The 576,716-nt window shown below is 38.7% G+C and overlaps 1 protein-coding gene across 2 annotated transcripts; it reads left to right on the plus strand.

Moving 5' to 3' along the window:
• Positions 1–62,048: 62,048 nt before the first annotated feature.
• On the plus strand, positions 62,049–384,885 carry LOC139697905 (LIM domain transcription factor LMO4.1-like). Of its 2 annotated transcripts, XM_071596767.1 has the most exons (7): positions 62,049–62,187; positions 212,088–212,138; positions 320,861–321,058; positions 321,728–321,865; positions 322,824–322,949; positions 362,443–362,584; positions 381,818–384,885. In XM_071596767.1, the coding sequence occupies exons 2-7, from the start codon at positions 212,122–212,124 to the stop codon at positions 382,100–382,102; spliced, it is 906 nt and encodes a 301-aa protein (XP_071452868.1). In that variant the 5' UTR covers positions 62,049–62,187; positions 212,088–212,121; the 3' UTR covers positions 382,103–384,885. The 2 variants fall into 2 exon arrangements, with proteins under 2 accessions (XP_071452868.1, XP_071452869.1); XM_071596768.1 differs by lacking the exon at positions 212,088–212,138.
• Positions 384,886–576,716: the final 191,831 nt, after the last annotated feature.

Consider the following 576,716-nt stretch of genomic DNA (forward strand, 5'->3'; position numbering starts at 1 on the left):
CAATAAAATTTTGACCGAAGTATGAAAGGGTCAAATTTTTCCACCTTATTGAAACGCTGATAATTGTATGCATCGATATTCGCGGTACAGTAAAATTACATGGAAAATGGATCATTTTATCATCAACTCTCACCATCCTCTGATGGGTATAAGACTTTGGAAAAACCTATACCTTATTTGTGGATTACATCGCCGAGTTTTGACTTAACCTGTCCAATGCATTATCTGAGCAATATTTTAATTTCCGGAATGGAGTGAAACTTTTGTTTTCACAGTAATGTTTTTATATATTTTTTATCTATTCTGACCCGGAATGTTCTATGAATCTTAATGCGATAAAAAACTCTTTCATAAAAACGCGAATCATTCCATGGAATTATTTTTTTCCTATATGGCTCAAAATTTATTTTTTTTGGATGTATGTTATGACTATATTTTTGGGCTCTCTTTCAAGAGAAAAAGGCTGGCCTTTGAAATTAATATTTTAGTCCAGGGCTCTGGATCTAAAGTACGATCAGGAGGGAGAAACAATTGTATTCTTATAAGAGTAATTCGACGAGTTGGGTCACTGAAAGTTTCGTATTCTCGTACTTTACTTGGGGCGCGTTTTTCCAGTAGATAGAGCGCTAGTCTGAGAAACACAATTGTAACGCCGACCCAGATGGAGGTGGGTAATGCCCTTGCCTGCTAATCCAGAGGTCCTGGGTTCGACCCCCAGCCATTTGGGTTTTCTTCCATTTAGATTTTTGGTTTTTATAAATAATTCGCCCTAATTCTTGAGTCTAAAGTCCGATTATAGGGACCAAGACTTGCTCTTTCACACAGATAATAGAATAGTATCAATTCCACAAACAATTTTGGAATTTATTTGTTTCTGTTATCTGTAAAATGGAGAAATTCCAAAATGGCCAAAGCACTGTCATCTATTTTCTTCGCATTGGTGATATATACTCATGAATTAAGAATTAAAATATAAAAAAATAGTACCTAATATTTTTTGATGGAATTAAAACGAATTTATGTGTTTCGTCAATCATTATATTGTAGAGACACTTACTTGAAATGTTTTTATTATTATTTTGTAGTCGTGCTTAAAACTAAAATTTTGGAGTGAAATATTCTGAGCATCGCTCTAAATGGAGTATTTTGGGTAGCCTTCTACGTTGGTCCATCTTGTAAAAAGGTGTAATTACAGAATAGACAGTTATTACAATTTCTGTTTAATAGCTGCTACTACAGCCATATCATCAGTAACCTTGATACATTTTACTCTGTTACCTCATATTTTCACTAACCTATCTTGAAGCTTTATTTATTACCAGTTGCAAATACTTGTTAAATAGGTTTTTTTACAGGCGGTACCTGTGTCTAACACCCCTCCCTATTCCAATGTCGACTGCCAACCGGCCTCTTTTTCTTACTCCGACATTCGATTTGATTTCGCTCTGACGTTTGCTCTAACGCGCTAATAAATTACTTTTTATTCACATTTCTTTCCACTTACGACGGGTGCGTTAACATTCCCTGCCACACACATTTTCAGAGTAACATGAGGTATCGTGTAGCTTAAAACATGAAAATGGGTCATCGGCTACACTCGCTCTCGTTAAGCAATCAATTAACTACACGAACCATTAACCATAATGTTAGCCTTACTTATACACTGTATTGGTACTTTTTAAAAACTGCAATAACCTATTGAAAGTGGGCTATTTAGTGATTACACCGAGTCAACAAATTACCGTCCCTGATCCACCTATGGTAATTATTTTTTCATAGTCACTGATTGTTTGTTTATAGCTATGAATGTACTAAATCGTTATCATCTATGGGTAAAGTTCCCCACAGCATAGGGATACTATTCCGTTTCCTTAGAATTACACTCCTTACTTAGCTCCATTACACGCGAAGCCTGCGAGACTTCTTGCCAAGTAATTTGAATCCAAGAGTGGCAGTCACACTACTTAGCAGGTTAATTATCAGTACTTCATGGAACAGTCCTAGGAAGAAAGAGCTTAAGAAAACAGTCGGAGAATTAAAAAAAAATTCATTACGTGCATGTAAAAATTGGTCAGTTTTGGAAGATGCCATGATATAACACGTAGCAATAGTTAAGTTACGATAAAATACGTCTATGCTCACCCGTTTAGCCTCAAGTAATAGGCCAAACGGGTGGGAATCGGCCCATACTATCTCTAAATTTGAGCAAGAGCCCCTGTACTGAACTTACGATCAACCATCACAATAACCAATCCGAAGTTTGGTTAAATAGGCGGGAGTTAAACTTACTGCGCCTTGAGCCGCACGGTATGTGAATATCATGGAGGGGTGTCGTCTCAAGATAAGGTTAAACAAAATATAGGCATGCTGTCGTAACGTCTTATAACTGTTGAAACTTTTTCTTTCCTTTCTTTAATTCATCGCTAATGTATGTACATATTCTAAGGATAAGCTGGAAAATATATGTTACAATGAATTTTATTAGTCGACCTCTCCGGTCGTGCATGTCCTCACCATGCACTACCTTTGAAACACACCTCTCCACTACCCTGTCACTCCATTCTTTACCAAGCAATCCCCACATCCAGTCCTTTAACATCTGAAATGCATAACTTGGAGACAAATCTAATTACCTGCGTGAATTTCGATCATAAAACTTCGAAAGAAATTTTTTAAGAAGTGAGAGTTTGCGTGATGAAAATTTCACTCTCTTCCAGAAAGAATACGAAATTTTGACTTCGTGAATGACAATGTATTTCAGTCTTCAAAGTTTTATGACCACATCTGATAAAAATTAGGGAAAAATAGCAGTAAAATGATCGATATAAAACTTATGACGTGATATTTGGACGCATGGGTGTCAAACAAATGCTTTATAGATGAGATAATATCACTAATTGTGTGTATGTGAGCAATACGTATGCCGAGAAAAATTCATAATCACTGCAATAAGCAGCTTGAAAAATTTCCACTTGTGATATTACGTCCCCATAGTGGATAAATTACAATATATCTACTCTAGGCATAGTTATTCTTGTATGTTTGAGTGGAAAAGTGATCGGCAAAACTTGCTTTTACAACTCGAATGTTCCAATCTTATTTGTTGCGTACGGATAGTATTAGAATTTCTATCATTCAACTTTTCTAAGATTGTTCACGGTATATATGTGATTACATTTACAGTTCACAATTAAGTAGGTATCCCAAGAACAGGTCGACAGTTGAAGTTTTACAAAATCTATTATTCATCTATTCAATAATTGCAATTGCGTTTTAAAGCGATACCGCGCTAAATAATAAAGATAAAGCGATATATATTTTTTGTTTAGTTATTGTTTTACAAGAATGTTGAGCGGGACAAAGCGCACAGTATTTTTATTAACGGCTTAACGAATAAGTTATCAAAGATGAAATATGAGCTGGAATCAGCAAAAGGTTCTTTGAAAGTTAAGATTATATTGGATTTTTATGGAACCTATACTGAGTACTAATTTAGAGCAGGAAAATGTTAGAAGGGGTATCACTTGTATAAAGCAACTTTATACACGTCCCTTGGTAGGCAAAACCTTTTACCAGAACATTTTAAACGCTCGAGACTCACACCTTGACTTTTTAAAATCCAAATTATTTTTCCCGTTCTTTGCATTGAAATTATAAATAAAGGTGTGGCAAGGGCGTGCTATCTTTGTCTCCTATCCAATGCGTGAGTACTTATCTTAGAAGTAATTGCAGTGTGTTGGAATATTTTAAATTTTTTTTTTAATTATCCAACATGCACGAGGGGCGAGGGGCCGCATTCTCCTCGGAATTTCGCATTTAGCACGTATTTTGCAAGGAAAGGGTCGCCATAATGCCGCCCCAATTAATTCAGCTGTTTTATGCGTCCGACCATAAAGGTGTGTGCCCCCCACCCCATGGAACGGTGGAGGGAAAAAATAAATAAATTCGGCGAAAAAAACGACTAATTAGTATCCCTTAACACTGAAGAAAATAATCACTGTGCCGCCAAAAACGTGTGGCAAAATGCAAAAAAAAAACTTATAACAGAAATAATTATAATGCGCCATTCTTCTACCTTCCCTCCTCTCTTTCCATCCTTGTGTGGTACACTGCCGCTCAACCCACACCACAGTCCGAGGTCGTCCTTCCATCCATCCCCTCCCATCCAAAATCTTGGCTACGCCATCCCCCTCCCCCTCACACTTCCCTCGCCCCTTAGAACCCACCTCCTCCTAACCCCCTCCCACCCCACATCCAAACGCTCCCCTCCCCGTCTCCGTTTTACACCCCAAGCGGACTGCTTGCATTCTACATCGTTATCCAGCATAATGATTCTAGAGCCATGCCCGCCTCAAAAAAGAGGTTCTTCTCTCTTTTTTAATTAGTGAGGATAAATAACAGAGAGAACCGGCAGTTTAATGAGTTAAAGGGGGGAGGGAGGAGGATAGGGCGTGAGGGTTGGAGAGGTGGAAGGGGTTATGGAGGATGAGAAGGGTTTGAAAGCGTTTTTCATAATTTATTCATAGATGTCGTATTTTTTAATATTTTCTTAGACCAGCGAGAAGGGAAAAATGTGTGAGTAATGCGGCTAAATATTTCTACACGAAAGACCATGCTTGGTTTAGGGTTACCCTTTGCCCACATTCAGGAGGAGAGCGGAAATGCAGAAATATAGTATGCCACGGCCATACCACCCAAAGGAAGGCTGATGTGATATAAATATTAATAAATGAATCATATGTATGTGTATGTATACATTTAAGAATGTATATTTATGTTCATATATTTCACGTTAATTTCGTTTCCCTGAACCTATAGTAATAAATCCTTGATTGTGGTATGTTTGATTGGCACAAACAACAGCATTAGTAGAGGTATTTATTTCGCAAAATATCCAAGCCATGGAATTGTGGCCTTTTTCTTGTGTTATGGTTCTTCGTCACGCCCTTAACCATATTTATGTGTTTTTGTGAAAATCGTTGTTTATATGCATGTACAAGTATATATATATATATATATATATATATATATATATATATATATATATATATATATAATGTATAACACTTAGCACTAGTGGACACATACAAAAACACAGAAACACTCAAAAAAGAGGCTCACTATTTTTCGAATTTCCAGTGGTCGTAGCCACCTTCATCAAGGAAGAGAGGGATAAAACAAGGGAGAGAGTTCTATCCCTCTCTTCCTTGATGAAGGTGGCTACGACCACCGAAAACTCGAAAAATAGTGAGTCTCTTTTTTGTGTTTCTGTGTTTTTGTCTGTGTTCACTAGTGCTAAGTGTTATACATTATTATTCACGTCCGTGAGACTTTCAAAAAGTGCTTTATTATGTATTTATATAAAAAAATATATATAAATATATGTACGTATATATATGTTTATATATAATATATATGGATATATATGTGTATATACATAAAAATACATAATTGCATATGGATATATAAGGAAAAGAGATAACACATAGAAAAGACAAAAGTGAGAGTATACAGACTATGTACTATATACAGGTGTGCACATATATATTTGTGTGTGTGTGTGTGTGTATATATATAAGCATATTGCGTATCATGTTCGCCCTAGCGAGCAAAAACAAAAACACAGGAACACAAAAACACAAAGAAAGTCAGTTCCTTCCTTCTCTCCCCCTCTTCTTAACCACCAAAATTTTGAGAAAACGTGTTTCTTTTTTGTTTGTTTTTGTTTTTAATCGCTATAACTAACTTGATATACATAATTATTCACATCCATGAGTCTTTCACATAAGTTTTATAAGTATTTATAACTCCTAATTTAACTTAACCTTAAGCTCTTGGTGTGAAAGGAAAATATTTTTCTGGCACTACTGTGCGACTGAGATTGTCAAAAATCCCACTCCCTATTCCTTTTTAATTGTTGTTGAATAATTCAGTAACTCTGGTCATAAGTAAACACTGTTTTATGGGTAAACGTAGAATACTCTCATCTAGTATTGTTGATAAACAAATTTCACTTTCGACTTCTATCCCTTGAATAAATTTTGTTTTATGTTCATGTTCTAATGTATATTTTAAGATCAGTATAAAACCTAGGTAAATAACTAGATCGAATGACGAATTTGTTTAAGGAAAAACGAAAATTATATGCAGTCAACTGTCGGCTTATAAGAACCGAAATTTTATTATTCTCTGTTGCATGTTCAGGGAAATTTAAGCTTTCTCAATGCCTTTTAATGGCTTCAAATACTTCAGATATTACAATTAGAATATGGACAGTATTTTTAGTGTAGGTTATTACCATCAGCATTTGTCCAGTCTTGGTCATCGGGCATATACGATTAATCGTATAATTAGTTCTTACACCGTAAATAGTAATTCATGGAAAAGAAAATCGACTCATATCGTATGAATCGGGAATTATTTCAACCTATGAAATTTCTTTTTATTACGGAGCAAATACTAACGAAAAGGTCCCCAGTCATTCTGGGCGAATTTCTTCCTAGCAAAAACCATCATTCTATGCAGTCTACATAATTCCATACAGAGGGTATTTCAAATTTAAGGCTAGGAAAACTAAATTTTTCCTTCGGCGTTTTTATTGAACTTGGATAAAATTTATTTTCGGATCCAAGTATTAAAATAATACGTACACTTCTAATCTTATATATTGGTGGTTACATGTGCAATCCATTCAATGCATGCCTTTTACTCCATGTCTTAAAAAAATTAATCTAGGAGAGAATTTAGAAAGGGGAAAATTAGTCACCCAAGGGGCACAATCCCACTGATGATAATCGTAGAATTCACTGCCAAATTAAGTAGTCGTTTTTATGGCAGGCGACCGACAACTAAGGTCATTTGCTCCTTTAGGGATTTTTGGGAAAGGAAGGGTGGGGAGCAACCCGGCGTCGGCTTTGGCGAACTCTTGTCGAAAGGCGCCAAGGGCTCCGCAGTTTAACGTCCCATCCGACGGATGTCCTGCTCACTCAAATTGCTCTCCACGAAGCAGCTCGAGTAGGGATCAGGATGCCACTGAAAAATATATCTTGTCTCCAAGATTTGAACCCGTGCCCTCTCGGTGGGAAGCCTGTATATTAGCCACCACACCATTCCGACTCCCGTCAACTTTATATATATATATATATATATATGTATATGTATATGTATATATATATATATATATATATATATATATATATATATATATATATATATATATATATATATATACATATACATATACATATATATATATATATATATATATATATATATAAAGTTGACGGGAGTCGGAATGGTGTGGTGGCTAATATACAGGCTTCCCACCGAGAGGGATCATTTCGACGGAATTCAGCTCCGTCTTCATCGGAAGAGATAGAAGTAATAATACTTCTAGGTATTACGTCTATCTCTTCCGATGAAGACGGAGCTGAATTCCATCGAAATGATCAAGAAATAACGTGTGAGTGATCTTTTTATGTGTTCTTATGTTGTTTGTTGCTGTCCAAGTTTGTTATATATATATATAGTAGTAGTAGTTTTGAGGGGAGGCGACCGACAGCTAAGGTCATTTGCGCCATAGGGGATGGATAGGAAAGGATGAAGGGTGGAGAGAAACCCGGCGTCGGCATTAGCCTACTCTTTACGAAAGGCGCCAAGGGGTCCGCAGTTTAACGTCCCATCCGACGGACGGCGTACTCACTCAAAGTGCCCTCCACAAAGCACCTCAAGTAGGGATCGAGATACCTCTGAAAAATATTCAACACCGCCGGGATTTGAACCCGCGCCCTCATGGTGGGAGGCCAGTACGTTAGCCCCCGCACCATCTCGATCCCCATATATATATATATATATATATATATATATATATATATATATATATATATATATATATATATATATATATATATGCAATGCGCTCTCGTTGAAATACAAGCGTTATCATATGTGGTGATTTTATTACTGTCTTATCTTAATAACGACCAAAACTACCCCCACTGCTGCAGAATAATTTAAAAAAATAATGAAGCACTCATTTTAATACACTGAAAATACCATTTTACGATGCTGATATGTTTCCCTTAGTTTCCAGCTTTTATTTATATTTTTCAATTTCCGCCCCAATCAATTATTCTCCTCGTTTTTTGGTCCACCTCCACTTTTAATTATGAAACATTCCCAACACCACATAATTTGAATCCCACAGAACTTTAAGCAGCTGTGAATTTTAGGTCAAAGATCGATAGTTGAAAGCTGAGGTTTTCCTGGTCTAAAAAATGATTTTATCTCGCAAATTAATTGAAAGAGCAATCTGTCATCAAATAGATATATTTGTGATTTTGCAATATGTTTATTTATTCATTCGTCTAGTTTCATTAGGTATTCAACATAATAATAACAATACGCGAGTAATAATAAATCATGTTAACTTGTGGATATATTTCTCCTTTGAATCCACTCATCAACATTAAACCCGAAGGCATTCTCACAAAAATTACGCACCTAATTTATTACGTTTCAAAAAGAAAACATCAATATCAGATGAATACACTGTTTAATGAAAAATGATTATGTTATGATGATCAGTGTGTCAGGGTTTTGTCGTTAGAAAGTCCCTTCTTAAAAAATGTCGAACTTTATTAATTAATGGTTTTAGCAGAGTGGCACGAGCCAGTACGGTATGATATTTTTTAAAACAATTTGAGTAAACTTAGTCGGACTCTGATTGAGAACTACTTATAATTTGGCAAAGATTATTTCATTAAACTAGGAGAATATAATTTATTCAGGCGAATTTTAATTGAATTTATCGCATATCTGACTGCCTATCTCTAAAATAAAGGATGAGCTATGCTCTCACGCATAATCTATCCTTCAATATTGTCATAAGGAATCACCTGAAATCTTATGTATTAGAACCATTTTTCTTGCCCAAATAAAATTCGGCATAATATTTGTGGCAGCTATTAATGATATTCGATGGCAGTGTAAATTTAATGCTTCTTATTTGCCACTTCAACACACCGCTACGAATCTAGGTACCTAAATGGTATAACGTACACTGAATATCAAAAGTTAGAGTTAAAGTAGATATGAATTATTAATTTAATCTTTGTTAAATAATTCAGACCGTTCATGGGATTAATACAGTTACTCCAGGGTTCAAATTTAATGACTATCGGTATACTTTTTTAATTTCAGATAAATTTTCCTCAAATAGATTTCTGCCATTGAGTACAGAAGATATTTGAGTCTCATAACATAAAGAAATAGTTTATGGCATATACAATGAGTTCTTTGTATTTTATATTAAAAACATCTACTTAAAGTGAATGCAAGGAATACGATCTGAGCTTTAAGTTTGTGAGAAAAATGCAGTAGTATAAGGAGTGGAACTGTCTTAATTTTTTCGCATAGAGAAAGTAGTTCATGAACACACATGTATATGTAAAGAAATATTTTCAAGTTCACACAAAAGTTTCTTTTAAGTTGTTTGATGCTTTCAGAATCTGCATTTCGAGAAGAGAAGTGAAGTAATAAAAACATTTCGACAATTGAAGGTCGAGAGTTAGGTGAAAAGCTAAGTCTGCAAGTTATACATTTTCCTCCCCATCACAAGAGGCAATGTGGGGAGGTAAGCTGTTTACATTTACAGAAAGAAAATGCTAGGTCAATAGGGTATAAGATATATAACAGTACGATACGATATGTCAGTATCGGCTAAAGGGAAATTTGTTTGGCAATAAATACGTACGTTGCGTATACGTACGCAAACACATGCAAGTATAATGATAGAGATACGTAGTAATACGCTTTTGAATGAGAAATCAAAGATTTAAGCATTTAGAAAGTTACTAAAACGAAGTTTCCTTTGTTACTTAAGCAAATGATAGTTTTTAAACAAAAGAATACATTATTACCTTGAAGAATTGGTTTATAAAATTCAATGATCCTGTTTTTATTTTATGTTTTTTATGCGTTTTGGTTGTAAATGAAATTATATAATGGCATGGCAGATAGTAATAAATTCATGTATTAGATACAATAAAACGCCAGATTCTGGAATGACCCTTTTTTAATTGAATTCAGAGTTTTCGCTACTTAATGACTTTGTGCTATGAAGTCAAGTGTAAAGCCAAACCTGAATTTTTCATTTGATTCTTTGCCGTTTAGCAGAGGGGAATTGTGAAATTATGAAGTCGTCAGCTGAATCCTATTCCTAAGAGTTCCGCCGGGAGTGCAACCTACGCTGAAATTACACTTTTTCGGCTATTACTTAAACGTAAATTCCTGGGAAACTGTTCCCTGCATTGAAAAAAAACCCTCGTAACACGAATGCATGGACTTTCACGCCGTAGGCATGCGATAAGAGTTTTTATAAAACCTGTCTTTGATTTAATGACGGTGGTAAAACAGTAGTATGAATTGATTAAAATTTAAGTTTCCTTTGAGAAAATATTTTAAACTGGTTTTAATGAAATATCAGTTTTTTTATATTTTTGTTGCATAATGACCTTTTATTGGGATTATTGATTATGTTGCTGAAAACAATGCTCGTATTTCATCAATGCACTTGTTAACTGATTGAAACAGAATGCTTTTAAGTAACGTATTTCATGTTAAGAAAATACTAACGAACTGAAAGCTCATGCAATGCCATTAAAGTGTATAATCACACGAGTTTATACAACTTTTATGACTTAAAATTAAAATGGTGTATGCAGAGTAAACTTCAACTTCTTAATGAGAAGATTTGAATAATTAAGTCTATGCATTCTCTTCTCTCTTTGGGCCTGGTTCATTTTGATTCCCTCGTTTAATTACTGACTTCAATCACGCTTTGCCCAGCAGTTCATTTCCAACCCTCATAATCAACAATGACACTTAGTTTGCTTAACGAGTCCATTAAAAAAAATCGCATCTCTGTCAGGGAATATATTTTTTCAAATTTCCTGTTTCAACTTTGTTATCTTAGTCAAATATAATTTCATTTTTTTCCTCAACTCGTTTTTATTAATATAAAATTTTCTATTGTTCTTTGCAAAATTCAGTAATGAGTCTCCCTCAACTTTTCCTCCGTTTTAATGAGTATTTTTTGGCTTTTGTTCCTTTTTCTTTCTCATTCCCTCCACACTTTTGGCCTCCCTCGCTTGTTTAGTTTTAAATTCGACCTTTCTTTTCCAGGATCACTCAATCATTACCGTGGATGCTTATGGATGACTCAGTTCCTTGCCCCTTTCTCCGTTAAAGTATTGGGGAAATTTTTGCAGAAAGAAAGCTAAATTCTGTCTAAGTAGAAGAGTTCATTAGGCCATCGATAAAAAATTTCGAATAATGTCATGGGCCACATGTATTGAACACTATAAAGAATGCTTTATAATGCTCCTTCACTAAATGCACATAAACAGTGATTTTAATTTATAAAGCATGTGAAATATAAATTAAAATATAGTTCATTTGTAATAGATTTGAAAAAAACAACAGTTTCGCCCGGGAAAATTAATTTATTTGAGGAATAATGCATGCCATGCCTTCGATCTACAACATATTTTTGTGGTGTTTGGTTACAATTTCTGGCACATGAAAAATTAAACCTGCGTCACTTCTAAACTCAGGCAAATTCCAATTTGTAACCATTGTATTCCTCCATTTGTCCACAATTTTTAACTGTTGATATAAAATGAAAAGACTTTTTGGTACAGTTAATATTCTTTTTAGTGCTCAGCTTATTTCTACCATTGACAGTAAATCTCACATTTAGCTGTTAAATATGTTTAACAAACTCGAAAAACTGAAATTAAGATGAGATTTTTTTTCAAATATTTATGCTAAAATTTCATCGGAGGGACTAATTAATTAATTTCTTTTTCATCGAACCGATACTTGTTAATGGAAGTATTTTTGGAAAATCCAAATGAGTTATTGGATTTTGAGCAAAGGGGACTGTTAGTAATTATGCATCATTAAAAATTTAATTGCCTTCTATAATATACCTAATTTCATCAAGGAAAATATTAATTTTCAAAATCAAATATTTCTCATTGACATCATTCCGAATTGAAAAAAATACCGATGAAAACTCTCCCTCAATATGTTGATTTTCTGAATATTTTATCTGAAATATCAATTCCAGCTCAACTCATACTCTGTGGCTGCGTAGATAACAGAAATCTCTAGGTAACCACTGTCGGAAGAGTACGTAAAACTGGCCCCCATGTACTCAATGTGACATTTTTTACATTGTAGTACATCTTAGCCCGAACCCAAGTTCAACAATAACCATCCTTTTAGTGAGAAACAGATCGATTCGGATGTATATTAAATTTCAGCTCTGAACTAGCCTTCGACTTTGCCCCCAGGAGTCACATTATTTATGCTTTGTTACCTTCTTAACGGTCCACCCATTAATGCTTTATTTATGTATTTATTTTTTAGCATTAGTCCGAAAACAGCGCAATTTGGCATTTGCATCGGACTCTTAAGAATGGGAAAAAAATGCAAATATCCAAGCCCTAGATGGAGGAAAACCCATCCAGGCGGGAATCGAACCCGCAAATTTTGGGTTGGCAGACGAGAACGTTACCCCGCCGACAAATTATTTGACGCTTTTATCGAACAATACATTTACAGGAGCTGAATTTATACGCACGATAGGTAAGCTGTGTTGCCAGCCATACAAAAGGGTAGCGAATTATTGCATAATAACGAAAATTTGACGGTAAAATTTTAAGATCAATAGAAGGTACAATATGTCACACACTGTAACGTGGCGGTAACGCGGTACACAGTAACGCGGCGTGGTGGTCCCCTTCGACCAAAATCTGCCCGATCATCCTTCCATGGTCTTCTTGTCTCCCTCTGCTACCTTTGCCAGCTATGCATCATATTCCGATCGAAGTGAGGGTAGGATAGGAAATATTCCCAGCGAAGACAGTCGGTCGGAGTATCCTAAACAGAATTGGCTTGATTCAGTCATTCCCCACCATGGCCAATGCGAATAATAGGACTCTCCCTATATTAACCAGGCGTTGCTCAACATCCAGAAAACGCTCTGGAGAGGCCAGCTCAGAACCAGAGTGAAGGGCTACGCTGATAACAGTCTAAAACCGTATCACATCTCTCTCCCAGTTGCTCCGATGCAGCCCATTGTACAGCGGTGTTTTAGCCAACCCAGGACCGCCATGCTCACCACAGCCAACTAGAACAATCGAGTAGTTGCGACGAGACAAGACTCTCGGCGCCGTAGTACTTAGCTTTTTTCACCAGGTTCATTTAATAAGAATAGCCCTAAACTTACAAGAAGGAGTGTTGATGAACTTGAAAAGTTGATGCCCATCGTAGAGAACTGGCCGACGTCACCACGTATCAGTATTGATGTGCCAACTGTATAACGATGGAATAGGATCCAGAACTAACACTCTAAATTTCGGGTAATTCAGCTGCATAAAAACACTTAACGGTTGGTTTAAAAATGAAGTGGGAAAATCTAAATGTAGAGATAGACGTGATGAAGTATGATTCAGGGACTGTATTCATAAAAAATAAACTTGTGTTCATGTAAATTTTTAAATGCAACAGAGGATGTGAACACTTTTGTACAAATATTTTTTCTATCATTTTCAACTTAACATTTACGTGGACATTTTATTTTTTACTCATTTCCTTTTGAGAAATAATTACATATTGGTTGTCTTTTTTACTCGATACGTGTCGCTGTTCCTATCTGAGAATGATAAAGTTTTTCTGTCACTTACGTGCTGCATTACCCTGCTGGCTTTTCTATCTGCCTTCATTGAGGGTCCGCAATGTTGCCAGCTAGTTATATGACTCCATAACGTTCATTCACTTCCTCGTTTCATTAACGATCGCAAATAGCAGAAGTTCCCATATCCTGAAGGGCTAACTAAAGCATGTTGACCTCTTTCTTCTCGTATTCCCTGAGGCTTTTGATCGTTTTTTGTCCAGTACACAGTATTGAGCATCTAATTATTCGTCTATAATTTTAATTCGAACAACTCCACAAGCAATATTTTTGGCGGAACTTGAGCGTGGAAAATTTAGTTTTAACGGTGAGGGTACTACACAAATTACTAATCCTGCTGAGAGGTTTATGGAAATAAAATATTATGAGAAACCGAGACTTGTTCTCACGAATTTTGATAATAATTCCAAAACGTCCAGTATAAATACTCCATACAAATGTAGTTTTTGATTAAGGACTAAGTATGTATGGAGAGAAATCCTTACGAATGCCTTGCAGTATTCGCAGTTAGCTTTCTCATGACCGTCAGGACAGAAACGGAAAACATAAAAGAATTGATATATGTAAAAGTGAAGGATTCTTTCACTTTGTTTTGAAGTTGCTTGCGCACATGAGACGAAAAAATACTAAAGAACACGCTAAAAAGGATAAGGCACTATTCGCAAATGTTAATGTATATCAGTGTCTCAAAGTCGATACAAAGAACAGAAAGAGGAGAGAGTTAAGTTTCTGGAATAACGTGAAAACGTAAGATGGTGTCCACGCGTACCAGTAAGCATGAATTCGCGATGAGGCCAAGCGTCTTAAATTCCGAGGACAGATATCCTTATGACGAATCATCGGATTGCTCACTTATTCGGACGAAATCCGAATGAGTTATCAATCTTTCACGTCGAGAGAACCGAATGGCGTAAATACCTTTAAGTTTTGATTTCGACCTTAGAAGAGAGAAGATTTTTTCAAGAGCTCTTCCTGCCCCTTCTCCGAGTACGGACAGGTCGCACAGACGCAGCCCGTTCTCGAGTAGAAACGCCAACCCCATTGCACCCTTTCGCCTCGCCCACCCTCACTTCCTTGCCTCACATCATCTCCCACCCTTCTCAATCCTCCTACCCCTCCCCCCCTCCGCGTTCTCCTGCTCCACCGAGCGAACTCCTCGCCCGCGCCGCCCCACAGGCTTTTGTTTTAACTTCTAACGCCCTCGCGCCCCTCATTATCTCCCCGAGAGCCCCTCTCCAGGACCACACCGCAAACGCCCTCCCGTCCACCCATCCCACTCACCACCAGCCCTCTTCCACGCACCAACCCGTGATTCTTACCCCCTCACATCCTCCCCACCCGCTATGAAACCAACGCCTAATTAAATCTTATTTATACCTTTGACGTCGCAACCCCGCGGTGGATTCCTTGAGGAAACGCTTATTACGCAACTTCATTGAAACAGGAGCGGGAAATGAAAACTTCTCGCCGCGAGAGTGACTTGAGAGATGATGCTCTGATGGAGAAAACTCGAGATATCAGGGTTGTTTTGATATTTAAAAACGGTGATTTTTACATAATTCATTGAAGAAATGTGCTACTTGGGAGTGAATGCGAAGGCATTGCATGTCAAATATACACTATGCGGGCTAAAATGAAGGATCTCAGATTCTTGGAAGTATTTCATCAAGTTATTTTATCAGACTTGGAGACGTTCTCCGTAAAGTGTAGATACATTTAATGCCTATAGCAAACAAATGAAGAGAACGTCATTTATTTCACGTTTATATGTTAATTGAGTGCAAAAAATATGCTTCTTCATTATACTTTGTCCATGTAGCATGGCGGGCAAAGTTGATGCAGCTGACAATCAAAACTTAGTCATGCTCGGATTAAGAGCTCAATAAAATAATTTCAGTCAATTCATATTAGAGTTATCAATTATGTTAAACCTCAATGTAATTTAACAAATTTATTTTTACTCTCGCGAAAACACTTGTCAAAAAATTGGTCCAAATCTCAAAGGGACATTGATCATAAAGGAAGCCGAGGAACAATTATATTTCTCTAACAAATGTTAAAATGCAATTTAGAAGTTAAAGTCTTCTAGCTCTTTCTGTTTTTAGCTAATATTTGCACCAACCTGAATTTATTGTTAAGAAGGAGAATTTATTTCGGAGAATTAACTTTTCACTTTTATGGTAAGAATTTTCTAGAGCATTAACCGTTTGGCGATAAAAATGACAAAAATAACGAAAACATTGCGTTAAAATTTTCTAGAAAAATTAACTTTAACCCTTTAACCCACAACGTAATTCAAAAATAACACCCCAATATTGTCAAAAATACCCTACTGGAAGAAAAAATTCAATCAGCAGTGGGTGGACAATAATAAGCAGGATGTCATTCTCATACATCAGCTAACATTTACACCGCGTGGATTTTCACATGTTCTCTCACGTCGGCATCATTCAGAGCAAAAGGCTCGCTGTTTTTCAGATTCCGCGCCATGGAATTCGTGATAACGCTAATTTTGGGTCTACCGCACTTCATTTGAAGCTTGTTCGCAAGGTCCAACCATCGCCAACCATACCGTCGAGAAAATTATCCTAGCGATAACGGTGAATATCAAAAGAGCTCCATGAACCCGCGTCTGATTTTAGACAATTGCGGCAGGCTGAGTCAAGGGGGATGAAAGGTTCCCTAAAACAGGATGGGAGTGAGAACTACCGGTACAAACATGCTCATCATGTTGATTTGATAGCCTAAACGAAGAAAAAGACCTCTGGAGTTATTATTTCTCAAGTAATATCTTTCTGCTGATTTTATCTCTCCTTAATATACACTTAACCGAATTAGTCAGTGGGTAAATTTAAATGGATCAGGCATGAAACTACGAAAGTTATGAAAAATATTGAATAAAACGACATAATTATTGACACACTTTAATGAATAAAACAAAAGGACGTTTAACTTATTGGGCAATCGCCCATCGTGACGTAAATACTACCTTGATCAAAAATTTCCCGGAATTTATTCAGAAAATTAAAAATACAAGTTTATTCATCTAAATCTATATTGTCCCCTTCAAAGTAATCCCCATCGACTGCAACACACTTATGCCAGCGCTTGATCCAATCCTCGAAACATTTTTTATATTCGGTTTTCGGTATGTCCATCAGTGCTTCCTGCGATTTTTCCATTACTTCCTCTCGGCTGCTAAAACGCGTTCCCCGTAATGGTTTTTTAACTCGATTGAACAGAAAGAAGTCACAGGGAGCCAAATCAGGTGAATTCGGTGGCTGTTGGATGGTATTTGTTGCATTTTTCGTCAAAAAATTACGAATAATGATAGCACTGTGCGACGGTGCGTTATCACGGTGCAAAATCCACGAGTTTTCTGCCCACATTTCTGGTCTCTTTCGGCGAATTGCTTCACGCAAACGTCTCATAACGCCCAAATAATACTCTTTGTTTACTGTCTGGCCTTCTGGCAAAAATTCATGATGCACTACACCGTTGTAATCCATGAAAACCGCCTTCTTTTTTGACTGAAAACGACGTGGTTTTTTTGGTCTCGGCTCATTTGGTGAACGCCATTCACTTGCCTGATGTCTGGATTGCGTGTCGTACTCATAAACCCACGTCTCGTCTCCAGTAATGATCCTTTTGATGAATGTGGGATCGGATTCAGCCTCGCAAATCATGTCTTTTGCGACGTCAACACGGTCTCTTTTTTGCATGAAATTGAGGTCTTTTGGCACCAACTTTGCTGCTACACGACGGAAACCCAAATCATTAACCACAATGTCTTGGGCGGATCCATAGGCAATGTTCAAGTCCTCCGCTATTTCTCTGATGGTTAATTTGCGGTTATTGACCAACATTTCTTTTACTTTATCAATTTTTTCACCGACTTTCGATGTCGATGGTCTGCCACTGCGTTCATCATCTTCGATTGACTCACGACCACTTCTGAACCGCTCGTGCCACTGGTAAACGACCGTTTTTTTTAGAGAATCGTTGCCGAAACACTTTTCCAACATTTCCAACGTCCGTGCGCCACTAAATCCGTTTTTTACGCAAAATTTAATACAAGTTCGTTGTTGCAAATTTAAATCCATTTCTGCAATTGTAAAAAATCGCCAACACACACAGAGATAGATGTACTCTTGGCTACGTAACTTTTGCAAATGTCAAGTTATGACACTAAGATTTAAAGGGAATATCAACAACAGATGTACCAATTTAACAAAAAAAACAGAACTCAAATCGGAACGATGGGAGCGCCACACGGTGGTTATTCCGGGAACTTTTTGATCAAGGTAGTATACTGAAAAGCTTCTCCGCATATGTAGTAGTAGTTTTGAGGGGAGGCGACCGACAGCTGAGGTCATTTGCGCCATAGGGGATGGATAGGAAAGGATGAAGGGTGGAGAGAAACCCGGCGTCGGCATTAGCCTACTCTTTACGAAAGGCGCCAAGGGGTCCGCAGCTTAACGTCCCATCCGACAGACGGCGTACTCACTCAAAGTGCCCTCCACAAAGCACCTCAAGTGGGGATCGAGATACCTCTGAAAAATATTCAACACCGCCGGGATTTGGACCCGGGCCCTCTGGGTGGGAAGCCAATTCTCGTAGTAGTAGTTTTGAGGGGAGGCGACCGACAGCTGAGGTCATTTGCGCCATAGGGGATGGATAGGAAAGGATGAAGGGTGGAGAGAAACCCGGCGTCGGCATTAGCCTACTCTTTACGAAAGGCGCCAAGGGGTCCGCAGCTTAACGTCCCATCCGACAGACGGCGTACTCACTCAAAGTGCCCTCCACAAAGCACCTCAAGTGGGGATCGAGATACCTCTGAAAAATATTCAACACCGCCGGGATTTGGACCCGGGCCCTCTGGGTGGGAAGCCAATTCTCGTAGTAGTAGTTTTGAGGGGAGGCGACCGACAGCTAAGGTCATTTGCGCCATAGGGGATGGATAGGAAAGGATGAAGGGTGGAGAGAAACCCGGCGTCGGCATTAGCCTACTCTTTACGAAAGGCGCCAAGGGGTCCCCAGTTTAACGTCCCATCCGACGGACGGCGTACTCACTCAAAGTGCCCTCCACAAAGCACCTCAAGTAGGGATCGAGATACCTCTGAAAAATATTCAACACCGCCGGGATTTGAACCCGCGCCCTCATGGTGGGAAGCCAGTACGTTAGCCCCCGCACCATCCAATTCTCTGCATATATACTGGACTCTTAAGTGATGACTGTTACCTGACGATCATGTAGTTACATTGAAACCGGTCGCATTGATACATTTTATTTTGTGGAAAATATTGCCATTTTTTCATTCATAAAGTTTCTGCTTTTACAATGGTTATTCATTTTGCTAAAATCACACTGCGCATATTGCTGCGTGTTTGTTCTGATTTTTGAAACAATTCGATTCAAGAAGGGAATTCAACACCTACTAAGGAGTATTTGAAAGATAATTGAGATTCATGAGAAATCCATACCTCCGTTTTTATAGTCGATTTTTTAAAAGTGAATGCGCATCAACAGCATTTGGATGAAAATCATCATGGTTTTTAGATGTGTCTTTTTGGTGCTTAAGTCTAAAATGTCATTCGTTTGTCATATTCTGAGAAAATTGCAAAATTCTGAGAGAATTGTATTAAAATAAGAAGAGAGTTTTTGATATTGTATTAGGTATTTTCTATCCTGTGTTTAATGCGTGGAAATATGGACTGACGATAGTTTATGGCGAATATTACCCCACTGCACTTGAGAGGCACTCTGTCGGCAAAAATAAAGATTTAGCGATATGATATAACGTGTAAATCGGCAAAATGAAGTGAGGAAGCTAGCTTGTAACAACAGGTTTATTTTATCATGGTTGCATACTGGATTAGGGTAGCGTTTCTGATAGACTTACGGGCTACGCACTACGCTACTCTTAAGGTCCAGCCAGTTTGACGGAAAACATTCATAGATCCCATCCTCCATATTAAAATAACTTAACTAAAGCTCTGCAGACGTTTTGGCTCCCATAATGTCTTTAAAAATTTATATTATGTTCCTAACTCTGCCTTGCTTTGCCATCATCACTCTACTATTATCACCTTCATCATCCCATTCCCTCAAACTTTATTAAAGAAGTTATTTATAAGGCTGAACGAAATGTGGTGTTTCATTCCAATAGTATTGAAGTGTACATAAATGACGTCGTGTTTTAATGACATGCATATGCTTTCTGTAATGCTTTTTGATTATTCGAGAATGAGATAGATAATATAGAGAGAGGACTAGGTAAATGTGAGCAGTAGGGTAATCCCCGCAGCACTGATAATGTATTTTAGAAATATTATAATATCGTTTTGGGTACTAAAACTCAAAAAAAATAATTAAAAACTATCAAACGCAAAAATGGAAATATTTTCTGTGCTTTGTAATGTGATTTAATCAGGAATTTTCATGAAGATTCTCGATTTAGATAAAATGATTACAGAATTTGACTAAAATAGTAATAATAACCAAATACCACAGTTCGATTGATATCAGTTGATCGGTAATCGATCTAATTACTCATCTGAGGTTTTTCTCAATATCATACCTAACAGAATCCTCACTGTCAATTAATGAAGTTTAAAATTTTAACCATATAAATTGAGAGAATTTAATTTTATGAGTGGATATTTTAAGTAAAAAAATAGCAACCAACCATTAAATCTAGGAGCCTACCAAACTTCAACTGAATCAAATTCAACATCATGTTATTTTAATAGGGCAATCGATTGTAATTCTAAAATTGAAACTATAATTTTTTTTCATTTCTTACCGAACCCTGTGTTCATTAAAAATATTAATTGGGTCATTTGCATACTTATTAATAAGAATACTAATAATAATGAATGTAATAGTGATCCGCCAAATCCATGATATTCCTATTAAAATGTACTTATTAACCTTTAAAATACTAATCCATCGTAAATCGTTTCCAAATTAACAAAAAAATGCGAAGAGTTTCGATGTTTCTAATACCATGTCAATGGTTATTTTTGGTGAAAATACATTGGTGGTCAAATTTGGTAAATATTGAATTTTTTCGGGGCATCATTCGCAGTCATCACAACGACAAGTTAATTTACATTAACAGCGCTGAATATTAAAATTAAAAACTTGATAAAAGATTTTATTGCATTTATTTTAAGAATTAATTAATTAATTAATATTAATTTTATTGTATTAATTTAAGTCCTCCGATCAGTTTAAAAGTAGAAATTTAATGGAATCAATTAAATCTCATATTTAATTGCTAGGTTCTTTCCGCAATCTAGAAATATATCTATGTTCATAAATTCAATCCTTACCAAGCTTTCGGATGTAATAATTATTTATTTTCTCAAATATGGAACGGGAATTTAAAAACTCTAAGCCCTGCAAATGCTTGTTTTCAGGCAATTCAAGAGGGTAATGTATTCAATCTTGGAAGTACATCATTCCCTTTCGACTTCGTAGAAGTAAGCGCATAGAAATATTACACTATTAATTTCATTTTTCCAGAGCATTAGGCACAGGAGTTTTGTGTTGATCTGTGATGAACTTTAAAACACACGACTTGCCTTGCCGTTTTTAGGCGGCTTTGTTTATCAGAGGTCGCGAAGTTGGGCTTATGCTCTGTGTCTCAGTATATAATTCCTTTTTCTTTCTGGAGCACCACCAGCATCGTTGTTTTTGCCCTTTTTATATTTATTTAATTATTTTCCGTATTATTATTGGAGTGTGACATTATTAGGTCTCTTATATTTATCATAGGGGCCTATTTTATTTATTTTTGTGTATGTCATAGCCCTATTTGGGTTTTCTTTTAACTTATCATAGTATGTTTTACACCTTGTTAGTAAGAGATCTGAGAGTTTTTCTATGCCTGTTTTTTGGTATACATTCTCATTTTCTTCCCAGGGGGGGAGCCCAAAAGCCAGCCTCAGGGTCTTCCTTTCTGTGCTATTTAATTTGTCCATTAGGGATCTACTGAGTAGTCCCATCCACGCAGGGGCTGCGTAGGTCAATGTTGGTCTTATTATTGCCGAGTATATTAGAATTTTTATTTCCTTAGGGGTGGCGTTTTGTCGGATAATCGGATAACTTTAAAATTTGTAAAACTTTAAAATCGAATAACTTTAAAATTAAAACTTTAAAATTTTGTCGGATAACTTTGAAAATGATTGAACAGGTTTTCATCTGCTTAGAAATACGAAGTCTGCTTGGTGGAAAAGTTATGGTGCAAAATAATATATTTCATTCATAAATGCCAAGATTTGAGTTTAATGCACTCGAAAGAGCAGCGGAGGGTATTCAACAAAGAGTAATGCAGTAAACGTGTCCGGATCTAAACAGTGTCTTGAGAAATTTGCGGAAGAAAGTCATGTCTTCGCATGAACGACCATGGCGCCATCTGTCGTCCAAGCTTTAAACTCCCGCCGTCATTCCTTATGAATACCCCCGCCCCATTCCACTTCGCCTCCCCATCCACTCTCATCGCCCCCTCTACTCCCTCCATCCCCTACCGTCCACCCCAAACTTTCCTCCCCACCACTCCCTACCCCCGATACACAAAAACCCCGTCCCCTCTGTTTCCCTCCCTCCCCCATGTCTTCTCCCTCTCTCTCCTTTCCCCTCCCTCCTCGCCCCCTCGATTCTCCTCCATGCCGTAATCTCTTCTTCAAATTAAGCTCAAGTGCTGCACTTTGAGTACATACGACCGTGTGCAAAACAGGACTCGTCTAATTAATTAAAGTTTCTGAAATTCACCTCGAGGGGAAGGAGGAGGGGGTGTGGAGGGGGTTGGAGAGAGGTCTTGTCGTCCTGAGAGGTGGGGGAGCTTCGGGATTAAGGAGGGGTGGGTAGGCGGAGATGGGTGTGCTCGGGAGAGATGGGAAGGGATGGGAAAGAATTCCCAGAGAGGGAGGAGACTGGAAGGGGGTGTGGGCAATGGGTAAGGCGGTCGCTGTGGGAGTCGTGGGCTCTGGGTTTGGAGAGGACCCCAGAAGTTAACGAGGTTTGTGAGGAGGTATCTTGATTTTAGTAGACTGCGACCAAAGTATTTTTCGGTGTAAAATGATACAATGATACTATTATTTTCATATTAAAGAGCCTGTGATCGACTGCCTAGTGGGTGAAGCATCTACTACCGACCGAAGTGTACCGGGTTTGAATCCCGTGTAGAAGGGCCTCAAAGCCAGTGAGAGATTGGTTATTACGCGCGTTATAACTGTACTTTATCAATGGATAAGTGAAAGAAACAAATCGTATCATAGATATTTTATATAGGTAATTGTCTTTCACTTTGAGCAACTTTAGCCCATTTTCTATTGAGCAGAAGAATTATAAATGAATGTCAAGCATGAATTATTGGAGGCCAGAAATGGCAAATCTCAGTGCAAGTAACACTGAGGGAGATAAGAAATTGTGGGTTAACAGGATAATATGGAGAGCTACACTAAACTGTAATGCAGTTATATTTTAAGTTTAGCTAGTTAATATACCAGAGAGGGATGACTCTAAAATAATTCCTTCTTCTACGTCTTATTCCTTCCCATGGACTTCAAACTTGACGTGATGGAAGGGCTTGTGCGTTCAAATTACCCTTAGAGCTATGCTGGCGGCAGTAATGATAATTACTCCTGGTCGGGTCACCGATGCCAGATAGGTCGAAGGTTAGGAGCCAGACGAAAGCTAGTCCACGCAGCGTCTGTTCCTCAGTGAGGTAACTGCAAAGGCGTCTGATCCCAGTGTGACGGCCATTGAGTGATAATGTCACTTTAAAAACACCCTCGAGGAAGGCAACGCGAAGCCACCTCAGTTATCATTCCTAAGAATTTAATGATGGACAGCATAGAAAATAGCCCTGAAAACTACGGGACTCGGCCTAATCGGTCGTATCGTGCCCGGCAGCGGGAGAGGCAGGGCTTCCGTGGTCGTCATTTCACAAAACCCATACAAAGGAATACCGACAGCAGCATGACAGAAGACGCAAGAAAAGAAGACCAATTTAGCTAGAATAGGAACTTGGAATATTAGGACAATGTTGAGGAGAGGACAATTATAGAATATTAAATGAGAGATGAAAAGAGGAAACATAGATTCCTTCGGTTAATGCGGGGTCAGATGAAAGGATAGCGGGGATTACTGGAGTGATAGTTATAAAATAATATACAGCGCCGGGGACGAGAGCCAATGAGGGTTTGCCATTACATTGAATTAAGATGTAGGAAGAAGCGTAGTACACATAGAACAAGCAACTAATAGAGTATTACTAGAAGTGATAAAAGTAGAACTGACGAACTTGGTCATTGCTCAGGTATACATGCCACTGAGCTCACATACGGAGGAAGACGTCGATAGGATACACGATCAGTTAGAGGACATAATCGCGTGTGTTCCTGCAGGGAAACATTTGATAGTGATGGGGGATTGGAATGCGACGGTAGGCGAAGGAAGAGATGGTGATGAGGTCGGGGACTACGGTTTAGGCACGAGGAATGACCGCGGGGAGAAAGCAGTTGAGTTCTGCAGGAGACAGGGGTTAGTCATCACCAACACTTGGTTTTGAAACCACAAAAGGCGTAGGTATACATGGAAAATTCAAGGTGGCTCAGGAGGGTACCAGTTTGATTAAATTATGGTTAGGCACAGATTCAGGAACAGCATGATCAATTCGCACAGCTCTCAGGAGCGGATGCGGTCTCATACCACAATTTGGCTGTAATGAAGTGTAGCGTCCGTTTCAAAAAGATCAGGCTAGGGCGGGGGGTTAGGAAATGGAATGTGGAAGCATTATATGAACTGAAAAGGAAGAATTATCAACAGGCTGTAGAGAAAATCATGAATTACGGTAGAGCTGAGTACCATCGAATAAAAATGAGAATAAATCAAAAAAGGGATACCGAAAGCTGAAAAAGAAACTTTAGGAACCGTTAATGGGAAAAAGTCAAGGAAACCGTGGATCACGGATGAGATGATTAGAGAGATAGATCATAGAAGAAAATGAAAGAATATAAACGCATAGTTAAGTCAAAGGAAGTACAAAGAGTTAAACAATAAATTGAAGCGGGCTACAATTAAAGCAAAAGAAGCATGGTGGAAGATGCAGTGTAAGAATATGGAAATTTTGCAGAGGAGAGGTGCCCTATACAGCAAGGTTAAATCACTATCGGGAAGTGAGAAGGCGTGCGTGCTAAAAGTTATGAGCTGATGATATAATATATCAAAACCCGGTCGTAAAATAAAAATTTTATCAAGTGGAAAAGTACTGCGATCAGTTATTCATTATCCACTAACAGTTGGTAATAAGTCGGGTAAGATAATAGTTAGGGCAGAAAAGATCCAAGAGAGATGAAAGGATATATATGTGTATATATATATTGTAAATTGCAGAAAATAGGAATAGATTGGAGGGAAATGAGGCTAATCCGCAACCAGTACATGTCTCAGACTGCTCAGGTGCGGGTGGGAAACGGGGAGTTCGGATGGGCAGTGTAAGGAAGAGATGTAAGGCAGGGTTGTACATTATCACCGCTGTTGTTCAACCTGTATGCAGAGGATATGATTAGAGAGGCATGGGAATAGCTGGAGGTAGGAATGAAAGCAGGTGGGGAATTCGTAAAATCAGTTAGGTTCGCTGATGACCAAGCTTTAGTTCGTCAGTCAGCCAAGGGGTTGCAAGCATTACTGAGTGGATTGTAAATTCGGTGCGATAGATATGGGATGAGAATCAATGTAAGTAAAACAAAGCTTATGTGATTTTCCATAAAAAAACTAAGCTAAACATCAAAATAGACGGGAAAAAACTAGAGCAGGAAGAACAGCTTACGTATCTAGGAAGTGTTTTGGACCAACAAGGCCAAAGTAGTAGGGACGAAAGGAGAAGAATTGCGCTAGGCAAAGAGGAGAGAGTTGATGAGAGGGACGTTGAGTAAGAATATTAAGAAAATACTCGTATAAACTTTGATATGGAGCGTAGCTATGTACGGCGCGGAAACGTGGTCATTGAAGCAGGAGTATAGACGTAGACTGGAGGCTTTTGAAATGTGGGTACGGAGAAGGTGAAATGGACAGAGATGAAAACAAATGAGGAAGTACTGGGTATGGTGGGCGAAGAGAGGGGTTTGTTGGGAGCAATCCTATGGAGGCAGGAAAAGTGGCTGAAGGGGGTGTTGACCGGCAGTGGGATGTTGAAGACTGTGATAGAGGGTAGGATGTTGGGCAAAAGAGGAAAGGGAACGAACAGGATAGGGATGTTGGACGGGATGAAGGGAGGAGTGAAGTACGCACAAGAAGAGTGACTTGATGCAGAGTTGGTTCCTAGGTTGTGTTTTGTTTGGAGCGACATAATATTTATTTGGTAGTTGCGTCCATCCAAAACCTGCCTTAACCGGTAGATTACATAATAAATAAATACGTGATATTAGATGGCCCTTAGGGAGTAAATACATTTTTGACTAGAAATCATTATACATTTTTCTTAACAAATGGTGATGGAGCAAAATATTACGCCTTATTGGTTAGAAAGGTTTTATATGAATATTTTCTGGTTCAATCAAATAACAGATGTATTCAACAATGTGTATCTTCTCTGATTTTTGAGTTCCATGAAAGATAAGTACCGTAGAAAATACGTAGATGAATTACTGTGAATAACTTCTCATTTATGAAACGTGTCGTTAAAAGGATATTATAACTAGTTTCTAGATTAATATGGCTAAAAAGTAATCAATTCTAATTGTAAAAGTCGATAATTCTATTTTATCGGAAATTCTGAAGGGGTTATAAGTTATTGGAAAACACCTAGCGTACACAACTATACGTAAGTTTGTATTAACATATGTAAATATATTTATGAGTAAAATATAGGTCTTTCAATGCAAAATTTTCACAGTGTAAGAGTCCCTGGTCAAGGCAAATTATTTTTAAACTCTGAAATTGTTACATTTAAATGGATATTTAACAAATTGCTCGGTTAAAAGAGTTTAATGCGGCATTTCCCGCAGTTTCTTGAAAACATCGGTCAAAAATGCATGCAAATCCACCCCTAAGGGCTTATCTCAGTGACACAATGCAAGAAAAAACTGGGAAATTCCAGGGCCGGTCATTTGACCACCGACAATTTCATAGCATTAAGACAATTCTTAGGCAGCGTAGAGGGGTTGGTTAAGGGATTACAGCTGTGGATTTGCATGCAAATATGGTGCGAGGCTAAAATCCTTCCATTTATTTCACCATTAAGTGCGAATGAATTGTATTTCTCTAATAGTTTGTGGTGAATATAATTTTTGTGTTTAAACTATTGCTCATAATTAACGCTACTCAATGATAATTATACGCTTTTGGTCGTCTCACAATAAAAATGTAACAATACTTTACAAAACAGTTGGAATTTTACAGCATTCTGCATAATTCAGTTCATTAATAACGCCTCAGCTACTGTCACCTAAGCAGCTGCTCTTAAGCTTGAGGTTGGCGTGCGAGGAAACGAAACCTCTCCATCCCAAACCAGTGTCCTGGGCTATCGGGAAACAGCTCCGCGGCAACTGCAGGCCCTATTTATGCCCCTGACGGTGCCCGTTGTGCAATAGGAGTCGTCGGAGTGGGTGTAGGAGAGGTACTAATCGTGCTAGTTAGCAGTAACGTCGAGCATGCAATGGTCCCATCGCGGGGAGGTGCAGACCTTGAGGGTGTGACGATGGGTTTCCTCAGGTTTCAAAGACAAAAGGGAGATGGGACACATTGCAGGCTTCACATCGTTCACCACACAGTCCTCAACGGAGACCTAGGTAGGATATCAGAGAAGGAGATCCTGCATTCCCTCAGGGAACTGATGCGTCAATGGTGTCTAGGCGATGCTCGTGGCATTCAATCCTTGTCCGGCGTGTCGGTCCACTGAGGGAGGCATTTGAGTAGAAACTACGTGAATGTTTTTTAGGGATTCGGAAATTTCACTCCTTGATCTACCATGCGGAAATCCCAACTTGTGGGGGACCCTCTGAATCGCTCTGCATTGCATTACGTGTGCAGTGCAAGTGACCAAGTTTCCTGAAGGGTACATAGAATAGGATTTACGATGTATTTTCGGAACGGAGTACGGGTTAACTATCAGGTCTATTGTACTGTCTTATAATTCCTCATACTTAAAATAGTCCGTCTTAAAAAAACCGTAATTTTTGGAGGTCAATCAACAGTTTGCGCATAATTGGAGGGGAGAAAGAAGGAATAAGTCAACGTGTTCAATTGAATTTCAAAGAAGCACAGATAACGGTTAAAGAATTAATAACTAAATTCATTAGTTTAATGACTTGAATACGTTCTATCGTCAGTTCATTGGAAGAACCATTATGAATGATATTATTATATAAATTGGAAGTTATGGGTTACGGAAAATAACATTTTTTTCAAAATTCTTTTCATTTTCAGAAAAAATTGAGACAATAGAATCGGAGGAAGACTTTATGCGTAACACCATGTAAGATTTTAGTAATTATTTAACTAATGTAATATTTAAGCTAACTCTATAAAATAAGATAACTTTATAAATTACCTACTTATATATGTGCGTCAATAAGTGTTTGCTAGTACAACATGCTAACATAAGTTTACATCTAAGAAGTGTAAATGCTTATGTCATGTGCATTGCAAATTCGTTCTTTTCTTCGATTATAAGGTTTAAAACTACGTCATATTAGGAAGGTATTGTTGATTTTGGTTGAATGGAAAAAATAATTATGCATACTGAAACCCAAAAAAGATTTTAAGAGATTCAAACAAGCCAGCGATAGGGCAACATTTATCTTTGATGCCTTATTTCATTTAACGATTACCAGCTTAAATAGAAGCTGATGTGTGAATAGAAATAGCAATTAGTTTAACGTTGCAGGCAAAGAATAGCTATAGATTAAAAGCTCTGGTATACTTATCCCCGCTAAAGGAAATGTCCCATGAAGAGAACAGTCAAACACACGATGCATTAAACAACGATATGTTACGGGAATTACAATGAGCAAAATTTTAGGAAATTAATATTTCTGTATAGGTCGTATAATACACTCACTGAAGAAAGCATTGCTTTCCATATTACATTGGCACAGTAGACCATTCGGAGAGGATAAGGGAGAGAGACTAGCCTCATTAATAAATTCCAGAAATCTTTCTTTCCTCGCACGATTCGCGACCTCTGCAAAAATAAAATAAGCATCGAAAAAACTACGGTTACTGAACTTACTTATCTGTGAGCCACTAACCTCTAAGCGCTTATCCATTTAGTTACTGAAGGTTATTGACTAAATTCCCCTCCCTGCCTTATAGCCTCCTGGGTGGCTTGCAGGGTACGGTAAGATGTGATAGATACCAACCTTTTAAATCTTTTGCGAATTCATTCATTGGTTTCAAAATAAAATGAATTGATTCTAGAATTTTTATTAGATGGAAGATATGAAGTATCCATAGGTAATTATTATACGGAACCAATTAGTAGCGACGTTCACTCTTTAAGACTCAGTACTCATAAATTTTGCAATAAAAAAACGTTGTCGATTATCCTCGAAATTATTCCCGCGCCAAATTCCTTTTGATGAATGAAGAAATATGATATTTCTGTCGGTGCTCACGAATTACGATTCGTTTTTCGATAACGGGGGAATTGGTTGTCCAGTGGATGTACGCAAAACTCTGGTCTTCTGACTGGAGGGCCCAAGTTCGATTCCGAGTGACGCCTCTGGGCACCTTCAACTAAACCCATGCTGTGTGATTTTTTCGGGTACCAGATCATTCTGGGATGATACAGGTGGCACAAGGAAAGGATCAATCTCTCCTTTTTATCCCGATGTGTGAATTCCACACCTTTTTGGGCTCAGTACTAGGTGAACTCTCTCATCTATTAAACCGACCTTCGAGTTGATGACTACGGTTTCGGTTATTTCGATAACTCTCTCTCTGAAATGCTTTCATTCTAACAGTTGAAACTTTGCGTCGACTCGAACAACATCACCATGGCATATCGTTCAATTTTGCCGTATTTTTTCTACATTTCAGTCAACCAAAAGGCGAAGGAATTCGTAGACAGGAAAATAAAATAAGCTCGGTAATAAAGTTTCACATGCGTGCATAAGGACAAGAAAAAAATGAGAAACCACATGCGCACCACTCGTGTGTCAACTGTTATTCCGCTACGTAGATTTTTCAAGGGGAAGGCAAAAGGGGAGTGGGAGATTTTAAAAAACCGCTCTCCTGAGCGTCTGCGCAGAATTTCTTCCCCTAAACCTTTCAAAGGCTCGCGATCCCCGTTTCCGTAACCGTCCCACTGTTTTCAGTAATTTTTTTCAATGATTTTTGAGATCCACTTGACGTAATTAGTGCTTGCTGCGCGGAATCGACGACGTATGGTGGGTGTAGGAGGTTGTGGAGGGAGGGACGCAAACTAAATGTTTTCCGTCGCTTGCTTGCTTCGGGGAAGGGAGGAGAGAGGGGTCATGGGGAAGGGGTTTCTCCTTTGATCGACTTGTTGAGGCAGCAGTGGAAAAAAAAATATCTCCACTGGCATGAAAGTCATGGCTGCGCAAATCATCGTTTATCGTGCTCTCTTCGTACAACCTTAATGGTTCCTTGAATTCGCGTAAATATTTGTCGATTGCGCCAGGTCGGGGAGGGGCAAGAGAGGTGCGTTGCATGTGCATTCCGCCCGGATTTTTTTAAATTCACTCTTTCAAAATTTAATATTTTATGTTCTTTTGAACGTATTCGCTCGTTTGTCTGAAAAGGCCATTCGCTAATTCTACCCCAATCATCTGGAGTCCAAAATCTTATCCTTAGTGATTGGGCGGCGTCTCTTTATAAAAGATATTTCAGCTACTGCGATTGAGACTCAATTTCTTTCAGCACATGAAAGATTCATATATCTTGCGGGAATTTTTAGCCTATTGCAATGCGGGAAATTCCTGCAGCCATTGAAGGAGTGAAGACCTTTCCAGAGGTTTCCTAACTATCTAGTAGTTAATTTCACTCAATGGTTTCAGGTTAACTATCGAATAAAAGTCAATCTTTGTTTTAAGGGTATAAATGCGTTCCTAAATTTTCCTGATATTGCGGTTATCGCATGAGCTATCCTTATCCTTTAGAATTCTGAGTCTCTTTTCTGAATAAAACTGCATAATCTCTAAGACACGTTCAAGTCCTAGTGCCTTCTAATTTTTTTAACAACATTTGTTTGGAGAAGGTTGAAACTTTCATTGCTTCTCAAATAATCTTCTCATAGACGTACAAAGTTTTTACAATGTCTAATTGCTCTAAGATCGCTGAGGACTTGTTTTTTTAGAACTTCCGTTTGCCCATTGAAAATAACTGCTGGTCTGTGGCCGTAGCTTTTTGGGTTCGTGATCACACGGCGTACCAACCGACGAATATTTTTCAACTCTACAACATTTTCACCACACTTTTCACTCACTTGACAATGAATTTCGACGGGTATTGAACTACGCCAAAGGAGAAAGCATATGAAACACTTTCCTTGGGCACAAGCAACACCATTTTAAGTAATGGAAACACTTCTCTCAATCTATTGGCAGTCATGCACACTATTCGGTGCAGCCATCTATGTCTTTTATTTCTAAAGTGTGCCCGAGTATTTTAACTTATAAATTTTCCGACCATTAACTATGGCTTTTGATGTAGCTTTTTTAATTTTATCCGATTCGTCTAGAGTGGCATATTCTACAGTATGTATTTACGTCAAATTCTTATATTTATACCTGAAAACCTTTTGTCATTAGTATTCCTTTTGTTAATGAACTTCAATACTGTTCATCTTTGGCAGTACACCTTGCTGTAGCAATGTTCGTATCATATCCTATCATTGACGTCAAATCCTAACCGTTATGCGAAACTGTTACTATCAATATCATCAACGCCACATCCCTTACGCTTTGGTCATATACTCGTAAAACTTTACTTTCACAGGTTTGCCATCCCAAGACCGAACTATCGGCGTAAAATCGTTACGCCCGTGTCATTGCGGGACGACATTAAGGGACCTCTGCTGCTTTTAATGGCTTCGATCTTCCAAGGTTTTTCTATATGAAACCAGCAAAGAAGCGAGAAATTGTACATTACTGCAGAGCCCATGCCGTATGAATCATTGCTTGTTAATTGATATGACCCTTTACTGGATAGTTTTGCACTCTTCCCCTGGCATACCGCAAGCAATACCAATGATAGTTACCTTATGTCTGTTATTATTAATGAGTTAAATTTACTGTCCTTACTACCTTGATATCCAGCATATTGTTGCCCACGCCAAATCATTGGAGTGTACAAGTAGTATACACGTTGTAATTAAGCAGTAGGACAGAGCTTCTCATAATTTCAATCCATTCCTGCCACCAAAAATATCTATTTTTATCATCCCTCCCAAAAATATCTTGGCATTTGATTCAACTAGAGGGAAATAATTTTTGTCGATCTGTTATTTTCCAATGACTATATTTGCAATTTTTAGAATGAAAAATTATCTATTTAGTACGAGTAAAATAAAGTTCCCATGCTTATATTATGTGAGGTTTAGGTGAAGAGGATCATTACCCTTAGGAAAGCTAGCTGATGAAACACGAAATTTTTTTGCGTGCATTAAATGGTTAAAAATGTAGGTATCCACTGAAAAAGAGTCAGGAGGCCAAAATAAATAAATTTCCCGAAGAAGATGTTATCGTAACTGAGAATTTTATTTCACATAAAAATTGGATCACCAAAAATAGTTCCATTTTTAAATGAAGGTTTTTCTCTGCATCTTCGTCTCAATTATTTTCTCTCTTCTTTTTCCAGTCCATCTGGTCGTTGTTACTGTCCTAGCTCTCATGATTCTTATTCTATTTTGTTGCGGTTGGAGCTGGAACTAGACTTGTAAGGTTTACTGAGGGGCTGGGGGGGTGATTGGGGCGTCATAGCTGGGTTTCCTGGGCTTTTTGTGGTGGTGCTCTTCACTGCTGGAGCTAGAGCTAGACCTGTGAGGTTTTTTAGTGGTGGTTGTAGTGGTGTACTTGGGCTTATGATGGTGCTCTTCACTGCTGGAGCTGGAGCTAGAGCTAGATCTGTGAGGTTTTTTAGTGGTGGTTGTTGTAGTGGTGTGCTTGGGCTTATTATGGTGCTCTTCACTGCTGGAACTGGAACTGGAACTAGAACTGGAGCTGGAGCCCCCGTTGTTACCCTGACGACAATCGATGGGTTTCACGCATGGCCCTACTCTGCTTCCTCGTCGAACGTGACCAGGGCGGCAGAAGCATCCTGGGCGACAAGGTGCTCTGCACACGAATTGAGACTGGAAGTTACTACAGGTACGCGTGCAACCGGACCCGCAGGTAAGGAATATTTCGCCGTCGGGGCAAGTGGGCCTACCGGACACGGCGGCCTCGAAGGCACCCGGATTTCCTCCTGTACGGTCGAGCAATGTCTCCTGGCTCACCATCATGTTGGTTCCTGGAGCTTCCGGGCTCAAGAGGCCGCCATTTGCCGTGTTTCCTATTCCGGTTCCTATTCCGGTTCCTATCCCGTTTCCTGTTCCAATCACTGTTCCGGTACCTACTGCGGCTCCTGTTGCAGCACCTCCAACTGCTGTTCCGGTACCAAAACCAGTGCCAAAGAATTGGGCTGTGTAAAAAGAGAAAAGATGTAATTGACAAAATTCGTATGTGACGAAATAAAATGATCAGTCTCAATTATACTCATTTTACAGGTATTTGACCACTGTGAATTTGAACTATTAGGAAAGACTTCCCACATCTCTATTTTTGTAACTCGTCATGAATCTGTCATAAGTAAGCTCATCGGTAAGGAAAATTATATTAGGTTAAACATACGTCTTAATGACACTATTGTAGCATACATTCCCTGCAGAAAGTTATTAAATTCTACATTGACTGAGTTTAGATTATGAACGGTCAGCTTAGCTAAGCAAAGATAAAGTAAATGTGTCTTTAAATAGAGATAGACGAAGTAAAGGTTTGACAAACGCTTATTTTAAAGAATTGCATAATAGAGCGACAGCGTTATTTTTGGTTTGTTATCACCATCTCAATCCGTAATTCAAATTTCCGTTTCATTACGGTTGGGATTACAGACCCTGCGACGCTAACGCGTTGACTCGTGTTACTGTCAAGAATTGCTTAACATTGGCTACGCTATCACGAGAAATTTTGCGAATGTGGTAATCATCATCATTATTATCCATTGCATTAAAATTAATGGCAGTAGTACTCTTAAGCCTAAAAAATCTACAATCGGATCCTAGATTTGCTTATAGGTGTTTGTTCGCTTTAATTTCAGCCGCATTATCACCAGAGTGAACAAAGGGACTGCCCCCCGTACCTTCCAAAATATGAGCTGGTGACATCAAATAATGGTCACTCTCAATTCGACTTGCTGAAACTTAAATATCCGACTGCCACCTAATAAAAGCAAATCATAAATATTAACTAAATTTGTTTATATTTCCTCAGTAGACCTGGTTTTTACTGTCGGAAAACGCGAGTACGATCGCGCTTACGTCATCATCCGCCTGAGATGATTAGATGATAGATCGTAGAAATCAAACTCTGCGGGTATCAATAATTTTTTTAGTCAAATGCAAAGGCATTTTAATCTTACATTTTTAATTGCAACTGATTCATTAAAAGTATTTCGCCCAAAAATCTCGTTCATTTGAAGTCACTCGAAATTCATTGTGCGAGACTAGGCCTCAGATACTTAACTGTAAAAGCACTCGGCCGAGAGTCGAGAAATTTTAGTTTAAATCCTGGTTATGACGTATTGGTTTTTTAACTATAAACTGCCTGAATTTTCATGCACATCAATGAATCAGTCAGTTGAATTAGTACCGCGGCATATCCCACAGTAATTTGAAAACAAATGAAATGATCGCGAAAAATTCTTTCGGTGACTCTGCGGTATTTATACTCTGCGCTGGTCGTGTGCACCAGGTCTTCTGCAACTCTCTGCGGTGCTGCTTAAACGTTGAATAAACTCCGAGAAACCTAAATTGGGAGGCAAAGGATTGCTATATCCTCAAAGGACATATCTGAGATACCGTTCTCAACACCGTTGAATGTAGAGAGAAAAATAAATAAATGCTAATTAAATGCTTACTTTGAAAATGCCTAAATACAGCACTCTACTGAGTCATAAATGAAAAACAAAGCCTCAAAGTAAGATATTTATGGAGACACATTGGATAATATGCATGAAATATGAATGTAAAAAACACTTAAAAGGGCAACTTAAAAGAAAACAGTGACATTTGGTTCTGCTAACGCTAACAAATACCTATTTCTAGCTTCGATCTTCCTTCCTAATGGAAAATCTCTTATGCAAATATTAGGTGCGTACTAAAAATAAGAAATCGAAAGTGGCTTATATAAGTGATATAGAACGTATTATTTATGATGATATAAATACATGAACTCTTGAAAACACGTAATTGCAAATTCTGTTGAAAGATATACTACCTTGATCAAAAAGTTCCCGGAATAACCACCGTGTGGCGCTCCCATCGTTCCGATTTGAGTTCTGTTTTTTTTGTTAAATTGGTACATCTGTTGTTGATATTCCCTTTAAATCTTAGTGTCATAACTTGACATTTGCAAAAGTTACGTAGCCAAGAGTACATCTATCTCTGTGTGTGTTGGCGATTTTTTACAATTGCAGAAATGGATTTAAATTTGCAACAACGAACTTGTATTAAATTTTGCGTAAAAAACGGATTTAGTGGCGCACGGACGTTGGAAATGTTGGAAAAGTGTTTCGGCAACGATTCTCTAAAAAAAACGGTCGTTTACCAGTGGCACGAGCGGTTCAGAAGTGGTCGTGAGTCAATCGAAGATGATGAACGCAGTGGCAGACCATCGACATCGAAAGTCGGTGAAAAAATTGATAAAGTAAAAGAAATGTTGGTCAATAACCGCAAATTAACCATCAGAGAAATAGCGGAGGACTTGAACATTGCCTATGGATCCGCCCAAGACATTGTGGTTAATGATTTGGGTTTCCGTCGTGTAGCAGCAAAGTTGGTGCCAAAAGACCTCAATTTCATGCAAAAAAGAGACCGTGTTGACGTCGCAAAAGACATGATTTGCGAGGCTGAATCCGATCCCACATTCATCAAAAGGATCATTACTGGAGACGAGACGTGGGTTTATGAGTACGACACGCAATCCAGACATCAGGCAAGTGAATGGCGTTCACCAAATGAGCCGAGACCAAAAAAACCACGTCGTTTTCAGTCAAAAAAGAAGGCGGTTTTCATGGATTACAACGGTGTAGTGCATCATGAATTTTTGCCAGAAGGCCAGACAGTAAACAAAGAGTATTATTTGGGCGTTATGAGACGTTTGCGTGAAGCAATTCGCCGAAAGAGACCAGAAATGTGGGCAGAAAACTCGTGGATTTTGCACCGTGATAACGCACCGTCGCACAGTGCTATCATTATTCGTAATTTTTTGACGAAAAATGCAACAAATACCATCCAACAGCCACCGAATTCACCTGATTTGGCTCCCTGTGACTTCTTTCTGTTCAATCGAGTTAAAAAACCATTACGGGGAACGCGTTTTAGCAGCCGAGAGGAAGTAATGGAAAAATCGCAGGAAGCACTGATGGACATACCGAAAACCGAATATAAAAAATGTTTCGAGGATTGGATCAAGCGCTGGCATAAGTGTGTTGCAGTCGATGGGGATTACTTTGAAGGGGACAATATAGATTTAGATGAATAAACTTGTATTTTTAATTTTCTGAATAAATTCCGGGAAATTTTTGATCAAGGTAGTATTGTATTATTTGAACTTAATGCAACATTAAGTAATAAAATTTGAGTTAATACTGGCAAGACCGTAAAGAAATACTCGTAGTTATATTTATGAATTATTGGTCTGAACTTAGGAACTAGTAATGCTAGGCTCAAATGGACTAACTCACCTGCACAGGACGTGAAAAAGGCGGCCGTAGCCAAGAAGAGCGCTAGTTTGCTTGCCATGGTTCCAGCTAGTGTCTTCTTCTCGTCTAGAGTTCCTCTTGACTTCTGATGCTACAAACACCGGACTGGCCGCCTTATAAGTGCAGCCGTTATCCCTCCTTCCCAATCCCCGAAATTTACGCCAATTTTAAGGGGAAGTTGGGAGGATATTAGTTAATTTGACAGCTTGCGTCTTCCTGCTTTTGAAACGTCTCCCATTGGTGCCGTGACAACAGAAAACCTGTTTCGGAAAAAGTTTATCGTTATCTAATTCGGTAAATTTTGAGGTTCGTTGTTAATGCTTAAAATGTGTTCCGCGAGTGATAGCTTTAATTTACTGCGGCTGATAATTTATTAAGGTTACTCGCCGTTTCTTACTCTACGAGCCTACTCTCGTATGCCAACTCTGCCAAATTTTATAGAAATCTACATCCGTTTCCTAGGGGTTTCCCATTGAGTGCAGTTAAAAAATTATTATCACCCGTCAGACGAAGGAAAGAGGCCACTCAGTCAAAAGCAAAATAAATTGGACTGAGTGATTATTCTAATTGTCTATCGTAGGAGCGGTGAAATATATTTCCGAGAAACAGAAGTGGCAATAACCTCTCTCAAGGCTGCATCAATCAGGTAATATTGGAGAATATTGGATGACGGGGTTTGAGGGGAAAGTAATAAAATTAAGTCAAAAAATACCACAGGAGTATTGAGCATTAGATGAGTTAAATTTCTCTTCTTCAACCTTTTGCAATGATTTTGAACGAATTCTTTTTTATGGGTCATGAACTCTTTAAAATACGTAATTGCAAATTCCGTTGAAAGATATATTGTATTATTTAAACTTAATTGAAAATTACGTAATTTATGCCATAAATTTATTATCATAGTTGACAGAAAACTCGGGTTAATAAAAGAAAATTAAACCACTTCATTGGGTTTTCTAGTATTTTCCGTATTTTTAAACGAATAGACTCAAATGATGATTATGCTTTTGTTATAAAGAGAGTGATGCAAGTTTTTAGTGTTGTAACCAACCGTATTTATGTCTCTTTATGCCTAATCGAAAATATAATTTAACAGTTTGGTGAACCCGCGATGGTAATTGGAAAATCACGTTCATTATTTCACGTTCAAAAAATTTCACGTTCATGGTAGGGAACATTTAATTTTGATAATGTTGCAATTTTTATCAGAACAGTATTTTTATTACTTCAATCAAACTATCCGAATATGAGATCAGGAAAAAAATATTTCAGCGTAAGATAAATATACCTTTTCTTTATCTCTCCGCATGAACGCATGATGTTCTACATAAATTTAGCATAATATTTTCATCAGTCATACAGATTATTGAAGAGAATTACCAGTGCCGATATCTCTTTCAGCCAACTGCATTGTCTTTACTCTCTTTGGTGGTGGTGAATCAACATGCTTTCTATTCTTTGAATGCTGTTTTGTCTCTATATAGTTTTGGATCAGAGTTTCATCTGTGGTCACAAACTGGTGCACAAAATCTCGTTGGTTGTTATTAAAACGAGTCAAACATTAATCGGAAATTTCCATATACGTTTGTGATCCTACAGGTAGGTCGATAGTCGCGTCACCAATCTAGCATATTTTCGTATATCAGTATACTTTACCAGCATGGTGAAGTAATTATCCATTTACCCCGATCAATTACTGTGATACACTCGCTTTTGGCCAGAGGAGCACAGAAGCAGTCAGTTGCCAGTGGCAAATAAAGTAATAAAAATCTTTCTGTGAAGTCTAATCACTCAATACATATCTTCTTAACTCTCAACCTTTGCACGAGGGAGAGAGAATTTGAGATAGAATTTGAAATATGCTGTAGACAGGACGTACAGGACAGGAGTAATGAAAATATTCCTTAGTCCATGTGAATACACAGGGCAAAGAGGTATCGTATCTACTTAAAGTGCAAATGTAAAAGTGGTGATTGTAAAATTGGAATGAGTACACAAAAGAGCACAAGAAAGCACTGAAACTTGGCTGCATTGAAATCACAGAAAAATACTTGCATTTAATTATTCACAACATAATCATTAAAAAATATTTTGAAATTTTTTTCCGATTCTAAATACATCAAATACGAGTAATATTTACCTAATTATACAATTATTTTGAGCATGATTAATTAGATAAATACAGTTTAGAGAAATTAAGGAGCTATTGAAATATAGGTAGAAGAAAACAGACGGGTGTTTAGAATTCTGATAACATGGATAGTCAGTATGGTAGAGTTTTAAGAAGAGTTATGGACATCTTCGAGCACAATGAATGAAATACTGCAAGACTATTGCAAAAAATAAAGTCATGGTTGATGGAAGGCGTAAAATAGGGTTAAAATTGCCCAACAAGGATACAAATTTGAAGTGGAAGCTTTCTCATTATTCCCCCAATGCAGCATAGATCAGACGAAAGAAGTTTCACAATATAGTGGAAGCTGCAGTTTCAAACAAAGATGCTCTCACAAGGACGAAGGCAATACGTGAGAACGCTCACGAATTGCCTCGATGAAGCGCATGGATTAAATATATCACAAGGCATGGCAAAAAATTATGAATGTAAAATACAAACATATACGATACCCTGCAAGTTGCCGCTGGGGTGTGTGGCAGGGGTCGTTTACACACTTGTCTACTTTTGACGCAAAATACCTCTCCACTCAATCGGGGTTGGACAACGTTATTCTAATTCTTTATCGTCGGTGAGGAAAATGGCATATTAAATCTTTCTGCTCTATTTTAAACATCTCTAATTTTATTTACATTATCTCTTTTACCATCGTACGATGGAACAAATAATTCATTTTAACATCATTTCTAAAGATACTTCCTTCCAATTTTTTGCAAGAGGTTTCTTTGTAATATAAACTTCGCTCCTTTAGTGATTCCAAAACATTCATCAAATAATTTTGTTACGCTAATCGGTTTATCATAGCAACGTTTAGTAAATTTAGCTCCTCTACGCTACACGCGATCTAACTTGGCAATCAATCCAACTTCATGAGGATCCCGTATACCAGCATCATATTCAAAACTAGGCATAGCTTGCGAAAGATTATATTTTTCTTTACTTATTCATCACATTTACCCATAAGTCATGTGAAAAATCCTATAATTTTAGTTTTTCTACATATTCCCCGCATATGTTTCACCCAGAATGATTCCTGAGTAAGGAAAACGCCTAATATTTAATCTAGCCTACAATTTCTGTATCAATATGCCATTACGGCGTCCGGTAGGCGTTTTGGGAGGGAATTACTTTCATTCCAAAAATTCAACACTACGAATTTTTTTTAAGTTTGATTCTAATTACCAACCGTTCCACCACCATTGTATATCGTTTAGGTCATCTGCAAAAGATACTTTAGCCTCAGGTTTACGGATATTTCTGTAAACAACTGCATCTTCGGCAAATAAACGTATCATTTTTTTGACCACAGAGGTCATGTCGTTAACGGAAAGAAGGAATAAAAGAGGTCCGATTACACATCTCTTTGGAATACTAGAAGTGAATTAGAATTATAGTTAACACTATCCATGTACTCTTTGTACTCGACCATTTAAGAAGTATCTGATGCAGCCCAGGATATTTTATTTATGCCATATGCTTCTTCTACTGTGTGTAGTTTACTGTGAGATACGTTTTTGAAAGCTTTTTTAAAATCTAGAAAAATCGTGTCCACCGGAACATTGCTCTTGTCTGAACGAAATATATCATGAAAAAAAGTGCAATTTAAAGAACAATAGGATTTAGATCTAGATAGAAGGAATGCTTCAACACGTAATGAAAAATGATGATAAAATCAAATCAAATAAATTGAATAAAAGAAATTGCTTCCGGAGCAATAAAAACCTGAAATATTGAATAATTAACTTTAAACATGTACCTTAAAACCATAAAATATTGGATATGATAAAGACTAGCTTGAGATATTTTAGTATTAAAAGACCATTTTTGTTCACGTTATTTCCATGAACTCGTAAATAATTCGGAGTGATTCGTAAACTATTTTCTGAGAACCTGCTATCAAACAATTTCCATTGAAATCAGTAAGCCGGTTAGTGGAAATTTCCTTCTGAAGAGGTCAAGGGGAGAGGGTTTTACGATACGTGGTTCCCAAATCTGCCCATGGAAAAAATTATGAACCAACCAATCATAACTCCTCAACTTCCCCCCCTCCTATTCCCAAAAACATTATAAATTCGGAAGAGGCCCACAAATGAATCATTTGTCTACTGTCGACGCCTTCGGTGGAGGAGGAAAACCGTAGGCAATTGAAACACGTATCAAGGAGGAGCTCTATAGGGTTTCGGCAAGGAAGAGAGGTGCCTGCAGGTTTTAATGCAAGACGCGTATTGGTATTTAAGTGGTGACAAAATAAGAAAGAGTGGCACGTATATTGTACGAACTTCTAATTTTATCTCTAGTTCCTCAATGTGTGAGGGGGAATTATTATGATTCTTGCACGTGAGCTACGGTTAACGCAAAGTATGCAATCCATAAAACTTCATTTAATACACGGTCGTGTCGTCTTGCAGGATATATATTGGGTGTAATTTGGATAAATTACGAAATATGGATCGTGGGTGTATGTATTTGACGTCTTAAAGGTTCCTGATGACTATAAATGACTTTTTTACAATTTACGCATAGAACAAATTCAGATATTAATGGAGGAGACTACAGTTAAAAAAAATGTTGACTCTACGTGATTTAGGGGAGATATTTTGGGTGTAGGATAAGGGGAGAGCGTAGGTAAGGAGGCTGGTGAAAATTATGAAGAGGAGAGGCAAGTTTTAGTTAAAAAATAGTTAAGATTTAAGTAAGCCCATTAAGGTTTGTTATATTTTTGGTAACTCTGTATTAAATTATTTCATTGCAAATCTAGGTACCTATAGTGAAAATGTTACAGGCATCTCATTTGATCGAATTGATTTGAACATTTAGTCATTTAGCTGAACTTGCATTTCATCATATTGCTGTCTACATTTATTTATTTCTTCCAAATAAATATTTTAAATATCATTGGTAGGCTTGTGTCCATTCGTTCATTTTATAAAATTGTGCCGAAATCCCCCTTACGCCTTTATAATATGGGGTCAATTTTGAAGACTTAGGTGATATATGTAAATGTGGTAATTTCATCTATTTTGGAAGTTTTCATTATTACTAAAGCAGGTACTTCAGATATGTCGACGACTATGTTACAAGAAGTTTTCAGCGGTGAAAAATTGAAAACAAATTTTTATGTTCAAACAGTATACAATTGTGCTTTGAAAATCATTGAATTTTAGAGAATGGAATCCTTTTTCATGTGTCAGTGGTACGAAACTTGTAGCCCTAAGAGCGCAATTAAATTTAACCGCGGTAGGGTCATGTTTGGGTAAAATTATTCTGGTGTGTAATCGCCTTCTGGCGGTGGCTTTCAGGATATATATAAATTAAAAAAGTAAAAATTAGTTTCACATAAAAATATTAGTAGATAACTCAGGGAAATTTTGGCAAATGGAAAAATATTTTGAAAACATGGGGTTGGAACCTGCGTTTCCATGACTTCTTTGATAGCAGTGAAATCTTCGTGGGTTGTCCACCAGGTAAGGTTGGCTGCTGCCAAAATTGCTGTGACTAATTACGTCATAGTCCTCAGATCGTTAAACGTTAGCTAACTCCGTTAAATCCGCAACGCAATTATACCTTAAGAAAATATCAAATCTTATTTTGCTTGCATTTACCGTTAAATGCGAGTTTGGCTAGGGTAAGGGCAATGAAAAATCTTGTTTTTGGCAGCTTGGGAAACGGTTTGAGAAAGAAAGCGAGGCATTATCAACAATGCGAATAAACATCCTCTTAAAGAGGTCATTTTTTTCAGGTTAAGCAGACATTATTCGGAACATTGCTATCACCTTTACTTCATGATTATTTTCTTGGACAAAAAATGTTATCAACTGTTTTCAGCGGAAGGGAATAAATGGTGTCATGGTCTGCTCAAAAGTTATTAGCTAAATGGATAATATTTAGGAGGCGATGGTTTATTAACTAAAGAAAATGTAATCAAAGAATGAAGATATTGACGAGGAAATTTGGATTCTGAATCAGTAATTAAGGAACTTCAAGGGAATACAAGAGTAATTGCCTCATGTCCAGAGAAAATCTGACGTTTTTTTTTAATTCTGAAAGGGAAAAGGCTAAGTACGACAAGTATGCTGGAAAAATTAGGACGGACCTTGGAAAGTTCACGAAAACAGCAAGCAAAAATAAAGTTAATAGAGTTGTGCAGAATAACTGAGTTTCATAATGACCTCGTGAAAATTATTATTACCAGAAAAAGTAAGAAAGACGCACTCGGACGAGCGGATGAAATTACTCGTTCTACCATTCTATGAGAAGTATAAAAAAAACAGATGTTACCATTCATAAATTCCTCATTAAAACATTAATTTTCAAGATTTTACTCGAACACACAAGAATTATATAATATAGATAGTCATATATGCCTACAAGCGATAGTGTTTTAATGTATGAAAAATAAACACGTCTATTTAGTACTAAGTGAATATTCATGCTAAAATTTATGCTATCTTAACGCCCCCACCACCAAAACCCCCCCAAGCGGCACCTTGTCAGGTATTTTGTAGATATCGATGTACACCTCAAGGAACCAAGAAATGTACTTTCATGGAGAATAATGAATCGCTGAGAAAACAAGCCATCGAATGTGGAATGGTTGAAAGAGGTGAAATAACCACCTTTATTAAGCTTTGTTGGCGTAAAAGCGGCGGGCTCTCCGACGGTGCGCATTATTTTTTGTACGCGAAGTAGCGAGCGTTAAAGTTCTTTTCCTGCAAGGAGTGCCTCGCAAAACTGGACTGACGAAACCGACTTTGTGGCTGTTAATTGAGAATAAGATAATTTTTTAGACTAAGGCTTGCCGGTTGACTCCGACGGATTACGAGTCGTTTATCCGATCCGCTTCCCCCTCTCTTAAACTCAGGACTTGCTCGTTAAAACTGATGACTCACCGTCTCAAAAGTTAAGTTGGTGAATTCTGCCTCACCAGACAATTGGCTCATTTAAAACTGTTCCACAAATGTCTTACGCTTTTGTTCGCTTGAATTGAGACTCCTCCGCTGGGAAATTTTCCCCCTTGGTTATAGGATAGGGCGGCCACATATCATAAAAATTAAGAAAACTAGGAAGCTTGACTTATTTCGTCCTAAGAAAATCGAGATATCAATAAAATGAAACCATAGGGCTTATAATATTTTCAACCAATGTTATTGGTTCTGGTATATTCACGTGCTATTAAGGTGTAATTTAGTATATTTTCACGATTTCTAATAGGGCTGAAGATTTGAGTATATGTATTCAATTGCATATACTTCAATGTTCAGCCATTTTAGAAATCGTAAAAGTATACTAAATTACACCTTAATAACACGTAAATATACCATATCCTTCCCTCCCCCCTCTCTCCCTCATGAATGGTATATAACTCGACCGTGACTTGATTAATTCGTACCTGGGGATGACGCCTAATCGTTGAGACTAGTTGTACGTAAATAAAGAACCGTGGAAATATACATTGTGTTCCTCATTTATGGATTGGAGTATATACTGAAGTCAAAATCGATAGTCACAAGAATACGAAGGCACTCACTAAACAGCACACGAAAACTCGCATGCTTGACTGAAAGATGTTACTGCTCTTAATTGAAGTGAACTCAATTTTGATCACTCAAATTATCGGGTTTTCTAATATATTCACAAAAATCCGATAGTGTGATATGTGCAACTTTTTATTTAAACGGCCGGCACAATTATATAGGACATGATAACAAAAGAATTATTAAATAAGGATTGTAAAAAAATTGCACAAGATATTGCACCAACACCAGCTATACAGGGTTCGTCCGGAAAATAAGTGTACTGACTCCTGGGCTGGGCGCGCCGCTCCAGGCGCGCCCAGCACCGCTCTGACCTGCTGCGATTGAAGGGGAGTATGTTGGCAAGCGACGCTGAAAAAGGCAGTCGACTCTGACCTGTGGTGTAGTGAGGAGCTCTGTTAACGCGAACCTCCACGCTCGACCCACGTCACGGAACGCGATGCCGAAGCAGCGTTATTCCATCAAATTTGCGGTAAAGCTTGGGAAATCGTCTACCGAAACTGTGGGTATAATTAACCAGGCTTACGGGGAGTCAGCCATGTCCAGAAATATGATCTTTCGGTGGCACAAGATGTTCGTAGAGGGCAGAGAAGAGGTCGACGACGAGTCTTCGAGAGGTTCCCGATGATGCCTTCGCGGGAGAGTTCCAGGAATGGGAACGCCGCTGGAACAAGTGTATCGACTCACAATGGTCCTATTTTGAGATATTTAAGATATGTAATACATTTTTTTCCTGAGCTCAGTACACTTATTTTCCGGACGAACCCTGTAGTTATTTAACCGAAGTTTGGCTTGTTATTTGAATGATGCACCTAGCACTAAGCCCATTACGGTCTTTGAAATTCACCCTCACCAGAGAGGGTCTTATCAAATTATCTAGTGATAAACTAGGGAAATATTTAATAATTTCCATACTGTTTTACGTATAGATGAAGAGTGGCTTAAACGTATGTTTTTTCAGGTAATTAAACTTCCCTAAATACATTTAAGTTCCGTTAATTTATCTTGTTATATCTCCAGAAGTGGGTATCATTCCACCCTTTCGAATCCCATTATGTGTATCATCATCATCAGTATTTCAACCCTAAGATTGGTTTACTGAAGCCCTCCATTCTTCCCTATTTAGTGTTAAGTCCCTCACCCTATGATAGATTCCATGTTTTACGTCCTTCTTAATTTGCCCTATATAATTTTCTCTTGGCCTTCCTCGCGGGATCTTTCCTTCTATTATGTTTCTAACTAATCCATTGTTCCTCAAGGTATGTCCAATCCATCAGGTTCTTCTTTGCTGTAGAGCTCTCCATATGGTACGTTCCGCTTCTGTTCTTCTATATGCAGTGCATGCATCTGTGTACTTCATCGTTCCTCACTTTGTCTCTCAACTTATTCTTCAAGATTCTCCTCCAGCACCACGTTTCAAAGGCTTCTATTCTTCGCTGGTCCACTTTTCAAATGTACTAAGTCCTGGAACCAAAGAGTGCCATTTTCCACACGAAAGTCTTGACGAATTGCTTCCTTGTTTCCAGTCTTAGATTCTTTGAACAGAGTAATTGCCTCTTATTCATGAATGCGTTCTTAGCTTGGGCTATTCTTCGCTTGATGTCGGTCGAACTTCTTCCATACCATGTCATGCTGCTGCCCAAGTAGATGAAGGATTCCACTTGCTCTAGTTTCTCTCCTCGTATCGTGATATCTGCATTCAGCTTCTCTCTTCCACACCCAAGGATTTTCGTTTTCTTCTTGTTGGTGCTCAAGTTATATTCTAGAAGCACTATCATGTGTATAAAACATTTAAAACAATAGGATTCCATAGTATTCTCTTCACTTGCATTTCTCCTTTTCCATGCAATTCCCTTTCAATTTAGTTCAAGTATCCAAATGCATTCTCAATCTGTTCCTTTATTATCTAATATATCTTAAACCTCCGTAATTTCTCTTTCCAGTCTTCTTAAACAACACTTTAATCCAAGGATCCGTTTCCTCAAATGTTTATTAATATTCATCAAATTGTGTTTAACCAATTTCAAATTACCTTTATCCCATATTCCCCTACATTACACCCATTTCTACCTTTCACCCGCGACAGTGTGCCGATTCTATTCCAAATTTTGTACTAAATCTCTGTTTACGCTTCAGTTTCTTTTAAGCATTCACATTTCAACTCTTTTGTGCATCTAGAAGCTTACAACTATACCAAAGAACGGTGGGAATTAGGTTGAAATATCGTGAGGAAACTTTATCGGATTGAAAATTATTCACATCAATGTCACAAGTTCAGAATTTAATATCCATTAATCCCAAAGAAGGTATCCTTGACCAAGAATGAAGATACCTTGACCAAATTTAAAATAAATATGCATATTTTTTGCTTCTAAGAGTGGAACAAGCAAACAGGTTTTCAGATTTATGTTTCGATTATGATTGAACCTGTCAACTACCTACATTTATTGAATTATGGTTGTAATTAATCGTGTTTAGCATTCCCAGTCAATTGATTTTACTGTGTGTTTAAATTTTATTTTAATGAGTACCAACACCTGTTGTACAAGTATAATCGTTTATGAGCGGAAAAACTTTTAATTGACTCACTCGATTTTGAATAATGGGGTAACTAGTAATGAATTATAATAATGGGATTAATCACCCCGAGGTGATTTGAAAACAACTTTTTTATTCTCCAAAGTAACAAAAGGTTTGGTGACAAATTTCTTATTAAACCACGCTTAACCCTCCATATTTACAATACAATACTATTTTTCGTTCAATCACTTTTTATTCATACGGTTTCGGTAAAGAGATGGCGAAGTATGAAAATATTTTCGAGGAAATAAAGCTAAAAGGCTTTAACCTCTCCCATTAACTTTATTGTACCAAACTAACTTTGACATTACTTTTGTTCTGTTGATATTTTCATGCCACTTTTAGTGGATTCGCCCTATTTATGGTATTTAAACGTGTACATTTATAACAATTTGTAACATTTCACAGTGTTTATTTTTCCAGCTGGACAAGTATTTCTACGTCTAAAGAGGCTTTTCATTGTGATACTTGAGCATAAGAATATGGGTATTGTTCAAAAAATAAATTCCGTAAATCCTTTTTTATTTATGTTATGCTAAATATGGAATTTATCCATTACCAATTTACCCAAGACTTCTAGAGTCAAATTTAATGTATAGATTTCATTATTTATAGAAATGTCACTATTTATGTATTTATTATACATGAGACCTCTCATTTATTCTATATTTGTTAACTAAATGAATTACTAATAGGGATTTTAATCTAAAAGTAACTAATTTGCATAGGAGAAATAGTATTGGTGGGTCGCGGTAGTAAAATTCTTAGATTACGTACAATCGGAACAATGTTTAATGGAGGTAGGTCAAATTAAAAGACCAGTTATGTTAATACCGTCTTATCAGAGCGGTGGGCTGAAGCAGTCTTGTGCGAGGAAGAAAACGGTGGTCTTTGTATTGTTTGACTGAAGGGATTCAATGGTGTTTACGTCCGATTTGAGGCGGAATGTTTTTCTTGTCATTCGTGTATGGCGAATGGAGATTTGTGACTTGGTTGACATAATTAGCAGGCACCTCAAAAGAACAGTATTTTGGGTGAGTGATTGCTGGAATTATTTTTTCCAGTGTCGTGAATGGCAACAAATAAATATTTTCGTGACGCTTGTCGATACTTGGCCGTAAATTCGAGATGTGAATGCTGAATTTTACGCAACTACGAACTTCTTTTCTCAAAACGTGCAGACTCAAGCTTTAGTTTGTGGTAACTTAAATTAGATTGAGAAATAAAAAGAGTAGAGCACTGAATATTTTATTTCTCACGACCTAGATGTCAACAACTTGCGATCGTGGCAGAGTGTAGGGTTTTTTGACTGCATGGAGGTAGGCAAAAGTTACGAGGAATTGAAGAAAGAAACAAAAGTGGGTAAAGAAAGATGTTCTCGTTTTACGTTGAATAAATATTCATTAGTGGTCGTGAAAAGGCTACTTGTAATAGGTAGAATAACTTGAGTGAACGAAGACACATTTCCCACGAAAAGTAGATAGGTATGCGTGGTCTGTGCAATAAATGCGCGAGCTGGTGCAATCTGGCGGCCATGACGCGAACTACAGCCCCGCCCACTAGCGGCGCTAGTTACCTGAGACCCAATGAGCCGTCTGTGTTTGGCGGATCGTCGAGCTGTGCGTATGTTGCCAGTTATGTTAATTTTTGCTGTCCTTGTTTTTACTTTTTGTCGAAAATAGAAATTGACGAAATCACGGAGCAACAAATTAACATCAGTATTTTTGGTTTAGTGTGGTAAAAGTTATCTAGAAATTACTGAAATGTTGACAGCTGTTTACGGTGATAACGCTCCGAACAAAATATCCGTTTTCAAGTGGATTAGGCGTTCTACAGATGGCCGACAAGACGCCACGAATGATGCAAGGCCGGGACGACCTTCAACCACCTGTGTTGACGACCGCATTGGCCGTGTGCGGTCCCTTATCCATGCCGATCGTAGGAAAACTGTCCGAATAATAGCTGATGAACTTAATTTAGGAAAATCAACATTGCACACTATTTTAACCGAATATAATGGATGGATCCTTCACCATGGCAATACACCTTGCACATCAAGCATTGATTTTTAGCCAGTTTCTGGCAAAAAAATTAATCACCATCCTTGATCATCCTCCTTATTCGCCAGATCTCGCCCCCTGTGCCCTTTCCTATTTCCCATATGCAAAAATGTGATTAGGGTAAATCACTGGGAAGATGTGGACACAATGAAGCAAGGAACGACGAGAAAACTAACATCTTTATTACCTAGGACTTCCAAAGGTGCTTTAAACAGTGAAAAAGAAGATGGAAAAAGTGAACAGCAAAGGATGGATGGTATTTTGCAGGGGAGAGAATCGATACACACTAAATTTTGCAAAATAAAGTTTTTATGGCATTAGTTCGCGTATTTATTGGACAGAGTAGTGTATCATCTAGCATTTAATTTAATCATTTATTCTAACTTATCTCAAATAATTCCTGAAATGGAAACTATGTGACATTATGGTTAATATATTTAGTGCTGTTCGAACTATCCCAAACTCAATCTCTCGTGATCAAAAGTTAAATATTTTCCAGATGATTATTGTCTGTGTAATTTTTCCTCGGAATATAGACATTACCGCAATGTATATGAATTTCACCTGATATTTTATTAATACGTTAATTAATATAATCATTGAACATCTGATGAAAAGGGAATGAGTACAAAATATGACGTCACAGATGAAGGTGGTAAAAGAATATTGCCGTTAAGCATTGCTCAGACTTCCATATTTTTGAATCAATAATATCAGAGTAAGAGAATCAATAGAAAAGTATTTTATTTATTATAATATGATAACGAAATCTCATATACATACGCAGGCAATGAAAAAAAAACTTTGAAATCCTCTTATTTTAGTATTATTGAGACTTCCAAAATTACTTGAAAAAAGTTGGACCTCTTTCCAATCATTTGTCCACTCCACCAAGCGCTAAGACAATTCAAAATACTTTGTACTTATATGCATGATAAGCGGCTATATTTCGGTTACCAGAACTTTCTGGGAAACCACGGCCGATAATGGCCAAAGATCTGGGTCCCCTACCGTGATGTGTGAATTTCACACGCAATTGGGCTTACTCGTAGTACGAGGTACGCCTCGTATTAGGTGTACTCCACCATCACGATTTAAACCGATCTTCAGGCTGATAAGTTTGTGGTTTATAAATTACAATTGAAAAAACCTGAGTGATTTTATTTATTTATCCAGCCTTTGTTCCAAAACGTATATTCTCTCAGCACCACGCGACGCTTCCTATCAAGTAATGACTATTGTTATTGCGGTAGTGTACGGAGTAAGATTTTGGATGGCCTGACAGGACTTGTCACCGCTACATTTCCTAGTCTTACCTAACAAGACAACCTGATACTTACCGCTGCAATTGCTTCTTATCCAAATTCATCTCCCATCATTTCGTCCAATATCTCTATCCTTTCCCTAGCCCATTCCTCCTGCCTACTGTTGTCCATTCTATCAGTCTTCTCCAAAATTCCATCACAAAACAAAATACTTTGCACTCACCTTTCTTGCCTTCTTTGGATTTCTTCCGACGACTACCTATGCTGGCCTACATGCCCGGCACCTCTTCTTCTGTCTCCCTTTTCGTCCACTGAGGACAGGATCCATAAATACTACTAGGCAATAGAGCATCTGATAATACTTTTTGTATAACATAATATTGTCGGTAAGGTCAATAAATTCAGAATTTGAAGGAGATTTCCGTGAAATATTGCATTGGTATGTGAGGGGAGCACGAAGGGAAAAGTACTTAAGTACTTTTAGTAAAGTACTTTAGTAAAGTACTAAGATTAGTAAAAGTACAATTTTGGTAGTGCACATACCCTCGGTATTGTACATAATCTGATTATATCAAATGCGAAGTCTATGCCAGCTTTCAATCAATCTTCGCATTCACAACTCATTATTACCACAGCCGCAGAAAGTGTTAAAACACAATAGTGAGTGCAAAAAGTTGGTATCTATTCTCAAAAGAGACTACTACCTAGAGTACTGCTACACTCATTGTCTATGAAAATTCACCATTATAAGTTTTTCCTCCCTTTGGCGCGTGATATAACGTACGACTCGTGTGAGACGTGTGAGAATCTAGTATGAGCTTTCTTTTTTCGCGCAGCGGCATTCGGAGCGCTAACTCGGTCACTGCGGCTCGGGAGGAAAGCTCTTACACACCGGAATTGTTCGTTCGACCGGGGCCGATATCCGCGATCCTCCCTCCTTCCTTCCCCTTCCTTTCCCCCTCCCACACTACTCCCTCATCCCCTCCCGCGCCATCCCTCTCTCTCCCCTTCCACCCGCACATTCGAGGTGACGTCATTCCTCCTCCTCCTCCCCTTAACCCTCTCCCACCGCCGACTCACTCGCCATCTCCCCTCCTCCGTCTCACTCGAGGGTGGGGTGGGTGAGACACAACACCCGTGCGTGCTCCGTGGGCAATACGAGGGTGGGCGAGAGAAGGGGATGGACCGCGTTGAGGGAGGAGGAGGAGGAGGTCTCTTGTGTGTGTGGGGGTATGTGTGTGGTATAGGAGTGAGAGAGTGTGTTGGGGAGGTTCCCCATGAGGTCGGAGCAGAATCCTCCAATCCGGCTCCTTGCTCACATCTCTCTATCTCACTCCCTCTCTCCTCGGTCCCTTGCCTCCACCGCGGCAAATCTCTCCGACCTCCTCCTCCGAAACTGCCCCCCCCTCTCTCCCTCACACACGCATACACACACCCACGCACTTCCACTTTCCCTCCATTCATACTTTTTACCTTCCTCCAACCTTCCCTCATCCCCCTTCTCCATCACATTACAACCCTCCCCCCTGGTCCACCCCCTCCGCCTCTCACTTCTATCGCCCTCCTAGCTCTTGACTCCTCCCACAGCGTGAAATCTCTCCACCCATTTTTCCGAAAATCTCGTGTTTCCCCGCCTCACGTGACTCGCCCGCACTCCTCCTCCCCATCTTCCAGCTCCTCTTCCCTCCCTCCCCCTCCGGCTAGAAATTCCTCCGCTCCCCGCTCGCTCCCGGTCGAATGGCTCGGCGCTAGAGTGTCGGTGCCACCCCGCGCGCGCACAATCGAAGTGAGCGCCAGTGTTCGCGTGGTCGAGGTGGTGCCTCTCGGCGAGGAACTGACTCTCCGGCGTTTCTCTCGAAAGAGTAGGGAGCTCTCGGTCTCACCTCTCCCCTTCGCGGAGGTCAAATGGATATTCTGAAGGAGGTAGTCACAGGTCGTTCGCAATTGGGGATCAGTTACTCGTAGCTTAAATGCCTCGTTGTTTCCGACCAAATATGAGTTTCTTCCCACTCTTTCCCCATTTCCTGAAAATCCTTCCCCTAACCAATTATCCGCGAGTCCCTAAATGTGCAAAAGATAGCTGTCGGTCGTCTTCTCTAGTAACCACCACTACTAGATGCTGAGTCTAATTTTCAGTGACGTTGTGATATACTTGGCTCCATACTGTGCTCAAGTTATTCTCGAAGAGCTTTTAAAGTGATCGTTTCGCTTTGAGAAATATTTCCCTGAAATTTTATCAAACAAATCTTCGATCCACACGTTTTGACCGAGAGAGTGCGTTCTGTTTCGATGAATTTTGAATCTCTTGGCCAGCGGATTGAGGATCAGAGCCGAGTCTCTCGCTTTTGTTACTCCCGCCTATCGCTCTAGGTTGCCATAGTTTAAAGAGGAATTGAATTTATCATCATTTGGTAATTTAACGAAGGAATTTTAGAACGCCTCTATTAATACTCGCTTGACAAATGTGACATGTAAAACGAAAAGGTAAACGTGGCGTGCAATTATTGGTGATATTAATGTTTTCCCAATTTCGCTAATATCATTCAATATTAGGTAAAAGTATGCATTTCAGTGAATATCTATCCAATAAAATGTTTCTCTTGTGTAACACGCTCATAGCTAAAATATCAGTTTAAAATCTCTCTGAAAACAACTTTAAGCACAGTATGGAGCTTAGCTATATAGACCTGTATACTAAGATACCCGATGGTGAAATTTCTCTAAACGGTTATTCGTCTATGTATCTGCCCTGTATGCCTCCGGTGAGCAATTACATATTTTTTTAATTTTCACAAACTACTCCTACATTTATATCATCCATAAGTTTTTAATGCTAATGACCAGATGTGACCATGAGGAAATTAATTTAAAGTGCTGACCCATCGTTTGTTTTTCATATATTAATAAATATAAACTATTTTGTTCTTCCTTAAAGATTGTGGCAAGAAATATATATTTTAAGTCAATATCAATAGTCTAAGAATAATGCAAGTATGATGATAATACATATTACTAGTCTATGATGATACGTGCATGGATAATTATACCTTTTAGTCACTGAAATTCATGGAACACGAAAAAGAACTAGAGCATACGTATACAATGGCGTGAAGATCACTGAGTTTTAATTGATCTCCCTCATATTATAGTAATCACATTGTAATTTGGTGTTTTCCATGGAGAGAACTAAAGACTAATTTTAGTGGCTGCGGGGGACTTACTCGTTTTCATGAGTCAGTATTCCATATCAATTGGTATATGTTATTAAAAAACAACGCATGTTTTAATGATGAGATATTTATTTGCTAATAATCATGCATTGCGTTCATAATGTTTCCAATAATCTGATAATGTTGCTGTGTTCGAATTTTCTCTTTAAAACATTCAAGCTGATTTAATGGAATGCCTGAACTTTTAATTGCAAGTCATACCTAAAAAAATTAGTGAGCATAATTAATAAATTTTGTTAATGACCAGTCTTACAATATTTTTCTGATAGCTACCACAAAATACGCACCAAAAATGTCAATCTGTAATATTCTCAGTTAGTTTTTGGTACAGGAAATAAAAAAGCTCTACATTTTTATGAGTTACTTTATGGTAGATTTCGGATAAAATTGATTTTTCAATATTCTATGAATTATCGCCAATAACTTATTGTATATACTATAATGAAAGTCTTAACTCGAGTATTACTATTATTTCTATTATGAATCATTGCAAACTCCTTGAAAAATAGAATTTTATCATGAAATACATGATAGTATAAACTTACATTTCATGCAGTTCTTGATACTAGAGGTTCAAAACGTAAGGCTTGGTAACATGGGAACATGAAGAATTTTGATGGTTTTTCTGGTCACAACTTTGTTAAAAAGAAGGTAAAAAGTATAACTTGTGGTTGAAAACAAATTATTTAAGGTACATTTAACAATTGGTTGTTCTTTTTTCTATTAAAGGGTAATAATTGTATGATATGGAACTCGATATAGTATATGTTTGGATACTTGAGACAAATCAACTTTAAATTTCAGTAAAATTATTTCACCTGCAATGGCGTTGTTTAATTTTAGGGAAATATATCATTAACAAAATTCAAAAAACCCTTGCTAAACTAAAATAAAATATTAACTTTTTTCTTATTCCAAAATTTGAACTTCCCATAAATATGGGATAACTGGTATTCTGGTCAACTGGTATTGGATACTCTGATATCCTTGAATAAGAATAGAAGGTCAGAGTCGATAGCATATAGGATAAGCAATTAGACCTTCTTATAATTACTAAGGCGGTAATTGGCTCCTTGCACATACAATACTATTTATTGTGTAGCTTTCTTTATGAATTGAATGGTTTCTTAATATTTTTTTGTGTTTTTGTAGAGAACCTTATATTTACCTTCATTCCCATTTAAGACACTTCCTACGATTTTGATTTCTAACTTATTGTTAAGGTTTTTCATTTACGTAATAGCCTTAATTTTACTGCTTTTGACAGAAAAAATAAAGCTATGTTGCTAGTCTTTAGAAAATATGATAATAATAAAAACTAATTAAAATATGTAACCAATGATAAAGTAAGTGAGTATAAATTCATCTTCGATAGTAATTTCGGAATTTTCTTCTTAAGTTCCCTATGCATAAATGACGAAGTGACTGCAATGGTATTAGCTACTAGTAATTACACTCCTACAGTTAAGTTTTGAATTATCCGCAATTTAAAGAGTAGCTCGTTGAAATTAATATTTTATTCGTCGATGATCACTCCTGTGGAAGTGGCGATAACTCCATGCCTGGATTTAATAACAGGAAATTAGAACCGTCTCATTTACTCAAAGACAGATGTTTTAATCAAAGTTTTAAAATCCCAAAATAGATTTGATAAATTTTGATCGATGGAAATTATTCTAAGGGACGTTGAATCGGTCTCTGGTGGAAATTCGATTCATATTGGTTGTGATATTTGGAGGAACCCGCTACACACAAGTAGATTACGTGGACAAAGTTATCAGCTAAGAGGCGCTTAAGGATCTGATGACACATTAGCGCCCATTGCGACAATATTTTACTTATTTCCTCTTTATTAATTATTTGTTAATTGATATTTTATTACAACAAAACCTTTTTCCTGACGCTTTCGATTCCATTATAAGAATTCAGCACTTCTACAAATCCCATAAGTCTTGAAATAGGCGTACTCCTGAAAATGAGTCCACAATCGAAAACATTGTCAATTGAGTCAAAAATAACGTTAGTTTACTTGCAACATTGTACTCTAGATGCGAAACTATTTAATCTTAGAGCTAATTTTGGGGCGACGCTAATACCTAGGTGCAGGCTAATTATGAAAATGTGCTCTAATATCATAGAATCAGCTTTGACTCTGAAGAAAATATGGGAACATTCATCAAATTACACGGTGGAAATATGTTTTTATGGATATTTCAAGTTTTTCTTATGATTGTGCCCTCGAAATGTCTAACACACCATGGAATAATATCAAGTTTGAATTTTGAGACAATACCCAAACGTGAGCCAATGTGTTACTGTATCTTATACTCAAAGGAACCCAATGGCAGGATACATTTATTTAGTTCCAGATATGGAGCAAAGCTAAAAAGCCTTTGGGTGACAAGTTTTATGATACCACATCTGCGAACAGTGAAAAATATTGCTAATATGCAATTTCCGTACTGTTCATTAATAAATTAAAATTAATTTTTTCAGAATGCTATGTCAAAAAATTTTAGAATAAATCTCAATATAAGTCAAAATATATAACAAGTGAGTCATGGTTTTCATACTGCGCAATTATTATGCCTCACATTTAAGTTAATGCTGTAATTACCCACTGCAATTTAATTCCTGTTTTTCATCCGGCATAGGAAATATGTTTTTACCCATACAAGAGTATTATTTTCATTATTTAGAAAAACAAATAAAAATGTTGAGAATTAAATTTTAGAGGACATGCTAATATTATTGGCTTATATGTCTCGCCATGGGAGGGGGGAGGGGGATGACACGAGAGTGGGGACCATAAGGTTGACCCCATCCTCACCTGTTATAATGCGGATATAAAATCCCTAGTTTAGTGAGCCCCTTGATCTTTTCTTTGACCAAAATGGAAATCTCTGTCCATTATACCGCCAGAAGGGTTGCTGTTGCAATGCCATCCCGAGGTCTCTAATCTGTGAGGGAGGGGGAAGGAGGCGTGGAGGCTATGCTCAGGATCCTTGTAATAGGGGGCATACACACACGGGGCCGCCGACCAATGAAAAGTTGGGAACGAGGCCTCTTTTACCTCTCCCTCCGTCCTCATCTCATGCCCCCCTCCCGTTCCCTCCCTCCGCGCGGCCTTCCCTCCCCAATCCCTCGCCGTCCCTCCACCGCCCTGCTTCGTGAGAATTCGCGAGGATCGTGTGCACCCGCCGGCAGGCCACGCCCCCACCCAGGTCCCCCCCCTCTCAGACCCTTAGACCCCCTTCTCCGTCCCGACACCCCTTTCCTCCCACGCATTCCTGCTCCCCTCCCCACCCTTCCCTCCGAGTCTCACTCTCCCCCGTCCTTTCCTCCGCCCCTTCCTCAAGCGCCCTACTCCGCCCTCAAAAAGCGCTCCTCCCCCTTTCCGCCTCCTCGGATTCTCTCTCTCGACTCTGCGAGCGGCGCACAAAGAGACGCCCTCGGAGCTCCCTCGGAGGGAACAGTTGGAAGGCCCGCGTCCGAAGCTCTCGTCCACCTCGGGCATCTCCCGCGAGGTCGCCGGGCAGACGGGGGAGGTTGATCCCACGGAAACCCCAACAGGATAAGCGCGTCGGCTGCTTTTGTCGTTCAAGAGTCATTGAAAACAGTAGTACGATACACGAAAGGCTGGAGTCTGAAATCCATTTTAACAAAAAGTTGCGCCCCCAGGAGGGATAAAGTGTGGCTTAAGGATCCGATTCTTTCAGTTAAAAGTATTCTCCATAGAAATATTTGAAATATCAACTCCGCGTGTGTAGCGATTTGGACCGGAAAGCGTGCTATACATATCTTGCGTTCGATTACTTCTTCGGTTCGTAGTGTCCATCATCCATTCGTAAGTTTGTAAAAATCTCGCATCCTTCCTCGGACATGTGTGCAGCGTGAAAAACATGACATGTTCCAGAGAAAAACTGGATAAGCCGGTTTTTTCTCAATTATCTTAAGACTTCTCAGCGTTCCACATTTCTCGCAGAACGTTCTTTCCGAATAGATACCATCAAGCCTTCATAGTACCTTAAAGTATGAGTTAAAAGGAAAGACGCTCCTAAATTGTCAATGGTCAACTCCTGAGTAATGTGTCCAGATTGTATTTCGCCGAAATATTGGGAGCTTTAAAGAGAAAAATCACAATTATTTCCTTGTGTACAATAAAATATCAAGGAAAATTTTGAATTTGTTGTGTACAATATATACCATTATCTAGTCACTTACTTAGGAACCTCATATCTTCAACAAAAGCTTATTCTGACGTCGATCCTCTCTCCTCGAGAAAGACTACACCAATTACCATCGGGTTGTAGAAATGATTACACATTCAACCCATGCGAGTGGGTTTTTACCAATTGCTCAATCTAATAATAGGTATTATCAATTGCTATTCTCAATAGCATAGCGATAAAGAAAGTCACAGTAACTCGGCTGTAATTTCTTAAGCGGTTAGGCTCTATTGTTATTCCGTTACATGTTGCCTGCAAGCACTAACAGAAATAGCCAGTGGTAACGAAACAGTTACTCTGAGGTTGAGAAATAGAATTACTAGAACACATAAAACTATTATTTTAGGACCAATGTACAAAATAAACTGAAAATTTTGGGAATTCAGAGTAAGTTTGAGTTACATTTAATATTTCACCAGTTGCTTCAATCATTCGATATCATTTTCTTCATCAGAAATGTCAAATCCTCATCTTATGTTCGCCCTTCATCTTTTATTTCATACACTTTCTGACTGAATTGAACTATTTCCTAACAGAGTGCATATTTTTAAGAAAATATGTAAGGAATATATATATATATACATATATATATATATATATATATATATATATATATATATATATATATAATAATTTGATTGATGTGAGGTGTAACTGCTTAATAAATTTTTCTCTTTTTTTTCTTGCTGATTGATTGATGCTAATGAGATGGGGATTTTCTTGTTTCGTGAAAGAGATTTGTGTTTTGAAGTTCCCTTTAAGTGTACTTTTGTTTTATTGACTGATTTTACCTATGATCTTTTGTGATTACTTGGGACTTGTGTACCACCTGACACTGTCTCTCTGTACATGTGGGTTTTAATTAATAAATAAAAAAAATTACATTTAAATCTCAGCACTACTTCCCTTTCCCTAAATGGTCGTGGTTTTTCTCATATACTGGAGCCAGAAAGCGACCTAATTTATTTTTCCATACCCGTTGTGTTGCTGTAAGTAATTTGAAAAATGCATTCGAATTTATTCTCCCTGCTAAGTTTCATTACCACCGACGCAAATTGACGGATGTCTTCGATTTAAACATATCCCAGAGGATGTATTAAAATCCGCTTAGTTTCATTGAACCGTTCTGGATTTCCAGGGAAGGCTTTTGGTCACGGACCTTTCAGTATGACAATTTTGGAGATATTTCTCAAGTGTTTTCATCTGTTGGATTCATAATAGACTACCATTCGGTAAATCAAAAGCTCTCTGTTTTGAATTTAAAGTCTACAGCAGCACGATATCTGTCGTTGAAATTCTAAATACGTGATTTTTGCAGAAAAGAGACGGTTATTCATTAGTAAACAATCAATACATGCATATAAATATGCGAATATTCAATTATCTACTTTCTACAAAATAACTTTGCTAATATTATTTGTGGTACAAAAATTTAAGACTAAAATAAGAGAAACTCTCACAAATTACCATAGGTGATATAAAACTATGTAATTCGTTCTGATGGATAGTAGTGCTAATGTACATAATTCTACTTAAATCAGTACTTAAGTTCTTCAACTGATTATTTTTTTGAAGGCCGAAGGCAATTACTGCAGTAGGATTATAAATTATTCAATACAATTGGATGTTTACCAGCTCTAATGCAGATAAATGCTTCTTCTTCACGAATTATGCTCTGAATTTTGCGAAGTAGCTATCTTCCTATTCATATTCTTCCCAAAATTATCTGTAGGATAATTCTCTCCGGACCAATCCCACCTGATATCTCTCCGACGGTTGAATTTGTTGGAAATCCGTAGTTTAGGCAATTAGAGATTGAAATGCGAGCGATTTTCGGCTTACATATTTTGTGATCCTCTGAGAGGAGAAACTATAAAAATATACGAGGAACGCATGGCTTCATAAAAAATCGGCCACAGGATTTTGACGTTTCAGATTTATTCACGAAAATCACGCACTGCATAAATGAAATGAAGAAATTGAATATCATTGTTCTTTTCACTACATTATCTGTATGGACAAGTGAATTCAAATGATGTTACTGATTTGCAATTTTTGAAAGTTTAAATATGTTTGACTCGATAACCTTTTTACTCGTAACCTCAAAAACCTAAGTCCACACTCTAGTATCCAATTTACAAGTGGTAAAATCATATTCGAAATTACAGATATGAGGATTTTGCTTAAATGCAATAAATATTACCAAGATAATGTTGAAACTCAATGCCTTTTTTATGGATTTAAGTACTAATACAGGGTACTAACCTTGGAATAGGATATTTCAACGAGAACATTTGGGCTTATATTCATATTGGGTCCACTGTCTTAAGCTGTACCATGGTAAATATAATTTTTATGTTATTGTAATTAAGAATGTAACTATCGTCGCTTTAATTACCAATTAATAAAAAAATATTAGTTTTTCATGAAAGGATTAACATTCAATATTACTTAGTTCTAAACTGTTAGCGGCAAATTTCTGGTAACGACCGATTTATATTTTTTCAAGACCAAATGGCTATCGTCAGTTTAAAAAAAATTATGAGCATTAAGAATTTTTGAAGCGAGGAATATAGGTGAATGGATTATTGTCAATAAATTAGATTGATTTATATTAATACAACAAATTGAGGCAACAGTTAAATATGCAGGTTTTAGTCTGCTTTCATTGGTTTCTATATCCATTGCCTATGCAAAAACGTTTTCATGGAAAGAACAAATTCTTGTACCGAGGATGAAGTAATTTCAATCAGTTCTTCGATCATTATCTAGACAAAGTCTTATTACGTAACGTATATTATATAGATATCATCAATATATATATATATATATTGCTATATATATAAGATGATAGTAATATTATCATATTTAAAATTTCGCACACTATTTACTCGGGATATTCCCTTCGAAATTCTTTTTTCGAACCATTAAACTTCACTGGATTCAGTTCCTCTCGCAGAGGAAAAGGATCCACTGCGCCTTCTCCTTGAGGCATGCCTGCCCCAAATTCCGACTACCGTAAACTTCTTTCCGCGCCCCCACATTCCGATACAACCCCCCCCCCCCGGCGTCCCATAGCAAAGACTCCTTTGACATCCCTCAAAAATCTCCCTCGCCCTCACGGGAAACGCGATATCCTTGCGCGTCGCGACCTCGCACCATTCAGGTGGGAAGGGTGGGCGTGCTAAAAGCTAATCAGGACGGAACAATACTGCTACCGTCACAACACCCCGTTATACCTTTGGCTCCCAACCCTTTATTTATTTACTTTTTTCCCATTGCACCTCGCGAATCCCAACCACCCCATACGACCAGCAGGCCATCCCCATTGGTAAACGGATCACCCGAGGAACCTCCGCGGGAAAGACGTGAAGGAGTGATGATGCACTTGCGAGGGGATGAAGAAGAGGCAGTTAAACCCACGTAGTAGATAGTGAGAGAGAGCAGGGAGGAGTGCACGATGGGGAGGGTGGGGGAAAGGTGAGAGCGGCGAGAAGTGAGCGGTGGGGGATGTGGAGGGAAGGCACGAGGGTGTACGGTTAAACCGGAGAGGGTACGGGGGGGGAGATGAATAAAGGGGGACGGGCGCCCCCCCACTTCGCTCTCGCCACGCTCCTCTCTCAACCCCCTCCCTCGCAAACCCCCTCTCCCTCCCTCCCGGCGACTACGGTCCCCCGCGACCGCCCCTCCACCACGCTCAGTCACCGACTTCCCCTTCAGTCGAGTCCTGGAGGCAGGCTTGTTCGGTTCACTCCACTACCGCATCGAAAAGAGGGGCAGGGGGCCCGTTTAGTCGGCGTCGTAAGTTTCGTAAATTTCGTCGTCGTCTCACTAAAGTCCACGACTTCCCACCCTCGTCACATTTATTTCATCCATCCCTTGTACCGCCCCCTTCCTCAAATCCCATTCCCCGTCCTCTCCTTCTTGTCTCCCTCTCTCCTTCTCACTCGCTCTATCTCTCTCTCTCTCTCTGCAAGAGGCTCCTCTGTTCATTCGACAGGTCCTCCGACGAGGGAGTTCCCGCCTTTCCCCCACACGCACGTGAGCGTTAAATTGGACTCGCACGAGGGAGAGAGCAGCGGCTCGCCTGGGGTGTTGTTTTCGTCCGCTTTCTTTGGCGGGAGAGTAGAAGAAAGGAGAGGGACGGCCGTGGGGGATTTCCGGGGCGCTGGGGGGGGAGAAAGAGAGAGAGGGTTAAGCGGAGAGGAGGGCACCACTCTGTCGCCTCAGTTTTATCCTTCCTCACGGCCGTTCTCTCGCGGAGGCCGTCGACGCGGGCGTTACAGCCCCAAAGGTTCCGCCACGCATCCCCAGGTCACGTGGGTGTCCTCGTCAACGTCCTCAGCATCTCCGGGGCCGAGGTGAGTACTTACCAAAGTGACGCACTAGTGACGCCGGTCGTGACCGATTTAATTTGTTGCAAAGGGCGTGTGCCGGTAGTCAAAGAGGGGAAAGTGACGGGGTTTAAAATGGTAAAAGATTTTTTTCTTCCTCTTAGAGTTGAAAAATTTCAGTGTCTTCGTTGTTTTCGTGACCTCAACCCCAGTCCTCATTTATTTGCATACGGTTCGGCCGATTAGGAGGGTTGTCCACTCACTCGAATCATCACTGGTGGCTTAACGTGGAACTTAAATGCGATAAAACGCTCTCGCTCTTACCTTTTGCAGTGAGTCAGAACCTTGTCTACTTATTCTTTCCTGATACTCTTCCGTTGTTCTCGTTTGCTTGAGTTAATTTACCAATTAAGATGAAATGCTGTTACTATTTTGCGTATAACTTTTGACAAATTAATGTTAAAATACGCAACAAATTGCTGGGATTGTAATATACCACATGGTCCATTTCAAATCTGGAGAGAGAAAGATTGGTAGTCATCGGGACGAACGGCCGTTGAATGCCCCGCGCCCGCCGGGCGGCGAAGTTATGTGGGTAAGGAGCGGAGGGAGCCGGCAATGAAATGGGAGTTCAGAAGGCAGTACCAATTCTGAATGATGCTGTTACTTGGTAGCTTTGAATAGGTAGGTAGGCTTGTGGAACTGATAGGAAATGGTCGGTAAAAACTGGTTGACCTCTCTTCGTGCGAATGGTCGTGCAGCATCAGCAAAGTTTAAGAATTTTGGAGGGATGATTCTGGCCTTTTGTCTCACTTTTTTACTTTGACATAGGTTCGTACTTTACTGTACTTAAATTTTATCATAAATATATTAACTTATCCATCCGCCGCTTAGATTTTTGAAAGGGTCGATTGAGAAATTGTTTAATGAAGACGGACACAGTCAAAAGATCGGGTGCTGTTACGGCATATCTGTATTGAATAAATTCCTCGAGGGTCTTCCAAAGGGTTCGGCTCTTCTTATCCTCCAAAGTTATGATGATAGACTCCCTCATCATCTACAGGGTTTCTGAGTGATTGAGAAGCCCTGAAGACGATGAGCGAGTCGGTCATCGAACGTTGGTGGAGATAAGGAACCTAACTCGGCGGAGACCCAGGAGGAATTTATGATCACACGGAGTGACCCTAATGGTTATGACATTTCATAGCGCAAGGCTTCAGGTTTGTTATGACGTTTTCTAATGAAGAAAACTTATATTGTTTGTCTTGTTAGTCACGACTGTATGTTACCATACACTGCAATAGGATATCCGTAATTTTAGGGTTAGGAATCTATGGAATAATATGTAACAGAACTCTACAGTAGATAAGCTTCTAGGTTGATTCATCGATGTGATTGACAACAGTTTTTGGGCCATATGTAAGCTATAATAAAAACTATGTGAGACAATTCGGGAAAATCGAAAAGATTATTTATCTATCTCTTCGTGAGCTGCGGTATAATATATTGAGAACGATCACCTAAATGCCCTCATTTTCGTTTTTTTTTACCATAAATAATTTTTACTCTTTGCTAACTCATGATTAATTAAGGTTAGGATCATGTTAACGCTCTTTCAAAGTTCTCCGCCTGGTAAATAGATGTTTTGGAAACTTATTTTTTTAGCGATAATTTATTTTTACTCATTTAACAGTCCTTATAATCAATCAGAATTAAACAATTTTGATTTTATTAAATTGACAGTGCTCCACTTGCAAAGAAATAACTGGTTTACTGACATTTATTAATGACACCAAATATTCTTTGGCATAAGTTTAACATAAATTACAAAGTCAAATATTTATCATATCATAGCTCCTCAATGGTCTTATATAGTTAAGTATTTGCAACGGAATTAAGTATGTTTAATGGCATCGGGCGAAATGATGGAACTCTTTCATAACTTTTTTCCAAAAACAAAAATGGAAATGCATTTATATGTAAGGTTACACGGATATTTTTATTTTACTCACTCGTCTCAGATGTAAACTTCACACTTGGATGATGCCTGAAAATTTCTGTCATATCCTTGTGTTCTTGTATCGAAATCCCATTCAAGCAGAATAAGAATATCCTTGGAACATTCCAGTTGCATTCCCTGTTTTGGAAAAAGAAATTGAGTAAATTCAGTTGTCATCGTTGTGATCTCTGGGATCACAAAAATTAAGTTTTCTTGACATTTGAGGAAGTTTATGGACGCTTAAAAAGAATTCTTGATTGTAATTTTACGAACAAATTCATCAAAATAGGATGATATCTTCCTGCCTTCGGAACTTTTCTTGTCGTGTTCAAAATAGTTTTCGGAACGTACTCAAATAGATTTTAACGCGTGAATCTTCCGCAGCGGACAAATTGGTCCGAGGAGGAATTACCTCGAAGGACATGAGGGTTTGATATTTTACTATGCGATGCAAAATATTTGTATTTTGGGGATTTGAAGGAAGGACATGGAGCCTATGGAGCGCATTATATTAGAATGAGACATCCTATTCGAGAAGCAAACTTCACGATCAGGTAAAACGATTTTCCTATTGAGTCATAAATTATTATTACATTTAGTGTGCCAAATTCTTAAAGACCTAATCTCTTCCTAATTTAAACATTACGACTGATGTCCTGAATTAGGTTTCCCAATTCCAAAGTTCGCATCCGTTAGATTTATGCGCAGTGGCTTTGAACGGGGACTAAGACAAATGCTTATTGTTCAATAATATTGGAAAAGTGTTTTGAAAAATTTCAGCATGGAACTGTGGAACAGGAATTCGAATAATCTTCATGGGGATGCCAGCTGGTTGCAATTGAATTTATTTCGTGTGATTCTCCGTCGATGGAAGCACGCTTGTACCCGGGCCGCAAGTGACATTCCGTCCGCGGCGGCGGCCGAGGCCTTATCACGTCGCATGCCGTCACGCCAGGTTCTATTTTAGCGGCCCTTAGCGTGCAAACCATTTATTGCACCGTATCGCGATTTAACGAATTAACAATACGCCCTGAAATGTTACACGGCAATCGGTAATAACCGAGGACTGTGGTTTTCTTTCTGGAACTGATGGTTTGGGGGAGATTGCGTTGGAATCGAATCGGTTACCAAAATTTTGAGTTGAATACAGATACATCTCTTCACCATATTCTCTTGAGAGATTCAGCCCAATTACTGGCTTCTCCCTATTAATCAAGAATTTTCGCTACATGAAAAATTGGATTTCGAGTGCAAACTAGTTACATTATCAATGCGTGTAGTTAAAGGAAATTTGAACCTCCGTACCCATGAAAGGGAGATACTATCAACATTTAAAAAAACTTAATTATTTTACAATTACTTCCTTGAATTATGTAAAGATTTATTATTTTTATCGTTCTTTACTTCTCCGAATGCATTATTCTGGGGTCACAGAGAAGTGTAAAATTTAATTCGTGTCGAAGGGATTTTGAGTCAAATGTTCTGTAAATGTCACCCTCAGGAGGGATTTTAGTTCCTTCCTCTTTTAATCGTTTTTTACTTATCATAAATTGTGATCGTAATTTACCACGCAATAACGCAACTGTACAACCAGATATGTCGTCTTAAGCTGTCCTCAAGTACGTGGCAGCATTTACGGTAGGGATTCAACGATGTCTAAATTCAAGAAACAGAGTAGAAAACGATTTATTCGCTTTTATAATAAGTGGGAATTAAAGTTAGAATTGATTGATTATGAATAGTAAGGGATTTTATTCAGAGTTGGATGATAGTATTCATGTTCATTCTTATTCCAAGTTAAAAAAAGGCCTTACGGAAGAGTTGGAGTGTGTTATTAAAACTCTTGGAGTTTCCGAACGATCAGAGGCAAATGACGTTAGACCACGAGTTGGTGATAATGACCGTAGTCCTGCATGAACATATGAACATGAGGAAATATTAAAGGTTGAAGATGGGAGGTAATTCTTTTTCTCACTGTAAAAAATTAGTTCGTGTGATAAAAAAGAAGCCTATGTTTACAAGGTTTCTCTATTGCCAACAATGATTATGTGCTTATTTATTTATACCTGTCAGAAATGACTAAAAAGCGATGGCTCATTGTTTTTTCTTTTAATCAGCTGATATGAGAGCCTTCTATGGAGCATTTAAAAAATTAAAAGTGAAGGAATGAATGGGAAAGAATGAATAGAATAAAAATGGATCAAAAAAGGTATTTCCCAGGATAATTTGACTGGAGAGACTTGGAGATAAACGACAGCAGAATCGCTAATCGTGAATTTAAAGGACGGGTAGCAAATGCTAATGAAAACGAATAAATTATTTTGATAGCGGACGGAGAGTTATATGGTCTGAGAGCTGTAGGATGATTGAAGGAATGGTGTAGAATTTAGTTTATACTTGTAAGTCCTTGAAACAAGTGAAATATTGTCAATGTGGGCTCAATGGATTTTTAACTAGAATGAGAATGAGACATAACGGCCCTTAACGATTAACAATCATCCTGGCACTCTCTGCGGGAATATCTTCAAGGCTTGGGGAAAGCATTTATGTCAGAAGAAGTCCTTGGATATTTTCTTAAAATATTTTTCAGTAGTCCTGACAAAAGACGATTTGCTCGCGAAGATTTATCGAATTATTTTTTAGATTGAAGTCAACTGACAAAGATTATGTTTTTTAATGAAAATCGTTGGATATTTTGTTCGATTCGCAAAATAAGGTTATTGTGTTCCAAAAAGTATACCAGTTCGTATAATAAAGCTTTATCGTCACGGCAATCACTGCGAGAGTTTGGTTTTGATAATTGTGGGCAAAATTCACCCCGAACCATGGCTTCAAGGTGCGTCAAATCACATATTGAAGTCATGCGGACAAGTTCCCATTTCTGTTTTACAAGAACTTAGTGCTCTTAACATAACATTGCATGGATTAGAAACGATTTCTTTAAATGCATCACCTAGGATTTGGACCTGGGATACTCCGGCAAGTGGCTCAATGCTCTACCCAATACACTGCCACCCACTAGGCCGATTCACCGCAGCGCGAACTACCGGCCCAAAACCGATGAGCCATAGGTATGCCGTCGTTGCCGGCAAGTTACTTTCCTTTCTAAAAATTTAAGTTTCGAGAGCCTTCAAATGATAATTTAGGTGAAATTTGAGTCATATTCTTCAATGCAGAATAATTTAAAACCAGTATGCCTTGTGTATGCCAGTGGCAATAATGTTTGATTGGCTTTCATCAACATTAATAAGCATTTAATCAATATCGCCAACGCATGTACATGGCGCCCAATTTTTGCAAGGAACAGAAATGCAACAGCTGGTTCAAATCAGCTTTTTGGTGAGCTTCACCACCACTATTTGAGTTCGCACACCTTGAAAAACGGTATTTCCATACTGTTGTGCACCACAGCGCATATCACGTTATTTCGGTTGTCATTGCTAAAGCTGCCACGGTAGATTCCACTGAAACTTTAGAAATAATTTTACGAATATCAAGAAACATAGTTCAGTTAACTATAATTTGCTTAATATTTACAATTCGAAGGCTAGCAATTGGGATCAAAATTCGTCGCCCTTTGATAAATCTGCTGCCCTGCTTAGTTGATTTTTGCCGCCATCTAAGGGGATCTTCCTCTTTGTGGTAGGTAGTTTTAATGCCATTAATCGTTTATGGGATTCTTTTATTTTGTTCCAATGGAACTAGGTGAGACACCTAGTAGTATAAGGCAGGCCATCCTCGTCATCAATTTCGGTGAAAACCCTCCTTTGTAGCACTCACCGTTGTCGAAAGACTGTGGGTTCATTTTTGGTTTGGGATTTCATATCTTTCAGTCATTTTCGGTACCATTCGAACGACCTGCCTCCCGGAGAATACTACCGCAATCAAGCCCACTATAACTGCGGTTCATGCCATAAGCTCAAATATCAAAACCCCTGTCGGAGACTTGCGGTGGATATTAGATAACTATTTGTGATCTTGTGTTATTTCTGCAAAAAGTCAACCTGATTTGCTTCGTGAAACTGAAATGCTAAAAATTATTTACAAATGAGGTTTTTTTTATTATTACCGTAAAAATATACTGCAAATATCGCCCCATATTTAGATTTTTAAAGATTAAAAGTATGTTTACCTACTTAGCTGACTGAAATGGTTTTAAAGGATTTTTTACCCGTCTCTAAAGGTGATAAGCACTACTTTTGATTCGTCAATACTACCGTTCTCGAGAAGCAAGTTCACCAGTAAAGTAGATATTAATATTCATTTGGTGATGACAATGGCATGCTCTTCTTCCTCGGAATTGGCTATTAATTATACGCTTAATATTTTGCAAATTTGTTGCATTTTTTCCAGAGTTAGCACTCGCCTTTCAATTTGGTTATTTATCAGTGATTCAATTTGATTATTTTCTTGTTATTAAATATGTCATCTGATTTTTTAAAAGAGTAACCCAAGTTTTATATGATAAAATGGACCGAGATGGAGAAAGTCGCAGGAGTACAAGAAGTAAAAATGCGCAGAGCTAAGAAGCTTTCATAAAGAGAAATTCAAATGAACCTGGAATGGTAACTACAGAGCATTTTGATTGGCGGTGGGATGTTGAAGGCCGTGGTGAAGGGGAGAACGCTTGGTGAGTGAGGTAGGGATTGGCAAGGATTGGCAAATTGGTCAGAATGAAGGGTTGTAGAGTGTATTCGGAATTTTAGAAGAGGTTTTTGTAGTTTGAGTTTGTCAGGTGGCCTTCTTTAGCGAGGTTGAGAAATGTAAGGGTCTCCAGTATGTGTGCCCATCCAAAACATAGGTTAAATAGTAGTTTACCAAATAATAATAATAGCAATATCAAGACGTGCATTATCATGAGATGGGATAAACAACTATTACCACGTACTGTAACGCATGAATCTATTGTTTCTTCCTAGCTAACAGCTATCAATTTCACTTCCCACTGTCTTGTTGTCATTTAAGTTGGTTTTCATATGCTTTAACTATTGTCCTAATATTAATTACTCATGTGTCCTTTATTGTCAACAAAGTCAGAAGTAAATAAATAGAGTTTTCTGGGTAAAATTATAATCAAAAGTAAAATCACAGTTGGAATTATGGTGCAACTAAACTTTGAACTCTGCGATATCTTGTTAGTTGAAAAATTTATTTCATCCAACATCTTAACTTTTGGCGGCTGATTTCTATTGATACCGTTACGTTTGCCGGGACAACTAGATATATTAAATTTGCTTGGATTAGATTGAAAATTATTCATTCTTAATGAGATCTACGCCCGAGTAGGATTTGTGATAATTAGGCAACATATTTATGAAGCGAAATCATATTTTAACGGCGGTGATAAACATTATAGAAAATTTTCCGTGAACAAATTGTGGTGGTAATTTTGTATTGAAATTAATGAATCTCAGTGGTTTCATTAAGTGCTGAGGATTTTAAATAATTATTGAATTAAAAAAAACAGAAATAGGTGGTAAATCCATATATTTATTCAATAAAATAGATTAACATGGAAAATTATAAATACACTCGCTAATTTCCGAAGAGTTACTAAATGACCAATATTCATTGCATTTAAACATTTAATCAAACAACATTGACGTTCAGAAATCTATGTATCAGCGTTTTACAAATTTATTGCTTAAATTTCAAGAGGCTCAAGATTGTTCTGGGTGTTTATTGGCTTCCTATAATGAAGGCCCGGAATCGATATTTTTTCCTTCGATTATTTTTCAAATTATCACTCAATTTCGCGTTGTACATGGAAAAATGCTCTCCTTAATAATCCAATAATAATCAAATTTTGCCACCGAGTTTTCTTCTGCCCCTCGATAACTCCTCTGCGTTAGATCATTATCTTTTTTTTCAGACATTTGTGCCACATAGTGTTTGAAATACTGTGCGTCAGCGGCTGACGATAGACCAACAAAAACAGTACAACATTGTTGATAGTTAATTACTCATACATTAGATATTTTTTCAAACTATACTTGTATTGAATAACTGTTATAAAACGCATCTGGAGGAGCGAAAATGGGGTGCTTAGGTGGAAATGTGAACGAATTCATTTGGCGAAGATGATAAAAATTAACCCTGCAGCAATAACACTGCAATGGCCAGGAAACACTTAAAGTAATTTTAAACTATCCACGTCATATTTTACCGACTATGAAATGATTTTTTTTCAATTTATTTTCTATTTTATTGATTTAAAAAAATACTTGCCCCTGTTTTCATTTTATAACAATAAATCAATGGGTTTCAGGAGGTAAACTTTGGATTTTTGACGTGCATATCAAGGGAATTGGCGAGCGTTCATTCACAAAAGAGATGTACTGGTAAATTAGTTTTTCATGAATATCCTTACAAGTTTTTTTTCATAAAATGGACAAAATAAAATTGTTATTAAATGAGAAAAGGTCATTTTTATTGTAATTTGTCTCCTTAGCTGAATCATATCAGTGAGTGGACAAAATTACATGTTATGACTATGCATTCTGCCCTAAAATATGACTATATTGCTTCCGTTGCTCGCTTTTGGTGTGCGGTCTATATTATTAAAGAACTTTTGAAACTGCAGTGGCAAATATGATTATACATATCCAGTAATTGCACAAATGTAAGAGTACTGTGACTGTATAATTAGTTATGGGAACCGTAAATATTTGTTTTGCTTGATCATTTTTCACGAAATAATTGTTATTTAAGCTATTTCATAACGTTTGAAAAGAGAAGGTAGAGATTGCATGATAAATAAATTTAAATCAACTAGAAGAGATATTTGAAGCGATTGCTGTCTCCATTGAATTTCAAGACATTAATTCATTCATTCATAAATTCATTCATTTTGACATTTGAGGGTATTATTTTTAGTTAACATGGTGGTTAAGCTTTTGATCGTGGATTAGTTAGGATTAATCAGTTTGTATTATACGTTCAAGTATCATTAGTCTGAAAATCTTAAATAAGAAGTAGACTCAAATTAATCTATGCCAATTTGTGATTTATTCATCTTTAAATTTTTATAGAATTTGCCAATGCAATGTTTTCAGCACTGTATTCTGAGTAAATTTTCACGATAAAAAGTTGATAAACCTTTTTGTCAATCATATGTGAACGATATAACGTAGTTATGACGCGGTTCTTACACTTCTGCAGAAATGAGCATTTTGGATAGGTTCCGTTTTTATGAATTTCATGGAGGAAGTCATAATAACCGTTCACTTGATAACGGATATCGACATTCCTTTTCTATTGTGCACAAGTCACTCAATTAGTCCGGTAACTAGTAAAATGATGTTAAACCCGATCGATAGAATATAGAATATTGGAATAGAGAATTTTAATGCTTAAAGATAGTGAGAAATAGATATATATCTGCGGTAAAAATACCTACAGTGAGTTTGTCTATACTTCCTATTGACATCTAGCAATGGCAGATGAATTTTCATCAATCCTTTGGGCAGACATTTGCCTGCCTGAATAGGACGTAAGGTTGGGAAAATGCTGGTACCGTCTACTAGGTCATAAGTGATCTACTGCTTCTCAAGTGACAGATGAGCCAGTATTAACGACGATTTTAATTTGCACTAATTGCAAAAACATTCCACACATTCCTTGTCGTTACAGTTTTATCAGCATTGAGTAATTTTAAAGTAATTTTTATGCTTGGTTAACTAGAGAAAACATTTTCTTGCCGCGCTGCAGCGATGATGAATGCCGGGTGCGTATCGGGTATGCTTCATTGAATGAAAAATTGGAAGCGTCTAATGGTTTTGAGACTTCGTCTAATTTTATCACTCATCAAGACATTACAATAAGCCTTAAACAAGTGAGGTATTAAGACCTAATTGCTCCAAATCATTAGTGCGAAATAAAATAAATGGGAAATATATTCAGCAGAGAAAACGTTTTGCCAAATAAAATATGCAGCTATATTTTTTCATCTTGTTCACTGGATTTTATAGAGAAGACACATAGCTGATTAATCATTTTTTTTCCGTCCGCCAAGGATTTATTTTATGCCATATTTTGTGCAATGTATGGAGTGCCTGAATTGTGATTTGAATTCTCTTTCATTATCTTCTTTTTTATTTCCATTTTGAATACAAATATTTGATCCTTTTTTTCCTCTTATCTTTTGATCACTTATTCTTATCTAAAGGTCATCTTTTTTAACTAATAACTGTTTACACGGTACCCTTGAATAGGAATCAAGGTTCATATTTCATCGGATAATGACAGTAAACCTTCCAGCGTTTTTTAATCATATAACATTATTTTTTATTTATTTTATATTTTAATCACATAATCTTTCCATTAAAAAAACCTCATTTTATTGATGCTTCTAAATTAGAGTAATAGATGATAGTGAACATACCAAAACTAAATTGGCTGGCTGAACTATTTCCCGTAGTGCTATCTATTGTTTATGACTTGTCTTAAAGTTTCAACGTTAATCTTGGCCCTCACAAAAGGTTGCTCTTTGTGATACGTTCTTCAATTTCCGAGTTTTCCCAGCGATAACCTAAGATCGATTGATTTATTCTGACCTGTTTTTGTGCAGTAAAGGATACCGCACATTTTAAGTTTTTCTTCGATCAATAGTTTCGTGTTTCGTTGTTAACCGATATCACCATAGATAATACGAACGTTTCTCATTGAAATAAGGCCGATCCATTTTTTGTACAGCAATATTGAAGCCTTGGCCCTATGCCTGTCTTTTGAAGGTCCTATGTCGTTCGAAAACCTCAGGGTCTGAGTGATAGTTTAAGAGAACCACTTAGAATCAATATGGTAGAGAAAACAATTTTTCCCTATTATTTTTCGAATTAAACATCATAGCAAACTCATGAAATGATTATTATTTTAACATATACCATTATTATATAGATTCTCAAATTATCTTGTATGGTAATCTCGAAAGGTATTTGGAGCACATTGAAGTGTGGATATGCAGTAGAATCAGTCGTACGTTTAGAGTATTTTTAAGTTTTTTTATAGCCTCTGACTGGAATTCTCGAGATTACGTTGGAGAACATTGTCCTCCTAAACATTTACTACCACGGTACTTTCTAGACAATAATGGAAGGATTATTTAGCCCCAAGTTGAAATTGTTAACGTTAAAATAACTAATCAAATATTGTTCCGCCGTTTAACAATATATTATGGTTCAAAGTTAGCTCCGTCTAAATGGGTTTCGTGAGGTAGGAGACTTGAAGAGTGGCACGGGAAGACTTGTGAATTATAGGTATGCAAAAGGAAATTTTATTTGAAATAATTAAGTACCGTGACCAATATACACATACTAGTAGATATGGAAATAATAAATAGAAATTTTGGCTTATGTGAGGCCAATATTGCCCATTTAGTACACCTTCTGCCTTGTGTGATTTAAAACTGTTCCCACCGAAATCTCTCGTAATGAGCTGGCTAAAACCAACGAGTAATGCCCTCCCATCTTTTACCTAATCTATATTTTATTCCGACCCCTTGTTCATGCAAAATGATTCTCAACATTCAAGATTTCAAGATTGAAATCCGGACAATAATCATAAATGAAAGGGGTCTAAAGGATTGCCCAAAACCCCACTTAATAACCCAGAGGACCGATCGCATCAGGCGATCGCATTTCCTCCCTTCCCTGACCGATCACGCGCCATGCCTTTGAGACGACGAATCGCAGACTCTTGAAAAATATTTTTGAAAACACGACCGTGATAATGTCGAAAGGGAAATTGGGGAGATACGAGAGTGAAGCGATTCCGATGGAGTGTGGGAGCGGCGGAGTTAAAGATTGAAGAAATGGGAGAGTAGAAAAAGAATGACCAAGTATAAATGAATGCGAACCTCCAACATTCGTGTCCCCGCCTTCCGACATTGCCCCAGCCTTCGATGAGAAAAACAGGAATGGAAACATCCACAGGCGAACGAAAAGGATGAGTAAAATTCACGGGAAAAGTAAGATGAATTCAGGATTTGAACTCGCCACACTACAATAAGCGCGTCTTGATTTCCTCACACTTCCGCCCATTCTGAATTCCGTTCAACATGCCAAATCTTTCCTGCCCTTTCCTCGCTAGCCTAAAGTTCTCCTATCTATTTCTATTTCCTGCCACACAATATCCAGTACTTAATCGTTTGTTTTCTTTCTATCCATTTAATCTTTTCACCTTTCTCCACTCCCAAATTTCAAAAGTCTCCAATCTACAGCTATCATCTTATTTCAACGTGAATGCATCCATATAGTACACAACCACGCGCGATATAAAAGTTTTCATTAGTCTTTTATACAAATTCTTAGTCAACGTCCCTGGCATGAAACCCTCCTCCTTGTGAAGGCTTCTTTGTGTAATGAATTCTCCTATATGCATCTTTCCTACTTTGTTTGGCATTCTAAGCCAAATTCGCCAATACTGCTCCACTTACTCGAAGATTTGTCCTTCTACGCAAAAGTTTAATTTAGCCTTCCTTTTTCCTAAAGAACTATTTTTTTATTACATTGATAATTATCACCCCACACGAAAGACACTAATTTTTTAATCTACTCAGCAATGCTTTTAATCTTTTGGCTGACTGGATACGTAGCTAAAACACACATGTCAAACCACACACACACACATATATTCATACCTACGGGGACGTGATAACCCAGAGGTATAGCGTTGGACTACCAACCGGAGGTCCCGGATTGGATTCCCAGGCACACCTCTCTTAGGCACCCTGGGCTTCATCCGAGCTGTATGTTTTTCGGGTACCAGAACTTCCTAGGAAACCTAAAGCGGCAGAGGTAAAGGATCTGGCCCCCATACCCTTATACGTGAATTTCACACAATATTGAGCTGAGTACTGGGTGAACTCTACTTTCACCCACCAAACCGACTTTCGGGTTGATAACTGTGTTTACGGTTTGCATATACATTCATATAATGTAGCTCTCCAATCTTCTCTGTTAGGTGTTAATGTCTTCGCTCTTTTATAGCGCCTATTTTATGTCCTTCTTAATTAGTGTCGTATGTTCTAGTCTCTTGGTTTTTCTCTTGAGATTTTTCCTTCAATTTTCCCTTCTGGTACGTTTCTAACTTGCCTCAATGCGTGTCCAAACCGTCTAGTTTTTCCTTGCCGTTGTGTTCTCTATATGTCTCTTTTCTTATTGGCCTTTTCTTTATAGAGTTTCAAGCTCCATTAGAAATGCTTTCTCATTTGCAACCTTGGGTTCTTGTAGTAGTAGTATTTAGGGGGGCTACCGACAGCTGAGGTCATTTGCGCCTTTAGGGGATGGACAGGAAAGGATGAAGGGTGAAGAGAAACCCGGCGTCGGCATTAGCCTACTCTTTACGAAAGGTGAAAAGGGGTCCGTAGCTTAACGTGCCATCCGACGGACGTTGCACTCACTCAAAGTGCCACAAAGCACCTCAAGTAGGGGTCGAGATACCACTGAAAAATAATCAACACCGCCGCAATTTGAACCCGGGGCCCCTGGGGGGGAGGCCAGAACGCTGGCCCCCGCACCATCTCGATCCCCCCTTGGGTTCTTCAATGCACATATATACATACATAAATATATGTATATATATATATATATATATATATAAAACATATATATATATTTTTATATATACATATATACGTGTGTATATATCTATACACACACATACACACTTTATTTTATTTAAACGTACGCTTAAGTTTTCGGTAGAAGAAGGCTTTTCCAAACCATCAGTCTCAATCAACACGCTGTACGGAAAAAATGTGTTTGTGGAATTGATGAGCAAAGTGAGATGAAGAGAGGTCCTCTCTCTCACTCAGTATACCTCTCCCTCCCTATCTCTCTCTTCCCCACCATAACCTTTCCCACCAGGTTTGTCTCTTCTTCAACCCACCTTTCCCAGCGCCCCGCCCTCCGTACATTTACAGTTCTATCATCCCCACCCCCCGTACCTCTCACTCTCACCATTTTTCTCTCCCCCCCCCCTCTCTCTCTCTCTCACTCTCCCTCTCAACGACGAGCGAGACATCGATCTCAAGTGGGGAATGGTTCGTAGGGTAGGGAAAAAAATCGGGGTTGGGTTCGGCGGGTGGGTAGGTAGGTAGGTAGGAAAAAAAAGGTGGGGAAGAAACGAGTGTTTTTCGAGGAAGGGAACCTTTGTTCGGGCGGAAGAGGAATGAAGAGGGAGGGAAAGCGAGAGGAAGATCAGTGGTGCGGACGGTGACTATGAGATGACGGGATGAATGAGCTTTGGGTGGAACGTTGAAGGCGAGGAAAGAAATGGGAGACATGGGTGAGTCGGGGTTGCCGGTGGGTGGAGAGTGGGTTGCGAGGAATGAGAACGGGATGTGGGAGAGGGTTTTGACACGAGCTCAGGACGGAAAGAAAAGAAAGGGATAGCGGTTGAATGAGGGTGATCGCGAAGGAATGCTTTTACCGATGCACTTCAGTCCTCATGTAATCCCTCTGAAATGGATTATGTAAATTATTTCATTTCCGCATGTGAGCTAATGTTTCTCTCCTAGTGCATGTTTTAAATGAGTTGATTTTGCTATGGTTTTCGAAATACATGCTGATAGGATGATAGAAAAATGATATTTCGAGGTTCTACAGGTTAGTTTTGAATCTGAACCTTAAGACCGCCATGATATTGGTGCTTGACATGTTTTTTCCTTGTTTTACAAATCCACAATCTTAACCGAAATAATAGAATGTTTGTGGAACAGCCAGGTATTTTATTCCTTGCGTATTGAAGGATTTGCAAATTCCTGGAAAGAGTTCACGGTGGCACCCATTAAAACATTTTCAAAATGTTAGGTTATGAAAATTGCTCTTTGGAGAATAGTAAGGTGGATAGGAATGATTTAGGTGAGGTAACAATACGTAAATAAAATATATTAAGGTAGTTGTAAATTGTAAAATTTTTATTCTCATTTAGAGCAAGATCATTTTTGGTGAATTGCACTTTGCTAAGAAGGCCGAGCATTTAATTATTATTTGTAACAGTTTCTCAACTTCCCCTTCTTAGAAATAACTGATTAGAAGATAGCCTACTTACAAATAATTTTCTTCTAAATACATCAGTTTAAAAAATAAAAATTACAACCGGGGGTTTAATATATTTATGAAGGGAATGTAAAAATTACAGATTTTATTTGGTGGTTAGTTATTTATCAATATTTGACGAACAGTTAATAATATTTACGAATTATAGCGCTGAAATGGAATTTATAAGTACTTTATTACTTCCATTTTAGCTTATAATTCATGCAATTACCGGCTTCGCTTTGTGGAAACATTAAATTTTTAAAAAGGAATATGCGCAAAAAATGTAATATGCACTAAAGTTTTATTAATACAAACCAAGTTTTGACTTCTTGAGTTATCTTGTGATGAAGATGTTACTTGAAGATGACTCAAGGAGCCGAAACCCGAGTTGTATTGCTAAAATGTTAGTGCAAAATACATGTGCTTTCTGTGTTCCTTTTCCAATTAGCAGATGATATTTGCCAACTTTCTCGAAGCATTATTTTCACCCCATATAGCATAAAATTTGACCATCAAGGGAAACACATTTCTCCAAAGGATTGGGAAAACTTCAAGCCTTTTTTAAAAAGTAGCGCGTAATAGCGTGACTATCCAAAAAAAAGTGTCCGTGTATTCATCCTTAAATTTCGAAAATTCTGATATTTGCTCATTTTAGTGCACAGAATTTCAAAAGCAAGCGAATCAAACTTTTTGTGAGCATGTTGCCAAGAGGTAGAGAAGCAGAGTTAATAATAGCTGAGTTTTTATCAGCCGAGGCTCAATGCGCGTTCAATTTGCAAAGAGATCTCATTCTTAACAGCAAAATAACGCCAGATACGCGATTTTTTTACGCTGGTATTATCCTTCAAAAATTACATCTCTGTGTCTTCACAAATATTTCATTAATTTTCTGCGTCAATTAGGTCTTCCATTAAAAATGCTAACATTGCATATGTTGAAAGGTGTCATAAAGAACTAATACCCTGCTTTTTCAAATGATCTCGTAATTGTTCTTTCGCATTAACAAGCATGGCGAAGCGTACCGCAGACCTCCAAATTCCAAAGTACGTGCTTCAATCGCAATATTTTGTATCTGTTGTTAAAGGATAGCTTTCATCAATATTCCTCATGCGTCTTACAATATAACCATATGGTTAATCTTTCAAATTTCAATGAATGGTCTGTTTTATCTTTCTCCAAGCTCTCTGTAAATTTACAATGAAATGAGTTCAAGTTCAGTATTGGCACTAAAAAGGGTCACATTTTTCATGAATTATTTCTTAGCGGAATTTAAAACGCAGATGTTTGCAAATTCAAAGAAGGCACAGCTTAAAACGAAAGGAAATACTATCGAAAGATAATTATGTATGGTAGGAGAGGAAAACACTGTTTGATTGAATTGTGGCGGAAAATGATTGGCTCGTGGTATATAGGATAGCGACCTTGAACGAATAATTGAATGATTAGATACATGAAATATTATTGAAACATTAATAATTGAAAATTCATTATTAAAAAGTACCATTAACAACTGAGTCAATGGTGGGTTACTGTGATAATATTAATAATACGAAAGCAATATTCCCCGTCCCTTCGTAATAGATTCCGTAAAATTTCATTTTACGATTGGAGTTGCGTATATTATAAATGATATACTAAAAACATTTCTAGATGATTCTAATTGAAGATTTTTCCTATATGTAGAGGATGGTAATGGAAGCCATTGGATAATTGTATTAGTAATTGCACTCGGAAATGAGGACATCATTGATAATTAATTGTAAACAATTCTAAATGGAATAGAAGTAGGAAAAATATGTTCCCGCTTCATCTAATGAATAGATTAATATGTTTTACAGTGAGTAAAACAAAAATAAATACGCATACTAGGATGGAAACTTTATCGAGAAATTTATAATCAGTTTGGCGTTTTGATGTGACCTCATTGATTTCAATTTCGGTGACAAATTTTGATTCAGAGTCGGTACCGCAATTTATTTAAATGGATATTTCGAATGCAATTTGATCAAGTTATTCCGCATTCGCCAATTACTTCTTAACTCTGTGTCTTTTTCGCCGGCATGTATTAATGGGGATTGAATAACATGGATTTAGCATACGCTCACGCTAGAGATAGGCGATGCCATGGTCAATGGAAGGATGGATGAAATCAGTTGACGGTAGATATTGAATATAGCTTTGGAAATCGAGCCCTAATTAGACGGCTTTCGAATATTCCAAACGCCCCTTGGCTGGAGTGTCCTCTGGCGGCGGAAGCGGCAAGCTCTCGCAGCGCCCTCGGCGAGCGTCCTCCCCTGGCCGACTTATTCGAAACGTCGCGGCAGCGTCCCGTCACGTGTGTGCCCTGATATTAACAACCTCCTTCACTTTGTCATTACCCGTTTAACCAACCGCCACTCGGAACCATCTTGTCATGAGCCGGGCGTGTTCCCGATCCCTCTGTCAGAGCCGTCCCGCAAAACCGAGCACCCGTCCCGAACATCCGTCCCACAGACGGTCCTCGAACCCGTCACTCCCTCTTGGTTCGCCTGAATTTTGCCCCGGGCCCCACCAAAACCCAAGCAATTGTGACCCGGTCGTCCGTGGGAACACGGGATGAGTCGCACGCGACGTTGGAGGTTTTTGAGGAATTTTCTTTCGTCGCAACCTCGTATTTGCACGAGCCTTTGACGAATTTTGCGCCTTCGTTTCGTGGTGTACTCTTACACCTTTCCTGGGAGTTCACTTTTAGATTTTATTTGTTTTACACTTGTGAATTCACATAGTGAACTTTCTTCCTTCATCATGCGTCAAGCGTTGACATTTTCTCAGTTGGTGCTGCATATTAAGTGAGTGGTTACTTTTCTAATTCTCGTAGGCAATTATTGAATAAAAGTGAATTTCAAGATTTAATTCAGGGACTGATGGTTTATCAATCAGATCTATTCTCTCCTTAGATGTCCCTACCTTATAGAATGATTGAACCACTCATGACAACGCAATTGGATAATAAGATTTTAATTTGTCTCAATTATTTATTCAAACTGGAAATTCAGCTTGTTTGAAAGCGTCATTTTGCCAATTATGTCAATCGCTGCACTACTTTTTAGGTGTCGTTTCCCATTTAATGTGTGGTTTAATATGTGGTAATGTGTCCTCTATATCCATCGGAAAAAATGCGTTGCATAAGCAATTGCTATTTTTATGAATATTTGCAAATGAAATCGCTTGCACTACCGGTGCAACTGTTTATTTTGCTGTCAAACTTATTTTCATATCAAAATTCGTGAAATAGACTTCATGGCTGAATATAGCACTTTGTAATTTCTGTATTTTTGACAAAAAATATTTTAAATATGTTTCACCCAGGATTTAGTTCAATAGTCTAGATTAAGTCATTAATAGGGAACGTAACAAAAACAACATATTGATGATTCAATACGAAATTCTAGTTTAAATGTGGTAAAAATGTGAGAGTTTGTAATTATTTGATTTTTGAGCTAGTTGGACTATTGTTATTGAGCTTACATCGCGACTTTTTCCATAAGTTATTTACTATATTGAGAGACAAGTCCATGGTGAATTTATTATTTTAGAAATATTTTCTCTATATTTATGAGATATTAACCATTCAACGTTCTCGATACAGCGTCTGAGATGAGAGTAAATTGTGAAGGGATTTTCTAAGTAAGTGATGATAATGGTTGGAAGACTTGCAGAGGTAGCTCCCTATTGGAGGATATAATAGAGAGGAGAATATAAAACAAGCGATGGTGAGCGAAGATAAGAATAGGTATATTGGGATATAATAGAGAGGAGGATATCAAACAAGCAAATAGTGAGCGAGGATAAGAATAGTCATTTTGGCATTGGAAGAGAATGGAAGAAGATATCAGGAACAGAAGTGAGAAATTTTGTAAAATAAAATGTAGCCCTGAGTCAGAAAACATAATGATTTTGACATTTACCCAAACGTTTAAACTTCACAGAGAAACTTAACGCATCAATGACTTGTTATACCAGATGGATTCCAAGTTTGGCTGATTGTGAAATTTGATTTAGATAACTTAGATGCTCTAAGAAAAGACACGTTTCATACGATATTATTCTTAGCGACTTCAATGATCATTTTCCTCTTTAAGCGAAAGCAGGACGATCAGCTTACAAAAAAAATTAGGAGTAACAATTAATTTCCTACATATTCCTTGCTAATCAACCTACAAACTGTAAATTTGGATGATACTGGAAGAGAACCCAGGCTTCAGATTGAATTTCATATTCCTATGGCGATATACTCTGGGCATATTCTCCAAATGCATACTTGAGTAGGAAAAGTCATGAGTGGTATCATCGTCATAGTCACATTGCTTCTTTCGTGAGGGAAAACAAAAAGATTAAACATAAAGTCTGTTGAATGGTAAATATGGCGGATTCGTTAACTTCGGTCGCAGGTGATTGCTTTGGTATATTTTTAAATAACAATTTTAACTTTGCATAGCGATTGAAGTAACTTATGACCTAGTTGAGAGTCGTGGCGTCTCTGAACTCTGCCTAGTGTGTAAATTTTCATCTCCACGGATTAAGATTTCTTGAGCAAAAATGTCTCCTAATGGTTCCTCAATTACGTCCTTTGCTTTCCATCTACTTCACTCCAACTTTCATCGCGGCCCTCTCCTTACCTAACACGCCACTTCCTCTCACCCGCTCACCGAAGCCTTAACACCAGCACAACGCAACGTGCACATGAACGGAGGCGCACGGCGAGGGAGGAGCCTTCAGCGGCGAACTCTCACTCGTGTGCCGCGGTCTCCCAACCCATCTTCCTCGCAGCACACCCTCATATATCCCTCCCCAACATTTCCACCCTCCTTCCGACTCCCATTCCTCCCGTCCACCGAACACAATTCACCTCACACCGCCACCCAACCCCGTTACACTCCCTCGCCCCTTGCCCTAAAACCCTCCCGACTTGTCAGCACAGCGACACACTCGGCACCGGATGGAGTGACAACCTAATTACCCGACTGTTTGCCCTCTATCGGCGAATTAGTGAAAGAGAGGGGTGGTGGGTGCGTGGCGGTGCGCGTGTGCGTGGCGGGGGAGGGTTAGGCGGGGACGGGAGGATGAGGGAGGAATATAAAAGAAGAAAGACGAGTAAATAAATATTCGGCGCGCGGAGGTGAGAGAGAATCTTTTGAGGGTCTGCCCTTGAGAGTTGGGGGCGCGGTAAGGTGATTGTGCGTGTGTGTGGGTGTGTTTGTGGCGGATATTTTGACATAAATTTAGGTTTTCACGTCCGGTGGTGATGTCGCGAGGTCATGTCTCGCTTCTCTCACGGTAACGGCTTGTGAGACGTGTTTGGGAAGCTCGGTTATCGTGTGCTGATGCCTCGAGCCAAAAAATAGGAATGGAGAGTGTTGGAAATAAATGAGGTCTGGGAAGAAAACTGATAATTAGGACGTTATTAAACACCCAAGAGTGTGATGAAAGGCTAACTCATAAATCCCTATGGTGTCAAGTACATTGAAGGAGGTAAAAGTTGGACAGAAATGATATGAAGTGTTTTTCCTTAAAATGAAAATGGTGAATTTCAATGTGAGGATATAATAATATTTCTGCATATCAATAATTGCGAGAGAAAAAAAATATGGAAATTAATTAAAATCAGTACAGAGGAAAGTTTTGGTAGATTTAATAGGCCTAGGGATTTTCCTGTTCTTCTAAAATTGCGCAGTATCACACAATTATTTAAAACAGTTATGGCCTATCACTGGAGTGATAAGAGATAATAAATTTAAAAAAACAGGTAGCTATATAAGTTTTACTGTATGTTGTCTCCATTTATTCTCTAATGTGAGTAGCCTGTTTAGCAACTGGCTGGTTTCCTTACTCCATAATCTGCTGTTCGGGTCCCATTTTGATATTTGGCATAGGTTTATTATGTGTAGTGTATAAATGGGCTCAGAATTAGAAAGAAACTAATTTTATTTATTTTGAACTAAAAAAATACAGCAAAATTTTATACTAAGTAACCGGCAGATAAATTTAATTGATAACTGACTTTTCCGAAATAGCGAAACTCTCCAAGTATTAATCACACTTGATTCATAATGGCAAGACACTCTCTATACTAATCTATAGACACACTATATTACTAATCCCTTATTAGGTCGCACCGCAAAAATCTCTTTTTTTGCTATTTGAAAAACCCTGCTTCTTAACAGTTTGTTCACAGTTGCTTATTTTGACAAGGGTTATTAGATTTCCAAAAATATATTTTAAGATTGTAATGATAATAATACGTTATTTATTTTGAAAAATTGTACAATCATATTAAATGTCGTCGATTTTAATATTATTTAATATATAAACATAAGTTCATAAATGTGATGAAGATTGTCACAAAAGAATTCATCCAATGAGTAAAGTAGGTGAACAAGTAACCAGATATGTGCCCTATTCTTGAAACTCAGGATACAGTTTGATTTCAACTGAGTAGGCAGATAGTTATAGAGTCGTATGTTCATGTTATGAAATGTATTGTAAGTTGATGAAAATCTACAATAAGTAGTATTTAGATTTGATTAACCTCTTGTGGAGTAGTTGGATGTTAGATCTTGATTGGTAAGTTTCTAGATTAACTCACACATGAATCAGAACCTTACCCTTTCCTCCTGGTGCTGCACCCCCTGCCTTACACCTTTTTGGTGGCTTGCGGGGTATTGATGTAGATGTAGATGAGCCTTAAATATATTTTTTCTAATTACAGTCATTATTCCATACCTAATGAAAAAAGGTTTGCAGAAATCATGTGGTGATATTTTAGCAAGAGGGCGAATACAGGCTCTCTTGCTAATATATCACCTCCTCCTGTAGCTCTCTTTTGTAGTAGCAAAATTTGTTTAACATGTGGGGAATGTCCCTATCACTCAACACCATAATTCAGATGACATTGAAAGAAGGCGTGGTAAAGTGTTAAACGATACTCATTTGAAATGAGAAAGTTGAGCTTTCTTAAAATATGAACAGCTTTACTCAGTTTATTACAGGCGTGACTGATGTGAGTCTCCCAGTTAAGTTTTGTATCAATATAAATTCCTAGTATTTTAGCAGTTCCATTATATTGCTACAATATATAAACGACGTTTTGATCACCCTTATACACGTATTTAGAATCAGGATTTTAAAATAACTGGACCAGGTAGCTGAAATGAGGAAGGAATTTTCCTCCTAGAACAATATATCTAAACTATCTAAAATAAACACAAATAAACGCGGGATTTAAGCACTCCTTTCGTCCTCGTAATAAGCCTATGTGTGACGATATCGTCTATAGGGCTGTTGAAATCAAAATACCCTGAAAGTATGCCACGTGGCATGATAATTACATTGGTATAATAATGATAGTGAATTACCCTAACTGACTATATTTATTTGGATAAAAAATTAAATCGAAGTCCGAAGCTTAATTATTTAGCCATTTTGAATGTTTAATTTGGATGGCTTGATTTGGATTACTCCTTTTATAGAGGTGTTGGGATAGTTTCTACTTATGGGTCGGAGATAGAATGGATAGGTTCATCATTAATTATTGCATCACTTTTTCTTAACTTTCTTCATTCTCTTTCCTCTTATTTCTTGCCTTCACTGGCTCTAACAGATCAGTCTTAAACCAGAGACTAATGAGAACCTATTCCACAGAAGTCTCTCTGTGTGTTCTCCAATGCTTTTAAGGAAATTACTCCTGCACTGGCGCCTTCTGCACGTAATAGTAGAGGAAATTAGCCCCTTTTGGAGGTTTTTGGGGCTTTGCTTTGCCTTCTGAAAACGTCTTCAAAGTGATAATCACCGGAAAATGCTATTGTATAAGAAGCAGCCACCTCCAAAGTAAGACGATAAATTGGAAAAGCCTTAAGCTTTTAATCTCTTGAAAACATTCCCAGGATGAATAAACATCTGAAATTTTTTTCTAGTAGAAAAGTAATGTTTGAGTTAATAGTTAGCTGTTAATCAACGGAATATTACATACAATGAATGTTGCACCTAAATTAACGCTGTGTAATGTAAAGAGCCTTCATCTTTGGCCAGTCAGAGATACATATATGACCATAAAATGGTTCAATATTCAAATTTTACCCCCGAAGAATGAAGTCTTTTACCCGATTTATCATTTTCTAATTGAACACCGAGTTTTCCCAATCCTCGGTTACCAATGTTAATGGAGACGTCATTTTGAATGCCAATCATTCAGATGAGAAATTTAAAGGTTTTTTAAGAGTGCCCTAGAAGGGAGATTTTTGTATAAGCAAGGTTTTTACAAGGTGTGTGAATAAGATGAAGCATTTTGAATGGTTTGAAGGTACAAAGTATGTTCAGGGGAAATATGAATTATTTTTCATTGCTTGAGCGTATTGATCGTAGTATTAGGTATGAGATACAGGCTCTTAGTCCTTAGGTGGTGAAGGCAGGTGAAGTAGTGCGTAGTCCTTAGGTTATCGATAATCTAACTCTACGTAGTAGTAGCCACCCATTGGTAATAATATATGATGCACTCTTCCTTTAGCATATATTTTGTAAATGTTTACTGTATTTAATTGCCGAGAAAATAAACTCCAGAAATATTTCAAGAGATTATTAGAATATTATCCAGCACTTAAGTGAAGCTTTAAAGGGAGAAAAATTCCCACCACATATACATCTGCCAATGTGGGTTTTCTAGAGTAGTTGCACTTGTTTTATGTGCTTAGCATTTGTCTGTCATTCTAGAATTAACGAGCAACACATCGTTATCCGTGAGAACGTTTCCATTACCTACAGTCTCAGTTTGGCTAGATGAAGAATACAAGGATAACAAGGATTTTTAGAGATCCTTTTGCAGGACCACTAAAAATCGTTGTTAACCCCGTAGTAGCTAAGTGCAAATTTCGCGCCTAGTGACGCAATTTGTGTTACAAAATCCTTTGTACGCATCGGAGCTTCAAGTGCTAGATGGAGCCTATCTACCACTGATGTACCTTGTGCTAAGTATTTATAGAATGTCTATAATAAGTTTGCCTTACATTTTTTTCAGATAACTCCCTACCGATGTCATTTACTGTTCCCCTAGAATAATAGAAGTTCAGGATAGGACAACATTTTCCGTCAATAAGTATCCAGAGTTTCTGACTTCCTCTAACCTCCTTAAAAGTGCCAGGATCTCACCACATAAACATTAAATTCCTCATTGGCCGTGGGCATTTTAGTATCTAACTAATCATTAAAGAACATGAATAAGAAACTGCTGGGATTACATTTACTTATGGCAAACTCTAACCGAGTGCTTCAAATGGCCCTTTCATAAATGTAGGATTAATATGTCGAGAATACTAATTTGTACGTGAGACGAGGTATTTTTATTTGGAGTGAAATTTATAGTTTTGCGTAAAATGCCGCGGTAGTAACAGCAATAGCTAATTGGCGATCCCAATTTTTGTAATTATAATTTGAATTTTTTAGATTTGTTTAACATAGAGTTGTTTGAAAAATGCCGTAGTTTAAGTTGAAATATGTATAATGAAGGCATCCTTCCTGTGATTACGATATTTAAACAATGAACTATTCCATAATATGACCATTGAGTAGATGCAACTCTCTTCTAGACTACAGTACATTATTGTTCCACTCAAAGATCATGAGAAACCAAGGCATTTCTGCTAAACGGCACTCTTTGTAAACTCTCATGAGATTTGTACCAGTGTCTTTTGGGATAACCGGCGGGTACCCTTCTTCAGGTAGTAAAAGATTCAAAACTATATGGATTTTAATGACGGTATACTCTTGTGATACCGGTACACAAATACTCTGTCAGCAAAAAAGGATGTTTAAATTACAAGTTTGGAATGAACTAAATCTTTATTAAAGGGAGAGTTTAAATTCAAAAAGGTCCCACGTAAATTTATATGCACCAGATGTAAATTAAATAAGAGAATTCATTCATGATCATTGAAGTATTTTAATTTCCTCTTATTCATGACATTTTAGAAATAGGTGAAAAGTATGCGTTTTTAACTTAAGAACTAAGCTTGAAGATAGAAGTAATGGGGATTTCGTTAATTGATAGTAATCATTTTATTGATTTTGTCTGGCCATGTCATAAAATAGAAATCTACCAGTTTTTAAACAATTTTTTTAAGGTAATCTACCGGTTAAGGTAGGTTTTTGGATGAACACAACTTCCAAACAAACATTTTATTACTCCTAACAAAACACAAAATCCATCATCCTACTCTATATCAGGTCCCTCTTCATCTCTGAGTACTTTCTTCCTCCCTTCATCCCGTCCAACATCCCCATCCTGTTCCTTCCCTTTCCTCTTTTGCCCAACATTCTAACCTCTATCACGGTCTTCAACATCCCACTGCCGGTCAACACCCCCTTCATCCACTTTTCCTGCCTTCATAGGATTGCTCCCAACAAACCCCTCTCTTCTCCCACCATACCAAGTACTTCCTTATTTGTTTTCTTCTCTGTCCATTTGGAACAATATGCTGGAAATAATTTCCTCAGACTTTATGAACGGAAGATAGTTGACAGCATTTTAAGTTTACCTGAGATTCTCTTTTAACGCGCCGGGACACATTATACTCGTATGAAGGGAAATACAAGTAGGACTACTATTCATCGGCTGGTCTATCGAGTCTAAATTGTGAGATACCTATTGTACTAACCTACTTTAGTAGTAATAATAACAAGAAGATTATGCAACTCTCAAAAAATACGGTAAAATCGCTTAAAAGGACGCGGGATGTTGTATTAAAAAAACATTATTGATATTTTTAGTGCGGCATCATAACTTCCTTTTTCCAAAATCAAAACGCCATTTAAAAAGGAAGTTATGTTGCCACACCCTTTACGTATATGATCATTGAAGAAAGATGATTTATGGTGATTTGAGGCTTTCGAAATGCGGATTTGTAGAAGGATGGAAAAGATGACATAGACAAAAAGGAGAAAAAACGAGGAAGTGCGAAGCATGGTGGGATAGGAGATGGAATTTTTGCGAGAAAAACAAAGGACGTAGAAAATATGAATTCAGAGCATTTTGGTTGGGAATGGGATATTAAAGACTGTTATAAAATTAGGAAGTTAGAAAGCGAGGAAGGAATAGGATAAGCATTTAAAGTAGAGTGGAGGGAGTGAGGAGGTATGTAGAATAGAAGAGGAACTTACTGTAGTGTCTGATGTCAGGTTGTGATTTCTGTTTTGAGTGACAAGTAAATGTATTACTGTGAAATTGTATATGTTGAGTTAATCCAAAACCTACCGTAACCGTTTGAATACTAATAATCATAGTATTATTACAGAAAATTAAAATAAAAGTTATGCCATCACTTAGAGCAGTAATTTTTAAGTTAACTATCGGGATTTTAATTCTCACCTGGTTAATGAAAATGCAGCTTCAATGATTTTCATAAATTGATGATTTTGCCGGCTCATGACTGTTTATCCTCAACAATCTAATTTGCATGCAGGCACAATAATAAAACATCTTTATTCGTTCTGAAGCGTAGGGCGGTATATCCACCGCTCACCAAGGGCGCAGGTACCTCCGATGTGTCGCATTCAATTGGAGTTCTATCGCCCGGCACATCCTCCTGCCTCGACGGAGGGCTAATATTTTATTTTCACCCTCGAGCAAACTTATGAAATGATTCGTAAGTGCGCCCTTTCGACGTCCTCCACACACCCTCAACCCACCCTCCCCCAGCAACTATGATTATGGAGGATTGAGGTGTGTTGGTTTCCGCACCCCCTCCCCTCCCCTCTCCCTCCCACCATTCCCTCCGCTTGGATTTGCGCCTAATCCCTATTGTCGTGGGTCGGGGGAGAGGGGATGAGGGGGGGAGTCGAGTGGTGCAGTGGGTGGGAGGGAATATGAGTGGGGGGTGGGGGTCGGAAGGTGGACGGGGGTGGGGGTCGGAAGGTGGACGGGGGTGGGGGCGGGGAAGGCGAGCAAAGTAAACACCCGCATAATTAGATTGTCGCTCTCCGACCAGTCAAGTCAGCCTCATACCTGGAATACGACGAGGATGTGTCACCATAAGGGAGGACGCGGGAAGGGGGTTTGTGGAGTGGGGAGACAGAGAGAGAGAGAGGGGGGTTGGGGGTCGAGGGGCTGTCTCCATGGAGACGGAATCATCTTTCTCTATCGCTTGGTTTACCACCGCACTCATGCTTCAGTTTGTGTGCGATGAATTGTTCAACAACCGCCCATAAACCCGTTAAACCTTCGGTGGACAATTTGGGGACGCTCCATTTTATGACGCCGGATGTGCTGTGTCTTTTTTTTTATACTTTGATATAAACATGGAGCAGAAGAGCGAGTTCAGACAAAGGGGTATTCAATCTCATACATTCCATATTCACTAAATGTCTCGTAGTTGTACTACTGCGTGGGTGTGTCACTATTACTCATGAATGTTGATTTTGATTTGTTGGTTGATTGTATTATTGCTGAAAGTTCTCATAAATGCAGTTGCATTTGATTTAAATATAATATTTTGTTCTCATGAAATCTTACCCCAAACTTCCTAGTTTCAAAAGGCTCTAGAAAAAGGGTAAGGTGGTAGAAGAAAGTCTATAGTCTCAATCTCGTCCCGAAATAAAGTCGACTATCTATTCATGTATCTAAATCTTTATAAACTAAATCAGCTACTCTTATTGCTGATGTTTTTCTTGTATAAACTTTGCAAACAGAAATTTATCAATGTCAACATTCGTAGCTATGTGATAGTTTTACATTATATGCATACGAGGGTGGTCTGAAAAGTTTCCGATCTAACAAAGATACAAAACATTTTTTCTGAAATTTTCCGATATTTTCTGAAGTTTTCTGAGGTCGGAAACTTTTCAGACCACCCTCGCATATTCTTAATTACAACGAACGAAAAATAATTGTGATGCAAGTGGGGTGAAATAAAAAAAATGGCTCATGGAGTCAAGCAATAATTGCTTCGATAGGTTAATTATGTCATTAATAATGTCTGGGTGGAATTATATTACCAGGGAGTGTCGCATACGTGTTCCAAACACTCCAAATGACATCGGAGGGCCTTGCTGCTTTGTAAAATTGCTGTAGCAGAAATTTGGCTTTTAATGGAAAGCCGATTAAGTGTTCACGTTTTAATATTTTAAGCGTTGGAATTCAAGAGTGATTTATTCGAAAAATGCAATTCAGCCGGCATACTTGATCGGAGTTAACTTTCATTTCCATCATTTATAAATTGTCGTCTACATTGTAGAATTATTTTTAACCTGTGGGAATATAAAACATGAAATATTTTCATTCTATATTTTTATACTAGAGAATATATGTTTAAATACAAGGTTAACATTGTTTTAATTCCAATATATTGTTTTATAATATGATCGTCGTTCAAAATGGCATTTTTTCCGATGATATTTTTTTAAACATTCAGATGCGGATGAACTATGGCAAAAATGTTTTATTTAGAAGCTAATGTGAAATGAAATATGGCTCATAAAGAAAGAGACCTCTTTTTCGCTCATAATGATTTGATGATATGTCCTGGATAGCAATTTATCTCGCAGATGTCTCCTCTTGTAACGGTCTTATCGTAGTCGTATTATTGCCAGGTTTCATTTATATCAACCAGGATTCAATAATGCTTTCTCCACAATCCCCAATGAAATATGATGCACCCAGTCTTCGGTTTTTCTGCATTTCTTAATCATAAACCGTCTTTTAAATTTTGAATTGATGAAAAACTTATTTCTTAAAAGGTAATGAATTTTGAGGTAGTAATAAGTTTATTTTGCAAATTGAATTATACATAAATTCTAAATAGAATAAGCCAAATTAGCTGATGATGAATACCTACACGTCTCAAAAGTAACATTTAAAATTGTTATTTCATTAATGGAAAAGGGTGGGCACTTTGTTGCACTATTTTTTTTAGTATTTTTTGAAAATAAATAAAAAGTAATTGCTTTAAGTACTCTATAACCTGGAATAATGATGCAATTTAAAGGATAAAAATTTAAATGAGATTTCAATGCAGCATGCACGGACTTATGAGTAGCTAAAAAAAATTTCAATCAAGGACTTGGATGCCAACCATTGGTTAACATTAAGTAATTAGCCAAGGTTGAATTGAAATGAGTACTCTTAAATGAAATTTGTTTGCTGAAAATTTATATCCGTTTGTAGCAATTAAATTATTATGAATGATTTGGTTCATTTGCCTCCGTTTAGTTTTATTTTCAATTTTTATCTAAAAATAGAGAGAGAGTATCATAACAAACTTTGAGTATTATTTCTGCTATTTTAATTGGTTCGTCTTCCCGGCAATATTTGGTGTCAATCATGTTTTCCGTAACCCGAATGTAAATTTGGTCAAAGACATCCGTCGTTTATTGCTTGTGAGAGAGTTAGGTGTTCCTCTATCTTTTTATAATGATGAATTGATAACATATACTGTATGAGAACTTTGAAAAATATCCTTGCATCTTCGGAATTGCGTGATTCTATACTTAATCACCAAATAATATGATGAGGAACAAATATTATTAACGATTTGCAAAGCTCGTGTGAAACGGCAAAGTGTAAAATATTTTTCGGAATTCTCTTGGTACCTCGGTCAGTTAAGATCAGCTACACCTAGAAGAATACTTTACCGAGCGAACGATCGAGCAATCGGCGGGTGATGTTCCAACACGTCGGCGACGACTTAGGCGACGCGGCTACTACTGCTTCAAGCACAACCGGTTCACAAAGGACCATCTCTCGGGTCGCCGATTAACACCCAAATCTGACGAATTCTGGAATGAAAAATGCCTCTGTGCCTCAAAAATGCTGTTAATCCTCCCGCGTCTTGACTTGGAATTTTTATCAACAATTTCAATTAACAGAGCTATATTTTACGGATTTCATCAGTTATTGAGTATCCGCTGGTTAAAAAAAGGCTTAGCGGGAATCTAGATGTTTCATTAGCTCCTCCACGTTACCTAATTAGCACGTTTGTTTCCATGCCTCATAGTTTAATTCAAGACCGTGTATTCAAATTTTTACTGACAGATTCTAATACGTACGAGGGTCATCCGGAAAGTAGTACCCGTTCGTGAAATAAAGACACAAAAGTAAATATTAACAAACATAAAAAATTTTATTTGAAAGAGGATACTTTAAACTACTTCTCAACATAATCTCCAAGCAAATTAAGGCATTTGTCATAACGTGTGACAAGTTTCTGTATTCCTGCTGCATAGTCCTTCGCCGCCAGCTCATTGAGATACGCGAGGGACCCATCTTGCACAAATTTTTGCATAATGCAGATGGTGTTTAACAATTTCATGAACAATTGTTCGAGAAACATTGGGAAAATGCTCACAGATGTCATCAATTGTGACGCGCCGATCGTTCCTCACGAATTCGTCAACTGAGCTCACCAGTTGGTCTGTAATGACAGACGGTCTCTCCGAACGCTCATCGTCGTGTGTGTTCCCCCTCCCCATGTTGAAGTTGCGACACCACCGCCGAACAGACGACTCGTCCATTACATTGTCTCCATACACCTCCTTTAATTGGCGATGAATATCACATGGGCGAACGTTTCTTGCATTGAGGAATTTAATCACTGCCCTCACTTCACAACTGGCGGCGTTCTCAATTTTTTTAAACATTGTAAACAATCACAGAAACAACACAGGCAATGCTAGCGTCACGCAACTTGGCTCAGAGAAGGCAGACAAGCCACTGAAGCTATCTGACCTCGTCCAGCGGCTACTCGCGTCGTCAGCACTTCATGCGGCACGAACGGGTACTACTTTCCGGATGACCCTCGTATATGTAAATACTGCTCCCTTATTCCCTCTATATTATTATTAGAACTACTTAATCTGCTTTGGTGCCAAAAGGAATCTGTGTTTGTCTTTAACCATTCCATATTAATATTTGATTCAGCCACAGATGAGAGAGCCAGTTTTTGTTATTATTTTAGGTAATGTACAGGTTGAGTTAGGTTTTCACTGGGAACAAGCTGCACAAGCTATGGAACAATTCGTTTGTCTCTCCTAAGAAAACACTATCGAAAATCCTACTCTACAAGCCCCTCTACATCTCCGTGTACTTCCTTCATCCCGTCCAACATCCTTATCCTATTCCTGCCCCTTCCTCGTTTGCTTAATATTCTCCCCTATATCACAGCCTTCAACATTCCACTGCAAATAAATATGATGTTCATCCATGTTTCCAGCCTCCTTATGATTTCTCCCAACAATTACTTCTCCTCGCCCAATATGCCAAACACTTTATCGTTTGATTACCTTTCTATTCGATCAACTCTCTGCATCCTTCACCACACCCATATTTCAAAAAACTTATATACGCCAAAAAACCTGCTTCAATGACCATATCTCCGCGCTGTACATAACCACTCTCCATATCAAAGTTTTAACGAGCCTTTTCTTAACACCCCTTGTTAACGTCATCCATGTTCTCCTCCTATAAAGATTATTTGCCTAATGCAACTTATTTCCCTACTACTTTGAACGTTTTGGTCCAAAGCACTTCCAAGATACGTAAAGAAATCCATAAATATATGCTCTACCCTTGACTTATGTTGTATTCTAAGAAAAATGATAATTTAGACAACTTCTTGATGGAGGTTTCATTGCATTTTTTATAGATATATTCACTTAATCCATTCAAATTGAATTTGTTTTTACTTTGCCTATTGCTTTACATGATTAGAAAGGGCATTTTGAAGTAATCATGCAATGTTTCAATAAAGACTAAGATCGCTAATGGAAATATATAATCTGTGAATGAATTGGGCATATTTATATAAAAACGTACATTATTGCCAATTAAGACAAACGTAAAATATTTTAAGTCATTGAAACAATTCTATTGTGATGATTTATTTTAAATATCCAAAATAAAAGGCTTTGTTTTATCCAACCCATGTGTAGATAATGGATTTGAGTACAAATGGCTAAACATTTTGGTGATTATTAAAAAAATGAATGCTTAATAACTTAAAATCACTCCTGTGCCTAATATATAGATGTTGATTTCAATGGAATAAAATATCTCATCGTTATTTACGTAATCTAAGGAAAGGTCAATGAAGTTAAAGGGATCAAAAAGTTCCGTTGTCCTGCAGTATGCAACGATTGGTTACTCCATCGTATATTTTCACGCGATAAGAATATTTTTAATTAAAATGGTATTTTAAATGAAAAATGTGTTAGCTCAAGGAGGAAGAAATGGAATTGACAGCATCAAGGGCATTTTTACCTCGAGGCAAAAATTAACTCGACCGACATTTTCGTTTGAAACAAAAATGGTTCCGCCAATCAGATTACCCGAGAACACATGCAGACGGGAAGACAAAAGGCGGCGCTTGTGGAAAAAAATAAAAGTGTTATTCGCCCCAAAACGATGTTATTCGAATCCAATTAAGGGCAGGACAATCGAGAAGACAGGCCTGTCTGATGCTGCCGGGCCGGAGAGAAAACAGAAGAGTGATAAATTGCGCAGATAAGGAAAAGGAGGGGCGGGCTGGGGTCAGGCGACGTGTACAAAGGTGGGAGAGGTACATAAGTCCCGGGGAAAGGGAGAGAAACAAAAGAAGAAATTAATGCGAAGAGGAGCGGAAGGGCGAGGGCAAGAAATATGAATGCCGAAAAATGAAAAATATTTACGGAAAACGAGCGGAGCGATAAAATGTCTCTTTAGTGCAGTTTTGTGGGATGATATTTTTTTTGCTCATTCATTTTCTTCATTACGCCCGATATATCTCAAAACGTAACAAGGATATGGTAAACACATTTTCCCATTCCATCAGGAATACTAGTGTATCTATGATGATTAACTTACAATTAATGATATTACGAAGAAATGGGAAAGAATAATATGATACAATTAGAACAGCAAATAGAATTTAGTTAATTTGCGTATAAAAATGAATTATATATGAATATATATGCAAATAAAGAAATAAATAAATAAATATATATATATATATATATATATATATATATATATATATATATATATATATATATATGTATATATATATGTGTATATATATATATGTATATATATATATATAAACACACACATTTAACATTTTGCAGTCGACTGTAAAATATTCAGAACCTTTAGGACTATTTATTAAAATATATTTATTTTCCCAGTATTCCGTGTTCTTAAACTCCACCCGCATGACATGCGTGATCATTTTGAAGATATTCGAGTATAGATTAAAAATTATTGCAGCATAAATATATTAGTGTAAAATTTCCGTTTGAACAAACGTGCAGGAGGAAATGGCTGTTTTAATCGGAAATGTAGGAAGGGATGTATAGATACATACTCTCAAAGGTTTGGGCGAAAATAAGAATTTTCCGAATTCAGAAAATTGGATAGGTATTTCCATCAAAATGAGTATTTTTTTCGTGACATTTTCTTTGCAAAGCAAAAAAGATAGTGAGATCACGGAATCGAAAATTCCTAACAAACGGGCGGCCGTTACCATGGCTGGCACTCGTGCAAAAGGTGAATAACGTATTTTTTCTTCACCCATCCCAAAGGGCGCAAGGTAGGCAGGCCAGTACCCGAAAAGATGGCGAAAAGCGAAAGATTATCCCCGCGCGGGCGAATACCAGACCCCCCAGGTGAAATAAAAACAGAATGCACCATGCTCTCAAAAACGAATTACTTCTACTCCCCTCGGTTTTGAAAGAGAGAGAGAGAGAGGGGAGGGAAGGTTCTTCCATTTACCTCCCCTGAAACAAATGAAAGCAAAAGACATCGGCGCACGGGGACGGAAACGCTTTGACCAGAATGATGAAACCGATCGGGGAGGGGATATGGGCAGTGGGTGGGGAGAGGTTAGTTTGGGAGGGGGGAATGGTGAGGGATGTGACTGTAAGGAATTGGCTGTGGAGGTTGGGGTGGGATTATAGGAACACCAAATTCGTAGTGGGGTGGGGTTATGGGGGAGGAGGGTTGGTCGTAATAAGGCGGAGCACGTTTTTGGGAAGGGGGAGGGGACGGACGGGCAGATTGGAAGGGGGCAATTAAAAAATGAGCTCGCTCAACACTGTTCGGACAAGGAAAGATGAAGAGCATTTTCACATGCGGCGCTGCGGGAGTGTCGGTGACAGCTATTTGCCTCCAACCTCTCTCTCTCTTCTCCCATCCCCTCCAAAGCTCTAAACCTCCTAACCGACCCCGCCCACTGCCTCGAACCACGGCTTTATCTCCTCAAACTTCCCTGCAATCCTCACCTCTCTCCCTCTCTCCCACCTCGCAAACACACGCACACGACTCGTCTCTCCCCCGCCCCCCTCGCCCCGAGGGGGAGTTGGTGAAGGGAGAATGTCTGCCGGCCTGTTTCTCTCGCCCTACCATCCTCCCTCCTTTCGGTCCCCCCCCAACCCTCTCTCTTAATATCCCCGCTCTCCCCTTCCCTCCGCTCACGCTCCCCCGTCTCCCCCCAGCACTCGGAGCCCCCCTCAAAATCCTTTCTCCGTATACCTCCCGGCTTTCTCCTTCCCCTTCCCTCTTCCCCCACTTTCGCCCATATACCCAAAGCTACCTCTCCAACCCCCTGTCCCTACCCCTCTCCCACCCTTCCCACCAGCCAGCTCCCTCTCTCGCACCACGGACCCGCGAGCCATCTCAAATCGTACGTCAGGAGCACACGCGCCCGGGATTTCCAACCCCCACCCCCTTCCTCTCCCTGGCCCCTTCACCCTTCTCTCCACCCAACTCCTCCTCTCCTCTCTTCCTCCTCATCAAGTCCCTCCTCCACATTCGCGCCCTCCTCCCCTTACGCCCCGGATCCGAAACCCCAGGGTGATTCCCTCGACCCGGGTCACTCACTCCTAACCCAATCTCTGATCTCGCCTTTCCATCGAGTGCGCTAATTCTCCGCTCCGTGTATCTACGCGTGTCCACATCTGGTGATTCCATTGTCTTCCCGTGGAACGGAATGAGAGGGTCGCCGAAAAATCATTCGGGTGGGTAGTCATCCCAGGGTCGACCAGTGGGGAAGTCGGAGAATGATGTAGGCGGCCTTAAGGGGTGTCGACGACTCCGATGGACCTCCTACTCTTTTCGAACGATCTGTAATATCTTTTCTCTAGGTGTGATTTCGGCGGCTTGCACGTTCGAAAATAAACCGTATGCAATGGATGAAAGAAAACTGAGAAATAGTTCCATTGTAAGTGTTCGAAATATATTCAATGTTGTATAGAATATTAGATTTCATCCATCAACCTATCTATGAAAGGGTGACCAAAACTAATGCATCAATACTTTGACTTAATTACTCAAGATGGAAACTGGCAAAACTGTTGTAAGGAACGGCTATGAACACGATAAAACCCGAATCTAGTGTGTCTCCTTCACGATATTAATTGTAAATCAAATTGTCAAAATTCATATTTTGGATGTTTTATCAAGGGTATAATGCAATGTCAATGCCAGTTGCTGTGATTTTGTCGTATTCGTCCCATATATTCCATTTTCAACTCGAACTCCACCAAATTCTTTATCCTACCTCATCCTTCTAAGCCTTTAACGTTTGTCCACATTTGATTATGAATATTTTATCATCCAATTTATTATTAATGATCTCACCGTGCCTTAGGATTCTATTTACTTGATGTTTTTAAGGATGAATTGAAGAAATAATAAGTTTTTATGTATGTCCTTTTACCGCAAGTTAAGTTACCACGATATCCATTGTTTTGTGCGTTACATATTATTATTCGGCCATTTCTCCGCTGATAATGATGAAGTCCGAGAAAGAATTATAGTTCTTTTTACTTTTTTATTATTTTATTTGTCTCCAAGTCGAATTAAGAATATATTGATATCAAGGGTTAAATTAATGAATCCTTCCATCATTGCAAATGATACCGTGGTAATTATATATTTTAAGTAGTATTTTATCGTAACTTTATGTTTTCAGAAAAATTTTGGTGTTAAAATTATATGAAATAAAAAAAGTACATACTTTGTTGCAATAAAGTAAATGTTTATAAATAGCAGTGTTTATGGGGAAAATTTTCTAAGAACAGCATATAATTAATTGTTAAGTGAAATGATTAACCCGCAACTTTTAGCCACTCTTTATCGTGACCGTCAGATTACACTTACAAATTTATGTAAAGAACTCCGAAATGTCATCTCGATGTCGATCTCAATAATATGATTGTAAAAATTTGAAAATTTGAGTACCATAAAAGTCAATTAGATGGCGATAACAGTAGAAAGAATTTTCACTAGGGGCATTTCCGAGCAACTGCTCTCCAAACTGCCTCGGACGATGAGGTCAAACTTTATCCGGACTCTGAAATAAATCACCAGTTGCTCATTACATCTGTTAAAACGTGGGGTAATTTACCAGTGTGGTCGAGCAAGTATCTTAACATTCATCCCATGCGCTTGTGGCAGCACGGACAGGCAATGGAGGTCCTCGTGATTGAAACGGAATCCTCGGATGCCGACGGAAATACATATAGTATCCCGGGCGAATTTATGGTGACCCCGAGGGAATTCCCTGAATTTGCATGCACTTATGAGCGCGTGGATATAATCTCGGCCCCGAGAGAAAAAAATAATCCCCACTCCGGGGTACAGATTGGTCAGATGGTCATTCCAAATTAACGTGTCACTCAATATGGCTTTCCTTTACCCCCACCAGCTCCACTCCTGCCCACCTCCACCCTTATCGCGCGTTTATTCTCGGACACTAACAACGGCTAACCCCTCGTCCCCTACTCCCACCTCTCACCCTCGCCCCTTACCTTCTCCTCCTCCCTTCGAGCCTTCCCATCATCCTCTCTCTCCTTCTGTCCATCTCACGTCAGGCCTCAAATCCATGGCGCGCAAAACCCCTTCCAAATGTGGATCTCAGTCCCCTGCCCACTTCTCCCCCTCGGGCCCAGCCTCAGCCCCCTCCCGTCACCCCCTCACTTCCAAAACCAACAGCAATTCCACTCCAAACATGACTCCCTCCTTCCTCAATGCCACCCAATAGAATTGGATCTATGGATCGTGTGAGGTTTTCTCCAAACCTTCGACCATTGTCCGGGACAGAATATCGTTGTTTCTTTATTTCATTGGGAGGAGGGGAGGGGGCAAGCCTTCCTCAGTGTTTTAGGTCGGTCAATATTGTGAAAATTTTCGTCTGTCGCCGCTTTGATGGGGTCCAGGGCGTTTCTCACGCGACGCCGCGTGTCTTAAAAGGGACGAGGGGTAGGTCAATTCCGGCCTAATTGAGTTCGTTTAAGTGTTATCCATTGCTGGAGGAATGTGGGAGGTTTCACTTCAAGCCTTTCAGCTACTTCCCCAGTTGATCGATGCGAAATGTATATCGCACGGCGTTTGATCTCAAGTTTATGGTTTTCTGAATTGGCTTATATTGTGTGGACATTGTTCCTAACGAACGGAGTAATGTCAATGCCAACGTACTGCTACTACTAGAAGTTTTAAGCCAGATTCAACTACTCGTTAATTAAATTAATTAATGCACGCTTTAGCCAGAATAATAACCACGACTGAACTTTGTCTAGTGGATCTTGATTAAATGTTTTGAAATACTGCCTGAGATAAATGCTGGAATAGGCTCTTGACATACGAGCTCTTGTCGTTATTTACTGCATTGAGTATCTTAAAATTTCCCGATGAAACTATAGTTTTTTTTTATAGTACCGTCTGAATTATTTCTTCTTAATAAAATTTGATGACTGGTGAAGTAACGAGAACATTTTTAGGAATAAATAAATGTATAACTATCCTGGATAATATTTCACCACGGAATTAGGAGTTAGGCTACAAACTATCTATGCTCTATTGCACATTCTACGTTAAAAAAACATAAAAGATATTGTTCATTTTATTTTTTATTCATTCCTGAAATGTTTTAAGATAATTTTATTCGTGATGAAACTATTTAATTATTCCACTTATGTATTAATATTATATAAAACTGCTTCAGGTATGTGTAAAAACCTATCATGCTCAAGGGAGTTATTTATATTTCATGCATTTGTGGTTATTTTATATAAAAGCTCAAATTATAATGAACGTAAATATTTATTTCCATTTGGATAATGAATGGTAGTCAGGAAAGTTTTCTTTTCGCATAATATCTTCATTTCTCCAATCGGAAGATATATATATATATATATATATGTATATATATATATATATATATGTATATATATATATATATATATATTCTTTGATAACGACACATATTCTTTTCATAATGAAGCTCATTTACCAGTGCCATGTACAAGCGCATATACTATTTTGAAGTCGTGACTTTAGCAAAAGGAAACTAAAGCTTATATAATCAGCGCAGCCATTCATCAGGACTTTTATATTTACATATTATAGTCACAAAATTTTATGTGTAAATTTTGTTTTGAAAGAATTCTCTTATCAATCTTAAAAATTGAATCACATTTTGATATTTACTGAGATATTTATTCTGTGGTTCTTGGTGAAGCTGGACCGTGAATCCCTTACGAAAAAATTTCTCACCTACGTTTTCACCTATGCTAGGAATTTGTGTCTCGGTCTTTTCTGCTTTACGTTTACCTCCAACCTCCCAACTAATCCGTGCGTCACTCGTCTTACACCACCTTTCTCTTTTGTGCCTCTCCACGAACAATTCACCCCCTCTATGCGCTATCTGTTGAACCTCCTTCGCTCACACGTCGCGGATTCCAAACCGTCGCATTCGCTATAAACCTGCATGACCCTCCTCTTTGTATTCTCGACCGCCCACTCCCCCTCCCCCCAGTTGTCCCACCAACTTTACTTCCTTTTAAAATCTATCACTCACACGCTCGCTCTTCTTTCCACTCGCGTCCCTAAGCGAATTTGCATTTATTTTTTTCAGTGCAAATAGTTTAAGTGAAAGAAGCCGTTGCAACGCCGGCGTATCAAAAATTTTATTAGATTATTTATGAAAACGTAGAGGGAATAACGCAGGTTGTAAATACGAATGTCATCCAAGCGGTGAGTTTCCGAAGCACAAAAACATTTTCTCCGGATCCGATGAAAATGACGGTCATGGGTTGATTCTACCGATCCAATATTTATGGATTATTTTTTAGAAAAATGTCGTCAAAGATAAGTGGATAAACATTCAATGTTGAATAGTTACGGAGAACTGAATAAACTATAATAGTCCATTATTGGCCGTTATTCAGTTTTCCCAATTGAGGGGTCTAATCCACTCCCATGAGTTTCATATTTCTTAGAACATAAAATTGGATACTCATGCTTATAGAGTTGAAACGGAGAGCAAAATCTGTAACGCAGATATTTATAGAACATGCGTGCCACTTGAGCAATAAAGAAAAATGTTTTTTGACCACCATTTTGTTTAGTTTTAGCAAACGAGCGGAGAATTGCCATTATTTCGTTCGTTAACGAGTAATTACCACGAAGAAAATTATTAAGCCTTATGGATCCCTTTTCTTGGAATGTTTTTATCATTTGTCCACACTGTGTACGCCTGGAGTACACCTAGGGTAGAATAAATTTCAAAAAACTAGTAGTGAAATTAGAGAACCCTTATGCGTCAAAGAGGATCTTATGAATAAAGAATGTTTTTACATGAATTTTTCGGTAGAGTTTGGAGTACCGTGGTAATGAGCGCAACTTTGAGTGCGCAATGATTCAATTTTCTGCTCGACAGAAACTGAATCGAAAAGTAAGAAATATCTCAAGAGTTACATTTATTTTAAAATTTCAACATGTCCTTGTGCTGTGGCGTCTACATTAAATGTTCTAACTTTAGCCCATTAGTACGTGAAAGTGCAACCAAAACTTCTGATTCTAAAGAGTAAAGTATTTTTAATTAATTCATTATAATTTAGTTGATATATGCCAATATATAACCTTTGTGAGCTTTTCGCTGGGTTTCAAAACTTGAGAATGTACAGCAGGCATAAGATGGCCAGCGTTCTGTGGTTGGTCATTTCCTCTCATGGGAGTAGCAAATTGGGAAAAATGAACAAATGAGAAAAACAAACTCAGTCGTATCCTATGGCTAGAAATGTATACCGCTAGCTGGATAGACCCCTCGTTTTCTGTGAACGGTTGGGGCAGATAAATTTCCCCATTCTCCCGTTCTGTTCCCGACTTAAAGCTTATTGTTTGGCGTCAGTCGACGGCTCTCTACCGCTCGCCGATTTCCTCATGACAATGCCCCCACGTTTTGCCCCTCAACCAACAACCCTCTCTAACCCCACGCCCTGGATATCTCTTGCATCTTAGTCACAAATTTTTCATTTATGCTTCAGCATGATGATAACGTAGACTTGTTTATTGCCCTTCTCTTTGCCCGATTTCATTTTTCTTTTATCAAGCACTCCGCATGACTGATTCAGCTCCCATCATTTGGAGGAACGTCAGGTGGGGAATCTCTCTGTGGTCAAACATTGTGGCTCGGCGTACCCCATTGTCTCCGTCTCTTCGCCTTCGCCACTATACCTCACGAAAGGGGTCTAACACCACCTTCTCCCATCCATTTTTCGTTCCCCACCCACTCCCAGATCATCCGATCACGTGAAATGCGTCACGTATCTCTCTTTCACTCCTTCGGACACACGAATTCCCCCCCTCCCGCCCGGCTATCACGTACGAAACACTCGCTCGTTTTCAGGTGCACCCCGACTTTTGTTTTGTCATCTCTCGGGTCAGTAGGGTTCGGAGGGATGGTGAGGTAGTTATCTGGGGGGGGGGGTTTAGGTGGAGATTTTTGCAAGGAGGGAACGTGTTAAATGCGGCTGGCGGAGGTGTGTGGGGGGGGGCATTGGGCGAGCGTGTGGAAGTTCGGTCATACGTGTGATGGTGCCGCGGGATTTATCCAATGCGCGCCCTCATCCGATTCCTCTCTGCGCGCGGAGAGGACGCGGGCACGCGTGGAAGCAAACGTGGGCCAGGACGGACGGGAACGTCCTCCTCCCTTCCTACAATCCCCCCGTACTCCCCCTCCCCCATACCCCCCCGCACACTCTCTCATCCCCGCCGCCTCATATTCAATAACGACGGACGGTCGGATTGGTTTATCTCGTGTGTGCCGCCAGGGGGATTGATACTGTGCCAGTTAACCCCTTCGATGGTCCCGCACCGGAAAACAAAACGGTCAACGCTCCCTTCCCCCTCAACGCTCTCTTTTGTTTTTTTTCATCCCACTCTCTCCGACTTTTTGTTTCTCGAAATAATTGTTCGTTACGGGAAAGTGGCGAGACTGAAACGTTTAGGGTGGGGTTTTTCCGTTTAGACACCTTGCCAAAGAGAGTCGCAAAGTCGCTCCCTACGCACCTGTATTATTTGCTGGAATACTACAGGTTCCATGGGGTAATATTTGATGTTTCTTTGAACCATTATTGTGACCATATTTCCATGTTGTAGGGTATTAAAACATATGGAAATTCAAAATCATTAGCCATCGACAACACATCTACATACTATATTAACATCGACTACCACATATTAACCATCTAAATATTAACATTAATACTTGAAATGTGTAATAATTTGCACGAGTTTTTAAGACCATATGCACATTCGCTGGAAATTAAATCAATTAGAATATTGGCTCTTGACCACTGTATCGATAAAAAAACCTTTCAATTTTATCAGATATACATTCTCTTAGCTCTAATGTGAGAAATTAATTTTATTAAGTTAAGGTCTTTAAAATTTTAATGAGAGCTTAAACGTCATGAATTTCAAGAACAAGTGGATCTGACGTGATTACGATTGGAAGGACGAAATATTACCCGTTGTTGTTTTATTTCTGACCGGAAATTGGCAGATAATCTATTTTTGGTAATTTTTTTTATTTGATTACCAACAATGAATGACTATGCCAGAGGTTATGTGAAAACCTAGGTTAATACCCACTGATATGGTACCAAAAATATAGATTTTACTACTTCCTTTCTTTTTTAGCGTTGGGTCTAAATCTATTTTCTCACAATTTTCCAAAGGTTACGGAGAAACCATGGGACAGATTAATTAATAAATTTGAACTACACTTGTGAAAAGTTTAATGGTATAAGATAGTTTAAGGTGATGTGACAATAGAGTATGCTACGTTTTATATGCTATAAAGATTTGAAGGCCAGTATTATACTTCACGTGCTCAGTTTTAATCAGCGTCTCTGTTTTACTAATTTGTTTTATCATATATGCTCTAGTAAATCTTCCTGTTCTCCTTGCTGAATTCAATAGTAGTTAATAAAAATCCTTACCATATCCAACAATGGATTACGCAATTCAAAGTGGCGACTTGGCCAATATATTTTATTCGAATGCACTAATGCAATCACTTTATCCCGAGTGAAATAAAAGTCATCACCCTACTAAATTTCTTTATCACATTTAAAATTAGATTATAATTGATTATAAAGCACTTGGTAAATATTTGAATGCCACTATAGTATTCATTTAATGAACATTGGCACTTTTCTCTGTTATAAAACATTGAAATGACCTTGTATTCATATCACAACTTTTAATATTACTGATATTATTTAATATTTTATGTAGAAATTGGAGGATATATTTCTCAACATGGTATTTTATACCTTAACTCAATTTTAACGCGAAAAGTTGTCAAATCCTTGTCAAAATGAAGTTATTCTGATTGCAATCAGTGTCAATAATCGTCAGTCGACATAGTTGGATGAAGTCCTGTCGATAAATCAATTGTTACCCTCATACAAACAGTCGGAGGAGGGGGTGTTGGACGCTGGAATGTGGTCCTGTAATTGGACAGTAGCCCGTGTATTCAAACCCAACCCCTCCTCCTTCAAACAACTCCTATTCAAGGAATTTTTTTATTCCGACTGCATCCATCACATATCCGATAGAGCGTCATAACTAATCATATTGCCGCAAACCGTTGGGGGTCGTCTGGGGGGGAAGAACTTTCATGCCCGCTAAATACCAAAACGAGGGCCAATCCGCTAAGAGCTGCCCACCTTCCCCCCTCCCCCTCCCTCATTCATTATGGGTCGACTGCCGCCGGTCATTAAGGGGCTCGGGAACAGGGTCGACGGATGAGCGGAGAAAGAGTCGACGAAAGGTTTGTTAGCAGCGGGTGCATAATTTTTGCGACAGTAATTTCTTGCCACTCGTCCTCATTGGGTCGTCGATAGATGGCGTAACGAGAGCGAAATAACGCCAAATTGACATATTTACGGCGGCGTTCGATGGCGAAAGTGAAGGGGCTGGGGTGTTGTTTTATCGACGGTCGAATAAGGTAATTTCGGCGTTCGATTGCCGTAAATCATCATCAGCCCCTTTGAGGGACTCATTGGATAGGCGGAGCTCTCATTTGAAACCATTAATTTGTGGTCATTTCCTTGGGTTATGCCCCACTGTTTCCATTTATCTCCAGTGAGCCTTAAGTACAGCAGTGTAATCGTGTACATCTGGAGAGATTTCGGCATTGTTCACGTTTGTATTGTTGTTTTTTTGAAATCCAAAGATTCCTCTTTCAGTTGGCAGAAGGTCGCACAATTCACGTGTACCGACATCATTACCCCTGATGCATCTCCTATGGAGATACTTAGGAGAAAACCGTTTCATCAATCACTTTTTCCAGTATTTTTCTTGTTAGTCATCAAGGTTAAAAATCACACTCTAGTTAGGTCAAGTCCTAAATTTAACTATTAGGGAAATCTTATGACTAAATTACTTCGTATAGGTATGAGGAAAGTTACTGCACGGTTACATGTATAGTTCAATGCCGAAGTTTTGGAAAAAAATGGAGCGATTGATTTCATTTAATTTAAATAGAGGAGAAAATTTTAAAAATGATTGTATAATTTGAAATATATCACCATTCATTTAAATTATGTTTTCATGGACGTAATTTCAATGTAGCTCTTACAAAATCAGGGAGTCATTGAAAATCTTTCTGTTAAGTCTTTTGTTCAGTAGCCGTGGGGAATAATTATTTGTGAAGCTTACGGCCGATGATAGTAAAACTAGCCGTAAACATTCAGCAACTGTACAGTATCGTTAGGGAAATGTCACTAATCTATTTTCCGAATTTTATGATACAGAAAAAATTAAGGGTTTGGTAGCGAAGTTCGTTCCCTAACTGTGCATGCATAGTAAATACCAAAATCAACACGTAGATAATTGGTAACGATAGCCGGATCAATACATTTCCACCCGATAAAGAAATACGTTGGATTTTTCCTTTGGGCCCCGATGCTTTGGTCAATGAGATAGCTTTTGGAGTGACACGCCCATAGAAGGTGAAATAAAATTGCAAGTTGGGTATTCGCGGAATAAATATCTTCACTCAGGTAAGTCCGACCAAAAGCTTTTCGCCACGAGATCGAAAAAAAGTGAAAAAAATAGAAAAGTGAAGCAACGGTCAAAGGAGATAGATCTAACTCGGATATTTATGTTGTCAGTTATATTCGTTTGCATGACGAATTTTTTTTTTACCGAAGGAGAGGATGGTGCTCGGGGGAGTGGGTTCACGGGGAGGGGGATCAGGTAAGGGTTCCGTTAACCTGCGTCCTCGAATGTTTAAAATGTAGGAAACGGGGATGGGACGGGTGGACCCGTAGGTGGCCAGGAGGGGCAGGAAGGAGAGGGTGAGTGTTAGAGGAGGTTTGCACAAGACACACGAGAACCCACGCTCGCACGCGATGATCGCGGGGAAGAGGGGTGCACGGGAGATCCAGGGAGCGAGCGTTGGGTGGATGCAACGGGGATTTCGATGGGATAGTGGTATGGGGAGAGGCAGTTGGCCCGAGGACCCTTCGGGGTGGAAAGCACTGGTATGACGAGGTTAAAGGCTCGTCGAGATGAAATAAAAGCGACTGAGGGGGTGGAGTGGCGTGGCGGGGGAGGGAAAACCGCGGGACGGACGTCTGGTCGAGGGGGTGGGGAGGAGAGAGAAGAGATGGAAAGGATGAAAGGGAACGATGGACCAAAGCGAGGAGATGAATGAGTGAGTGAGCTAGCAAGAGGGGGATGCCAGGGATCGGGAAACGGGAGTTTGAAATGCCGGAGGGGGTTCTGTCTGGCAAGGTTTGCTAGGGCATTAAGGGTGTATTACACAAGGAAGGAGGTTAAGGGGATAAAATAGATCAGCAATATCCTACCAAATAGGTTTAGCACAGTAAAAGAATCATCTTGGATCGGAGGCTTGTAATGCTCTTGCTAAGTTTTTTCGAACATTTGAATTGTGTTTGGGTGCAAGTCAGTCTTCAGGTTACGCCAAGAAATCTATCAGGATTCACTTATGACTCCCACGGAAAATTCTAAAATATGTTTGTTTTGTGAATGCATCTAGCACTCCCATAAATGGAAAATCAAATGATGCTCCTCAAATTTTGGAATATTTTTTGGTGTTGACTGAATTTAATGCCAAAATCATCAACTTATATCTTTTTCTATTTCAAAGCAAATATTCAAAGTACCTGATTATAGGATACTTATCCACAATTTCCAACGTCTTCCACACTGACTGATCGAGTACATTTCCCCCACCTCCAATACTATATTTATATTTTCGTTCCTTTTATTATGTATCAATGTTTGGTGGCGTGATGCTCAAATGGGCCATCTCGATTTTTCGAGTCGAAAATTTATTCAAGGGTTTCCGAGGGATCGCATATCTTTTGATTAACATCCGTTCTTGTCTACATCAGATCATTATCTCGCAATATTCGCACATTAATATTGCCGGACGTTTTATGATACCATTCACGATGAGCTGGGGAAGAATTTTCCATAGGAGTAGTATTTTGTTATCTGCCAATGCTTTCTTCTTTACTGTAGCCGTGGATTGTGCGAGAGATCAACAAACCTTAAAATATGTGATTTCCACATTTTTCGGGCTGCGTCCGCGTATGTCGTTTAAATGTACAACAGAGAGGATGGATATCCACTCCACAGTGCGTGGAAACGAATAATTCCGCGCAAATATGAGGACGTTCCCTGATTGGCCAAGAAATTTCCCGGTATTGGCGCCGGATTTTTCCTATATAAGACGGGACAACAAGCTTCTTTTCATCCTTGACCTGAGGACGCCAGCAGGATAGCTGGCGAAACTGTTGTACATTTAAACGACATACGCGGACGCAGCCCGAAAAATGTGGAAATCACCTACTCATCGCCGCGGAAACCTTCGAACGAACAAACCTTAAAATATATTCCGTTTCACAGCCTATTTCTCTTATTTTACCATCTTCGTATGGGCTGCACACAAAATGTGGGTCGTGGATTACTCCTACGTATGAAAAGCAAATCTAAATAGCGGATTTTTTAAAATCAGTTTAAATCATGTAATAGTCTTCGTTTCTCCGAAATTGTCAATATAAGGTCATTTATTAACTATGTAATACTTTCTAGAAATTCTTTCTTAGTGGTTTTATATTAGCCAAAGTACTTTTTATCAGTGCTTTGTCACATTTTACTAAAAATACTTGCTGCAAACTCGATATGATGTCAAAATAACACAGTGTCTATGTTTTCTTCATCTTTTCATTTCTATGTTTTCAAATTAGGCTTTTCACATATTCTAGAGCTCCTTCAAATCGACACTCGGTGTAGGTACTATGTAGGATAAATAGATATTTTCCGTTATTTTGGTCAGGTGATATGAAATTTATTAGGTTCGATCAAAGTCGATGCAAATTAGATAAGTTGGTCCGTTCTCACCCAAGAAGTATATAGTATTTACACCGTATAACTTTTGCTATTCGATTCTGGCCCTCATTTGTTGCATCGGACGATGAAATGAAGTAATTCTGCCCGAAGTAGCAATTAGTTTTGTTTTCCAGACGGTTTACATCGTCCTCTATTGTATATCCCTTAAAGAAAATTCGACTCGCCAAAAATAAACGTTATGGTAGAAGTCATTATTACTACCTATTGTCTGGCTTATGCCTAGAAAGCGAGCGTAAGATAGCTGCTGAGATAAGAAAGCGGGCTGCTTGTGCTAGTGAGATACTCTTTCGCTACCTGCTTAATTGTCTTATGAAGAGCATTTCAGTGGCAGAACAAGGATTTATTCAGTAGTATGACTAAAGGTGTCTATTGTGAGTGATTGGTCAACGCTAATCCTGGTTTTTCATTCATATTGTCCTAATCTTTCCAGGCTTAGCATTGCAAAAACGCCCATGTTTATACGCTGGTTTTTGATTATTTTGTCTAGAACTAGGACATTTGTGAGCATTTTTAATTTGGAAATATGAAAAGGTATGTGTGATATATATATATATATATTTTTTAAGTAATCTACCGGTTAAGGTAGGTTTTTGGACTGACACAACTACCAAACAAATATTTTATTACTCCTAACAAAACACAAAATCAATCATCCTACTCTATATCAGGTCCCTCTTCATCTCTGAGTACTTCCTTCCTCCCTTCATCCCGTCCAACAACCCTATCCTGTTCCTTCCCTTTCCTCTTTTGCCCAACATTCTACCCTCTATCACAGTCTTCAACATCCCACTGCCGGTCAACACCCCCTTAATCCACTTTTCCTGCCTCCATAGGATTGCTCCCAACAAACCCCTCTCTTCGCCCACCATACCAAGTACTTCCTCATTTGTTTTCTTCTCTGTCCATTTCACCTTCTCCATTCTTCTCCACACCCACATTTCAAAAGCCTCCAATCTACGTCTATCCTCCTGCTTCAATGACCACGTTTCCGCTCCGTACATAGCTACGCTCCATATCAAAGTTTTTACGAGTCTTTTCTTAACATCCTTACTCAAAGTCCCTGTCATCAACTCCCTCCTCCTTGTGAAAGCCTCTTTGCCTAGCGCAATTCTTCTCCTTACGTCCCTACTACTTTGACCGTGTTGGTCCAAAACACTACCGAGATACGTAAACTGTTCTACCTGCTCTAGCTTTTGCCCTCCTATTTTAATGTTAAGCTTGGCCTTTTTCTTTCTAGAAAATCGCATAACCTTTGTTTTATTAATATTGATTCTCATCCCATACCTGTCGCACTGAATTTCCAATTCACTAAGCAATGCTTGCAGCCCCTTGGCTGACTGACAAACTAAAGCTTGGTCATCAGCAAACCTAACTGATTTTACGAATTCCCCGCCCACTTTCATTCCTACCTCGAGTTCTTCCCATGCCTCTTTGATCATTTCTTCTGCGTACAGGTTGAACAGCAACGGTGATAATGGGCAACCCTGCCTTACACCCCTTCCTAACACTGCCCATCCTGACTCCCCGTTTCCCACCCTCACCTGAGCAGTCTGAGACATGTACAGGTTGCGGATTAGCCTCCTTTCCCTCCAATCTATTCCTATTTTCTGCAATATACTCATTATTTTTTCCCAATTTACTCTATCAAACGCTTTTTCGAAATCTACGAAACAGGCAAATACCTCCTGGTTGTGTTCTATATTCCTCTCGATTAATAATCTCATTACTGCAATGGCATCACGCGCACCTCTCCCCTTCCTAAACCCAAACTGATCATCCCCTAAGTAATCATTTGCCCTACTCTCTATCCTTTTGTTTATGATCCTGAGAACAACCTTAGCTGCGTGGGATATCAAACTAATTGTCCTATAGTCCTCACATGACGTGGCCTTTACCTTTTTCGGAATAGGAACTAAAACTGATCTCACAAAGTCTTCCGGCCAGATTCCCTCCTCATAAATACTACGGATCAGCCCATATAGCCTCTTCCTCCCACATTTTCCCAAGCATTTCAAAAGTTCCACGGGAATGTTATCTACCCCCACGGCCTTATTTAGTTTCATCTCCCTTAATGCCCTTTCTATCTCATTGTCTAGTATGCCTGGACCTAAGCTATCTTCCTCTACGTCATGTTCCTTTTCAATGTCTAACTTTGTTGGTCTAAGCTCTTTACTATACAGGTCTTCTACATATTCCTTCCATCTCTCTTGGATCTTTCCTGCGTCAACTATTACCTTACCGGCCTTATCTCTAACTGCTATCGTTGATCTCCCTTTCTTACTTCCCGATAAAGATTTAACTATGCTGTAAAGCGCACCGATTTCCCCCTTCCTCTGCAGACTTTCCATATTCTCGCACTGCGTCTTCCACCATGCTTCCTTTGCTTTATTTGTTGCCCGCCTCAATTTATTGTTCAATTCTTTGTACTTCATTTTGCCTAATTCTGTATTTATATTCTTCCATTTTCGCCGCTCATCCATTTTTGTAATCATCTCATCCGTGATCCATGGTTTACGAGTCCTTTTAGCGTTAACGGCTCCAATAGTGTCTTTTGCCGCTTTAGACAACCCTTTTTTGATACATTCCCATTTTTCTTCAATAGTACTTAGCTCTTTACCGTCCTCCATGATTTTCTCTACCGCCTGTTTGTATTCCTTTCTTTTCAACCCATTTAATGCTTCTACATTCCATTTTCTAACTCGCCGCCCCTGCCTTATCTTTTTAAAACGTACGCTACATTTCATAACAACTAAATTGTGGTCTGAGTCCGCATCCGCTCCCGGGAAGCTGTGGGAATTTATCACACTGTTCCTAAACCTGTGTTTAACCAGGATATAATCTAGCTGATATCTTCCCGAGTCACCTGGCATTTTCCATGTATACCTGCGTCTTTTGTGGTGTCTGAACCAAGTGTTGGTGATAACTAACCCCTGTCTCCTGCAGAACTCAACTGCTTTCTCCCCGCGGTCATTCCTCGTGCCTAAACCGTAGTCCCCCACCTCATCACCATCTCTTCCTTCGCCTACTGTCGCATTCCAATCCCCCATCACTATCAAATGTTTCCCTGCAGGAACACATGCAATCATGTCCTCTAACTGATCGTATATCCTATCGACCTCTTCTTCCTTATGGTTGCTCGGTGGCATGTATACCTGGATAATAACTAAGTTCGTCGGTTCTGCTTTTATCTCCACTAGTAGTATTCTATCCGTTACCTGCTCTATGTTGACTACGCTTCTTTCTACCTCTTCATTTAATACTATGGCGACCCCTCGTATATATATATATATATATATATATATATATATATATATATATATATATATATATATATATATATGTGTGTGTGTGTGTATATGTATGTAAGTATATACAAATACATACACACACACATATATATATACATATATATATATATATATGTATACTGCAAACATGTGCCCCAATTCTTTGGTCAGGAGATGACGTTAAGGAGCTGTTTCACCCACCAAAGGAGAAATAGACGACACACAAGAGGAACGGACAGTAAGAAAAGGAGAGTAGGAAAGCAATCATAGAACGTCATAAAGGATAGGACCAGTGCGTTTCATGCTACGCATAACTAGAAGAAGGATATAAGCCACATTGGCCTAATACACTTTCAAACACGAAAACCCGCCGCATGGTGAACACATATTTATTCACATGGAAATACAAGCGTCAAGAAAAAGCGTTTTCGCACAATGAAGATAAAGGGATAGGTACGAAAAGTGAAGAGTCAGGCGTGATATTGTGGAATCGAGACATAATGAAAACTTCGTTGCAATTTTCCACAGTTAAAACTTTATTGCCGACCATGGTTTCGATACACTGTATCATCTTCAGGTCCAGATCCTGAAGATGATACAGTGTATCGAAACCATGGTCGGCAATAAAGTTTTAACTGTGGAAAATTGCAACGAAGTTTTCATTAAGGGATAGGTAATCTAGTTGCTCTAGTTTTTGCCCTGCTACTTTAAAATATAGCGTAGCCTTTCCAGCATAACTTCTGTTTTGTTAATATTGATTCTCATCCTATACCTATCATATCTTTATCAATACCTGAATTCAATATTATGGCAAACCCTCGTTGGCTCACGTCCCCGCCGCTGTATATCATTCTACAATTATCACGCCAGTAATCCCCGCTTTCCTTCCATCTCACCACACATAAACCAAATAATCTTTATTTCCTCTTTCTATCTCTCTAAATAAATAACATTCACTAATTGTTCATATTATTCTGTTAAACCACAATTTCTTCTCTTCCTCATTATTCCTTGCACTGAGATTTTCCATTTCTGCCTACAATAATTCATGCTTAGCCTTCATAGTAGTAATATATATATATATATATATATATATATATATATATATATATATATATATATATATATATTACTAGACCTTATATAACCCACAATAAGATTTCAATGTAAATTACGTTTCCTCGATAGCTCAAGAGAGTTCAGAGCATCGGCCCAGCAAGCTGAAAGATCCGGTTCTCAAGCTCCGGTCAATGAAATATTTTTATGCCAGTGATCTGCTCCATTCCGCCTATCCCACCTCTCCCATGTTCGTCCTTAATATGTGTTCCTGTCCCTTTTCCTTCAGCTCCGTCTTCATCGGAATGAAGACGGAGGTGAATTCCGTCGAAATTATCAAGAAATAACGTTTGATTGATCTTTTTGTGTGTACTTAAACTGTTTGTTGCTGTACATGTTATATACATATATATATATATATATATATATATATATATATATATATATATATATATATATATATATATATATATATATATATAACGATTGTACGGAAAAACTCACACGAGCGGCAAAATAATGGGCTGACACAATGTAACACAAATACAATAGAATAGCAACATTTAAAAGGACACTCACACGGTAAATTGTTCGAGCTTTCGGCCCTCTCAGAGGCCTTCCTCAAGAGAGACCAAGAGGTCTCTCTTGAAGAAGGCCTCTGAGAGGGCCGAAAGCTCGAACACTTTACCGTGTGAGTGTCCTTTTAAATGTTGCTATTCTATTGTATTTGTGTTATATTGTGTCAGCCCATTATATATATATATATATATATATATATATATATATATATATATATATATATATATATATATATATATATATATATATGTATATATACATATATGTGGGCCGCGGTAGTCCATGGGGTAGAGGGATAGATCGTTGGGCTGCTGAACGGAGGGGCCCGGCTTCGATTCCCGGGCAAAGCACTCTGGTCACCTGTAGCTCCACCCTAGCTATGTGATTTTTCGGGCACCAGATCTTCCTGGGAAACCATAACCGGCACAGGGAAAGGAACTGGCCCCCATACCCTGATGTGTGAATTTCACACGCCATCGGGCTAAGCACTGGGTGAACTCTACCGTCACTAACCAAACCGACCTTCGGGTTGATTACTGTGTTTATGATGGTGCACAATTATATATCATTTACATATATATATTTATAAATAAATATACGCTGTGTATTATATACGCTGTGTATATTGAAATATGAGCACATTCATTGTTTATTCCTGGATTACTAGACAAGAATTCAGCTACATCTGCCTTCGGGAATTTGAGATTTATTTCAGTCCAATAGAAAACCCATGAAGTTAATTTTCTGAAATACCAGACCGTGTATGATAGCTCGAGGCTCCACGTTTGATTTACATTGAGAAAATATTCGGGTCCTTGCATAGTTGCACAGACGGAGAAACCAAAACTCAAACCTACAAAAAAAATCATTTGGGAGCGATTCAGTAAATCATTCGCGAAATACACGAGAGGAATTTGATTGTAAATGATATATTCCCGCAAGTAATTTAGCGTGAATTATTTTATACGACATAACATATCTAATATCCAATACCGCCGAATAAAGATGGTGTAGACGCGGAAATTAAAATAAATCTGGAGAGAATAAATTTCATACATTATTTTAGGGACGTGCCAATTATATCCCACGAGAACACGACATAGAGCTCCGCATAAAAAGAAGTGCCATCAGTTTAACCCAACGTGTATGAAGGAAAAGAGGACAGTTGAAATTTTAGACGGAACTCAAAACAATACTCGGGGGAAAAGTCAAATTGAGGATATTCCATACCAAGGGCCCGTTTAAAAAGAAGCGAACAAGCCGGTCGATGGTTTTTCGTGATACTGAAGGTTCCACTGCGATCGGATTTTTTGCCGGGGTGATCACGAGGGGGGAGGAGGGAAGGTCCCTTACTGTAGGAAGATAAAACTGGAGATTACTACCAAGAGGGAGGGGCGTTTCTGAAGGGGTGTCGCTGAACCTGGTTGGCGTTCGGGACGGGCTGTGGGGTGATATCCGGTCCAACACGCATGCAGTAGTGGAATAGGACCGAGGTTTAGTGATGGTTTTGCCAGGGCGTGTATTCGAGAGGAAGGAGGGGGATCGGTAGTGTCAGTCCGGAGGAGAGATGGGGTAACCCAAGTGCTGTCTGTCGACTCGGCCAGAGACGGACGGGTCCGTGATGTGTTGGAGTGGCTCGTGTGTGAGGGGCTGCCGGATGTGTTTGTTTCGGGAGTAATGGGTTGTGTGGGGCATTCTTGTGTGCTTAGCGTGGGGCAGGGGATAGGAAAGTACGTGGAAACCCGCTTCTGGAGTGGTACTAAACTGGTTGGAGGAAGCCGGGGTGTGCAACTAGATCCATTTAATGCGCAGGAATCGGAGTCAGCTGTTTCTTAAGTTTTGGGAATCGTACCTACAAGTATGTTAAAGCTATAATTTTATCTATATTACCAATGCCCCTTTTGACCCGTAGTAATCAATGCCCATAGTAATCAATCCCAAGGTTGATTTGATGGATGATGGTAGAGGCTCAGGAATGCTCAGAAGAACGTGAGAATTTCATACACAAGACTAAGTGTCAGGTACTAGTTACTTTCCCTTGGCCGCTTGTGGCGTACAGATAAGATCTGCTGCCCGAAAAATCACTCGGCTTGTTTGCAGCTGTGGGTTCCCTGGGGTGAGTACTCGGAACCAAACTGGGTCGGTAGCCCAGTGTTTTACTCTTTGGACAACCACGTCCCTTCCATTTAGCTAATTTGGAACAGATAGATTTAGGATGTCATTTCTTCCATGTACGATAAGGGATCAGAATAACATTGTCCGCCTGTAGTAGGGTGACATTCGGGTCAAAATTAGTCTGGTATGAATTCACCCCCTGCCATACACCCTGATGTAGGCTTGCAGGGTGCTAAAACATCAAATATTTTTCGCAACATTGGATCCAGAAGAAAAAAAAAGAACTTCAGGAATGGATGCTAAGAGTACATTTGATTAATTTAGGAACTTTTTTTCTTTGACTGCCGTATCGTATGTCGTACGTTAGTACTGCTCAACATTTTAATTATTTGAGTTATTATATTCAAAAGAACTCCAGTTTAAATTCGCTCTTATTAGTTAGAATTAAGTGCTTATTGATAACTGGCACGTTTAAGGTTTATCAACCTAACAAATATCAAGCTAATGCAAAAGGCACGTTGCAAAAGCAATAATGAAATAAATATGAAGCGTTCGTTCTCAACGCGGCCCTCTGAGTACTAAATAATTGATACATTAGTATAGTTTCGTAGTAAGTTTATAGTTTAAGGAGGGAACATGATAAATTTATAATGAGAAAATAAGTGTTGGGTAGTATGTTTGTATGCAGAGTGCTGGTCTGGTCAGCGGAGGATCATACGATAGGTTTAGGTCTCTCGTGATACCCTGGAACAACCCCACCTAAAATTCAAACGGTCCAATTTTCTAGTTTCTGAAACATTTTTGAAATCAAAATGTTCGTCCAGGAATAAAATGAACCCCCAGGCTGCATGAGTGCATTTTTCCCCACCGCAATACCTATCTCGTTGTGAGTTCCGATCTCACCTGTCAAACCAGCCTTTGGGTTCTTTGATTAGGTAATTAAGGAATTTAAGAAAATTGAATCCCTCTGAGGGTGTTTTGTGCATTCATGAAAAGAAATTTTATAATATTTTATAACCGTCATGCCAATTTTTGGTTAAAAATTGTAAAAATTATAATTTCCATAAACGATGCAATAAAACTTCAAAATTAGAGCAGTTCTTAGGATTCATGAAATCATATTATTGGGTTAGGATGCCTGTAACTTGATGGCAGAGAAGCCATAGGAAATAAGTGCCTGGCCCTTTGTGGATATTACTTATAATGTGAAACAATACATTTTTCTTTGCCTATTTGATTACATTACGTTACATAATACCTTGCAAGCCACGGCTATGGTGTATGGTAGGCGTGTTTACACACCAGATTAATTTGACTCAAATAGTTTTTTCCCATAGCGCGGTCGGACAACGTTATTCTAGTCCCTTATTTGGGAAAAATCACATATTTAATCTATCTGTTCTAAACCTAATCCTTCTAATTTGATCTAGATAAATATCGAGGTCTATCTTGTATTGGCATTGTGCGTAACTCAATACATCTCTTTGTAAGTCACAACTTATACTCTTTGAGAAGAGATAATTGGAGCTCGATATTGGAGAGATAAGAACACTTTCCATCAACTATATGCATTATTCTTCCTCATATTCAGACATAAATTCGCAAGATGCATGTGTGTGGTCCATTTGGCATGAAAAAAAGTGTCCGCCCATTTCTTTATTCGTGGGAGCGGAAGCCAACTTGTTCAACCCCTGCACAATAATGTCCGTCCGCCCTCTCAAGTGCCGCCGACCGGAGTCGACGCGCACCCGTACGCAGGTGGGCACGAACCGCGAACCCTCGGGGAATAATCACCCGAGGCGGAGATCCAACAGCGCGAAATGACCGTCCTTTGACGATGAAATGAGGAAGGCGTCGGGGATGGGGACGTCGGGTGAGGGGAAGGGAGGGAGGATGACTTTGGCGCGAAAACGCGGAAGAAGCACGGGGGAAGGAGGAAGGTGAGTATGCGGAACGGGAAGGGGGCAGATGGAGAGATGAGTTGGTGGGGGAGTGAAGGGCGAGGGAGTTGGTGTGTGGGTTTGGGAGGAGGAACAATTCTTGTTCGTTCGATTGGCGTCCGCGGGGAAGGGGGGGTTCGAGCGGGCGAGGGAGAAGGTGAGGGGGCGTGTCCGGGGGAATTTCAGGAGGGGGTGGTTCGAGAGAGTAGGGGCTGGGCCGAGTTATATCACGGGGAAGGGGGTGGACCGGGGGTTAAGGAGGAGGAGGAGCGAGCGAGCGAGGGAGGGAGGAAAACGGTTGGGATATGTGGGCGCCCTGCCCAGGGCGTTGGAACCGGGGCCCTGTGAGGGTTAAGTCAATTACCCGTGTCAATAGACCAAAACGCCGTCGATATTTGGTTGGTAAACTAATCTTGGCCGTGTCAACAGGGAGTGAGGCGCCTGCGGGGGGGATGTAGCGAGGGGAGGGGGCGAGAGGTCGGACTTGGCGGGGGATTTGGGATGGGTGGAGTTGGACAAGGTGAATATGCGCGGGTGTGGAGGGGAGAGGAGATGGCCGGAGATATACATATATATGTATGTGTATGAAGGGAGACGGGGAAGGAGGATAGAGAAAGGGAGGAAGAGAGTGGGAGGGAACATCATTGGGGAGGTGGTAAGGGGCAAGTGGCCATAAATACGTGCGCGGGAGAGGTCACATTGCAAGGAGGGACGTAAATATGTATACCTATGTAAATAAACGCGGGTGAAGGATTTGGATCCCGGGAACGGAGTTAGCGATTTGGGAGCGGGCGGACGCGGTGGCGGCGGCAGCGGAGAGTGGTGGGTGGGTTTTCTGCGGGGCGGGCGGCCCTCCTGCCTAATATGTTTATCGCTCACGTCCGTGAGGGTGGAGGTGCGATTTTGAGAGGGTGTCGGGAGGCGAGTTCGGACGTGTTGGTATAAGTGTAAGATGTGTAATGGTTTGTGTTTATATCTGTGTCTGTTTGCACACACATACTCGAATATATATATATATATATATATATATATATATATATATATATATATATATATATATATATATATATATATATATATATATATATATATATATATATATATATATATATATATATATTTATATATATATATATATATTTATATATAAAACACACGTGTGCACAAGGGTAAAATGTACCCCAAAGAAGGTCTGGAGTGGAAAGAACTGAAAGAGGAGAGAATTAGGAATTAACGCCCGTTGCGTACCACGGGAGATCGGATGGACCTTGAGCACCCATTCCTCGCGTGGAACTGGAATCAAACGTGCAAATATTTGAACTTCCGTTTGGTTAGGAAGGAAAGAAATTTTTTGTGAATCAAAAATTTCTCATATCGCGCACAAGTAATGCGACTTGCAAATAAGGTCGAATCCCCACCCGGTCAGAAGGTGGTGGGTGGGTGGGAATTAGAAGGATGTGTTTGTGTGTCGGCGTGAGAAATATGGGAATTGGATGAGGGGGAGGGACGGTGTTTGGCGTGTGATTAGGGGATTCCGTTTTCCTCAGCTAATATCGAGGGTGAGCCAATATACACTCTTCTCTCCTCGGGACACGTTTGGCGTTGGATGGATGAAACTTCAATATTGTCGAACTTTTGTTTAATAAGTATGAGATACTTATCTTTGAGGGCCCAGATCAACCTTTTTAATCCTTCAGGGAATTCTCAAAATTATTATTATTCGTTCTACTATGAGGTTAAGGTAGGTCTCTCTTTCTAAAAGCTATCAAGAATGTACAACTGTTAAGGTAGGAAATTGTCAAATGTCGAAAACCCTTGTTGAATCTTGACATAGGCCAAGATCGTCACTCTATGTCCGGAAAATTAATAATATTTCATCAAAATTTGGCTTCCATCGTGAGGCGATGTCTGTCCTGAACAGCAGCCAACAAGACATTGCAATTCCAGTGTTAATTTAATTCACATTTAATAAATGTAACTGTATGATATTCAGTTATACTGAATGCACTTCTTTATAGCCTGCCTTATTTCATCATAAATTAACAAATGGCATGAGGGACATGTTGAAATTACGCTTGTAACTATTCGAAAAAATAAAAATAGTATTTCGTTTTCAGTAATTTGCCGTAACACTTCCGGTTAATGCTCAGAACAAGTGGCGATTATCAGCATTCATTACATTCCGTTATTCCCGTTAAACATGCTGCTCGTATAAGTTGTGCGTTCTCCAAGGTGTGTCTTCAAATACTAACTGTTTTATGCCCACGCTTTAATTGCTATTAGAGAAAGTCAACATGAATACTTACACGTACCATGTCTAGGCAGCTTAAATTTTTCTTAGACTCATTTCTAATATTTCCTAGGCTCATTAAAATTCAAAGAGAAAAATATCACATATTTTGGAGGTGTTTGAATAAAATAATGGGATGTTCATCATTGGAACGAAATTCTTATTTCGAATTAGCCTTTACAAGAACTTGAAGAGTTCTTCATCAGTTGATTTCCTTGAAAAGGATATAGAAATATTATAATGCTTTGTTTGGACTCGTAGACTGAAATTTGGGTACTATAAATATTAGTATTGAGTCACGTTATATGTGACCTTGTTCTTCGGTGAATTTTAAGTAAAGGTTTTACAAGTTTCCTTGCAAATATTATTATCTTCTTCAGTGTCTGATTCTTTCACCCGATCTCTTGGATATTTTCTTACAAAACACCAAGTCACCACTACTTCGTATTCGCTCCAGGAGTGAGTCAAGAGACCATTTCCACCAACATTAATTACGCCAAGAAATTGTAATGTCCCGCCAGTGCAGCATTTATGACACAGGAGAGCTGCTTAAAACCGGGGGAAATTAGCTCTTTCCTCTCTCTCTCTCCCTGCTCCGGTGCGTCGAGGCCCGAGTGTGCAAGGCTATGTGCCCAGCGGATGGCTGACTGTGCTTACGTTTGAGATATGCTCGCGAAATTCAACCTCTTAGAGAAGCCAAAGGCCGTGGGCGGGAGGTGTGTAGAGGGGGCGGTGTGGTTGTGAACGATCCATCTCTTGGTTGGCTCGGGAGGAGAGAAGAGGAATGCTACGTCGCTGCGGATGAACGCCTACCCACAAGCGGGGAGAAGCGGCTCGCGAAACTGGGTTATAGGGGAGATGATGTTGTGTTTGCAGGAAAGGTTTCGTGATGGGGAGGAGGTGCTCGGAGAGTGAGATTGGAATTCCTTCCTGTTCTAACGTTTTGAGGTTCGTCTAATGTCTGATCGCACCTCGTGCCACAATCCCGGGAGGATCATTTATAAAAACTGGAGATAATGGAACGGGAATCCTTGTCACCACAATGCAGTATGGGAGGGACCTCATGGAAATACTAGTGTTTGCTAGATCGATGGCTTAGCCTCAGGCGGATGAAGCGCGGGGCACAATGAAGTAGTGTTAGCTTTCAAATGATATGCCGATTCTTAGAAATGATGAACTTCAATTTTCCTTGCCTAGTATGTATTTAAAATATATAGGTTGGAAGTTTGTTTATCGTTTGCAAATATCCTTAATGTAAAATCATATCAAGCTTAATTTTTGAAAACAGTATTCTAATGATATGTCGTAGCGGCAACTTAATTGCAATGTCATCAAACGAACCAGACATTATTTACATGTTTTACGAATTTCACGTATACCTTTCCGGTACGTACTTTCCGTGTTGAATTATCATTATTATTAAGCTTTTATATCTAAATCAGCATAATCAGGGAATGATTTTGAAATGCTAGAGGGGAAATATGCCATTTGTTTTGTTGAAATGTAAGCATGTTTGTTAGGTGTCAAGAGAGAAAGAATTTACATGTCTCACAATACACTCAGCGTTACTTCACGAAGTGAAAAATGTAACTTAAAGCCGATAAATAAAAATGTTAAAATATCTGTGAGATAGAATAATAAACTCTATTAGGATTTAATTGAACATGAATTAGGAAAACTTTGCTACTAATAAGTATATGAGATGAGTCCAAAAGAGTAGCCAAACTGCGTTTTTATTTTTTTTTATTGTGAGGGTGTTGTGCTTTTTACAAATTTGCTCCATGAAGTCAGATCATCAGCAAAAAATATTACGTTGAAGTTCTGAAATAATTGCGTGATGCCGTCAGATCAAAACGATCGTGTCTCTGGTCAAGCGGTGACTGGCCTCTACACCACGATAATGCGCCAGCGCATTCATCGAACCTTGTGCAGCGATTTTTGGCGAAACACAAGATTGTACAGCTTTTCCAGCCTCCGTACAGTTCCGACATAGTTCCCTGCGACTTTTGGATGTTCTCAAAATTGAAAATGGTGCCCGTTACTTAACGGGCGTTACTTAACGAAGCGTTACTTAACGAAGTGAATTTTCGATCTCGGTCTTAAGTACATAATTTATTGAAAGTTCCTACGGTGAACAGGAACGGTATTGTGGATATGCGCGTTTTTCATAGAGATGCTAACATCATTAACATGATGCAGCGCCGTAATAGGTGTTGCAATTGCCTCATGGGGGACAGTTTACTTAAAATTAAAAAGCATACTTACACAGTATGCCAATTCAGATCAAACGGTATTCACTAATTAGATTTTTACGCCATATTAAGCGTATTCCTGAAAGTCATTATACTAATCTGTGCATGATATTAGTTTCCTCGTCTCTTTAGTTTGCGGACACGCAGTTAGGAGAATAGGGTATGGCGATAAGTAATAGAATCACGGGACACACATCGGCAGAGTCGGCCGATGTATTATCGAATAATTATACTTTAAAATCATAGATAATATCAAAACATCGGTCAATATACACTTTTGATTATTAAAACACGATCAATTTTGTTGGCAATTCATTTAATTCAGCACATAAAATATGATTTTCACGGCTGAAATATTTCCGAGAACTTAAGGTTTGAAGTTTATATGAAATATGGGTTCTATTTAAAGACAGTGATATGTTAGCATTATAATTTTATTACAGAGGAATGAATCTACAAATGTTTGACGAGCAGAGATGTATGTCAGTTTTATACTCCTCTCTTGTGGAACTTTCTTATTGCTGCTGGAGTTAAAGCCGTATTTATTTGCGCCCAATCGCCACCGCTAAATCCCTCGCTTCTTCCGCTCAATCGCTGTCCGTTGCATGAGGAACCCCCGTAGGATTTGTCATATATATAAGGGGAACTCTTATTAATGTTTACTCTCCGCCGACGTACAAACAACGCCGATCGCTAAAGATTCAACCGGCTATGGAAATAAAAGGTAATTTGCGCCTCGGTTGCCTTTAAAGCGTTTTCCTGCATGGAACTCTTTCATTCCCGTGGGTAAAGCAACCTTTCAGCTTTTGAGATGAATTTAATTCACGGGGAGTACACTTAGATAGCTCAGAACGTTTTCGGTTGTGAATAGGACAACTGCCCACAAGCGCCGTGGACTCGCAGCGTGCACAAAACTGCTCGACTCAGATTTTCACCTGAATAGAAAGCGCTTAGGCGTGGACCGGGAGGGGGGGGAGTGGAGAGATGGGTGGCGGGGGAGGTGCCATAGATGAGGGAAAATGACTACTACCTCGTCGTGTCTCTATCATGTTCCCACCGTTTCGCGCACCCTAAGTTCCCGCACGATTGCAAGGTTAGAGCTTTTTTTTAACTATTTAAAAAAACAACTTTAACAACGGATCCAATTCCCTTTCATGCCTTAGTTATGAAACTTAACGCATGCTCGATCTTCCAACCCTCCCTCACCCCCACCAGTAACAACGAGGGCAGCGGGAACACGCGCTATTCTGTCCCGCACCCCACACCCTCGCCTCCCATTCCAACGCCGACCACTCCTGCTACGCTCTCTCCTCCCTGCCTTCCATCCCTCCGCCGCCGACTCGCCCTCGTCTCCCCCTCAAACACATCGCCGCCCTCTTTCCACCACCCATCGCCTTTCCCCGCAACTCGCGGGGCCCGCTCTCGATCGCCGCTGATACTCGATCAACAATGGCAAAGGTGGGGTTTCCAAGGGGGTCCCGGCGTAATTAACGCACCCATTGTTGCTCCGACGACAACAAAGCACTCTGACCAAGGGGTAAATTCCTGTAAGAGGGAAATGGAGGGAGGGTGGGTGGGGGTGAGGGGAGGTTTGGATATGGTGGGGATGAGGGGGGTGATTCGGAAGGGGTTGGAAACGTGTGGACGCGGATATAGAGGGTGGAGGGTTTTGGCGGGGCGTGTGTAAGGACGATGGGTTTTCACAAGGAAATACCGTTCGTTTCAATGATTCGAGGGTTAGTGTGTGGGTAGAAAAGAGAGAGAGATCGTATTCCGGAAGTGGTCTCCGCGACCTCTTTTGTCTCGTCTCCTGTTTTGATTCCCCGTTCCCATTCTCCCCCCTCTCCTTTCCATCCTTCCCGCGTCCCCCCATCTCCCTGATCCACCCTCCCCCCTACATCCATTACCTCAACCCTCCATTGTCCTTGGTTTGGCGTTCCCTATTTTACCTTTCTCTCTCTCAATTTGAGTTTATATATAAATATAAATATTTTTTCCCGTACCGTGTTGTACGAGTCGATTGTGATTACCTTCCGTTTAATTTCTGCGGTATTCGGGACGAGTGTTCTTGGCATTTAATGACTTTTTCAACGCTTTGTCTGGAAGGAGAGGCATTGTTGAAATGTTTTTTTTAATATTTCAGAGCCGCATAAAACATTTAATTAGGTTTTTGTGGGGAAAAAGAGGGGCGGGGGCAAGGGCTTACTCTTTGAGTCATACTTAGCCTCCAGAGGAAATCCTTGCGTTATTAATATGCTTTGCACGCCTATTGAGACCGCAGTCATGATTTGTAATTTGATTCCAGCCTTTTGAGTTTATATTTTATAGTGCCTGAGTTTTCACGGTACGTTTGTGTCGCATACTTGAGTAAGATTGCTTTAGTAATTGACGTAATGTTTTTTCATTGCAGAACTTTCCATGGTAGAATGAAATTTTGATGCCGCTGCATTTTTTTTGCTAAATTTTTCATCGAGATCTTACTTCACCTTTTTATAATATGTTCGAATTAATAATTTAATTAGGAATGTTTATTGTATGTTTAGTGAGTACCTGAAGAGTATTTCATGGGTCCTTAATATGCATACATGCATTTTTGAGAAATGACATTAATTTCGAGCAGGTACGCACAAGCACGTAAGCAATTTATGTCATTCCTCGTGTAAGTGAAGAGCATAGGCCCCTTTTCATCAGCAAGGGTTTCTTCGCATGCATGTATTCAAGACCTACGCTTACATTTGAAAATGCCATGGAAGACCACTTGTTCCATTAACTTATTCCTATCTCGGAAAAACACTCAAAAATATCACAAAAATCCTTGAGAATATATATGATTTCCCAGGAGTATACTTTTTAAAAGAGGAGGGGAAATATGGAAAGTATACCAGAATCTTAAGGGAAGTCACTGGAAAAGCTAATGGTATATGCTTTTCCACAGAGTAGCGATAAGAACTCGAATCAGTGGTAACGATTTGGATTGCTCGTGTTTAATTCTGCATATCTGATTCTCTTCTTTGTGTATTTTTTCATTTAAGCCACTAGGAATGATGAGATATTGCCTAAGGTTAGATGTTACTCTCTCCTATTGATTGACTCTATAATTTTGGGGTGATATGGGAAGAACTGGAGGTAAGAATGAAAGTGGGCGGGGAATTCGTAAAATCAGTTAGGTTTGCTGATGACCAAGCTTTAGTTTGTCAGTCAGCCAAGGGGTAGCAAGCATTGATTATTGAATTGGAAATTCAGTGCGACAGGTATGGGATGAGAATCAATATTAATGAAACAAAGGTTATGCGATTTTCTAGAAAGAAAAAGACTAAGCTAAACATTAAAATAGGTCTGTTTGTTTGATGTGTCATATTGGGGTTTCGTAAGAGGGATAGCGAGCATACACATTATTAGCATTGAAGTCTGCAATCTTTTGTTGATAAGGGTGGTGTGAGCCAGCTTTTACGTGGTTTTCGGTGTTCATTTGTTCCCTATTTATGTCAAATTAGACTGTCACGCCTTGTTTTGGATATCGCACTCGCTTGTGTCATAAGTGGTAAAAATGTCATTGACATGCATGATCCATGTTTTGGGGAAGTAGTCGAAATTGTTCCTACATTAATTTTCAAAATAGCGAAGAAAAATAAATGTTGGCGACGAAGGGATTGGGAAAACGGATTGCCTATTGCCGTACCTTATTTTTTAATAGTACTTTTGGTTCCATTTAAAATATGTTACATCCATACAAAGTTTAGTGGGGGTAATATATTCCTCGATAATACCGGTTATATGGAATTCAACAAAATCAATATTGCCTATAGGTATAGCGCCTTACGAAAACGAATTGATTAGAAAGTCGACGCATAAAAACTTATTCAAAATAAATTTTAGAACTTGTTTAAAAAATGAATGAGAACCTCTTAAAAATGCATGTGATATGTACACATCAAATCTGCTTAAGAAATGGGATAGCGATAATTTAACAAACGTGGTCACTGAAGCAGGAGGATAGACGCAGATTGGAGGCTTTTGAAATGCGGGCTTGGCGAAGGATGGAGAAGGTGGGATGAACGGAAAGGAAAACAAATGAGGAAGTACTAGGTATGGTGGTGGAAGATAGGGGATAGTTGGGAGATATCATAAGAAGGAAAAATGGACGAAGGGCGTATTGATTGTCCTTGGGATGTTGAAGAATGTAATAGAGGGGAGAATGTTAGGCAAACGAGGAAAGGGCAGGAATAGGATAGGGATGTTGGACGGGATGAAGTGAGGAAGGAAGTACACAGGGGTAAAGAGGTACTTGTAGAGTAAAATGTTGGGTTGTGCTTTATTTGGAGAAACAATTTATTTATTTGGTAGTTGTGTCCATCCACAACCTACCTTAAACGGTTGATAACTTAATAATAATATGATAGTAATTTTAATATGTTGGCTTCTTTACTGATAGCCATCGAGGCCATAAATTTCTATTTTGCGTTTAGGTGTACGCCTAAAAAGTCCAATTATACGTTTACTCTTGCGTTAAAATTTTACATCTAATCGTAGAATGTAAGTAACAGATTTATATAATATTTTTTCTAGATCTATATTGTATCAGTGGGGAAAGTTTTGCGATGTTGCGATCGTTTCCTGGAGTTCAATTTGCATAAAGTCGGCACAATGGCCTCCGGCTATTCGCGCCACCCTCCCGAAGGACCTGCCCAATTCCCGCCGAACCTCGCGTCTTCCTTAAGGGAGCGAGCGCAGCACAACCACTGCGCAGTTAGTACGACGTCTCACGGCCCAGGGACCCCTCCCTTCCCCACCAGCCCGCTCTCACATTACTTTTGCTTCCACACAAACAGCAAAACTTGCGAGCATTAAAACGCTGACTCGGAACTTTCAGTTTTATCTCAGACTGCTCTCTAGCGCGCGCACATACATACAAACACCACACGCACACACACACACACACACGCATCCCTGCACACGGCGCACGGAATAACACCCCGCAGACGATCTTATCACAGAGAGCAACTTCCTCGGGCGGGAATGCGAGCGGGATAGGACGGTTTGAAGGAGATAGAGGTGGAGGAGGAGAAACGGGGGATGACGGTGGAAGCGAAGGGCGAAAGGGGATTGGTGGAAGAGATAGAAGACTGGACGATGATACCAGGGACTCTGCTCTGTTTCAGACGTTGTTGGTTGCTAGAAGATATCGACGGGTAAGGATCGCAAGCTATGGAAAGAGGATATTTGACACGTGTGATAGAACTTATTAGGTAAGTTCTATCTAAAAAACTAAGGACCTCTCGCGCATGAAGCTGAATATCTTTTCTTTATCTAAGTCATAATGTTGTCAAAATTGTATAGTTTATTTATTTTTAACAAATAATTAAAAAATAACTCTTGTTGCTAGATGACGAGCTCTCTTCTTTTGATTGTCTCTTCCGTAAATACTTGTATTTTACGATTAAACTCATGTAAAACACCTGTACCTGTCCTATTAAAAGCGGAAAGAATGGAAAAGTCTTTGAGAAAAGTATAATGATTGCAATACCGAATAAACTGAGAACAGTTAAATGTGAAGAACACAGAATATTGAGTCTGGTGACTCAAGCATCGAATATCCTTACTCGGATGATTAGCCGAAGAATAGAAGGAAAGATAGAAGGAAACTTCTCAGAAAACCAATTCAAATTCAGGAAAACCGAGTAGCAAGAGAGACAATACTCAGCTTGAGAGTTCTGGCTGAACACATTATGCACAAAAATAAGCCATTGTATGTGTGTGACATTCGTCGACTTGGAGAAGGCCATCGACAACGTCGAATGGAACAAGATGTTCAAGATACTAGAAGCGCTTGGATTGAAATACAAAGACAGAGAAAATTATCCATAACCTCTGCAAGAATCCGGTTAAAACAAAGAAAACGAAAAATGGAGGAAAAAGAGAAGTCAAAATAAATAAAGGAGTAAGACAAGGATGCAACCTCTCGCCAGCAACATTCATCTTATACTTGAAAGAGGCAATAAAAGAAACACCAGAATTGGGTATCAAAGGAGTTAAGGTAAATGGAGAAGAAATCAACATGCTCCGGTTTGCAGATGACATCGCAGTAGTGGCGGAAACGCAAGAGGACCTGCAAGCAACTCTTAAGTGCTATGGATCGAGTACTGGGGTAATATAATAAGAACATCAGCAAGAAGAAAATTAAAATCCTTGAGTACGGCAGAGAGAAACTAAATGCAGATATCACAATTCGAGGGGTGAAACTAGAACAAGTGGAATCCTTTATCTATCTGGGTAGCAGCATACCATGGGATGGAAGATTTTCGACCGACATAAAACGAAGAGTAGCCCAAGCTAAGAACGCATTCTTAAATAAGAGACAATTACTATTGTTCAAAGAACCCAAGGCTAGAAACAGGGAAGCAATTCGTCAAGACTTTCGTGTGGAGCATGGTGCTCTATGGTTCTGAGACTTGGAACATTGAAAAAGTGGACTAGTGAAGAATAGAAGCATTAGAAATATGGTTTTGGAGGAGAATGCTGAAGATTAAATGGACAGACAAAGTAAGGAACGAGAGGTATATAGAAGGGCCGAAGAGGATAGGACTAAATGTATAGGAAAATAGAAGGGAAGATTCGCCGAGGAAGACCAAGAGACATGTACGTAGGACCAATTAAGAATGATGTAAAACAAAGAAGGTATCAGTGATTGAGGGATTTGACATTAAACAGAGTAAAATGGAGAGATGCAGTAAACCAATCCTAGGATTGAAATAATGATGATGAAGATCCTATAAAAAGTACTTTATTGTTGACGTCACCCTTTGGCGATCTTGGAGTCTACTTCATATCTGTTTAATACATTTTTCTTTCCCGTTATCTCTGCAAGGGGAGACTTTTTCAATTGGTATGGCTCCGGAGGTAAATAGTTTGTAGGTTGGAAATCATTCATATTTAGTATTAAATGAATCCTCTAAAGTAAGATGCAATCTTTAATTTTCCAAAATGAATTGATTATTTCTCACCTGAGTTGATATATGCAGGTACTTCACATCTTCAAATTACTTGTTGGAGAAGTAAAGAGTGCATTGTAGTAATGCCTTGTACTGCCACATTTATGTACAGAGGTTTCCTATTGGTGATAATATGACCGTTTTTCATTAAAATTTGTTGTCCAAATTACGAATGAATCGCAAGAAAATAACTCTTTTATGCCGTCAAATGTTTCGTTAGTAACGTTAGTCCACAGTGTCGAGTATCCACTAAGCTAAAGGATACCAGCCACTCTTAAGTAAAGAGTCAATAGCAAAGAAAGCGTCAGATTTCCATGAATTCTACATTCTCATTTTGTTCAATTTTATACGTTCAGTAAAGGTAAAATGGTTACCAGGGGAGTTTAGGAGGTATTCACTGAATCGATAAAGGATCTTTAAACTGGCGGAGTAACAATCAATTAACGAATGTTTTGCGTCTTATTCGGGAAGGAATGATATTCGGCGAAGGGGTATATGTACGTTATTTTTCGAGGTGTTCGATTTGGCCTTTTTTTGTACTATTCTCTACAAAATTTCTATCTTGAAAAAGACGTTAAGTCATTCTTACACTCATACATACCTGCACAAGTTCCCTCGCGTCCTGATTCCGGGTTGGTTATTGAAAGCCTGATCCAATGTATTCTCGTTCAAAAATGAGTGATGCAACTGGAATTTGCTCCGTGGAAATGATGGCTGATGAGCTCACTCCCTTCTATTGCATTAGCTCTTGACACCGGAGTGGTAGTAATCTCCCAATACGCTCGAGTTTGAGTGGTATCCGACGCTTAAGTTATCCGCTAATTAGAATATTAATTAACCTCTGAAATCTGTGACAAGTGATTGGCACATTGAATATCCGTCGGCACATCGTCGATAGCAACTAGACAGTTCTACCATGGTACGCCACTCCTTCGTTTCAACGGGTAGACGCCACGGGGTAACATTTCCTCGAAGGCCTGACAAATGATTTGAAACGCAGACGAAGGCGGAGGGGAGAGCGGTGGCTTGAACGGTAGGAAATATTGGAATTCACGGCCAGAGAATATTTACCTTCTATTTTGTTCCTAAGGTGAGAAAGTTGAATGAGCATTGGAAAATTATCTTGACCGAAAAAAACTCCTGCCACCCGGGGTCAATGAAATCTTCCTTTTTTTCTCGACTCGAATCTCGTGCGAACCGGAGATACATAGGCCTGCCAATCAAATTTACCCCTTCACTCAAGACATCCGACCGAAGGGAAATCGCCTAAGAATAATTTATAGTGTTTATGTTATTTCTCCCGAAAGTATCATTGCCCGTTCTTAGAAATCTCCACCGCGTCCAGAGTGGGCACGCCAATCAATCCCGACCAAGCCCTTCAACTAAATAGACAAAGGGAAGCAGGTTTGAAGCTGGCGAGCGAGGAAGCTCTCTCTCGTCTGGGAGGCGGGGGAGAGGAGGGGAAACCAACAAGGAGTTAGGGAGACTATCTCGTTTTAGGGCCTTGTTAATGAAATGACTGGTGCCGAGTGGGGGGGTCGGGTGGTTGGCGTGCACTCGTCGGTAAGGGGAGAGGAGGGACGGGGGAGGCGGAAGGGGGCGGCGGGAATCTCGGGAGTCTCTTCTCGACCGGGTGCACGGGAGAGGTCGGGAAGGAGTCGTGGCGGAAGGCAAAGGGAGCGGTGCCGCCGGTGCGATCAATTGCAGGGTGGGGAAGAAGAAGTAAGGAGACGAGGGACGAAGGTACAAAGGACCATCGCGCCCACTACAGGGTTCTCGGTGATTGTCGTGTCTTATACTTTCGAGTGAGTATAATTTGGTTTGTGTGCCAGTCGAGCAGTACTTTTCACCTCGTAGCATCGGCAGAGATCTTTGATTAGAGTGCAAATTGATGTGAAGAAATGGACAAAAGTAATCTATCTAGTCTTTTAGTTATTTATAAATGGATTAATCACTAAAAGTGCAGGGAAATGTAAAACAGTTTATGTTCAAGTGTGGGACACCTCATGTCAGAGAGTACCTTTCAGAGTTCAATACCAAATTCCTTGACTCTAGTACAAATCAAAGTGAACACATTCCCCATTGAGAGAAAAAGTTTCCCATTTTTATAACCTAAACAATTAAATCGCTAAAGTCACTTGAATGAGAGAAAAAATATCATTTCAAGTTTAATTCAAATTTAGTAAACATTTTCGTGATGAGCTTAAAAAATGTCTATTAACATTCCTTATCTCAACACTTCAACCCAATGTCTTATTGTTTCTAGCCTAGTTCCCCATATGCAAAGTAGTTTAAATTGCATTAAATTTTATCGTACTTTTATTTCGCAGCATTAACGGTCTTGAACGTTATGAATCCTCAGGTACATACACTAATAGTGTCATTATCGTATTCTGACGTGCTAAAGGGTAAAATTGAGTTTTGCTACAGTACGTTAAGTTATTGACTCAGAAAGAGTCATCTTCTCCTGTGAATCGGCTATGTATAGTATGTCAAAGGTTAGTTTATTCTGCCTAAAATAACGCGAACTTTCTCAACGTGTAACTGAAGATGTGAAATGAACGTGATTAAATGGTGGAAAGCTAAAGTCTCTGATTTCTAAGTTTTCTCAATTTAAATAAATATACTTTTCCTTTTACCATTTTATTCAACAAAAATTTACGGAGGAAATTTCCTGCTGCCCGTCCCAGTGAAGTAGTTCAATTAATAAAAGTATAGCTCTCTTTATCGACCGAGATAAAAGATTATTTTCTCTATTAAGGGTAGGTGGGTAACTTGGCGAAGTTAGTATGTTCAGGGAATGATAGAATGGTGGAGAGTAACTCGGCATTAGCCTAAAGGCACCAATTGTGTATGTGTAGATATACTCGTATATAAAACTCAAATCCGCATTGTAATTGGAAATTTAAGTTTTAGTCTTTCTGGTTACGGGGACTAACGAAGTCATTTGGTATCATTCTAATTACGGGGAGTATTTTATTTTTTTAATGAAGAGAGCGGGGAAGTTACATTTCTTCGATTTTATTTTGAATACTGTGTTTCTGTCCTTAAATTATCGGTTATTATTGTTTTCGTTTACTATACTCGTACAAATATTTTTTCAATTAAATGTTCCATATGGATTGATTAGCATGGCATTTTCCTTGAGAAAGGTTCAGTTTAAAAATCATGCTTCGTGAATTTTTATTACGTACTTTTTATACCTATTATAAAACGTATTTATAAATTTATTAATTTATTCTTTAAATTATCCAGGCACTAATACACCGAAATATCATGGAATTCTTTCCTAGAACCTTAAAATTTATGATTATTGAATTAGAATGTAATTAAACTGGTAATTGGAAATTAAACAAACATAATTGCTAATAGTAAACTACATTTCATAGCTTGAGGGGCTGTTTTTTATGCATGGAAGATAATTTAAATTCCAGAGTGGGAAATATACATAAAAATAATGAAAATTGTGTGATAATGCAAAGTAATTTATCAATGCGTTTGAATATCATTTATGACAAAAATGTCATTTCTGATAACTCACAAATAATAATTAATGATAAATAATTCCCAAATTGGACCCTATATATTTTTTTAGGAGATTAAGTTATTTTTTTGAAAAATTAAAACTTGAGCATAGAGAGAGATTACATGAGAGGAAATTCTCTCGGCACTGACAAAGGGTCTGAGACGCTGGGACAAAGATTTTGCAGGGAACGGTTGAGGGGAGAAGAAAGTGCAAAGAACAAATCGATGAGGCGAGGGGAATGTGAACGAGGATGAGGGTTGTGTGGAATGGTTGTGGACACATGGAGGGTGGAAAAAGGGAGGGAATCTGATGAGTGAAAGGACAATTACGAACCGCGTGTAAACCACTGACCTCCCGAATCCCCCTCACCTCTCCCGTCCAGGGTCGTGAATGTGGGGCTAATCTCATCAGGGTTCAGGCGTACAGACGGCGGCGGGCAGCTCTCTAAGGCAGACGCCACGGTCAAGGAGCCGCCGGGAGGAAATCAAATGCGATGGTGGAGGTATTTTTGGCGACTCCTCCTATCTTGAGCATCGTCAGGTGTGGTATAAACATTTTAGCCAACCAGACCCGGGGCAGAATTACGTTAATCCATAATTTCGAAGTTAAGTTGATTTTTAACTAAAATCATAGATTAAAATTATGCGCAATAGATGAGAAAAAGATCAAGAACAAATATAATGCCGTTTTAACACTTAGCTTTGGCCATTTAATTCTTCCAACGCGATTCAGAAGGTTTTTAGCTATGAAATTTACTCGTTTAAAAGCCAAAACAATGTGAAGTATATTAATATAATTATAAACATACGTTTTCCCTGTTTTAATCGGAAACCTATTTTTAAAATAATTGAAAATAGAATAATGATAAACCATATTTCCAGCGTAGAACTAAAATTAACGCGATTCATAAAAAGGAGAATATATATTTTCATTACAAGAATAATTACAAGAATACAGTATACGAGTATACAATACAGCTGCAATACATGTATAGGTGCGCAAAAATTATGCCCTAATAGTATGTTTTTCGAATGAGTATAACGTGTATAATGGCTTTAAAAGGAGTTGCATGGTTTTCATAAAACATACTGTTCATCTTTGAATGGGAGGGTGAGGGTAATTTGTGGTTTTTTCTGCTTCGCATTTAAGGAAAATAGAACCTTCTATGAAGAAATCAGCCGACCTCAGTGGTGGCAGGGCAACGTCTTTGTCGAATAACCCAGGGTTTTCGGATACGATTCCTGCATATGTTGGTTTTCCTCCATCCAGGACTTGAAACATCTATGGGTGCACTTTTAGCTATTTCATTTTTATTATACCATCGTGAAAAGTAGAGATTACCCTTCCCTCAAGACATAGTTCTAGCTAGGTTTAACGGTACAAAATATGATTATACTCTATGGGAGGAAAGGTCAAACAATTCAGAAAGAGACTGCTGAAATAAACTGTAAAACTGTTAATCTTCATAATAATAAGACTTTATATTAACGATTCCTCAAAGCCACCCAAGCCTCTCTAGGATTTAGCTCACCAAAAAGCAAACAAAATCAGGTAGAAACTGAAACTCTGTTATTTTCCTTTGATCGATAATATAAATAACGTTATCCTGGCGTGAACCCTACTCGTAGGTCGCTCATATGTGATACGGAACGATGCATGGCGATCAATTATTTTTCCTCGGATTTCAACCATTTAAAGTACACTTTTTTGTTCTTATAACTATAGCTTCGTTAGTTTTAAATATTTACATTATCCTATAAAGAAATTTAAAAAATGCATCAGCTTATTCGCCTCACCCGCCCATATTCACGACTCTCGTGTCAGCTGTCAGACCGCCACATACTTCGCTCGGTACTACCACCGGAGCCAATCTTCTCCAGTTGTCTCAATATACAGGGAAATTTTCCTTAAGAGGCATCGGAGACGCTTGCACAAACGCTTACTTTGCAAACGAAGGCGGAGGGATAGGGGTGGATTCTCCGTGTTGGGCAAATTCCTCCCCTCCTCGCCGTCTCCCCTTTCAGTCCTTTCTCCGCTCCAGGCACCCACCCCGGCGAACTCCTCCTCTCCCACGCTCCTCCTCTCCCACGCTCCTCCTCTCCCACGCTCCTCCTCTCTGCTGGAGGAATAAGTAATCAGCAATGTCACCTCTCCGGATCTGGAGACGGGGCACGGTTGAGATCGACGGAAATAAAAGGGTGCGGGGGGATAATTTCTGGGTAAGGGGAACGCGCCTTGGGGGAAAAGGCTGGGGGGCAGAATGGTTTATGTGAGGAACGCTGTGGTAAGAATAGAGGGGTGGACTCTTGTGTGTACGATGCAAGAGCTTAGACGAGAGAGAGAGAGTCGATAGGTGGGAACGCTGGGGTGAAGACTTAGTGAGGTCGAAAGAAGAAGAATATTCGGATGGAATATATATACCGGCGTGTGTTTATTAGGTCGGAATTGATATTATCCCCTCTGTACCTTCGCTCGATAGACTTTCGAAAGGGGGAGCAAGTGAGGATCCATCTGCCGCACAATGACGTCTGCTTCAGGATACCTCCTGCCTCTCTCATTGGAGGTGGACCATGAACAAAGAGTGCCAAGTACGTTTTCACACTCACCGTCACTCTAGAAATTAACTTAGAAACATAACAGAACGCACATGCAGGGGTGGCTACAGGGTACATCCCTGTATGAAGGGATGAAAATTACAAGAATTATGAGTAGGAGAAACGGCTGGGGAAGAGTTAATACTTGAACATGAGGAAATGATCTATTGACAGTTCTAGACAAGAAATTCAGTTAATAAAATCCTCAGACTGTGATATGATAATTGATCTATAAACTTAATATGACGCATGCATAGTTATGGATGCAGTGTTAGGGAGAGGTGTATGGCAGGGTTGCCCATTATCGCCGTTGCTGTTCAACCTATATGTGAAGGAAATGATAAAAGAGGCATGGGAAGAACTGAAGGTAGGAATGAAAGTCAGTGGAGAATTCGTTAAATCAGTTAGGTTCGCTGATGACCAAGCTTTAGTTTGTCAGTCAGCCAAGGGGTTTCAAGCATTGCTTAGTGAATTGGAAATTCAGTGCGAAAGGTATGGAATGAGAATCAATATTAATAAAACAAAAGTTATGCGATTTTCCAGAAAGAAAAAGGCTAAGCTAAACATTAAAATAGGAGGGCAAAAACTAGAGCAGGTAGAACAGTTTACGTATCTCGGTAGTGTTTTGGACCAACACGGTCAAAGTAGTAGGGACGTAAGGAGAAGAATTGCGCTGGGCAAAGGGGCTTTCACAGGGAGGAGGGAGTTGATGACAGGGACTTTGAGTAAGGATGTTAAGAAAAGACTCGTAAAAACTTTGATATGGAGCGTAGCTATGTACGGTGCGGAAACGTGGTCATTGAAGCAGGAGGATAGACGTAGACTGGAGGCTTTTGAAATGTGGATGTGGAGAAGAATGGAGAAGGTGAAATGGACAGAGAAGAAAACAAATGAGGAAGTACTTGGTATGGTGGGCGAAGAGAGGGGTTTCTTGGGAGCAATCCTATGGAGGCAGGAAAAGTGGATGAAGGGGGTATTGACCGGCAGTGGGATGTTGAAGACTCTGATAGAGGGGAGACTGTTGGGCAAACGAGGAAAGGGAAGGAATAGGATAGGGATATTGGACGGGATCAGGGAGGAAGAAAGGACTCAGAGCTGAAGAGGGAACTGCTGTAAAGTAGGATGTTGTGTTTTTCTATGGGTCACAAATTATTTAATTTGTAATTATGTCCATCTAAAAACCCACCTTAACATTACCTAATATATATACTATATATATATATATATATATATATATATATATATATATATATATATATATATATATGTAAATCTCCTTTGAATAGTAATGTAGTCATCAGCTTAGGTAGGATTATTTAAGGATTTCTATTTTCTTACTGGATCTTTCATTTTATAGATGTGCTTTACAAACTAAGCCTGTGATAAGTGGAAAATATAAATGAAACTTTAGGAGGGACTTATCACACTATGATAAGGCAAGTTAAAACCACACACGAGGCAGAAAGTGCTGACCAATAATGTGTAACGAATATAATGCAGAAATGGTCAAAATAGGTGACATCTTACCTATTGGGTCTGGAATGATGTGTCAAATAACACGAGAGGAAATGAAAGAAGATTGCCCGATATTCTTACAGAAATCAGTTGTCTCATACAATCCGAATCTTCGTAATTGTTGTAATTTTATTTGGTCAAACGTGAATTTGAATTGCCAATAGAGAAAGGTAGGCATGTATATTGGGATCAGGATAGCAGGTGAGCATCACAGTTATGAATGGAGACTTGCCAATTGGAGAATTTTCGAAAAGTGAGAGGATGAAGAAATCGATTAGAGTTGAGGAAACTCAATTGGGTGCTCACAATTGAGTTTTTTTTCTGAGCTATCCTAAGGGTAAAGACATACGCTATACCCTGTTAATCGATTCAGAAAAATCTTTATTGGGCTTCATCAAAAGGAGAGGTAAATGGGATTTAATGAATTGATGAGAAAAAGCAGAGGAAAGAAAACCCCGGGACACTCATGGAAATCTTACTAATCGCCTGCAATGAATGCACGGCAGGCGCGGATATATCGTGCCAGTTTTTCAACCAAGGTCATCAGACCCAAGGAACTCGAACTCGGTTGGCTCCGAAGGGCAATACTTTCGTATTTTTGGTTCATACCTTTCTATTTGAAAGGGAGGGCAGGAAGGGAGGCCAGGGGATGAAGCCGGCAGGATAAGTAGGTTGGGCATCGGGAAATAGACGTGATGGGAGAAGGGAATGCGGTAGGAAAGTCTTGACGACGGATGGAACATTCAAGTGGGCTAAGGGGGTGAGGAACTGTGGTTCCCGGGGAGGAAGGCATAGGGTAAGGCACCCTAATTTCCCTCCCATCCGCATGGGAATCAAATTCGTGCCATTTCCACTTCCCTCCCCCCTCTTACACCTCATCCCCACCTCTTTCTCTCACCGCGCGATAACCCAAAACTCAGTTAAGGTCTCGGGACATAGGGTTCCTTCAAATTGGCGTCTTAGGATGGGAATGGGTAGAGGGGAAGCGAGCGAAGGGAAAGGGTGTGCTCTGGATGGGGGTGCCATGTGGGTGACGTGAGGCTAGCGAGTTATAATTCCCACCCACTCGCACCCCGCCCCTTCCGACTGCCACCTCTACTCCATCCCAACCCTCGCCTCCTTAAGCCCTCCTTCCTCCCTCCGCACCCCACCGATCCCTCCGCACCTCACTAACCGTTCCCGCTTTGCTTAATTCTGGCGACGTGCTGAAAATGCTATTGTTGGTTTTGTTTCAATCTCGCGGATTTTTCACCATGAGTAGCTCATTGCTTGGATAATTTTTTTATTGTGTTCCCTGGTGGGCTAACAGCTCGCTCCTTTCTATAAGATCGGTCCCATAAGTAGTAAGACTGAGTTGATTCAAATGATTTATTACCAGAAATGGTACATTTGCTTTAAATTCTTCAAAGTAGTACCCTATTGCTTCCACACACCGCTTCCTGAGGGTTTTCCACGCATCGTATGCCTTCTGGAAGGAGGCGCCCGGCATGTTGCTAAGCTCCTTCTTCACGACCCATTGTAACGCTTCCAGCGAGTCGTAGTGGCGTCCTTTCATCACAGGTTTGAGACGAGGGAAGAGGCAAAAGTCTGATATATCCTCTAAAAAAATTGAATCCAGATTCATATGGTTGAGAAGCTCTCGGCAGATCCGCGTGCGAGTATCCTTTTGTTCTTCCGAAAGCATTCGCGGCACCAACTGCGCACACACCTTTCTCATTCCCATGTTTTCGGTCACAAGGCGATGCACATCACTTAAAGGGGTGCCAAGTTCATCAGAACCCATGCAAACACTTAGACTACGATCCCTATCCAACAAAGCCTTCACTTTAATAAGATATTCGTCAATTTTTGAGGTCGAAGGGCGTCCTGAACGTTCAGCGTCTTCAAAATCTTCTATATCCTCTTTAAACAACTCGCTGTACCAAACCAACAGCCGACTATCTGGCGTTATCACCACGAGTAGCCTTGAGACTCTTCTTCAGTTTTTTTCAGTTTCACGCAAAATTTGATGACGTAGCGATGTTCGAAAACCGGTTCATGACGGAGCGTAACGAGGTCACGTTATAGAGGTTTCGCAAACGAACGATCCGTAGACCACAAAGGCTTGGAGCGAACTACCGCCAACCTTAAGCCTTTTCTGAGACTCCCCTCCCTTGAACCCAGCCAGAGAAACCGCCGCCCGTTCGTCTGTCTATCCTGTATATAAAAAAAGAATACTACTTTTGGGAAAGAACTTGTATTTTGTCCGAAGGATAAGTACTAAAGGGCATCTGGAATGAGAAAATGGAATTGGATACGATTGCACCCAAAATACTAGCTGACTTGACTTCATTCTTCTTCTCGTTTCTTATTCAGAAAATCGATTATTGTGTGCCAAACTGAAGTGGTTGATTGCGATTTTGAATTCGCTGTAGAAATCTCTTTGTAATTATGTCATCTTTGGGCTGGTTCCCATCTCCCGTTTATTAAGCAGTCGTTTGGTTGATTCTTATCTAGTGGGTAATTTTCAAGCCCATTTTTCCGTTGTCTTCGTGGCTACTTTCTTTTCGTGGTGGGTTTTATGGTGGAGCTTTACAGGCGGACGCAACTGTATATTAAAAATCGTGACCAACATGATAAGCTGTATTTTTCTTAAATCAACAAGTTTGTTGCTATTTCTTACAACCATTGTGCTTCTAAGTGGTTTGATACCAAAATCAATGTTGTAAACAAATTTGGAAAGAATATATTCATAATTCATCGTGAACATGAATGAAAGTTCCTGCCAGGTGAGACTATCACTGTAATAATTTTCTGTGGGTATTACTGCTATTAATTGGTAGTATTTGATGTTGCTGGCTAAAATATCATTATTTTCAATTCAATTATTTGATATTGATGACTTTATAATTACCAATGATTATCTATGTTGACTATAATATTTCGCAATCCATCTGATAGTTGGTGAAAGAAAGAGAAAAAACAACTTTGCACTTCCACACACTTTTTTAATATAACACGACCATGGTTTCGATGCTGCGCATCATCTTCAGGTGGTTCACCTGAAGATGATGCGCAGCATCGAAACCATGGTCGTGTTATATTAAAAAAGTGTGTGGAAGTGCAAAGTTGTTTTTTCTCTTTCTTTCACCTCACCATGAAAGAATTCCACCAAGTTAAGCCTGAAACTGTTAGATTCATCTGATAGTTGGTCACTAATAGTCAAGGGAAAAGCCCGCACAATGATTATTTCTAAGGTATCATTTAAATATGCTTTCTTTACTTGCATTTATAATAAGCTTATCATAGGTAAAAATGAACATCCAGTTGCATATAAACGATATTCTGTGCTTGAATAGATATGCAAACTACATTATTTTGTTGTTAGTGTATGTGGGTCAAACCGTGCATGTAACGAAAATTCTCTTTTTCTTTACAGGTAAGACTCATCTTTATTCGCTGTGATTTCCTATTGCTGTATTGCTAAGATGCGCAGTTTTTAGCCGTAAGTAGGAACCTTGATTTGTCTCATTATAAATGTGCCATATTTTTATTATGACCCATAGTTTATTTTTGGTAATGCAATTTTTTTCGTTTATAAATAAAATCATTGAGCACGAAAGGAATCTCATTTGGTTTTGGAAAATTAAAAAAAAAATCCGTGACATGCAGTTAATGGCACTTTTGACGGAAGTTATATACTATATGTTAACCTAAAAAATTCAATGTATGATAGACTTACTGTTATATTTTTTCAAGAAAAATGTATTGCCTGTTTATGACGGGATTTCTTTCTATTTTCATAGTTTATTTCACTATAAAAAATTGAATTACCCCCTCGTCAATTGACAATTTTTTATTGGGATTTATTGCTACGTTGGATATTGTAATAATTTTTCTTGGTCATTCCATCACCAATTCAAATAGTTATACCTAAATACCTAAATTATATCCGGTCGTGAGCACAAATATATGTTTATGTTTATCGCGCATTCGTTTATAAATTAAATTGATAATAGTATAGTTACTTAAAGTAAAAGTATAAAATGTCACATGGTGGCATCTTTAGTATTCGTAAAAGACGTTAATGAAGCCCAATTGTGCCGTGAGAACGTCTCATTCTATGAATGCGGACGGGGTAATACATATTCATCTCGCTAGCCATGTAGCAATTGCAACTTTTCCTTCGCCGGTGAAGTAGCAGGTGGGAGGGAAAGGGGCTCACTGGGACCCCACACCGTTGGCACGCATTTTCTCGAGGACCCTCGCCTGAAGGGCTATTGATTGGGCGGAAGATAGACTCAGGAGTCCAAGAAAGTCTCTTGCGGTCTCGGCGCCGGCCGGGTACGTACGGACGTAGCAAGAGTGGCCCGGCGGATTGAGTCCGGCGGAGGCGGGTCCGAAAGAGCTTTCGAAAACGGGATTTGAGACTCGCAAATTAGCTTTCATTGTGCTAGCGTCACGTCCGCGGAACGGAGTGGCGAGTTTCGAGTCGAAGAGTGGTCCAAGTGGGTGGGGATTGGTCGGTGTACGGGTCACTCCTGACTCTCAGGGTCAACTTCTTAGAAGGCTTAACTCGTTTCCGAGGACCCTGCCCGGGCTTTCGAAGAGGAATCCGGGCGAGGGATTTCGAATCTCTGGAGTGGTTCCCTCTCGAGCGAAACGGTCAAGCACGGGATCTAGTGGCATTTTGGGGGGAACATTTTGCGAAATTCCCCGCGGAGGGGGATGGGGGAGTGGAAATATGGAAAAAAATACTGTTTTCCACATTGAAAAATCGAGTGTTGCCGACGAGTTGAAGTGTTCGTGACAGATATCAGGGAATTCAACGGATCACCAGTCACGGTGGCATGAAAACATACGTTTACCCGTTTGGGGAAGCTTTTTCCTCCCCCCCCCTACTCGAAATATGCGATTAAATCTCGCGTTCATTTTTTTTCGCAAATATTTACCATATATTTCTGACTGAATGGGCGACAGGACCTTATTTGCTTTTCATTGAATTATTTTATTTCTTCATTTGGAAATGTCATAATACGATGTTTCCAAAAGGGAAACATCAAATTTCGGGTCCGAAAAAATAACTTTTAACTTTTAAAAACCCCTGACTCGCCTTTGTGATTTTTTTCCTGCTCATATTCGCGCATTATTTCTTTACATATATTCATTTTTCACAAATATTACCATAGAAATTTTAATGGACGCTGATTTGACAATATCATTTTTTAAATAAATTTCGTATGCGTGCTTAAGTTGAGAAATATCAGTTCCCGGTGCGTATAAAGTCAACATGGAGATGCACGGACTATCTCACACTCAGAGATGCGCCAAAAATAGAATTTATTTTTTCACGACTCATCAATATCAAAATCATTTCTCAGTATATTTTTCCTTTTTAACAAAGCATCAATAATAGTAGGTCTCTCCAATTTTAATTTATTGACACTATTATGCAGCATTAAATTAAAAATCACCAAGTATAATTCCATAATTATCTGGTACTAGTGCTTTTCTTGAATTTTAGTTTTATTTGTATGTTTAAAACTGTTTACAGTCTTCTCTTATTTATTTTTATTCTCTTATACAATTTTATGTGACAAAAAAAATTATAGGTGTACTTTATTCCTCAAATCTTCATCTACTTCTTTCTTTGTCATATTTTGCCCTTAGAGGTAAAGAGTACAGAAAAGACAAACTTTGAGAAAAACTATGTTTCAATCTCCTCTCATTGCTTTTTTGCCAATTTACAAATACACGTATATTACTTCTAATCTTCATTCTCATTTTATATAATGCCTTACGGGTGTAACAAATAGACGTCTAAATATTGTAATAATTGTAGAATTGAGCGGAAGAACTTTCGGATTGACAGATAGCTCCTATATTTTAGCTCGTTTGTCTTTTTTTTTACAACAAGATTATTTGGGATTGCGATGATTGTAAACAGTCGTTTACCAGGTTAGGATACGTTTTTAATGACCTATTACACTACTAGCGCACTCCAAAACCCTACCTTATAAGACAAAAAATCCTAAAAATACTGTGCCATCTATTATAATAACATATTCTTTAGCTAGGCAATTTTTCTTTGAATTCTCCGTGTAATAATCATAATTATCCATAATTTCGCACCTCCCCATCATTCCAGCCAAAACGCCTATTCGTTTTTTTTTGCCTTAGTTTCCAAAAATATCCCCTTAATGATCGCTTTCAACATCCCATTGCCTCCTATCAGTATCCCCTGTGTCCAATTCTCTGTTCCGAATTTCTTCTTGACTGCCATCTCTCATCTCTTACCATGCCCACAGCTTCTTCGTTGGTTTTCCTTTCCATCCATTTAAATTTTCTCATTTTTGTCCATAGATACATCTTATAAATATCTACGTAAACTGTTACTATTCTTTTGCCTAAACGATATAGTTTCCGTTCATTAAAAATTGAAAAATATAGTGAAAAGTGCATCAGCAAAACTGCTATGTATTATGAGACACAATACGGGGTGTTTATTTCCACCCATGATAAAGGTCTCAATTTTCATATTTCTAACGTCTAATCGGAATTTAACAACTGAGTGATCGAAAGGCGTATATGCATTGCAAATACGGAGACTCCTACTCGAGTAGAAAAAGTAGTTACATGCATGTATTTACGACGGTGGAAGTAACAATATGGAAATATATCAGCGTCAGCTAGGGATCTAAATCACTTACCCGTTTCATAATATAGTATTTAGCTTATCTATAGGATGTTGGTGCCCTAAGAGAAATTCTCGAGCCTTGATATTTTAAGTGGTTATGGTACTTCGTGGATTTTATACGGAATTTACATCAATTTATGGTTTTGAAATGACAAAGTTCGTTTGAAAATGCAAAAATTCAAATACATTTACTTATTTATCTGATGCCATTTTCATAAACGCTTCCATCCTAATATTTCGGGATAATTTAAGCCTCATTATTCTGAGGTCAGGAATTATCTGTGATGGAATTTCCGTTTTTGAACGGAAGGGGAGTTGCAAAGGTTTTACAGTGTGAATGCGGTCAAAGTGATATTTCACATTAAATTCTTCAGTGACGCAGTAGAATAAATAAAATTTGGACATTTCGCTTTTTCATTGGACTGAAAGTCAAAATTCCAGCGTATTTATTAGCAATTTAATGGCCTAACTCCCCTCTCGGGTTCACGAAAAACTAAGTATACCACTGATGCCCTAAGTAAAGTCGACATCAGGCACGCGGTAAAAGTAGCCCTTAAAACGGTTAACGGTGTATTCCAATGGAACAAGGATCTTTGAAACGGAATGGAAATGGTTGGAATTGCAGAAGCCCCGCATTTTTCTGAGGCATATCGATCTTCTCCACGGGATAATGAGAAGTAAGAGAGAGGGAGAGGGAAAGAAAAAAAATGTGACAGTCGCGCGGTTCGCACTTCCGCCACCCCTGCCGCATCACCGTCTCCGCATTCTTCAGTCGACCCCCGCGCGCATAAAGCAGTCGGCCGTCGTCGCATGCGTGCGGGGGGGATTCTGGTGCCCGCCAAAGGGGTTTGACTGCGCCCATCGCAAGGCCCGCACCCTCCCCGTCTCTCTCTCTCTCCCCCCCCTTCCCCTGATTGCGACGCTCCCCGCAAAAAGGAGGAGGGTCCGCAATAGTCCAAGAGGGAGCGCGCGGACGGACGTGGGCGGTGGGTTCTGACGGTTGTTGGGTGTGGGGTTCCGAAACGTAGGCGTGTGTGGACTTCGGACTCCCCCTTCCCCTGTCAGACCTTATCCCCGCTGCCTCCAACTGCTTCCACCCGGTTTTATTGTCCCGCTCTCCCTACACCCTCGGGCTTCCCACTCACCCACCTCCTCTTCCTCCACCCATCCCCCTCTAGTGTCTCACCTCTCTTTTGTTTCCGGGGTTGTTCCTTTTTATTATTTCCACACTTCCCCTTCCGCCAGGCCGCACGACCGGCTCGGCGGCGCTGGGGTCTTTAGCGTACGAATCGCGAATCCCACCCCGCCCTCTCCCTTTGCCAGGGCATTGCTTGCATTTTTAATGTGGGAGGTTGTTGGGAAAGGGGGAGGGGGTCGCGAGAAAGAGAAAGGGAGAAGTTGGAGACAAAAGAGTGGAGGGTGCACGCAGGGAAGAGGTAACTGCGAGGGGCGTTGGAGGGAGAAGGCACTTGCGTGGAAGGAAAATAAAACAAAACACTGTAGCGAGCCGGGGGGTCTGGGTGTGTGCCCGCGGTGGCGTTGGTCGCGACAAAGGTATATGCATGTATGAATGCGTGTGTGGAAAGGCGCTCGTGGTCGGATAAGGGGAATAGAGTAGAAGCCGCCTCTTGCGGAACTGACCACCAGTAGAGGGCTGTTCTCTCGGGTTAATGCATTTATTATTAATTTCATAGTTTCCACAGTAGTTCTGCAAAGTGATTTATATCTGTGAAAAAAGGGCAAGTTCCAACTCCGTCCACGCAATTGAAAGTTCACGAGTTCAGGTCCACACATTGAATTTTTATAACAATTATCACTGTCGAGAAAGTCGTTATGGCTTTCAATCATTGAGGAATGGAGCAGAAAATTTTATCCTAATTTAAGCTTAGCGACGGACTGAATTCTCGAAGGACGAGAATGTTTTTTCATTTTGTTTCATGTTAAATTCAGTACGCGTGGAATAATCTAGTCTATTTAAGCGAAACATGGTGGAAAAGAGTTTGAGAAAGTTCATTAATTTCCTTTGTTCTTGGAATGCAAGCAAATATTCGCTGAAAAATTTATTATTTCTTAGGTATCAATTTAGTTTTTTGCTCATTTTATTTTAAGTACGCAAAAGTGTTGCAAAAAATAATTGAGACCTCTTCGGAAGTATAAAAAATAAGGTTTAATATGAAATCAATAAATAAAATGGCGTGTTTCTGAATTTTAGTTTGTGTATTCGAACGCAATGTTTATTATATGAGAAAACTCTTACATTTTTATCGGCATGGAGGAAAAAACACAATATTTCGAGGGCAGTTCGTGGGAATTGACAGGCAAGGTGAAAGAGATTCACCTCGCGAAAATAAAATCCTTAAAGAGGGTCTTTTTATTCATTAGGAAAAGCATACGTCCACGCAGTGCGAGTCCGCACAAATCCATTTAAGTTTGCAACTGACAATGATCGCTTGAATGAAATCACTTTCATGAGAGAATTCGCTCGGAAATTGTGAAAATAATGGCCCGGCGTGAAGGGAAAAATATTCTGCGGTATTTATTCCCGCGCGTTCCTCCAGCTTTCAGCGTTAGGTGTGGAAACGTTGAGAATGCCTCCTCCCCCCCCACCATCCCCCTCACCTCACCTCCCCGTTACCGCCTTTTTCTGGATTTTTAATGAAAGGCCTCTCCCCGCCAAACATTCCATTTCCCCTTCCTCCCTCCCCCGCGCTAAACCTTCCTCCCGCAAAAATACGGCCAGCGTCTCTCACTCTACTCCCCTCTCCCGCACCACCCCCTCCATCCCCCGCGCTCATAACATCTGGAGTCCCGACGGATGGCGGGAGGGTTTTTCTCGGCTAAAGAAGCCAGGGGGTTTTACTTATATAAAAGGGAGCGTGAACCCGTTAAGGCCTTGATGGCAAGCGCAAAAGGGTGGTGGAGGGAGAGAGAAAACTCCCGTGGAACTTTGCATATTCATACCCAACCCCGGTCTTATGGTGTCCCACTAATGCGACCCGCCCCCATCCTTCCTCAGACGACGCCGCGCGTCGACTCGCCACTCCCATACCCCATTTCCTAAGCACTGCTGACCTGTACGGGAACGGTCGTTTTTTGTGGGTTAAGGTTTTTGCTCCTTGAAAAACAAGAAAACCCCCTTTTATGACCATTTTCTCGCCCTCGTCCAGAAAGGCCACGAGGGGGTGAGAGGGAGAGATGGGAATGAAAGAGCAAATGGGAGAGGGTGTTTTGGGTGTGTGATGGGGGAGGGGGAGAAGCGGCCGTTTTAGAAACCGTTTAATGTAAAAGGCAAATATGAGCAAAAAAGAGTTACGCTCGCTTGGAAGAAAGGAAAAAAGGGGAGGGTTGGGGGGTTGTCCACCTTTTTAATGCTTTTATAGCCACGAAACTCTTTCCCACCCCCCTTCCCCCAATCCTCTCTTGCCCATACGACTTCCGTGCTCTTCCCTTCTCGGCCCTAACCCTCCGCCTTTCCAGCCTGCCTGGCCACCGTTTTCCATGGGGTCTCGAATGAAAGGAAGGAGGGTGTTGGATTTCGTTCTGGAGTGAAAACAACCTTTAGCCAAAACGGCGCCTTTTGCCGTCTCTCTCCCACCTCACCCCAGCACTCCTTCCTTCATTCCTATTGTTTTTGCCCGTTAATTAATATCTCTTGCTTTTTATTTCCTCTCCCCTTCTCTTTTTGGTCATTAGGGGATGAAAGGCTCTACCAATAAGTTAAGAGGGAGGGGTAGCTGATGGGATTACCGCGGTGATTTTTAAGATTCCATGAAGATAGAGTTTGAGTGCTCGTAAATGAACGAGATTCTCTTTATCGCGCCTTGCACATCTTAAGATTTGGCTGGCACAAAACGATACCACGGGGGAGAAATCGCTGGTAACGCTAGGAACACGTAGTAAGCTATTTGAAAATATCGTACAAATATTTTCGGTTCGAGGGATTTATTTTTGCCACATTATTAGATGTAAGCCGAGTCAACATTATTTCAACGATGTGCGTAGTATTTTTCCTCTTTTTTCTTTAAACTTCAGTTTGGATCATTTCAGTGTGGTTAATTTCAGTGCAAATTAAATTTTGGAAATCCTTGCTTCTCTTATACCATAAGCTGCGTATTAAGTCTTAGGCCAACATCAGAGTTGCTTAAAATTTACCCAAGGACTGCTGGACGACAAAAAAAGGCGAATTAACTTTGATTTTTATAAGGCTAACTGCAGATAATGATTCAAAGAAGTTGCATATTCCATAAAATGCATAGAAACAATACACTTCAAATATTAATTATTGCACTGCCATTTATAAATGTGACATCGTCTCCACAGATGGCATTTTCGTTTGCCCAGGAATATCAGCCAATGGACTGGTCGTTAGAGGAAAGAACCGGGACCTGGATAAATGTGAGCCTAAGATGAGGTGAATGAGACTATCAAAAGATGACAATTTTGCAATGAGCGTTGTTAAATCGCGGATATTGCAAGAACTGGAATTGTATGAAAGCACTGTGCACAGAAGTTGAACGGTATTGATTGGACAATGAATATAACTTTGAATAGAACGACCGGGACCACCATGGCTGTCTCTCTTTGCTTTATTTGCATTGATATTTACAATTTCGTCCCGTCAAGACGATATGAATAGGAAACGCTTGCAAAACGCACCTAATTACCTTTTGCCAAGTATGACCAAATGTATTAACCTTTTGAAAAGGTTTATTGTTTCCAAAAAGCAAGAATTTGGGATTTAAAAAAATAAAATTTGTGCAATTACCCCAACAGTGTTTCAGCGTATTTCAAGCGTGAAGGACGTGAATCTTTTAGCGGATTTTTCCAGAGTCCCCAGAGCTCGTTCCGAAGGAATTAATTCCCTTTGGGAGGAATGAAAATCTTCGCATAGCTCGCCATTCATTTTGAGAGCGACCAAAAATAAGTGCGTTTAAACCAAGCGAACTCGTTTTGTATAAATTAACCGGTGCCCTCGTTACTAACCGGCACCCTTTTCATCAAAGCCGAGGCAGCTTCCTCACGAATCTCGTGGACAGGCTCCCGAAACGGAGACCACTCAAATATCAAAGACAAATTAAAAATAAAACTTTCGGATGGCTCCAAAAAGTACTCGATAACCACCACCCCCCCACTCCTACCCCTCCTACTGCTACACCCCCTTTCGATCGTATCAAAACGAGAGCGCACGGGCAAGGGAAACGAGAGAAATAAAAGGAAAACAAGTTGATGTCTCCAATTTGAAAGGCAAATGTAATTCCATCGATCAGAACTGATAAAGGTATATCACATCCGAGGACGCAAAATTCTCGAGTGCGTTTTGTTTTTTTTTGTGTGTGCGGAAGTATTTTTTTTCCAAATTTTAAATTCCTCGATTTGGGGTGGGGAGAGTTGAATGTTGGAGAGAGAAAGAGTGGGAAGTAGGTCGAATTACAAAGGAAATGGAGTGGCGTCACGAGGAGGGAAAAACAACGTGCTCAACGTCGCTTGCAAAAGGGGAAGTAAACGGCCAAAAACATATCCGCGCTCGACGCCAGGACCAGTAGCTTCTTTTTCCCATCCACTCTTTCCCACCCGAAAAAAAAATTCTGAAAGAAAATGCATTAATGAAGTGGGGGAGAGGTGATGTGGGTTTCGACGGGATTGTAATAAGACGAAACGACAATTGTACAGCAATGGTGAAGAGCGAGGGTTCGGTGTTATGCGGAGGATCGAATCCAGAGCAGTGAGGAAGGAGGCGAAAGACGATACGTTTCCCCGTCTCCCACATCACATCCCTCCCCGATCCACCACTTCTTAAGCAAATAAAAAAATAAAACAAACCCGCCGTCACTCCCACTGCTACTCCCCACCGGCGTCCCGACCCACCCGGGCGAGGGCGGGGAAGGTGGGGAGAGAGGGGGTACGTCTTTAAGAGAGCCATGCGAGATTGGAACGTCTCTCCTCGACTCCCCCCGCACGGGAGAGAGTGAGAGAGAGGGGGGATGGAACAGGAGGGTGCGGGATTGTAGACTTCACTTGTTCCCGTTTAATTTACAGGAGTGGACGATTCATCTCCTCGCCGACCCTCTGAAGAGCTCATTCACGCGGTCTTCACCCCCGGTCTCCCGCCCCATCGCCTTTTGGTTCCTTCGCCCCACCGGCCCACCCTTCCTTGAGAAACGCTCCCCTAACCCTTCGCCATACCGCACGCTCCCCCCTCTCCCCCGGCGAATACCCTCCGCACCGTAGAAACCGGAACACTGCCCCCCTCCCAGCAATCCCCACCATGGAGCCATCCCTCAAGATCTCGCCCCGGGCGTCGAAACTTCCGAAAACCTACCCTCTCCCTCTGCCGCCTCTCTCCTGCCTTAGTTTTCTTCCACCCACTTCTCTCTATCTTCTGTTTCGTCTTCATGTCTCTCCCCGGCGAGTTCTTTGCTATCCCCTCCCTCTCTGTCCATCTCACATACTCATTCTTTTCGATTTTCTCAGCAGCCTGTCTCGTTTCCTTTTCATCGCCATTATGCATTTTTGTCCCTGATACTAATGCGTATTGGTCTGGTTGGGCGGGTATGTTACCCGATTCGACTTGCTGTGGGGAGTTTCAGGAACCCGAAAAGTAGAGAGACATGATATTTGTCACCAAGTTGCCCTGCATATTGCAATGTTGACTAATTATATTGTTAATATTGTAATGTCAAAGTTTCGGGATGATTCATCAAGAGCAAAAGATATGTTCTGTAGGCTTTCTAGTAGTAATAACTGCAACGAAACTAAACTACTTAAGGGAAAAGTCTACAACATTTAAATGCTTAATCTAAGAATAACATTCTTTCAGGTGTATGAAAAAGATGTCGAAAGAAAAAAAATGTTTTCTTGCCACAGCTCGCATATTAATAACTGTTAATCATAAAGCTGCACAAAATAATTAATGGTTTTTTTCTAAGGTTAACGAATTATTGTTCTTTTCATATTTACCATTTTTTGTTATATAATTGAAATTTTCCTCCATTTATTTTGATTTCAAACGCACAAAAGTTTGTTACTGAAACACTAACGTAGCTCGTGCGTTTCCATTTTGTTTCCGTTGAACCCTTAAGCATGCTTTTTAAGTTTCCAAAAATACTTAAAATAAATGATTATTAGTAAGCCAGTTGAAATTTCAAATTATCATTGATATTCCCAAACATTTGATTGAGACCGCTTTGCTCTTTGCTGAATATGAAATCATAAAGTGAAAATTACTCTGTTGGAGTTGTTTTTAATCTCAAAGTTTTATAACAATTTATTTTCAAGGTTCTTTGTATATTTCAAGGTATCTCTTGAGCACGTGATTGGTCCTTTGACAGCACCATGATTGAGTCGGCCGGAAACTAATCATTTGAACCATCAATCAAAGACGTCACCTAATCCCAATGACGGTTTTACCCCTTCTAAAACCCTAATCACCATAAGCCCATGATCAGTAAATCGTTTTAATTAGTCCGAATTAGAGGATTAAAACATTTTTATGTGGAAAAAGAAATAGGCAAACAAAAATTCGCGTCCTTTTGGAATAATCCGACCCCATTTAGGCTCATTTATCTTATGTTTTTTGGGCTCTGGGTATCCTCCCAAAGCTTTTCATTCCATTAATAATCCTTTCACTTTTCTTCTTAAACCCTTCCGTTGGCCGATCTCTTGCCTCGCTTTCTTGCTGTCCTCATCACTCCATTCATTTCGTCATCTGTCCTCCTACTCTATCTTTCGTTTCATCTTCAAAGTGAAATTCACCACTCACGGCCCCATCTCATTGCTCTTCCTTAATTTTATTTTCCATTCTAGACACGCCGGTTCCTTTCCCTTAACAACGGTCGTCATCAGCGTTTTGGGGGAAATAAGAGAAACGATGTCGGACAACCGAAGCGATCCCTCATTTATTTAATTGTAATCTTCTCCTTTTCACGCCGAGAAAGAGAAACATCGGACGTGGCTTATTTTTCTCTCCGTCATTCCTCCGATTCGATCGTTTCGAGATGAATGACTATCTTGATGAATATTTGGACTGGTGAATGTTTTTCTCTTCCTTTTTATTCTTCGAAAAGATTGCGACTGATATCGATAAATTATTATTTTTCTTTATCGCTGCGGAAGCTTGAAGTTCTTTTGTTTTCTCGGCGAGTGGAACATTCCATTCCGCCGCCGTGGAACTTGGAGTGATTAAAGAGCTTTTTTCCCAAAAGGAAATGAGTTTGAAATATGTGGGAGGAGGAGTCTGATCAAAAAGCTTGCGGATTTGTCTTTGAAAGAAATAGGTTCGTTTATGGGTTTTGAGTTCTTTGCTGGATGGATTAACAACTTTGCGGTCGAGGAATTTTGACTTGCCCAATAGTTAAAAATGGAAGATATTACATTGGAAGAAATTCATTAATATCAAGTTGTCAAGTTATCTTCCATGGCACGTGAGTTAAAATATTTGGAGTGGCGGTATAAATAAATTATTCAACTTAATCATGCATGATTCATCATTAAAATAAATACGTGCTTATTGAATTGTTAAAAAAAACTTACCTCGGAAATAACCAAGAGGGATACACGATATTATAAAATATATTCACGTTTCTTTAGAGTGAGATTTTAAGATAATTTTTCATGAGGTTAAAAATGGGCAGTATACCTCTTAATTCTATAACTGATGGCTGTAGTAAAATGTACTGAAGTGCCGTTTGATCCTTCAACAAGATGACTTGTGTTAGACAGGCAAAATGCAGTTTTATTTCAGCTCTTTGCCTAAATATTTAAAATTATCGGTCTTTATATGGTCATGGTTATTCTTACACAAGCTTTCTTATTTTTAACCTGCATTTCCGATATATCTAAATAAATATTCTAATGAAATAATAAAATCTAATTGAATGGTATCATAAGGAATATTGTTGTTTAATCGGTTACATATTTTTCAATTAACTTTTTTAAAGGCTTATCTTGATTACCCGTATTGAATGCTTAATTTCTCTCATACACATTTCACTATGCATTCAAATAGGATGGAATGTATTGAATGAATCAAAATAAATTTCTTGAAAAGGGAGTTCTCCTTGTATTGTCGAACTATTTACATAATTCGAAGTTGAAATTAAACTTAAATAACTGTATAAAATACGTCATAAATAATTTTTGTTAACATATACCGTGGCGCGTTATCATGGTGCAGTGTCCTCATTTCGGCAAAGATCTCCTGCCTGTTGCGTTGCATTCTTTTCCACAGCCTTTCGAGCACTTTCACTTGAAAACCATTTGCTGTCTGTCACCGACGCACTCTTTGTAAATAGTACCTTTTGAGTCGAAGCATACTAATTAATTTTGGGACTAATCCTATAATTATAATATCTCTAGGGTGATTCGGAATTTGAAAATCAAAAACCAATCTCTGACGGTTCTGAGTACCTAGTTTGAAAATTAAGCTGAGGGAATATGTACGCCCACTCCCATGTATTTATTTGAAAATACGCGAGTCCATCGAAGAAATATCTGAAATGGAGAGTTAATTTTAACCATATTACAATGATCATTTAAAACCTTCTCAGACGGGATAGAAGCAAACGACTTACTTTAGTGAATTTTTTTTATTTTTCAATTTAGTATCCCTGTACACTGATGCACTTGGTCAAGCGATGTTCCAATGTCTTGATACCACCTCGAAAATTAGAGTCTTCCAGTCCAGCAAAATACCTGTCTTCTTTGACTGTTAGTTCTTTGTTTGAAAAATAATTTCCGTCCACAAAGGAAACTTTTGAACTTGGAGAAGAGATGAAAATGTGATTGAGCCATATCAGAAGAATACGGTGGCTGTGGCAACATTTTTTATCTCAGTTCATGTATTATTGCCATAGCATCCTCTTTCTTGGCAAACCAGGACTATTTTCATGTATCTTTTGGTATTTTTGATCCAATAAGTTGTTTTTATCAAGTGTAGTGTTGTCCAGGGGGAAGATAATTTTTCCAGAAGTGTTCCTTTCGCATTGCAGAAAACTTAAGCCATCACCTTTCCGACCGACCGTATTGCTCTTGCTTTCTTTATTGGTGATGAATCAAAACGTTTCCACTACTAAGAGGTCTGTTTTATCTCTGGAGTATAGTAGTGGACCCTAATTTCATCTTTTGTTCACAAACTGGCCCATAAATCATATTGGTTGCTCTTAAAACGGATCAAACATTGATCCAAAATTTCCATTCTGATGCGTTTGATGTCCAGTGTCAAGAGTCGTGGCACCCACCTAGCAGAATGTTTTTCATACCCGATTCCACAGTAAAAATGTGATACGCCCCGTTCAGATAATATCCATACAGCTCCAAAGATTGTTCGCTCTTTCCATCGGCGATCCTCCATGACCATTTCATGCACTTTGTAAAAATATTTTGGGTAGTGGCACATTTTAGCCGACTTCTACGCGGATCATCATCTGAGCCATCCCGACCACACTTGCAACTCGTTTGTGCACTTGGAAACAGTTGAAAATAAACGAGAAGAGTTTCTCCAAGTGTTCTGAATCCCAGGATTAATTTCGTTTGCTTTTATACCTTTCTTTCTTTACGAAGTATTAAATTGCTGCTCGAATCTCCATCTTCACAACCCATTGCACAGACACAACAACAGAGAGACATCTGCACCACAGATATCTTCCTAGAGCACTGAGACGTTACATGTTTACTCATAAAGAATTACTATTACTACGCAGGAAATTTGTTGAGTTAGCAATGGCACGTGTTGGTGATTCCGAGAACCTTTCAAACTATCCACGTAATTTTCCAAAATTTAACACTATACGTTCAAGATTAGGGAGAACTAACGTAGTAAAAGCTTTTTGTTATCTTCGTGTTTCTAAGTGTACGAGTTGACGCACGGATGCTTAAAAAGAGAGGATGTGTGGGACGGGTTCAAATGATATGGCTTTGCGTCACCAGTGAAATTTGACGAAGAAAGCGTAGATTAAGTGACGGGGGGGGACGTTGGGAGAAGGGTATATGGCAATCTTGAGGCACTGAAAAAGGGTAGTACTCCCCTTTTGGAGCTTCAGGGAGACTCGGACGAGAGGATGTATGTTTGTGCGTCGACTGGGAGGAATGGGCGAGAGCAGGGGAAGGGTGACCGAGAGGAAGAGGAGAGAAGGCAGCGTCGTGAAGTGAGAGGGGTCCGTTTGGAACAACCAAACTCGGTGGTCGATCTGTTTGTTCAGCCGCCCTATTCATTGCTCGTGTGGTGGAATGCTTGGATTGTGGGGAGGTCGGATGGTGGACGAGAGAAGGGAGGCCTCAGTTTGATGTGGCGGGAGGCATGCAGTATGGGTGAGTTGAGTGAAAAGAAAGCGAATTGACGGTGGCAAAGGAGTGATTGGAAGGAAATCGGAAGAGATATCGGCTAATAATAGTATGGGATTCGATTCGACCGGAGATAAACATCTAACCCTGATTAATTTCTTAATACTGAAACGTAATATGACATAATGCCTCCCATAAGTGAAGATATCAATTTGCGTAGGTAGACAAAATCGCATGTTTTAGTAACATTTTGATTCTAAATTGACAGGTACATTTAATTTTAGAGAGTAAAACATGAAATAAGTGAAAATATTTGGAAAGAATTAGTTATCTTAATGAAAAAATATTTCTAAATAGAAATGATCGTTTCAGACTGTAATGTATACAGGTACATTATTCTTGCATAATTTTATTTCAAGTTATTAGTTTCTTAAGGTTCAATGATATGCATTTTATAAATATTATAGTCTTCCGATTTTTTTGATATGCACAAAAGTGGGAATGTTAAAACGAGGTTTTTGTTATAGTGGAAGAAGAGATGTAGTTACTGTGGAGTATTCAGAGAAAGTTAAGGACAGACGAAGGAGCTACTGAAAGATGCAGACTACTGCGAATTGGCCACGTTGAAGTAAGCGAATGGAGCTAAGCATTGAAGAAAATTGTTATACATTGTGATTAAGGTGGCAGCTACTTAATAAGAGGAGAAAATTTGGATATGGAGTTGCGAGAATACTAGAAGAACGTATAATAACTTACGAAAATATTCCAATATTTAATTTGGGTAGTCTATACATAATACATATATAAGTTCAAAATAGTTTTGCCTATTTTCTTTATGTCAAGGAACTTGATAAAATATCTGTACAGACAACCATGTCTGTTCAAAAATTCAATTTACTATCGTTATGGTTTGATAGGAAGTGTTAGTTGTCAGTAAAAGTGAAAACAGAACGAAGGATCCTTATTAAAGAAAGAAGGAAGGAAGATCCTTATTAAAGTTGAAATTTGGTATTCTACCATTATTTATCAGAGAACTTGTTCAAAATTCTCATCATAAATAAATATATTTAAGCAAAAAGATAAACGTAATGATAGCTAATTATTAAGCATAATCTAATTTGATTTCCCATTACATTCTACATACTCTTAATGTCTTCATTTTAGAGATTATAACTTTTAATAACGTTGAAAATCAACTAAAGGTTGAGGTAAAAATACTACACAAACTGAAGCATAGATTCTGTGAAACCATATGCTTCATGTACCCGGAAAATGCTTTTCTCAATTCGCTTCTAATCTAGGAGAAAAAAAATTACCATATCTTTTTGGTGGATAATTGTCTTCATTATTACCTTCACTAAATATTTCCTCCATTCCCTTACCATTATTATATCTTCAATTATAAAGGAAAAAATACTCTGACTTACATTTTATCTGTTAATTATAGAATATGTATCCTTACCTTTCAGATTTGATCAGTGTACTCAATCAAAAAGGAAGATTTTCTTTTTGCTAGTTCAAAGGATTGTTCGTTAATTTTAATATGAAAATGTTATTTTAATTATGAATTCCTCATATCTCAAATCTCATAAATGAAGTGAATGGTACTGAAAGGATTATTTGGATATTTATGGTTAATTGCCAACGCCATTGCCATTAATTCATGGTCGCCTTATAATAATTTCACCCTGAATGTAGCTTAGCCCAATATGCACATATGCGTCGCGTGTTACCAACATTCAAGGATACAACCCTTTCTATAAGCTACTATGCCCTCTTTTTAAGCTTGCTTCATATTCGTAATTACTAACATTCATTTTTCTTCGATACAAGATTTCTCCAAATACTTGGAAAACTAACTTCAGGGCATATAGGATTGTAGATTACAAGAATTTCTTCTCGTTATTCCGTGGAACGCCCAAAAATGTTTCAATTACTCAAACCAATCATCCAGCTAGCCACTCCCTCTGGAATTCGTTTTATATAGGAATTGATTATTACATAAGGATGGAATGCCATTGTTCAGACCTAGCATAGTTGCACTTTTTCTTGAGTGAGATAAATATTCATGAAATGAGAATTTTATATAGTCTCTTTATTCTCTCCGATTTATTCACCAAGTTGAGAATGAGTTTTGTGGAGCACTATAGAAACAAGAATGCGCATTAATTATGGAAGGAAAATATTTTATAGTGGAAAAAAGAGGACTTAGTGGGTGTAGTCAGTTCGTATAGGAGAAAAATAAGGATAAGAAATAAGTGCATATAGGTGTTATTGCTAATTTTAACACCCTCTGCCATGGCCACACTATATTGCAATAGGACATTCTGGTGTATGAGAGCCATGCAAGTTGATCGTGGCTAAAATAAACGATCGTATAGGTCGATATATCTCCCTAGCATCTACGGCAGCAACGTTTGATCATTGAGGGATACTGAACCGATCATAAAAGTAGCACTATGCAGTCACAAATTTGCAAGGTGGGCCAGCGGTGTTATGCAGCGTTTGAAACGGCACGAAAGGGGGGGGTGGATATAGTATATCTGTCGGTAGAGGAAAAGGGGTGTCGAGGGAGCAGCGGTGAAGGGAAGCAAGATAGCGTGGGGGATGAGGGTTTTTGGGTCTTCGGGAGTAGTGGGGAAAGTGTCGGGGAGTTGGTGTGTGGGTTGGGGGAGAGGGGTGTAGTTTATCCTCCCCCACTCACAGTGCACCTTTTTTTTACGTGAGCTCCCTTCTTTATTGCCGTTCACTCCTCCTGCGTCCCCTTTAACTTTCTCCCCTTGCCACGACGACATGGAGGGGTTGAAAAATTTGTCCTTCCTATTTTACGCCTCCGCGGGAAAAAAAAGCTGGACGTTACTCCGCAGCCCCTTTCACCCCTCTCCCCCCAGAAACTCCCTGGTCTTTTTTCTCCCTCTCCCATCAACCGACTCCCAGCTCTCCTCCCTCTCCCTCTCTCGTTCTATCTCTCCGCTCTCCTATGTCCGCTACACCGCCCGCTAACCGCCGCGTATATTCTGAACACACGTACGCACAGACACGCATGCACGCGCACACACGGGTGCTGTCCCCCTCCGTTTTTTTTATTCCCACTCCCCTCTCAACTCTGTGTACTCTTTCACTTCACCTCGCTTTACGCGCATTTTCTTCCCTTTGCTGGGCTTCCCTTTGTTTCCTCTTTTCGTCCACCCTGGTTTATCACTTCGCTTTTAACACGTGTTTTCTCTTCCTCCGTCCTATTCATTGTTTTTTTATATTTCGTTATTTATTTGACTAGTGTGCTTGTTAATTAATTCATTTTGTTCTCTTCTCTTTTCTATCAGGTCCACTCTAACGTCGTTTGTCTTAGTTTAGCTTTTAAGTTTTTAACCAGGTTCAGACTCCTTGGATTATGATACTCGGGTTTATGTTTTAAATTATTGGGTTCCTTTTTCCTTTTTATTCTCAGCGAAAATGTTTTCTTTTGTTATAGCTTCTCTGTTACAGTTTGTGTTAATGTTCTTTTAATTTTTGTCTACTCTGAAGGCTTGAGATTTTGTTCAAATTTCACTCCAAAAGCGATTTTTCGCGGCGAAAAGAAATTAGAGGGGTGTAATTGAAGGAATTGATAAAATGAAGAAGTCTGAAATAAAACGGTAATTTTTAAAATATAATGGTTAAACTCATTCAATTATATTTGCATTTGAATTGACGACTTCCAGGGGTGTGAAATCCTTGTTAGAACTTATGAAATTGCTTGACCTAGATGGATTGAGTTGACTGCGCAACTCAAGCTTATTGACAGGAAAAAACTGAGGAGTTAAATTTATTGTGAAAAATAGAATATGTGATTAAACAAAAATAACATGCTTGAAAAGATAGGTATAGTGAAAAATTTTGTTTTACCAACTATAATAAATGATAAATAATTTATATGAAGAATGATTTCATCCAAAAGTGCATCATATCAGATAATGGAAAGTAACATTTATGTAACATATGGCTCGAAATATATTAAACTTACTCGTATTTTTAATTTTTAATACCGGTGAGTTTAATGTAGTGATAAGAATGAACCCTGGAATACCTATTTCAAATTCAAAAAATGTTACCTGTGTATCTTTTACTATAACGCCCAAAAATTATGGAATCAGGTCATTATTATGTGAAATATGATTACTCCAGCATAATGTTGCTGCTCAATCGATTGCTATGTTTTCACAATATGATTCCATCTCAACGTTTTCAGTTCTGAAATATTAAAAGATCATACATAGGCCTGGCTAATTGATATCATTGAGCAACTAGACGCAGTTATTTTGCAGGCAGTAAAAAAGCCAGCTAAAGAGTGGCCCAAAACGGTTACAGGTAACTTTGGAAGGGTATGCTGGAACGATCCTGGTAGTACTTCTGGGTCCTAAAATCTCTACAATCCCCGCAATCACTCTTAAGATCGCCATGTTGAATAATAGATAACAGAAATAAAGGATAAACTGGGGAGGCATTATTTGAGTTCAGCAAATATAGAATTTCCAATTGCAAGTAAAAATCTCTATTAGTTTCCGATATTTTTCTTTGCTGTGTGCATTTTGTCTAAAGAAAAACTATTTTGCACATTATCCTTTTTGTTCCCTTTACTTGTATTTTCTTTGCTTTACTTCCACTTCGTCATAGGTTTCTAATCGCAGAATGAGCTATTCCACTTGAATATGAATAGTCATTGATGCCGTTAGGATGGAAGCAATCTCATCGAAATTTTTCCATTAATTGTCATAATCCTTGCACTTAATTTTTTTTCGATTCTACGAATTATTACATATACTTATGACAAAATTTAATTCAAATTTTCCGCAATTCCGATGGTAACATAGGTAGGGAAACGTCTGGGTCTTTTTTGCGAGTGCTATTCAATGATTGACTGCATCGCGTTTTTTTCAGCGCAAAATAATACCTCCCTGATCTCCTTCTTTCCACTTCCCACTCGGCCTTTTCCTCTTACCCCGCTTCTTCCTTTCGACGCAACATGATATGTCATGACTACCGGAGTTACTATGCGTGCGATTCGACTCTCGTCCCGACACGCCCGTGCCGTACGCCTTCGTGCGGTCATCGTTTCCGCTGACGGACACCAGCGGACTCTCGGTCGCACGTTCTATTCAGTCCATTACGACGGAATCAATGGTCCGATTTGGTGGAAGACCCTATGAAAAAAGCGAGCGAGGATGGGATTGGGTTAAGATAGGGGAGGTTTGGACTAGGTATGTGAGGAGATGGAAGGGAGGAAAACGGTGTGACGTAGGCAAATCGGCGGACACAGGTAGGCATTTGTGGAGGGGGAGAGTGGCGGTGAATGCGGGGGGGGGGGGAGAGTGGCGGTGAATGTGGGGGGGGGGAGAGTTGGCCAAGAGAAAGGGGTTGGGATTGGGAGGCGAAAGCGAATAAGGAGAGGTTTTCCATCGACTGAGAGGAATGGTGTATAGGGAAAGAGTATCCCGGAGAGCCAAGGGAATGGGGGACGTAAAGTGGATGGACGGAGAAGGCTCGGATTAGAAAAAGCCGTTGAGTAATCGAGGTGTGGTGCTCCGGCTTTGTGGCAGGGAGACACTATTGACCGTTTGGTGTTATTTCCGGAATCACATTAGTGAGATATTGATTTAAAACTTGAGGATGATTCGAAATGGAGTTTTGGGCTCAGTCTGAAGTTTACTGTGTCCAGTGGAAATATTGAGATTCAAAGCGTAAGCAATAATCATTTCCTGCGTAATCGTAAGGTCATTAAAAGATTGCAATTCCGAGACGCTCTATAGACGAGAATCTACAAAGACGAAAGACTACCAAGTTCAATTAATATTTATCAGCAATCAATTGTTGTTAAAATATTCGTCAATTTACTGGGCGTTATGGATGTGAGGGGGTTACTAAAGGGAGTTTGAAGTGAATTTTTCCATTTATGTGTGTAAATTCACTCCCAGCTCCTGACTAAAGAAAGCCATGACAATATCAAATGGCATACTTACATATGCCTAGATATATGCATGCATTAACAGCCTTGCAAATAGAAATCAGGGTTTCTAAATTTATCGCTTGCGATTCGTGATTCTGTTAGCAATCTCTTCTTGCGATTTTTGATTCTGTTAACAAGTACTTATTGCAATGCATTTCAATGGGAAACTACCAGTTATATGGGATTCTGGAAATTATTTTTCTTTGCATTCGTTATTTTTAGAATCCTCGTGTTTCAATGCTAATGAGATTGTGTTACACTTCGAGCATCCTCAATTTGCAGGGAATTATGCATACTAAAAAATGAGACAACTTCAGGCTTTACTAGATGGAATCTCATGCTGGATTTGATAACAGAAACACTCATTCTGCGGAATTGTTATTTCTATTATCAAGTAGAATATCAGAGAAAAATAGGTGATAAGACTGTGATATTATACAAAATGTAAATTTTAGTTTTATTAATTTGGTTATTTAGTAATTAGTTATTTTAGTTAGTACCTTAGAAAAAAGTGCTTAGACTCATAAATGACGAGTTCAGATCGACCTTAAGAATATGAACTGAATGGCTGAAAAAACTTCAATAAAATTTTAATATCATCAATAATATTTAGCACACCTTGTCGCCGGATTACCTTAAAACCTTAAACATGTTTTGCCTTATTCTATATTTCTTCAGGTTTTTAAAATCTCAATGGCCTTTCATTGGGCCCGAAATTGCCTATATGATTACCAAGAACGCCAACCTCTCACTAAGTAGCAAAATTTTAAATGTGTTGTTTGAAATTTCGTCGTCCGAGTTTCATTTCCTGCAATTCTGGAGTAGTCACTGGTTTAAAAGTAGGCATTTTTTCAAAAGGTGTAACGAATAGTTTGAAAGAAAAATTTCTGGAGAATAAAGTTTTGCTCTAATTTTCTTTTACATTCATAATGTTTGTGGTAGATATACACCCAAGGAGAATCCATTGAAAAGGGCAGAGTCGGCGCTGCTAATAGCGCGGCGCTTTGCGAACAGGGAGACATGTATTATTATCCCAAACTTCCAGCCTCAGGCGATATTTCATTTGTTATCTCGGCGCGGAGATTCCACAGAAGGACGGACATTATTCCAAGTTATAACGACTTGCGCGAAAGTACGATGATCCATTAAAAGGATACCGATTTGGGGTTAACCCCTCCCGTGAGCAAAATGACCTCCGCCGAAGTTTCGATAACGCCACTAAGTCCTTTCAGACCCAACTCCTTCCCTAAACCCCTTTCCTCCCCCCCTTCCCCGCCCACTTCACATTCCCTTCGGTCCCCGCTATCACCCCTCACCCCCATCCACACCCTCCCCTTGCTCCCCCAGAGATCTATCCCCTTCCACCCTCCACCCCGGACTCCTCCCCCTTTCCTACAGCTTCTTTATTCTCCCCGATGCCCGGCAATCAGGCCTCCCCGACATCCCTTCCCTTAGCCTCCCCTCCGCTCCTCGTTACACCACCCTTAATTTTGTTTCAACCCCATTTTACATCGCCTCTCTCCAAACGTACCCCGAACCCCGCCCACCCACCCGCCACCCCCACCCACGAAAGAATTTTATTCTCTTTTTTTTTATACGCCCCCTCATCATTCCCACACCACCACCATTACATCGCCAAGGCGCGCACCACGCCCTCCGCCACTCCCTCTTCGTCCTCCCTTTGCTCCCTCGGCTGCCTTCCCTCCACGCCCTGCTCCCCATACTTCGGTCGTACCTCAGTGCCAATCGAGCAAACTCAATCCCTCCCCCATCCTTTCCGACTCTCTCTTCTCTCAACTCTGTCCACTCGCTCCCTCCCTTCCCCTATCCGGTCCCTTCCTTTGGCTCCATTCGAAGGCAATGATTGGTGGAATCGATTACCTGGCCGATTAATTCAGGAAACCTGGCACTACATCAGCGAGTAATTTAAGCCTAACCAGGGCCAAACTGCCCCCTGCGTCCTCACCCCCCTTCCCCGGTGTCCCTTTCCATAGCCCTCCGGTCGTTTCCTTCGTCCCTCTCCTTCCTCTTTCCATCTCTCTCCTTTGCTGTGGGTTCCTTTCCCAAATCTTTAGCCTTTTTGCTTTATTTTGCCTATGCCATTCCGTTCTTTGTTTTCTTTTTCTTTCAATATAAATCTATACCCATCCCATTAACATTAATCTGCACTTTATTTTCGTCCAATGTATGCTTTGTTATCTTATAAAATTAATAAAGTCGGAGTGAATATCGTTGCTAAATTACTGTCCAACATATTATTTACATTCATATGTTTTCTATTTTACGTATTATTATAATTATAAAATTAGTTTTTAATTTATGCTCCCCTACTCTTCATGGAATTTGGAATGTTTCTTTTCTGAGGCACTGTGATGAGGAAAAAAGATAGAAAATTATTACTATGGAAAGTATAAAGCTCATAATTTTCGTGCAAAATTTATTTTTTTCAATTTATAGTTCAATTTATGCATACCATAATGGGTCATCTAAGAATTTTTTAATGGATTACTTCAATGACATAAGACATTTTTCAGAAATAGGTAAGGGATGGAAGTAGCTCTTCATCTTCGTACTCCTTCGGGTTATCTAAATATAGGGTACTCATTTCTATAATTTTATGTATCGGCAATTTTAATTGTCTTTCATTTTGAGCTTTCAGAGTATAAAATTCCGTATTGGCCACAGAATGCCTGATAATAACTCAATTATTTCATCAATAAATGATTATTTCACTTTAATTTTTTGAATTTAATATGCCAAGGCTTATTAATGTAATGTTGAAAATAATACCATAGGTGATGAGTAATTCATCATGCCATATTGTCTTTGAATAAATGTTTTTTCTCTGTTAAAATACAAATATACCTTAATTTGATCGTACACAAAATTATCTGCATGATGTTATTGTTGTTCAATATGTAAATGGGCCGCGTTTTTCTGGTAAGACCACGCCCTATCAAATAGTTGCATAAACTAGTTGAGCCTTATGAGTCAACGTCTAATGAATTTCTAGTAGCCTCACTTTTGTAGAGATTACTATTGCTATTTCAAATCTGTCTCTTCACTGAAAAGTACATGTTCATTAGTTTCGGTAATGAGATATATTTGTACTATTAAGTTTCTGATTTACAGTAATAACTGTTTATGCACAATGATAACCTTTATTATTCTTTTCTAAAGCGTAGCACGTATGAGTCCTCTTTTTTACATCTTTTTATTGGCTTCTAAAAAATCATCACTGAGTTTCTTCCCTCATAATAATGCACACTCATAGGTCAAAAAATTCTAAATTTTGGCGTTTAATTCTCAATATTTTGAAATTAATTACTTTTTCTTTCTCCCGAGGAAAAAAATAATTTTCCGGAATTCATATTTATCTTTGAAGTGTATCTTTCAGTCACACTCTCGGCGAGATATTGAGTTTATTTCACTTAATTTTGCAAATTTTTGACGCGGAAATAGAGTTAATCCTCTTAATTAATTAGTCCTAAGTGATTTAATAAATTTCAGGGTTACTGAATTTCGTCGAAACTTTCACAAATTTATTTATGCTTTCATACTCTCTCCATATTTACTACCGTCTATCTGAAATTCGTTTCAGGAGAATTTTTTTGTCATGTTCATTTACTTCATAAATTAGAGTGAATAACATTAGAATGATAAATAACGACGCTATTTTGTTCAACTCTCGGATATCTGGTTTACCAATACCAAGCCAAAAAACGCGTATATCGAATATATTTAAAGTTACAGTGAGATTCTAATAAAAAGAATCAATGATCATGCTGAATTTTAGCATGATTCATGATATTATTTAGATTTTGAAGAGTATTAGGTCTGACTATATGAACAATTTCCTACGGTTACAAGAACTGAACTAAAAGACCAACGTACGGTTTTGCATCCGGTATTAGAGATATAATTAGGCCTCCTAATTACAATCCCAAGCCCAACAATTGTCACAACATTAGAAAGTTAGATTGTCGAACTTATAGATTCAAGTATCCGTTTTCCCCGCGCACTCTGAGACGCACAACACTCGTATTCGCAACAATAATAAAAAGGAAAGCACCTAAAATAGAACATAGCATATATTAGAATAGGGCAGCAGATGATGCTGAAATATAAAATATGATTAAGATATTTATTACTCTCCAAATGTATTTATTTTCCTTTTGCTATTAAGAGTTTAATCTCATACATATATCTAATTAATATAATGTTCAAGATTGAACGAGAGATTGTAAATGAATGTACTTTTCAATGTGTGAAAATCATTCGCCTTAATTGGGATTCAAGCCCTGATCCCTAAATGTCCGACCGATTGCACATTTATTCCATTCCATTTTAATGTGCATTAGTGGATAACTGCGTAAAAATGTACTGTTGTGGCATAAACCGCAGTTCTTTGAATGTACCTTTATTATTAAAGGTTAATCATGCGTGAAACTTATTGTGTATACTGCCTAAGTAAAACTAGACTGATTTGAGCGTCTTCGGTAAATATTTAAAATATTCAAGGTAAATAACTCTGTACCCTTTTGCATAAAATTTGAAAAACAAGCATCACTGTGATTTTGTAGCCATCTTGCTGGTGAACATATACTTACACGCAGCCTAGCCTAGACCATCTTATTGACGCTATAGGTAATCAAAGAATTATTTTTTATTCTTTCAATTGTGCAGTATGGGTGCCATGGAACGATCTTAGGCATTCATAACATAAGCGGATCATTGCAGTCGTATTCAACGCAATAAATAAGGACGAATTTAACACAGTTACAAATATTTCTCTCCATGGATCCCATTGTTAAGTGATACGAGTACTTATCGCTGGAACTCGTTCTCAATGGTCGTGAGTATACCCTTGTATACAGTGCATCACAAGTTTTCGCTATCGCTACCCTGTCATGGGTATATCGATGATAATAGCGATACTCACGATGGGAGATAACGGGTATCAACGGAGACAACGCGTGCAAGATGACTCGTGATGGCACCTCTGAGCGTCTTCCTCACATTTCGCAAATGATATCTTGCGCCAAAAATAAATGGTACAAAGAACAACCCTCTTCCTCTCTCATCGAGTCATTACACTCATTTCTGGCAGCATATCTATTCTCTAAAATACACTTTTCTGTGTGTAAATCCTAAACAAATTTCGGCTGGTCCAAACCTTTGTTTTATTATAAATACTTGTTTTATTATAAATACTAATAGTAGCTATTTAGAAGAGCAACCGACAGGAAAGTTTATGTGTGCCGTTTTGAATTACTGGGGGTAGGGTGTTCAGGGTGTGTAGGAAGGGTAAAGAGAAAACTGGCGTCGGCATTAGTCTCTTCCTGACTATAGTCAACAAGGGGCGAGGCAAAATGTAACGTCCGACGGACCTCGTATTGCACCAAAAGTGCTCTCTATGGAGCACCTTAAGTAGTTATCAGGATACCGATGAAAAGTTCTGCACCCTCTGGGATTCAAACCCGAACTTTATTGGCATTAGGTCCGTCCCCGCACCATTCCGATTTCCCATTATAATTAATAGACTTCTTTCAGGAAATGGCTTTACAGTTGTTTCATACTAGGGTGATAATTATATCAGACGTTTGTTAATCGTTCGCATGCATGCAATTACGGAATGAGGGTGCGGATGAAATGCGCTGGAAATGAGCCGTCCCTCCTGGCCGCTCTGCTCGCTGGGAGTTAGGTGTAAGAGGACGGGAGGTTACTCACGAGGACAATTTCATAAATAAGTAAACAAGGCGTCCTGCTGAGGCGAGGACGGTGGCGTGGCCGACCGGCTGGAAGGAGGGAGGGGCGCAGAGCGGTCAGTTTCGCTCCTCCGGTGCGAGGGGTGGAGAGGGGGCTAGGCGGCGGCGGCGGTATATTTGTCCACCCCGCACTACCTCCTCTACTTTCCCCTTCATTTCCTCCCCGAAAACACAGGGGTCCCTTCCCCCCTACCTCCGCCTCTACTCTCATCCCACGGATTCAAACTATTTCCCTCACCCTCACGACTCTCGCCCCCCATAACCTGCCCGTTCGCCTTACACTAGAATGATTGCGTGCCACTTGAGCCGTTTGTTCAAAGTGTCAGGGAGAAAAGATTCCACAAGGGGGTGTCGGCGTGGGGGGCCGAGCGGAAAGGGTGGGTTGGATGGAGCGGAGTGGGGGAGTCTCTTTATGTAGGGGCCGAGATGGTATGGTGGTGGAGTCGGTGAGGGAGGGGGGGATCTCTCGGTGGGGCTGGATACTTTAACGGGCGGGGGAGGTGAAGGGAGGGAGAGGAGGTCGGCATGCGTGGGGGTAGGGGAAGGGTTTCCTTCCGTTGCGTGAGAGGGGTGAATGGGGTCAGTTTGGTCAGCGAAAGGCACCGATCCTCCCCCGCGAGGATGGATGGAAGGGAAAGGGTTGAAGCTGACGGCGGCGGGTCGAGTTTATAGGGCTTAAGCTGTTGCCCCCGAGGGGGAGGAGGAGTGGTGCGGGTTTGAGTCCGAGGAAAGGGTTGGTAGGAGGCAGTGAGGGGAAGGGTCTTTTAAGGGCGTCCTTTTCGCGTGGGTGGGACGGCGGGTGTGGGACTACGGGGATAGGGGGTAGGAGTGGGTGTTAGAGAACTCGAAAACCATCTCTTTTCTCTTTCCTTGGTGTGTGCGGAGCGGGCGAAAGGGGTTAAATTAGTCATGGTGAGAGAGAGAGAGAGGGAAAGACTGAGAGGGCACCAGTGTTTGCGCTCACGGCCCGAGCGTGGGGAGAGGAGGAGGGAGTTGTGTTTGTTTCGAAGATGTATGCGCTCGAAATGTGTAGCTCTGCTCTTATGTGTGAGTGGGTGTTGCGGAGAGGATGTCGGAAGATTTTTTTCCCAGGGTCTCCTCCATCGCACGTTATGTATGGCCTCGCGCCGTGGCGTCTGCGTTTGTTTTACCTTGCGGTAGGAGAGGTGGCGATGGGAGGGAGGGTGGAGGTGGCGGAGGAGACGTAAGTTGTACAGTTTTCGGGCTAAAAGAGAGGTTTTCATAATCGTTTCCTCTGTTCTTGTGTGCGCGCGAGGGAGGGATGGAGGGTGAGTCGGTGGCTGTGAAAGGGTAGAAATGACAGGGTTGCGCTGAATACCTTTTAATTCCGCATCTCCTCTTCTTCCCTCATTTTCTCTCTCTTTCTCTCTCAGAAGGGTGCGAGAATTTCCCTGGCTTTAAATTATTCTTTTTTTTCTTTCTATCGTAATTTAGCACACACGCACGCACTCTCTGGCGAGCCGTTGCCCGCGGGACAAGCTGCGTTGGACGTAAATCAATTCCTGTGATGAATCAAGGCTCTTTGAGCCAAGGAAAGGGAACTTGTACAAGTAGGAACGTTCTAAATTGCCCTTTGCTCACACATTAGTTCCCTCCTGCTATTATTTTTGCAAGTTGATTCTGCTAATTAGTACACGAGGCCAGTTTTAACTAAATATTAAGATTTTACCTTGTCAACATCAAAACTTGTCATGTTATAATTATTTGTTTCATTACTGTTACTATTTTTATTCTACATAGAGGATAAAGAATAAAAAATATTTTTTATATTATACACACACACATACACACACAGGGTACGGCATATATTATATATTTATATATTCACTAATATGTTAACAAAAGTGTATATAATACCAAGCGTGGTGGTAATACGTAAAAAAGAGAAAAAACATATAAAGAAACAATAACAGTATCAGTTTTTGAATATTTTGGTAGCCCGACCACCTATCTCAACGGAAGGAAGAAAACTCACTTTTTCTTCCTTCCGTTGAGAAAGGTGGTCGGACCGCCAAAATCTCAAAAAACCAATACTCTGAGTGTTTATTTATTAGTCATATATTTAGTGTATATATATATATATATATATATATATATATATATATATATATATATATATATATATATGAAAGTTTGGTTTACATTAATAAATATTCTATATGCATGTATATAATAAGGTCAGATCGACCTTTAGGGACCTATCTATCTGTTGACCTACGATAGATTTCTTGGAATCAGTTGTGGTGGACGTGAGTCAATAATTTTATAATTTGTGCTACTTCATACATCTAAAATGGATGTATGTACATGCTTCAGAAACACTTCAATTCAAAAGCAATACTGAGGATTTGACTTTTTGACGATTTTACGTTTTTGCTCTGATCACATTTATAACATGGTATGCACATTTCAGTAACCTCTGCAATCTGAAAATAATTATGGGAAATCCAAAAATAATAATGCTGTACATAAAGCCAATAATTTAGCAACACATTCAAAATATTATCAAATAATATTTAATATATGCGTACCTGTAGAGTGTGACATAAAAGATATCCTTCCATGCATCATTTATGAAGTAACTATTCATAAATCCAAATTCCTAAGTAACCGAAAGCCAATTTTGAGTCTTGCAAGTCCTGTATTTTAATCATTATTTACAAGTTACAGTTTTTACAATGATTCAAATACTTATTAAGCATTGAGCTGGTCATTCGACTCTTACATTTATGTTACCAAAATATTGTTTTGTATTTATACGCAAAGGGAATAATAATGTGTGCAAAATGTCCAATTGGGCATCTAAAGATTCAAAATGTAACAAAAATAAAATTTACAAACTTCTTTCATGTTTTATAATCGTTATTTTGATGAAGTAACGGATCGTCGATAACATCTGAGGCACAGCTTAGTCTCCTTTGCGCCAACGTTCATTACGTGACACACGTAATTGAATTAAGACTTCGATGAATTATTCATTTCACTCGGTAATTCGTTCAAACCTCCACTTGAGGGTCTTCAAGCATCGATTTTTTAAATACAGGGACGGAGAGTAAAAGAGAGGGAGCAAGGAAAACGCTTTCTGTCTCACGTACAACTTCTCCCCACGCCAAAAACGACATCCCCTCTTTCGTTGCGTGCTTGTTGGTGCGTATCTTTGTACGTGTATTTGTCTGTGTACCTCTCGGCATGAAGTATGTACAATATTCATTTATTTAATTTTATTTCTCTCATTAAAAAAAAATACAACGGAGCAGGGTCACAGGCATACTCACACACACCACCACCAGACGCGCTCTCTCACCCACGAACGCCGTTTCGCCTCCGAGACACATCGGGGAAAACAACTCGGGAGCAAATATTAAATAAGCCGTTATCTACGCGTGATCACCCGCGCCCTTCCCTGGGAGAGGGTGGTGGCCACTGTTGGCTCAAGGGGGTGTAAATCTCACGCGAAAGGGGCGCCTGAGGGAGGTTAGGGGGTGGGAGGACGGACGTGGAGGGGGAGGATGTGGGGGCAAGGAGGAGGAATAACGGGGTGGGAGGTGGACGGGCGTGAGAGCTTGGAGGGGCGAGATCGGAGTAAGGTTTCAGGGAAGGTGGAGGTGGGAGAAGAGGGGGAGGGAGGGGGTTAGCTGCCCAATGTGGGCCCAGTTGGAGGCCGGGGTGTGGATTCAAGTGATAAGGCGTAAAACGTGAGTGGCGGACTTTATACGCCTACCCCTTGCGGCCATCGCCATTTGTCATGCTCACCGGATGCATTTCGATCGGCCGAAATTTTTGAGTCGTTGAAATCAATTGAAGATAGCCGCCAGGTAGCAAATTTCGCAATTTACGATGTTTACTGTGACGGGATTTTGCTAGCTACGCGCATCTTTGGGAGGATAAAGAAAACCTCTGGTGGAATAATACTGAGAAACGTGGTACCGTTGTGTAGAATTGCGTATTTTAAATTGGTGTAAATAAATAAATATGGGAAAAAAATTATCAAAATATTTTTAGAAAGATACTACTCCTAAATATTCGATAAATTTTCATTCCCCCTTTCTCTGGTTAATCAGTGTGATGTAGTATCCAAATTCTAAAAAGCAACGTGTTTTCGCCATTTATTTTTCTCGTAAAGTTTACCTTTTTCTACGTTATCTAATCTTGTCTTCAGGAGAAATTTATACATCGTACATTAGAAAGAAAACAAGTGAGTACGGCTTATAGTATAAAGCGGAGAATGTAAAAATTGATGTGTTGGGTGCAGTTTGCATCAAACAGAAGACTGAATAAAGCATTTTATAAATAAAACCAGGCGTGACTTCGTGCAGACTATACGCATCTATAATCTAGACGAAAACCCTTAATTCTTCATAAACATTTATTCACAAACACGACAAAATTCGTTCCGCTACCCGGTAACGTAATTATTCTTCCGAGTAGTGGAACGCGTCGAGGGTATTTGCGGCAAATAAAATTTGTGTAAACTGCAAAGATATCATTTGAATCATAAACCTTTAATAATGATGATGTTAAGGATTAAATCTGGTAAGAATGACTAAATATTGTGTCTGATAAAATGTTCCCATTTTCAACTAGGAAGACACAAATACTTTCTCAAAACGTTGAGCCATGCAAAAACAACCATGTATTGTTAATTTTTTTAATATTTTAATTTAACTTCATACATTTTCAAAGGATACGATGGAAAGCAAGAATTCATTATCATTCATTGGCGACGTATTCCTTTGCAGTTATTCATAGATGTCTCCCCCAAAGGATGAAACTATACGAAAGTCCTTCCTCATCGCGGAGCTAGAATACATTAAGTATGCGTTGTTGGCTATGCAGACACCTTTTTGGTTAACAATTTTCGGAATGCATAACATTACCTCAGCGGATAAGGTCGCGTTTGTGGGACTAGTCCCGCGGTAGCCTGGTTGGTGGCGGTATCAGGCCGCCAGGCTACCCCCGAGGAGCGAGGCAAGATAAAGTACGAGGTTTGGAGAGTCGGCGGGCGTGGACGAAGGGAGGACGGGCGGAGGGAGAAGGGGAGGTTGTGTGCTTTGGGAACGGAGAGAAAGGTGCAGGGGTACCGTTGGGGAGAGAAGGAGTCTGAGGGGTGGGAGGTGGAGGAGGGTGTGTAAGCGGTGTGAGAAATGGCCGGGAGGAATAATCGGACCTTTGGGGCAGTCAGAGAGGGAAATGTGTGTTTGGGAGTGCTGGTGGGAGGGAGAGGGGAGGACGTCGGAGGCGGGGGATGAGTTAAGAGAGCGAGCGGGCGAGCCGGGCAACGGTTAAGTGGGATAAGGAAGGGTGGACGAGGGTTCGGAAACGTTGGAGTGCAGGGGGGGAGGGCTTAAGGGAGCGAATACTCCTCCTCTCTAACCCCATACCCCCTTTTCTTTTCCAAAGCGAGGGAGAAAGAGAGAGAGAGAGAGGAGTTTGCTGGAATAGAGACGGGGAAGGGAGACGATCTGAGGGAAATAAGAATTCTCTGAGGGATCTGGGTGTGGGGGTTTATAAGCGATAGCGGAGAGGACTTGCCGTTAAATTCCTCCTCCGGCAACTCCGATAGCCGTGCGAGAGCAAATATTCGCACTTGGATTACTTCTTAAAAGGAGAATTGGCTCGGATCCATGAGCAAAACTCGAGTTAAAAGAAGTCTTATGAAGTTGAATGTTTTAGAAGTCATTTGCTGGGATTCATGAGTTGGAGGGGTTTTCGATGAGTCGGGTGCGTAGGATAAGTGTGCGATAGTGGAGTTGGCTATTACTTTATTACATTTTATGATCTATGAATTGTTATACCGAATAGGAAAAATCCTAAGATCATAATTATCGTCATATCTTTCTCACTACTTAATGATTTTCATAACTACTTTCGCATTATGTGAAATTACAGCTCAGAAATCGGACATAAACCTTTTATAATAAAAAAATCATACATAAATATCATCCTCTTCGACGTTATCGTTGTCAGCAGTCATTCAAATAATTTAATTGATCCCGTTTTGGTAGGCACTCTACCTCTTATTATTTCAAGTGACTTAGCATTATAATTGAAAGTAGAAAAAATTATCGCTGTAAATATACGCAAGTCAATGTATTTATTGTACATTTTATATAGTTACAATTAATTAATCTGTAAAACTCAGTTTAAATAATTTAACATTTCAATGAGATAAAACACTGCGAGTGAGTATCAGGGAGATATAAAATCAAAAGTGCAATAGTTAATCCTCTTATGACTAAAGCGGCATCTGCACCCTGTTAAACATTGTTGCAAATTTTTTTTCGATACAAATTGTTTTATGTTCACTGGATTAACATGACACCTTTTTCGGTAGATTGTGGCTTAACGGTTGGTGAATAAAAGATTATGTATTAGTTTTTCTAATGCTTAACGACAAGGTTTTCCTGTTTACATTATTTTCACCCGGCACATTATATGCTTCTAAATACAATCCCTTATTCTATTTCATAAAAAAATCCATATTAACTAAAAATTTCATTGAATTTTGTATTAAACATGTTGTCTTTAACCTTTGTATCCCAAGTCATGCAAAATTTTGCATTTTGAAACATTTAGTCTTTATTGAGCGTTGTTAAACTTAATATTAAACCTACTCCTCAATAATAATGTGGCCAGTTATATTCTTAAGAACATCAAACCTTTGAAGGATTAAGTCACTGCGAGGCGTCTCTACCAACGGGCGCCTAAGTTATATAGATGTGAATTTTCTTTGTTTTGAAATTTGAGGTATTCCGTTATCGTCGATTGAGATTACACTAGTACGAGATCATTTAAGCTGGTATTACAAATGTTTTACGTTTTTCGTATTTTTGAAAGTGAATTCAATCCTTAAATGTTAATGGTAAAGGTAATAGGCAAGAATCAAATTCATTAGCGACAAGTGTGAGTCATTTGCATGTTTTCATGTAATCTGATAATAGTATTGTATACAATATTACTTCTACTTTGAAAACTTATGGTTGGTTTTTTTAACAAAGTTAATGATAATATTGCCAAACTTTCATATGCCCGCTGTACGAAATAAGTTTGCCCAAAATTTTATGTGAAAAATGAAAAATACGTCAATGGAGGAAGGAGAAAAAGAAGACATTTTTAATTGTAGCGCGCTTCTAATGTATACATCCGCTCTGTTTGAATCTAATTATACCCAATTTTGGGTAAATCGTGTCAATTTGTGTAATTTTCGACCCTTTGATGGCCGTGAAATTCACATGTACCACACAGACTTCCTCATTCTTCATGCCCTCATCGTTAATACATGCCACAGGGTTGCTAAGGGTGTTGTCTCTATGAGGTTTTGCCAACCGTATTCACCGCGAATATCATTTCCGTAGCGCTTCTCTGCTTTAATGACGTGCATGCATTACGATACTTAATCAATCCTCGGAAAATCGTCCGTTTCATATGAATTCATGAATTACATGGATTATATGTAGGGGTGAGGATGATGGAGAGAGTTGCCTCCGAACTGACCAATGTGGGCACTCGGAGGAAGCACCGGAGGGGGGAAAGGGGGTAGTTCGGAGGACGAAGAATCGTGGGGTGGAGAGGGAAGGGCGTAGCGGGAAATAAGTGCGAGCGTCGGTTTGTTGGATGGCCGAGGCGCTCGTGTAGGCCACGGACTTGCGGTCGGCCCGGGAACGCTCAACTCCCCTCCCTCCCCGCCTCTTCTTCCTCCTCCTTTGCCCTCCTCCCCCGAAACAAACAAACATCTCTCGGGTCAAGTGACCGCGGTTTAAACTACAGCCCACACCCCCGAGCTCCCCACACACCACGTGCCGTCCCGCTACCTCCCGTACTCCCTCCCCTCAACTCCCGCATGCTATTTTATTTTACCGCCCTCCCTCGCTTCCACCTCATGGACTCCCCTAACCGCTTCAGCGCCGCCGCTCCCGACATCACCCTTCTCCCTCCCTCACGGTTTTTTCCCCGAGTCGTGTCTCGCGCCCCTGCTTGACCCCCCTCATTCCTCCTCCCCGTCTAGCCCCGACCGTCGCCCGTGGTATCGTCTACTGTGGGCCATCGGCCGGCGTTGGAACGCGCCGTTTCTTCGTCTCCTTCCTTATTCCGTCCTCCCGTCGCAGAGGTGCCCCCGCGGTTCCTTCACCTCTCCTTGCCCCTTATACTCGTCTCTATCCGTCCTCATGGAACTTCAAGGTGGCCTTATCAGTTGGAATCATATTTCATCCGCTTAATTTAGACGTTTTGTGTGGTGCTCATAAGGTTTTTTTAAGCTCCCTGGACTTGGACCCTCTTCAGTCCCAGCTGCCCTTGATATTCTTAGCAAAATTTCGTAAGCGTATTTCAAAAATGGTAACTAATTAGTAAAAGCTACTGTAAAATAATGTTTTCATGTCAGTTAAGTTTAATTTTGTTTTGCTTTCGAGGTCATAATTCTGAATAATGTTCATCTTTTAAATCACAATAACTGTTATGAATTCGAACAAAGCAAGATTACAAAAAATTGACGTCTTACCCGAAAAGTTAATATTTTAGATTTGTCTTTCGCACACTCGAATAAAACTTCATCAAAAATATCTTTAACGATAATAATAACCAATATCTTTTTAAAAAATTATTTAAAAAATAGATGACACTCAAAATACACGTGTGTAGTTTGTTCTGGGGATGATCAAACTTTTTCTTTGAAAGTAGATCCATTGGGATATAAATATATGTTATCAATAACTCAAGGTTTGGCTCGAGTTTACTGTCTGCTTTCAACTTTCCATTTTTATTTTAAAATTAGTTCTCCACCGAAGGCTAAACACTTAAAATTACAACTAATTCCTTGGTACCACGCATATCATTCCTAAGATATGATATGGAGAAATTCATTATTTTGTCAGCGCTGAGTAACATATTTTGCACACAAGGATATCAAGCCTACAACGGAAAGTATATAATTAAATTCTAAAAGAAAAGAAATATGACATTTCGCTGGCTCATTCGGGAAGTTTCTTCCGCTTAATTAGTTTTTCTCTGAAAGCATATTTAAAAAGAAATTATATGACAAATATTTTCATGTCTTACCATTGAAGTATTTTTTCTCAAAAATATTTGTATAGTTTAAACTTTCTCCTTAAACAATATCCAACAGGAAAATTAAAAATACTGTGTCTAAATACATGAATCCGATTCTTTTCAGATTTTTCATCGCAACAATTTTTGATTTGATCGTTACTCTGGGCTAATATATTAATAAATCAATAGGAATGTAAAAATATTTACAATTGCACTAATGATCCTTTATCTAATACAGCTATATTACTCTTCCATACCATTTATTTCCCAGTCAGCTATATTAAACGCAGAAATAAGAAATTAAAGCTATTAATGTTTCTGTTGGGCACGTTGTTTCACAAACTTTTGGACCAGTGTCTTTTGATTCTAATTGCACTACTTGCTTTTCCAAGGGTGGATGTTAACGCTCAGTTAAGACTAATTGTTACAGCTGAAGTCGTAACTGGGAATGGTGCCGTGTACTAATGACTGAAAGTTGGCACAAAGTAGTTTCCAAACTCCTATCCTCTCCTTAACGACCATCGTGGACAAATGAGAATGTCTTTCCGAATCTCAATAAATTTGGCACCGATAAGAGGCCAGACTGCCGAGGAGCATTGCTGTTCTATTGTAGGGTATTTTTCGTCGCTTCATACTTTAAACCGGCCGACCCCGGTGGCGGCGGGGTAACGTCCTCGTCTGCCATTCCAAGGGTTGCGGGTTCGATTCCCGCCTGGGTGAGTTTTCCTCCACCTAGGGCTTGGGTGTTTGTAAATGTGACTATTGTTATCGTTGTTAATAGTTCGATGTAAAGGCCAAAATGTGCTGTTTTCGGACTCATACTGAATAAATAAAATAAATAAATAAATATGGGTCCATCTGTATTCGATGACAATATATTTTATATCATTCTTATAATGCACATTCATGGATTTCACGCAATATAATTTCTTATTTAGTGTTCTCAAGTACTTGGGTATTGAAATGAGCCATATACAATAGTGATAAAACCAATTCAGATGTGTATTTTTAAACAGAGTTCATAACTCATGCTGAAAAAGTAATTTCACTAAATTTGCTTCTCCTACCAAATATGTATGCTTGTTGCTAGAGAGGAAAATGCCTGCAGCAGACCATAAAATATCGTTCTCAGATGTCACGTTCTTCCCAAGACTTTTAGTGAACATAAATTACAACAAAATTGAGCAAAAACGCTATTGAATGTGATTACCTGTCTTTGTCCAAGAGACGTTCGTGCAAACCCTTAATGTGGTTTGAAAGCTTGATATTGGTGAAAAGTAAATTTTTAGGGTGAAATTTATGTGATACACAGGGAAATAACCTGTCACCAAAAATATACATTGCTTTGCAATCGATTATTGCCTAATTCTTGGGAGAAGTTCGAGGGAAATGATTTTTCCAATAGTTGAAATCACCGTTAGGTTTTTTTCTCCCTTTGAGAAAAAAAATATATTAATGGGTTTTGGGAATGGGGCAATGCTGCTTTTTGCTTATCTATACATTCCATTTTTTCCACTCCGAGATAAAGGCAAAACACTTTTTCGTAGAGGGTTATAAAAAGAAATTTTCGGCCGGCAATCGGATTGTCAGCTACAGAATGTAAGGAATTTTTTCTTCAAATGTGTGGTCTCTGTTTAACAACCTACATTTCTCTCGATAAGGCTCTCTTTTTTTAAGAGTCAAGTATCGTGCTAGAGGGTGCTAAAAGGATTTGACTCGCTCCATCTCTTTATTTTTCTCACTCCCGTCATTTGAGTTTTTGTCGGTAACTTCGGAAAATCCGAGGGACGCTCGCCGTTAGCGCCAAAACATCATCGCCAGGATGATCTTGGGGCAGATCTCGCCTTCGACTTGGGGTGGCTGCTCGCATTTGCGTTTGCATTTTAGATCCCGCGATATCTCTCATTCTCGCCTTCGTAACGAGTCGGTCTTTTAGACCAGAGGACATTTCTGAAAGGCTCCTATGACGCAAAGAAAATACGCCGAAAATTTATGGATTTTTGTGAGAAATTAACGGCTAATATTTTTCCTCGCGAGAACACGTGCAAAATTGTTTAAAATGAAATGTGTGTACTCATTTCAGTGAAAACCCTTCACATAATCTGCATCTAACAATATTTAGGCTGGAAAAAACCATGGAAATGGCTTTTTATTCTTACCTTATTGTTTATGTTTAAATGTGAAAATAAATTCAAGGTTTGGAGAAAGTTACGATGTAGAGCTTTTTTTACAATTTCTGACCCAATGGCCTTTCTCGAGAAGCCATTCTTGTGTAAATTTGCAAAAAAACTATTCCCTAAAATATTAATTATTTGGAGTTTTGATAATGTGAGTGGGTATGGTGTAAAGCATTTTTAGCAATATATGTTTTGAATAAATAGGTGCAGGATTAAATTTTTTTGGCATAAAAATAATTTGAAATAAAACAAATTATCTTCCTAATGGTATTATTCCTCAAACGACCTTCGCTGTTCAACCTTAATAACTAATAAAGGCCATTATTCTTACTGCGCATGCTCGGAAAATTCCGCAAAAACCTTCATTTTGAATAGTACGCTTTTATAACCATTATTCATTGAACAAAAATTATCTCTCCAACAGATTTCGGCAGAATCCCTAGATAGAGGGAATAGAAACAGGGCAGGCTTGAATACTTATACGAATTTTACTTCCCACCGTGCATAAAAAAATCCCTCGCCCAAAATGCATAGACATCGGTTAGTGAAACCGCTCGTCTTGCCACCCATTGGCGTTTAAAAAGAGATTTCGAGTCTCGGGACACATCCATAACGGGCATATCGTAAATCGGCGCAAAAAAGCCACGAGGGCCATAAAGGAAGGAAAACGGGGGACATAAAATGGGACACGAGGTGCGGTTGTATGTGTGTGTATAGAAAAAAAAGGTTGGTTGCGCGCTAATCTGTGCTCGGTCCTATCTCGTCCCCCTGTTCCTCTTCACCACCCCCATAGCCTCCCCACCCTCCCCTCCCCAAACCTCCCACTTCCCGCCCCTCTCTCCGACCCCTGTACATTTCTCATTCTTCCTCCTCACAACCTCTCCGACTCCCTCTCTCTCTCTGTCTCCTTACTCTTCCCCCACCGACCGCTTTTTCCTTCTCGACTGGAGCTCTGGGACGGTGGCCCGGTACGGATTTTCTCCTTCCATTCTCGTGGGAAACAGGGTAACTGTGTAGTGTCGGGCCCATCCCTCATCCACCAGGACTCGTTGTTTGGCCCAAAGCATCAAAACACTCCTAATATAAGGGAAACCGAACGTTTTACTCATCACGTGCAGCAACACGCGGAAGAATTCAATCGGCCCTTGCAGTTCTATGAAGTTCAATCGTCATCCGATGCGTGTTCATTTGCCAATCGGTGCTTTTTTTGATTTTGGTTAAATACTAAAGCCCGATAGGTGCAAAATATTATTTTTTCTTTTCGGTACAGGAATTGTATTGAAGTAGACAAAAAAGTAATTGTCATTAAACGTTTTTCCAGTTTTAATGACTTTTGACATTCTTTTATCCTCATGCGCCACGAAAGCAGGGAATTCGATCCTAAACCACATCGCTACAGTCATTAGCTGCATTCGTCGTACTAAAATTAAATTAGCGGCATTCATTGTCCTCACAAACTCAAGTTTCTTTCCATGTTTCTCACTAATGATGGTGGAACCTCCCTCAATAATTAATTCATTTCCTTCAATTGATAAACTACGGAATGAGGTCTGTTGGGGTCTTAATTTTTGTAAAAGAATAAAGCTATTTCGGATTTCCACAAGTTTCACAGGGGCTCATTTCAAATTTGCTTGCTCCCAGAGAAGCACTCGTTAAAATTTTGTCGTAATCGTTTGGAAATAACTCTGCTCTAAATCCTTGCTATCCATTTCCCAGTAAATAATGGGAATCTCCTTGCACATCATTATTGAAGAAATATTCCATTTGGCGGTCATTTTCCCTGCTTGCGATGTAAATATCAATTGTGAAGTCTAGACGCATGAGCATCGTTTAGGTTCAATAGGAATTTTCAATGGCTGTTTACCAAAATATTTCTTTCGATAGAAAAACATTTTATTTGTGGATTAATAACTTTGGAAAGTTGCCCTTTTAAATAACGGTTATTTTAATAGCTATGGTGGGTGATGAAATTTTTCAATGTTAATTTTGGGTCTTCATGTGGCTGGTGAAAACGTAATAAAGATGAATATATATAACTATGTTTTATAATTATCAGTAATACCAATTGTGTTTGAGTTTCACTCAAAGGATTATCCGTGGCCCACGAAGTGATGCAAGTGTCGTTTATTTTGCTCCATTTAGGGATATTTTATAAGAATATGCATGCCAGTGTTTTGGTGAGAATGGAAGATGCCATCAAAGGTACCGTGCTGTGTCAGTTAATTCGTGAGCATAATCGGTGCCCTAGGGGTCATTTCTGATGCATTTCAGCGGCCCTGGTGTGCTAGGCTGTTTGTGTTTCCACTGAATAACTCGAATACAGCCGATTACAATCGTGCCTCCGGCACTCAGTTTGTGATTGTGATTTCATGACGCAAACACGGAGGTGGTCAAGGGAAGGAAATGAAGCAATTACTGGAATTATGAAGTTAGCTCCGGCATTGCATCGCCTGCTGTTCGATCAAGCGGCTGGTTTACTTCTTAGGTACGAGATAGCTGATGTTTAAATTTTTCCCTAGCCGTTATTCGATTCCAAATTAAATCGGGAAGTTAAATGGAATTTAATTAATCCCTTCCCGTTACTGCCACAGTGAGCTCTTGTTTCAGTTTCCCACGTCGCTTTCTTCCCGTCGCCTCATTCCCTTACTTCCCCGTCATCCCTCATTGGCTCCTTCCGAGGCCACACTCCCCAAGTCTCCCCCGCGCGCCGCCCCACACTCCCCAACCCTTCTCGGGAGGCTCTGGCTGGGATCCATTGGGCCATGCCTCCCTCCGCTTCCACCTCCTCCCATCCACCTCATGTCCTTCCTCTCTCAATTCATGCGTTCATCCAGTCACCCACGCACACCTATCTGCCTCTCTCGCACGAGCGGGGAGCTGGTTCCTCCTCCTTCCTACTCCTTCCCCCAACCGCCTCCCCCCCCCCACCTCACCGCACCCTCCAAACCGATCCCCCCTTTGATCGCACTCCTTCCGTCATGCTTAATGCACTGTGCTTATCGGTTGCACACGCCTGGATGGGTTTTGCTCACGCTTCAGCCGAACCCTTCTCTAAACTCAGCAGCCATCCGCCGCCTGCCTCTCGTGTCCCTCTCCCTCCATCCCCCACCAACCCCTCCCATCCACCCTCTCTACCTCCCTATCCCATTCCCTTTCCCCCTCCTCGTGTCCCGCTCCGAACGCGACGCGCTTCGGCCTTTCTTCTCGCACCACCAGAAGCCTTTCCTCAGCGCTCCGGTTATACACAGACACACACAAACACCCTTCCGCCAGCGAAGCCAAGCGCGCACGGCTACACGTATGCACATCCTCCGCTTATCTCTTTCCCTTGGTACCTTCCCCCTCGCGGTGGGCGCGGGCGTTGCCCATCTTACCCACTTTTAATCCCTTTGTCGGGGGCGATTTTTCCCCGTTCCCTCTCGGATTTTATATCCGTCCTCGCGGCGTAATCCGTGCTTGGGGGGGTGGAAGAGAATCCCAGCGGGTGGCGTTCAGTGGGCCTCCGTTCCTTTTCACTTCCTGGGAGTCTCGCGATATTTTTTTTGCCTCCGAATCTCTGTATATTTTTCACGTTAGAATGGTTTCAGGTTTTGAATTGCAATTCGTAAGGTAAAGTTTCCAGTTGCTAAATCCTTTTTCGGATATGAAAACTCGGGTAGATGTGAAAAGGATTGGGCTATTATTATTGGACTATTGGGCTAATGAACCTGCGCTAAAAGTAAACGTTAGTAAAGTAAAGATTTTTGAACCTTTTAAAAGTGCTAAAAGTATTTTCTTCACTACTAAACTACTATGGACGTTTTAACTAACATATTCGATGCATTTAAAATGACTTTCAAGGCATGGTTCGAGAAGAAAGTTTTTTAAGTAATCCGTTTTGAGTCTCTTGGGACTACAATGAAAGAATGTATTTTTGGTAAATTTAGGTTTGAAAATCTGTATCATTACTTTTTTTCTTGGATTTGTAATTGGATTTGGAAAATCATGATACCTATTGTTGTTCTTCATAATCAAATGTAATTCACACAAATGGATTGATAGTTATATACTAAGTTAGGAACTACAACCAATAATTTTGGATTTTAAAATGAAGCCCCACTAACTATTGCTAAGCTAATTTAAAAAAATAAAGTTACCTCCGTGGGAAAGTAAGTAGCTTTAATAATAGAATATTTTCGAAATACTCCTTAAAATTCCCTTTAGCGTCAATATTCATATATCTTAGGAATTTCAACACTAATATTTGACAATATGGTATTATGAGGCTCATATTAAAAAATACAAATTTAAATATTTCTCTTAGGCTAGCAACCATTAATAACGCGGGTGCAATACGAATCAGAGAGTATATAGTATTTCTCTTTTCAACTTCGACTGTTTGCATCTTTGTTTAAACGGATATGTCCGCAGGATGGATTGAATATTATGAAACCCATGTGTATTTCTCACACATGCGAATTTGAACTCGACAAAAAAAATATTTTCATTCTAAAAAGCTATAAATATACGCAAAATTTTATCCATGCTAATATTAAGTCAAGCTTTAAACATCTGGAAACATTACCTAACCCATTGAGGATGTCTGGTTTGTGACGTCGTGTTTTGCCGTTGTAATCAAAGGTTGGATGTACGTTTTTCCATCGTGTTGGGGTGATTCACCGCGTATTGTATTTAGTTAATCGATAATTGAGCGATAGATCCTGAGCTAATGCATTATTAATTCTTTTCATATCGTCGATATGAATCACTTAATGCAGGGTGGGAAATATGTATTATACAATCAAGAGTGATTAATAAAGGGTGCTCATGTATTTTTACCCTAATTTATTCCATTTTCTAATCTACATACTTTTGATGATGAACAACGCTTTCCGGAAAGGCGGTTTTTCCCCTACAAGGTATGAAATAGTCACAGAGTACAATATCTGGAGTGTACGGAGGTTGACAAATTGACAGAAGTTTCGCAGAACCCACCGCACACAGAGAACACCTCTCATGCAAAACTTTTATTTTGCCAATCCTTGGAAAATTCTTAATTTACGGTAAAAACGTTAATGATGCGCTATACTTGAGTAACATACTTTAGAGACATTGTATGATACACCATAGTTGAGTAGCAGAAGATATTTTTTCTTTAAATCTTGCAGAAGGACAATCGGTTTAATTATCGATTTAACGGAGAATATCAGTGAGATCTTACATTAAATATTTTGGACGATTGCTTTGGAAAGCACGGTAGAAATGGGTGACTGAACGATTCACAGACTCGTAATGCGGTGCTGGCGGGAGCGAAACCCCAGGGGCGCAAGTGTTCGCGGCGCTCAAAAAAATATCCACTCCTTTGAGCGTTCACAGTTGCGACCGCCCATCCTCCCTCTCTCTCTCTCCGTTGCTTTTGTTTCCGTCGCTGTTGTCGTAGCAACCCCTCACATCACATACCCTCGGCCGCCCTTAGCTGCCCCGTGCGGTGGACCACACGCGCGCACATGTTCATCGGGCGGTGGAAGGGGAACGGGATGAAGACGAGGCAGAGATTCCCTTCTCCAGGGTTATCCTCGTTTGTTTCGGCCGAGGGGGAGAGAGAGAGAGTAAAGGGAGCCGCCATGGTGCCCACGGTCCGAAAACAATTTTTATCACTCACCTTTCGCTTCTTTTGCTTCCTTTGCTCTCCTCCTCGGCCACCCTTCGCCTCCTCCTCGCTACCTTCACCGCACAACAGTCACTCCCTTTGTTCCGAGTTCCTAGCTCCGCCCTGTCTCTCAACCCCACTCCGCCCTCTAAGCTCACTCGCGGAAGGTTGAGCACGTCATTTGAATCAGAGGATTGCTTTTGTCGGCTCCGAGGTTGACGCACGGCCTAAACATCTCGTGGTCTGCTTGGCTAAATAAGGTCGATTTGCTTCAATTTACTCAGATTGGAACATTATTTTATTTTGGTCCCTTCGGTTTTGTCTCCCTCTCCTTCCCTTTCTCTCTCTCTCCCTCTGCTTTTCCAGAGCGGCGAGGGAAGAAATTTCGGTGACCGGGAACGTAAATACGTCTTTGCTCTCTGCACCAAAACGTTTATAATTGGATTTAAAATGCTACACTATTTTAAGCGATAGTATTTTATAAAATTCGTTTGCCGAGGAACTTCAGCAGAGTTTTTCTAGCGTACAACGTCAGTTTTCTCATCATTCTGCTCCAATGAGATCAAAACTACATTTTCCTTTGAAATTAGATAAACTTATTCCCCTGACATGTTTATTTGGACTGCAGTAAGTAAATTTTCCCTGTCGTAGGTTAAAATTCGGTACGATTCCCACCCATTCATAGTTTTTTTTTAGAATCCCATGACCTTTTTCTTAAAACATCATGGCATACATTTTCATCGTAATATATTCCAACTAATGCACTGCATAGAGGAGATCTGTATTGAATTATATAGCATTATTTATTAGGAATATTATTGCTATTTTTTAAATTAATTATCAATTGGAGTTCAGGAATATTCAAGTAATAGTTATTATATTTAGAATTAGGAAAAGTTGATGATAATTGAAGGCATAATTCAATGAAAGCACTAAAAGATGGGATGGCGGATCATGTGTCTGTCCATTCAAATCCTTTTTTTACCGTAGACAGCCATCGTAATACCTCAATAATAATTTGATATGAAAAAAATGTCAATTACGGCGAAAAAATAAGTTAATAAAATCAACTAAATATTATATATATATATATATATATATATAACTAACCTAGATTTATAGCTGTAAAAGTTTAAAAATTACCCCTATTAGTACATTTATATTTCTGCTCTGAATCCGTGAACATAATTAAATTATTGTAAATAAATGTAATTGAGTTGACCTATACTGCTACATTTTTGATGCAATAACATAGATAAGTAGATTGATAAAAAAACCGAAAAAAATCTCAAATTTTTGCTTTGCATGGGGTAAATTTTGCCATCGAAATGAATGAGCCTATGAATACGAACACTTGACTTTAAAAGTCAATTACACTCGACTTAAATGTCGGAGCTCTAAATCATTAAAAAAAAATTTGGACATCACTTGTTAAAATGACTTCATTCTTCTAATTAGTATTACCCTAGAGACCTTGTCACTTACTATACGCCAGTCAGTGAAATAATTAATGCGCTTACGCCGTAGGTAAGTTATCTAACGGAGAGGGCGAGATCATATTAAAAAAATTAAACCCGCTCATCATCTTTAATAAAGATTATTCTTGGCCTTAAAGATCTTCCGCCCAGTTTAAGCGCGTGACAGCATCCATTATATGCCCCTACTCCCCCTTTTACAAAGCCCCTTCATATCTTCATCCTTCTCCACCCTCACTGAACCTGGCCGCTCCAAGGAGCAGCGCAAAAAATATGAACTTAAGAATTATCCCGGGCTGGGGACTCCGAGGGGAGCTTTAAGGAGAGGAAGGGAGTTGGATGACGAGGCATTTGTTCACGTCTTGGAGAGTTTATCTTCGTTTGGGACGGTGACTTCATCTAGACAGCCGCGGTGCCTCCCTTCCACCCCCGAAACCCAAGGATTTCCAACCCTTCCTCCTCACCCCTCACCATCTCTTTCTTTCTCATGAAGAAAGGTTTCCGCTGCATTTTGCCCCTTTATCCTCGGCCTTTTCTCCTGCTTTTTCCCTCTTACCTTTCTCCAACGAGTTTCCGCTACCTAAACAATTATTTCATTACCTTATTAAAGTATTTATGGTATTTCTTTTAATAAATGATATTAAATTTAAATTTTTCTTGGCCCACGCATTCAACGTGTCCTTGATCGTTTTGTGATTTTCTGTCCCTGTTCAGGCATTCTTTCATATTTCATTCACTCTAGTTTCGTTCATGAGGTGCTTTCAAGATTTTTTTAACGTTAACTGTCACCATTTGCCTAATATAACGTTTTATTTTAAATGCCTATTTCATCTAAGATCTTTATTTCTTCTGATGAGATGATATCTACTGAGTTTTTCAAGTTTGTCTTCAGTTTTCAAGTTTCTTTCAAGGTTTTGAGCATACAATAAGCAGTATGGGTTCCGTGACGTTTTTTTGTCTCAATATAGAGACTGCTCTTATTCAACAAACTAAAAATAAATAAATTCGATTTTAATCGCGTGCCTATGGGAGTCAAGAAACATTCTTGATTTAATGCAATTTTCAAATGCCAAAAGAAATAATAATTGCCTTTGCCAACGGAAATAATATAGTACACATAAAACTCGTAAGTGGATTTAAAATTTAAACTAACATCGTATACAAAGTATGAAAATCTCCTACTCTAGTTTTTTTTCATAAAGCATTCTTCTTAGAGAGTAGTTAATCTGAAAAAAGGTCAACATATTGATATTATCTAATTTAAGCAAGATTTCAATTAATATATATGCCCGTTTTTACTTATTAACTTGGGTATATTCTCACATCCACGTTCTTGACCCCTTCAGCACATTCTCAGTACTTTTTACTCATGTTCTTTTGCGAAAATACTTCTCGGAATATTTACCTTGTATGCATTTAACCATTTACCAGATGTTTTTCAATTAAAAAAATACTTTGTTTTTTAAGTACACCTTACCTATATATATTACATACATACATTAAATATTGCATAAATTACATACTTACATTGCATATAATGACCCGTATCACTTTGTTAGCCTTGTATGATATTACTATATGAGTGTTCTAGTTATCGTTTTAAAAAAATAACTGTGATTAGCACAACAGTGTAAAAGCCATGCAACCGATTTAAGGATTCCACATTCGTGCCCTCGCCACGTTTTAAACACGTTTACTGTATCTTCTTCCGCGTGAGATGAATGTGAATACGTAGTGGCTCACGGGTACATACGCACAAACGGCCGCCACCGAGCGGTCCCAGGCATCAACCCCCTCTCACTTTTCGCGTCCATACTTTCTTCCCTCACCCTCCCTCCTACTTTCCCCTCCTTCCCCACACTCCCCCTCCACACCACCCCTCTTCGCCCACTCATTTCCTTACTTCGTTATCTGCGTGTCTGTGCCATCTTCATCCGCCTGTCATGGGAGCTCCGCTCTCTTTGTCGCTGGCTTAATTTGCGTCATATCTCACTCTCCTTAATTCCCCTGGAGCTGGAGGAGCAGTAGCGAGCAAGCAAGCCCTCTTCCAACCGTATATACCCACTCCATACACCCCTCTCCCTTCCTCCCTTTCACTTTCCCTCCCTCCCTCCCTTTTTCTCTCCTCCTCTGCCCATGGCTCAACTCTAAAGCCCTTCCCTCCCTCTTCCTCCTCCTCCCCTCTCCAGCCCCTCATCCTAACCCTCCCATCGTCTTAACAGTGGCAGTTGGCGCTCATTAGAGAAGTGTACCTCAGGGCCATGACCCGTGGGCAAGGGAAGCGGCCTCATATCTTAGTCTTCTTTTCTTTCCCTTCCCTTCGAACTCCCCCTCTCCCCGCCTCTCCACCGGCGCGCGGAGGGTGAGCCATGGGAGGGAGTGCGGCTCGAGGATTTTTCCCATTCCGTCTCCCGCCGCACTCCTTCAGGTACCCCCCCCCGGTACCTCCCTCACTCCGCCGGCCCGGGTCTTCATTCCTACTCTCTCCCCTTGGCAGAAACACAATTCCCAATTTTTCTTCAGGCTTGCCCCTTACCTTCCATTACTTACCTGAATCGGCCGGATTCCCGACTCGTCCCTGCGTCGTACCGCAGCGTTCAGGTGTTCCCGAAAGATTTCCCCGAAGGTAAATATTCTCCCGTCAGATGAGTGTCAATTTAAGCACAACTAAGATGTCCGGAGGCAGATTATCAGCGTTTGCCAATTCGAATTCATATAGGGATTGTTTTACGCGGTATCTTATAGAACTACTTCTTCGTGAAAATTCTTTCTGATGCGCCAGAATATGTTTTGATAAGTACTGACCAACATTTTTACTGATGTAGGTGGGATGTGAGGACGTTCCTGTAGCGTGAACCGTCTTTATTCATCCGAAAGCGCTTTTTCGGCCTAAAAAGAACACTAAAATAGCAATGGAGAGTTGTATATAACTCACGGTAGTTTATAGTCAAAAAACGACTCCGAGTGGATAAGATCACGAATATACTAAACTAGAACCAGTACGTAGCTAATAAAATGGTACTATATCTAAAGTCATTTTTTATGACAACTGTCTAAGTCACCTTTCTGTTTTTATGGGAAGGATCACAGCTGTTATCATTGGAAAAGGTTTTTTCATGGATAATTGAATCAATAGGGATGGAATGCTGAAGACTGTGTTAGAGGGGAGTATGTTCGGCAAGCGAGGCAGGTGTAGGAAATTGATTGGGATATTGGACGGAATGAAGGAGGATGGAACATACGCCGGAATTGAAGAAAATGATAATTGTAGCACGCATTTTCAAGTATTGTCATACCAGGTGGGGCTAAGAAATGTAGGAGTGTACTGTGTGTTTCCATGCAAACACCCATGTTAAAACAGTAGACTGCCAATATATATGTAATTTAGACCAAATTAAGGCCAACAATTAAGTCTAAAATTTAAAAAAATGGAGATCGACTTTCTTATCATATAATCAGTTATCTTATGCGCACGAATAAGCATAAAAGAATGGTTGTATTTTAAGGATGTGGAAGGATATATTTCTTACGATCCTCACCATTGAAAATGAAATGATTGAGCGCTAAAATAAATTAACCAAAGCTGAAAAAATTATGAAGCATACCTCTGGTCGATTTCTCATAACTCAAACGCTGAGTAAACACAAATTTCCTCGCCTTCACCTCGATTGAAGTAGGTAACGGAGGAGAGCGCATGTTTGGCACCAATGCCTGATCGTTTTCGCTCGGCGTGACCAAGTGAATTTGGAAATGACCCCGGGGAGAAATGCCGGTGCGAGTCCCCCAAACAGGACGAGAGTTCACGCCCTGCTTCCCCAACGGCGGGGGCGTGAGACGTAAACGAGGCTAAAGCGTCTCACAGAACGGCAACAGCGTCTCACCCATGCACGGAATCAGGGCCTCGGCGAAATCTGTTGCGGTGGCAACGCCGGTCGTTTTAGGCGCTCGCGATCCTCAGTAGTAATGGCCGAAACGCACGCGACACACACACACACAAACTTATACTCACCCTCCGGCTCGCCTCGTTGGCTAGTTTGTCTGAGCACGTGTGTGTGTAGGTTCGGGGGGGGGAGGGGGTAAGAGCGTGGATGTGGACAGAGAGATGGGGTGGGTTCGATACAGAGCGGCCAGGACAGTTCGCTGGAATACCACCGGGGTGGAATCGGAAAGGGGGGGAGTTTCCGGAGAGGAGAGAGGGGACGGTGCTCAAGTCAAGGAAGCGGGTGGGTTGGGGTTTGGGGAGAGGGCCGTGGTGGGGGGGGGAGTGTTATGATGGCGGTGGTGGAAGGAGGGCGTAAGAGGCCACTTCGGTCGGAAACGATTGAATTTATACGGCACGCCCGAGTTGCCGCCCACTCGACCGGACTGTCAACTGCCTTTGCTCCGTGATGGATGGGGCACGTGGATTTTCGAATCCTCCTACCCCCCCCCCCCTCACTCTTTCTTTCTCCTCCTCCTTTCCCGGATGGGAACCCCATGAAAACGGTTCGCCTTCCAAGGGATTCGTGCGTGCAGGGACGCAGGTAACAGAAGGGGGGGGTTGGGGGTTTGCTTATTATTCCGACGGAGCCTTGCAGCCTTTAATTAAGCACACAAACTTCCTTCGACAAACAGGTAAGACTTGCTGAATAACCATGGGTGTGTAATGATGTATTATAGTGTGCTACCACCCACTTCAACTTAAAGTAGGCTGAATTTTATGAGGAGTGACTCGGGACACGAGAAGTTCGCTCTCTTAATAAGGGGTTGAAAAAATGAGAGTATTATTATTCAAAATATGAAGGGCGTTGATTTATTTTTTTCGTCTGATATTGATAGCTCTTGAGAGAGACATGGACAGCATATGCTGATGTTACTTCTTTTTAAGGTTTTTAAATATAAATCTTTTAAATTAGATTGTGATAAGGAATCGGCATTAATTCATTTTCATTTTTTCTTATTTTTCTTCCCCATTACTTTATTAAGCATTTCTCATTCCTTATTTTCAAATTCAAGTTATATAATTGATATGATTGTAATTAATATATTGAAGAATATTTGTATTTTTATCTCTATTGGGAGAGCGTATATCTTTTACTAATTCACATGTTTCTTTTTTTTATTTTAAATTAATTTTTTAAATATTATTTCATGCTTACTCAAAAATGATCCTATTAGTTATACAAAAAGAGGATCATATTCTTTCAATGAATTAATAAATCGTAAGACTGTTAGCTATATTTGCATATGAATTTGACTTCCAGATTTTATTACTTTAACATTAATGAAATTGCGTAAAAGTAATAAAACTATGCACAGAATAACAGGTTGATTAAAAACCCTTATTCTTTACCTGTGACAAGCATAAAGGGCGTAAGCGCAGTGATCACTCACTGTGATAAAAATGAAATACTGTTAAAGAAAGTCAAACAGTTTATCAGATAAAGCAATAAATTTTAATTATCAGATAACATAAATTTATTACGATTTTCATTATAATGTATCAGTATAACTAGATTGTTTATGTTCTTTATCTGTCAATTCTTCCGTGAGATTCTCTACACGGAATAGCTTAGAACCCTGGACTCACGTAATTATCTCAGCTAACGTAATACTATTTCTGGTATAGGTTAATCATCATAAATCACCTAGAAGAACTGATTCATTATATTCTAATTTAAGGGCATTAGTTTTCTCTTAAACTGATAACTCAAGACAATAAGGCGATATGAATAAGTTTTTGCCAAATAATCTACTATCAAGAAGTTTAATTTAAGAATTCCCTAGAATTAGTATTATGTAATCCAACATGGTTCAAGGTTTTGATTATTTTATAAATCCAATATTTAGTATGAATTCGTTATCTGCTGATCTAAATACTTTTATTCTCATTGTCAAATGTATGGAACCGTGATGAACATTTTATTTGCTCCTAAGAAAAGAAAATAATTTCGAATATATTTACTTAAGTTAGGGAATAAATTGTTATGCAGGCAATAAATAATAGCAATTGCTTTTATTAATTGCATTAAGTCACATTTCATCGTAAAAACGGTTACCTAAAACACAATTTTCAGCCATTTTTTTAGCTACTTTCTGCTACTTTCACTTTACAGTTTTAAATAATTCAGGTGAAGGTATGCAGTGATATAACTATGTTTCTGCGGTTAAGTTCACAGCTAGTGCAGTATTTTCAAATTTCTGTCATCTTGTTACTGAGTAAATTACTGTAGCCCTTGCTACGAGAACTTTTGATTTCAGTAGAGCCATTCATAAAAACGCAAATGATCAAAATAAATATTTCCGAATACCCCTTCCTTAAAAACGGCATTAACATAAATTCAGGACTTTGACAAATTCGCCTAAAACTATGGTTGCTCGCAGAAATATTCAATCAATTTTAAGGGTCCGATTAAGAAAACTAACTACTATTTCTGGACTAATGAAGGGAAAGAGAGAAAGGGGGAGAAGTAAAGAGTAGAGCTTCGTTAGGAGTATAGATAAGAAGAGGATTTTAAGACGGATGGAAAAGGGATGGAGGGATTAATCACGCTGTTCCACTAATACCTCTTAAGGGCGAAAGAAAATGGGAGTAATTAGGGTGCGGCGGGTGGCAAGAGACGAGTGAAGAGACCGAGGGAAAGAATGCCGGCAAGGGTGATTGCTAAGGCATGGAGGGGAGGGAATGGTGGAAGACGAGAAGGGATCCGAAGGAAATGGGAGGGGTGATGATGTGGAAAATATGGAAGTGGAAGAAACGATTATTTTGGCGACAACTCGACAACGAATTGGAGATAAGATAATTTGGTGATCGATGAAATATCAGTTTTTTAAGAGAAAATGTTTTTCTTCTCCTCAGTGACGATCAATGAATTCTCATATTCCATAATGAAAAAAACATTTTTTCCGAGTATTTTTCGTAGAAATTATTTTAATGAATAATTTTTAATACTCAATAAATGTCATTGCTCTTTCTCTGTGAGACTAGTGTTCCAGTTTTCAAAATCTATCATTCTTGTGTCACTGTTATAAGTTATTTTGTTAAAATACATAGTTCCTATCGTATAGGATAACATTATTTGTGCTTGAAAGATTTAAACTGATGCTGAAAAATATCAAAAATTTATTATCAATATGAGGTCAAAACTGCTGGCTCAGGCGTGGATGGAATATTTATTTATGAGATGAAATGCTATAAAAGTTAGGCAGCCAATTATAATTTTTTATAAATATTGCCATTCACAACTTTGATAGCTAGAAGTGTTAATAGGATTAATACACAATAATCAAATTCCATTAATTGTTTCAAAAGTTAAGAAATAGCAATAAAAATATCATAGTTTTATGTTAAAAGGCTACTATTTCCATTATTCGGTTTATCGCAGATTATGATTTCATGCTTCAGATGTACCGATAACATTTAATAGCTAAAGATATTGTCGAGATAAAATTAATTCTTGATGTATTTATACATTTTTAAATATTGATAGTTCCAAGCGGTAGTGGTAACATCATCATTATTAACACTGTAGCAGAGCTCCAACCAAGGTCAATTTTTATTCACACTGTGACTTACAAGTGTTTCAATTTAAATCCCGCTCTAATATCTGACTAAAAAAATTAACTACACTACTTTCGTACACACTATTTCCCTTAATGCCATACGTGATTTACCTTAATCCAAAGTGCCTATTCTTTTTCATCCTCTACCTGGCTTGTTAAGCATTCTCTCTACCAAAGTCTTCGACTCTCCATCACCACTAAATATATATATATATATATATATATATATATATATATATATATATATATATATATATATATATTCATATTGTATTCTTTGCTTCTTGAGTAAACTTCTTTCGGTATATTTCTTCTCCATATAAAAATTTCCCTTTCCTATCAGGTGCAGTATTTTTTCGTTTGTCCCAGTACAATTTTACATTCATATATTTGGGGTATAAAATGCGTATCTTTTCTGTCTAAAAACCTTCCATTTAGTGAAAGAATGATTGAGTTCGGTAAGGCGCGAAGAGTATACAAAATTGGGAATGTAAGAGAGATATGAGAGGATGTGAATGAATAGAAATGATAATCGTCGGGAGGGTACGTTGTACTTTTGACGCTTATACGAGAATGAGAAGGTAAACTAAAGCCCATGCCCTGCCACCTCCGCCGATTTCATTTGACCATAGTTGTAAAAGAGAGGGCCGACCAAAATGTGAAAATTTCGGTTTTTCTTTTTCACAGTTTTAAAAACAAACTGTTCGGACCAAGTCCTCGAGCAAATGTCCGTATAACCCTTTGAGTATCCTACCTTCATGGACTCAAAGGAGGGATTTCAACATTGGAAAATGCAATCCACAAATGATTCTCGCGGTAAAAAAATGCCTTCTGCTCTACTCCTGAATGGAAAAGCCTGATTTCGGAAACCACACCCTCTTCTATCTTCTCAAACAACTTTTCCAGCCTTCCCTTGGAAACTAAACGGACAAATTATTCATGACTGCACCTTTAAAAAGGGAGGGGGTGGGACGCAAAGGACACGTTAAATGAACGCTAAGGCGAGCAATAACACGCTTGGAGTTCCCCCTTTGTTTCCATTCGAATGGAGAACTACTAATCTAAATCGGAGAAGTAATCGGCTTTCGTAGGTGACCCCCTCTCCTCCCATGGAAGTTATTCAAGAGCATTTCGTGGCTCCTTTTCTTCGCTTCTGTTGATGTGAAAGATGGATCGTCGGCTTATTTCGTGGCATAATAAGATTACTCGTGAATCATTGAATGACTCATTGGGCACTTAAGTATTGATATGTGAAACGGCTTTGGTGAATACTGGTTACCTTAATAATAACTTTAGAGAGTAGATATGAACAGATTTTTCTCAGTTTCAAATGAAGGATTTCATTGCAACAATTTCAGAGTGTAAAAACGATTCGACTTGACTGAAATTCGTAGTTTCTTTGAAATTTGGAAGGATTTCATGATAATTTTGCGCAAATAGTTGTTAGAAAATATGACTCTAACATCCATTGGCAAAATATGAACCAAATATATGACTACATAGTTTATTTTCAGTGAACACAGGCACATTTTTATAAACAAGGTAGGTTTGAAATTAATGGTATTACTTTATGGTTTAATGGTATTGCCTGAACCTCGATGTATACCGATTATGCTTGAATAATTAACTAAATAATATGATTGAAAAACCAGTCGAAGGATAGATTTTGCTCTACATTATAGGTTTACACATATTGGTGTCCTGTAACTAACAAATTTTATTACACAAATTGCATACTAAGCAGATTTTGCTAGTTGAATTTCAACAACTAAAACTTGTTAGGAATATCTCAATCCATTCATCCAATAATGATATAGATGTTGATAAAAGCAAGGCCTCCATTAAGATTGAGATTATCGATATATATTTGTCAGAGAAATGTGGATTTTTTGATTATCCATGAACTTGTGTAGTTTTAGAAGCATGTTACAGTTTAATTTAGGCTTTGGATGGATACCGACTAAACAAAGATGCATTTATTTGCCTCTTCTAAAAACACTAGCCTGAAATTACACACCACAGAAAAAATATCTTCAATTCGGCATAAATTCAATTTTTCTCCATTCCTTGCCCATTATTTTCCTCCACCTACCGATCTTTCAAAATGTTTCCAATCTATCACATATCATCAATCAAAATGAATTGCACCCATATTTCCTGCCTCCTTTGGATTTCTTCGAACAATCTCCTCACCTTCACAACCATGCACTTCCTCGTCTGTTTTCCTTTCTGTTCATGTAACCTTTTCAAACCTCGCTGACACCAGTGTTTCAAGAATCTCCAATCTACATTCATTTTTTTCAATGGTCATATTCTCGCACCATACAGCCACTCTAAATAGCAAAGATTTAACGAGCGTATATTCAATTTCCTTCATCCATGTACCTGCCATAAATTCCTACCACTTGCAAAAGATTCTTTGCTTAGCACAATTCATTTTCCTTATATCCTTGCTTCTTTGACCAATGGACGGAGCGTTGTAGGTTTGGTGTGAACCTAGCCCTTGTGTGATAGTAATGCAGCGGTTGGTAATCTTAGAGTGCCATTGTATATAAGAGCATTTTGTCTCATATCTGTTCTTCTTGTGTGTGTATGAATGTGCACTGTAAGAGAGACCAGGAAACCAGACTTGACCGTTATGACCAGGAAAATTGCCTAATTGTAACGAAATTTACGTAATAATAATATATGTTTAGGCAATAGATGAGTGATGACCAAGGTACTCTTATAGATTTTATCCTCTATAGTGATGGAAGTTTATAGTCGAGAGCTTATTTATATGAGCCACAAGACTATCAAAAGCAATACAAATTATAACTCCATTGAATAGGATATATAAGAATATCCATGTCCAATGTGTTTAATGTTCTTCAAGTGTTAATTAATTATTTGCCAGTGTAGTACACTCTTTTTGACCTTAAAAATTAATTGCCTAATTGCTCATTTAATCCTTTGGTCCACTACATGTTAGACTCAATTAGAAGGAGCTCGGACTTATTTATTGATACACTTTCGTATTTCATGGTTAAATACTCAGTATCACGTGATTAAACTTTGTGAAAATATTATAAATCCATGGCTTCGATAGCAGCCTACATTATCTGTTCACTTTGCATGTCTGGTAATATTTTTGAAACAGGCTAAAATTAAAAAAAATGTTGTTGCAAAAAATAATTAATAAAAAACAATTTTCATGAGTTCCTTCGTAACGAAGATTGAGTGTCAACGCCTATTAGCAGGAGAAAAAGATAGCAGTGAGCCTAAGCAGAAACTTGACCAGGCGATAACAAATGCGTTGGTGATTGTACAGTTAAAAATAATTCAGCAAGATACTCTTTGGAAAGAAACCTAATTCGGTTTAACTTAAGTGCATGCGTCTATTTTACCATTTTGTTATTCACTTAAGCCTACATGCGTCAGAGGATTGTAATATATTAAACAAATCGTTGTGATTAACATTTTATCACTTACGCGTTTTTGGTAAGAAATATTTCCAGGGCCAGCAAGCAATATTTAAGTAATCAAATAAAAATAATTCAGGATTCAAGAAAAATTTAGGATTTTTACTTCATTATTATGGGCATGTTTTTTTTCGGTAAACTCCTTTTTGCTGAAGTTTATGGGCGTTAAAATCTATTAAAATTATGCGTTGTTAATGGTCAATGATTCGTGTAAAAATTAGAATTGACGGATGAAAAATATTTTATAATCCCCAGGACAATGATTTCAACGTTAAATAATACATTTAGGGTAAAAGGTAAAATCGGTTATTCTATTAACCTTATGATCATTCTGGAGATTTAGATTTTTCCTAAATTCACGGCAGAGTCAACGTCGCTTAATCGAGGATGAGGATTCTGAGGCGGTTCTACTTCCAAGCAGGGAAAACAAAGCCCGCTGTTTGTTGGCGAGAGTCAATATGGGTAAACTTCAATGAGTAATCGATTCCTTTGGTTGAGGTTGACACAAGAGATGTCCTCCCGGCTACCGTAGTTTACAGATGGAGAATAAATCGGGATCTCCCCAAGGGGTTCCTATGCTTCTTTTTCCCTTAGCCTTTGACATTTTGTTCGCCTTTCGACAGACTGTTTGTAATCGAGGACATTTTACCGATCCGGTTCTCGTGCCTTCCCCATAGAATTTTGTACCTCCAAGACAACTTGGCAGCAATGAAATATTTCATTGACCGTGTCATAAACTTGAGTTTTTAAGCTCAGATTTGCGTATATACTCGTCTGGAGACATGAATAAACCATAGAATTACGCTCCTGGAAATTATCCCACTAATATTTCTACGATTTATACACAGTTGTTTTTAATGTCTTGAGCATTTCAGGATCTGCTTGATTGGATATTACTGTAATAGTAATAATTAAGTCGTTCTACTAGAGCTAAATAAGAGTTTTCATTATTATTGAGAGATTATATTTAGTCTTAATTATGATTTTTCGTCAAATAAATAAATTTTGATCAACAAAAATCTATTTCTATAATATCAACCAGAGCTTATATTTTCTTAACGGGATTTAGTGGTTTTGTATTGAAGCTAAGAATAAGAAATCTTCAAAAATGTATCAACCGAATATCAATATTTATTTTATGGATAAGAGAAAAGTGATTTAGAGCAATCCATTAATAAATATAGTTGTCACTTTTCCTTAAATTGGCCCCTCCATTTAAAATATACCTTGCATACTTTAATTGAAATATGACGAAAAGTTGTCATATTTATCTTATTTTTTAAACCCATGATGATATAATTGAGGTCTGTTAAAATAAATTTTCATTTCCGTCAATATGAAACTTAAAATATTGAAATATATATCATAAAGGTGTCGTTTATACTCTAATTCCAACTGCCCAATAGCATTAGAAGCCAAGTGTGTAATGAAGTTTCATAGCACGCAACAGCAAATATTGTAATTATATTAAAATTTTGGCATAAAAATTATTATAATGGGACAAGGAATCTTAGAATGCTATAGTACCATAGAAATTTTATTTGTCGTGGGGCCGCCGATATGCAAAAAGACGGAGGGGAAGTTCGTTTTCAAGTTAAAAATAGGGGGGTGTGCAGTGTTTCTTTCTCTATCCAAAGCACAAAGTGGCCTTTATGATTTCATCGTCCGTCGGCTTGAAATGGGAAGAGAAATGATGCATGGAGTCTTGAGGTGAAAGGAAAAGCAGAATAAAGGGAGGCCATGAATAGGAGTTGGGAGAAGGGAGAGACCAGGAATAGGGAAGGGAAACGCGGAAAAGAAAGCGATAGGGGGGTCAAATCAGACTACTTGAGAAGGGAACAGCGCAGGTCCGTTTTCTTTATCCATAGAGATGATATCATGAAATTCCATACCTCTTTTTCCACACAAATAAATAAATCTCTTCATGGATGTTGTAGCGAGTTGAATAATTTGTCAAAATTTGGGCGTAACAGATAAGTTAGACATTCCATCAAGGAGAACGAAACTGTTTAATGATTTCATATTTATTTAATAAAAATGATCCTCATTGCTATAAACATAACGTTTATGAATTGATAGATCATTAACTTGCATAAGACAAGATCTAATGGGAATGAGCGAGTTTGAAGAATCATATTTTTTCTAAAAAAAATTGTGATTAATTTGGAACTTGTTATTCAAGAAAACAAAATTTTTATAAATGTTTCTTATTTGCAAAAACAAAGTTTTAGTGAGTTATTTCGAAAAACATTTTTTGCTTTCCCCACTTCATTAGATGAATTAAAAATTAGTATGCATGAAGAATAAAGGTACCATATTCTACGCGATTGATAATCTCAAATAAAATAAATACAATTAGACAAATATATATATTAAAACAATTTAACGATTTAGTTATCTATGTATATATATATATATATATATATATATATATATATATATATATATATATATATATATATATATATATATATAGCCATAAGTTTTGAGTAAACCTACTTTTGACCTCCAGGAGTGATGGCAAAGGAACATTAATAATTTCAAAAGTCTACAATCGGTATCGCTCTGGCTAATAAAGATTGATTCCTCTAAAATTATAAACCTTGTAGGATATTCGTTACCCACCGAGAATTTTGAACGTGTGAATAGCTGCTTGAAATCCGTCGCATCAAGATTGTGTTGCGCTCACTTGTATCCACGCGGACCTTTCAGTGCAATAATGTGCTTTTCAGCGAACAATAACGGCTGTTTGCATTACTTTCTAAACCTTCACCATTGTAACTGTGAACAACGGTGGTAGGTCGTATTGAAAGTCGTCACAAGAAGGGTGGAAGGAAGCGGGAGACTAGTGAGGGTAACAACTCTAAATGGAGAGAGGGGTGCAGAAAGAGATTAAGGGAAGAGGAGTTGGAAAGGGGCGTGGGGTTTGCGAGGAGAAGTGGGAGAGCGAGCGAAATGGGATGGGAACTCTATAGGGGGATGGGGAAAGAGGGTGGAAGTGGACAGGTTTTTCTTTATGCTCACAAAAAGGCGGAGGGAAGGTTTTTCCAGAAAAGATACGAGAAATTGGATATCGTTACAAGAGACCGGAATGAGGTTAAAAGTGGCCCCGTTGTAAGCAGAGGAAGGTTAAAGAGGTCGAATAAGACGCTGAGGGAGAGATGGGGAAGGGTGGTTGAAGGAGGAAGGGGGAGTCTTCTCGGCGGTATTTAAAGAAGAAATGGCCTTGAGGCGGAATGTGGGTGGTTTGGGTTTTTGAGAGGGGGGGAAGAAAAGGCTTTGGCGATGGGGGGATCTTTTCTCTCTCCCATTCTTTCTTCGAGGAGGGGACATTTAACTGTGAATTGTCGGGAAAAAAATAAACGGCTTAACTATTGGCTGTAGATGGGGACACGGAGGGGTAGTTCATGTGAGGGGGGGTGCGGTAACAGCGCTGTTTGGAGAACAGGGGAGGACGGCGAACGAAAATGGGCACGGGAGTGTTGTGTGCGTGTGGGAAGTTTTGGATAAGATGAACAGGGGAGGAGTGAGGAGACGGAGGAGGTCTTCGACTTAATGAAATATCCATTCCCATCCTATCTTCTGTTTTGTTTCGTCTTCATTTTTTTTCACCCACGGCGGAGGAATTAAGTTAAGCCAATTCTCATAATCCGATGGGAATATTTTTTTCCCTCCCCGGCCTTTTTATCATTTCCTTTCTTTTCTGGGAACGGAATTCTTCTCCTCTTCTTCCTTCCTCATGCATCTTTTCCTCTTCCCTTCCCATGCCCCGCCTTTGTCCGTAAATACGTCGTCCTCCAAAGAGGCCGAGGGATAAAAGACTGCTTGTCAGAGTGGGAAAGGATAGGACATCGATGATCTGGTTAGGCTAATTTGATTCAAAGTATGTGTTCCAAGGTAGAATAAAGTTTCTTGTTGAGGAGAACAGAGGTCATTGAATTTCACTTCTTGCTTTCGGGATGGCGTAATAATATGTACCAGTCTGTATCCAAGATTGAGTCGGCTCTCTTCAGTGTGAGAATATATTACTTAAAACTCTAAATTACTAGGTAAGGTATTTTAGTGGAAGACACTTATATCCGGCTTTAAATCATGTTGCTTTTGATAGCTGTTTTCTCTAACCATTTGCGCTTAGTATTTCGTCGTCGGTATACCTGGTATTTCACCAAAAAAATCAATACCGTATTTAATTTATTGTTAATAACTATTCTATGGTACATGAGGTGCATTATTATTAATCATTCAACAGGATTAACAGTAATATCCATTAATCCAGAAATAACGTCGTTTACAAAGTTAGGCGTACGTTGTAATCCAAGACCTATGTTTAATTTTTAAGCTGTCTAGCTCACGTGGTTTTTGACTGTTGGAATTAAAGTTTACTCATTGAGTTTATTTATCGTGGCACTGATTTATTCTCGTTTTTATGCAGACTGCCAAGCAAGTGCCCTTTATCAATGATTTATCAATATTATTTCCAAGAAATCGACTTTAAGCACATTGCCTCAATCAATTTAATCACTTTTTAAACATTTCACGGTGAAATACTAAGCCACTCTTGCCAATTTCTAGTTTTATTTACACATTATAATAAATATAAATTGATTTAATGTTTTGTATTTTTTATAACTTAGTTATTCAGCTGCTGTTCTCTTAATTTGAATGTTATGAAAAAGGTAGGAAGAGAATTTATTTTGATTTTTCCTAACTGGAAAACAAGGTCGTTATTACAATATGTTTTTCCAGCATTTGAGAGCTCATATTAATTGAGGAAGAAGTTTCTTCTTTCAAACACTTTTCAGCCATTAAATAAATTTCGACAAATTATTTAGAGCATATATATGTATATATATATATATATATATACATATACATACATACATATATATATATATATATATATATATATATATATATATATATATATATATATATCGACCCTTTAATTTTAAGTAGTATAGACTGCGTTTTATTATTTATGTACAATCTCAGTGATATTGCTAGGCCTTAGACGCATGTAAAATATAGCTTTAAAGTAAGTTACGGGACGTCACTATCTCTAGAGACTAAAATGATTCCACCAAGGGTATTTGTAAACCGTAGAAAGCTTCTTTTTGTCTTATAATGTGCCTGCTTCTTTTTCCTATCCGTAGAAAGCTTCTTTTTGTCTTATAATGTGCCTGCTTCTTTTTCCTATCTCCGTTTACGCTCGTAAAGTTGTTTGTATCCATTAATTAAAAATGGGTAAAATGCATTAAGGAATGTCTTATAACTTATCAAGAAACATTTGAAATATTTCTATTTGTTCTGTCGCTTGAAAAGAGCAAAGATGAAATTGCCTTTGAATAAATAAAACGATTTCCTTTTTCTTCCTGGGGCACGTTTGCCGCAGAAAAGCCCTTTTCTACCAGTGAAACAGAATTATTTCATTTGAAACACATTTTATAATTCTCTTGCCAAATTTTTGAGCAGCCAATTTACCGATACAGACGGTTTTCTCCGTCGAGGTTGGGAAGGTAGATGGAGAAGAGGAAGCGGGGGACTATAAGGAGGCTTTCTTAAGAGTAAGCAAAAGAAACCGCTTCCAGCAGGGAATAGAATGACCCTTTAGGAGAAAAAAGGATTTGAAGAATGGTGGAATACAAAAAGAGTTGAAGAGAAAGGAAAAATGGGAGCAAAATGATACGTGAATGGAGACAGCCAAGGGCAAAAATAAAAGCGACTCTACCGTATTTTCGTCCCATTCCGTCACGTGTCCTATGGATCAGAGCCGGATTAAAACACGTTTATATTTTATGTTTAACGCTCAGACATGATCTATTCCAAGACATTCATTATTGCAAGCTATTAATAAAGCAGGTAAAAATGAATATAAATTTTGGAATTTTGTACCCTACTTAAATGTGAATTTGGAAACTCATCATTACAAAAGATGAATTAAAAAATGATTCACATTAACTACAGTATGTATTTAAAATTGAATCGCAGAGTTATAATCAAGATAAATTATTAATTAAACCGGAAAAATTTGGGAAATGAATATTTAGATATTTATAAATGAATCACTTATTTAGCGGTTTTTTCAAATATGTTTTGCCAATTTCTCCTCCCTCAACTTTCATTAGCAAATGAGTGTAAACCTGCGTTTTAAATTCTTATGTAAAAGTTTCTTATTGGATATTAGTTGCCCCTCTTGTAATTCATGTCTCTCATACTTCAACCATATAATATATTTACATAGATTTGCATAGATAAACATAAACATGCATACATACATACACACACACACTCATTTAAACACGAATTACAGCCATATGGCGAACAAATATTCTTTCACGTGATAATAGATATTAGGAAAAGGGATAGGAACACATATAAAGGATGAACACAGGAGAGGTGGGGAAGGTAGAATCGAGCAGATCACAAGCGCAAAAATATTTTCTTGACCGGGACTTAAACTCCGGATCTTTCCACTTGACGGACGGATGCTCGAGCCACTTGAGATATCGAGGAAACGCAACGCTCACTGAGATCTGCTGGTCTTAACAAAGGAAATAATATTTATTTATGTATGTTAGTGTGCATATATATATATATATATATATATATATATATATATATATATATATATATATATATATATATGTGTGTGTGTGTGTGTGTGTGTATGCATACATACACACACATGTATATATCCTAATTCCGAGATTTTTGTAATATAATTTTGCTGAGTTTTTTCAAGTTTTGATCTTGATATTAACGTAATTTTCAAATTTTCATGAAATGCGTAATCTCATTTTTTATTTCACAATTATGTATTCATCTCATTGAGTAACGACATTGATGCCGGAAGTTTAGAACTGTAGTAAACAATGAAAAGACAATGAGAGGAACACATAAATGGCTCCCCAAACGAAAAAATATGATGGAAGTTTTAATAGCATCCCGCTTGCGACCACATGGAAATTGTATGAAATGGATGACTCATCACTTTAAAATCCGATAAGCAGAGCCCTCAATTGTAACATTTCCGAGGGATTTCCCAGGCCATCTTTTTCGTCTCCCCCCCCCATTCCCCGGTTTCGAACGTTATATCACGCCCGTAACGTTTGGACTCATTTTCATTTACTTACTCGGGAACGACTGAAAAAAGCCATTCCTCAAATAACGCGCTTTGATTAAATAAAAGGGAAAACTTTTTTAATGAGAAAACCCGTGGAAAAAAAATCAGGTCTGGGGGAGTGAGGAGGGAGGGTGGAAAACAAGCGAGGAACTCGCATTAGTCAAATATAATTAGCAGCAAAAACCACGCCGTCGACGAATGGGACGCGGTGGATATAAAAAAAACTGGCACGAAACACAAAAGTTCTTTTTTTTTTGCCTGTTTGGTCATTTTGGGCTGGGTTCGAACGTTCAAGGGGCCATCTCCGTGGAGTTTTGTATGCCAGCGAGGACGGAAAGAGAATAAAAAATGATATTTATATTATATATATATATATATATATATAAATATATATATATATATATATATATATATATATATATATATATATATATATATATATATATATTTGTATGTACGTATCAAAATTTATGAATCTGTGACGTTTCGCAAGCGGTGAAGTCCGTCTTGGTTTCCGACCCCCCCACTCCGTTCGTGGCGTGTGCACAAACTTTCATACGACCAATAATCACCAGGGCCGTCACCAAGAAGATGTCTCCCCGACGCATTTGAGGGCTTCAGAAAGGGTTCAGGAATGGTGCGTGGTGAGGCATATGGAGTGGGAAAGAGGGAACGTTGGGAGGTTGGGCGCGTCGTAATTAAAATGCCATTTCCGAACGTAGGAAGACAGACGGAACGCAAACACCAAGTTTTCCCTCCCTCCCTCCGGAATCCTGATGGTTAGGAAAAAAGGCGAGGTTAGACCATTTTTTTCCCTCTCTCCTCCAGGGTGTGGAATGTCGTAAAGTGTTTGGGATATGTCCGCGGGGGGGGAGGTGTGGGAGGAGGTGAGGTGGGCTCGGCAGGGCTGTTATAAATTAATTTATGGCCTTCCTTTTCCGCTAATTGCGGCTTCGGTTGAATCCCCGCCCTAACTCCGGCCGTAACCGTAACCCCGTCCAAGCCGGCCGTCCCCGATCACCCCAGCCCCACGACCCCGACTCCCCCGCCACGTATATAACCCTCACTCCCGAACTCTGAGCGCCTTATACCCTAGGGGGGGGAATAACCCTCACCCCCTCACACTCTCCCCATCACCGTCGAGAGAGAGCTCGACCAGTGCTCAAGGAATCCCCCTTCCGTGCACCTATAAGTGCCCCGCGCCGCCGGCAGATGTCATTCTCGTCGTCCCCCCCCCCCCCCAATATAATTGATAGCGTCGCTTTTGCTGATATTAAGCGCCATAAATCGCCACCACCGGCCAAAAAGAGTGGGGCAGCGGGGGTGGTAGGGGTGTGTGTGTTGTTGACTTCACGGGGGTGGATGTGACGGAGGTTGGGGGTACATATTCACGTCCTCCTTCGGTCGGAACGCGCGGTCCTTATCCCTCTTTTGTTTCATTTCCCCCTCTCTGCCACCTTACCGGAACTCCACGCGCCCCCATCCCCTTTCGCATTCATCTCGGTGCGCGACTCTACCCTCGGCGTCTTTCTTCCCCGCGTCGAGATTGGTCCTCTCGCCCGCCTGTCTCCGAGTGTTTTTCAATTAAAAGCCGTCTGTCACGTGGGTAGAGCGGCGTCGCCCTCAGGAGGATTTTTAATTTATTTCTCAAAGGAAAGAATTGGGGAAGGGGATTGGTGAAAAATAAGGAAACTGCAATGATAACTTGAGGGCTGGAATGGTTTATGGTTGCACATATAATAAAAATGATTGGGCGTCTCTGACAGTTGTTTCATTTTGAACATTTTTTTTCTAATTTCTCCGATCTGAAAAGGATTTAACTTGCTGTGCTGCAGGAGAATTTTTGTTAATCGTGAATGGAAATGTTCATGTAATACGATTTGAAGATTCGTGAACATAAACTGGCAAGCCACTTGAAAAAATTCACGAACTTTACGGTCAGTGCTTTACGGAATATTGCAGTAAAAATTATAAAAATTATTATTATTGAACACGAAATTACCGTCAATTATTGAGATTAAAAAGAAGTGGTTTAAACTGGGCAACAAATATCGAGGGGATATGATTTTAAAAAGGGCTTTATAACGGTTTAATTAAATAATATATTAGGTACATTTACTCACTTCAATTAATACCATGTATTCGATCAAACTCGGCTATAAATTAGGTTGAAAGTTACGCAATAATTCTCATAACGAGACTGTTTAATGAAGCAGACGAGCATCTAGTAAAAAGAAACTTTATTTATCGGTGAGTGTTTGTCCTGGGAATGGGAAGAATTGAGATTCATCGTTCTGTAAACGAAACACAAATTCAAACTGTTTTCCGGAGTTTGTCCACAGTGCTCTGTGTTTGTCCATGGTCAGTATGCTAGGGAAGTTATCCTCAATTCCAATGCCATTGTTGGTACGGAGGCCACGTACCCCTACAAATGCAAATACCTAACCTGCTTGTAGACATAGTCCCTGCCTAGCCGTCGAAAATACCCCGTATATAACTTTGGAACACCAAATGCGTGGTATTTGTTCAATATAAAACTGACATTAGCTCTTGTCATTATTAAAATTCTTTCCGTCTTATGCAATTCGTCAATTCTACCGACTTAAGTGAAATGTTTTAAGGCTTTGCGAGCGAGGGGAAGTACAGTACATCGAGTACAGTGTGACAGGGAGTTGAAATGCTGCACTAATTACATTTTTTCGGTAATGATGCGTTATATCCGTTGATTCTCAGCGGTTTGAAGTCCCACTCGACTTAGCACCGCCATTGAACGCATAGAGAAGAGGCATAAGTTTGGCAAACCCGGTCATTTCGGCGAGTCATGGGTCGTACCGTGGAGACGGAAAACAGTGCTATTTCAATTTTGTTTCCCTTCCCCAGCGACGCACAAATAAGTGCGCGAGTACTGGGGGAGAACGGGGTAAGCAGGACTCCAATGCAGGACTCACAGCACGTGCACACACAAGAGAGGTTAAACTGGCGCCTCGGGCGGGGAGGGGGGGCAAAGGGGCGGGCTCCGAAGGCAAACAAGCGGGGACGACCGCAATGGGAGACATCGGGGCGGCGCTTAGGGTGGGAACGGGAATATTGGGAGTGGCACAGGGGGAGGGTAATTGGAATGGGTGACAAAGACGGAAGTAGGGGCGCGTGGCTAGGTGGAATCGTTGGGGATGGGTAAGGAATGATTGAACGCGTACAACAGTGAGCATATATTGCAATTCAAAGAAAGCTAAGATTTGAATAAGAATGGGAACAATAATCAAATATAGTTACGAGTCCACGCATGAAAGATGAAACTTCCGTTGCAAAATGGATCTCGTGAAATGGATTTTGGAACTCAGGCACGAATATAATTTGGCAAATGGCTAGAAGTGAGTCATAAATGTCATTGCTAACAAAAACATCGGATTAAAATTCACTGTCGTTTTTCTAGACTATGTGAAACGATTTCCCCTTGCTTTTTAATTGTTTGAGTCACTATTTTGTAAGTGAAATCAAATCATCATTCGCTTTTGGCGATCATGTAAGGATAGCGGGATTTTTAAGTTAGAAATACAAATCATTTAGCCTTTGGAATACGAGTAGTATTGTGAGTTTAGAAAAGGTGTTTTGAAACAAAAATGATCAAATTTCTTCAAAATGCTGCATGTATTTAAAATTAAAATAATTTCCTTTATTCTTATCTTCATTCAATTATTTGTTCGTGGTGATTATTATGTTCATATATTATTGAGAATGTGCATTAGTGGGCTTTAAGGTTAAATTGGATGAATGGTTAAACTGAAAAGATATGAGATTGGGAAAAATTATACGTGAGGTAATTTTTTTCACCTCAAAAGTGTGCGGGGAAAATAATCTTGATATATTTAAACCAGCGCAGCATATCAATTTATATTTTCATTCAAGGAAATATTGATGATCCACTGCACAGACAATGTCTGGAGTCAGCACTAAAATTATATTTTGATGCTTTATTATAAGCTTTATGTGATTTTTATTCTAATCAATTTTTCTAATCAGGTTATTAAGTAGGTTTTTCTATACTATCACGCCATGTTGAGAAAAAAACAACCGTATTTTTTTTATTAAGACAAAACAAGCATTATAAAAATTAAATGCATATATATATATATATATATATATATATATATATATATATATATATATATATATATATATATATATTTCGACGAATTGTAGTAATTAATTAATTAATAAATAAACAAAACATTTCGTTCAAACAAGGTTTTATACGATTGTTATATCATTTGACGTTGTTGAGTTGATTGCTTGAATTAAGAAGTGAATGTTTGTAAATTCCATTGAAAAATTATTTTCGTATTCCCTCGAGGAATTTCCTGGCCCCGCAAAATATGAGCAATGATGGAAAATGGGTTAAATAGGAGAATGCGTGAATTTGCATGGAACAAAATATATTTATCCTGTAAAAATCATTTGATCGTAAACTTGAGGAGTAACAGAGCAAATGGAAATGAAGGAAGCTTGGTATTCAAAATCCTTTTTGAGTATCAAACCTGTGTTTCAGAAGACGAGCCGGCAGAAGAGAGGAAGGGGGGTTTGGTGGGATCATCACGAGGGGCGGCGCGAAAAGATTAATTCTTCCGAACGCGGGGCGCGTGACAGTTTTGTCAAGTGACTCGATTCGCGTGGGCGACTGCGCATGTAAATCGGTCCGCTGCCGATCGCAGCCACCGTCGCTCCCGTCCCCAAAGAACTGCGCGTACATGCGTCGGGGGGGAGAGGGGTTTGAGGACGACCATTAAATCTGGAGGGAGAGTGAGGGAAGGGCGAGGGGATAAGGAACGCGACGCTCGTTTGTGCATATTTGCCGGACGCTCCGGACGGAGTGAGAGGAGTGGAGGGGGAGCCGTGAGATATTACGCGGTGCATGGGGAGGAGGAACGGGGGTTTAAAGTGAATCCTTCCCCACCCCGAAACGGACTACTCGGAAGACTTTTTCTCGTCCCGTTCGAATGGCTGCACCACACTGCGCCGTTGTTTGGCTCAGGTGCGTGGCGTTTGGCGTCGTAGTTTTGTGGGAATTTGCGCCGATGCTGCATTCTGGCCAATCTCACTCAATCTGTCCCACAACCACGCCAAACTATCCGCTACCCACACTCCCTTCAACCCCGCCACTCCACCCTTCTCGTCCCAGCACCCCCTTCCGCCTTCCCAAGCACCATCCTTCCGCCCCGACCCCTGACCCTAATTGGACGGAGTTGGACAGAATTAGTCTCGGTGAGGGGCTTTTGGCAGATGCTTCCAATGAGTCCCAGCTCATTAGGATGGCAAGGGGTTTCAATTTATTCCCATGTTTGTCCGGCCGTTAGCTTTAGCCAAGCTTTCGCTTTGATTGATGATTACTATAACGAAGAAAAGTTGATGGACCTTAAGTATTCTTCCCAATCCACCTCTCCAGGGGCATCGGATAACTAGGGTAGGCTTTCAAAACGTGTTGTTTGGTTGAAGATTTGGCGAGGAAAACATTTCTTCGATTTGTGCCACCAATCAATCCAGGAAACTATGTAAGTGAATGCGTGAGGAATAATATTATTCTAGTCTATATATTTCATCTAGCTAAATGAATTCATATACATATCCATCTACCTCTTTGTACTTGAAAGCTCTTATACTTTCAACCTAGAAATGACGTCTTATTACTCCCCAGAGATACGTTGCCTATGCTGCTAGGTTACATTTGCATAACTGCTAAGTCTTCTTACGGTTATTAAGAAGTGTATTTATAGGAATAGTACCTTAAAGAACCCGATTGTATGTAGAGTCCCATCTAGTAAATTGGATAAAATGGGTATGACATCGAGAGAAACCTGGTAATTCCGCGGTAACTATTTGTTGGTGTCATGGTGAGGGTCTTTGTAATGTTATTGAGATTATAACAGTGGATAAAATTCAGATTTCATTTCTATATCGTCTTGTAGGTAAGTATTTTAATACATTAGAAAATTTTTCTGGGTCATACTATTACCATTACGATTGCGGCCTACAGGATTCCTATTGTTCCATATTTCACGGTTGTTGTAACGTTGTAGAATCCTACAAAAATAAGCATCGTTTTACGTTTAGGCACGAAACGAAAAATTATTTTCATGAGAAAGACCTAACTGTCCATCTTATGCTAAATAAAGCTTATTTCTACCATCCGTGTTTACAAGTGCTAAGGTAGCACACCTAAGTACAAATTAAGGTACCCAATCGCATCGTAAACGCATTTCCTTTGGGAAAAATTATTGCCTTGTTTCCTGTTGAGTATACAACCTGAACCACTAATAATATTGCCTAACATTCAGGGGAATCACCTAAACTGGAGCACTCTATGAATATAAGGGAATAATAGTTGTAGAAGTGTACCTCTGGTTAATTTATTATGATATTTTGATGCCGGTAAATCTCTTGAATTGTATGCAAATTTAAATGAGAAGAGTCCTCTTCATCTGCAAAATGTATCTTCAGTTTTATCTTAGTCCCGGAGGAAACGGAATTTTTCGGAATATGAATCAAAATCAATTACACCCATTGGTGTGAATTTTGAAATACAAGTATTTTACGTATAAGTTGGAAATTAGCATGTATTTCCATTCAACTAAAATTTGACACCATTGATTACACACAATGTTACCCAAGATGAACTTATTAGTTCATTATTAAATTCGTGCATAGTATGCATGTGATATCTACGTAGCTATTTAGGAATATACTGATACTTGATCGTTTTTCTACACTATAACTGTAGATGTGATCTGTTCTTTTCTAAAATATGTCTTCAGCTTCAAGGATAGTATCTGGTATATTCCTAAGAATGGTCATTTTACGTTGTTGTGACGTAACCTTTTGTAAGACTCGCGGCGACAGATCAAATCGTAATCCCATCCAAATCAATACATTTTGCTAAAACGCGCGTCTGTGCAGCATCCCCATTGCTAATCCCTATCTTTGTGTTGCGTCCACAAAATTCCCCACATCTCCCCGTTCACCCCCTTAATCACCAAACTCTTCTCTTTCCCTTCCTATCTCTTCCACCCTCCCACATCTCCCCACCAGTTCTCCCCTCTCATCTCAACCCTATCGTATAGTCCTTCCTACTTATTCTGCCAAGCCTTATCCTTCTAACTCTTTCTCCCCAAAAAAAAATCTACCACTCTACCTCCTCCCCTCGTACTCATCCGTCGCCCCTCCTCTGCCATAACTATGCGGATAGGGGATCCCCCGCCTATGAATAAATTAACAATTATCTTGAGCCCAGTCCGGTGGAAAGGGAGAGAGTAGCCGACCCTTCCCCGCTGATTGGGCCGTGGGGAGAAGTGAGATAGACGCAAAAGCAGGGAGAGTGTGATTTGGGAGAAACTTTGGAGGAAGGGGTGCGGGAAGGGAGAAAGTGAGTGGAAGGGGAGACGCAGAGGAGATTGGTAGGAATGTGGAGGTGAGGGGAAAGTCGTTGGGTTCCAGGATACTGTCCTGTGGTACCACCCCGTCCAGGGTAAAAAAATATTTTTTCCGGGAGAATTCCCGCCCCTGTACGTTTTGCGTACGATTTTTTGTCCTATACGATTTCGGCTCGAGTGAAAGAAGCGAAGCGACGAGGTTAACGCTCCAGAGGGAGGGAAGGTGGAGGAAGTTTGGACCGAAGGGAGGTGGGTGGGTGGGGGAGAAGCAAAATGGTTGTTTTTTGCGATGGTCGAGGCGGAAGGGACAGGACGGAAGGTTGGGGGTTGCTCTGGAGGGGGAGGACGATGAAACCGGAGGAGGTAGGTAGGGAAAGAGAGGGGGGGCGGTTTAGAGCAGGAGACACGTTTAGTTGGGTTTCCAACTGCGTGAGGCAAGGATTATTCCGTAAAAAAAATGATCCTTCCTACTTTTTTCTCCTCCTCTTTTCGTGGTCCGGTTCGAAAAAAAATTATGTATGAATTCCCAAGGGATGAAAAAGGTTTGCTTTGTCGTAATTTTTTTTTCTTTCCTCTCCGAGTATGAGCCCTGAGGATATGTGTATCCCCACGGTGTATTTTTTCAAGGAATATTCTTTGTGTTTTTTTTTGTTCGAGCGGCGAGGCCATGGGAGGCTCGTCGAGGTAGTTGGACCCGCTCCATTGCCCACGGTTCCATTCCTTCCCGTGGGTCCCCGCGTCGGGAATTCGCGGAGTGGTGACTGAAATAAGAGAGTTCAGAAAGATACGGGGGGCGCGATTCGGGAGGGAGGATGGGCACCGTCCAAACGCTTGGTGGTTTTCGGAAATCTGTTTAGTCTTTTCGTCGGTTATCTCCGCTTGATCTATTGAGTCCATCATTTATTCAGGACGCTTTGGATGCTGGGGGTCGAGGGGATGTCTGGAAAGCCTTAGCAGTTGCGGTTTATTAATCCCTTACATGCTCTTTTTAATGGAAAGGATTACCTCTGTGGCAGGAAGCTCAATTTTTCCAGGATGATGAAAATGAAACCGGAAATATATCGTGAAATTGGTGTTCTCAAGTAATATGCTTTTGAGAATTAGAAATTAACGCTAAATCCTCTTGAGTATCCCATAAAACATTATCTTTCATTCTAATTATTCATTTTGTAAATCTGCATATAAGAAATAAAACAATATAGATGATAATTGGCGCATATAACCAATTCATTATTATAAATATTCATCCTATTTAGTATTCAGTGTTACTATACTATATGTGCATCAGACTGATGATTTTTAGCGTACCAATCGATGAGTCCGTGCACCAAATAACAAAGTAATTTTAAATATTTATAAATTATCTTTTGGGAAATAATATTGGTGCTAATGAAAACCTTTCTTCTTTTTCTTCTTAGATCGGATTCAGTCCTCGTTGGACAAAGTGTTGTCATGCCTGAGTTTTATAGGTATGGTGATCGTGGTCTTAGATTTTCAATAATATTAGCATACATTTTAATCATTTATGTAAAAATGGCATGCATCAGTTATTGAAAATACGTTGAAGTAATTATCTTCACGTTTGGTGTTATAAGCACCAAAGATTTTTAGTCATTGATTGATTCATCTAAAGGTACCTCAGACCATTTATTTGGTATGTGAATGAAATTACTATTTCATTAAAACACTTCGGATGTAATCAAACTTTGCATGTCTAAGCTGATGATGATGCATGGCTTATCTCTCTAAAAATAAATACTAATTAATCCCTGTAAACACTTTGAAATATTTAAGTGTTAATATACCTGATGGATTAAGCCTATATTGATTATTTCCACTTTGAATCATCTTTTTGGATTTATTTCCTTAGGTTAATGATCACTAATGGGTCATTAAAAGGGGAGGGTATTAGATTAGAATGATTAAATAGAAACCATGAAAAAATATTTTTATCAATAGCTAAAAAATTATCATGATTAATTCCGTTTGGGTATGAGGAAGACAAAAATTCATTTTATAAGAGATGTTATTCCTTGAATGTATTACGGGTTCCCACCAGGAGTTAAACCATTGAAATAATTCCGTAATCCAATGAATTGGGGCATTTAGATAAAATAAGTAACTTAGAGCAATAGTATTAGTTCAAACATCCCACACCTTAATTTTTGTTAAGTTGTAGTCTTTAATACAAAATTTGATACACCATTTTCTTTTGGAAAAATATTTAAATGCTACTTGCGTAAAATAAACTTAAGAGGGAGCGAAATAGTGCAACCCTGAATACGGTCTCAGAAACCAGTTTTTTTGTGAAGGGTAGTTCCTTTCCTTGACGTAAAGACTGGCCTTCTCCTTAGATACTGTTCAATAAGAAGTTATTAATCGTTTTCAAGAGCATGTAGTAAGATAAATTTATTCTTAACATATATATTTTCGGTTGAATATTCGTTATTTTGAAAGGCATTTTAGTAATATTTACCCTAAAAGAGAAAGCGCACTAAAGAGATGACATAACGTTGAAACGTTGCGAAAATCATAGTGTATTTTGTGGGATTAGTGAATGCATCGACACTATATCATTAAATATGAAGTGACTCCGGGCCCGTCTCGCAAGTCAGCTTTGCACAAGGAAGCCGATAATTGTCGCCAGAGTTTCCGCATTCCCCCGATTGCAGTAATTGTACCGCCTTTTTTTGTCATGGTTTTGCTCCATTTTTCTTGGTGCCTGGTGGGCTCGTATAGAAGAGAGTGAGAGAAGGAGCTGAGTGCAAGATCTTACACTGATCACTGATAATAGGTTAATTGCATAACCAATAGAAGGAAGAAATCATGGAGAATTGGAGAAGGGTTTATTAAAGTGCAGAATGTGGCCATGTGTCGCATTTGGTGAGGCTTAGCAGTGCAGTGGTTGTTAGTCTCTGCGTCTATTTAAACTTCCCTCAATCTATAGACTATCATTAGTAGTATTTATTTAGTATGATAGCAGGGGATAGCTTGGAGGATTTTTAGTCAAATTTCTCGAGGGTTATGCCCGTCCTTAAGATGTCTTATGATCAATATCGAAAGGTTTCCCCGGGCTGCTTGATTACCCCTGAGCCTCGCCAACGCTGATTCCCGTGGACTCCCTGTTCGTCTCCCGCCTCACCCGAAAATCGCGACGGAGTCATGTCCACCTCCCCTCGCGAGCCTCCAAAACCTCCCCCCTAACCTGTACCCATCTCGCTTCCCTCTCTCCCACCCCTCGCATCCACCTGCATTGGCCACAACCCTTCCGAAAAAAAGAGAGAGAGCCCTCTCGTTTGCCCCCCTTCCCCCACCATCACCCGCCCTTTGCACCCCTCTCCCCCTCGGAATTCTTTTTATCTGATCCTCCCACCACCAGCCGTCCCCCTTTCTCCCATTTTTATTTCCCACTCCTTCCTGCGCCTCCTGATGAATCTAGGGATTTCGGACAACCCGTGAAAACATAAGCGGAATGAATAAAACAAATGCCGTGGGAAGTGCGTGTAGAATTCGATATGAAGGCGAACGGGAAGGGGGAGGGAGTTGGGTTGGGCGCTAGGCGTTACACGCCGCCATGAGCGTAAGCATGCCTCTCCTTGGACTTCTGAGGATATGGGGAAGGTTTACGCGGAGATTGTGGGCCCCCACGATGTATGCATTTTTTTTTGTTTTACTCCACGAAACAAAGCCAGGTGGGTGGGTGTATGGTTGAGCGCGCGTATATAAAGCAAAGCTGCTTTAAATAGTAAAGAAAAAGAACTCGGGCTTACGTGACGAGGTGTATTTATTTCCCTCGGCTTTTGTTTATTTTCATCCGGTACCGGCTGATATGGCGCGTCAAGGGATTTTTTTCCCAGGGAATGGTTGAATTCTTAATCCGTCGCTCAGTTTGAATCAGCGCGAGGAACAATGTAAATGTTTCGAGAGGTAATCTGGCCTTCTTTCTTTCGTTTGGACGTCTCCCTTGGCTTTCAAAGGCTTTGCCTTTGTAAAAAGAGTACTTTTTTCATTTAAAATTGTATAAACAAAACAGCAAAGGTTATGCGTTCAGGAACGGATGCAAAAGCTTAAACAATTGGAGAGCATTTGTTTGGTAAGTTGCTGTACCGGAAAATTTATACAATTGTTAACCATACTCTAGATCCCGTAAATTCTCCGTTTGATCAATAAATCTCTCTGATTAGGTTTTTTAGGCTCTTCCGTTGTAATATCAGCACTTTTTTCAATGATCTTAGTCAAAAAATAACATTCGAGGTAACTTTTTTTAAAAATATCGAAATGGTCACGTACAGGATACTAAAACTTAGCCGTGCCTTAGAACAACTGTCTGCGTGTGTTGTATGCTCCATTACATTTACGTATATATTTTTTTGATGTCATCTTATTTTCAATTACAACACGTAGAGCACAGAGCCAAAAGGGTTATGCCAGCAACGTTAACCTCTCGTAACGAATCCAAGCCCAGTTTCATTTCACAACGCCGCCCCCCGCCGTCAGATAAGATGCCTGAAGAATTTTAGTGGCTCATAACATCACGTCAGCGCATGGGCGATGCTGCGTGGAGTTTTCGAGATAAGTGACGAACCGACGACCTCCCAGTTTTTGAAAACACTCGGCCGTTTGCGTCAACCTTCCTTTGGCGGCCGTCTGCTGGGACTGACCCATCTTATTTAAATATTTAAAAAAAACCAGGGAGGACTAAGTCTTATCGCGGTGGATCTGCAATGGAAAAAAATGAAAGAAGAATAAAAAAGCGGCCGACCGGGCGATTGGTGACCGACGCTCCGCGAGTAATCCTTCCGAGGAAGAGTTCGAAACGGAGGAATACGGGAGAGGAGGAGGAGGAGGAAAGTGGACGTTGGGGGGACGAAAGTTTGCGCGGGGATGTCCGAGGGAGCGCCCGTGTGCTCGCGGTGGCGGCGAGGGTGGGAAGACGGTGGGCCTTTTTCCGAGGCGGGTGGTAACAACAGATCTGCTCGGTGCGATAGATGGATAGATGGTGAGCCATGGGATCGGGATTGCAAAGGGGGGGGAAGGGGGCAAACACCACGCGCGGGCCGCGGGCGGGACGGAGAGATCGTGGCGGAGAAATCCCACTTCCAATCAAGAATGAGTTACGAGATGCGCCCCCGACAAAACTCAGGTGCGAGGGAATTTCGGCGTCCGCGGGCAAACAAGAGAAGATAAGGAATAATCTGGAAGGTTAGGGCGTGCGAGACCGGTGGAAGAGGGAAATGGGGAGTGGAGAGGTGCCACTGCGGCAAGGATACGACGAAAGCTTTAGTCTAACTAAGAGAGATATGGAGTCGGGGTGTGGAGGGGTGAGGGTTGGGACGTTGGGAGTGGTGGATTGGAAGGGGGAATTGGGTGGCGGGAAGGGGCGGAAGGGATGAGATGTGTGGGGAAGGAGGAGCGGAAACCGGTCGCAATGGGGGGTGTTTGGTTTAGGCAAACTCATAGTGAAAGGGTGGGATTATTAAGTTAGATAAGTTTCCGGCCGTAGTTTGAGGAGGACGTGGAGCGTTGCCGGAGAAAGTGGTGAAGGGTTAAAGGAAGCGCGAGAAAGGGTTAGCGAAGTTTAAAAAAGCATCCCTTTCTTTGATATTCCATGGAAAAAGCTGGGATTTCGGGTGTTATCTTCTAATAAAACGAAAGGGGTTGGACTCGTGTTTCGCTGCAGGGGCTTTGTACATTTGAAGAGTACCTACATTCTATTTTGAGAGAAAAATCGGTTCGAAATCTGATCTGAAAGTCTTTTGAATATCTAGCTTTAAGTTATTATATGATACTTTGTAATAACCCGAAACTGTATTCTCGTATTTTAAATAATATCGCTATATGCAAGTTCAAGGTCTTCATGTTATTCGATCAAATAATGGGATCATAAGAGTCTTGGGGTAAAATGCAATAATTTTCTATTCTCAGGATCCGGCGCTGTGAAAATCTTTTCTTTCTTTATATTAATTTTTAGGATTTTAGAAAAGTTTTAACATCATCGGTATGCACCTCCTGTTTCCTAATTTTTAACGATGCTGCCAATATGATATGTTTATTAGGAGGAGTGAACTTTCGACTACAGTCATATATCTACGAAAATGTTTTTTCTTAAAAAGCTATATGTTACTGGAGTTATTTCTATGCGTAAAAGGAAGAGCATGTGTTTGAGTTAGTTTTCTAGAAAAAAGTGTATTTTAGAGTTGACAATTGCGTTCAATCCTGAGCCCACGCAAGTCTTCAGTCATTATTGCTCATTGGACATCGGTGATTATAAATTTAAATGGATGTTTTCAAAAATATGGAGAATATAAAACTCGTATTTTTGCTCTCAATGTTAAGACTATTCATTTTCAGTTTATAATTTTTTTGAGACATTACAAAATCCGTCAGATTATTATTGAAATTTAGCTTTAAAAAGACATTCATTATTTTAAAAATTTAAGATCAATATTTCGTCTATTGAATTTTGAAAATGTTATTTTTGTACCTCCCTTTTCATATGACTGATATTCAACTTAATTTTTTTGTGGTGGGGAGAGCAAACCCCTATCAGACAAATATCCCATTTCATAAAAGGAAGTCAGTATTTCAATATGCTCTGAGAGAGGAAGGGATTTCGGGGGAAAATCATTTTTGTGTCGATATACCGGTGACAAAATCGCCCCTGTCCACCAAATGCTAACCCAATGTAGTGACAAGGAAAAATTCGCCATCAAATTTCAAAGCATCAATTAATCCCCTTTGAAAAAATACGAAAGCTGAAGGAAAAAATACACTTTGGAAAATCAATTCGAATGGCTTGCATATTAAACGGTGACTGCTTCTTAATTCTTGAGAAAAAGTTTGCTACTCTGTAGAGACCACAATTTTAATACAACATGTGACACCATATGATCACGAAGAATTAATCTCTTTTTAAAAAATATGCAGTGCTACAGGGAAGAAGAATCTAAATTACAAATATGCATCGGGAATAGCATATGCATTATTTGACATTTTTTTGGCGGTTTAAATTTGTTTTTTACCATGCGCAACTATTCAATTTTTTTTAGATTAGATTTTCGCGTAATATATTAGAATTAATCGTAGCTCAAATTCTCTTAACCTCGATGGTGCGTACATTCAAAGGTCTTATTAGGAGGCCAGTTCATTTTCCTGCGGCGTCTGCGATTTTTCATGAATTTCATCTAAAAACTTACTCAAATATATTAATAGAATGCTCTCTCCCAGGTTCTTGGGATATTGGAAGAAAAACCTCAGTACATGGAGGAACCTTGGTCATATTCGTGTATTTAAGGCGGGTAGTGATAGCGAGTGGCTGCTTCTGATTTCACCCACTCATAGATTTTGTTCTCATGCAATTGGGAACAACAGCAATTTCAGAGGCAAACACGTTGACGGGGAGGGAAAAATGAAATTTCCGTCATCTGAGATGATGGATGCACTCACCGCTCTTAATTTTATTTCCGAAAGAGCGCTCGTCATCTTGATGAACGCGTGCATGTGGAATGGCCGTTTGTAGGGAGAGCGATAGTTCCCGGGATGGGATTGGAGCACGCCCGGCTGGATGAAGTGAGTCGGTCCGGGGAGAATGGATTGATGAGCACCGTGAGTGTGGGGTGAGGATACGTTTTGGCACAAAGGAGGAGGGAGGAAGGGAATGGACTCGGGAAGGGGAGTTGTAGGGTCTCTTCGAGGGAAGGTGGGGGGAGGAAGACGAGGGGAAGACGGGAGAGCGAGGCACTGGATGCCGGCGGAGGATCGCGCTATCTTCCGGCGGGATAAGAATTGATGGACGCGTTTCCAATGTCTCGACACGATCCTCTCTTTCTCCACACACACATATACCTACATATATATATATATATATATATATATATATATATATATATATATATATATATATATATATATATATATATATATATATCACCCTCAGTCTCTGCTCGCCCGCGGGTCTTCCTCTGTACCTGCTCTTCTTGCGGTCAATCGAATACAATGCGCACTTAATTCTTCCCTCGCCTCGTGTCTCCCCCCCCCCAGTCACTCCACCCCTACCGGTTTGTCTCCTCTTCTCTTTGGATCCTGGACCACAATCTCCGTCCCGACCCCCGTCACTTCCCGCTCTCCCCAGCCCTCACGTCCCGTAACAATGGTTCCTCCTCCATTCCTCATCCGGCCTTATCTATCTCCGCTCCGTTTGCCAGTTTGGCAGGGGTGGAGGTGGGAGAAGGGGTGGGAGGGTGCGGCAACTCTCCTCTCACACAAACGCCCACACCTCCGGACCTGATCCTTTCTTATTCCGATCCCCGTCTGAAGAGGCGTAGTTGAGGTCTGGGTAGGGGTGTGTTCCAGCCCTCCGGTCTCTCCTCCTTCCCACCCCTAGCCCTCCGTCGCCGAAGACGGCGAGACAAAAGGGAAGGGTGGTCGGCGAGGCTCGCTCTTATCTTCCCCGCATAAGACTTCCCCCACCGTTGACGTCCACCACTTTATTATGCTCCAGGCAGAGGTCAGTTTTCCGATGCTCCGTCCCCGGAGAAGAATGGGCCTTCAGATACGACGCTATGGTACTCCCTCTTACTTACTCAGGTGCCTGTCTCCTGTAGCACGAAATGCATTTCGTATAATTCGACCGCGCTGGAGAGGAAAAAAATTATGTAACCATCATAACATAGGTTTTCCAACTTTATTTCCATTGCATACGGCATAGTGAAACAGAAATGAGTACAAAAATCGTCTGGTTGAGGAATCTATAAATACAAATTCAAAACAGTACAAACTTGGAAAAAATAACCACACATTTTGAGAGTTGAATTTGGATATGAATACTTTTGTAATCAAGCATTTATTATCAAGCATGTGAACTGAAGCTCAAGTCATTCGACAATTTTAAGAATTAATGGTAATTAATTTCTCTGAGTTTTGCAGCCTTTTTACACATTTTATGCCGTAGTTACACAAATATTTTTCTTAATGAAATACATTATATATGCAATTATGTTAGCCATTCAAAGAGTGCGACACAACGAGAGAAACCTTTACCTCGTGATTTTCGAGACCTTAGAATTATGGCTCATACTATTCCCTTCTTTTGCCCAAAGAAAAATTTGATGAAAAAAGTAGGGACCAGCTTTTAAAGCCAGAAAACTATGAAAAATGGAATTTGTCACAACATTTCAAATTGGAGTGTTCACTTCAGGTTTCTTCAGTAGTATTATCATACTAGCAACTATAAGCAATTGGTATCGGTAAAAAATATTTTGCAACTTTCATAATTTGGTTATTCAAAAATCGTTTGTATACTTTTGTGATAATGCTTGCCAATTCTCTGCTTTTGCTGGTGGCTAAATACCTTTTTTAATGCTTTCGATCACAAAAGAGGGATGTTAAAAGCATTAATTATTTCAAATTAACTCAAAAATATAAAATGAATGCGTTAGTGTTCATTTTTAAATGTGAGTATGGTGTTAACGCAACCATTATACCGACAAAGAAATCATACAGTTATAATTAATTGAATCCACCACCGGTTTTGTGCTGTTTCGTATCTTAGATCACCTCGTTGGGGTACCATCAGCTATTCTTTCCGCAAGACATTAATGAAAAGTTTGGGGAGTATCAATCACTTGAAGACGTCATCAGTTAAAATATCAACCTAACCCCTTAATAACCATAACAATAATGCGGCCAACACCCCCGATAACTTTATCCCCACAACACGTCCCCATTCAAACTCCCCTCCACCCACTCCCGTTTCGGGCGGGCGAGGAAACCTCCTTCCGACAGCTAACACCCTCCGCTCCGCCATCAACACCGCCGGAGGCTCCCACCGCCGCCGCTATCTCCGCGGCGAGAGAGGTCCCCTTCCCGCGCCGAGTGGGAGACGAAGGTGTCATCACCATCAATACCCGCGCCCGTCCTCCCCTCTTCCCACTCCCCGGAAACCGTCCCGTCCTAGGCCCACCCCCACCCACCCAAACCAGACGCCAAAAACTGTATCAGGGCCCGTCATCATCATCCTTCATCCACGGCCCCCTCTTCCGCCCTCCTTAGTCTCCCGGACCCCACGGTTAACGGGCTCCGCAGTCAGTCCGCTCCCCGTCCGCGAGGTCTCCTCGACCCATCGCACTAGCAAGCCTCCCCTTTCCCTCGTCCCTCCTTCCGTCGCGCGCCATCCGCCCCGAACGCCCAGGACCTCGGTTCCCCCCCGCGGCGATGAAGAGGTCGTCGCCCGCGGTGGAGGAAATGAAGCTGGGAGCCTGAAGAGGGAGAGCGGGTCATGTGCAGGGGCGAGGGTGTCTTCGGGATGGTGAAAAAAGGGGAGTTGATTTCCGTGTGGGACGGGACGTGCTGAGAGGAAGGGTAGTAGGGGTGGTGCTGAGCGACGTTGCTAATGTCTCCTTTCGTGTCGATGGTGTCCCACTCCTACTTCCTCCTCTCTCTCTCCCCCAGTCCCTTCGCCTATCACCGTCATATAGTGTGACACGTGCCGGTCGTTTTATTCGGGTGAGTTCATACTCAGAAATTTTCCACCAGAATCTCTGCTGCGGAGGATGGGGAAATGGGGTGATGATGAGGGATGAGGGAGGCATTTACCTCTCTCCAATAGGGGAAATGTGTATAATTTCAATGGAATATACACAGGTAATACTTGTACACTAGAGCACCAAGTCAAATATATGGAATGAAAATAGATTAATCGCTGTATTGACTGGCATGCATTGATGAGACGTTCATAAAAATAATAGAGACGAGGAAACCGGGCGGACGGTATGGAACGCTGTTTTTTCCTTTTACAATTCCTGTTTCCAATAAAGTCAAAACTAATCTCGTCGGCTTAATTTTTAGTCATGTTATGTGTTAGATGAATAATGACTGTGTGACATGGCATCGTCAACTTACTGTTTTCTCCTACCCGTGCAGTCAATCCATAATATGTTTTTATTGGTTTAACCATGATGCAATAATTGATGGTTTTCTATTTGAGTGAGGGATTTGATTATCATGTAGACGAAATATAACTAATGAGCAAGGTTATTCTTTTATTTATTTAATTACTCTATTGGGGCAAATTTGAGACTTTATAGTTCCTTCTTTTATTTAACCCCTAAGTTTCAACAAGAATGAAATTCAAGCGATACATAATCCATTATTTAATTGATTCTGATATACCTTCAATGAGCTCTATGGACATCTCATGGTGGTCATTTTTCTGTTAATTTAATATTTATGAATATGATCGTAATTAACACCATAAATAATAAAAAGTCATTGTTGACTTAAATCATTTGATGAAGTCAACTTTCAACTATCATAGCATAACAATACGTAGATGCAAATGACAAGAGATGTGAAAACTTCCCTTAATCTTTAGTTTCCCAAAAGGAATTCTGTTTCTGAAGGACGGCAAAAAATCTCTCAATGCTGATGCAATGAGTTACTTTTCTGTTTGATTGATTAAGTGGCTTTGACCACATGTATCTTGATCAATCAATGCAACTGATTCGATATACATGAGGTAGAAGAGGTTATGAACTCAACAATCGTCAATAGATAAGCATAGGCTACTCCTGTTGATTTTATTCTTTGTAGGACGGGGGAGTAGATGCAAAGAGACGAACATGCAAAGGTAAGAGTGGAAAATAAAGGAGATATTTGCGAGAGGGTGAAAGACAAATGCTGACGGTAGAGTCAACGAAGTTCGGGATAAATGAGCAAGATGAACATTTTTATCTAAACTTTATCACGTGCTAATGCTTAACTCAGTGGTGCATTTGGGCTCTTATGATTGAAAGTGATTCTCCATGTAAGTGCTATTGGATCCGAAGTCTCGTTCAAGGGTAGGGATTTATCCAGGGTTTAGGATACAAAAGGCGGAGATGATGGATGCTTTTGGGCACTTAAATCATTCCCCCTATCTTTCCTTTATCCCCGAAGAAAATCATTAGTTCATGCAAAATTCATGACCACCGTCAGTGTTTTATAAAGGGCTTTCTCTTGAATTATGAAGATTTAAGCAGTTAAATCAAGCCATTGTCTCGCAGAGGTAGAAATGGTTTTCATTGTGCACTTGAGCTCATGTCTCATAGGTCTAAATATTTAAGAGCAATCACTCAAAAATATTTTCATTATGCCTTGCTCTCCAGCGTAACTATAAGTTCTCATCACTGCTGTATTGTTTACTGTATAAACAGATATTCCAAGTATTCCCTTGACTGTTTTTTTCGGAAATATAGATTTAAATGTATCATTGCCCAATAAATCTGCCACAGGAATCATCTGCTTGATTTACATCATTCTGGATCCTAATTCTGTCCTTAAAAACTGTTTTTCTCAGAAACTACCCTCACTTCTTAAATTTATCCTTCTTTATAAACGGTAGTCTGCTAAACAAGGTAGCCAAATTTTAACCGAAGTACGCAGATATTTGAGTGTGCTATCATGTCAGGTAACTGTTGACGTTAATTATTAAATAATGAAGACAAAGAGGGTAAATTTAAATCATTTGTTTTTGCGATTTCTAAAAATTATCTCCATATAATTTCCTTGGTTTAATATAATTCGTCCTCCGAAAATTAAAAGTAATTTGTTCACCGTCTGGAACTGATCTGGGCTTTTAGTTCTCAGTCAGATATGCATGCAACAAAATCATTCACACTGTACAATCTCCACGTGAAAATCTCTACTACTTCTAGTAAAGAAAAGCTGGTGCATAGATGATTTATTTTCCTTTTTATTCAATACCGTAATCTTAGAGGAAATGGGATATTAATTTCTTCAAGCAGATAAAAATGTACTTACTTCGAGTAAGGATTTTCGCAGTTTAGAATGGAAGAACCGATTTCCAGAACGAATTTTACTTTTCCCCAATGTACGTTTCATCATATTTCCTTAAATTTTGCCAAATTTTTCGCCAAATTTCCCTAAATGTTTTGATCAAAGTTGAGTTATTTCAATGAGCGATGGTTACTTGTGTAATTAACCTGGAATACTCTTGCCCCTACTCGTTCGCCTCTCGACCTCATTCTCACCATCGTCGTCGTCGCCTTTCGCATGGTGCACACCCGAGATCCATATCCCGTCACGAACTAGGGACTCGCTCCGTGCAGAGATTCACGCCACATCCACACTCACTTGACGGCTCATTCTTTACGTGTTTCAATTACGGTCCCCGCCAGCCATCGTCATGGGCGTATCTGTATAACTCCCCCACCAGCACCCCTCCTGCAGCACTCAAGACCCCATCTACCTGTTTTTATAACCCTCCATTTCCTTTCCTCCCTCAAACCCCTCCCCACACTTCCCCACCTCTCTCGCCGACCACCCGTCTCGTATCGCCTAATAAACCACTTCCATTGTTGTCGTATCGCCATCAATCTCACGCATTGCGGGGTAAAACTTTCAGGACCGAAGAGTTAACGATTTCTGTTTTCGCAGGAATCATTTCAATGTCAGAGGTGGGCGCGTCTGGCATGGTGGCCACCACACGCTCTCTCTCTCGATTATACGCGTGACATTGATGGCAAGATCCATGCCTTAGTAATATACATACACGTATATTTACCTTGATTTATGAATTTACGTGTGTTGTGGTTACTCTCGCCGACGCAGGACGGCTCGGACAACGAACGCTCGCGTGAATAATTTACAGGCTGATCATTGCTCACCGTCTGAATTTTTTCAGTACAATCACTAGGTATTTCTTATTCATAGATTTACACTCCTGGAAATAATGTCGCTGCCCTTATTCCTTTGCCGATTATTTGGTAGGTTTGGAAAATTACACGTTTGATATTATAATAAATCTTATTTCCGAAGAGAAACGCTCAAACGAAATAAAGTCTATCCTAATGTCCAAGAGTGATGGTTTTATACGAGTTAGAGTCACGGTTAAAATTTACCGCTCCACTTCAGCTCGTCAAGAGTTCGAATGAAATTTTTATTTTTTATTTCTGGATCAATTCAATTGAAACATAAATAAGAATATTTTAAGACTAAGCGAGGGAAATTTGAGAAATATTTATCATAATGTTAGTGGCTATAAAGTAAAAGTCCATATCTCTTTATTCACATACCTGCAAATTGTTTTTGTTTAATTAGACTTTATTTCGGGTCAAACTCATTGAGTGAAAGATTTCAATGAGTTAGTTCTTCAAAAACATCCAGGTAGTGTGAATATGTTATGGTATTTCAAAATATGACATTAAAAGAAAAGCTCTAAGTAATCCATACTTAAAAGACTTTGCACTTTGTTGTAGTATGGATATTAAATACGCCACGAAGTGAAGCCTGAGGCAGTAGAATATACTCTAATTAAGCGTTTCATATAAATTTCTGCTCAATTTTGTTATTTTGAAATTTTCTCTAAAATTAATTGAACAAAAAGTAATTTTATTATAATTTGCATGTAAATGGCGTACATCATCGTCAGTCAGGGAAATGATAAAATTAGTTCGAATGGATGGGTTGAACATTGTGAAATTTGGTTTACCTTAGCATAAATCGTTAATGTTACTTTTTATTAACTCGACACTCCAAGCTGCTCACATACACTGTTGCATCCTTATCGGTGCCCTTAAGCGCTCCTGACGTCTGGTGGCTTCACCCTTCGTTCGTCGCTCGATGCCTTTCTTTTGAAAATACCATCCCTTCCCACATCAGCACCATCCATTAGTTTACTCGATCGTAATATCCCTCGCCTCCTCATAAAACGTGGACTCAGCTCACGGGAGATGTAATAATGAAGACCCATCCCGATAGCCCTCTTTTCCATCAGTCCTTTCCTCACGCCGCACCCCACCAATCATCGTCGCCCTCCATCCCTCTCCCACCCCATCCTCGCAATCTCTCCTCCTCCTTCTCCCGTCGAACTCTTAACCTTGCTTTCCCCTCCTTCCTACACTTCTCTTCACGTCCCTCCATTCAATCACCCCCATCCTCCTCTCCTTATTTTTCGTATCCCGTGGACGATTAATCTCTGCCTTCTCATTTTGGACACAGTCCCCTTTGTATGGCTTCGGCTCCCTCTCAACTCATTCCCCTCCTTTCTTTCCTCCCCCAAAGAAACGCCTCATTTTTCTTCTTTTATACATTCCTCATTCGCATCTTTCCATCCTCCGCGCCTTATTCGGCTTGACTCTTTATGATAATTCCTTTCAATTTTCAGTGGCCCGCGGATTTCTACTTTTCCGTCCTATATGCGCTTACATGTTAATTAGATTTGGGGGATCATTTATGTAAAATTGCTTCAAGTAGAACCCAACCTAAATTGAAGCTAGAAGAAAGTTACCTAGGATTGATGCTGTGTTTTATAATCATAAAACTTTTAATTGCATAACTTTAGGCATTGTGCTTTACGTTGCATTGAAGATAAATTAAATATTAACTGTTAGCCGTTTTCAAGGAATAAGTAAAACTAAGGTCTCCGAGAAATTGACTGTGATGATACATCGCTAAAACCAGGATTATGCCAACCTTGAAGAATAATATGAAGTTAAGGAAAACCATTTGCACATTTTGGTACTCGAATTAGGAGGAAGAATATACGTTTGAGCATGTCCACCATCTCCCCGTTTATTTAATGTCTTCAGTTGAGGTCACATCTTCCGTAAATGAGAACTCCATTCGAATAGGCTAAATAACTGTAAGCGCGCGATTTGAATTCCCTTATCTCATCGCCTTTTGTTCTTAGAGTAATCATATGAAATGGACTATTTACTGTAAACATCAAGCTGTATACCCTTGGATATATTTCATATTTTAAAATTCAATTTATTCAAATAATTAACTCTGATTAAATGAACGCAAATAATTTGGGGATTAAAATCTGGCAAGAGAAATTAGTGTTCTTAAAGAAAATTGAAAAATTGCTTTGGTGCATCGACTCTTGGCACTTTCTTTAATTTTAATAATTGATATAAAGCCCAAAATGTTTAGCTAGAAAATTTCGTTTCATGTTGCGTAGCTTATTTATTTTAATTTTTACGGTTCGTTAATCTAGTTAGTTATTAGGAGTGCTCCACGTCATCTTGGCAAAAATAATGAACTTCTCTTCTCCTCTCGCCGAGGAACTTCAAGGTTGTCATTGCATTTCTCTTTGTATCTTGTCCGATTATGTGTAGTTGTTTTGGCGGAAGAAAGACTGAAATAATGGGAAGCTTTCTCAAAAAGACTATAGTTAGTTACGTTGATCAGTGTGGCTAGTGTCATAGTTGTTCAGTTCTTCGAAATTCGATAATTGGCGAAAAGGGTTTCTTAAAATGTTTTGTGAGGTTTTCCTAGACTTCAGGAATCAGCAGTTTTTTTTATGGCTCTTTTAATATCAATTTCCAGGTCGTCGGTGTCCAGCAGGATTCTCATTAAATTTTCACTTCTGGTAAACAGTGCTCTTCGTCACTTTGAGTAATTTAGGAGCGAATCATCGTCTTCACCATGCTATTGACAAGGACCAAAAGATAAGATATCTCGGGGAGTAGTCTCATGATCATCATCTGTTAATATTCAGGTGATGGTACTATCACTTCATACTATTAGATTTGATTTTTCTGTTTCCTTCAAATATTTTGGTGAATGTGGTGATGTGAAATATATGAATTTTGATATTCCCCGCCATTCTTCTAAGCAGCAAAAGCAGCAGCGGCGTGTACCAAGTGCCATGCTCCTGTGGCAAATGGTACATCGGTGAAACATGCAGAGCGCTGAAAACACGCATGAGTGAACACCAGAGGGCAACCGAGGCCAAACAGTTTAGAGCATCGGCCATCGCTGAGCACGCCTGGAGTGAACCCGGACACTCTATTCTGTTCGACGACGCTAAAATAATAGCGAAAGAAGAAAAATACTTCCAGAGAATAATCAGAGAGGCCATTGAAATCGTTAAAAGGCCGAAAAATTTTAACAGAGAGGATGGATATCCACTCCACAGTGCGTGGAAAAGAATTATTCCGCACAAATATGAGGACGTTCCCTGATTGGCCAAGAAATTTCCCGGTATTGGCGCCGGATTTTCCCTATATAAGACGGGACAACAAGCTTCTTTTCATCCTTGACCTGAGGACGCCAGCAGGATAGCTGGCGAAACTGTTGTACATTTAAACGACATACGCGGACGCAGCCCGAAAAATGTGGAAATCAATGGCGTTAACCTGTTGTGGATACTTAGGAGTTTCAACTACAGATTCCAGGGTAAGAGGCTTTATTTATGGCTGTCGTTTCAAAGTGTTCAAATGTTTGTATTCACAATTTCAGGAGGGGCGAGTGATGTAATTGTAATTCAGTCGTCTCTTGGATACTCTCAATTTAGAAGGAATAGGTACATACATATTCAACTAGGATGGTAGAATATTATGGAAATAACGAGTCACCACTACTAATAATAAACTTGTTATTGAAATTATCCATATTTCATACACTTTTCATTGATTTCCCTCGTCATTTCATTCATACAGTTTGTTTAAAATTATTGAGGAAAAATCATTACAATTTGATATTATTTCCTCATTTTATATTGCCTGCGTATCTCTCTATAGGCTGTAAACCAATATATCCTTGTTCTTACATTGCAAGCGGCCAAAAAAGTACAATTTTAAATTTTTATTTCATTATGCTCTTAGCACATTCATACTTCATATTACTTCTCAAGAATTAAGTCAAATCAAGCAATAGGTCCGGCAACTCAAATCATCCTCATATAAGATTCATGGCCCATTAGCTAAGGTTTAAGGCCATTAAGGTTTTAAACGTTTATACATAAAATAATAAAAATAACGACAAATATTTGAAAGGCTCGAGCTGATACAAGAATATATATTTCCGTGTGCCGGGGAATAATTGGTTGTTGGAGCAAAAATTTTCAATTTGATATTTCACTTAATTTAACATATCATTAACGTTGTTAGTACTCATAAAAGTGAAAAACATCTGCTTCAAAACATTTTATTTTTGATCCGCTAACTTTGCTCATCAGATATTGTTCAGCAGATTTAGTTTAGCATTCACAGAATAGATTTTATGATTTTATGCTGAAAAAGATGATAATGACTCATCTGTTCTATGCATTTCACAAATGACCATATGACTCTCACATTAAAAACATTAGCATTATCCAGTACGTCTACGCTCGTATCATTGCAATGATATTTTTCTGTTTTCCGATGATCTTCATTAAACCTCCGGGGACTAGTCGTTTAACAATCGACTGCTGCCACATTCATGATTATGCGTTGATGTAGCCTAGATTCAGATAAAATATTTGTGTCCACCTGGCTTGTCGAAGATATTCCAAAATATCGTGAACAACATTTTCTGAAGTTAACTGGGGAAATTGGCAAAATTTTAGAACGATTGATTACAGTGGTTAACAATGCAAAGGATCAAAGTAAAAATATTTCTTTTTCCAATTCACGTTATTGCAAAAACGGTATTTCAAAGGGATTTTGTCCTGCAGTTATTTATGTTCCATAAGGAAACGCTTACTGAAGGGAACTTGATGAGCAGGGAATAAATCACCGATAGCTATCTTTGCAAATGTGCCTTTATGCATTTTTAACAGGCGGCGGGCTTTAGCATTCGTTGAAAAAATAGAACTTTTCGCCTTTACTCACCTACATCGTCGTGGTGACAGGAAAATTGCCTCCGTAATCATCGCCGAAGTCTAAATCTCGCTCGTAAATTACTCGCAACCGACTGCGCATGCGCGGGTTTAATTGCGTTGACGCTGAAAAGGTGAAGAGGGAGATGTGGCTGCACGGCCATTAAAGATGAAAAAAAATTTTTTTTTGAAAAATTGCGCAGAGTGGGACTTTAGAGAGAGGCGAAGAAACTTTTGAATTAAAATAATATAAAGGTGACATGGAGAGGGAGTGGGATTTATATTTTAAGAAAAGGGCCCCGCGAATTATTTGCAACGGTGCATTAAACTCGTGCCAGTTGTGAGCTCATATTTCTTCCACATGAAAGAAATTCTTCAAAAGCTTCAGCACCGAGTGTCATGCTTGGTGATAGGTAGGTTTAATGGGGCAATAACTGTAATTGGCTCTCGCATTCTCCTATCAATTTTGAGCTTTCAATTTCCTGAGGTGGTAAATGGGGTGTAAAAGTATGTTTTTTTAATTTTCATTCGCGTTTGCGGCTACTGCTTCGCATAGTATAACTTAAACACAATGCCACTGACCTTCATTGTTGATTTTATTTCTTCACTTAAATATCCAAGTAGAAGTAGACCATAGAAATGCGAAAACAACCATGAGTAGGCCAAATTCCTTAAATTTCAATCTACACTATGATTAATTCCAAAGAAACTGCGGGAGATGCCGCAACAGTAACTTTTAACGGAGTCATCCGCTATTGTGCATTTCAATGCAACATTTTCAGAGTGTAAAAATCAAAAATGATGCAATCAGAGTGTAAAAATCATTCGCCTTGACTGGTAAATGAACCCTATGATGGGACTGAATATGTCACCCTATGATGAATATAATGGACGAAATCGGAAAATTAAAAGTCTCTATTTCCATCCGAAATCCGTAATAAGAATATAAGTAATACTATACACGATTATATTTGATATTCTAAATAGAATGAGTATATTGTTGCTGCAAAAATTTAACAAAATTCCTATCTCATCGGTTGAATAATTTATACTAGGTACGATAAAGTGGCTTTAGTTTAAAGCATATTGCGAAATGAAATGGTATCATTAATAAATCAAATCAAATGGTATAATTAAAGAAGAAGGGAGTTTTTTCCTACAGCTTGAAATGACGGCGGAGCATTTTAAATTTACTATTTTGAGTCTCGATTTACGGTTGTGCGTGTGTTTGTTAATGCATTGACCGTGAAGCTCCTGTCCTAATTTGTAGTTGACGTAAAGAGCACCTTATTTTAATAAAATGTCGTAAAGATCTTGGTGAAAATAGAAGAGTATTTTACAAATTGACCGACGAATAATTGTCAACTCTTGCTAATTCTCTGCCATGGAAAATGAGAGTGCCATTATCTCCTGAAGACCCACTAATAGGCTTTTCAAAGGGTATCAGTACGATGCCGAAATCAATCTGATTATCTGAGGTTTAAGATGAGGGCTTCTATGAGAAAGTCGTTAAATATTGCGGTCACTACTCCCCAAGGAGTGCGTTCTCATTTATTTTTTCTTGAGTTTCAAAAACAAAAGTTTCGACCTTAGCCTTTCACGTGTTTTTCCCTAATGAGCAGAATTTCCCGCTTTGCTCATTAAACCCTACTCGCTTAATAATTTCGCTGCCGGGATAAAGAAGACTTTTTGCCTCCAAGGCATTTTTAATTACGGATTACATAGATAGGCACGCCGATCGATATCGGTGCATGTGATAATGCTTATATGTGAACTAAATGAGCAATGGCATATGTAGTCAAAGAGCATTTCCCACTTTCGTGGGTTTTTAAGTGCTCTTAGAGCATGATGACTGTTTTCAAATGGTTCGGTGGGTTCAAATTAACCAGCAATAAAATGAGATGGGAATGGAACATAGGCCAAACCAAAACCTATGTAAAATTTTCTTGACAAATTTCAACTGCCGGTAATAGCTATGTCCGTTTTGAAATGAAATATTGGTGATTTGTGAGTATTTATCAAATATTATGGTGAGATTTATGTTATTTTAAAGGTCAAATTTTATATTAAAATTGAAATGTATTATTTTAATAATTCAAGATTTTAAAATACAAAATGTTGATCTGACTTTACTATTAAATAAAATGCAACTAAACAAGAGGACTTTTTAAATCATAGTACAAAACTCTGTCACTGAACGAATTATGAATATAACCGAGTGGGGCTGACTTAATTATCACATGAAGAAAATATTAGTAATTGTAGTTTGCTAAGGTGTGAATACCAAACCCTGCACTTGTGCATGCATAGGTGAACCCACCGAAGCATTGCTCTTCTTCGTCTTAGCTCAGCGACTCGGGTTCCGTTATGTATTCCAACGAGCAAATGCTCTGGCGAATCCTCATTAGAACACCCCAGGAATTACGGCCTTAATTATAAAGTTTCGGTGATTTCTATCTTTCCACCTCGTTCCAAGACTAAATCTTACGATTTGTCTTTTTTTTTAAATGCGAGAAAGAAGGAAAATAAAAGGAATGAAGAAAGGATTCGACGTCGCCCAGAGCCCCCGCACCTCCGCGACCAACTCAACACAAGCCCATTCCCCCACAAGAAAGTTTCCCCGCGGAGTTCTTCAACTCTCGTGGAACACGCGCTCACAAAAGGTCAGCCGCTGGATTCGTGCCGTTGATTCTGGAAGGTGACGTTCATTACCACCTGTCACCACGGCGCGTCGGCGGGACTCCATCCCTCATTCGCGCCGCCTAACCCCCCCCCCCTTTAACTCACCACTCCCGCACGAACTCATACCCCGGTTTTGCATCCCTTCCACGGCTCCCGTAATCAAAACCTGGCCGCCAAAGCCACGAAGATCAGACTCTTGCGCCCGATTTTTATTCCGTCAAAGGTTTGAGACTTTTCGGTTTAATTTTTCACCAATTTTATTTCGGTCAAAGTGATTATTTTCCCCGTCATTCGCTCCTTATATTGACTAAATGATATCTTGCCCTCAAGACTGATTTCAGTTTCTGTGCTAAAAAGGCATTTCCAGCACCTAATCGATTGGAATTCACTTTCTTGAAGCATTGATCTATAGATTGAGTCGATAGCATGTTGGCAGTATAAACGTAGTAGAATGGTAAAGGATTTTGATGACAAACGACGGATTTGCTAGTTTAATAATTTTCCAAATGTTTTGGCGTCTGATTTTCGAGAAAAGTTTCTTTGTGATTCACTTACGATACGTCTGTATGACCAAGAACTTACTCAATATTGACCTTGGAGTCGTGACCAAGACTCTATAATCTAATAAACACTACAGCATTTGAAACTCACATAATCAGAGTTGAGGATTAAATGTATGAGAATAGCTAGCGGAATGAATGTTAACATTCGTAAGAGCAATGACTTGTGCACCAGGTCCACCTTCCTTTGAAATTGATTGTCTCTCTTCTTTAAACATTTAAAATCATCTGATATCCGAGATATAGGTAACATAATATTCTCCTAAATTCTTCTTTATTATTATATAGACCTAACTGGCACCGCTTTTACATAATTTAAAAATGCAGTAGAACAACATTATAGTTTAATCTGAATTTATTTTTTCAAAAGTTTGTTCCTGTAAAACATGTATGATACATTTTTTGGAACTAACCTCGTGCTTTAAAACATTTGAGTGCATACTTTTTACGTTAATCCTGTTTGCAAAATAACATGCTCCTTTCTTTTCAGGTAGGTACCCACATCTACTCGCGGGGCTATGTCAAATAAGCGAGCTACCATAAACAGTTGGCAGAAGAGTTCCTGGTTGTTTCGATCAAGGTAAATGTTGTTCACGAACTCTTTTTTGGCGCTAGTATGGCCATATTTTTGTTCCATTAACGTTTGTATAACTTTCATAAGCATTTCTTGTTTAAATCATACCAACGGAAATGGTTCCCATGTATTTCAGTTTTTTAACAATTTGATGGGTATAGTTGGGGGAAATGTAAGAAACAGATGTAAGCAAACATTGATATAACAAAAAAATTCTAATTTCATGTACGAGATATATCTTTTCGTGGAGCAATCTAACATTTATTCTGAAAATTTGGCAAAAACAAGTGATTTAGACATAGAAAAAAATCGCATATAATCTATGTAGTTCAATTCGTAGGACTTATGATGAAAAATTACGCGGCATATTGCCCCGTGAATGTGATATTACTATTTGGAGTAACTCATGCTTCACATATAGTCCTCCAAACTGATTCGATTGCATAAATTTTCATTGTATTTTTATGAAAATGCTTAGATTACTGAGCGTTTAGTTGTTTTGAGGGATTTTAAGTGTTTATTTAGCAAATTATTCTACATATTTTTACATCCTCCCAGTCAATTTGCAAATAATTAGAACTATGCCATTTGAAATCTCTGTTTCCGTTGATGTAATTTGCCAGAAGTATACAAATTAATACTAAGGTGTAAAAATCATTCGCCTTGACTGGGCTCCGAACCCAGATCCCTCAATATCCGGTCGAGTGCTTTAGCCACTTAAGCTACCGAGGCGTCCTCTTAAACTCTGAAATTTTGGGGCTTTTAAAGGAACAAGATCCCAGTCAAGGCGAATGATTTTTACACTCTGAAATTGTTGCATTGAAATGCACATTAGCGGATGACTCCGTTAAAAGTTACTGTTGCGGCATCTCCCGCAGTTTCTTTGGAATTTGTTAATACTAAGGTGGTAACTGTATTCAGATTAAGTAGAAATGATTTCATTGTGCTTCAACCATTGACGTCCCGCAACTGATAATAAAGCGTGGCGAAGAATTGAATGACCATTTCGTCTCAATGGGCAATTTTGTAATTTCTGTGGGTGGGACGCCTGCTGACTACAGAACCCTAGCTCGCATCTGGCTATCCGTTCCTTGTTATTGGCGTTAAGGTTCGCGGATAACTTAAAAGAGGCAACATTTTCGGGTCTGCGGTTACACCATTGTCGGTGCAGGGAGTAAAGCGGGTATTACAGAAAGGGAGGCAGAGGGTGAGCCGGATGAGTAAGACAGGAGAACAGGGGTGACCTCCCCACCAAATCCCTTCCGCTCCTCATTAGGCCTCACCCTGCGTAAGGACTCTTTTTAATTGTCCACTTAACGAGAACAATCCGGCCCGCGTCCTCTTCCGCACCCACTCTCCTCCATAATATGATGCCCCTGTTCTCCTCTGTCCCATCCACCATTATCCTTTATAACCCATTCCGCCACCCCACCACCATCGCCAACGACCCTAGCCAACGTTCCTTCCAGCCATCTCCCCTTTCTAAGCTCACCGCACCTTTTTACCCCAAACCACTCGTAGCATTTTTCTTCTCTCGTTCGTTCCTCGAAAATGTATCCGTTTGGGGCGTCCACGGTCGTGGCTGAAGTGGCTGTGACTACGGCTACCTTGTGACTGGCGTAGGAAGACTCGGGATCATTGCCTGAGAAAAATATTAGCCCAGTTTCGCCGCTTAAGATTCAGAATATTTCATTTTGGATCATTGCGAGGACATAACTCTGGAAGAAGTAAGGGGAATACTTCTGTCCCAATGAATTTTATGACGAGAGTATTGAGAAAATATACGAAACGGTGAACGTTCATTGGTATGGAAAGAGAATGAATGTGGCGTGGTTTGATAATGAGCTGTATCTTTAAGAAAATTACAGAATCTGGCTATATGCTTCGCTTATAATTTATTTGAATATAAATTTAGAAGTGGGAGAAAATCCAATCATTGGTGGAACATTTATGGACAAGCAGGTGTGAATTCGACTTCTTAAGAATGGAATTTACAACTTAATATTCGCAGTAATCTCATGATGAATGTAATCAAAATTTTGACCAATTAAATTGAGCAGGTCAGCATCATTTTTGTTTTGCTTGCAAGGCTTATTTTTCATAGATATGATCGTGGTCAATTTTGCACAGGAGCTTGGAGGAGGAACGGAAAATCGTTCATTACCTTGCAATCAGCTCATAGCTATCTTGAGTGAAATTAAATCTTTTTGAAAGTAATTATCTATTATTAGAGATGTGTGTGTGTGCGTATATATATATATATATATATATATATATATATAGTATATATATATATATATATATATACACACACACAGGCACACACATTCAAACACGGAATCCCGCCAAACGGCGAACAAATAATCATATATCATATATATATATATATATATATATATATATATATATATATATATATATATATATATATATATATAGTACAATACACAGTAGCACACAATATAGAAACACAAAAAAAGAAGAACACTCACACGTTATTTCTTGATATTTCGACGGAAACAATCCGTCTTCCTCTGAAGATATAGAGGAAGACGGATTGTTTCCGTCGAAATATCAAGAAATAACGTGTGAGTGTTCTTCTTTTTTTGTGTTTCTATATTGTGTGCTACTGTGTATTGTACTATTCGGCACTTCTGTGTTACGTCTACGAAAGCATATATATATATATATATATATATATATATATATATATATATATATATATATATATATATACACACACACACAGAACAGATTGCTCAGAAAATACTTTTGAGTAACTTTTCTTCCATGGCGTTTCACGTTTGGGGCATTTGAAATTTACTAGACTGCTAATAATCAATTTGTGTAGAAATATAATTGTATTGAAAGAATGAAATAAAATTTTAAAACCTGCGATTGAATGGTATTAATTTTTGTTGGACGAAGTTTTATCCATCTGAGTTATTCCTGGACGTTTCCTGGGATTTTACCAGCCTTATTGCGCTGGCGTGTCATTTTCTATATTTAACGGTCATAAATATTTATGATGGAATTTGTCCTCTACTCTCCGGTCTAACTGTGGCTGCGTACCGAATCATTTGATCTTTACGTGTTGAAATCACTCCTCAGCTGTTTCACTCAAAGCATTCGTTCCAAGGGAGAAGAGAGCTCAGAATAGCCCTCGTTGCGTTTCAGAACAGGAACCCCGGAGTAAAGACATCCATTTGACGTAAGACACCTCATTATGTCGCTAACAAGCTCCTTCTGTCGCTTCCCAACTAGAAGAGGAGAGGGAGGCCGGAAGGGAAGATGAAGACAAAGGGAAAATGAAAGAGAGACGTGAGATGGTTGTTTTTCCGTTTCATCAGCTGTCGTTTGTCATGCTCTCGCTTTCTTTCCTTATCTTCCCAGTCTCCTACTCTCTCTCTCTGCCCCTCACTTGTTCTTTTGCGAAAAAGAATGGTGCCAAAAGGACGCAAGCAAGACGGTTTAAAACGATTCATTTCCCCTCGATCCCACACCATTTCACCGCCCCGCTATCTCCCCACGTCCCCACTTCCCCCGATCCTATTCCTCCGGTTGGCTTAATTTTTCTCGTGGTGTTTCTCGCGGTCACTCCTCGCCCGCGTCACCCTCTTGGCGCGTTGGCAGGGTGACAATTAGCGCGCTTCCAAAATGACAGTGCAGAGCAGAAGGCCGCCGCCGATTCGTCCGGAGTAAGCTTTTGTAGCCACTTCGGTTGCGACACGCGGTAGCTTCAGTGCTGTGTTCCTGCCTGGGTGACGCCTAGCGTTCTACCCGCGTCCCCTTTTCCGAAGAGGATGGGGTCTTACTGTGGGATTTGAGGTCCGACGAGCGATGTGACGTTGCCCATGATGGTGGGGTGTCCAGCCGGCAGTAAAATGAAGCAACGGGAAGCTATCGATGACTGTGGTCGCTTTGGACCGTAAAAGCTTCATTCGAGGAGCCTTCGATCTTGGGAAAAAGCTAGTTTTCATTGCAAATACTCTTTTACAAATTCTTAATAATCTAAAAATAGGTGGGTCACCGACAGCTTTCCGTTTCCTCAAGACTTCTTTTAGCATTCTCTTCATTTCTCCTAAGTTTTCATATTATCACCTCTACTTATTGTGGTTTCCCTATCTTTTAGTTTGCTTTATTTCCATAATATCTTTAGCATCAGTCTTTAGTGATCTGAAGTTTTGTTCACTGGAGCTTTACAGTACCCAACTTTCTTCACTATCCTCTTTATTTCAGTATAAACTTATACATATCTAATACCTTATTGTTTTTATTTCCTTCGATGATTTTTACCTTTGATTTTACACTCTGATTGTGTCTATGTCAGGATCGTTTTACTTAAAATTAATATGATTGCATCTTTCTCTTAGATCCTTCAATGTTTACCTAACCATTGGGTACTTTATTATTAATTCACCTTGTTAATTTAGATTTCACTTTTCATATCCTACAACATTTATACAGTTCACATAATTTAACGGCAGCGTTTTAATTTCATTTTTTGACTATTTTCTCTTTTCTTATGTATTTCCTAACATTTAAATTGAAAGGTTTCAATTTATTTGTTTTTTGACCGGTTGATGTGTTTAATTCTCATCGCAAGAATCGAGATCCAACCTATTTATGATCAAACTTTTCCATTTTCCAGTCTTCACTTTATATTCACTAATTATTTCATCACAATTTTTCATAATCTTTTCATATTTTGTACTAAAATTATGTAAAAGTATCTAGTGCTCGGGTGTTATAAGTTTAATTGTGCTTTTAGAAGGACCTCATTTACTGTTTTATAATAGTTACATGTGATCATACAGTTTTGAGTAGGATAGCTTTTTTTACTGCGAAATTATTTTTGAGATTTCTTTTCTGTGATTGTGATATTCTGTATATAATATTATTTCCTTAAGGTCTCAAACATTAGTATAAAACGCTGTTTTTCATACAAATATAAGCTACTTTAACGATAGCATTTCCTGGGGACGATTTTCTAAGCACGGAAATTTGTGTTTAAGATACTAAAATTATTATGCCATTGCCGAAAAGATATTTTTAATCTAATGTGAAATTCTTGAAACTATAGAAAATATAATATTTATTTTTTAACTTTAGAACGTTTATTATTTGAGTTTTGAAAACAGATAACTATTAGTTGTTGATAATATCGGTCGACGAAGACCAAGGTACTCTGATTTTATGGTCACTATAACTTATCTACCGGGTAACCGTATCTGAAGGAGTGTCGCACTTCATCCGAGCGAAAGTTGTTTTACGGCAAGAGCAGTTACTGAAAGGAGAGAAATGACATTATTTATGGCTATGTTAAATTTTCGTTATAATATTATATTTTTGGCGATGAGATTTTTAGATTTTAATGAACTCCTTCGCAAGTTATAACTCCGTACATATTTGCAAACGATTAACTGAAATAATTATTTATTACACCCACTCTAACAATACATAAAACTGGTTATTTTTTGTCCACATAATACATCTAGACGAACTTTGGCATATTATATGTGTCATAAAGTATTATTATGCCCTTCCTCGAGGGCTCAGATATTTTATGTAATAGCTATAATCGAGATAAGCTGAAATAAAGTTTGTCATATGTGAAAGGTTTACGAACATTATTTCTTTCCTTCTTTCCGAGTTAGACTGTAAAGTTTTTCTAAGAGTCAAGGGGAGAATGCGGCTGTCAAATGTTATGGCTTTATCCATGGCGTCCCACAAGTTCAAATTTTGACAAACGTAAGGAGTTCACGGCTAAAGTAGTAAAAAGGAATGGTATCAAGTGGACGATGTTCCTGGGTATCATGACTACACTTGAGTGCGGAGAGAAGGGAGCGTTTGAAAGGAGTGGATCGTTGGGGGGTTATTTGAGTGACACGCCGTGACAGGCTCAAGCACGATGTCAACTTTAGCAAGCGAACCCGGTGAACGCCATCCGGTCGCCCCAGACAGCGCCAAAGAGGCGAAAGCTATAAGACGTGAAACAAGTGGAATGAAGGGAGTACGTGACAGAAATCCGTGTCTGGAGGTGATAGGTATATATATACATACATATAGATGTATACGGAGTGTCATTCGTGGATTCCTTCACCTTAGTTGATGGACTTTCCTTTCAAACAAATGACTCCGCAAGCAAAACGTACCACGGAGATTTATTCATAAATGCATACGCGGCTCTCTCGTGGGATAATTAATTACTTTTGGCTGGCATTGTTAAATGAGCATTTTAATAATTGCACATTTTTTTCAAGTGATTTAAAATATGGACTGCTCGGTGATTTTCCGCCATACATTCCTACATTTGATGAGATTTAACCAATTTATACCGACGCGGGATTTAACCATCATGTTTTGTTGATAGTAGTTATCAATTGTCTCAACCGGATATGCTGAATTTGGCAACTCAAGCAGAAAAACTGGTTTCAAGTACGAGAAAAAATTTCATTAGGAAATTATTACTTTTAGAATAATTTGTATAATTACTAAATCATCATACTCTTTCCCGAATTACTCGAGCAATAGTTTATTATGGCATCTTGGAGGATGTGGAAAAGTTTTTTTATCCAGAAAACATTTATGTGTATACAGCCAACGGTAGTTACGCAGAAATGGGTTGGGTAATGCTCATAATGTTCTTAGGGAAGAAAATAGTGTTACCTTATATTCAAGAGGATTTAATTCTCAACTTTACACAACTACTTCAATGATATTGCAACACTCCAAAAAATGAATCTTGGGAAAATAAGATCGTTTATAACCCCTTTTTTTAAGCTAGAAGTTATGTTATTTTGTGCTACCTCTAACAATATAAAGTGATCCAAGCACATTGATGTTAACATGCAAGTTATATCATTCATATCATCGTCTTCTAAAATGCGTTAAAAGAGTTTATTTTGAAGTTGGCACATATTCGGGTCTGTTTGGTAATAGTTTTGCAGAAACATATATGACTAAGTTTACCTAATGACCAAACGTTAACTTGTAACTATTCAGCAATACAGCTTAAAGAAATAGAATAAAATGTGAAATAGCTCAATCATTAAAGATACTATGCTCATTAAGCTTCGGAGTAGGTAATAAACACCTCAAAGTCATTATTTTGGGCAAGGAAATGCTTCCAAAATATCCAAGTCACTAGGCAAAGTTCCAAAACTTCTGAACGTGTTTGCGGCTATAGCCAAGGTGGTGTTAATGATGGTCAGACGAAGACATTAGTTTGTTCATGAGACAGGCCGTAAATATAAATCATAGACTCTAAGGTAGCGCCCTTAGTAAGGTCATTTGCCTCAAGCTAAGGATTTAAATGCACAAAAAAGATACAAAATATAGTCGCCGGAAAGGAAATTACATGGGAAGGGTTAGAATTCGAAAGATTAAGGAAATGAAAATTGGTTCGATGGAAGGAAACGGGGAAAATAATAAATGCTGTTACTTCAAAGCAAAATACGTAGAACCTAATTTCTTATCATGCGTGGTGGGTTTCTAGTTGTGAATGCCCGAAAAAGATATTTTTAAAGTCTTAACTCCTTCTTGAAGGTGATGATAGTTAATTTCCAAATTGGCACAAGATATTTTAAACCCGACGTATTTGGCGGGTTTAACTGCCCCAAATGTTTACAAACATGATAATTATTATTTTTTTCGGAAATGTTCCAAATCGAAAGAATTCAGTCGTCTCCGTAAATGTGAGGAAATTTAGGTGATTTGCATAAAGCGTTATTTTACAATGACGACTAACTAATAAAATAACAAACCATGAAATTATTTTTATCTTGGTATAGTAATATTGAATTCATTGGATTAACAAAAATCATAATCAGAAACATCATTAGATCAATCGATTACCATCAATGAAAAGTAATTTTGCCGCTGAACAATTTGGATCTTTGAAGTAATGCTTGTTTTAGGCATGATATATAAATATATATATAATTAATAATAAATAGTTGTAATTTTTTGAATGAGTATTTACTAAAAAGAGCGACATATTAGAGCAATAACTCATGAAATTATATTTCTTGAAGATATGTGTGGTTAAGAATGTCTTTAATTTTTAAATACTGTGGGTACACTTGGAATTCAACGTTTTAACCATCTAACAGTTCGTCTTGCATGGACAGTTTTTTCATGGAAACCTAAACACTATAATTACTACAAAACTCTTAATGGTCAACGTAAATCTCATCCTTAATTTAGAGAAAACTTCTAATCGCAAAACATTTGGAAAAAAGTTTTGTGATTCCGGTGCTTCCAGTTTTAGGCTTATTTTTCAAGAGGTACTGAGGAATGACTATAAAGCTTTATATTTCATGTAAGTTGTGAAAGTGCCTAATAAAATAGAATTTTAGGAACCCTGGTATTCAATAAAACTGGTGAGACCGTATTAAAATATTTACATTCTACATTGTGCTACTCAGCCCCATATTAATTTAATCACTGAAAAATAATTTTAAATCATTTACAGAAAGTTAGACATTTTTCCAATATTCTGTTAATTATTTTTTGAACTCATGTTATTTTAAAAGAAATCCTTTGTAATCAAAACAAATTCTACTTAATAGGACCTCAAATTAAAAGCTTAGCCGTTACTGAAACTAAGCAAAGAATTCTCATAAGTATTCAAGATATAATGATTTCTGTATACATATTTTTATGCGCTGTGTTCCAATGCATTGCGTCGCAATTTGAACGCCACATTTCACTAACACGGTCCTGGAAGTGTTTTCTTATCAGTTTTAGTAGTGCTCAAAACAAGGCACACGGAAGGTAAAAACAACCTCACTCGCCTAGTCAACGAACCTGGAGTCTGTCGTTTTCGGAATCCGGATGGAAAGCGAGCTGAGGGTTTTGCTAGAAAAGCGAAGGGGATCAGTCGACTTCCTCCTGCGTGGCAGGGAGTGAAAAGGGAGAAGGGGACTGCGGGGGAAGTGAGGGTTAATCGAAGCGGGAGAGAGAGAGAGAGAATCCGGGTACGGGTGGAGTTGTTGTCAAGGGACTAATAATGCGTGTTGCTCCGCTCTCCTCGCGTTTGTAGACAAGTCGGCCCCCCCAGTCCGAGACGATTGCACAGAAGTGGCCCTGGAAGGGCCCGTGGTGTGATGGGAGGGCGTAGAAGCGGGGCCAATTAAAACGGCAACTCTCTCAGGCGAAGTGCGGAAAGTTTCCCGGGAGCCTGTGGAATGTCCTGCCCGTCCCGATCGTCCCCGCGTGGGCATATTTTGAGAGCAATGTGGAGGGCGGAAGTTCTATATTTTGGTTTTCCCAACACCGTGTGCACCTTGCACATGCGGGTAAAGTGGGGGATAGATATTTGGTTCCGAATACGGATTCCTTACCACCTTGACCTTTTTAGCCACCCAGCTTTGAAAGGCATAGATTTTCAATGTACAATTGTATATTCATTCATATCTCGACGTCACAGAATAGTACGTGAATACAAGATACAATTACATCCTAGTTAACTCTATGATTGATTCCACGACTCCCAGATCGAAGTTTTGGGTGAACAAGTAAATACTAAGGACTTTTCTAATACTTTATCTATCCAATGGATACGAATACGTACACGAGTACATACGAGTACACTCGAAAAAGTAAGTGTTATTAGATATGGAGGCAATCGTAAAGGACTAAATTCTACTTCATTTTTTTTAATTTCCTTTAGATATTAGTTTTTACGGTACGAAACCTCTGAAAAATAATACCCTGAAATTAAAATTATCATTTTTCCATGAGGATGCATATTACTCATGTGTTTTCGTTTTTAAAATATCCTTAACTTTCAAACCTCTTCCAGTCTATAATTCGATGTTTTCGAGACGGCACTTCAAATACTCCTGATAAAATATTTAAAATAAAATAGAAAGCACTGTGAATTATAATCATGAGGATTTAAAATGTTAAACGTAAGCATATTAGCAAAATATGGCGTGAACATTAAAATTTTTGATTTCTTGGAAGTTAAATCAGAAATTTGTATGTGCGTATTTTTTATCCCTTATACAACAGACAACTAGATATACTACTGTGTACTCTTTCTTCCGCAACTTTGTGCATTTTTTTATCCTCCATGTGAGAAGCTGCTGAATATGTTTTATTCATTTTCAATCAGTATCAAATTACCGATATTTTTATTTATGCCTGTAAACTCAATATTAACCCCGTGTAATTCATTAGGTTATGCACGTGAATGACAAAATTTTCTTTTTAAATTTTCGAGAATTGCATGGTCCAAATAAAATGCTCGAATAAAAATGAGACTTTGCATTTCCAACATCCTCCTCCATTCATTGCAATATGAAGCCAAGCTCATCAACCGCGTTGATCATAGAGCCTATTAGGCAGCCCATCGACGGGGAACCAGACATTGCAGGTGAGGGGTTAATTGGGAACAGGAAACAAAGAACACGTACAGCCTTGAATACCACCGCGGAAAATCGTCTAACTCCTTAACCTTCTCTCGCTCATCCTCGGGAATCTTCCTGGATAAACGTCTCGGAAAAGGAAAAGAAAGCAAAAATCAAAGTATTTTTTTTCCCTCAGCAAGGAAGGTCTGTGGTAGGGGAACTTCATCCTCCTCGGGAGAACACTCCAAGTCTCCGCGCCGGCACCTAGTGTGAGGAGCTCCCGCAAGAGTGGAGGGAAGGAAGACGTTCACTCGAGCTGATTCAACGGCGCTCCGTCTCTATGCATCCATTTCACACCGTCTTACCTTTCTCCGCCGTCTCACCCTCCCCAGACGGGTAAAACAAGTGACGCTCCATTCTTTTCTTTCCGACTGCAATGTTATGGACCGACTAAGGTATGAGTATGTCCACCTGAAAGCACGAGGACCTCAGTATAAAAGTTTATAATACAAAAAGAAACAGAAATTACGAAGAAATCTTCATTCGAATTTCGAAAAGTTAAAATTTTTGAGTGTTAAGAATTTGGGGATTTTCAAACCGGATATTCTTTACGATTTTTCCCGAGGAGACACGGAATAGGGTCGTATTACGTATTTTCACTGTTAAATCACACGTTTCGTCCCGTGCTCATTTTCCCTACATCGCCTCCCATCGTTCAACTGTCGGAAAACGAATCTTTGTTGATTCGAACGAAAATATTTGTGAGATTGTGTTCAATATCCGAGAAGTTAAGATGGTCTACTTCCAGTTATCTGAAATTACTGTAAGATTTTTTCGATTATAAAAACTTAATAATTATTATATCAGATGCGGTTTTTTAAATTTACTTATTCAACGATTAATTATATCTAAAGAGTCATTTGTAGTCAATTTACAGTTATAAACTAATTTTATCTTCCCCCTATTGGGAATGTTTAAGGATTCTGTTGCATCTTTTTTAATTACGTGCTTTTATTGATTAGTTAAAATCCCATATGTTTTTAATAATTGGAGTACGTAAAATGCGTATAAAGGTTACCACAAAATGCATGCCAGAGAATTATTTTTAAAATTCGTGTAATTTGCCATTAAGTGGGAGAATGGCGAAGGTAAACATAATGTCGACAGTAGGTATGTAATAACATATATCTCCAAATTCAAGTAACATAAAGTTTAAAACACTAATTTGAACTTTATATGCACTACTTATCATCCGGAAAAACATAACTCTTTCATTTTGATGAGTAACATTAAACAAAAAAGAATATGGAATTCACTGTGCATCACATTGATAACATATAATTTAGTATTTTCAGAGTAGGTTAATCTAATAATTTATAGGACTAGATTTTCCATGAAAAGATTTTTAAAAGTCTCCCTTCGCTAGTTTACATGTAAAGCATAAAAGTTAATTAGAAATACTGTAACTGAAGCTTGTACTAATGTAAAATTTATATCAACGCAACCATTTTAAGCCTTCAATTTTCCTCTTCAGTGAAGCCATAATGTTAGTACTCATCCATCAACACCATAGTTATACTTGGCTTAACTGCATAGGTAATTGTACACTCAAGAACTTACGTTTAATCAAGTCCAATATTCATTTACAAATGTTTGTCGTTTCAAAACTTTTAATTTCATGGATTATATTTTATAGAATTCACCTAAATTCCTCAGTATTAAATTATTTAAATTCATAATTTCCAAAACTTTAACATTTTAAAATGATGCATGTGAGTCGAAACACAGTGTATTACCCAAATTAATCTGGTTTGTAGATAAATAAATGCAGGTTTATGAATTAACAGCTACTCATAAATTACTTTTCCAATGTAAATCAGTTCCATAACAGCAGCAACAGAGAATATATAGTTAATATACACCCCAAATAAAAGTGATTTCTAAGTATGCAAGTCTCCTATCCTAGCATCGTCATTATCACAACAGACACGGATGACAACTGCAGTCAAGCTACCGTCAAGAATTACCGCCGCAGGTAATACCAACTTGGACTAAAAGGATTCTTAAACGTTACCTTGCCCGTTTCCATCTCTCGTCTCCATCCTCATAAAAGGAGCCCGTGCTTCAACCACCACTGCATCGTTTTGCCTCCCTATTATCTTGCTTTTGACTTTACACTCTCACGTCCGTTTTTCAGCCCTTTAACGTCCTCCCTCTCTCTCTCAGTCAACCCTTTTCTCCAGTCTCTCACCCCCACTTTCGTCCTCCATCCCTCGCATTTTCCCTTTCGCCCTCCCTCTTCCATGAAATCAGTCCCTCTCCCACAAATCCCTTACCTCACGGCTCGCCTTCCATTCCACCCCCTCCGAAGCTCGACACCCCAGCTTTCCCTCTCATTACAAACAAGTCTTGCATCCTCGAAAGTCTCACCTTACTCCTTAAGACGCTCTCTCTCTCTCACCCTTGAAGGAAAACATACCTCCCGGGTATGCCAGATGCATTCCGCGGTCATTTATTTTTAACACCTAAGATATCAGCACAATTAAACGCAATGGGTGTGTGGATATCGTATTACTGTACGCGATAACTTATCTTTAGGTTCTTCGTTGCATTAGTACTTTGTTTACTGAAAACAGTAATAAAATTAGCAATTTTTAATCGACGTTTTGGAAAGTTAAGCGTATGAATTTGGCGCAGTTGTTTCTTTATGAATGAATCCTTAATCTCATACATTCGTATCTCAGTTGAGTACATTTAACTCATCTAAACTGCGTAAATAATTTTTTATGATTATCCCTGTAAGTATATAGCACATAAATAGTAACGGGATCTTACCCTCTAGGCCAGGTAGACATCGTTACCATGAACCCATGTTGAACATGATAAATCCCATGTGGTATATTGGAGTGATGTTTGTGCATCGAATGCCACATCAAAATAAATATGTTTCTTCACGGGAAAGCAAAGAATTTTAATCCTTAGGGATATAATTGTTTTGTGAAACCAAAGATAATAAATTAATTATTTTCACAAGGTTTTCTTTCATCTGTTATGAGCTTAATATTACATATTCATACTTATAGGGTTTTTAAGTGTAGAAAGCCTGCATTCACTCTTCATTGAATAAGTGACTCTGAGGAAAATGAAATTTGTCGTAATTCAGTTAACATTTAGGATGATAAAACATCAACTAAGGCACAGAAAACGAAGGAAATATTATTCTAGAATGTATTTGGATCAAGTTGTGCTCTCATTGAATCGTCATGCGAAAAGATCCTTTTGCAAAATGGTTAAACCGCTTTGCCAAAAGAAGTTACTTTTTTCTGGCGGCTATTCCCAGAAAGAACCGTTTGATGTTAAATTTAAGTCCTTAGTCCGCTCTTGATACAGGAACAAAATTATTAGAGAATATGCGATTAAATTCAATTATTAGAAAGTAAAACAAAATTTTCATGACCGTTTTTACCATGACCTTTCTGAAAGTTTACGCGTCAGAGAAAGTTGTGTTTTCTTTCGTAATCCCAAAGTCCCTTTGGAACGGGGAATTATTCAAAAACCTTGAAAAGGGTATGGGGTTGTGGCGCCTAAGCGTACTACTGCTAACTGCATCAGTGTCTCGGCGTTAGGGTTAATTCCCTGAAACTCCCTGACGGCATCATTTCTGGAAGCCCTCCGGGCGACCAACTCGCCACTCACGTCGGAAATCTCTCCCCGCGAGAGGACGCCTCCGAGGAGCCATGTGCGCGCCCCAAGTTACCCCATCTCCCTCCGTTTAAATCCCACCCCTTCCCCGAATAAGTACCGCACCATTTTTCTCACTCCGTCATTTCTCCTCCTCACCCTCGCTTCTTAAATTTCCATCCCCCCCTCAAGTTCCCTCAGCTTATCCCTCGTCACCACACACCTTCGCCTCCCCTACTCGTCTCCGGTCTCCCTCCCTACCTACACCACCACCAACACTCTCCCACTCCATCCCCTTGCCGAGCACACGTCTCCCACGTTCCCCCCTCCCTTCCCTCATCTTAACATACCCTCTCCCCCCTCACCACCCCAACCCTAGGGAGCGCCGCGACTGCATGTGCTGCAGGGGGTCGAGGTGGTGAGACGGGAGAGGAGCAATTAAAATTTTGCAGCGTGCGGCTCTGGGATTCTGTAGACGTGTGCCCACCCAGTAGGAGTAGTATGGGAGAGAGCGTTAATGAGCAAGAGAAGGGAAGCTGTGGAAGGAGGAGGTTCTTCTCTCTCTCTCTCCTCCCCCCTCCCCGCAAACACACGCACACACACATACAAATCACCCTCCCTCTACGCCTCGCACACCCCTTTCCCGCCATCCCGACCGAAACTCTTCTCCTTCCCACCATTCCGCGTCTTGCCGTCGCTTCGCTCCACTGAGCGGAGGGGGAGGAGGGAGGGATGGCGGAGGGGCATCTTCCCGAGTATTCTCAAACCTCCTTCGCGCCAACCGACCGATCTTCACCACTCGCATATTCCTTCGATTATCATCTCTTCCCGCCAGTCTCCCCACTTACCCCCACACCTCCTTCACCAATATACTCTTCCCATCTCGTACTTCCTCTCTTCATCCAATCTCTTTCTCTCATGCATTCCCCGTGAAAACAGTGTTGGAGCTTGCATTCCGACCTAACGGTTGTAATTTGGTTCGAGATTGAAAAGATTAAAATTGAAAGTTTACGAATGGTGGTATTTGTCCTCCAAAACCGTAAAATTAGTTTATAACTCTTTGGTCAACCCGAAGGTCGGTTTTGGTTGGTGATGGTTGAGTACACCCTATACTAAGCTCGGCGATGCGTGAAATTCACACATCAGGGTGGGGGGGGGGCGAGTTCCTTTCTCTGTGTCGGTTATGTTTTCCGAGGAAGATCTGGTACCCGAAAAATCCAGATCTCAGAGTAGCTTGACCTGGAATTGAACCCGGGCTTTCCGGCGAGTAGTCTAACGCTCTACCCCTTGGCCTACCGCGACCCATACAACTGTTTGCTATAATTTATATAAAAAAATATTTGGGACTTCATTGCAATATTAATTATTTCTGTTTCCAACATCAGTTTTATTGCATCACCAGGATTATTTTTGAATAAAAGGTATTCCTGCAATACGTGTTAGTGATGATTTTGAAAACGCTTTATTTTTCGTATATTTATGATTTGATTTCGACAAAATTGTGACGCATAGGATTGTTTACATGCGTTTAATATTGCAGTTTTGCGCTACAGTTTCCCTAGAGGAAGGTGATTTGGCCACAGAAAATTCCGAATAGTTGTGAGTTTCATTTGTATGCTTCTAGTGCTCTCTCGCTTCTCCGTTTAATTTGTTATTCACACCCGTGAGACTTTCCTTCAATATATATATATATATATATATATATATATATATATATATATATATATATATATATATATATATATATTTATGTATAAATAAACATGGAAATAGATGTAAGGAAAAGGGATAGGAACACATGTTAAGCACAAACAGGAGAGGTGGGGAAGGCGGAATCGAGCAGATCACGAGCGTAAAAATATTTTCTTTGACCGGGACTTGAACTCCCATCCACCCATATTTCTCATATAACATTATAATATTTTCCTTAACTAACTAAGAAAGTGGTACAGTGTATCAATTTTGCCCAAAAGTTATGATTTTATTTTTTATTCTTCTTTATGGGTTCATTTTTCCCTCATCTCATTTACTTCTCTTTTCTTTCCCCGTTCTCCCCCTCACGTCTTCCCTCCTGGTGGCTTTAGTTCCCAGTCCCTGAACACCGCCTCCAATTCATCCTCCCCTCCACCCACGCTAGATGCGCCTTGTTTTACAAGAAATCATTTAGCATCTTTCGCCGTTACATTATCCTAATTGGTAGTTAACGATCCCATCCCTGCTGAGTCTTGTTTTTAACACCAGCTGACACCACACTAGCGCGCGACTAATTTAAAAGGTATAACTCAGCAAATTGAGTTATCTGTGATCCTGTTGAGTTAATTTGCTTTTATTTTCCGTGATAGTGAGGAAAATCTGCCTGATTCAAAAAGGTATATGAGCCTATTGAATGCTAAAGTGAGTCGGCCATTTAAATTTTGTCCCCCAGGATGTAACACAATCAATTTAAAAAGTTGTTTTTTTATTGTTTTAAGAAAGAATACTTAAAATATTTGATTGTAGCTAATGATTGAGTTTGAAATAGTAATTGAAGAGTGTGAATTCGTTGAATTCGTTTAAAAAAATAAAATGCAATATTTAGCGTAATTGTTTCAAATATTCACTGCGGAACAACGCAGATTCTTGGTACATTTCATCATTCCACGTGTTTTGAGTGTAAAGGTTTATAAGCAATAGACGCATAGCTATCAAATATCAGTATAAATATTGAGGTGATGCTAATTTTAGGAAAACCAAAATCTTAATGGCATATTAATATGTAGTACTTATACTATGCTCGTATAAATTTAGGATCAAATTTTCGACGACTGAATATTCAATAGATGGCTGGTCTATGGTCGTAAGTAATGTTGCAGAGTTGTTTTTAGCCCGGGACCCTAAGTGACGGCAATGAACCTTGGATGCGTAACCTTAAGAGCCTTCCGGAATCACCGTACCGGGGAGTCGTGGAAAAGCCGCTGGCAAAAGTGTGTCGACGCTCAAGGGATGTTTTTTGAAGAATTTTGAGGCATTGTGGCAATAAGGTAAAGGAATCCATTTTTTTCAAATATTTTCCCGATACTCTTTATGCAAACCATGTATACTTGTCTCCATCATAACAATACTTGTGATGGAAAGGAAAAATTAAAAATACCTGTAATACTGACCAAATGGTGGCAGACTTGAAGCTAAAATTTACGCTTGTCAAAGTTAGGTTAATTTAGCGTAGGACAGATACAATTTACGGTAATCATAGGTGGTGCTCGGAGTGATTGACTGTTACCCCAAACCGAACACCTCTAATTTGCGACCCCTCCGTCTATTGTTGTCCCAACGCTAAGGAGTAACGACCCTTCGAGTGCGCCTCCATGATCACAGGGCTGAGACACGAGGTCCAAAGGCTGAAACCTCGAAACGAAAAGCCCAAAAAACAGGGAGTCCGTTCCACTCGGAGATAATATTCACATCCGAAAAAACACAAGGCACCGTGTATGCTTGGAGGTCATGTGGCCTCGTTTAGGCCCACCGAGCATAAAAATAAAAACAAGATAAAGGCGAAGTGGTTGAGCATCCGCGGGGCAGTCCCTTTGCTTTTCTTAGCCGCCGCAGAATTGGAACCGTTTGCCCCATTCCAACCCATTTGAGTCCTTCCTTCTAATTCTATTCACTTTTGTACCCCTTGCCCCATGATTTTTATTCCTTATGCGACCTCAACGACCCCAATCATCTGCTAACTCGCTCCCGCCATTGTTTCTTTCCTGACTTTCATTCATTTTCTATAAAAGTATTTCGGGGGCGCAAGAATATGAGTCATTGATTAAAAATAAATACATACACACGTCTCCTATTTCATGTAGGCCGGAAATACCTAAAAAATATAAGTAGCGCAATTGACGACTGCGAAAATTGATTCTTACATTTTTTTTCCACTCTCATTGCGATTAGCTGTTTTGCTGTTTTCCACATTTGCTGCGTAGGCATGCATGCAGGAATTTGCTTCATTCCCTCGCGGCCCTTCGTTCCAACATAAAATATTTTCTGCCTAGGACGGCAACAAAATTGAGGAAGCGGGGATTAGCGTAGGGCGTAATTGTAATATGGTGAATTAGATAGATTGACTACTAAAAGAAGTTTAAAGGAAAACCGATGGATTTAAAATGAAATATCTTTTTTGAACAATTTTAAATTGTAAAAGCATTAAAATCTTACGGAAGTACTTGGCCCGTCATTATTTACGGCTTATTATTAAATATTACTAAATATTAAATATCGAGCACTAATATGTAAAAAGAAATTTTTTTTGCTTTTAACTTCGGATTATGTAGAAGAACTAACAAAAATGGCAGTAACCTGCGCCACACGTAGAGAGAACCCCACTTAGACTGGAATCAAACCTCTGGGTCATGAATCGAGAACGTGCACCGACCGGAGATGGCGAGTTATAAGTATTCATTTACGACTTGTCCATGTCTTCATTTTTTAATGCCTTGGAACTTTCAACCGAGGAGATAATTTAGACGTGAAAAAAATAATTTTATCAAATCTCTAGTTTCTAGTTTCTTCCTCCGGCCAGATTTTCTTTTCCATCCTCTTAATTTCCTTCCGTCTCCCTCCCGAAAATATTCCCTCACACTCTTTCCCGAAAATACTTAATTCCGTTCAAATAAATTTTTCTTTCTATTTAATTATATTTTCATAATTGTGGGAAGAGAGTGGGATGTTGGGTGAGGACTTCTGATATTTCATTTTTTCCCGTCTCTTGTGCCGTGAAAAGGCCACGTTGGCGCCCCCTTAATTTGTTTGGTCGGTGTGGTTAAGAGGTTGAAGGAGGTCGAGGGCGTGGAGAAAAGTCGGGTGGTGCTTCGGGAGGAAAGCGTAGGAAGGAAAGGGGAAAGAATTTGGGAGGCTCTTCACCAGTCTTTCCCTCTCTCTCTATCTCTCCGCCACCGAAAATTTCGCCCCGCTCTGCGTCACCACTTAGCAGCGGATTCGGTGGGAGGAATTCGAGAAGTTGGGGGTTCGGAGGAGGGAGCGTAGTTGGCGAGAGGGTTATTTTATCATTCTTGCCCAACCCACTATCTCAGTCACACTTGAGGGCGAAGAGGTTGACTGAGGGAGGATCTCGAGCGCTGGATAGGGGCGTTAGAAAGGAAAACGAAAGGTTTTTCTTTGAATTTATATATATGTATATATATTTATGTATATATAAATATGTATATATATATGTATATATAAATATGTATATATATATATATATATATATATATATATATATATATATATATATATATATATATATATTTACTTCGTCGCAAAAAAAGAGAACGGTGCAAGGGGGAAGTGGTGACATTTCCGGGGCGAGCTTATTGAGCGGGCGTGCTTGTCGTGTCCCTGGAGTGTTTGCAGAAGTATACGTTTATGAGTGAGAGTAGGAAAATGGTCCGTCTCCGTTTTGGTTCTGTCCATAAACATCTTCCTTAAGCAAGGTCATGGCTTATTTTTTACACTGGAATTTTGAGAAAGGTGTTTAATTTATTGCCCCAGCGATGTTTGTCCGTATTTGCGCATAAGAGTAATTTATTATTTATTCATGCCCTTGAGTAAATTATAACTGTTAGTTGCAGTTTTGTCCAAATAATTCTCCAGCAATTCATCTGAATTTAGTCGCTAACTCCCGGTATATTTAACAAAAACTGGTAGTTAACCCTTTCAGATTAAAATATTTCCTTATGAACATTTGTAGTACACACATCGCGTTTCCTCCACATTTGCTTTAATATCATTTGGAAAGCATTGAAGTAGTTCTAATCGTATCAACGAGTTAACAAGAGTCTGTTGAAGTAAAGCGCATCAGAATACATCCAAATTCAATCTTATCATTATTGTTAATTAGTGGAGAATAATATTCAAGTTACGCGTTTATGTAAACGTCATAAAAGCGTTTCTATATATTATGATATAAAAAATAAACTTCCTAATATAGGCTGCGTTATCCTTTTATTATAATTCAAAGCATTTATCCTCTCTCTTATTTAACATTAAACTTCAATCTGAATGACTTCCGTAAAGGTAGAATGCGATGGCAAAGCATTTCCTTTGCGGCAAGCGTTGGACCTCCTGGCATATGGCCAGACGTTCAGTTCCATAGAGAGGAGCTTCTTATAAGCGAGGAGGAATGTTTCGGACGTAAGGATCCTGACCCGAGGCAGTTAGCCGTAAGACAGAAGAAAAATAATTCAAGAGGAGGGGATTTGTAGAAGGGAAGGAGCAACCTAAAGGCTGCCGTGTGGGCGTACCTGACACGTGTGTGGGACATAATCTGGTAGAAGTGCTTGATGCATGCCGCTGACAGGTGAAGGGCGTCCGTCTGCCCACAAGGCCCTGCAGAGGGGATCTTCAGTAGTCTCAAAATCATTCAGTCTCCTCCGCCTCGCAGCAAGATGTCTTTGTGTCGTCATATTTCTCCACTCAAGCGATGAATTTCCATTCGCTTTCGGGGAGTTTATGGGAAGTACGTCTTCTTTTGTCTCACTCTTTGTGCCGGTTCTGAAAACAAATCACGTTCTTTCTTAGGGGCGATGAAGAGCCAGCTCAATCATATTAGAATCGACTCAGAATATCCTATCCCGATTTTTATTTACCTTTTTAAACGTCCACCCACATGAAACTGAAGTCACGAAAATCTTAACCTTAATGGAAGCACGAACCGCAAGATCATGAGAGTTTCCATACTCTTCGGCAGTGCTGATTTAAAATATACACACACAAAAAAGTTGAAAGTCGCCCATACTGTCTTTTTGATGAAATTTTTTGATTACGCCGTTCATATGATTCTTATTTCGTATCAACCAATCCAATTCCCTCATGTCATCATGAAGAAAAGAAAATGAAATCCTTAAGTTGTCCGAGTTAGAGCCAGTGGCAAAGTTTGAATGAAATCCTGGTGAATAACTTTAGCCCATTGTCAATTTGTCAATTTTGTTTATCTTACTCTCAATGATGAAAATGTGATGCCCCAATCCTTTGAAATTCATATTTAGAAATGTAACTGATTCCATTGAAATGTAACCATTTAGTATCTTTGATTTCTAGAACGATGTAATAACATCTGAATCTCCAAAACCTATGCACATAATTACGATGTTCGGCTTGGAATATATGTATTAATTTAAAGATGAAGTTTGCAGTTAAAAATGAGATTAATGAGATGTTTCTCATTCTCGTAATTAAAGGTTCTAATTGTTTTAATCCATTTTGGTTTTTGTGACTTTCGTCCAGAGATGTTTGCTGTTAGGTATTTGCCTTCATCAATAATACAAGAGGATTGCTTTGCTGGTTTTAAATATATTTTTAATAATGTCGTTCTTCCACAAAATGAAAAGTTTTGACGAACAAAACGCACATCAATTCTCAGGTTCATCTATAAGCTCATGACACTGGATATCTCGTACTTAAAAATATGACTTGGTAAGTCGAAAAGCACATCGTTAATTAATAATTTTCATTTGATGGAAAGTGCGTATTTTATTAAATAAGAATTTTTACCATCACATCAAGTTGAGCATCGTAAAATTTCTGATTTTGCTGAAATATATCTCTACGCGGAGGAAGGGAGATGGTTTGCAAAAGCATCAGTGCACCTCTAAAGTTGGAAAAAAAGAAACATTCTGCTTCGCCGCGGGGAATCTGGTGAGAAGTGACGCAACCGCAATTGCCGGGTAGTCACGGAAGCCAGTTCGCATACTGGGGAGGGAGGGGGATGCAGAGAGAAGGATAACGGTTGGAGGGGGAGGTCTGGATCGCCTACAATGGGTGGGAGGGGAGAGGAGGGCAGGGAGATGCGGTCGGGTTGTGCTGGAGACATTATCGCGTCGTTTCGTTCACTCCGTTAAATGGACTAGAAGAGGCAGAAACGGCGGTGAGACGCGAAGGGGGTGACAGAGAGTGGATGGGGAGGATGTCGGATACCCCTTAGGGGGGTTGGTCGTGGGTGGACATAGGGGAGCGGGGGACGAGGAATTCGAAGCGGTAGGTAACTTCCCGTACACGCCAACTGATACACTCCGAGGGGGCGTGGGTGTTGGCAGTGGAAGGTGAGTTTCTCTCTCTCCATCCTCGGGACGAAGAGCGGGGGGGGGAGGAAGGGAAGGATAAAGGGAGAGTGGGGGAGAATCCGTAGCAGATGAGATTGTACCTGACAAGTCTGAGGTTGAGAGCTGGAGTGATAGGGAGACGAAGGGTTTTAAGGGAGGTTGCGGAAGGGATAATGCAAGGGGGATACGACGGGATAAGGAGGCACGTAGGAAGAAAAGTGGGTTGGGGCGTGACAGAGAGTGGGTGTATCTCCTACCTTGATGAGCAGGGGTTGAGCTGATTTTTCCAATGGCGAAACAAATGGATCGAACGTTGGATAGAATGCCAGTGTGGGAGTCGTTAGGACGTGCCAACGGATCTGCATTTACTTAAACGCCGATACCCATAGGATTGTTGTTACATGATTCCCCAACTGAAATGCATTCTGTGACGCTGTTTGATCTTCACTCATTTTTTATCCTGGATTAATGAGATCGTCCCAAAATTGGCATGCATTTACTAATTATTTGCAAAGTTTTCATGATAACTTTCAGCAAAAATAAATATGTTATTATAGATGAAGTATATGTCAATAATATCGAATAGTATAATTTTGTTCGTATAAGAACACGGTTTTCTTGGCTTAATTCACTTTTAATGAAATTCCAAATTTTCAACTTGGGGTACGCCATATTTTTAGTACGACTATCTTGAAGTGGGACTCATAAAGACTTGAAATTGAAGGATCAAAAGAAGAAAAGGACTCGTTTTCTATTAACGATTTCATTTTATTATGGCTTAAGTCCATCGTTTCATCCCCCATTCTTCATCTCTTTCTATCTAGGAAATTAAATTTTTTCCTTCCTCACAAATTTGCAAATCGCTACACTTATAGATGATGACCAACAGTTACAATGAAACGCCGGTGTATTAAGAGGGGCGTTTCCGCCTGCGTGTGGGAATTTTCACGAGAATGTGGTCTCCAATGGAACCTTACGGCTTTCCTTCGCACGTACGCGTGTTCGCTGCAGCTATGGGATTCCTGATGACGGGGAAACTGCCAGGTATAGTTCCAAAGACGCCTTCGCCGCCCCTCCCAAAAGCCTGCGGTTGCTCGAAGACGATGATGGGCCTGTCAGTTAGCGGCTTTGATGCCTGAGTTCCTTTCTTTTTAATTTCCGAGTGACGAGGACGTATGCGGAGGATAGAAGCCTTTATGGCATAACAAAAGGTTGCTGTCGCTCCGAGACGTAAGTGGGAACTTTAGTTAACGCATGCGAAGATATTTACTGAGAAACACGTGGAAGGGCCACTAAGTTATGTGCGAAGCTAGTTCTAGCAGGGATTGGTGTTGGTACACGTAGTCATCGGGTGCAAATGAGCGTGCATTGTCATAAGCATTAAGAAGATGAAGGGATAGGTGTAGAGAGGAGAGTATGACGCAGAATGCTCACATTTTCGATGCCTCAACAACGAATGAGGGGGGCATAACTCCGAATATTATCAGCTCGTTGAAGAATATGACTGTGGAGACTGGAATGAAATGTTTCAAATCAGTTCGCACGATTATATTTCCGTTTGATTTGCTTCAAATGGTTGAATCTTTCATCACCGATATGCATGCAAGGTTCATCGTTTTAAATCTATTGGTAAATTTAAAACATCTTGTGCCGAGATGACCAATGAAAACTAAGCTGAAAATTTAACATTCCAAGAGTTCATGAGATGGCTAAGAGTACTGGGTTCCCATTTCGAGGGACTGGATTCAAATTCCCGAGGGTTATGGTGGATATTCCGACGTTATCCTTTTGAAAAATTTTCATCTATTTATACCAAAAGGATGCAAATACCCTAGCTGTAGTTTGTCTCCCGTGTGGCCCTGTTAGTGTTAACATGTCACTATAAATTTAAGTATTGTTTGAATATTTCCTATATTTTCTTCAATTTCATTGTATATAAAAAAGTTTTCATCGTGTCATAAGCGATTCGGTTTGCTGAGGTAGATCAAAAACTTCGCTTCCCGTTTTCCTTGTTTATTCTTCTGAACATAGCAAGAAAAAATTTATAATCCATATTGTGAATAACGAAGTGATGAGTTTATATTGTTTTTTGAACTTATATGCATATCTAATCGAAATTTACGTTGCTATTTTTCATGACTTATTTCTAGATACGTTTCACTTCAGATGAATATGATCATCACTAAATACGATTCATTCCCTTGAAATTTGAATGGGAAACCATCACACAAAAACCCATTTTTGTTAATTTCTTCTATGAGCTATTCTGATACTCTCTCATATAAATATATTCTGTAATGGCCCTAATTCTATTGGTCAACCACCGATTCTGTAACTCTAACTCCAATGAATACCTTTTCCATGCTTTCACGGAAGAGTTACTTCAATTTCTTCCGGCTCTTTCCATAAAAAAGTTTATAAAATATTATGTATTTTATCCCGTGATTAATTGATATTTGAATAAATGGGAACCACGGCGATCTGTTCATCAAATCATGATACTTGGCAGTATGTATATTAATATATATTTAAGTATTTGTTGGGCAGACAACTGATAAACCAAATGTTTTTCGAAAACCTGATCATAAATTCAGGGTCATATTTCAGGCTTTATCGGAAAATGAAGCCATTGTATTGAATAGTATTTATAGTAGATAAAACCTTAAGCCCTGAAGATATGTACAGGAACTATATGCATCTGATAAAATTGTCCACTCTTGTTGACTAAGATAAGTATTAATGACTCATGGTTTATTCAAATGCCCATATTAAATTCTAGAGGCACCTATTAGTGAGCTGAATTATTTCAATGTGGTCACAATTTAACGATGGCATGCTCATATTAATGACCTCAAATAATCTTGCTAAATCCGATGCTTATCGAAAAATAATATATCCTTGAGTTAAGCTTATCTTTAAATTGTTTCAGAGATACAGAAAGTTTTTAGGGCATCTATATTTCAGTTACATGTTTTAGTTTTCCAAGCAAAGGAAACAATTTTGAATTAACATTGTCCTATTGATCAATATTGCTTAGGTTTTGGGTATAACAAAGAAAAATAATTTTTCTGTCTTTATCTTTCTATTATAATTCGTAAAGCTTTTGAGGGACGATTTTTGACATCCCATTGCCTGTTGTAAAAATAATAACCAAAAGGAATTCCTTGACATGTTAATTATTTAAATTATTAACACAATAGCTGGGTTATCAAAAGTGCATACTTAATTTTGCAGAACTATGGCCGAATCACTTCTCTTAAAATATATCGTCGGTTTCTTTCTTAGCAACATTGAAGTGGTTTCGATGCCAAATGCATATAATTCAATAAAAATATAAGTATTAATTTTCATTGCTCTAATTCTCGTTTGAAAGAAAATGATCCCTCAAAATAAAATGTAATCGAAAAAGTAACAGAACTTGTTCGGCAATGAAACTATGTAATTTGAATTTATTCGTCATCAATTTGTTGCGACTACCCTTGGTGCAATTTTTTTATCATTTTATTTACTGCATGTTATTAATTAAATAAAATTTTAATTTCTTTTTGTTTTAAATTTATAAAAAATATGTATCGTTACCGCAATAATAGGTGTTGGATGAAGAGCTAGCAAAATTTTCTTTACTGCATTCCATTTCTGAGTCTCGTTTTTTTGACATTTTTTACAAATTACTTTTCAATAATTTTGAAAAGCTGATATCCATACATAAATAAACTCCGATGTTTTCAAGGAATATCTATGAATTCGTAAAAATTACGTAGTCTCTTAGTTCAAAGGATGTGAATTTTAATAGAATTTGGAATACCAATATATATATATATATATATATATATATATATATATATATATAATATATATATATATAATCGAAAATGTTTCCCAACTTCAGTAGTTAAAATGAAAATAGCTAATTGTACTTACCTTATTGTGAACCTTTGTCGATCGCACCATTCAGCATCGGGCTTAGTTTGGTTAAAAAAATATTATGGATTAGGTAGATTTAAAAGAGTTCAGAGATATCACCTTGATATTTGCCTGGAACTCTCCGATCAGTCGCTTAATGATTCATCATAGAGACTTTATTGCATGAAATACCCCAAAAAATTCGTTTTATGATACATTTTTGCATCTTTCCTTAGTCGGTAGTCATTTTGAACTTCTTTCTCACTCTCCACTTTGTTTTGTATAGCGCCACTGCTGTCAGTAGTACTGATTCCCAATCAATTTGTATATCAATAGACGTAAGTTAGCCTTAAAAATCTTAAAATTTTCAAAATAGTCATGAATCCTACATGTACAATTATAAGCCATTTATTTATTTTTTGAATCATCAAAAATGATAATAAGTTAGTGTTTGTTTGATATTGATCCTTAACGATGAACGAGAATTGTTGGATGAAGGGAAACTATACATTTTCATTCAAGTATTTTTCATGGAAAAATTTTATTTAAAATTAAATATTTATAAAACATGTCATTTATATTTGGTTCGAGTTTTATTTGATTTGAATTTAGGTCAGTTGGAATCCGTTGGAAGGCGCAAGTGATTTTGTGAGGGCTTTCATGGAACGCATCACGCGTAGACACATATCATGAGCAAATTTTTTCTTACACACATGGGGCAGTATTCAATGAGATTTTCTGATACTCTTGACGTTTTTTCTCGCTTTTGAAATTGTCAATGGCACCCAAATTCCACGTTGTGGAATATAATACAAGCCATTGTCTCAATTTGCTATTTAGGATGCTTCTTAGAGAATATTTAAGTTTTTTCGGACTATATCGTCAAAACTACTTCCCTCAGATGCATTCAAGAAAAGTTGTAAGTCATAGCATCATGAAAAAAGTGTGTTTGCAATCATACATCTTCCTTATTTTACCAAGCGTTCTTTATGGGTCGAAAAAAGGTTGGTTCATTTTATAGCTAACTGGACGCTAAGATAACACCAAACACCACTGGTCATTGGAAAAGTTTGGCAGTTAAAAATGAGTCCACAAATTTTTGCAAGCATTTTCAAAGGTCCGAAAGTTTGTTGTAACATCTACCTATTCCAAATCTCAATTCTCTAATGTACATTGCCTATACCCTGGCCCATTTTCTCCGAGCGAGGTTATATGTTGAGTAGCTCTTCCAGACTAAAACAGCCTACGAACTTGACCAAACGCTTCCATGGACACCCCTAATCCGTCCGTCTCCCTGGTAACGGCATCATCCCCCACGCTCCCCATTCCCTTCCGCCCCGAGCTCGTCCCCCTTTATTCCCCCACGTCTCTAGCAGTAGCCCAATCCATAGCCATCCTGCTACTCGCAAGGCAGCAGATGCTCGGGACATCATTTCCTCCTCACAATCTCCCTGTGTCGGCCACCTTTGATGCTTCGTGAGTATTCTGTTCTTATTCCATGCAAATGATCACGCGATTATCATAGAACGTAGGTGATCTTGAAGGTTACATGCTTTGCATGTGGCAAAAATACATTTATTATTGTTTTAATTTCAATCCAGCCATCTTAACTTTCATTGAAAAAGGTACTATAGTCCAAAAATGTACTTTTAAATCTAAATAATCGAGACCAATCACACACATTTTATGCATAATTTGTATCGCAAAAAGAACATTTTAAGCTATCACAACTTTCGTTCCTCCCTAATAATGGTCATAAATTTGGAAAACATGTATTCTGCTTTTTAGCTTCTCCCTTTGTATTTCAATGATTGTGAGTACTATATCCAAACGTATTCTACCATATTTTCATGTAAGCCGTATCCATTTCTTTATGCTCGACTGCTCTTACCCTAAAATTGCTAACCAGAAATCCATTCATAGCTTTCAACTTTGCAATCAATACCTGTATGCTCTTAAATTTTAATAACACAGGCAAGAAATTTCCATAGTCACCAGGGATGAATTTTACCGAGTGATCAAACGCCAACACGGGAAAAAACGAATGTTAACTGTTGCACCGGGGCAAGTCATTTTTGACAATCCTTGCAGGCCTATGCATTTATTTTAAAACAGCTAAGTAATCAAAAAGGATAGAATGAATAAGTCTGATACAAACACTATTTTAAAAAGTCTTAATGACATACCAGGGATGCATTGCACGTCCAGATTGAATCCTTTTTCCGTTTTACCTTCACAATTTTGGAAAAGACATTTTTGTGGTTATTTAATTGTAAGATTGAAAATTGAACAATATTCTGATGTTATGAGTATTTTTCTCTCACCCATTTCATTGTTTAATGCACATGGCATTAGCTGTGATTACAGCAGAACACTAGGAATTGTTGTCGTGGCACGTTTAGGAAATGGCATGGGTAAACATGTTAAAATTACGCGTTTGAGTAATCATATTTTTGCTGTCTCTCAGCTATAAAAGATTAATTATGAGTAAATTTGAATTATTTGCTCAAAAGGAGATTTCAGATGCTTAGCATTGGTGCGTTAACTTCCATTACGGGACGTAAATCCGGAAAGGTATATTACGGTTGGTACTCATCTTAATCCTATGCTGTATTGATACCAATGGTCGACGGCATTAGGCGACCATTTTTAAAGACAGATTACCATGGAAATTCCGTACTTTTTACGAATTTAATCAACAGGCTTAGACAATTGAGGACAAGGAATCGAACCTTGGCTTTCAACACCGAGAATACAGACGAAGTCGCATCACCTCGATCCTCTTTTCCCACGTGTATGTAGCCATCCCAACTCTCTCTCTTTTCTCGATCCTCTCTCACCCACAACAACCCCTCCCCAGAAAGCATCCTTCCCCGCCGCCCACAGCTCTCTTTCCTCCTTCCACTCCATCATCTCCCCACGCATATCCCCCACCCACCCAACAACCCTCCACCCTTCTGGGTGGCAAAGATTCCTTTTCCCTAAAGTTTCAAACCCGCATTAAGATTACACGGATATCCACTCGGCTCTCACAATTCTCATCCTTATTAGGTCCCTTCGAGACTTAGGTGGGAGAAGGGCAAGGGGAGGGGGGGAAGAAGGGAGTGTTTTGGGGAGGGGAAGGAGATTCGAGACGGGATAGGAGGGCGGGTCGGGAGAGAGGGAGGAGGAGGGTCACGTAGGGGGAATGGCAGGAGAGGGAAGTGATGCGGGGTAAGAGTTGGTAGTGGAGAAAAGGGTGGAGAGAGGGTCCGGGGGGAGGGATGGTGAGACAAGTCATTGGGGTGGACGCGTAAGAATTGTATAGCAGCCGGCTTGGAGGGGGTGGAAATAAATATGAGCCGCGCGGCCAAATGAGGAGTAAAACCCGGCGAGGGAGAGAGAGAGTGATCGAAGTGCTGCAGTCACTTCGCGGCTGATAGAGAGGTACTTCTTAATGCGTAATTGAATCTCCGGACCTGCCTTATTCCTCTGGATTACACGGTGGGAGGAAGTAGGTTGGAATTAAACCAAAGGTCGCGTAGCAGAATGAAAGTCTGCTCCCCGATTCCTCTTTGAACAAACTTCATTTAAATTCGAGGCCAGTCTCACGCTGGTCTGCTGAGAGTAAACAGATGACACTCAAGACGAGTAGCAAGTAGCGTGACTTAACCCATGTTGTCGTACTATAAACACCTCAGGAATTGTCCACTCATTTGATCCAGATTAGACTTTGCGTGCGGATTTTGACCTCGGACAAAAATATTGGAAATGACGGGGTTTTGAACATCGGATTGCATAATTTCCGATTGATTTGACCGAAAACAGTGAACTATTAATCGATACCAACTTCAAAACTGATTCCAGTTATTCTTACTTGCGTGCAAAAAAATCTGCAGCATGCTATTGCAACATTTTTCAAAATATTTTGTGCATTTTGCGCATTAGCAATAAGCGGTGTTTTCGCTCACTCAACGGAGGTTTTTAGAAGCACTTCCACTAAACCTAGCTCAATTACATGATGCACTAAAAAACATCGGCAATGAGTTATTTCCTTTGATTATTGTAGTCAAATTTTCTAAACACATCCTATTGCCAATTCTTTCTCATTTTTTATACACATGTTTTTCCCATGTTGTGCTTGAAATACGCATTTTTTCATGATTCACTTGAGTAGAGTCAATAATCAACTACATTTCTTGCTAGGAACCGTCCGTAGCTCATGTTTAAATAGGTAGAATACTTTGAATGGAATTGGTATGCTAAATATCATGGTATAAGAGAGGACGTTGGGCTAGCGGGGTGTAGAGGAAAGAAGAGAATGGGCTTTTTAGAGAGAATAAAGTCATGCAGTGGTGTCGCAGAAATGAAGAAAAATTAATACTGAAAAAATAAAGAGTAAGTGCTCACTATTCCTGCATGTATATACTCATTTGGAATCGACCAAAACCTGTCTTTAAAAAAGTCAAATACTTCGAATGAATTTATTAGACTCTAAGTATGAGCATTATTTTTTTGGTGTTTTCTTGGCAATAGGTTGCATGTGATCGCCGATCTACATTAACCTTGAAAGGTTCGTCACTTGTATTCGGGCTCAAAGAACAACCGTGCGGCGAATCAGATCCATATCTTATAGTGTGATCTCGAGAGGCGGGTGGCTTGCCTAAAGGCAAGGAGGGTGGATGTATAGGCATCTGCGTGGTGCCGCGAACGTCGGAAGCCTTGGTGTTTGTGCGTGTGTGTGTGTGTATGAGAGAAAGAGAGAGAGAGGGATGGAGGGGATAGTACGGGTGTGCCTGTGTGTGTTGCGCTTTGAGTGCCTCATTTTAATGGATATGCGATGGATCCGGAGGGGATTGGAGTGGAATGGTTGAGGGGTTGGTTTTTGTGTGTCGCCTCTGTGAAAAGGATCCAAGAGAGGCAACTCGGGGTGACACTTCGCGGCTATAGGTAATGGAATTTTGATGGAATGCACTTCTCTAAAGGTGTTTGTATCCTTCTTTAGGATTTACCTCGAATAAAAAATTGCCCCGTGAGATATTTTTCCGGGGCGTGAGTGGAATTCGGTCCCGATATTGTCCTCCTGAGTTTTTCTTTCGTGGTTACCTTCCGCTTTCGTCAATAATGAATGTCTGAAGACGCATTAGATCTTGCTTACTCAGTGGTCATTAATTCATCCATTTTCCCTCAGGTTAGTTACACATAGTGGGTACACGTATGCACTAAGGTTGATACTCGGGATAGTCGTAGTGCATAGTTTAAAATAGTATACTTATGTGATAACAAATAATAAATATCCAATACTCATTACTTATGGATGAGCTTACGCACAAAGTTAACTTGATAAAGCCTTTTTGAATTTACAAGTGTACGTGAATATCAAGTACATTGATAGTATTTCACGAATTAATGAATGCGTATTTGACTGAATATTATTACACAAATAACGATAGGAGAGCCATAGGGAATATTGAAATGATAAATAATTTTAAGTTTTTTTATATAGCAAACTTGATGCATTCGTTTAGCAAATCTCATAAATACACAATAATTTGAAACGACTATAAATTCCAAGTAAAAATACCTTGGTTTTTCCCCTTGATTACAGTTAATTATAATAAATAATTTCTTTTTTGTGTAATTCCTAAATTATCAATAAAAAATAAAGGTTTTAGGCTAAATACATGGAAATAACATTGTATGCTTATAGTCAATCATTAACCTATCCAAATCTGTTGGATACATTGTTATTTAAAAATACTCATTAACAATAACAATTAAAGTTCAAGATGAAAGAGGATTTGATTCGAATATGGTAATGACATACAGAGGAAGTCCATCAGTATTTCGGAGAATGCATTGTTTTCTTAGTGCGTTGATAAGTACTGGCACGTTAGCAGAAATGCGATTAGGATACGTATATCACTAAATCTAGAAATTAGTTTCTTAATTGGTAAAATCCGTATAGTTTATAAAGCTTTAATTTGATTTTTATATTACAAAAAAAGCTGAGCACTCTCGGTTCAAAAGGATTAATTTTTTTTTAATCCCAATGCTCCTTATAATTCCTCTCTCAAGTGAGTGCCTCCCTAATCTTTTCTCCTTCTTTAAATAGTAGAATTGCTTTTTTATTCTTTCGCCCCGGCCGCAATTACCCACAACTCCCTCTCCCCTTGTCTTGCTCCACACCCCATCTTTTTCTTCCCAGTCCACCGAGCTGGCATCCACCTCCATCACCTCATCCAGTCCTGCAAAGGATTTTAGTGCCTTACGGAAGGAATAATAATGCGTTTTTAATTTTCTTATCCGACCGTAACTCATCCCTATTTTACGCCCATTTAAGTCTGCGCGACTTCCAGGGTTGCTGGAGACAGGCCATTAGCATTGTCTGCCCGTTTCAGGATTTCTGCAATTTACCGCTATCCGGAAGGAATAATAAGTACTACATTGTATGTGTTTTTTGGGACGTGTCATTATGCTTTGAACTTTTGATTCAATGTTTCCTGGTTTTCGTAATCGTTATTTTTTAAGGGAGATTTTACTCATATCTCTGCGTCTTTATTGGTTTCTTATCGAGATTATTTCAATATCTGACCGTCATTATAGGTAAACAACCCCCCTTATCTACATTAGCAGTCAGGAAACGTTTGTAAATTTGACGATGAAGTGTCAACCATGGTCGCCTTAGCAAAACTTAAGGCAAAGAGAGTTTTCTAGGGCTCACATATTTTACAAAGTGTTATGGCATCAGAAATTGTGCTCTGATATTGTCTTCTCTAAGTATTCAAGTACAAAGTGTAGCATTTGTATCGTATTAAAAGCACATCCTAATCTTCCACTATGCTGTTTAAGTAAACAAGATGAACAAAACTGATTAAATATTAAGTAAAATTATATCGATTTCACCAATTATTTGTATTTAAAAAAAATAGCATATATCATATAATAAAATAGCATAATAAAATATATATAATAGGAAAATTCTCTGAAATATAATGCATTGTTAAATTTGAAGATCGAGGTCTGCAGTTTTCAGCGCAGGATAAATTCTTTCCATACTTAATATGCCCCCTCAAGGCAATATAAAAACGCTTATTTGTGGTGATACGGTTCGCAATTTCTTGCTTTTCTCTCTCTTAGGAAATCCAATATCTCTCAATTTTATTAAAATCAAAATTAAGACAGACGCTGCATGGACAGGCTTCCGGAGCAATATGCGCAGCTCTAAGTTATGGAGAATGAGATATTGTGTATCGACGTAGAAAATTACAGTGTTATTGGAACTCGAAGGTAATAGTTCTGTAGTTGAAAATATTACAAGAGGTTATCATCTTACGGTAATATTATCAACCACTCTGTAGAACAAAAATGGGAAATGTGATATCATCATCTTCAGCACTTCAATCCAAACATTGGCTGACTGAAGTCCTCCAGTCCTCCTTCCCTAATAGGTATATGGTATAAATATTCTTGAGATATACGATCTCATTATTCCAAGCATGCTTTACATAGGCTTTACATCGCCTTACCTTCGAGCTTCTGGGTCACTTCTTTACAGATATTGTCCACTCCGCGTGTCTTGTAATCTTTGAAATATTTTCCTGCTCTGGCGAATATGTTTTATAGAATGCCTGGATCACGACCAATTTTGTCCTCCTTGATATCCTTTATCATCAACCTATATTTTAGAGTTTCTGGTCCTTCAGATAACTCTTTGATGTAATAATTCACATGTTTACATATGAAAGAGAAAAATCTATTTGATTTGCTGGCTTAAAAATTTAAGGTATGTATACAAAAAATATTTCTCCTTCCTAGTGCATGTTTCCATACAAACCGCTGATGAAGTGACACTTCGTTTTTCTTTCTACGATGCAACTATTAACGACTATGCACATAATTCTCTCCATGCACTCAACTGTATGTCTACTCTACTAGTACCACCAATTAATCTCGAAGATTTGAAAAAAGTACCATTCAATGGTAGGGACCTTAAAATATTGGGAAATCAGTTATCTTAATTTCATGAGCGAAATTAATATGTGATTAAGGTTTTTGGGGAGGTGGTAGTCCAGTGGGTAGGGCGCTGGACTACCAACGAAAGAAGCTGCCCCCCCTACTCTGATGCGTGAATTTTACCCGCCGTTGTGCTTAGTATTGGGTCAGATCCACCCTCGCATATCAAACCGACCTTCGGGTTGATCATAGGAGTTTAAATATTTTTGGTTTGTGGTAATTTTTGTTTCTTGAGGAGATATAAATACCAAGTGAGCGCAATTTGCAAGTTATAAAAATGCCAAATCGGTGAAGCCTTCTAAGTGAAAGAATGTAAATGATATATGTGCTTTCCCAATTTCTTTAAATAATTAAAGAATCTGGTATAAATCAAGTTCTCAGTTTATATATTCAGTTTATATATCAATAAACCTCTCAGTTTATATATTCATTCTTACAACAATACTTAGGTAAATTCCAAATAGATTTTAGTTCTGGGATTACTGAAAAAAAGGATGTTTTTAATAAAAAATGTTAAAATGAGGCATCTCCAAAAGCTGGGACAATATTTTATTTCCATTCTGTGCTCATACGTTAACCCTTTCCCAGTAAAAAAAGCGAATTAATTTGTAATCATTGGATAATAAACGCAGTGTTTCCCTTGGATACCTTTTCATTTAATCATTCTTATTAAACGAATAGCTGCATTACTCAAATCATTCCCTTTTCGCTTATCATTTTCTAATTATATCACCAAATTACTAGATCCCCAAGTCACGCAAAAAACGACAAGGGAAAAGAATTATGTAAATGCGAATGTACGTGTATGAATCATTGGATTTCTCATTTTCCAAGAACATGTAATGACCTTTTAAAAAAGAGTTTCCCGTGAGATCCCTTTTTTTTACTGTGGAAATAGAAACGAACAACGTCGTAAAAATCTCAGCGAAGAATATCACTGCTTGTTTCATATTTTTGTCTTCATTCTCCCAAGAGGGAGAAGGACCGCAATCATACACAGATTCGACTAAAAGATTTGGTCCTCTCCACCATTACCTCATCCCATTCCTAAAAGAACCCCGGTTCACCCTCCCCCAGATCCCTTTCCACCGTCTCTCTTACCTCCCCCTTCCCAAATGCAGCATCTTCCTTAAACCTCCCCTTCAAATCCCGAGCAACGAACTCCCCAGACTCTCCCCTCTCCCTATACAGCCCCCTCTCATCCCGCCACCCACTCCTCCCGCCCCTGACCACACGGGAACCCAAACTCCTGCACGCTGAGATAACCTTTAATACCCACCCCGCGATCCCATTTTTTATTCCATTTTCGCTCCCCACCAACCAACCCAACTTCCCCGTGACGTATGCTAATGGACCTTTCTTAGTCTACTTGTATATTTCTTCCCATGTCTCCCCCAAAAAATCCAACACCCACTCCTTCCCCCCTCCCCCTTCCTTCCCCAGGAGTTATTCTTCGGGACTTCTTGTTCATCCCTATTCTTTTCCCCTCGCTCAGCTCCCACCCTCGACCCTTGCTTCCCCTGTAGGTCCGAGCGCTCCCAGATCGGTCCTCCCTTTTCGCAGCCGCGATCCTATCAGTCCTCGATGCCATTCCTTCCATCCTGGTCAAACGTCCTCCTTCTTATTTCGCACCGGTTTTGGGACAAATAGTCACAATTTTTCAAAAGTCTTGTCTTCCATTTTTGAGGCCTTTCACCTGAATGCTCTTTAAAATTATTGGGTAAAAATCAGAATACCCTTGCTTTGCTAAAAAAAAATTTTGCTGCTACGCAGCGTCGCTGTGAGTGTTACCGATGGTAAACATACCCCCCCCCTCGTGTTTCGATGCTCATAATTTGATTTGCGTAATATATTGGGTAAATATTTCACTTGAGTTATTTAATCGTTAGCATGCTCTTACTTACGATATTTTATAGTTTCACAATTCCTATCCATCATTTTTAATCCTATTTGAATTATTTTAATTTAAAATAGTTTTACACGATGTTTGCATGTTAAAATCACCCATATTTTTACGACAGCTCCCCTCTCAGAATGCCTTCAATATAAATGTCTTCCGAATCAAAATTATTTCCTGCTTTCGAATCGTCAAGAATAGCATCAGCTTCTGTAAATTTAATTGATAGAGTTTCCCAAAGTTTTTGCTCCAAAGTTGCCTTAATCTCTTATTTTATTCTCTTTCTTTGCTATACACAGCCATTATTTCATTATTTCTACTTTTTTCATTTATTTTTTCCTTATTTTATCAGAATATCGCCTTTTTCCTTCCATTTTACTCTATTTATGCCCATTGTTTGATTTTCTTGCTCCTTTGGTGATAATAAATAATGAAACTTTGTACATTGCTGGGGATGTGGTAGTAAAATCTGTAGGGCTTTGGACTACTGACTGGAGGGCTTAGGTTCGATTTCCGGACACGCCCCCGCGTACCCTCTGCTTCATCCAAGCTGTGTGATTTCTTGGCTACTCTTCCCAATCCATGAGTGGCAGATAGATAATAAATCTTCCCTACTCTCGGATTGCCGTTGGTTTGAGCAATAGGTCAATTCTATCCTCACCTGTCTGATAGAAATTTTCATTGATAAATGTGGTTAATACACGACTATAAAGTTCAAATAAATCCAGACATATCAATCAAGGCCAAAGAAACGATGGGGTCAACAAAGTTCCTTTATTCAGTATCCTAGGGCGCTTCAGGTCTTCATGATACTTCTCCATTACTTTGCGTAGATTAATCCCGTATTAATTTCTATATTGCTTGAAACACTGAAAGTTCTCGTTGCGTATTTGAACGCCACCTCTTTTAACATTTTATTTCTATCATACGTTTCATAGCATGAAGAAATCCTTATTTCCTGGTTGGACACGACCTGCATAACAAAGGACGATCCATCTGCCTTGGAGTATGGGGGAGGGGTGGGCCTACCCGAGCGGCCAGCGGGTCCGTCCGCCCCTACCCCTCCCTCCGTACCCGCCCCCCCCCAATATTTATCCCTGAGATCCTCTCTCTCCTTCTCCTTCCTTGCCCAACTTACAGGCGACGCCGTCCCCTACGCTCTTCTTTCCCGAGACGTCTCCCTTCTCTCCGACCTCCCGGCGACTGATAACTATGGTAATTCCAATTCATGTCCGTTTCCGAGCCACCCCTTCCTCTGAAACACTCCTCCCTCCCCGTTTACCATCCTCCCACACCATCCGCCTTTGGGCTGGGTATATCCTATGGAATATCTCTTCCCGCCCACCTCACCACACCCTCGTGTTTCTCACCCCCCTCCTTCCCCCATCACTATCTCTCTTCCCTCCTGCCGGCTTGCTCCTCAGTTGCTGCCCCGAGGCCGCTTCAAACTCCCCGGTCTTCTTCACTCCACATCTTCAATCCACTCCACCGCTCAGCGCCATCTCATAGCCAGTCAGCTTGGTATCTTCAGAGAGTAAACCGAAGTCGTCATCTATTTGCGCAAGATTATCACCGCATAATTTTTTTCGGGATTTTATGCTCGGAGTGTATTGCTTTAAATAATTCTACTCGTTGAAGTTTGATTTTTGGATATTCCCTTGCGAATGTTTTCTTCTGAACAACGCAAGAACTACAAGCTATTTTTCTGTCCCAAGCTATTATTTCCTTTTCACGTATTTGTAACTTTTACCTCCCTTTATCCTGCCTAAGAACCAGGTTCTCTTCCTTTGTCTTCCCCAATTACTTAACATGCTCCCTAATGTTTTCACTTTTAACATTTGTAAAGTGAAATGATACAGTGAAAACCTTGATCACTCCAAAAATCATTAATTAAAACTTTGTTCATGGTTATTGAAAATTATTGGTAAATAATCTAGGAGGTGGATAGATAATGCAAAATTTTAAATTGTGGTTTTCCACTGCTATTTATTTTGGGCAACTCGTTTCGATGCTCACGCATCCTATTTTTGTGCAATACAAAATTGAAAGTGCAGAGTGGGGTATGGAAGCATGTATACTGCAAAATTTGGGTGGGTTAATGAGTTTAGGGATAATTTTGGGAGAGAGGATGTGCTGTGAGTTAAAATAGCATCGACCACTGTGCTTGGGTTTTTGTTATCGAAGGCATGGAAGTTAGCGACAAGGAGGGAGATCTCGGGAACGACCGTTTTCGAGTGTGAGGAATGCTCGATGCCTCGCTTAGTGTGGTGAAGATAAATTCGACCATACTTCTGCGAACAGTACGAGGGTGGTCTTATGGAATGAACCAAATTACTGCACGCATGCCTACGCAGTAAATATGAAAACCAGCCAGACAGCTAATCGTAATGAGTGGGAAAAAAATGTGAAAATCAACCTTCGCAGTCGTCAATTGTGCTGCATATTTTGTTGCGTATTTTCGGCCTACATGCAATACGAGAGGTGTGTATGTGTTTTAATCGCACCTTGAACCGTTTATTTCTCTTAGTGACTTGACCCAAACACCGTACTTACTGAGTAATAGCATCACAAAGATCGATCCACTCACACTTCACAGAAACCAATTACATGCATTCTTTTCATTATAGTCTCGTGTTAATGACTGCATCGTTACTTATATTTATGTAACTTCAAATCTGTAATAAAAAGTCACATTTTATTAGGTAAAGCATACATATATCGAGATGTGACGTAATATTTGTCGACGTTTCGCCGTCTTTGTGAACTTTATTTATTACTATCGATATTTCTTGTTTCATTTGATTGTACCCCCAAGACACCATTTTGAACAATCAAAATTTGCCCAGTAAATAATTTTGCATGTTACACGAACAATTTAACTTCATGCCACATTACGTGATGTAATATTGGTAGGGTTGGGATTTCCAAGAAATCGAAGAAAATGTTTTGATGCCGATTTTCAGTTGAACTAACAAGGTATTATTTTAAATCGCAGAAACTCACTATGCATTTTATTTTGATTATTACACCTCCCTTTTAGCTTTGTAAAAAATTGAATGGTTTGAAGAGTTCCCATAACTACCTTTTAAATAATTGCCATAAAAATTTCATCTCTATAGAAAATAATTCGTAATTAACTCTCTGAATATTTTGTAAATACATTTATAAGTCGTGAAGTATCTAAAGCCAATAGTTCGAGAGTTTTTGGTAGACTCCACTGACAATTTTTTCCCCGTAGTTTTTTCTATCCTCCACGCAAATCCCCCAAAAAAATCACCACAACGAAAGAATGAGTGATTCCGCTAGCCCCATATCTTTCCTATTGGCTGGGACTGATTGTTTTATGTCGGGGCGACATATGGTCGACTTTCATTCAAATTTCAAACTTCACTCTTACAACGGCTGGTCTCGCGGAAAAATCAGTACATTTTTTAAATTACGGACCTTTGAAACACTGACCTTGCCATGAATTCGAATACTGCATCATATTTTATTTTTCCCACACATTTATGATCCGTGGGTACGGGTTCTGTCTAAGTCGTTTATTAATGTCCTAAATAAAAACGCTAGAAATTTTGAGCGCATTTCTTTTTTGGCATCCCAAATGTATAGTATAAAATTTCCTTTGTTGAAAATGTGGGAAAATGTAAAGAAGTGCTGCCAAAAAGCTTGACTATGTTTGCATTAGATTATTTCATCGTATTCTTTGGTTAACATTTTCTCTTACAGCCAAAAAGCTGTCGAATACAATTATTCATTGAGTCTCAAAATAAATGCAGCATTCTAATTATTCTTAAATAATAATATTCTTGTTAGAACTTTTTTGATTTTGGCGTAAGAGAAATAGGAAAAAAGGTTATCATTCCTGGGGTGGTAGGTTTCTTTTTTAACAAAATTGAGGGGATCAATAAAGCCATGATCAGCCGCTAAATCCTAACATTAAGCAAACGTTGCCGAAAAACATTTCCATTTACTATGCCGTTCATAATCACCTCGAATTTACCTTTAAATAAAACGCCGTCTCCACACCTTCTGCCATACACCCTCATGGAGTGTTCCATGACTTGGATGGAGGTATACGTGACGTTAGAGGATGAGTGGGGAAATATTATGTAATGTGTGCGAATAATGACCACCCAATATTATTACTTAATAGCGCCACTGGTCCTGTTCTCTAATCATCGTCCCATATTTCTCCACCTTCTGAGACGACGTTCTCAGCAGCCACAACCCCTCCCGGAACTCACTCGCCCCCACTTATTTCCTCCATATACTGCCCTCCTACTCCTTCAAAATGCACCCCTGCACATATTCCCTGAAACCTTGCTATCTCCATTCCCACCATCGGTCGTCGGTCGCTCCCGCCTTCCCTACACACTCTCCCCATCTCCCTGGAGAGAGACGGAGTATGGGGTTCTATGCGGGAGGAACCATCTGCCTTACGATGGACAAGCCGGACAAAAGGATCCAGTTGTGATCTGGGGTGTATGCGGGTTACCTTCTTTCTAACCTCTGTTGCTCCCTATTTTCTCTGTGTCTTCCATCATCGCTACTTCCGTGTGTCTTCCTCTTTCCGTTCGTGGTTAAGATTTGACGAAAATCCCGGATAAAGAATTTAAGGGATTAACGATTCCCATTTCTTGATCTCCGTTGGTTCTCGTCATTTGGAAGACTCGATCCTTCGAGATTGTTTCTGAACGACTAAGCCCTTTCCAGGAGTCAATCTGGCTGAAGCAAGAGTCAACGAATTACCAATTTCAGTGAATTAAAATTTGGTGATGATGCTTATGTTAACAGTTTTTGCGTAACAATGCCGTGAAATTGCTCTTAGTACGGCTGAGACACTAAACGTTGATGCGTTGGAGAGGAAATTTCTGATAACCTGATGAAGGAATTTTCAGTTTTATTAAACTCGTGTCGAGAATTTCTAAACCCTCTTGATATTCTAATGCCCGTTTATATTTGATAATTAACAGTTTTGCGTACTATATTCAGATATTATTTTTTACTAGATGAAATGTTTTAGAAACATAACGGAAACATGTAACACAATTCATATAGGGGTTGGTGACTGATTTTGTAGAGTGATGAAAAAAATGTAATTTTTCTCACTTTGTAAAAATATTACTTCGCATTGACAAATATTTTTTAACGATTATATTCATACCGATTGCTTGCGTTCGATTTCGGTCTTTAAATTATACTGTGCAAAGTAATAATCTAACCAGGGATAATTTCAATTGCAAGTATAATGGCTTCTAATCGCTAGCATCTGATTCAAATTTCGGCCCTTTCAGTACAGAAATACGACCGTCACAGGGGAAGTTAGGTTAAGGACCTCTTGTTGTCTTTTGTTAGGAGAAAACTAGGCCATATACATATATATATATATATATATATATATATATATATATATATATATATATATATATACATATATATAGGTGTGTGTGTAGAAAAGAATAGCAACATTTAAAAGAACACTAACACGGTAAATTGTTCGAGCTTTCGGCCCTCTCAGAGGCATTCTTCAAGTTACCGTGTGAGTGTTCTTTTAAATGTTGCTATTCTTTTTTATTTGTGTTAAATTGTGTCAGCCTATATATATATATATATATATATATATATATATATATATATATATATATATACATAGATCTGTCAGCCTTGCGCCAATCAAGTTTACGGTCTCGGCTATCCCGTTTTCATTGCTTCAAGACCGTAGGTAAGTTCATTTCACATTTACATTTATACATATATATATACATACATACACACACACACTTACACTCATACACACATAGTAACTCACACTCGTACGCATGTACACACTCATACACGTAGCATTGTTTTAATCTTCATATTATTGATTACGTGATTTATCAGCAGTATATTCATCCCCTGACAATGCTTTTATTATGGTTCGCATATACCCAGGAGTGAGTGCTAAGGGGAAGAGATTTTGATGGAGACCCTTAGTTGGGAGCCCCGTGACATGAAGAGAGGGGACCTGTAAGGAAGGAGATGGAAGGGGGCCGAGACGCTTTAGGGAAGGCGTCTTGGATTCTCGGAGGGATCTCAAACCCTGCCGCGTGGGCACCCTCCACACACCCTCCTTCACTCCCTCCCTCACCCACCCCGCATCGTCCATGAGCCTTCCCCTACTTTTGCCTCTCATGCCCTCACCCGACCCCACGTCTCTTAACTTCCACTGATCCTCCTCCACCACTCTCTCTCTTTTAAGCCCTCGGGCAATACTGGGAACGAGAGTGGACATTTATATAAATACATTTCGTGGATAACGAGATCAGGAGATTCGCCAAGCCCTCCCTGCGAGTGGGAGAGAGATGAGGACGGGGGAGGGGGAAGAGGAGATGGTAGAGTGGGAAGAAGAAAAGGGACAAGAAATGTGTGTGCAAAAGGTTGTGAATGGAAAATAAGTATCTCGCGAGACGGAGTGGGGTCGAAAGAAGAGGTAAGGAAGGGGAAATGGGGAGCTGTGGAAAGGAAGAGGGAAGTCATCAAGGAAATCTCCTCGACAGAGCGGTTATGTGCTCTGTCTTCTACCGTTGACGTTATTTAATCCAATAATAAGTACCAAAAACTCGTCAAGTATAATGATTGTTCCAGCTTGCTCTTTGAAAGCGCATTGAATGAAACACTCGTGAGAATAGATAACTGTTTTTTTTTAGTTCATAATTATGACTTCTGCATGGTTATTTAAAGATTATATGCATAATTAATCACGCGGGTAGTAGATTGGTTTTGGCAACTACCATTTCGGCACGCCTACCGGTGGACAGTAAGCTCGAAGTGGATTTTCTCTAGAGATTACAGTTTTATTTTATAGACGGGGTTCGTCTAATCTTATCTACCCTTTCTAGTATGAATAAATCCTATACATTGAGAAAAATTGGCCCCAGTTGCCCGTCGCCACATGCTGCTTGACTACAAATTGTTCGTCTGGTATGCACTGATGTAAAACAGAAATACTATAATAAGAATATGTGCATGTCAGATGTCTCGAAGTTTGCAGCAAAGATTGCTCACTGTACATAAGTGTCACGGTAACATGAGTCCTCAGACATTCTAATTTGACCTTATATTACGCGTACGCGCTAATTTGACCTCTGATATATTACGCGTATGGTGTGATTGACAATTTCCTCTTTGATAGATAATACTATATTGATTACGCTATTTTGTCTCTTGTATATGTTTAAATAAATCAGAAATGTCTACACAGAAATATCCAGTGGATAAGATGTGAATATATTTTTTTATTAATCAGTAATCGATACAAGCTTAAATGTAATGGTGATAGAAAACTTACCTACCGTTCTAAGTTTTCCCAAAGTGAATTGAAGGGCCCCCATGTTCCATTACAGGCATGACCGAAACCACATATTGTGGAGTTGAATATTTCACTCACATCAGGTAAAGAGTATTGCATTAAAATGAAATAGAAGAGCGAGAAAATCTTAGCTTAAAGCAGTAGTATATAATTCCGGTTTGGAAGAGTAGAGGCGTAGTAGCGTTCAGCGTTTTTCCAGCACCTCAAAAACTCGTGCGTAAAAACGTTGAGTGAATGAGCGTCAGTAATACAGCGAGGAAATATTGCAGAAAATGTTTCGCCCCGAAACGAGGAAATGAGAAAAGGCGAAGTCGGATCTTCGAAAAAAATTATAGCGCGGAAAAGGAGGAGATGAGGGGAGTAATGGAATTTCGTTCGGGACAAGACGGTGGATGGAAGAGGAGATGAGGGAAGATCATCGGGGAGGAGAGAGAGGAAGAGGAGTAGATGGAAGGAGAGAGAGAGTGGATGATGAGGAGAGCATAATTTTTCGACAGTGACCAAGGATTGTGCCCGTGAGTTGGAGAGGGAAAGGGGGCGGGTAGCATCTGTTTCACCCTCCTCCCCCACGGGGGAAGAAACTTCGATGAGTGGGGGTAATAGGTACCCCTTCCCCCTGTACTTGACTGAAACAAGGGAACTGGGAGCCGAAGAGTAAAGTCCACTTGGTTGGAGACTTAAGTACATTATAGATAAGGAAGTCCAAGTCTTCTTTTTTTAAACTCCTCTTTCTCACTAACCAGGGTTCACTTTGTTTTTTCATTCTCTTCGGTCTCTCCGCCCCCCCCCCGGCCCATTGCCCTATCCAGTTATTGGTTTACCCCCTCCTGCCATTCGTTCATATCCTATTTATTTATTTTTTATCCTTTCGCTCTTTCCTTCCCGGAGAACGTTTTTTTTTATCTTATCCCCGTCCCTTTTACTCGAGGTTATTTTGAGCGGGAAATTTTATTACGTCCCGCTGCTGACTCATTGGCCGCGAAATTTTTGCGAATCTTCCTCCGGATATTATGATGGCTGGAAGTATTAGGTGAATGTTATTGGGGCCTCGGTGGCATTTTTTTTTTTTAAGTTTTGGCATAATTCTCTGAGAACGCCGAATGCAGTCCTTTAAGGGGTTCATGTTCGAACTGTAGGTACCTTCGGTTTTTAACGTATGAGTCGGATCACTCTTTGAATAATTTTAACTATTTTTTTGCTTTTTATGATCTGAATCAGCGTTGCTGATAGAAATACCGTGATGTTTCTCCATCCTTAGACAATATTTATTCTATGAAGTTAGCTTAAAACCTTCCGGCGTAATAGTCATTGCTGGTATATGGAATAAATCAAATGTATCCTTGGCTTTTGCAATTTAATAACGGAAATTCTAAACAAACAATGTTGATTTACTTGATTTAACGGGCGTTTTGACGTTGAAATCGACTTTTTTTTCGGAACACTGCTTTCCGTTTAAATTTCAAGCCGTTTGAAATATTAATCCTGATTTTTTTTAAAAACCTTATTTGACGTCCCAATGAATTCCATTCATTATCGCTTAATGCGAGCATTCGGTATGCAGGAAAGGGGGGGAAAAAATTTTGGGGACTGTGCATTCAGATTTGCGGCCGAAATGAGATAAAATGCGTTTTTTTGCTCATGTGGCGCTCTTGGAACAAAAACTGAAAATGAATAACGCAGTGCGTCCACATCAATTTTTCCCATCCCTTACCCCCCCTCCTCCCCTTTCCCCTTCAACCCCTCCCGCCTCCCAAAAAAACCCTCCCTCTCTCCGTAAATGCGTCGAAAATAAATAATGGAAGGGGGGAAAAATCGTGCCGGGATTCCTAAAATATTTGTCCGGTGGTGCCCGTTTAAACATGGAAATGAATGTGCGGGAAATCATTCGGAAATTAATTATTAAAAAATGGACGAAGGACGGCGGGCATTTTGACGCAGGCGTGCCATCGATCACGGGCCGGCACGCGTAATTTGTTATTAGCTGTTAAAATTTCGTTTTTGCGCCCGTGACTGAAAGCTTTTCACCGCACTACTCTCTCATCCCTTCCTCTCTCTCTCTCTCTCCCATCCTCTCTCTCTCCCTCTTCTCCCTCATTTCCTCCCACCTACCTACTCCCCCTCCGAACCCACCACCTCCCTTGTTTCCTTTCTATCCCACCCCACCGTCCCCCGCACCACGTTTCCCTCTTTTCCCCACCCCTCCTTCCCTTGTTTTTTTTCTCCCTCCCAGGCTTCATTTTTTTTACAACACCCCCCCCCCCCTGTTCGCATCATTTTGGTCCCCGACCGCAACTAATGGGTGCTCTGTGCCCTTCGACGCACACATACATTCGGATCGGGACATGGCCAATAAACCTAGCAACGGTCGGAATCCGATGCATTGGTTTCTCTCTCTCACACTCTTTCCATTTATTTCCTGTTCCCCCTTTTTCCCCCTCCCTCCGCTCTTTATTTCCGAGCGCTGTGACGCGGTGGGTCATACTCGATCGGAAGGGAGAATGGGAGTGGGGTGGGTCGTGGGAAATGGAGTGCGAGTCGCCCGTGGGAAGGGCGGGAGGGGGTAAAGGTACGACGATAAAGGATGGGGCTTTTTTTTAGCGTCCCCTCTTCGTTCATCCGGTAGGTGTACGTCCCCGCGTTCAATCCACCCGAAAAGAGGGAAGTGGTCCCCGATTGAAAGGAACGGAATGAGTTCCTTCCGCAAAAACGGTCTCGCGTTGCCGTCTTCCGTCGCAAGCGCCGGAGCCGGCAAACTGGGTCATCGCACGCATTCCGGGTAATCCCGCGCGCTTTCATTTGGAGGTAACCACCGTCAGATCTAACTAATAAGCCGTCCAGTTACACCCTAGTCTCCTCGATTTGTTATTATTCACAGGGACAGGACAAATGGAATAGGTGAAACAGTTTAATTTGAAATCCGCGAATACTTTTTTTTATGCTTTGCGCCAAACTCAGTCGTAGGTTGTCCTTATATATATATATATATATATATATATATATATATATATATATATATATATATATATATATATATATATATATATATATATATATATATATATATATCATAAACACAGAAATCAACCCGAAGGTCGGTTTGGTAGGTGATGGTAGAGTTCACCCAGTATTAAGCCCGACGGCGAGTGAAATGCACACATCAGGTTAGGGGGGTTAGTTCCTTTCCCTGTGCCGGTTATGGTTTTCCAGGAAGACCTGGTACCCGAACAATCACATAGCTTGGGTGGAGCTGCAGGTGCCCAGAGTGCCTTGCCCGGGAATCGAACCCAGAGACCTCCGGCCAGTAGTCCAACGCTTTGCCCCTGGACTACCGCTACTATATATATATATATATATATATATATATATATATATATATATATATATATATATATATATATATATATATATATATGTATATGTGTGTGTGTGTGTGTATATACATGCATACATGTTCAACCGAAGAGCCACAAATGACACTTGTATTAGGGTACCAGATTGTATTATGCAGCTTTAGAGAATGCAGTGTGCTCGAAAGTAATAACAACAAATGACAAAACGCGTTAATGCTCGTGAGCTTATGAAAATGCCTGCAAAATTGCGATTCAAATGTGCAAATAAATCTTAATACAGGTTTTGGTTTTGGATCGGAGAGGCAATAGAAAAGGATTGCGAGTATTTTCCTGCAGCACCGCAATGAGAGCACAAGTTCTATCTCTATTTCTTTTTTTGGTAACTTATTTTATGTAATTATATATACATCCATGTTCTTGCGGTTTTTTTCTTTATCATGGCTTAACTCCGTTTGCGAGTTTGCGTAGTTGAAACGTAGGTATGTTTTGCAACACTTTATAAGTAATTATTATTTCTGAATCAGGATACTATAAGCTTAAGATTAATTTACTTCTCGTCTTAGGTTTACTCTTCAGCTATGTTTCAAATGCTTTCTGAGAAAAAGAACCCTCATTAAAATTTCAGGAAATAAATTAGAAGAAATTTTTATCAAACAATGTTTGATGTAGTTGCTGAAAAACGTGGATTGATTTTTGCGAAATATTGAGGTATTTCTTACTGAACTTAAGACAATGTTTATCGTGAGTAACTGTTTCAAATTATATTCAAATTATTCTCTTTGATCATTAGTATAGTCGTTGATTATGTTAGCATATATTGTTTAATGTGTGGATTACTTTGTATGGGTACGTGTGTGAATAACATACTACTTTTCTACATAAAAGAATGCACTTGAATTCGAGTTGCTGCTGTCGCTCGAGGCGAACTTCGCACAGTATTTATTACAGTTAGCGATTTAACAGTTAGTTAACAGAGAGCCATTTTTCTCAGCATCCGTTTGCATTTAATGGAAAATATTTTTATTACCATAGAGGAGTTATTTCACGCAACTTGAAGGCTTTTTCAGCCTAAATGAAAATTTTTCCGGATATAATTGTCACATACGTAACCGAACACCTAATGCGGCATTTCTAACATGTTTTAATTTGCATCCCTTTGTCAAAATATGAACTCGGAATTATGCTCGGTGTGAAACAGAATGGAAATGATAACTTGCCAATGAATTCACTGAGCCAATAGTCCGAAAAAAAATTAAATATAAATAAAAAGAGAGAGAACAAACTTTAGCATCCGTTACATGAACTCATTTATGTCATAATACCATTTTTTGCGATCCCTAATTTGTTAATATCGAATGCTGGGCTTGGAAACTAGATCCGCATCACTGTTATTCCGGAACATCAAATAAATGTATGCGTTAAGTATGATACTACGAGGGTCATCCGGAAAGTAGTACCCGTTCGTGCCGCATGAAGTGCTGACGACGCGAGTAGCCGCTGGACGAGGTCAGATAGCTTCAGTGGCTTGTCTGCCTTCTCTGAGCCAAGTTGCGTGACGCTAGCATTGCCTGTGTTGTTTCTGTGATTGTTTACAATGTTTAAAAAAATTGAGAACGCCGCCAGTTGTGAAGTGAGGGCAGTGATTAAATTCCTCAATGCAAGAAACGTTCGCCCATGTGATATTCATCGCCAATTAAAGGAGGTGTATGGAGACAATGTAATGGACGAGTCGTCTGTTCGGCGGTGGTGTCGCAACTTCAACATGGGGAGGGGGAACACACACGACGATGAGCGTTCGGGGAGACCGTCTGTCATTACAGACCAACTGGTGAGCTCAGTTGACGAATTCGTGAGGAACGATCGGCGCGTCACAATTGATGACATCTGTGAGCATTTTCCCAATGTTTCTCGAACAATTGTTCATGAAATTGTTAAACACCATCTGCATTATGCAAAAATTTGTGCAAGATGGGTCCCTCGCGTATCTCAATGAGCTGGCGGCGAAGGACTATGCAGCAGGAATACAGAAACTTGTCACACGTTATGACAAATGCCTTAATTTGCTTGGAGATTATGTTGAGAAGTAGTTTAAAGTATCCTCTTTCAAATAAAATTTTTTATGTTTGTTAATATTTACTTTTGTGTCTTTATTTCACGAACGGGTACTACTTTCCGGATGACCCTCGTACTTTGCACGGTTTTATACAAGCGGTCACCTTTCCTTATGCATGTAATATAATGCATTTCTCTCCCGATGGCGGGGGGAGGATAATGATTTTCCATTGCGCTTGAATTATTAATGTCCTTCTCCAGTTTTTCTCCAGTGCCACCTCTTCCTCCCTCATTCACTGCGCCAAACGCTGCTCTTTTGATTCATCATTATTTCCTCTTTCCGCCACCGGGGGAAGGGGGTGGGTGGTGGTGGTTCTCTGTGTAGCTAAAGCCACGGAGAATCCCGGGCGTGAGGGAGCGACATTTATCCCAATCGCAAAACTCCGAAATGGAAATAATCTGCTTATCCGGTCGGGATTATATTAAACGTGTAGGAGTGGAATTTTAATCCTATCATCATCAACGGTCGCCCGTGTTTTTTTTTTTTATCCTCCCCTCACGAAGTTTAGAATGCATCGCCCGGTTTGCTCGTTCCCTGTCACTTATTGGTGATCGCTGATCCCGATTTTTTGCCTGTTTTATCTTCCCAAATGCAGTGATGTGCTGGCAATGGCTCTCAAATAATACATGCATCCGCTCGCCGTATTTATGCGCCGGGCGACAAGGAGAGAGGGAACATTTCAATAGTTTTGATATTTTGTGGAAAACAAGCGAGCACGGAGGGATGATCGCCAAATCTACGTGAGCCGTGATTGCAATAACATACCTGGTCTTCTGTTTTCGTTCGAGTAATTGCATTCTCTCCTCAGTTGGCTGCTCAAAAAGTTGGTTCATTTCATTTATTCTCAGATCGGAATTTCACGCTAGATTAAACATAGAAAATGTCTGACTGATTTGAATTCAAGTTTTCAGTACGTTCTGGTTTCAGCCGTGGGACAGTAAAATCACGGTTAAACGAGCCTTACTTGAATTTAACAAATAGAAGAATTTTTCACTCTGTTTAAACACAATACGAGTTGCTATGTGTACACACTTCAGCATTTATATAATACGCAAGTATATTTACACAATTCCGGAACAATCTGCAATCTTATTTTTAAGTAGTTATTAAATTCAAATGGACGTATTAAGCAGTCGGCACCCAACTCTTACATGCTAAAGGAAATAGTATTTCATAGGGTAGGTGACCGACGGCTAAGGTCCCCATCAGGAATGGATGAGAGTATGGTAGAGGAAGGATTTTCAGGGAATGGGAGAAGGGTGGAGCGAAATCTTGGGTCAGCATCAGCCCATTATTAACGAAATTCACCAATGGCTCCACAACTTAACGTTCCATTCGATGGACGGAGAACTCACACAAAGAAGTGATTGATATCCAGGTAACACCCAAGAAAGAATCAGTGGAAAAATTCTGCCACATCCGGGATTTAAATCCTGACCCTCAGGGCGTGAAGCCAATACGCTAGCCACCGCTCCAACCCGATCCACACTTTAATGAAAGGTAGGAGTGGGGGTTCATTCCGGGGAAAAATAAATTTAGCTCGAATTTACTCTCGACTAGTCTTTAGATTGGAAATACCGAAGAAGTTTGATGGCATAAATGTAGGTTTCTGAAATTAAAGTTTTCCCAGTGAACCAGACGGTAAGTATTCTGAGCTTTCTATGTCATAATGAATGGTTGTCATTCCCTCCAGATCACTTCCAAATCATAAAAGAGTGCTAAAGCAGTTAACTGCAGTGCTAGGAAGCGGTGTAAAATGATAGAAATTTGAGTCCAGCTCATATTGAGTCACGTTATTCCTGTCATAGGGAAGTTTTACTGGGGCCTGATGATCACCGTCTGTTTCCTTATAACGACACTTCCGCTTCAGGAATTAACGCTTATCATTCATGGCGGTTCGATTTGTGTAAATGATACCGTCAAAGATTCTCTCGAGCTGTGGTCGCGATCCAAGCGTCTTCTCCCCTTCTCATAATCGCGAAGGTAGCCAAAATGAAACACGGCGTCATCTTCTCAATGGGGGGACAACAATTAGCCCAGTACTTTGGCATTCCGCAGCCTTTATGAATTATTATTTAATCGACTTTTTGGTACTTTACTTTAATTTTTATGCATTCTATAAAAATAATGATCCTAAAATATTACATAGTGGATAGTGACTTACGCTCCTGCGTCTATGTTGGGTGGTGATTGAAATTAGAAGCAAATAACTAACACTCATTATATATTTTTGATATTATTATCTATAAGGGCGATATGATACAGCACTGTCTATGTTCAACAATGATTTTCATTCTTGCCCTCTGAGCTTTTGTAGATGTCTGATTTTGATTCTTTCGAACTTCCTGTATTATATTTTTGAAATTTTGATTAAGATTCAGTTGTTCCACACTCAATTTACCACATTCATATATCATAATTAACTTTTCAAAGTTTAATTGATGCGCTCTCTTTATATTTATCAAGATTCATTAATTGCAATCGAGTTGGAGTTAATTCTCATTCATACCTCATGTGAGAGCGAAACAGAGGACTTGATTGATGATATTCACTTATTAATATTACATATATTTAACAGTGCGATCCCAAATGTTAATGGATAATTGCTCAGTGAATAGGTATAATAACTCTTATTTACCTCCTCAGTTATCTGTAATTTAGGATGAACTTTGAGTGATGCGGTTCTCCTGTAGGATTTCCCTGGGGCTTTATTTTAAGCTTTAGTTGAGTATCACCTCATGAAATCATTTTGCAACTTTTTTTAACAAATAAACTTGGAAGTGAGCAGTAATGATTCATGCACATAGGGTGCGAGTTATGTGACTTTAGAATGCGCCTATTTGTTTGCTTAAATAAGCACCACATCACTTGGAGATGTGGCTACGGCGAGTCAACACTTAGTCTTATAATGAGCCTCATAGCTATGTACGCATAGCCAATCAGAGCGGCGGAGGAAGAATAAAAGGAAGAAAATGAATAATGAGGTCGATGGCGTTGCTCTATCAAGTTTTCCCGGTAAAAAAAATCATGCGGTAATTAGGCTGAGTGGATTTGCACTCGCGATTTTATTTTCTCCGCTTTTGACGTAAAGTTGTGGTGATTCGATCGGCGCTAGAGGAACACGGTTTTTTTTCATAATTTTCCCTCCCCTTTCACTCGATATTCTTTCTTTCCACGTCCCTCTCTGGTAGTCCCTCCTCCCACCTGCCCTCTATCCTCTCATCCCCTTTCTCCCGCCACCCAATCACTTTCCTTCACCGCCCCAATCTCTTCCGCTTGCTTCCATCTAAACGTAAGGAATTGGAGGCGTTATTTGTTCAGCATCACACGGTAGTGTCCCGTGTTTGGTTTTCTCTCTCCGTTTCCCCGGAGACATTATTTAAAGCCTAGGGAATTAACGTCTCCTCATGTTTACTCCGACTTAATTTGGAAATGAGCGAATTAGAAAGACAATTTAATTTCTATTTCACCGCAACACATGGTGTGGGTTTACAGCGCTCATGGGATGGATAACGATGCATATCGATCGAAACTGCCTCAAAATTTTCCATTCCTAATTAAAATACTTCCGTGCAGATGCATACAAATACATGATAAATAAAGGAAAATAGTGTTTAAATTTTAAAATACCCATAAATAATTGTAAAACATTTGAGTGTTGTTAAAGATTGTGAGGCTGGATGGATAAATCCCTATCCAAGGATATATTTCGTTGTAGCGTGCAATTAACACCGAAAACCTTTATTTTCTGTTGAAGGTGCTAAATTAAATGATGGAGAATATTCTGGTTGCAATTGGAGTTCACTAATACGATTATGAAGCATTATTCCTAAAAATGGCTTCGATCATTACGAATAAAATCTTTTAATTTGGTCTCTATATGTATACTTAGAGCTTATTTGAAGCTACTGAAAAACTATTTACCTAAAATTTTAAATATTTGAATGTGAAGTTTGCGTTTAAAATTAAATAGTGGTTTATTTTTAGTATAATACAACAGTTGTGCAAAGGTCATTATTTTAAATTTAAATATAAAATAAAGCAATCCTCGGTTTCATGGATAATGAATTTTAGAAAATTTAGGGATTGTAGTACGTTTTGTAGTTAAGCACCGCGATTCTCATTTGTGAATATTTCACTGTAACTTTGTGTTTAGACTTCCCCTTAGTTTATATATAATGAAATCAAGGTGTTCAGTCTCAAACCGTCTAAATAAAAAGGGAGAATTGCGCACGAATTCCATGTACTTAAATGAACTCCGCAATAAACCATTCAAATACGGCTTCAAAAGATATCTAGGTATTTTATTGAGCGCAAAATTTGGCTACCGAGGGATTTTATTTTTACTGCGATGCCAGATATTAATTTTCCGGTACACGGTATACACGTACATTGTATTATGTTGGGAATTTTTATTAATGTTTGTGGAACGTGGGATGATCTTAAAAATGCTTTAAAGCAAAAGGATTGGAAATGGAATCATTTAGTTTTTCCGTGTTTCTGCGGATAATTCGTTCACTAGTCCCTCGTTTTCAAATCAAAAGCCCAAACCTAGCTGCCACAATCAAGGTTTTTCCCAAATCACCTTCTTTCCTTTCTCACAAACTCTCTCATTCTCACCTCGTTTTCAACCTTTTGCCCTCCTCTCCTCTTTTTTTACCACCTTTCCACCCACCATTCTCCTCCCTCTCCCTTATCCTCCCGCACCATTTAACGACGGCGATTCCGATCCGGGGAAGGAACTCAGGGTGAGGAGGAGGCGAAAAAAAAGGAAAATATCGCGCGCCTCATCCCCATCCTCCTCCTCATCCCATTTTTTTTCCATTTTCCTTCTCCTTTCATTCCTCCCCTCCCTTCCCACAACTCGCCCCGAAAGGCCACAGACAAGACCCGCTGCTCTCCCTCCCCCACTCCAATCCCCTCGCCACTCACCCCCCGCTCTCCCAACACTGCCGAGAGAATCAGTGGCACCTAAGCGATAAGAATCTGGGGCGGAATCCGTTAGGCATTTGTCATGACCTAAAGTCATGCGCGCCGCCAATCGGTCCCCACCGCAAACCACCCCGCCCCGCGCGACTCCTCCTCCCTCCCCCCAGTAAAGGGGGGGTGGGTGTTGAAAAAAATAGAGAGCAGAAAGAAAACAAGCCCTCTTCCCTCCCCTCGTAACCAACACCGCGTTCGGCCCCTCCCACTTCCGACCCACCATCGCCGCCTCCTCCCATCGCCGGATCGGAACTTGAAGAGGGGAGCGGAGAATGACGGAGGACTGGGTGGGGGGGGGGGTGGCAGAGAGAGAAAAAAGGGCTCTTTAACACGAACCCTTTCTCCTCGCCCTCCCTACCTACCCCCCTCTATCTCTCTCTCTCTCTCTACCCCTCCCTCTCGACTCCCCACCCATTTCCACGCCCCGGTCTCGAATTTCACTCGTTTTGCCGGCACCAAAATCAGAATTGAACTCATAACGCACACCGACACACACATTCAAGCGTGGTTGAGGCCTCCCCACCCTCGTTCTCGCCCACCTTCCTCCATTACCTCCGATTTCCCCCCCTTGGATTTTTTATATCACTATATTATTTATTCTCAACGGTGTTCTTCTCCTCAGTCATTTTCCTTATCATCCCCCCCTCGTTCATACCTTTCTCTCTCTCTGTCTCCCGTTTCCTCTCAATTCTCTTTCCCATTCTGTCTCCCTCCGCCGCCTCTCAACCGACCACACCCGCACGTTTCTGGGGCTAATAAAATCAGGGCTTTTTGAATTTACGGGGTGAAAGCGTTGCCTATCTGTAATGGTAAGCCTGAGACCTGTAATTGCCCACAGTTTCAATGAAGTGAGCGGGACGGTTTCACCTTGATTCGAGGTCGTCCACTCATTCGAGGTCCACCATCGTTAAATAAAACGTCTTGACATATGTACATACATATATGTGCATGTACATGCTAATAAGGAAAATATAACCACATTATTACAGGAAAGCATTAGCTATATAACTAGCATGCCGTTTACCAAATTGTACAAATTTTGATGGTGTTATCGCGAGCACGATTTTGCAATCTTGCAGTTCTTAGAAGGAAGGGTCTGCTTAAATCAACACCATGCGCGTAAATGTTTGGCAATTTTTACGTTTTTCATTACATTTTTAGTTATTTTAAATTTTTTACTTGGTTTGGCGTTTGCTGTTTCTTCAGATATCGGGAGTAGTAGATTTTTCTTAATGGAACAAATAAGATTAGCCTTATAACTAGAGGTAGTAGTCCGAAAATGTTCTTCTTTAACTCCCTACCCTATCTTGAATTTCAGTTTTACATGATTGTACGGTTTACATTTGTGCATGTGTGATTTAATTTGGGCTAAAGTTGCAAGATGAAAATATCCTGAGGTCACAGTATTTAAGGCTTGTCACTATTACTTAATGCACGGTTTAGGCATCCAGGGTCAATTAAAACGGAAATAAGCGAAGAAGGAGATATAAATATTAATCACAATTATTTATACACTTATTTTGTGCCAGCATTCACCCCAAAATCGTGCAAAATCCCTTTTCAATTGTATTACTTACTCTGCACTCGGTTCAGTGCAATAATATGTTATTTCACACCGTCGATTGGAGAATAGTTTTGAAATTAACATTGATGACCTGATTGCATTCTAAGCAGATGGATATTGTTCTTATCAAGGGATTGAGTTAGAAGGGTTAGGATGAGCAGAAGCGAAGGAAAACTCGGAATCTGCATTTAAAAGGAGAATAAATAAGGAGATAAAAGGAGAATCCGATCGGTGGGGAAACAAATCACAATCATGGGTATATATTGCATTGAATTTTTTCTTGTGATCGTGAATTTTTCTCATGCTACATATGGGAGATTTTAATAATTCCGAGAAAGGGAAATAATATTATGTTCCTCCCGGATAAATGATCTGCCAAATCTAATTTCACGCAAGTCGAGTGATATAATGTGAATAGACTATTATCCTAAAGGAAATCACCACGTCATCACGTATAGAAACTTATTTTATTTTCTTAAAACATGATTTTAGTGTCTTTAAAAGCCTTCCGAGGTTGCATGGCACACAAATCCCATCGAATATTTTGCACCGCGTTCGTTTCCCTTCGTCTAACACCCAGCCAACTCTCCACCGCTCCATCCCCCTCTCATCTCCTCAGCCCCTCGCCCTTTGCTGCCCTACACTCTCTTTAACTGCTAGCACGAATGCACGGACGAATCTAAAACGTGTTCACAGTTCCCAATACAGATTGTTAGATAGGGGCGATATTTGAGAACGCTCTCAGAGAGTCCCTTGTGGAGTAGTGATCCCCGCTCTTGATATATTTTTCCCCAACGTTGCAATCAATTTCTGATTGTCAGACTTGAATATTTTCGTGGGTTCAATATGTTTTTCAACGCAGGGAACGGTCTCGCCTCGAGATTAAATCTCTATTAACACGACTCTTGAGTTGCCCCCGTGATTCAGTTTCAGGGGGGAATGAGGGATGAAGGAAAAGGGGCATGGAAATTGATTATTTTTTCGACTTAAATGCTATTTTCTCCGAAGTTTGGTGCGGATCGAAGAAGGAATTCGTTGTGTCGAGCTCCACTCCCCTGAACCATTCCCTCAATTTCATTGCTTGGCAGTAATTTTCAAGATAAAAATGTCAAAGAGTCATTTTTGCAAATGAACGCCAATTTTTTATTATTGTAAACTGGGGAAGCATCAATTTCCTACTTTATTTTCGGATTTATGGCTATATTTATGTAATGTCTAAAACGAATTTAAAGGCATTTGCATTTTATCTGGCCCTGCATTAAGTCTGGCGAATTAAAATGAGTAGAAACGCAAAAAAAATAATGTTTCCATTAAAACGCTCATGTTTTCTTTCGATCATAAAAGTTGCTGATTAATTTATTCATGTGAAATTATAACTAGGCAATTTAATTTATTAAAACATAATTTCAAACCATTAAAAAACCAATTAACTTCAAAAATATTATTTCCTTTATTGCCGGCACTTTATTTCCTCAGAAATCGATCGTGGAAGCACGCTTTTGTCATGTAACGATTCAAATTCACTTTCATCGATTTCATGGATATAATAATCTCTTCTCCTTCATAGAAATTAAATATCTGAGCTCTTGCTAGAGTATACCACTTTATAAAGTGAACTTATTATTTATGTATGATAATTACAAATATCTTCTTTCTCTGTTGTAAAAATGAATTTATTGTATAATTTCATTATGTGAGGTTTACCAGCGTAACCAAAGGGTTATTCAAGTCACAGATGTTATCGAAAATTCCCGAGATTCTATTAAAATACGTTAGAAAACAGCGAAACTAGAATTAAACCAGAATGAAATTGATAAACTATAGTCAGTAGAGTAATGGCCACAATTGAGTATACATTTAATGCGTAAAATGGCTAATGGTAGCTGAATTAGCCATGGTTCTTACTCATTAATATTTTGAATGCATTTTTCACGTAAATGAGCCTTCAAAATTTATATCTGAAAAAGAATTGTTTTCTTTTGCTTTCTGAAAGTTAAAACAACGGTGAACAACACTCAAAAAAATTATATTTAGTACAGTTATCATTACTTATCTATTCTAATGATTTTTCCAATCAGTTGAACTTAATTAATTATGTCCTTCCGTTGACGCCACACGCATTATCATAGATGCGATGGAACACCGTTTTGAAAATATAAGTACCTAATTCTATTAAAAATAATAAATATGGCTGCACTATTCTCCAAATGGCAATGGGGCTATGAAATAAATAGAGCGTGCAATTTAAGATCAGGTATTTAGCATGCTAGGGTATGTATCCTCATGATTCTCTATTCGGATATAGTTTTCTTGAATGCGTTGCTATACACACCTCCACGTTGGCTTAGAGATGCAGAGTGAACTATGGGTGATTGGTCGAAAGTCATGCATATTTATGATAGTAGGTAGATACGTCAATCTTTATTGCTAAACATGAACCATTGATGTTTTTATTTAATGAAGTCGAGTATGAAAGAAATAGGAGACATAATGTTCAGTAAAGGTGCGTGTCACCTTTATGTATTAGCTCCACATTTCGTACTCAAAGTAGTTGACTCAATCGATGGCTTAACATGATAGATTGAGCAAAAAGGTCGAGTAAAATGTTGGCGCAGAACAAGATGCACTAGTAAAACGGACAGAAATGAAAATAAACGTGAACAAAGGATATACTAGGTATGGTGGAGGAGGAGGAGATAGGGTTGTTGGGAGAATCTAGAGGAGGCAAGAAAATTGCATTGCAGAGCGATTTGATTGGTGATGGAACTTTGAAGACTATGGTAGAGAGGAGGACGTTAGGTGGGCAAAGTAGGGTTAGGAATATGATGGGCATATTGAGTAGAATGAAGGAAGGAGGACTGTACCTCGAAATGAAGGTTTTTTTTTTAGAAATTCAGGTTGTGTATTATTAGATTAGGCTTGGAAGTATAGCGATAATCAATCTGTGACCATCTAAAAACTACCTTGAATGGTATACTACCACGTAATGATATGTAAAAATAACACATGTGTTTAAAAATAATTATTGTAACTTTGAACCATGTTTCATCTTATTTTTCCCTCTTTCCACGTCAAGATGAATGCTCCAAAAGTTAAAGAGTCATCAGCTGCCAGCTCGAGTAATTCTTTTGTGAGCGCACGGTCTTGAGGGGGGGTAAAAAAAGGCATAAACCTCGAGACGTTTAAATTTTAACCTTGTTTGGTTTGGAAGTAACTTGCAGCCACAATGGGGGCTTCCTGCAATGCACGCCGGCGCACCGCACGGCATCGTATTCCGCCGCTGATGAATGGATGGAGATATGGGTGCGGGGGTGCGGGGGTGAGGGGGGGGAGAGAAGCGGGAAGGCGGCTGGAGGTCCTCTCGTCACGCTTGACAGAAGAAAAATGATGGAAAACCGCCGTCGGTTTCGGACATGAAGAATTCAACGCCTCCTTTCAAACCATCCGAAAACCTTCGACCCACACACTCCCACGTCCCAAGCCACACTCCTCTCCCGAAACACACATGCACACACACACGCACACGCGGGCGCACGCTCCCACAGCCACAACAGCACTTTTGCCGGGGGATTGTCTATTTTTCCCCCATTCACCCCCACGCTCGCCTCTCTCCCCCCCCCACCCTCTTCCCTCCCCGCCTCAACCAGCGCTCCGGGGTCCGATAACGTAACGCGCCCTGGTGAACCAATAATGTCTCCGGCATTCCATCAAAAGGCCTTATCTGAGGTTCCTACGGACCATATACCCTGGCAGAAATGGCCCCTCTCACAGGGGTTTGTTTGGGCCGCGGCGGCGGTGGGGTTTTGGGGGGCCGCGGTTGGAAGGAGGGATGGGGCGGGTTGTGGGCGTTTCGGGAGTGGGGCATAAAGAACCGATCCGGAGAGCCGGGGAGCAGTGGGCATTATGCAAGCCGTGACTTTATCTTTCGCCCTCCGGAGCACATATTAAAGAGCCTCCAAAGCGTCGTCGTCGCTCCGTTTCACTCTGAAAGAGATGTCCCGCATAGTTACTCGATGCGAAGGCGGAATTGGCGCGCTTAGCCTCGATAATGGTCCGCCGCGACACTGACTCCCTCCCTTCCTCACCCTATCACCTCACCCCACCAAGGATTTTTTATTTCCCACCACCCCTCCCCCTTGATCTCCACGCCAATGAACTGCCTTCCTCCCCCCTTCCCCACCCTCCATGGGAGTCCCATCGGAAGGAGTGGGAGGACCCTCAAGTCATCGGCCAGGCATAATGGAGGCGTCGATACGTGAGGGCTAATTCGTCCTTTCACTCCTTTATCTCCTCTCCCTCTCTCTTTACGCCTTTTCCCTGCGCACCCCACCGCCGCCGACATCCCCCTCCCTTTCCTCTTTTTGTTCGAGAAAGGATCAGCACGCTATCGGCAGTTTTCGCGGCGTATTTTTCATTATGAAGCCGGCGTTAGCGTCGTAAGGGCCTAACGGGCCCCGAGCGCGTATAAGGAAACGCTTTAAAAATAATGGAAGTGATAAAGATTGGCCGGTGTTCAGCGGGTGCTAACCTTGTTTTAAGTCGTAAGCGCCAGTATGGTTTGGGACGTAAAATTATTTTGTGGGGATATTTTACATCATTGCCAATTAATTGGTCATGTGTCGACGAATTCAAAGTTTGCCTGCGGTTGTTAATTAGGGTGAGATGGGGGTTAAGAACTTAATTTCCAATATCGTTTGTTATGCCTTATGAAACTATTGCTCAATTTTTCAATCTTAAGACTGCTCTGTAAAATACCTTACGTAATATACACCAATTATTTTGATACACCTAACTGTGATAAATATGGCCATACTGTTGTAATGCAGCAGTATCTGAGAATCACGGAATAGTGTTTAAGCAGACCAGTAAATCTTTGATCAGAATCCATTTTATCGGTCCACGTTAGTACTGTGTGGTCATATTTCTCAAGTAATTATATGATAACTGTGCGGAGATAACAGAGATGCGGGTATCAATGAAACAATGCAATACATTGTCAATGAAATTATTTATCTTCAATCGTATTGTGGCGCATTGAGTCATTATCGAAACGACCTGGACAGTGGCTTCACCATTGTTATCGAAAGCCATACGGCTTCATAACTGCGGTTAAACAGGCAGAGGGAATGCAATCCTTTACAAAAAAAAACCTCGACATCATTCTTAATTAGAATCCAATAATGGCCTAAATCATGTGAGGAAATATAACGACTTCGTTTGTTTTAGTTTGCAACGATTTTACGTGCAAGGTTACTGCGCAGTGAGCTAAATTTTATTAGCGGTACATTGAGTATTTTTACGACATTTATGTGACGGGGCCCCAAGTGCAGTCATTCTAACCATATCGGGATATTAAAAGTGATGGTTTTGATAGATAAAAACAGAAAACGATACTTCCGGATCAGGAAATGACCGGGGACAAAATGATATTTTACACAAATACGGCAGTACGCCAAAGCCTCTGGTGCTCTCGTATCTGTGTGTGGAAAAAAAGAAATAATTCAGTCGTTGAATCGTCGACGAAGTGAAAAAAATAACCCTAAAGCCATGGTTACGCTCTGCCGTACGTCCTTTTATAATATCCTTGCACACATATATATATATATATATATATATATATATATATATATATATATATATATATATATATATATATATATATAATGTATAACACTTAGCACTAGTGGACACAGACAAAAACACAGAAACACACAAAAAAAGAGACTCACTATTTTTCGAATTTTCGGTGGTCGTTGCCACCTTTATCAAGGAGGAGAGGGACAGAACTCCGAGTTCTGTCCCTCTCCTCCTTGATAAAGGTGGCAACGACCACCGAAAATTCGAAAAATAGTGAGTCTCTTTTTTTGTGTGTTTCTGTGTTTTTGTCTGTGTCCACTAGTGCTAAGTGTTATACATTATTATTCACGTCCGTGAGTCTTTCAAAAAGTGTTATATATATATATATATATATATATATATATATATATATATATATATATATATATAACGGACAGCGACAAACAATATTGAGACAAATAAAAAGATCATTCTCACACGTTATTTCTTGATCATTTCGACGGAATTCTGCTCCGTCTTCATCGGAAGATATAGAAGTAATGCTATGTATGTTGTGCATGTATATATATATATATATATATATATATATATATATATATATATATATATATATATATATATGTGTATGTGTGTGTGTGTGTGTGTGTGTGTGTGTGTGTGTGTATTTGTGTATACATATATACTTATTTATGGTGAGATGGAGCCATCGACACCACTCTCTCCACCAACATCTCTCTCGAGCCCTCCCCCTCTCATGAGAGCGCGCTACTTACCGCCCCACCCCCGCTTCCCAATCGCACCGTCCTAATGCCTCGTCATACTTCTCCGCCATCGAAAATGCACACACAAACGCGTGGATATATAAGAACCCATCTCGTGATCGGTAAGCACGCTCTTTGCCCAGGTTTCTCCATGCTCCCTCCCCCAGCCCTCATAACAGGTTATATCGATTCGTCCCCCGCCCCCTCTTCCAACTCTACCAACCCCTCTTTAAATCCTACGAACACGCCCCTTCAAAACGCCCAACCCCTCCCCACCGCCCTCATCCCCCGTCGTATCTCTCCCTATAATCAGCAAACTACCCTCTCGGCCCCAACCCCCTTCCATACTACCCTGCGTTATTCATATAACCCCAACCACCCCACGTCACATGCACTAGTTCCCCCCCACCCTATAACCTCCCCTGCAAGTTATATCCACCCGAAAACCCGATGCATATACACTCACATACACATCCCACACCCCTTGAGCCAACCTCCTACGCCCTCTCACACTCTCTCTCTCAAACGAGCCAACGCCAATGTTTTTGATCTCACCAAAAACCTTCCCGGCCTCCTCTTTCCTCCTCATCCTCTCTTTCTTTCCCCCGTAGTAATATATATATATATATATATATATATATATATATATATATATATATATATATATATATATATATATCTTCGATTATAGACGAGGACGAGAATGAGAGTGTGTGTCGGGCCGTCTCTTGTGCTCTGTGTTTGCGTAGGTCTGAGAGTTCGGGGGGGCGGGGGTAGGTGGGATATTGAATGGGATGAGGCGGGAGGGAGGACGGCATTCTCCTCGTCTCATTCCGGGGAGGACTTCGGGATCGCGGGGGAAGATTAAGAGGTCGTCTCCTCTCGCTCAAGAGGGGGGGTGGAGTGTGATATCGGTAGAATTAAGGGTGTTCCCTCGGAAAAGGAGTGTAAGACGGTTGAGTTCGGTTAGTGAGGTGGAGAGGGGGATGAGAGACGGGAGTATGGGGCGGGGTCTGGCTTGGCTTTTAAAATTAGATGGCTCCCCTCTTTATGACGTGGACACCTTAAAGACCGTCAGGATTAAGAGGCCATTTTTTTTCGTTTAAGAAGATTCTTCCTCTCTTTCCATACGGGATTAAGTGCTCCACTTTTTCTTCCCTCAAAGACCCTATTACGGCGTGTATATCATCACCTGTGAGGGATAAAAAGGAGGTTGTTGGCTGATACATGGTTCTTAAGAGATTATATTATGTTGTTAACTTGCCCTAAAAATTGTCTTTGGATAGTTTGTGGGTTAAATAATAATTAAGATGTCTAAGTATTACGGTATAGATTGGTAAACTAATAGCAAATTTCGCTCTGATGAAATCATAGGGGAAATGAAATGTTAACATATTTTCGGATGGATTTATTTGGCCATAAAATTTCCAATAATGCCATCTTTATTATTAATTTGAAAGCATTATGACCAATGCGGAAATATTAATATTTTCATAAAAGTTAAGGATGATGAAATATTCCATTTTTCATTATTTATTAACTTGATACCAACGGTATCCTGGAAACACTAAAAAATTAAAATAATTTTTTAATTCATATTATATATTTATCAACATTATTATTTATTTTTGTTGCAGATGATTGATAAATTTGCCTGTTTGTTTTTTTCAGCAGTAACTGATATTTTTTTTGCGTAGCTGGATAAATTTAGGTTTGTACACAGCCGTCATTTGATTTGATTTAGATAAAATACCGAAATATTATAAATAGGCTACAAAAATGACGCATCTACTGAAGAAATTCTACTTTACTTTCGAATAAATTCTTGAAAATATTTCGTATTAATATGTGCCTTAAGTATTGCTCCAAGTATTTGCTAATAATGTTGATTCCTTCTGAGTTATATAAATATATAAAATTCAGTTTTAAAATTGTGCTTAAAAAATCGAAAATTTTTATCTTACTAATCTTTTTCTCCATTATAATAAGCCATAAAACTACGGGATGGCTTGTGAGCGATCACAGATATATTTAGAGTACGAAATTTCAAAAAAAATATTAACTATCAGCTAAATACGTACCCTCTGCGTTTGGAATCAGTCTCATCAGTGTTTGAAATCAGCTATATCTTTGACATTATGCCTAAAAGGAACGGTAAAAGGAATAAAGTAATGCCAAGGTAAAGGGAATCTGAGGAAATCAAATCCTTTTAAAGCTCTCAACACTGAAAATAAATAACAAACCGTATTTTATCTATATTTTAATAAATCATTAATATTCCCGCCTGAACCACAAAGAATTTTTTTTCAATGAGTTAATGCTCAAAACATAATTCGAGTTCTTCAAAGTTACTTGCCACATTATGACCTTTTCTATAAGAATAAGCGCGTTGCTGATTACTTTCATATTGCAGCCCCCGGTAAAAAAAATTCCATCTGCATAAATCAAATTATGAAAGACCCTATCAGTTCTTAATTTAATATTTGAAGGGATGGGAAGAAATATTTGAGTGCAAATGAAAGCGGCTAAAACCTAGTAGTCAAACAAAACGTTTAAAGGTCATTATGGAAACGTATAATTTGAAGATCTGCAGGCTTGTGAAAATGTTATCGCAAATCGAGGCAAAAAGAGAGTTTCAAGGAGATAGTTTCAAAAAAACATTTCGTAACAAGTTGTGGGTTCTTATGTCCACGATGCTGCTAAGTCTAAAATGCTATTAATTGATTATTCTTTACTAGCAGGAACCGATAAAAATGTTTTCGAACACTTTCATGTAAAATAAGCTCAGCTGAAGTGTTTTGCATTTTACCTCAATCGCAAACAGAAACTAGAGAGATACCATTTTGTTGTAGACCGTTGAACATCATCCCTCCGTTTTGCTTCCAACCCGAACGCTCCTGAAGACCCAATTTCAACCCCGTCAAGAAGGATTGAAAATACGGAACACACGGACTAAATTCCATCGTTTCCACGAGAAAAAGTGGGCCGTCAGCGCCTTCGGCCCCGTGAGCCGGGGCGGGGCTTCAAACGTGAGCCCTCATTCCCCTCCCTCCCTCTCGCGACGGGGTCTCGCCTCAAGGTTTTGGCTCTCGTGCGTGCGTCTGGCGCCCCTGGGCCCGCACGCCCCTAATAGCCGGCCAGGGTGAGAAAGAAGAAAGAGAGGTGGGAGTAATTATCTGTACGGTTCACTGCGCGTATTTTCATCCCCAAACCCTCCCAACACTCAGAGCACCCCTACCCCAGCACAATCCCAATGAGTGGGAATCCCCCCTTTATGCCTCCGCTCTCCCTCCTCCATACCCTCCCACCGTCCATATCATCGGTTTATTTATTTAATTATTTATTATTTTTTAATTCCCTCCATCTTTCGCACTATTTACCACCGTCGAGGAACTTGGATCCCTCTTCCTCTCTCCTTTGCTCCCTCTCCAATCCTCCTCTCTCCCCCCTCCTCCCGTTCACCTGCCACCTACGTTTCATCCTTCCACCTCCTTTCATTCCCGTACTACCCCCATTCCTCCTATAGTGCCCCCTCTCCCACATCCCTCTCCCACTCCACAACATCCATCCACCCCTCAGGTTTTTTAAAATTTTTTTTTAATGATTGGGGCCAGGGTACTGGAAGTCATTATGAAACTTTTTCGCAATGTTCCGCGTGTGTCGCGAGGCAGACAATTGAAGGGAGGCAGGCGCGTTTGCTCGCTGGCGGCCATTGTCTCTCCTTAATTTGGTCTCTTTTGCCCCCTCCTTTCCCCGTACTCACTCCTCTCTCTCCCTCCGCCCCTCCCGTCGACCCCCCACCTCTCTCTCTCCCTCCCCCTCGGTGCGACCACTTCTCCCGTCCCCTCCATTCCTTTCTCCCCCAATTCCGCCCCCCTCTTCCGCGATCCTCAAAACTCCTACCACTCCCTCACGCATCCTCAAGCTTCTCACGCACACGGACGCATATGCACAACCCTCTTTTTCCCTTACCTCGCCCCATCCTTCCTCGTCCGTGTGTGTGTACGGCGTACGAGCGAACCGCCACCGTCTCCTCTCCGCCCTCTCCTCTTACGAGTGCGGCATCGGGGACTATCCCTCTTGCCTTCCACTTCGCCCGCGCCTCGCCATCCGTCACCTTTCAATGCTCTGCTTCCGCGCGAAACGAGGGGTTAATATTTCTCCCTCAGTCCCGCCTTCCTTTCTCACTTTCTGCCGCACTTTCTCCGTGTCTCTTTATCTTTCCTGTCTTACTTATTTCTCAATCCTCTTATTCCCTATACTATTTTGCGTACATCACCTAGCTTGGTGATTTGGATGAGAGCTTTTATCGCATGAAAGTTTGGCCCGCCAAACGCTGATTGCTCGCCAAACATTCGGGGTTTGATTTCATGAGAAAAGCAGTTTTTACGGATGCGGAACCGTCGATATTTTGGTGATGTTTGGCGGGTAGTAAACCGTTAAGTTTTTATATGCGAGTTGATACAATTTAAGGTCTAGCTGATGTTTTGCAATTAAAACGTAAAAATATTCAAAGAGCCATGCTATAATTTAATGTCCCTCAGTTTAGAGTACTTTTGTCAACCAAATTTGAAATAAACTCAATGAAAGACCATTGAACTATTTTGCCAAAGGAATTTGAATGTCGTAACTCAATATGCCGAAGTTTACGGATATTTAATAAGGAAATTGATTTCGGTAGCTGACGTATCATAGGTAAAATCCCCGCCATGAATTAGTTTCTAGCTCATAAAAGCTGGCGGCTTTTCAAAATGTGTACGTCAACAGGTATGTGCGCTGTTCACTAAAGCGACATGCGTCTTGAGAAAATCCATGAGAAAAAAGTTTTGGAGGATAAAATGACGCTCGTCATCTCATATACTTTCATCTTCATGATTTATTTCTCAAAGATACATTTTAATTGGTGGCGTTTTTCTTAGTTTTTCACATGAACGTATTTTTTTTAGCAATAGAAAATCTATAGTAAATCGTGTGAGGTTATATATGGAATAATGGAGCTCTTTTTCATTTTATTTATTCACACTTGGTGCTTAGTACCTGCCTGTATTTCGTTGTTTTTACTTCAGGACCATAGTGGCACTTTCGCGACGTCAACTGTTTTTAAGGATTATTTACTTAATTTTGGTTTTAATAAAGGTTTTCATGTTCTGCAATATTATAAATATAAATTTATTTTCTAACTTTCCAGTGGTTAGAACTTTATAAATAGGGAAACAGTGATAGTGTAAAGAACTCAGTTTAATATATATGCCAAGGCTAAAATTAATGTAGAATTTAGATTATATTTGTTTTATTCATAGATTAAAAAAATAAATTATAGTCTTAACCGCGATAAATAATAAAAGTAATCTACTTTTTCTTGAATAGCATACCGAAATATAATTCCATATCAATGCGTAGTTTCTGGTAGTATTTTTTGTTTAACGTCATTGAAATCATTGCTTTGAAAATTGATGAGAAATTTAAATTTCCACGATTTCCTTACTCGAAAGTGCTTATGTAATAATAAGTGAAGACTTAATTACACTTCGTTATTTTTCTTTGCTATATTTAACCATCTAATTAGATAGCATAAGCGAAAATTGTTTATATAATAACCTTCACTTATGATTAAAGTAAGTAGAGATACTTTTACTGTCAACATGATCATGTATAATGTATATTTTACCCACCAAATTAAACAATATAATGTCGATTTTTTATGTCTATACTAATCGATTAGCTAATAGTCCTAATTTAAAATCATGTTTTAATATTTCCTTTTATTCAGTAGGGTCAACAAGGTACTTCGTTTTATAAGTTTAGGCATTCAGTGTTATATTTATGGTACCTATATCTATTTTTCATACAGATTAAATTTTCTCTGATACACAGAGCTTAGCTCCAAATGAGAGAAGGCATTTTGAAGCTGCAATAAGTGGTGGACGGCAACTCCGTTTCTGCTGGAGAGTATTTATATCAGTATTTAATCCAAGTCATTAAATTAATACTAATGAAGTTAAAACCATTTAGGTTGACATTAGGAAACTACGGATCAAACGTAGTGAGAAGAGACTTGAGTTAACGGCAAGCAAAGATAATAAAAAAACGAAACGGCTCGCGACTCAACTGGTCTTTTATTCAAAAGAAAATATAAGATTTTGAAAACCACCTCGTTCCTTTCTATCTACAATGAATACTTCACTTCTGCGCATTTATTAATAGATCGTCAGGGTATTTCTGAGACGCCTTTTACAATCGAAATTCATGAAAAAAATTACCAGTTTAGCGCAGAAGCATTTTCTTGAACAGGGTGATAATTTTCTTTGCTTCCATCCTCTCGTTTATATCCTATAGTTGCTTCCCGAACTAGCAACCAGAATTCAGTCGGTAATTGTATTGTTTTTGTTCATCTCCAAGCGGCAACAAAGATTCTCATCCCTTATATCTCCCCCATTAAAAGAAGTATGCAACACTTATTTTATCTCATTTTTTTGTTATTGTTTTTCTAGGTCATTATTAACGAACATAAACTTGCGAGCGGGGATAACCCTTGGGGAGGGAAAAAGGGGGAAAGTGGGGTTAGGGAAAAAGAACTATCTCACTCCCTCCCCTCCCCATCTCCTTCCCTCCTACTTCGCAAAGTGTTAGGGCTTAAATTAAAAAGTTTACGTTTAGCTCTCCACGCGCTCCGTATCCTGTTTCAACTACGTATTTTCACTAACGAATGCCTTCGGCGAAAATGGAATGACCTTATTAATCTTAACTATTTCTCATTCCTCGAAAGGGGAACCAGGTTATTCTTTTTTCGCCATCCCTTTATTTCTCCCTCTCCCGCGGGCCCTGGCCCATCCCTCCCTCACGGCACGGGAAAGACCCCCTCCACGTACCCTCCCTCCATCCCTTCCTCCTTTACCTTCCCACTTCCACTCGCGACCATTCCTACTCCGCCCAGGAGAAGATATTTTGGCCCTCCCTTTCATCACGCGAACCACATCGATTACCACCCATCCCCTAACACTGCTCGACATTTCTTGCTCTTCGTCCGTATATCCACATGCCATGTACAATTAATGCAATCATAATTCAAGCATGGGGGTGGGATAACTTCTATTTTATTTTGTTCATTATCCTATTTTCTCTCTCCAAGAAAGTACAACTATTCCCATTGTTCGGAAATCGAAGGAAAAAATCTATCGCCACTCTACTATGAATAGCGAAAGGATTTCCGATCCCTTGTCATGACTCGCGCTTCTTAAGCTACGGGTGCCGGATATGCGTGTATAATGGTTACCTGGTCGGTTAATTAATTTCGAGTCTCCATTCAGAGCAGTCACATTTGGACCTCATAATTTCTCCCCGTCTTTTTCAAATTTATTCGGGTAATTCTCGCACATTGAAATGTTTTCCTGATTGAGTACATTTGAAATGTTTCTGACAACAACAAAATAAGTGTAATGTATATTTATAATGAGTAAAAACTTTTTAAAAATAAGTTCAATAATATTTAGCGAATCTTTTATATATATATATATATATATATATATATATATATATATATATATAACACTTAGCACTAGTGGACACAGACAAAAACACACAAAAAAGAGACACTATTTTTCGAATTTTCGGTGGTCGTGGCCACATTTATCAAGAAAGAGAGAGACAGAACTGAGTTTCAGTGCTGAAGTTCACTTCTGTCCCTCTCTTCCTTGATAAAGGTGGCCACGACCACCGAAAATTCAAAAAATGGTGAGTCTCTTTTTTGTGTGTTTTTGTCTGTGTCCACTAGTGCTAAGTGTTATACATAATTATTCACGTCCGTGAGACTTTCAAAAAGTGTTATATATATATATATATATATATATATATATATATATATATATATATATAAACTTGAGGTGTAGTACGCTTTCATTGACCCTATTATGACTTTCACGTTGAACGTTTCGATTTGAGTATCAGTCAGCTGCTACTAATAAACTTCATGTTTCCAGTAACTTGGACCAAAACATTACACGAGATATTTTAGTATGCGTCCAAAGATTTACATACCGCCTGTCTTTTTCCTGCCATGTGCTGTGACAATTTTACTTTTGGAGTGATTTCAGCGTTATTCTTTTAATTCATTCTTATGCTGTTCGATTATTAGGCCTCTACGTACTCGGTGATCGAGTAGATGAGTTTTTGCTAATCAGCACTGAAAATCGAATAATATTGAGTTATTGTCTTTAACGATAGGTAGGTTTAATGAATGAATAAAATTTTGGTTGCTTAGCCCCATTATTCATTTAATTTTCGCTCAGATATTTATGTCAATGCACGTTATATCAATTTTCATGAACTATTCCATTTTACCCCCCTCCAGACTTTCTCGATGTATATATATTTCAAAATCCCATCTTGTAATATTGCTTTATGTTTGGTTGGAATTGAGCATCCACTCGCGGATGGGTGTCGTAAGTGCATTTAAAAGAAACGAAAAATGGTTTCTTGGAATGCAAAAAATATTGCAAACAAATTTCAATTACGCGGTATTCAAATATGATATAGTTGAGGAATTTTTGCCTCAAAAAGGCACATCAAGAACCTGAGAGCACAGCAAAAAATTGTCCATTTTTAATATACGAATATATTAAGTTCCTAAGAAAATTCATGCATAAGCAAGCAAAAATTTTTACGAAAAGGCTAATTTCAAGGAAGCATTTAGCATTAATAAATGCTGATTACATCTATCTAGCCATTCCATGCCCTCATTCTAACTGATTTGCTCTGCTTAAACTTTTACCCTTCGTACTAATTTTGCTACTATGGATTTCTAAATATTCTTTTATTTAAACTTTAAAAAAATTAAATTATCGCTAAGACGCTCAATCTATAATTTTATATGCATCTACTAAGTATATTTGGATAAATTACTTTATGATTTAATCTAATTGACAATCTTGTCATTAAAGAAGAAATTGGATCTGTGTCAGTTCTAAAATGCGGATTCAAAATTTTCTCTTGAACATTTAAAATGTTCATGTATTTCCTAGAAAAAGATTTCTTTAAGAGAACTTAGGGGAGAAGTGGCATCCGGCATCTATAAGGCTCAATAACAACACCCACGAAAGGATAAGACCCAATACTCGAAGAATAATGATTAGCAAAAAGCATTACTCACCAAATAAATAACTCTCTACTGGAACCAATTTTTATTGTATCATTTATCATGTACGGTGTGTGATTACTCGATTGTAGGCTGTAAAATCTCACATTAATTCAGCTATATTATTTATACTTAATTTTAAAACGGTCCTGTAAATCTTTTACAGTTATCTGCTTCTTTATTGAGGGTGTATGCCACAAATCTATCGTATACGTCTTCCGGTGCCTGACTTACCTCCGACATTTTAGACTCTTGCTTAATTTAGAGTACTTACGTATATTAAGCATTGATGACGTACATTACATTAGGTTTTATCGTGGAATCTCTTTATTTTAAAGTTTTACATTCCTTGAAATTGAACTCAACTTGAATTCAGGTTCAAGATGTCATATCATAACGAAACCTTGGTCGTAAATAAAAATGTTCTACGTTAAAAAGCCAAGGTGTTTATTTTTCAATTTCAATATGATGATATTCCACCAAGTTACACCAGAAACTGTTTTATTTTACGCACCTATTACTTAATAGAAGAGGTTGGTCATTCGGAGAAATAGTTTCAATTCCAAGAATTGGTAACTGAACCTTGAACGCACGAGGTTACCTCAAATTCCTAGATATTTTTGAAAAACTTCTCACGCATCTGTTCATATCTTCATGCCCCTCTCTTGACTTACCTGTAATTTCCTCGCGTATTTACTGGGCTGTGATTTTCTCTCCAATTCATCTAACTTTACTTTTTCAAAGTTCTCTCTTCTTTTTTGACTTTCTCATTTATTCTTTTCGAATCCGTATTAATTAATCTGAACGTATACCTCGCATACCTACAAGAGTAACACTATATCAATTGTAGTCAAAGAACTTAATGAAATTGGTCAATTTTAGGAAAACATTTTTCCTATTGATAGGGGGTTAATTCTTGATAAAAATCAAAATGCGCAATTATTTGAAAGCACGAGTGAAACTATTGCGAAGAAACTATCGCATTTGCATAAAATTCAAACTGCAATCCGGCAATGGGATAAACTCCCCTCTCAGGTCACGGGTTGGCGACCTCGGCTTTAAGTATTGATGCGGGGTGAAGCAATTGAACGTTCTAAATTTCGCCCAGAAAATGAAGTCGTTTGTATTCGCCTCCCGTCTTCCTCCCACTTAAAACGCCCCACACCCCCATTCCCTAACCTCGGCCCAATCCCCACACTTCCACCCGAAAGCGCTTCCTCCTTCTCCCCACCCACAATCCCCCCACTTCGTCACTCCGCCCCCCCTCCCCCTCCATCTTGCCACGCTTTGACCCCTCCCCCTTCCCCTGTCATTGTCGCCGCCTGCCCCCCCTCATCTCTCCATCCAACCCCCTCGCACTCACTCACCCCATCCCTTCCTCCGCTCACTTCACCCCTTTCGCCTCGCTGAATTTTTTTTGGTATCATTATCATTATTTTAAGGGTTCCGACATGCCCTCTGGCTTCGTTGTAATGAACCGGCCCCTTGCTTTTTCTTTCACCTCTCTCTCTCTCCATCCCTTCCTCGCTCCTCCTACGTCTCCCTCCCTCATCCTTTTCTCTCCACCTCTTTCTCTCTCTCCCTCCCACCTTCACCTCCTTTTGTCCCTCCCTCCTCTCCCATCGTCGTGATCCATCTCACTTCCCCTCTTCTCCTTCGCTCTCTGTCCCCTCCCCCTCCCCATCCCGCCATTGTTCCACCTGCATCGCTCCTGGAATCATTCCGCGTTCGCCTCTGATCCCTCGACTGCGCTCGCTTTGACGGTATCCATCTTACTTTAACAGGAAAAAAATGAGTGCTCCAAAGAGGGGATCCGCTCGTGTAATTTTTTCTGTTAATTCGTAAACGTTCGGGTAAAAAAAATCGGATGCCTTATATTTTGTCGGGAATCAAACCGTGTGTTGTTGCGTTCACCTCCCAGAGCTGATTGAATTTTGTATTGCCGTGAATCACTAATTTATACCTCGTGCGCCGTTATCGTAATTTGTAAAATAATTATAACTAGACTAAAACCCGTAAGGACACTTATAAGGTAACGAACAATTATATCGAAAATTATCTAAGTTATTAAAAATTATCTAGTTTTTAAATCATGTGGCAAGTGCCACATGATTTAAAAGCTATCCAATGATACTGGATGTACTATTTATCATCGGGTTTAGAGTTAATCTTGGGCTAAACCAATATGATTTAGCCATTTCTGACCGTAGGTAAAATCTGGGGTGGACTAAATATATGTACATATAATGCACACGAGGATATCACCAGTGAACAAAAAAAATCACAGAAACTCACAAGTATTCCGAGTTTTCGTTGGCGATAACCACCTTTCTCAAGGGAGAGAAGGAACAAAGTCCTGAGGAACTTAGAACCGGGTTCCTTCTCTTCCTTGAGAAAGGTGGTTATTGCCACCGAAAATTCGGAATATGTGTTTCTTTTTTAGTTGTTTCCGTCTTTTTTTGCCCGCTATGCTTTCTTGGTGTGCCTAAATTATTATTCACATCCTTGATACTTTCACATAAGTTATATATTTTTTATTTATTTATTCATTTATTTTTTAGCTAGAGTGCCTATATATATTTATAGGTACTCTAGCTCAAAATATTCTTAGACTGATGATTTTATTAGTTTCCAATTAATGACTAATTAATTAAGTAAATAAAAATTCAAACAGTAGCTAAAATAATAACTATTGGAAGAAACTAAAGCGGTAGATACTTGATAAGCAATGCACTTTGCGTAGCCAATGAAAGAATTATACATGTCCAAAGCCACCGGGAAAATATTCAAGAATGTCAGGATATCCGTCGATATGTAAAGTGAAATGGATAACAGGTCATAATTATTTTTTCCTTATATAAGATCCCCTTTGACGCATTACGCTTCCATTAAGTAACGGAAAAAGATATCGTTTACGCATATATAAGTAAAGTGGATGAAAAAGAAATAGTGGGAAAATCGTTCGGTGGTTGTATAGAATGCCTCAAGTTCAGAAACGAGTAATTAAACGATGAATCTGGGCATCACCAGGGTTCCCCAATTTGGCTGAAAATTTTAGGAGCCAGAAATTTCTAGTAGTCTACTTGGAGCCCAGGAAAAGGAGCTGGCCCCATAGCATGAACGCGTGATTTTCACACGGTGAAACATACCCGCATTTAATGGACTAACATTCTGTCTATAGATAGTGGTGCACATAATAAATTTAGGGCTGAAAAAAACAGCGTACTCTTTTTATTAGGTGTACTTTAGGCTTCAATGATCATATTAATCTTTTCGAAAATGTCATTTTTCATTGTGCTACCGTAATTTATTCATTTGCACATGTATACTTTGAGCATGTTCTGAGGAACGATAGATATATTGATAGTATTCCATCTAATATGAGAGGGGGTATTTTCCGTGTACAATATAAATTATGAAAGAAATAATACTTTCCATAATTGATTTCATGACTAAAATTTCAATAATTGAAATAATTTGGCAATAATCGATGAGGATCATTTGAATTAGTGAAATATTAATAACATATTTTAGTATTGGCTATCTAAAAATATTTGCTTTTCACAAAGCTAATTTATTTTAAAGTAATTTCATTAATCATTCATTGCAAATTTTCGTTAATGATATTGCTAATATGTTGGTGGTTCCCCCCCCCCATGTTTTATATCATTAAATTATTAACTGTGCTTCCTCGGTTAACTTTGGTTTGAAGAGTCAGTTGTGAGTTACCCTCTTGCATTATTTAGTGGTGTATGTATGTTTCATTAAACACGCGGGTATTCTGACGAGACCGAAAAAGGTTGGATGTCACGAGATAAATGCATTATTTCATTCTGCACTGAAGAACCATGACTGACATTTATCGGAATTATACATCAAACTCGACGTTTTATTTTCCAGGCTTCGCCTACGATAAGTTTAAATTTGAATACATTCTTTCAGAATTCATTCAATTGGATTAATTTATGCGCTCCTTGCATTTTTGTCATTATTTATTTTCCGAAGAATTCAAAGTTATAAATCGGCTGGTATTGAGTAGGCCTACGCACTCGGACAGGAGATCAACTAGATGTTTTTCGTTAGAGAATCAAAACGATAAAATTAAGAACCTGACTCAGAATATTCTCTCATTTCCCTAGATCACAAGATATAGGAGAAAACTATCATTTCTACGGGTCTATGATGATTTATTATTCACACCCCCTAGCTACCATTACAATATAAGGGAGCTATTTTTAATTTATCATGGGAGAAAGTCTGAGGAGTAATTCATGTTAAAATTTCGTTGCTGACGATTGCAAGGAACCCAATTAAAATGTATCCAAGGCGCACAGGAAAAATATTTCTCCCGAATAAGTGACCGACACATTCCAGGTCTTGCGTGATTATTTAAAATTGGCGTGCAAGACTCTGACTGATGTGCAGGATATGCCATAAGCTTGATTCAGTTTAAAAATGGTTTACTAATGTAACAGAAGGAACAAATATTGAATCGGCATCATTCGGGGAGACAGTCTTCAAGGAATAATCCGTAAATTACACTAAATTGAGACATATGAGCGTGGTTATTTCAAGCTGTAATATACTCTTAAGAAATGCCTAATTATTTATTACAGCTAGCTAATTGCTACGAGTATATAAAAAATATTCATGGTCCTTTTCACTTGAATTTTTGAGGAGTAAAAGTATACATATAATACAAAATGTACTTCGTCCTCCTTGCCATCCATTTTCCTATTTGAAGCTCTATCTTTATCTCTGGAAACTTTCTCAAAGTCCGGACTCACTGATATTAATTATTCTATACCTTCTTACCATAAATATAAAGCAAATCATCACACTCCACATTAGACTCAAGTAAAAGTAATATTTTATTCGTAGAAATTTCCACGTGGGAGGCAGTTTTATACGCTAAATGACTCCGAGCAAATCTTAAGGAGAGATACAAGGAATGAAGGGAGATGAAAACGTCTTTTCGGTTAGCTGAGTAGATCACTCTAGACGGAAACTCAATCAACAAGAATTATTTTTTCCGTTGCACATCCTATTCGGAATGTTTTGAGCACTAAGCACATTCGTCATTTGTGCTATCGGCCAAGATTTTTCGGAGATATATCCCCCAATCGTACTGCATGGAACCGGGGGAGGGCTCGATTTCAAAGAAACCTATCTTCGAATCATTGCCTCTTATCTGTGTGCTGGAGAAACACATTCGAGGGTCTTCAAGAACCCCACTCGCGGCATGAGTGGGAGTGGAGTGGGGGAGGAAGTAGGCGGCTGTGAGGGGATTGAAGGAAAACGGCTCCAAGCCAAACCTGTCCCCAACCCCTCGCATCCAACTTCCTGCTTCCACGGCCGGAGAAACTTTTGCGAGAGCGTTGTCGGGTTCTTCTTTCCGACTCGATTTGTCCCCCCTCTCTCCTTCGCCAAGGGACCTTCCCCTCCGCTTCTACGCCGCACCGTAGCTTGGGACGCCCGGCTTTACTTCGCCAGAGTGTGTCCACAGCCCCGGGATGTCACAAACAGTGGGCCCCGGAGCGCAAGGGGTTTCCTATGGTTAGTTCAACCCCTTCTTTTGAGCCATTGCTCACGGAGCTCTTGAGCCGGGCGGGTCGTGGGAAGAGTGTGGTGGGAGGTGGAAACCGGGGAGGGAGGGAAGTGGGGCTGGCAAGGGAAATAAATCGAGAGGGGGGAGAGGGTAGGAGAGTCTGGCGGTCGAGGTTGGCGTGTGGGCGGATGGGAGGAAGGGGTTAAAAGCGGGGAGGGAAGGAGTAAGCGAGCGAGTCCCCCGGGTTGGGAGCGGCAAGACCAGTGGGATCATTTGCAGAAGGGCCGAAAAGGCCGCAAAGTCAACCGGACTTTTGAAAAAGGAAGTAGGAGGTCGGAGTGGGAGGAGGGAAGGGGATTGTTTGAGGGCGTTTGTCGCGAAGTTTCTCCAGGGATCCACGCGTATGCGTCCTCGCGGACAAATGAACGCGGACACCCCCCCCTCCCCTCATCCGTCGGTGGTCCTCGTGTTCGGGCGCGTGCTCGTGACCAGGCCACTCACACACTCATGACGAGCACGCGGCTCTTCTCTGGCACGCCGCTCGCGGTGACGAGTGCGCTCCCGCGAGTCTCGTTTCGCCGGTTGCGTGGGTCGTTTCACTGAAACTCGGTGGAGGACTCGAACCGTGAAGGTTCGCGATCGCGGAATGGGGTTGTATTTGATCCAGGTCTCAACAACCGCTGAGGAATAAAGAAAATACTGCAGTGGTGAAATCCCAATCGCGTGAATCTGAATGTTTTAAATGCCTATGGCTTTCGATGGTGTCTGGCAGCATGTGCAAGATTAAATAGGTGAATGCGTTTTGACGGAATATGTCATCCAAAGAAATAAGTTAGCTATTATTAACGCTTAATAATAATCTAATCGAAAATAGTACGAAATATAGAGACGATAATAGTGCGTCTGCAATTTGCATTATTCAGAAGATGTATTTTTTTCTGTAGAAAATTAAATAATTTATTTCTTGATTTCTCCACACAATGCCTAATATTTATTGTTAAATTAGGGTAATCAGAAGCACAGGGACACCTGAAATTTTTAAGGGATGAACAACTAAATTTTTCAGCATTAATAGATTTTAACCCTTTGAAATACCAGATACGTGCTCTTTAGGCAACTATGTTATCCATTTTGTAGTATAACCTGGTCATTTATTGATTTCTACGCGATAAATTATAATATTTTGCTCTACATTATCCACGAATGCCGTTGTAAGTACACTTAATTTTACTTATTTTCACGGAAATTCAAGAAATTCGATTTGCTTATGTTTTGCTCACTACGCATTGCCAAAACTTTTTTCGTCCCTGTGTTGGTTTCAAAAAACTAAACTCAATCTTTTTAGACAATTGCACTTTCTTTCTTGGTAGCCATATAAATTATAATGAAACTCGCTATTTAATCTCTCGCGAAACAAAATAAAGAGATTGTGTACACGACCGCACGCCCGTACTTTGATCTAAATTATGGGCGTTTCCGCGTCTGTAGCCGCGGCAGTAGTAATAGTCCTACAGCCATTTGCTCAAAAGGCTGGAGAGGTTAATAATTTGCTGGGTACATACACACGGGCAACCCAAAAAGGAGGTTCCACATCTTCTTCATCTGCGAAATTTCAGAAAATACCTAATGGAAACACTTGCTGTGTATCTTCCGAGGGCGCTCCGGCAATCATATAAAAATACCCCGCCCAGCCACCATTGAGCATTGTTCCCTGTGTTCCCGCAGCTCGGTAATAAAAAAAGTAGCCCTTTTGTCCTAATACGAGCACACATGAGCGAGCCTTTAGGGCCTCGACCTTTCATCCACTCCACCTCCCCAATGGGTTGTGTGTTTTCTCTCTATACGCCGTACACCGAGCGGCTAAACCGCACAAGGCCCCAGCGGGTTCCGCGTTTAAAACTGTGGGCTACGGGGGTTTTGAAGGGGGTCGGGTGGACGGAGAGAGGGCGAGCGGGGGATGGGCAAGGGGAGAGGGGGTGGTTGGACCGTGTATAACGGTTCGGTCGGCGCTTTTCCATTGATGTCTGCTCTCGTGTTGGTTTTAGAGTCCGGCTGTACTTGTGACCCGCTGCAGAGGCGGGCGGTATTCCCGCGGCCCTTTGGGCGGAAGAGTGGGCATGTGGGAGTCTGTCCCTGTGCCTCTCTCTCTCAGGGGTGGCTCTGCGGCCTGGTGAGAGGAGGGATTGGGTGAGGGAAGTAAGGGAGGGGGGAGTGGACAGAGGCGGCTCGGATGAGGGAATATATGCGGGACATGGAGGGGGGCAGAGGGAATTACGAGACTCCTCATCGCCAGGGTTCATGTCAACCGGTAAATGGAGTACAAGTTCGTCGGAGCGGATCCATAAATCCGTATCGGTTTGTTTTATTTAGCCTGGATCTCAGGATTCAGTGGGACGTCCTTAAGTCCTGAAAGACATGTTGTCCGACTGCCGGTTGATCATGCTATATTACCGCGATCTTCTCACATAGAGGTAGTTAGTCATTTTAGCGTGAGCTTCCTGTGACTGGAGTACTGCCACTTCTCTTTCTCAATTGTTTGATGTATCGCATCTGCCGTATGATTTTCCCTTTAAAAAATCTTTTCGGTTCTGTGATCATAGTGAGATTAAACCTAACTCAACGGAAAAACGGTGTTCCTGCGTTAGCTTTCGAAAAGGACTCTAGATTCGGGTTCAATGGTTCACCAATTCTTCAAGTTCTCCTTTCGGAAGCAGAGAAGACTCTTGCTTTAAGTTCCCTTCCTGAATATCTTTTATTTATATTTAGCAAAATTGAGTATTGGGATTTCATTCAATGGGGTAAATCTACAAACTGACTTTATCAGAGAGAGGTAGCTGAAGGTTTTTAAGTTATTTCTTTACTCATTAAATTTAGTGAACAACATATTTTTTATATATTTCCTCCCAAATACATTCTAAGCAGTAAAATACAATTAGTGGAATAATGACTACATCTGATAATTCGGGCTCTTCCAAATTGAATGGGACGATGTCGTAAGACGAATTTAATTTTTCACACCCGATTTCCATGATTGCTTTTATAAAGACTCTCTTGTAAAAAAAATATCAAGAATTATTTTTATGAGTACATAGATAAGCTTAGTATAAACAATTTTGAATGCTACTAAGAGATGTATTTTTTCGTTCCTTTTAGTGAATGTAATTTTTGTCTAATTTAATGTATTAAAAGAATAAATGGATTGTGATAAGAGTGTATAAAATCCATTAACAGATTGTGAGTTACAAATTTGGCTCCATTTTTATCCATGCTTTAATTATTGGTTACATGTTAGTAGACCCGGCTTTCTGCGGGAATCAATGCTTATAAAAAAACTAATAACAATCCAGTATCGATTTCTAAGCTTCTTAGCCTCTATATACTATATAGGTAAATGTACACTGCTTTAGAAGCTATTGTCTCACTCAGAATTATTGCTCATCCTCTAGATTAGTTGTATGCTTAGAAGACGTTTGAATTTGAATTGATTGATACGAAAATTTAATTTCCTAGCTTAATGAAGCTAAAGTTTCAACTTCGCCAATGTTTAAGTTTCAATGGTTTTGGTTTCAATTTCAATTGCATTGAGATTTTATGGAGAAACCAAAATAAATTGAGGACGAGGGCATTTAAAATCAGTAATTAACTCGCATACGTAATGCAAAATTAGGTTAAATCTTGCTTGACGTTAAACGCCCGAAGGAATTGCTTTCAGGTGGACTAAAAAATATCCAGTAAATTATTGAAAGATCGGCCCTTCGACGTGTTATTTATAAATCACTCGCAAGAGATTGAATTACGCATGAGTGGAAGTATTTTTTATCTAAGGTCGTTCGAATCAAAATTAATTTCGGAGATTTCGGCTCATGAAATTCAGATTATTCCCAGCTAACTAATATGAAACACATTTGTCTTTTAATAATCAACGGAATCAGGTTAAGTTCACTTCCAGTGTATGATTTTGGCATTGAATGCGCCTCGTATTCCTGGAATCTCTTGGATACCGTGCATGCGTGTTCTATGCGCTTTGCACATTTAGCAAATTTTGGGCCGATTGTGACAGCACAGCAGAATTTATTGAGGATTTCTCACTGGTCTGCGTTACGGAATCAACTTCCGGTACCCCCAGCACGGCTCACAAAGGCCACAATTACAAATCCGAGGCGTTACAGGTTTTGGGTGCAGAAGATAGCTCAGGCGGAAGCGAAGCTTGCTGAATCCTACGTATCGGGTCCGGTAGTTTAAACCAATTCTCGATGAAGAGTTGCGGGGAATGAGGTGGAGATGGGAGAAGAGAGGGAAGTGCGGCGCAGGTTATTTTCGTCGAGTCTCCGAGCTCACAAAGCTGTGTCAAACTGCTTTTGTTTAACAGATTGGCGGCGGACATCGATGGCACGTGCTTTATTATCCTCGTCGGCGTGTTGGGGCGGGTAAGAGTTTTGGGGAGGGATGGGGTGGGGAGGAGAGTAAGAAGCGGGAAAGGGCAGTGAGAGGAGGCAGGTCGAGGGATGAGGTGGGGCGGACGGCAAGTGTGGCCATCTTTCGCTGGAAACTTTACATACTTCGTCCTCCACACGCACACACACACGGGCGCGCGCGCCCCACCGCTCACTTCGGTCGCCTGCGTGTGTTGGGCCTGCCTGCTGGCCGTCTCGCCCTCGCCTACCCCCTCCAGCCTCTCGTCTGTGAAACACATTACCCTCATCATTTTCTCATTTGCGTCCGAAGTATCCCCTCGCCTACCCACTTTCCCTCCTCCTCTTCCTCCTGCCCCCCCATCCCTCCGCTCCTCCTCCTCCTACTACTCAAACACTTCCCCGGGACAAAACTTCCACTTTGGTTTTAAGCTGACCATCGCAGTCTCCCCTGCTCGCAAAACTTCCTTATTCCTCTCGCCGACTCCTCACCCCTCAATTTTCTCCCTCTCTATCCATCATTATTCTCCTTCCTCACCCTTCGCTAGCCTTTTCTCTCTCTCTCTCTCAGACACGAAGCTCGTGTTATGTTCTCTCCTTCGTTCCCTCCACCACTACTTCACTCTGTCCTTCCGCATCACTTTCTCGTGCCTCATTCACCGTTTTGATATTTGGATCCAGGTCCAGAGAACTATGGCTCTCAAATCCATTTCAGTGGTCTCTTTAGGAATTACCGCTAATTTTTTTGGCTTTCGCGTCTCTCTGTCTTGAGATTCAAACACTTCCCTTCCCTTAATTTTCTACATTATGTTCTCTTTAATGAATACATTCTGCTGTAATTTCAAAAAATTAACAGATTTGTTTTAGTATTTTCGGCATTTGGCGCTTATTTTTCCAACAAGCATTTTAATAAAAGTTAGAAAGCGTTTCAAACACCGATACCATTCATTTGCACTTGCTGCTATCAAAAATTATCGCCAGCCTTTCCTTCTTTTGACTGATTTTTAAGACGCTAAACCGTTTTCTGGGTAAGGATGCATATAGGTTTAAATTTATAGCACTATATCTATCCTATTTGTATAAAAAATGAAAAGCATTTTGATTTATTTCGCTTCTCGATTCCATTTCTCTTCCATAGTTTATTTCCATGTTGTTAAAGCATAATGCTAAATTTTAATAGAATAATTTTAACTGTAATCTAAGCCTTTTCAACGAAAAAAACCGCATAAGCGTATAGTAGTAGTCGTAGCGTATAGTCGTATAAGCTATTCATGTTCCTCTCATCACCGAAACTATCTCTGACTCTGTCACCATACCCAGAGATCTGTCTCCTCTCTATTATTTTTTCCTCGTTCAATTTTACAAGTTGGTATTAATGTAAGTATACATTTATACTGCTGTTATTTATCTTTAGAAATGTCTTTTCTTACAGCTCCTTGTTGCCAGAAGAGAGTAAAACTCTCTAAAGTAAACATTTTATTTTACCTATAGCAATGTTTGAAGGCTCCACATAATTCAAGCAAACAATTCAAAGCCTGAAATAGGTTTTGTTGCATACCAAATCATTTACGGTATTTGCCCATCAATTAATACATCTTCATAGCCTGCGTAATGTCAATATTTCTTCTGTATCTACACGCCATTATAATTTTATCACCTTTTCGTCACTGTAATTGGGGTTATATTTTGCGTGTAAATATAATCAAGTAAGGCTCACTGATTTTATGTTGTTGTTTTATTTGTGTAACGACACCGCAGTAAATATTTTTCTAGAATTTGCAACACGTTCGTTAAAGTTGAAAATCTTTTTTTTTCAACGATGCGTTTTCGGGTTTTTAAAAGTCTATTTAGGTTTCTTTAAACAATCCAACGACTTGAACAATAGTTATTTTTGTGTTAGTACTTCGTACGTACAAGTAAATGATTCATCAGTTAGTACAGGCACATTTTTCGAAAGGCGTAATTTATAATTCGTCGCTATCAGCGCGCATTACATTCCAAGGCGAGCATGAAGACGGTTGTTGGAGTTGAGCGATGAGTTACGTGATTCATTCATCCTCATTCTTTCCCACCTCTCCCTCATTCCCATTCCTCCTCAAACAACCCTCCTATCCTTCAACCGATAGGAGGAGCTCCTCCCTCGTCCGCCGGACGACAGTCATTTGTTCTCTTTACCGCCAACTTCCTTGCGGGCGCTCCTCTCGTGCCATATGCCTCCACATGGTTTTGGGGGGAAGGATAAGAAGAAGGGGAAGGGAATGGTGGAGGAAACGAGAGCGTTTATTTTTTTTTAATTGAAAAAAAATGGGAAGAAAGTGTAAAAGAGGAGACGAGCAGCCGTTCGAGGGGGTTGGAGGGTGGTATGGGGGAGCTGCAAGTGACGGAGGGTGGGAGTGGGAAGGGCTTAGGAATTGAAGAAGAGCTGGGGACTTGGTGGAGTGAGTTGGTGGGGGAACTGAGGAATTTTGGGTGACGGAAGGCGGTGGTTATGGGATGGGGGAGGCGGTGACGGTGGGTTTTAGTCCGGCGGGAGGAAGACGGCAAGTCGCAACAGTGAGAGGAGTAGGTGAACAGTTTTTCTGGTGAGGGGAGGAGGGGTTGGAAGGGCAAAGGAGGGGTATGGGGAGACGGGTTTGAGGGATCCGACAATTTGGCGCAACTGAGTGAAGAAGATGTTACGCGCCGGTTCTCGGATGAGATGGCGCTGTCGGGTGAGTGATGGCAGCGGGTGTGGCGGTGTAAGAGGGGACGTCGGGGTCTGATGGGAGGGCCTGGGGAGAGGACGAGGATGGTAGGGGAGAGGTGTGCGAAGAGATCGCGGTTTTTCACACGAGGCGAGTGAGTTTGAGAGGGTTACTTTGGGGTGGAAAAAATCCCGGTAACGGAATCCTTAGGCAAAACGTTCCGGTCTGACGAGTTCAGCATCAAGGAGATGAGGTTGGTGTTTTCATAAGTTTTAAGATAAGGAAAGCCATATTCAGCCGCCAACGATTTTCCTCCTTGGTTTTCTCCGAAGCCCTCCCGAAGCACAGTTGATGACTTACATGCTTTCCTGACCTCTGCGATACACCTTACTTGGCGTTATGGCTACTAGTCTATGGAAACACAGAATGGGAGTTTCATCAATTTCTAGCCTGAGAAGAAAAAAAACTGCCGGCTTTATTTATTTGCTTTCGAATAATGAATACTTCAACATTATGAAAATGGAAACATTGGTCAGCAGATATGTATCCTTTTCTACTCATGTATCCTTAATTGGTTTATCCTTACACCAGCTCAAAACTATAGGGATACCATGCTTTAACAGTTTTGAATCAGAATAGAAGTTTTTTAGTTCTCAGCTGCCACAAAGGGAAGGATTAGAGAAAATTTTTAGGCAATTTTCACCGATTTTCTCAAATTTAAAAATATCATTTAGCAATACTAATTCCCTTGGGTGGATTCGGTCATACAGCATCCGCGGGTGAGGGCTTTTTTAACTATTAAATCTACACAGCCCGTTCGGTGCGGTAGCTAGTTTCCCACCTCGAGGGTCTGTGTTCAAATTTTTGCGTTGGCAGAATATTTCAGGGCATCTCGAGACCTTCTTAGGTGTCATGAGGAGAGAGCACTTAACGTGGAATACTCCTTCCGTCGGGTCTAATTCTAAATTCTGGAACCCTTGGTGTCTTTCGTTAAGAGTAGGCCAATACTGATGATGGGTGTTTCTCCACATGTACTCAAATTCCTGAATATCCTACCCTTCCAATTTAATAATCACCGGTACCTAATGGCGCAAATGACCTCAGCTGACGGTCGCAACACCTAATACCTACACGTATTACCCGGAAAGAGCTAGATGACCGGTTGAATTAAAAATTGAAGCCACACTTCTTCCAGCAGGAAGTTACATACGTATTTAGGGGTATTATTAATTACTTAAGCACTCTCAGATTGAAGGTGCTGTTGACTTAGTTCACTAAAGTACTACTTGGATCGTTTTAGCCCGAAAATGATGAGTTTACCGCACCTACCTCTTTACAGTTGGACACGGTAAATTTTCTTTGCCTCCAAGCCAAACGGACTGCGGCGTTAGATCTTCACAAAGCTCCCCCTTCCACTGTTCAGTGCAGTGCGCTCGACTTGGGGGCTTGGGGCCTGTGTGGTTTAAGACTCGCGATGTTGGGAAAGGAGAGCACCACAGGAAAGATAGTTTCATGGAATTCTTTCCAGCAGCTAGCAGTAAGCAGCCAATGTACCAGTGTTAGGATACAGCATTTCTCTGCGTAGGAGCGATTTTTTTTAGTCACCAGTCTTGATGGGCAGTCGAATGTTTGAGCCATGGTTTGCACTAACTTACCAGATGAATATGCGAAAATTTGATGCCAGCTATGTGAATTTTGAGCAGTAACCTGCCCAAGTGAATAGTATTGAAATTAAACCCCTCTAAAAATTTAGAGGCAATTTTACTCCCGAAATTTTTGTTTGAAGAGGAGAGGAACCATTTCGAGTACTTTGGGACGGAACCTGAATAAAAAAACGAATTGGTTTTTTTTATTTTGTCAATTATAAATTTGTTTTATATTTATCCCTAATAAAAAAATTTTCTTTCGCTATTTGCCTAAAATATAAACGATTTCAATTGGGTCAGAATGAAACGAAACGAAATTACTAAAATTATGAAATTCACTCGGTTACCCTAATGACCGTAGCCCACAATTGTGGGTAACTTTAGGCAAGGGAACGAGTGCGTGGTGGCCAAAATTTCAGAGATGACTGATTTCATGGAATACGGCCCAAATTTCATGAACTGTTCCAAATTCTCCAGGATGTGCTGCTCCAATTATCAGAAATTAGATCATAAACAGCATAGAAACTGGAGGAGTACGTCATTATGTGATGTAATTCATCTAGCTAATATATCAATCAAGCTTCTCCATCCTTACTTATGTACACACAAGATAAAAAGCTGCCTATAACAATTTTCTCCACTTCATCTTACCTCCCTTTCCTCTTACCCTCCCACTCTCAGTCTAGTTCTCCTTGGTACCCGCACATGTATATTGTAAATGAAAAAATAGTAACTTTGTGATTTCACCCATAATTCATTTCGATGCGATCCGGTTTTCGACATTCAATGTCATCTTTAGGACCTAAAGACATGATACGGCAACCGTACTTACCGCCTTCTCGTGGTTACGTTCCACCAAGTCTATTCATTTGTGTTTCCTTTTACAAAATAGAAGAAAAACTTTCGTGTGGTGAAAATATTGTGTGCGCATCGTACCATCTTCATGATGCATTTCATGAATTCAAAAATATCGTGTGACTGAAATTTCTCTTTAGCTTAAAAATAACTGAAAACTCATAAAGACTGCTGGTAATTAAAAGGTAACAAATGCTGATGCAGAAAATTTTTTTATAATTTTATTAAAACTATAACTGAAGAATTCACTCCCCATTTAAAGTTAATCACCTCCGTATTTATCGGAATGCTGCATTTGTCTTTTTAATTCTTGTTCATGACAATCATTTTCAAAAAGTCATGACGACTGATTTTGTTTTAACTCCTGTAATTTTTCATTATGATCATGTTTAACATGGCTCATGCATTATAAATTTTATTTAACGTCGTAATATTTGTGTTTGAAGCGTTTCATGCTTTCAAAAGATTCCCCATTTTGTGGGCAGGATGCAAACAGAATAATTTTCATCCGGGCTCCGGGAGTTTTCGTTTTGTTTAATGTGGCGGCTATTTATTTTGTTGTTTGACGCATTGAATATAAAATGCTTGTTGACGATTGCCATTTATTTTTCGACAATTTAATTTGCCTCAATAATTCTGGACGTTTCGTCAAATATTTATATTGGAAAAGAGCATTGCTTTTTCTCGTGACCCGCATCAAATGCATGAGAATTTACTTGCAAATTGAATATTAACTTTGAAAATCAGCTTCCTTTTAAGTGCATTGCTTATATATTCACACATAATACATTTATTATTAACGCAATCGAGAGTAAATATTTAGCAAATTTCGCACATTTCTAATGCACCACACTCATCTGCCCTGTTGGGAAATTAGGAGAATGATGTGCTCATGTGCTCTGAAACTCGAAACGAGATAATACCGGAAAATACGTATGGCTTTTCACAAATTTTTACTGCTAAATTTCGTATTTTTCATCCTATTACATTGTCATGAATTTAAAGTCAGTTTTTTATATTTAAATATAGGATTAGATTCCCTTGTATTCAGTTCAATAGGACTGCATTAATTGCACACATTCTAGCCAATTGCACCTCCACAGAATGCAAAATGTTTTCTTCAAAAGTTTTATTCTTATTACCATTTAAAAACTATCATTGTATAACTTACTTCTTCTTTTGTCATAAGTAGTTATCTACACGATATGCCATTCTAACGGAAGTCCCATTTCATTACTCCTAGCATCTAACCTCTTCGTTTTTTCTTCATTTTCGGCATATCTTAACGATCAATTTTTCCTCGCCATTTTTAAACGTATTGGCAAGCAAAATTAGGCAGTACGAGAAAGCGGATGGCAAAATTTGAATGTTATTAGAAAATGCAAATTGGCTGAAGTGTTTGCGAATAAGCAAAAAAGTACGAGTATGTACCCCGGGAAATAAGGGAAGAGAGACAACAAAATATGAGTTAAATAACCCTAGTAACGAAGTAATCATGAAGAAAAATTACAAATTACAACACACTATTATATTATCGATTAGATACACCTTTTTATGAATTTTTGGATTGAAAATTGAGTTATGCTGTGTTTTATGATATTTTTTCTTTCTCGCGTTCCAACTAGATCTGTAGAATTCTAAATAAAATAGTTCTAAGTTCTCTTCTTATTAAGTCTCAGGCATGAAAAATATATTGTAATTCTTGCGATAACAGACTTTGGAGCACCGAGTGTTTGTAAAAATTATTATTTAATTGAAAGTTACCTCAACAAATACCGATATCTCGACATTATGTTCCCTATTGCATATGTGATGGGTGGAAATTAAGGGTATAATAGGTATATGGCTAGTATTAATAAAACTCATGCAGTGGAACAAGACCTCACCGCCCATTTTCTATGCCTTACAGGATGACGATGGACGTGACGAAAGTGGAGGTGCAGAAAAATGGATGCGCCTCCACGCCGTCATCTATATCGTCGTCGGCGGCAGCGGCTGCCGCGGCGGCCATTTCATCAGCACCTCCAACCGCACCCACCTCCTCCGCGCCCACCAACCCGTCGGCCGTACAGGAGTGCGCCGGGTGCGGCAAACGAATAACGGACAGGTGAGATTGTACGCTTAGGTCTGTCGATGAGACGACCCTTGCAGACAATGTATTTAAAGAGATCAGAAGATTCAAGAAATATTTATAACAAATTTAGCGCATCTTTATCTTGTCTACTAAGTACTTAAATTGAAATGTAATGCTTTATTATATTTTAAGACGTAATTCACACCGAGATATTTGCAATTAGGAGAAGGATTTTGTTCTTATTCTATATCTCTGAGTGAATTCCCTCTTGGTATTCATCTTCCTTATTTCATAATATATTTGAATCTTCATCAAATTCATTTGCAGCTCCACCATATGTGTGCTTAGAGTTTATTATGAATTTGAATAGTTCATTTTTAATTTGATTTTTCCTAATCGAGCAATAAAGAATATCACACAATGCAAAATAGCGCTTGATGAGAATATTGACGAATAAAATTGAATTCATGAAATTTTCGGAAGGCAAATGCTAACGTTACTCATGGCATTTAAAAATAATTGTCTCAATCAAAAAATTAGGTGCACAAATTCAATCTTTTATAATATTTTTAGCAAAAATAACCAAGAGTCTGTTTATTTTTTATTGAAAGTAATTCACACATGATTTGAATGCCATTTTAGGCGAAGAGTTCAGTAGGATTTTCTGAACAATGAAAATAAAATTGCAATTTGCTCTCTCAGGTACCTTCTGAAAGCGTTGGATCTGCTGTGGCATGAAGATTGCTTAAAATGTGGCTGCTGCGACTGTCGGCTTGGAGAAGTCGGTTCCACACTGTATACCAAAGCGAATCTTATCCTCTGTAAGAGGGATTATCTCAGGTAAGAGAATTGTTTCTAATGCTTTTACTGATAAAATGCCCTTAATAAGCATGCCATTTTTTACTTTTAAAAAACAGTAAAAAATAAATTTATCCAAGCAATGAATGAAGCAATTAGCCAAAATAATCGGAAATAAATATAAAATGATCATATGTTTCTACTTAGTTATACATTGTAAGCATAGAGCTTGGTTCGGTGGTTGCGTTCTCTTCTGCAGCCTGTGAGTTATTATATTTCAAGTTAGTGACTTTGATTTAAAAATTTTAATTATGACTGTTAGCATGAAACCTCATGCATGGATTATGTTCCATCAAACAGGTATCAGCAAAGTTTTGCAGTCACTGCCAAAATCCTGTAGAACATGTTCCAGATGTAAAATATTACGAATATGATGCTTTACTGAAACTGATAAGGGGGTATTTCAAATTGCTGGGCATTTTGTATAAGGGTAAACGTTGTTGACGCTAGTTAATTGCGATTAATCAAAGTGATTAAGCAGACAAATTTGCAGTTCCAATATTGTTATACATGTATGTATATCATTTTTGCATCGAGTGTGCAAAGAAATGTTGATGTAAAAATATGTGACCTGGGTCATAAACTCAAGTATTCAATGCATTCCACCCGCACAGCAACATTAATTCACTACTGTTTTCCTCACCATTGTATAAATTGCTAAGATTGATATTTATTTTGGTAAAGTCCTTAAGTATTGGCTGCCCATGTCCTTAGAAATAAAATCCTGACTACCCAGAGTAAATAAATGAAAAATGTTTTCGTTGACATTGTTATTACCGAGATTGCAATATTTAAAATATATTGAATGATAAATGATATTGCGTATAAATATGACTTCACTCCAAATATAATATATCTCTTCGAGACATGTAAAAATGCCGCATGATGTGTATTTTTTGCGTTTGGTCGTGAGTAATGTTTCATTTTTTCCATTTTCTAGGTTGTTCGGTAACACTGGCTACTGCGCAGCATGTTCGAAGGTGATTCCTGCATTTGAGATGGTTATGAGAGCTAGGAACAATGTTTACCACTTAGAATGCTTTGCGTGTCAGCAATGCAACCACAGGTGAGCACAATTTCTTTATTCATTCACCTATAACAACTTCAATGGGTTAATCCTGATAACTAATAGGCAATAAGCATACATTTATAGCCATTCATTACAGACAGGAATCAATTTTAATTGTCACAGTTGGATTTTACGAATTGTGAGCTGTAAGATGTGCTTAGGAATAAAAGCATAGTATTCGCATGAGTCAGAATCGTTGTGTAAACAAACGAGCGGTATGTTGTGCTATAAAGAAAGCACCATTGAAATAATTTCATTTTTGTTTAAAACTTATAATTAAAGTACGAGTCTAATTTGAGAAACAGTTAAAAGACTATAAAATCTTAGATCTCCAACACATCAACTACGACGCAATCACGAAGAACTAACAAAAAGAGACGTTTCTAGCGTGCTATGGTGGAATATCATAATTAATTAAAAATTGGCAATTTTCCACAAAATAAAATTTATCAATACGACCGGTTTCAATGTAACTACATCAACGTCAGGTAACACTCATCACTCGGAGTCCAGTATATAAGCTGAAAAGCAAGTAAGGGGAAAGTAAAGCTTTTCCATTACCCTCCCCTTACTTGCTTTTCAGCATATATGCTGGACTCCAGAAAGTTTTATTATCTGTTTTATTTAAGAAGTTTGTTCAATAAATTTCATTCAAAATACTCTAATAATCAACTTAAGATATAGTTTATATAATATAGCTGAAAACTTTGTAAAATGTATCTACCCTCGAATAGATAGACGTATAAGATGGAATGAAGAGAGGTAGAATGCATGCAGAGTTAAAAGAAGAGTAGATTACTGTTTAAGGAGTCAGGTTATATCTCATTTGATTCAAATATGATTTTTCATGAGGTAATTATTTTTCCATTGGTTGTTACTACTGATTTTTGTCATTTATAATTTAAATTAATATCGTCCCTCTATTTTTCCAGTGTATTCCTTTTATGTAGCTCAATTTTTATATTTGGATTTCTTAAATTTGCAATAGGTACCTGATGTGAAAAACTAAGTGGCCAATTCGTATGCTCAGAGCGAAGTAAAATGTCGCGTCAAAAACCTCCATGGTAGCACGGCAAGCTGGAGGATTGCTGCGATAGGAATGACAAAGAAGGGTTTATTTTTCCACTCCGTTTCTCCGATTTGTCTCCCGCACGGTTAACTTTGTGATAGGGCGGAGATAAAGATATGCGGAGTAGGGGACGGGGGTTGCTGGTGAAGGGAGGGGGGAAATGAAGCTTGAATTGTTCGGCGAGTGGTTGAGATGGCTAAATGCTAGAACTCAAAAAGTTTTTCTTCTCTCGGAAGGAAATAAATGAAGAATCTTCCCAAGATAAGGATACAAAGTTTTCAGGCGCAAGTTTCCGAATAAAGACTAAAATAGCAGATGTCACAGCGGAGTTGTCCAAGGAAGCTTAAGCGAAGCCCCTGGAAACGCAGATGACTGGTTAGAACGCATTTCAAGTAATTGCTTCACCACCGCTACATTTGGTAGTTGAAAGAATTGGAACTCCTCCTTTCTCTCTTCTCCTTAAATGTGTATACGATTTCATACTGCGCATATCATTTCGTTCTTTGCCTGAAATTTCATGGGAAGTATCCAAGTAATTTTTTAGACTAAGTCATTATTTTTCTTCCGATCTCGAGACAATTAATGAAGATTTTCTATTCAAGGGGTGCCTCTTCGGACTCACGACGTTTAATAGCCGATGGCCGTTATTTTCCTGTTTATATGCGCACCCATTTCATTTTTTTAAGTGAACTTTAAGTACTCATCATAAATACATTTATTTCAACTCGGAATAAATTTCAGTATGACTTCAGATGCTTACACAATCCCGTGCATAGTGTTTTCAGATAAATTTGAAGGTGACTTAGGATGCTTAAATATTGAGCCATTAGTGATGCCTTATTTGAATTGATATTTATTGTGTTAACCTACGTTTTAAAAATCCCGCAAGAAGACTAAATTATTCATCCTATTTATATCTATATTTAATCCGCAATCTTTGTATGACTATCCAGTTTTCCTCAATTTCTATTACTACGTAGATACCCTATTTATTACCCTTTTCATGACCCATTTATATCATATAGATATCTTACTTTTATAATTTTGTCGTTTGGAAAAATTTTCTTCGCCGTAGTATAACTAATAATTTAACATTGATAGAATAGTTTTTTCCTGTTAATCAATGAAATATATCAATTATATACTTTAGATGCTCAGAATTCATGCTAATAGAGGTGAATAGAACATTTTGACAATAAATCAATTATATTATTATTTTAACAAATTATAAATGAAAAAATAACCATGAAAACTGTTATTTTCTGTTGCATTATCCCTAATTTATATTTACTAATGAAGCTTAGGTTTTAAGAAGAATTATTAGGTTCTGAGCTCCAATCCTTGTCTCGTAATCGATTTTTGTCGGTTATCAGTTGTAGCAGCACAATCCACTTCCAGTATAATCAGTCCTAGATTTCACCCTGAAACCTAAACTTAACTATTCAAGGTCATTTAGAGTCATATTTAAATTAGCAAAGTATTAAGTATGACAAATTGTTCATGATTTTCATATGAGTAAAAGCAGAATATTATAAAATTTCAATTGGTATACTTTCGAATTACTATGGGCTACATCATGCAATAAATATGTACATTGCAAGACTTATTAAATATTTCACGCCATAAAGTCTAAATTTATAACAATTATGGCCAATATTTTGATGTTTTTCAACTAGATAGAGGCCTTGAAATTAATTAAATATTGGATTAGTTTACCGCCACCGTAGTGATGACCGTATCCAAATATTGTTCTGGTAAGTTAGAGTAGAGCTCGCCGCATACAAGCCCTAAACACCGACGTGGGGATATCACAGATTAAGGGTAGGAGGGCACAGTTCCTTTCACTCTACTATCTGTGGTTTTCCAGAAAGAAATATTGTCCGAAAATTCACTCAAGTTGCGTGAAAATAAAGTTTCTCTGTGATATCACCTGGAACCGAACCTAGGCCAAAGACCTGGACAAATGCACAACTTCCAAAGATATAAAATGAAATATCTTTTCTTATTAAATGATATTAAAGATAATCATTTACAATTGGAGCTCATAAACAGGGGATAGGTTCTATGGTAAATGAATAGTGATGGACTAATATGAAAAAGTTATCAAATTTAATACGCGTTGTGACTGCATAACTGTTTAATTTACAGCGCAAAGGTTTCAAACCAGCTTCGTTAAGAGGAAAATTAATTAATATGATGGAATAAAAGAGAAGTTATGAAGTTATCATTTATGTTATATATGTTATGTATCATTTATATATATATATATATATATATATATATATATATATATATATATATATATATATATATATTTATATATGTATATATATATATATTTATATATGTATATATATATATATATATATACATATATATACATTTATATAGAAACAGATATAAGGAAAAGGGATAGGAGTACATATAAAGGACGAACACAAAGGTGGGGAAGGTGAAATCAAGCAGATCACGAATGCAAAAACATTTCCTAGACCGGGATTTGAACTCCGGATCTTTCCACTTGCCGGGCGGAGGCTCTTAACCACTTGAGCTATCCAGGAAATGTATTTTACACTGAGATCTGCGATGCTTTATGCAACCAAGTGCCCAAATTCTTTGGCCAAGAGATGGCGTTAGGTAGCTGTTTCACCCAACAAAGGAGAAATAGACAATACACAAGGAAAGGATAGTAGTAAAGGAATCATACAACATCATAAAGGATAAGAACAGTGCGTTTCGTGGCAAGCATAGCCAGAAGAAGAGACGAGCCACATTGGCCTAATACACATTCAAACACTAAATCCTTCATTATATATATAACCTCATCCTTACTACCCCAATGCCCATCTATCGCATACAGACGACCCACCAATCTCAAAAACTTTCTGAGATCCACCAACTCTTTGGCGCCCCCCCGTGACAAATATCTTCATATTTCCCCTACTTGCAACCGCCCCCGATGTAAAACCTGTCTTCTTATTAGGTCTACTCCCCTCTCCCTACATCCCCTCATTGCTCCCTCACCTCGTTCCCACGCTAATTGCCTCTCAAAAAACATTATATATCTTTTGTCATGCAAACATTGAATTTCCTTTTACATAGGCGAATGCATTACCCCCTTATCCATTCGAATGAATAATCACCGGTACTCCTGCAATTCTGCCTCACTTTCTTCTCTTCCTATCCCTTCACACGCCAATTCCCACAACCTTTCATTCGACCAGTGTTTTGCTCTTAGCATCCAAGAATCCCTACCTGATTCAGCCACCAAAATAGAGGTGAGAACTCGTGAATCCGCTTACATATTAGCTTTCCGTTCTTTCAAAATTACCACCCTTAATCACCATTTTTAATTTCCCTCCCAGCATTTTCTCCACACCTCCCCTCCCCGCCCATACCCCTTTCCCCTCTCCAGCATATTTTCAGTCTCACTTGAAGAAGGCCTCTGAGAGGGCCGCAAGCAAGAACAATTTACCGTGTGTGTTCCTTTAAATGTTGCTATTCTTTTCTATTGGTGTTATATTGTGTCAACCCTTCGTCTCATTTTCTTGCAGAGACTTATGAGTTTATTGTGTAGATGTAAGTGAAGATCTCATATTCTTTCTATTTATTGTCATTTTGGGTCTTCTAGAGAAAATGTTTTTTATTAGTAAAAGGTATGATTACTGAGTGATTTTTCTCGGTACAAGGAAACGTTGCTGCCGATCCTAGTGAAATTACTCACCCCGTCTTCGTTTAGTTCGCCCTGCGCGTTCCCACCATACCTCCCTCCTCACTGGTGGTCCCGAACGGCGCCACATCTTTCACCTTAACGAATGCGGGATCTTATTCCCGCATTACGGGGCCCCTCATGCGTCTTATTCGTTTCTCATGATTCCCCTTTGTCTTATCTCCCACCACTCTTCCCTAGGCACACGTCCCGGGGTCCCTTAATCCCCCTTTCCCGGATCCAATCCACATACAAGGCATCCCCCATCTCCGCTCCGCAGCTACCATTTAGATGATTCCTACCCTTGTTTTTCATCTCGTTTGTCGTTTTACCGCCCTTATCTTTGGTGTCACCACTTTCGAACTTTTCTCGTACTTCAGAAGGGAATCGGCTAACCTACCCCCACCCTCCCACCAAAGGGACATCACCAACCCTCAAACTCCAACTCTCTTGCATCTGAGACCCAATTCCCTATTTAGTCCCGCAAAAAAGTTCCCCTGTCTCAGCATCCTTGGGCAAAGTGGTGAAAAAGTTGGCTCTTATACCGTAATCAGCGAGCTGATTAAAATATTTTACCTGTTTTAATGATAAATTGTTAATTTTCGATTGAATTCTTCCTGTAAAAGTATAACTTTTTTTGTGAATTCCTCTTTATAATTGCGTTTTATAAAAATCTCAATCAGCAAAGTAATATGAATGTGCCCTAAGTTTGTAGAATTCCTCAAACTTCTCCGACTTAAACATCGTAATTTATTGAATTTTTCGCGAAACAATAAAAACAGCTAAAAAACTTTGCTAAATAAAAAATCAGTATTATCAATATCATTTTGAAATTACAAATCTAAAGTTGTATGTGGGCTGACATTCGCTTAGATCGGATGCAAAACTAAAATTTCATTTATTTCATCGAAATAAAATTGACCATAAGTATAAAATAAGTTTTGTCTTTAGATATCGAGTGGTAATTCTCATGGACTATTTTAGGAAAGCCCAGAAATAAAAGAATATGAAAAGGTCAAGGCTTTTCATGAACGTGGTATATATTGAAAAATTTCCTTATCTCTTGTATTGTATAAAGTATATGAGTATAGAGAATATTAATTTAATCAAAAGCAATGTTCCCTTTTTCAAATACGAAATCATTTAAACTTCTAGTTGGAATGAGAGGGAATAGCAGACGTTGAACTCGTATTTACCTACTAACAAATCCTTGATGGTTGTCTTTAATTTAGAACTTAGCAAACCTTTTTCCAAGTAATGTCTAATCTTCATATTTATTTTGCAAAAAATCCTACATGTATACACTCTCTCAAATGAAATTCAACACAGGAGTCTATGCTGAAATTACTCAAATTTGATACTCTTTACATTGTGATTTTAGATTATAAATCGACTTTTTTAGGCACAAAATATTTTGAGGAGTTCCTATTCATGATTTAGCAATATTCAAAAATTATTGGAATATTTCTAATAAATGGTGGAAGCCTATCACTTGCACTGGCACTAGTTACGTGCTAAAAATTATAATTTATTTGCCGTTCAGAGCTTTTACTTTTACAATTTACTCTGTGGGGCACCTCAAGCAAGTTCATAACTGCTGCTATACCGAGTACCCTAATATTACTGCGAATTTTTAGCTTTGTTTTGTTTTAAGCGATCAATTCAATTAAGTGTCAAGAAATAGTAAATCCTATGGCGAGCGGTAAACAGAATTTTAACGTCCTATAACTCCCTTGTCGACGCCGATATGGAGTTCAATTGGTGACTTTAATGCTTCCTGAGGACTTTTCATGCTTTCGTCTCAACAACAGAGGCATCCGTGGATATCCGTATTTCCGTGAGATACAAGTTTCCAAAATAAAGAAACCCAAAGACTCTCCCTTTTCTTATTCACTCGAAAACAGTACAGCGAGTTGTATATCTCCCCCCCTTCATCATAATTCAGACGCCTCGAGACGCCACAAAACTTCGCTGGAGGGAGGGAATGGGGTGGTCGGAGTGGATGGAGAGGTAAAAGAGAAGCCGTTAAAAGTCTCCAAGGGAAGAATAGCCAGGAGAGACGAAGGAGGGTTGAAGGGTGAGGGAGAGAGATAAGAGCTGACGGGTAGGAAAAGGCGGAAGGAAAGGAGCCCAACTTTTGTGCTTACATCATAGAGTGCATTACACAACATCGAAGCCGGAGTCATTATTTCAGTCAGTAGACTATTCTTGATATTGCTTATTCGTAAAAAAAATGAGGTAATCGATTTGACGCTGTAATTTCCGAGAACAATAGAAAATACCCTGTACGTAAATTTAATAATTTTATATGATCATTGGCAGCGCCTTGTTTCTTTTTTGCGCTCTGTGCCTCAGATAGAGCTAATGGCTCAATCACTAATCCTATGTTATGATCTTAGTTTGATTCATGTGAAATTAACTTGAATGTGGATCCATAGGTCATGTAATCAAATTCTCTTGCCTATAAATTTGATAAAAAATATATTGCTGAACTGATAATTATTTTGGATGGAAAAGTACCAAATTTCGATCTAGAAAAATTTAACTTAATAATAAAAATTGGGTTTGGGTTGAGAAACTAGCATCTATGCTCAGCGACTAATTTAGCCTATGTATTCTCTGCCCCTCAATAAAACTAGCTTGTTATTATCGAAATAGCACTTGCAAACCCTGACGCTATTTTATGTACAAGATTATTACATATTAGGTATATATTCAAAGACGCAAGGTATTTTTTGGGCTATTTCATTTTTTACGGTATGGTCTCATATAGGAGTCTCATAATGCGTTTTTCGAGTCGCATGCGTAAGATAAGGATATCCTTTGTTGTAAATGATTACTTTAAAATTTATAAAATGATGCAAATTTTCCTAATTTCAGTATGGGAATAAGGTCTATATGAAACTGATGGGAAAAATCTTTAATTAGCACATGAGCTTGTTCCATAAATGAAAGAGTTCGTTCATAAATGAAAGAGTTCGTTCATAAATGAAAGAGATTTGTTTCGTGCCCTAATTCATTTATGCGTGTAGATTATTGAATGGACATGTGTGAACCCGTGTAGTTAAACTGTATGAATAATTTTTTTCATCTATTTTCGTACGACGTGAATTAAATAATCTGATAGAATCAAAATAAATTTCTTTGAAATGATTGTTGGACGTTTACATCCTTTTGAAAAAAATATGCAAAAATTTTAATACTATTTGGCCATTATTTCTGGTCACTTTCTACACCTTATTTCAAGTCACCAATAAATAACCATTCAACTATCAGTTACCTTGGCATATGGATTTACATCGTATTTTAAGTGTGCACAGTAGCATTGATTATCTTTACACTCTAGGGTATGCGTAATATTATAGCGTTGCATTGTTTGGTGGATGGAATGCATGCGCTGTTATGTAAAAAATAACCAAAATAATTACGAAAGCATAAGAAGAAAATATCGACGAGAGCGATAATGGACGATGAATAAAACGAAAAAGTAGTTCAATTAAAGAGAATGGTGTAAAAACGTAGCACAAAAAATAGGACGCGAGTTAAATAAATTAAGGACATGCTCTATCACTTTGGAATGCGATGTATCAACGCGCAACTTTAACCTGCAAGGGAAATTTCCAGTATTTTCTTGGTTTCAATCCAAAAGTCTGCCCACTTCTAACAAAGTGGATGGATCGATCGTCACGATCAATCCGTCGAAAACATTTCAGATTACTTTTATTTTTCAAGAATGCGGAAGCTTGAAATAAAGAAAAAAATTCAATGCTCGTTTTTATTTACCGCAGAAGTTCCCTTGCAGCGCAGAGGAAAACAAGCGTCGTGGTTTTATCGAAGATGCATTCCCTTTATTTTGCTCTGCCCACACTGGATTCAGACTCATTCCGTTAGTTTTCTCCGAGGAGAGTGAGGTAAACAATTGCCGTAAGTCTTCTTTTTCTTGAGCGCATCTATCAAAGATGTCATAACAAGGGCCGCTCGACCGTACTTTCATTTTTTTTATCATTTTCCCCCTCGATATTATACGTTTTCGTCTTGCTTTCCTGCTTCACGTCAATCAATGATTGATGATTTCAGTTCCTTTTTCCCTGAACAAAAACGGTTACCATTTTGCGCATGTTTGAAGTTACGATACGCTAAAATGAGAACACGCTCCGCCCGTCCTGCACTCTTTCACCGATTCATGCACGTCACACACATTGTTGAAATCAACAGGGAATTCGGTTATTTACGCCTGTGAATACACGAGATGCGGCAATCGCGGGAAAAGTAAAATCCGATTATATTCCCCCTGGCATCTATTGCGATGAATTTAATCAATTTAAGCGACCAGGCTGATCATGCATTGCATGAATTTCATTGATTCTAAATGGTAATGCAATCAATTAGGGAGAGTAGTTTGGATGAAAATGGCGGCATAAAACCTTAAACAGCTTCTCGGATAAAAAATTATAATAAAAAAAATTCCTATCTCTCTATGCCAAGTAATGATGACTATTTTATTTTCCGCGGAGTTCTTTGAGAGAGTGATGAAGACATCATAAACTTCCAAATTTTAGCTTTCGCTATGCATTGAAGAGTTTGTTATTCGTGAGCGGGTTTCATTTAGCATTTTTTCCTGATGCAGCGTTATCTTTGCTAAATATTACTCCGCAACTCCTAGATTTCGGCATGCAAATGAGTTAAATTTGGTCGGGGAATATTGAACGAAGGAAGTTCCATATGAAGAAAATGAGATCAAAACTACCCAATTCTCTGCAAAAACTGCGTAACTGTAAAAATTGTCGCCTAAACTATGCAAAAATTAACGGAAATGTAAATGTAGCAATGTGTCATGACTGTTAATTTTAATTCAAAGCTCTTTATTTTCAATATACGAGGGTCATCCGGAAAGTAGTACCCGTTCGTGAAATAAAAAGACAAAAGTAAATATTAACAAACATAAAAAATTTTATTTGAAAGAGGATACTTTAAACTACTTCTCAACATAATCTCCAAGCAAATTAAGGCATTTGTCATAACGTTTGACAAGTTTCTGTATTCCTGCTGCATAGTCCTTCGCCGCCAGCTCATTGAGATACGCGAGGGACCCATCTTGCACAAATTTTTGCATAATGCAGATGGTGTTTAACAATTTCATGAACAATTGTTCGAGAAACATTGGGAAAACGCTCACAGATGTCATCAATTGTGACGCGCCGATCGTTCCTCACGAATTCGTCAACTGAGCTCACCAGTTGGTCTGTAATGACAGACGGTCTCCCCGAACGCTCATCGTCGTGTGTGTTCCCCCTCCCCATGTTGAAGTTGCGACACCACCGCCGAACAGGCGACTCGTCCATTACATTGTCTCCATACACCTCCTTTAATTGGCGATGAATATCACATGGGCGAACGTTTCTTGCATTGAGGAATTTAATCACTGCCCTCACTTCACAACTGGCGGCGTTCTCAATTTTTTTAAACATTGTAAACAATCACAGAAACAACACAGGCAATGCTAGCGTCACGCAACTTGGCTCAGAGAAGGCAGACAAGCCACTGAAGCTATCTGACCTCGTCCAGCGGCTACTCGCGTCGTCAGCACTTCATGCGGCACGAACGGGTACTACTTTCCGGATGACCCTCGTATTAAATATTCCAACAAAAATTAACATGTGAAAGTGGAGTCTTGGAGGTCACCAAAAATTCTCTTCTACCCTTAACATACAGGGTTCGTCCGGAAAATATGTGTACTGAGCTCAGGAGAAAAAAAATTATTACACTTTACATATCTCAAGCTAATATTCCTCAAAATAGGACCCTTGTGAGTCGATACACTTGTTCCAGCGGCGTTCCCATTCCTGGAACGCTCCCGCGAAGGCATCATCGGGAACCTCTCGAAGACACGTCGTCACGGCCTCTTTGACGGCGTCCAAAGTCCCGTATCGCGTTCCTTTCAAACTCCTCTTTATCTTCGGGAACAGAAAGAAGTCCGGTGGTGCCAAGTCCGGGCTGTAGGGCGGGTGCGGCAGCGTTGCCACGCCGTGCTTGGCCAAGAAGTCCGACACGACAAGCGCGGTGTGAGACGGCGCATTGTCGTGATGCAGCCGCAAGATGTTTTTGATCGCTGGCCGGACGCGGGCGACTCGTTTTCGAAGCCTGTCGAGAACTTGGACGTAAAATGCAGCATTTACAGTTTGTCGTTCAGGTACAAATTCGTAGTGGACGACTCCCCTTTTGTCAAAAAAGACAATGATCATCGCCTTGATCCGAGATTTGCTCATGCGAGCTTTCTTTTGACGGGGTGATGATGGGGTGTGCCACTCCGCACTTTGTCTCTTCGACTCCGGGTCGTACTCAAAGATCCACGTCTCATCACCCGAAACAACGTTCTCTAAAAAATGCGGATCATTTTTGCAGTGATCCGCAAGTTGTGTCGCGATTTCCAAACGATTGAGTCTTTGATCATCACTGAGCACTTTCGGCACCAACTTTGCACAAATTTTTCGCATCTGTAATTGGTGCCTAATAATCTCGTGCACTATTGTTTTTGGCACATTACCCTGCTCTGCTATCATCCAAACACTAAGACGACGATCAGAGTTCAGTACATCGCGAACTTTTCGTACATTTTCGTCGGTGAGTGTCATTGATGGGCGTCCAGGCCGTGGTTCGTCGTCGACCTCTTCTCTGCCCTCCACGAACATCTTGGGCCACCGAAAGATCATGTTTCTGGACATGGCTGACTCCCCGTAAGCCTGGTTAATCATACCGACAGTTTCGGTAGACGATTTCCAAAGCTTTACCGCAAATTTGATGGAATAACGCTGCTCCAAAAACTTCGGCATCGCGTTCCGTGACGTGGGTCGAGCGTGGAGGTTCGCGTTAACAGAGCTCCTCACTACACCACAGCTCAGAGCCGACTGCCTTTTTCAGCGTCGCTTGCCATTATACCCCCCTCCAATCGCAGCCCGTCAGAGCGGAGCTGGGCGCGCCTGGAGCGGCGGGAAAAAATCAGTACACTTATTTTCCGGACGAACCCTGTATTTAAAATAAGTGACTGATGATTGAAAATATTTATACAGATATATTTACTTATTGGCGGATATCCCTGTAAATCGTTGCGCCCATTGGGATACTGATTGTTATCTTTCATTAGATTTCCCATTTAGTGGACAACGAGGGTATAAACAACACCTAGCGGAAATTGATCCTATATAAGTAGCACATGATAACATATTCCATCAGGTAAACCTGACGGGAAAAACACGCTCATGTCGACCATTCATTTCCCTGATTGGGATTGATCCATCATTCAAAGACTCACAGACGAAAGATACAGGGAGTTCACAAAGCTTTGTTACTTCTTTTATCAACTCTTTTAATATAGGTAATGAGTCAATCATTTGAGATAAATAGGATGAATGAGGAATGTTAAACCTAAAACTGTGTTATCTTTGGTGAAGCTGTAAATCAATCAGGCTCAAACCAACGCAGGACTTAAATAGCTGATCAGGAACCGTTATCTGGAAATGGTTTATGGTACTCCCTAATGTTTTTATTTATAATTCTTATGATGCTGTTGTTTACATAAACAGTATTACCTGTACCTTCCCTTTTATGAAAGTATTTCTCGATTGCAGACAGAATTGTGTCCCAAAAGATAGTTGTCACGAGATGCGACCTATTCTCAAATCATTTCCATCACCAACCCTCCCGATAAGGACTGATGGGACTTTCTAATGTCGTCGATGTACTATAATTCAGAAATAAAGAGCGTAATCATTGATAGTTTAACTATTCAAGGTAATGCTCTAACTACCGTTATGCATTAGTTTCTTTCAGAATTTCTCTGGTTTAGCCGATATAATTTATTCCTTCAGTTTTTCATACCTCCTACATGCCTTCAATCTGTTAAAAAAAAGTATTGCCTTCCTTACGTTTCCCGAGTATCTTACTATTATCCTTTCTATTATGGGATTTACCATCCCTAAATATCGCATTATTTTCTGCTCCAAGTAATTCTGCCTTATTAGGATTTCACGTCAAAACTTCCTCTCTTCACTCACAATGCTAAACATTTAGTTTTCCTTTCTGTTCTACTCTATTCATGAATGCAACTTATCCTCGTCTCAATGGCCGTAGTCATATACGCTTAACCATAATAAGCTGGATAACAACAGTGCTGTGCTTTTTATTTAGGTACCTGCATTTCTTTCCTTTGTGCAGTAAAAGATAAAGAGATGATTGAAACTCAAGGTAGCTCATATTATTGTCACAGTTAGGATCCCTGTATTTTGGTAATGATTGGAATATAACTTCGACCTTGCAATTCACCCGAAACCATGTTTAGCACATTGTGCAAATGTAACAGTCTCCTTTCCTTCCTTCCATCCCTTCGCCCAACCCGCGGAAATGATCGCTCACTCCCCGATCGAAATCGACGCCGAGCGCGTGGATTGCTATTGTGCCGATCGAAGCACGTGCCCGGGCCCCACCCGAAGCCCCTCCGTCGATGGCCGTGGGCTCTCTCTCTCTCGAGGGCCTTTGAAGCTTTGAATTCCAACGCGTGACCCCTTGTGCACTCGTGTGCGAATTTGTGTGCGTGGGCGAGTTCCGAAATCCGACGCAGCCAATGGGAAGACACTCCTGTGAAATGGCACACCTACTCGGCGGAGAGAGGGAGCTGGTGGGAGGGGAAAGGAATAGGGGAAGAGGGGAGGTTGGAGGACGAAAAAAAATCAGAAGAGGGGGTGGTGGCGGAGAGAGAAAGATAGAGATGTGCGTGAGAGGAGAACAGGGCGTTGGCGTCGATTTGGATACTTCGTTTCCGATTTCGAACACCGTCATAATTTCCGCCCGTGCGTGCATGGGACGAAGGGTAATAACTCACGAAGGTGATGGAATCCGTCGTAATTTTACGTTGAAATTAGACAATTTTTCTTTTCAAAACGCCAATCTATGTAAAACTGATATGATTTTACTTACCCCCGTTCAATGGAAAGGATTCTCACGATTCGATTGTCTCGCGTTTCACTTGGTTTAATAGGTATCCCCGGTCAGTCGTAGTGAATTTTTAAGGCTTCAACGATTTGGTTGAAGGATTTTGCGGCATAAATTGTAAAATTCACGTTTCATTTCACGAAGTCAATAATTACATAAAATTTTCATTCTTTTAAAAAGGTCTCTCCATTTATGTGTGCAGTAGTCGAGAATCTGCGGAGACAAGATGATTGCTTGAATATTTCTGTGAGATAGTTTTGACTCTTATTTTCTAATTCTTGTTTTACCAGTAGATGCGGCGTGCATTGTTCCCAAAAATAATTTTTGTTGGCAATTAACCTCATAAATTTAGACCATGTGTGTTCCCAACGACTTTCAAGTATTTGGCTTTAATCGGACTTCCTTGTCCCTTCCCAATATTTCCTTTACTAATTGCTCTCATTGCCCGCATATATTTATTTACGAATAGTTAAAATAAATTACTTACTAATAAAACCATACCACTGCTATCACAACAATTGATTGTGAGTCACGTTTTGACTCTTATTGTACCCTACTTTTCCATGGTCCGGTTAAGTCAACGTTCATTCATTTCACGTCATTAAGAACAACATTTAAAACGTGAACGTTGAATTTGTGGTAATATACTGACAACAGAGGAATTAAATTACATAATTGTTTCATTATCGTTATCAAAATGCAATTCTAAACTTGTTTATCATTTTAATTTCTTTACAATTTATTGATCCAAGTTAAGATTCCATCTAATGAACCAGAATTAATTTTCGTAAAAAATGCATGAGTGATGAAACTCAGTTTATATATTTAATTATCATAACCCATTGAAATCTCTCCAAAAATGATACCGATAAATCAATATTGGGCAAAAATTATATTGCAGCCATTCCATCGGTATTTATTTATTTCCTAACTCCATTTCAACGAAGAATTTCCAACATCGAGTGCAGCAATATTTTATTGAAGCCAAGTCGTGTAGTAAAACTTCATTAATGGACGTTCCAGACGAAGCCTTGTTTTTGCAGTCTTCGCAGTTCTCTGTATTGACGCCAAGCCTGTTGATCTAACTCAACCCAACTAATTGAATGTAAAAGAATGAACAAAGAAATGCACATTTTTCAATCTTCACTCCCTGAGCCTTTCCATAAAGTAGTAACCAAGACATGAACATAATCCATTTCATTAACGTTTTCCAAGATTATTCGGGTCTCCCACCGGGTCCACGTTCGTAGGTTTGCCGACGTTTCGATGGCCGAGTCGTCCATCGTCTTCAGGGCATGTGCCCTGCTCTCATGCCCTGAAGACGATGGACGACTCGGCCATCGAAACGTCGGCAAACCTACGAACGTGGACCCGGTGGGAGACCCGAATAATCTTGGAAAACATTATTCGCCGGGAAAGTACCAGACCATTCTTCATTTCATTAACATTTAAAAAAGACTTGATAGAGAAAAAAATTTACTCAGGTTGGAAAATATGTTTTTACCCAAGCAATGCCCCTTAGATAAATAGACTTAGAGCAGCCGACAAAGACTTTACTTAAAAAAATCGTTAGACTAGATGAAACTAGTTGTAGGGGCATGTCAGCAGAGAGGATGGCCTCCCTGGAATTCGACTCCCGATAAGCAGAGGAGCAGGGAAGGATTGGGACGACGAGAGGAGTGTGCGATTGGGGGCGGTAAGTGGCACCGAAAAAGGGGTGCAGAGGGGAAACGCGGAGGATGAGAGAGGTGCCGAGGGGTGAGATGGAGATTGGGGGGAATTGCGGAATGCGCGGTCGGGGAGGACAGCAGAGTTTTTGGCGCTTCGGTCGGGAAGCGATTAGCATTAATCAATCACTGCCGTGGCAGTGTTCTTCGTTTGTTTTCTCGGATTCGAATAGCTTTGTTGGCGTGGAGTTTGGCAGGGGGTGATCGAGAAGAGGGGATGGAGTGGGTGCGGTAGTGTAGATGGGACGAATTGAGGGTATGGGGAGTAGGATGAGGAGTGAGTGAGGGAGAAACGGCGCGTTCGGCGACTGTGTGCGGCGAGGTCTGCCGGAGTGTGGGGAGGGGGGTTAGCGTGCCGCCAAAAGAGGAAGGACACGGTGCGATGATTGTTGCCATCTCTTTCCGCGTGTAGGATGAAAGGTAGGGAAAAAAAATAAAGGCATAATAAAAGAAATCGTTTTTCTGTTTTCCTTTTTTTTATCATTCCAAGGGAAATAAATCTCTTAATGGCGGATGCACATTTTCGTTCCCGAACACCGGGTCAAGTGCGAGGTATGGGATCTCTCACTTTGGAGGGCTCTTTTCATTCTTCCGCCGGGCCATTTTAATGCGTTATCACCCTCCGAGTAGCTTTGTGTTTGGACGGGCTGAATAAACGACATCCGATACGGGCTCGGTGGCTCCGAATATTTGAGAATTTGCGCTTGATCGACGCGAGAGTTCTTCCAAATCGACGGTGAAGGCAAACACCACCGCCCGATGAAGAGTACGATTTTTTTTCACCGGGTATTTACTTGAATCTCACGCATAACAAACTTCACCTAGTTGTTTGTCATTCCGATAAAGCGCAAATAAACGTTGTCTTTAATGAGAAAGTCATCGCATAAAAAAATAAAGATGTTAAGGAAAATGTGTTAGAACGTGTGAAACTTGTCGTAGGTTTTGCCTATACCTATCAAGCGCCTAATATTTAACTAAAATTTTAATTTTACAAATGATTTCATCCTGATAGATATACATGTAATATGACGCAATAGTTAAGTATCTCACACATTAACTAATCTGCATTCAGGATGTCCTGATGTCTTTTTTCCGACTCCTCGCTTCTTTAGCTCTTTCCCAGGTTGGCTTAGAGTCTTTTGCACGGCTAATACACGCTGAATTTAGAGCCCGGTTTCCCTTCATCCTCTGTTTACTAAAATATTTATTATCATCATATATACGTATCACTAATGGCACTATCAGCTGTTAGTTGGCTTCCGTAAGAACTACCAATATCTCACAAAATTAAAAAACATGGAATAATATAAACCTATCAAAAAAATTTAACACGCGCCCAATTTAAGAATCGTAATTCCAAATTTTTTTAGCATAACGGCCATTTATCGTATCAATAAAGGATGAATGCCGTATGGTGACCTTAGAAAATGCTATACTCAAATTATTTAAAGTAAGATAGAAGAATATTTAGGTTAGATATTTTATACTTTATCAATTTACACATGCAAGTTATACACCTGCATAAAATGTATCAAAATAATGAAAAATGGAACCTACCATATTTTCCATGTTGAATACTAACTTTAATGAGTACGTGTGTATTACCTAAATGAATAATTTGAGTTTAACAGTTGCATAAAATATCAATCGTTACTATTGAGTTTACACCTACCAATTATTTTAGGAAAATATACGTCTCTTGGTAATTTTTGTGAAGCTATGACGAATATTTTGTCCCATAAATCGAACCATTTGAATTTCAAATCTCTGCGTTGTTGTTTGTTGTTTTGGGAAAAAAACAGTAATTTAATCTTCCCTCCGGACGAAATGCTTTATATTTAGATAAATACATCCTTCACGAAGAGATTTGACCAAGTCATAACAAATATGCATTCTAAATGATTATTTATTTCTCCATAACCACTGTAACGATAATAATTTTCCAACTCCAAGGAAATAAATGGGTTCTCATGGAAACAGAATAAAAGGAACGGTATTTGTCCCTCTGCAGTGAATTGTAATACGTATATTTACATTTTGGAGATAACACGTTCCACGTCGTATTTAATCGCCCTTCTTCTGTTTCCCCGGGAAAAAAAATGAGAGATAAATAATGCCTTGAGTCAATTTTTCACGTTTCCCTCTCTCCCGACCAAAAATAGAGTTAACCAGCCCGGGCTAAGAGATAAATTAACTGGGATTTTTAAAAAAGTCGACTTCATACAAAGAGGGAGATGGAGGACCATCATACATCAAAACGAAAAAATTTATCCCTCCCGCCCTCGGCTCCCTCCCTGGGAGGTACGTCCCGCATCCCCTTCCCTCCCTCGCCAACCCCTTCGCACCCCCTTCGAAACTCCGCGGCGTTGGTGTGGGCGGGTTTGGTTTGGGGTGTGGGGGCGGGGTACGGGAACACTCACGCACGGACAAACACACACACACACAGAGACTCACACAAACTCGGATACCCAATCGCTCTGCATCGCCCGAATAAATGTGTACCCATGTATATTTGTGTATCAATTTTTTGCATTATCCTTTTCGAAAAAGTTTTCCGTGTAAACCGATTTAACTCGCAGTCGGACCCGAAAATACAGAGATTGAAGAGAGGGGCGGGGGGAATGGTATGAAAAAAAATAAGCGCAAAAGCAAGATTTTGAGCGCGCATGGCTTAGGGTTTCTCCTCCCGCTCCAACACCCTCCAACATCGAACCCCTCTCCCCCCACCTAATGTTGTACCAACCCATCCCTCCCCCCGAGCTTCTAGCCAGCCGCCTCACCCCCAATGGACCACTATCGCCAGTTGTCCCGGCAACTACACCTCAAATCCCTCCCCCCAACATCGTTGTCCTCGTACCTTCCCCCCTGATTCCCCTTCGGACCAACTCCTTCGGACCTACTCCTTCGCGACCCGAATCATTTTCGAGTTACTCTCTCACTATTTCCCTTCCTCTCTCTCCCGTTCTCTCAAAGTCCCACCGGATTCCCTTTACTCACCCGCCCACCTCACTACTCAATCTATGAATGTTCTCTCATCACGCGGAGCGGATATTTGCGAGAAAAAAATTGCTGCACCAATACAAGCGAACGGAATATCTTGGTCGCCCCTCAATAGGTTTTTCCTCCCTTCCTTTCCTTGTCCCCATGCCTCCACCTCATCTCTTTCTCTCTCTCTCTCTCCCTCCAATCCAGAATCTCTATGCAGCCTCCCACTTCATGTCATCGTCCGCCTCAGCCTTTACCCTTCCTCTCGATGGAATTTTGTTTTTCTATTATTATCGGTTTCGTAATCCTCATATTTTCCCTCCCTTCCATCACTCCCTCCATCCTCCTGAATAGGGCCGGGATTTTGTTCGGTGTTACATCAGGATTCGTCGCAAATATCTTCTCTCTCTCTCTCTCTCGGTCGGCTTGTCTCGTTTAGATTTATGCATATGTCGAATTTGTTTTTCAATTCCGATTCAATGCAATGGGAAATATACTCTTAACCCCCCCCCCCTTGCAGCCTGAATCCTCCCCTCCTGAAACGTTTCAAACGTTCTATAAAGCGTGAAATTTCGTTTGAGTTTTTTGTTACGGGTGTGTTTTAAACTAATTCACCAATTGCTGAAGGCGTTTCGAGGAGTTTTTGTAATTTGAGTCAGCCAATGCATTTTATGGAGTGGATAGCGGGATGATTACTCCACGTGTGTTCCGAATCAGAATGGTTCTTAGGTTATGTTTTAGTTTGATAAATATTTCTTAACGCCGGCTTTAAGTTGAAGATGCATTATAAATGGGGATAAATTGACAGCGTGACATTATCGGCATTGTCGGTAAATTTATTTCATTCATAATTTCCTCAAGTAAAAGAAAAAATAAACTTTTCGATACCAATTTAAGCACTCTGATTGAAACTATTGCAAATTTTAATGAATGCTTATTGAGTATTTAATACAAATCCTGTCCTTTCTTTGTTTATAAATTTTTTCATTAATTAAAATAGTTAAATATACCACTACTTATAAACTAGTACATGGCTTGTATAGTAGTGCAAGTATCAAAAACCCGCGAGCTATAGTTGATCAAGAATTTATAGAAGTAGTAAAGGCATTTAGTATAAATATGTTATTCCCAATGGATACCATCTATTGATTAGACTTGAATGATGACATGTGTAATGATATCGGTGTACTTCGACTATCAGTCTATCGACTGCACTTGGTCAGATCTTTGAAGGGTTCATGAGGGGCTAATTAATGCAACCTCGGTGTAAGGGTATAATTGCATTGAATCGAAAAAGAAAAACAAAATCGGAATGGTTATTTATCATATGTTGCCTATATTAGAGGAAGATAAATAATACTCAACGTGTTAAACAATGGCGCTGGCAGAATTTTCTATTGTAATTTAAAAAAAAATATAAAAGGAACCAAAGTTGGTGTGAATGTTGGTAAAATCTCAATGTTTATAAAATTAAACAGTATTTACTTATATGTACCACAAATTCTTGAATCGGAAACAGTATCCAGCATTCTAAGTGAATAAAGAGGAAAGTTGATATTGGAATTCATTATAATTCTCGCAGATAAGGAATCCCGAGTGATTAACCTTTACAGCGTACTCTTACACATGCTCATTTTAGGGAATTAAAATAACGCGATTTCCAAGTGGACGGAGGGATTGGACGGTTTTTAAGGGAGAAACAAAACCGGACGATCAAAGCGTATTGGGAAACCCTTCCACGTATCGCTTTAGAATGCACGTACCAGCGCTTCGCATTCCTTCGTTTCGGCCAAATTAGTCATTCGAGTCCTTTCATGATGCGACGCAGGGGGGAAAAATACACCCCCGCCCGCAATCGGACCCCAAGCGTCTCCATTGCGACAAGCTCTGCTCATTTTGGTACCCTACCCTTTCTCTCCCTCCTTTTACCCCGACGACCACCACTACAGCCCCCTTTCGGTATCATCTCCGCTTGTCCCTCCCCACTCCCAAAAATCTTTTCCCGTCGGGCCCGCCTTCTTCCTCATTCACACAGGAAAGCGTGCGACCAATGTTTGAATTCGGCGGTTCCTTTGGGTGAGCGTCGTGTCCGCGTGTCCCTCTCTTTCCGCGTGCGGATTAAGGGTGGAGGTGAAGGGTGGAGGATGAAGCGATGTGGGGATAGAGCGAGAGAGGAGGAATCGGTCCCTTTTGAAACGAGAATCGCCGTGAAAGAGAATCAATTAATTATCAACGCGTTCCGACGGGGGAATGGGACACGCGAGAAGGTAATGGTCGGCTGGGTGGAGGGAAGGGGGAGATTGGGGCGGGATATTTTGGCGGATCCGGAGTCAGGGTAGGGTGGGATCTGCATGGCGAAGGAGGGGGGGTAATAGTGGGATTTGGAATCGGCAGCTTTTGATATCTCCCGGTTGAGTGTGAGTGAGTGTGATGTTTGTGATAACGCTGCATTGCGCTCAATTTTTGTGCGCGTTTTTCCACCGCCGGACGGGGGCTTGAATGCGGAGCTGCGTGAAGCTAGCGGCGGGCAGAATGGGGCTTTAGTCAAGGCGGGAGGGTGAGATTGCTGGGATTAATATTAAGAGTCGTTGGCGCTCTGATAAATGCTTCGGAGGCGTGTTGCACGCCAGAGAAGCGTGGGGAATCCTGTGATTTAGAATTGCAACTGAGGGGTGATATTTTTCATGAGTTTTCCCATATCCTTATGGCCTTACGCGTAAGAAGGTAATGAGAATATCTAAGAATATTTTCCCTAGCGAATGCAGCCATTCGTCAATGTACTATAGAATGTTGATATTTTTTTTCTTCTTTTATTGTTTATTGTGCAAATTTCTATTGCTCAGTTGAACTCTTTTGTTTCGTATTTTTTTAAAATTTCCATTTACTCATCTAGAAGTTTTGCGAAGCAACCTTTTTGCAGTTACTGGTAGAAAAATTAGTGCCAAAAGAATGGTTTCTCATATCAAGCATCCCAATATAAGTTGATGAAGCCGCCTCATCACTTCACTGGCTTTGTTTCCAACAACTAGTCTCACAAACTCTCCAAATAGTCTCCAAACAGACTCAACAAACAGTCTCCAAAACTCCCTCCCTCGAAGTCATCAAGGGAATCATTTTTTTTTAATTCTATCCACAGCGTTCGGCCCATCATTAATATTCAAATTACGGTTAGCATTTTGTATAACATATATATATATATATATATATAAGTGGGTTGCGGTAGTCCAGGGGGTAGACCGTTGGACTACTGACCGGAGGGTAAGATTCCCGGGCAAGGCACTCTGGGCACCTGCAGCTCCACCCAAGCTATGTGATTTTTCGGGTACAGGTCTTCCTGGGAAACCATAACCGGCACAGGGAAAGAAACTGGCCCCCTTACCCTGATGTGTGAATTTCGCACGCCGTCGGGCTTAGTACTGGGTGAAATCTATCATCACCTACCAAACCGACCTTCGGGTTGATTACTGTGTTTATGGTTATATATATATATATATATATATATATATATATATATATATATATATATATATATATTTACACGTGTATTATTAGTACTTAATATAAATTTTATATTCAAATGCACTCCTAGTCACATTTGAACCCAAAAATAAAGGCAAAACCAAGGTATCAAAGATTCATTTAGTAATAGTTATTTGGTGAGAAAAAATGGAAAATATATTACCAAACAATAACTACACGTCATTTCTCTCTGATGTAAGCCCTGTTTTTGTTAGCCATTCTTAAATGAAGTCCTTTAGTATTAACAAATGGATTCGGTGATTGATCGTGTGTAATTTAACCTAGATTATTCATCAAAGATAAGCGTGACTGATGTTATCATCTCTGTGCAGCACGTGAAATGCTTGCCGCCATGTTGACAAGATTTGAATCGATAGGTTGTTATTTATGTGTTTCTTGGATGGGCTTGGTAGTCCATGGGAATTAATTATAAATCAAGAAGTCCAATTGGATGTCTCAGACAGGTTTCCGTGTCATGGCGTGTTGAATGTGGCTATTCTTATCAGCAGAAAATCTTAATATGCACATCCACCTCGGTCGCACGGACTCCGGTCGATATTTTTAATTGGATCCCTCCGATACATTTAAAATGTATTAGCACGTCAAGAAGTAGGAATATTTTCATCATAAAAAAATATAAAAATATATACGCAGTGAAATTTATAAATAACTAGCGTTGATTACATTCGACTATATTTTATTTTTAAATAGATTGATGGGAATAATACTTTGCAATAGCAAATGGTTGATGTTTTTCTATTTCATTATTGAAATGAAAAAAAAACATTTAGGATTAGAAATTGTCTTGTAAATTAACAAGAGGATAAATGAATCATTTCATATTATCTTAAATGTTGAACATCGCTTTCTATATTGTTACATTTTCTTACACAGAAAAAAAGAGTCGCACGGAAATGGATATAGAAAACTAAATAATATTTTCACTGTGTAAGCATATATGTAGAGGCCAATTAAAAAAAGTAGTTAATTCATCAAATAGTATCATCATTCAAAATTGCTTGAATAAAAAATGGAATAATTAAAATTAAGTTTCTATGTGCAATCACAGTCTTGAGTAGAAAATTAATAGTTTTTCTCCGGCTATGTACGGACCGTTGGTTCGATACTTACATATAAAATACAAAATATTCACACTAATGTCTTAAAGAAGGGATATTCAATGTCATTAGGTAGTTATAAAATAAATATGAGCAAAGTAATGAATGTGCCACAAATGTTTTAATTAAAATTATGTTGGATCACATTAGCTTTATTTTGGAAACTCCTAGAGAAAAGAGATTAGGAGGTGGAGTAGAAAACCTATAAGAGCCCTAAACTGCTGAAAAAATAATGATAGGAAGACAAACCTAAAACCTATGGCATCAGGGCTAAGGTTGGACGAAATAAAGAAAATTTGATGAACAAACTGAAGAATGCATAAGTGACATCATAATAAAAAATTAATTAAAGTTAATAAAAAAAACCATTGTTATTGGCGGAAGACAGAAATAAATATAAAATTATAAGGGGATCGGTATGTTTCGGTGGGTAATAAACTGGCTTCCCACCCAGGGACCCTGGGTTCGAATCCCACAGGTGGCACGTTTTTTTCAGTGGCTTCCTGATCCCTAGTTGAGGTTCTTTGTGGAGAGCACTTTGAGTAAGTACACCGTCCGTCGGATGGGACGTTAAGCTGCGGACCCCATGGCGCCTTTCGTTAAGAGTAGGCTAATACCGACGCCGGGTTTCTCTCCAACCTTCCTCCTTTCCTGTCCAACCCTAACGGCGCAAATGACCGCAGCTGTCGGTCGCCTCCCACAAAAACTACTACTACTATGAAACTTAATACCCAATACTGTATAGTATATCTATAGAGGTATCAAATATGCTAATCCGACAGCTAAACGACTACAGAGCATGTAAAAGCAGTACTATTGAGCTAACGTTAAAAGAACTGAGGAAACTTACTTAATAAACGGCCAGCATGCTTTCAGTCTCACCAATGGAAATTATTATAAAATTAACGAGTAATATTTATTAATATTAAGAGTATTTTTTTGATATTGTCAGTATGCAGAAGTTACTCAGTATTTTAGTAGGCATTCATTGTATTTTATTGAATGGAAGCGAACATTTAGGTCAAGATTTATTACCTGGTATGCGAACGTGTTATGTTTCCATGGTGCGGAGGTGTTTGATTTTTGTTAGACGAGGGTTAGAAACTGTGTTCAGTCAGTGTCCATCTAAAACTTACCTTAATGATTGGCCAGGTAATAATAAATAATGAAAGCTTTAGATTATAAATCAGTGCTTAAGCTCCTAAATATACTATAGAACTTTCCTTAAATTTTATTATGATTCTGAATTCCTTAGGTACGCTATCGACATCTGTATATTTCCTTCGCAACCCCAATATGATGTATACCAAGGTGTTGAAAAATTAATATTTGCACATTGTGTCCAAGTTGTGTATTACCATATTTTATGCTTCTAATTTTCTTCTCTTTTCTTGTGGTTCCTTTGAGTTTTGTCTAATTACTTCATTTATTTCCCACCCCCTAACAATTACATTTTGTTTATATGAATTTCATGACACAAATGTTCTTATATCCGCATACTCATATCGATTGCTTCACTTTGGTATTTAATAAATGTTTTTCAAAACTAAATCAATACCTGGATCACGATGAAATAATTGAAAAATGGAATATTCATAGATGGAAAATTTTACAAAATGGTATGAAAAACATTTACAGAAACCTAATTTAAATAGGATATGTCTCCATGCATGGAAGAGAAAGAATCACTGACGGTTAAATCGTACGAAACTATGGGTATGATGAGAGGTTACAAACTATAAAAATCAGTAAGGAGAGGTGTGAAGAGAGGATCAGTTCTTTTTGAAATACATAGTGTTTGATATTAATTTTGGGCACGAAATTTTCAAAATAAAACACAAACGAGAAAAAGAAGATTGTAAGAATTAAAAAAATGAAGAAGTGCTCAAATTAATTTTCGTAAAACGTATATTTGTTGGTTTTTCCTCCATGAACAGACATACTTGTGGACATATAGACAATGTAAACGTGTCACCATGAGTGGAAATCAACAAAAAGAGAATATATATGTAATTTCCTGGCCTTGTTAGTATTTACAATGACATCGAGAGGAAGGAATGTTTCATGCCCCATCATCGATCCGTTTGCCGGAAATGTATTCAGGAAATCAATTATTATGGTTAATGAAGGCTGTATGTGGTGATGGACGGGCATAATTTGGATTAAGAATTATTTTTATTGATCTTGATGTTGAATTATCAATCGTGATAAATCCTATAATTTACTTTCGCTCGCTATTACATTCAACGCCCAATCCACCTTATACACTACAATAGAATGGCATGAATCCCAGATAAAGTGATGGCTAAACTATTCCTCACGATCCATTAGAAAAAATTTCATTTTGAAGCGGCGAGCTTTCAGTAAAAGAAAACGATTGAAAAAAACGCCGAAGTAGAGCGGAAAGAGATACTACAAATCCCTCGATGGACAAAATTAGAAGTACAGATCTGGCCGACGTCAAAAACCTGATGAATTAGTTGAAAATCATTTGACCAAGACTGGAGCGACCCCTGGGGCGTGCGATAGATGTGGACGAATGTGCGAAGCAGCTCGAAAGTGGCCCACGGCCGGAGGGCTTCCGAGAGCCAAAACGGCCAGGACGCCGTATTGCTTCGGGGTGGACCCAGCCCTCCGTCGACGCCCCGTTCCTCGCACGGTCCTCCGGAATTTATTCCCAACCGCCCCCTTTACCTCCCTCCCATCACCCACCATCCCCTCCCCACCATCCCTCCTCGAACCTCTCCTCCTCCTCTTCCCTCTCCGCCAATCGCGGTCCGACTCTCCGTCCATCCCCTCCACTCACTCCTCCTGCCTCCTCTCCCACCACCCTCACCCCTCTCCCCTCACCCCTCTTTGCTCCCCCTCACGCCACCGCACACCTTTTATCCGACTCCCTTTACCCCCCCATTCTCCCATACCTCCTCGACTCCTCCCTCCCACTCCCTCGGCGGCTTCGGAAATCTATTCCGAGGACAATGGATTGTTTGCGTTCCACTGATTCCGAATCAATGTCGAAACAATAAAGTCGCTCTTGCTCCGGCATGTTTGCTTCTCTTTCTCTCTCTCTTTGTTACCGGTGTGCGTGCGGCGTGTGACCGTGCGTGTGTTTTTGCCCGAGAGCGCGGGGCGGGCAACCACCCCAAGCGCGAGCGCGCGCGCGTGTGTTTAAATGGGCGAATAATTTATTTTAGTTTCCGTTTGCCATGGTAATTACTTCACTCCCGGTGCAAATGATTAGCATATGCTTTATCGTTTCATTTTGGGCCCGAGCCCGTCGCCGGCCTTTTTGTTTGAACTCGGTGATTTATTAATTTGTTTGCTACCGACGGCGCAGCAAAACTGCAAGAGTGGTGGGGAAGGAGGGTTCTGGAGGTTTTCTAGGGTTGACCAGAGTTTTGTGTGCGAGTTTGTATTTGAGGAGGAGTGGGAGGATCGTTATGGGGTTTAATGTTTTGGGTAGGGGAGGAATGGGGGCAGATAAACGATCGATTCCGTTCGCACTCATTGTTCCTAGGGGCTAATGAGCGATGACGGACGTTCTTCATTTTTTCCATTTTCTGCTTTCTCTCTTTTCCACTGCCTCCAAAATGATAGTAATTTCGCGTGCTGCACTGGTGTGTGACGAATCAATAATTCCCACTTAGCAAAGATAAAGGAACATTAACCCCCCTCACTCCCCCCTCCCCCCATAACATTAACTCGAGAGATTTTTATCATCCACCACATGCATATTTCCCCCTTTGAGCGACCCAAACTATTCATGGGGGCCACTCGTCGCAGGAACAAACGTCATTTGTTTCCACGTATCCGGTTGATTTGCCCGCGATAGGCGTTGGAACAATTAAACTGAGCAGCAGTTTGAAGCATAGGAGCGCAAAATTATATATATTTCCAGGATTCTAAAAAATGCAAATTTTTGACTACAAATATCTAATGAAAATTATCATTGGTTGGATTCATTGAATAACTTAGATTGGCATATGTGATTTAAAAAAAATTAATTTCGAAAAGGATATCCCAGAACTATCCCCTGATTAAAATAATTTAAAATATTTTTCGCTAAAATCATGCTGCGTACATAATGGTTGTATAATTTATTATTTCAAAGCATTGGTGTTTACACGCCTGTCTTTCACGAATTTGATGAAAATCAAAACGGAACGAAATAAACAAAGGTGCATGCCACTCGTGAACCTCAAGGGAATCGAGATATTTTGTTATTTCATAGAGACCTCCTGCTCCACAGAATCGCGAAAAAAATGGGTATTCTCTATGGCTGTCACAATTTTTTTGCGTGGGCTTTTGTTTGAATATTTAACGGGAATTCTTTTCGCTCGCCAGATTAGCAAATCATTCTTTTTCACCGTGATGTTTGGCCAAGAATAAAATAATACTGGAGTTACGGAACTAAATCGGAATACGGTCAAATGATACGGAATAATTTACGAGGGAGCTACCAATCATGTGTCACTGATGTATTTCATGCATGAGTCGGCGAATTCATTGAATCAAGCGCTCACGTTGAAACAAACGGACCTTCATTATCAGCTCAATAGACACTATTTGTGAATTTAGAAGTACTGCCCTTATTCAATGAGGCTAGTCTGTATCTCTGAGAGAAATTGACGATGCCCTCTCTCATCTAATAAAATATTTTATGAACTGCAATTCACTCGAGAGGACAATAAAATAAGGATTATTCTTTTCTTTATAATTGAGATATTAACATTTTGCCTCAGGCAGAATTCAGTCATTTCAAAACTTTTAATTCATGCATGTAAAATCGCACAACATATAAACACTTAAATATATTTTATTATGTAAGTTTTATTTTACTGATGAAGGGGATGAGCTTATCTAATCGTTACGGTATTAATACGAATTAATTAAACAATCCAAATTATTCATAATTTAATTAGTGTATTACTTCTCCATGAAAGGAAATTGTAATCTTTAGTAACGGTTCACTATTAAACATGAGACATACCGTCGCAGATATAGGGCGGCCGAAAAGCAGTATATTATATATCACCTATTTTTGTTTTATTTCAGAAATTTGGTGAACATTTCTTATTAACTTATTGTTTGAAGATCGAGATTGATGGTATTGACGACATTAGTAAATCAACAAAGGTACAAAATAGTCAAACGATAATACGGAGACTTGTCCGTTACTATAAAACCGTGACTACATTTTCTTTCGTAGTTTGTGTCATCACAAAAACACTCATGTTCAGAGGTAGAGTGATGGAGTCCTTCCTCAAAAAGATATGATGATTATCATTATTGGTTGAATTTTTATAGAGGTTCATCCAATTTTATTGAGGCTTAACATTAGTATTCCAAAATGGTAATTCACTTCACTCTGTTATCTATTTTGCAATACTAGAATGATACTGACTATAGAAGCCGTGTTTCGTTGAACAAAATAGATTCAGAACGTATAATTTTGTTTTATGTTCTTGCACCTGTGTTTATGAGACAGGGATATAAAATCGAAAGAGTAAGTGAGGTGAATTTTCGAATTTCGTGGGCAACATACATTCGATTTACGATTTTTTTGTTGTGTTGTGTTGGTACACGTCTCAAATATTTGCTTATAGTTTCAATAGTATTATTTTTTTATTTTTTTATTGGCAGATAAACAAATTTAGACGTGCTTTAGTGTGCTCGGCGATATTCTGCTATAAAAACATGGATCAATGAATTTGCATCAAATTTTGTGTAAAAAATGAAATCAAGTGCTCCAAAACACTTGAAATGTTGACACTGACACACGGTGAGTCTTCTTTGAGTAAACAAAATGTGGAACAAGCTCTTCCAAGATGGCCGAGAAAATGCCAATGACAAACCTCGCTCTGGACACCCCAGCACGTCAACGACAGATGAAAACGTTGAAGCCATGGCGAAAGTTGTCAATGATGATCCTGATTTGCTCAAACGGATCATAACTGTTGACAAATTTAGGGTACATGGTTATGACGTCGAAACCAAAGCCCAATCGTCCCAATGGAAGAACCCAGGAGAATCAAGACAGAAAAAAAGTACACCAAGTTCGATAAAAAGTCAATTTTGCTCACTGTTTTCTTCAATTATCGCGAAGTAATGAATCAGGAGTTCTTACCACAACGTTGTAAGGTCAATTAGAAGTATTGCCTTGAAGTAATGCGTCGTTTGCGAGATGCAATACGATATAAACGTCCGGAATTTTTGAAAAACACTTCATGGATTTTGCATCACGACAATGCACCTGCTCACTCATCGTTTCTTGTGAGAGATTTTTTGGCCAAAAACAACACCAAAATCGTGCCTCACCCACCATATTAATCGGATTTGGCCCCATACGATTTTTTCCTGCTCCGAAAACTGAATAGACCTATGAAAGGACGGAGATTTTCAACAATTGAGGAGATAAAGACTGCATCGCTGGAAGAGCTCAAGGATATACTAAAAAGTGCCAATCAAAATTGCTTCAAAGATTGAAAAAAGCGTTGGCACAAGTTTATTATATCTGGGTGGGGTTACTTTGATGGTTACAGCTTGAATATTGAAAAATAAATACATATTTTTTCATAAAAATGTGAAGCCACCTTACTTTTTGAGCACATCTCGTATTAAAAAGGGGAAGAAAATGGGACAGACATGTAGGCCGGATGGGTAACATTTAACGCGACTGATTAACAACTTCTATTCCCTGGAGTTAAATTGTTGGCCAAAGAATGATGTTTCAGGAAATCACGCCATTATAGGGTCTTACTTTTAGTAAGTAGCCCACCACAAATGGATTCTCCAGGAGGCCATGGCCAAGAAACTTTTCTTTGTTCCATCCCGAGTTTTGGAAATATACATCTATAACGGGAGCTGCTTAGGGCTCGTCTTAAGGAGTTAGCAGTTGCTCTCAGTGTTTTATTGGTGTTTGTTATCACTTGGTGCGGCGTTACACTCCCTTTTAGCACGTCCTTTCTCTCCCATTACTCCGTTTTATATTTTCCCGGCGTCGGTCGTCCCGTTCCGTTGTTTCTCGCTTTTCCAACAACCATCCGCCCTTCCCCCCGGCCCCCTCCCTCATCCTTCCCTCGCCTCGTTCGACTGCCACCTTAATCACCTCCCGCCTTACCAATCGCCTCCTCGGTAGCCTCCACTCACTCTCTCTCTCTCTCTCTCCCTCTTTCCCCCCTCACCCGCCCGCAGACACACACACAAACACCCCACGCACGCATGCAAGGAGGAGGAGACTCCGCACTCTCGTCTTCTCTTCCCAACCTTTAGTCTTTTTTTTTCTATTCCCACCGCTCTCTTCGTGTACGCATCCCAACCCTCCGGAACCCTCCCGAAAAACCTCCGCAGCACTCGATCCACATCCAATTTCTCGCCCCCCCATCCACCACCGTCCATCCGTCCCGCACGCTTCTTCCCCTCTTTGCCCCCGTCTCATTAACCACCAGGGCCTCCCCTCCCCCACTGATCTTCTCGCAAGCATTCTTCGTTCCCACAATTTGTTACACCCTTAACCACCACCTTTCCAGGTCTCTCCCCTCGCTCTCAACCCCCCTCCCCTGTTCTATCCACTCTCCTCACCAAGTCCGTGTTCTCACCTACGCACCCCGTGCCCGCACGAACCCATGGCTGCACTCAGGGGCCCCCTATCTCCTCTCTCTCGCTCTGATCCTACGTCTTAAGGAGACCGAACCTAATTTCTTTCCCTTTCTGCGAGGCAACGACATCGGAGTGCACCCAGGGGAGAGGGCGTGAGGGCGGGGAATGTGGTGGTGATGCGATGATCCTTCTCGCCGAGGACCTCGGTCATCCTCTCCGAACCAGCTCCCTATGTCCGTGACATCAAATGAGAGGGTGGCGTGTCAAATCGTGACCTATTAATACTAGTAAGTGAATACGATATACGAATAAACGAGATTAATGAACGCGTGCGCTTAGTTTCACGGGCAGTTACCATATCGACCCTAATAGTGTATCAATCTGGGATCGAACAAATTCAAAAGGTTCCTAATTCTGTACTAATGAGGTTTGAGTATAATTTATTTTGATATTTTTCAATATTTTTTGTATTTTTTAGTACCCTGCAAGCCATCGTACGGGTGTGCGGCAGGGGGTGAATACACACCAGACTAATTTTGACCCGAATATTTTTACCCCTACCCCTAATTTATAAGCAAGCGAGCGAATGACTGAACAATCAGAGGTTTTTTAGAGCTCTTGATCCATCAGGCAATGAATATATATATATATATATATATATATATATATATATATATATATATATATACATATATATAATATATATATAGGTCAATTCTAGTAAAAAGAGTTAAATGTTTCTAATTCCACCATAGAGAATTTGTTTCGATTATCATTCATAAATGGTTGTCAATGAGTGATTTTTTCAATTGAGTCGAGAAATAAGAAGCTATCCTATGCGTAGCTAAGAGTAAAATAAATTTTGGCTCAGAGTCAATATTTATACTATAAATTCTCTACTTCTGAGTCAGTAAGCAAAAAAGAAATCAATTTTTACTCTCGTAGGTATCGTATAAGAAACTAATTCATACAAATCCTTAATCATTCAACGTTTTGAAGCTCGATTTTATGCAGAATAACAGGATGGACAAGCTTCATGATAAACGTTTGGACCAATATAATTAGCAAACTGGTATGTAGGCACGTTATACTTTGTGTGCGTATCTTTGTCAGTTAAACCCCATCAGTCTCTCTGGGGATGCTCAAATCAAGTATGCTTGAGGAAAAGAAATTTTGTTTTCAGTCTAATTTTTAGCAAAAAAATATCTCCTCAGTAATTTAACAGCACCCGAAATACGAATAACAAGAGTTTTCTCTGAGGAAAAAATATGTTCATGACTTTGCCTTCAATTGAAATTAAGATGTGTTCATATTGCTTGAATCATATCTTACAACAAAAAAAGTTGCTTGTGATTCTAATTCTAATTTTTCATAATGAAGTTGGAATGCTGATGAGTCCATTGTTATTTTAACTTATTGGCAAAAATGTATTTTGTTAATTCAAAATAATATATATATATATGGGCACGTGAAGTGATAGTACAGGGAACTTCATCAAGTGGAAAGATTAAAAAAATTGTTTCAACAATTTTTTCGATGGAATTAAATGTTACTTTGGATATTTTTTGATAAAATTACTACATTAAAGCTCTTGTTAGACGAGCTTTATCCTGTTTCTCACTTTTTTCAATTTTTTATGTACCCGTACGAGGTTATTATTGTGGACACTGCTATTAAGCTCTCTTGGGTGCACGGACAATAAGTGGTTCGTATCAATTCGCACAGTTTCAACAAGGTTTTTATATTATTTTTTTTAATGAACTGGTCCCTTCCGTTTAAATGATGTACGTATTCACCTTCCACGAAATCCCTAAATAATTGACGTTTTTTATTACCCGGGTAGCCAATATTTTTTTCGATTCAAAGTGCCAGCCCAATCAAGCCGAACGGCAATATACGCGGCTCCTACTTCGATCTGCACACATGCAAATATTCTTCGCGTCAAATTTTTCCCATCCGCAACACCCAGGCAATCTTTCCTCTCCCCCATCCCCCCAGCCCAGGGTTCGTTATTTTTGCTCGCTTCGTCCATCAACAATTCTTCCCGGGATTAAGTGCCTGTCCGGGGTCCCACTTGCTTCATCGCCTCTCGCATCACCTGCCCAGCAGCAGCGGGCCGGTTTAAGTCCGCGAGACAAATCACCGTCGACGCGTCCAAGTTTGCTTATGACCAGCCGGGCGTGCGTTTATACCAACATATACATATATATCCATATATATATACTTACACACACACATATATATATATATATACTCACATACACATATGTATATGCATTTTTATTAAGTAATCTACCGGTTAAGGTAGGTTTTGGATGGACACAACTACCAAATAAATATTTTCTGACTCCTAACAAAACACAATACAGTAACCTACTTGTCCAACCATCAAGTCCCTCTCCACTTCCGTGTACTTCCTTCCTCCCTTCATTCCGCCCAACATCCTTATCCTGTTCCTACCCTTTTCTCATTTGCCTAACATTCTCCCTTCTATTACAGTCTTAAACATACCACTGCCGATCAATACGCACTGCCGATCAATACGCCCTTCATTCATTTTTCTTGCCCCCTTAGAATTTCTTCCAAAAAAACCCTCTCTTCGCCGACCATACCATTGGTCATCATAAAACCTAACTGATTTTACGAATTTCCCGCCCACTTTCATTCCTGCCTCCAGTTCTTCCCATGCCTCCCGCCTTCCCATGCTATTCGCCACATGTACGTTAAACAGTACCAGTGATAATGGGCAACCCTACCTTACACCTCTTCCTAAAACTGCCCATCCGGACTCTCCATTCCCAACTCGCACCTGAGCAGTCTGAGACATGTACAGGTCGCGGTTAGCCTCCTATGCCTCCAATCTATTCCTATTTTCTTCAATACACTCATTAGTTTTTCTCAATTCACTCTATCAAACGCCTTTTCGAAATCTACGAAAAAGGCAAATACGTCCTGATTGTATTCTATATTCCCCTTGATTAGTGATCTCATTACTGCAATGGCATCGCGCGTGCCTCTCCCCTTCCTAAACCCAAACTGATCATCCCCTAAGTAATAATTTTCCCTACTCTCTATCATTTTGTTCATTATCCTGAGAATAACTTAAGCTGCGTGGGATATCAACCTTATTGTCCTGTAGTCCTTATTCTTACCTCTTTATTCAATATTATAGCAATCCCTCGTTGGTTCTGGCCCCTGCTGTTGTACATTACTCTATATCTATCACTTCACTAATACCCGCTATCATTCCATCTCACCTGGCATGAACCTTATATATCTATATTTTCTCTTTCCCTATTTCGCATAATATTCCCTAAGTTTCCTGTCCCCAACATTGTCCACGAATCTTTGCTCCATAGTGAGGCGGTTGCAAAGGCGTATGACTGCAGTGGGGCGGCCCTTGGTCACGATAGTATCGCGTTAAAAACACTATTAAGGAGGGCAACGGGTAATCACTGCATTTATCATTCCCAAGAATACAGGGATCTATAATGATGGGATATATATGTATCTTATATGTATATATATATATATATATATATACACATTCAAACACGAAATCCCGCCAAACGGCGAATAAATACTCATATATACAGAAACATATATAAGGAAAAGGGATAGGAACACGTATAAAGGACGAACACAATAGAGGTGGGGAAGGCGGAATCGAACGGATCACAAGAGTAAAAATATTTCCTCAACCGAGACTCGAACACCGGATCTTTCCACTTGCCGGGCGGATGCTCTTAACCACTTGAGCTATGATATAAATTATTTTATTCGGCTCAGAATATTACAGAGTTTGTTAGCATTATGCATAATATCAGGTCACAGATTATGGGTATATCATGTTTTTCTTCAGTATAAGTGTATACATGGATACATACATGATACATATACCCCACATACATATCCACTTGTACATACATACGCACACATGCACATCCACACGCACATACATAAGCATATGCATACAGACGCATACTCGTACATTTGACCATTTACATTTAGAATGAAAAAAGAAAGGAAGACAAGGTCCACAGATATTAGGAGGGAGATTTTAGCTAGCAAAGGAAAATTATGTATTGTAAGAAATTATCAATGGCAGGGTTGAAATTATCGATTCAATCAGTCATTCAGCCAAAAAAAAAAAAACTCTTCAACGATGGACGAAGTGTGTCCGGCACCGGGTGGTTACCGGACATCACTTCCCAGAGTTCTGATCGTGGCTAGCGTCGCTCCGGTCGCGACTCGACCCCGGGCGACGAGTGCTTCGCCGTTTCCCGGGACGCCTCGTCCAACGGGTCGACGAGCGAGGACGCGGCATTTCGCCACATCCCTCCCCCCCGGCCTCGTCCGAAGAGGAAGAGCCAGCCGTGGTCTCCACGAAGACCGGGTAACTCGGCAGCGTTCCACAGGGGGCCTTCTTCGAAGGAGCACCGCTGGGGGCGGCCAAGGGGCAGGAGGTACCCTCGGGGAGGGTCGGAGTGGCGGGCTGGGGCTCATCTGCGGAAGGATTGTGGTCGGGAAAAATCAGGGGCGATAGTTGCTTGTGGTCCGTATCTTGAGAAGCGCTGGGAAGATCGTCGACACCTTGGCTGTCCTTAATGGGGAAAGAAGATGGGGTATGTGGGATTTTTGACTTTGGGAAACTTGTATGCGGGTCGACTTCCGGGGTCGGTGACGCTTCCTTTACAGTCAATGATAAAGGGATCGAGGGATGAGCTGTTGGGGACGGGAAAACATTGCAATCAGATGCATCCTCCTCACCTGTCACCAGAGGTTCTCGGGGTGTTTGAAACCCGTGATGCAAGGATTGCGTAGCGAGGGCGTCGATGGCGTGAGCGGGGGGAGGGGGGGCGAAAGACCATCCCTCTTCATTTGACGAGCTCACGGAGACGGGGGCTGGAGGTCGTGTGATATTAGGCGAGGTGGTAGGTACGTGAGCCATTTGTAGATCGGTATTCGAGACCAGGAGCTTGGGTTTGTCTGTCCTCTTCTTTTTCGGTTCCCTTTCCTCCGTTGACGATTTTCGCTCCCGCTGACATTTCCCTCCAATTGAAGGGAGATGCGAGGGACCGACGGGAGCAGCCGGGGCCGCACCCTCGATGAGTAGAAGCGACCGCGCTCTCTCCTCCACAGCCACTTCGGGCTCGTCCATCTCCACGGCGGCGTTAGGGATGGAGGGCATCGTCATTGCCTCCACATAGCTCTTACCTCCCTGGTTCCGAGGGCAGGTCTTGCGCTCGTGGCCTTCTTGGTTACAGCGGGCGCAAGTGCGGCGCTGACCCTCATAGATGATGATGGCCCGGTTGCCGCCGATGTGGAGGTACGAGGGGATATTTCTCTCGACCGTCATCCGCACAACCCTGGTGCCAGTAAGCACCCGCGCCATCTTGTCTCCCTCCCACCTGTTCTCCCACGAGCGATGGATTTTACCAAAGCGTTGGAGCTCGCCTGTTATGTCTTCCAATGGGGTCTCCACGGGGAGACAAAGAACCCTGACATTACACGGGCTGCCGGAAGTCTCGTCAATTGTTATTGTCGTCCTCTGGTCACTTAAAGACGGAAACGGTAGTTTCCGCGGAGTATTGTCTAAAATCCTTGTCATTGTACCTTCGGTTGCCAACTTCAGGAATATCAAATGGCGATTGTATCCAAATTGGATCGCCACTATCTCTTCGGGTGTGAGGCCCAGCGACTCTAACGTGAAGAGGTGGACCTCCAACGGGGTAATGGGCTTCGCCTTCTCGTCAACTTGCAAGGCGAGCGTGTTTAAGCGGCGCACAGCCATTTGAAGAAATCAAATTCAGCACACTAGCATGAAGAAGGAAAGCGCAACAAAAAAAACGAGCACTTTAAAGGGAAATAAAACACTCACGAACGCTCCCTCCACGCCACACGCACCCGGCGGTAGCAAACAAAAGGAGCCTAAGCTCTACACCAGGAGTCAAGGTCAGTCTTGATCCACTAAACAAAACAAAAGTACGGCCTTCCCGGCGGAAGAAGTCGAGAGTCAAACTGCACGCTTCTTGATGAACTAGGCGGTCAACCGCCGCTCGAAACAAAACACGATCGGAACCTCGATTTCCGAGAGAGTCCGGCAGTGCCGCTCTCCAAACCCCGGCGGCCGAAGCCTCGGACGCCGGCGATTTTAGACACTCGGTGAACACAGGCACGTCCTGCTGTCAAGGCAGCTATCGAGGATATGTAATTTACCCTGATATCCGTGGGTCTTATATGTCGCCAAGCGCCCCGATTCTTTAGCCAAGAGATGGCGTCAGGGGGCTGTTTCACCCACCAAAGGAGAAATAGACAATACACAAGAGGAAAGGCCAGTGGTTAGAATTCATACAACATCATACAGGAAAAGAACAGTGCGTTTCGTGGCACGCATAGCCAGAAGAAAGAGATGAGCCACATTGGCCAAATACACATTCAAACACGAAATCCCGCCAAACGGCGAATAAATACTCATATATACAGAAACATATATAAGGAAAAGGGATAGGAACACGTATAAAGGACGAACACAATAGAGGTGGGGAAGGCGGAATCGAACGGATCACAAGAGTAAAAATATTTCCTCAACCGAGACTCGAACACCGGATCTTTCCACTTGCCGGGCGGATGCTCTTAACCACTTATTCGCAGTATAAGACCCACGGATATCAGGGTAAATTACATATCCTCGATAGCTCAAGTGGTTAAGAGCATCCGCCCGGCAAGTGGAAAGATCCGGTGTTCGAGTCTCGGTTGAGGAAATATTTTTACTCTTGTGATCCGTTCGATTCCGCCTTCCCCACCTCTATTGTGTTCGTCCTTTATACGTGTTCCTATCCCTTTTCCTTATATATGTTTCTGTATATATGAGTATTTATTCGCCGTTTGGCGGGATTTCGTGTTTGAATGTGTATTTGGCCAATGTGGCTCATCTCTTTCTTCTGGCTATGCGTGCCACGAAACGCACTGTTCTTTTCCTGTATGATGTTGTATGAATTCTAACCACTGGCCTTTCCTCTTGTGTATTGTCTATTTCTCCTTTGGTGGGTGAAACAGCCCCCTGACGCCATCTCTTGGCTAAAGAATCGGGGCGCTTGGCGACATATAAGACCCACGGATCTCAGGGTAAATTACATATCCTCGATAGCTCAAGTGGTTAAGAGCATCCGCCCGGCAAGTGGAAAGATCCGGTGTTCGAGTCTCGGTTGAGGAAATTTTTTTACTCTTGTGATCCGTTCGATTCCGCCTTCCCCACCTCTATTGTGTTCCTTCTTTATACGTGTTCCTATCCCTTTTCCTTATATATGTTTCTGTATTTATGAGTATATATATATATATATATATATATATATATATATATATATATATATATATATATATATATATATTTATATTTATTTATATGGATACTAGCTGAATACCCGGCTTTGCACGGGTTAGGGAGAAACAATAATATAAATAAACTACATAAATAAAAACAACAAATTATAAAGTACAACAATACAAAACTTCATACAAATTTAAGAATCTTTTTTATTTAACACCTGTTTATAAACTACATTTTTTGTTTCATATCCAGGAGAAAGAATATATAAATTTTTAGGCGAACCTACTCTGGAGCAAGCAACATAAAGTTGCCCGTGGCTAATACATGGCGATCTTAGATCAACACCACAAAACTTTAAAGACTGTCCCTGTGATTTATAATGGTAATTGAAAAAGCTAGCCGGAATGGAAACTGTAATCTTTTAAAGTTGAAGGGAAGATCAGTTGGGATTAGAGGTATATTTATTTATATGGATATATGGGCGGTGGTAGACGAAAGGTAGCTTGTCTGCTTATGGAGCCGCCGAAGGTTGCTGATTCGATTTCCGTGACTGACGAACATTTTTCAGCGTAGAAAAAATTTTATAATAGTTTTTCGGAACGAAGCAACCAAAAAAATCATTAACACAATAATGGTATTTTGGAAGTAGGCAACGAGAACATAGATTCCTACTAAAAAGCTGAACCTGAACCCATTGTGAAAGGCAGCAGTTTCACCATTAGGCACTGGTGGTCCAGACCGAGTAGGTCGGCCCGGCTCAGCTGCGGGTAACGCTGAAGTTCACGGTATCGGCCGATGTACTGCGATGTGGAAGGCGACGGGAAACCACCACATTACTCTCCATAGAATATGTCGCCTTACCTGGCGCTCAAGTATAATGAAATGGAACGATATGGGCTGAAGTAAACCAATCCTATGATTGAAATACAGTACAATTGAATACGTTGAATTCGATGCGGAAAGTGAAAGGTGTCTCATAAAGAATTTATTAGCGTTCTTTTGTTTAGGATTGAAATATACGGGTTTACTGTTTCTTTATTGTACTTTTAAATTGTTGTATTTAAAACTTTATCTATTCTCTCCTTGTTTGTGTTGACGATGTAGAAAGTATATTTTAAAATTAAAATTATCTTTTTTACAGTCGACTAATTACATATAGTTAACCTAAATTATAAATATTTTTATCAATTTTAAGCATAATTCATAATTAAAAATTACTATATTCACTACATAAAACCTCATTTACCCTTACCTTATATATAAGCCAGTAAAAGTAGAGCATCAAAAAATATAAAAAAACAATCTTCAGTTTCAATTTGCATGTAGTATGAACTTTTCCTGAAGCGCCATATTATTCAGTTGTATGTCCTTGATGTTAAAAGAGGAACGCTGGAATAATATTCATACATTGGTCACTTTATAACTGACTATTTTTCCCTTTTTTCACAGATTTTGTGTCGGCGACCGCTTTTACCTCTGTGAGAACAAGATACTCTGCGAGTATGACTACGAGGAGAGGATGGTGTTCGCGAACATGGCATACAACCCACCTAGCATTGCGCACATTAAACGGCAGACGACGCATTTTCCGGTAAGATATTCATTTTTAAGGTATTTTGAACAGTATTGTTTTCTAAAAATCCGCATTGGTCAATATTTGAGCGCACTTTTCCCATTGGTTTTGAAATATTCCACGTTACTCCTGAAATACAGCAAGTTAGAAGTACTTTCACAGTCTTGAGTTTTTGAATTTTTTAGCATTTCGTTTTTGACTTTGATAAATGAGACAAGATCTTTGATTGAAGGTTTACGCAGCGATTATTTATTTTGCTGCATAATTTTTGCTTAATTTTCTGCTCCGTATTGATCATATTTAAAAAAAATTTTTTGGTTAGAATCGGGTTATAAGTTAATGTTTCATGAGAGTAATGTTTTGATAATTATTTAGCTTAATTAGCTCATCCGATTTGAGAACCAATCAAGGTAGACTAACGACCTACTGAATTCATATTCTTAATTATTCTTGGGAAATATGCCGAACTGCTTTATGTGGTGATCTAATGTTTAAATGTCTGAAATATGGTCAAGAATGACCGACGGCGATCTCAGCGAAATAAATAAGGGTGACAAGTAAAATACTCTTCAGACAGCTCTTGGTAAACTTCTTATGAGGGCGAACGAAACACTTTAGCTTTTAGTTACCACGCAGCAAGAGACCGAAAAAACATCGACGCAGTCAAGATTTCATTGTACTGCTATAATACTTATCAAGCCATGCCATATTAAATAATAATTTCAATTTTTACTATCCTGAATTACTAATCCCATAGCTTCGCAAATTTTATTGTATACCAGGGTAGAAACCCTCTCCTACGTAACACCAATTTCATGCGCAAAATAGGAATTTAGGAGGGAAAAACATCTGAAAATAGCTCATGAGGAAATTCGACGGACGTTGGGACTCTTATTCTGTTAAAGTCCAGGTACGAATTTATCTTTCCCAGACGTAAGCGCAGGGATAAATCAATCAAGATTTAGGTTACCTCTGACGTCCTCTGGGCAAACATACCCATCGGTCATTTGAATCTGCACCCTCCACGGATGTTAAAAAATGTTTTGTAGGGAGAGTCGGGCCTACGCAGGGTGCAAAAACGCTCAGAGCACTGGCCCTCTAAATATTGGCATCTTTCCCCGTCTCTTCTCCCATTCCCAACCCTCCACACTGGTCCAGCCCTCAGGTGTTGAACTCGGCATGTTCTTCCATTACCACATCTCCTCTTCACCCTTCCATCTCCCCATACACGTCCTAAGGTGACGATCCTTAGGCACTCCCTGGACCCTTTTCCTCCTCCGCCTCGAGTATTAGGCCGGGAGGGAATGCTTTCCACTCCGGACGGAATGGTAACCGGGCGAGTTTAAGTTTGGATAAGGCCGGAGACTCACGGCGAACCCGAGAGATTGATAGAGAACAAGCAAATGGTGATGAGAAGACGCAGGGAGTGGATGGGGAGGGAATGTTTTAATGGTGGCCAAGAGAGCGAGCACCCAGGGGTCGGTCTCCCTCTCTTGGGTTGCCCATGTAGAAAGTAGGAGTAATTCTAAAGGCCGAGCGAGAATACCAGACCCCTTTAACCCATTCTGTTAACCCCGACGGAGAGTGAAGGGAGATTCTTCGGGGTCGAGACCTTAGCACTGACATGTATCCACTCTCCCTCTCTCTCTCCCCTTCCATCCTTCGTCCTCACCTCCCTTTCTCCTCGTCCTCGCTCCTTATCTCTTCTTCTTCCTACCACGCCCCCTCTCCCGCCTCTTCCCCGTGCCTCTCATCCACATTCAAGACAGCGCCTGAGCCTTATCTCCGAGCGGCTATACTCTCGCTAATCTCCCGTGCACCTCCCCCTTCGTTTCCCTTTCCTCATCCCCTTTCCCCTCCTGCCCTTTCTTGCCGCCTCCTCTCCCCGGCTTCCCCGTCACTCTCTCCTCGACATCACCTTTGATGATACTCTTTAACATTCCCGCTAAATTGTCTGCTCGTCATCCATGCGTGTAATCAATATCACCTTAGTTACCCTTGAAGTGAAACAATTTGGCGTGGTGACACTTTTTCAGTGCTTTGCTCGCTCCTTCGTCGTTCAGCGTTGTACATGACATTAACATGTTTTTCGATGGGGACTGTAAAACATTTTTCACGTCCTTTTGACCGGAAGAGTTAATAAATTAAAATAAAACTGCATAAAAATTTTGTGGATTTGGCGAAGTTTATTTGAATGTTAGAGAATCCATTAAATCAAATAATAAAGAACGCTCACGAAGATATTTTAAGTCGGGCGAAGAAGCATTCTTTTGATATCTGACTTGGCCAAGCTGACCAAACGTAAACTATTTCTGTATCCATTTAATATGAATCTATGTTTTTATAGTGTCTCCTATACTTACTCCATTTTTTCACTGCTCGACGTTTTCACCAAGAGCCTAAACACGTATATATTGGTAAAACTCAGAGAGGAAAAAGGGTGATAGAATGTGGGTTTTGGGGTAGATGAATGGAGTCGTTGTTGTAGTGGGAGGAAGGGCAGAGGCTAAAGATAAAGTAAGAAGATATAACGATTTGTGAGTGCATATATTTTGTGAATAATTATTTCCGGCTTAATGAACACTCCATGTAAAACACTGATAATGATTCAATTTTGAAAAAAAACTGCTTTAAAAATGTGCCTTAAAATTTCGCTAGTGTCGGGCAGAATATGGCCGGGTTTTAAGTTTTATTGGGAAAGAATTTAAATGGAAAAACATCTCATAAAATTTAGTTAGTTCGACTATTTCATTTCCAAAATCGGGACAATCCTGAAAAATGAATTTCTTCAAAAAAATTCATTTCTCATTGCAAATGTTTTTGAGTAACATATTTATTTATTTCCAAAGATTACGTTTAGCATTTTAAAATTTCTATTTTTTGAATGAAGTTAAAGGTACCTGAAGATTTAAGACACATGCCGCCGTGTGTACTTTCCATAATTAAATATATTTCTGCATTTCGGAGACAATAATTTTTCTTCGTCAAATTAAGTATTGTGCGAGACTTTGATATTTGTCAATAGACCCCATAAAGCACACAGTTACACTTCGTACTCAGTGGTCTCAGGGGATATTTAAACCCTGCTCTCGTCCGGAAACTCCTAATTGCCAGTTATCTTTATCGACTCACCAGCGAGAGCCCCTTACTCACTCACCCACCCACCCCACCCTTAAAACCACAATTATCTTTGTCTCGAGTGCATTTCCTTCTCAAAGTACTTTCACTCACACATCCCTTTTCCGCTCCTCAACAAGCCTCGTCTTCACCTCTCGCTCCCTCCCTCGCTAACTACCCTGAGCGTCTTAATCTTCTCCCGCTTGCGCATATATTCCATTCCCCTGTCGAGTCCCTCCCTCAGAGCCCCCAACCGACCGACTCCCTAGCCTTAAAACCATCCCCCGCCCGACCCCCAGCTATTCCAAGCACATCTACTTACTATGCAAATAGACCGTCCTCTCCCACCTTCGCATACCCCACAACCGCTCCCTTTCCTCCCCGCATCCCTCCTCAATCCCCTCTCCATCCTTCACTCTACCTTCCACACACGAGGATTCAACCTCCGAAAGTAGTCCAATTCCCCAAACCCGGACCTCGGATTCAGAGTGCCCACCTTGCGAAGGAATAAACTCCGTGAGGAGTCCAGAGGACTATTCGGTGCACGGGGATTATTTGCTGGTTCTACTTGAGAGGCCTCCTCGCGTCCCTGGGAAGGATTGTGTGAATGAACTCGTCGGAAAGGCGTTCTGGCTAATGTTATTAATTTTTTATTATAATTTCACGGAGTTCAACCTTTGAATAAATCATTTAAATTGTGTAGAAACATATTTACCTGTGAGGCCGAATTTTTCTTCCAACTTTTCCGATATAACTCAAAACAAATACGTGTATTTAACATAAAATACAGGTCTAAGAAACGTATATTCACTAAGCTCCATTTCCGTTTCTCATTCGCGTTGAATTTGAACTTTGGAGGTACACGCATTGTTGAAGCTTCACTTTCTTCATATTTACTATCCAAAGGTATTAACTCTTTCGTTATGTATTTATTTACTTCAATTGCATTTCCTTGACTTAGGCACATGCGTGACTCGCACTGCGCTTTCTTCACAATACGGACGTTTTGCGAACTTATTTTCTCTATACCTCTTTCTTTCTCATACACGTCTATCTTCATTTTCCACCAAGTCCATGCTTGATATACGACTTATGCGAAAGGGTCTTACCAACCCTCGCTCATCCGAAATCATGCCGTCAACCCACCCGAAAGCTTAGTGGACGAAACATCTCCCCGTTCATCATCTCCTCCCTCCGTCTTCCTTGCAAGCATCCTCGCTCTCCGTCTAAGCAGATAACCTGCCTGGAATATGCGAATAGTGTATACGAGGGTGCAGCCACTCCCCCCCCCCCCACCTTATTGCCATCTTAGAAGACCCCTTCCACGCCGGGGTCGCAAAAATCACCCCGTCCGATATTTCCGAGAGCTCCCGGACTAATTTCGCTACAAGTTGGGTATTAAGACTTCGATAAACAGCGTCACATGTGAGCACGCATCTTCCTTTGCTCGCCACGCTAAACACTTGGCCCCACGCAGGCCGTGACGAAAGCCTTGAGCCAAGCGTCTCCCCAGTAACCCCCTCTTCCCCCCTCCCCGTTCCTTGTCCCTGCCCGCTCACCGTGGCTTCACTCCCGAACACCCTCGCCGCCCCTCCCTCCAATTCTCTCATCTACATTATCATCCATTCCGGGGAACCGCTGCGCCCAACCCACTTTCCCAACACATCCCCCCCGTTCTCATCCTCCACCGCACTATCCTTCCCCCAGGAGCCAATTTAACGTTCCACCCTCTTAAAGACAACACAGTCGCAATTATGTTGCGGGGCCTCTTAATTCCTTTCTTACCTCAATCCAACCCTCGCCACCTACTTTAATCATGCGACACCCTACTCCTCTTCTCCGCACCTTCGCTCATCCCCTTCTTCCTCCGGTCCGCTAAGTCTTCCTCTGCTTTCCTGCTCTTCCCCTTGCTCTCCATTCTCTTCTCACTCTTACGCCCCAGAGGTATTGCCTCCCACTGACATATTCCCGAGGACGGGTCACGTCAAGTAACAGAACACTATTCCATTGAGTCTCAATAAAGCTGACGAGCAGTTTAAAAGTTTTATTTTTAACATTTTGCGTCGTTTAATATGAGACGAGTGGAATTTTTAGCTAATTAAGTATATGAATTCAATTGAGAAGATAAATGGGGTTTTAAAAAGTTTTGGAAATGAAATCAGTTTTGAAAGGATTCAAATTGAATAATTTTTTTCATGTGTTTTTTTTACGTTTCCTCTCACTGCAGGTCAATGATAAAAAGTTATTAATTTGATTATTTGTTCAACAAGCAATCGAAGGTCATTGTACGAATATATTGAAATTTGCCAATAAATTAATGATTGCCGACGAAAAATAATTCGGAGCCTGTGTAATATTTTCTGTTAACAGTGCCTCTGGTTTGAAAAACTGCATTGATATTATAATCTGCCAGCTTGGTTATGTTTTTTTCCTTTTTCATGCTATTGCTATTTTTTCAGATCTTCCTAGCATTATCATTTAGTGTATCAAGTACCCTTACGGCTAAAGAATTTCCTACCAGTCATTCATAAATTTGCCCATGCCCATAACAGGCTAATTCCTAATGCATTAGCCTAACGGAAGTGTTCAACAGAATTCCTTTTTTCACTCTTACCTGTAATGGTAATATTTTATCAAGTTTGTCATTTAACCTTTTCGGTGACTTAATCGTGGGTTATAAATGATTGATGAATGCTCAGTGGCTTAAAATTAGAGCATGTGCATTTTAAAATAACTAAATTTATCATTAGATATGCATGTAATTCAGTAATATTATTTGCGTGAAAGGTTGACTAAAAATATTGGATCTTAATAATATTCAATATCTAATTCGAAAAAAAATAATATGTGTAAATACTTTGTCATTAAATTTTTGGAAAAGTATTATAATGAGACAGGTCAGCGGTATGGAAAGTACGCATCATAATTTTTTTCATGAATAATTGTTAATTCGCCACCTTCATCCATCATGTGGTATCCCTACTGTGTAAGATAATTTTATTGACTATGCTCAGGTAATATTCTTAAAACCTAGGCTGTTTATTTAAGTCTCTAAACATAGACGTGAAACTAAGAGGTATTACGTGTGCTTCGTTATTGCCAGTGTATTTCACTTCGATTTAACGTCTTTTAAAGTCTTCACATTGCTGGATGTAAAAGATTAAGTAGGATTTTCCATGTAAGTCTCTGCCGTCCATGACGCTACAGTGCCTATGGCGGGGTAATAAATTACGTGAGTTACACGCTAGGTTACAGGCCAGGGGTTTGCAAGAAAATGCGTTTTATGGACCAATGAAACTATTTCCAGCCCATTGTAAAATTTCCCGTTACGGATTACGGAGAGGATTACGGATTCCTTAGGTCCATGAAACTGATCCACTTTTAAATCGTGGATCAAGACTCGAAAGGCTTTTTACTTACTGGAGAAACAAAATTATTGAGTTCGGCGATGCATTTCTTTCTTTTCATCATAGCACTCGAATGAGATTACAATTAATAAAATATTCATAAAATTATATAGACCAAAAATAGATAATTGGAAAATATTCCTGTTTACATACTCTTGCTGCTTTAGGTATTGGGTGAGATGCTGATTAATGTGCAAATAATAACTGCAATTAATATAGACTAACTTTTACATAAATATTAGATAATAAATGAAGGTGGACAAAATAGCTCTCAAAAAATCTACGTTGGTGGTCAAGATCATTAAGCTGGTAGTTTATTACTCAAAATAGGTGGCTGAATGTTGTAAATTTTTGGAGTGTTTGTTTTTCAAGGGCATCTTTGTTTTACGGAAGGAAATACGAGGAAAGTACACCATTTCCCTAGTTATAACATACATACTCCACAAAATTACTTTCCTCTACAGTGTCACGTAACGTTTGTTTTCGTCTCCATTGAAAAAATCTTGCTCTTCTTAAAGGAAGGAAGCGTATTGCTTTTCCCTTAAGAGATTAGTATCAGATTCACTGTAATGATTTGTCTCGATGATGCAGCCAGGATTTTGGTCGAATTAAGAAGAGAGCTATGCGACCGCGCCCATGCACCCGGGGAGTATATTTCCTCCCCTTCTCACTCTCCCCTCTTGCTCCCTCTGGCAATCTTGGTTGCCAAATAAGTGTGGCGCGCCTCTCAGTTATTAAATGGACGAAGGGCGGGGGGGGGGAATGGAGCAATGCGAGTGTGGTCGTGAATGCTGATTGGTCCAATTGCCATTAGGCGACAGGGACGGGGATAGTGGGATAAGGAGGCTATTGTGCCGAGGAAAAGGGTTCTCGGAGGGAGGAAGGGACGCAAAAGGAAGGCTGGGAGGAAGGGATTAAGAAGTAGAACTCCTCGGCGTAGAGAAGGGGGCTGTGAGTCGAAGGACTTCTCGGGAGTGGAGGACGGAGAGGGAACTGAGAAAGATATGGGGAGATAAGGGAAGTAAATCGGGAGCGAATACGAATTATGCACAGATAATTACCAGCTTTGGTACGTAATCGGAAAGAGAGAGTATACGTTCCTGAACTTAATAAACGGAAACAAGGTCAAATTTAAAAGGAAATTTAGGTGGTAGTGTCTCTTTCAGTGTTTAATAATGCTTCTGATGCGATAATGAGTGAAGCTATGGAAGTGATGACGGCGAATGTAAAATCGATCTATATGGAGTAAAACGGTTTGTTCTTACTCATCCTTTGGAAAGCGCTTTGTATAAAAGTAAGCATTAACTCCCTTTATCGAAAGAAGTAAGGTAGTACAAGTGAAGATGCATGAACAGAATAAGATTTCAACACAATGCTGACAGTGAGATTGGTGACCAGGAATGCCAATGTATGAGGGTTGTCTGAAAAGTTTCCGGCCTAACAAAGATACAAGATATTTTTTTTTTTTAATTTTTGAGATCGGAAACTTTCAGACCACCCATGTATTCATAAATAATTTCTACTTCAAAGTAGTAATAGTATATACTGAACACGCCTTTCCTCTTTATCATCGTCTAGTAAGACACAAATTTACTCTGTAGACAAATGAACGGTTCTACATTTCCGCATAAATTATGCTCCCCTTTATTTCTTCCAACTGAGCTTCTCTTTTTTTTACCACTACCTCGCTTGCCTAGCATCCTGCCCACCAAAGCCTTCCATTTAAATACGCAAATAAAATGTACGTATTGGCTCAAGAGAACGGATATCGTAGATGGCATTTACATAAAACAAGTAGGAGACGAATATCGGAATCGTATAATCGTGTCATAATGAGCAGCATAAACGGTTATAGACTAGAATAGGAATAAATACATACAACTTACAACTCAAGTGGCTAATTGGTTTTGCCTATTTTGTGAGATATGTAGTTTTAAAGAAGTCGTCAAAAGCAATAATTGTATAGTATATGTAATACGAAACCTAAGCTAGCATTACCTTGGTTTTAAATATTTTCGTTCCACCCACTTTGTCACATGTTTAAAACAATCATTTTTATTCATGACGAATGTAATTAAATATTGATCGATGGCATTATCGTAGCTAATAGATATAATTTTATTTTATGCACACTTGATATACATAACAGCGCACATTTATTCCCGACAGTAGATTCAATTTGTAACATTTGAATACCCAGTAGCTTGGAAAAATGATAAACCTTAATTTGATAAAAAAAACTAGATTGAATTGTGTTATTCTATCATCTATACATACAGGCATATACTCATGAGTCAGTCAACGTTCAGTTTAATCTTCGGCTAGTACTTAAAATCTAATAAGAAAATTTTCCGATAACTTGAAATGTGAACTTTTTTTAGTTAGTCGTGAAATATTGTCAGCCTTAGCAAATTTAGATAGATGGTAAATCATAATTTTGTTATTTGCTGCTAATATCATTATTCACTGTTAAAAAAACTGAAATGTTAATTATAAATACTACCGCTGAGCCATAGGCCCTGGATTTGGAAAACAGAGGCGTAAACTGACCATTTTTATTTAAAGAAGCAGGAATGATAGTTTCTCTTAGACGGAAACACTGTAAAACCAACGTTTGTTAAGGTGAGGTGGAAGAGGTGAGCCCTTGATGAGGGGCTTAGGAAACGGGGGTGCGTGAGGGAGGGCGGTGTGGAAGAGGAGGAGAAGGAAGGAGCGAGGAGATTAAGGAGAAGGAACCCAAGGCATCAGGAGGTGAAGAGGTTTCGGGAGTGAGAGAGAGAGGGGGGGGAGAGTGGGTTGCGACGCTAAGATGGGGAGGAAAGAGGAGGGAGAGGGCGGGATATGAGATCGTTTCCAGTGTAACAATGAGCGCGCAAGAATAGCGGAGAATGAGGGCTTAAGCGTAGCCATAGTGATGGCGATGTGACGATATAGGCCGGAGGGTTGTGGAGCGGGGGAGGGTAGGAGGTTCTCTGGGAGGATCGCGGGGGGTGCGGCAGGGGGAGAGGTGTGGCTGCCGAGGATGGAATACGAATAAGGCGAGATTTTGTTAGACCTATCCATCAAGTGGGATTAAGCGGGGAGCCGACTGACTGCGTAGGTGATTGGTCGATTGAGTCGGGGGAAGGTCTCTAGGAAAATATCGGACGCTAGAGGGAATTCATCGTCAAAAGGCGGGAAGGGGGGAGGAATACGAGCAGCCGGCATAGATGCGGTTCACTTCTTTCGTTCTCTCTCCTCCTGATACCGGTTATTTACCTCGTTTTGACTGATGGAATCTGCGATATCTTGATTGTGTTTACAGCCTTAAGATTGTTGCGTATGCATATTTTCCAGCAACATTGCCTCTCGGAGAGGATTTTCTATATCTAGCAATGGCTCTTGGAGTTAATAATTGACAAGGTGATTCCATATCTGTATGTATTTTGAACGTGAATTATTCGAGTTCATTCATTCCCTCGTCATTTTATTTTGCAAATTCAATTATCCGATATTAAAGTTTAATCTATAATTATATTTTCAATCAATTTTCAGGAAACACACATTCTAATTTTTTTTAATCACGTATTATGCAGTTAATTCGTTGCTACACCAAGCTTAGTAATGGAATATTAACATGATTCTAACGTAAATTTGAAAACATTATATTTTCGAAGCGAATCTATGAGCCAATTTTTGCACAATAAATACATTTTAAATGGATTATTGGGATACCATTGTTTTTCCCGGGTTCTCAGTTCAGCAGTTTTAAAATCGTCAATTTAGCATTTATCGGTGCAAACGCTAGAGGAATTTAATTAATTCCGTGAATTTTGCTTTTTCCCCAGCTAGGTTAACATCATCACTATTTCGCCACCCGCCACCACCGCTTGCGATCGGAATGATGAATTTTATTCATGCAATCGTCTCTCTCGAACCGTCTAGCAGGCACAAGCCCCCCGAAAAATGTCATGTATCGAATATCCCCCCCCCCTGCGACGTGTCCATAAATTCAATTTACAGCGGACAGAATTGCCCCGTATTTAAAGAATGGTGGATTATAAGATTCGTGTTGGCACGGAACGACTTGTTTTAAATGCTCACCGATCATTTTCCAGCTGACAATGCGTCCTTTATTTTTCTCTCCCTCCCACTCCGGAGATATATATTCAACTAAAGCCGAGTAAACCGTGTCGCCGAAAAGATTCGTCGCTCCCGGATAGCAGCAGGTGATCGATGTCGGACAGGGTTGGCTCGTGGGAGTGCTCGTTGGCGAGGGTCGGGTTAGTGAGGGGGGGGGGGTACGAGGTGGGTTTCAAAAATATTGAGCAAGATTGAAGGCGAGGCACGATATAATAAAAAAAGTGAATGGCCAAGTCTAAAGTCTCCGGTGATCCACAAATCGTGAAGCGCTTTGCGCAGTGGAATTCACGAAAAATTACCCCACCACGCATTCAATTGAACATCGTACCGCGCACATTTCACTACGGCACCGTATTTAAATTCAATTTTGTGGTAACGCCGACCCCATTAAAAAAAATGGAATATATTCGGTTAAAAATTTAAACCTATGGATGATCGATTACAGCACTCCCTTCTGTTATCTCGTGAATATTTTCAATCTAAACGTTTCTATCGCACTATCGTGACTGCAAATGGAGGTTTTTTTAATGCCAGAGGCTCTTAATGATACTAATTGGTGATGACATTTTTAAGGACAAAAATCTTAATATAATCAGCTGTTAAATTTTAGTCTACCATATGTCCCGCACAAGCACGAAATAACCAACAATGCTTTTAACTTTGATATCTGTAAATATTCAAAGTCAAATGTGGTTACTTTCAGCAAGATCAGTGAAATAATTATAGATATTACTGTTAATGAGAATGCTGTTTCCTTTCGCAGTAGGTAATATCAAAAGAGTCTGACCTTGGAATTGTTTCTTATAATTTTACTCTATTGTCCCCTGTCTACTTTCCATTGTGTGTACTTTGTCAAACCCGTAGATGTTGTCTATATCTCTTTTTGTCAACAGAATTCACTCCTGAAATCGATAACGTTTTCTTCTCACACCCTTTACTATACTATCTTGTATTTGTTTGGTGATTCAAGTATTACCCATTCTCACATCGTGACTTAAACTATCGTTTTACAACTCTTTCATGAATATCTGTCACGTGTACATGTAATCTGCTTTCCTCAAAAACCATTCATTACGCACACTGCACTTACTGTGCTTACTCTAAGCACATAAAATAATTCGTCCAGGTTTTAGTCGAAAAAATACGTTACTTTGGATATACTCAATCTGTGCGTCGATAGAATCAATGGGCGAGGAGAAGATAAGATTTGGACCATACCTACATCTTATGATTCCACTAATTAAATTAAGGGCTTGTAAATAGATTAAATCAAAGATTTAAAAATAATTTTAGGTTCAATTATCGAATTCACGGTGCCTCCGAGAATTCATTCAATAACCAAATTTGCACTTATTTTGCACGATTTAAATTTTTCCAATACTTGTAACGACATTGGCGCTAGAAAATTGAAGAAGTTCTTAATGCAGAATACTTGTATACCACGTATCCAGCATCTACGTTACATCCACACGCCATTAACCCTGTCCATATTGGTCAACACTAATTAGAGCCTTATTTTTATTCCCAATTCTTTTACCAGGGAATTTTTATACTATAGAACAGTACTTTCTATCGCAAATCTTTTCGGAAAGCCCTATTCTCATTAAACGCATTGTTCAAAAATGATTTCAAGAGTACTACGATCGGTGAGTGAATATTCAACTTTATACAAGCTACTAAAATATAATTAACTTGTAGTTAAGTGTTGTCAATTCTAATCTGTGCCCAAATTACCGTGGTTTTCAGTTCTACGAGTATCATTTTAAAAATTTCCCATTTGCGTGGCCAGTAAATATGTCAGGTATCAAGAAATTAAAACTCGAATTAATCCGGCTCGCAAAAATTGTACCAAAGGAATCCTCCACTCTTTCTCTTCCCCCCCCCCCACGTGATTTTTCGATTAATAAAATGTCACGTTCACGCCGTATGTAAATCGCCAAATCTATAAGTGGGCCGGAGTATCACGCAAGGACATATATATTCGACGGAGGAGAGGGGAAAAAAATCCGGAACAAACATCTCGTTGTCAAAGTAGTTAATATGAGGGATCGCTTTATTTTTGGATTTTGTGTGCGTCTCGCGAATTTATCACCGAACCCGAAACCCCGTCTCTCTCCCACGCCCACCCGATTTCCAACCCCCTCCATCCACTCCACACACCCACCCCCTACCACATCCATATAGTGTGCTTAGGTCCCCCGCCCACTCCGCCCCGCTCATTCCATTTTCATCTGCCCCGATCCCCGGAGCTCTCCCTCATTGCCTTCCGTATCTCGGAGGAGCAGTGCTGCCACCTCGCGTCCCCGCTTAATATCGTGATTAATGACAGTGATTTACGGGATTAGCGCGAGGGGAGCGTGGGCGCAGGCGAAATTAAAGTCGGTTTTTGGATGAAGTGACCGACATAAAAGGGTGGCAGGGAATGTCGGGGGACAGAAGAGGGGGGAGGAGGGCTTGGTTAGTTCATGTTGGTGGAAGGGGTGAGGGAGATGTTGGAGTGAAGTATGGAGGGATAGAGAGTGAGTTTGGGGTTGAATGAGGGAGATAGATGGTGCCTTTATTTTTGGGGTGAGAATGAGACTCTAGTCTCTGCTACTACACAACATCGTGTCGCAAATGTCCTATATCTAGGTACACGTGATACGTACTTGGCTAGCTAGCGGTAAGATGCATGGCAAGGGGTGACTTCATAGCGTTCGAAGAGCAGTGGTCCTTTGCCATGCATGAAAGGCTATATTACATAAATTGTAAATAAACAAATTTAATTTAATAAACAAATATTAGGTAAAACTGGGTAGTATTCAAGAGGCATTCAATGGGTCTGTTATTGCACCTGGATTGATACCGTCCACCAATTCAAAGTTTTTTTGCCGATCTCCCAGAGTAAATTAGTTATGATTTCATAATATATCCAATATTTAACCTTACATGATATATAATTGCGATATATGGGGCACATCAACGACGGACAAGGGTCTATCCTTTTGGAGCAAGAATGAAAACTTCTGTTTTTCCTTCCCAAAAACCATTTGGCACCAATTTTGCGAAATAATTAAGCATACGTTTTGCTTAATGTACCTAATATTTATTCAAACATGATAAAGTCACTATTAGATGAGTTTTAATACGGAAATATTCAAACACAATACAAATAATTAAAGATAAGTTTTAGTCTGATTTCAAGAAAGAAATAATTTCAACACATTAATTCAATTACGGACAGATTTTATCAACACTTGTGGGTAAAATAAGGATTTTTGGAGTATGAGGGACGGGAGGAGTGAGTGGGAGAGATGAAGCAGGAGAAGGAAGACTAAGGGTGGAGTGAGAGAAAGATCAAAAGGATGGGTGTAATGTCCAAAAGAGCCCGTGGTGCTTGGAAGTACGGGATGAGCGGACGGAAATCTGACAGCGGAGAGCCGCGGTGTGAGGGATCGTTGGGTGTGTTTTTGTGAGAGTGTGTATGTGTGAGAGTGTTTATGTGTGAGGGTGTGATTGAGAAGAGGGGAGTGGAGGGAGGAGGGAGAGTTTTTGTGCGAGAGGATAGAAGTTTGGGATAGATCAGGCATTTTTCGCGGAATATCGCCATAAATTACTTTCTTTTTTAATTCGGCAGTCGACGTTAACGTCTCTATCTCCCCCCTCCCGTGATTTCTCACGCCTCTGGCTGCGCCGAAAAAAACTTAATGTTGTCATATCAGAGGATGCTTTGCTCAGTCCTAACAATATTTACAGTAAGGTGAATAATTCGTCAAAACATTCTCTCCGACGATCCGACGATTTTCCATGGGCAAAACATCAGTAGTGCAGATATGCATTGAATAAATAATCCTTCGGACGAAACAGTAACGACCGTTGATTTTCCAAATTCACTTAATTCAAAGGATCTCATAGGTGAAGCACATCTCATGAATGTGGAATTATCACGCCACGTCCATGCGCAATATCCAGAAAAACAGTGTTGAGCATTTGTTCGTCACCTTCAGACAAGCGTTTGAATAATTCTAAGGAACTGCTATATATTTTGTAACAGTGACTTTTAACGGAGTCATCCACAAAATATCCATTACAATGCAACAATTTTAGAGTGTTAAATTAATTGGCCTTTACCGAGATCCAAAAATTCCCGGCAGGGCGAATAATGCTTACGCTCTGAAATTGTTGCATTGTAAATTGTTTGAATGCTTTTGTTTTTGCTCAGTTATATTCAAATCCAATTATCCGTTATAATAGGAAAACGTCTTAATGTTGTTACCGGCATCATTAAAAATGTTATCAATTCCTGTATTCCATTGTGCGTTCATGAATATTTACATGTACTTTCATATGGATCCTTATGCCTCTGTAGAATGAAAACTGAGGAAATACGCAACATACGTGTACATTATAAATACATGATTACAATTTCCTCTTCAAATTAATGATGGATAATTATTGTTGCAAATAAGAAAAAAATAATTATTATAAGGTAAATCTACCGGTTAAGGTAGGCTTTTGGATGGGCACAACTGCCAAATAAATATTTTGTGACTCTTAACAAAACACATACCAGCAACCTACTCTACATCAGGTCCCTCTTCATCTCCGAGTATTTCCTTCCTCCCTCCTCTCCGTCGAACATCCCTATCCTGTTCCTGCCCTTTCCTCGTTCGCCTAATATTCACCCCTAAATTACAGTCGTCAACATTCCACTGCTGATCAATGCGCCCTTCATCTATTTTTCCTGCCTCCATAAAGAAAAAATATATTAATATACAATAAAGATCTTCGTCTTCCTAATATTCATTATAAAATAATTTAAAAAGGCATAGTTTTGAAGCCAAAATATTCCATTTCCTTGAATAATTTTATTTTTTATGAGTGGAAAGATTAATAATATATTTGGTAATTGGAAATAACACTAGATCCATTAAATGTACTCTGAGAACTCTCGGAGAAACATTCACGTAGTTGTTATGCTAAGCTGCGAGCTATCTCATGCTATTCTTCGGAAAGAATAAGATATATTAATTTCACTTTGATTTTTCAGAACAATAATATTTGTACGCACGTAAAAGCGTAGCAAAAGATAAATTAATTTCAATTTTAGTCATTGGTTTTTTGATTGATTAGATAAGAGCTGAACCACCCAAGAGATAAGGGAGGCGTGTTTTTAGAGGAAGTGGATGCGTTTATTTTACACGAAAATGCGAACTTAAAATAAAACAAACTCTGAATAAATTGATTTTTGATACTCTAAAGTAATAACCAAAGGCAATATTGAAGAGTTTATCTTTTATAATTTGTTGAAGGGAAAACAATTGTTCTCGATACGAAGTGGATGGGGCGGAACATTTAAGCGGGGAAGGATAAGTCAGTCCCTCATCCAGCCCTTCCATCTACCTCTGCGTATGATATATCAATTGCAAATAATGAAACCCCGCCTTTTATAATGAGTTGGTCATTAATCAATATCTCATTTAATGTATTCACGGCCATTAGTTAAGTAATTTTCCTTTACTGAAATCTAGGTTTCAACAGCAGCCGTTATAGTTCACCCTAAAACCTTTAAGAATATCATTTTGTCTTATTTTGTTGATTACTTAACTTAACTCCCCCGAATAGGTATTTAAAGAGAAGGCTTAAATCTTAGAAAAAACGATCAATTCAAGTCCCGTTTTATTCATGGAAAAAATTGTATTAATTACACTCTGAAAACATTGACACATTTCTGAATATTTAAAAAGGGTTTATTCTAGAATGAATGTTTTATTTTACCGTGAACTCGCATTGAGACGATTTTTAAGTGTAAATGCAGGCGTTATTTTATATGAGACACTGTCTTAGGTATACTTAGGTAACTTTTTGGAAGGCTCTCATCTGATGATTTCGCCTGGCAACGAAACTATGGTCGTGAAAAATAGAAATTAGAGTGAAATCTGCCAAGTTAATTATTCCTCATGTACGCCTGATATTTCATATAATGGTGTTATGTTTCAGTCATGAGTTTTGTTGAAAAATTGAGGATGGGACTCTGATGATTCTTTCACGGTTATTACTATTCGCGTGAACGTTTTCAACAGTTAGATTTAATTTGTCACAATTTCGTTAATAACACATCAGGTAGATATTTTATTGTTCTGGTTGGTTGGTTTCGTTCAGGCATGATATTTTTTGAATGCATTAATTCCTATTGCTGAAGATATAACTTTAATATATAATAATCGTCCATTATATTACCATTAGACGATAAGCGTTCCAGTAATAGCTCCTCAGAAAGAACAAAAGTTAATTAATACTTGAAAAATACTTAGTATGATGCCCTCACTCAGTCTATATTATATATATATATATATATTAATATTTATTTTATTAGGTAATCTACCGGTTAAGGTAGGTTTTCGGATGGACACAACTACCAAAAAAATATTTTGACTCCTAACAAAACACAAAATCCAGTAACCAGATATATATATATATATATATTTATTTATTTATTTATATATATACATATATACACACACACACACACACACACATATATATATATATATATATATATATATATAAAGAAAAAAATATACACACATATACACACACACACGCACATCATTTATGGTAAAACAAGTTTTAATCCTGTATAAAATAAGATGAAGCGTCAGCACAAATGGAAACTTGCATTTTTTTTAATGAAAATCTGTCCTTCAAGGTATACCCACAAAGCAAAAACGGTGACTGGGTCACCTTATAAATGGGTTTAGCTCAGAGACGAGAAAGTGTTCTTGTGCTAGTTTTTGTGACGCTAGGGCCGTAAAACAGAGTCTTTCTCGTGATACCTTAATCTCCTAATCCCCTTTACCAGACGACTCTGGAATACGAGGACAGTATATACTCTACTTAAACCGCTGTCGGCCTCACGTCGTTCTCATATTCCCCACCGCTTTTAGCGTCAACCATGTTTAAGTTAGATTTCTTTCATGTATAAATATTTAGTCCGGCATAGCATTCTTGACTGCGAGAAGGTAGTTTTAAATTTTAACGAATAGATTTATAATTCAATGGTTAATATGTGCACATGCATTCATGGAATATGAATGCTCTTTTTAGGTCTCACAACCCATTCACCCAGTAAATATTGTTAAGTTAGGATTGTTTAGAAATCTTAATAAATTATTTCCTTTTTAAAATTGAGGACATTCATTTAATAAGTAATTCTTCAAATTTTAAAGTAAAATCATTAGGAAGAATAGCGATTTGAATGTCTATAATATATTGAGTGTTACTTGAGCTTTACTATCTGCCTATCTTTGCTATATAACCATCTCTACACATTTATTTTTTCTGAATTACAAATATTTATATTATTATTGTCCCTGCTATGTTCTAGGGAAATCAATTTTAATATATTTTTAACAATATGTAAAACTTCTGTCTTATCTGAAAGAAATTAACCAGGAAGCGCAGCTTTTTACGTCATTGTAGTGAAAATCAATAGTGAAAATCCTTTCAGTTCACAGGATAAATAATTAACATAATTCTAGTTATAAAAACCCCCATCGCTTATTAGCCACTTCTAATTTCGATCGTCTATACGATAAATTAGTGTTTTTATTCGTGAAGAAATTTTTCTGCAACAATGTAGAGTGTGTGTAAATAAAGTGTGGAAAAAAGTACTATCTCTCTTTCCATTTATTATAATGTAGAGTTGTCGTTTACAAATAGTTTCATCTCGTTCATTGTTACTTGAGACATATATGTAGACGTGATTCATTAGTGTATCCACTCAATATCTACCTTAAAACGTCAATCAGCACAATGAAAAAATATAATAGCAATTCTTTAACGGTATGGGTTAAAGGGTAGTTGTAAACTGAGAGTACATTTACAATTTATCAAGGTGTATGACTTCTTTTATCTCAAATATCATCATGCCTACGTTTAAGGTACATTAAAATCAATAAATACACAGCTTATGGAAAAAAATATCTTTTTGAATTGTTTTGTTAACGACGAAAGTGTGATCATCTCAAGTGTTAGCGTAAATTTTGCTCTTTTAGTAATTGAGCAAATAGGTTTGTATTCTTTCGGTTTTTAATCGCTCCAATCAAAACACTCCCAATATAATTAAATCTCTTTGCTTTCTATGAAACTTCATGTATAAATTAGATAATATGCGTAAAACTAGGCAAAAAATGCGTTTAATCCCCTCAAAGTAGAAAGCAGTTGGAGAATTACAGTTTACTTCTGCTATTTATTACCAGGTATAAGGAGGTTAGGGCAGTAAGAAAAGGTTTAGGTTCTCTCATAAAATTTTGACAAATTAATGAAAGTCTTGAATGAAATATGTACCTCTTACAAAAGTGTTATAACCTACAAAAATGTACATGATGAGAATTTCATTTAAAAAAGCTTGTGTGACAAAGGCTTCTTATCTTTAGATAATCTCAAAGATGATATGATTTAAACACCCCAGTTCTAAATGATATGGAACGAGTTAACACGCAAGTACTGAGATTAAAACCCATTAGGAATTTTGAATTTTCACATGTGCATTTCAGTTCATTGTAGTGAGGTAAATCACTTCCGCAGCGTTTAAACAACGATTTCTCTCATTTTAACATTCCAGGCTCCAGGAGGGAACCATGCGGGAGGCGGTTCCCCCATACCGCCATCTTCGAACCGCGGGGCACCCCCTCCGATGGGTCATCAGCCACCAATGCAGTGTGGTCTCGGCGCCGGAGGCCCGCATGGACCCATGGGGGGACCTCAGGATATGGGTGACCGTCGCGCCGCCAACGGGGACAACTCGGTTCCCAGCAGTGCGAATGGGGGCGCGGGTGGCTCTAACGTGTCCAACAACGGAGGATTCCCCGGGCCCGGCGACCCACTGGTCGGGTTCGAAAATAAATGAAGTTGGCTTTGCATGCCGTTCTGTGACGGCATAGATGGAGGAGGGGTGTCCGGTGTGGGCGGTGGTGGTCCCATGATGCCCTCGGGCGCGGGCGGGAGTGGCATCTGCATGTCCGGAGACCCGATGGGGATGATGTCGCAGCACCACCAACACCACCACGGACACCCCCACCATCAGCACCAGGATCAACAGCACCAGGCCCCACTGCCCGTTGAGTACACTCAGCAAGGAAGGAGGAAGAGGAGGAAGAAGAATTGAGGAGATCGTGTGGGGAAGATGGAGACTGCGGCGTCGAGGCTGTCAGAATTGGCGCGCGGTGGGTTGGCGGCGAACTTGGGCGAATGGCAACGTGAGCTGAAGGGCCAAGTGAGCCGCTCGAACATTCCGGACCTTTTTTTTATCGCTCTTCATTTATTGGGCTCTCCATCGAAGAGGGGAGCCGACGAGAATCGTCTCGGCGGAAGAATGAGAGGAAATATTTAGTCACGTGACGTGTATACCCTCCGCCGAATGGGGGAAAAGTCATGTACGGACTGAAGAATGTATAGTCCCGGGTTTCATAAAATATGTAAGTAGACATGAATCTCGCGTGCGGTTGCTGTAAATCGTTTTTCTTGGTGGTAGAGCTACTCGGATAGTCCCTTCCCTCCCCCCCTCCGAAGCTATTAATCAAAGACGTGGGCGCGTTTCATTTTGCCGTAATAGTATTCATACTCCATAGATAAGTAAAATTGTTGGCGTCTGTTTTGGATGGTAATCGCTGAATCATTGATTGGGGATGTTTAGCAGTCAAGATGGCTGTAAGTGTATTTGACCCTATCATTTGGCGGGCAAACTTGACTGAGTTTGAGTGAGAGGATGTATATAGTAAAAAAAGATGAAGAAACCCGAAGAATCTCAATAAAATAACGTTGACTTTGTCAATTCTGCTCGAATTCTCTTCGGATATACCGATTTTATGTATACTTGTAAGATACATTCATATAGAGGATACTTATTGTTTTATATAGAGCTCATTTTCCATCTCCTCGACCATGTTGTACGCTCTGTCCATCCTGTACAAATACTTGCTATTCCCTAAGGGTCTTTCAATTTTGGTATGTTTGTTGATGTTATTTGTTAGGCAGGTTTTCTTATGAGGAGGAGGAGAACTGGAATGAGATTTCAAGTCGATTCGGAAATTCATTCAGAGTTATATTTGCTCCTGGAAAGCCAGAGGAAAAAACGCTTTGGAATTTTTCGAAAACGACAAGAGAATAGCTGGTAGTCTACGCCTATTTCCTGTCCGTATAAATAACGTCGTTATAATCCAGCAAGTTTAGACACTCGGAAAATTTACCCTTCAATATGAATAAATGGCTTTATTACATTTTGACGCACAGATGGATAAGCGTTGGTTAACATTTTTTTCTTGTTAAATATTAAGTTCAAATAGGAATGTTTTTAAAGGATAAAAACAATATTTTGGCTATCAGTTGGTGGTGAAATGTTGTAATATCATTTTTATTGCATTAATAATCAATGAAAACGTTAACTCATTGATGAGTATAGTACTAGAAATGACGTAATTCTAAATAAGAATTATATTTAGGTTTACAGTTTACCTATATTTGCGGTGAATGTATCATTTTGGGCTTATTTCCGAGGAGGAAATAAGAAAAAAATAAATGTCCTTTGCGCTTTTAATGAAGTATGGGATGCAGTTCTTTGATGTTCGTGTTTAATAGATTTTTCAAGGAAAGGCTTTGATAAAAGATCGTTTTTTGCTTAAGGAATCATGTAAAAATTGACCTCAAAAATCGCGAATTCTTCCACGAAGGGAGTGGTTACAAATCAATGCAAAATGTTTTATTTCTAGTGATCCATCTCTGGTTTGAAATAACATTGTCAAATATGTGAGGTAATCCCGCAGCCTTATTTAATCTTCTGATCAATTTCCCATCCGATCTTTTCCCTGTCTGGGTGTCGTGGTCATTGAATGCTTCCATTCCATACACGTTCTAAATTGGATGTGAATATTTGAAGAATACGTACGGTAGGGAATAATAGATGTTCACTCTCTCCAAGGATTCTTCCAATGGTGAGTTCCATACCATTTTCTACGGCTAAAGTGTACATTTTTGTTGTGAATGCGTTTAGTGGACTACTAGAGCGAAGAAAAGCGGAAGGGTCGAATTATATTTTTGTCCATTATTGAATAAATTCTATGTTATAAGCTGTTTAGTCAAAGGAATAAGAAGTTGTTAGAGCCTGGTGTTCTATTCTTTCTGGAATCAACCTTTCGGTAGTCCTCTGGTCTCAAGTTTTTAGTTAATATTTCCTAAACTGGTGGTATATAAATACTGTCAAAAATATATATTGTTAATTTAATGCGAATTCATAATTTGATACTTTACATTGATGAAGCCATTACACTTTGAATGTTGCAAATTCAAATCCGCAACCGTTTTTTCAACTGAAATTCATGGACCAATCTCAAAAGTAATTAAATCTTGTGAAATGTTTTTTGAATACTCAATAATTAAGAATCTTCCACGTGCTAGGATGAAATAAAAACTATTAATTTTCCATTAGTTCATGTTAATTCATATAAGCCACCCGGCCGCAAATACCTAGTGAATATATGTTACAGTTTTAAAATGAATAAAATATTGCGGATATTATACTGTTAGATTAAATAAAAATTGTTTAAATTAAAATGCTTGAAAAATTATATTGTGAATATATCTCTTTTAAATTAGGATTGAATCCATCTCAGCATTGTGTTGTTTTGAGTCAAGTGTATCCAGAAGAAAAATCTGTTTCTTTTTAAAAATAAACTGTTATAATTACTAAAAGCAGCTGCATTTCAATTCCTCTTATTCTGACATATTTCCTTCAATGGTTATCTCAAAAAGTTTCGAATTTTATTTAATATATTATTTCCAAAAAAAAATACCTTTTACTTATTTTGCTCAATTTTTCCATTTTGACATTTGACATTGTAGCATTGTTTATCCTTTTATTGCATGTTATCATTTTTATTTGATTTTCATCCATAGTCTCTCCTTTATTTAAACTAGGGCCTGTATTAATGGAATCAGCCCTTCAAATACCTAAATAAAACTAATTTCAAGATATTTAAATGACAGAATTTTGATAATCGAGGTAAGTTGATGTAATGCTCCGAAAAATTTGGCGTAAACGTTACATTTTTAATTTTTTCATGAAAATATTATTTTTTTGAGAAATTTGTTTTAGTTTGCTTCTTTTCACTGTATATTTTTTGTTTTTATTTTTATGTTTTTACTGAAGAGGCTATATAAATCATGATTTCAAAATGTGTGACGAAAGGACTGGGTGGAGTACACCCGACTGAAGTATTTTGAAGCACTATGCTCCATCTATCCGGAGTTGTCGGTAAGTTCCTTTTAATTTTTATTTACATTCTAAAATCAGTATTTTCCAGGAAGAGAATCAAATAACTCACTCAAATGCATTCATTCTGTGACTACACAGTGACTTTTAGCCTCTTACCAGTGTCCATACAGAAATTGTAGCTATAAAAATAAACTATGTAGGAATAAAAGTAAATGTGATTCTCTAATGAAATTACCAGTACTTTAAATTAAAGGAAGTTTTCATGCAATAATTTATTGATTCCACACATTTTGCACTACTGTAAAGCATCTGTCCTGAGACAAAATGATTTCCTCTGTATCCAAAGTTAATTTTTAACATACTTAAGCAAGTTGGTTTATATTTTTTAAAAATTATTGCAGAATTGTATATTTAATTCCCTCATTCCAATAATGTTTTGCCATTTTTGTTTGATTGAGAATATCAAAATCTCGTTTTCCGTTCGTTAATGTGTAGAATGGTTTTCGAGTGAGTCTGCCTTTTAAATCATTAATCTTCCTCCTAAAAAAAATTTAGGCTGTTTAACCACTCTTACTGAAAGACAATCATTTTGAATAAAGTAAAAGGGATCATTGTTTTAACATCCGGATGCATATATATACGCTCATTTTGGACTTCTCCGTGACACAGTCTAACAAATTACCATGAATCCCTTTATTTTCCCGCAAAATTATAACTTGTAAATGTAGTTATTACTTAACAGTTTTTCAAAACAATTTCACATAATGATTTCATTCGAATGTTTGCGTCAAATTCGTTTGTACTTTCATTGTAAAAAGTGCACTATTCAGAAGAAACTGCATCATTATATTACTTACGAGAATGACACGAGCACAGTGCATCTCAGACACTGTTAATTTTGGTGTACCATCTCCTATTTTAGCAAAACTTTCATCAAATATCTATATAACGATCTTAAAAATAATTGTCACGCCAGAATATATATATGTGTGTGTGTATATATATATATATATATATATATATATATATATATATATAAGTGTCCTTTCTTTGTTTCTATCGTTTAAAAATCTACATCTGTGGTCATTTATAAATATATAAATATATATATATATATATATATACAAATATATAAAAACACAGATGTAGATTTTTAGAATATAGAGACACAAAGAAAGGACACTCACAATTTGTTATTTTACGTTTCGACAGCACGGCTGTCGTCTTCAGAATCTTCTGAAGACGACAGCCGTGCTATCGAAACGTAAAATAACAAATTGTGAGTGTCCTTTCTTTGTGTCTCTTTATTCTAAAAATCTACATCTGTGTTTTTATATATTTGTGTGTCGCCGATGAGCGTTCCATTTCGAAGATATTTTATATATATATATATATATATATATATATATATATATATATATATATATATATATATATATATATGTGTGTGTGTGTGTGTGTGTGTGTGTGTGTGTGTGTGTGTGTATGTGTGTATTGGAGTGAGCCATTTAGAAAACATTAAGGCAGGCCGAAGTCACGAATTAACGAAGAAAGACATTATATAGTGCTAAAAGTGAGAAACCTCCATTATACTTAGAAAGTTGTTTGGGACCGTCTAAAATCTAACTAAATAAGTATAGAGTACCTTTATTGATAAGTAGCAGTCTAAATAAAGAGGGTATATCTTCTGTGAAAGTATCACTGTGAAATGAAATACGTAAATTCTCTAATTCCTATGCCGGAGAGGCGACTGGAAAAATTCCTGAAGCTGGAAGGGCCATTTCTTAGTAGGCGATTAATTTCAATATTTTTTATCTCTTATTAAAAGTAAAAGGCCAAGTTTAGAGGTAGAATATTTTTTAATTATAATTATTTTAAAAGAATTCAAGGCATACTGTAAGCTGAATTCAACGATTTTTATCTAACATTTGGTGGTGCATTTAATGCGTCACTTACCTCAATTAACTGATTTTAAATTCGATGGAAAGTACTTAGTTACGCTTATAAATTCAATTACCCTTCGGTAGTCCCTAATCACTTCCAATATATTCATCAAATTATTTCTACTGTGATAGTTTGTCAGTTATGGCTGAATTAAATCGCATCAACGTAATTGCCTAAAGTAATACTATATTTTTACTTGGAAACAATAGAGTTTGTCTTACATCAAAAAGTTTAATTCGGTACGGGTTTTTAATCGATTACAAAACAGTATTGAAAGTGTAAAATTTTGCTACCGACATTTTTCTTATCCGGAGTTCCTTTCCGTTACGATGTTACGACTTCCGCAAATGGATCAATGCGTCTTGATGTATATTTTTTCAGTACCATAGGACGCCTTAGCCCGTCCTCTGGTCTTTTTTCCTATGGTCTTGACTTCAGGAGACAAAGCCTTGCTTTGTTTTCATCCTCGATCCCAGACAACAATGAAAAGCACAAAATCGTGTCTGTAATCCAATTCAGTACCTCCTTAATTCGTTCCTACTATGGTTTCACGCTTCTTCTTCCCCCTTCCTCATTTCTTGAAAAAAATATATATGCACTTATAACAAACGGCGTGGACGGCAAGGATCTGAATGTGCCTTGGCAATATCCTTTGTCCCTCACTTTACCACGCTTCCTTCATCCTTCGCATATTTCTCTCAAGAAGATTCGCGACGGGCTCACGCACGCGTGTATACAGCCAACACACACACAAGCACGAAATGGAGGCCTGTAAAACGAATTCATAACTCAAGAGAGGGATGGGAAACTTCCACCTCCCCACACTCACGGTTTCATTTCCGAGCAAATACTAAGAAGAAGCAGGGTGATAGCAGTGGGGTTGGGGTGGGGTTGAGATGGAGGGTAGATCAGGGTTGGGTCCAGACGCGTGGGAGGGGTCTCATTCCTCCTCTGTGTCCTCTCCTTCCCTATATGACCAGAGGAGACTTTGACGGGAGGGGGAGTGAGACGAGGGACCGAGGATGGTGGGAGTGGAATGATGAGGAAGGGGGATGGGGCACTTTGATCGCCGCCAATATACACACACGCGCATACATCTTATATCCGGTGGCTCGTCTCATCCCTCTCGCTTGGACGCACAGCGGGACGACGAAATCGGACGGAATTTTCCTCCGAATGGGTCTTCCGCCGTGCGGCTCGTAGCGTGGCAACGTCCACTTGAGAAGCTAGAGGTGAGGACGGGGAGGGAGGGTGGAATACGAACGCTGCGTGCTGTTTTATTCTTTTCAATTTCAAGTGGTATTAAGGATGTTTTTACGACAGATTGCTTTAAACTTCGCATAATAATTTAATATTCTCCGCGCACAAGCTGACCTAATGTACCTGGCATGTTTTTCTCTAACTGACGAAGAAGAATGTTAGTGGGGTTTTTTTTAAGACAAAAATATTCAAAGAGTAATTTAAAGTAATTTTGTGCTATGAGTTCATTTCTAAAACAATATTTATGCATAAAAGTTAATTATATTTATCAATCCAAATTTGATGTCATGAAAACAAAATCCATAAATAAAAATTGAAATTTTAACTATTTCTTAACTGTTTTATGATCAGAATAGGTAGCTATAGTGTATCATGTATTTTCTTATGCAAGTTCTTAGAGGTATTTCCTGAAAGAAAAGTGTCGTTCTGTTTATATTAAGTCATAATCATCACACTTGGCCTTATATATTTACCTCATGCTCTATATTTCCAAGCACTCCATAACGTCTCATGTGCATGAATAGATTAAGTTCGGTACGCTCACGTAATTCATTTTAAAATCAGACTTTGGTCTGTATTGAATAGTCTTTACTATTTAGTAGATATGAATCGAAGCATAGAGTTTGGCTAGAATGTATTATTTCCAGAAATCAACAAATTTCCGTTTTTTGCTACGACATTAGGAATCTCAATGTGTAATTTATATCTTGGGATGTGAAATCTCATTTTAAGTCAATACTAATGAAAATATTTCTATTTAAAAGTTATGCATTCATTATGCCCTCTACACAATTGATAATTAACTCGAAGTTTAATTCCGGCCTCCATTCACTCAGTTTGAGGTCTTCTGCGAGGTAAATATGAAGTCAACCCAATACATTTTTTCCAGGTTGTTTGAATAACTTGATTATTTTTCAACAAGAACTTCTTTTGATCCTCCCTAGGCCATCCCTTCTATGTTCATCTCATTGTTCACTCCCCTTGAAGGATATGTCATTATTTGTCATTAAATTCACAATAATTTCAGCGTGAAATGAAAGCAATATGATTTTGAAATCTAAATTATTTATTCGTACTTTATTTGCAGTAAATTTGTGTAATCTACTTGTGTCATTGTCTCCCCTCCTCAATTTTGAGTTTTGATATCACGTTATAAACATGGGAAACTATGAGCGAATATAATTTTGTCTTGGATGCGGGAGAGTGAACCTACCTGTCTCTTTTCGCAGAGAATGTTAGAAATCAATGTATTTCCCCACCATCATTTATTTATAAGTTTATATTCCACAGTCACTGTCTATAATAATTTAAATAATGAATGTATTTTCTTCTGAATCATTTAAATTAGATTTTCAGAAACTGAGGATCCGATTGAACTCTCTGATACACCCCCCACCTTTCCCCTTCCATTTGAAAAACCCTAACCCCCTCATCCCTTATCCTTTCCTCCTGGTGCTGCACTCCCTGCCACACACCTTTTCGGTGGCTCGCAGGGTATTTATGTAGATGTAGATGCATTATAAAAGTCAAATGATACTAATATATTATTTGCATATGCTGTTGTTAGAAACGGTTATATCTCCATTATTATTAATTACCCAATTTGAGAGTTAAAATGTAATAGTACCCAATCCATGACGGGATATCAAATGCCCAGATCACCTACTGATCTCTGGAATTAAGCGAAAAAATATTCAAACTTTTGAATGGACAGTGCTATTTATTCTGTTATTATCATCCATCATTAAGTCTCACTGAACTCAAAACAGTTTGGGTTACTTTTCACTATTTTTAACTTATGTAAGCTCACTTGTTTAATTAAAATCAAGGTAAAAATGTGATTATTACAATGTATTTCAAATGTTGTTAAATGTCTATATCACTACACCCGCTTCCCCAGGGGTTCACATTGACTTCTTTCTGTATTTTCCTTTTGTTACGATTTCTTTACTTCAACCGGCCATCTTCTTCACAAAATCCCCTCATTTTCCATATATTGGGCATTTCCTAATCTTTAATATGACATTAAGCCACTCCTTTTCCTCCTTCCAAGGGGACCCCCACTGGACCCTGTCCACTCTTTTAGTATATCAATCCATTTTTTGATATCCTCCTTTCCTTATCCTGTTCAAGAGTGCTTAGTGCTGCCGGACGATATTCCCTAAGCAGGTTTTTCTTTTATGCTCTTGCCCTCGAAAACGATTTTGAGATACATGAACCGTTAAAAATGACAAATTGACAAGGTCTGCATCCAAAGTATCACCGGGGTCGAAGGAAAGTGGCGAAACGTTCTGGGTCTGCATTATTTCTCGATTCGTACATTTGGTGGCGTGTATGTTCGATGTTAATAAGCGTAGGAAAACCGGGTCATTGAAATATAACGCCATAATCCCAAGAACAAAACAAATCTATTGATTGCTACTCTGCCATCACAAAGCATCCTGAAAATGGGATGAAATTTAAGCAGAATTTTTCTGAAATATACCTAAGAAACCATGGTCACCGGGTGTAATATGGAAATAGGTTTGAAGGGAAACTTTGAGATAAATGAAACTGTATAAAATATATGTTTTTACTAATATTAAATAAACAATTGTCCGTTTGTAATTTATTTTTTTTTCTGAGTAGTGGTGACCACCTTCTTAGGCATACGATTACGAATAAATAGGCTTGACAACTGTACAATTAATTTTTTGATGTATTTTATGAAATAATTTATTCTCTGTGCTTAACCATCCCTCGCTATTACCTAAAGTTACATAAATCCGTTCAAATGTCCTGTTGTAGAATATATGAGGAATGGATGGCATAAGACCTTCGGTAAAGGGATTCTATAGACAAACATTTGGCTAATTCCAAAAATCGGTATTAGTAATAGTTCTTTATCAAAAATTACTAATTGTATTATTTAAGGGATCTTATTCAAGCTGAAAAATTAATAAACGATTAACAGTCGTCTTTATTTTTCAATGTTGCCACAGGCAAACTAAACACTTTTTACTAGGTATTTCAACTAGTGAATCAATTGCAGATTCAAAGAATTAAAAATCGTCCTGTAAGGCCACTCTGTCGTGCAGTCGAATCAGTCGGATTCTTCAAGATTCCAAGTGAGAACTGTAACCCTTAGCTAAAATTAGAGATGCATCTCCGGCAAATCAATCATATGAGTATTACATATCGATACTGAAATTCGGAATAATCTGGATATTACGTTAAATTAAAATAGATTTCGAGCATAATTGCAGACTCTAATGAAGATGTGAGGAGTTCGTCGTAGAATACTAAAATGCGCTTACTCCAATTTCCACATAGCCAGAGAAAATCTCGTATCATTATGTTCAGTCTGTGTTACTCTTTGAAGATATTCCTAACAGTAACAAGTATTCCATGCAGTAACACCAATGCAGTCTTAAGTTAGAAAAAAATCGTTACAGAAGTACCTGAGAACTTTAAGAATATATAGAAAGTTCTTCACTTTTGTTCAATGAAACTGTTTCACTGCCGTCCAGTGTAATATCAGTTTTCACAACTTATGGCATCTGTCAACGTTTATATATTGTTAAAATATTCTTGATCCAGGATCATGGAACAAAGATTTGTCATAATAATCAAGTCATGATTTTCAAGATCTATCACGGACAGATTTCAATGCGCTCTAAGTGGGCTTCCATTGGCCTCGGGGAGGATTATCTCTGGCTATCATTGGCGGGCACGTTGTCCAAACGCTCAGCATGGGTAGGTTGGCATGGTTGGGACGGTAGACGAGAAGGGTGTATTTCAATCAGATAGAGGGGAAGGGAGAAGCTATATAAAAAGGGAGGAAGTTGAAGGAGAGGGGGACAGCAGTCCTTTTCAAATATATTTCCGAATTTTGGGCGATACAATGCGATCCCAGGAAGGTTTCGAAAGAGAGCACAAGTGGATTTCTTTCGAAAAGAGGATCATTTGACTGGACGATAGGGATGGATGACTAGTAATTCATGGCGTTTGATACATATATTGCATATGTGAGCAACTACATATGTAGACGTTTGTTCATTTGGAAAGGTATATATGCGTGCTGATGCGTATTAAGTCAATGTATCGTGCCATCTGTGGGGTTCTTTTACAAGATTCTTCTTTACAATCAATGAGGAAACTTCTAAGTTTTACTTTTGTATTTTACAGAGATGGATGCTTAAATAATCATAAATAATTGAAGATTTTTTCTTAAGAATGCATGAAAAGCGTCTTTAAAAATAATTGTCATAAATAAAGACAAGGTACCAGAATCGGGAGAAAAAATGAGGTGGGCTGTAAAGCTTAATCAAGTTACGATGTTTGGAGAGAGAAGCATAATTTTCATTTAATTTCCGAGTATTTCAAATTTATTTTTATAATTTAGGCGTCAGACTTCAAACCATATTTATATGTGTGAAAAAACAATAAAATTGAACTTAGCGCTTTTTGGATGTAAAACCTGATCCATAAGGCAAGATGATGAGCGCGGATTGGAGGTAAACGAGACGTGTGTATGGCGAAGAATAGATAAAGCATGTTGGGCATACACGAATGCTACATAAATGCTAGAGTGAATACATGAATGCTAGAGTTTTAAATAGGCCGGGCGAAGAGAAATAGTTGCCGGAGGAAATCTGGAAAATGCACAAAGAGCAGGAGGTGGAAATTTTGTAACGCAATGGTAATAATGTTTCAAGCTGTGATAGTAAGAAGATGCGGGTTAATGGAAGGGAGAGGGAAGGCGTTTTGGCAGCATGAACCCAAATACATATTACTGAGAAATATATGTAGAAAGAAGAGCAAACAAGCAAAGTTCTCATTGTAAGCAGATATAATTAGTCCTTCTTAAACGTTTTAAGTCTTCCTATAAATATCATTAATGAATAAATGATATCAGTTAATATAGACAATTAAATCGTATTTTCTATTAGAAATAGTATTATTTACTGGCAGTGTAATCCATTAGCTGGCTGTATGTTTCCCCTGTTAATTCAACTTGGTGCTAATGCTGCATGGAAAACTATTTTTTTTCGGTTGTTATAAAAAATCTTTTACACTTGTACTATAGGATTTTATTAGATGTGAGAAAATATCCGTTTGATTAAGTTGTTCAAATCATGTGAATACACTGTCTCAAATGATTTCAATGCAATTATATCTCAATGTTTTCGATTCATTTAAGGAACGAGTTTGAAAATTGAATCACTTGGTTAAATTATTTTGGGCATTTAAATAAGTTTTAGTGCAAAGTTAACTTTCTCAAGGAAACCTTAATGTGTTTCTTCCAAGATTACTTATCGACAATGATCGACATTTTTTCGAGACATAAATTCAACCTGTGTCATTGCGGAGTTCCATTTATTCGCATTTTGAAGCGTTAATTGCTTAATTGCACGGTTCATCCAAGAAGATATTCTTCCGGCAATTAACTCATCGCTTTTTCATTTCAATGTGAAATAATCCTTCCGCCGCTCTTACTTACGGTCGTGGCAATTGAAGAAATTCAACTCTCTCTCCGTTCACTTCCTACCCATTCCTGACACTCATCCTGGAAGGCTGAGTTTTTAATTAATCCCTTTATATTGGATTACGTTCAATCCCCAATTACGCCCACTCCCGCTTTCTTTGTTTCCCATCAGTGCATCGAGTCCCGTTCCCAACTTCATTCTCCCGCTCCCCCTTACCCTCCCCTCTCATTTATTCATCTTCTCCGTCTTTCCTTTCACCTTTCACCAGCCGCGACATTCATTATCTTTCCCTACCCCCTCTTCGCCCGTGCTCCTCCTCCGCCCACGGCCCCACCAATCAACCTCTTCCAAACGTGAGACCCCTGTGACTCGGCGCATACCCCCTTACCTCACCCCTCGAAGTGCCTGTTCTCTCCTCTCCTCCCCTCTCCCCCGCATGTCATCCAACAGCATGGTAACCTTTGATCAGACCACTTGTGCTCGACCGCTGCAAATCCGAAGACGGTTTTTCCTCCAGTCTTCCTACGCGCCTTCACCCTGTTTTATCACCGCATCGCACTCCCCTTCTCTTTCGGCAATCCCCTCTCTTGGGCTCTCACCCATTCGTTTCGCATCTTTCCAACGTCGCAGTCGCTCTCTCTCTTTCCGCCCACCTTCTGATTCGTTCCAGTTAATTGGCCTTGGCCTCTTCCTGTGGTTCCGCATCATCTTTGTAGATGTACAATTACATCCACATGATATCCTGAACACCACCTGGGTGTGTGGCTACATAAGGGATTAGGTTGGTTCAGTGAATGGTTACTGGGTTTCCACCTCGGAGGTCCGAGTTCGAACCCCAGCGGCGACTTGCTTTTTCATTGGAATTCGATCTGTATTTATGGTGCACCAGAGAGAACTACAGTGGTGTACACCGTCCTCAGGACGGGGCCTTAATTTAAGTGCCCTTTGGCATCTCTCCTTCATAATATAATAATCCTGGTGCTAGGTTTCTCTCCACACTCCCCCATTCCCTGAAAACTCCAACGTTACTACCCCGCGCCATTTTTCCCACATATCCTTCATAGTGAAAATGATCTCAGCTCAACTAGTAGTCTTTAATGAGAACTATTATTGCGCTACGGTACCTGAGTGTAAAATAAATTTGTACAAACAAGTAAGACGAGCTACCTGTAAGTAGAAGTATAAAATAAGTGCTGAATAAAATAAGAATGGCCCAAACGGCTACTTCGGAAAAATAAAATTTTTTCCTATCGACTTGATTAGCAGTTATTTTGATACGTTGTCGTTTGAGGGAAAATGACCTCTTGAATCTGTTGGCTAGACATTCGATTTATCTAGTCCTAATTTTATGACCTTTGAGTGATTTTTACTTCACACAGTACAACATAAGTATTAATACATTTTTAACATCACCGAAGTTGTGGCATGTATCCAAGTTATGCAAAAAATTTCATCTCTAAATAAAACTTTGGGTAGTTACATACTTCCAACCTAGTTTCTTTAAATATCTAGATACCTTCATGAGTAAGATGACCACAAATCATTACAAACGTAGCTCCTCTACGTGCGTCTCCTACTCTCTTTCCAAACACTGTCCTGAAAAATACCCTATCTTTGACTTGAGGGGAGAGAGAAAAAATTCGTTTGATTTCCAAAATCTAAAAACACATTTAAAATATAAATGCTAATAGGTAATGCTTTAATCGTAGATTACGACTTGAGGGCACAGTATCCGGAAACAAAGTTTCCTGAAGCTATCATGAAAGAACGATGCTTTTTAACGCCTTTCTTATATAATTCTTCCATAATTAAAATATACTACATTTATTCTAATTTTTGCACACTACTCGAAAAGGAATCGAGAAAGAAAAAAGTCCAAAAGGGCATTTTATTCAGCTCCTTACTGAAATTAGTTCAATATAAAATCAAATACTCAAGCATATGTGTATGCAGTGCTCTTGAATAATTGACTATGTGTTGATAATCGATATTAAAGCTACCTTAGCCACGCAGTACTATTAATAGTACAGTTTTAAATGAAGAACTTGTATTTATTCTGAAAACTACAACATCACATATTAATTAAACAATCTGATAATACTAGTCCCTTGAATATTACCCAATTACGAGACTCACCTTTTATACGCAAGTAATGGTGAGTTCAGCCAAAAATACGACGGATTATGGCTTGTTGTGCAATTAATGGTTTAATTTACATATTTATGATACTTTAAAGGCATTCATGTGACAGAGGCAATTATAAAAATGAAAAATAATCATATAAAATCTCCTTTCTAATCAGAGTTTCGGTTGTACATTTACATACAATTTTTTATGCAAATCCATTAATTGAAGTAACAATTGAATTCATGTAGCAGTCATGATTAACGGGCATGCTTATCTTCTGTTTTTATACTTAATGCCTATAAGTTAACTTTCTCTATTTCGTTGTCGTGAGGGGCTCTTAATTGAGTTATTCTCACGGCCGGCGGGTCAATAATTACGCCATGAATAATTTTCGGTAACAGGTGCACGAAATAACACGGTTGCTGCATAGATGCGTGAGGGAGGTTCTTAATGAAGAACGAGGAATTATATTTATTCACGCAACGGAAATTCCGTAATCAGCACACACATACTTGATTATCCGTATCCTTTGGTGCAACCCAATCCAAAGTCGCGTGATGTACGTTAATAACAGACGAAAAGTGGTTGAAGTCCACGCCATTGCTCACAGATGCCATTTTCCACATCCCTTCCATTCGGCACATCTCCTCTTCTTCCCCTACGGACGCAATTTCTTCCTACACGAATTCTATTTTTGTGCCTCCTGGAAAATTTTAAATGCACATTTCAAAGCGGAACCAGGAAGCACATCCACTTTGGGACGCAATTATTTTTGCTAATTACACTAGGTCTCCGAGTCGTCACAATTAGACCAGATGTAATGAACTATTTAGAACAAGTTGTCCATAAATCTCTATTGTTATTTCAAAAGTTAATTTTAATGAAACCAAAAAATTCAGAAACTTGGAATAGTGTTACAAGTATTTTAAAATATATTTTTATGTATTTTTGGTGGATCAATAAAAACTGGTGACCAAATATATAAGGCTAAGTTTAGTCATTCTACTCTTTAGGAAGTAGTGATAAAAGAAATGTCACGTAATTGTAAATATATCAATTTTCTAACTTTAAAGCCATACACCTCTCAGCTCTCAGCATTAGCAAGAAGTTGCCATGCTAATGGCCTCTAATTGTATATTAATTCTCCCTTCTTCACAGAATTTAACTAACATACATATAATGTCAATCCAGTTGGGCATCTTTATCCATAATTTTAATTATTTGATAAAATACATTGGACCGGGATTAATTTCGTAAAGGGGAAACTAGTAGGTAATAGAAATTAGTAGTTCATCCTTGCATCTATTATCAAGAGTTAGATAGGTTTTTAGATTACTGAGCGATAACTCCTTATATCCATGAGTTCAATTGGAATGAGTAGGCAGCTTCTCTTCAAATTTTGGGCACTGATGTTCTTTTGAAGAAATCATAAGCTAAGATTTTGAAAAAAAGGCTGAATTAATTGCCTAAATTGTCCATAAAAATAGTCTTATCTCTAAAAGTGTAATCTAGTTCGTCAAATCATACAAAACCGCCAATTATCGATAGTTTTAAAATAAATAATCTCTACAAATTAACGAACTGAATCGATTAATCTAGATTGGGGCATAATATTCTTAATCCTCTACTAATATTCCCAAAATTATTAATAAAAGAATCATTTTAAACTACCTGATAAACAAAAAAAATAATTCTACACAACATTGAGAACATTAACAGCTCTTTATGTAAAAAGAAAGTGAGTAGACAAAATAAAAGTGTTTCAAGTTCGCCTTCTGGAGATTTGTGTTTAGTGAACAAAGACAATACCTTCTTCAGATCTAGGCAGAAGCGATTTCATTTGTTGCAGTCACACAAGGCACCACCTCACTCACTAAAATATGCACTTTTTTGCCCACAGTCTACCTCTCCCAACCCCGCCAAATCCTCTAAAACCCCTTCTCTCGGCGACCACATCCACCACAACCTTCGTTAAGATACGAGTCTAGGTTTTGGGGCGCGTGTAGTCATCGATGTAATTGGAAGTCCGTAGGCAGCCGTTGGTAGGACGTTTAGAGAGTGATCACGACCGCTTTGCAAGGAGGTTCTTGGCCATTCAAAGGGTTCTTCTTTTTCCAATTTCAACAAATATTTAAAACAGGCTACCCTAGTGAAAATCCTCACATCATATAATGGAAAATATGTTTTTCTAGTATTATTACGTATCGTGAAAAGCTCTAGATGAGGTCATACATAAAAAAGAGTGCATATTGTAGTGGGGGAGGTGTTGCATTGTGAGTGCAACAAATGATATCGCTTCTGCCAAGATCTGAAAAAGGCATTGTCTTCGTTCACCAAACACAAATCTCCAGAAGGCGAGTTTGAAACACTTTTATTTTTTTTACTCACTATCTTCAACATAAAGAGTCGGTTATGTTCTCGAATTTTTATAGAACGATTTTTTTGTTTTTTTTGTTTATTATGTAGTTTAAAATGATTTATTTTATTAATAATTTTGGGAATTGTAGTAGAGGATGAAGAATTTTATGCCCCAATGTCGATTAATCGAATATCAATTAGTCAATATGTAGAGTTTATTCGTTTCAATTGGCTCTCCTCCCAGCATTCCCTGTACCTTCCCCTTCCCCCCCTCCCCCTCCCCCCATAGACCGTTAACTTCTCTCGGAAATATTCAGTCTTACTTGAAGACGGCCTCGGGGAAGGCCGAAAGATCAAACAATCTACAATGTGAGTCCTTTTTAGGTTATCTATTTTATATATGTTCTATTGTTGCGTCCAAATGTTGTATATATATATACTATTATTATTTTTAGAAAATCTACCGCTTAAGGTAGGTTTTTGGATGGACACAACTACCAAATAAATATTTTTTTACTCCTAACAAAACACAAAATCCAGCATCCTACTCTACATCAGGTCCCTCTCTATCTCTGAGTACTTCTTTCCTCCCTTCATCCCGTCCAACATCCCTATCCTGCTCCTGCCCTTTCCTCGTTTGCCCAAGATTTTCCCCTCTATTAGAGCCTTCAGCATCCCACTGCCGATGAATGCGCCTCTTATCCATTTTTCCTGCCTCCACAGGATTTCTCCCAACAAGACGAAATCGTGCAGATCACTGGCGCAAAAATATTTCCTTGTTCAGGTGTATGTTCTTTATATATATATATATATATATATATATATATATATATATATATATATATAGATGATTTCGTCGACGTAACACGGAAGTGCCGAATAGTACCGTGCACAGTAAGAAACAATATAGAAACACAAAAAAAGATCACTCACAAGTTATTTCTTGATAATTTCGACGGAATTCTACTCCGTCTTCATCGGAAGATAGACGATGAAGACGGAGTAGAATTCTGTCAAAATTATCAAGAAATAACGTGTGAGTGATTTTTTTTGTGTTTCTATATTGTTTGTTACTGTTTAATATATATATATATATATATATATATATATATATATATAGATGATTTCGTCGACGTAACACGGAAGTGCCGAATAGTACCGTGCACAGTAAGAAACAATATAGAAACACAAAAAAAGATCACTCACAAGTTATTTCTTGATAATTTCGACGGAATTCTACTCCGTCTTCATCGGAAGATAGACGATGAAGACGGAGTAGAATTCTGTCAAAATTATCAAGAAATAACGTGTGAGTGATTTTTTTTGTGTTTCTATATTGTTTGTTACTGTTTAATATATATATATATATATATATATATATATATATATATATATATATATATATATATATATATATATATATAGTACAATACACAGTAACACACAATATATAAACACACAAAAAAAAGAACACTCACACGTTATTTCTTGATATTTCGAAAGAAATAACGTGTGAGTGTTCTTTTTTTTGTGTTTCTATATTGTGTGTTACTGTGTATTGTACTATTCGGCACTTCCGTGTTACGTCTACGAAAGCATATATATATATATATATATATATATATATATATATATATATATATATATATATATATATATATATATATATGTTAATATGCACTATGTATATATGTTACATCACTTTATATATATATATATATTTAAATGAAGTAATGAAGTTGAAGTAAGTGACAACAGAACGATCGGATTCTTCGAATGAACAATTTCCTCTTTCCTTCATATTTCTTTACAAATCTTGTGGTGTTACTGCAACTGATTACGGTTATTATCTTGCTCCTTTCTATGCAGTCAGTTCAATTTTCTGTTCTAATTTAAGCATGGTCTTCAGTAATTTTCGAGCTTAAGAATGAATCCAATTTGTTGCCTCTTTCTTTTCTTGATATTATCAATAGGTTTCTCTTTCTCTCTCTGGAGTACTTCATGTTCCTCTCGGTCTATCCATTTTTGTCAATATTTTCTAGCAACATTGCTTCTGATATCTTCTCTGTTGTTGGTTTAGAGAGTCCTAGTTTAATTTGAACTCATTCAATCCATAAAAGTAGGGAGAACGAAGGGTTTCTAAATATTCCTTTAGATCAATGGAATGGTTTTAGTTGTCACTTTGTGGAAGCAATTCATATCGGAAAAGAAAATACTTTATTCTTTCACATGCTTTTTATTATTCAAGACTAAGGTTTTTCGATTTACAAAGTTTTCAATGGGTTAAGTTAGGTCTTTTAGGTTTAAAAAATCCATATGAAACATCAAGAAAAGAAAATCAAATAATTTTGAATCTTCAGAATTTATGATTTCAAATACTTATGGAAAAAGAACTGCAATTCAAGAGTTAATGATAATTTTTATCTTATCTTTAGACCATGAATACTCATAGTAGGATAAATTTTTTAATTAATGCTAAACATACACATATATGAATACTAAATGTTTGCCCTGATTTTTCCACTACGAAATATCTTACCCTAAAGAACAAATGATGAAAGAGAAACTATAAACCACAGTAATGAAAATGCTATTCACAATATGTGAACAAAGAATATAGTGTAAACATTACAGATGACATAAGAAATAACTTAATTCACATGTTAATAAAATTGCGGAACCTATTAGAAAATCAGTCATTAAATTTTATGGACACCTGCAATGAATGAATTCCAGTTTATTCAATGTGACACTTTTTAACTTACTTGGAAAACTAAAAACAAAACATTAGAATAGCAAATTCAATAAGGAAACGCAAAAGGACGTGTGATATCTCAATTCACCCCTAAATATATCCGAAAACGATCATGTCTTAGAAAAAAGTCGTAGTTCTATAGATTTTTAGGAAAAAACAAGAAGAAGAGGAAAAGGGAGAAGAAAACCTAGTAAACATGATTGTAGCGTAGTAAAAGAAAAAGAAAGAAGGTTAAGGGAGTATAATGCTACGTAGTATTGAAGCTCATTTTGGATTTAGAAGGATTTTCCTTGTTTGATGCCAAATATGTTCAAAATAGAATGCAGTCCTAATCAGCTTTTTTAAATCATATCGAGCGAAGTTATGCGCGCCATTAAATATATAAATACATACATATGTGAGCCATCTAAAACTGGATGTGCCTAAACCTTTGCAAGAATTCATTCATTTTTTAGACTATATGAGAAAGATTCAGAGGGAGCACGATTCGACTACAATATACAAGAACGTTCCGATGACGTTCCCAGATTTAACTTCCTGCGAGGGAAATAAGATGATCTCATCTGATTTTTATTTTAGAAACTAATAAAAACTTAATACTTCGAGTGATTTACAGGTTTCATTGCTCCTCACGTTATCCCTTTGCATTCTTATCTCGAGGCGTATGACCCAAGGAGGATGGAATATCATCCAGTTACACGAGGAGTTTCCGTAATTGATGACATTCCTTTCCACGAAACTTAAAAGCATCCGGAACAAAGTGAAGCAGTTTCGCATTATTTTAACGACGATTCGCAAAACCCTCCCGGGTCATGAACGAAAAAGAACGAACGCCGCGCTCAAAACTCTTGAACTTTCTTGGAGCGAAAAAGAGGACGGGGGCTTCGCTTGGGAACGGGGTAAGAAGCTTTATGAAACCCATGAATAACCATGAGACGAGTGGGAACCCATAGTAAGAGTATTAGGGGCGCGACGGAAGGTGATGGAGGGGGGAGGAGATGCGTTGAAAAAAGAGAAGAGACTCCCGAGGAAACTTGTAGCGTAAGTATAGGGAAAGTTATAAGCTAAAAATGCAACCTTAACAATGTGGGAAGTTGGAAAGGTGTGGTTTTGTGTGACGTGGGTAAGAACGGGGTGATGACGACGGGTGTGGGGTCGGGAAGCGCTGTCGTCGACAGCGTGGTGGGGGCTGAGGGGGTTACTGTGGGTAACGCCAAAGCATACGACAGTTGGGCGACTAAACTCTTCCCGAGGCACGATTGGCCATTATAAAAGAAGGCGGTTGGGGGATTGATTGAAGACGAAAACGACCTCCCATTACGGTCTCATGAAAAGACTTGCTTAGGACTTTTCTGCATGCCCCACACGTGTTACTGGCAATTTTGTTGGAACTCTTTGGAACTCCGCGAGATTACCCCCAACCCCAATGCCCCTCGCCACTCCGGAAAGTAATTTCATATTCCGGAGACGTTTCACGTCAAATGCGTCTCCTGAAGAAAAAATAATGCATCATGCTTGAATATTTCCTTTCTTTCCGAAGACATCGACGGGATATTATCGACCCGTACATATTGCGCGAACTTCTACTGTCGAAAAATGTATTTAGGCAGTTTTTCACAGAATTTTTTTATCAGGATATTTGTTGTTGCTTCATGAAATTTAAATTAACTCGAGGTGGTTTGCCTGGAGAAATTGGGTTGATCTCTTGATATAAACAGCGAGTCAATTTTTGTCTCATCAATTAATCTGAGAGATTAATCTGAGCCAAAATGAGAGATACCAAACAGTGCAGCATTTCTAACTGGTATCATGCATTCAAGAAACTGCTGGAGATGCCGCGTCAGGAACTCTAAACGGACTAATCCACTAAATGTCCATTATAATGCAACAATATCAGAGTGTAGAAAGCATTCGCCATTCGAACTCGGATTCCTCAATTCGATTCCCGGTCAAGGAAAATGATTTTTGTACTCTGGAATTGTGGCATTAATATCATGGTTTTTGAAGTGCGTCGTCACAATAAAATCACGCGCATTAATTTCATAATGAAACTTGTTTATCATTTTAGCCGTAAGACGCCATAACTTGCATATGAAGCGTAAAGACGCATTTCAATTTTGCTATTCAAAGTTCTTGATGTCTTCATCTTATCGAAAGATCTGTCTTGGGTGTCATGACAATGATCAAGATAAATAAAGAGAACTCATATTAATGAGGAAGTTCAATGAAACAGTTGATAAACTTCTGAATGTGTAAACTCATTCTGGTAACATATATTTATAAAGAATAAAAGTTAGCTAACGTACATGAGATTAAAATACATGGAGAACTCGAGGACAAAGCATTTAATTGATCGTTGAGCTAATTTTTAGTCCGAAATCTCTCCGCGTAAACAGGTATAATTTAGTATCGAAAAATATCATACGCATATCAATGTCATTTTGATTTTAAAAGTAAATTGTATTCTTGTACTCCATGATACTTACTGACTATGATAAACTATGCAATAAGCTTGCAAAACTGTGGAATCTTTGAAATAAGTATTTAAATGCTCGCCATATGGTCAATATTTGAGCACGATTTCAAACAAGTAGCATTCATTCGAAATTTATTAAAATATACAATAAATGAAATTAAATCAATAAATAAGTTCAAATTATTTAAATTTTACCTGAAATTTTGCCTGAAAGCTTGTTTTGAAATAACATGCATCGAATATTTCAATTCTGGACACTCACTATTTTTTTCCTTCCAAGTTTCCTGTTTCCTCTTCAAGAGTCTTTTTTTCTCCAGTTATTTGTCCCATTTCTTTCAATCCTCTCCTGATCTTCCCTTTTAGTTGGTGGTCTATAGCCACCTGCGTTTTCGTAGATTTCTTCATAACTCATTGATAATGTCCTTTGCTAGTCCATATTTACGCAGGATGGCACTGCTATTCTCATTAAAACATTCTTCTTACTTCTAGCGTCCAATAAATGAGACAGACTACAGTACTTGTTTGAGTGTAACCACAGTGCAACTTGTAACATGATTTATTTTTACCTGAATCATTAGATACACTTTAAATACGTATTTTCAGATTATTCAACTCTCTTGCGTTGCAAGATATTATAATAAAAATTCTATTGTGCTTCTTGTTGCATAATCTTCTTCACAATATGTTATTAAGTTTTGAATATTAATGTCAGCAATTTTTCGTGTATTTTTACGGGTGATTTATGTGTACCGAGAGATATTTCTGCTAGTTGTTACTCTATGCAATTGTGTTACCGTATGCCTGAGCTCTTTCGTGAGAGTGCTTTCAACCGCATGGCAACCTTGGTGTTAACGGCGAATTGTGAAGCACTTCGATGCAGTACAGGTGTTCCAATTACTCATGCTGTCCACAAGGGTTGCAAAATGACAGTCTATGGCCGCGTTCATCGTTAACTGTTATACGTTGTTATTCTTGTGATCACCGCTCTCCAATGATATCTTCAAAGGTGACCCAGGGAGAAATTGGGGCAGGGAGTTAGTTGTAAGAGGGGGAAGAGCTTGCAAGATGGGAAAAGTACAACAAGGGTGAAGAGAGAGGGAGGCAGGAAGGATAGAGGCTTTCAAGTGGGAGAGCCAAGTAGTTTCATATGCGTAGGTCTAATACTACCAATTTCCCCGGGATAATTGAGAAGGCTTCGCGGAAAATCCTTGGGATTTAACTCCTTCCCTGCACACTTCCCTCTTTCCATCTACCCAAAGCCCGCTCTCCTGCAGACCCCTTCTATCTTACTGCATTTCTCAAATGAGCCCGTCTCTCGCTCTCATTCCTCTCTTGTTATGGTCACCCTCCTTCTTTCTCCTCCACTTTCTCCGAAGGTTCCTCTCTCAACCTTGATTTATCCCACGCCTCACCTATTTATCAAGTAAGGTAAGCGTCTACCCTCTTGAAACCATTTCCTGAAGTTGGTTAGGCTCATTTTACACACACACACAGGTATGAAGTATTTCTAGGGGATCGGGATGGTACGGTGGCCAACGTACAAGTCTCCCACCGGGAGGGCCCGGGTTCAAATTCTGGAGATAATAATAATTTTTCAGTGGTATCCCGATCCCTGCTTGAGGTGCTTTGTGGAGTGCACTTTGAGTGAGTACGCTGTCCGTAGGATGGGACGTTGAGCTGCGGACCCCTTGGCGCATTCGACAAGATTTGGTAAATTCGGACGCCGGGTTTCTCTCCATCATTCTTTTCCCATCCATTCCTAATGGTGCAGATGACCTTAGCTCCGTCACCTTCCGCAAAAACTACTACTACTATGGAAGTATTTCCTCATGATTCTGAATTGGAATTATTTTTTTTAATAACCAAAAAGTTTACACCGCGGGCCATTGTGTACACATTTTGAATTTTTAACATTTCCTTTCCCTTACTTTATAGTTTCGACGTTATTTCCATAAGTGGCGGCTAAAATCATATGCTCATGCATATGATTTTAGCTCATATGCGAGTGTGCTTTGCTCTTTTTATTCAGGTGCACGAACATGAATAGGGAATATATTATCTAATTATTCAAACTTTGTATCTGACAATTTACAGGTTCATTTAAAAGAAATATCTTCTTCTATTACGTCAAGACTGTTCACGTACTGACGCAGACTTTGAGATGACTCAATGGTGGTTTTGTAATTAGGTTTCCTCATTGCTACAGCCTCCTTGTACCGATGTATCTGTTCCCATTTTATTGACAGAATTCTCATGAGTTGCTTTTCATTTGCCAGAAATGCTTCGAAATATAAAATTATGCTGAAGCGTGTTAGTTCCTCTCTGTATCAAAATTTTGAATTTTCTATCTCTTTGTCTGGTCATAGAACCGTGCTATATTTTTTTCCAGAATTTAAAGAATAGATATTTTAAGTAAAACCGCAAATGCCGCTGCTTGTGGCTGCTATTATATGTCAGCTATTAGACTGTATGTTATGTCAATCTAAGTGAATGATTTCCCAAAGGATGAAGAAAGACTGAGCTAATTTATTTTATAAATTCTGATATTAATGTGGTCATTGGTAACATTTGATTATTTTTAACTCCACGTTTTTATTCAATTGATGTAATGCAATTCAACAGCATAGGATGAACTCGAGGATTTTTTCTCCCACCTTAAAAATGGAATGGTAAAACGAGATTTATTGGCACCTAGAAAAGGTTAAATAGAGATGTAATTTATTAAAGTTCATAATTACCTTTGAGTCAATTTTTTAGCAATACACTTTCGCGCGTTGATGTCACCCATAAAAAATGGATGCTGTGTTCTTTGGCGTCTTAAAACGAAGGGCGTAGATCTACTTTAGCTTCGCTTTCATGAGTAAATGCCGATCACAAACGTAAACCTATCACGTAATGACATTCTTGAAACTTAATTACCAATCCAAGGAACTTCTGAACTAGGCACCCTCCCAAGTCTCGAAACAAGTGTGCATGCTCAATTTACCTTGATTTTCCCTCTCCTTCTCCGATCTTTGTACCATCGGTAAACCAATTTAAGTTCGGATGCAAACGCAGAGAAATTATGAGGTGAAACACCTATTCACCTAAGTTCCTGAATGATTTTCCCCTCGACCGGTTACCTTGAGACTGCGTACTTTTAACAACCCCTTTTTCTTTCCCTCGAAGACTTCTCCGTTCTCCTCCACCACATTATGTTCGCTTTCACGATCCCATACGCGAATCCACAGTCGCCGTTTCCGCCTTCAACTCCCTCATCTGCCATCTCATCCTCCCACCACTCTTCATGCTACCCTTTTGCATCTCCCTCTGGTTTGGTTGGTCCCGATCCGCTCGCGTTACTCATCCCTCTCCTGATTACCCACCTGACGCTCTGCCATGCCGTGTGCGAGCGCTACCTCCGAGGGGCGTATGCCAGATCCATTTTCGGGGAGTGACAGGCCTGTCGCTGGGTCCGCAAATGTTCTCGCAGTATGCCGCAGAGAGGTGACGCGAGAAATGTATTCCGGTGGATTCCGGTGAATCAGTCACAACTGTACCGCCTTGTTTCGCCAAGGTCTTGGTCCATGCCAAAGCCCCATCCTCAACATTCTCGGTGACGTGTCCTCAGAAAACAAAAGGGATTTTTTGTTGCCCCTTAATAATGAAACTATTTCCTGCGAATATTTCTTTCTCCGAGGATTTCTATCTTTATAAATTTTATGCTCGGTTTCAGAGGCTCAATATTTATTAGGGGCTAATTTTTTTTTTCAATTTTATATTGGCGAAATAAACCTTTGATAGTATTTTCACCTTTTATCGAGATAAATCTTTGATCTTAAGTCATTAGTATTGATCTTACTTTTCTCCTGCCGAAAGAGGTTGGTATAAATGTATATTATGCAGTCGAAAAGAAGATCAACATTCTGAAGTAAAATGTATCATTTAATTTCATTTCGATGCACCGATAATGATGTTATTTAGGCCCTATTAAACATTATTTTACCGTTTTAATAATGCTACCTATAGGTCTATATAAAACTATAAGTCATCCTAGAAATATTTCAATGTATTTCATACGGTAAAATAATATTTTAAATGCTTTAAATGATATAGGATTCATATTTTAAATTAATTCGTTAACAACAACTTAACCTCATTAACTGATAAAAACTATCCCTGAAATATCAAAGTTGTTCTTCTATTCTGAGTGGAACATTACGTTCATATTTCTTTGACACTCGAAGTGGATTGCTTGGTGCTCCTTTCACGGTATCTCGGCCATTAGCGACACACCTTTTCATTCATAACAACTTCCAAATTTTATGACTGTTTTGATTTCAGTTAAGTACTATTTTTTAAATTTATTTGTCACATATTCATAAATTATTTCCTTCCATAATCACTTATTAAATAAATTTCAACAATTCTTAATCCCTCATTATTAGCCGAATCATTGTGATTGTATGGTTAGCCACGTATTAAGTATCATTAATAGGGTACTATATCAATGGGAATCAACACCAGTCCCTTTTGTCGCGTTCATATGGTGTAACGGTTTGTTTAAGAGGATCGAAATTATCCACGATGTTGTTGTAAAACTCCATTATTTTTTTCTCTCATTTGCAATGGTGGTATTAATTAATCACACCTTATCATACGAGTACTTGTTTAAAATACTTTTCCACACGAAAACTAAAATCCGTGTCCATGATAAAGGGATTTAATTTGGTCATCGTGATGATTTCATTTGTAATTCCCCTGAAAAGGATCATTCTGCATTTTTTAAGGTAAATATAAAATATGTACTAATAATATCATAGAAATTTTAATACGAAACCGTTAATTCATTTTTTTCTTTCTCTGTTATTATTATTTTTATTTGGTAGTTAACGTGATGATTCATTGCATGAAATTATTTCTTAAGTTTAACTTCAAACCTATTCTTGATACTGCACCACTTCCGTGTCCATTACAGGAGGTATCATAAGGTCAAAGTTGCGTGAAACCTCAGACCAAACAATAGTGATCAAAAGGAAACTTGTTTTCCGACTATTTCCTTCATAACTAGACAGTATATACGGTGAACAACAGGAACTACTAAAATATATTCTAAATTATTTGAGTTAACTATGGAATGATTTTTACCACTCATTTTAGTATACAGGAATTTAAACCCATCTTTGTTACTAAAAACATACACGTTTTTAAATTAAAACTCATAGAATTTTCATTGGTGCATTCCAGTTAAGAAAAATGCTATGAATACCACCTATTTTAAGATATGAAATTTGCGACTATAAATGAAAATAATGACGCTGATTTCTAAAACGTTTACTCTCATTGTTATATGAATTTCTTCATCTAATCAAAACGTAGAGGAATATAATTTTTCCCTGCGTCACCAATGTACCCAGGTAAAATTTGTTAACTGTGCAGGTTATATCTTAATTTCCAACGCAAACCAAATATGGATGCATAGTTTTAGCCTAATATTTGGAAAAGAATGAAGAAGAAGGAATAATTAAAGGCGGGGCCGGTGCGTAATTCACATCACCGCATATCCTAAATCGTCTGAACGCCATCATTCCCCGCTGTCTATTCTCCCTCATCCAAACGCCACACCATTTTTCCCCCCCCGATGCCTTCACTTTCCCATCCCGGCAATCAAGCCTCCTCCGGACTCCCCCACGGAGAGGGAAAGTCCCTTCCCCCGCTCCTTCCAATACGCACCATCGAATGTCTTCCCTCTCCACCCACACTCGCACACTTTGCATCCCGTCTCTTTATCTTCCTCAAACATCTCATTCAATCCCTTCCCATTCTTACCTCCTTCCTTCCTTCCTCCCTCCCTCTCACCCCCTCCAGCCCCCCACCCCTCCCTTCGAACCTCTTTCCCTCTCTTCATATAGTCAAACTTCGAAATAACTTGTTTGGCTTAATTAACCCTTAATTAACGAAACAGTGGCGCATACCTAACTACCGTTAGCAGCGCTGCTGTAGCATCGGTGGTGGTCTTTGCAGACTGCTGAGAAGGCGGTTTCTAGTCTCAAAATATACTCTCTCTCTCTCTCGCGCGCGTGCTCCCCTCCCAGGCCCCCTTTCCCTCGCCCACCGCCGATTCCTCACTCCTCCCCCGCCTGCTCTCCCGATCCCCCGCACACTCTCCTCTTCTCCCGCTTCGCGATTTCGCCCTCCTCCTTAACTCCCTCGCCTCCACTCCCGTTCTCCCACCCGCTTGCTCACTCTCCTCCGCACCCCGTTCAGTACCTTCCTCCCTCTCTTCCCTCCCGCCCAAAATCTCGGAAATTCTGCTAAGGCGTGGGGATTTGGATTTCCAGCCACACCTTGTGTATGACACCAACTCATTACCAATCCCTTTCATTGCAACGTTCAAGCCCTTCCCCTTAAGTTCCCCCCTCGGAAACTTTCGGATGCTTTATCAATTATTCGCCGAGTTTCTGAATCATGAGGTGTTGGGCGGGGGTGTTTTTTATCGCAAGGGTACGGGGGATTTTTGCTTTCGATTTAGTAATTTTTGAGTCCGTCACGTCAGGCACTGCTTTATTTTATGCCCCGGATCACACAGCATCCGTCCGGTTTTTATTCCGTCTTCTTGCCGCCGAAACAATGTTCTCAGGGGAGTTTTAAGATGTTGTTGTTGTCGTCATTATTGAATCAATATAGAAGACTAATACATTAAAGCACGAATTTCCACGAGTTATGAAACAAGCTATCAGTGAAATTAAAATAGGTAACAGTACTTACACTGCACTTTCCCCCTAGATGGAAAAACAATCAAAGACTTTTAAATCGTAGAGCACCTATCTTTCTTGATTCCAATTAATATCTGTTTCTCATTCAAAATAATTATAGCATTATAACAAAATTAATCAAGCCGAATGTATTATTTGGATTCTGTGTTCCTTTGTTGGTATTTTTCCACGGTATTATCATCATTCATTTTTTTTACCTTGAAAGGTACAGCATTTATTGCAATATTTCGCTGGAATGGCTTCTAGTATTGAATTTTTAATTTTATTGCTGATTTTTCTGGGCAATTTTATGGGTGATATAATTTTTATAAATATGAGTGAATACGCTGGGCAGAAAGTATTTCTGACATTAAATAGGATAAACGGCTAAAATGGTGTTCTCTTTTGGTATAAAAAGTCTTTATATTTTCTGTGAAACAATAATTTTTTATCTTGCTAAATTATAAAATCCACACCATTTTTAAATGGTTTAATATATTCATCGCTACCTTTGGGGCTATATTCGAATATCTAAGCTATTTCTTCGACAAATTAACTATCGTGATTTGCATTCAACTTTAAGAAGGAGCAGTACTATGATAGGTAGTTACATACTGTTCATTAGCTTATTTCATATCGCGGGATATAGCAATGTCAAGCGTCCAATGTATTGCACGTCATGGGTAACTCTTTCTGCGCCAGCATCATTACCCTGAATGATACTGTAGGGGATCGAGATGTTGCGGTGGCTATCGTACTGGCTTCCCACCCAGAAGGCTCGGGTTCAAATCCCGGCGGTGTTGAATATTTTTCAGAGGTATCTTGATCCCTGTTGGTACTATGTGGAGGGCAATTTGAGAGAGTACGCCGTCCGTCGGATGGGGCGTTAAGTAGTAGTGGTAGTAGTTTTGAGGGGAGGCGACCGACAGCTGAGGTCATTTGTGCCATAGGGGATGGACAGGAAAGGATGAAGGGTGGAGAAAAACCCGGGGTCGGCATTAGCCTACTCTTTACAAAGGCACCAAGGGGTCCGCAGCTTAACGTACCATCCGACGGACGGCGTACTCACTGAAAGTGCCCTCCACAAAGAACCTCAAGTAGGTATCGAGATACCACTGAAAAATATTCAACACCGCCGGGATTTAAACCCGGGCCCTTAGGGTGGGGAGCGAGTACGATAGCCACCCATCTTGGGACGTTAAGCTGCGGACCCCTTCGAGCCTTTCGTAAAGAGTAGGCAAATGCCGACGCCGGGTTTCTCTCCACCCTTCATCCTTTCCTGTCCATCCCTAATGGCGCAAATGACCTCAGCTCTCGGTCGCCTCCCCTAAATACTTCTACCATTACACCGTAGTTAGGGCATGTGGCAAGACGTTGGATCAGCGTCATCTTTTAGTGGTCGCCAAGAAACACCATGAAGTGGAGGAACTCCCGAAAGCCTTATCCATTTTTTCCTGCATGGCACACATTTTCTTCGTAAAAAGCCATCAATCATACGCGGAAATGCTCCTTTATCTACATGTTTTAATGAGGTATTATGTTTAATCTCCCGTTTTCAAATGAAATTCAAATGATTGATGCTATTGCCATGATTACCTACCATCAGTCTATTTGTATGTAAAGGAAGTTTTCTCAGAGTTTCATTGAATATATTGTATGCCCTTTCCCACTTGATCTTGGGAATTTTTGCGTAATTTGCCACACTTAAAGGGTTCCAGTTTTTGAATGAAGTTATTTCACTTTTGAGTGAAGTGTTTTCTACCAGCACTCTATACGTACGTTGCGTTCAGAGGTGATCGTTTGTATGATCTCAGCGCTCAGATTGCTCCTGTCATTCTCCAAATATTTATCCTGGCCACCTGATCTCTACTTGGATTCTATGAGAAAGAAATTTCCATTCGAGTGTACCTTCCTTCCACTGAGATATTAATCGCAGGATTCATTGGTACGTTTGTTTAAAGAGGAAGTAGTTTTTTGCTGACGCTAGGTCTCCTCTCATGCATCTCCGTGCTCTAAAATTGTATACCTCCAGTGAACTATGCGTCAATCCCAAGCAATAACGCTTATATAATCTCACGATTAACTACTCATACAATTTTATCATTGCTGAAACTTTATCCAGGTTGTATGTATATAGTATGGAGAATAAAATCCATCTTTGTGGCTCCGTAATTAAAGTCCCCCTTCATATACAAATTCCTGGTCTGGTTTAAGTGTATCGTGTGTTTTGAGACATGATGCCTTTAACCTCGCAGTCTCATGCCTGCCTGAGAGAGAGAGAGCCTTTATCTCGACAATGAGTGCTTTATTCAATCGCCGTATCTCTCCAACGCTCCCTCCTTCCGCTACTATCCCATTTCCACTTCCCTTTCTCGAGGTTCCCCTTACCCTCCTGTAACTCCAGATGACACCCCTTATCCCCCCTGACTCCTCTTCAGAATCTCCATCCGTGAATGGCTAACCCCTGTCGAAGATCAAAACACTTGCCATTCGCCCCTTTGGATGCTCGTAAGTCGAATCGGGGCTTCAGTGGCTTACCGGTCTAGTAAACTGATGAGTTATCAATCATTGGAAGGGAAAATGTTAAGCATGATTAATTTAGACTCGAAAATTAAAATTAAAGGAATGAGATATCTTGCCTAATAAAAGTACCCGTCAGGGCCAGTAGGACATTAAAATAATTGAATGCTTTAAAACAGTGGATAATATTCAACTAAATGTATTATATTCAGTGAAAGAATAAAGGTAAAATGTTGCAAACGATATGAAAAAATATAGGGATCAATATACACAGAAATCATCACGATTATACCGAAAAAATTAATTCAATCATTCATGGAATAACGAGAACTCCTTAGTTTGAGGCATGATGAAATAGGAAATTAATGATTAACTTCGACGCTATTAGAGTAATGTTTCTATTGTCTTTCAAGATGGAGCGACGATTTTTTTTAATTTTCAATCAGTGTTAATCCATCAGCGTTATATCAAAAATGCTATGCATTAATTTAACAGGTTATAGTTTCCATTTAGTAAGCAAGGAGAAAAACCAATTTATTACGAATCGGAAGTTTAAAGAATATTCGTTTTCTACCCTCACGGTAGACGATTGTGTTTTTTTGTCTTTTTTTTTCGTCTTGTTTTTTCTTCGCAGACCACTCGCGTTTGATTATTTATTTATAACTATGCAAATAATTGTGGTTTCAAATCAAGATTTCACCAATTAAGAACCTTATCATCATAATTAACACTATTCAGGAAAATTTTCTCTTTCAGAAAGTGTGTCATATTTTCCATTATCGGTCTTTTGATTAAGGGGTTTAAATTTCCAAGGGTATTGTACTCTCAGCATGAGATCGACCAGCTTGAATTAGAACATAAAGAATAACACTTTATTCGACGCGTTAATCTTTGCCCTCATCAAAGCGGTCACGGGCATCTTTCTCCTTCGGCGGAAATCCAAATGAGCCCTTTTTCTCTCGTGAGTGACTAAAATCAGAGTGAACACTGGCCCATCACCTAAACCGGAGCCGAAGTTTTCAGTCAAGCGTTTGACCTCCCAAACCCGACCCACCGCGTCCCCTTAACCTCTCCTTACGCCCTCAATCCTTTGCTCCCGTGAAATCTCAAACCCTCAACGTTCCCGTTTCTCCCTTCGCTCCGTCTTCGGCCCGGCTGAAGTGGAATTCCTTTTCCTCCCGGTTAACCCCCCCCCCCGATATATCCTGCCCTCCCTGCTCCTTCTTCCCTCCCCTCCGCCACCCCTTCCCTCATACTCCTCTAAGCTCTCCCCCCCAATCTCCATCCCCCCTCTTACCCTCCCTTCGACGATAATCCCTTTACTGAGGCCCTTAATCAACGCTCGCCCCCTTAATCATCCACCGTCTCATCCACATCCCAACCACCTCCGTCCTTATCCTCTTAACGATTCCACATGTACTCTCTCCCTTTCTCTCTCCTCTCCACTCTACCTACTCTCTCGCCCTCCTTATCTCTATCCTCTTATACCTAAATATTTTCCTTAACAGACTATTTATATGGTTAAGTATGTAGTATCCCTGGCATACTTTATCATACTACTTTGGGAGTAGTCATTAAGGAAATAACGAAACCAATTAACGGGAAAGCTGATGCCGTTGAGTGAATTAGTAAATTTAGGATGTGCTTTCTGGCTTCGTCTTATCCATTTTTACTTCTTGATGCATGACCATGGCATCCAGTTGAGACTATTACGTGAGGTTGTCATTGTGGCTTATTGTATAAAAGGACGCAATTGTTTTACAGCACTCAAAAGTCCGAAGCACCGCAAAGTTTTAACTTTTTAGGGGTAATAACAAATATTTTTACCAATCTGTAAACGCAGACTATTAATTTTGACACATTCTGCACTAAGTATTTGCGGGGTTAATAAGGATTAGTGAATTTCAGTGAGTTAATAAATCTATGGGGTTAAAAATATGCGCAGAGTAAAATGTCATCTGCCTTATTATATCACTTTGTCCTTATTTTTAACATTAATAAGTATTATAAGAGCATTTCTGTTCATAGTTACTATCTAGCATAAAACAATTATTCTAAACCTTGAAAATAACTGTACATAGGCGACTAAATTATAGTTAAGAAAATAATTTTGAATTAGATTATTTAAAAAAATAAGACAGTGGAAAATGTATGCATCTTTTTTTTGTCTACATTTTCTAATTGCAAGGTATAAAACTATAATATTTCATATGTGAATGACATTTTTTTCATTGAATTTTTGTTTCTATTTTCATGTTAATTTTAGATTTTGTTAGTCCTGTCTCCTATTAAGACTCATTAATCTAAATTTTCATACGGGAGATATTCTACCCATTCACGAAGAAATGCTAAAAAATGCATACTTATAATTATTGACACCTTATAGTTGAAAATCAATTGTTTTAAATATATTAGCATTTATTCATTCCATTCTTCTTATGACTTTACTCATTTTATTTTAATTAAACGTGCATAGGCCCCTTGTGTGTGTGTGTATATGCATATATATATGGAAAAAAATATATATATACATATATATAAAAATACATGTGCATATATATATATTTAAGTACATGCATACATACATATTTCTAATTATTATATAATTAAATTAATCTTCGAGTATTTCAATTTTTTATTTGTTATACCAACGCAGAGGGATATAGTCTTCAATGAATCATACCTTGATGATGTTTAAATTACAATAAGAATTTGTAATAATTTTGAGCCAATTTTAATGAGCTTCCTATAATATAAAACTCTAGCTTCAACTAGAGCGTCAGTATAGTATCAGGTAGCAAACGTTCTTTATTCCTTCTTTTTTTACTATTTTCTCTGAAACTTATCTGTATCAAATTATCAGCCAAAAAAACATGTGTAAAAATAAGTTGTATTAATTACACTGCGTTCCTGAATAATAGTTTTGTAGCCGTTGGGGCTTTTTGCTTATGTTTTAGTTTCAACATAACAAAATATCTATGATATCAGGCTAATATATTTCAAATAATGACGTGAGATAGGGAGACGATGGATATTAAATATCCCTCATATTACCAATTTTATATCGCTAAGAATTATGTTTTTTATTACCATGGCGGAATGGAAAGCCATTGATTCCCCATCGTTAAAATTCGCTATATCAAGAACATATTGTATTTCAATCTTCTTCCGGACAAAATTTAAAGTGCTCGGAGTTTATTTTCGTAAACTTAAGTTCTAATTTGATAATGTTTCCCAACCGAATCGACATAGGCTGACTTGTCACGGAGTTTTTTTCCTATCTTCTTTGGCACTGTTTTTCGTCCTATCTTGCCACCCTCATATATGAATGTGCATCGTCAGCCTCTCCTCCCCACTCCCATGCCTAATCTGCACCCACTTCCCCCTTTCCTGTTTCTTGCCTCCCAGCCCCTCCCGCTTTGTCCCTGGCACTCAAGTTATCTCTTGCAGCCATTCTGACTCCCATGCGCTTAAGTAGACTACGTTATTGAGCCGGTGAGTGTGATTACCACCCACCCCTCAGCGTCACACCGAATCCTCGATGGTTTGTATCCAGCCGAAAGGAAGCCAAATATTTAGGACTACTTGATTTGCCATCCATATAGATCTATTGCATTCGAGTAACACGTTAAACCGGCTCCTTTGGAAACGTTAACTACAGAATTCCATTAAATGAGGGGTAAATCAATATTTAACGTTTTGCCCGTGTTTAATAAGGGATAAGATTCCATACCATAATTTTAAGACCAAATATTTTAATAGTTTTTTAAAGCCCTAAAAAGATTATTTTAATATCTTTATTGTTTAGGTAATTTGTTTTGTCCATGTATTCGGTAGCCACACCGTTATTTGTCTTGCAACAAATATATTGGATTCGGATTAAAGGTCCGCCACAAAACCTTTAGAAGAACAAGCATAAGATCTAAATAAACGTTTATTAATGTCATGAGCTATTAAATAAGAAAAAAGGAAGTTTTTCAACTAATATACTGATGGTTTTTTTAACTCCGTATAAATTAGTGCGTACTTCATGGAGGACCTTTCCTCTCACCTACTTCCAAACATTTCCAGTGACTAGTCCAATTTGTTGGCATGAAATAATCCCTCTGTGCCAGGGAGGAAGTAGACCAAAAAGCGACTAGAATAAACGTTTCTACTTGTTTATTAATGCGCAAGATTACTTCTTAAAGCATTTGCATATCTAAACTTCATTACAGCATGAATTTCAAATGGTTTATTTCATGAGAAAGCCGCGATTAAATCGTTCCGTGTTTTTAGATCTCCCGAACCGGAAGTTTACCTCTATCAGCCTCACTTAATTTCCTCCTTATTCCCTAAGTTTTTGTCACTTCCTCAAGTTCCATTAAACCTTACTCCCTCCCACCCACTCCCCATCCATTCTTCTCCTCTGGTTTTCCCTCGCCACTCTTCCCCCGAGCCAACCCCTTCGCCGACACCACTCTCACTCTCTCTCTCTTCAAATCCCTCCCGGTTATTAGATTTTCATGACAGATTGTGTCCAAAGAAAGAGTAATAGACTGATTTGCATGAACTTAGCTTAATTGCAAATCGCTGTAGCAAGAAGACGGTTCGGGCACATCGGAGGTTTTAGGGGAAGAGGACTGAGGTTTAGGGCGCGTGGGGGAGGGTGGCATTGGGGAACGAGAAGAGAATTGGTTGGGCTGGGAGAAGCATCAGAATGGTATCGTACCATTGGGATGGGAGAAAGGGTCTAAGGGTGGCATTGGAACGGTTGATGGGTCGAGGGGAAATGTGTGTAGGATGGTGAGGGAGGCTGAGAGTTTGTTAAGGGTATAGGGAGAGAATAAGGGCTTGGGGAAAGGGCCTATGGGGGAAATTGGGATGGTAGGGTGAAAGGAGGGTGGTTTCACGTCTGTTTCGAAGGGATAAACATCCAAGGCTTGGGTCGCAAGGTTTTCGGAACCGGAAGTGACGGAATAGAACGCATCAAAGTTGTCATGGCCAAGGTCGCTAAGCTTGAAACTGGATAGCTATGACGAGTACTGAGGAAATTTTGCGGCTTGAATTAATTCAATACTAGTTGTGTCAAGGTATTCCTTTAATTGACGGTACTATTTTTTGTTGTATCTTGGCCGCGATTACTTCACGCTCTAGTCTTAGCTCTGAAGGAATTGAAATCCCCCGCTTCATATATGCATCTCCGAAAATAATCTCCTCCCTCCCTACATTCTTAACTTAGCAGTAGTTACTTGCAACAGATTAACATTCTAGATGATTTGATGAATTATGGATGGTGAAAGGAAAGTTGGTTGCAAGAGTTTAGGGAAAGAAAAAACGTAGCAGAAAAATAAGGTTAGGTCCCCATTCTAACGTCCAATTGGAAGGATCACAAAGGCTTCTCTTAAGGCACTTTCCATAGGGCATCAAAATGAAAATAGGATTACCTCAGAAAAAAATCCCGCCGCAGGGATTTGAGTCTGGTTTCTCCACTTCAGAAGTCACACAGTCTCGTCATTTTGACTAACCGGAAAGTTAAATTCGTTTATTGGAGACCTTTACCATTTACGTTTAAATGATTCAATGATCAAAGTCAGGACATTTCAAACTCAAAACAATACATTTTATGGACATTTTAGTACTTTTGACAAGTATTAAAATTTTTCCTGGCATGGATAAATGGTGAAAGTGGTGGCTACTTCACTTTGACTGTAGCCACAATGGAAACAACATTTCATTCCTTAAATATTTCTTTTTGGGAGAATATTGTCAAATCAAACTATTTTAAAGTCAAACTTGGACAAAATTATTTCGTTGCTAATTTAAGTATATAGCTTTAGTTGATGAACTGTATTTTAAATGTGAAATGAGTTTTTGCCATATCTCTCTTCCTTTCGTAATGTGAATCTGAACAACTTGGTTTCTCGTGAGTTTAAAACTCCATTAACTTATCCATTTCGGAATTCCTCACGATATATCAATGCGGAAAACTTATTAATGTCCAGTTAATGACAATGTTATTGAAAATCATACGTAAATTCAAAAAAACCGCAGATTTTCTAAGTGTGTAGACCATTAATGTGTTTTTTCGTTGATTTCATGTATTTCATACAGATTTTTGACGATCTCGTGGAAGAATATCTTGTTCGCTTACCTCAAACTCGTTAAGTCGATTTTCCCTTCAGGCAAGGATAGAATTATCCTACTTGTATTAAAAATTTAATTCTCTGAAACGAGTTTATTTTTAGGATGTAAGTCATCCGAGACGTCAATCGCTCGGATGACTTACAACTCAATTCATAATGTTACCTTTAGATAACCGATCAATATTTCGTTTTACTTCCCAGAGTTATACTGTAAATGTACACGTCAAACAGAGCACCTTTTTTCGGAAACGAATTTTAAAATTTTGGTTCAACTACCTTGGCTAGAATTATCAAAGCAACTGAAATCGATTTTGACGTTATTATTAATATATGAAAATCAGCTGATTCCATTGTGTAGACCCTTATTCAATTATTATATCCTACTTTTAGTTTCTTTGGAGCAAGGAGAATTATTTCACCGCACCTTTAAAAAAATGCGAGCGTCCTTAGTCCTTCCTGTTAAGTTTAAGAGGATTTCGTAAGGAGAGAAAGAGGGAAGTGTAAGAGGGAAACGATTGGGAGGGTGGGGGAGAATTCGGTATAATTTTGGCCAAAAAAGCGTCTTGCGGAAGGGAGGTAAGGATGCGGTCTGAAGGAGATGTCGTGACAAAGGGTCCTCTCCCTTTTTTTGCGACGCCGCGCGAGTTTGATGAAGGTGAAGAAGGGTTTTGGATTGAATTTGATCAAAGAATGGGATGGGGAGGTGCGGAGACAAGAGAGCCCAGATCCCTCTCCATAACCACAGTGCTAGAATTAATACTACCTTTTCCCTCAAAGAAAGTGATTCCCATTGACCATCATTTTGCTTTTATTACTTGATTAAGTACTGAATTAGGATTTTTTAAATATCTGTCCCTCCACAGCTACCTTAAGTGATCGTTTATAAGTTACAAAAATTTCTATTGAGTGATTTTCCAGACGAAACCTCAGAGGTTTTAACTATGAAACAAGCAAATAATCGAGAAATTTTAACAGGAACAAAAGGCAGAAGTTTTAGAGGTCCTTTGTTGCTCCTCCAATGGCCGAGGACTTGCTTAAAGCAAAAATGAAAATTCAACGGGATATTTATTTATTTATTTTTATTTATTTGCGTAATTACGTTGCAATTAGGCGATTTTCCTGGTGGCAACGGTCAAGTTAGGTCAAAGAAAACTCTTACAACGAAAATTACCTACGAACACATATAAAAACAGATAAGATCACATACAAAGAAACTTCCACCTCACATAAAAAATGCCATCCACATCACATACAAATATTTTCTTAACTACAATGAAGTTTATTACCCAGTGACTGCTTTACATTTAAACTTAAAACTTCTAAAATTGGATGGAAAGGTCTCAACCAAACATCCAGGCAGCTGGTTCCAATCAATTATAGTTCTATTTAAAGAAGAGTATTTTTTCTTATTTGTTTTTTGAGTCCTCATTTTTATTTTGAAACTATGGTCCTTTTTTCCCTTAAAGTTAGGCTTTTCTATCCCTTGCCATATATCTTCCCACGGTTCGTCCTTTTTAACAATTCTATACATCGCGCCTAACCTACTCCTTTTTCTTCTATCTTTCAAACTCTCCCAGTTCAGTATATCTAACATTTCTGTGACAGTATCTGTTCTTTTGTACCTTCCGAATACATATCTTGATGCCTTTCTTTGAACTTTTTCTATGTTTTTAATATGTCCCACCTGATATGGATCCCATACTATGGAGGAGTATTCTAGGATATGGATAAACAGTGCCTTATATGCTTTTTCTATTGTGGCTACGCTACTTCCTTTTAAATTTCTCATCACCCAATGCAATACTTTAAATGCCTTCCGTGTCAAATTATCCACTTGGACTCCCCACCCAAGATCCCTAGTTATGAGGGTAAAGGATCGGTGAATCTTGGTTGTATCTACTATTCTCGATAATCTTGACAACTCAAACATCTAAAACTCCCAAAATCATAAACATGGTTCACCGAAATTACCAATTACACCCGCAGGAGATCTCCAGTGAAGGGAAGAAAACGTAGGCGGAATGTCAATCTTGACTTGGAGAAGGCAGGAATCATTGTTCTGAAATCAAAGGACGGCAAAATTCTTAGCCACATATGTATGAAAACGATTATTTGGATAGGCAATAAAACATGTGAAATCTAAGAGTGGAATTTTTTTTAAAAAAGGGCAAAAGAACACCATTTAAATCTCTCATCATATTTTTATCAAACATTTTCTAACCTTTTACAAATTTCTCCGTCACATTTTCCCATTGCATTCGATATCCCACTTCTAAGTATTTGGCCATTTAATTTATGTAACCAAGTTTACAGTCTATGATTGAGGGAACATCCTAAGTCTCCTCAAATCGCGAAGTCCACTGTTGATTAATTGGAGACAGCTCTTGACAGCAAAATAGTTCTTGCATCCACCTCATTTTCAGCCTATGGACTATTTATAGCATCTTCCCTTCCCTATTCATTCCATTTGAAGTTCGCCATATAATTTTCCTTGTGATATTAGCCCAAAGCGAACGTCTGTTGGCCTAAAATTTTGGGATAGATTCATGAATAGAGTACGGTCGTCGTATCGCCAAGCGGCGTTCACGTGAACTCAAATGTGCCGTTTGAATTGACCCCAGCCGTCGTGAAGCCGAAGCAATCAATTCTACCTCCACTCCTCACTGCGTACTCCGTGAGCATGGTGCACTGGCAGTAAACAGATTTACGACAGCCCAAGTATTCCTCTTCATTCGTGAAGAGGCCTGTAAAGCGACGTGGTTGATAGCGAATTAGCAGGAATATGGCTTTGATTTTCCGCTTACTAATTGTTTAATACGAACAAGTTTTGAAAACTATATTGACTTATTGATTTGGCTGTGTTAAAAAGATTTGCCCTTAATTCCCCAACGTAAAAAATACGAATGGCAAACAGAATTAAGAAAATGTTTAAATAAACTACGCTTAATACTTCCACGTTGTTCTTGTATGCTATATTATGCTACTTACGTCGACTAATCTTTCTGCTTTCTTTCGTTGCTCAAAATCTTCCACGTGCTTATTTTATATTCCATGAACAGTCTTTACTATAATACTCCACTACTTTCTATATATATATATATATATATATATATACATATATATACACATCATACATATATGTATATATATATATATATATATATATATATATATATATATATATATATATATATATATACATAGTACTACTTTCATTAAACTGAAGATGTTTCTCTTTTATTTTATTTTCCTCTTTTTCACTTTGAAGTGGTATTTATTATAAATTGGCATATGTAATTTATTTTGAACCTATATATTTTACTTTTTGTCCCGAAAACTTGCTGTATTTTAATTAATGAAAAAAGTGCTAATTGTCTAAAAGTTATGTAAATAACATAATAGTGAAGCCATTATAAAAAAAGGAAAAACGCTTACGGTAAGAAATTTTCCACTCTGAGGGACCTGATTATCATCATTTCTAAATTATATAGACTTGAATGTATTTTTAGGAGAAATTACTCGTAGATAAGATAATCACCACAAGACTATTTGAACGAAGTACCGCTCCCCATATGGTTTAAAAAGTAGACCGAATTTTGACTGCTTTATTTTTATTAAACATCCTTAGGCACTAGACGTATTTTATATTGTTTAATTGTAGAAGTATTAGCCTGTAAACACGATTCGCTTAACCACCTAGTGTTCATTTAATTTATACGAGCTAGCCTCGATTTCCAGGTAAATATTGTCGTCATCTCTGCCCGTAAAGATCGCGGCAGATTTAACTCAATTAGGTTTCTTCATAAATTCTTATTTATTTCCGACTCCGCCTCCTCAAAGGTGGGTGAGATTTTCCTCCATCGTCGTGAGGGTTCTCGGGGAGGGTGGACATGGGCCGCGGAGAAATGGTTTTGTGTGCCGCGGCGTGAGAATGAAGTTAGGGGAGGGAGCGAGGAAGAGGAAACGTAATGGTAAGAGCGCAAAGCGTGGAATGGGAATAGATGGGAGGGGATAAGGGGACTCAGGATTGGGAGGGGGTAGAAAAAGGGTACGCGGGAGAAAGGGTTTCGTGGAGGGGAGAAGCGAGTGAGAGAGAGAGATAGAAGAAGAACGAATAAGACTTTTTGATAACGTTAATTAAGAGTTGTAAGCTAATGAAGCAGTCAGTCGATATAATCCTGCTTTTATGGAAACGAAGAGGAGTGGAATAATGGTGGGTGGGGGGAGGGGAGGGGAGTTTGATGCTGCGGCGAGCGAGAGGAAGCCGAGAGATGGGAGGGGGGAGAGTTGAGAGGGTGTGGAGGAGGACTGGAGGATACCGAACGGTGGAGAGAGCTGGGTGGGGGGCGGAGAGGGTGGTCGCACGTGTCAGTGTGTGGGGGACGTAGGGGATCACCCTTGAGGGGAGGTGGGGGAGGGACGTGAAAGTGCGGATGGGGTGTGAGGACAGCAAAATTGGACGAAATAGTGGGGAGGAAGGGAAGGATGAACTCAAAAGGTGTGCGGTGTGATAATGGCCCGTAGATTACAACTGTATGCAAGTCTAGGACAGTCCGCGCGCACAATGCGTAGATCTGAATTTTATTAAAAAATATTCTGTGTGTAACACGCAATATATGCTGACCAACAATTATTGTAGTTGATATTTAAAAGTTGATTTTCACAACTGTAAGATATTAAATCTGCTTTACACCTTGCAATTTTTTTGCATTCCAACTTCGTAAGCTGTGATAACATTTGAACATCTTTATTTTTTGCCATATTCCTTGGAATTTTTAGTTAACGTACATGATTCCGGATATGACTTTAAGAGATATGTTGCAAAAGGAATATTGCTCCTTTCAAGTCCTGTGATAATAGGGCGAAAGCACACCCAAAGTGGAAACTATTAATTCAAATTCGATTTTAATCGTGTTATTTAACAATTAATGACTGTAATGCTAACTCTTGATGTTAGAGTTTTACTAATTTCAAATATGAGAAGAAAAATTTTAAATCAGTATTTAGGGTTTAAAAATTTTATGTCAATTAAATGATAATTATATTTTTGATACTATTAATTTTTTGCTATAATGCATATATTTCTCTGCTTAATGCATAATGTTTTACTACCTTAATAAAAATTAAATTGATGGTAGCAAAAACAAAAATGAGAGGTGACTGCGAGCTAGTTAAAACATTCAAAGTACTCAGTTAAAAAAATGATTAGTGAGTTTCAATGAAAGAAGTAGTAATAGTAATAATGTATTTTAGGATTCCATTTTAATTGTTGATGAGAATTCTCCATAAAAACTTACCTCTGAAAGCCTAGGTTTATAATTAAGTCATTGAAATTTCCAGGGCAACATATTTTATCAACAATAGTCCTATTAATCAATAATATTATTATGAACATTTGTATTTGGTACCCTCGTTTTGCGCTTAGATACCAAATATTTTTGTAAATTTACCTAAATTTCATGTACTAATAGGTCCGTTAGTAATTTGTAAGGGATTTAAATATCATTATTAAAATTAGCATGGGTTTCATATAAAGTTAATAAATACTTTTAGGCATAAATTTTGTTCCTAATTAGTTATGCAAACATATATTTGTGATGTGTATTCAATTATTTTAATCTTTTTTCACCCCGAAAAAATAAAGACATGTTCCGGTTAAAATGAAAATCCTATATATCACACCTGCGTTACTCGAAGAGTAACTTGGACAGATTGTAGTCATGGTAATTGATAACTACACGTTACTTCTGACGTACACTCAACCTTTCATGGCGTAGGAAATGGCACTCTTTTTTTACGTCGACTGATTGGGAGAGCGATAGAAAAGTAGCATGATAATAAACTCACACTTAGCCGTAAATATCAAGTAGTCAATGAGATATCGCTTCATTTTCTGGAGAAGTTTCAAACATGTAGCATCCTTTACAATTCTATCGGGATATGAAGTCCCACTTAAAAACCAGTCACCAGAGAAAATTGAATGCTGGCCCTTGTGGTGAAAGCAGGATTCAATATGTACTGTATCAATCCATTTTAGAACCATCTGTAAAAGTGGAACTGAGGATTGAAGTTGTGTGCCGAGTAATTTAAAATAATAAAATAAATAGATATCGTTAAATGATAGAAAAATGAAGGAAATTTGAACAAATATTTGAGAGGAAATAGTTATTTCAATGGAAAATAAAATACGAAAAAATACATAAGCGATGGTATCGTCGATGTAAAAGTTGAAATTATTATTATAATCCATTGATTTATATTGATATGAACATAATCTAAATTTGTGTAGTGTCATTTATCTTAGTACTAGCTAATTATCAGGTGAATATTTCCATGTCTATAAGCATTTCTTCATGACCAACTTACACAAGAACCTAACTCTACCCCTCCCTACCCGTTTTTACTTTTTGTATACCTAATTTCGACAGCGGAAGCAAGTGAATATTCCTATATAACATCTCAAAAATGCCATCATTTGGTAAGGAAACAAAAATAATGAATTTTCGAACAGTTGGCAAGTTGCGTGTGACTGAAAGTGAGACATCCCTTGTTGCTTCCCTCTCAAAAACGGGTAGCTGGCTTTGGAGAATAGGCATCTGGGTACCCATAATTAAATGGTAATAAATATTGTCACAAATATTAATACTTTAGTCAAATATAATTGTCCCTTTGCTAAGATATGCTCATAATCTAAAAGTTTTTTAACCGTTCAAAATAAATTTTTACCCATATGGATGTCTCATTTAAAAAAAAAAATGCCTAACCTTATACTGGCTTGATTCTATTTGGTAGTAGAACCATGTCGCAAGCTGTAACTTGATTGCGTCACCCAATTACAAACTTTTGGCTTTGTGTGCCGTCGCATGTACTAAAATAACTTTTGAATACCATTGCTCGCGTTTACGAAAATGGGTGGATAATATGTAGACAAAAGGGATAAACTGAGTTATTCCCGGTAACTTGTTCTTATCTATGAACTGATTGTAATTTGATTTACAGAATCAGTATTCCCCTATAAAGTTCAAGAAGTTGTCCCAGGCTTATTCATGCAGATCTTCAATTACGGGAATGCATTTTACGTGCCCATTGTTTTTCCAAGGCAATAAGCATAAAAAATATAAAAAAATAAACGCGAATTTTTGTCGCTTAAAACGTATAATACCAATTGAATAAATTCACCAAAACTGCATACTTGGAATATATAGCATTGTCACCTAATCCAATCATAACTCTTAAGCTTTTAAATTCAAAGTTATACATAATTGCTATCTCATACAATGAAGAACGCAATGTATTTTCCGCAATTCATTATTTTGGTACCATTAGTTTCAACGCTTAGGCGTCATAATTAGGTACCTGATGATTAAGCCTATGCGTTTAAACTATGTATTAATACCAAAATAAAGAGCAGTGGAAAAATATATTGTGTTCTTCATTCAATGAACATGAACATCCGCGAATTTGAACCAGAAACCATCGAATATACTTACTATTTATCAATTTTTAATAACGATAGTAAACATTTATCGATTACTTCATTCTTATATGATAATATATATTGCCCAGATTATATTGATTTGATTGAAGAAAATATCAATTTTTGCGTACAGAGTTCAAGTTTTAAACAGGGTGGTAGTTACTTTAGAAACTTTAGACAGTAAATTCATAATATCAAGTGTTAATTCCTTAATTTAAAAAATGTTATATTGATTTAAATGTTTGTTTACTCGTAGAACTTAAACTCATGGAAGCATGTAAGTAAAGAGCAATAATACTTAGTGATGTTAAAGCTATGACTCTTATTATATAAGTTCCAATATCTCAATATCATTCAGCTTTCTCTGCTTTTTTATTTTACCATTGAATGAATTATTATCTACTTGGTTATTTCCCGTAATTTTGGAATCAATCTAAACAAATTCTAGCTTTGGAAAACGAATATATTTAAATATACGCCAGCAGCAGAATGAATACCGCAATTTTGTAAAATAAAATAATATTTTGGGACTTCATCTGCAGCCGTAGCCACCATTAAATCTCTAGAATCCATTCATTAATGAATCATTTTCTCCACTTTCTTCACATTATTAAGTATAATCAAGAATGTATTAAAAAAGGAAACTTTTTCACATTATTTCCGAAGGGTGATGCCTTTATTTTCTCCATGCTTCTGAAATCGTGGAATTTTAATATAATAATTAGCCCTCTCGTATTTGCCTCTTGTCGTGTTTATTTTTTTTTTCATAATCGTGAGTGTATGAAATAATATGCTCTTTTGTTTTTGAATCCCTCGATTCCGCCAGCAGGAACCTTTTCTTTCGGCCACTTATGCTCTACGTGTGGAGGCGGAGGAAAAAAAAAACGCCCGCAAAAAATATATTTACATGGAATATGCACGTGCAAATCATAATCTCCTTTCTTTGATTCCATCCGCGCAGTTTTATGAAGTTTTCCCCGCATCGTTTTAAAAAAAAATTCCTTTCTCAAGCGCACCGGGTGAAGAAATGCATGCATTGAAAAATAAATGAAAAAAACACGAGATTTATTCCTTTCGTTGAGGAAGACGAAAAAAAACACATTCCGACTATTATCCCACTCCTCTTATCCTCTCTCCCCTGTTGAGATAAAATAAAAATAATTGTTAAAAAAAATTGTATGCGCATTCACGACAGGGAAGATCGAAGCTGGTGGAGTGAGGTTGGAGACGAAGGGAACAGGTCTATGTGACGTCTTAATATTTAGCGTTGGCCGCCTCGAGCGTCATCGTCAGCGGCTTTTCCTCCACGGCAGCAGCGACCCTCGCTGTCACCCGTCCCCTTCCCGCGCAAGCCACTCTACTTTACCCCCCCTCCCACGCCGAAAGATAAATCCGATCCTGTCCCCAATTGTTTTATCCCGGACATATTTTTTCCGTCGCGCCCTCTCCCTTTCCACCGTCCCCGTCTCCAAATCCATCCCCTCCCTTTCCTCCTCCTCTTCTACGACTCCTCTTTCCTCCTCCTCGCCCCCGAAAAAAAAACAAAGAAGGTAAAAGCTAAACTCACCGCCCCTTCGCGATCTCTTCCCCTCGCCGTCGCCCGCCACTCCACTTATGAACGCAGGAGAACACGCGATTGTGCCCGTTCACAAACTTCTCCCGTGCGGTATAGAGGGAGAAGGAGAGACGCGGGATCTCCACGCACGTCTACCCGCGATCATTCTCATGCACGGCCGCAAAAGGACGGCTCGCGCACTCGGTGAACACAAGGAATCTATTTATGTGCTCCGTAAGGGCGGGGATGGCCCATCCCTTTCCCCCCCACACACACAAAAAAACCCCTCTCTACACCCTCCCAATCCCTCTGCAAGCCACGCACGTGTGTGTGAGCTTTTGAGTGCGCTCGGATATTAATATAAATATACAAGCTTATATAAATACATATTTCCCCCCCCATTCCATCTCCACTTCTTTTACACTCGTGTGTTCCTCCGTGTGTGAGCGCTTCACATATTTTTCGTATGTATGCCGAGGGCTAATTACCAGCTACCTTTCTTAATTGGGGAGGGAAATATTTTTTTTTACCCTCGGTTAAAAAGGGGCTTTCGTGTGCGTTTATTTTTTCTTCCCGCGGATTTTTTTTTTAATTTTCACTAGACGGAGAGGGAGGAGAGAAAAAGAAATGAGAGGAGGCGAGGGTCGGAGAGGAAGGGGTCACGTCGGGTGGGGATAAACTTTGTGTGTGTGTCCCGAGTTCTTGTTTTGTTTTATGCTTTTTAAATTATATTTTTCCCGCTATGCGTCGCTAATTAACCATTTTTCCCGCCAAAAGCCCCCCACCCGACTTTTCTCTGCCGTTCCTCATTCTCCTACCCGAGACCTCAGCTACTCAGGCACATTCGCACAAACGACAATCCAACAGCCAATCCTTTCCATCTCCATCCCCTTCTTTACTTTACAGCATTCCACTACAACTACACGAATTTCCCACTCACTTAAGTCCATGTCTGTGTTGGTATATATATATATAAATGGAGTTCCCGAACCAGCAACCGCTGGGTTCCTTTCGTGCTGTATTGTATCCCATTCTTTATCATATATCCTTGAAAATATTTATGTATATATATATATATATATATATATATATATATATATATATATATATATAATACATATATATACATACATATGTGTATATATATTTATTATTATTTTTAGGTAATCTACCGGTTAAGGTAGGTTTTTGGATGGACACAGCTCCTAAATAAATATTTTGTGACTACTAGCAAAACACAACATCCAGCATCCTACTCTATCTCTACCCCAATGCTATATATATATATATATATATATATATATATATATATATATATATATATATATATATATATATATATATATATATATATATATATATATAGAGCCAACTTCTTGCTATTAGAAGCTAATAGTATGCCTTTGATACGGTATTACAATAAAATATTCATCAAACCGAGAAAAAAGATATTCAATACTTAGGTCGAGGGTACTGGCCGAAAAATTGATACTCGTAAACCAGCCATTTTACATAGTTTGTATAAAAGTATCGGAAAATTTCTGATAAATAGATTGATTTCATATGCTGCTTCAATGCCTCAAAATTCTTGCAAGTTCATCGTTTGAGCGTCGACACACTTTTGCCAGCGGTTTTTTTACAACTCGGAGGCTCCCTGGAAGGGGGTATGCAGAAGGCCTATAAGGGTGCGCGTGAAAGTCTCTTTGACGGCACATAGGGTTCCATGGTGGTGTTCTTTGAGGGAGGATTTAAATTATGGGAATAGGAAATAGTCTGCTGGTGACAAGTACGGACTGTAAGGGGGTTGCGGAATAGTCGCGATTGTTTTTTCAGAAGGTCCCTGCCAGCAGTCACTCGACTCGTCTTTTGGTCGTCCATCAAGAACTCCGGGATGAGTTTATCGCTGCTCTTTTGCAACGCCTAATTTTCAATAATAACGGTTTGCACTTTCATCTTATCAGTGCAAGTACGATATGCAATCTTGCGCTTATTTATCCGACGATCTGAATTCAGCACTTCACTGATATTTCTGAATAAATTTGTTTTCGATACTTTTCATGCAACTCTTGAACACATGTGGCTTGGTGGACTTTGAGAAGAGGTTCGCTAAAATTGATTGAAATAACATTTTCTAGACATTGGAAGCCCTTGAAATGCAATGCAGCGACTTTAGAATGATCGATCACTTCTACATGAATCAGGTATCAACCATGCAAATGCACAATGGAAGAAAATGGAACCCTAATTACAAATAAAGAAGTTGAAAAAGCATGCAACCTCCTGCCAGTACTCTTCAATATATATCAGGTAGTGGCAATAAAAAAGGGCACGAGTTAGATAGGAACGGAGTCAATGGGAATTGTGAAGGAATGAGCATATCTGGTACGCAGAATGCATTATAGTAGTTGGATAAACGCAAAAAGACCTGCAAGCTAACTTTAAAGCTATGCACCAAGTGCTTTGAAAATAAAATATGAGTACCAAGAAGTAGAAAAATACAATGAAGAAGTTTGGCAGAGAAAAAAACTAAGGCAAACATCGCATTTTTTCGGCACAAGTTTAGCAACAGTGTGATCAATTTGTGAAGCTTCCCGGGAGCGGATGCGGACTCTGACCATAATTTGGTTATCATGAAGTGTAGCGTCCATTTTAAATAGATGTGGCAGGGGCGGCGGGTTAGAAAATGAAATGGAGAAGCATAAAATTGATTGAAAGGGAAGGATTGTCCGCAGGCTGTAGGTGGAATCATGGATGGCGGTAAAGTGCCGAGTATTATTGAAGAAAAATCGGAATGTATCAAGAAAGGTATAGTTAAATAATAAATTGAGACGGGCATCAAATAAAGCAAAAGAAGCATGGTGGAATACGCAGTGCTAGGATATGGATAGTTTTCAAAGGAAGGGTGAAATTGTTGCGCAATATAGCAAGGTTAAATCACTATCAGGAAGTAAGAAGGGAGCATCTATGCTAGCAGTTAGAGATAAGTCGGCTAAGATAATATTTAACGCAGAAAAGATCAAGGGAGACGGAAGGAATATATATAAGAACGGTATGGTAAATAACTTAGGCCAACAAGGTTAGACATAGAAAATGAACATGACTTAGAGGAAGTTAGCTTAGGCCCAGGCATACTCGACGATTAGTAGAAATTGGGTATATGAAGTCAAATAAGGGCATTAGGGGAGATGTCAAATAAGTTCGTGGGGGTAGACCACATTCCAGCGGAACTACTGAAATGTTTAGGAAAATGTGGGAGGAAGAGTCTAAATGGACTAATTCGTAGTATCTATGAGGAAGGAATCCGGCTGGAAGACTTCGTGAGATCAGTGATAGTCCCTATTCCGAAAAAGGTAAAGGCTACATCATGTGAGGACTACAGGACAATACGTTTGATATCCCACGCAACTAAAGTTGTTCTAAAGATCATAAATAAAAGGATAGAGAGTAGGGCAAATGCTTACTTAGGGGATGACCTGTTTGGGTTTAGAACAGGGAGAGGCACGCGTGATGCCATTGCAGTAATGAGATTTTTAATCGAGAGGAATATAGAATACAACCAGGAAGTATTTGCCTTTTTCGTAGATTTTGAAAAACCATTTGATGGAGTGAATTGGGGAAAACTAATGAGTATATTGCAGAAAATAGGAATAGATTGGTGGGAAAGGCGACTAATCCGCAACCTGTACATATCTCAGACTGCTCAGGTGCGAGTGGGGAACGGGAAGTCCGGGTGGGCAGTGTTAGGAAGAGGTGTAAGGCAGGGTTGCCCATTATCACCGTTGCTTTCAATCTGTATGTAAAGGAAATGATTAAAGAGGCATGGGAAGAACTGGAGGTAGGAATGAAAGTCGTAGGGGAATTCGTAGAATTAGTTAGGTTTGCTGATGACCAAGCTTTAGTTTGTCAGTAAGCCAAAGGGTTGCAAGCATTGCTGACTGAATTCAACATTCGGTGCGACATATACAGGATGAAAATCAATATTAATAAAACAAAGGTTATGTGATTTTCTAGAAAGAAAAAGGCTAAGCCAAACATTAAAATTGGAGGCGATAACTAGATCAGGTAGAACAGTTAACGTATCTCGGAATTGTTTTTGACCAGCGCGGTCAAAGTAGTAGGGACTTAAGGAGCAGAATTGCTCTAGACAACGGGCCTTTCACAAGTGGACGGGAGTTTAGCACAGGGATGTTGAGTAAGGATATTAAGAAAAGACTCTGATATGGAGCGTAGTTATGTATGGTGCGAAAACGTGATCACTGAAGTAGGATGATAGAAGTAGATTGAAGGCTTAAAAAGGTTGGTGTGGAGAAGGATGAAGAAGGTGAAACGGATCGAAAGGAAAACAAATGAGGAAGTACTTGGTATGGCGGGCGAGGAGAGGGGTTTGTTGGGTAAATCCTAAGAATGCAAGAAAATAGATGAAGGGCGCATTGATCGGCAGTGGTAAGTTGAAGACAGTAATAGAAGGGAGAATGTTAGGAAAACAAGGAAAGGGAAGGAAAAGGACAGGGATGTTGAACGGGATGAAGGGAGGAAAGAAGTACATATAGATGAAGAGTGACTTGATGCATAGAGTAGGCCGCTTGATTGTGTTTTATTAGGAATCACAAAATATTTATTTGGTAATTATTTTCATCCAAAACTACCTTAACTGGTGGATTAACAAATTATAATATATAAGGGAATTAAATGTGTTATAATCGGAAGAGGTGAATATGGGATTGGTAGTGGTAGGAAAGAATGATCAGCCTCATCTTTAGTTACTACTGGTTTAAATAAATTATTTTTCAAATTTAAAGAGCGTTATATCATACAGCCTGGAATTTTGACGGTTGAGGCAAGAGAAAATAAATAATTGGAGAATTTTCTGGAGCTAGAAGAAAAAAATTCGGAGTATATTTAAAGATGACAGTAAAAGACGATGAAGAGTATTATGAGTGGAAACGGAACACTGAAGGTTTTTAGAGACAGAGAAATTTTGGGCAAACGAGGTAGATGCATGGAAGAAATAGGCATGCTTGACGGCATTATAAGGAGCTGAAATGGGGTAGAGATGGAATTTTTAATCCTAAATCAGTTTTATAGTGTTGGCACATATTTACTGTCATGTCATGAGTGGCTTTTGTGTTCTGTAGTGCTTAGGAAGAAGATCCATCAAAACCCTACACTGAGCTGTAGACTACTCCTTGCCTGAAACTCTCGAATAAGTAAAGCATTATCATTTCTGCTTGAGTTTTAATTTTTGAGATTGCAGTCATCTTAGGGATAAAAAAAACTACTACGCCATATTTTCCAGATATGTTTCAACATCCTGAGAAATCATAGAAATATTATTGTACCCTTACTCGGTTCTTTTTTACTTCGCATTCGCTGAAGGAATAGTGCACCGTTCAATCTTCGCATGGACGCAGGAAGTGGGCACTTAAGGCAAAAATACCGTCTACGTAACTTAATGTGTTGTCTGAGTAACGAAGATCTCATATGTCGGTCGCGAGTAATTGATCGAAACGGGATGAGACCCTTAGGAGAGGGAATTGAGGCAAACGGGAAAACGAGAAACAGTCGTTGAAACTCGTGCACTTCAATTAAGTCTCGCGTGGTTCTTTGCCAAGTCATCGGTTTAATTGGGTTTCCATATTTTCGCGCAGTAATTTGAGTTGTTTCATCAAAGTTGAAAAACTTCCCCGTCATTAATTTGCCCGTGCTTGAGCTTGCTGATTGACTTCTTCGTGGGAAAAGAAATTTTTGCGGGGAAGTCTAATTAAGGCTTATTTCAATCTAGGTCTTCATTTGTTTGTGGATTTTAATGAGATTCTTTTTTCTTCTTCCGAAAGAGTAGCGGATTTAAATGGGAGTCAACCTAAAACATATTCTTTTTCTATTATCCACTAATTAGGGTGAAATTTCGAGTGAATACATTTAAAATTGATTCAATTGCACGATTTAATCAAAATTCTTTTGTTAATTGGGAATGTTTTACTTTTACCTTTTGTGAATAAATTCAAAATGTCAACGATATTTCTTCCAATATCTACTCATATATTTTGTATTAATTTTCAATTCATTTAATATTTGATTTCTAAACAGTTGAGTACCATGAACGTACCTTAGAGAATTTTGTGCTTATATCCTACGCTGGTTTCGATTGTAACAAGACGAATACATTTAGACATGTGAATACATGAGTATAGTGTCAAACTATGACGTACGAATATATCTCGTATGGATAAAATATTATTCCTTAATATTAGGAAAACACGGATTGTTGAGCTGTCAGGAGGATATATTGGCACAAAAACATTAACGTCATAAATGTACTCCCTCTATACTTTAGATAGCTATACTTCTTTTATTTACTACCATTAGTCTCATTAAGAGCCCATAATAAATGAAAATTATACCTTAACTCTGCCCTCCCAAATTAAGGTGATCTATTTATTTTATATATCGTGTGTATGAATTTAACTTTGAGTGTGTGTTTCCCAGATATACATGTACATGTATATTTTTTTAATATTTCATTAAATAAATCTTTAAATCTGCAATATACGGTGCGCAATATTTTGTAAGAGCCATTTGAATTATTATTTTATTTCAAAAATTTCTACTCAAATGATAATTAATCCTGTAAAGAGTGGTTTTAGTATATAATAAAGTCATTAAAGTATGATTCTTCAAATTCTCCACAGTTTCAACGTCTGGAAGAAATAATCGCATCTCTTTCTTCTGGATATTCCACTTCATAATTTTGTCTACAAAGTCCCCTTTCTTTTCATAGTAAGACCCTGGTTAAAAAGGAATATCTATCGCTGTAATGTAAGCGATGAATAAAGAATATATTTCCTTTTAACCGTAGTATAACACAATAAACTCAAAGTTTAACCATGAAAGGATAATTTGTCGACGCGATTTTGTAATCTACATTTCCTTGTTTTTAACCCTTTCATCGTTCTCCTCTTTTGCATCGAATATCGAACTCAAAATGTCAAATGTAGTATTTTAAAAATATCTTCTATGAATAAACAATAATATATTGGGAATTTTGGGGAAAATATTACTGGAAGGCAATAATTCTAGTAATAATATATAATATAATAATAATAATTGCCGCTTACAGTTCCATTGCGCTGAAAGAGGTGAGATAAGATTTTGACAAAGTGCACCAAAGTTTCCATTTGAAGATCAAAAATAAATATAAATTACATGAATGATAAACGACTTTAAACAATAACTTGAAGGGAGAAATGCTGTTTATAGAAATTTTGCAAGCGTAGTCAAATTTTAATTCTTAACATGTTATTTTATAGCTAGTTTCAAACGAGACATTTCATTGACGCTCCACAGGATTTTGCTTTAGATTGTTCATTTTGCTCGGAATAGAATTAGCTCTCCTGTTAATAATTGAAAATTTAGATATTAAATTCCAAGAAAATGTGGAAGATGCCAAAGCAGAAACTTTTATTGGAGCTATCCGCAATATGCGCATTGCAATGCAATAATTTCAAAGAGTAAAATTTATTCGCTTTGATCGAGATTCAAACCCGTATCCCTCGATGTCCAACTGAGTACTTTAGCCAATTAAGCTACCGAGGCATCCTCTTACACTCTGATATTTTGGGACGTCTCGGTAGCTGCATTGGCATAAGCACTCGATCGGACGTCGAGGGTTCGAATCCTGGACCAGGCAATGATTTTTAGACTCTGAAATTGTTGCGTAGCAATAAGATATTAAATTTCGTCGTACTAAGATTAAAGGTTTCTGATATAATTCTCACAGTATTTCATTCATATAAACGCAATACACAAGGATAAATGGAAACAAGAAAATGTTCAAGAGTTTGTCAGGTGCTTCAAATCGTTTGAATTCAATTCAAGATATCGAATTTTTTCCGAAATTATGACAGTTTACCTTGTCTATTTTTAAGAAAAAATGGATGTACATTTACATTTACAATAATATTTTATATCTGTATTATTTTTTATGTTATTTATGGAGTTCTTTTCACTGTTAAATATTATCGTTCTCCTTCTAAATCATACCTGACCGCCTCATTCTGAGTTACCGTATTTACACTCACTTCAAAGACTGATTACTAATTTACATAATTGATTAATTTGCGCAAAAACAAGATCGAATAGTGATTTGGAAACTTAAGTTAGTTATACAGAGCTAGCACTAATCAGCTGGAAAAGAAAAATTCAACAAAGAAACGAATAGGTTCATAGCACAACGCCACAATTGATAAACAATATTTTTTCCATTAATGTTTCACAATATACAATACAACATACAATATATGGATTCATATCGGCTTTCTTAGGTTTTTTTGCAGGTTAAGATATTGCAAATGACCCCGGGATACAAATAAAACAGGAAAAATTTGGAATAATATTGCTCATTGCCAGACACATTTTCCACTAATTTATCGTTTTTTCATGCCTTAGTTATTATCATTATCGTATTTAAATTAAATAAAATGAACTATTGAGTTCACATTAAACATATCCATTTTGAAGAAATATTAACCATTTCAATCAGAATTGTTCGTTGTTTGTAATTGCTTTTTTTCAAACAACAACCCTTTAATTTCCCAGACGATGGATAAAATTCTTACTTGCTTCCACCTTAAGCCATAATTCTGCATTCTATGTTTCTCCGGTTTCATTACATTCTCTTTAAGCAATGGCCTCTTAAGGAAATCTTCTTTTACTATTTCACTTCTTCCTCATGTTTATATTGTTTTGTTTATTTAATCTCACAAATGTGTTGATTAAGAGCCCCTCGGGTCTACCTTTTATTCTAAGTTTACCTATGCGTATTACATGCTAGTTGGTAATATTTTCGTCTCTCGTTAATGAAATTAATCTGAAGGCTACAAGTGTAGGTCCTGTTTTTGCTAGAAAAATTAGTGCTTCTCGTAGAACTTTTTTTGAAAGGCACAAGTTTGAGGTAACGATCAGCATAATCCATTGTTTAGAATAATATTATCATATTTAACAATTAACAGCTTGAATTAAAAAAAAACAGTTCTTTCTAGCTAAAGCCCAACTTTCCAATATGCATATTTTCTCTCATTTGGCGTATTGCAGTTGCTAATTTAACAAGCAAATAATAGCCCAAGTTAAGTCGAGAATTATTTTAGGAAAATTATTGCTACTTAGGTATTGTATGTTATCCTATCAATGCTCTTTGTGAATACTATATATTCGCTATACTACTAGAGGAAAATAAAAAATGTGAAAATAAAAATTGCCGTTCTCACGAAAAATCATCTTGTATCGCACAAGAATTTTCCTTAAAGACGCCTAGTGCGACGACGTATCGAATAATGCTTACAATTCCATTGTTATGCGTTAATGGGTTGAAAAATAAATCCATTGTACCATTACAAGTTACTTAAATGTACATGATAGCTGCCAAAAACATATGAGAGACGCCGTTTAATTTCCAATATGCATCTTTTGAAAGATATTTAACCTGATTAAACATGTTTATGTACTAAAATATTCTTAATAGTTTTGCGGTGCAGTGAGTCCCAAACGAGTTAAACGAGCACTTATAATGTGATTGGTTAAAATGGCGAGCCTGCATGCAAGGCGAATGGAATATTGCGGGGCTCACTCTTCCGTGATCGAAGCCGTGTGCGTGCAATAGACGATCTGGTTGAGGGAAAGAGAGCACGAAAAGGAATAGAAAGGGAGACTGCAGGCAATGTAATTTCCTCTCACCCACGTTCCTCTTCTCCAACTCCACATGCATAGTACCCGTTTTCATTTCGAATCGAAGGCGCATTAATTGCCTCCATCCAGAACGATCCTCTCCTTCCTTGCTACGTCCTGGGGGATGAGGGGGAGGGGAAGGATATAACGGCTCCAAATGCCAAATCCACTCCACGCACATACCCACACACACGCAAACGACCGTGCACGAGCATTTTTTTCTGTTTGAGCAAAGAGAAGGTGGAATGGAGTGAAAAAAAACCTCATACGATGCCGGGATAAATTTATCCATTTCACAAAACTGACAGCGGGTAATAAAAGGCATTCTCAGCATTAAAACTCGTTTACTTTCTCTCCATCCACCCGAGTCTGCGAACTTTTTTCTCCATCGCTCTCTCTCCCTAGGTCTTGGGGCTCGTCACGGAGACATAGAGTCTTGAACTTTCCTCCTCTTCGAGACCTTTCACTTGGCAATTATAATCTCACCGTCGCCTGAGACAAAGGTTGAGTAAACTATGGCTCAAAGCGTTTCTGAGAGAAATACTAGGGATGAGGAGCGCTTGATTAAGTGTGACCGAAGAAAAGTAATAGTCGGTTTTGGGCAAAGTAGAACGTTAAAGGAGGTATGAGAAGGCCTGAATTGAATCATTAATGGTGTTCATACGGGGTAATATTTATTTTAATGTCTTTGTAGATGATACTTAGTATATTTTCAATTGAAAGCGGGATTTCAACGCAATATCAACTTTTCTTTCCACAAAAATACAGTTAATAATTTACTAGTTTCACCAAACTTTAGCATACGAGCTCGTATGCTACGACTTGTGTCGTGAAGTCTCTATTGAGTTATTTTCCATGCATTATGGTAATATAATCTCAATTTTTTAAATATGATCTCTCACAAAATATATTATAAAATTATTCTGTTCTTTACTGTAAATACACTACTAATATTATGATAATTGGATCCTAGTAGTTAAAGTGAGTAACGGCCGGAAATCAATTTTTCTTTATGTCGAGGAATCAGAAGTACGGTGAAAAAATATGAAACAATGAAAGTGGCCTTCGTGTGTATGTAGAAAGATATGTTTTTGTAAAATAGTAGTTTAGATTAAAAGTTTCCCACCCACAAATAGACAAAAGGGGGTGTATTCTTAAGATCACCAATCAAGACAACCTTCAACGAAAAATATTTTAGCCAAATGAAAATGAGAGTACTCATGATAAAATAGATATCTTATGCTAGTTCGACTGGAGTAATTTATTTCCTCCTTTCTCCTGATATTTTCATAGGGATATGGACAGGCTAAGAAAGTAATGGAGATCTGATTACATAAACATGTAAATTCTCTAAAAATTACTCACTGCGTTCATTAGACGAGCCAACGAAAATTAAAAAGTTCCAAAAGGGGCACATTTTGATGCGAGGTGTCTAAAGAATTCCATACTAGATAATTATTAAACAAACTATTTTCTCTGTCACGGAGGTTTGCATATTTATTTTAAACATTTATTTGCCAACTTAGAGATAGAGCACTACATATCTCGTATCTGCCGGGCGTTACAAAAAATATTTTCCGACGCTCTGGCAATGAAAATTTTTAAAAAAATCCTTATCTTTATAATTTGGATGCATTATTAGCCAATGACTGATGTCTAAACGCTAGTGCATCAATTACAAAGAAATACATATATAAACGCGTTGAGATTACCGATGAAACGCTCCTTGTGAAGACACACGCAAGAAGAAACATGGTCGGTTATTTCTTTCAAAAATATGTGAAATCGTACTGTGGTTTTAACTTTTAATTCATCCTTCAACAAATGCTTCACATTTGACTTTAAGGAAACAATAAGTGGAGTTTCAAACGCCATTGAAACACGGCGAAAGAAATAATTTGCAAAACTTCTATCTCAGTTAAGCATATTCCATAGCACCCTCCTTAATATACCTATTTATGACGCCAACTGCTATCTTTTAAGGATATACATGCGTTATATACTCGTATAAGTGTAAGTTTCTGGATGTCTAAGTTTCAAAATACTCAAGAGTAATAAAGATCCAGTGATACTTTGCGATTAATATGAAATTAATTACAGTATACATACACAGGGGTGTCAAAAAATAATTTACCACCTCGGTGGAAATGAAAGCATGTTAGTCTCTCATTTTATTCAAAATCTTTGTGACGAAATAGAGTAATTTTTTACTTACAAATACGGATTTTCTATAGTTTTTCAAATTGAACATGGTTACTCAATTTATTTCCCATTTTAGCTTACGAATCACCCACAAATTTCAGGAAGAAAAGCCCATATGTTAACAATAATTCATATATACGATTCAGAGATGCCAAAAATTAATCACTTAGAATTGAAAATAAATCGAGTAAACATTTTTGAGGAAAAATATTCATATCCGTTGGAATATTCCATCTTCTGTGCACGTTGATGAAAATGGTGGATTCGTCGAAAATCGCCACGAAATGGATGATTTTTTGCAGTCAGCGTTATTTTTTCGCGCGGCACCCAAGCAGTCGATTTAAATTAATCAACCCAGCAGCGGGTGCAGTGGACGAGGGGGGAGATGAAGGACTCACCGTCATTTGCGCCACGGAAGTGGCGGTGCTCTCGCCACGCATTCCCCGACCTTCGCACCCGGCTGTTATCGTTTCAGACGCGTATCCTAATCGCTTGATGCGCATTTACTCCGAAGCGTGTGCGGGAACCCCCCTCCATACTCCCTCCTCCTACTTCCCCACCATTTACCGGTCTCCGTCGTCATCATCATCATCAACAACATCATCCCCGTGCCCGCGCACGCGTGTGTGTGTGTGCGAAAGAGAGAGAGAGAGGGAGTGCACGGGCGTGAGTATACGTGTCCGCCCGCCGCCTTTCCACCTGTCGCTACCCGAGCCCGCGGATTCCGAGTGGTTAAACCCGATTCTCGGAAACGCCTCATCCGTATCTCCCACCGTGTTTTTTTATCCTCATTTTAGTTCCCCCCACCTCCAACAAACCCGTCCGCTGGCCCCATCCTCCCCCACGGTGATCACCTAACGAGGCGTGACTGTAAAATAAATTACATCGGGGCGAAATAATTTTGGGTTGGAAAATAGTTTTTTTTTCTCTTTGTGTGACGGTAGAGGAAATGATGAGGGGGAGGACGAGGGGGAAAGTAATACTAAAATTTTTAAAATGAAGAGGATACCGCGGAAGGGGTTTTTGGGTGGGGCAAGGAGAGGGAGAGAATGAGCAACGGAAGGGTTTTGATAAATATTTGGATCCTAAATGGGAGGGGGAGTGGAGAGAGTGAACGTTCTCGCGTGCCTCTTTTTTTCGGCTCATTTTGTTTCCGACGGGTTTCTGGGTGTGGGTAGGGGTGGGACGGACTGAATGCGGGGGAGTGGCTGGTAGGGGGACGGAAGGGGAGGCTGGGAACGGTACCTAAAACACTGCACGGGTGGGTTGGGTGAGGTAATCTTTCGAAACGGTCCGGGAGGGAGGGGGTGGAATGAGAGGGATGGGACGGGTGGGCGGGTAAACAAAAGCACATCGACGGTGAAGCACAGGGCCCAATGGAGCAAACACTCACGCATCGATTAACGTGATCAATAGCTGCGGGAATAAAATTCGCTCCGGGTGCTTCACTCCGCGTCTTCCCCTCCCCCACCCGCCACACCGTCACTCGCCCACCTCACCTACCCCTTCCTCCCGAAAACACTCCCTCTCCAACACATTCCCTCTTCCACCTCTCCCCTTTACCACCCGGTTCCGACCCCTCCTGCGTCCCCCCTCCCACTATCCCTCCCTTGTCCTCTCCTTCACCTGCTTCGTTCTACCTAATCCTTTTCCTCTGCGGCCCATCGCGACGACCAGCACTTTTCCCCTCCGTTCTCCATTACCAGCGAGAAATCTCAGCCCTGCCACTCCCCTTACTTCGCATCCTCGCGTTACGCCCTCGAATTTACCACAATCGGAGTGATAAAACAGTTTCAGCTGCAATATAGCCACGTTCCCGCGTACCCGTCGCCATTGAGCACATCCTTTTCATACTGATTTTTGGACAATAATATTTTATTGAATCAATAAATAGGCGTGATTTTCTAATCGTTGAGTTCAATCATAGTTGGCACTGAATAGGTTTCAATACAGCGCCATCAGCGAGCAACGTTTTTGTTAGATAAATGTTAATAATATAGTAGGCGTTGGTTTTATCTCGCCTAGGGCATGTATAAATGATGTTTACATATTCGATTATTCAAAAGTTAGGTTACCGTGTAATATTTAATCAACCGTTAAACCACCTTAGAGATTGCTACTATTCATTCATTAATGTTTGAATGTTATAAGTGCACAAATATGTTCGAAAATAATTGAATTAGAACATTGTGCATGACCTCTTACCAAACATTAGTTTTTGAATCAAATGAAGTAAACTTTATGATACCAGAAAATTTGCCAAGTCGAAAACCATAGGCATTTTATTTGTTTTAATAAATAGTTGAAATATACTCCATGAGGTTTACCGATATAATGCATATTTATCAATTCCAATTGGTTAATTGAGTCTTATGTTAAATATATTTCGAAAGGCATTGTTTGTTTTCGCAATAAAATTTATAATGTACGAGTAAAATGCCTAATATTTACCTCGTACTCTCTCGAGGGAAATTATTTTAGAAAACAAGCTGGAAGAACACTTTCCTGTAGTATAGACAACCTTGTTGGCCAGTTCCGTATTGCGAAAAGCCGAATACTAAGGAACTTTAGCTTTTCTTGTTTTCAATTCAATAGTCAATTGTCTCCAATCCATAGTATTGGAGATAATATTTTCACATCACCTTTCTTGTTATTCATAATGCAGCGTAAAATTATTCAAAAAGATCTTTTTCTAAATAAGACGAATCAGAAACGATATACATAAATTTTTACCTGTCTAATGGGTTTTTGATATTTAAAAATAATTAAACAAAATACTTTTACATGTTCTGGCAGACTCTGTAATTCTGTTAAATACCTTTCTACATTTCTCCAATTAAGAAAATTGAACAAAATTGGTTAAATAACCACGGTCAACTTTTCATTTGTCCTTCTATAACTTTGATTTTTGTGTCTTGAGGCCATATTCCTACTTGTTTAGGTAAAATGCCCTTTGATTCATCACATTGATCTTATTTCTTAACTAATTATATTAAGCACCAGAAAATGTAAACTTGGGGAAATTATTTCCATAATAAAGGTATGCGCATAAAATATATTCCATATTCAATTTAATTTAATATAATTCAATTTTTATGATCTGATGTTGAAAATTGCAATTTAGCTATCGATATGTTTTTGATTGGATAAGAAAGATGACAGATGACAAGTCCCTTCTTTACAAGGTCAGATAATTGTACATCGAAGTAAATTAACTCTAATAATTACTTCGGCAGTTTTTTTATAGGATGCTATTAACTTTTGTATTGACCGTTTACCATTTACCATATCAATTACCATTGTTATATTTACGTAAAGGGCGGATTATTACCAGTTTTTTAGTACAACAGCAACAATTTTCATAAATGCGGTCTTAGCAAGGTTCATAACACCCGCTTAAGTAGTCAAATAATATAGAAATCATTTGATGACGTTCAATACTAGATGTTGAAACATTCTGGTGAAATATACTTATTTTAGATGCCCTATTTTCATATTAAAAACCAACACTGAATCATTGCTCCGTCAGTATTTCTCATCTTTGAAGAATATCCCGATGACCTATGAATTTTAAAGTTACATGTAACAAGCGTAAACCTTTCGAGATCCAATTGTTCCAAGTTATTAAGATTTTAGATTTCATTGCAAAAACTAATGGAAATATCTAATGTATGATAGAGTTATAGAATAAGCGGTGCATCATGAAGCTGAAATAGGTGCGTCTAGTAGGGTCCTCGTAAGTCCATTTTGAAATAAAAAAATAACACACACATAAACATATATGTATATTGGTAATAACTCTACTTGACATATACTTTAAGTTCAATTGAGGTGAATCTGAATGAGTTGCTAAACCCAATCCCTTTGTTGACAAAAATATAAGGGCACAATACTACGGGTTTATTCTATAGATAAATTAAATTATAAATTAATAAAGGTTTTTCTAGATTATCCATAGTTATTTGAATGTTGTAAATTAAGCGCAGCTTAAATTTATGTGGCGAAAAGATAACAACACATGGTGTAATCCCTTTGTTATTTTTTTAAATATTGACACTGAATGCAACAATTTCAGAGCGTAAAAATCATTCGCCTTGACTGGGACTCGAACCCAGATCCCTCAATATCCGGTCGAGTGCTTTAGCCACTTAAGCTACCGAGGCGTCCTCTTAAAATCTGAAATTTTTCAGTTCTGAAATTCTGAGTGAAAGCACTCGACCGGATATTGAGGGATCTGGGTTCGAGTCCCAGTCAAGGCGAATGATTTTTACGCTCTGAAATTGTTGCATTGAAATGCACATTAGCGGATGACTCCGTTAAAAGTTACTGTTGTGGCATCTCCCGCAGTTTCTTTGGAATTGACACTGAAATTTAGATTAGTGAATTTGCTCGTGTTAAAATACTCTTTTGACCATTAAACTAGTTTTAGAAATAGAAACGTCGAAAAACTAGTTTTCTTTATTCTACGCCTAATCATGGAAGAGAAATTGACGTCTTTTTACTCTCTGCCCCATGTCAGGATAACTTTCTCTGGCACATAATCTCCCGGAGGAGAATGTTTCAGTTAATGTTAATCCTCTACGAGCTTTACCTTTTTTGTGTTATGAATGATGGCATATTAACGTAGGCAAAGTGTTGCAGATAATAACTAAACAACTATTTGGGTAATACCGCATCTTGAGAGAAAAATACATTAAATTTGGTTTAATTTTTTTTTGTTCATTAACATACTGTTCCAGTTACGTTTTAGATAGCCACAGACATATTACATTTATAAGCTTTGCATAACTAAACATATCATAGCACCCTTCATTAAAATAAATTCCTTCGGTTCTGCACAAATTCTAACTTCTTTTATTCTCTCTAACATACTTATCATTTGCCTGCTTCCATCTCGCTAGCCGAACATTCTGCCCTCTAATATAGTCTTCAAAAATTCATCACCGATCAAAAGACTCTGTATCTACGCACCTTTCATGCTCCTTTAAATTGCCTCTACAATTCTCTTTCTTTGACCACGATGCCTTATACCTCTTCGGTGGTTTTCCTTTCTATTGTATATTTTAACTGCTATTTGATTATTCTTTTCTCACCACCCTTCTTCGTATCAACATCTGAATAGCTTCTAATATATTCCTACCCTCTTTCCTCAACAACCAAGTTTCCCAGGCGTACAAAACGGTGGTCCATATGAAAGTTTTCGCTAATCTTTTCCCAACAACTTTACTGGAAGTCCCTGTCATCAACTCCCTCCTCTGCATAAAATCTTCTTTGCATCAAGAAATGTTCCTCCTTAATATTAACTGAAAACATATATTTTAAGCAATTCCGTTAACATAATAGTCTACAATTTGTAAGGTATAGGTGCGGGTTACACTTATCTCTTTATTTTTAGCCAATATTATTCTTTCTAAAATATTAAATTAAACTTAGAATTAAATTATATAAAAAAGTAAAGTATGATTTTAAATCATTCAGAGTCACATGAGAAATAGCCATTAAACTCTCATTTTGAAAATACATTGGAAAGTTATTGCTAATTTCCAGCAATATATAGATTTTGATAACAATCACCGAGTTAAAGAAGTAAACAATTGGACCTCAGACCTTTCCACCCCTGATTTCCAAAGCACGCGTTGCGTCCACAATATTGACTCAATAACAATTCCCTTTCTAAACCTGTGTGTGACAGGCAAGCGTAACATTCGCGAGCCGACAAAGACGCACCGTTTGGAGCAACTCCCTGATATGTAATCTTCACAAACGGATATTATGATAAAGAAACAGCCGTATAGTATAATAAGAAATAGGATCACTCTAGCTTTACGCTTTGAAACATATTGAGACCCTCAAGACCAGTTACATGTATCATATGTATATATTACATTTCAACTAAAGAAAGAGTAAGAATGAATGACCGACAAAAAAACACAAAAATATCACAGGTGGGACGAGTTTGTTTCACACGGAGAGGATTGCAGTTATTACAAAATCTAATCGAAAAAAATGTCCAAAATAATTCACGCCGACCTTTTCCGTTGTTTCTCTCCGGTTTCCATACATACATTCGGCGCACACGGTCCCGCTAATTTTATTTTATCCCACCAACTCGATGCTCGCCTGCAAGCAGCTGGGTGTCACTACCTGCGCCGTATCGCGTCACACCGTCGTCGGCGGGGAGACATCGCGGTGCGAGTGACCATAGATGCGTACCGGGCCCGGTACTACCCTGCCACGTTTCTCTCACGTGCCCACGTGTACCTATCATTCGCATGTTTTTATTTGTCCTCGTCCCGAACGCCCTTCACGTCTCCGAAACAGACAGTCGCGTATCAAACTGAACCGCTCGCCTCGCCGGTCACCAGATGTTCCGTTTTCAAATAATATAAATTACACGCGGGGAGATACGTAGACGTGGGGGAATGAGGACGGTGTGTAGGAGGAAAAAGAGAGAGAGGGAGTCCGTGATAATGACAAAGGGCGAATGAGACGATTAATCAAGCGTCAAAACTTTAGCGTATTCGCTCTTGCGTACGCATTCCTGGCGAGGGCACAAATGGCTGCCACATCTACGGAATCAGCTTGAAAGTGTGCGTGCCGCGGGCACGAGAACGGTTTGGCGGCGTAACATTTGACGTCCCGCGGCGTCTCTTTCTTCAAAATCACCCCATATCCCCAACGAAGCCTCTCATAATCTCATTGGTCGACCAATAAGGTCTACCTCCTTCCCTATGTATTTATGCAGACGAGCGTACCTAGGGTGGGAAGTTGTATAATAGGATTCTCACTGTTCCTTGAGCAATGCCGCTGACTTTCTTAATTATCCATTAATATAAGCAGGAGGTTTAAGCTAAGAAAGAAAGTTATTGATATTTATATAAAATTCATATTGGTATTTATTAAGCCCTAATAAGAAGAAATTATTATGAGCGTACCGGCTAGCCCAAGAAATCACAAATTTAATTATTTAAAAAAAAACTATAATACCAAAGTATATTTGGACCTCAGTAAGAAAAAGCTCTACTTCAAAGGGGTTACTGTATATGTATCGAAGAACTCTATTGTGAGCTAAATTAAAGTAACTTAATTATGATAAATAATATTTTATGTTAGTTGAATTTCATATTGTTGGTATTATTGAGTAAATTAAAAAAATCGATAAAAATAATTTTTTAAAGATAAAGATTTGGATTTTAATTCATTTATAGTCCATGATATTGTGTGTTAAAACTAATATCTTAGGGTAAATTTACTATCTCACGTTAGTGATAATTTTTATAAGATTAATACCATATTCCTTCTCAACTATTATTTATATCAATTCATTTATTTCTTATATTCACAGTTGACTTCAAATAACATCTTCCATGTGATGTTATTGCAAATAATGAAAATTAACTTTATGGGTAGGAAAACACCGTATTCTCAACTTGAGCTTAAATCATTAATTATATATTGAATACTAAAATTTTATCTTTCATCCTGTATCTACGTGTGGTGAAAATTAATTTGGTAATCGATAGTTGGAATCCTTAATCCATTCATCCCCATACATGAACTCGTATATTAATTGCCATAATTATAATTGCTATAATAAATCATATTAAGATACAATAATAACAACCGTAAACACAGTAATCAACCCGAAGGTCAGTTTGGTAGGTGATGGTAGAGTTCACCCAGTACTAAGCCCGACGGCGTGTGAAATTAAGGGGGGCCAGTTCCTTTTCCTATGCCGTTTATGATTTCCCCGGAAGATCTAGTACCCGAAAAATCACATAGCTTGGGTGGAGCTGTAGGTCCAGAGACTTGCCCGGGGATCGAACCCGGGACCCTCCGGTCATTAGTCCAACACTCTACCCCCTGGACTACCGCGACCAACATTAAGATAAAATATACTCAATGATTATTTAAATTACATACTGAGGGAAGTGACGGATTTGTTAACTGAATTGTAGAAACTCACGACCATCTTTCTACCAAACACTAAAGAAAGCTTAAATTGACCTCTCTCCAACCACAGAATTTTGTTCATTCCAGATGCCGATAAATTCTCTACGTACAACGTAAGCCGCCGCGAGGTGTAGGGTAGGGATTATAATGGTTAGTGTTAGAACACTATCTATCACAATGATTATTGATTGATTAATCAATATATAGGCGGATCTAACCATTCATGGCAAATCTCATTATTTAAATACAGTGAATCCATGCCTAACAGTATTTCAAGGTTCCAAATTTGGAGGATTCATTTGAAATCAAATGAATAGTGCGTGATATGGTCCCTCAGTATGGTTCTTCTCGGCATGATTCCAATCATGAAAAAAACCGCATGGCATGTATTGTAGTTTCAGGTGTAATTTAATGGAATAGAAAAATACTACCTTGATCAAAAAGTTCCCGGAATAACCACCGTGTGGCGCTCCCATCGTTCCGATTTGAGTTCTGTTTTTTTGTTAAATTGGTACATCTGTTGTTGATATTCCCTTTAAATCTTAGTGTCATAACTTGACATTTGCAAAAGTTACGGTCGGTTTTCGGTATGTCCATCAGTGCTTCCTGCGATTTTTCCATTACTTCCTCTCAGCTGCTAAAACGCGTTCCCCGTAATGGTTTTTTAACTCGATTGAACAGAAAGAAGTCACAGGGAGCCAAATCAGGTGAATTCGGTGGCTGTTGGATGGTATTTGTTGCATTTTTCGTCAAAAAATTACGAATAATGATAGCACTGTGCGACGGTGCGTTATCATGGTGCAAAATCCACGAGTTTTCTGCCCACATTTCTGGTCTCTTTCGGCGAATTGCTTCACGCAAACGTCTCATAACGCCCAAATAATACTCTTTGTTTACTGTCTGGCCTTCTGGCAAAAATTCATGATGCACTACACCGTTGTAATCCATGAAAACCGTCAGCATTGCCTTCTTTTTTGACTGAAAACGACGTGGTTTTTTTGGTCTCGGCTCATTTGGTGAACGCCATTCACTTGCCTGATGTCTGCATTGCGTGTCGTACTCATAAACCTACGTCTCGTCTCCAGTAATGATCCTTTTGATGAATGTGGGATCGGATTCAGCCTCGCAAATCATGTCTTTTGCGACGTCAACACGGTCTCTTTTTTGCATGAAATTGAGGTCTTTTGGCACCAACTTTGCTGCTACACGACGGAAACCCAAATCATTAACCACAATGTCTTGGGCGGATCCATAGGCAATGTTCAAGTCCTCCGCTATTTCTCTGATGGTTAATTTGCGGTTATTGACCAACATTTCTTTTACTTTATCAATTTTTTCACCGACTTTCGATGTCGATGGTCTGCCACTGCGTTCATCGTCTTCGATTGACTCACGACCACTTCTGAACCGCTCGTGCCACTGGTAAACGACCATTTTTTTTAGAGAATCGTTGCCGAAACACTTTTCCAACATTTCCAACGTCCGTGCGCCACTAAATCCGTTTTTTACGCAAAATTTAATACAAGTTCGTTGTTGCAAATTTAAATCCATTTCTGAAATTGTAAAAAATCGCCAACACACACAGAGATAGATGTACTCTTGGCTACGTAACTTTTGCAAATGTCAAGTTATGACACTAAGATTTAAAGGGAATATCAACAACAGATGTACCAATTTAACAAAAAAAACAGAACTCAAATCGGAACGATTGGAGCGCCACACGGTGGTTATTCCGGGAACTTTTTGTTCAAGGTAGTATTAGTGAATAATTGAAAATTTTCCTATAGCAAAATTATATGCATATGTACTTCTAATACGTTGAGATAAAAATTTGTTTGCATGGTTACTATTTATCCGTCCGTACTTAAAGATGATGCGGTAAATCAAAACCTGACCGTAAGTAAATAATTCAAATGATGGAAATTTTTTTCGGTCATTGACCCGTAAAGGATTAACTAATTGGAATATATCTTGCCCGCAGGGAATTTGTCGCACGCGTGACTTTTACTTTCATTCCTCTGGGTGCAATATGGAGTCCGCACCATGGTGACGTTTTCGCTCTTGCTTTGGTGTTATCCCCGGGGCTCAAAAAAAACGGTGACTTACGTATTTGGGGCCGCTATCGAAGGGTTCGCAGTGGTGCGCGGAGGTGGATGAGAGTCGTATCGCCGCCACCGTTCCCTGCCATACAGGGTTCACGTCCCACCCCGACCCCACCCAGTCGCAATCCCCACACCTCTCCCCGGACAACAAAACCCCCGCCATCCTCATACTACCTCAACTTCCATCCCCCTCCCCCCTCCCGGAGGCGTGCTGCTACTCCGCACCCACCTCATGCTTTATTCCCCCTATCCATTTCACCAAACCGCGACTCCTCTTATTCCGATACCGTCATGCAACGCGCCCAGCACAGCCGTTACTCGGCCATCAAAACTCTCGCCCACCGGCGCTCAGCGATCGTGCAGCCCTCGCTGATATTCAACATATTGGCCATGCATCAATTTTGACGGAATGCGCGATTTTTTATGCGACTCCGCATCTTGTTCCTTTTTTTTATTTGTTTCAGTATTTTTTTTTTGATCGGTTTATTTCTCCGCTTTTGTTTCCATGGGCGAGGTTGAAGGGGGTTGGGCGGGGTCTGGAGAAGGGTTGGGTCGTCGGTTGGGGGAGAGGTGAGGGAGAGGATTGGAATGCGTGCCCTCCGAGCGACGTTCTCACGTGCATACAATTTAAAAGTGAAGGCCGTTTCGGTTGGTTTAAAAAAGTGTGGGATCTGTGGTGGCGGGTGGGGCGGGGGGTGTGGAAGTGGGTGGTGGTACGGAATGGAAGGCTAAGGGAGGCATAAGCGTGGGTGAAGGGAGGGGTGCGTGAGAGAGGGGGGGGGAAGCAGGTTAGAGGTCATGTTGCTTTCACGGAATATGCGGAGTTAAAAAAAAAAGAGAAATAAAAGGGAATCGGGGAATAGGTGGAATGTGAGGCACCATGTATAAAGGGTATCAATATTTCATTAGTTATGATTCATGCAAAAATAAAGCCCTTAAAATATTGAAGGGAAAGAGTGATTGGGGAGGTATGTTTATGCATTTTTGTTTTTCTTTTGTAAGCGGAGAGCATATATGGGCGCTGCGGTCAGAACAATTTTCGTTTTTGGGGCCTCCGCTCAAAATTATATGGAGTTGTTGTTAGGCATTCATGACGTATATATGGTGACTGCGATATTTATGTCTGCCTCTTTTTGCCCGGAAATTTTGACATTAACAGTCATACTTCAGCCCGCTCACCGCAAGCCCTAATGTTTATTCTCTCAAAAAAAAAGAGAGAGAAGGCTATCCCTTAATGCGGGTTTTAATAATGAATTGGTCGATAAATGTGAGGGTAATTACTTTGCACTTCGAATATATTGCGTAATTAACTTCATTACAGGTTTATAAAAATTAAATCAGTTGCGTGAGTCACAGTCATTTCGTATTTTACGTCTGTGAAAAGTAGCATTAGTTAATGGCCAATGAAAGCTCATGGTAATTGGCAATGAAATCTGCAAAGTAAATTCTCAAAGCAAAATTTGATGTAAAATTATAAGATACATTTATCATTATCATAGGCAATCAACCCGTAAATTGGTTTATAGCGGTTCTACAAGCTATCTTCTTTTCCACCAATCATTTCATTTCTTCATAGTAAGTTAAATACAAGGATATACAAAATAATTAACTGGAAACTGAGGTACCTCTTGATTAATACCGAAAGCTGTCTATACGTGAATATAGCTTAGAAACAAGTTTGAAAAAATTAGCACTGAAAATTATAATTTCTCTTAAGAATACTTAAATCGCAAAACATCTAGCCACGGAATTACATATGTCTAAATAGACCATATGTGAATAGTAGGCAGGCTCTGCATTGCAGGGTCATTAATGTGAAGTTTTTGATAGAAGGAAGTATAGCTGACCAAGTACAAACAACATCAATAAGCCCACTAATGTAGTCATTTATTTTGCTGCACTTGCTTCGCCAGTTGTGTACATTACCCTTAAATTTCACATCTTAGTTGTAAGCTGTTTGTGTTTATAGATGTCAACCAGTGCTGAATCCAAATAATCTGCATTTGGTGACTGAGTCCCGTTTACATTGGGTCGCGGTAACCTATCATTGATGTTTGCTCATGAATGAGTATATTTAGTATGAATTATTCAACATTAATTAGTATTATTTTACCTATTTTCGTTCCTGAGGAACCATTTAATTACAAAACATTTATGAAACACGTATCTCTCGGGAACGTGATTTGAATGATTATATTTACTTCGGCTGTCTGCACCGAAATTAGCGTTTATCTTCTCATTTTCCGATGCAAATAAGGTACTTAATTCATCGCCGGGACTTACATTCCCGTATTATTTTCTCCTATGCAAAAATGGAAGCTATATTGGTGTGTCCAAGTTTTAGATGTCATTGCGGAATATCATAAAGTCTTACATCGAAAATAATGTCTCCGGTATTTGAATTGGATAAAAAAATATGTGTTAATGGAATAAAACTTTGTCATATGGATAATTATTAAACTATTTTCTTTGTAATGCAACAATTTCAAATAATTTTGAACTACATAAAAATATTTCATCGATTACCAATTTTTAGTGCGTAATGCGTAGCTTCTTACTGTGCCAAAGTGTGTAGTCGTACCTGTAGTATTACCTGCTCAATATAAGTTTATCATCTCGTTCCTTCATAGAACTTACCAACCCCCCTCTGTTGTACTACGTCCGTTTGAAAAGTTTATTTCGAGATAATTAACCAATTCCTCGATCAAGTCGGACATCATTGGCTAATCTAACAGGCTTGGATGGCGTTCGGTATGATTTTCGGCTAGTTTTCCCTCCTGCCGGCTCGGTCGTTAAGCTAAGCACCCGCACGGCCCTCTCATTGGATGCCTCACCAACGGTTTAAACACCGGACCGGATAAACCCGACCCTATCCCCCACAGCTCGAGAAGGACAGTAAAGAGGGTCCCCCGTATATGGTCTCGCCACGGTCCGACGGGGTCAGCTTGGTCTAATGCTCCACTCCCCCTACACCCCCTGTTGGGAGGGAGGTGGAGAGGGGTAGAGAGGGTCAGTCGGAGGAATGGAAGGGCCTATGGTTGGGGTAGGGGTGCTCCACATTTCCCCCCTCCCTTGGATCACTCCCCCTGCACCCCCTTCGCAATTATCACGTCACATGGGAGCGATCCGCCCTCGGGGGGCAGTTGGCGAGAGCCATGGGGGTTGGCGGGCGGGGCTAGGTGGTCCGTGGAGATAGGGGTGGTGGCTACGGTGTAGGGTTGTCCGGGTGCTGGCTTGGCGTGTGCGTGCGTGTTTGTGTGTGCATGTGGGACTTCGGGCGTATCCTGATTGATAGGCAGACCCTCTTCGCGTGGTGGTAGTCGTGTGAAGGTAATGAGGTGAGTCATACGCTTAGGTCGGGGATTAGGGCGGGAGCGGAGTGGGAGGAGGAATGGTTCCGGGTGGGCGAGGTAGATGGAGTGGGGACTCGGCGATCGAGGTGTCGGGTGGCGCCCGCCCCGGGCCCGGTGCCAAATTACCCTCTCGGCCCATTAAAAATACTCGCGTTAACCTAGGTGTAGCGGGAGTAGGAACTCGCCTAAAATCGCCGGCAAGACTTGTTTTCAATTCACGTAAAAAGAATGAGAGAGAGGGTGAGTCCATCGGATTGCTATGACCGCTCAATATGCTGAAGGAGTTGTAGTGGTCATGCCCTCTTCACAGAATATATATTCCATCGCCTGTGATCGTATGCATAGAAATTTCAAATCTGCAATTTGCTTTGGTGGAGCCTTCCAGGTAGGAAGCTCATGCCAATGTGTCACTGTTAAAATATATATCAAATATGGAATAAATATGTTTTTATACTTGATGAATTTTCTTAATTGATACATGATGAATTTAAGAATGGAAATAAGTTCGTTATCTTCATGGGAAAGTATATGCCCTACTTTAGCTCACTAACTTGTGTATGGAATTTTAGCATTTAATATTGTATATAAAGAATATTTTGATCCGTTATCGATATTATAAACTCCTAAATGATTACTTATTTTTTAACCTAACTATTAAGGCTAAACTTCTAAAAATATATTACAATTTTAACTATACGAATTAAATATATTATAATAGACATTATTTATATCTTCTCATAAGATATAAAATAACATACAATTCCAATTTTTAAGCTAGATTTTGAATGCAGTTATCCACGCAAAATTAGCTCTCAAATGTTGGGCCTGTTATGAAATCACTTACAATTGGATTTTGAAGATTTTTTCAAGGGACAAGAACCCACCTTTAGGAAAAACAATGTGTTTTCAATGAACGGCGTAACGCGCACTGGTGGGAATATATGACGTCGGGACAAAATTTCCGCAGACAAAGGGAGCCTGGCGCCGCCGAGGACCACTTTGTCATATGGAGCTGTGGGGCCGCGTGCAATGCTCAGCGTTCCACTCGGTGGACAGAATATCGTGCCTCAAAGTGAAATCGGGGAAAGCGGCTCCCAGGCACTGTCACGCCTCCCAGAGTAATAGGGTAGGCAGACGGAGTCGCCTATCGGCTGAAGGCGAAGTGAAAGGGCTCGCTAAAGGACGCGGAGGTTGAAAACGCGAGTTAAATTCGTCAATGTTCTGTATCCGTCGGCGTAAAGGATAATAGCTCGAGTATTCTATAACTCCCGTTTGGGTTGCTGGAGATGTGGTCGCGGAGTTTTGGCGAATGGGGAGCAGGTTGGTGCAATGGCTAGTGCTCTGGCTTCACATCCCGAGGGACCGATTTCAAATTCCGGCGGTGGCAGCAATTTTCTGTGGACTCCTGGGCTTAAATTGACGTGCTATATCGAGAGTAGTTCAAGTAACCTACGATCTCAGTCAGGTTTGTTAAATTGTGACCCCTTAGTGCCTTTTGCTAAGGTTAGGTCAAAGAAGACGCGTGGTTTCTCTTCACCTATTCTTTTAATTTTCCCTTAGAATCCTACCCCTACCAAATCACCCACCTATCATGGCGCAAATGACCTTAACTGTCGGTCCTCTCCCCTGGTAACTACTGATGCAAACTGGTGCCGAGTCTTTACTATAAGTTTGGAGACTTGTGATAGGATACTATGTGTTTTTCAGGGGAAGGATTGAGTCCCTGACCAAGTAGGATTACTGTCCCTACCTTCAACCGCTTTGCCGTGTTTTTAGTTCGATACACAACATCATCGGTCACTCTACTTTTCTTTGTCACCTTATTGGCCCTATACTTGAGAAAATGACCATATGATAGTAATTGTGATATTCCCACATCATACAAATAATGTCTATAAAGCATCTGATGGCGCAAGGCGAGAGTTTTCAATAAGGCGGCCGATTGGTGGCGGTCAGGGCAATGGGTTCATTTAACCTGCGCATAATGGCGAACATCGGTGCCAAAATGGATCACCTTTAGCTTCAATTAATGGTTCAATTCATTATTTAGTTCAGGGTTCGTTCGATTTTTTACGCCCGCCTGCAGGACTTTTCGTATTTCGTGGAGGTATCTAGTGGAGAAGTATTAAGTTTGGTAAAAGCCAAACTCTGACGCGGAAGACTCAATAATTATACTACTTATAGCTTCTAGGACTGCCCTACGGACAGACCGATATCCTTTGCTTTGGATGCAAGACAAAAGTCTATTGAATATTTTCATAACTATAACACTAAAGGCAGACTACAGGTTCCTCTGATAGATGCGCTTATTAAGCAGGGAGTTAGCCTTCAGTAATTCACATGCCCACGGTCACCAAGGCGAGTAGAAATTGAAGTAACTACCAGGGAGAGTCAATCAAAAACCTTGAAATATATATTCTGAATCTCGTAATTTCTTGAATACAAAAATTCTCAGTAATATATTGCCATATGTACTCGTTATTGTGTACAACGGAAATTTTCCAGCACTTTGAAAGTTCCCGTTTGCTCTAGAAATACTATGGCTTTAGATGATGCTAAGGCCAGTAGTGTCAACATTTGGTGTACCTGGCCTGGTCAAGGGAGTCTCTTCGAGAAGTAATGCTGTTTAGGAACAGCCTAGTTCACATGTAAACTTGTCAAGCGAAATAAGTGTCACCTTTTTTCTTTCATTATGGAATTTGATGACTACTCTTACTACTCAACAAAGAAACTTTCCTCTGTGGTGCATATTACAAATTCAGTTGCAATGGTTACACTATTTTTGCAATGTATTGTTACATTATGGTGCCATGCTACTGTGGGACACTCATCAAACCATGGATATTACTCTTGCGAACTAACAGGACAGTGAAACACCATTTTGAAATGCAAATACATTTTCAATGGTTTTGCTTGAGTTGCCCTTGTATTAGAGCGATATAGTTACGAATTGTATCCCTATTGTATGCCTAATAGAGCAGGGAAAAAAGTAGATCAAATGAGGAGCTACTATTTGGGATGGAATGAGGCTTATTTGTGAAATTACTAGGCTCATAGGAATATATAAAATATAAAATCCAGAAAATATTAGCTTAGCGATTGTTTACAGAGCATTTTCATATAAATGTGGCGCTTTTAATATTTCACTTCTACCTCATGGCTGTTTGTTTGTACTTGTGTATGATTGATATGTCCCTACTAGTACTACAGGATGACATATAATAACCATCCTAGTATTACCAGTGTTATAAAGAGCCCCATTTGTCCGTTTTACTTATTATTTGTCGATAGATGAACATCAACTAATAGCCTAATTTCTTCACTCCGATTTTATGAATTTACAATTATTTTTTAAATACCATTTTTCAAATAAATCGGCCTTTCATTTTCGTTTCATTAAAGTTTCTTCTATTCTTTCTGGCTGGGCAGGAATGTTCTTCGGAAAAGTATTTTCATTCGTGACTTCACTTTGTGTGGACAATGTAGTGTGCCTAGTTTTTCAGTTATCTAATTTCTATTTTCCCAAGACGAGGCTTTTACTCTATGCCAAATGTTCATTGTTTCAAAAAAAAAACTTCTGCAAAACAGAATGTGCTTTTACACGTGTGTATTCTTTTTGTAATTTATACACGTACTCATAAAAGCTACTTTGAACATCAGTGTTCTTTTTCACTATAATATTTTTTGAAGCTTGGATAGTTGAAGTTTTTCCTTACAGCTACCCAAACTTCTCAATCAATATGGCATAACAAACTTAGGTCTTACGGAATAATACTAGGTGTATACGTTTGCATGTTAAATTTTGAAAACCATAAATTACATGGCAGCTCAATTCCAGAATTGGATGAAATACTAGTACTCCCACATGAGTTTATTAAATTTAAATGAATGACAATGAGTCAAAAATGATAAGTAAAATCAGCTTATCCTCCACCGTAAAATAAGAATAAGGTGATCTTTAGATCTGACTCCACAATTAGCAATATAATTATAATTAATGAAATCATTTGATACCGGAATGACGGAAAAATGAACGAATATGTACTCTAACGATGTTATATGTACAACAACCGATATTTGAATATATGAACAAGAAAATGTCAGCATCAGAGCATATAGATTGGGGAATTGATTATCAAAACTTCCCAAAAGGGAAACGCAGAAAACTAATGTAAATAAATTCTGGGAAAATTTATAAATAATAAAGAAATCGAGAGCTATTTTTCACATAAGTCTTTGAGATTTTAATTCACTTCAATAATATCGGGTGATAGGGATTTTAAAGTCCATCAGATTATTTAAGAAACGGAATTATAAGCCAGAAAGGGCAGCGCTATTAATAGAGCAGCAAATGGGGAGCGAATCTTTCATGCATATTACATATACGATATCCTAAGGTGGCAAAGAGGTTTAAGTGGAGATAACAATGACAGACTGTGAGATTTAAAAGCTTCTTAATTTTTACTGGAATTCACTTTTAGTCTTTTAATATAATACGTACCCATTAATATTTAAACCACTCATGATGGACGAATGTCGAAGTTGTTTTTCAGTTACAAGATCAAATCACCAATTTCCCCCCAAACGGCTGGTGTTTTGATTCCGCTTGTCGAAAGCCCATACGGTGGCTTGCAGGAAAATATGTAGCTGTAGATAATGGCATCGGAGACGCTCTCAGTCTGTCACCGCGAGGACGTGTCACCAAATGCGGCGCCGCGAATAACACCGGAACGCATTCGTACGCATGCACGCCATTAATTTAGTCGCGTTTTTCCATGAGAGCAGAGGGCGTGGAACTACTCCGTGATCCACGCTCGATCCGATCTAATACCGATGGGTACGCCGACATTACGGCCCACGTGATTTCCCCTCGATAAAAAATCCCAACTATATTTTTTTACGCAAACACAGCTCTTTTTTGCATTAATTAAGGTCATTTCGACTTTATCGTGTCGAAATTTTTAAAACTCGATGCTAAATCGTCGAAATTTTGTCCTCCCACCTCCTTCCCGCCCCCCCCCCCCCTTCCTCATTACTTTTTTCTCGGGCATCGTTTAAGCACGACGCGATTACTGCCATTCGATAATTGGATCGTGATTTCGATTTAGTGGTTCAAATCGGTAGCTTAGCGGTTAAGTAACTCATTTTTCGTTTCGAGGGTAAATCTTTGGTTATTTTTTCGCCGAAGCATAAGGGTGTTTTTTTTCAATCGCTGGTAGACCTTTTTTCAGCGATTTTTCTCGATTCTATCACTCGTAATTCGTCGGTAAGCAGAATTTAAACCGCACAATTTATGTGGCTGAGCTGTGGATTAATGATAGTGAATGGAAATTGAAATATACAGTGGTCACTACATCAAGGGGTTAAATGTTCTTAAAGAACTAATTTGAACGAGATAATGAGCATTCACTAGTACGACATTGCTCTCTATCTCTAGTCTATGCACAGATTTTAAAAATATTTCATGGAGGCCCATTAAATTGATGTAAACTATTTTTTCTTTATTTTAAAAATGTTTAACTAATAGTAATATAATAGGTATCCATACATTGAATATCAAAATATGTAACTAGGTCTCTCTCTCTTTCTTGAAGTCATATGTTTATGGAGGTCTTGTGACCTTTAACTGGAAAATACATATACTTATGCACTTCAGAACTTAATTCGCTTTTCTTCCCGAAATGATCACAATCAAAAAATAAATAGTATGGATGATCAGAAAAGGTAAAATTTTAATCTTTTAGCAATTAACAACATATTGAGTTTTACTACATTTGCACCTCGTTGAGACTACGTATATTAATCCTGTATAGCATATATTTTATCGCGTCCTCTTATATGATATTTTCATATTTTATTCAAAAGACTATTCTACTTTTTCCCCGCTAAAATATAAGGGATGAGTAAATATGACATCATCCATATGATGCAGGTTGAATGATTAATATTTTATCATCACAAGATTATGCTTTACATATCTTTTTGCATTACAAAGTAAAAATAACAATATCCTTAATTTTTTAATTACCGTGACTGCTACAACTGGGCAATACAGAAAGCTAGTTAGAGGAATGTGTGATTTTTTCAAGTTTTTACCTATTTCAATTGCGGTTTTTAAATTTATAAAATATTTTAAATAATCAAACCCATATATGGCCAGTAATTCAAAAAATGGACTGCGTCCAAATATAGAATGATTATGACTCACTGAAAATGGTATTGAAACCACTTGGAAATAGCAAAATTTTAACGACACCAGTAATATTATTATCAAAATCAGTACCAACTCACAATCAAAATCACTTCCCATACGCTCGAGAAACAGTTATTCTCCAGGAAGAACCTAATTATACCGCTCGTTACACTGTACTCAGAACCGAATGCAAGGTTAGGGCATAAATACCCTCATAAATTTTACCACTTCGAACGTATACATACACACAGGCCCATCCATCCGTAATTACGGTGACGCTAATATTTGATTGGAAATCCGTTAAAGTTAATATTATCGGATGTGTAATCACATCACGTCCACGCAGCAGCAAACAGTTTATTCCACTTTGCCACCCCAACCAGCCCCCCCCCCCCCAATCCCAACCAAATCCACTTATATTTTTCTTCCTCTCAATTACGGCGGGAACCAGAGGAAGGCCTTTAAGCCCCGATATCGCCAATAAAGCGGCACCGGGATCCATCAAAATCCCAGCCTCCGGAGTTAACGTCGGCTCGACATTCCTGACACCTGCTCTCCCGTTCCCTCCCAATTCAAACTCACCCACCCTCCTCTCGCTCCCTCCCCTGTCCTCTATCCACCCTCCCATCGGCGCCGTCCACACCCACTTTACCCCTCATCCCCAGTCACCACTCCTATCCTCCGCGACTGCCACCCCACTCTCCGTCCGAACTCCCAACAAGCTCCCATTTCACCGTTTGGTCATCTCCCACGCTCTCTGCCTACTCCTTCCTCCCTCCGCTCCCGTTACGGTCTGCCTCATGCGCAGCTAAACATGGATCGCCCAAACAAATGCAACTCGCGGGCTCGGTTGTCGGGTAAAAAAAGTATGGAAGGTTCCGCAAGCCGCTCTCTCCGCGCGAATCAAAAAGTATGATCGGGTGTGGCTGGAGGAAATGTTATGGAGGTCCTGGTGGTATAATGCGTAGCTTTCAATGACCTCGTCAGTTCATCTTATGCCCATACCCCAGTGATAATTCCGTCTATAATCCTCTTAAATTCGTATTCGTGGAGGATGGGTAATTGACTCGGATACACTTCCCTAAGAAACGTTTATCAATGATGATTATAAACCGTTTAAATTGGTAGTTATCATTTTCAATGTTTGCTTCTAAACATATTTATTTCTTTCATCTTTATCTCTAAATGTAAATTATTTCATCTCGTTGGGCGAATATCGTGCTTTTTTCACGATATCAAATAATGTTAAATGATATATTCGAAATAAAATGTTCACCTAATCAAACAGTGTATTGATTTTATGATGTTTTTAACGTACACATTGAATGACGAGTATAGCAGATAGCTAGTTCTTAGTAGAGCCCTTATTATTCATTCTTTCACAACTCCTATGTATTCTAGATTTGGATTGAAATAATAATTTTGTAAATATCCTGAAGTATTTGAGAGGTAACATTTTAAAAGGGCTATGCTATACCAAATCTATGCATGAAATTTCCGTGAACGGTATAAATTCTTGTTATGAAGCTATTAATCGTCCTACTTATTGGTAACCAAATAATTTATATAATTTTTTCTCTACAGAAAAGTAGGCAAGCTAAAGAATGTTTGAAGAGATTTGTTGTTTTTTATTTAAAACTATTGATCTAATAATATTTTTGAATAAATATTCTTTACACTTAATACGTGAGTCTTGTTGAGTAATATATCATCAAAGTTGTGAGTGCTTTTCATAGCTCGCGCCAATGCATTATGACGGAAAAACAACTTTTTAGTGCATCATTTGTGAATTGTTAACTGTACTCAATAGACCTGCCTTTATTTTGCCTGAAATTGTAATCTCTGAAGTAATATTTACCCAAGTTTTCAAATTGAGCAATTATTCTTTCATTTATCGCACAATTAAGATCTTACGATGTAACTTCAATTACAAATTGACTCAAATAAAATTTAGAATGATTAAAATGAAAGGAAATTTTTTCTAGTAGAAATTTATTTCTTTGTTTTCCTTCTTAATGATTTTCGCTCGTATGTTCTTGAGCGGAATGCATTTTTCTCATGAAGAGATTGAGGACTAAAAGAATTTTTTCCTCGACTTACAACGTGTCTCCGTCAAACTCGTCACAATAATTATCTTGGTCGGGTAGCTCGAAAGGGGAAAGCCTACGTTGTTCATTTATATTTTCTACTACACGTTTGATCCTTGAGATGCACAACTCGTCCTCTGTCCCTTTGCGCTTTCCGTTCATTCCGCAGGGCCTCTCCTTTCCCGCCGAGCCCTTCCCCTTCCCGTTTACCCTCCCACTCCTAAGGCGGCGGCATCCAGATCCGGCTAACGGTGTCCTTTTACCCTCCCCACCACCCGTCTCTTTTCCCCCTTTTATGCTTCACAAAAACCCTGCCCCCGACGACGGGTGTCCATTTGATCACCAGCTTGGGTTTTGATTACAGTGGTCTTCGGTGATTCGTTGATTGGGGATCCCTTCCCGGCTCCCAGTCGAGGGGTTGGCATAGTCTGAAATAGAGGACCCGAAGGAAATACTTCATTATGGTGGGGACGGGTAAGTGAACGGAGTAACCCGTGATATATGTTGGTTTCCAATATGAGACAGTATAAAATTCCGGAATTCTTATTTAAAATTAAATTAGGATGTCGATATTTATGAAACGCCGATTTAACATATAAAAAAATTGCATCATTTAAATGCAGAAATGGATTTCATGAATGCTGAAAAGTGCTAATTTTTTATTGTATGAAATAATTTACAAAAGTTCTTATCTATTAGAACAATGAAACTGAAATGAAAATATAAGAAGTTTTGACAGCTTCTTTCAATTTTTATGCCCCAATTATGTAGATGCGTATTATTTTTTCAATAATTTTTTAAATTGTCCATTAATATATATAAATTCCATTAATATATTAATGCTGATATTTCAAAATATCTGATGTAAACTCTATATATTTTATGGTCGATAATATTTTAAGGTATGAAAAGTATTACTTTTCAAATGGTTACTCCCGAACCTGGAATGTATCCGTGGTTCGCCTATTTGAAGCTAAGCGATTTGTTTAAGGGCGCATACATTAAAGACAGTGCATATGAGATGTCCGTACCTGTCTTCTATTTTAATAAATGATTTAAATAGTAAAATTGATCTAAATAACAATAAGGTTATAAGTTTTATCAGCAAAAAAAGTAATTATGATAAATTAGGCTCAAGGGGTTTTTAAATACAAAATTAAAATACATTTGCGGGTCTTGTTCATTTAATAATGTTGTTTCAACAGCTTTAAAAATAAATTAAACATTTATTAAAGTGAGAAAAAGGGCTATCATAATATAAATAGTGACATAATAAAAGTGGGCTCCAATGAGCTTTATATGATAATTTACATTCGCTTTAAATTAATCGCGTCCTAAAAATATCATTTTAAAATAACATATTTTTGTTAGTGTAATTGTCTTTATTAATTTTTTACGACATATCCGCCTAGTTATTGTTTTTTCAATGTACTGGAATAATAATACATCGGTATCATAAGTTAATTCATTCATGTCACCAGTTGTGGAAATGGCTCTATACAGCTACAACATCCTCTCTGTAATTTACTCGTATTTGGCAGTACTCTTTGTGTTTCCTACATCATCGATCACATCCGGAACATTCCTTTATAGGTTATCCCAATAAATTTCAACTACTTGTTTCTTCAGCTGTCTTATTTTTATAGTCGCTCAAAATATTTCTGATGACTCTATGAGGAATTATTAGCTTATGCTGAGTTTTAAAAATAACATTATTTAAGACTGGACTTTGAAACTTACCCTAATAAGTTTGTTATTCAAAATATGTAAACCAAGAATTGCGCCATAAATGGCAAGTCCCATTAATCCTATATTAAATATTTTCAATGTGTTTACCTCTTCATTATATTAAACCCTTTTATCATTCAAAACTGACAAAGTGCAAAAGTATTGAAAGCTATTTTTAAGGAACTTACACATTTGTTTTTGCAATCAAAAATATAATGTAACTGTTCTTTTATCATACTAAATCCATTAGTATCCAGGCGTATGAAATGACCTCTGTAATTCCCTCATTATGGTGCAGTTGAAATTGAGGCCACATTAAATTACAAATTAATCAAGGGAAATAATTTAATTCTATTTTATTTTAAGGAAAAGCCTTGAAGAGTGCATAAACCGTTTATTAACAGCGATGACCGAAGGCTAATTCTATAATGTATAAAACGTCAAAAACAAACCCATTTTTTCTAGCTTAATTTAATAATGTTGATAGACGGCTGCGGTGCATTTTGCGTCATTGGATTTCAAAAGAAATGAAAGCGTGTTTTATTCCACATTAGCTCCCATGCAATCAATTCTCCAATCCTTTAAATTCTCCAATCTAATATTTATATTCCTAAGTTTAATGACATGAATCACCAGCAGAGATTTATCTCAATCACGACGTAATTTTTATGGAAGCATACGTTCCAGTGAAAGTAGTCATATTCACTGATAATGCACGTTGAGTCATAAAGAGTTCCGTGGATTCCGTTCAAACATTTTGGCCTGCATTATATAAAATTTAGCATGCACTCGTTGCGAGATATTTTTCCAGAATGAAAAATCAACTTAATACCTCTGATAGACTGCACCTGAACGAGAATAAACGAGGGGATTTATATAGAGATTGTCACTGTATTCTCTTGCCGAAACTTGGGATTGAAAAACATATGCGTGGGTAGTCTGAAACATTTCCGACCTATGAATGAATGAGACAAATATTTTTTTAATTTTTTAATTTATTTTTATTTTTTAACATGGTCTCCTTCTAAGTAAACTTTTTCCAGCGATTCTCAAAACTTTCTTAACCCTCTCAAATAGTATTTGGCGTCTTTCTCCGCAAAACGTGCGTTTACGCATGTGATAATCTCCTCATCCGATACAAATCTCTATCCTCCAAGGAAAACTTTGAGAATTAAGGAAACGAACGAGTTGATGGGGACCATATATTGTGAATAGGGTCAGGGGTCAACCAATCAAAAATGAAATACGTGAATTTTTGCCATGGGGACTGTCGAAGTTTGAGCAGTTGCGTTGTTCTCATGGCAAACACTTTCTTCTTCTTCAAACAGGGCCGTTTTTTTCAATGTCTGCCATAAGGTTGTTTAGTAAACATACGTGATACCCTTTCGTTATTGTTTTACCTTTTTGAAGATAATCGTTTCACACAATTCCGGGACTATCTCAAAAACAGTCTTCAACACCTTTCCTGCCAATGGAATTGCCTTTACTTTTTTGCAGCAGGTTTACCCTTTGCAGTCCACTGATCCTTCTGTTCTTTCATCTGACTGTTCTTTCATCTCGGGAGTGAAGTGGTGAATCCATGCTAGTTGTCAACAGTTATGATTACGTAAAAATCTGACTCAAAATACAATATAAACTGTTATAGAGATTAAATCGCCGTAATTTAAGCATAATACGCTGGATATTAATTATTCCTTTATCTATCATAGAAATGTGAAACATAAGTACAAATATTTACTCCTCGAGTATTAATCTCCACCCATGGGTGAGTTTCATTAGGAATTTTTGCTTCAAACGGCAGGTAAGAAAGTTGTTACAAATTTATTGTAGGTTCAAGCATTTTGGAGTCTAATTATTCATTTGAGAACAGCGTTCAAAATAATTATTCATCAAAGCCTAAGAAGGAAGTAATACATATATTTACAATAGGAAATAATTCTACCTCAAAAAAATTAATCTACCGTGACTTTTGTCAAAGGCAGATCATATTAACTCCATTAAATCATTTTTATTTAAGAATATGTAATGATAGATAATGAGTTAAATGCGCATTGATATTTGTCACAGGTCCATTATATATCACTGTATATCTTTCCTAGAACAAGATAGAAAATTCCTAATTTTAATCAAAGGTTTTGGTATTAATGAAGCATAATTGGCCAAGTCAGTTAAAATTGATAAATATGAATTAAAATTGGGTTTCTTAGCAAAACTTCTATTTACTTGTCTTTAAAAAATAGTGTAAATATATAAATCTTTTAAATAAACAGATTGTTTCCAGTAGTCAAGTAACAAGTTCAGAACTATGCATTACTTCCAGCAGTATCCGCATGTGCAAATTGCTAATTCTCTTACTTTGCCTTGTAGTTTTGAGGAACTAAATTTCAGAAATCTTGCATTTAATTCAAATCATCATTTGTGTCCGGAGTAGTTGAAGAAACAAGCTTATTAATCATTTAAAAAAACGCGTTAGTAATACTAACAGAAATAAATTGTTTTAAATGAGATTGAAAGGTACAGGTTTTTCAAACTTTTTTATCTTACCACCATACCTTGCACATAAAACAAACCCACATTTCATTATTACAATATTATTATACTCACTCTGAGTGTTGTCGCAATATTTAATATTGTTTTTTAATAATTCTCAGACGAAGGTTGTATTAGTTGGAGGGTTCAAACATTATTACATCAACAATAAAAGCATGTCAATGTTAAGCAGGTTTGTTAGATCAAGTACTTCCGAGGAACATAGTTTGCTAGCCCGTTTTGTGGTAGCTCTTAAGGTTACCTACGCTGTTTTGCATATACGAGCATTCATTGTGAACGGAATACGCTGATTTTTTCACTGTTGTGACAACATTACAACGCCCAACGCAGTACTGCGGTCTCTGCCTGAAGTCCACGGAGGGATAAAGCGGAAGTGCGATACCCGGAGCCAGCAAGACATCCAGGAAGAGAGGGAGAGGACGTTAGTGGGGGGAGGAGGGGATACATTAGGACGATAAAGGAAGTGGCGAGAAAGAGTTGGAAAAAGAGAGAGCGTGAGTGTGGGAAGGTAGGGAGGAAAACGACCGCAGGAAGGGAAGCCGGGGGCAAGGGAATGGTGGCAGAATGATCCCTTCCTTTTATGGCTATGTCGCCTTTCAGTTTTTTTATCCACACCGCGCTCCTCCTCACCCAAACCGTTGTCCGCAAACCGGATAGGGAGATAGCCCGCACGCAGAGAGTACGGGCGGGCGTCGGTGGCGCCACGTTGCGACCGGACGGAGGAGAAATGAAATGAGGATAGCCAAAGGGTGGTTTTGAGCCCGTTATGCCGAGGAGGGACGGTGGATGGTTGGGGGAGGGTGCGGGGTTGGTAGGAAGGGTTTTGAAAAAGGAGTTGGTACATGCGATATGGGGAGAGGGTGGTTGGTCGTGTGGAGGGCGCGGGGTGCATGGAGGACCTCTCCCTCTGGTTGTTACATTATGGCCCGCTCACCGCCATGCTCCGTCTATGGCCTGGGCCGCCGATGTCGCCGATTATAACAGGCCGTTCAAGCAGATTCAATAACATCGTTCCACGCATCCTGTCGCTACTCACCCGAATGAACGCCTCATCCTCCACCCGCTTCTGCAGCTCTCAAATCACACCCCCCTACCCTCACCCCTAGAGCTCCCGGCACGCCAACGACCCCTCGGTAAGGTTAGCTAGTCCCTCTCTAGTCTGACGTAATCCTCGCCACCGATACATTTATTTAAATCATCAGTGACACTCCCAAACAACTCCAAACCAACGGTGGTCCATTCACGTCTCAGTGAATGATCTGCCATACCTTAATCTCGTGATTGCTATGAGCTAATATTCTCTTATTTATAAAGTTTACAGTTTCAAGCTTAATGTGACGAAAATATTCCGTGTTTTAGAATCAAAAGATCCATTGTGCTATTTCATTTTGTCTTGAATTTCATAGCCCAATTAGCTTGAACGCTCGTCATACAATAAAGCCTACTTCTATTGCACAAATGAAATGTACTTTTTGGTCTCGAAAAATGCCCATTGTGTTGGATAACATATTTCATTAATGGCAGTAGGTTTGATCTTACTAAATACATATTTTATATTTTCGCAACTTTGCTATTGTAGGCCGGAAATTTCTTGCTTTCAATGCTTGAAGGCTATTATTCCCGTTAGAACCGCACAAGGTGGTACGCGTGGTATGATCATTGGTACTTCAACCATTGAGGAAAATTCATTATATTGATGCCATATTTAAATATTCAGAATATGTTAAATAAGTGCCCAGTAGCTGGAATCACCTTCAAATAAATTTACTGGCGACCTGTCCGATTTAAGAGACCCTTTTTCCCTCTCGCAGGTCATGGCCAAACATTTTAGAAACCATAAAGTAGAATAATTCTAGCTTTCAGAAAATAATGTGGTCATAACACTAATTCCTACCAATTGCAATATTTATTAGTGATTCACCTCCTCCGACAGAAGTCGATGTCGTAGAATACATTGTAAGATGTATTAATATGCGAATCGCGCAGCTCTGTTGATTTGGTTTCTAGGAATACAGATAGCGTGGAATAGGATCTCTGGCTTATCTATTGGCTTGCTGGGATGAAGTCATGCAGGCGAATAATGAATATCAATTTAATCACAATGCTTTGTGAGGAATGAACTACTGCTGTCATTCTTTCAGCTAACGCTTCTCATTAGTTTATTCCAACACTTCCCTCCGAATTCTTCCTCAATTTGATATCCTGTATATTCCCTCGTAGTCTTCCTTATAGTCATAAATCCCGTTTGTTTAAGTGTATTATGAATTGACAACAGGAAAAACGCGCTCATGCACGTGCTTCATATGGTGTTTTCCCATGTGCACACCGTTTTGTGCTCAGCGTAGCGTCAGTGTGTTTTAATGTATTTCACCACGGACCGCATTTTGGGATCCATGTGGATCGACAAACAATTGAGGGTAGCATTGTTATCATTCGAGAAGTGACCATGTTATCTTTAAGAATTTGGCCATAAAGCTCTGCTATCGAATGTTTATCCTTATACCTTTTGCATCAGATATGGCATTCCATTTGTTTATATTTGAATAAATTTTCATTTGTGGATGATTTTTATTCTTGACAATGAATCTGAGAGCTTTCACGATGTAGTCTAAATGCGTTCGATGATCGCATTATAGAGACACTCCACTGGCTTGATTAAAAAATAGAAAGAATAGAGTTTTATGATTAGTAGTTACAGTAATTTTTAATTTTTCTTCTAGTAAAGAAAAAGTATAAAACTTGCTAAATTTTCCATAAAAAGCCGTTCCCGTCAAATCCGTTGAAATATATTCGTAATTTTATAATTAATGAGATAAGAAGTGAGAGAATGCATATTTTTCATACATTAAATGGAATTATAATATTTTTCATCTGTATTTTTTCTCCCACGAATATGCATGTGAGCGGTATAACTTTCATTGAATATTTATTTATTCTCCTCCTCAGTTGAAGTTGACTGGTGGCTCCAATTTTCTAAGTTTTATAAATTTGAGTTAGTTTAAATAAACAAATATTGGATATTAATAAAGCAGTTTAAATATCTTATTACTGCAAGTACGCCTGAGAAACTAAATACATATTTTCCATTATTATTCAAATATCCGGTTCATATATTTCATCACAATATGTATTCACTAAATAAATATTTTATTTCATGTACAAAGGAACAGAATATATCAAAGCCTTTCAAAAATGACGGTTCTTGCTACAAATCACACGAATAATAATTATCCAAATATCTGTGACATTAAATTATAAAATTTGTCATAGAATTTCCCCCTCTGCTCCCCTAAGGTAGAGTTGATTTTCCTGTAACATTTTGGAAATAGCTAAACAACACGAAATCAGACAGAGATAAACATCATGTTCATTGTTCATATGTATGAAATTATAACCAAATATCCACGCTGTTTCAGCTGTTAAAACATCAAATCCAGTGAAAATGATCTCACTCGGTAGAAAATACGTGTATACGTATATTGAGAAGGAAGACGTACTTGGTAGGGCAGCTTAGAAAGGAAATTATCTTTTACCATTTACAGGTATGTTTCCTATTTCCATACTTTTGCAGAACCACTTGCACAACTTTAGGCTGAGCTGATGAATTGGCAATATTTGCTTCTGATATTCTATGCTGCAAAATAATAGCCATTTTAAAAAGGCTTCTAGAAAAATATTATTTAATCCCATTTTTCGTTCATTTAAATGAACACCCCTTGACGTTTTTCTTCTTGACACTGAACAATTCCAAAGGTTCCATTATATAAAGGTTGTTTTTTCTAGTTCCATTATTATCATCATACAAAGTCGAGTATGTTTACATTATTTTTATATATTCACTTTATTTGTGTCAATTCTGCTAAAGTAAATTTGATGTCCTTCCAAATATTAATTGAAATTTTCTTTCAACAGAAATTATTTCATTTTCAAATTAAATATCATATTAAAATGTTAGCTATTACAATAGCGATATCTCTTATTATATGATGAAAGTTAATTTTTAATTAAAACTTGCTCTTATGTAAAATTATTTGTACAAATTGAGAGGCTCTCTTGCGTAAAATTATTTTCGTATATGAAATTATATGTATGTAAACTTATTCTATCTTTGAGATAGGAAAGATTACGATTTCAGCATGTACTTGAGTATCGAGGGCGGATTTAAATTCTCCATTTCATTTGTCCAATCCCGTCTTTCAAAATCTATAACACCCTACTCCAGGCGTTTTTTTTAAACAAATCCTCGAAATGCTGTTTCCATCCTTTCTGTAAATGAAAAATTTTTCCAACGCCGAGTCATCGCGTGAATTTCCCATCCCACTCAAATATGAGAAAAGCTATGGATTCGATAAATATTTGGAATGAAGCATCCCTACGCTCAAATTGAATTGGAGCAATAAAGGAATCTCTATGCTCGACGAATTTCTTCCCATACGCTGCCTCGGCATCTTTTTCTCGAATATAAATATATGTATATGTATGTATACACTCGACCGTTATATTAAGTTTGCAAATTCATTGTGGGCTCATTTCGTTCCCATCGAGTCTTTTGTTATCGAAAATGCCTCCCGTATTCAATAACACACTCGTGTCTTTTTATACGGGTGCTTTGCCTCCTTGAATGAAATTCCTTCCCTGCCTCGCGCCAGCCCTCGGTTCCCCTTCCCATCCCTCCACCACCCACCCCACGCCCCCTCACACCGCTTATTTCTCACTGTTACCCCCTATTCCTCCCTGGTACCAATTCTCTCTCTTCTCTTCCCCTCTCATCCCCCAACACACAGACACCGAAACTAACTCCCCCTGACTCCACGCAAAAGAGGTTAGGGACTAGCGGTGGAAGGGAAGCACTAGTCCCCATCACTCTCCCCTCCCACCACCGGTTCCTTTATTTTATTTTCTGCTCAGGCTGTGTCTCCACCTATTGTCATTTTCCCCTCATCAACTCCGGCGGAAGACCCGAAACCACGAAAAACCATAAGGATACCTCGATAAAAATATAAAAATAAAGAGACCTGTTTTGATATTTCCTCATTTCTATCTCTTCCCGAAATTGAATACTTGGAAGGGAAGTTTATGCAAAGTTTTGGGAAGAATGTGACGTAATAAACCCGTTTCATTGTGGTGGAAAACAGACGGGAGAGTTTCTTTCTGAGGTGGAGGGACCTTTTGAAATATCTTGAGCAGTAACAGTAAAAGATTCACTCAGATTTCCGTTCATCTGAGCAAGCTTTCGACTGGAGTTTGCCACTTTCATTGACTCCAAATGTGATGGCACGAAGTATGAGAAATGGAATGGTTCCGATTCATCAGTTGATTCATGAACGCAAATCGATTTCAAGTAGTATTATCTTGCACAATTATTCTATCTTTTAATGAGAAATATTTTTTGCATGCTTCATTTTATCCAATTTTGCCGTGGCCCAAGAAGGCCGAGGGTAGTTGGACGTTGCCTTTTTTTGTTAAAGTTCTTATTACTATTACCGGTAGTCTACCAATTAAGGTAGGTTATGGTTGGTTACAAGCTATCAAACGGAACAGGGACGATTCCCTTGTCTCATTCAACAAAACACCACCTGACATTCAACATTACGGTAAGCCTCTCTTCAATTGCAAATACTTCTCCACCTCCCTCAATTTCTATCCCTTTCTCGTTGGCCTAACATTCTTACCTATATTGCAGTCTTCAACATCTCTTTGACAATCAAAATGGTCTGCACTTATCTTTCCTGCCAATTTTAGATTTCTCCCAACGGTTCTCTCCTATCACCCACTTCCTCGTTTGTTTTCTTTTCAGTCCACGTGACCTTTTTCATTCTTCTCTAAGCGCACATTTCAAAAGCCTCCAATCTGTGTTAATTAACCTGTTTCCTTCTTCACATATCTTGCTTCAAAACAAGCAACAAAAATGTAAACAATAACACCAAAACTGAATTTGAATATAAATTTTAATCTTATGTCAAACAAGAATATGCTTTTTACATTTATCTGAGATTTTCCGAATAATCAGGGCAAGGATATGTTAACATTAAAACAGTAAAATCGAAAAACTTTTGTATAGAGTCAAGCATATTAAAAAGGCGAAATAATCATGAACTTATTTTTACGCCATTGTCAACAGTAAAGCTCTCAAAAATTCACTCTTTCTTAAAAATATTGTCTCAACTAATCCATTAGCGACCAACTGAGTTTTTATTATATTAAAAAATTAGCCATCGAAATTATTAAAGTGCAAGTATTATTGACGCAGCGACTAAAATATGTCCAGTGACTCAGCACAAAATTTTTTATTCTTTTTATAGAAATAATCAATGTAAAAATTTATTACTTGTATCTATATAATACGAATCAAGAGAGAGTAATCATAATTAAACAGAATTATATAAATAATTAATAATATAATATTATATATTATAAATAATTAATTATATAAAATTATATATATATATATATATATATATATATATATATATATATATATATATATTGGACCGAGAGGAAAACAAATGAAGTAGTACTTGGTATGGTGGGTGAAGAGAGGGGTTTGCTGGGAGAAATCCTATGGAGGCAGGAAAAGTGGATGAAGGGCTTATTGACCGGCAGTGGGATGTTGAAGACTGTGATAGAGGGGAGAATGTTAGGCAAACGATGAAAGGGAAGGAACAAGATAGGGATGTTGGACGGGATGAAGGGAGGAAGAAAGTACTTCGAGATGAGGAGGGACCTGATATAGAGTAGGATGCTGGATTGTGTGTTTTGCCAGGAGTCACAAAATGTTTTATTTAATAGCTGTGTCCACCCAAAAACCTACCTTAACCGGTTGATTACCTAATAATAATAATAATATATATGTACAAAGATATATAAAGATATATACATTTAGGTTCCCCCCACCTCTTCAATCCCCTCACCCTTTCCTTCTGGTGCTGCACCCCCTGCCACACACCTTTTTGGTGACTCGCGGGGTATTAATTTAGATGTAGATACAGGGGAGAAAAAGAATATATATGCGTAATTGTGAGCCTACGCATAGTAATGAATGTCAGATGTATTTTCTCATATGCCCAAACGCTCGCACAGAAACCCACATGCATGCCTATCTACATCATACAATTGTAATCTTGTTTGAATAAATCATGAAACTTTGCTTTTCGATTGAAAAATCTTGTGTACTTTGGCTCGGTTTTGTTTTAATTGTGTAATATGCTGGGGGAAAAAAACGGTGACTGTGCCTATGTTTATTCCGGTGTCCAAATATAATTTGGGACCATAATAATTCCCTCGGTCTGATAAACAAACTCGGGCGTTCTATCACTATACACATTTTGTACTGATGCAAATGAAAAATTGGTAAAGCAATCACAACTCTTAAGTCTTAGATGCTTTCTTAATTGATCAAAGGATGCGATCTAATTTTATCAAATATAACGCGTCTAAAGTGACGCTTATATTCTTATCGTAGCTGATTTTCAGTTGATCTAGCTGAGTTTTTTGGAACTTTTTCATTTACAGGAATTAACATTTTCTCCCATCGATACCAAATAATTGCCGCGTTAAAAATTTTTCTCTTCGAAATTGCAAACATGAACGTGGCGTAATATTACTTGTAAAAATGAATACACACCAAATTTGAGTATTTTGTAAGCATCAGGAAAATCTGTAGCTTCATTTAAATGCGTGTTATTTCCTTTTTTTCCCTCTCCTAAATTCTATTCCGTGGTGTTCATACTAGCCTCGTCCCAAGCGTTCGCTCTCCCTTTCGTTCGTCTTGTTGTGCACTCAGCCTCCCGCCGCTATGAGAGGTACCAAATCCGGGCGAAATTGGTTGCGCCGTAAATTTTACGCGTCTTTTCCGAATCGAATATAAAATTTCGAGCCTACGTCCGACCTCGTTTCCCCCTTCTCCCTCCTCTCTCTCTCTTTCCTCCCCTACCGCTCCCTTTCACTTTCCTCTTCAATCCCCAAGGAATCTTTCAATTTTCCGCACTCCCCGTGAAGCTCCTGGCCGCAGCCGACGTTGTGTCCCCATGGATTTGTAGCGATACACTCTTTTGCAGTTTAACTCAGTAACAAATTTTATCTCTTGCGGTAAACTTGAATAAAGTGGTGCCATTGCTTCACAAATTTTGCAAGTATTTTTTTTTAAGATTTCCAGGATTTATTTGCTTCAAGAAGCTCTCCGAGTGGTGATGTTATACCAGGGTTTAATTCATGTTCTTATAAAATATGACGGAAATAGAAAAAGCGCTCTATTTTCACAGAAAGCACGTGCGTGATTTATAAAAAAACGCTTAAACAAAGAAAGAAAATTGGTACGCTTGACAAAATGATAAATGACAAAATTCCAAACTTGTCAAATAAACTTGCAGAAAGTTCAAACTGTGTATTGTGCCTTTGAAATAGTTTAAATCGATTTGATTTCATTACATAATTTCATTTTCTCTTTTTCTGAAGCCATAATACAAATGTTTAATGCAATGAATACAGGATTCTTTAGTACTATTCATTCCAGTCATAATCCACTTCTCCTATTTGGATCTTATCTTAAAAGACATCACAAATAAATCCAGAGGCTGAATCTTTTTTGGTAATCCAGCCGGAATTATTGGCAGTGTTGAATCTTTTTGCGTAATCTGTAATATGCGCATGGCAAATTCCTATTGTTAACAAACATCTTGGATTTAAAAGTTATGATTTCCTTTTTGTTTCAAATATCTTCGATCAACAATTCCATCATATCTTGCTTAACCCCTCTCATTTGCAGAAATCAAAATGTCTGTAAGAAAGTTTCTTTCGGGAATGTTTTTTCCTTAGGCAGGGCCAACCAGATGGTGAAAGTATCCCACCAATGGAAGTCACACTAAAGACAACATAAAAATTTGACTTCTCTTATCCGGTTACAGCCACGGAAGCTTCCTTTAATCCTATTAAATGAACATTTCGCGAAGCAGGCAGATCAAAGCTACCAAAAGCTCGTCCATAATGCCAAATTGTTTAGGATTCACACTGCACAAAGTTGCTTTCATATAGTGTACATTTCTGAACTTAAGCTTCACATTCATAGGGTAGATTACTCCCAACACTCGAAGATGAGTGAATACACAATTTCGCTTACACTTGGCATTAATTAAAAGAACGTCCATTATGGGCTAGTTCGATAGTTTTCTAAAAAAGGTTTCTATTACCCTTTTTTCGATCTTTGACCAGAAGTATATCCTGCATCTAATTACATGTTTATTTTTTTGTGAAACATCTTGTGACTAGTCTCCTTTTTCCTCATTTCTCGTACGCCTTACTCTCAAACGTTAAATATCATGGCTGTTTCACGGTTACCTTGCTCGCAATTAAAATGTATCATTCACAGTTTAAACATCACCTGTAAGATATTCTCTATCCTATCGCTGCGCAGTATTTTCTCCGCACAGTAATTTTGTTCTCTGTGGGTTACCTTTGCGTTTATTCAAAATTATGTTGCAAAAACTAAACACAAGGACAGTACACCTGCACACAAATCAGAAGCAATTGAGATTCTGGTTTATTCTTAGGTTTTTTTTATTATAGATACGGCAAAAGACAAATATGTCCTTCATAAAATATAATTAACATTTAATGATATTTAATAGAATTTTAAATGAAAAATATAAAATCGCTCGGTATTGAGCCATATACATTTATAAAATATGTATAATCGACGCTTACATTTAACACTTGCCCGTACCTTAAAATTTGGTTGGCTCGAATACTGCCTTTTATCAAACAAAACATGGAATATGAGCTATCTATACATTTTTATGGCATAGTGCGTGCGGAATCTGTACGATTGCATTGTATAAGGATTTTCTCCGGTACCAAAGAATACGAGTGCGCTGTATTCATCAATTGCGCACAATCAATGGGAAATTACAGTAAATATTCCGTAGATAAATGGATAATATTATAATAAATAATTTTAGGCTATTATTTGTAAAAATTTTAAAACATTTACTTGTCCCTTGACATTTTGACGTTCAGCTTTAATATCAAGGAAGATATAAGGAGTCAACTGGGTGCAGTGCTTTTTTCGTAAATTGAATTATGCATGGAGTAAAGTTATTTCCGATCTTTATCTATTTATTATACATCTCGGATTGTTTAATCTACATCCCTCAGCATTTATTAAACTGATTATTATTAACTAGTGGCGATTATTAATTACTAATCAGATTAACTACCGGCAATTTAAGATCTTTAATAAACTCAAGAACTAACACATAGTTAGCTCCATACATTCAGCATATTATTGCGAACACCCTGGATGTTCAAATTGGAGTTAAAGTATGATTCCTTAAACTATGACTGCACTACATTCCTTAAACTATGAACACGTTTTGGTATTTTCCATGTTCTTTCGAAAACGTAGTGTTCAGACCATGTTTAGGTTTCCTTCACACTTGGCTATGACTTACTCGGAAGGAACTTACTCGGAAGGTTACAAGTGTTATACACCAGTTTTAACTCATCTTCGTACTAATGCTCATGAACAGGTGTGTTTTATAACTATCCTAATTTTCGGCCTCAATTCCTGTGTAGCATAGTATGCCACTATCCTATGTTTTTCTCGCCTTCGTATCCTTTAGGGGTGACTGATTTTACCTAATTTTGCCAATCAAATTCACGAAAAATAGTGAGCATTACATTATTCTGCATGATCATTTACAAATATTATTCCGTGTAGTTATCAATATAAAATTAAATTTCAGATTGATTCTAAAAATAGTATATTCCCTTGACTTACGTTCATGATTAAACTTCTACCATTACCACAACCTCCAATAGGCTATCTTTAATCACAGTTGAAAACCTGGCTAAGCAAAGAGACAAGCAGGATAAGTCAATTTATCCGAAATTAACTTCATTCATATCTACGTTGCAGTTTAATAATACGACGTTCGACAGAAAATTCATGTTAACTATTTTACGAACATTGAAATTTTGCAAATACTAATGAATGGGAAGCATGGTGTGCTCTCATTCGCATACTTTTTTCCGCAGTGGAAATATGCTCGTGGACAAATACTTGATTGGTGATTTATTTTAAAAAACAGTTCTTATGAAACATCTTGGTTGGTTATTATATTATTGGTTATTATATTATTGGTTAAACATCTGGATTGGTGATTTATTTTAAAAAACAGTTCTTATGAAACATCTTGAGATCATTTTCTCCGAAAAGAGTATGTAAATATGAGTGACTTCGATGATAACTACGAAGACCAGACTTCGGAGTCTGGGTTTGTACGCTATCAATACAGCCACTCGTTTCGAGTGGAATTGGAATACGCACGCCTGTCAAGTATGACGCTCAAAGGGAAGTGACAAACACGAATTAAAGGATCGGATAGATAGATACGGACCGATCAATGTAAAAATCAAAACCGTCGGCCGAAACCTGAGAAGGCACGTAATGAGGAAGGAGGGGTGATTTTCGAAGACAACAAAAGGGTGAAAAACGTGGATGACAAGAGTTGTACGACCGTTTTATTATTATTTTTTTTCCTGGTTTTGATATGCCCGGGAGGTCGAGGGGCGTGGGGGGGGGAAGGGAGCGGCAGATGACGGAGTATCTGAGAGGCCGCAAATGGCCGGAAAATCGAACCTTCGAGCGATGGGTGGGCAGGGTTGATTGCAAAAAAAAATAATTAAAAAATAGTTTTCGTGGCGACGGTGACGGGTTGGTGGGAAGGGGGTGGAGGGAAGAAAGGGAAGGAGTAAAAAAAAATTGAAATTCGGTCGGACGGCTTCGGAGAACAGATAACGATTTCGGAACAAATGACAAACTGGTCGCGTCAACATGATTAAAGTTAATGGCCTCAAACGTTGACGTTCTAGATTTATCGACGCGGTTCATTAGCCGGCGCTATATCGGTAGGATGTTAAAATGGACGGGGAGAGTGGTGGAGAGGTCTGATTTTATTTTTCGCCTGACGCCGTGTCGCAGGGAGCATTGTATCGTCGCGCGGGTGGGGGAGAAGAGGAAGGAACTGGGTCCGTGGCGTACCAAAGGGGGGGAGGGGAGAGGAGAAGTGGAGGAGGAACGCAGAGGGGTCCGGCGTCCTCGGGTGTTAGATGGCTGCGTTAGATAGCACCCACTGACTGATGCGATGCAGCCGCACTCGCAAAAGAGTTAATAGGCGATCGGGTCCCAGAATGATTTATTGTTAGCGAGAAAACTCGCCCCGGGGCACAAATGTCATTAATGGGAAAAGTAATGTAAGAAAAGGGTAATTTTTTAAAAAGCTATTCCCGTGATTGGGTAAGGGCCCTATTGCCAATGAATAGTACAAGTATTTGGATCTTTACATTTTGAAGGTTAGTCACATAAGTATTAGATGTGTGTTGAATTTTCAATCATTAATGTTATGCTCTCTCTTTTTTTTAGTAAAAATAAATAAATAGTAATAGTTTTAAAATATGTATTGTTTGCAATTGAACGAAGGATGTCTTCAATATTATGACCTACGTCCTGCTTTGCCCAATGTTATTATCGCATCAAAGAGTGTAATTTTTAGCAATTGAATAGCAATGCTAATTGTGCTGACTAGTAAATATACTCAACTGTATACTGGTCGAGCTGTCCTCCTGCGGACCCAATACAAATAAAAGGCAAAATACTTTGCTTTGTGCTCTAAATATTATTTCTAGAATTCATAATTACGTCTTTCATCGGGACATATTTTATAGGGCATTTTTATAACATATGTTAAGAGAAACCCATCCGTCTATTGATAGTCAAACACCCGACCATTAGAGCCATTAGAATTCTTTGTTACTGTTCCTACTAGGAATATCGAGAAAAATAAATTTTACCAACGTTTGCCGTTTTGTTTGATGTGGAATGTAGGATTTCTGCCATCCGATATTTTTCCAATAGATAAATCCAGGTGGTGCTGGGGTACTTTGTTTCTCGACCTGCATTAAGTGCGAAATTTATATTAGGGCAGTCATATTACATCTTCACTCAGGTTCTTTTTTAAAAACCTATGTCTACCATAAGGATTATTTTCCTCATCTACCAATAGCTAATTTCAATTCTCACATCGAATTCACCGTAAAGGGGGAATTGTTTGCCTACATTTTTGTAATTTTGGCATAAAGAACTCGCGAACTACATCGAAACTAGGGTATGTTGTTGGCATTAAAGTTTAACAATATACTTTCGGAAAATTTCGAATATCTGCCCATATTCAAATCTCGCTTAGAATTATTTAACAAAATTTAATTCAAGTATTTATGACTATATATTCAACAGGGCGTGTTTACTATAAACACTGTCGAGCATAAGCAATAGGACAATAATCTTAATAAGCGGAGAAGGACAATTTTATGGAATTCACTTCTTTTCATAGGATTCCTTTTCTTCTTTCCTTTTGATTGCTCCGACCCAAACAATTTCCTGCTCGGTGCATAAGTTATAAGGCCCGATTTACGAACAAACCCTTTGACATGAGGTACCACATTGCTCGAAATAGAATTTAATAGATAATTAACCGATCCGATGAACCGATTATTGACCGATCTATGTATTTGAAGAGTGAGGACGCAACGGGCAAAAAAATATATTTTTTGCATTTTGCATGCATTACAATCACAAAATATTTTATATCCTATAAGTTTAATCTTCCTACATAGCGCTAAACTCAGTGACATTTTATCACCTCTATTTAGAGTAATAGCGCCAAAGATCCCACATCAATGACCCCTCAGAGAGTGTAATAAATATTCCAATTTTCCTACAGTTCTCTGAGCGATTATTATCCCGCCTTTATAAACCTTATACCACAAGGAGAAAGATCATTTCTTTGATTTTCTAACCGTACTATGAACAAGTATATTTCAGGCTCCTTGCTAATGAATGAAAAATGCATATACATGTAATGTAATCCTACTTACACCGTCATTAAATGAACAAATATCTATGTTTCTGAATTCCGCATCATGTATCATGTTACTCACGAGTACGATCAAGGTAATCTTTTTTGCCTTCATAAATTAATGTACGATATTATTTTCCTAAAATTATACCATTCCATTACAAAAAAGGGCTCTTCTTTGAATTTGAGAAAGTCTTAATTTTTCTGCGTTCACTAGTCGATACGGGACTTAATTAATCCACTGAACAAAGAGGTTTTACTGAAATTTGAAAGTGCTTAAAATTTAACGAAATTGAATAATTATGAAATTCATTTTTTCATTATAAGTCTTTTTAATCATTTTCAATCATCATCAAATGTCTACATTTTAAATCATCCGTCCTTTTATATGTATGGTATTTGTTTTGACGTGCGCTCCATTTAAGTTCTTGACCTTTGCTATAACATAAGATTGGGAGATCATATAAACTACTCCAAATCTTGTCCCGGACAAATTAATGTCCTTTATGTAGCATACTTAGCTTTCATTTCACTAAGCAATGGAAACAAGAGCCTGATACAATATCTTTAATTAATCTGAACGGTCTAAAAGAATGGCCATAACCGAAATTTCATACATAGTTCTAATACTTAATGCGTAGTAATTTTTCTCCGATTCTGGTTCATTTTGCATTCATAAATATTTGATTTAGTATATAGTTATTCAGTGTAATAAATGTATATTGTGCAGTGCTCTGGGAATCAGGCAATCGCTAAAACAATCTTTATTGAAATTTTACCAAAGGGAGGCTGAAAATAATTCATAAAGGAAGTGAGGTACAAACAAATATTCAAAGGTTTCGTTAACATTTGCAAATAATTTGCAATTTTTCCATCACTGCAAAGGGACGTGGTACGTGGAGCACTCTCTGCGTTGCAAAATTTTTGTCCCCCGTCGAACACGGTTTTGGCTTCGCTTGATTTAGTGGACGTTCGAAAAAGTCGATTGCGTTCCAAGTGAATTTACGTTGACGGGATCAGCGTGATAACCCCGCGGTGTGATTCGAGATGGAAAAAGTGTTGACTTACCCCTGCAGGGTCATCTGAGCGAGGGGGAAATAATGAAACATCGGCCGCTTCATTGAATCTCCGAATTCTATATCGAGTGTCGCCTGTGTGGTTGACTTGTTGTGCCAGTAGTTAAAGCATACGGTCATCTGATAGCTCCAATGTGGAAAGCAAGTTTACCTTTTGGAACCTGTTACAAATTGTATTTACTCTGAGGCGCTCTTCCTATTCTCCAAATCCCGATAAAAATTTATGAGTGAATATAACTGTGTACCCACTTCTGTTAATATAAAATTGGTTTACACAATCCAGAGACGAGTGCAGGGTTATATCACGATGAATTAGAATTAATTTGAGAAAACACAGACCAGAAAATATTTTAGAAGGCATATACGATTGCATATACAATTGCATATAAACTGCTGCTGCCATCATTCATCGATGTAGCTATTTTTTCGCACTGCATGTCACTGTAGCAGCTTCCGAGGAGATTATGTCTATTTAAAAATATTTAATTGGCTTACATCGCACTAGATATAATACACCGCTCGTTTAGAGACATGGCATTTTGCCGGCCGCAGTGGCGGCGGGGTAACGTCCTCGCCTACCAACCCAGAGGGTTGCGGGTTCCATTCCCGCCTATGTGGATTTTCCTCCATCTAGAGCTTGGTTGTATGCGATTGTCTTCAATATAATTTCTGTAATGTAAGGGTCTTTTTGGAGTCATCCCCTAATATGCATTTTAATGCAACGACTTCAGAGCGTAAATTTCAGAGTTTAAGAGATCGCCTCGATAGCTTAACTGGCTAAAGCACTTGACTGGACATTGACAGATGCGGGTTCGAATCCCGGTCGAGGTGAATGATTTTTACACTGTGATATTGTTGCATTGCAATGCATAGTAGCGGATGACTCCGTTAAAAGTTACTGTTGCGGCATCTCCCACCGTTTCTTTGGAATTTGTCAAGATATGAACAGTTTAAGTGTTTAAAGTTGGCTTTAACCTCGTGGACTGTGGCGCGTCGTGCATGACTACGAATGCCTGTGGCATTGTATGTACGGTATTTCGTCACATCTTGTTCCTTTAAAGCCCCCAAAATTTCGGAGTTTAACAGGACGATACCTCGATAGCTTAACTGGCACTCGACTGGACATTGAGGGATCCGGTTTCAGATCCCGGCCAAGCCAAATGATTTTTACACTGAGCAATTGTTGCGTTGAAGTAGAATGATGTTTTCCTGCTAACGCGGGCGGATGGGGTGGAGCGATTTTGGATGGAAAAGTTGGTGTGAGGTCTTGGGAAAGCAACGCGACCCACATTAGTCGTCTGTGGATCGTTACAGTGAGCGGATTGCTGCTAATCTGGACCCCTGTTCGAGGGTCGCGTCACAAATATACGATATAACGTTCCATGGAGCAACGGTACGAGATGAAAAATTGTTTAAGTTCTGAAAATCAGGTTCGGAGGCCCATGATCATGGTTTAGGATGCCTACGGAGATGAAGCAATATCCCAACGAATGGTGCGCTAATGCTTTGTGATTTTCCGAAAAACACAAGGCATCGTATTCTTACAGAAAATTTAGCTATGAGAAAGATGTTTGCCAAGATGATTCCTAAAGTGCTGTCACTAGTTCAAAAGGCTGCTCGTATGACAGTCTCGCGTGATCTCATGGACGGCTGTAAAATTGACCTTCAGCCCTGATGTGACACCGGACTTCTTTTCACTCTCGAGAATAAAAAGGCTTTTCCGAAGCCTTTTTATTCTCAAAATTCAACCAAATTGCTGCCTGAAAGGCAGCAATTTGGAACTACATAAAACGTAAAATAGGCCCCTACGAGGTGTGTGAACGAGTGCCCATCGACGCCTCCCAGCAGATGTACCGAGGCTGACAGAGTCGCTGGCATAGGTGCACGTGCGAAGCACGTGGGTGCAATTTTGAAGAATTCCGATAATTAAATTAAAATAATTGAATTAAAATAATAAAAGAGACATTTTCATCGGTTCTTGAAGTTGAAGACCTTCCGCTTCAAGATTAATCTTCAATCGACTCTCTTCCTTCTGAAAATGCCTTAAGTCACTGAAAAACCTGGGCACTTGACGAAAAACTATCTCCGTAGGCCTGCTGAAGTTTAGCACGAGTTGAGCTGCGTCGCACTGTGCCATGTCGGAAGCAAAACCTGATAGCGCACCGTTTCTCGAAATTGATGTCATTCATTTTTGAACACAATAGAAATAACTGTTTCACAAAAATATCGCCCACACAACCAAACGCCTCGAGAGAGTTCAAACCCGTAATGAAGTCGGATCACATGTTTCCCTGCCGCCCCTCCAAGCAAAGCGCCTCCAGTGTTGCTAGATCAAACGCTACGTTGCCAGTCTCATTACTTAATTTACAGACCTTGTATGTAGCTTTTTAATTGTTTTTATTCGTATTTTAGCTTGAGATTTTCATCAAAATCTAATTCTCAGTCTTAACCAGTATGCTTGCCAAAATAGCTACTTTTAGAGGAATTTAAATCAGTATCTCCATACCGAAGGGGAACATCACTTAGGGAAAATATCCAATATAATTTTTGCATCATTTAATTTAAATTTTTTATTGTTACTCTGTACTTTGTAAAGGGCAATTTTAAAAGGCACAACAGATTCTGGTTTGGACAGAAGAAAACATTAGTCGATAACCAAATACTAGGTAAGTATACGAATGTATTAAGTATTTACGACCAGTCTTAGAAATAATGAATGGTTTAGTAGGATAACTAATGGTATTTTTTATGATAGATCAACCAGTAGGGATAGTACAACTATTTTCAATAAGTATTGATGATTGCTTACTGAAGAGTAATTAAAAAAAATGGTTGTGTAAGTTAAAATATTAAAAATTTGCACTTTTTAATTTTTGTGCTCATTAAATTGACATTTTAATTTTTAAAATATGGCCATCTTAACATTTAACGTGCGAATACTTTCAGCTATATTTAGAAATAGATTTGTAAGAGTGTACAACTAAATTTTAAGCAAAATATCATTGAAATCTCAGAACCTCTAAAAGATCCATCCCATTTAATAGACATGAGTATTACTTAGCATATTTACCTCTGCTTTGGTCGGTCCCTGAATACACGACTTCGGACAGAAAAAAAATCCTGATAAAATATATCCGATTGGGTTAGAAGTGCCAACAAAGTTATTGAATGTCATGTTTATGACGCGAATACCTTTTTCCCGAGTTAGGGATTGAAATTTGTGGTGTGTATTTCCAAACTCGTTCACCTGTTCCATTGTTGAATTTGCGGTGTCGGTCCAATGAAATGCGATGAATTGTATGTATGAGATTTTGTTTGAGATAAGATTTTCCCAATGTTTTACATTGACACTTATAGATTATAAACTGACTAAATTTGATAATGATTACTCTGAATAAACTATAAAAAATCGGAGAATTAGAGATTCAAAAGTGTTGACTTTCTTGTCTAAGGAAATAGAAAATGTTATAACCTTCACCTGAATTTTGACGTTCAACCATCAGGTGAGCCTCGTGCAGAACATGGGGTGGTAGCACATGTTAAATAACGACATTTCCGATATTTTACGCGTGGATCTTGTTCCAGTTGAGCCATGTCACCTTTTCTTTTCCGCGCCAAAATCGGATATTGTAATTCCCTTCAGCAAATTGAGCTGTAACCCAGCGTTTCCAAATTTTGTAGACAGGGTTATTACAATTTGCTGACTTGGGGACCAGTTAATCCATATAATATTTTTTTCGCCCGACCATTGTAAAAATTTTTAAAATATTCCCAGCAAACAATTCGCATACGAAACTAATTTATCTGCACGAAATATGGATGAACAAAAAAATAACAATTTATCGCATTGCACATGCATATTTATTAAATGTAAAATAAATTTTTGCAATTCAAATTCCATAGCCCGTTTATTTATAAAAATTTACTTTTTATGCATCTTTAAATTCTAAGAATTAGCTATTCCAACTTTAAAAAATGAGTAATAAAGGAGTAAAATAACGTACTGCTGTTGTTTCCTTTAACATAACCAATGTCAGTATTAAAAGAAGTCAATTTCATTCCTACAATACGCTTGCCTTTTTTGACGTTTTTAAGGAATTCCAATAATTAAAAAAAAGTGGAAAACTGCCGCTTTACACTATTGTATGACAAATAAAGGCAAAAGTAATCTAATTACCAAAATTATTAGAGGATCTAGGTTGAGAATCACACTCGGAGTGCAGGTTAAATTACAGAATAAATCTTTTGCATAAATTCGAAGGATTTCTCTTAAGAAACGGTGTTGTAAATTTATTATTAGCTCTATCGTACTACGGTAGGATGGATGTTGTAAATGAAAAAAGATTAAGTGCAAAACAGATTTTACGTCATTTTTCCAATTAATGATAGAAAAGGGATCAGATTAACGTTATCCGACCTCTCTAGGGGGCAAAATATTTTGGGTCAAAATGGTCTGGCGTGTAATGACCCATTGCCACACACCATTGCGGTAGCTTGGAGAGAACTATGTTATAATATAAATGGGTTTTTATTTGGCGTTAGTCTAACAAGTTGTTCTTTTGGTACAGAGAGGGCAACTAAGTTATGAGCATCGATTTACATCACTAATATTTCAGTTTACGTATATAAATATTGTGCATTTTAACTCGTTTTATTCACAAACATAACGTTTTAATGGCTGCTTTGACTTTTGCATGAACTTTAAACATACTTATTCTGATGCTCCGGAACTTTAGGTTCAACTCATTTAAATCACGGAATATATCACATTTATTAGTTACCTTTCTTAGGAAATATAATTCGCAAATTCTCTATTTAAATTTCTATAAAACATCTCCCATTCATAGTGAATGCTGGTCAAGAAAAATGAATATGTTTCGATTTCCTTTTCAAGAAGTTTCAAAACCTTTCCTTTTGATAAAAATCGCGATTCTTAGCGTGAAGGAGATGCTCACGATCATTTTCTCTTTCTCTGCATAAACTAGTAAAGATCTTGGCATTGAATGGACGAAATTTAGTATGATTTATATAAATCACACATTTTTAAATAGCTAAATTCAAAAGTGATGGGATGCCTCTAACTGCTGGAGCCTCTACTAATAGTACAGTGCATCTATGCAAACTCTTGCGAATTTATTACAACTCGCTGGAAAAGCCCAGTTTAGCAACATGACCTTACCCAAGCTCAGTCAGTCCAACACTTTTTTCCTGACAATCTTTTGAAAGAGTATATCGTTATTAAATTTAAGAATTTTGCAGTCGATGCTCCTATTGGAAATGGTCTACTTAACATAAAATCGTCTTGAATGGTGCCTTTGAAACCATGTCATAAAAAATACATCAGTTTGGAATTTTGGTATGAATTTTGGTTTTAATCCAATTTTATGGAAAAAAAACTTTCTATTTCATACTCCATGCACGAGATTGTCCTCGGTATATTTTGCCATTTCCTCACTTCTATGCTTCAATATTCAATTATGAACAACCTTTTTCATTCCTAAATGTTTCAGTAAATAGAAACTATCTTTTTTCTGCATTTAACAGTTACAGAATAATTTTTAGCCTTTTTCCATCTGTAGTATTAATTTTTCTCCAAAAGGATAAGTAGTTCAGCAATCGGCTATCATTGACTAAAGAGAGGAAGATAAATCGGTTCATGGACAATATGATAACTAGTACAATTCATAAAGAACTGAAGAAAAATATAAAGCAATTAAACCAACCCGGTATACAGGGTATATAGCAGATGTGCTTTTATGAAAATTACACTTATTCTAAATTTCAATTTGAATTTTAACTAAAATACGAGTAAGTTTTGTTCTATTTTATGTGTGCACACGAAAGTATATTTTGCCATAATAAATCTAAGAAAATAAATCGCTCTAGAAAATTAATCACAAAAAAACGTTATCACATAATAAAATGAAACTAAGTTCTAAATGCTAATTTCTTATACACTAGCATGCTACTAATGGGCCATTCGTAAAAGTTTTCATTTCCAAAATATTTACATGGGTTTTATAAAAATAATTAATTCTGAATGTTTTCAATGTATACTTAATCGCAAATAAACTCAAACTTGAGGTATATAGTAGATATAATCTCAGATTTGTTATCAGAACAGAAATAATATCGCTATTGTTTTGTTTATCTCGCATGGTAACCATTTCAACTCATTCCTATGTTAGTAAACAATGTTAAAAACTCCCAACATGAACAGCAGATGACATAAATGACAAAATTCGAGGTGTTCACAAATTTAATACTTTTTCATTCTGAAGACTATGAAATTATTTAAGGTAAGTAGCTTATTCCTATTAAGAAAATAGACTAACATAAATTAATAATTTTTCTATTCAGAGAGATCTAATAAACTTATATATAGTTTTATAGTTATACAGAAATGGAAAACTGTTTCATACTTTTCGTGAACCATTAGGCGCGATATTTATTTGGTATGAAGCTTTTTGCCTTCAGGTTAGTGGGAAGTAGTAGTGGGAAGAGCATATTTACTGGAGATAATTCTTTTCGCGATACATTTTGATCTTTATTATATTGACATACTAAAAGGTATATTTACTTTTTTTAGTGTTTTGTTTTTTATAAAGTATAACCACGGAACCCAATGCCATTGGTACAAAATAAAACTTACAATATTGTTTTAGGCTTGAGTGTACTAACACCCTTTTAATAGTGCTATAGTATTATACTCGTATGTGCACGAGTATAACTTAAATATTGTTACGCATAAGTATTATTTTATTTGAAGTGACCAGTTTATATTTGTATCCATGCGATTGCTTTTCCATTTACATTTTATCTAATAATCATGTAATTGAAGATGGATTATTTTAGCTGCTTTAAAATTTATTCAACTTCTGTGTCGTATGTAAAGGAAGTGAAGTGGAGTATGAAGTGTGCTTTCCTCTGAAGTCCCCTTTCTTTGTATGATGTGGAAGGAAAGTTGTTACTTTTCTGAAAAGTTTTATCGTTTAGGAAGATTTATATGTAATGAACATGACTTAAATTTATAAGTGTACCTATGCGACCGCTGTCTAGAAAGTAACCTCCATTTGCATGTTGCGAGCGAAGTAGTGAGGTTATCTAAATGTTTGCTGTATTGACACACACTATGCAGTGTGCTTCGATCTACAGTGTTTCGTAGGATGTAACGCTTCGCGTTTGTTTGCCCTAGCGAGTCAAAATGAATAATACAGTCGGAAATTCCGTCAAATGTTAAATTTGTTTTAGTGATACGGTTTTTCCTGGAAATAAACTTCAAAGCTGTTCATTGACATTCCTTGGAACATTTGTGCTTTGTACCGACTACTTGATGAGTGAGAGTGTTGTGCGTCAGTGATATTGTTAGTTTAAGAGAAAACGGAGAAATGTTCATGATGTTCAAGAACTGGCCATCCGTCAGCTCATCTGTCACAAGTATAGGCCGACCACTGCGGTCCTCGTCGTAAATATTGGTGCCGCCATTTGTAAACTGAATGCATCACTGCCTCACTCCGCCTTCACTCATCATTCCGTTTCCGCACACTTCACCAAGTTACCTATGAATTTCATTTTACTTGCGATTTTTCCCCAATAAAAACCTAATTACAGATCGTGCTTCACAACTCGCGGAATTTTCTATTTTAGCGCACATTTAAACAGTTCCTAATGAGCAAAGTAGAATAACTACAGTCTGCACACTATCATAGCAGGATTTGTACTGAGAGTATGAACGTTTAGACACCAAGATGGTGGCTCTTGCCTTGCCGACCGCTACGCCAGGTTGAAACGTAAGTTGTCTTCTTGACACGCCTCTTACAGAAAACTGACGAACACCTTAAAGTTCTACATGTAAATAATATTACTTCTGACGGAAGAAAATTCTGTACCTATCTTATTAATAACGTATTTCACTTATTTACGTTGACCTAGTGGTAAATACTGATATATATGTAAATATACACATACATATATTAATATATGTTAATATAAATAAATGTTTATATTTATGTATTTACATATATGTATACACATGTGTACTCGTTTTCGTGTACACATGATTATTAATATATTTGGATGAATTTTGCTATGCTACTTGAAAAAATATTAGTTAATAAAATTCAAAATAATTAATGCCCATGCATATTATTATTAGTGTCATATCCTTTTGTTTGCGGGGTAGCAAATATTATTATCAAACTACTTCTATGCACCTTGTTTGTCAAAATAGCTACGCGATGAATTTCATACATCCCCGATTCAATATATACGAAGACTGCGCCGTCGAATCCCCACACACACTGCTCAATCAAGCCTTCTACGGACGTCTAGTAAGGGACCCACCTCCTCCAATTTCAAGGCGAGGACAAGGAATAGTAGGCCATGTCAACCCGGCCCCGACTCCGAGTCCTCCCCCGCGTCCTCGACCGCGCCGACGAAGGAGGCGGGTGGAAAGGGTAGCCGCACCCTTCCTGCTTCCACCCGTGGACCAAAGGTTCTGCTTGAACCCATTGAGGTTGGCTGGATGTGAGGATCTGGATGATATCGTGAGTGCCCGGTGAGTTCATGAGTTTTCATTTATCTCCAAGTCGTATATTTGTGTAACATTTTTGTAAAATTTGTTAAAAACAAGCTACAGAATTACAAACGGTTACGATTTCTCCCAAAAATATTATCCACGTCGATTAGTAAGCCCGGTAAAGTCAAACGGAGTGGTCAAATTCAAGTATTAAATGGGTAAATTTAAACCAATACCTTTATTTTAAATCCATAATTATTTAATTAACTGCTGTATCTGTTTTAAAATTGATTTAGAATATTTTGACCGGAGAACATCGTGAAACTAGGTGTGGTGATTGCTGTGCCAATTATGATATCATTAGAATTCTCAGTGTGTAACAAATAACAGAAAACTATTGGCATTTGGAATTTGACTCGTACTCAAAATAAATGAAGCCTTTGTTTCTACCTAAGTTCGATCTAGATATTCTGTTGAGGAGGAGCCAAAAAACTGTTCGCTGCCAAACCAACCAGGCGAACGGGACGAAATGGGTTTAAGCTCAAGTAGTAGTAGTATTTAGGGGAGGCGACCGACAGCTAAGGTCATTTGCGCCAGTAGGGATGGGCAGGAAAGGATGAAGGGTGGAGAGAAAGCCGGCGTCGGCATTAGCCTACAATTAAAGAAAGGTGTCAAGGGGTCTGCAGCTTAACGTCCTATCCGACGTACTCACTCAAAGTGCCCTCCACAAAGCACCTCAAGTAGGGATCGAGATACCACTGAAAAATATTCAATACCGCCGGGATTTGAACCTGGGCCCTATGGGTGGGAAGTCAGTGCGATAACCACCGCACCATCTCGATCCCACCTTAAACTCAACCACGAGATAGGGAATACCATGCTAATAATTATTTTGGGAGTCCAAAACCTACCAAACCCAGTAAAACGCTAAGAATAATAATTCACGTGGTATTTCAGTCCTCGTGGTTGGCCTTAAAGCCAATAAAGTCTGTCCACCTTGTTTGATTCGGCAGATAACCACTACCTGCTCCTCCCTCGCAGCAAATTTACTTTAACAATTTAAATTAACTTAAGTAGAAACTAGGGCTCCATTGTTATAAAGGAAATTTCAGTAGTTTAAATAATTTTGTCTTAATGATAAATGGACAGGAAAGGATGAAGGGTGGAGAGAAAGTCGGCGTCGGCATTAGCCTACAATTAAAGAAAGGTCCTTCATATGCCTGAGAATGGGTAATTACATTCCTTGAGGATTTAGTGGCAAATTCCATTATTTCAGGCACTAAAATGTCAACTTTTAAATAAATATATTTACAAGTCTTTAAATTGTTACCATATATTTTTTCATAAGCTAAAATTAACTATTTGCTTTCATTTAGCTTTTCGACGAATTTTTTCAATTTATAAGTTTAAATATAATTATAATATACTTTTATAAGATTTAAATATTACGTCCTGGAATAGCTCTAAAAGCATGGTTTTATTAAAAAATTAAATGGTTAAATTTTAATGAAATATTTTCATTTTCCGTACAATAATGCCATATAATCCTTATTAAAATAATTTCTAATCATGTTTCGTTTTTGAATTGCCCTTTAATTCAAAATTTTCTTTTTATTTCTCCCGTTTTCAAATGGGTAGAAGCCCTTCCGTTTCTCCAACGCCGCAAGGTTTACAGCCTGAGTCAGCGGAAGAACGTATTAACCCTTCGATACTGAGGTAAGCTATCTCTAATTTGAATATTGGTGAACCTGTGTTTATGAAATTTCATTATAACATGTATATTTAATAGTTTTAATACATTCCTCCATGCCATTGGGTATACTTTAAAAGATAAAGCATTTCAATTTCGGATTCACATCCAGGAGTTGTGATACCGAGTTAGTGAGTACCTAGATTTAGCGAAAATGGTTTCTCTAAACTGCGAATAATTCTTGCTCCTAAGATCTAAATGAAATGCAGGGATGCATACCTGTGATACTGCAACCGGTTTTACTGAATACTTGAGGCTCGGCAAGTTGAAAGATCCGTGGTACAAGTCCCGGTCAAGGAAATATGCTTACACTTGGAATTGACTCGATTCCACCTTCCCCACTTCTCCTGTGTTCGTATTTTATACGTATTCCAATCCCTTTTCTGTATGTATTTCCATGTGAATAAGTATATGTTCGCCATAAGGCGTGTTTTCGTGTTTTAATGTGTATATACGAGGTCTTTTAAAAAGGTACTGCAACTTTTGTGTTTTTTCAAAAATTATTTATTTATTCATGAATAGCTATTTTGTCCTCTTCAAAGTTATCCCCATTAGATATTTTACACTTGTGCCAACGTTTTTTCCAATGCTCGAAGCACTCCAAAAAATCATTTTTTGTGACCTTGTTCAGCTCGTACCTCGATGCAGTCTTTATCTCATCGTCTCAATCGTAGCGTAGCGTCGTCCTTTCTGGGCCTCTTCAGTTTCAGAAACAATAACAAATCACAGATCTGGGGAATACGGGGGCTGCGGCATCATTAGTGGGCTGTTTTTGGCCAGACATTCGCGGACAAGTAACGATATGTGAGCAGGGACGTTTTCATGGAGCAATAGCCAATTTTTTTGCCTCACTAAATCCGGACATTAGTGGCGGATTGCTTAGCGCAAATTGCGCATAACTTGCAGGAAATATTCCTTATTTACCGTTCTACCTTGTGGTAAGAACTCATGATGCACGCCCTTCTTACGCTCACGATGTTCACATCTTCTCGGCCCTCTGAGAACATTTTGTACCACCGATAAACGTACTTCGGCCCAAGGTAGCTTCTCCATAAGCCATAGTCAACATTCTGAGTGCGTCCGCGCACTTAATTTCGTTTTACACACAAAATTTGATACAAAATCTTTGATCGATTTTGAAGACGAGCCAAAACACGTCCAAGCAATACAGCTGTCAACAATTAAAGGAGCATCCAAAATGTCCGAACGGTGGTGCATAAATGAGAGACATAAGTACCAACATAAAGCCACAAAAAAATCGAAAATGAAATATACGGAACCCGCGGAAATTCAAAATTCGCGACACTGTTTCAACAGACCTCTGGTTTATATATAAATGAAAATATAAATATAAATATATATATATATTTTTTTTTAGCCTTCAGTAAAGTTATCATAAGAGCGTTCCATTTCGAATATATATATATATATATATATATATATATATATATATATATATATATATATATATATATATATATATATATATACTATATATATATATTCAAAATGGAACGCTCTTATGATAACTTTACTGAAGGCTGAAAATAATTTTTATTTTGGTAAAGTTGCAGAATCACAAACCGGTTATGCAAAACTGGTTCACGGTAATATTAAACAGGATAACAGAGAGAAATAATTGTTCGCCTCACGTTTGCATTGCTCTCAATGAAATCATAGGCTCATATTCTTTGAATGTTATTGGATAACTCCAGAAGGATACCTTCCGATTTCGGGTTTAAATAGTATTTAAAATAAAATAATAGGTCTATATGTACCGGGAAATGGCATGCATACGGTGAAATTGTATAGTTTAATGCTCCCAGTAGACACTTTTTTGAACACTTTTGAATTCCATGTATCCAATACGACCCTTCATCACAGCGTATTGATATTTTCGCGCTAATTATGCTAGTTTATTTTTTTAACACTCTCAGTGCGTCTATAAGTTATCCCATAATTTTTTGGTTATTTTTAATGTGGATTTTTAACTGTACTGAATTTGACTGTCTTTTGCCTTTAAATATTTTCAGCAGATACAATTTCCAGATTTCTCCGTTGACCCAAGAGGAATTGAGCGCTATCTTCAACCGTTCCCCTGAGGTCCTGCGAGAGGAGGATAGTGCAATTTATGATTCGCCACCTGCTGATCAGTAAGTCGCACTTCAAATTACTAACGATTATAAATTAACTCTTGTCAAAGTGTCGGATTGGATTATTAAAATGGTGGATCAGTCCCGAGGATGCAATTCATGAAAATGAGAGAATTTATAGACTAGCCCTTAATCGGAAGGAAATGTTAGCCTTTTATCACAATTATCAGAGGTGTTGTATTCAAACGTACATATGAATTTCTGTTTTACAAGTTATGACTCAAAACCATGCTGAATCAAAAGAAATTGTCTAATTACCTACTAATTCATCTTCATCTTATGTTCAAACTCATGTGAAGACCTAATATCTACTCCTTATCCCATATCTAAAACTTATGTCTGCATAAAACTGCCAATTAGGGGTTGATACTCTATTCCCCCTGTCCCGTAGCCATAATATGCTTACGGTGACTCGTAGGGTATGAGGCAGGTAGTTGTAGTTATAACAATCAAGAAATACTTTATTTAAAATATAATAAATACTATGGTGACTTTGATATACAGGACGTAGAAGGTAGCGCTAAATAGATCTAAAATTAGGGCTTTGAGACTAGATATTCATAGAGTGGAAACTTTATCGGTTAAGGAGAAGAATGAAGTAAATGAGTTGAACAAAGAGAAAGACAAACATTGAATTTTTAAATATGGTGGGAAAAGGGAGGTATTTTTATGGGGATAACGCGTATTTGGGGAAGGCAGTAAAATTTCTTGAAAAGAAATATGAAAATATAATGATATAGGAGGGCAAAAACTAGAGCAGCTAGAACAGTTTACGTATCTTGGAAGTGTTTTGGACCAACACGGTCAATGTAGTAGGGACGTAAGGAGAAGTAATACGCTAGGCTTTTAGAAGGAGGAGGGAGTTGATGACAGGGACGTTGAGTAAGGATATTAAGAAAAGACTCGTAAAAACTTTGATATGGAGCGTAGCGATGTACAGCGAGGAAACGTGGTCGTTGAAGCGGGAGGATAGACGTAGACTGGAGGCTTTTGAAATATGGGTGTGGAGAAGAATGGAGATGGTGAAATGGACAGAGAAGAAAACAAATGAGGAAGTACTTGGTATTGTGGGCGAAGAGAGAGGTTAGTTGGGAGAAATCCTATGGAGGCAGTAGAAGTGGCTGAAGGGGGTATTGACCGGCAGCGAGATGTTGAAGACTGTAATTGAGGGGAGAATGTTAGGCAAACCAGGAAAGTAATAATCTCAAGAAAGAAGATCCTAAGGCCAATAAAAATAATTAAGAAGAAACTCCTATACCGGTATTTCGGTCACACAGGTGACCATCAACGGGGAGAAAATCAAAATCTTCCATTTTAAACCAGGAAAGGGAAGGAACAGGATAGGGATGTTGGACGGGATGAAGGGAGGAAGAAAGTACTCAGAGATGAAGAGGGACCTGATATAGAGTAGGATGCTGGATTTTGTGTTTTGTTAGGAGTCACAAATTATTTAATTAGTAATTCTGTCCATACAAAAACCTACCTTAACCGGTAGATTACCTAATAATTATAATGTTGAAGACCTTGTTGTCGGTCTTGACTGAAATGACCTCAGATGTTGTTCGCCTTCCATAAATCTACTGCTACTAAATTTTAAATAAGTGGGGTGTTTGGAGAAAGGGAATAGGCTTTTTAGACAGCTTCAAGGCAAGTAGAATCTATAAATTTTTGGAGAAGGAAATCATGTGGAGCACACAAAAGGAAATTTACCCAAAGCATATGGGACCATAATAGTTGTGGAGGTACAAGGCACTTATCTTTAATAGCTAAAACATCCTGAATGATAGAATCAATTACAGAATTGATAAAAATCAATTATCAAGATCATATAATAAAATAATATGACTAATTTTATAGCTGATATCCGTAAACGCTAGGGAAATTATGAATTTACATCTTATCTCAAATAGTTATATTCCTGTATGTTTCAGGATGTTTTATATCCACTTGTAGTTTACCATGATTTAATTTTACCCTAGTCTTTATTTCATCCCACTTCTGCCACGATTATTAGCCAAGACGGATAATCAGCATACATTTTAAACTTCCTTGCCGTATCCTTCTGGCATTTATTGCATCAATTAAGCCACAATTTTTTTAAACCAAAAGATTATTTTCAAAGCCGATGAAAGTATGATAAACTTCTACGATTTTTATGAAATATGAGATAACCATTACGTTGTGCTTAAAAGAGCTGAATTTTCCTCGTTGGAATGTATTTTATATTTTGTTGAATTTATCATTATGATCATTTATTTTTAAGTTTTCATATCGAAAATTTTAAAAGCCCTATTTTTTGGTTCTCTTTCAATTTGAGGTATATTTGACTATTTACTTATAATAAGTATGTGTATATATATATATATATATATATATATATATATATATAAACAGACACACATAATACCTGGTCCAGTTTTCATTTACAATAGAGTAACATATAATATTTCAGTTTGAAACCATTAATGCCTACTAGAATGCGAATTAAGGAATATTTATAAAGTATTTGAATACAATTCAATCAAAAATTAGCCAGCCTTTGTTGGCCTTCATAACCTTTTGGTAGATAACATAAAAGAGATGCATCTTATCCATTAGAGCATTTCGTCAAGTTGGCCTTTATTTGCACAAGTTTTCCTTTTCAAAGGAGTTATGTCTTAGCTCCCATGAAAAATATAACAATTTCAGTTGGAGATCTCATTATCTAGATGCAATAATATTTTCTGCTCTTCTCTCCATACAGTCAAATGGACACTTCCTTTGGAGCTTACGGTGCAGACATCGGCAATTACGGTATTCTTACAAAGAGATGGTGAGTATACTGGCTTCAGTAAAGCTTTAATGCATCTACCGCGTTCGTGGAATAATAGGAGTCAAACATACAGCCTGATAACATATTTGACTTTTGAGTAACTGACATTTCGAGGGATTTTAATAGGCCATTTTTATATTGTGGTTATGGAAAAAGTTGAAAAACTATGTACAGGACGCGAGATCAACATTCTTTAGATTTTATGGACTGAGATTTATTTGATCAAAATTTTTTCATAAATTTTATGGATAAATTTTTTAATTATGTATTCCTCATGTCAATAAATACTCAATTTGATAGATGTTACGCATGCAAAGAAAAATTCTTCTGGGAATTCCCGAAAAAAGAATCACTTATAATTGATGGTTATTTTGAAATTGATTAGAAAAATTTTATATTCGTAATGCCGTAAAAATGTTTATATTATACGTCGCATTGTCGATCATTGCCATTACTCATCCAAATTACCTTTAAATTTGCTCGCTACGACTTTGGTACAACAGATTTCGCACATCTGTATATATGTACATTCTTATTTGTTGAATTATATTTTTCATTTTCAATTATTTTAAAAGTTACCTTTCCATGCTTCCATTTGAAATTCAGATTTTTTCCCATTTGATGGTATGTAAAAGTTAAAATAAAACTGTAAAAATCGCGGAATCTAAATAAACAATATCTGGATAATATATTTTTCTAATAGTTTTATTAGGGTGATATTTCTCTTCTCATAAGTTAAACAACATTTTCAAATGATGCTATAACTTTTTAGATCAAAATGTTAATCCAAGTGGTCCAAAAGGAAATAATTTCCTGGGACAAGAGCAATAATAAATATGATAAGTTTAAGGTCATTTAGTTTATTGTACTCATATCAGGATCATAATATTTTCAACAGGCAGGAGATGAATTTATCGCCAGTCAAATATGATGACTTGCTCTGGATTCAGGATGACATTGGTGAATACGTTTTTCCCGAAATTGAGCTGTGAGTATATCAAATCAGCGCTTCACATCTAGTTGAGTGAAACTAAGTTACCTCCTCCCTATATTCATTTTTACTTATCTCATCTCTCTCCACTATCCTCTTTTTGTCCTCCTTCCTTCTATCTCCCGTGATATTAACCTCAGGAGAAGTTCCAAGGTAGGTCTAGGGGGTCTTGACACTCATGGTCCTCTTCGGGCAATAATTTAGTTCTTTGATAAAATTAAAACTGAATGTTGCTTATAAACCTAGCATTACTTTTGAATACCTTCTTTGACTCAAGGTTCAAATTATATACTGCTGGATGCGTAGTTGTTTCGAAATTAGAGCGATTTTTAAAAATTGAACTGATTTTCAGATTAAAGGTATTAGAATTGTCCCCTTGAATATTTTCTAGATCCGCTAATGATTTTTTTGGGCATAAATTTAGCATTAACTCTAAAATATCAGTTAAAATAATATTTACCTATTTCAAGTCATATATTTTCATCTCACAGTCCTCGTAAAACTTTATTTTTACAATCAACGTAGTTTTAAGATGAGAATTTGGATGTAATCTACCTTTAATATAGGCCACAAAGCCTGTAGCACATAGTGTATGGCAATAAATGAAAATTTGGCATCTTAGTCGTTTAAACTTGTAACAAACACCCATTTCAATTTCAGGCCTTCTGAGGAGGATCCTAATGATTTGAAAGAAATTGTGGAGGAGGTCGTTCATGTTTTAGAGCCAAATCCTCAAGGATATCCAACTCGGAGAATCCGATCACGGTAAGAAAATAAAATCTTGACAACGGTGATAAAATGGAAGTGGAAAAACATGAATGGTGCATGCAATACAGCAAAATTTAAGCTTTTAATTGGATATTTGAGGTATTGATCATTAGTCTCACTACGCTGAAATAAAATTAATATCAAAGAGGAAGTTTGTGACTAAAGAGTAATAAAAGATCCTCAAGTGTGCTATGAAAACGTTTATTTCAGAAGGTACCTATTCAATACCTTTCACTTAAGGAGTCGTGATTCATATCCATGAGGGCAATTATCATCACCAGTGATTTTCTCATTTGCTTTACAAATAATTCCCTTGTCTATTTTCATCTCCGTTTTGTTTTGTTCTCGTAGGCGTAGCGTTGCATATACCGACGGACGGACAAAGGAACAAGAGGAGGAATTATACGAAGAATTACCCCAACCAGCGCAGGGATTATATGAGTAAGTCATATATTCAGCTCTTCCTATACCTACTGCCGTTAAATAAATATGATCATTAACATTGCCAAACTAGTAGATTGGTATCATTTCTAGGACCCCTAGGAAAAATTAGGACTATTAATTATTTAGACCAAATCTCTTACACTAGAAGGTACCAATTATATATCTTTCACTTGAAGAGCCAACCATGAATCATATCCTTGCGGGCAATTATAATCGCTGGTGATTTCCTCATTTGCTTTAAAAATAACTCCATCTTGTTTCCTCGAATTGTGTCTTCTAAATAATGCATTACGTAATACACGTGCAATAAAGTGCGCTTCTCTTAGCTAATTACCTTGTATTAGCTCATATGGCTCATCTCAATATAATTCATATGACAGTATTTCTTTTGGTAACTACGCCTGATTAAATAATGATGTTCAACTCATTATCCTTAACATTTAGTCCCTTCTTACACTTGTAGAAATTTTCCTCTATCTCGTCTACTGTTATTTTTATTAGCAAACATGCCCTCCGGAATATGTAGTCTAACCAAATGCAATTTATAAATCACAGATTCAAGTGTTATGTGGTGGAACTGTTCCATTATTACAAAGACAAAGACTGCTAAATTTTATTTATATTAAGTGAAAAATTATAATAGTTATCGTCTCTGTTATCACAAATGGAATTTCCTCTACCACTTAAAAATCAGACTAGACATCTGTCACCCTTTTCAAAATATTTATGTTAATTCAAGAATTCCCGTCAAAATTCATCTTGACTCTTCCTCATCAGCACGTTCCAAAACATTCAAAATTCTAAACAGGGGTACCACTTTATGATTATCCATGGCTCATATTCCTGCATGCACGCTTCGTAAAAAATGAAATTTGGTTATATTTCCCCTTAAGTAGTAGCATAAAAAAATCATTTGAACAGAAAAATGCCAAAAATATAAATCTATGCCAAAATACATATAGAGAGTATATGGCATAATCATCTTCTAAAGACGGTGCCTTGTCGTTTAAACCATTTGTCCCTCTCTATTGCCATTTTTTAGTTCATTGCTGATCATCACTCTCATAGTACTTCTTATATCATCTATTGATTTCTTTCTTAGCACAGAGTGCTACCTTTGAGAAAATCCTATCATGGAGTTAGCATCAATTACATTAATGATAGAGTCAAATGGCTGGTGCAAAAAAATTTTTCCAAATTGTACGAAAATCACTGTAATCGGATTTATTCAAATTATTTAAAATATGGGCATCATTGGTATTTCGTAATACTTTAGATGTTTTGCTGTTTCCCGTGTTTTTACGAGGAATACTCGATGATCCCGATGAGGACCTTTTTTAATTTTTTAACGCTGGCCAAAAAAATATTGGGACAGAACAAAGTTGTAGGTATGCAACGCCATCTACTTTTAGTCTACAAAGTACTCAATTTATTGTTTTGATTCAGTAGTCGTTTGTCTGACGGTGAATACAGATAACTCTATTTGGGAAAATCGTTGCTCCCGCCAGTTGCAAAGTTCGTGCTGTGGTTCGATTTCGGTTTGAAAAGGATCATCAGCTGCCCAAATTCGTTGGGATTGGTGCCTAGTTTATGGACCTACAGTTTTGAGTAAAGGAAAGATTAGACAAGGGTGTCGAGCCTTTAAAAATGGCCACACAAATATGCATGATGAAGAGTAGAGTGACAGGCCCAGGATTCAGACCCATGAAAATGTTCAACAAGTGGACGAAGAGCTGTGATCTCAACTTGGATTACCGATTAGTGCTCTGGCTGATAAATTTCCTCTTGTTTGACACATCGCTGTTTACACGATTGTCACGGAAAAGTATGAATATGCTAAATTTGTGCAAGATTGATGCCAAAAATACCTATCGACCTACACACAGAGCAAAGAATGTTACTTATTTTCACAACCTGTTATGAGCGATGAGGTGGGGACATCCTTCTCCCACCCAGAAACAAAACATCAGTGGATGTCTTGGTGCCATTTAACTTCGCCAAAACCGAATTAATTCAGGCAAACCTCTCACTTGCTTTTTCGCACGAAAAGCGTTTTCTTTTGGTCAAATTCATGAGACGTGGAATGACGATTAGAGATGAAGTGTTCTGTGGAATTCTCACCAAACTGAGTCGTGAGATAAAAATTCAACGGTGCAGGAAACTGCGATCTGGAATAGTCTTCCACGTCAACTCACGTCCTCACGCCGCTTCCCGAACCAAGGAGAAGATTAAATATTTTGGTTGGGAGTTTTATGATCGCCAACCCTATATTCCCGACCTTAGACCTAGCATCTACGAGGATAGGCTGAAAAGTAATGCACACATGCTTGTAGAGCGCAAGCAAAAACAAATAACAAGATTGGGAAAAAGTACATAAAATTAGAATTCTTAAGTTTCAAATCATATATTTATTTCCAACATGGTGACCGTAAAGGCTAACACATTTCTTCCAACGTGTAACAAGTTTTTCTTTCCGTCACTGAAAAACTATTCCGACTTTTCTCGAATCCAGGAATTGACAGCTGCCTTCACCTCATTGTCCGAGGTTTAATGATTAACCTTGAGGTTTCCCTATAGTTGAGAAAAAAATAAAAATCGCAAGGCACAGGATCGGGTGAATCGGGAGGGTGTGGGATTGGCTTACATTTCAGGTTTTGCAGAGCCTCCCCAGTTGCGCGCGAGGTGTGCGGTCAAGCGTTATCATTTTGCAAGATTATTGGTGCCAGGCTAGCCTTAACACGACAAAATTGGCCATTATGGTTTGCGATACGCTATTGAGTGATTCGCCGGTCATTTTGAATCAAATCTTCGACGAGTTTGCGATGTTTATCGTCTGTGTTAGTGATCGGACGTCCACTGTGTGTTTCATCAACAGTTATGTCTTTTCCCGGCTCGCAACCACGAAATTTCAGTACCCATCGATTTACATTAGACCTATCAACAGCGTCGTCACCATAAACAGCATTTACACGACGATGCATCTCTGTAGGAGTCTCTTATTCAGCAGTTAAAAAATTTCACGACGGCACGCTGTTTAACTTGCGTTGACATAGCACTAGAACACGCCTCCATACTTCCGCTTCTCAAAATATACTGGAAGAATGAAATGGCCTCAAAACTGCGCTTGCGTCTTGAGGGGAATGCTACTTTTACATGCTACCAGGAGTGCTTCTGAAGGTCATTTTGTTTGTGGTCTACAGGCATGTATGCATTAGCTTTCAGTCTACCCTCGTATATGTATTTTTCCTTCATGCACTTTAAATAGAGACTTCGTGGACAACGGTTTGAACACGAGGATGAGCATAAGACTACTGTTGTCAACTGGTTCAATTCCCAGGCGGTGAGCTTCTATGCTGAAGGATTATAGGAGCTGGTGCAGCGTTAAGAAAAGTATTTAGAAGTCAAGGACGATTTTGTAGAAAAGTGAAGTAGGTTTGAAGGAAACAAAAACCATCAATATAAACTTTTCCCAGCGAATATATGTTTTTATCATCAAAAGGTCCTTACATTTCGAATATGCCTCGTATTAAGCCAGTTAAATAGGGAGGGTGCTGAACAACGTTGGTAAAGGTGAACATATGATTGTTTAAGAGCTTTCCTATTGGCCATACATCTAAATGGTCCGACAGTCCTGAAATGAAAGCCTTCCAATCGACAGCAATCTCTTAGCCTGGCAACAAAGTCGGATTTACACCATTATAGAGTACCAATGATAGGCACTATTCAATTCACAACGAAGATCAAATGATAACAAATGATGAAATGATAGTGATGCCATAGCAGTCATAAAGTCACTAATAGAAAGGAATGTAAACTATTATCATAACGGGTAATCTACCGGTTAAGGTATAAATTGGATCCTGCCTCTCCCAAAAAATAAAACCCGATATTCCACTCTACATAAAGCCCGTCTATAGCTTCGTATACTGCCTTTACTCTGTCCAACATCCCTATTCTATTTCTGCCCCTTCCTCTCTTGCCTAATTTCTCCCTCTATGAGAGTCCTCAACATCTCACTGGCGATCAATGTACTTTGCATTCATTTTTCCTCTCTCATTATTATTTCTCCCGGAAATCCCCTCTCCTGCCCTACCATGCCTAGCACCTCCTCATATTTTTCCCTTTCTGTCCATTTTATCTTTACCGTCCTGCGCACCCACATTTCATCCTGCTTCAGTGACCATGTTTCCGTGTCGTACATAACTACGCTCCATATCAAAGTTTTAACGAGCCGTTTCTTAGCATCCATACTCAAGCACGTCTCTGTCATCAATTCTCTTCTCCTTGTGAGCGCTTCTTTGCGTAAAGGAATTCTTCTCTTTATGTCCCTGCTACTATGACCGTTTCTGTCCAAAACACTTCCGAGATACGTAAACTGTTCTACCAGCTCCAACTTTTGCCTTCCTATTCTAACGTTTAACTTAGCCTTACACTTTCTGGAAAACCACATAAGCTTTGTTTTAATTACATATGTACTTATCCCATAACGATATCGATAAATATCCAATTCCCTCAGCAATGTTTGCAACCCCTTGGCTGACTGAAAAACTAAAGCTTGGTCATCAGGAAACTTAACTAATTTTTATGAATTCCCCGCCAAATTTCATTCTTAACTCCAGTTTTTCCTTGTCTCTTTAATCATTTCCTACACTTGCACGAATACATTGAACAGCACAGGTTATAATTGACAACTCTCTATTACGATGATAAGTCTGTCCCCATTAGAAACCTACCTCATACATCACACTGCCAAATAATAAACTAATTAGACTGGACCCCAGATGCAAGTATTATAAATGTTTTTAAATATGTATATGCAAAGTCTTGCCCCATGAGAGGTACTGTATTTTACTAAATTAAAATTTACTAAAATTTACTACTACTTTTAAATTTACTAAAATGCCTTTATGTCAATAATTCTTTTTTCTTAGGAGTCAGCCGTCGGAATATGTGCAACCTTCCTTCACGCAAACTCTCCCTAATATCCAGGTTCAACCGCCCTCACCTCTACCAGGCAGCGCTACGAGGTATTTCTTTAATTGAAAATTCTTATGTTATTTGTAACCCTGCTCCTCATAACAGAATTATTTTAAATTGATTGTGATGGTTTGAACTGTGGAAGTAATTATTTCGCTACTCAGATAAATTCATTTATATTACTCTGAACCTATTTTAAAGCTTTGAAGCATCTCATAAGTCGTTGATTTATAACATACCCATCATATACGACTTTCAATATTAGGTTTAGGTGTTCTTTATTGCGTCTCAAAATTGTTTACACTGATATGTTGCTAAAACGTATGTTATTAGTATGTATAAATTCAGTCGTGAAGAGACTACTTATGGGTTTGTAAATGTTATATTATATAAATCATATTGAATCTAATTCTGGCTAGTAGATACCTTCGTAAAACAAAGTTATGGTTACGTAGAGTTCATTTCCTTATTTCGAAAATATTTATTGGCCATCAAGTTTCCGGATGTCATAAGAAATGAATAGATCTTTAAAGCTTTTCGTTGGAACATTTTTATTGACAGAATTAAAGTTTGCATCATCTAATTAACGAGAACTCTTAGTGAACAAATATTTTATGCCCAGCGAAATCTGGTTGCATTTGTAGTTATTAGAGGAGACCAACATTAGCAAAGATCAATTACGCCTTTAGGATAAATAGGTAACTTGGTGAAGGTAGGATGCTTAGGGAATGGGGGAAGGGTTGAGAGAAAATTTAAGTTGCCATTAGCCTACTGTTAGCGTAAATCGCCAAGGAGTCACACAATTTAACGTTCCATCCGATGGGTGGTAAAATCCTTTAAGGTTATCTCCACATAGTACCCCAATCAAGGACACTACTGTAAAATACTTAAATGCTTTCGATATCAGAGAGTTAGCATGAAAATATTTAACTCCTCTACTACAAATATTGGACGGTAGTTCTAATGCAAAAAGTTATTTAGCATGTAAATCATATTTTGATAACTTATATATGCATTATCGTTTCTCAAAGGTCAGAAATCATTGGGTAATAGTATGACCGGTACAAGAAGTAAGAAGAATATTCCTCACTACTATCCAATCAGGGCATCAATTTCATTCATTAATTTAAGACCAAGATGGCTTCTTTGACAACCACGAGTGTAGATAATTAAATTCTTTTAATGAGGAGGTCTAGCAATTCGACGGGTACCATCTGTCATACCGCTCCGGTTATTAAACTCGCAATTTAACTTTCCCAGTGAAAAACTAAAATCATGCACATTCTCAAAATTTTGAAATTTTATCGTTAAAATTCCCTCTGACAGAAACACGAACCCAGATCCCTCAACCTCCGGCCAAATACTTCAACCAATTAGCTTATCGAGGCATTCTCCTCAACAGATGATTTCTTTTTTGTGAATTACTTTTAAGCTCTCGGCCGGAGATTAAGGAATCTGAGTACTATTCCCGAAAGGGTCGAGTAATTTTTACATTGACACATTTCTAAATTTGAACTCTAGTAAATTAACCATCGCAAACTTTTCCCCAATCCTTAGAATGCGTGGATTCTTGTTTATTGGTGATTACTGAATATCTTAATCTTATTGGAACTGGTGAAATGGACTCAAATGTGTCTTACTATAGCATCGGTAGGAAAATGTGAAACCATTGTAAAGTTTTAAATAAGTATTATATATATATAATTATAATCGCAGTATCTCACAAGATAAATAAACATTTATTAGTGCATATACAGTATATATTGTGAGTCCCTATTAACGTCGAAGGTCTACCGTACAAAAGACCAAGTAAGTGACAAAATTCGTCACATCTGCAATTTGATAGATAGATGAATATGAATACTTGTACAAGCGATACCTGTTCCAAAGGTCATTTGAAAAAATGTAAATTATGAATATTTATAAAGCTAATTTCTTTTTATTTTTATTACATTCACTTGTTTATCATTTTTTTACTTCTTAATAGACAACTTGGCCTCAAATAGTTACCTAAGTACGACATTAAAATGTATAGCATGTATGGCTTAAACATTATTTTGCCAGTTTTGCCGTAACTATATTTTTGTAATGACCAAAATCGGAATATTTTCCATTAAATTTTTACGCAATACTATACAATTCAAAACGCTCGCTGGAAAATGAACTCGGCCATGATCGGGGGAAATAATTCAGTAGCCGCGTTATCATTCTGTTCGCTAGTGTACAAGTATGCTGTCCCTCCATTTCTGATAAAATTTATCATTGAATTTCACCATTGGCCTGTAAATATCTTTTGAGATAGCTAATAAATAATAATAGATAATCTCTCTTTTTCTTTTTTTGCCAAGGGATCAAGGATTGGGAAATGCGCCTCCAATCGCCACGCAAGCTACCCCTAATATGCAAAGTCAACCATGCACACCTCTACCGGGTAGCGCTGCAAGGTATCTTTGGAATAAAGAGTGATCATTTTATTTTTAGTCTAACCATTAAGTGTTATTCCATAACAATTGGAAAAAGAAACCCGTGGAAATAATGGTTTAACCACTTGAAAATAATTAAGCTGAAATTTCTGCGATACATTATTTTCTAAATATTAAATATTAGCTTCCTTATTAAAAAAATATTAGGGAAAATGAGCAGCATCTTAAATTGTATATAATAATGCGAAGCTAAAATACTGCCGAACAAGGATAGAAAATTTGCATTTCTTATGCTTAGCAAAATCGAATTTTGACTCAATAGTTTTCCTACTACTCCGAGAATATTTACTTCTTTAAGTTTTATAAATTGTATATTAAATTTCATACCGAAGAGTCCAACCATTTCCGCCATATGCAATACCTCATAAGATGGTTCGCGATTGTGAGGTTCTTTAAAAACTGCAACTTTTAAAAGCGACAATGTGTTATACGGAAAACAGATAATAGCTGCGAAGAAAATTTAGGTAATTATTTAGCAACAATAAGGGTTACTGTCACATGTTTCTTGAACAAGTTACATGGCGCTAAGAACGATTAATTTATGTGCAATCGTATCCGTGATGTCTGACTGCGTGACTATGTACATTTTTTGAATTAAGCTCCACGACATATGCCTTAATTTCTCATCGACCGCCGCGGTTTGTGGTATTAACATGCTCAGCTTTCGTCGCAGTGTCGCAGCTATCGTGTCAGTGTCTTCTTTCTGCTTTTTATCCCTTTGAAAACAAATCCCGTATAGGAAAGCCAACTATAATGTTCTTTGCATACTAACTAAACTGAAACATGCTAACTTACTGAACTAAGGCATGCTATGTGAGGAGATTAGAGCGTTAGTAGATTTTCAAAGAAATCAGTATAAATGGATCAAGGAGATACGGTGAGGCATCGGGATTCTGAAGACAGCAACCGGCAGGAGATTACTGAGAAAGTAACTAAGGGAAAGTGTAGAGTGCTTAAAAATCAATTATTTCAATACGTAGCCAGGAAAATTCAAAATTTTCGATACCTTTTGAGCAGACCTTGTAAACCCAGGGGCCACGTACCGCTTCATTCATTTTTGGTGGCTGAAGAAAGCAAAGAAAAGGACGAAGAGCTGAGGAAATTCAGAACAAATGGCGACGTGTCCCCTTCAAGGCTTAAATATATTTAATTAAGCACTTCTGCAATCAAATTGAAATTTAAAAAAATAGTCTATATTGACATTAAGTACTTTTCCCTTTTCAATTACTCGTTCAGCGTTCTGTTGATAGATTTTCTTATGTCTCTTTCACGGAAAGCGCTATTGCACATTTTTTCTGTGGAGGCCTCGGAATATTTATCCGAGCAGGCGAAATTTTATTAAATCTGAACTATTTGAAACAGAGTTAGGAGAAAAAAGTTTTCAGTTGAATTTACTAGAGTACATGAGAAATATACTACAGTATTTGGCTATGAATTGTGAAATGAAGATAACTATCGGGAATAATTCTCGAGTTCATGACACCATGCGGAAGATTTTGTAACTACCACTGTCTCACGTATTGTTTACTTTCGTTTTATAGCGGACTGCATTACCAGACGCCAGCCGAATACACTCCAGGGGATTCATACCTTGAATATGCGTCACAAATTGGCTTGAGGCCCCGGTAAGTAGTCAAAAAATAATACGGTTTCTAAACTCATGGAGAAAAAAATCGTTGACGGCTCTTTTGCAGAAAATATCCAAATAGTTTACAATATAAAAGATGTGACATGACAATTGGAGTCTTTCACGAACGAAGTCAAATTGTCTGTCTACCCCATTGTAATATTATTTTCTTTCTAAAGGGACCAGGGGAAATGTACCTTCAAAGTTACAGTAATGATCATCTTTCTTGGTCAGAATTTTGTTTTTAATGGAACACTGAATTTTAAATTTGGAACTATTCTTAGTTAATATTCTCTAAATATTATCTATCTAAGACTTTGCCTACTAATATCTACATATATAAGATTTCTTCTGCTGCAGCCATAAATACTTCTTATATGGTTGAAAATGAATGAAAATGACAATGAGTTTTGGGTCAGCATTCAAAAGGCAAAGTTATACAATATTAGTTTTTTCTAATGATGGAGTAAATTTCTGATTGCATTTTCGTAGATTGTAAACTGGAAACTCTTCTGTGCCTACGCGGGTATAATGGATTTGGCGGTATATATAGTATACCACTGAAGTTGGACCGCCACAAAATTTAAATAAACTGATGGCGAAAATGTTCAACGATTTTCCAAAGATATTTTTTTTCAATCGGGTTTGGCGAAATATATTATAATCAGATGACAATTTTGGTGCTCAGTTCACATTTAATTCTTAGATAGATATCGAAACTTAGGCGAAAAAACAGTCTTGCAATACCCATACGTGAAGTGAGGAGCGGAAGAAAGATAAAAGTTGAGCTCCTTTGTGACGTTTATAGGGGAGAAATTTGGTAGAAATACTTCGTCTGTACTATATAAATTTCTATTTCAATACTGGAAGAAAGCAGATGTGAGGACTATTGCACAAAAATTTTGCTAGACTTGGCTACTGCAACTAACTTCCATAGATTCAATTACACCCTCCTGGATTTTTCCTTGTCGTTTCCTTTCAAAATCAAGATTAAAAAATGGAAAGTAAAATTCAATATGAAGGTGCATAGGTCCAAAAACCTCACTCGGTAATGAATAATTGCGTCAGAACAAGTCAAAATATTCTAAATTAAAAAATTACGAGTATTTATCCTCACACTAGAACATTAGTTTCACATGAAACCTAATACGGCGTATCCAAATTATTTTAAGGGCACCTATTTATGACTTTCTATCTATTAATGACAATTTATATCTATAGATGACCGAATAAAATAGCATATACTACCTTGATCAAAAATTTCCCGGAATTTATTCAGAAAATTAAAAATACAAGTTTATTCATCTAAATCTATATTGTCCCCTTCAAAGTAATCCCCATCGACTGCAACACACTTATGCCAGCGCTTGATCCAATCCTCGAAACATTTTTTATATTCGGTTTTCGGTATGTCCATCAGTGCTTCCTGCGATTTTTCCATTACTTCCTCTCGGCTGCTAAAACGCGTTCCCCGTAATGGTTTTTTAACTCGATTGAACAGAAAGAAGTCACAGGGAGCCAAATCAGGTGAATTCGGTGGCTGTTGGATGGTATTTGTTGCATTTTTCGTCAAAAAATTACGAATAATGATAGCACTGTGCGACGGTGCGTTATCATGGTGCAAAATCCACGAGTTTTCTGCCCACATTTCTGGTCTCTTTCGGCGAATTGCTTCACGCAAACGTCTCATAACGCCCAAATAATACTCTTTGTTTACTGTCTGGCCTTCTGGCAAAAATTCATGATGCACTACACCGTTGTAATCCATGAAAACCGTCAGCATTGCCTTCTTTTTTGACTGAAAACGACGTGGTTTTTTTGGTCTCGGCTCATTTGGTGAACGCCATTCACTTGCCTGATGTCTGGATTGCGTGTCGTACTCATAAACCCACGTCTCGTCTCCAGTAATGATCCTTTTGATGAATGTGGGATCGGATTCAGCCTCGCAAATCATGTCTTTTGCGACGTCAACACGGTCTCTTTTTTGCATGAAATTGAGGTCTTTTGGCACCAACTTTGCTGCTACACGACGGAAACCCAAATCATTAACCACAATGTCTTGGGCGGATCCATAGGCAATGTTCAAGTCCTCCGCTATTTCTCTGATGGTTAATTTGCGGTTATTGACCAACATTTCTTTTACTTTATCAATTTTTTCACCGACTTTCGATGTCGATGGTCTGCCTCTGCGTTCATCATCTTCGATTGACTCACGACCACTTCTGAACCGCTCGTGCCACTGGTAAACGACCGTTTTTTTTAGAGAATCGTTGCCGAAACACTTTTCCAACATTTCCAAAGTCCGTGCGCCACTAAATCCGTTTTTTACGCAAAATTTAATACAAGTTCGTTGTTGCAAATTTAAATCCATTTCTGAAATTGTAAAAAATCGCCAACACACACAGAGATAGATGTACTCTTGGCTACGTAACTTTTGCAAATGTCAAGTTATGACACTAAGATTTAAAGGGAATATCAACAACAGATGTACCAATTTAACAAAAAAAACAGAACTCAAATCGGAACGATGGGAGCGCCACACGGTGGTTATTCCGGGAACGTTTTGATCAAGGTAGTATGATAGAAAATATATTTAATACTATGTTCATAAGTCGTCTCCCTCATGGCAAGAATGATACTTGACACTCGAATTCGTCAGACATAGATATGTAGCTGTATTATATACATGACTTGCTGTGATTAATTTCAAACTCTTTTTTGTTTGATTAGGAAAATTCCCGATACTCCTCCACAGAGTGTAGATAAAGAATTGATCTTTCTCCTGGCGAAAGCAAAGAAAATAAGGTAAGATAAATTTTCCTTGTCTATTAGTGAACTAGTAGAGAATATTATTATTCATACTCTCCTACCACTATGGCTGTAAAAACCGATTATGTTTGCATGCATAGTGCAACATGCGTATTCTATTTAATGCTTTTATATTTATTAGTGGTCAACTAGTGAGAATTAACTTAATAAACATTTCACGGGCCATTCACGAAAACATTGCGACAAAAATCACGGCATATGTAATGAAAGATTAGACTTAGCACCCGAGAATGAGCAGGAAAATAAAACTCCTAGAGTAAGTAGCATCAGAAAGGGAAATTACAATGAATTATTCAAGAATAGAACTATGCTGTGATAATTAACTGCCGAAATTTGAAAAACAATATAGCCGAATTTTACCATAAGTACCGAAGCTGATACAATTATAGAAACCAGGACCTGGTTATCACAAGACATTGAAGACGAGGAGATTTTTCCTAAAGGCTTTACAATTCACGGAAGGGACGGAAAAAATAGAATTGGGGAAGGAGTGTTCATAGCTGTTAAAGATGTTCACGAAAGCAGAAGTGAATCTTCCCCTAAAGTAGCATAGAAAGTATTTGGCGTTCCATAAAAAGCCCTAGATCGAAAGGAGTCTGCATTTGTACCTACTTAAGACCCCTCGATACTTGAGAAACATCGATTTTAGAATTAGAAAGAGAGGTGACTAGTTTGAATTCCCATTTTACACAATAGGAGAATCATAATCGAAGGAGGTCAGGAGGAATCTTCCATCCAGAACCTGGAAAAATACTAGTTTCATAGCATGAGGTTAGGACAAGGAGTCATGCGAGTCACTGCTTCGTGTTTCACATCACACTCGTTGAACACGTTAGTGCTAACGTCCACCAGAGAATTCTCGACGTAGTCACTAAAGCTTTATCCATTTTGGACCAAAACACTTCTGAGATACATAAGCTGTTCCACCTGCTCTAGTTTTCGCCCTCCTATTTGAACATTTAACTTAGCCTTTCTCTTCCAGGAAAACCGTATTATCTTTGTTTTATTTATATTGATTATCCTCCCATATCTATCGCACTGAATTGTCAATTCACTCAGCAATGCTTGCAACCCCTTGGCTGACTGACAAACTAGAGAGTCTTCCGCAAACCTTTCGCAGACTTTCATATCATTGACGTATTTGCTTTATTTTTGGTCCATTATGCTCTAATATAAATCACATTATTAAGTTAATTTTTGAGCAACATTATTAAAATTGTGTTTAGTTGTTGATTCTCTATTTTAGAATTTTGTTTTTAACACGGTAACGTTTTGCATATTTCAGAGATTTGCAATGGTTGTCACGATCACGCCGGAGGCCACGTACAGGAGGCTATCAGAAAGCTCATGAGTGGTAAAGTAAACAACGTTTGTTCGTGAAAAATTGGCGATTAAAAATATGTACTTACAACTCATACATTACTGCTTATTAGTTTAGGGTTTAAGCTGTGGCCAAATCGATCACTGACTGATTTCATTAATTTTGATTGCATAGAATTAAATATTTTTCTGTTTTCAGTAATGAAATCATCAAGTAAATCAATTATTTTTACCGTCTTGAAATTCAATTATCTTAATTGTAGTACATTTACCGTTAATAATGAATATCCTTCTTTTGCATTAATGATTTCATTGTTTAAATTTCAACAGGGATCTAACAGAGTTTACCCTTCCTGATGACAGCCCACCTTTAGGCTACCCTAAGTACGCAATTCCAATAAGGTAATAAAAAAAATTCCATTTTACTAATTATTAAATTGTTTTGATATATATTTAAGATTTTTTTTAATATCTTAAGCTGTATAATAATGAAAATTAAATCGTTGTTTATTTTCATAATATATATGGAAGGGTGGAATGGTTAAATACGTAAATACTCGCATAACAAAATGGAGAGTAAGACAGGGATTTCTATTGTCGCCTGTTCTTTTCAATTCGATAAGTGCGGAGGCTTTGCTCAGGGAGAATGAGGAAATGGGAAAGAGTGGACTTTGGGTTGAAGGTACCTTTAAAATTAGTTTTATTGCCGAATGGTCAACCGTTAAAACTCTAGCCAGACAAACGACTGCAGTCATTATTATCGAATTTCCGAATGAGTGTGGTAGGCATGAGATGAGTATTTATCATAAGAAAAACAAAATTTATGAGATTCTCAAGAAATTGAGTATGATAAAATTAAAGTAAGGGAGCCAACTCATATAGGTAGAATATTTCACCTATGAAGATGCGTTTTAAAAAGTGGTAAAAGTAACAAGAACATTTTTTGTATGTTAGGTAAAGACTCTTACCAAAAGACGAAATTTGATGACGGTCATCTTGTGTAACCGTAGAGAGAAGGTAATTTTGAGTTTAAATATAGATTTTAGCTTTCATTGCCATTGATGAGAGAGGATACGCTTAGATTGGAGACCTTTGAGATGTGGGAGTGGAGAAGAATGTAAAAAATAATTTTAAATAAAATGAGATGTTCTAGACATGATAGAGAAAGAGAGTCTGGGGCTGTTGGGAGAAAATTTTAATACAAGAAGAAAGGTGGGTGCATGAGTTAGTTAGAACCAATGAGATGCTGAATACTGTAATATAGGGAAAGCGAGGCAGAGTGAAGAAAAGGATATACCTGTACGTATAATTTTGAGAAAGTATTCAGATCTTACAAAAGAGTTATTGCATTGATTAGTCTGATGTTTAAGGGTATTTTATGATGTACTAGGTAGAACTAGGAGTACAGTTGTGTAGTACAGGGAGTTATCAAGAACGTTCTCTTAGCTCGGTAGACCAATGCAAAAAAATGAAGTCTCACAATCCATTATAATACAAATATTTGAGCACAATTCTTACAGTGGAACGCAGCCTTATGAGTAGCTTTCGTAGCTTTGCTCCTTATTCAGCGAGTTCTTTTTGCTATCGAATATCGAGAGGTTAACTTAAAGGGAGAATTAATTTTCGTTTTGGAACATAGGTTTATGGTTATTGATTAGAGGTGTGGTTGCTGGATTTGGTTAGACAAGGTTTTTTTACCATATAAAAAAACTAGAAACCTCAAGTACGCACACCAAATTTTTAGTTAAAAATTGAATAATTTGAGTCATGTTGGACGGATGTGGTGACATATTGGTCAAAAGTTATCAAAAACCACGTGAATCGTTTTATTTATCCAAAAAAAGGTGACTGAAATGCGATAATCATATTCCCATTAATTTTTTTATCAGAAGATACTCAAAAATGTAATTAAAGCCGTTGTATAGAAATTGAGCGCATACTATTTTAACTCAATATTTTAACTTTAAATTGGGTTAAATCATTTGTGGAGTTACTCAGTTATGGAGTTAAAAAACGTGTAGTAAATAATTATATGACTAGATATAACAATAGTCCATCTTCACCTGCTATGATCTCGAAATTATTTTTTCTTCATATCTTCATGTTTTTTCTTGAATAAATCTTTACCTAACTTTGAAGAGTATAAATTTTATGCTAGTCTTGCTTTTTCCATGATTAATACTCGTACTTAGTGATAAAATTGCTGCCAAATTAAATAATTCCATTCTGCACAATATGAGTGGTACATAATTTTAGCGTGAGTTGTATGATAGAGCATAATATGAATATTGTTGAAATTAGTTTCTTGTACAAAATAATTAATTTCAATTTCTAATTTACCCCTGAGTGAAACTTTTAGCTAATAGATAAACTTTATTAGATCTATTCTATAAATTTGGCTCAATTAATGATATATTTTTATGGTCCAATTTTTCAGTAAGGGTGATAGTAAAAAGGTGAAATCGCGGGTTAAGCTGCAGTTTGACGATAGTGCTGCAGCGCCACCTCAAAGGTAACGCAATCAATTAATTCATTATTAAAGATTAAAGTATATTAATCTGAACTTAGATAGTAAAATTGTTTTAAATGCCTTTCTATTAGATTAGAATTATAGTACATTTTACTCATAGATGTAAATTTTGAGTTTTTTCTAATAGTATAAACACTATTATATCGTAACAAAAGGCGCGATACATCACAGCATAATCGTTTCTAAGTGAGGTATCATATTTTGCTATTGTGAAAAGCTACCATTTTCAGGTATTCAAGGAAATCATTAAATTTTACTCAATCCTATTTTTCTTTGAAAATTAACACAAACTAATGGTTAAATCCTTTTAGCAATTATTTTCGCCATGAAACAAATACTATAGCGTTCATTATTACCGCACAAATGTGTTACTAAGCTCTTTGGGGTTAATGTGGCTATTATTCTACCTAATTGATATCATTTTTTAATAATTTCTCCCAAAATTAAGTATGTGATAAATGATATTCGCCGAATGTTATTGCAATCTTGAAATTGTGGATGAACAAAATTAGTAATTAACATTTTATAACATCGATCCATAGCAATTCTAGTTAAACCAACGCCACTTACATCCAGTCTGCTTTAAAGTGATTATATTCCATTATGTCTAGTCAGATGTTTTACTCCAAAGCAGCCACATTGTTCTAGTGCATTTATCTCTCGAGCAATTGGAAACATTTAAATTGATCCTTCCTGGAACATTGAGATAAGAGAACATTATGAATGGTCTAGATTATCCGTCATCCCACCTCTCAACCTAAATCCAAAACTGTATAGCTACTTGCCCTCCTTGCTGGAAAAATACCGTTAGGATTCACGAAGTCATATCATATTAACACAGTAATTTTCTGTTTGCCAATGGATAGAAATTTTTGGTCCTATACAGCTTCTGAGGTGTAGCTATCAATCGTTAATCTGATTATTGAAGCATTCATTAGGCCATTTTGGAGAGAACCACTAATCCTTCTATAGATATTCATTAGCCACCAAAGCCAATTCCAAAATATGACAGTTAATTCACAGTAATGCTGTGTTTCCTCATGCAAAGTGAAGGTTTGGATAAATTCTGAATAATAAAAATATCTCATTAAATTAATATAAGCTATAAACTCAAACTGCCTTTATACCCTTACCTCTAGCGCGAATACTTGTGAGTTTGAATAACACATTATTACTTTATATTCTCTGTGTTCAAGGAATGAGAAAGTCGTTCCAGGAGAATCGCCTGCTTTGGCACAGAGACTGGAAGAGACACCAAATCTTGAAAATAAACCGTAAGGCTCTTTTTCTTTAAGATTATACTCTTACTATGAAAAGAGCGTGATATAAAATCAGATTACCTAGTTATTCATTGCTGGTATTTTGGAATAATTTCATTGCACGTTTGCTTGAATCATTACGTTTCGTGTTGCTAATTTTGGGTGCTATAATGAAGAGTGATGAAAAGTCGTGTGCCAAAATTTTCTATTTGACTTTCGTATGAAAATTTTTCACTTCTTTCAAAGCTTCAAAAAGACCACGCAAATAATCGTCATATTCTTCCCAATAATGTTCCACAAGTTGAATTTATCTGTTCAGAGCAATCAATTTACCGTTATCATTAGCAATTTAAGACTGGCCCTTGCTTTTATTTGCATATAAATAAAATTGAGTGAATTTTAGTGCAGTTTTCCAATCACCCTTAGTATATGTACCTAAAGTGTTACTATAATTTTTAACAGTATTTAATGTGCCCTTATGAATGCAACGATTAATCTAAGATTTATAAACCCTATCGAGTGGTTAAACCTTATGTTCTCTTTATAGTGTGCCTAAGCCACCCTCACCTGATGTCGAGGAACTCGTTAGAAGGATGGAAGATCAGTAAGTCACGCTACTTTTTGCTTATTATAAATTTTCTGATTTCCGCCATCTATTTTCTTTTTTATTTTATTTTGACATGGTACTGTGAGCAAGTATTTAAGATAATTTCATCATTTTTTATATTTCTCAAATTTCTCGTGAAAAGGAAAGAAATACCTGCATTAGGATCCTAATATGTAGTTTCGTATTTCAGATTCATATGATACATATTTGAATATTTTTCTTACCTTTCTTGGATAATTTAATGCGTTAGTGTGCTTATTTGCTAAAAATGTGATTTTGTTGATCCTGGAATTAGAGTAAAATGCGTTGTTGCACCTAGCGTATTAAATGGTGATGAATATATTTGATAAAGTTAGTAGAGATTAATGGTTTTTACGTAACAAGTAGAAGGTATTACCTGTTTTATTTCTTCATAGTCGTTATAATACAAGCATTGAAAAATATATTTGTTCAATATTGATTCCTGTTCCTACCCGTTAATAGGAACCGAAGAATAAGAGAAACCCTAGCACGTTTAAATGACGGATCAGAAGAGAAAAAGAGAGAATCTTCAATTCACAGGTGATTTTTCTTTTATATTGTCCATATAAGGTTTTCTTGTGTATAGTTCTAGGTAAGTCTTTTGGGAAGTAAAATCTAGAGTTTTGGGTTAGAGTATTTTCCATTTTTTTTTATTTTTCAACAATGTAAATATTTTTTTATTATTAAGAGAAAAAGTTTTTGTTACAAATTGGTGCTTAACATTTATTTTAGGAGGCATATGCTTGGTAAATATCATATTTGACTAAGCATTCATTTCACAATGAAATTTGATTTCCGCTTAAGACATTTTTTTATCTTATGTTCATACAGAGTTTTGAAACAGAGCTGGTTAATACTTTAAAAGATGGTAGATTTTGTAATTTTTAACACTTTTACATTTAAGGCATTGTGTACAAGACTAATTATTTACAGAGGTACGGAAAAAATCGGATAAAAATATTATGATTAATATAATAATAATAATATAATGTATCAGCCAAGAAAATTCTCTCATCCTTTCCATTAATATCAGGATTATAGAATATTTTTAAGTTCGTGTCCAAAGCACATCTTTAATTAAATTTCGCTCCTCACTGGAAATGGCTCAATGTTTTGAGATATCAGATGTTACATTCCTTCTCTCAAAATTTCTTTTTCCGTCAAATGTTTCAATTTCACTGACACGAAAGCGTTCATTTTAAAAAAGTATAAAATGATTCTATTTTAATTATGATTGTACCTATATTAATAAATGCATAATTTTATTTTATTTTAAATATGTGCAAATGAATGTTTAGGGAAAAATGTTTTACTTTTAAAATATCAATATTCCGTATGTTTGATTACCTAATGATTTAATGTGAAAATAGTAGGTTTATAAGACGAAGAATCAGTTATTTATTCCATTTTCTAGCCGTTTTTCATAGCATACAAAGGCGCATTGCAATATTTTTGTTAATCAATACTCAACATTTTATTTTTGAGGATGGTTTGGCAATCCATAGCTTGTAAAAATAATTTATTGCAACATACAATTTAGATACAACTAAAAAGCAGCAACTTCAAAGCGTGAAAATCATTCACCTTTCCCGGGAGAGGCGAATGATGTTTAATTTTTGAAATTGTATCGTAATGCGAATTAGTAGATGGTTCCGTTCAAAGTTACTGTTGCTGCCTCTTCCGCAGTTTCTTTGTACTTGTAGGTGTAGCTGTCAAGATCTGGTACGCAAGCATTTGTTTTACGCTTAGGGCGGTGAGAAATATTAGGCAACTACGCTATCGATAGCATAGAAACATAGTTTACCATATCATCCTTGTACTTCTGGTGCAAATACAATTATGTAAAACTATTATTTTCATTATTTTCTGAATCACATATTAGGTTCAACTATGTATCAAACTATTTTCTAGATTGCTTTGTAATAGTTTCTAGCTATTTTAATTTATTATTCTTGAGATAATTTTGTTTTGACGAACACCCACTAGAGTGCGCTTGTAAGTGAAAATCTACATTAGTCAGAAACATTGTTTATAATGCTTTATTCATGTTACAAAATAAAATCGTTATCATTAGGCAGGTAATTGGTTGTTCTTTTCCCAATTTTAAGGGCATGGTTTTTCGTATTTTGAATTTTGAAAAGATATGTTGGAAAAAGAATTTTTGATCGCAGTCCTTTTGGTTCTATCTCAAAGTATTTATGTAATACCCAGCAATTGATCAAATTTCATTGAAATCGTAAGCGTACTTCATGGACTTATTAATGTTGACATTTATGGAAAAAATCAAGTATTTAATTGGGTACTAAAATGTTTTTGATTCCATGTTTGCGTTCTTAAAACTCCAAAACTAAGAAGTTTTTGAAAGAATGTAAAAAGTTAAAAATTTCTTAAGGAATAACAGAATATACCACACTTTCAAAATATTTACCATAAATTTTCTCACACCCTGCCAACTAGTACGTGCTCATTATCGCAGGCAGTTTGGTTAAAGAAGCCTCGTTCCCCTACTTTTAAAAATAATTATCGCTAATGTGTACAGAGAATGTAGTTTGCCTCTCAGAGAACATATGTATCCTCTATTGTTCATGCCTTTGTCTTATTTTGCCTGGTCTGATTAAATGTTGTATATTAAGTGTTTATATTTAAGAAATGCACGTTTTGTCAGTTGATTCATTTAACTCGCATTAACCCTAAATTTCTTCTCTTCACATAATTTCTGATCTACATATTAAGCTTGATCTTTGACACCTTCGTTAAATTTGTCATTTCTGATTGATTTCAAAAGCTTGAATGAATTTTTATAAAACAAATGAATCAGCTAGCATGAGAAACACTTCCAAGGGGAAGTTATACATTTAGTTTTTCACTTCATTTAATTTAAATTTGTTGCTGATATTTTAATGCTTATATCCCAGTAATGTAAATAACATTGTTCTACCTATGTTATGTACCCCCTGTTATGTTTCCTTTATCTGAGTTGTGTTTATGTTATAGAAGAAATTTCAAAGCTTTAAAAAAATATAAACTTGGATAGCGGCAGTGGTTATTGGTGGCGTTCCACGACGACGGAGATAATAAGGTCCCTTTTTGGTTAATAAGGTTGAGATAAGGAGTTTTTTAGGGGCTGGGAAACATTGAAAAGAGACTAGGTTCAGGCATTAAATAAGTAATATAGAGGTATTGCAATATTTTTACTTAGGATGCCACATTAATTAAATTGAGTGATTATACTAAAGATTTTGTTCATAAGTTTTTTTAGACATCGGAAAACTACTGCCAATACAAAACTTCTTAGCTCGGAACACGAGCCCAAGTAGGTTTCTCAGGTTCTTAAAATGTATCCACACATACGTTGAATATGTCTTCCGCATGTGATTTAATTATCTTGTCTTATCTATAAACCTTTGAGCTGTGTAATAATGACGGCGTGTTAGATCGTCCACCGCGATGGGATTCCTCTAAACACGGACATTCAAACCGCAGTAGACGTATCAAAATATTAACCTTAATGATTCATTAGCTTTATAATACATCTGAGTGAGTCCATGACTCACAACGCAGTCTTTTTACCAATATTTACCACTTCAAACATGAAATAAACTCAAATGCGTATAAGTACTAAATGGGCGTTTACAGCGAAATAAAATCAGCAGTCGAGTTTGTGTTTCTGGTGATGATGGCCTCAAAAACCTTATGATGGCCTTAAAATAAGAATTCCCCCTAATTTACTTAATTTATGCCATTAAAGGTGCAGCACTAAAAGCATCTTTGTAAATTTCTTGGTCTTTTCGATGTCATATTGATGAAATTCATGTATATTTGACGCCTGTAATCTATGATATCATTTTCCTACATCTATATCTATATAATACCCCGCAAGCCGCCGCAAGGGCGTGTGGCGGGGGGGTTAGGTCACCAACCGTAAAAAGGAACAATACCACATGCAAAAAATCAACACGGAAAATTACACCCACAGCAGCGCACACACTCATGCAAAAATCCCTTCATCCAACACTCATGCAAACACATATACCGCAAAACAACTAAAAACTGCACCCCAGGATTCAGCACGAAAGCCATCCTACAACACGGAAGCTAGGACACAACAAGCAAGAATGTGAAACATCACTACCACATGAACATGCACTACAAGACACTCTACCCCCCAAAGTGACTGTAAAAGGCAGGGAATGCGACCCAACGTTGCAGGTAGCAGGAATTTCCCCCCGCGGAGAGGGACGAGGGACTGAAAGGGAAACTTAAAAACAGATGAACAGAACACGAGTGAGGTCATTCGGAAAGAATGGGTTATTATATAAGGTTAGTGGAAGAGCATGCATTTAAGTAGAACTAATTATTTTTTAGACGCTGAGGGTGGCAAGTGGAATTTTTGCTATCTATAACCCTGCAGTTGCTATCCCTTATTGTCCGTGGGAAGGAGTCCTTGAGTCGGCTAGTTCTGGCATATATTTCCCGAATTTTATATGCATGATCCAAGTGACCAATGTTAGTAGGAGTACGAATAATTTGCGAGACCTCGAGGCTGAAACATGCGGATCTGAATTTATTTAATAATTTCAATCTTGCATTGAATCGTCTCTTTGCCAATGATTCCCACCCCAAATCCATGATTTTTTGACGGATTGACCTAATAAAAATGTTTCTCGTGCCATAGTAAGAGCTCATCAGCTACAATCTCCCTAAGCACAACAGAGGTGGAAGGCGAGGTCGTGATGAGGGTTTATTTATCCATTCTCCCTTATCTGCTAGTGTTGTAGCATTTCCTTTATTTGCCAGCACCCAAGACCAGAATGCTTATAGTGGAAGGACCTGTAATTCTTTTTTGTGTAATCTATCGCCAACCAAAACTCGTTTCATTTTATCTTTGAAGAAGATTTACTTATGTGTGTTTCTCCCCACTTAGTCGCTCGGTGTTCAGGGGACTTCAAGTCAGATATGCTCAGAGAAGGGTAAGATTAGAAAATTGGGACTAATTAATAAATGTCATTTAAATAACCTGAAGGTGGTACTATAATTTCCAAAGTTTTTTTGGCAATCATTAGAACGATGATAATTGTGAAACGTGATAACGATGGCTATGTCTCTCAATGGCTAAGAGGCACTCCAAGGCTTCATTACGATTAAAATAATTGCATTCGAGGTCCCTTCCAGCACCTAAATGCCAACGCAACAAACATATTCACGTTTTCTTAGTTTTCGGCACACCGGTGTATCTACGTGCTTTTAGAGAAGATATAACCTTACATTTTACTACGAGTCATATCGCATAGCTAATAGTCATACCGTCTTCTTACAAAACTGCTATCGACTGGCTAACAATATCAAGGCTTCTAGTTTTCAAAATTTCCGTTTCCTTTCTCTCCGACCTTGCCCTTTCTGGCTTCAAATGGGTATTTTTGAATTCCTCTTTCTCGTTCCGTGAATTATCTAATTTCAGACGGAAGGAGGCTGAAGCCCTAAATACCCCTCAAAACAGTTGCCAAGTCAACTCTGACATTATTTACAACTAATTAAACCTGAATCATTAACGCCAAAATACATTTACATCCAAGCAAGCAAGCAAACTTGCCACCAAAAATATCCCTCCATCCCAGTGATTATCTAATTCCATTAAAAAATAATGCTATATAGAAATAAACGTAGAGATTATTTTGTTGAAAATCATTAGCATTCAGTGCATATGAAATTGATTAATATCCGGAATCAATTAAAATAATTGGTAACAATTTAAGTGAAAATATAGCTCTTGCTTTCTCCTTTTCTGTCTCGTCAAACCCAACCTCTCAAGGTAAGGTTGAACCAAGGCAATTTGTGCTAATTTTTTGTAAGGTAACGTATCACCGAAAAACCTTTTGTCGCGAAAATATTGCAGATTTTTCTTCAGTTTCCATCTTGAACCCACTATAACCTCGTAATTTCTTCCTCCAAACGATCACCTCAAAGAAGACCGTTTCGGTTTTAGCTGTGATTTCTCTTTTCAAAATGTGAATTGCCTCGATGATTTTACATTTCTCCTTCGGCACAAATCTACATTAAACCGAAATTAATTGTACGGCCGAGTAGGAATGCTGGCGGGAAACCATTGGTGCATCGGCGAGAACGCACTTCTCGACGTCAAGTTCAGTTTCAACTACCGGCTCAAACTCAACCTCAGCAGCAACCACGACCACAACCTCCATCGAAGCCTCGACCGCAACCTCAACCTCGACCTCCAACGCAAACTCAACCTCAGGTGCGACCCCAAGCCAGACCCCGTGCAGGCCTCCCGACCCGACAGCAAACCCAAGGTGGACCTCCATGTCGAACCCAACCTCGTCGGCAGCAACCTACGTGTCGACCTCCGCCTCAACCTCAGCCACCTCCATGTCGAACCCAACCTCGTCGGCAGCAACCTACGTGTCGACCTCCGCCTCAACCTCAGCCTTGTCCTCCAGTCAATTACGGGGCAGTGGGCCATCTGATAAGCCCAATCAAATCGCCACCGAGGCATCGACCACCCACCATGTGGTAAGCTTAGCGTTTATTAAACAGACTCAGACTATAAATGGGAATTAAACCGAATAAAATTCTGTTAATTGATGAAGCTGGTAACTCAAAATATTGAGGGAACTAGCATGTCTATATGGACAAATTGGGTGACTATACATTGAAAGAACGGTTAACTCATGTTTCAGAGTCAATTCTTTATTCATTCTTCATATATTCCTTCAATTTGAATTTATTTGCAACTGGAATTTGGTTTTTCCATAACGCAAATGGCTTGAACAAGGCAAGTTGTTCAAAATGTGTGAATATAACAACATTACATGACCTACCTTTTTGCCTGCTTCATGCTTGTCGATTTAAAAAAATCGAAGTTCAATGGAATTCAATTTTGCCTTGAGGAGTAAGTATAAATAATTTAACAATATGAATAGCAAACATGAAAGATTGGCGTCAACAGCGAAAAATTGCAATACTGGATCACCATGTCAGGTGATAACTATGTATTTTAAGTGAACACTATGAGGATTGGATTAAGACCATGATGGTCTTCAATATCATTGTTGTATTAACATTCTAAAAAGAGAGCTGAATCGACGGCCAAGTTTCTTTTCAACGAGGAATTCATTTACTGATCGCTCACTTCTTCTCCGCCTTTCTTACAGCCCTCTCATCAGGGGTTACATCAACAGCGTGCAGTTCATGAAAGAAGCCGAGGCTAACCGCGTTCCAAAACGGTCAAACTGGGGACAGATACAGCCGCCGCCACAGCCCGCTCCCCTGGCCGCCAACATCCAACGTCGCCCGCGACACCCGGACTGGCCTCTCTTATCCAATACCCCACGGCGCCCCTCTAAGCTCCCGTGCCCACTCATCCCTATGCCCCCTCCGATCCCGCGGGTGCCCGAAGACTTGCTCATACCCACCACGCCAGGGTAAGTAAGTGAACCCGGCACTCTCCGACCGTGTACAATGGTGCATCTGGCCGGTAGACCGTCACGGTAAAACCAATTATGTGCATCCAAGGGCAAAATAGCATTGCTTACGAGTGCGTGTAGAAAACACATATAAGGCCTCAAGTACATAGAATACGTAACCTATGTAGGCAGTATGTAAATTTGTTTGAAAGTACTCGGATACTTTGTGTCAATGATGTATTTCAAAGTATGAAATCTTGATATTGGTATCGTTAATTGATAGCAAGTACAAAAAGCTAACAATTCAATTAAGTCTTGATTAAGGAGCATAATAAGTGAAGATCAGAGGAATCAGTTAATGCTTGTAAAGAGTTTGTTCCTCAAAGGAAAAAGGGGACCAGTTAGATATACGTGGAAGTCCTCGAAAGGCTGCGGAAAAGAGTGCAATGCATCAAGAAGGAGATCTTTCCCAACAGGAGGCTGTACCGCGACAACACACCCTCCTACATCGCCTTACTTACGGCCGACTACCTGGCCAAGCACAAGGTAGAAACGCTGTCACAACCACCCTACAGCTACTATATTGTGCAGCCAGACTTCTTTTAGGTCCCGAGAATAAAAAGGAGCTTGAAAGGAAACCATTTTGGAACCCTGGATAGCTTTAAAGCGTTCGTCACGATATTCCCGCCCAATTCACTAGAAAACGTACCGCGACTGACAAAGACGAAGACTTCGGTGTGTTGATACTGAGTGGAGCAATTTTAAAGAATTTTCGTAATTTGTGTTTTGATCAGCAACAACCTTTCTCCGGATTAATAATAGTTAATTTTGGGAAAGACCCTGTCATCTAACAGGGAAAGTATTCGGTTATCGACCTAAGAGACCGCGGTCCAGTGAACTTGTACTCTCCAACTTCATCCAAGCTTCGTGTTTTCATTCACGTTGCTCACTGACTGGACCTGTGGGCACAATAGAAAACAAGATATTGGCAGAAATATGTTTTGTGTGTTCTATTGGGGCCAATATCTACTTGTCAGATACCAGTATTTAAACCCTTCACTAATTATAAGATTGCTAAGGGTGCTCGGCCTTTGATAATATAATAAAAAATAGACAAAATGAGAACCTCCTACGCGAGAATGATGTAATTTTTGCACTCCTGTATGAGTAGTCCCTAAATCGTCATATGTTTATGCTTACCAAAGAAGGATCATATTGCAGGGTGAATAATGCTCAGAAAGATATGGATGGTGATATTTGAGGTGGGTGTTGGACACCGTTTGTTTGCCATTTAGGAATGACGGCCTTCCAGGGAAGGGAATCTTTAATTGCTAAGTCTTACAATTCATGGGCTGAAAAGATGCTATAATTAATATCTTTATTTCTTAAAAGAATATTCTTAAGTTAAGGCGATGCCGGCCAGGATGTACAAGCCTTAATTATGAGCGATAAAACCTTTTCATGCTCCATTTTTTTCTTTGGACGATGATTGCAACCATGTGGTTTGTGTCAAGAAAAATTGCTTTAAACATAACAGTTTCAGGTTTAACCTTGTGGAATTCCTTCATAATGAGGGTAAATATTGCTTTGTTCAAATAGAGTATTAGATTTATTGTAAAAATCCCAAAATCATGCTGCCATTTAAAATTAAACTGCAAGCCCCTACGAATTTAGGGAAAATATTTCATGTTTTTTTATGAATATATAGCGTTTCAATTACAGGTTTCATAAATAATCTCGAACAAAAATTATAGCCTAAACGATTTATATCTCCATTTTCTGTACTTCGATTTTACCTAAAATTTGATTAACCCATTGATCACGAAATGAACCAGTCCTCCGCGTAAAGCAATAAAATAACCTTAGAATGACTCTAGCGCACGGGTTGGATTTTTTTTATTTTTATAGCTTTTTATTGAGGTTTATGTCTCATTTTACGACTTAGATTAATATAGCTTCCTAAAACATTCGGCCATTGCCGTGCCGTGTTCAATAATGTTCTTTTGCCACGTTATAATCTACACCTATACTGTACCTCGAAAGCCGCCGCAAGGGCGTGTGTGGTGGAGAGTGTAAGGGTACCAGGCAGGCATATTAGTTTATGTATCCACATGAACGTGTTTTTACTCATATTCTAAGACAAACGAGCACATACACGTGCATAAAATTTTTATTTTTTGAGATAATTTGAGTTTTAACTGGTGCTTGAGTTCGGTTTTTTCGTGACTACGTATCGGATGAGAGCGACGTGTGGTTGGACAATTCTCATTACTTCCCACTCCGCATGACGGCAAACAGACGTAACTCTTGTCCATAATTAAGATATCCCCTCTTATAATCGGTTTTATATATCTTTTTCACTCATGTTTCTATTATTAATTGAAAATAATTATTTCATTCTAAACATATACGAAGTATTAGTTTTCTAGCCTTCTGCCTACACTCACTCAACCATTTGAAATTTTATTGACGGAGCCAAAGAAGAGATAATATCCGCGCAAATGCCAATATTATGCCGATAAGCTGGATTTAGTATGTCACATTTAGTAATTGCTTATGAAGAAATTTTAAAAATATCGTATTTTGGGATTAAAATCAAACATAATTATGACAGCGTCGATTTAATGTCTACTCATTTTGAATACTGTAGTGTTTAACTTATACTTTAATTCTCTAATTTATTCAAGATCCCCTTGGTCCGAGCCCCAGGAGGAGGAATTAGGTGAAGAATATGAAGAGTAAGTAGTTTTACCATTCAAAAAACGTTTATTTTAATTATTTTTATTTTACGACATACGTAGTTCTAATCACTACTTTTTTCTTCCAAAAAGACTTTTAATATCATTTACTCTTTTCTTTTAATCACATTTAAAAGTTATAAACTTATATGAGTAATGCTTTACTCATGGTGGGGGTGAAGTTATTCCCTACCCCAACAATTAAATAAAGAGGGCTAGAGAGCGGTATTTAAAGGGTCATTATTACTTTAATACACTCGACTCTTGGGGCTCTTAAGGGGTAAATGACAAGATGGGCTGTTGAGTCTGGTGTTTTCCACCCTATTACCACATAGAGATGGTTTTTCCACTTCCCGCAAGAACATACGCGTGCTTTTCTCCTCAGGATGAGGTCGAGAAGCCACGAATAAAAATCTGCAGCACCATCACGGCGTCCTAAGTGCGCGCTAAAAGCAATCAATGCCCACCTTTTCTGGGGCACAACCTTCTCGTTTCCAAACAGATTAACCCAGCGGGAGTACGAGGACCTTCAACGGCGGTTCCAACGCCTCAAAGAGACACCTCCGGCCGTTGTGGTGAGGAAGGCCCCAGGTGCGTCTCCCTACTTCCCGTGTCCAACTCCCTCGGCCCCACTCCCTTTCTGCCCGCAATCTGTCCCCTTTCCCCCCCAGGCTACCACGAGAGAGACACCGGTTAGCCAGCCCAAAGGGTTTCCGCCCACGCAGCAATTTCGCAGAATTCCAAGGTGGGTGGACCTTCTTCACACCCTATTTTTTAACCTTTCAGCTCAAGATCGAAATTTCAATGCGCCAAAAAAGTTTTTTAATCCAAATAAATAATTTTTGCTGGTATATCACCATTAATCGGCTCTTGTATGCCTTAGATTAAATGAAGCACCACTTGAAATGAGACAGTTTTGAAGGTCGACTTGCTACGTACAATAATACGCGTAATAACTCTTTCAGGACTAACGGTAGAGTTTCATATGTAGTACGGAAGGGTTGCTGTTAAATTTGTTGATTAATGAAAATATAATTGAAAATAAAATAATATTTCTTAATTACTTTAACGCTTCTACTGCTGCATGAAGGTGATTATTTTTATCAAGCAAAAAAATCTCTTTATGCCTGTGTGATAAAAAAAATTCATGTGACATGTGAATTTCTCTGTCCCACTCCTAAGGGAGAATTAATATTACTTACTATTTTCAGAGTTGTATCCCCGCTACCTCCTCCAATGGAAACAGCTCAAGAATACGGACTGTGAGTATACATTCAACAAGTGCTAAATCTCTTCACATATCTCACGTTTTATTTTCAAATTCATTCTTTCATACTTTTTGATAGTTCATGTCAAAATGGTACACGCAGTTACGTTAAGGAATCGTCCTCCAATTTAAAATTTATTTAATTGATTCTTCATATGCAATGATGGCTTCACCACATATTTTCGGTCAATAATGAAATTCACCTTTTTGCAAATTAAGATATGATAAATGATCAATCCAATGTTGTACCTAACGCTAATTTTCTGGGAGCTAGGAAGCTAGGAAATCCATCTGATTACGTTAATAAGTTTTCCTTCCAAAATATGGTGCCAAAACCGTTAAATCCATTTCGGCGTCTTCATCACTTTATGTAGCGCGTCCATATCTCCAAAACTTCTCGAACGTCTCTATGCGTACTTGATTATGGCATTAATTTTTTATTTACTTCCATTTGGATTATTGTGCAATAACTACGTTTTCAGTACTTTCAATAATTTATTCTTTCGTCTTCCTTATATTCCATATATTCCTTACTTATAGGAAAGTGACGGAATATATGTAAATACTATTAATTCACTCGTATTGAATTTCTCGATTTACATACGATTTTATATCAAATGTGAGCCGACTAAAGAGTTACACTTATGTTCTGTAGCATTTTTTACGTGCACTAATTTATTAGGAATGTATCTACACATTATAGCTGTTTTAAGCAATATTTCAACATAAGACTACAAAATTCAGATTGTGAATGGTCTTAAAGAAACAATTGATATCTAAATGTGATATGTACTAATAACAGTATGCAGATTTACCATTTTATGCTAATAGTTTTACTATTTTTAAGTCAAACGTCACGTTGAGGGATTAAATTTTGATGGAATCATTTAACATTCAAAACCCATTTTTAAATATCCCTACCTAAGTGATATTTTCTGCTGTTTTTTAATAATATGAGAGATTAATTTTAGGAAAGAAACAATTACGAAAAATATGTCAGTGTCTTTTTGATAAACATGAATACTTAATTAAAAGAGCATAGGATTTGTCATTACAAAGAGAAAGTCTACTTAAACTGTATGTTTTGTTATTAGATCAGTAGGTAAATGCAAAGAGGCTTGAGAATGGATATTAAGATTCGATTTAAAAAAATATTACTCTCAAACCGTGAACTGTGAAAAATGTAATTGGAAACATAACTTGATTGATATATTGATGTTTTTCTCCCCTTGCCGTCAAAATCATTAAATATTATCTTTCTTTATACTTCAGTTTCAAAGCTATTTATTATATCATACAGTTTTAAAGTTATTTATGAGTGTTTCAGGCATTAATAAAATTTAAAGTACATCAGCGGATTAAAGAGATATTTGTTAGAAGTATTGTCTGTAACACTACGGGTATAGTTCTTATGCAATATGTCGTTTTTTTAATATCAATTTGGTGTCATTATAAAATTATATTTCGTACAACGTAACCCGCAACAGTTGATATCTTATTTGTTCAATTCCAATAGCCTCTGAAATCTGAGGTATTGGTACGGAAAAGTCTTCAGACGTACTCGCGGTAAGTTTGTTTTCTCCGTCATAGGTTTTCCTGCAATAACTCTCTCTTTCCAACCTTTTCTCCCAGTCCAACGTCGCCCGAGTACCGTGAGATGCTGGCGAGGCGTAATGCAAGGCTCATGGGTCGGAGCGCGGCAAGTCCTTGTGCACAGCCGCCTCCACCCTGCCCACCGGATCCATCTGCTCGCGGCGGCTCCTTCCCACCGCCGTCAACCGACCAACTCGGTTATCCACTTTTCGAGCCGCAGCAAATGGAGCCTTGCCGTGTGGACATGAAAAGCCGGAGGTGAGAAGACTCCAAATTCTCCGTCTTTCTTTAGGAAATAAGCCTTACATGCTCAACCGGACCGTAAATCATGAAAGTTATGAAACACCTGGTCTGTATCGCAACATATTCCCAGAGTCAAAGCTTAAGTGTCAAAACGTTTACGTTCGTACGTTTATCTCGCGTGTATCTTTGATGACTGTGGGTTAGAAAGGTTTTTCGGAAAAATGAGGAGCACAAATTCCGTACAGACCAAATAATTTACCTATTTTCTGTTTGCCACATCCGTTCAACCTATATTGCTTCCGATCTAAGTTTTCTTTGGCCTTATATCTAAGATAGCCTAGGACTACCCTTTTTCAAACTTCTACCCTTTGGTATACCCTAGTCTTATTGGCCTATCAGGAGCTTAAGTTCTATTCTGAGGATCATAGTAGTACAAAAATATCGATCTATTCCAAGTAATTATTTTATCCCAAATATTTTTATTTGTTTGTTTTAATAGGATACAAGCACAAATTTTCTTATAAAATGTTAATGGATCGTCGTATGTACATGTTAACAATTGACATATGTAAATTACTATTAAAGAAAATCTTTAGAATATATGTTTCATGCATGAATTCATGTTACTATCTCCCAGTTCGATAAGTATATTATATATATATATATATACATATGTATTTATTATATATATATATATTACAGTCTTCAACATCCCGCTGCCGCGGTATTGACCGGCAGCGGGATGTTGAAGACTGTAATTGAGGGGAGAATGTTAGGCAAACGAGGAAAGGGAAGGAACAGGATAGGGATGTTGGACGGGATAAAGGGAGGAAGAAAGTACTCAGAGCTGAAGAGGGACCTGATCTAGAGTAGGATGTTGTGTTTTGCTAGGGGCCACAAATTATTTACTTAGTAATTATGTCCATCCAAAAACCTACCTTAACCGGTAGATTACCAAATAATATATATATATATATATATATATATATATATATATATATATATATATATATATATTTATATATATATATATATATATTGTTAAGAAAAGACGCAACAATTCATATAAAAATTGCGTGAATGCATATGAAATGCTATGCACAAATGTATGTTACAACTTATCAAACTGGGAGATGGTAACATGAATTCATGCATAAAACATATATTCTAAAGATTTTCTTTAATAATAATTAATATATAATAATTATATATACATAAAATTGACTGGCTGTATGTATTAATATGATGTGTGATGAAATTGAGTGCAAGTTGATTGCAATCGCATGACGTAATGTAAATACGAACTTTTGATAGACCTTACTCTACGGTGACTGCGATATTGTTCTGGGAAGTCTTGCGCTGATACGAATGCCGTGAACGGATGACAAGGAGCAGAAAATTAACTATTTTTCATTCCAATTCTCAGCGCCCTAGATGTGTTGGGTGGCTCTGTCAATTTTGACTCGGACTCCAAACGAGTCAAGGATCGGCTGGAGCGTATCCTCGACGAAGCATGGGCTAGTCGTTCCTCTTGGAGATCTGGCGTTCGCAAATGTCCCAAAGAATGGGAGACCCAGGCATTGAGAGAAGAGCAAGACAGAGCTGCAGAACTGCTGAATATAGAGCTGATGTACTACGCGGCTCTACTGAGGAAGCATTGCCATAACTTGAGGGACGCTTGCATGCGGGACACAGTGTCCGAGTGGGTGAAGAAGCTGTTCGGGGCTGAGTACCACGCTTCTGTCGACCTCCAGGAGAAGAGGAACCGATATCTTCTCTCGCTATGCACTTGCGTAATCGGTGAGTGGGTTTTTTGTAGAATATAGAGGTATAGCAGTACTTGAATCACGTAATAAAGCTGGTGTGGAAAAAAAGTACAACCGTTAGTATGAAACATTTTTTTCACTAATACTTTTTGGTGTACACCTACCTGGTTAGGAACCAGCAAGATCTAAAGGTGTCTTGCAGGTTATCACGTGAATCTACATAAATGAATAACTCCCTTAAGTAACTGCCTTAAAATTATTTTCTTAGATTTCGCTTACGAATTTATTAATTTATTATGTCCATATCAACAAACGGCATTAATTTGCATTAGAATACTTGTGAAAATAGCATACAATTTAAAATCCCACTAAGGTTCCCCCTCGCCAGTTCGCTTTTCTTTGGGTTTCGTTAACGGGTAGCGGTGAACAGAGCTAAGTTAAACTGAAGCGGATCTGACGTGACTTCGTAGAAAATGTAGGTATATAAATTTAAAATATATCTTCTTAGTTTAAATTTCTAGTTGAAAGTTCATGGCAAAAGACGTCATATTATACTAACATTATCATCTGCTAAAACATCTGCACATAATTATGCTAGTGTGGTGTAGAGATGGACGTTTTAAAATCTCCGATACAAGAGATTATCAAGTTATTTTTTTAATTATTGTAGAAACTGTAAGTTTTCGGCCGAGATGATCAATGCCATTTTTGCTTCTGGGCAATAAAATAATTTACGTTATCCCATAGCACATTTCTAAAGTACTTACTTAAGAACAAATATTATTTGTGCTTCTTAAGCCAGAAATAAATCATATCTGTCCTTCATAAGGTTTGTCAATCCTTCTATATAATTTTATTGAACATTTAACCGAATAAATTTTACGCTATTTTCACAGGACCGATAGTTTCATTACTTTGACATTCCATTATTTGATAGACCACATCCTACTATACAAAGAGACAATTATTGAGATCTCCCAATCGCATTGTGTTTTCGGTCTATTGGTGACGTTTGCCATCCAACTTTTGCGCTCTGCCATTTGTACGTAATCACAATTATTGCCATTAGTTAGTGAGATAATTATCTAAAACAGCTCTATTGTCTGCCATTATTTGCTTCGAAGTGTTTTCGCTGTGACGATTTTAATTTCCAATAATAATTCTGCATAAGACATGTATGCAAATTTCCTTCTCAAACTCTATTGTTTCCTTTATCGAATGGTAATATCATTATTTTAATTTTTTAAATTACATTTATTGAGGTTGTAATTTCTGAAAAATCGTGCATCGGCTAAATTTGGCACATAATTTGACACACGAAAACATTTTTCAAAGAATTATCCAGCTAATTGACTTCGTCTTCAACCGAAAAGCTGCATTCACCGCTCAGTCAAAGTCACAAGGTAACCCAAGCCTTAGAAATTAGTGGAACCGGGCTACTCTAAGCAGTTCACGGGTAACAGATGCAAACTCAATAGTAGAGCAAAGGTTTTCCTGGAAGGTCCGTTTCAGCTTATCGGTGAAATCAATGAAACATTGAAATACCATCGCAGTCCTCTCTTTCTTCCCTTATAATTTCCCGAAAATAAATAGAGTTCAAATAGATTAGATAGAGGGTACATCCAATACTCATTAATGGAGAGATGGAAAGCGGCAACAGCAAAATTACGTGACAAATGGTGTTTTGTGCGACAGCTCAAATATGTATTCCCTACAAAAATGATTTTACCCCGAAATTCGGAAGATAGGTCATGAAAATCTTTGCAAAAGTAATTATTTATTGAACGCATGAAAATATGTTCTTAGAAATAACACTTAAGTTTGACTAAGTATGTTCAAAATATTTTTATAATGCATACTAAGTTTTATATTATCTTATTATATCCTCCATTTCTTCAGCAATCACCATTAGTGCATTCAAGTCGCCGTACACAACATATTTAAACAAAAGGAATAAATACAGTGAATCATAAAGAGTGAGCTAGGTTACCAAAACTTGAGCAGTGACCGTAAGTCACGCCAACCTGGTTCATCAGCGGTGTTGATGCCGCTTTGGGTGACGCCATGCGCACCCAACTTTTTTTCTTAACTCTAAAGGAAATCAACAGTCCCTAGGAGTCGAAGCTCCTTAATCGGTACGCTTCTAGAGGGCACATTGTATTATTCAAGATAATGTAAGGCATTTCATGGGAATGCATGGATCGGAAGCTAACCTCTCCTGCTTTGTTTAATAGAAACATATTTCTCTACCGCAGCAAACTCAATGGGCGGCATATTCCGACGCCCACCCCCACACGGCGCACTTGCGGAGCCCAAAGACGCCTCTTCCGGCTTCAATGCCGGCGAGAAGTGCCCCATTCGACCGCCCGTTTGGGAAGAGGACGAAATCTGGGAGGACGTCATCGCGGCCCTCCCAGACCCCGGAGTTCTCGACCTACCGTGTCAACTGCACCAACCGGGGTTCTTGTGCCCAGAGTCATCCGCCGCCGGCGCCGGCCTCGCCAGCGCCCAGGCCGTCGCCCAAGAGAAGGCGAACGACCAGGCCACGTCGGAGTTGCTCGACCGTGAGTTCCGTTACTTACTCAGCATGGCCAGGTGCTATGCCGCCCTCTTCAAGGACCCAGTCGAGAGGACCCTGGCCGCCTCGTGGCTGCAGGCACTGTGCGCCGTCGCGGACGACTCTTCAGATAAGGCTTGGACCCGGAGAAGGCAGGGGGATTGCGGGCAGTCGACGAAGACCTGGCCGTGTCCGATCAAGAGGGAGGTGAGGAACAATTACGCTCAGGTGAGTGCGGGAGACGCACGTTGAAATTGATTTGGGTTACCTTATTGCAAGATCTGTGCAGAGTTACGGGGTCCGAAAACGCAGTAAAGCTTCATATTCACGTTTTTAAGGGATCGTTAAATATAAACGTAAAGTAGGGAACACTATAGATAAAACACTGTGGTTGCGAAAAATTATTTCCAAGTATCAAAAATTATGTACTTGAATCGGGTGTTGGCAGTAAACACCATCACATCGTTATAATTTTATTTCTTTATCGTATAGACTTTTGCAGATATCAATTTGTGAAAATTCATGATAAATTAAAATATGCATTCCATTCCAGCAGTATTTTTAAGGGGGTGGTCAGTTGATTAGAGGGTTAGGTTACTGATCGGAAGGATCGTATTTGACTTCTAATGACAACTCTCGGACCTGTCAACACTGGGATTTTTCGTTGCCAGATCGGTACATTGAAAGCACTTGACTTTCATACACTAATGTTTTGAGTTCACAAACCGCATAGGGCTTAGCATGAGATGAATTCTATACTAAAGCATTAAATCAATCATCGAGTTGCTGCGAGAGTTGCTATCTATATTTTGAGCCTTGACCACACAGTGGTTTAGGCTACATCTGACGTTTCCATCTTAAATGTTGACCTTTTTAGCGCTAACCTTTTTCAAAACATTTTGTCGTTTGATCAGAACTTGTGTTGTTTACAGTGTCTCGAAATTTTTGTCTCAGCCAAAAAATGGAGTTAACTCGTGAACAATGTCATGCGATGATTTATTACCACCATCGACGTGGATTATCAAGACAGGAGTGCAACGATCGACTTACTTCCTATTTTGGCGATGGAGCCCCATCCTTTTCCACTGTGAAACGCTGGTATAACGAATTCCATCATAGCTGCCGTTCGCTCAGCGACGAAAGTCGTGAAGGTCGTCCAATATCTATTTTTGTGCCAGAATACATTGATGCTGTGCAAGAACTAGTAAAGGAAAATCGTCATGTGACTTATCGTGAGATTGAGGCATCCTTGGGGATTAGTATGACGAGCATCAATAAGATATTGCATGAACATTTAGCTGTGAAAAAATTTGTTCGCGCTGGATCCCGCATACTTTGACAAAAGCTCAAGTCAATGCGTCAATTGGTGCAAATAAATGCTCAAGAAATACAATCGCAGTGCATCAAAAGCTGTATATAACCTCTACTTAGGTTATGAATCTTGGATCTATGCGTATGAGCCCAAAGCAAAACAGCAATCCACTGTATGGGTCTTTCAAGACGAGCCAAATCCGACAAAAGTGATTCGTGCACGAAGCACATCGAAAAGAATGATCGCCTGTTTCTCCGGAATAACTGTGTTGAAAATATAAATAGCAACCCTCATTAAATGGATGAAGATATTTTTTATTGCTAACATACAGCACTTTTTCGCTATTCAAAAATTAATCTAGAGATAAAGTTTGCGGTAGGAATCTTATCACTATGAAATTACGTCGTTATGCTGGTAAATAAATTAACTGAGTGCAATTTCAAAATGTATATTTTTAGCACGACACGCGTCATCGTCCACAGTGGATGACGTTGAAATTATCACACTATATGACGCCGTTGAAACGTCAAAACTCGTGTAATTTTCGAAAATCCATTCTGACGCTTGAGATTAAGCAATATATAGAACGATATGCAACCTAACTTGCAAGAACGAACAAGTCTATGGAATGAAATGAAAATAAAATCGGATATTCACTTAGTGAAAGTCAGGTTGGTTTTACAGAAATTGTTGGTTTGTAACGGTAATTTGGAGGTGTTTACTGCAATGTATTGACTTTGAAATCAACCCCATCTCGAGAGCAATTATTTCCATCTGAGTATAATTTAAATTCATGTACGTAAATTAGAGGTTTCACCGTTCATCAAAATTGACAAATGTCAGCTTTAATATTTGGAAATAGAAAGAGATGTAAATTCAGAGGCATAAAGTTTAATTTAGATTTAATATAATATAGATGTAATATGCAATAGATGTTTATATGTTTTTTTTGTTTGGAGTTTGCATTTGTTTACTTTATAAATTGAGTTTGCTTCTGCATCCTTATTTGGCACAACCCTCGTGATAATTTCGTCAAATAAAGCATCACGCCTCGTGACTTGTGATTTATTTTATAAAATATTTGCATACTAAATAGAGTTATTTTATTTATTACTCCATATGTGAAACTGGCTTTTTATTTTATTTCAATATGAAGTCCTATAAAAATAACCGTTCCCTAATCAGGAAATATTACTTTGGTCACGCCCATCCTCAATGGGAAACTGAGCTAGCATGGTTCTGTTTTCCGGACAATTAAAATGAAGCCATAAGTTATTACATGTAGGTCAGGGAAAGTCATGTAAATGGCCTCAGAACAACTGATTGCCTAGGAGCATTTTTCTTGAGAAAAAATATTTAAAATAATTTCCTATGTTGTACCTCAACTGATATTCATATTAACACTAGTAGCGTCAACAGTATGAGTGTCATTTACAGAGTAATGGCCTTTAAAAAAATATTTGTTCTTAATGGTGGTTTCCTTTTAACAGATGCGATGGCAGGTTAAGTACGAATCTGTCTACATCAATGTCTACTGTCTGCATTGTCTGGTTTGAATCTGAATGGTCTCAATCATTATTCCAACATAAGTCAGAAATAATTAACATTCCATGTCCACGCTTTACATGCGAAGGAGGCATTAATAGAACTCAAGTGAGCTTTGTCGATTTGAACATAACGAACAAGTTCCTGAAAGTTCTGCAAAACCACACTCATATTTTCAAATACTCTTCAATTTGATGGAGAAACGGGGTATCAAATAGTTGAATCGGAGAGTGATTACTTTTCCCTGTGGCAGGCTCTGCTCGGATATTTGCATGAGTTACGGCTGGCCGGTCCATTCCTTGAGTATCCCCCAAACAACGGCGATGGTGGCCCCCTGCCGACACTTCAGGACGCGGCCAAAGCGAGCGCCGCGGCAAGTAAGATGGAAGCGCCGGGCTTCTCGATGGATCCGACTTCGCCTCAGGCAGAACGATTCCTGGCCAAACAGCCACTGCCCGAGGACGGTGCTTTCTGCTACATCGCCGTCACCGGCGACCTACTGGACAGCTCCTTCCCAGAGTACAACCCTCCCGGGCCGTGCGATGACTGTGACGATCCCCTGCCTTGCGAACCCAACATTGCGGCCTGTTAGACTGAGAGGTACAATGCAGAAAAGGGCCAGTTTGACTAATAGGCGCATGGAGTTCACTAGCGACGGCAATCCAGCTGCTTGGTTGAAGACACACTTGTGGTAAGTAGCGGAAAAATATTTTTTAAATATATGTAGCCCCACATAACGCGAAAAGCCAGAATCTTGGCTGCGTACCACTGTTTCGCTGATTCCCAATTTTCGCCAATGAAGTGAGTCAGTGACTGACTTCAGACACCTGTTTATTTTTCCATAGATAAATAAGTAAAATTATATATATTTTCGTAATTGTGGTCAAATAAGCACTTCGCATTCGATTCCTATGTTAAGCGGTTGCGATGTTTTCAGATTTTTGAATGAACGAGTTTAATTAAGCCAGTAGTTTTTGGTAGGATGATTTATTTATGTATTTTAGATAAATATGGAACTGTGCAGTTTTTATGTAATTTATTGCAGCAAAAGCTTACGGTAAGAATTGACGAATTACGATCAAAAATTGTCATGGAGGTCATCGACCCACCCACCCCAAATGATACCCACCTCGCGGAATCATACAGCGATCACTCGTTAAGAGGGCAACGTATAATTTAAGAAATAGCAAAGTTATGCAAAAAAATCAGCAAGGGGTATGTTTCCTATGATGTGCGACTGTAACTATTTTCGTTTCAGTATCGCTCACATGAAGGGCAAGCATGATTGAATATGCGGTTTCAGCCCAAAAAAAAAATTGGATTCATTGGACAGGTTTTGGGAAAATTTAAGCAGTGAAAATGAAATGAGAGGTTAAAGGTCATCCACATTTTGAATATGTGTCATATGTGTAGAATCGATCGGAGAAAGCATTCATTAAGACCTAAGGTGGGCAAAAAAGAAGGCTCTACCAGAAGAAAATCCTTTCTCACCGCACTAAATAACAGCAAGTGGGATTAAAATTGTTAACAAGTTAAAGAGACATCTCGTGTATCTCTGACTCTGATTGAACTACATAGACTCAATTCGATACAATACTGGCTGAATAGACACCTGGATAAAACTTGAGAAATTTAATTCATCACTGAATATGACACGGATTTAGGTATCGTATGTGATCTTACAGGACTGACATACTACATACATGTAGTGTGTCTTTAGGGGTAAATTACAACTTACGTCTAATTCCCTAGAGTGTTGCCTTATCCAAAACGATGTTGTCACCTGTCGTGCCTTACTGGTTAGTATAAATTCATCTTAAATCCTTCGATAATCATTAGCCAATACGATGGTAAAAAAATGTTAATATTTAATATTATTGTTAATGTGGGGTTAAAAAGTGAATAATAATTTGAGTCATGCGTTAACTTAACCGTGTCAAATTTAATATTCCTTAACTTTTATGTTTTATGTTTGAATCTTGTCATTACAATAGAAACGAATTTTGATATTTACCAATAAATATTTAATTTCACTCTCTTGCCTATTTAGAGTTAGATCGACTAGGGAGTGAGGAAGGAGGAAACACAAAACTGTCAAATTTCAGGATAGTTCGGAGTAGAGTGGTTTTTATCTTTAAACTTCCGAATTATTTTTGCGGCTTTGAAATTCAGTTCAACCCGTTAAATTAATTTACGAGTACTACGCAGGCATAGATATTAAATGTTTAAATAAATAAGCAATGCTTTCAAAATTCTCCAAACTCAGTATTGTGTATAAAATGTAATTTTAGGAGCTTTCATTTCCTATTAACGTTATTTTAATGTCATCTCGTTTGAAACAACATTGAATTATAAGCGTTTTATCGCACATTAGGTAGTCTTCAACCAATCCCTTGATATTTTCACTATAAAGCGCTAGAATTAAGCTGCAGTTGGAAGGGGTTTGGAAGAGGAGAGCTCTTTTTTTCATTTCTCTGCAGTTACTTCTACAGCATGAATATATTTTTACTTAACCTCATTAACAGGGCCATCGTCAGTGTATTAGCGTCAGTGTAAATAAACCACTCGGTCAAAAGTTATCCTCTTTCATGACTAGATTATTCTCTTTCGTTGGACATAACTTGGGGTGGCATATCCACAATGACATTCGTCCCACCCGCGATCCTAAACCTATTATGAGCGACCTTCCCGCCGGAATTGCCACTTCAACTGCCGGCCATCGCATAAAAGCCCGAGAGTACTTCGGAGTGTGGATTTAAGCGTCCATTCCCGGCTATTTTTCCGCGGGATTCTATTGAAAATGACTCCGCCAAAGAGCGAGAGCCGTAGAAACAAACGGGAACACCGACGCTCGGGATATGATCGGTCCTCCCAGGAAACCAACCTCTTCCGCGCCTACTATACGACCCACGGGTCCATTTGGCTCGGGTGTTTTGGCGGGTTAGGAAATGGAGGGGGAGGGGGAAGTAGGAGAGAGCGAGAGATAGTGGAGGTGGGTTGAAGTCCGAAAATTATCGTATTCGGTTCGATCTATTGATTGTTCCGAATTAATCGATTATGGATTTCAATGGGTTTGAGGATCCCCTTAATCGAGTTTGGTCGATTACCGCCCTCTGTTTGGTTTATAATGGCGCTCGTCCGTGGGCCCTGTGGGTGAGTAGAAGGGGGGCGGGGGTGTGGTGTGGTGTGTGTTGGCGGTGGGAGGGCGATAAGGGCGCGGCGGCGGTGTGTTACGGTCCCTAAACCTCATACACCACCACCCCCTCACCAACCGCTCCCGACTCCACAACTCAACGCTCCCTACCCCGGGTGAAAGCCTTAGTATCCCTCATCCCACTTCACGCTCGTCCACTAACTGCACCCCCTCCTTCCTCCCTCTCCCTCCTTCCCCGTCCGGCCACCTCGCCTCCCTCACTCGCCCCACTCCGACACACACACACGCACAGTCGCCGAAATATCTCCCAATTGGTGCGCTGGTCGTTAATAGGGAGCCGCAAATATTACGCCAAGCCGAGTTTTCATTGGTGGTCGGAGCAAATCCCTCGGCTCCCTCCTCGCCCTCCTCCCCTTCCTCTCTCTCTCTCTCTCTCACTCGCTCTAACTCGATCAACAATTAACGTTGTCCCCAATAGTCGTCGTCGCCGGGTGCGGGGAGCGTGGGCAATTATTTTGATGGAGTGCGGCGTCCTCATAATTTTATGGGGCCGGAAGGAGGTGAAATCAAATCGCCCGGCCGCAGGCGGCGTGGTGGAAGGGGACGATCGCGCCGCCGTAATGTAACGCTTGCTATGCGAAATGTTGAGTTTTCCCTCGCCGCGCGCGGTCGTAGCCCGCTCGGTTTTCGTCCTTCGTTTGTTTTTCCTTTTCGTCGCGGGTTTTCGACGGATAATCTTCTTGTCTTTTTTTTCGTCGCGAGAGGGCAGTCGAGGGACAAGGCGCGCGTGTAACACGTGGCAACGGTGACGCGACGATCGACTCCGGCGAGTCACGTCACGTTCCATTTGGTTCATTTCGCGTCGTTATCCGTTCCATCCATCCTCTTGTTTCGTTTGCTTTCAGTTCTCTCTCTCTGTGTCTCTCCCCATCCCTTTCATTTCCCTGTCCTCTCTGTTTACCATCAATCACACTTCGTGAAGCACCCGTCCGTAGCGTTCCTATTAGGCCGAATCGGATTCGAATTCCGTGAATTTAAGCCGTGCTAATGGCGGCGGCACTCCGAAGCCACCGACAAAAGAAATGTGCTGTGAAGAGTGCTTCAGAGGTGCAGAGAGGGAAGCTCGATGCAGAGTGTGTTCTATCACCGCGCTGGATGTTATTTCTTTTGCGGAGGGCTGCTCACGAGTGATGAATCTATATGGCTCGTATGATGATGACCGGAGGATTTTAGACTGTGACTCAAATCATATTAAGTAATAATCAACCTCCAACCAGGATTTTGGTAGTTGTTTTAAAGTAAAAGTTAACTTTTGATCCTTGAGATATGGATATCATTGATCTGAAAATGAATTTCAAAATTTGAGCTTCTGGGTTCTTTCACACGAATTTTGGACAAAATATTAAAATTAGGAAGAATTATGAACTTCATTGGAAAGAGACTTGTTGCGGTCATATGAAATTGAGATACAATGACAAAAGAAAAATTTTACTCATTGCCTTTGGATAGCCTGTTATAGAAAATCCACAGGGGAATTCTGCCCACTATGAAAATTTGACTGAAAATAGGTACATTTTTATTTCCTTTAGGATGAATTCATTTCCGTAGCTTTTCTCAATCGGCTATCTGCCCATTGACCCTTTCTTTTACTTCTTTTTGATCCATCTACATATTAGTTACTTACCGACCTAATTGGTCAGCCACTCTTTTCAGAGCTTTTGAATCTTTGGTGATGAAAATGTTTCTGATCTAAAATATTCCTGATAAATTCCCCAATCGAATCAATTTTACCGGGCTTGATTGATTCTTCTCGATCATTCATCCTAAATGATTGGTTGTTCATAAAACGAGAACAAATACCGTCGAGCAACCACAGGCGACACGTGAGATCGATATCCCGTCACGTTAAAGACCTAGCGTAGGTCCAGGTCTCGATCGAAGTATGACGCCGGATGGAATGCATATCCAAGTCACGGTGTCAACGGAATGGGAGAATGTGGACCGCACCTGGATGTGTGTAGCTTTCGCTTTCTCCGCTGTACTATTGCAAATACGGACGTTTGAAATCATAGAATATATGCATAAATATACTCTATCGTTGTTTCATTGATCAAAGTTATCTCTCGGCGGCACAAGCGAGGTTTTCCTCGTCATTAATGCACGTAAATGTGTGAATCTGATGACTTCAATTGTATTCCCTTCGTAAAAAGTGTGAATTATCGTGGAAAGTGAAAATAAACAATGCAAAACAAAATAGTGATAAATGAAGTGGAGGCATTTGAGAGATTTTTGGTCATGCCCCATTATTTTGGGCCTCGTTGCTACAAAACACGGTAATATTTTGACAAAATATTTGGTCGTTTTGATGTGAATTGTTGAATTTCACCTAAAGTCTTTTGAAGTCAAAGTTTGAATAATAGTGTCTTGCGTGACTTCGAATATTATTTCAAAGAAACGTATTCTCAATCATTAAGAACGTATTATCAATCAAAAAGAACGTATTCTCAATCATTATGATAGAAGAGAAAGCATTATGCCACTGATTATGATTTTATGCAATATCAGCAGTGGAAAAAAGATCTTAGATCAAAATATGCACTTTCGCAAGATGGTCGTCATTTTTTACCACCTCCCATGCTTCTTTTTGAACGAGCCTCCTGTCCTATTCCAAACCGTATCATACCTGTAGGTTACTAAAATTGATTACACGTCCATTTCTCCCTTCATAACAGTTCTAAGGTTATGCCTGAAAGTCCCCTAAACATGGATATGACTTTTACAAGACAGGTTTTCTATAATAAGGAACATCTCTCTGACTTTCCATTATATTTATTCGCCATTAGCCTTTACCAGATCACTTGTTAGATTCAGGGGTGAATTCTAGGGGAAAAGGAATCTTGGAAGTTATAACCAAACTACTTGAGGAAAATATTTTTAATGCAATTTAAAGTGAATAATACTTATATTCCTGGCATTACTACTGCTACTTGAAGTTTTTTATCGGATTGGTATTTTTTGTAGTATAATTATTACAAAGTTATTTCTGTTCTTATATGAAAATGACCCCCCCTGATGGCAAAGAGTTTTTACAGATACTACTGGGGTTAGAATGATTCCTCTCTTAATTATATGTTCTTCGTAGAATAATACATGTATTATTGTGAACATTTTATGTATTAAATAACTCAGATAGATTAATGAACGAGACATTTGAAGAATATATTGATTTATTACATATCCAACTATAAACACACACACATATATATATATATATATATATATATATATATATATATATATATATTTTTTGGATGGGCATAATTACTAATTAAATAATTTGTGACCCCTAGCAAAACACAACATGCTACTCTATATCAGGTCCCTCTTCATCTCTGAGTACTTTCTTCCTCCCTTCATCCCGTCCAACATCCCTATCTTGTTCCTTCCCTTTCCTCTTTTGCCCAACATTCTCCCATATATATATATATATATATATATATATATATATATATATATATATATATATATATATATTATATAGTTCCCAATCTACAAAATTCATACGTTTAAGTTATTGGGGTTAATATGATAAATATGTAATCAATTCCCAAAATCATAGTTCCACTTCACATGAGAAAACATATTCAAAATATTTTAAGGATATTTTTTGCCCATTGGCTAAAAATATTTTGCATTAAAAATCGTATAAACGGACATATTAAATATTGACACATATCGATGCTAGGATAGATTTCCCATTTGGGATATAAATATTTTTCTCCTGCATTTCCATAAAATTAATTGTTCTTATGCTCATTAATAGGTCATCGCTGGTATGCACTGCATTTTCTGGCAGCAATCATTTAATAAACTTGAACTCCTTTCTTAACCCATTGATGCGAATTAAAATTAGTTTAATCCGATTTCAATTAGTTTTAGCCCATATCAATAATGTCCCATCTTATCTGTACATCTAAATTTTGAATTAGGTGATTTTTATTTTCTAGTGTTAATTTCTTTTCAGTTCAACAAGGGACCAATTTTCCATTATCTATGAACTTTTTCTTCACTACAGGTGATGCGTAGCATTCATTCGGTTCATATTTTTTTCCTGCCGCCTTAATTAAACGTGTGCATCGATCACCAAATTTTAAAGTTGGCAAGTTAAGTGTCAGGGAGATATTTGGATCGCCTGTGCTATTGTTGGTGGATTACAGGTCGGGTGAAATGGGGAAACCTTGTACGCCTTGCGGGTCAACGAGGGAGCCGCGTAGGAGGATGACAACCGCTAATGCATTTTTCTGGTGACTTTTTGATAAAGAGAAAGTGACATTGTCTCCCATCAAGGGCCCTTATAATCTGCTAGCAATACGACGCAAATAAGAGTAATGCCCTGGTATCACATTTCACTCTTAAGAGCCAGACTGTGTTTTTCGAGCCGTAACGGAAACAATGGCAAATGGGATTTTTTTTCCGAAACCCATTGACATCTCGCGACAAGGCTCTCACGGGACGGGTAGTAAACCTAAATATGCGACTAAGATGGTTTATTGGAATGTAATTAGTTTTGAAATTCAATGGCTCTTTCCAAAATCATTTCATTTCCTATTAATTAAAAATAAATTGATGATAACAGCTCCATAACTACAAGGGAAAAAATTGTTGTGACATTGAAAGTTGTCAAATAATAATTTCGTAAAATTATTTAAACTCAACTAAGTATAGTCAGCGCTTTAATATTACATTTTTATGCAATTATAGAATAAAATCCGTGATGGGGTAATTTTTAACTACCCACTTGGTAGCTAACTACTTTAACTAACCACTTTGTCCGATTTGAAAAATATGGGCTGTTTCAAACATACTTTTCTGTCAATTTAGGGAAAGCCAAATTTTATGCCAATAAATAACTTTTTAGCATTGAATAGTTAATTGTTTCTAAAAAGTAATGAGGTGTGAATTTTCTTCGGTGCGTTTTGTCAATTACATCAGCATTAGACTCCATTTCAGGTATTTTCAACCCATACAATAACTTTACAATGGTTATAAGTTAGTCAGATAATTGCGAAATTTGCGAAGAAGCACCGGAGAAAATTTCAGTGCATTTTTCTTGATGCCCTAATTGTCATAAAAGAGAACTCAAATCATATATTCATATTTTGGAAACACTTTGTTGATAGTCGTGATTTAACTGTAGATTTTCATTCAAATGCAAAATTATTGTATTCCCATTTGCGTGGGCTCGAGGTTTCATTTATTTAGGCCATTCGATCTAATAAGTTCCTTAACTGGCTCTCTTTTTTCAGTTTCAATATTAAGTTTTTCTTTGCATTCAATGTAGAATGTAACATGGCCAGAAATCTTAGATGTAATCATATCTAACAAATAACCGAGCTAATTAAGGTTTCAAAACTGATTTTCATGAGAAATTTAAACCCTAAAAAGCTTTGATAAAGCCATGGACTATAAAGTGAGACATTTTAAGTTCATTTTATATGGTGGAAAAATTTTAATGGGCATAGTTTTAATTGAACGTTGCGTAAAATTCGATTTCATATTCAAATTCAGATTTTTAGAACTAAATTCCAACAAAATAAGAATAAAAATTCAAAATAATGAAGATATCACTTAATTGCACAAAACGTTATGCATATTCCTCCGTATATCATATACTAATTATCCATAGCCTACGTTATTAGGCAGTTATTTGATTCACAGGGGGTGAAACAGGTGCTTTGAACCACTTGAATGATACTAAATACCCTATATTACTATAAATCAATTTACAGCTCCACATGATCTATAGCTCTCATCATTTCGTGCAACATTCCTGGACTTATACATACAATGCACTTAATGCATAATTCCAAAATATTTTAAAGCTACAAGTTTTTCTATGATAATGATAGATGTAACTGAAGACACATTAAGTTGTATTCAGAAAGTTATGATAGAAGACCAAGTTTTCTAGGTTTATTTTTTCACTAACACGTAGTAGTAGTAGTAGTCCCTCTCCTCCCGCTTTACATTCGGTGGAATCCTAATGCCGCTGTCGTTTGGTTATCTATTCGGTTGACCCGCTCCCGAGTGAGCTCCCTCTCCAAGCTGAGCTTTGACACCCCTGGGGTGCAAAAATAAACGCTATCCCTCCCCCTTTCGCCAGCTTCCCATCTCGAGGTTCGTCGAACCGAAGGTCCAGTCCTTTATCTCGCTTGGCACGGCGATTTCCCTTTCAACGGGCATTACACGCGGGAGGAGATAGAGAGAGAATGGGCAGATGGCGGTGAGAGGAGAGGGGGACACGGAAGAGTCAGCGGACAAGCCGCGGGCGCGCGGAAAAGGTCACTTTGCCTGCACACGCGCTCGCGATTCCAGCCGTTAATCAGCAATATCCTCCTCGGCCGCGGTCGTTACAGTTTATTTCGCGAGACTGCCGGAATGAGGCACTAAAAAGAGCCGGATACAAGCATACTCCATCTGAGCGGCCCCAGAAACCACGTCTCCCCTTCCCCGGAGCAACCTCCGGACCCCTCGCCGCCGAAAAATAATACCACAAGCCTCATTTCTTCAGCCTTACGAAACGGAAATATTTCTCCATTTGCCTCTCTCCCTCCCCGCTCCCATTTCCCCGGCGGTCAGTGCCTCGCATTAGTAGTCGTATAGCTCTGACAGGCGACAAGGAGAGGCATTAAACATCTGCTCCGAGTCCCCCACTCAAAAGGGCATTCCGAAGTGCCCCTTATACGGTTCGCTCCAAGTGATAAACGCCACTTTCGTCGCCCGGCGTTTGCTTTGTCATTTAAGGCGGAAGACTTACATTCCTACATACTTTCCGCGAAGTTTTAGACTAATTTCATCCGGCATTCACCCATTTGGCTAGAAGCAGTGAGATCGCCGCGGTTAATGCGCTGAGTCTGACTGCCGCCTCATCATTTGCTGGGTTTTCTATTCATTTATTTCCATTTTCTCGGTCATTTCTGTTGAACTATAAAGTGAGACTGATTCTCCGACCTATGGACTTATTCGGTATTTTCTGCGAGTAAATTGTTTATGCTAAATAATTCCGTGGGGGTAGATGACATTCCTGGGGAACTACTGAAATTTTAAGGAAAATGTGAGAGGAAGAGGCTCTATGGGCTGATTCGTAGTATCTATGAGGAAGGAATCTGGCAGGAAGACTTTGTGAGATCTGTGTTAGTTCCTATTCCGATAAAGGTAAAGGCTACAACATGTGAGGACTACAGGACAATAAGTTTGATATCCCACGCAACTAAAGTTGTTCTAAAGATCATAAACAAAAAGATAGAGTATGGCAAATGATTACTTAGGGAATGACCAGTTAGGGTTTAGAAAGGGGAGAGGTACGGGTGATGCCATTGCAGTAATGAGATTATTAATCGAGAGGAATAAAGAACACAACCAGGAGGTATTTGCCTATTTCGTAGATTTGGAAAAAGCGTTTGATAGAGTGAATTGGTAAAAACTAATGAGTATATTGCAGAAAATAGGAATAGATTGGAGGGAAAGGAGGCTAATCTGCAACCTGTACATGTCTCAGACTGCTCAGGTGTGAGTGGGGAACGGGGAGTCCGGTTGGGCAGTGTTAGGAAGAGGTGTAAGGTAGGGTTGCCCATTATCACCGTTGCTGTTCAACCTGTATGCGGAGGAAATGATTAAAGAGGCATGGGAAGAACTCGAGGTAGGAATGAAAGTGGGCGGGGAATTCGTAGAATTAGTTAGGTTTGCTTATGACCAAGCTTAAGTTTGTCAGTCAGCCAAGGGGCTGCAAGCATTGCTGAGTGAATTGGGTATTCAGTGCGACAGGTATGGTATTAGAATCAATATTAATAAAATAAAGGTTATGCGATGTCTTAGAAAGGAAAAGGCTAAGCTAAACATTAAAATAGGAGGGCAAAAATTAGAGCAGGTAGAACAGTTTACGTATCTCGGAAGTGTTTTGGACCAACACGTTAAAAGTAGTAGGGACGTAAGGAGAATAATTGGGGGAAGAAAACTTTGATATGGAGTGTAGCTATGTACGGCGCGGAAAAGTGGTCACTGATTTAGGATGATAGAAGTTAATGAGAGGCTTTTGAAATGTGGGTATGGAGAAGAATGGAGAATGTAAAATGGACCGAAAGGAAAACAAATGTGGAAGTATTTGTTACAGCTGGCTAAGATAGGGGTTTGTTGGGAGAAATCCTATCGAGGCAGGAAAAATGTATGAAGGGCGTATTGGCTGGCAACGGGATGCTGAAAACTGTAATAGAGAGGAGTATGTTAGGAAACGAAGAAAGGGCAGGTACAGGATAGGGATGTTGGACGGGATGAAGGGAGGAAGAAAGTAGATATAGATGAAGAGTGACTTGATGTAAAGAGTAGGTTGCTGAATTGTGTTTTGCTAGGAGTAACCAAATATTTATTTGGTAGTTGTGTCCATCCAAAAACCTACCTTAACCGGTAGATTACCTTATAATCAAATAATATTGTTCATGAAAACGCAACAGTTTCGCTAGCGATACAGACAGTCTCTACAGGTGCAGGGTAATTCTTGCTTTAATCCGGCTTATATATGCTCGGACCCAGTGTGAGCTTATTAGTTCGTACGTATTCCTTCCCCAGTTGTATGTGTACAGGTTAGCCGGAAAAACGTCGAAGGAATTATTTTGTGGGTTCGTTCCGTAATAATGTGACTCGTTACATCGTAATTTTTTCATTATATTATATTAGTCAGAATAAAAGAACAAATTGCACTTCATGTGTAGAATTCGACAGGATCGCCGGTGAAACTTTTATTTTTATATAAACTTACTTACTTAAACTTTAAAGTTTAAGATATTACCAACCGTTTATTTTACATTAATTAAAATTACCGTCATATATAATTATATGTGATGCCTTTGTTGCATTATACTAGCAACTGTTTTATAGTAGCTATAAATGCATGATTTATCTTATCAAAAGGTTCCAATTTTCCAAATAAATTTTGGGAGAAAAAGAAAAATTATTTTTTTTAAGTCAAATTTACCAGAGATCCATTATGTATCTAAAATGTTAAAGTATTATAAGCCCTGTTAAGCGAGTTTTCATTAATCAGCTGATACCTTTTTTAAATTACTGGTATTGAGCTTTTCAATTATATATTCCGTAAACTATTTATTTATCCTTCCATTAGATTTCCCTCGAATTTCAGGACATTTAAACCATCTCTCAAATAGCTAAATGGTTTTTCGATAAGAACGCATAATTGATTTTTTTAGAAAATTAATTGGGTATTGTTCAATCTTTTCAAAGACATTTTTATTCAGTATCTTTAAATACTGTATGCTCAAAGCATCTATTTCGTATAAATTGTTTACAAATTAATTAATTTCAATGATTACATGAAATATTTTTAGGCTTAACCGTGTTTTCAGTTCCATAATGAATACGAAGAAACCTGCTGAGGCACAAGTCTACGTTCTCATCAAAGTCAGTATACTTTGATAGAACGCTTTAGAGGTGAAAATAGAGCTTGCCCTCTGCTGAAATGTTACTGTTTAATGCTATCACATAGTAACCACAACGCCTTAGAACCCGTTTCTCCCTCCCTACAGCTAAAGTGATCCATGTGACTCAGTTAATCGCCAGACAATTCCAGCGGTACTTTTTATCAGTGTCCGGACAAGTTCCCTGCCGACAACTTCCTAGTTAACAGTTCCCATTCTTCAGATATTAAAGTAGTTGTGCCTCGGTTGGATAAGCTAATGGTCGGTCAAACCCAAAACACTTGCAAAGTACCACTTTTTTGCTATAAACTAGATAAAAATGCATGCTGCATGACATCCCCCTTATTTAAAAGAAAGACTAATTGATGAATGGCACATTTTTAGCACAGATTAGCGCGTTGTTTTTGGACATTTCCATTCTTTATTGGCCAATGAGCCGCTATCTTATCATGACCAAATTATTTCAAATTAGGTCTCGCGGTCACAGCAAGTCATGCTATTTTTTTTAGAGATAGTTTGGGTTCTGACCTAAAATAAGGCAGGAAACATGCCATTTTTTTGAGTCAATAAATTTTCCCAATCTCGTTTTACCTTTTATCGTGGCTTAGTAAACTTGTTCAAGATTGCAAATAATAATCAGAGTTTCTGTTAAATGACCTTTGTAGGAAGCGAGGCTGTTTTAATTGGAAGTAATTTGCCCATGTATGGCTGTTCTTTGACAATAAGGTCATAAAATTATATTTAAAATCGTGTTCATTTTCTCATTAAATTGACTTATTTTAAGTGTGTTAATACAGAATCAGAAAGACCTGAGTTAAATATTGGATTGGCAATTGCTTTGAAGGAAACTAAAAATTTCTGGATAAAACTTTGGGTAAATAAATTGAGACCGGGAAAGTTTAAGTGTACAGTATTATGAAAGAAGTTTCTTGTGCATCGTGAAAACAAGATGGTACAGATAAACATTGATTGTGATTTCCATGATTGAAACGCTAGTAATTATCTGATTTTAATATTATTTGAATGGAAATGACATTTGCCTTATTATGCATATTCATACTAATTACAGCAGGAGTTCCAAAAAATTGACCAGCGTAGAAGTTTTTCAACACCAGCCGCTGTTTTTATTTGATCCTTTTTAGGGGTAAATTTTAACCATAGTAAAACAAGATCAATGCTAAACGTACATTACGCACCAAATGCGTACAATTTCAAAGATTTGATAATTTTACGCCAAAAAATAAATTATACCAGAAAGTTGGAACTGCCCTCATTTCTCAAAACAATTTATGTAGGCGTACACATTTTCCACACATCTCATATACCTCCATAATACTATTAATATATGTCTTACTTAATTGGCGGTGCATTGCGATGCATGTTAATTGATGGTAAAGTATGACAAGCTCTTTTGTCACACTAAACGACGCTATTTTAAATATTTAAAAAGTTTTTCAATCTAGCCGTAGCTGTACGTACCCTAAGTACCCTAAAGTGCAGCCATTTTATATTTATAAAGAGTTCCAACGTATTATAAGCTCAACCATATGCTTCTATCAACTCCCTGTTTCGAGAAAAACAAAGGTTGACCTTAGAACTTGAACACGCCATGTGTACAAATATCTTTCACCAGGTTCCCTTTGGAGTAGGTAAAGTCAAGAAAGCCCTGATTTCATTTATTTAAAAAAACTAAATCCCTTTCACCAGTTTTTCTCATACTGCTTATTCTATCCTCGTACATTCCTTTTGCCTTGAGGTAATCACGCACTGGTTCATGCGTGCTCTTCTATTCTTAGGTCTTAATATCCCTTGTCTCCGATTCTATCAACTCATGACTACCTTGGACAAGCGTGCTTCACTCAAACCACTTAATATTTTACCAGATATCTGTTTCATTATTCGGCTGTTAACCCCAAGTATGACCAAATCAGTGTCACAAATTTCTTTCACATCCGTCTGTTATTGACGTGTCAAATTCACTTTCTTTCACGATTCAATCATACCTCGCCCATTTTCCTTTCCTTCCTTCCCATATCCCTTTCTGACCACAAGAACTCCTTTAGTGTCCAGCACAATTATCCCCGCCTATCCTAGAATATTAAACTTTTCCCGAATCTCTCTCAATTCCGTTTATTAATTTGTTGATTTTTTCAAATGGAACATACAAAAAAGCACAAAGCATTCTACCATGCATAATTAGATTTCTCTTTTCAACTAAAATTTTTTTGTCTTATACTAACCTAAATTAAATGTTTCACAGCTTCAGTGAATACACTCATTATCCGCAAAAATATCATCTTATAAAAATTATTTAATTTTGCATCGAAAAGCGACGGGAAACACCTTCTGTGAGAGAAAGGACAAACATAACGTGTGTGATCACACCTGCACAGCACCGCAGCATCTGTCCTGCATTAGCGACTAAAAAGTTTTTCGTGGATTTCCATCAACACTTTTTCCCTTTCATGGCAACGTTGCGTCAGTGACAGTATGAGGATATTAGATGAACCAATGGTTGAGTAACTTTTAATCCTACGAAATCCATTATATTAATGCTATAAGAACAACAGCGAAAATAATTGACGTCCGGAATAGGAGCTAGAAGGAAGTTAGAGCAAAAACAAGTAAACTACTATAAACCATAGAATGTTCAAAACGGCAGGGAATCGCAAAAATTTTAAAATGGGAATCAACATAAACTTTCAGAGCCTTGTTTTTCCTCGCATTGAGCGTGGCCAACATCAACAAGCGCGGAGAATTCTCAAACCTCGTATTAATGCTCTCATTTCAGGACCGGGAGGTAGGGGAAGTGGCGGGCGTTGGCTTGAATCCTCGGGTACTCACATATCTCAAACTGACTGATGGCCCTAAACGGCTCGCTAATTGAATACGGCGCGTCCATCCAAAAAAAAACAGAAGAAAGGCGAAAACGCGCTGCCCGGCTATATGACATAAACTTCTGTTCCCTCTTCTCCCCCAACTCTGACACCTCTCTCTCCCTCCCTCTCTCTCCATCTCTCTCCATTTCTCCCTACCCCCGCCTCCTCTCTCTCTCTCACTCCCCCCTTTCCCGGCCGCTCTCGAAAAACACACACAACCTTTTTCATTAAAAGGGTAGTCTGGTGTTTGCCGCCTGTTAAGAGATTTTTCTTTTTTCCACCTCTCGCGCCCCCACATCCACTCTCCGGTCCCATCACATCCCTCCCTCTCTCTCTCTCTCCTCCATATCCCCCAACCTCCTTTTTCCTTTTGTTTCCATCAACCCCCTCCCACCCCACTCCAGAATATTTATTATTTTCGCTATTTTTCCTCCGCGGTACCTCTCCCCCCCACCTCATTCCCCCGCGATGCCCATGCATGTCTGAGAGGGTTGGTGGGAGAGGGCGGAGAAGGCGGGAGTGTACCCTGTTCCGCGTGTTCCTGGAGAGAGGCGGGGAGGATGGGAGTAGGGGAGGTGGATATAGGCGTAATCGAGGGTGTGGGGAATGGGTTAGAGTGGGGGTGGGAGGGTTGAAGGATCTCGTCAGGTTGGACTGGCTGGCGGTGGGCTGAAAGGTGCCCACGGAAGGGCGGCGGAGGGTATGGGAGGGCGTGAGGATTTTGAGTAGCGCATGTCGCCGCTACAATGGTCGATTAAAGCTGCCTTTAATTGGTTGCCATATCTCACGCGGGGGGAAGGGGTGGGTGTGGTGGGGGGGAGGGCGGGGAGGAAGGATGGAGAGAAAGGGGTTTCAGAGATTATTTTCCTCGCACACTGTTTCTTTTTTTATTCGTTCTCCTCTCCCGTTCCGCCGCACACACCACCTCCGTCGTTCGCACCCCTCCCCGTCATCAGCCCTCCCACACCGCGGTGGGTGACTCGGCCCATTGTCGCCCTCCCTCCCCGGCAAATGGGGAGGGAGAGGACGCACCGTACCTGTGAAAGACCACTCACATCCTCCCTCCCTCCCCCCCACTCGCCTGTCGTCTGAAGTCGCGGATCGAATATCGCACTCTTTTGAGCACCGGGTAGTCGCGACGCGCCGCGCAACGGTATTTTTCCCGGCGGCTCCGCCGATGTCGTCACGTCGAGTGCCGCCGTCTCATCTCTTGGGGCGCGAAACTCACGGTGAGCGATTCGGGTTTGAGTTATTTATAGTGTATAGTAGAGCGCTTATCGGATTGTGTAAATCACTTCCCGCGCGTATCCGGGGGCCCCTAGTAGGTGGCGCCGAACGCCGCAATGCCAGAACGACGTTCAGTTCGTTGGATTCATTAGAACCAGTCATCGGCTTCGAATTAAATTGTACGTTTCCTTCTTCGAAGATTTTGGTCAAGGAATTTTTATTAGTATAAGAGCAATGCAAAATTATGATATGATGACTGGCCTTTAGTTTCCCATATCAAGTATTAATATAAAATGTTTCGACTTAAGCGAACTTCTAGGTACGGCAGCAATGAATTCCGGGGCATATTTCTTGCGCAAGTCAAGGAAGTCTCGTCCTGAGGTCATTGGTAGTTGGAGGCCCGCGTTTTTAGATAAGTTTTTGCTCTAATATGCTAACTTTAAGTGGTGAATATTGGAATTATAAACCATAGAATGAAATTACCATGTTATGATCGTAAAAAAGTTAGTGTAACATTATTTTAGCACGTCACAACATAATTTTTCTTCAACGCAAGAATCTATACTCTTGCGTTAATCATAAAAAATATAGAGAAATTTGTGTTCGGAGTCCAAAGTCCGTGGTTAACCTTTCAAACTCTATCATTAATGTTCCACAGACGTTTGTTTAAATACAACCCCTGGTGAGATACTACCTTTCATCGTGACCTTCTCCGATATTTTCATTTTAAATATTAGCAAAGAAATAGACATTTGAATTCGGAGGTTAATTTTCTAAAAATTTGAACGCTTACATAATGCCTTTTTCATATTCATTTTCTGAGTTTACAACTTCTTGTGCCATTCATTCGTAAAAAAGTAATGCTACCATGAAGACCGAGCAATTTAGCGCACCATTTGTTCAACGTACACTAATTGAAGTGCCAAATCAAATATACAGAGCTTGAACAAACTAGCCTTGCATAGGAGTAGTACTACAGGAGCGCTTTCCAAGGATCTGCATAATGCTATCTTATTTATTGGTATTTATTTTATGTTTCAGAAAATTTGAATTCGATATATTACATGTATATCATAATGCCTTTGCAAAAATATTCAGTACCATATATTTTCCTTCGAGTAAAATAACCCGGAGTAAGATTCAAATCACGAAATATCTTGTTCAATAAATTCGAAAAATCGACTTCTTATTTTTAAGGGTGGCTTTTTGTAGCTATAGTTTTTTTAAAGGGATCTAAAATATCGACTAATATGCAAGATGTCCAAATGTTATATACATGCTTGCCATTTTATTATGTCGTTGTAATTTTAGTTTTCCAGAAGCATCACAAATCATTAGATACAAAGACTTAACTAGGTATTTGTAGGTATAGTCTCCTTGACCTATAAACCGAAGGTTGAATTTTTTACTCATTTCTTGGGTGCGGTTTTTGTTTCGAAAAGTAATTGATCATACTCTGAGAAAACAGGCGACCAGCGGATATTTGGATGCAAATGGAAGTGTAAACCACCAGTTATTGACTAACAAGAACTGATCAAGTCATCCCCTTCATCATCATCATCGGTCATCAATCCCAGGACCGTCCTGACACTGCTCTCTGCTCTCCTACTACTTAGCCTATTCATGTCTACACCTTTTTTCTCTTTGGTGTTTGTCATTGTTTGTTTGATATGTCTCCTCCGGTGTCGCTTCCGTAGTTTTTCCGATTCGCCTTACTCACAAAAGCTATAATCGTCAGGTGATGTTTTTCTCGATATGAGTCTTATAACTGTAGCCGCATGTGCCCATAATTAAGAAAATTCACTTGGAAGCAAATTTTAATCCCCGGATAATTATTCTCCGGAAAACGTTTACGCTCTAACCTTTTTATTAGTCTTGATGATTAGTTTTCGTAAAAGCCCAAGGTTCTAATGTATTGACGGAAGAAGAGTTGGGATGTTGGGACTCCATGAAGTGATTGATTAATTCGTTATCCTTATTTACGCTCGGTGTGTCAAAGATTCTATTACTGTCATTCCAAACTTTTGTTACAAAACCTAACAAACGTGATTCGGTGATTGAGTTGCAAGAAACAAGAGTCTAGTGTACCCAGATGAGGTATCACAAAACTTATAAGTGTTATTTCATACAACAAAGCATTACATTATAACATAGAACTCTTCAACCATCTATTCTAGGAATAGGAGAGTTAGTGATTATCGGCATTTAATAAAATCTTAAATCAGCTAACCTGGACAGTGACAACGTTGGATTTCCCGAAACTGTCATGTCATCCTATATTCAACGTACCTCGAGGAACACACTGCAATAAGTCGTCCACGAGTCAAACAAAGAAATTAAAATATTATACTTATACGTTTTGTGATACCTCATCTGGGTACACTAGAATCTTGTTTCTTGCAACTGAATCATCGAATTTTACATCTACTTCTAAACAATTCCCCCTTAAGCCGTAACAAGAATGTGTGGAGGAGTTTAAGGATACAGAATTTCTCTTATCTAAAAAAGTGTAACTTAGACACATGCAACTTTAACTGGATCCTCAGTTGCTTTGAAAAACGTGCTATCAAATTTTGCAGAAAGCATATGTAAATACTTCATTGTAAAAACAAGGAGGCCTTCTTAAGGAATAGTAAGTCTTCCTTCTGCTCAAAGTTTACCGTGACGTTGAGATTAAAACAATATCAAATTTCTTAATTTGCAAATATAGTAAAACGAAAAAAAAAATGTATTCGTAAATTGAATTTATAATCTACCCTGTGTACCTTTTAAGGGAAATGATATTGTAACGATTATCAAATTTTAAAGTTAATAATTTTCCTAATAGCTAGTGGTTTAACTGCCGTAGGTTCTCGTGGCTGCATCCCTGGGCGGGGTGTAATTATAGATTCCTCTAGCTATGGTGAACCATCATTAGTGATGGGTCGAAAGTTAAATTTACGAAAGTGGCGTCGCAGCGAAAAATAACGCTATGTGTAGCGATAGCGCTAACACTCAAAAAAGGTACACAGTTAGTTTTCCTGGTCTCACTGAGCAGAATCCATCGATAATCCCGCCGTGCTTGGAGTATACAGGCACGTTCTTGTATTAATCATGGTTACTCCTCGGGAAGCATGAGTACGTAAAAGTTTATCTATACCAAACGCCATGAAAATGTGCGGAATTTTTCCTGTACGATAAAAATAAAGGATAATTCGTCGCGACACAAAAGAGGATTCTCCTAGTTTTAGGCGCAAGGTACTACATCGGACTAAAACACAGCCCGGGAACATTCGAAATCCCGGCGACAAATGCACCGAATCGCACGGCTTTGCCTTTTAGCGACGCATGTCTCCCTCGTGCCCGCCCCTTACCCTTATGTCCCCCTCCACACTTCCCTCCACCCGGTCCTTAACCCCCCCTCCACACTTCCCTCCACCCGGTCCCTAACCCCCCCCTCCGTCACCCTTCGTCGCCCCCCCCACTCGAAAACCACCCTCCACCCCCGGCACTTCCACCCCTCCCTCCAAACCCTCCCCCCCACCTGCGCACCACCGCCACCGACGAAACGAACGGGCCCTTTAAACCACCATGTCCCATAATGCAACACCACATCTCCATTATCATTTCCCTTCCATTACGGTCCGGGAGCATCGCACCTCGCTCCCTCACGGACCCATATGCGCCCGGCGACCGATTCGACTCCCCCGTACACTCCCTTACCTCTCTCTCCCCCCTTCTGCCCCTTTCGATACGCCCCTCTAGCCCGGCCTGCCTACGCCCGCGGTAACCTAACCCGTCGACTGCAGTCCACCGACCCATTCGGATCGTTCATTCGTCCTCTTTCTCTGCCGCGTGACCCTCACCGTTCCTCTCTTTCTCCTCGTAGCCCAAACCTTGGTTTCGCCTTGTCTCTCACCCCGTTTTATCCCAGTGAATCCTCTCTGGTCCCCCTCAAAGAACTCTCGTCACCGTTTCCCTCCCACCAAATAACCTACCCCGGCCACGTTCGAATGGATACGGGTAATCCGACGTCGCCGGAATGAACCCGCGGGCTGACGCGCGCGTATCCTCCGAGTGTATTTCCAGAACGAAGTCGGTTCCTAGAATGGTCGCAGAGCATGCGGAACAATTTTCCGAGGTCCCGCGCAACTTTTCTACTGCGCTTCCTTGCCTCATGCCATTTCTCGTTAATTTACCGAGCCGAAAAAGATCACCGTGGACTAACAGACATTTAAGTAGCCTTAGGTAGCAGTAATGCATTTTGAAGTAACCCGACGTCCACTGGTCTGTGAGCTGTTTTGTGTAGATGTGCTAACCCCAGCCAAGTTCGACTATAGTATTTGGAAGGAGAGGCAATGGAGAACTAAGATCAATTACGTCCTTAGAGTTAGCTGATGATTTAATAATTTGGGGTGAATTTTTAGGGGTATGAGTGAAGGGGAGAGAGAAACCTTGAAACGGAAATATCCTTATCTTAATGAAATTCGCCAAATATTCCACAATTTTAACGTCCTATGCGGCAGAATCCGTAACAATTGTGTAGAATTCTACACATGTCATCCAAATAGGGATGGGGTTCCACTGAAAAGTTTTGCAAACGACAGGATTCGAAGCCAGCCCCTTTGGGTGAGAAGTCAGTACAGAAGCCACCACACAAATATGAGCTCTACTTTATTATTTTTTCCCCTTTAAGGTAGATTTTGGATTAACACAACTAAACAGTGATATTTTCTTTGCCTTTCCTAGCGAAACACGACCTAACACTCGGTATGATGATAAATCCTCCAACTGTGCATTTCTTCCTACTTTCATCTGGAATGTTTGACATTCTATCCTTGCTTGCCTAACGTTCTCACCTCTATCACAGTTTACGTCATTCTATCGCCTATCAAAATGTTCTTCGTCCACATTTCCTGCCTCTTTGGATGCATCCTAAAAACCCTCCCTTTTCCTCAAGCATGCCCAGTACTACCTCTACGTTTCTTTTCCTTTCTATATTAATTTTTCCAGCCTTCTCCAGACCTCTGTCTCAAAATACTCCAAACTATATCGTAGACTTAGTCCTTTGGTGATCTGGTTCTTGCACCGTACAAAACCACGCTCCAAATTAAATGCATATTTAAAGTCATTGGTGAATATTCATACATAAAAGGTTGATTTCACCTCACCTCCCATGCTCCCACCTGTGTTTAAGAGTTAGAATTTTAAAGTTTTTCAAATTCTACTGGTAAATTTTCGAGAGGATAGGATTTTGAGGATTCGCTCGCGAAGGAAGGGAAAAATTTTCCCAGTTGGTTTCTTTCGAAGAAACGTTTTTTTAATAAAATGAAATTAAAGAATACAAAGCTGTTTTTAAACTAAGCTGTTTTAATTGTTCTAACAGTGAAAGGATAAACCAAATTATCGTCTTCGAAATTTTAATTGATTTTTTTATTTAAATTTCATCAACATTCAAATAATCGAATTGACTACGGCCCTCCATCCTTTCGTCCCTTATATCCCATACCCCCATTCTACACAAAGGGAACTCTTCCTGGCAATAATTCTTTTTACTTGGGCCTTCGGATTCGTTCCTCGGTTATAAATACATTCCTCGAAATCACACTTTAATATTTTGTCACCAGTTGGAAATTAACTTAAATCCAGCCGTTAGTATGTATCTCGATAAATTTTCATTTCAAAGGGTATTTTTTCCATAGCTTTTCCCATCCCCATGTCGGGTCGCTGAATGTCGTCGTTCTCCTCCAATTCTTCTGCGTCGCATATATCGGCATGCTGTTCCCTTCTCTTTCAGGTATTTCTTTCTTTCCCTCATTACTTCAACTTTCATACCCAATGCTCTTTTTCCAACGTAGTTTGGCTCCTTTTTCAATTCATGAGTATAGCCTTTCAGCCTCTTTGAATAATATAATAATAATTCTTCCCCGCTTCAGCTCCCAATTCCGATGGGCTTGTTCCTAGTTTTGTCTTCCAATTGCAGACACCTTTTATAACAGGCATTTAAACTTTACCTTTTTATGACTCAACCCCATATAGGCACGTTTTTCATAATGATATCGTCCCATGAGATAGATTCAATGTATTTTACCAAAAGGCCCCTGCCTGTAATTGATCTTCTATACCAGTCAAACAACATATCTAAATCTTCCCCTATGGCCCTGCACAACATAATATCATCTACAAGTAGTATAAATTACGGTCTTTGTTCAGCCACGTTTTGCGGGGTGATATTCATGACTAATACAATGATATAACGGCTTAAGAAGGGTTCTTGCTTTAGTCCTACTTCAACTGGAAAATTTTCCACTTGTTGAGCTTACACTAAAACTTATCTGGATGCGAGTTCCGTCATATATGTACAGGTATGTCACAATTCTCATTCTTACTTTTACGGTACTCCTGTCTCCGTCATGTAACCCTGCACCTTCATACGGGGTTCTCTATCAAATGTCATTTCAAGATGCACAAAATGCAGGCATAACTTTATGAAAGGAAACTGCACTTTCACTGTACATACTTCAATACAGTATATCTTAGAGCCAATGTTGCATCTAACAAACATTTACCCAACATACACGACTATTAATCTCTTCTCCACTTTCGTTTTAGCTCAATGGTATCTTATTCATTATTATTTCCAAATTTTCATTCCGTGTAAAATAAACACTAACCCTTTATACATATAATACAACTGGAGCTGTATCTCAAAGTTACATGTTTATAACTTTCTTCTTGTATTTGCGAGTTGTGTAGGTAAAATCAAGTCACTTCACCATTCTCTAGTTTCGCCTTCAACACCCTCACGACTTGAATAGAAAGGCATAAAACGAGTATCATCTTTTTCCTTTATCTGATGGTGAGGCTGCACGTGGAAACCTATGTAATGAAATTAAGCGTTTAATGCGGTAACAGGGCTACATCAAACCGAAAGTGTCATAGTTAAGGCTCATTCGATTCTCTATCTTATTCTTTCACTTAATATCTATTTGTCACAATATTATCCAAAATGAAGAATATTTTTTATAAGCGTGAGAAATATAGAAAAACCTATAATTGTAATAAGGAATGATAATATATCTCACGATCTCGGATAGCCAAATTTTCCCCTGTGCCTCATCCTATGGCCAACCATGCCTCTTATTTTTCTTATTCTTGGAAAATATGATTACGCATGTCAAAGTCCACGTTCTCCTGAGTTATTCATGTATTTTTCAGTCAGTTCCAAGAACTTTGGCTAGATCGTTTAGTTCATTTGGTTGTTATTTTTTTGATTTGATTGATTGATTTGTGCTTTTCTAAATATTATTAAAGAAGCATACTTGTGCATGCCTGCAAACCCTTATACACACTCTTTCGTTTGCTATTGGACTAAAACCTATCTCTGCCACAAATTTGGTCCCAATGAGAAGAGCTGAGGAAGGCAATTTAGCATACCCCTAGATATTTTAAGCTAGGACTCAGAAATTGAAAAAATATATTATTTTTTTAAAGTAAATTTAATTTGACTAAAATGATGTATCGCTTGAATGCTTCGATAATCACATATAGTATAATAGAAAACTGCCTTGAAAAGTGTATGTCTGTGAAATGACTGTGTTTGGTTATTGGCTTGAGATATATTTAAGAAAATTGGACTTTCACCACTATTCGTTTAATAAACCTTTTTTTTCGTTAACGCTGCTCCGCGACATTCCTTAAGTGCTTCCCCATATTAGATTTTATGATTGTGCGATTCCTAGGTATTTCTCTTAATCCACCAATCTTATTTTCATCCTTCCTAATCAGATGATAGAATTTTTTAAGAATATCTATTACCATTTGAGGCATTTTTTTCAAATTTAAGGGATTTAATTTACTCATGTCACCACTAAAACTATCGAGATTTCTCTAAAGAGCATTGCGATCAGATTTTTAAAAATTATATCGCGGAAGATGACCGTATCATTGGAGAATAATCTGACTTTTCTCATCACTTTGCAGTAAACGCCACGGTTGTAAATGAGCAAACTAGTGGAGGCCCTGAAAGCTATTAGATTTATTTAAAAAAATAAAAATGCATAAGTACGTTAAAGTTTATTGCAGTCCTCCGTGAAAAAATGTAATTGAAGTTTTTATGCTTAGTTGCTTTGTTAACCTCTTAAAGAACCTGAAGCTAGGCTGATAATTTTGTGCTGACCATCACGAAAAGCATGTCCAGGTCCTGACTGTGGCCTTAGAACTCAGATTAGGCCAGTTTCCTGCGAGAGGAGAAAAGGCCTTGGTGCCCCAGCCCAAAATTGTATCGCCGTCATCAGCAGCGGCATCCCATCCCAAGCCGGACTCCCAAATTAACTAAACTCCGGGAATGGACCCGAATCTTCTAAATCGCCTTGTTTAACGACGCGGTCAGTTAGCCTCGTTGCGGCCGGAGGTGCCTCCATCTCCTGACCCACCCGCAAACCGTCCGCTAAACTCCCGCCCAGCTCCCCCACCACTCTTCCTCAGCCGCCACCTCCCTACTCGCAAAGTAAGCCGGAAACCAGGCTCATTCTCCCCGTACCCCGCCAGGCCCACTCCTCCTCAAAAACCTTCCCAAAATCCCGAGCTCACAAAGGAGGAGTGCGGGGCGCACCCCAAAAGTAATTGGGTGCAGAGTGGATGCGGGCTCAATTCCCACGCTCCCTATTCCGGATAGCCTCATCCTTTGCCCCGCGCCCTCTCCTCCCTTCCATCCCCCATCTCTCCTCGCTCGCACCACCACCTTTGGACATCACCGTTACTTTTTCCCGGGACCGCTCTCTCACACACACGCCCTCCCAATCACCCTCCAGATGATCCGGCATGCTCTCGTACTCCTCCGTACTCACCGCGGATGCAACGCCCCGATGTGTACCGAAATGCGTCCCTCTTTAACATCGTCACATAGTCAAGCCCACCCGGGATGAGTCCAATTCGGGATAGTACACGGTGTGTTTATGTCACGTCTCCCGTCCGACGAGACAAGTTTGAGACGGAGATATTTATTTGGAGCGACCGGCGGGTCGAGCTCTTGGCTCTCTCCTCTTCAGTGTCGTGTTTTTGATCATTTCATCCTTAACGATTAATGGAATTTTTGGCAAAGTCACTCTTTTGATCCAAGCCTCATGAAGGGAGCCGTTTCGAGCTTTAGATTAGAATTAACTATTTAGATTAGAGTTAACTACTTAGATTTATAACATTTTAGCATCTTTGGATGGCCTCCTGAGACGAACCCTCCTGCTTTCGCCTCCACCTGAGTACGATTGGCTATGTATGTTTGTAGTTTTTTCATCACCTGAAGATGTTACGCTGTAAAGAAAACTTAGGTAGTCAATATAAATTTAATGCGGGATGACTGCGTTTTCTTCAATTAACTTTTTATCACATGCCCCACGATTCAAACAACTGCGTATGATATAAAAATCCATATACTATTTGTTAGAACTTGTGGGGGTATGAACCACTGAAATGAATCTTGCAGAGATTTACGGAGCAAGATTTTAGTTACTTCGATATTTCTATCTCCTTCGCCCTTCTAAGGCAAACGGTCTTAGATATTCCCAATTACTCTAGATATCCTTAAATGTGCCGAAGGGTAAGCTCTAGTTTAAAAGCTTTTAATAAAATGTAAGTTGAAAAAATTATAATTGTCAATATCGCAATATTAGTGGCCACAAAATTGCAAGTTTTGCTCAATGTATCTGACAGTACAGTGCATTGCTGAGTTTAATGAATATTTTCAGCTTAATCTGGTCTTCTTGACTTTGCATAGCATAATCTATGTGAAATCTTATCTGTACAAATATTATCCTTAATATTAGTTATAAGATTATTAAATTGAAATTAATATATTAAAGCTTATCGATATTAAATTATCCATATTATTAATATCTATATTAAAGTGGCATAGCAATATCTATTTTAAATCTCCTGTGTAAATTAGAAGGACGACTCTTCAGCAGTGATGTTGAAAGTGTATTATTACCCCCATCGTACTAAGGTAGGAAAGATTTTGTCAATAAAATTATAGATTTCAATGCAACAACTTCAGAGCTAAAAATCATTCGCCTTGACCGGGATTCGAACCCGGATCCCTCGGTGTCCGACCGAGTGCTTCGGCCAGTTAAGCTATCGTTGTTGTATTGAAATGCATATTAGCGGATGACTCCGTTATAAGTAACTGCTGCGACATCTCACGCAGTCCCTTAGAAAATAAGAGATATCAAATGTAGAACAGATAGGCTTAATAAATCATTTTTTTTTTCCATGAACGATAAGGAATTAGAATAACATTGTCCCAACCGAAGGGTCATATTCCGGTAATAATTAGTCTGGTGTGTGTATCCACCCCCTGCCATACACCCTAGCGATGGCTTGCAGAGAGCTAAAATAACTTTATTCTAGGTATTCTGTCTAGCAATGCTAAGTTTTGGATGGTTTCTAAGACTATCATCTGATAAGTATCACGAGAACGTTTTCATTATTTTATCAGTTCATATGTAAGCACTACCTCTGTGCGCTTGGTATAATTCTTCAATTTAAATGTGCGGGGGCTAACGTACTGGCTTCCCACCTAGAGGGCCCGGGTTCAAATCCCGGCGGTGTTGAATATTTTTCAGAGGTATCTCGATCCCTACTTGAGGTGCTTTGTGGAGGGCACTTTGAGTGAGAACGCCGTCCGTCGGATGGGACGTAAAACTGCGGACCCCTTGGCGCCTTTCGTAAAGAGTAGGCTAATGCCGACGCCGGGTTTCTCTCCACCCTTCAACCTTTCCTGTCCATCCCCTATGGCGCAAATGACCTCAGCTGTCGGTCGCCTCCCCTAAATACTACTACTACTTCAATTTAATAAAGCTGCAATGGATGCGCCAAATAAATAATATCCTTAGTGGCCTATTATATGTACCTTATTACATCCAACACTTATTTTATTATTTGTCTAAGAAGCAGTTCGTCTCACAAACGTAGATAATTATTCTACACTTTGATACAGCAGCATATGTAATATAAAATAAAAATATTTTTCAATTTTATTTGAAGATATTCACAAATCTATCGGTAAATAGCATTTTAAGCTCTAAAGTTAGATTTTACGTGGCTGGTGTGGATTCGTGACGTCACTCACTCGGCATCGCACAGTATTCCATGCAGATGTAGCTTATTACTCGAATCCTGACATTGGTGATCAGGCGCATTTTATTCTTCCATATAAAACTTTATTTCTCCTTCAACCATATTTTTTTAGATCTCGCCACACTTTTCTGAGGAATGAATAGGTCTGTCCCTTGGTCTTCCATTATTTTATATTTCATTATTATCAGAATTGATAAAATAAAGATAAAGAGTCATCTGCCGGAACCTTAACATCATTTTAAAGAATATAAATTTTGAGTAATTCTAAAACGAATTATTATTTCAAAAATACAAACTCATTATGAGAAGCAATACATATTTTGGGTCCCACTTGTGTCTGTGCTCTTCATCAGTACCATGGAGCAACATCTTACTTGGAATGCAGGTAAATTCGATGTGAGTGAGAAGATTATTATACAAGCCATTCAGCTCAGAGTCAATTTCATTGGATTTTTATTATTAACTTGGGGCGAAAAATACCTGCACAACAAACTCTTGCTTACATTGGAAGCAAGTCACTTCAGCAATGACGTTGAAAATTTATTAATAGGTCGATTGCATTACTAAAGGAGAGATCATGAAATAAAATTACCGAGATCAAGTGTGGGACCAACTGGATGATGACACCATTGTTCCCACGAACGACAAGGGCTCAGAATAACTTGAACGACTCCGCTGGGGAAAAAATTCTAATGTTTAGCCATGAAGTGGCCTTGGATATTTGTGTATTTTTATACGGTATAAACATTATTTTATTATTCATTTTGTTTCTAGTCGCTCGCATTGCATGCGTAGAAAATTATTTTGCGTCCAGATAACGTAGTGTACGTATCTGCATTTATCATTACGTCGGAATCTGAAATAGTTGCTAATTTTATTGGAAACTAGCATTTAGATGGCAATTATTTTTTATTTTGCCTACCTGGTGATTTATCTCTCCCGGCCACTCACCTTCAGTGGTGGCTTGCAGAGTACTATGTAAACTTAGATGTAATTATGCAAAGTGCAATTTCTTTACAGTTATTATTCCGTTGATTATGACTATAGATTCCAGTACAGATAGATACAAATACTCATTCTTTCCCCGAAAAATCAGAAATCATAATAGTAAGAAAGCGAAATCACTTTAGAAATACTAAAAACATTCAATTTACAAGTCGGAACAAAATGAAAAATCGCAAAGATGTTAGGTGTACTTGCAGGTGCATGTGTGTGTTAGTTGGTAGTTTGAGTGTTTGCATTTGTGTGGGTAGTAAGTGTTCTTGCATGAATGTATGCCATGTTTTTTGTGGATACATGAATTTGTGGCTTTTGCATGCGGTATTTTTTCTTTTCCTTTATAAATTACGGGTGGTGTCCTAACACCCCCCGCCACACGCCCTTACGGCGGCTTGCGGTGGATTAAGTAGATGTAGATGACTAACTGATAGTAGAACTTTTCCACTGGATAAAATTTGCTTTACGACTGGGTTTCGATGTATTACATCGTCATCATTGGACCTGATGGTGATGTAATACATCGAAACCCGGTCGTAAAATGAATGTTATGCAGTGGAAAATGGTACTATCAATCATTCATTATGTCCGATTTCCACCACATCACGCCTGAAACTACTCAATTTATTCCTTTGATCATTTCATAACTTTTTAAGAAATGTCCAGGCAATCTCTTCTCTAGTCTTATTCTTTTATTGTAATCTTAGTCTTAATTTTGTCGTATTTTGCCTTAAATGTAAGTATATCTAAAGCCTTCTCCATTCAACTTTCTTTGTTCACCTGTCTCTTTAATCTTTTCCCTTCTCACTGGACGATATGAAAACCTCGGAGAGTCACTGAAAGTCCGGAATGGGGTGTGGTGAGAATGCATCAGCTGCCCGCTCGGAAACACTGAGTCGTTCCCACATGTTAATCTCCTACTCCCGACCACCGGAATGCCGTGGGACCCCTCCCAGGGCCGCGCACGTCGTCACATTTCGCTCAATCCTCTCCCCCGAGTCGAAGGGCCGGACGCCTCCACCTCCTTCCGTGCTTCCTCCGATCCGGAGGTCGTTAGGAGGCCCTCTCGAGTAATCTACTAGACCAGTGTCCGATTGGGATAACAGCTCCCCGCTGACAATTGACCGCCTCCCTTACAGTTATCCCTCCCCAACGAAACTCCCCCTCCCCCAGCCCCACCCTGGATCACCCCGCTCCGCTCCACTCCCGCCCCTCCGGCCATCTGATCGTCAACTGCATTCCCCATGACGCCATTATCTCCTCCTGTAATTTCGAAAGCCTTATCGCCTCACTGTTCCTTCATTCTCAAGGATTTCCACCCGTTTTTGCTCCCAATTTTCGTTTCCGGGAAAGTCTTCCAACAATTGGTGGCCATGAAATGGGATAAGGACTCCATTATTGCCCTCTCCGGACTGTACACATTTTCCGTATCCTATGAAAGATTGAGACTTTTATTTTTCGTTTTCTTTGTATTTTGCGTCGCATGAAATTACTTGGCGAAAGGGTTTACTCGCGTTTAGTCGGTTTAGCCTGCCACCACTGAGGTACGTCAAGTACGACTGAGATTTATATGCTCAAATCTTTGATTTTCTTGTGTCTTTATCGTATCAGTGTTCATTTCAATGAAAGATGGGCATATGTGGCTTACAGAAACAAGAATACAAACGAATCATACTAGACAATATTTTCCTGCGTTCACGTAAATGCAGAACAAAAATTCTCCAACACTAGCAGTTGTTAAAGGCAGCATTCAGAAAAGGAGCACGGAAAAGCTTTCATTTTTGTCAGTAATCTCTACTTTCCGACTATGCTTCGGGGTCTACTGTGGTGAGAAAAAAGTTAAAGTGTTTTTCGCTTTTACCATCATCAAGGCCATTTTCTTTGACGGGCGTATTTGCACATTCCAGTTAAGATAGCTTACAGGTAGCAGTTTGTGCATATTGGCAGTCAATATAGAAGGTCTGTCCCGAAAGTAGTTTGACTTATTCTTCCCGGATGGATAGACGGGCGGCAGTTTCTCTGGCTGGCCTCGAGAGAGGGGAGTCTATGGAAGCCGGTGGAAGTTGGCTGCCAGCCTTAACAAGGTGCGAATCATTCATTTGCAAATCCTCTATAACGTGACATCGTAACGCTCCGTCATGAAACGGTTATTGAAACAGCACTACGCCGTAAAATGTTTCGTGAAACTGGACAAAACCAGGAAAGAGACTCATGACTCACAGTATTACTATAATCGCTGGTGACACAAATCTACCGTCAATTGACTGGGACAACTACTGCGTAGGAAAATCTGCCAAAAACAGAGATTCATGCCAAGAACTCCTTCATATATTCACAAAACACTCCTTAGAACAAATTGTTAAATCACCAACTCGGGGCCAAAGCATACTAGACACCTTTGCGACTTCTATGCCCGAAATCATTACTAGCATTGAAATAATAGACGGAATCAGTGACCATAAGGCTATTCTTGTAGAGTTAAAAACTAAGTTCGTCAAAATAAACAAAGAAAAGCGTAAAATATACCTATGCAACAAGGCAAATTTTAACGGACTAAGAGAATATTTAAAGATAAAATTACCAGAATACAAGACAAAAACCCTGACAACCAATGCAGAGAACACTTGGAATTATTTCTTAAATATTTTACACGAAGGAATAAAGACGTACATCCCGTCCAAACTCAAATGCGACAGTAAGGAACCTAGATGGTACAACGGGGAAGTCAGATCGGCATTAAGAAGGCAAAGAAAGCTACAGTCAAATTTTAAAAAGAGTTTAAAAAGTGACGATATAATTTATATGAATACAACCAAACAGCAACTAAAAGAATGCCGTAGTAAGACGAAAAGTATTATGCGCACAGCACTACACTCTTTTAAATCTAAAATGCTAAGCGAATATCTTGAGGAAAATCCAAAGTCATTCTGGTCCTATGTTAGGGAAATACAGGGTAAACGTCCCACTGTTCACTCTTTGAGGACGGAAAATGGGGAAATCATTACAGATAGCGTGAAAAAGGCAAATATTTTAAACCATTTTTTCCAGAGCGTCTACAACAAAAACACAAAAGCACCAAACGATCCTCCACACCCACCCGGGGAACACATGAGCGATCTTAAATCAATTAATCAGTGTTTCATAATTACTTCCTGTTGTTCTCGTGGTTTGTGTCGCCGTTTTTTTGAAATAGTAATTTTCCGTTACGATGCCGCGCACTTTATCGGGCACTGTTGTGTCACGGAGGATCAGTAGTCCGACGGCCCGTTATTTCAGCTTTCCGAAGTTTGCCCAGTACTGCTCTTTCGGTTTTCTTAGATATGGGTCTGCAACTTGGGTTAAAATTTATTTGGAGTGTGATACGCCGTGATAAAATACTCTCGTGGAATACAGGTGGTGACCTATAACGGCAAGTTTCATGATTGGTGCTCGGTCGCCCCCTTTCCATGCGGTTTTTGGCGAATCACGGGGATTCAGGTACATGAGGAAATAGATGGAATATATGTAGAATGGCTGTTGACCTATCACCCCCTTCCACACTTCCTTACGATGGCTTGCGGATAATTATGTAGATGTAGAACGACCCCTGCCTTAAACCGTTGCGGTTCCTTGCTGGAGGTTGTAGTCCTTTATGACAGATCATGAAAATAAGAATAGTCAGGTCAAGTGTAGAACCGACAGATTAAGATTTTTTTCCAGCGACCGCTAAGGGACCAGGATGAGTGCAAAAGACTGCACTGGGCTGGGATGTTTGTTTTTACTAGAAGTCTAGTATGTTTCTAGCCCTTATTTTATTGTTCTTCTTATTACCAGCAGCTTTTTATTGGTATTTTTAGGAAGGTATTTTATTCTTATTTTCCTTTAATTTACTTAAATTTCGTTATTTTTAAGCATTTTGCATATATGTTGGTAATTTACCAGGATATGTTAATAATTAACTCGCAAAACTGGACAGAGTCAATAGTAATAAAAGTAACTTCCAGAAATGTATTTCAATTTTCTACATATTTACCTTGTACTTTTGGACTCCTATTTCTTTACAAGTTCTTTATATCAGGCGGAAAAGAAGTATTTATTTTCCTTTTGCAGCCAACGAGTAACCTCTCGGACTACGGAATCTCATTTTCAAAACGTCGGTCACTCAAATGATTATTTTGGGGTCCGACTGCAACAGTTGAAAATCACTGGAGACTAAGTTGAAACTGCACGGTGGATGCTTCAAGCGTTCCTAATGAAATGTTTTTCACAGTTCATGCGCTTGTCTCGCTGAAGTTTGCTACTTAATTACTTACTAACCTTCGTAATTTAATGACTTACTTTCTTAAAATTGAGAAAAACTAAATTTTGATTAAGCATATCCCGGGGGCTGAAATACCGCCTTCTAAATCCCTGATAGTGGACTCCGGAGATGTAGATGTAGAAATGAACCATCTTAAATGTAGAACATGCTGTTTGAGATAAAAGTACATGTCCCTCGTCCCTCTCGCGGGCGGGACTGCCTGCTACCTGCAACGTTGGGTCGCATTCCCTGCCTTTCACAGTCTCCTCGGGGGGTAGAGTGTTTTTGTTGTATGTCCATGTGGTGGTGGAGTTTGGCATTCTTGCTTGTTTTGTCCTGGCTTGCGTATTGTTGGATGGCTGTCGTGCTGCATCCTGGGGTGCAGTTTTTTGTTGGTTTATGGTATATGTGTTTGCATGAGTGTTTGCATGAGTGTTGGATGAAGGGATTTTTGCATGAGCGTGTCCGCTGCGGTGGGTGTAATTTTCCATGTTGCTGTTTTGCATGTGGTATTGTTCCTTTTTACGGTTGGTGACCTAGCACCCCCAGCCACACGCACTTGCGGCGTCTTGCGGGGTAATATGTAGATGTAGAAGTCCGAGAGATGGTGTGTAAAGGAGGGAAACTATTTGTCTTCTTCGATATCCTCTGATTGAGAAAGTCACCAACGGCTCCATCCCTTTGAATTCCTTCTCTTGAAAGGCAGTGAGCATAGAGCGTCCTAAGCGTAACAGAAATCGATGCATGTATTCCTATTTTTAAGGCTTTAAATTAACAAACACAAGGTTCTTAACAACGGAATAAATTCACTGTGTCTAGATTCCCTGAACTTAATTAATTCCCTGCTTGCAGTCAACGCGTGTAGTAAAGACAGACACGAACAGTCAACCTATTTCGTGTGCTGGGTAGTATTATAACCGGTAAGGCTCTTTTAGGAGTTAAAATATCCCATCAAAAGAATGTTTAATGCATAACTTTCTTCCTGTAAATAATATTTCATGGTTAGTTTAGGAACTGGATGTTATCAATGTAAATTTACCGTCTAATTGTCGGACTGATAAATGGGCGTTCTACCCATTTCTCAAGACATGAGCCTTTATGTATTCGAGCCAGGGCACCTAAAGCCGCCTTAGTCTTTCTAATTCTGAACATAATCGTGATAATGGAATATATTGTGCTGATATAGATGTAAAAATAGCATGCATGAGTAAAGAGTTACTAATGACATGATATAAATTCTTTCTGCTCCACAAAATCGACTGAATAATAAGATTTCTTTACATACCTCTTTAAATATTATCACCAAAGTGAAAGATATCCATTATATTTGCTTAACAAAAACATTATATTTTCCAGGAACACAAAATCTCTCTTGCTTACTTAACGTTCCGGAAGGAAATGGAAAAAGAAACTTACTTTCCGCAAGTCTATGCTCAGCGGGCGAACACTTTCCCTTGGTAAATACGTAAATATGCGTCCTCATTGTCTTTTATTCGCCAAAATGTGGCTGTTATTTGTGATTGACTATGTGAAATTAAGTGTATTGCTCAATGTACATAATTAATATTGTAAAAATCCTGTGTATTGTGACTGAAAGACAAATTTAATATATTGTAGAATACATTAAATTACATTTGAAGGCTTCTTAAAGTATATAATACCATAAATGTACATGCTTAATACCATAAATGTACATGGATTGCATTGATTTCGTTGAATTCTTGATATAAAATTTAAATATTAACGGCTTGATGGATTTTGAGAGGGTTTAAGACCTGATCTGAAACTATTTTAGGCCCGGTAAAATGTTGAGGCTGAGAAATTCCACTCAAATACGAGTATAGTTTACGACAGAATAAATATATCCGGTCAGAAGTATCATTGAGATTATTAATATGCACTACTACTCCAAGTTAAATTTTAAAAATTCATATTTACCGCATTAAATTTCTTTATTTTCTCTTTCGCTATTTTTTCCAATAATTCTAGCCCTATAAAAGTTTACTGCTATGACACGATGATGAAAGAAAATGATCACCGTCATCCTTTCAATAATCTATTAATAGGCCATCATTATATAACCATTCAAAATACAATGTGTATTGTCATATAAAAAATATATTTCAGACACTTGGTAAAACTTGGAGATTTTAGTATAAATTAGCTGATAAAATTGTGTGTGTGTGATAACTTTACCTTTATCCGATAACCTAAGTCATGAAAACGGTAAGTATCTTAGAAAAAATATATTTGAAAAAGTAGATGGACTGAAATTAGACTTTGATAAAGTAACTAGACTAAAACTTGGTATTATAACGATAAATACAAATATTATTTTATTTTGCAACGCCTTCAATGAAAAGCTACCAATAGTAGCTGTGAATTCAGGTGAATCCTGTGAAAAAATAAGTGTTTGCTGTGTACTTGGACCAAAATTTGGGGAGATAAGACAATTATTTAGACTCAAGACATAAAATTTAATTATGCAGGCAGAATGTTCCAATCTAAAGGGAAGTGTAACTTTTCTCAGGCTTAAATATCATTTTCCCCTAGAATTTTCCAAACGTTTCCGGTTCCACCATTTCAACAAGAATTCCCTTTTTTTTGCTTCACGGAAAGCACAAATACACTTACCGTTCCTCCTCATAGTTACAGCCACTCACCGTCCCCACATTCCTCGCCTCTTCACCTCTTCCCTCTTCCTCCCTGCACTCTCCATCTGTTCCCCTCCTACCATCCCCACCCCCTCCCCCTCATCGCTTTTCTAAGTCTCCCCTGTGCCTACGTACGCACGCCCTATTCCAGTTTCCCCGTTGTCCCATTCAAATCGCGTGTGTGCCCATTCAACTTTGATTTACTTCGAGAATCCGCTCCCGTGGTGCCACTTTGGCAGGTGGAAAAGGGGGAGGGGGGAGGGAGGACGGGGAGTCAAGGGGCTCTGGATGGGGCGGAGGGGGTTAGGGTTCGTTCGCTCGCCGTAGCGAGGAGTTGTGTGAGGTATGGAATGGGGGCGTAGGTATGGAAGGACTCTCCTCTCTGATTGCCTCTGGCTCCATTGTCTGACGCACTGCGAGGAAGCGAGGCTGGTTTGGTTTGGAATACCTAAGGTGGCTGGTAGCTCTACAACCCCGTGGGTGGCCCGTGAGTGGCCCGTGGAATGGGAGCAAGGCTTTGCAGCCGCTTGATACTCCCCCTTCCTTCTACTCTCCTCCTTCCAGACCCCCCAACCCGTCCCTGTCTCCCTATCAGCCCTTCCCGAATGACACAATGGTCCAGTCGTTCTTGCTTGAGCCATTGTCGCCGCCGGCCGCTTTATTTTCAGGTCCCAACTTCCGACCACCAGCCCCCGTCTTAAGTGATTGCATTGGTTGATAAGATCCAGTCGCTCCCAATTTGCGGCCAATTCGATCCCCTACCCCCCAGCGTGTTCCTTAAAAAAATTTCCCCCGATCGAATTTAACGGAATGGTGAAGATTAAACGCTGTCTTTAATCAAATCTAACTTTTTTTTAATTTTTGGAGAAATAATTCTACATTTTTCATCGCGATCTGCCGCTTTTTTATGCGAAACGAAGTGTCAGACATCCAGCCAGTAGTATTTTGAGCAATTGGTCATTATTGGCAATTCGACAAATTTAATTTTCGAGAAGTTCGAAGTCGCAGGTTCGTGATTGTTTTACTCTTACAGGCCATGGCACTCTACATCTACATACGTACCACGCGCTCCACCAAAAAGGTGTGTGAAAGGGGGAGCAAGAACCTGGTGAGATGGGTAAGGAATAAGGGTGGACAAGGGAGAGGAAGGGAAAAGGGAAAAACATTCACCACCAATCTCTTTTGAAACATGCAAATTTATTTCCATTCTGGCGGAAAACTTAGTTGAAAAAAAAGTGCCAATAAAATATTTCTTTGTACCTACAGTGAGACGAGAGCTAGAATTTTGACCTGAGGGTCCAAGTTCGACACCAAATGACGCTTCTGGGCGCAATCAGCTTCACCAACCATATTTTTCGGGTACCAAGTGGCTACAGCCCCATCTATTATAGAGCTTATCTTGGCGCTTACTACTGTGGTCCTGAATTTCACGAATATTTCTGCTTTTCTATGTTTTATAAGCCTTAATGTGAATAATATATTATTAACATTGTATTGGGGAACTAAGAGAAGAAATGAGTTAGAGGGAGAGGTATTTGCAATGAGATGAGAATAGATGACGGGCACACTATGCAAAAATATAAAGAAAAGAATAGTAAGGATTTAAAAATGGAGTGTAGGACTTAATGGATATGAAAACTATTTTTTGAGGCAAAGGGGTTATCATAGATTGGAGTATTTCAAGATGTGGAGGTGGCAAATAATTGAGAAAATAAAAGTTGAACAATGGGGAAAAACCCTGAAGTCATAAATAGGGCTGCGATGAGAAAGGTTGGTGGGGAAATCCGAAAAAGGCTGCTGAGAAAGCGGGTGGAGGAAATATTAAAAGTAAATGGTATGTTTAAGACCCCAATTAAATGTGCAGTGCGCAGTGATGGCTTTTAATACAAATAGAGATGGAAAAAGCACGACATATAAAATAGACGGGACCAATTTATGATGGGAGGAAGTAAAACACATGCTACCGCCAGTCTGTTATGGAGCGCACACATTAAAATAATGGCGGATCTGCTTTAAATAAACCCAATTTTCTTAGGTGTTTAATGATTAATCGCAGTGAAAATTTAGAGGAAGGTTTATTACTGGAATATTCATTAGGTTCAAGGGCTATGTTTGATAAAGTGTTAAAGAAAGAATGAGATTGCAATAGGATATAAGCTGGAATCGTCGAAATTTCTTAGGAAAAGAAATAAAGTGCGATAGGGCGATGAAAAATTAGGAGAGATTCCCTTTAAAAACGCTGGTCACCATTTTAAAAATTGGCAATTTTCCGAAAAATAATTATTTTGATATATTTTCTATTATTATATGTTGTTTTGACCTATTTTTGTGGAAAATTGCAAATTTTTGATTTATCATGATATTCCACCACATCACGCCTGAAACTTCCTTTTTTATGCGCTATTCACCGTTTCCTAATTTACTCACAAAAATATTCTAATAGAAAATACCAGTCTCTCATCTACAGTGCGTGGGCGCAACTCTTCGAGTTAGCATTGTGCATACTTGGTGGGTTTACGTTCCCAACCACACACCTTTCCGGTGGCTTGCCGGAAAGGTGTGTGGTTGCACAGAGTTGGCGAAAGTAAGAAATTTATAAATTGCCTTGGTTATTGCATGACATCGAGAAATTAATAGTACCCGATTTTTATAACTAGACAAGATTTATGTCGGAATAACCTTAGAGAAACATGTCGAAATGTGGAGAGATATAGACATTATTTCATCCTCTTTTTTTCTCACAAAATTTGCTAACATACTCATTAAGATATAAAATCAAGATGTTGATGATGTAGAGGAAGTTTGGGGAAAGTAATAGAGAGATAGCAGGTGAAGAAATCATTGGGTTATTGCTGCAAAGCGAGAAACTCTTGAATCAAGTGACCACCATTGTGCAGGACATCCTAAGGTTAATGGAGAAGGATCTTCTTATTCTCTCTTTTCAAGAGACGCTTGATACAAATTACCACTACTGGACCTCCCCAATCATCGCAATGGTGGTCGTGAAGAATGGTAATGGCTAGGATGAAGACCACTACCCGACAATCTTCACCATTTTTCAGGTTTTCTTTGCTTCAACTCCAACAACGCCACGATTTACGAAATGAAGTCAATTCAACGGAGGGCCCGCCAACTTAAGAAAACATTTCATCAATTCCATCCCAATTAAAAGAAACTGACGATTCGCTGAGTAGCTCGGAACCGGCGTCATCACTTTTAAAACATTTTCGTCACACATTTTATCGTTTCAGGCTCAAATACATGGACTACAGTCATGTTCTGTGAAAACCTGAACCTTTTACAAGAGTTTAAAATCCTATTATGCTCGAATATAATCTTTAAATAATAGTTCTGTTATCAGTATGATACCGAATACTAAACGAAACCAATTGCGTATTAATAAAATTTTGAAACATGCACACTAGTTCCTTTTTCTTCTGTTTTTCAGGTTTAAGCACGAATGTTTACTTATTACATAGTAAAAGCAATTAGAATGATGGAAAAAATAGTATGGTTTCCTTAGATGTACGAAGAGTAAAGCCTAAACTTTTTGGGAGGTACAGAAAAACCGAAATATTTTAATATAGAGTTTATTGCATGATATAGGAAGACGTTATTTTGCAAAGGTTTTACCTATGTGTGTGCAGATGGTTTATTAATAAGTGTATTTATACTTATTATATGTTAATATCCTTATACAAAAGCCCGCTTTCCTGGCACTATCCATTCAATGACTTCCGGGTTTTGTGTGTATGTTTTCCTACCATTTCAACGGAACATATCCATTTCCTCTTCGACGGTTTTCACTTAAAGCATCACAAAACTTCTGGTATCTAACTACATTAATTTTCCGAAATGAATTCCCAACGATTTTGGAATTTAATTTTATGGCATAAATGTGACATTGGGCCATCCAAATTAATAAGGCAGCATAATTTTAATGAACGTTTTGGTGGAAATAAATGGGAAAAACCTGACCATAGGGATTAAAATAAGTCAGATTAAATTAATCAACCCGAAGTCAAATGCATGTTGAACTGACACACTTTTAGGACACATAATAACAAGGTTCAACTGGAGAGAAACCCGAATTAATTACACCAAATGCAGGAAAATGTAATGATATGAATAAAAAGTGATTATTGCAGAAAAAGGGATGTGTCTCCCTTGAGACACAAAAGTAGTTATCGAGGCTAAGATTAAAAAACGTACAAGCTTACCGGTTTACTTCCAAAGCTGGGAATCATCAGGACTCCTTCTT

Source organism: Hetaerina americana, unplaced genomic scaffold (genome assembly GCF_022747635.1).
Source record: "Hetaerina americana unplaced genomic scaffold, ioHetAmer1.1.p SCAF_8, whole genome shotgun sequence".
NCBI lineage: Eukaryota > Metazoa > Arthropoda > Insecta > Odonata > Calopterygidae > Hetaerina > Hetaerina americana.

Bases quoted from the DNA above. Each gene is read 5' to 3' on its own strand.
- LOC139697905 (XM_071596767.1), top strand. The intron at 321,059-321,727 runs GTGAGATTGTAC...TTGCTCTCTCAG, and splicing joins GGCAAACGAATAACGGACAG to GTACCTTCTGAAAGCGTTGG. The intron at 362,585-381,817 runs GTAAGATATTCA...TTAACATTCCAG, and splicing joins GGCAGACGACGCATTTTCCG to GCTCCAGGAGGGAACCATGC.